The 576,716-nt window shown below is 41.8% G+C and overlaps 1 protein-coding gene across 8 annotated transcripts; it reads left to right on the top strand.

Moving 5' to 3' along the window:
• The first annotated feature begins 118,512 nt into the window (after window positions 1-118,512).
• FAT3 (FAT atypical cadherin 3) lies at window positions 118,513-547,088 on the top strand. Of its 8 annotated transcripts, XM_035542387.2 has the most exons (31): window positions 118,513-118,657; window positions 120,124-120,259; window positions 203,456-203,647; window positions 211,870-215,181; window positions 309,445-309,759; window positions 410,258-410,319; window positions 436,376-436,690; window positions 438,639-438,849; window positions 439,273-439,341; window positions 448,258-448,397; window positions 458,420-458,695; window positions 460,255-460,465; window positions 463,362-467,435; window positions 474,250-474,446; window positions 475,551-475,704; window positions 477,164-477,397; window positions 488,283-488,672; window positions 491,748-491,962; window positions 492,560-492,697; window positions 495,338-495,481; window positions 496,026-496,223; window positions 498,734-499,532; window positions 509,435-509,569; window positions 510,566-510,723; window positions 519,787-520,255; window positions 529,936-530,089; window positions 531,202-531,857; window positions 533,388-533,501; window positions 537,350-537,409; window positions 539,810-539,845; window positions 540,490-547,088. In XM_035542387.2, the coding sequence occupies exons 4-31, from the start codon at window positions 211,887-211,889 to the stop codon at window positions 541,107-541,109; spliced, it is 13,839 nt and encodes a 4,612-aa protein (XP_035398280.1). In that variant the 5' UTR covers window positions 118,513-118,657; window positions 120,124-120,259; window positions 203,456-203,647; window positions 211,870-211,886; the 3' UTR covers window positions 541,110-547,088. The 8 variants fall into 8 exon arrangements, with proteins under 8 accessions (XP_035398280.1, XP_050565914.1, XP_035398281.1 ...); XM_035542388.2 differs by lacking the exons at window positions 118,513-118,657; window positions 120,124-120,259; window positions 203,456-203,647; ... (23 more) ...; window positions 539,810-539,845; window positions 540,490-547,088 and adding exons at window positions 190,431-191,017; window positions 410,431-411,002; XM_050709957.1 differs by lacking the exons at window positions 120,124-120,259; window positions 203,456-203,647; window positions 410,258-410,319; ... (23 more) ...; window positions 539,810-539,845; window positions 540,490-547,088 and adding an exon at window positions 373,647-375,602.
• Window positions 547,089-576,716: the final 29,628 nt, after the last annotated feature.

Here is a 576,716-nt window from a genome sequence, read left to right as displayed (position 1 = left end):
AATATTCTATTGCTGTAAGTTGTTTTTACACAAGCTGTGGTTTCAGCTCATTATCCTTACTTAAGATTTGATTCAAATTGGCTGCTAGATCTCCTTTAATATATTTGACTCAATTATTTTTATGGACTTAATGTGAGCCAGACACTTCTCCAGCTAAATGGAGGAAAACCTGGGGCAAAACTAAGTCAGAGTAAATGGAAATTTCTGCTGCTTTCTTCCCTCTCGACAGTATTTCAGCTTCCTTTCATGACTCCTGGAGAGCTGCTCCTGGGTTGCTAACCAGTAGCTACAGTACTTGGTCAAGCCAGACAGATGTGAGCTGATCGTGGATCTGGCCTTACGTACCCAGTACTTGGCAACTGCAGGATTTTTCAAAGCACATGCCATAACCCAAGCATGACACTACCACGAATAATAAAACCAACCCTTGCCCTCTCCAAAGAACTTCTCTTCAGGAGGCAACAATTCAAGAAACACATGAAGAGCTCTACTGATATCTAAATGAAGCTCTAACATTTATTCAAGCATATTATTCTGACCTGTAGGCAGGTCACTGCTTGCTTCATGACTGTAGACCAGTCTTGCATACTAATGCTGAAATTTCTTAAACTATATCTTAAAGAACATCAGATGAACCTGACTGTTTTCAGGCTGTATAATTTAGGAATTTAAATTGTTTACTTGATTCATTTTATTTTCTTTATGCTTTACACCTGCTACCCTGTCTGGTGGGTATCTAGGATCATTATCCTATAGAGTACACTTTAATAATTGATGGAAAAATTTTCCAGTTCTTAGTTAATATAAAATTCTGTTGTGTAACAAGAAACGAATACATAATATATTTAAATTATTTCATCACCTGAAGAAGAATAGCTGAGATTTTAGATAATTGTCACTCTCCTTGGAAAAGAGCGAACATGGCATTTGTTCAGATGTCAGATAACGATGGCACTTTGCTGATTTAATGAACATATTCAGTTTGGCCCATAAAGGCTTAGAAGCACGAGTTCAGTACAAAAGACTGGAAGGGAACTTCTAAATTATTATTTTCAGCCTTCTCCAACTGCAGCTGCCATGGGTAGCACCTGGACCAACATTAAGGGGGTCTCAAAAGAATGCTCAAAGTCTTCAAAATATCAGTGGTATTCCTATACTCCATGCTATCTGAGGTCATATTTCTAATTAAGAATCCACACTAAGTGGTTTATAAAGGGTTAAAAAATGAATAGTAGAACTATAAAGAAATGGGTAAAGAATAGACGTACATTATATGCAGTTCAACAGGTTGATTGATTGGCTCTTATAACATCCTGTATTGTCATCTATTGATGTGCTTATAACTAAGAAATGGCCTAAACCTATAAAATGTTTACACCCACTATCAATCATTTATTAACCCCTTACATATGTTTTATTAATAGAATCTTAATATAAAACCAAGTTAACATCCTATAAAATTCTTTGGAAGAAACTGATATCAATTAAATATTACGGAATAAGTCAGAAATAGACATCTCTTACTCTACATAGGACTACTTCTAAAGAGATGTTGAAATTCCTTTATTATTTCCTACCTTCTTAAATATACTAGGGGATTAAGGAAAACACAGGGACTGAATTTTGATGACATTATGTACTAAAAATACATTATGATGCTCACCATATTATTTAAAGGAAAGTAAAAGTCTTATTTTCTTTCAAATTTTCTGAATTTTCAGATTATGTTACTGAAACTATCAGAGGCAAATTCCACAAGCTACATGAGTTAAGATCTTAGATACTGAAATAAAAGGAAAATGAGCTCTATAAAGCACTTTTGAGATTCAAGCATTGTTGAAAACATTATCAAACACAAAAGAGTTAGCAATCCAAGTTGGTGAATAAAATCCATATTTCCAAAAGAATTTCCTGTAATTACAGAATGGTGGAGGTGGGAATGGACCTGTGAAGGTCATCTAGTCCAAGCCCCTGTTTAAAGCAGCCTCAGCAAGAGCAGGTTGCTCAGGGCTGTGTCCAGTCATATATTGTATATCTCCAAGGATGGTGACTAACCAACCTGTCTGGGCAACTGTTTCCAGTGAAAAAGCTTTTTTCTTATATTTGAATGGAACTTCCACACTTCAGTTTGTGCTTATTGTCTCTCATCCTCTCACTGGGCACTACGGAGAAAAGTCTAGCTCTGCTGTCTTTACCTACCCCCACCATGTGTTTATAAACATCAATGAGATGGACCCTGAGCTTCCTCTTCTCCAGGCTGAACAGTCCCAGCTTTCTCAGCCTCTCCTTGTATGGCAGATGCTCCGATCCCTCATTAACTTTAGAGGCCCTTTGCTGGTCACGTGTGTTTGTGTCTGTCTTGTACTGGGGAGCCCAGCACTGGACACAGCACTGCAGATGTGTCTCACCAGGGCTGAGCGGAGTGGAAGAATCACCTCCCTCAACCTGCTGGCAATGCTTTCCTTTTTCTGCAGGTGACCACATGTTCTCACAGCTTCAGCCACTGCCTTTATACCAAAGGCAAGAAGATTTACGTTATCAGACACAATTTATTTACCTCATTCCCTTCTGCACCCTCCCTCTTGCCCTGAAGGTTTCACTGTTGTGTGTTTTATGTCCCTCTTACACAAAGGACAAAAGCAAAGTCTCCTTCCCAACACCAAATCTCCCCAAGTAGTTTTCTCAGCCAGGCCTGGCCCATCTCCCACTTCACACATGAGACTGATGCATATCACCCACATTTTGTGGTCTCTCCCAGACCATCCATGGTGCTCACTTTTCAACCCTGGCAGCTCTATCCCTGGCGCTAGGCCAGACTCTTCCTTCTGCAATACGACTGCAGTCACATCTGGCACCTTCACATCTGGAGCAGGAGGAAAGCTCAGGTGGTCTCCAGCCCCTAGGCAGAAACATTTCAGCATAAATACATGATACTGGTGCAGTTTCCCTCTCTATAGCTTGGGCATTTATTTGACACATGAACTTGTTTCCACAGAAATCAACAACCATACTAAAACTGTCTTCCATAGAGCAAGATTCACTTCAAATAATTGCACAAGTACAACCATAGACTACCTGCTTAAATTCCTGCCACCACCACCCCTTTTTTCCCCCAGAATTTAGTTATGAACTAGGAGGGCATTGCAACAAAAAAATTATTAATTTGACTTTTTTCTAAGTGTTTACTAGCCTGAAAGCATTTGACAGGAGACTGCTAAGGATGATTTTCAATGATATTTCCAAAATACACATAAAAACAGTAGTTATTACAGGAGAAGGAATGTGTTAGGATTTTTAGTTCCCTTAGAATTGATTCTGTGGCCATCAGGTGTTAGCACAACTAATTCTGGTTGCCATGTCATTTACAGATCAAATGCGAATCAGGATTTCTTGTACTGCACCCTTTAAAAAGGAGTTGTGCAAGTGTAAAGCCTGAGCATGAAAGCCTAAAAGAGAATAGGTGATTTTGGAGACAGTACTAGGCATCAGCTAGCACAGCAGAAAAACAGCAGTCACAGACCAAGCAAGGACTTGGCCATATGACAAATTTATGTGAGACTCTCACATTTTTTTCCCTTATAAACCAACATGCAGATGTGGCTCAGCAATAGACCCCCAGTAGATATTATCATTCCCAGACCCATACATTGCTTCAGAGCAATGGAAATAAGAACCAGTGAGAGGTCTTACTGCTCTGCATGAGGACCCAGCAGAGCTTGAACCGGAGCCTGCAGTCTTCAGAGGACTATCTCACTTTTGTAATGTTTGTGCAATCCGAACTAAATCTTTTGAACTTGATCCACCATTCATCGTGCTGGTTTGGCCCAATGTTGCACTTAAAAGGCACCCAAGCAAGTCACACAGCAGTGGGGACAATATTAATATAAATTTAAATCATCAAGGAGGAGAAAAAAGAGGCCGACAAAATTAAGTGTGCACCAAAATCCAAGTCATCTGCTGCCTCTGCCTTGATTTCTCTGCTGAGTGGTTCCCCTAAGTGAGGATGGATTTAGTCAATGCCAAACGAGTTCTGGAAATCTTAACTGGTTTTGCAGTTTCCTTTTCTCTAGAATTCCTTTCCACCCACTACTCTCCTAAGGTCTATTTTTAATTCCTTAAAAATACTAACACTATTTTACTATTTCCAATGAAAAGCATGCAAAACCAAATTACAAGGTTGAGAGCCAGAAACATAGAGAACAATCTAGACAGTAAACTCTGTGTGAGTCCAAAAAAAGCCCCTCTTTTTTTTTTCTTTTCTTTTTTCTTTTTTTCTCACAGAAGCACGCTCATACACACGTGAAAGACTAATGAGTCAAACAGCCATGTGAATCCTAAGTTTCTGTTTGTCCAGCCTGCCAAATTGGTGCTGTAGAATGGAAGCTGTTAATTTAGCATGAGTTTCTGAATAGGTCCAAAATTAGTTGACTGGGTAGCATGATATTTGCCAAAAAATAAAAATAACAATAATTAAAATAAATAAATGTAGAAGACTCAGAGATTATGAAAACAACTTTTCTGGACAGCGTCTTATTTACCCAGTGATTGGTCTGTAACAGCTTTTCACGCAGTGTGCAGTACAAAACCCTGAGCTGAGCTTTGAAAACGTCCAGGTTTTGCTTCTGTTAATATCTTAACCACGGGGCAAAACTAAGCACTAAAAGCTGACTGCATCTAGCCTATTATGCGGTAAGATTACCTGATCGCTCTTTCTCTGTGTCCAGCACACTTCCTGCTGGACCACTATGGAGGATGCACAGCAAGGATTTTTTTTTCATGCATATTAAATTAAAATTGGCTTAAAAACAGCAGTCCTAACCCAGTATGCAAGTTTTTCTTCTTTCCCCTGATGTGTTTATGCTGATAGTAATGCCAAGTGAGAACAATCATAACCCTGGTAAAACATCAGTGAGCTGTTTGCACCATGCTGACAACTTTAATAATAACCAAACAGTCCAGAGATTGTCACAGTAAGAAAGGGCAGACAGTTTTTCAGATTTTGCTTTGTCCCAGTGCTGCCAGCTAGATGTAACATGACAGCAGTTCAGATGCGTGCACACAGGGCTAAGTTGCTGCAGGTAGGTATAAAGTGGATAATCTGAAGAAGACAGAGTATGCAAATGCGTGTTGGGAGAGAAAGGATTCAGCCATAACAAGGCTGAAATCATATGTGCTTCTGTCAGCAAATGGGTTTCCTCTTGGACTTCCTCCTCTCTCCCTTTTCTGCTGGGCTTTCTGTTTGCTAATCAAACAAATGATTAACAACAAATGAACTGTCAGGAAACTAAATAGCAGGATAGCACCCCATGCCCAAGTCACATTTGATTATCCATCGCGTCTCCCCCTGCAAGCAGCCCCCTCCCTGCTCTCCCCCAGCCATCGCCACCGGCTCCTGCGCTTGATGAGACTGTCTGGTGGGACGTATCGCCCATTCAGCACGGGATTTATTACCTGCAGGAAGGCTACTGCTAGAGCCAGCCGTGCCAGATTATCATTTTAATAATCAGAACCAAAGTGATTTGTCAGGCCAGCACAGCCCTTTTTACTGAGGCAGGTTTCACCTTACTGCATGTTCCACTCGACCCCCATACAAGCAGTGGCAATAAACAACTGAGAAAGGGGAACTGTTTGTGTCCAATTCTGTTGTCACCAGCCACATAAATTAAAGCAATATCCCCCAGCTACCACATGGTATTTATTTGAGGGCCAGGGAGGAATTCTATTTTGAGAGAACAGTAGAATGTAAATGGAGGTGAAAGTCTCTATTTCTCCCTTTCTCTTTTGCAGAACAAGTCACAGACATTGTTCAGTGCTTCAAAGCTAACAATAAAAGACCGTCTTCTTATTCAAGTTGCAATGTTCAGTGCTTTTGTTCTCCAAATCTATTTTACCACGTGGAAAGGCTTTCTAAGGAGTTAATTCACACTGTACAAGAACTGTGTCCTTATAAAAGAATTACTGCAGTCTAAAAATAGTGACAGCTTTGTTACGTGCATTTGAGATTTTGTCTGATGTTGGGATCAAAGTTTGCAACTACTGAACTAAAAATCATTTACAATTACAAACCACCCTACCCTATGAGCAAATCCAGTATATGCTAGAGGAATGGAGCATGGCTCACAGCAGGTAAAGAGACTATGCATGTGTTTTCCTACATTTAATATAAGGCAATATAATACTACAATATTACCATGGTTTTGGCTGGAATAGAGTTAATTTTCCTTGCAGAGGCTTGTATGGTGCTGTGTTTTGGATTTTTGATGAAAATAGCAGTTATAACACTCCGACGTTTAGCTGTCACAGAGCAGTGCTCACACAGAGCCAAGGACTGCTCAGCTCCTGGTGCTGCCCTGCCAGCGAGGGACCTGGGTGTGCACAAGGAGCTGGGAGAGGACACAGCCAGGAGCTGACCCAGACTGGCCAAAGGGATGTCCAACACCATGTGGTATCATGCTCAGCAATAACAGCTGGGGTAGAGAAGGAGGAAGTGGGGGGACATCTGGAGTGATGGCATTTATCTTCCCAAGAAAGTGTTACACATGATGAGTCCTGGTTTCCTGGAGGTGGCTGGACACCTGCCTGCTGATGGGAATCAGTGAATGAGTTCCATGGTTTGCTGGACTTGTACATGCAGTTTTTGCTTTACCTGGTAAACCATCTGCATCTCAACCCATGAGTTCTTGTATTTCTCCCTTTCATATTCTCTCCCCCATCCCACCTAGGGACAATGAGCAAGTAAGTGTCTGTGTAGTGCTGAGCTGCCTGCTGGGTTAAATCACAATATATATATAAAAGCCCATATATTTGTCCATGTCTTTGTCCATGTGCCTTTTGCATTAGATACACTGCTATGTCTCCAGAAATTCTGTTAAGATCTTTACTGCTGTCCTTCACATGTGTTAATAGACAAGTTTCAATGGACTTCAAGTTTTGAAGGACCCTTGCCTGTTTATCTGAGTTTAAAACACAATTATGACACCTGTGTTCAAGATCTTGAAGGATATCTCATTTCCATCAAAGTCAGACACTTTTTGCCCTCCCAGGCTTCTAAACTTTATATTGTACCCTATATTACTTTATATATATATATATATGTATATATATATATATGGCAAGGACAGTGGAGGCCAATATTTTAATACTGTCCCAACCCCCCTGGAAGGTCTGTACAGTCTCACTTGAGCAGAGTTACGTGCTGGCTATCACCCAGTGGCAACCACAAAACATATCTGTAGACACACATTTATGTGTCCGTATCTGTGAGTAGTCTGGCCTTGTTTATTGACCATATTTTTGCTTATGTGGCAAGATTTTGCTTGCCAATGGCACAAGATATTAGACATTTAGGGATTCTATGTTTTTGTTCTTGCTCTGACAGAAAGACTGATTAATATTGAACAAATTTTTAAATAGCTGTTTTTAAAACAGCTATTTTAAAACAGTTTAAAATTAAAAAAAAATGTTTAATAACGGTTCTAAAAATATTATCCAATGTACTCATTCTTGGGTGACTAATTCAACCAGGCTTTATATCAGATTGGTTCAGACACCATCCCTGGAAGGCTTTCTCCAATACAGCTGAAGAAACATGGGATCTTGTGGGCCCAGAAGTTCCTGTCAGTGTAGCATGCTACCAGGTACAGCCAGACAAAGCATTCTCAAGCAGTCAGAAAAATAACCCTTGGGAGGGGTTGGGATGGCATGGCATGGCATGGCATGGCATGGCATGTATCAGGTAGTGTAGACATACTCTTGACTTGAATTGATATAACCACATTTAGAAATAATAATTTGCCTCCCAAGTAAATTTGGATTTTCAAAAATGCTACTTTTACTATGTATGTTTTAAGAAAAATCATAAAACAAAACTGTGTCATCTGGGGTTAGACCAAATTCTAGCTGACTTGGTGGCTTACCACTGTCCAAGGCAGTAGACAGAATTTAAAGGACAAAGAAATGAATGATTCTTCCCTATTCATGTCCTAACTACATAAAGATCATGGGTTTATCTGAGTATTATGAGATACAGGGGTAATAAAAAGATAAATTTATTAGCGAAAGCTAGCTCTTAACATACACATACACTGTGTTCAGTGTATGTGCATACTGTGTCTGCTGCAAGGATGCCCTGATCTGAATCAAGTATCATAAAAGAAACACTAATTTATTGGAAATGGATTTTAAATTGTGTTCTAGAAGAACAATGAATGACAGCATTGACCCAGTCCTGATTCCTCTTTCCTCCCTCTGTATCTGTCATCCACCTGTTAGCTGTTATGGACATGGACTGATCCAGAAGCTGCCTCACCCCCATTGAGGACCTTGGGTTACTCATGCCTCCCACGACAGCCTCAGAGCTGCACCAGGGACACTGCATGCCTGTGTTTTGGCAGCATGGAAGGGAGGAATTGCATTGCAGCAATAATCAAACAGCATAGCAGAGTCAAACTGTTCAGCAGCCCAAGTGCAAGGGCTGCAGGCAGAAGCACAGTACTTTCCTCTAGGTTTTGATCTCCCCTCATGCAATTCTGAGCGAGCTCAATGCTTTGTCCACACGCACTTAATTCCAACTGCTGCTAACATCAGTCGTTCATGCTTCCAGACCTCTCTCATTCATTTGCGAGCTGCCACCCACCTATGTAGCTGAGCTGTTTTCCAGACCATGTGCTCTACACGCCAGTGATCTTATGTGTCACAGCTGAGTTCGCTCAGCTTTCTGCTTCCAAAGCCCCATAACTGACGTGCATCTTGATCTGAAGCCTGGGATTTCCCTGTGCTGCTTTAGCCTTGCCCTGAGTAGCTTCACAGAGAGATAGGGAGTTTGTCTATTTCCTGCAAACTGATTAGGCTCTGTGTTGATTTAATGTCAAACAGCTTATTCTCCTCACCAAATTGCAATGTATAACTTAACTGCCCTGCATATAACCTCCCCTCCTTGCTCCCCCCATCAGTGCTGGTGGGATTTCACACAGGCACAGCAGTTTTGTTTACATGCTTTTTTTTCAGTCAGATCAAGTCCATAGTTTAAGCAATCGTTTTTAAACCATATTCTATATAGTAGTAGGAGTTTTTGTAAAGCCTTCAAGTGGACATATGCTTAGGCTGACAGATTGGACTAATCAGGATCAGATGATGGTCCTTTCTGTATTTGGAAATCTTTCAGAACTCACTCCTTGCCAGGGAGTTTTCAATAGACCTTTCATTATAATGGATCATGTTATTATTTTTATTCATTTTTTCTCTGCTCCCAGTTCTGTACATGCTTGAAAGCTGGCATAAGAATGGTGGTGGCTTGGTAGCTCAATGACTCACTTACTCATATGGAAAACATGATCAATTATTTAAATATTTTCAGCAATTTATGGAATCTGTTACCATGAAAGCAGGGATGATCATTTAGGTAGCTTCCCTACAAAGAAAGGAATTGCAATCCTAATGAAAGCAATGAAGAGATATGCAATATTATTTTCAGTGGAAATATTTCATGGAATAAAGGCAAGAAGCTTTTAAAGAAGGACATGTATATGTATATAAGGTGATGAAAATTGCAATGAAGAGAGCAAAGGGTAACCAAAGAGTAGCGATTCTCATGCAAAGAAATCACCATTTAAAAACAAGTCTGAAAAAAAATATGAAAAATAAAATAAAGATGTGATAACAATAATGGCCTAAGGTGAAAGGGTTACAGAGACATGTGGCATTTCTTTCTGAACCAAACAATACAAATGAAAAAATAGACAGGCTTCACATTCAGAGTTCTGGTGATTCAGAGACCCAAAAAATTTTTGAGCATAAAATATCATTCATTTTCCCCAGCTCTATCAACTTGTCTGATAAATATATCCCTTTTCCCTAAAAAGCTGGCATTTAAAAATAAGGAAGACAGGTGAACTCTTCAAACAAATGACACTTCTTTTGTGTTCATCTATAATGCAAGTACCAGGAAGAAAGAGCAAGTATCTTTGTCTGAAAGAGCAAACCATCTAAAAATCACTTTCTTAGAACCTTAGAAAAAGACCTGGAACAGACCTCCTCTAACCCACCCATCCTTGTGACACAGAGTAGGATTATTATGCCTAAATATATTCATGCAAAAGACTACACCTCCTATTACTCGGTAGAAACAGTTGAACATAGGATACAAGATAGAAAGTGCATAAAAATTCAGTACTCCTGACTTATTCAAACCACCTGTCTAACCATTTAAATGAATAAAAGGGAAAAAGAATCAGAAAGAACATAAAAGGAAGAACATCCCATTACATCACCACATGATGTTTGACTCTCAAGGCGAGAGGATATTACAATTCACTTAATAAAACATCTGTAGTGTCAACTGAAGTGGGAAAAGGCAGTCAGCTATTGCAAGCATGTATGTTCTGCAATTAAAGAAAGAACAATCTGTTTTTGGCTCCTTTAGCTTCCAGCCAAATATAAGAAAACAAACACCCACCTCCTTATGTATATTTCTGCCTTGAGAAAGACAAACACTGTAATTTCTGCTTTTTTTTTTTTTTTTTTTTTGTTTGTTTGTTACCTGAAAGAAAGGAGGGAGGACTTACTGCTAGTTTGCTGTATTTTTTTCATTTTCTTTGAGTCATGCAGTTCATATTTTTGTGTATTATATCTATGTACTTCTAAACTAGCATTTACCATTTGCTATCCCAGGGACTTCTATTGGTGGGGCAGAAAAATTTAGTGTCTTTTCATGTTCTTCCTCCTCTTGACTCTTTCCACCACAGATAGACACTTCCTAAGGTTGATCATTACTGTGTGTGTGCTCTCCAGTGCTTATGTGCTTTGTAATTAATTTCTGGATAATCAGAGGAAACTACACATTGTCATAATATACTGAGTTCTGGGTGTTCCAATAAACCCTTCTCCCCAAGTCTGATAAGCTAACAACTAAACCTCTAGAAATGTCCATTTGTAACTTTGTTGGCCTCTTGTTTTCAACTACAGACCTTCTTAGCCATCCCTTGGTAAAATCTTGACTATCTTTCACATTTCAATCCAGCATGGAAAGTGTGCTTTTCAAGTAAACCACGTGCACCATTTTATATTTTCTTTAACAGAGCAGAAGGTGTCAAAGAGTGTAACGGGTCTTCAACCTGCAATAGGACCACCTGGGTAGTAATGAAGAAGTGAAAAATATCACGCTCACTATTTTCTGTTGATTTGTCTACGCAACAGCCCTGGCTGGTTTCAAGTCTTATATAGGCTACTGATGTAAAAATGCAAGGCAGGCATGTGCATGTATATATTTGTGTGAGTATGTGTCTAAGTTTGCCAGTGTGTATTTTTATATACGAGCTCACAACAAAGAACAGCTGTGCCGCAGCATCCCAAACAAGCTCTGAAGCTGAGGAGCCCTATGAAGAGGTTACCAGAGCAATGAAAATGGATGCTTGCAAGCACATGTACTGCAGTCGCAAGCTTGTCAAAGGCTATGCAAAAGCAAAGACCTTGCAAGCTGCAGAATAAAACAAACTACTACATAAAATAGGTACATCTATGATGGCTTATAGGAAGAACTTGAAGAACAGAAGGAGATATTGCAGCAAATCATGCCTTGTATTCATATATCCAAAAGATGCCACAGCCATTTCATTGGTCTCTGGTCTCCATTTGCTAATTACACACAGTGGTTTGTTCTGAATGGAGGGAAAATAGCATCTTCCCGGAGAGCAACAGAGTAATCACAGCTGGGCAAAGCTTTTGGAATGCAATAGGACAAAAAGGGAATTAGAAAGATACAATGAGCCCAAACGCAGAGTAGGAAACTCATGAACACAGCTAAAGGGTTGCTGACAGCAGAGAACATACCTGAAGTCAAATTAGACAAGTGATGGAAAGGAGGCTTTCCCAGGTATCCCAAAAATACTGTGGAGTTTGCTTACAGCCACAAGAGATTAAGAGAAAGGAAAAGACCTACCCTTCAAGGACAAAATGGGAAGGGGAAGAGGAAGGAGAGGGATTTCTTTTAAGCCTTTCATTACTTAATAGTACTTTCTCTACACTATTTTGATAAGTTTATGCCATTTATATTTTAAAATGTGTGTTATAATTAGAAGTAGTTGAGAATTTTTCAACAAAACTGCTTTTCTCTGGAAATACTGTTTGCTCTAATCAAAATGTTTTTTCTTTAGATTTCCTGGCAATAATAACATGTTCATCAAGAAATATTTCTTGGGTCCAGGATTCCAAGTCAAAATACAAGGCCAAGAAATCCCAGAGAAGCCAACATTCACAGTGATTGTCTTCAATCACTTCAATTGTCTTCAATTCAAAACAAAAAGAGCCATGTCCCATGTAGGAATTAATACAGTCCACATGAGTACCATTTAAGTGCCATGAGAGCCTAGTTTTGTTTGTTTTGTTTCATTTTGTTTTGTTTTGTGAGAAAATTCTAAATGTCTAGTTTCATTAGGCCATAGGTTGTTGGTTTTTTATCTTAACTGAAAATAAAATAAGAAAAAAAGAAGAAACATTTAGTGCCTAGCTCTAAGTATAACACACAGAACACAGAACATTGGCTGTGATATAATTTAATGAACATCAATGAAATTTTGATGGAGAAGTACTTGCAATTAATTGTTTATAAACAATCCACAAAATAAAAGTGTTTATCACATGTATTTAGAAAATGAATTTAATTAATTTAGAAGTTCAAATAAAATCACAGACTGCTCATTAACAATTTACAAACATTAAAAAGACTGAATTCATTCTATGAAGGACTTGATATTAGTGGTTATTATCTCCTTATTTCCACTAGAAAACATTTGTTGTAGAACAATTCTGGTCAAGCAGTTCATTCTAACACCCCCAGCTGCAAACAATCAAAAATCAGTTTTGGCCTCAACCCAAAAGCCCAACCCTATGTCACAACAAATGCTACCAATTCCTCTGACTTTGCCCAGATTCTCAGCATTTCACAGTATGCAGATGATCTGTGAAAGTGTTATTACAAAACAAAATAAAATGGAAAAATATGTTTTCTAGACACATTCACATTTAGGTTCCAGGAAAACGATTAGTTATTTTCTAATTCTTAAAAATTCATTCAGCCTTTTCTGGGCTCTCTCAACTACTAAGCAACAGGGGTCTCCTGTGGATTGAAACAAAAAATGTCTCTCATATGTCATATTGTTTTCTGGCTTTTTTATAAAATCCATACAACATTGTAGGAGGAACAGTACAATATAAGGTGCTTACGACAGTGAGTCCAAAGAAGTTTGAGTCCAACAGCATATTCAAATACATGCTCAAATTCTTAAGCATATATTGTAATTCAGGTTTATGAAGGCCTTTTAGTTTACTCTCTTAAGACTCTTGAAAGCTACCTAGAGATAGATACTGATTAACCGGGAAGATCTAAGGGAATCTTATTACCTTCATTAGCCAAAATCTCAAACTCTCCTAACACAGTGCAAAGGTAGTCCTGGATCTCAGGCCAGCACTAACATCCCTTGAAATCCTCCCTCTAGAACCTCAGATGCCACAAAAAAAAAAAAAAAAAAAAAAAAAAAAAAAAAGTGCTGTGCAGGCTTTTGTGACATGCCCTTCATCCTGCCCATATTTCCTGCTGGGCTCATGGGAATCAGTGCCTGGGAGAAGGATCTCAGCTCCCATGTTCACACTCCCTCTGTGTCTCCTCCTGTGCTAAAGCCCAACGTTTTACTTCAGTTCCATACTGACTAACAATTATTAAATCTTTCCTTCAAGCCTAATCTTTATTGCAGGATCATTCTTTTCTCCATCATTTCCGTTGTACCGTAACTGTTCAGTATGCTCTAACTTTAAACTATTAGTACAGGATCTGTTATTATTAATAAGAGTTTTCAACCAGAAACCTGCCTCTTTAAGATTTAGATTCTGCTTTGGCATGTTTCTAATTTGATCATTCTCTCTTTTTCTCTTCTTTTCTCCCTTTTCTTCCCTGTAAACAATCTAAGTGTTTACACTGATTATACTCAAAGCATATTCGTACAGTGACGCTGCAGTGCCTCTACAGAGAGGAGCTGCTAACAACCACCACTGCTCTGCTGTTAGAGAGGAGCGAAGAAGCTGCTTCTAATCAACTGACAATGCATCGTCACCGTTCAGATGATCTGCGGAGGTACAGCACATGCTAGCTTCCTTTCCCAGGCGATCACATATATCATCCAAACTCCCTGCCTCTGATTTACGGACAGAATTCTGACTAATCATCTGCATTATAGCAACAGAGAAGTTGTGTGTCTCTCTCTCAGTACAGTTATATTTCCTATTTACACACAGAAATATCCATTTTTATTTTTCCTCCTTTTAACAAGAATATGAAAAGCCCCGGGCTTTTTGCACTACTTAATTTCACAGAAGTACTGCCTCAAAAGTCTGCCAGTAAACATAAAAGATTGTTTGAATGGCTAGGGCAAGTAATCAGGTATGCAAAGCTGAAAAAAAAAAAAAAAAAAGGCTAATTGGATCCAACTACATAAAATTCTCTTTTAAGAGGTAATACACGTACTGAATAAAAAACGAATCATCAAGGAAGTCTGCTGAAGTCAGTCACTTAGACCTCACTGTGGACAAGAGGTACTTTGAGGAGTAAGACAAACAGATGGATCAGAAGTGTTCTTCAGGGCTGACTCTTGCCTGCTATGCAGCATAACAAGATGATCCTGCCAACAGTTTCCCCATTACAAAAGTTGGAAAGGATCTTGTTCATTCAGCATATGTGACCAGAGGTCACTGAATGGGATCTGACAATTCTTCCTTGCATTCTGCCTCTACTGAAGGCTCAGGATGACTTGCTACAATCCACATGCACTAAATCTGTGTGTCAAAGCAAGATATAACATATTTTCACGTCATACACCTTCAGCTTTCCTTGATTTTTGAACTGCTCAGTGTCAGCAAAAATCAATTCATTTATTACAGGTGGTAAATATTAGCAAGTGACATGCAACCTTAGCAGTCCATTATTAAAAATATGAGCCCTAATGTCTCTCAGCACCCCGTCTAAAGAATGTCTGAACTACCTACTAAATTCGTAGGAAGTTACCAGTCTTCCAGCAGGCACTTATCATTCTCATTACATGAGTACATGAGTCCCTCTGAAGCCAGATGGTTCTTTCCAGAATACGGAACACACACACACACACAAAAAAAAAAAAAAAAAAAAAAAAAAAAAAAGGAACAACCAAAGTAATTGGCTGTACGCAGCAAATGAGCAAGTTACAGTTCATAGCTTGTGAGGGTGCAGATTTCTCCTATCAGAAAGAAAATGGGTCTTTCTGTAACCACACAAGTTTTAAACTAAATAGAGCATTCTTAACCATATTTGTCAATAGTGAGTATGTTGCATTAATTGTTCATGAATCTGGTACAGAGATGCACACACAGACCAAAATCCAGGACTAAGACTATTTCAGGTGGCTGTTTCTAAAACCAAAAATCCATGGCCCTATTGTACCTCAGAGAAATCAGAGATGAGCAGCACTTCACCACTGCAAAGAAATGAAGCCACCAAGGTCAGTTCAGCAGGAGCCTGTTAGTTATAGTAGTGAGAGGAGACTGCATCAGCTTTCACACCTGCCTTTCTCTAGGTTTTCATTGAAGATGGACTGTCCTGTGCTGGTTAGTATATACTTCCTATTTTCTTTTTAATCTCACTGGCTCACTGCATCTCACCTATTTTTGGTAACTACAGAGAGACCTAAAGCAGATCAGACAGACTAAAGGGCTTCCAGGTAGTAGTACTGGAACACATACAGAAGACCTTCAGACCCAAGTGCAAGCCACCAGCCTACACTGAGATTCTAATTCTTTGTTCATGTGGCAATCTTTTAATTCTTTGCTCTTTCACTAACTCCTCCAATTCCTTGTTCATTTCAGTTTCTTTAAATTTCTCTTTGCACCATGATAAGTTAAATGATATTTCCTCAAATGAATGGTGGCATTCAAAACCAAGAAGAGAAGGCACTGGGGAGAACTCATTGTGGCCTTTCACTACTTAAAGGGGTCTTATAAAAAAGATGGAGAAGGACTTTGTACTCAGGTAGATAATAATAGGACAAGGGGGGATGGTCTTAAACTAAAAGAGGATATATTTAGACTAGACATTAGGAGGAAATTCTTCACTCTGATGGTGGTGAGGCCCTGACACAGGTTGCCCAGAGAAGTTGTGGATGCCCCATCCGTGGAGGAGTTTAAGGCCAGGCTGGATGGGTCTTTGGGCAACCTGATCTAGTGGATAGCATCCTTGCCCATGGCATGAGACATTCTGTGATTCTATGAAACTAATTTAATTTGCTCATCTGTAGATGAGCAGACTCTAGTAATGTCCTCCAAGTGAAAAGTCAATGGCTCACACCTGAGTTTCATGCTATGGATGAAATATAGTCTGATGTATAGTGCTATGGAAGGTGACTATTTTAAATACACAGAAAAAATAAATAAATTTAGTTATAAAAAGGCTATAGCAGCCGTTGCTAATATGAAACATATTGGTGATTCACATGATTCCTAGTTTTGGATATGTCAGCAGACAAACCCAAAGGTAATTGTACTTGTTGTCTATGAAGTGTCACTTGGTAATGCTGTATCACAAAAAAATGAAACAAGATCCAGAGGCTGGCCAGCTTTGGAGACATAAATGAAATGCCAAATGAAAGAAAAACAAACAAACAAAAAACAGAACTACCTGAGAAAATAAATCGAAAGTTGCTGCTGAAACATTATTGCACTGGTAAGGCCTCTTCACACCCATCTTCTCACACTATCACTTAGAATACACAATAAATATTGTCCATCCTGCTCAGGGCACATGAAGGTGTATTCTCTTTTTCATTGCCTTTTTTCCCTGTTTATGCTCAGAAAGTTTCACTGATCAAAGAAGAGAGCTAAGGAGTTTGAATTGGTGGAGGTACAAAGAAACAGAAAATTCACTAGATGCAGAAAGACAAGGCCAGAGTAACAAACCAGGCCCATTTTGTACCATTGCATTAAACACAGTACAAATTCAGAAAATAGGAAGAATCAGCAATAAAAAAATAAAAAAAAAATTTAAAAAAAAACATAAAAATGCATAGTTTCAAGAAAAATATGATTTTGTAATAACATTCTTACCAAAATGTTTTTCTTAAAGAAAAAAAAAAAAAGACAAAAAAAAAGACAACAAAAAAGACTACTATATTAGTTTTCCAATAATTCCGAAAAGGAATATGCCAAGAAGGAATACCATTCTTTAAAAATAAATAAATAAATAAATAAGTAAAGAGTAAAATGTATTGAAAATAAAATCAGTTAAGGGAATAGCTGAATGAACAGTGGACATCACATGACCCTGGGGAAAAGGAGAATAATTTAAAAAATCAGTTTTATTTTACCCAAAAACAAGTAAAGAGAGACTGATAATAGCAATATCTGCTCTGCTATTGAGAATGACTCAGAGCTCCTGACTGGTTCTTATCCATCCACTCAGATCTCCAACAAAGACCCACTTTCCCCATTAATTTTTTTAAGAGAATCAGTTCCACATTGTTAAAACACAAAAGAAAGGTGACTTCAGAAAAATGAGGTAATTGATCCATAAAAGAAAATAAAAACACAACCTAAAAGGAGTATCAAAACCAAGAAGCCTATAAGCATCTTAAGGCTTCTGAAAAATACTGTATTAGAAGCCCAGATAAAATAGGTGCCATAATTCAAAAGGAAAACAAAACAGTCTGATAATGCCCCTGCGTGGCTCAATGGGAAAGTTAAGAAGGCTGTCACAGGGAAAAGGTCAGCAGTTTAAAAATTGAAAGTTTGCTACAATAAGGAGAGCAGGTCAAAAGGAAAACAGCATATTAAGAGGGTTAGAAGGACTATGAAGCATGCCTAGCATAGGGTGTTTTTTTATTAATAGTTCATTAAATCCTTCAAAAGCAAGAGGCAGGTGAAGGAATCAGTGGTACTGCTTGATGACAAAATTATGAAAAGATCACTCAAGGATGGCCATTCTACAGTGGAAGAACTCAATGAACTCTTCGCATCGATCTTTGGGACAGGGGAAATGCCCACAATCAAATATTTTTGTGCTAGGTAGGTCAGAGAGGCTTTGCAGGATACAAAGAAATGCACAGGGTGTTTTAAACCCCTCAAGCAATTAAGATGTTAACAGAACTGGATGGCATTTACCTGTGAGGAATTAAGAAACTACGAAATTGCGGAGCCGCAGCTGGTTCATATCAAATGCACCACAGCCTGGAACCCCTGGACTGGAACAGGACAGGTGGCATGTCAGGGTGACTTATATAAAGAAAAAAAAAAAAGAAAAAAGAAAAAAAAAAAAAGAAAAAAAAAAGCATCAGGTTAGGCTTCTGGGAGTCACAGACTTACAAGTTTGGTTTCCAGTCCCAGTGTGACAGTAGTTTGTACTATAGAGAAAGGTGTTTGGAATGAAGCAGCATAGCATATGTAAATGGAATTCCTGCCTCGGTTCAAAGAGGCTGTCTGCAGGCCAGTAAGAGGGATCCAATGGTCATCATAGATTTGACTCCTCAGAAAACCTTCTGGAAGTTTCCTCACCAAAGAAACAGTGACAGAAAGTTGGAGGAAAAGCTCTTTTATGGACAGGGAGCATTTTAAGGGCTGGAAAATAGAAGGTAGGGCTCAATGGTCTTTTTGCAGAGTGGAGAAAAATCAGGAAATAGGTTATCGGAGGATCAGCTCTGGGACCAAAAGCAATAGGAATCATCAGAAAGGGCTCTGAAAACAAAACAGTTATTGGAACTGTATAAAACCTTGGCACTCCCACATTTTGAGTACTGTGCAAGGTTCTTATCACCATACTTCCAGAAGGACATTGCAGAGATAGAGAAGATAAAGAGAATAATGATAAGGAGGGAGTTGACTTATCTAGAAAGATTAGGAATATCTCTACTCTTCAGTTTGGAGAGACAACAGTGAGGATATTTGAAAAATTGTGAAGTCAGTAGATAATCTGGATGCAGAACTGTTGTTCAGCAAATCCCACGATTTTAGGTCCAGGGAATGAAGTAGATGGGAGGTTGTTATAAAACAGTTGAAAGGACATAGCTCTTCATGGAGATAGTAAGAAAGTTTCCTCCACAGGAAGTTCTGGAATCAGATAGGATCAGCAGGTTCAAAAAGAGCTTAGACATATGTAACAAAGCCATAAAAAAAATATTAGCATGTTACCGTCTGCAGCACAGCAGATTGGGAGCATACAGGGGAACAGAAAGCATACTGCAAGTGACAGCTGGGTTCATGATTTCTCCTTTCACAGACTCATTTTCTGCCACTGCCAGAGTCATAAGTCTGGTCTACATGGGCCACTGGTCTAACCCTGAGGGGCATCTCATATTTTCTTAAGAGATGAAATAATGTGACACAAGCCCTGCCATGAGGACATCTCTATAGCAATGCTTTATTTATTCTTTTCTGCTTTTCTCCTGGTATAATCCATCAGTCTGGTCTACAGCATCAGTATCACCAAGATGTCAAAGCAGCGGTCTAGACCTAGATAGATGCTTTATCAGGGTGGAAGATTCCTTGCCATTTCCTAACTTTCCCAGTTTTCACCCCCACCATTTCTTACCCTGATCAAACAGGATGTTTCTGGGAGAAATGAAAATATATGGAAGAAAAAAGAATGAGGAGACCTAGGACTCATTGTTTTTGTTTGTTTGTTTGTTTTGTTTTTGTTTTCCATAGACTGCCCAAGGGAACTTTCCTTATTTTTTTCTTTTTTCCAGTTTGTTTTGATTCTTGGCATAGCTATAATACAGATGAAAATAACAAAGTATTGTCAGGGCGTTGCAGAATTCTTGCCACTCAAATTTTCCTTCCAGACTCTGCAATGCCTACTGATGTTCCCCTTCAATTTTCACAGGGTCCAGGGTCCCCTTCCACTTCGGCTTTATTGAATGTGTATGCGACTCAGGACAGAAAAATGTCTGATTTTCTATGTGAATGGCATACTGATGTTTATGACATTCTTGGTCTCAGCTGGGGAGGAAAAAAAAAAAGTCCCCAGCATTAGTCCCAGACAGTAGTGACCTGGGTATGCACTTAGACACACAAACTGATCAAAATGAAAATTAAAAAGTTCTGGTTTGAAAAGCTGAGAAATATGGATAGAAGAATTTATTCACCTTGCAATCTATGTTTGGAAAGTGCTTGCATGAATGTATGAAGTGTTGGCACGGCACACTGTCACGTGTTAGCCAATTTCAACAACATTATCAATTTAAACTAGTTATTACACAGAGTGGCTGTATTTCTGCTGGTTTGCAGTAGAAGATTGACTTTACCGTACAATTTGCTTAATTCTTAATAACTCTGATTTCCCTCCTGCTTTACATACCTAGTCAGTAGAAGCAAGATGCAACGTGACAACTCAGATACTCCAATTTAACAAGATTCATTTTGCTAAATCATCCCCTTGCATCTGAACTACTGTCTATCTGTGTCTAGCAACATCTGGCAAACAAGCACTGATGTATTATAATGTTTATCATGCCAGATGGCAATATGTCTTCAATGTCACCTGCAGGGTGAAATAAAACCTTTGTTGTGACTATTTCTTACCCACCCACCCACTTCCCCCTACCCTCCCTCCCCAGTAATCACAACAGAGCTCAAATCCGTGCCTGCAGAGTATATGTGGTTAAATATTAAAATAAATGTGGGAAATGGCAACAGGTTACTGCACTACCCTAATTGCCAGAAGGTATAAAACATATAATTACTATGAATTTTATTATGATTCAATGACATACCATTTTCACTACAAACACCATTACTTCTGCACAATTAAAAATGTCTAGTAAACTACCATTCTGGATGGTGTTAATTGTGTACTGCAAAGGACAAAAATATCCAAGGTCATGTGTATTTGAATGCATGCACGTGAAGTCAAAAGGAAGGATTTCCAGCTGCCTTCCATGGAATATCAAGTACTTTCTTCTTCCACTTGGGATTCCCCATATGCTTCCTCCTTGAACAAGGGCAGTTTGAAGTCACTTTAATCTTCTATTAGTGGGGTTTACCTATCAGTCTGTTTTCTGGGAACACTCTTTGTGATGGATTTAACCTGGGGCTGCAGAGAGAGCAAAGTGGAAAAAATAAATAAAAAAAAAATAAAAAAAATTGAGCTGTTCTCTTAGTTTGTTCATCAGAAAGGTTTTTCTGCTCATTTCCTTTCATTGTCAAGTGAATATTCTATTATATCTTATCAACAAAATCTTGGTTATCTTCAAGCAGAGTGTGATTTATTGTGTACGTTTTAGACCAGTTGGGATGAAAGCTTTTATGGTTCAAACATATGTTTTAAGCTTAAAGGATATTTATTTTCAAAAGCCAGTATCAGAAATCATCATACCTTTAATTCTCACAGCTTTTCATATTTTAAGTGTTCACTGTCCAGAAAAAAATAATACACTGTGTTACCCTAGAAGTTCCCTGTTAGCAAGTGAATTAAGATATCTGCTATTTATCAAAGGACTTCGCTGCCACGACACAAATAAATAAATAAATAAATAAAGGAACAGATGAAGAGTAAGATTAGCAATGCAGTTATATTCAAACACATTTCCCAAAGCCTGAAATAGTAGCACAAAACCAGCGAAGTGCTCACGCTTTCTTTGGTATTTTTATTCAAGACCTGTAGTCATTGGTCTACATGACACAGTTCCAAGGAATTGCTCAGTTGTGTATTTGGTCCTCTAATTATTGTTTAATTTCACTTACATTCTCACAAAATGAGTGTTAAAAATGAAAATTAAGTAGTAATTAGGGGGCCAAATGCACAGTTGTGCAGTTCTTGATAACAAGTTTAACTACTTAATAGTGGTGGCAAATTAAGCATGGCAGCCAAGCAAATGAACCCTTCTTTTGATCATCTGGAGAAGGCCTTATGGCTGTCAACCTGTGCATTTGGAAATCAGTGCAAGTCTTGCCTTTGACTTTAACATTATGCTTTGCAAAAGTAAAGCAGCAATGGCTGTGAAGAGGTTTGTTTCCTACTTAGTTCAGTGCCTGAACCAAAATGTCTAAGTCCATACCTAAGGATTTAAACAAAATCAGGCTAAATTTCAGAGGAGCTTGGCATCTACCTCTAAACATTAAAGGAGGACCCAGAAAATCTGAAAATGAAATCCAATTTATAAAGGTGCCTATCTTTACCTATATATTGTCCCATTTTGAATATCTGATCTTGACATTCTGGCTTGCTTCCTAAAGTTAAAGGTTGCATCAATTCTTGTTCCAGATGATGAAAGTAGTAAGATGCTTCTGGTAATCCCAGGACCGCACAGCTCAGAAATATGACCAACCTTATCTTTTTAAGAATCTATTTATTATAACTACATATAGTTTTCTATTTATTGTAACTACACCTTGTTTTCTTATAAAAAGGCTTAAATTACAGATATTATAATTTAAACTGAAAACGGTACAAGTTATAAGGCAAGACTTATCCTGTTTTTATTATTGTGTTCATCTGCACCTATCTTATTGCAGCAGTGCACAGAAGAAAAAGTAAAGGATTGTAATCTTTTTGCAAAAATACAGAAAATAAATTTGGTTCCCACTTGAAAGTCTTGAAAGCTGTAGAGGGTCCGAATAAGATTAAATTTCCAAAGCACAAACAGAAAGTAGTTATTTTGGCCCAAATACTTTTGGAAAGAAGATAAAACAGAGAAAGGAATGCTGTGAATGCAGTTCCCCTACTCTATAGAGATGCTGAGGATCACATTCATTTCCTCTAACCTTAACAGGTCACAAACTGGACATCTCAATTTAATTATGTTATAATGAGCTCAGATGAGAAATGGGTTGGGATTAGCTGCCGGTAGAGGCACCTTTCGCAGAGCATTCATAGATATCATGTGGTTATGTTAGATGTCTCACATCCCTTTTACTGCATTCAGTTCTGGGGCCCTCAGAACGAGAAGGACGTGGACCTGTTAGAATGAGTCCAGAGGAGGGCCACAAGGATGATCAGAGGGCTGGAGCACCTCTCCTGTGAAGACAGGCTGAGGGAGTTGGGGTTGTTCAGCCTGGAGAAGAGAAGGCTCTGGGGAGACCTTACAGCGGCCTGCCAGTACCTAAAGGGGGCTACAGGAAAGCTGGGGAGGGACTCGTCAGGAGGTGCGGGCTTTAAAGGGGGGAATGGCTTTAAACTAAAAGGGGTAGGTTTAGATTGGGTACAAGGAAGAAATTTTTCATTCAGAGGATGGTGAGGCCCTGGCACAGGCTGCCCAGAGAAGCTGTGGATGCCCCATCCCTGGAGGTGTTCAACACCAGGCTGGATGGGGCTTTGGGCAACCTGGTCTGGTGGGAGGTGTCCCTGCCCATGGCAGGGGGGTGGAATCATATGATCTTTAAGGTCCCTTCCAACCCAAACCATTCTATGATTGATTCCATGATTCCATGATTTCCATCAATGATCATTTGGGGTGAAGTATGGAAGCATCATGGCATTTCTGAGGTCACAAGTAGGATCTGAACTCTCCTTCCATGAGCGAAGGGGAGATGTATGCACCCAAATGCAGAAAAGCTCAGTCCAAACTGAGCTTTCTTCAATGGTGGTTAAGCTGTGGGTTGCACCCAAGATACATAGCTGAAAGCTTCCAGGATACAGTGTTGTGAGCTACTCTGAGGGCAGTGCAGATAGACCCTCAGTCTAGTAAGTCTCTTCAGGACCATTCTTTTCTTCATACAACATGTCAAAGCTCACAGAAAGCAATTTTTCTTTCACTGCCTCCTTTTCAACTGGGAAGCATTTGAAGAGAAGCACTTGCCCCTTGAGTGCTCAAGTGTGTACTTTGTATTACCAAAGAAAGGGCACTCCAATAGCTCTTCTGGGAAAGCACACCATATTTCTCATCACCCCATGCACTTTCAAGGGGCTTTGCAGAAATGGCTTGTTCTGGGACATCTATGAAATATAATTAGGAAGAAAAATAAAGAAGCTTTCTTCTCTTTCAGATTGAGATAATCCTCAGCCAGAAAAATAAGACTTTTCTTTTCCTTACCTGAAGTGCTTTCTCTGCTGAGAGGTCATCTTTGAGACAGAAGTGTTTTAATTTCCTAACTTATAAACCAAGTAATTATGATATTCGGGGAGACAGTGTGGGTTTTGTGCTATTACTTTCTGAACAAGGAATGGATCGGTGGTCTGTATCCACATACAAGCAGGCATATTGCTCTAAGGGACCATTGGGCATGAGCCAGTATCTGCAGGAAGAGTGGTGGCTGCAGCTGAATATCAAGGTGTTTGGGCTGCTGTGAGAAGGAAGGAGGGAAGGGGGGAAGGAAGAAAGGGGGGAAGGAAGGGGGGAAGAAAGGGGGGAAGGGGGGAAGGGGGGAAGGGGGGAAGGAAGGAAGGAAGGAAGGAAGGAAGGAAGGAAGGAAGGAAGGAAGGAAGGAAGGAAGGAAGGAAGAGAAATTGAAGCAAAATGAGAAATGTGGCTGTAACAGGAAAGGTGATGGAACAGCTCAGCAAAGTAGGAAGTTACCCTACATGCTTCTGTAGTTCATGAGTCCATGCATGCATGTGGAAGGCTGCAGTACACACCCAAACGTTAGCCATGAGAAGGGCATGGACCAGCAGATGTTAACAAAAAATTTCTCCTCTCTGCCTGGAGAGTAACTCAGATGTGCCAGACAGCATTTGCCAAGCAGAATAAAACAGCATATGCTGGTTCAAACTCTGGATATTAAGCTAGCAAAGCACTTAAGTGTGGTGTGTGTTTGACTTGCCAGATCTGCTGTTTGGATGACAGGAAAGTTAGGAATGATTTCCCTTGGTCTGAGTATGCATACAGTTCTGTATGGACTAGATTATTTGCCCAGGGAGCCTCTTCCCAGCTGATGGACTTCCACTTGCATAATTTCTGTTCAGCCACTGCTCGGGTACCTTTTGCAGCATAAAATCAGACACAAGTTAAATTGTTTTTACGAGTTTCAACTGGGAAAGACTGGATTATTTGGAAAAAAAAATGAAAGTGAGTCAAAATATTAATAAAGGAGGTTTCATTGCAGTCTTGTTTTCATCTCTAATTAATAATACATACAGAAGTTCTAGAGATACAGCTGTTTACTCAATAATATTTTTGTAGTGTTTGATACAGCTGTTCTACAAGAGGATTCACTTAACATAGCTTAATGCCAAACCAATAAAATATAAAAGCAATTATTTGTTTTTGTTGTTGTTATTTTTGTTTTTCAACTGGTAATAACAGGACTTAGAAAGGCTTTAGAAAAAAAAAAAAAAAAAAAAAAAACAGTTGACTGAAAAACATAAAGACAGACAAGTATTTACAGATAAATTTGGTTTTCCTAACGGAGTATAGTTGGTTTGGGCAGTATCGGAAAAAAATAAGTCTTTCCATGGTGCTTTGCTTTCTTTTTTTCCATCACTGTGAGCCACAGAGTGGAAAGCATGCATGTTTTGAACCACTGTAAAGAAAAAGAATTGCAAGTAATGATTTTTAATACTCTCGATTACTTTTTCTCTGGTTATGTGTTTGTAAACACACAGAGCTTCTTGGGGGGAAAATTGTAAGCCCTTTGGCTGCTGCCAGGCTTTCTTTTGTATTTGTGCAGATCACGTTGGCAGGGGCTACAGGACTCATTAGGACCATGCTGCCTGACCTCCTGCACAAGGCTGGCCCCAGCCAAGCAACCCTAATGAGAAACAACAATACCAAGGTGCTAAATGAGGGCAAAGTACTACTGCTCCTATTATCATTCTTTGTGTTTACAGGTAGTTAGTCTGTCTCCTGCTAGTCTTCTTTCCTCATGCAAAGAGGCCTCTTTCTCTTGACCTTCTCTGAGAAACCGAGAGAAGTTTTCTTTCAAAAAACTTTTTATTTTTTACCTTCACTCTGAATTCTCCCTGATTTTTCTGTGCTGTCTTTGCTCGTAATAGACTGGTGTGTTCCAGTTATAATCCCAGCAGTTCTAGTGAGAGCAAATAATTATTTTGCCTCTCTTATATGCACATAGCCATCTTCCTCATGCCTCTTGTCACCAGCCCGAAATGGAGAATATCATATCTATTGTAACATTTCTTCCGGTTCAAATCAAAATGTAATTACATTTTGTAAGCCGTTTTAACCCTGTAATATTGAAACCTCTGGAATTACTGAAATTGAGAAGCTGTGACCCAGGCATGTCTCAGCATGCCTCATACAGCTATGGCCTGTCTAAACAGCACTGCTATTGCTCCCTTCTGCTCACACACCTAAGAGAAGCTCAAGAGAAAGCTTGGTGAGAAAAGCATAAGGCAGCACAGGAAAGTTCTCCTAGAAGCCTGCAAAGTGGGATGGACAGGGCAGCTTCTGTAAGGAGTTCATTATGGATATGGAGAGTAAAAATGACCATAGAATCATTTAGGTTGTAAAAGACCCTTAAAATCTTCAAGTCCAACCATCACCCTATACTAACAAGCCCACCACTAAACCATGTCCCTAAACATTACATCCACACATCTATTAAATACCTTCAGGGGTGCCAACTCTGCCATTTCCCTGGGCAGCCTGTTCCAAAGCCTAACCACCCTTTTTGTGAAGAAATTCTTCCTGACAGGAAATCTAAACCTCCCCTGTTGCAACTTCTGACTGTTTCCTCATGTCCCATCACTTGTCACCTGAGGAAAGAGACCGATACCGTCCTTTCAGTTAGCTGTAGCTGTTAGCAATGAGATCTCCTCTCAACATCCTCTTCTCCAGAAAATACAACCTCAGTTCCCTCAGACGCTCCTCCTGTTTTCTAGTTTTTCTTCACTGTTTTTCTTCACTGTTCTTCTCTAAATGAATTCAACATCCTTATTGTAGTGAGGAGCCCAAAACCAAACATGGGACTTAAGGTGAGGTCACACCAGTGCCACACACAAGGGGACAATCACCTCCTTGCTGGCCACAGTAGTTCTGATGCAGGCCAGGATGCCATTGGCCTTCTTACCCACCTGGGCACACTGCCGGCTCATGTTCAGCCAGCTGTTGACCAGCACCCCCAGTCCCTTTTCTGCCAGGTAGCTTTCCAGCCTCTCTTCCCCAAGCCCATACCACTGTGTGGGGTTGTGGTACCCCAAGTGTAGCACCCAGCACTTACCTTTGTCAGATGTCATACAATTGGACTCACATCAGTCCAGCCTATCCAGATTCCTCTGCACAGCCTTCTTACCTTCAAGTAGATCAACACTCCTGCCTAACTTGGTGTCATCTGCAAACATGGGTTTTCCTTGGGTTGCTCTTTGCAAAGGAGAGAAGTGGGTGGGGGTAATAGGAGCAGGGGAGTCACTTCTGTTGGTGCCTTTCTTGTCCTGGAGAACTTTCTGGAAGTGATTTGTTTCTCTCACCTGCAGTGGACACGTACGCAACTCATAAATATAGACAGCTAAACATCGAAAACAGAGACTTCATCCTACCAGTTAAATCATCTACCTGCAGGAATACCTATATTCTAATGTCTTAATATCATCCAAAGCTCATGGAGATACGGGACTTTCATTAGAGTCTAGTATAAAGAAAATATATTTCATTAAATCTAGGAATATTACAAAAAAACATCCAGACCAGTACATATTGGTATTACCAATGTTTCTGTTATTGACATCACCAAGAACAGGCCCTGAATCTTAAACTCAGACTAGGAAAACACAATGTTTATGCTCTCGTTACATAGGACTTTATCCTAATCACATTAGTATAAATCAGTAGCAATCCTACCTTTACCATTACAGTTACATCAAGCCAATCAAGGTGCTTGGGCCTGGTTTCACCTCCTCCTACTAATGTTCTGCCAGCATTATTGATAGTGCTAGCGTAAGGAAAAGCAAGGAAACTATCAAAAATATTCATTTCAAGCTCCAGTGCAAGCAGAGAAAAATAATCAATAATAAGTGAAAAGCAAAGAGAAGCAAAGAAGAGCAGAGAAGAGAAGAGAAGAGAAGAGAAGAGAAGAGAAGAGAAGAGAAAAGAAAAGAAAAGAAAAGAAAAGAAAAGAAAAGAAAAGAAAAGAAAAGAAAAAAAGAAAAAAAAAAGAAAAAAAAAAAGAAAAGAAAGTTTCTTCCAAAGCACTCTTCTGGAGTGGTTCCAAACCACTCTTCTGGAGACTTACAAATAAAATTTATTATGAATAATTGCAAGAAAGTAGTAAGTATACAATTAAAAGAACCCATATAAAGGAACGTTCTCCAGATTAAATATATATATATATATATATATACTTAATTTCTTTCCACTCATGGTTTATTTGTTTTTTTCTTGCTTTCCTCCTTCCCTCCCCTTTCCTTCCCTCCCCTTTCCTTCCCTCCCCTTTCCTCCCCTCCCCTTTCCTCCCCTCCCCTCCCTCCCCTCCCCTCCCCTCCCCTCCCCTCCCCTCCCCTCCCCTCCCCTCCCCTCCCCTCCCCTCCCCTTCCCTTCCCTTCCCTTCCCTTCCCTTCCCTTCCCTTCCCTTCCCTTCCCTTCCCTTCCCTTCCCTTCCCTTCCCTTCCCTTCCCTTCCCAGCACTAATGATGTTACTGTTTCTGTGGTGTTTCCCATTCTAAACACAGGGACACATTCTCACAGAATGTCTAATTGTGGCAACCTACACTTGGAGCATATAAATTTCAAGCAAATAATTATAACAATCTTCAATAGCTGTGTCTTATTCCTCAATGCTTTCTGTTGTCTCTCCCCATGAGCTGTAAATATATGTTTCTCTACAATTCAAACATATTACTCAGTCACTAATGAAAACGCAATCCTGACTCTCAGCAGGAGAAAAATACTTAACTGGGAATGCCCAAAAGACAAACTGGAAATCAAGAGAGCTGTAAAGCAATATTATTTTATAGCAGGAACTTATGGACAGGTTCCTTTGGATATTCTTGTCTGTGAACTTGTTGATTATAAGTTGGTCTGGGATGTCCTTATGGGCGTGCTTTTATCTTACTTTATATACAAGCTACTCTAACCATCAAAATAAAAGGAGTCAGGACCTCTCATTTCTTACATCAGAAACATTTATCTAAGAGAAAGAGCAAGTCAATGTGATTGCAGACTGCTCAATATGCAGCAAGTTCTCATCCCATAGCCCAGGCTTTGCCCTTGATCTTTCTCCTCAATTGCCACTCCTCATTCCTAACTGCAGGAGAAATTAACAGCCCAAAGGCAAAAAGCACAGTCCTGTTAGACTGCGCATCAGGCAGGGCAATAGCAATGAGAAGCCCCAGCCCTGACAGAAACTATACAGAACAGCAGGTTGGCCAGATTTGGTGGGGAAATGAGACTACATGTGCAAAGATGAGATAGGAAGGGAAATTAATGGGGGGAACAATCCTGTTTCATGTGCTGGACCGTAGTCTCCATGCACTGCCTCACGCTGTCCCGTTCAGCCTCCAGGCATCCAGCATTGCACTAGCTGGTACCTGATGGAGGCTCTCCTATTCTCGGAGCTCTTGGACAGCCCTGAATAAATTCACAGGGCTATGCCCTGTTTCTTCCAGAAACTCTTTGTTTTCAGGGCTGGGATTTTTCCTGGCACACCCACTGACCATTTCATAATCATGTATCCACCTTGGGAGGAGAGATAACCAGAGACAGTGAGCTCGGGCAGGGAGGGCAAAATGCTCCCTTAGAAATGGATGAAGCGGAAGCTTTTGTTCTTCAATGGGAAGCAGCTATATGAAACATTAAAATGAAACCACATTTGAGTATTATTAGTCTGGAAGAGCTTAAATTACCCCTATGAGGAATAGTCCTCTTAAACTTCTCCGACCTTACAACAATTGAATATTATTACAAGTCCTGTTTTCTCTTCACCTGATCGAGAGATCTCAAAGCACTCATCACAGCTGGTTCTGCATTATTTGCCGCAGGTTGCAGGTTGTTTTTCATCGATTCCTGAGGGTGACCTTAGCATCTGTGAGGCGACACTGCTCTGAAGTCCTGTCCAGGACTGGAGCTCCATTTGTTTTACCGCTGTTTGGAACAAACAAAAGGTAGGATGACAGCCCTGACTCCAAAAGCTTTTAAGTTCAAGCTAGGTTCTGGAGACTGGCAGTGTGCCACTGCCTGTGCAGGCTCTCTATTGATTACAAGAGGGGCTCTGTGCAGAGACAGCAGTTTTCTCCTCCACGACTGCAAAAATCAGAGCCAATTTGAACATGGGTTAGTAGTGAAACAGAAACCAGAATGGAAGGGAAGGAAAGTAATAGTCACAGCAATAAGAATACATGGTTGCATGGATGAGATTTTCACAGAAACTAAGTCTTGGGCAGTTTTTTATGCTGGTGGAGTGGTTAAGTGACATGCCTTATCCCACACAGCCAGTCAGCAGTAGGGTCAAAACCAGACACCAGACCTTTTATTCTTTCCCACTACCACCCTCAACACTGAGCATCACTGAATGCTAGAGCATTGCCAGTGTGGTGAACTTCTGCCCACAGGACAACCTTCTCGCTCAGCTCCAGTTCCACCATTTCATCATCAGCCAGCCCACGAGGCTGGTTAGTTAAACAAGCATGGCCTCACAGCCCAGCAGAGCTCATACACCACAACCAGAAGCACAAGTGGTGCAGCAGGGTCAGGCCAGTCACCACACACGGCTGCAGCCATATGGCTTCCAGCATCAGTGCTTGCATTACCCAAGTAATGTGGTAACATGCTCCATGCTACCATAAGGACTGCTGCACTGGGCCTGAAGCAGCATGTTTTGTCCTTTGTGCTCATGTATTTATTCCCTTACAACTCACCTGAGTTTGCAGCTGACAGGAGAATTTGGCCCATTGGACACAAATCAACAAACATTTGTATTTCATAATTTGTTTGCCAGAACCTTGCAACAAGGCCAAGTAGATCCTTTAGCCAGCATGTCTCTCTCTTTTCTTTCATTTCTCTCATTTCCTTGAGTGAAACCTCTGTTGAAGCAGTGAAGAATTCCACACAAGACAATGAAGATTCAATATACATTGCTTAGAGATAATTATTTCCCTATAAATTGATTTCAAAAAAAGATCTTGGCACTTTGACCAAAACCACATCTCTTAAATTATCTCATATCCCTCCAAACACATACTCCTAAGCCCTTTCTTGTCCATACTAGAAAGACGGTTGTACTTTGGCACCATTTAAAAGGTTTTGAGAATGATGATGATTTAAAACAAAGTATTCCCCAAGCAGACTGTGGACTTGAGCAGAAACAGCCCCAGAGTCCTGCAGGGACTTCACAACATAGAATTGATTTAGCAGGGAAGTGTGTAGATTGAACAGTGATGGATGCTGTAGAAAACTCTGTGATATAGAAGATAGATGGTCATTTGAAAAAGATCAAGGAAAAACACTGAAAACCAGAAGAGCCTCCAGCTTTTTGCAAATTATGGTCAGTATCAGACATAGTAAGGACGTGGACAAAAAGTGTATGGATAAAGCTATGCTCTGCAGTTTGGTCTCTCTCCCAAAGGGCTGCCTCAGTAGGAGAAAAGCTGCTGCTAGAAGAGATTTCATTGGACATTTACAGAAGCATATGAAAACTCTTCTGACACAACATGGAGACATGCACGTGGTTTCTTCAGGCGCTGAAATGTCAATATCTTCAGTGCCAGATGGAGAAAATTAGTAGCTTCTCCTGGACATGTTTTGAAGCCCCCGGCCATGCTCCCAGCTTCTTTTCCTGCTCATGTTAGGATGGGTGCTGCACACAAGGCGCTGCATGGAGGGCCACCTAGGGGACGTAGGTCTTCCCCAGCTGCTGATGGCCAGCATGGGAGCTGAGGGTGCAGGAGGCAGCTAGCTCAAGTCTTCAGCTTAAATAAGTAACGATCCTCTATCCCTGCCCTTGTTGTGCTAGGTGCTTATTAAGTACATGCCTTGTTTTCCTGTTTTGCAAAGCAATTGTTTGGTTGATTTTGGAGACAACAAAGATGAAGGTTATACATCGGTCTTACACTTAGCAAACACTTGGGCCCATTCATGTTTTTCAAGGAGAAGATAGAGCTATGGAAATATGTCTTGAAACATTCCCTGTCTTCTCATGAAAACACATTCCCAGACAAAATAATAAATAAGCTAAATAAAAATCTCATATTGTAAACAGAAGAAAGTACACTTTCTGTAAAGATGTTAACAGAAAATATGTGTATTTGTGCCTGCAAATTTTAGTTAAATTCAAAGGGCTCATTTTGAGACTCACTTCCAATTCTTAATTTTGCAAATGCTATTGATACTTTCAACAGCTCATTAGCATATCCTGTATGCGCTTTAAATTATACAGGCGTCTCTATAAAAAAAAAAAAAAAAAAAAAAAAAGCTAAAGGAGATTTGAGAGAACCCTGACATACAAAGAAGATGCTTAATATCTACCATTTTAGTGTTAGTCAGAGCCTTCATAGATAAAAGATATATTCTAGGACAGTATGATTATAAGTCTGTACAAGTGAAGAATAAAAACCAAATGAAAGGGTGGGAGTCTGAGCATCTGCATTTCTGTAGACTAAATACACTTATAAAGGAAAACACATTGGGAGACACTAATGAGCTGTACACTACAGCAGCCCCAGAAGAGTTGGGACAGAACACTGGCACCAGAATCCTAAAATTACAGCAATAAAAATTAACGGTTTTCTTCCTCAAAGTTTGTACTGCTTTCCAGCTGGTTCTTCATAATAGCAAAAATCTCCATTTATTATAACATTGAAATAAGCAGCATCAAACAGAAAAACAAAAAAAACTTTGTCTATGAAAATTTGCAACTGGAAACTTAGAAATAAGATAAAATTTTGGAAAGCCTTTAGAAGACATTCTGTGAGCAAATTCAGGCTTCTCTCAGAACACGTGAGCAAAACTAGAGTTAATTTTGAAAAGGTTCTAAAAGCTTTCACGCAGATTTTCTTTGCATTTTGAAACCACAGGAGTGGTGGAAAATAATGTTAACTTAAAAGAACTCATGAAAGAAAATGGACTACTTTATTAAAAAAAAAAAAAAAAGCCACAAAGTAAGTTTTCAGCCTTGGAGCCATGTATCTTCAGGAGTTTAACTCAGTGACCGTGCTACTTGTCTCATTTGCTGATTGCCAATTTTGCTGAATATTTCTTGATGTGAATACCTACCCTTAGCAAAAAAAAAAAAAAAAAAAAAAAGCGCCAGCTAACAGACTCATTTATCTGCCCTATAACTACTACTAAACAACTGACTGATTTCAATCCACTCATTTGAATTTACAGATACAGAAAAGCCTGTAAATGCCAATATAATCCTTTCTATGCTCATATTCCAGAAAACTTCACTAACATTTTTCATTCCCAAGAAGCGCTAAGAGTTTTACAGGTTGTGAACAAAGATCACTTTGCCAGCTCATAAAATAGCTTTATGTGAGGAAATACAGCTGTAATTTTCTTCTATTTCAGAATTAAGGAATGGGAATCTTAATTAGACATAGGGATAATATCAGCTAGTTACATAAAACAGAATAAAACTGTGTAAAGGGTATAAAATCTCATGCTTCAGGACATTAGTCAAGCTGTAATGAATGGGTTAGTAGGAAAATACCCCTGGGGAACAGGCAATTTTTTCATTTCCCCCTTCATTTATCGTCTCTGAAAGTGAACTCATTTGAACAGGTGGAAATGAGTCCAGTGGGTCTAATGAGACAAATGAAAAAGAGGATGGGAGTTACAGTGAGGATCACTAGTGAGGAAACGAAGCTTCGTGAGAAGATACAGCTGAATAATGCATGAGCCTTGTGTGATAGCTGCCTCTGCTGCCTTCCCCCCCGCTCCTCGTCCCCTGTTTTGTCCCAGATTACCAAGGTGAAGCAATTAGGCATGTCGGTTCTCAACTACCCATAACCTATCGTTGGCTCCCCAGCAGGGATGGCACTATTACATACACATTAATACAGCCACTTTCCCACTTGTATGGACCAGTACGTTTTTAGGATCAATTTAGCTGATGGTTATATTGCACAAAAGAGATGTAATGTGTCTTTTTACTAAACCAAACAGTATGTATCGGAGAATTTTTCATCTTCATCCCAGCGTGTGCTCTTTCTGTAGAGGAAACATGATGTTTTACGTGGGTTTTGGTGTCAGCAATGGCTTGTCTTCACTCCAGAGATGGTTATTTCTACACAGAGATCACTCTTGCTGCAAAATACTAATGACAAGGCAGATTACCATCTGCCTCAGTAAAAAATAAATGAACTCAGCCCGACAATCCTCACCTGCAATCAATTCTGGCTATTTATTTGCAGCAAAAGCTACCAGCATCCTGTCTCTACTAGTATTTTACAGCAAGATAGCTGTAAATCCGGCACAAACACACCCGTCTATACCAAAGACAAAGCCTATGTGCACAAACCGAGCTGCCAATAAATCCAATGCAAGTTGTGTATAAGCCAGATTCTCAGCTGGTGTCAATTGGCACAGCTCCACGCATGTCGATTACAAGCAATGTGATGCCTGTCTGCTGGTGGTGGGCCATGTGCTAATTTGCAACAGGAGAGGAGACGGCACAGTGGACGACTCTTGCAGGGCAGCAGCAGAGCGTGGTGAGTTCACTGTTTGCACAGTTTGAAGGTCATCTCGATTTATCCAGTAGCACTGTAGCTGGGACTTTAACTGAGGCTTAGTTCCCAGCTCTGCTGGAGAGGATCTAAACCTCTCCCTGACTGCAATAACTGTCCCATTGCACAGGATGATACGGTGAGTAGCTTTCAGCATCTCTCATGGACGTTGCTTCAATGTGAAGGCTGTGGTGGTATATTTACGAAGTTGGAAGAAGCAGAGGTGTGGACAGCCCTGTAGCCTGCCTGGTGCAGAGATGCTGCAGGCAGGACTGTAAACATTTTATGAGATCACAACACTTATTTATTGGTGAATACACACAGCAAGCAACCAGAGCTACTAGGCTCAGCATGAGCATACTCGTGCTCCGTGAGCATCTTCAGGCTGGGCAGCCATCAGTCAGGTGGGGAAATGTCAGCCTCTCTGTTGGAAATGACTGAATATTGACCTTACTGAGTTGCTTTCATTTTATTTCTTGGAGCTTTATACCATAACATGTCAGTAGTTTTCTCCTGAGTGTTTAATTTATGGCTCAACAATTTCACTTCTGTTTGTGTTTTTACATTGCTTACTTTGCATGACTTTCGCTTCTGTTCCCTCAGAGCACAGCACCAATGTTTTTTGGTAAGGCTGAGCTGAGATCAGAGAGCTCAGCTTCACAACCCTGGGTCATGGGTCACAGACAGCTAAGACTTTGGGATGCATCCTCTGTCTCCATCTCCAGCAATGCGGCCAACTTTCCTTTGCACTGGCACTCGTACTTGGGCAGCTGAGCAGAGAGCTGGAGACAGGGTCAGGTCCAATTGAAAGCAATTATTTTGTTTTTCTACATGGATATAGTCTGCATCCAGGCCATATTCCTGGCCATAAAAGCAGCAGCACCAGCAGCACTAAAGAGACAGCTAACTGAGGACAAGGTGGAAGGAGAGCAGTCCCATAACTTTCAGCAGCAAGGTGATCTCTTGCTGACTCTACCAATTATGAAACAATGACTTGAGAACAATCCACTCAAAGAGTCCAGCAGCAGGTTAGCTGGGGAAACATCTGTGGGAGATGTGAATCCTCCTTCCCCTAGATAAAGAAAGGAACTGAGCTCAAGTCTCTCAGTCCTGGAAAAGTCGCCTTGACATTGAACTATTGATTAAAAGGGAAACATTTCCCTTTCTTCCTCTGTGTTATGAAAGGGCTTTGAACAAAGTCACAAAGTCCTCCAGAGCCATAGGTTTCTTTTTCTGCTAAAAATGTCCAAAATGAGAATGAGACTCTTTGTTTCAGGTCAAATTAAATGTTTCATAGAATTCTTTTTTTTTTTTTTTTTTTTTTAGTTCAGGCAAGTGAAAAAATAGTTACCATTTGAAGAAAAACATTCTCTCCCATTTAGCAGGCAAACCAACAAATCAATTATTCATGGAATCCTATGCTGCAGTGCTGATGTACTATGTATTTTATAGGAAACATTTCCTACAGTTTGCACTGTTCTCTGTTTTATCAGTGGTGTGTCCCAAAGGACTACCTTAAGGAATTACTTGACCTCTAGCGTCCCTGAGACTTTCAGAAAGAATCTGCTGATGATGGTTACTGAAACAGAAGATGCACAGGAAAAAAAGATTGAAGACAAATTCTAAGGTTTGAGGTTATTTCAGAGCACTAGTTTAAGACCATGTTTCTATAAATATAGGGACAGCCTGCTTTTCCATATCGATATCTTGTCCTGGGTGTAATAGTAGGAAAAAAGCTTTCTAATCCTTCTTTCATCTGTACTGATGCTTCTGAAGAAAGATTATATGTAGACTTCATTGCTGTTTAACATAAATGCTTCTTAATTCTATGAAACTTTTCACCAGCAGAAAAGATTACAATTTCCAAAACAAATCTTGTGAAAAGCTAGGCAGAAGATTGAACTGATGGAAGGATTTTACTGTTTGTGTTGGTGCCATTGAAATGTCCCTGCTGGTTGGATTGTAATTAAAAATTCTGAGCACTTAGTGAATAAGGGGAACATTAAACAAACAAACAAACAAAAAATCTACATTTTAGAACCCACTTTAAAAGAGATGGGTCTAGGGTCTGTAGCACAGCACGTGTGAACACACAATCTAACAAGGCTGAGTTACGACAGGTGAATAAATTGCCACTATGCAGCTGAGCTCCCACAGCTGGCCAGTTGTGCCTCCTGGCTTATTCCAGTAATGAAACAGAATGCATTAGATGAATTAAAATGTATTTCCCCAACAGTGGAGAAAAGCATGAAGAGTCAGTTATTACCACCCAGCTGCTGGGCAATGCTTCCTTACACCACAGTGACTCAATCATTCCTGACGGTATGCCAAAAAGGTACGTATGATCAGTGCTAGGAGCTCAGGTGATGAACAGTAACTTTCCAAGTTTGCATGGCTTGATTGCATTTCATCATGTGTAATTCAGATTCATTTGCAGGAATAACACAGTCATTTGTGCCCACATTGCCTAAAGAGGCTCATGTGGGCTTTCCAAAAGCATTCTAGAATATCAGAAAGCTAAATTCTATTGAAACCAGTGAAGTATTTACATATGATATAATACTAGTCCTAATGTATACCTGCCAAATTGCTTCATCTTGTAACTTGTCATATCAACATGTTTCAAGATGCATGACAAGATGTTTTACAACTTTAAGGTGTTGCAGTTTGTGAATTATATTTCACTGAAAGAACCTTCAATGGGTTTTGCTCTATCTGATTATTTTTATGTGTGGCAACTTGCAGAGTTCTCTTTCTGCACTCTTCTGGGAAAAAGAAAAAAAAAAAGCTTTCAGCACAAGATTACCGAGTATAATATTACAGTCATTTTTTTCACTATATACTTTTCATTTCTTTCTCTTTTACCATTCTTATTTCAAAAATCTCTCAATAAAGGAGAAAGCACGAACAGGAATGTGTAGTAGCCATTTTGACTGGAAAGCCAGTGTTTTACTTGTTGGTCTTTATTACAAGATGATTTGTTTACTCCTTGCCAATATTCTATACGGCTATAAAGAGCTTTTTGGTATTCATTTTGGCTTTTTCATTAAGCTGGGTTTCACTGACTAAATTTCTTTAGTGTAGACTTCAAGATACGAGGTAGATTGCTAGCCTTCCCCTTATACTTTTTGAAGATAAATAGGTATTGAAATAGAATGGGTTCTTTTATCCTAAAGTGCACATCTGAAATTAGACAGCTCATTTGTGCCCTTAAATGCCTAATTCTTTCCACTGACTACAGGGAGCTGATGGTGACTAACTCAGACACAGATTTATTCAGAGCAGGCATTCAAAACAGTTATGAAGTGATCTAATGCTTTGCAGATGTGAGGTTTAGGGGAAAGATTCTCAGTAGGTCAAGTACTTGTGCAAACCATTCTGAAATTGAAGGGTTTTCAGGTTTGAACTTAATGACAAACACTGATCTTGCAGGTTTCTCTCAGATTCTTGTTGATGTGAGGAAGAGGTAAGTGTACGTGATTTTTCCCTGCTGTCAAATCTCTACCATTCCAAGCTTCATCCCACCTGTATTTAGCAAACAAACATTGCTGATCAGTGTGATGATAAAGAATTAAACGTGCAGTTTCACCATCCTGACCTCCACAGCTATAGAAATATATTTTCTGTGAGTATTAGTGATAAGTATCCAGTTGAAATGAATTACCACTAGAATGTTAAATAATGGTTACGAAGTATTATTGAATACTTTATTTTGGGGGTGGGGGAGGGGTTTCTAACTTCAATCACATAATAATATTGAGTGACCTGCATTTCAATCTTGTTGGCCAATAAAACATTGAATACACAGCTGATGCCACAGTACAAAAATTATCTCTCTCTGAAAAAGCTTGTGCATAGTTCACATAACAAAGAAAAGTGTACTATACAGGGAGATATTACGCTATGTGTTACACAAAACCAACATAGCATGGAGCATATTATTTCCTAATAATCATTTTTATGATACTTCTAAGAGGTCTGTAAGTCATCTGTTTAGCCTGAAGAAATACCTCCTGAGTGTTACAAAGCCAGGAAAAATCTGCAGTTCAGAATTCATAGGCTTTTCACTAACACTCTTCATCATTTAAGAGGCCAGCTAAATTTCAGTCCTGATAGAGCTCATGGCAAGCTATACAGATCCAAATTCTGGCTTATTCTGTACAATGTGTTCTTGCTAGCCTGGTCTATTAACCCTTGGTGAGACACATTTCATAGTGCTCCTGCTGCACTTAAGCATTGCCACTTCAAAAATTCCTTTCTGAGAGGAAGGCAGTAACTCTGTGTGTTCTTAACAGGTTTCCTACTTGGTTCATATTTGGAAAGACTGAAAAATATTCCTTCCTCTTCTGGCAGAGGAAGACTTTTAGAAAACTGAACAGACATATGGGAGCCCATGGAAACTATGCTCCTAAGTGCTCCTCGGATAATCCTCTCTCTATTCCTTAGCTGGCCAAGCCCAAGGAGGCATGGCTGTTTTTCCCCAGAGGTTTCAAGCTTTCTTTGCAAAGAAACTTAATGAATTTTGGTTTTGGCAAAGACCTGCAAAACACATCCCACCTTGCTTCCCTCCGGTGGCATTCGAATGCTGTTTAATCAGTCAACAAGAAAAAGGGAACAGACTTAAACATAATGAAAGGAACAGAAGAGGAAATGAGAGATCAAATTCTCTGGTTCTTTTCATGCCTTGCTCCAGAAATCATCAGCAAGAGATTGTCTGATTGGTTCCAATCTCATTTAATAGCCAGCTAAAGAAGTTCCTTAAAAAAGCCAGTAATATTCAGTGACTCTGAGCACAAAAGGGTATTCAGAGATTTTGTTTCTCAGTCCAAGGAAAGTGTTCAGAATCCTTTTTGATAAGATCATTCAGTAGCTTTAATTTCTCATTAGAGAGGTTTTCAATAAGTCTAAAGTCAGTTTTCCATTCAGTTGCATCTTGTGAATACAAGTTATTGTGCTATTAAAGTGTCTGTTAATTTAAGAGAACATGTGGTATAGATGTGTGTGTTCTCCTGATCCACTTTAGATAAGTGTGCATTCCCACTCTGGGGCGTTGTGGGGTGTGTAATACTGTGATCTTTCTCAGAAGGGACAGCTAATATCTTATCTGGCTATTGGATGAGCAGGTGCCAAACAGTTCTCAGGTGGTATGAACATCTTTGTGACTTGTTTATAAAGTGTGGAAAATTAATATACCATTAAAGAAAGGGGCATAGGAATGGAGAAATACAATATGTTTTAGAATTCAAACCTTAGGCTGCAGTGGGTCTGAACTCATGTACAATGATAGCACTGACTGCTATGTATACACTGCTGTTACACAAACTGCATTATGGTGTTGAGCCGTGGACTGAGACGGGACAAGTTGCTGAGATGATGGCTTTTCTATTCCAACTCTGGGGCTTTGCTGCAGGAGAGAAGGAGTGGGGACAGCATGGGATCTTGGCTTGCACCCCACTGCCTTGTACAACATGAGGAAACAATTTTGTCATGAGGTTTGACATCAGCCTTAAGAGAGAGAATACAAAAACGTTGGCTTTCCAAATAAACGGTCCTGCATGGCAGCTCACTCCTTTTGCTAAAGATTCACAATGAGTTGATTTAGAATTTCACTGCCAGCCCATAACTCACAGTGGGGCACTCAGTAAAGTGTGAGACCACAACCCAGCAGGCCCCCAACAACACACCAGGAGCTGATACATGTGTTGGAAAGGGAGGAGGAGAGAAGGGAATGAGATGCCTACTAGTTACTGGGGTAGGATGGGAAGTATAACCAATATCCCATTCAACATAAACCATATGCTTTCTGCTGTGTACAACTTCTGGACTCTGCTGCAGCCTGCTCCCCACTCATCATTCAGTCCTGGGCAAGTACTTGCTGTTGTGCCTCACATAGAGTGAAGCAAAATCCTCTGCGGTGATGCCAAAGGTTTAGAACAACAAGTAGCCAAGCACGCTAAGGCACCCAGGTGGATTTAAGTTTCTAAATATTCTCTTCTTGGCGAGCTATGGCTCTCAAGTGAGTAAAAACCACAGGATAACCCCAATGCAGAACTTTAAACCTGACTTTCATAAAATCACCATGCAAAATTTTGAAACAATACACTGTACCTACAGTAATAAACCCAAATGTGTGCAAGAACATTCCTGCTCCCTGGAACAAGGTCATTTCTGCTAATAAACCATGAGACTGTTCCCTGGCATGCATATGGGTTTCACACCAGCTCTTTCAGTCAAATTCCTGGCATGTCCTGGCAGTTAAACGGCCCAGGGCCTGTTCCCAATAGATAGTTTACATTTAGTGACCCTCTCTTAGTGGCTAAAGCAGCTAAATTGTGTAGATGTGAGCTATTCCAAGGCAAACCGCCTCCAGGCCCAGCAGCTTTCCCTGGCATGTTTAACCTGTTAGGATAGCCATGGACTATCTAAGATAGAGCATTTAAATTAAGGTCCTAGATTCATATCTAAGCAGCTAAATAAAAGTAGCTTCACTCTCCAAGTTGTGGAGTACCCCAAACTTTCACTAAGGTCAATGATAGTGATGGGTTTCTAGTATTTTTGAAAATTAATCTCATTTTATTTGTCTAGAGTTTTAGAAGTCAGATGTTAGATTTGGAAATTTTGACCAAGCTCTGTGCGACGGTTTTTAATATCGTATGGATTATTCCCATAATCTCCCTGGAAAATGCAAACATCCGTTTGCAAACAAAACACTAAGCTGATGTGTTTGCACTAGCAGAAGTTGAATGTGGCTGAAACTTTGGCCTTGTGCAGCATACGAAGTGTATTTGAATCTTAGCTGCAAAAGGTGGTGTCTACAAAGTCTCATCCAGTGAGATAAATTCTGAAACAAAATAGAGCAGAGCCTTAGCAACTTATGGTTTGTGTCTATTTCTTGAAAGAAGAAATAGGTTACGGCTATTCTTTATCACAGCAGGTATCTAAAACATGAAAAGGATTTCTGGATTTCCGTCTGTTGCTAATTCATGTGAAAATCCTCTGTTTATCCCTCATTTCTAAGTTGAATGTGGTTTCTACAGGAACTGCACAAAGAATCACAGAATGGTCATTTGCTGCTGATACACTTTAGCCTTCAAAATACCCTAAGATTAATGAAAATGAAACTCTTGTGCATTCTTAATATGGTATCCCAATTCTTTGTAGTGATTTAATGTAAATTCTATGGTGATTCATTAGCATGATTGGGTTACAATGTGCTCTTCACATAAAAGCACAGCAGAGCTTACAGAATTGACAATATTTTCTAAATCGCAATTTAATTTTATACCCCCCTCTTTAAAAGCTAAGTTATGTGTTTGTCACCTGGATATTAATTCCTACTTTCTCCATAAACATAACTTTCTGAATTATCCTTATTAATCATTGTTGTCACAGCAAAGTGACTGCAGGCAAAACAATGAATCAGCAGTGATTAAAACAAATGATGAGAGAAATGGAGTCATTGCATGGACACACTTTTAATCTATAAAGAAGAATGATGCTTGCACTGGAAACAAAACTATCCTGGTGGTCTTCATCTACTCTTCAATCGATATTCCATCTGCATCTTAAAAAGCAAGCTTGAATCTGTCTCTTCACAGGAGGGCCTGGGATGTTTATGACCAAAGCCGTCAGCTGTCTTTAAGTGGAGTCATTCTGTTGGCTTTCACAGAGCTACGCTGCTTTAGGACAGCTTAGCATCTCAATATACATACCAGGGGTGTCAAAGGGCAGCATAAAGGTATGTGAAACACCTGTCTGCAGCAGTCCTGGCGAGAGCCTGCCTTATGTCCTGATAGTCTGCAGTGGAGAGTGACTCGGCTGCAAGAAATTAAATATTATGATACAATTACTTAAATTAAAAAAAAAAAAAAAAAAAAAAAAAAGCTTTTTGCCCTTTAGTGCTTGTGAAACACGGTAGGCTGACACACATGGCTCATTCCTGGACCACTACAGCATAGGTGCTTGTTTTGGCACTTTGTCTCCCTCCATCTCAATACTGCTGTTCTTCAGTCTCATGCCACTGAAATGAGATATCACAGGGCTGGTGTTTTATAAATACTTGATTCAACACTGCTTTGCGCTGGCCTAATACTGGTATAACTCAATTGAATTCCAGACCTAATTTTAGGACTGCCTGAAATGGCCAAAACCACCATTATGTCATGTTTTACTACTTGCAAAACAGGGTTAGTGTTACCTACCTTTTTTGTTCTGCACCATAGAGTCTCCATAGGCAAAGTGTTACATAAATGCTCTGCATTTATTATTTCAAATAGTAAATCAAGGACAGGACAAGTACAGCATGCTGGAACAGGTATTAAATTTGCAGACATAAGCAGAGCTCTGTGTGAGAAATATTTCAAAAATAATATAAAAATGTGAGACTAATTCTCTGTAGTGAAAGAACAAGAGTAATTGCAGGAGTGTAGGGGTGAGATGGGAATCATGGGAATTATCACGCACAAAATTAACTGCAACAGTGTTTTGCAAGCACACAGGACATGAATATGAACAATCAGTCAAAGGGACTGGAAAAGTGATCCAGCAGAGCCATAGCAAAAGCCAGAGTCATGGTGGCTACTGTTAGAAATTGAGGCCTTTATGGTTTTGCTCCATATGGACTAAATGAACATTACTGACAGGACTCTGCTTTTATTGGCATAATTCATTTCCCTTCCCCAAAAAAATCCTGCACCAGCTAAGTTCTTAGGAAAAATTCTATTAGCTAAGGAATTAGGTCATTGTCTACTTCTTCAGATAGCCATCAAATCAGTAATATATGGGAGTACAGTGGTGCAGAACTTCCTGGAAGTCAGGCATTTTGATATCCTTAATTTGTCTGAAGAGCTGCAACTCCATTTCCAGATGCAGGTCAGGTGAATGTGCCTTACATCAGAAGACACAGAGCAAGGTCAGTTTATGTTAAGTAGGATGGAGTATATTTCTATATAATAAAGATTCTTTGTGGAAGGGAAGTTTTCTCTGCTGGCACACCTACATCGTTCCCAAATAACATACATTGGAGCCATTCAGTGTGTGATATAGCTCCACTTCTAAGCTTTACTTCTTCATATTTTTGACAGGGAAAATTTTTGATGACTGATTTTTATTGTTGTCCAGCCTTTTATGGTTGCCTTCATAGAAGGAAAAGAAAAAAACACATCTCTTTGCCGGAGAAGACAAAAAACAATTTCTTCAGTGTTGTTTCTGTCAGTGCACACAGGCTGTATTTGCTACAGAATCTTATTGAAAGGCAAAAAAGACCAGGAGGGATTATTTTCTAAGTGCTAACATTGTTTAACAATATCTTTGCAGAACAGGAACTGGTTTCAGCTGGTGCCTTTCATTTTCCAAAGCATAACCAAAATGAACTGGACTCTCTTGGCATTATTCTGTGGGCAAATGTTGTTTTCAAATTTTTGCTGGTCATTAACTTTAATGTCATAAAATCATCTTTAATTGTTCCAGGGGTCTGAGGTAGCCTGTCTTTGTGGCTTTAAAAATCACCATGCATTTCATCATATTACTGAGGTCACCTGTTCATGAAGAAAAGGAAAGAAGGGGAGAGTAAAGAAGGGGAGAGAAGTATTCCAGTGAAAGGAGAGACCAGTCTTGGACACAACAGAACCAGTACAGATATACTCTGGATTTGGAGAGCATACACAAAAAATACTCAGCTCCTGGCTGCTATTTGGTACAATTCTATCAAGGACCTTCTAAATAGAAGTAGAAACATATCTTGATCAAAAACATCTCTTCACCAAAACAGAAGGTTTACAGGAATAGTTGCTTTACATGATTTCTTATACTATCCAGATTTTATGGTATTTCAATCTAGATTAAGAAGAAAATCCCCAAATACTTAGCTAATTCATGTTAGAGTAAGATAACTCATGTTAAACTAAGATAAAATAAGTTACCTGTTTAGCTAATTAAGGACAGTCCCTCTTCCCTATGGGGACAGTCATGATTGTAACCCTTCTAGGAAAGATCTTCCTCTGCTTTTTCCTATTGACAAAGGAGGAGGCTGCATGTTGAGGCCACAGGTACTGTCATGGGGCAACTTTGTGCCAGAGCAGTCTGTAGCACTACAAAAAGCAACAATCCTCCTGGACCTCCTCCATAAGGCAGAAATCCCACTGGTGGACAATGCTGCAGTGGGTACTTCTGGAATTTGCTGAGGCTTATGATGCCCACTAAAGTAAATGGGAACCCAGGGTGTGCTCAAATATTGAAAGAAATGTTGCATTTTGCAGAAGTGACTCTCAGGGTCTGTAATGTGAGAGCCTCACCTGTGACTGGTTGAAAGGTGAGAGTTCAAAGATGGTTTCCCTGTTTGCATTTAAAAAAAACAAAACCTGCAAGACAAGAGCCTTACACAAGAATCAGGTTGTTCTTCACACAGATTTCAGCTATAACTCAGAGAATGAAAATACCATCACTTTTTGTCATAGAAGTCCAGAATATGCCCAGCATAGTAATTCAGGCTGTACTCTTGGGGAGGAGTTTCTCGTCCTTGTGAAAATACTCAGACTCACCGTGATAATACTTCCCAAAAGCCCAAGGATATTCACAGATTCTAACAGTATTTTCTGCAACTGCACTCCTAAAACTCAGACCTCTGAAAACCAGGAAATAACAGAGATAAACCATATGCATATGCTATTTATCCAAACAACTTTAATTCTGCTGACCCTGAATTACATGATAGGAAGGAGTGAGCACCTGCCAATAGTTTAGCTGTTTCCAGATTAGCTGTAGGTGTCCTGAAGGGCTGAGGACATGGAGAAATTGGGAGAGCTGTGATTGTGATATGAAGCACTTCAGGCAACCTCTGCATACGTGGAAAAAGGAAGAGATACATGTGCACCCCAACAGAGGCTGTGGTGCCTCATTTCAGCACTGTGCTGAATAGGCTGTGCCAGAAACTTAGCATAATTTCTTTTTGTCTTGGGGATTATCATCTGTTAAATGTGAGATGAGTAAAATCTGTGGGCCTTATCCTGGGTAAATGAAAGAGCAATGTTCGATGGCATTGTGCGTGAAGGGTGAGGGGACTGTGAAAGGAAAGGGAAGAACCATAAATATTAGCAGATGTGTTGCCTTTTCAGAGGAGCATCGAAAGTATTTTACAGCAGACATTTCCTGCTCTATTCATAATGAAGACAGGGAGCACGTATGTGTAGTAAAGATATATCATTTCACCTGGAGATGGCAGAATTTTGGATGTGCTCCTCACCTCTGTATTTGCTCTTACAGATTCAAGATGAGTGGATTCAACAGTGCAGAAGGACCTGGGTTATCCTGGGCAGCCTCAGGTCTGCACCTCTGTTTTCTAAGGCGTTTTGCTTCCTTTGGTAGTTTTTTTACCTTGTCTACATGCATATATTGGAGGAAAGCCGGAAGGGCAGGAGAGTGTTGGGGTCTGTTTCAGAAAGATGAAATGTTTCTCAGACAAGATAGCAATCAAGCACATAGTAGTTTCTCATGGTTAGCTTTGCAGGGAGACGCTATTGTATTTGGATAAAAATAAGGAAACCACTTTATTCTATAATGTTTGCTGTCTGTTGCATGCATCGTAAAGCTGCTTTGGAGGCTACAAATATGCTTGGAAACACTTTCAAGACATTCATTAGACCATTGAAAAAAATCACAAATGTAGTGTGTGTCCTCACATGTTAGCACTTCTATTGCAAGGTGATAACAATGAGTGGTAATTACATGTGTGAAAATCATCTCCTTTTAAGTACAATTTTCTCAGCAGAGTGAAAATATCCATGGGTATAAATACAGATGCGGCGAGAGAATCTCCAAAAGCTGTGAACTGCTATTTTGCTATCACTACTATACAGCAGCACTGGCACACAAGAGTCTGTGTTGTGCATCAGGAGCACCTGTTCTCAGCTCCTCTATTCAAGCACTGTCTCAAAAGCATATTTAAAACACTTTTCCTCCTCTATTCCCCATACGGAGAGACAAGACAAAACCTCCAAAAGAACGGAAGTCCTTAGATTCATAGGCATTCACAGAAGACAGAAAAAGGGAATGCAAAAACCTCTGCTAGCCTGACAGTTGCTCGCAGTTCACACACTCCCAAACCAGAGCACACGAGAGCATGCAAAAAGCCATCCCTGGCTGATCAGTAATTGTTAGATCCCACAAGATAGCAAAGAACAAAGTCTCCACACCCTGTTATCCTCTTTAATCATTACTTTAGGCATGGACCCTTAGCTTTGGACCAATAAACTTTCTCCTTTACTCCCAGATGCTTTCTCCATTAATTCTGTTTCCCTCCCTGCAAGCATTTCTATTTGTTTCCCATTTTATTTCTCAAGTACCTCCTTGATGATCATCCTCCTCAGACGAGCTCACTCCCTTCTCTCTGTCTCCCCTTCAAGTATATCCAAAGTTGACAGATACACAGATTATAACAATATGAATAGCTTATAGCAATAAAACAATTTAATTTTCCTTTTGGTTTAATGTGATGGAAGCACATTAAGAAGAAAAAAAATCCACTGTGCTATCAAAAAAGAGCATGCTTGTTTTCAGGCATTGCACATAGAAAAGCAATTAGCTGATTTGCATGTACTTTTGCTAAAGTGAACTCCATTTCTTAAAAATATAGTCCAATGTTATCAATAAACTAATCTGTAGAAATACAGAAGCTACCAACTAGATTCTTCACTTAAAACTTTGATTTAAGTCTGATTTAAAGCCCATTAATGTCAGCTGAAGACTTTCCACTGACTACTAAAGGAGCTTGCATGAGACTATTACAGATGTAACATTTCTGGCTGTGGAATAAATAGGAGCCAGACATGAAAATTAAATCACTTAACTGTGGATTGTGGACAGAAGAAAAACACGTTCAGCATATTAAGATGAAACATACCTCTTCCTCTAATATGCAGAGGAACATAAACAAGGAGAGCAATACTCTGACTTTCTAATGAATTACCCATTCAAGTACTGGTGTATGCTTAAGTGGCAGACATTAAGATATTTTCGGATAAAAGACACCATCCTGTCATTTGGCACCCCATTGCCACAGTTGCCTTCTGCTCAATTCTAGTCACACCTCTCCTCCTGTGATAGAGCTCTTATTGTAAAGTCACCTTGTGGGTCTCACCCAACCTGATTCATTTCTGATTTTACAGCTAGGCTGATCTGCTTTCCATGTGACTACAGAAAAACTCCACTGTAAATAGCTGCTCCATGGTGGTGGATAAATCGTGGGGTATTTGTAAGGCAGTCTTCATAAGGGTGAGAAACAATAGGGCAAAAAATAACTGCTAGAGGATTAAAAGTAATGGCCACCCAGCTACAGTTTTTCAACCTATTATCAGTTCAGCTTGCTGATAAGAATGACAATATTATGAGGAATGGAAGCTAGTACCTCTGCATCTGTTTTGTATTCAAAATGAAGGCACACAGATGAAAAATACCATACTTTAGCCATCAGATTTCCCTGAGAACGATACCACAGTTCTCCTGGAGGTAATGAGTTTCTCAAAAACAGTGCAGTTTGTCAACTAGTACAGTAGCCATTTCCTTATTGACCGTAGGTGCTGGGAAGCTTTCGCAGCTGTTGTGTGGTCTGCTAGCCAACACAATGTTAGCAAATTTTCTTTCATGTGAATTGCTAAAACAAGCAAAAGAAAAGCTTTTGCTGATCTGCTCTTTTAAAGAGAGAAAAAATATTTTAAATGGTTGAGAAGGGAGAAGAAGAATGTGTGTGCTGGCCCAGAACATACTCCTTTTTTTTTTTTTTTCCCTGTACTATCCTTCTCTCTAAAAAGTTCTAAGAAAAGCTGAATTTCAAATAATCCCATGACTTCTGTAGCTTTGACTTTAAGGAAAACATAAAACATAACAAGATTTTGATGAAAGAATCAGAAGGGAAAGGAATAATGTTCATTACAATTATGCTGAAAAGCTGCTGGAGACAGATGACAGCTGCATAATTAACAAATACTGTACATAGGTATTCAGTTCATAGGTATTGAATATATCTCTACATTCCCTACTAGAAGAAAAAATCCTGTTCAATTTACAGAAGATGGAAAGAACACATACAAACCTTTAAAGATGTTAAAGAAAGCAATAAATTATTTTTCATATTTTCTGGGAACAGACAAAAAATTACAGGATCCAACCATACAAGACAGAATTATTTTAAACTCATTGCATTTCCCAGCTGTTTCCCATAAACATGCAGATTTCTTGGAGAGACCTCTGAATATTCCTGAGCAAGGAGGGAAATGAGGAAAGGTAGTTTAGGCAAACAGGGATAATGGTTGGGGCAAAAGGATGGGCTAAATGCCTCTGAATTCTGCCAGTCCATCAAACATCATTTTTCATTAGCTATGAGTTACTCAGAGTCCAGATCCTTTTGAATGCCGACTACCTCCTTACGAATTATTCAGATAAGAGGTATTACCATGAGATAGGAAGTACTGATTACACGTAGGTTGCTCTGAACATCTCCACCTCCACCAGTGGCACCCCAACAAACCCACTGTCATATTTAACAAAGAAGGGCTCATGGTGATGAACACAGTGCTGAAGAAATGTCCAGATAAAGCATCTATCCACACAGTAGACTCTCACTTCACTGGAAGGCTTTAAAACAGGAAGGACTAACAAGCTTCCATAGATTTATGAAATTAACAAACAGTTATTGTCCTGTGTTGATGGAGGTCAGGCAAAATAAATATTACTTGTGGTTTGCAGTGAATCACGACCACACCAACACTTGATGGCTGGAGAAAGAGCAAAAATGGAAATTCCTGAAGGACAGAAAGCCTTATCTGTCTATTACAGAGCTAGATTGTAACCCTAGCTGGCCTTTTTCCTGTTCATTTCACTTGTCTTGACCAATAAATAAGCAAACTGGAGCAATAAAACCATGAACAGGAAAACTTGCTGACTAATGAACTGGATTTTTTCTCATTCCTGACCTTGCTGGACCATTCCACCAGTTTAGAGGATCGTTAATCAACAAATCTCTTTCATTTAATCTTTGCCTGGAAAATGAAAAGGTTCACACTTTGTATTAATGTCACACACATGTAGTTTATAATGGCTTATTCAATGAATAAATAGACACTTTAATAAGTGGTTTACTGGTAGTTATAAATTCACCTTGGTCAATAGGCTGCTTGGCTTCTCAGCTCCCATTAACACTTCTGCTTTTGCATTCTTTTCAGTGACTTTTATAACAAATTTACTACTAATTATCAATTTAACATTTTAAACTATTCCTTCATATATAATGACAGAGAAGACTGAAAATATTTTAAGACTTCTTCTGATAGCAGGAAACAAAGACTTTATTTCTTTCTTGCTCTTCTTGCTTAAGAGAAACAATAGAAACCAGCGTAACCACTAGCAAACATATATTAGTCTCTTGGCTTTATTTCTGAAACTTCTCTATTAGAGCCCACTTAATTAGATGCATAAATCCTGTAAATGATGTCAATGTTCATAATTAAATGAGACAATTGCAAAATCAGCTGCAGTACAAAAGGTAGATAAATGTGGGAATGAACAATACAGGATTGCTTTATTATAAATCTGCATGAATAACACTGCCATAGTGATGCAGTAGAGAACTTATAACATCTGCTTCATACATATGAAAATTCAATTAAATTATCGGCCATGAATTACTGTAGTACAAATATCAACAACGACAATTTTGACCTAATTATTTTAAAATTTTTAAAGCAGAAAAGGTCATGTTTGACTACAATGATGTCAGTAGATTCATATTCTGATGCTTAAACAACATAATAATGTAGTCCTTTAAAAATATATCTTTCACCAATGGAAAAAAAAAAAAAAAAAAGATTGATTTAGAATTTATCGCTGTTTAAAATAAAATCAAATAACATAAATCTAAAGGGCAGTAGCTCAACTATAAATTGTTGTAGCAATCAAAACTCTATTAATTAGGGTATTTTATACTAACTATACTAACTCAGGATCCATATCTGAGGTCAGGGTGCATCTTACTGTTTTGTTAGAATAAATATCTATTTTCATGAGATAATGTGGATGGTTCTGTCATTCTGGTAGTTTTGTGAGAGGAAGAGGAGTTTAGAAAAAAAAAATAGCCATCTAAGAATGATTCAAATATTTTCACCTTTCATGCACTGAGATCATACATGACTGGCAATGTTGACTTTGAAGTATTTTTATATAATACGTATTTATATACTTATATATATATACACACATACACAGACTATACACACATACACAGACTATATATACATATGTATTTATGTGTGTGTATCCCTCTCTTTTTGCTCCCTCTCTGAAATGGGTCAAGCTTTGACCATGCTGACATCTAACCAGACTGCCATCCTTAGGGAATATACACCAGACAGATACTATCCTTTCAGATCAGAAGTGAATTTTAATATTTATCCCCAAATAAATCTTGATGACAGATGGACTGTTCTTTCCATGAATAATAATTAGGAGTTAGGTCCTCCAACTGGATCTGGCAGCAGTCTTGCAAAAGCAAACCTCAAAGTCTTTGGGCAGATGCTCAAGTCCTCCACAATAAAGGCTCAGCCAAAGGACTGACTCCTTCATGGGTAACATCTTAGAGTGCTCTGCAGTTCAGTGCTTCAAAAATATAGTGCTCCTGATGTAACATTTACTGCTGTGAGAAACATGCAGAATTGAGCCCAGGGACACAGCTAAGCAATTACTCCATGTCCACTTTCCCCGCCTTGGCAGTGCCAGATAAAGTCATCTTCTGCCATTTCTTGTAGGCTGCCGAATCCATTGTCAGTGCTTAACAAATAATACTAACAGGACATATTTAAAGCATTGACTTGGTGTTATCAAATGGCAAACAGCTAGATGGGAAGGTCACTTCAAGGATTTATCTCTGCAGGCTCTCAAGTAAAGTCTGCAATCACAGAGACCTTCCCTTTATGCTAAAGGCGAAGCTCAGCCTGTCCTCGGACCTTGCACGGGCACACAGAAAACTATTAAACATACCCATCTCCTCCTCCTCCTCCAGGTGTTATATTAAAGGATTAGGGATAATGGGAAGGCAGGCATTGCACATCCTTGGAGTTGCAAATTGTTGCAGAGCATAAGGAAGACATGCCTTTAACCATATCTGGTGAACCAGCCTACTGTTAGGCTTTGGAGAAGGCGGCTCACTGCTCTGGCCTTTCCCCAAGCTTTTCTGCAAGGTGGTCAGCTCATCCGAACTCAGAGTAACCAGATGCCACAGTTTCTGTTCACCCAGATTTGTACATCAAGACATCTAAGGAGAAAGCCCTTTAGACACATAGCACTCAACCCCAAGGCAACCCTTTGCTCTGAAGGGGACACAGCTTTAAGAAAGGGGATCTGAATCCCTGGAATTAACTTGCCAAAAGAAACCCACATGACACCTCAAAGTTTGTTCTCTGCAAGGACAGTCAAGGAGAAGGAGCACTCAAGTATGTGTGGGGAAGGTGCTGGCAGTCTTTCACTGCTCGGTGCTAGCTGGTGAGAAGCAAGCTCTGGTTCAGGCACTGTCTTATTGACTGTGTTCGCGTGGCTTCCCCACCAGAGCTGGCCTGAGGCCAGATAGTCCAAAGCACAGGTGGGGACGGTGCGTCCACAGCAGTCTGCACCCCTCCAGACAGACACAGCCTCAGGCATGATCAGTCTTGCATCGAGCCATTGACCAGTGATTGCTCCAACACGTGCTTCCCCTATCGCACCCTGCAGCAAGGCTGGTAGCTCACAGGTTTCACAACTTGTTTATATCCTCTTGTACCAGGTGCATAAAGCACCAGAGCAGGAGAGAGGCCATGGTGTTGTAAAGCAGCAGGGACCACATTCCCCTTACCCTAACAAAGCACGTTTTCCTTCTGCAACTTTGTTCTGGGCTGTTCTATTGCCATGTGATCCACTGCAGCCCCTTTGTCTCACATGATCCCAAGCACCAGATATTAGCGGCATGGTGCTCAGTGACTGCAAAAATACCTGTGCTGCCTGGGCACTCCTTTACAATATAAAACAAAATCACTTAACAAAAAGCAAAATGCAACAAGCTAGTCATCATGCATTTCTGTCCCTAGGCTGAGACAGAAGAGAAAGAGCCACTTGTGGCAGATGTCATGTAAAGCACCACATGCAGATGGGGATGCTCTGCAGTGCTCAGGACATGTGCATAATGCACCTGCATAAACTAGACTGACTTCTGCCTTTCACACGCACATACACACATATACTCACTGGTTTAATGAAAAGATGCACGTATCCTGATGGACAGCTCTTCTGTGGCACAATGCCAGCATATTTGCTACGTTTGGTTTAAATATCTAATTTGCAGAGGAGCAAAAAAAAAACATACCTGTATCACACATTTGCTTCCAATCAGAAGGCAGATGGAGTGCTATCAGCTACAGGAAGCCTATGTCATAAACTGAGATACAGATCCTATCCTTGTAGATCGTTAGCATAGTGTGTTGGCTTCCATTATTAACCAAGATCTATGTGGAGTACATGGAGTCAATAGAGTGAGCTGAGTTTACAGCGATAACCTGAATCAAAAATGGGTATCCACTGTGTGATGAGGTGCTGATGAGAATTGCTCCCTGGACTCCAGTCTGTTGCAATCTAAGCTGTGCTGAGAGCACTAAAAGTTAGGTGAGACAGACCCACACCTCCTGCATTTCAGAACAGCTTGCTCTGGCCTAGCTAGACACATCCTTTTCTTTAGCTGCACTGATACCTTATCCAGATATATTACAGCAGATTTCAGTTACAATAGCATATTTAACATGTCAGGTTTTAGAAAATTTTCTCACTGTCACATACCTGGAACCTGGAACCACTGTAGGTTTTAGCAGCCCTTGCTTGTTGGCCTTTTCTTGCTGTAGCTGAAATTATGAGTGATGCTAATTGTTAACACAGGTAGCGGTGTGCTCCTGTCACTCTCCCCTCACCACATCTCACAGCCCTGCTAAGTTGTGAATCTGCATTCTTCATTTTAATTCACTGACACCAGGAAATCCCTAAAGCTTTTACCATGCCCAGAAGCAACTGCCCTCAGATCTCGCTGACATCTCGGTGAGATGTGTCAGACTGAGAGCAGACCTCTACATGCAGCTCCTACAGCTGAACTGGTCACCCTCCTCTGGCAGGGGACACAAAGAGTTCAGTTCAGTGCGCCCTCGTCATATTGTCTCCCTGGCAGTTTTCAGCATTTCAGTGTGGCATTTATTTAAATAGGCCCCAGCTACAGATTTCTTCCATGAAAGTAGAAAAAGACAACAGAAAACTCTTGCATACAACGCTCTACCTCATTAGCAGTTTAACAAGACCAGACAGGAGAACTGTGATCTTTCTGTTCCAGGCAGACTTCAAATTCACACCCATTATGATCCAAAATTATGTTTGTAATTAATGTGTGCTCTTTCCCAATAAATATATATTAAAGAAAAAAGCCTGTCAGTGAAGTACTAGATGTGCTGAGATACAGACCTAGTCAGAGCCCTTTGTGCTTGCAGCTTGCTGTGGGCTGGATTCTCGATTTGATTACACTGCTGTAAATCACAGCCTGGTCAATAAAGGCACAAAGAAGCTGTGCAGACAAGAAAAATATTGGAACCAATATATGGGCTGGATGAGCTTCATGTGCCAAAACTGCAGGCTCCGTGCACCCTAAATATTCCCGAATCTCACTTTTTTTTTTTCAAATACTTTTATGCTCTCAGTGTGTTTGAGTCATATTTGTACACTTTTTGACTATAAAATAATCCTATATTTTGACAGAACAGTATAAAGCAGCCTTGGTAAAGAAGATTAAGAATCAGCCCTGACAGGATAACAGAAATGATAAGATACACAGTGCCAAGACACTGTGTTGCTAATGTATTGTAAGGACATGTTTCAGGATGAATTTGACATTTTTCATTTATTTTATTTTTATATTCATTCTTTAGCAATAGAGTTGATTTAGTAAAGAGTCATTTAGGTATCTCAAAGTGCAAAGCTCTCTCTCTGGATAAATAGTATCTTCCGCAGTCAGGAACTACCAGGTGTCTATTGTCCGTCTGGCTGGCAGATGCACATGAGAAAAGCACCACACTCCTTGGATGCTCCTAGAACAGCAACCAGTATGGCAGCAGTATGGCTGAACTGTTTCTGTAATCCACACCCTACGGATATCCAGAAAACTGCATCATTTTTACACTGTAGCTTCAGTTCTTCAGCCTCCCTGAAATATCAGAAGCATCTTTCTTCCTAAAGATGAAAAAAAAATATGTGCAGGGTCAAGAGTAGATACTGAGTTCAGTAGCCAAGGAGTACATGGTGGGCTCAGGGGCCACTTGGACCTTCAGTCTCTCTCCCACAGCACTTGGTATCACACCCTCTGGGACCCTCCTCTGGCTGGTTTTTACCTTCAGGATCTGGCTCTCCTGGAAGAACTCATTTGCTGCCTGGTGTGCCAATAATGTGTTGAACTATCACAAAGTGTAGCTACTCCGCAATTTTATAAATATGCATGTGCATTTCTATGTTGGCATTCAGGACACTTTGGCTGATATAGATGGGGAAAAAGGGCGGGAGAAATAAGCCTTTCTTTTCAGTGTTTATCATCCCAAAATATGACAAGAGACAAGTGGATCCAGTTAGGAAAGACACCATGAGCTTCTGTTTCTTTTCATTGAGTTTCTTTTCAATAAGAAGGCCGAGGCTGAATAATGAAATAGTTAAATATTCTGGATTAAACATTTATCTTAGAGCATTTGCCTTTTCACACATAAATTAAATTTTCTTGTTTAATCTCTGCTTTTCTTCTAATTATCTCTCTCCACACACACTAATGGCTCACAGCTAGCATCTCTCTTCAAGCAAGATGATTAGGAAGCGTCTGTTGTTGTTGGGCTTTCTTTATTTCTTCTTTTTTTTTTTTTTTTTTTTTTCCTGGAGATGATAATACTATTCACTTCCTATGCAGAAGCAGTTATAATAACATACATAAAAGGCAAAAAAAGCCAGCAATTCAGGCACCTTCTCCTAGAAGAGGACACAATTTATATTTCAGATATTACATTTTTACAGATCCTTTAAAATAAAAAGTCATGCAGTTCTTCTTCCACCTCACCACACATGGTGTCTAGTTAAGATAAAATATTCATCTTCTGTGTCTATGCATGTGTGATGTGGAACTGAGTATCTGGTAAGAATTTAGTTAAAAAAGCACAACTTTCTTTCCTGTTCATTTTAAAGGTATAGATATGAAAATGATAATAAGAATATGATAATTATTAATGATAATAAGAAATTAGAAAATTCAGGCCAATAGATGGAAATAGCATCTTTCTAGAAGCTACAAGGCTAAGAGAAATGAACCACAGGGCTGGATCTTAAAACTTGTTAGTTTGCTTCAACTGCATGTCAGGTAAACACATCACTATGTTCCCCTAATGAGAGAGAACCTCCATCCCTAGATTGGGCTGCCTTGAAAGCCTTCCTGCAGCACTTCATTTTGTTCATTTTGTATACGGAAACACATGCAAAGGTGTAACCTATTTATAAAAACAATATGTATAAAGAGCAATACAAAGCATATGTCTACTAAGAGAAGTTATATCTGTCCACATGCACATAGTTGCATAAGGATTAAGCACTCCCTTTGCTGTTGGTGTGAAGTTTTAAATGGTCATGACCTTCAGGAAAGTGACAAAATGATCAAGTGGACGGAAGTATAGATGGATAAACAGGCAGCTACATCCATACATGCATACTCACAAAAACTTACACTTCTGCACGAACATGTACCTTGAGAGAGCCAGTGAATCTCCGTTTGCCCTCAGTATGAATACACAATATAAACACTAGGATCCACTGAAAGAAGTTAAATAGTGTATAAACTACCTTTTCTGCATCACTGTGAAGTTCAACCCTAATGTGGTTTTTCACCGTTTCAAAAATACAGCTTCCAATTAATTTTCTCTCATATATATCACATCGCAACCAAGTACTGCTCACTTGCGTTTGTGTTGCTCTGTCCCAGCTCATCAGAGCATTTGGCCATCATTTGGCTCGACACATCTCCAGCCTTGCCAATTAATTGATGAAGAACCATTAGGAGACAAATATATCATCTGCATTTTAACTGCTTGAATGGAAGGTTATTGAAGTAATAACTGGCAACATCAAAACCATTAATAAAATATGGAGTGGGAATAGCAAATTATAAATTTCTGTACCCAGTCCCCAAAATAAATTTGCTCTTGAAGGTAGATTTAGCATTCACGGTGACATAGATGAATGATGCTGATTAAAAAGGAGTGAAGAAAAGATTATCACTTTAGCATAGAAACCACTGGCATCATTATCGGTCTCATCTAAATAAAAAGTGCTAAATTTTTCTGTGGCTTCATAGCCTTGTTGTGAAATTGCAGGTGTCACTGTGTACTGGTAGTTAAGAACAAGATAAGGCAAAAATGGAGATAAAGTAGGTTAGAGCAAGAACAAAAGCCTGCAAAATATGAGAAGAGGTGGCTTTACAATAGGCTCTTCATGGTCTTTGTTTTAGGAATGAAATATTAGTATTACTTGTGTTGAGATGTACTTTAGAACACAAAGAGATACAATCATTTTGAAGGAGCCAATAACTGGTTAATGAGTAAAAATGTAAATTATCAAGAATGCTTAATATTGTCATTGCAACCCAAAGATATGAGTAAGAGGCTTCCTAGAGAGGGAATAGGACACAGGGCTCAGAAATGCTCTCTCTGCCACAGATTTGCAGGGAGCTCGTAGGTGTACATCTTTCCTTCTCTACACTTTTATTTCCTCTCCCACTCTCCGTCCTCTTGTCAATTTAAAATTTAAACTCTTTGCAGCAAGACTGGCTCTCACTATGTGGCTTGTATAGTCCCTCGCACAATGAGGCACCAATGTAATGCAAATCGCAGTATTAAATATTCATACAAAAGCTTCATAGTGCGACTGCATGAAATCAGAACAATCAGGGAACAGGCATAAACTGAGAGCCTAGGTAAGATAAAGCACAGAGACTTCTATTACAATTGCAGCCTCATTAGAGGAAGTGTGCTGACATAAGCTGTGTTTTCATTGTCGTAAGCCCAATTTCATAACCATGTATTAGAGTTATGAGTTCTCCTAGCAAGCCATAACATTTTCACTTTTGGCTGTGCAATCACATATTGTTAGCTTAAGACAATTAAACTTTATAAATGGCTCTGTAATATGTGGTCTTTTCAGCTATAAAATTGTTCCTTAAAAAATAATCTGAGGCATTGGTCACCAGAGTCAATGTCACCTAACAGCAAATAAATTTTGGCAATAAATTAGAAGTTAACTACATAACTGTGAGCAATTCCTCCAAGTAAGAATTAGTCATATATTTTTTTTCTGTCTAATAAAAACATCACTAAAATGCTATGCCGTATTTCTGTTCCTATCTGGTGCTTGCTTCAGAAATGGTAAAAGATGTGTCCACTAATGAATTATTTGCAGCCATTTGCAGGACTTTGCACTGAGAATTTTAGATGGAATGTCTGGATTGATGCAGCCTGTTTAGGAAACCTTGCCTTGCCATATAATCCAGATAAGAAGGAAAAAAAAAAAAAGCACATGTGGAAGGCTTGGTAACCCTTAAATACACTGACTAAAATCAAATCCACACTCAATAAAAAGCTTTTACTGGCCCTTTATTGAATGATTGAGACTGTCTGTGGATATATTAGCTGTCTATTTAGACTATAAGATGCTCAAGACAGATTTTATCTCCTGTTCATCACGAAGCATGCTTTTTCTTGAAATTATAGCTATGAAAGCTCATTCTTACTGGATGCTTACTTACTGAAACTGTTTCTTTTTTGAGGAAGAAAACAAGGCTGGTGTCCATCATAATGAGTTTATATGCAGCAGAATTCATATATTTTTTATCACAGTGGACATGAATTGATATGTCAGGTATTTGACAGAGTTATTTGGCACTTTAAAGCTTTAGATCACAGGACTTCAGAGTCTTTCTAAGGGCAGGCTTTGGACAATATTTTCAGAAATAACCAATAACACTTACAATTGAAGGACAAGTGGGCAACAGACTTAACCCAAAATCCAGCATTTGATGATCAAATGATGATCATCATTTTAAAAGATCACAACAAGCTGTTACATCTTAATGATACTCACCATTTCTTGGTGATTGATAGGAAAACAAGTCAGCCTGTGGCATACTGCCTGCAAGAGCCTTGTGGATGTGACAGCAAGAGGGAAAAGAATCACAGCAGGGTCCAGGCGCTGTGTTTCATGGTGCTGGTGTGGTCTTGGACTCTTGGACTCTTGTAGCTTCTCCAGAGCAGAGTCTCTGCATTGTTTTTTGTTTGTTTGTTTGTTTGTTTAAATGAAAGCTGTGTTCAATGGTTTTGCTGGCACTTGCAGCAATATCAAAATACAAAACAAAACAACAACAACAAAAACTCTTACTATTCTGTTTCTTTAAAGGATATATACTTAGTTATTTGATGGAGATACTTCTTATTGTTAGCACTCTGAGTGTAAGCCCTAGATAGCTTTTCACATTACAGTAATAGTAGAGTGATCAAACCTTTGACCAAAGATCCATGACGCAAAGAGTTTTACCAGCTCCAGATTCCAGCTGTTTCCCACCAAAACCTAAAGTCCACCTGCAATCTAGTTTTCTCCAAGCTATAAATACATAGATATACTTCTGTTTGAGTGTGGTTTTACCCAGCTGGGTAGCTGAACTCCACCACAACCGCTTTCTCACTCCCCCTCCTCTCCTCAAAGGGGGAAGAAATAGGATGAAAAGGTCTCAAGGGTTGAGATAAGGACAGGGAGAACACTCAACAATTAACATCACGGGCAAAACAGACTCAGGCATAGGGAGATTAATGAAATTTATTGCCTATTACTAACAAGCTAGAGCAGTTAGAAACAAAACAAAACAAAAACCAACAAAACTAAAACCTCCTGTTGTCATCGTCATCGTCGTCTTCCCCCCCCCCACCCCCCCATGCACCCTCTTCCACCTCGTCCCCCCCCAAGCAGCACAGGGGAACAGGGAATGGGGGCTGCGGTCAGTCCCTGACGCTTCGTCGCCGCCCCTCCTTCACGGTCACTCTCTGCCCCTGCTCCACGCGGGGTCCCTCCCACGGGATGCCGTCCTTCCCGAACTGAGCCTGCGGGGGCTGCCCACAGGCTGCAGCTCTTCAACAACTGCTCCCACACGGCTCCGTACCACGGGGTCCATCCCCCAGGAGCAAACTGCTCCAGCACGGGTCCCCCACGGGCGGCAGCTCCCCCCAGACCCCCTGCTCCTGCGTGGGCTCCTCTCCACGGGCTGCAGCTCCGGCCCGGGGCCTGCTCCTGCGAGGGCTCTCCATGGGCCACAGCCTCCTCCAGGCCACATCCACCTGCTCCACTGGGGGCTCCTCCACGGGCTGCAGCGTGGAGATCTGCTCCATGTGGGACCCATGGGCTGCAGGGGGACAGCCTGCTCCACCAGGGGCCTCTCCACGGGCCGCAGGGGAACTTGTGCTTCGTGCCTGGAGCACCTCCTGCCCTCCTGCTGCACTCACCTTGGGGGCAGCAGGGCTGCTTCTCTCTCAGCTCTCACCCCTCTCTCCCAGCTGTTGTAGCACAGCAGGCATTTTTTTGTTTGTTTGTTTTTTGTTTTCATTCTTTAATATACTCTCACAGAGGCACAAACATTGTTTATTGGCTCAGGTCTGGCCAGCAGCGGGTCCCTTTGGAGCTGTCTGAAATTGGCACTTATCTAACATGGAGCAGCTTCTGGATTCTTCTCACAGAGGCTACCCCTGCTGCCCCCGCTACAAAAACCTTGCCATGTAAATCCATTACAGTGAGAGCCCCTTGCTGATGACCAGAGAGAAGATTTCATCCATTATTTCCATACCCAAAAACGATGGAAGGGCTGAGCAGGTTAAGTGTGGCTTTGTGGGAAATCTTCATAGACAAAATGTCACAGTGGTCAGACAGGAGAGAAAGCAGAGGTTAGATGTCTGAGATCAGCATGTTCCAGCTTTGCTGTTGGGCTGCATACTGACACAACAGAGCAGACATCTCTATTCCTTCTCTCCCACTGCCCCACTATCCATGGAAAGAAAATCTGGGTTTACTGGACCCACAATGAGGCCAGCAAAGCCTTGATCTGGATCCAGGTAAGTCAACAAGCCTTGACACAGCCAGAGATAAGAGCTGACTGAAAACCAGATCCTGTGAGCCAGGGCTACATACTGTCAGAATACAGACGTAGGGCATTTTTGCACTGATATCGTTAGGATTTTGAATTGACTGTATGAAAAAAAAATAATTAATAGTAAAAAAAAATATTATTATTTTTTTAATACTGCCAGCAACTGTTGTTGCTACTGCTGGCTTCTAATTCAGTAGCAACATGGGCATATTTCTTAAATAGGGGAGGTTGTTTTTTTCCCTGAGAACTTCATGTTCTGAGTGAGTTTATTCATGAACCGCGGGAACGTCATTAACATTCACTCTGAGCAAAAGAACAGCTTTTACTGCATCCACATTCACTGGATGTCTCACTCGATCCCATATGTTGCCCATCACATTGAGCACTCATTCCCCTGGACCATTTGCTCCCAGCAAATAGAGAGCATGTTCTGGTAAGTACAACAATGTATCTTGAGAAGGCAAACAGTTTTAGCTGCAAGAGAAACACAACACAAATGTTTTGAGTGATGAAATGGAGACAGAGGACATTTTCAACTAGCTTCAGAGAAGTTCCTGTATAACTGCTGTTGACCTATTAGGACTTACAGTAGCATTTAATTAATCGTGTGGGGAAGTGTTTGCGGCAAAACTCAGCCTTGCAAATTCTGGCTTTTGTTCTTTAACCCACACTGTGTAACTTTCCCTTTTGATTCAAGTGTGAATTTTCCAGCTGAAATATTAAATAAAGAAAAAAAAATCTAAGTTCTTTCCCACAAAGTCTGTACTTCAGGGCTATGCTTGAGTACTAGTACTACATGTATGCTTTTTGTATTTCTTCTATAAGACACTTTTTTCCATTATAATTGTACAATATGAGTCCATTAAGTACACACCAAGGAAAATTAGGTATTATTGCAACTATTCCATTTATTAAGAGTGATTATCACCAATCCATTTCATTGTCACCAGCTTCTTACACTGACCCAGCAGTCACAAGAGAATAGCAAAGAAATTTAAGAGAAGATTTATCCTTCAGAGTCAGAGCCATGAGGGTCACTTCCTTTCTTTCTCCCCCCTATTTCCAAGTCTTACCATTTAGACATTTATGACATACGCTCAAAGACAACTCTCTAGATTCCCAGATTTTCCTTGTTCTGATGGAGCAAATGCATTTTTATCTCATCTCCCTGTGCTCTGAAAAGTGTGCCAGCTGACCGTCTAAAGCACTTCCAGCATTACAGCAACCTTAAATGAACTAAATGAACTATGTCTTTAGACAAACACTGGAACAAAAGAGCAACCTGCAAGGTGTTCAGATATATCACTTTTTTTTTTCCCCAACTACAATATTACCCAATCGTTTCTACAGTGCTTAAGTGCATTCTACTTACACAATCACTATGAAAAAAATCACACCAAAACCAGACACATTAAAAATACGAATAGCCCTCAGATAAGTTACAAGAGACCCAATCTTAAAGAAAAAAAAAAAAGAGAGAGAGAAAGAAAGAAAGTTTTCTAAAGATTCTGATTGATGGATTGATGTAGCAAAGTAAGTCTTTACAGGCCTTTAGATCCCATCTTCCACTTGAATTTACTGTGATAGCTTTCCAGTCCTGGCTTAATCATCACATGAAAGTCATGAAAACTGAAAGGGACAGACAAGAAATAAGAATGATATCTGTAAGGTGCCTGGATGAAATAAACTACAAGATTTTGCATGAGTATCTAAAGTAAGTGTCGTTCTTAAGCATTCTTCTCACAATGAAAAATAAATCTGCCATGGGTTATCACTTTTAATTGGGAAGGGAGGAATTTTCTTCTAAAAAATCTTAAACCATGGTCTTCTGTCGGTTATTTTGACATAAACCAGCTGCAGCAGTGGAAGGGTCAGATGAAGACACATGAAAGTATGAAGAGTACAACCTGATAAGCACCTTCAAAGTCTGTGGGCAGTAGCAAAACTGAAGCCAAGAAGCACGGCATAGCAGTTGATGATTAATTCCAGCAAAAGAAACTGAGCTACTCAGTGACATTCCCCATTTTCCACATCTTTCTGTTCTGTTCCTATCACCCACAGAAAATTGTCTGCTTCTGGAGTCAGCCATTGGCTTTGTGTCGGCTTTCCACTGCAGGAGGCAGAGTATCAAACATAGCGTGGCTCCTTTGTACCAGCAGCTCAAATCCTAAACACTAGGATTTGCCAAAAGGAAATCTCATCCTGGGTCCTAATCATACACTTCACCACAGCATCCCCTTTATAATTTCCTTTGTTTCCCCAGAACGGTGTGAGGCCGTTCTGTGTAAAGCTCATGCTATTTTTTTTTCTCTTTTGATAGATAGGTGACAGCCTGTGTTGCTTGCTGCCAGTGAACAATAGCTTTCCCAAAGAGGGAGTGCTGGCTCCCCAATCACTTCTTTCTCAAGTATGAAGATCAGTCACCTTAACAAAAGTATTTGTCACTATTTTTCAGTTGCAGCTGGAAAAATAGTTATTTCTGCTGTTTCTCCTGCAGGCCCCAACCACCTCCAAGGCCACTTTAGGATGGCCTACACAAATTACATTTTTAGAAACATTTTTTGCTCACAGAGTTATCAGTCTAAAGAAAGATGCAAAAACATGGGTGAAATGAGACCACTGGTTAGAGAGTTCACTTGCAGAGGATTTTGGCATGTATGTGGGGCAAGGAGCTGATACCTGCCATGTGCCTCCAGGCAGCAGCATGGTCAGTCACCAGCCCACCAGCTCTGACACCACAGGGACACACAGGAGCACAGGTGGAAATGGATGGTTGAGTTGTTGTCACGTCCCACCTGTGGGGAGGGGGAAATGACCCCAATTCACAAACCCCTTCTGTGTGGATTAAGGTGAGATAACACTCAAGGTCTGTGCATAAATATGTTCCTGAACATGAGCTGGCAGTGTGTCCAGGTGGCCAAGAAGGCCAACGGTCTCCTGGCTTGTATCACAAAGTGTAGCCAGTGGGACCAGGGAGGTGATCATCCCCCTGTGCTCAGCTCTGCTGAGGCCACACCTCGAATGCTGTGTTAAGCTTTGGGCCCCTCAGTACAAGAAGGACATCAAGGCCCTGGAGCATGTCCAGAGAACAGCTATGAAGCTAGTGAAGAGCCTGGAACAAAAGTCCTGTGAGGAGTGGCTGAGGGAACTGGGGTTGTTCAGTCTGGAGAAGAGGAGGCTCAAGAGAGACCTTACTGCTCTCTACAGCTACCTGAAAGGAAGGTGTGGGAAGCTGGGGGTCGGCCTCTTCTCACAGATAACTAGTGATAGGAGTAGAGGGAATGGCCTCAAGCTGTGCCGGGGGAGGTTTGGAAATTAGGAGAAATTTCTTCCTAGAAAGAGCAGTCAGGCGTTGGAACAGGTTGTCCAGTCAGGTGGTGGAGTCACTGTCCCTGTGGGTGTTTAAGGAAAGGTTGGACGTGGTGCTTAGGGACATGGTTTAGTGGGTGATACTGGTGGTAGGGTGATAGTTGGACCAGATGATCTTGGAGGGCTTTTCCAACCTTAATGATTCTATGATAAACATCAACTTTAATAGGAACCCAGAGAACAAATATTCTGTTAATGTTGGCACTCTCACAGCTCTATCCACCTGAGCTATGCAGCTTTATGAGAAATCAAGACAGGCCTTCCACTACTTGGCAGCTTTGAGGGAAAGGAGAAAGACAGAGAGAGAAGGAGAGATCACTAGTGCTGGACCCAGCATCGGAGCAGCCCATGGGGGTAGTTGGTGTAGACAAGATCCCCCACCAATCTGTACGTGCTCCTGTTTATTGGCCCTGGCTCTGGGGGTGGTAGAGACACCGGTACTTTTCCATACCATGAGGGCATATCAAGAGGAGTGACACCAGGCCCCTCCACATGACTTCCCTTTTGCCTGTCTCTCGGGGTGCTATCAGGGCCCACAGCACTGCCCCTTGGGGCTTGACCCTTACAGTTGTCCTGTAGATTTGCCATCTGCCTGCCTGTCCATCAAGCTCCTTGATAGATTGGTTTTGAGTCATTGCTGCCAGCTTTTGGATGAAGTTTCTGTGTGTTTTGTAACTCTATTTAGTACCAGCTTACTCAATATGTCTTTTATATCTATAATATTAAAATAAAATGTTACAAATTTACCCAACATATGACATATCCCCTGCTCAGACATTCCTCCCGATGCAGAGAAACTGCTTTTGATTGTAACAACTGGTGCAAAGACCTTGCTAACTGCAGATGATCTCCCTTTATATACGAAAATGTTTGGTTTGCCTACTTTTACAGAAGCAAAATATAAAGCTGATGGAAGCGGTACAACTGAAACATTCACTAACTCTTGGTAGTTACCCTGGTCATAGCAGCCATATTAGTGTTTTTAGACCCCAATGTTTGGATTGTCCTAGATTTGTATCCCAACAAGATCAGCAAATTCAATTCACACCTCTGAAAGTCAGACTGGAGACCTCCAATAAAACTACTTATTTCAAATATTTCTTTATATCTTAAAACTGACTCTCTGAAAGTATTTCCACGATTTCCCCCCTCTCTCTTCACAGCAAGCTTAGTGGCATGAAACCTATGAACTTTTCAAGTTCCTTTCAGCCCCACTTTGGTTTCTATTGGGGTAACAGGTTTGGAAGCAATGCCTTTGGCTGTACAGCTAAGGATCAGGGACATGCTGATCTAGAAATGGCTCTAGGTATGGTAGACACAACCCCTGGAGAACAGGAGAACAAATGTGAAGGCCTTGTACTAGCAGCAAACTAAGTCAGACTGATGTGAGTTAAGATGGCAGGAAAACATCAGAGCAGAAATGTAAAGAATGAGAGATGAACTGACATCTTCCAATATCAGGACAAGGAAAACAATTTTGTGCATAAATAACTAGTTAGAGTTAACAGCTTTATGTAGTGTTCTGCTTTAAATGAACATGTTCGTGCAGAAACTCCTGTCTATACATGCCTCAATCTTTTTTTAAAATACAGTCCCTGAAAAGCATTATCTTATCCCCTAATAAACCAGCCAACTTACCGGTGATTTCTGTTGAATAATTTTGAATCCTTTGTGTATTAAATATTTGTTTTCTCACTTCTGTTTGCTGTCAGTAGATTGTATATTTCTTTCTTGTGCAGACCCTCTAATGGCATATTGCATTATTTTGGCACCACTTACCATACTGATGTTTGCAATTTCAAGTAAAGTTCTGTTTAACCTTTTGTCTGACAGTCTGTCTTTCTCTGTGGCAAGCTCTGTGAATTATTTTCTTTCCCAGCTCATATCTGATGTCAGCTGTGACGCTAAGTATTTGAATTGTGATGGAGCCAGGAGAACTCATCTACCTGGTGCTAGGCCAGCAGTGCCCAAATTTCTTGCCATGGCACACATCTTAGCTTAATTTCCTGCTATGATGAGTCATCTGAGTAGACTGCATACAGACTGTGCAGCTGATCTCCATGTGCACAATAACTCATTTTCTTCTCCAAAAGCTTTGAATACACAAACACAGACCTGCCCATTTCTGGGAGGCCTTCCCAAGAAAGTCATTGGCAGTCCACAGACTAGGTGAACCTTCTTGGTGGGTGAGAGACCAACCACAGGTTATAGACAAGGCATTTAATTAATGTAATGGTTGAATGGTACTCATTTGAGTGATCAAATGGCTATAAAAAGACAGGATGTAGGACTTAGAAATCTAATATAAAATAAGATCATTCAGCAAAATAAGCAGGAAATTCAGTACACCAGATCACTATATTCTCACAGCTAGATCCCATGGACTACAGATCTCAACCTTTTACTGCCAGGACTGCAGAGGAAAGGTGGGTTATACTCTGCTTTCCTATCAGCTGACACTGTGGACCCTCAACGGGCAGACTAATTTTCACATCTCCTTCCCAAGTTACACTGTTGTCCTGCCAGTTAATAAAGTATAACTTTCTACAGAAAGCTGCAGCAGCCAGAGCAAAGACTGATCACGCTGCCTACAGCACAGATCTCTATGTCATGGGCAAAAATAATCTGTGTGACATAAGTGCAACTCATTGCCCCTGACATTTGCCATCATGGTCAAAGTCTAGAGTGGTGTCTATCAGTGTATTTTCAAAGCTTCAGGTCTTTTGCCTTTCTTCATTACAGTTGCATTCAGGAAACAGTAGAATTTCCAAAACTGATTGTTTGGGGTTTGAAGGCAATAGAGAAGTAATGCCAAAAAAAACATAGATTAGTTTAGCTCTGCTCCAGCCTCCTTCTCAGCCTGAGATACAATCAATCTTTGTCTATAAAGAACAATACTGAACTATAAATCCAGCGGAGGTGTTCTGAAAAGTTAAGTCATATCATTTTACTTAGATTTAATTTCAGTAACTGTGGTGAATTGTATAACTATATAGTAACTGATATTCTAAGCTGAATGGACAACAGCCATTGAAAGACTTCAGAAACTGAAACTAAAATAGCCTCTTTTTTTTTAAAGGGGAATGATGGCTAATGCTGAAAACATTGGCTTAGCAAAGATCTTTTCTGCTATGCATAAGCTGCTCCATGAGTGTGAAGGGAAGGTTTTTTCCCTATATATTTTCTCTCCGTTTTTAAAGAGTTTTACGGCAGAAATACTTACTACTGGAAAATAACTGCATTCTGAGGCTATATTCTGTCTTTTTATTGACACTGAACAGTATCCTGTTCTCTCAGTATTCTCATTGAAACCATTGGGATCACTCATGAGGTAAAGAGAAGCTGGTTAAAGAATATCAAACTGTGACTCATTAAAATGGAAAGAAAATATGAGTATCATTTTTATGACTTCTTGTTGTTTGAGTTTCATTATTATATTCTTAATATAACATTTGCAGAAGGTGCTTAAGTTTTAAGACGTCTAGGGAGACCATCAAAATGACAAACACTAAGAAAAGGTAAGAAAGGGAGTTATTAAAATATAAGAATATTGAAATCCATGTAGATTAACAGGCTAATCAGAGCAAAGTCTACATGGATCGTTACATATTTCAATTCAAATTCCAAGGTTGGGATACTTAATTTTATTTTTTTTAATAAGCTCAAAGCAATAACATATCTTTAATCAAAGAAGCCCAATATTGCACATTATAGTGTAATAACATTTGGCTTTAAAAAATCACTTCCAAATAAACTAACAAAATTCAGCCTCATTAAAACAAGTTTAGGGAGACATCCTTTAGAGACTTTTTTATTTCCTAGTTCTGCAACCAAAGGCCTTTGGAAATGAACAAATACATTTCACAAAGAACTAGACCTTTCATTCTCACAGCAGAACAGTATAAAATTGGGATACTGATGTAGAATATTGGAAACATAGCTTCCTCTCTATAGCAATTACAAAGAGTATTCTGAATACATTCAAAGATCAGGTAGTTCCTTGCAACCTCAGAAAACAGTGATCATTATCTCCCATTGAACAGACTGTATTAATATTACAAAAAAAAATCTGATCATCATACTTACTACATAATTAATCTTGGTCATAGAGACAATGGATAAGACTTCCAAAATTATCTACAAGAAAAAGGACTGTATCGCAATGTGTCTCAACATTAAGTTTTGCTCTGGTGATGGGCAGTCTTGTTACCTTTTTAGGAATATAAGATCAGAATCCTAAATTAATCAGGTATAAATCTACCTTTAGCCATATTGGTTAGCTACACCAAAGTCTTCCTCTTTGCCTCAAAATGTGCTGTTTCAAGTAAAAAGAAGCTTTCTTTTCATGGAAAATGGTCTGAAGCTCCAGGATGACTTTGTGTCAGAGCCACACAAACAAGCTTTCTCACTGTCACTATAATTTCAACATGCTCCTCTATAGAAACCTACCAGGCAGGTATCTGTTGCACATTTATCAAACAGAGAAGCAGGGCAGAGGCTCTGCTTTCTCACAGACCCAAATCCAACCTGATGTTTCCTATTTTCCAAAGTACCATTACCAGGTCCCAAGAAAATCAAGGTAACTCAAAATCCCAGTACACAGCCAGTCACTTAGTCACTTTGTCAAAACACGGAAAGAAAGGGGAAAAAAAAAAAAAAAGGCATTTAGACAGCAAGATTTTCCAAAACTTACCGGGCAAACCTATCTTTCCAAGCAAGGAGTCAAGAGCTAAGTGACTTAACAATCTTCCACCAAACTCCTCGTAGAGCAGAAAGGAGGTCTTCAGCCAGTTAAATTTGGAGTTTAATCAAGTACAATCTATAAGCATCATTTACAGTAACACTCTGGCTCCCAGCTATCTTTTAACACTAGCTCCAGAGGAGTTATTTTTCATAAGAAGGCTGTAAAACAACAAAAAACTAACTAAATTGAATTTGCTCTTTGACTTACAATAACATGTAAGAAGCTAGAATATTTTTTCAGTCAAACTCCAGAACCTTCTTTGTTTTTAATAAAGACAGCACTGACTCTCCATGCCTTCTGAGGAAAAACAGAAAGAATAATTACAATTTACAAAAAGCCCTCAGTATCATCTAAATTTAGAGTATCACACTGTTATCTCACTCACATACTTTATTTCTCACCTGTTAAATTATACTCGCTAGGAACACAGCCAAGGAACAACTGCTGGCATTGTCACTCTTTGTAAGGAACAACATTACAGATATCACTTAGAGAAGACGGGGACTTTTTTTTTTTTTTTTAACTTGGAATGGAAAAATATCTTAGAAGCTATTAAAGAGAAGACAAATTAACTGGGAACTTAATCCACTGCTTTGTTCTCTGGAAATGGCTAAATCTAATAACTGTGAAGCATTGCTATGGATGTTCAATATCTTGCTCAAGAAAATATCTATCAAATAGATTGTATTTGGAGACTCCCCACCACAAGCGAGTGTTATGAACACATCTTGTGGAGATGTGGCGAGCAAGAAGGGAAATACTAAACATTTTTTAATACAGTATTTGTTCTCTGAACATGGTGCAAACAACTAAGTTAATTAAAAACTTTCTAAATACAGCACATCTGGAAGTGGAACAAAAGGAGGTTTGCTTGCAATTCAACCTCTTTCTGTTCCTGTAATGACAGAGAAAACTACAAGGGAGTTGGAGTGGCTTGCCTGCTCTGCTCAGGCTAGAGGAGCTCTCTGGGCAAGAGAGCAGACTGCGCCTCTGTTAAGAGTGACATCTCACAGCACATACCAAGAGCTCTGCACGCTACTGCTGACCTCCCTGGTTGAAGCAAGCAACAAATACTGTGACAAAACCTGCACTGGTTCTGAGCTCCAGCTTTTACCCAGATGAAGGTGGAACTGAGTTTTTATGCTTATTTATTTCAATGTCTATTATTCTTGAAGATTCCATAATAAATCTTCAGTATTAAACTGACAAAATTGGAAAGAGTTGAAAACAAAGTTTTGTTTCTCTGCAAACAACAATCCTCTTTGTAGTATTATCTAGGAAATATTTGGTCTTGAATTTTCTCTGTAGTGCATGCTTTGGTTATGCTTATGTTACGTGTCTCCAGGAGGACTGAGGCAGATTAGATTTTCACCTCTCGACATGTATTAAGCACCTCAACTTAAGGACCTGGAGACCCAATGTCCAAAGGGGTCAATACAGTCAATACAGGGTCTTACATCTTGTTGAATGCACTTACCATGCAATTATAATATGTATGTAAATCCTGCACCTGTAAACCTTCAGTTTCAAAACTCAGCTAATCTCACGAATAAAAATGGATTAATAAATTGTATAACATTTTTTCAAGAAATACTGAGTGAAGAACCTGGCATAATAGCGCTGGATAAGAAATTAGAGAAAATGAATAAACTTTTCAAAACAGTTATTTTAACTATATCTGTCCCCTCTGTTTACTCTGATGTAACGTTAACATCCTCTGTCAGGATTATTTTTGGATTGTCTTTCAGATTTCCCAAGTTGCTTATGTAAAGTTGTGCAAAGATGGAAAAGTTTGTAATTTCTGGAGTATCTGGTGCATTTCTTATCTCTGTAAATAGAGTGGCTTTTGCATATAGTCCCATTATTTCATTTTTAAACACATTCCTCAATATCCACTAGCAAATGGCTCTGCTTCAAGGCAGTTAGACACTCAGATGCTCTGTAAAGATTATTTGTCAAAGATAAGTACTCTGGAAGGCTGTAAACAAGCTTCAGATATAACATAAATGCATTGCTGTTACAAATACCTTGTCTTAGTGAATTCTTGGCTCCATTAAAGTCACTGGGAATTTTGCCATTGACCTGTCTGGGCCCAGTATTTCATCTATTTGTTCTGTTTTCATGCAGAACCACTGGGAATTTTAGCACATCTCCTGGTGGAAAAATAAAATAAAATAAAATAATAATTAAAAAAATCTAATGCTTAAGACACAGATCCCCACTTCAAAAGCCTCAAGCAACCAACAATACTGCATCCTCAGCATCCTGCTGGAATGGTTGTGAAGGCTAAACATCACCTCCCAGATCAAAAGGTCCCCTTCCCCAGTATCCTTAGAGGTGGACGAGGATAGACTAAATTCCCTCCAGTTTCACAGAATCACAGAATGGTGCAGGTGAGAAGGAACCATTGGAGATCATCTAGTCTAACCCCCTGTTAGCAGGGTCAGCAGGGTCATCAAAAGCAGATTGCTCCAGGATGTGTCTAGTAGGATTTTGAATGTCTTGAATGAAGACTCTACAACTTCTCTGAGCAACCTGTTCGAGTTGCAACCTGACCATCTGCACGGTGTAGCAGGTTTTTTCTCTAGTTTAAACAGAATTTCCTGTGTTTCAGTTTGTGCTCGTTGCCTCTTGTCCTCTCACTGGGCCTCACTGAGAAAAACCCACCCCCATCATTTAACCCATGCCATCAAACAGACTTTGATAAAGCTCCCCTTGCACCTTCTCTTCTCCTCACTGAGCACTCCCAGCTATCTCAGCCTCTCCTTGTGTGATCTTGATTCAGAAAAGGAGTTAAGCATTTTCTTATCAAAGCCTTGTGTTGAAAAGTCATCATGTTTCATGAAGGAATTCAGTGATGTTGAAATTCCATCTAGATCCATTAAAAAAAGTTCCAGTATTTAAAAATTGTCTGATAAAGGGAAATCTACAGAATCCCTATCAAATCTCTACAGCTACTCAGCAGCAAAGCCAGGAGGTCCTAAAATCCTCAGTCTCACAACCTTGGGCATTATGGAGTCTTTGACTCTACAACAGCCCATCTGGAGGGCTGTCCTTTGGTCAGGACTCAAGACTCCCCTTGTCTGCAGTTCTGCAACAGTCCAACTTCTATTTCACACATTTTAGACAGTACAGTTCTATCATATGGCTTGTCTACTTCAAATACAATAATTTACTTGAAAGCCACAAAGAAATAAATTTCCCCAAAGAGACTTATTTAAATTAAAGCATTTTCTACAGAACAGACCTTTAAATTAGAAAATAAAATTGCATGCAGGCATAAAGTTGACATTTCAGTTTAATTAGGAAGAGTACTGTACAAATACATGTTGTTAATATCAAAACAAGTCCAATTCCAAACTGCTGGTAATAATGAAATTAAAATTAGGTGCACAGATGAGGCACTGGGTTAAAACTTGGACTGCTCTTTACTAATTCTGACAGGCAAAATTTGTCCCTGTACAGAAGATCAATAAATGGTTCGTATATCATCATGCACCATCAGAGGCCCTGTTTCATGTAGTGGCCAGGGTCCTTTTATTAAAGTTCAGAAATGTGAGCTCTTGAATCAGTATTACTAAGATGTTAAAACCCTGTACTGGTTCTTTACACTTCTACATTGGAAAATGATATTCTCACTTTCACAAATTATTCTATGACCTATATATGAAAAGCTTAAAAAAAATAGTTACCACAAAATAGAAAGTAAGAAGTGAATAGGTCCTGTGCTGAACTCCTGCAGAGGGATGAATTTCCTTCACTTAGAGCAATTTAATTTATACATACTTCAGCCAGGAACTCCTCATGTCAGTTTAACAAACTGAAAATGAACTGTATGGATGTGTCCAGCGAAATGATACTACATCACATCAAAAGGAATTAGAATTCGTTAAGCAGAATTCAATTTTTTAAAAAAAAAAAAAAAGCAAACTGTACCAGCAAATAGCTCAGTGACATCCATCCATCTCATCATTTGTTGGTTCCTGAACCGAGAGTATCAGGGTATAAGTGAACATTGGCTGTAAGGTACTCTACGGGATCACTAGAATTCACAGCCCCTGCTAACCAGTACATCCACAAATTTAACCTTTAGCTATATAGCCTATATTCCTCATATAGTTCCTGTAGAGGGGCAGACACCTTTAAATGGTGCTTCATCTACCTCCCCTCGAACACCAGCCTTAAATGCTACTTTGTGCTTGGGCTTGCCCATGGCAAGGAGAGCAGCTGGGGCTGGCAGGAAGGCAGGTCCTATCTCACCCACCATTACCCTGGCCATGGAGCTGAGTCACCCCACAGCAGGAAACGCCATGTGTCAGCCTAAAAAATGATCAAAACCACACACAAAGAACAGCAGAGAGTAGGTCTTGACTGCTGTCCCCAAATTTGCCCAGGTCAGTGTTCGTGGGGCTTTGTTTCCAAATTTGCAATCAACAGCTGAGCTCTGCATAAGACTCCAAGCACAAAAGCAGCAGCAGCAGAGGCAGATGTGTGAAAGGGGAATTCTCCGAGACCATTTGTTGTTTTTGTTCATAGATTAAAAAAACTTATTTCAACTTAAGCACAGTGCACAGATGTTCTCTGGAATATAGTACAGAACCATTTTATCAAAATTCCCTTTTACCATTCATTTCTGGTGGCTGTCACTAAAACACTGACTCTCTAGACTGACCAACACTTGTAGTCAGTCAGATTATTATATTTAATTCTTTGAAAGTCATTAAAGTGTTTATAACAGTTTCATATGAAACATACTTCACAGCAGGCATCTTCAGACAACATTCAGGACTGAGTTCCTTTGCATTCAGAACTGAATTAAAATGAAGCTGAAATATTAAATGCAGATTCATGTGTGTGTGTGTGTTGGGGGGTAGGGAGGGTGGAGTGAGGGGATGGAAGTGTCCAAATTGCGTAAATACCAATGTTGCAACACAAAATAAAGCAGCAGAACATCTTTGGGTACCATTTCAGAGTGATTTTCTGGTGTGAGACATATCCCTTTAAAGAGTAACTTAGAACAACCCTCAGGGGAGATGAACTGCGAGAAAAAAATCCCTGCCTCATGATGGTTCTTCTTGTCTGGCTGCTAATGCTGTTCTGATTTACCTTGTGAAATGTAAGTACTAAGATATGGCCCCATTTTTCTAGGTACATGTAAATTCTTAAAAGGCACATCCTTCTTGGAAGCACTTGCACTCCTCTAAAGCCACATAACATGCTGCATTTTCATTAATATAGTTTGGGTAATGCAGTCCCGATGTGTGACACTTATTGCTTATAATCTGCAGTTTATCACGGAAGGTGTGATAGTCTGCCACTGAGACTTACCTTGAGGACAGACTCTAACCCTTGTGCTCCCCTGCAATAGGGCACTCTCTCACCATTTTGGCTGAGTCAACAGGCTGAGGAACTGAGACACAGACTGTGTGGCAATGTGTTCGATGCGTTTGCATCACGACGCTCATTAACCACCAAGTGATCCATCCTTTTGACCCCATGAGGAAATCATGTTAATTGGGAAGAGCAAGGAAAGGCGTCGCACAATTAAACCCATGGAGATTTGCCACCTACATGATTTTTATGCCAGAAGACCACGGGCTCCTTTACTTCCGAGACCTACTCATGTGAGAGCCTAGCAGATGGACTGATGAGGAATTTCCCAGTGACTGGGTTGCTATCCAAAAACACCACTATGAGAAGTAATCACAGCACCCAGGTTAGGGCCAACTTATTTACATAATTTCCACTGGAACTTTACCTGTTTTGCATAGAAAGGCAAATTCTCCTGATCTCTGACTCATCTGCTCTATCCTATGAACTACAAAATGTTCAGCAGGAAGCCAGCTAGTTCTCTTAGCTGCCTAGATTAATTAAATGATTTCAGTGTTGTCTTTGCCTAAATCTAAATGTTTCATGTTGATTGCAGTGAGATTTCACTTTAAAAACAGAACAGAGCATTTAGACCTCCAGTGACATTTCGTTTCCATATTTATATTTTACATTAAAAATTTGGCAAGTGAAGAAAGTTAGAAACATGGAATGCTTTACGTCTTGTTATCAAAACAAAGTCTTTTGGTTTTCTTTGTATGAAATTCTTTGCTTGGAACTTGGGATAGTTTCTTAAAAAGGGGTTTGTGGATATTGTTTTAACAAGCACATTGTTTTCATTCCATTTTGGAGTGGAAGGAAATATGTCAGCCTCACATAGTTACTCACAAAACAGAAAATCCTTATCCTACGCAGTTTGACTCAGCAGTCATTCACCTCCAGACCAGAAATAACTTCGTTAGTCTAAGCCAAGAAACTGGGACCAAGAGATGGAAACTGGATGAAGGGCGTTGGCCTGGGATGGATACAGAGGAGGTCAGATTAGTTGATAATCTGTCTGCTTCTGACCTTAAACTCCAGGAAACATAGCCCCTATAAAAGAACTTGTCAAGTTGGAGAAGGCATGAATAAAAACAAGCCTCTAACTGTTTTTTTAATATGCTTATCCTTTGTTCTAGGTTAAAATTGGGAACCTGAAGGAAAGAAAAGACTCAGAACATACTTTCAGGCCTGTAGGGTAGCTTAGTTCTTTGATTTATGTCTTGCCTCCAAATTACTGAAGCAGATCTTTCCCCAAGTCTGAAATATCAATAAATATCTGACTGAGTCACTGAAGTTATTTCAGAAATATCCATCTGCTTCATTCCAAAACTTCAACCTTTTGAATTTTCACTCTTAGGCACAGTTTCAGCCCCCGGTAATACCACCAAAAAGCTGAAAGAGGGCCAAACCATCTGTCCAAAGCCAAATACCAAACAGTTGCTTTCTTTATAAAGAGCTCTTCATATGTACCTGGGAGCGAGCTGCAGGTCAACGTAATTATTTAGGCAGCCTTCAGCACAACCCACATCATCCTGTTTCCTGAGGGCTCTGCTGAGCCTCCTGCCCCACACGACCATAGGCCCATCCATCCTTCCAAAGACTCTGTTGGCATATGTCTCTAAGAGCTCAATTTATGGTGAGTGTATGCCCACCCAGGCACTCTGCATAAGTGCTTGTGGACATTGGACCGTGCGAACAGACTGCTCATGCTCTCAGAAGGCCTGGATGATGCCTTCTCTGTGACCAAAGAGACCAGAATTTTGGTTTTGATTGACACACTTCTGGCCACTTCATAATGGAATCTGTAAGTATTTGGTCAAGGTGGTATATTTTGATGTATCCAATATTTTTTAATGTTTGCAGTGTATTCATGTGCCAAGAAACACTTGCCTTCAATGCTAGGCATGTGGTAACAGCCCCATCATATACTGAATGTCACCATGGGAATTTATATATGGCACCTTCCTGACAAAGTTTTTGGTACCACAAGGATAAGGTAACTTTGCCTCTTGGAGCACACAATGACAGCCAAGCACATTCACGAACTGTGTCAGGAGAAACAAAAGGCCTGGAAATCAAGGAAGACACTTCTTTCTTCAAGGAAGAGAAGAGAATCCGTGTATTTCCCATGCCATGGTCTGTCCAAGTGCACAGGCCAATGACTTTTTCCTGAAGGAAACCAGCTGGCAGATGTTCATGCTGCTTTTCTTTCTCAAAATAAATGGTTATCCAAGGAGCCTAAGGGAGCCCTGGGAGATGCGGCTGGACATAATGGGCTGCTGATCTGTATCAGCAACAAGGCAGAGGCAGGAATATCCAACAGCTAGTGAGGGGATTAACCCTAGAACTGTAAATTTGGGCATTTGACTGCTTAGGTCCTGTGTAATGAGATGTACTAACACTGCTTCTGATCTTGTCAGTGCAAGTCCCGTATTCAGTGTTTTTATGTTCAGCTGAATTTGCAGAGAGCTCCTTGACGTGACTATTACCTGTTTTCTAATTCCCTCTCTTCATTCTTCTTTAGGTGCCTTTGCAAGAAAAAGAGTTAGGATCCTATCTCCCACCCTCATTTTGGCATCTTTAGATGAATATTCTCCTGCTTCCTAAGTCTTAGACGACACTGGCAATTTAGAGTCTTCAATGCACTCTCAGCATGGAGAGAACATAAATGATTTTCTATTCCACCAGCACTAAGGAACAGAACAAGGTCAGGTACCATCATTAATTCATTTTATTTTATTTATTTATTTTTAAACTAATTCGAGGAAAAATATAGTTATAAAATACTTTTGGAAGAGGGAGCCAGCTTAAGCTCTGTCTCCAGCATGATTCACCAGAATTGCACCTACCAGAAATAAGGTTGAAGATAGCTGCTTCATTCGAAACCAAGACTTTTGTCCACAATGGCACATAAATATGGTTAATCTCCCTGCCTTAGCCTCTGTTGTTCAGAATTCCACATCTGCACTAGACTTGGTAGGTCCCTACCATAGTTACTGGTCTCATTACGTTCATGAGCACTTCTGACATCTGACTCAACAGGCACTCACCCTGTGTTGAAGTCGTATAGGCATGTGCTGAGGGATACATTGGATGGATGAATGAATCTGTGGCCACACGTCAAGAGCCCTTTGGAAATTGGAGAGAAATTGCCTCTGCCAAGGCATGTTTCATTTCATCTATTTTAGACATCCACCTGCGAAAGAGATGAATCACACCCTGGAGGTTCCTGCTCATCTCCTTTTATTAGGCAGGGATTCAGGATTGACTTTTTCTCACACAGACATCTCCATTGGAGAGGTTTAAATCCAAACAGAGGAATTTGTTGCTGCCTTGCCTTCCCACTCCCACGAATACGTGGTGCAACTCAGTTTATATTCTACACCCCTGTAAAGAAAGGGGACTCTCTTTTTATGTACAATAATCTCCTGACTTGTACCTCAAAGGCTGAAAAATGAAAATGATGTTGTACCCCTATTGTTTATTACAATTAAAAACAAAACAATAACAAGCAGTTTATGCCCTAGGTGTGATTTATACTGAATGATGTACAGTATTTTCCTTCCTTTATTGAGTGTGCCAACATTTTAGGAATAAATCTAGAAAATGTGAAAATTCTAATATCTGTGTATGTGAGTTTAGTGCCTTTATATAGACAAGTTAACTCAGTTTGCATCAGCCAATTTATTTCTTGGCAGTTTCTCAGTTATGAGGTAGAAAAAAAATGCTGTTTGTGAAACCATCTACTCTTAGAAATCTTTGCATGCATTAATTCTTTACTCTATTTCTGTCTGTAGCCAATAATTGTTGTTAAGTTGCAGGGGGCTGCATTCTTGGTTTATTTTTTTCTTTCTTTAAATGGTGATGAACAAGTGGAGACTGTCACAGCCAACAGAGCTCAGTCATTAACAGAAGTTAAACAACAATCAAGGCAGTTTTTTTTTTTAATCTCAAACTGCTGTTTTGCATCAAAACTAATTATTTCACCTTAGATCCTGGCACAACTCACCATTGTACTGGAAGGGAGGTTTCGATGAAAAACCTCCACCTTTATAAAGAAACTTGGCTTTAAGTCATCTCCCACTGAAACATCAGAAGATCAATACTGCATAGCGCCCCAGTGTACTGGATTATTGTGAACATCCTGCTGGCTAGAATTCAGCTTTCCATTTAATTGTGCTCTTATTTAAAATTCTGCTGCACCCACAGAAGAGTAAGAGAAATCTGATAGGCATTTTGTAAGGTTATGAACAATGAAAACTCTAGATAAATGTCAGAGAAAAGATAGTAGGCCATAAATCATCGCTTGATGGTATCAGGTGAAATAACCTGTTCTATCCCCCACTTCCCCAGGGCAAGCAATCCTGAATATGTTAAATGCTGAATTTATCAGTGATGCAACATCCCCACTGACACTTAGATATGAGGCCATTTCAGCAGTGATGGACAATTTTTTTTCATCTTGAAATTCTTTTGACTTTTTCTGGGGATGAGATGTCTCAAGCAACAGAGAAAAATAGCACAGAGTGGCAGTGAAACTTAAAAATCCAGCCTCACAATTGATTGCCTCATATCTGCCTTCAAAAAGTTGTGAAATAGTTATATTTATATGACAAGAGTAGGACAATTCCTTTTTTTTTTACTCTCTCTTTGATAATTATGAATGCTAATGGTATCTCTGGAATGTTGTCTTGTCAAATTATGGCAACCCAGACATTCAGGCTGCCTGTTACCGTCTCCCCGTACCTAGATACGTGTAAAGCAGTGAAAGAAGAAAACCAATCTAGCCTGGAACCAATGGAGGAATCATTAACAAATGCTCCCAGATCAAAACAATTTTTCCTTTTGTCTTCACATTTTCTGCTTCATTTCGTTCCACAATTGCAGGGGAGAATGTTGTCATCTGGCATTGGTAGCAACATCATATAAAATGCAACACCCAAAGGGAAAAAAAAAAAGTATTCTATTTTTGCTTAAAAATTGGAGTCAGATTTTCAGAGGAAGAGAGCTAAATCAAGTCTGCCAAGCAGTGAATCCTTGCAGGCACATGCAGCCACAGCCACACAGAGCGTACACGGGAAACCCTGCCAAAGCTGGGATGAGGAACTGCCTTGCTCCTCTTTATTCCTCCCTTTATACCTCTTCTTTACTCTTCCTCTTTATTCCTCCTCTTTATTCCTCCTTAAAGAGCAGAAATGCAGCTCTGGGGGCTTATTCCCACCGTGTGACCTCCTGTGCCAGGTCTGTACATAGTGAGAGGTCTCAAAAGGGTGATGGGCACCAAGTACTGCTCCTGATGACCGTGCTATACAGAAGCTGGGCAGAAAAAGCCTCCCAGAGGAAGTCTCCATCTTCAAAGCAGCCCTTGCAGAAAGGACACCCCCCAACACACCATTATGTCCATAGCTCAGTCACTAGGCTCCAGTGAAGCTCTTTGCATGAGCTCTTGGTGACAAGAAAGGTCACGTCATTTGGGACCTCTGCAAGTATGCTTGTTTTGGTGCATCCACAGATAATATTTGGTTTGAAGCCATTTGTGATTAAGGGGAAAAAACGTCTCCTTCTCATTGAAATGAAGAGATCCAAGTGAAAACAATAGCTGTTCTGCCATTCTCACGGGTAGAGCCCTGTGCATGTCTGGGGTGGGAAGAGTGACCTAGCCCGCAGGGAGCACTGAGCAGCGGGCACACTGGCATGCTTTGAAACAGCATGGTATGCACATACTCCTCCTCTGCACAGGCATCATTAGCTAGCTGCAAAAGCCCAACCAGATAGCTGGAGGTGCTGGCACTGTCGTATTCCTCCAGCTCTGGGACGACGGTGAACCACAGGGCTGAAACTCCAGAGATCATTTGCTCAGAAGGGGCTGCCCTGCGGATTGGGGCAGGGCCAACCCCACTGCTACTTGAAACTTTGCTCAAGACTTTCATTTCTGTATGGTTTGAACTGCATCCAAATAAGTTAAAACCACAGATGGGATGAAGTGAACTTGGATTTTAATTTGGATTTCACACTGCACATATGCATAGCCATGCGTGCATGCAGCACAGCGGCTTCTCTGATCTGAGAGACAGGCTTGAGCTGCTCCTGAGACAGAGATCAGCCGTGAGCCTGGATCCCTATATCACCCACACCCCCGTGAGATACAGCCACAGATACTGGGGGGAGAAGGGGGAAGAATGGGGAGAGAGGGAGAAAGAAGGAAATCTCTCTTCCTCTCCAAAAATAAGTTTCAATCGATCCACAACAAAAACCTCTTCATCCCCATCTGTCTCCTCATTACCTATGGCAAATAGAAAGTAACACCTTCTCTGAGCTCTAGGTTTCCTCCACTGATTTTCTGTGTGGTTGCCTTTCACGTATGAGCAGACAAGGACCAAAGCGTTATTTCTCACCACAGCTCTCAGAAGCTCTGAGAGGCACACGGCTTCTTTCCCTCCCCAGAAAGGGAAATATCTAAATGCTCAGGGACTCCTGAATTTTTTGTTGGCTTAATTTTCTCCTTTATTCCTTTGCACTTACATATCCGCACAGAGGACTGGGAAATCACATTAAGTCTCTGATTTGCGCTTACGCTACATATCTCCTGAGCTTATCTGGGACTTTGAAGGAGACTTTCAAATTGGGAGAACAGTTTGTTCTTTCTTACTTATTTATACTAGCTGCCAGGTTACATCCGATGAAATTACCACTTGCCCTATCCCCAGAAAAGACTACATGGGTTTTAAAGCATCTAGATCTCCTAAAGAGCAGAAGGATGCTCTGGCACCTCATCTCATAGATCAGAGAACTGGGTTCTTTGGGCTCTAAATTATATTTTCCAGAGATCTGTGTGCTTTTGGAAATAAAAAGCTCTACAGTCCTCTGCATCTTGCCCATGCAATGGTAAAGTGTCCCCATGCAAACTTTAAATCAGAATGGCAGGGTTACATGTACTTGTCTTTCATGGGTGTAAATGAAGCTGTGAGATAAGTGAGATGTAAAGCAGGACAAGCTTTATGCCTTTGTTCTGTCACCTGTGAAGTTTTGATTTGAAGTGATTTGGTTTTCTTTGCATTTGTAAAGTAAGCTTAAAATCAACAGGAGAGGAGAAAGCAAGATCTTGATATGAAACATCCTTTCTTCATATATGAAAAATACATAAAATTATAGCTCTGGCACTTGTCACTGAAAATCCCCAAATACTTTGCATAAGAATGCAGCCTCCACTTATGTTCTATCACATTCCTGCTTAATCAATTGTATTCCATATTTAAAACATCTTTCTGTGATTGTTTTAAAAACTGCTGTCAAATATTTAAGAAGTTTCCCCTCAGAGACAGATTCATTGCAGTGGTAGATGAAGAGACCACATGTGCAATTTAAATATCCCTGTAAGAATGCAGTGGGTTGCTTGAGATGAAGAATATTGGATACTATAAGAGAGTGTTTCATTTATTGTGTGTCAGATAGTTGATACTCTCTTTTTCAACTCTATATTATGCATAACATGTGAATTTTGTCTCTGAGCTCAAAAGTGGAAATTGTGTGTTAATTGGAATATGTCTTCTCTTGTTCCTGTTCCAGCGGGGTGGGGGTAGAGAGAGAATTTTACCAAAACAAATGTCGTGCCTTTTATCTTTGGCCTCCTTCAGCATCAAGGTATAATTACTGTATGCACACAGCATTGATCAAACAAGATAAGACTGTTCATACAGAGAAAGAAAAAAAAAAAGCCAACAACAACCTCTAACCCAAAGAAACTTGTAAGAAATGTGTGTGAGCGTTTATGATAACCTCAGTTTTCTTTTTTTTTTTTTCTTTTTTTTTTTCTTTTTTTTTTTTTTGCAAAGGGCATAAACATGCATTGTACATCAAGTTACATATGTTGTATACTGGGGTTTCTTTGTCAGTGATTGGCTTTCAATGGGAGGAAGATAGGGACTATCCTTCTGAAAATCAGTCCAAGAAACCTCTTAATCTCTGCAAACACAGTAGAAACATAGCAAGAAATACCATTAGGAAAGAAATCTATCACTCCTCCAAAGTAAACAAGAGAGTATGTTTCCCACCCCAGCTCACTGCAGAAACTTCTTAACTATGTCAGTGCCCCAGTTAAAAACAAACAAAAGGGTTGCAATAGCCATTGTGGCCTTTCAGCTTCAAGTATGTACTCAGTAAAGTTCTTCTTGTGAGGTTAATGTCTAATGAATATTGCAGGGGAACTTTCTGCTTCTTGCTGTATCAAAAACTGGCTGCACAAAGCATTAAACACACAGAAAGGAGCTACAAGAGGACTTTCCTCTTCATGTTGGAAAAGTTAGCAGGAAAGCATTGCAAGGGCTGAATTTGATTTGCAAGCAGTTTGATTTATCTGTTTATCTATTTACTTATTTATCATGCTCTCTTTAAACGGGGGGGAGGAAAAAAGCTGAAATTCTGTTTTCTAGGTTCATGGAAAGCGGCAGTATAAGGGATGACACAAACTGGAGCTACAGAATGCAAAACAGAGCAAGGGAACTAATGAGTTGAAGGGAAGCATCAGAGTAACATGACGCATAGTTCAGTCCAAAGCTGTACAAAGACAGTCTTGCTACAGGGGAAAAGGTGCCCCAAAAAAGAGAAGCTCTACAATCTACTACAAATCAGATGTAGGAGGAGACATGAACGATTATTGGTTGAAGGGAAGCTCATGAGAAGCAGAAATTGGATATGTAATGTATAGAAAATCCTATATTTAATATATCACCACAATTTCTTGGTTGGCTTTGGGTTGAACTTTCAGCTGACTATTGTATCCAAATGCATGAGCAGTCTCAGTGTCCTCAAGTGGCTGGTCATGGTTGGGTAGGTGCTTAAGTTCCAGGATGAATCGAAGACCACAGTTGTCCCTCCTATGTCACCCTCCAGTACTTTTCCCTTGTTTTTATCTGGGTAGTCTCCACTGCTGCCTGCAAGCACATTCCCCACATAACTACGCTTTGGGCAAGGAATTCCACTTAATTGCCTTCAGCATAAGTCTGTAACTTAAGCATGTGCCCCTGCTGTTCTCCTCCTGCTCGCAGGTTTGACATGAACTAATAATAGCTTTGTAGCATTTATCATCTCCACTCCCCTCAGATTTCTGTTGCCCTTAATGATGTCTCCTATGCAGCTCTGACTTTGCAGAGAAGCCACTGCACTTTCTCCATCCCACATGAATACTAGTGAGTGATCAAGACGCACTGTCACTGGGGTTGTCTTCTGCTGGATCTTCCCATTTCTGCAGATAATTCACACAACAGCTACTGGGAACAGTCCTTGGCCTCTCTGGCTGCCCATACTGTGGCTGAAAACCTTCTTCTGTGGTGCTTGTGATGCTCCTACTTCGAGTGGCTGTGCCCTCAGAGATGTGTTTGGATGTGTAAGGAGGGAAATGACATTTATAAAAAAGCCTTGATGGTATAAAACCTAGGTGACAGGCACATAGTCCCACAGAAAACAGGGCACTGGTCATCGCCAAATGAAGGTTGAACATTGACTAACTCAGTTTAGAAGCAAAACATATCTTTTCATGGATGAGGGTTGTTGTTGAGACAGTTTACAAGGGGAGGAGTGAGTTCCTCCCATTGGTAATTTTGAAACCGAGACTAGATTTTTGTGGTTTTGTTGCTGTTATTCTAAAACATTTACTCCGTTTCAAAAAAGAAATGCCTCAGAGAATTCAAAAGGGCTCTGCTATATGAAACAGCTACCCCAATAAGCATAAGAAAAAATGTATTTCCTCACTCTCTAAAGCTTCTAGGACATGCCTCTTAGCCTCCAAAGAGTCTACAACAATCCTTCTCAGTCCCCATGCTCCTTTAACAGCTGAGCTGCTCAGAAAAACTCTCTCTCATCTCACACTGCCATTATCTTTTTTAAAGTGAAGAAATATTGTCTCATTGAGAGCAAAGTGATCCTCTTGGGTACCAGGGGATGAAGGCCAGCCCAGGAGCATGGCACACACACAGCAGGAGACATGTGAACTGCAAAGATCCCCAGCGTTTCAGAACTTACCTTCAAGTGTTCAGTGCCACAACACATGCACAATTTTTATGGGAAGCAGATAACACTCATAAAAATATCTGCTCAGTTAAAAGTTGATTTCCTGCAAAGATTTTCCTGACACAAAATTTTCAATTAGTTCCAGACACAATCCATTGCAAATGGCATCATAACTGTTGATTTTATTATAAAAAAAAAAACAAAACACTTACTGAATCATAAAATTCTTCAGAGTACTTAGATTCAGTATCTTATGGATAAGAAATACTGCTAAAGATTATCTACAAATCAGCTCAAAAATCTGTCTGAAGCAGAATATAAGGGACTATGATATATTAAGCGATTAAGTGATCAGGCTGATAATTCTGGTAGCTCTGAAAATTGTCTCTCTGAGCTGTTGGAAGATGACTCTAATTAAAGGAAACTTGGACTGTCTGTAACCACTGAAGTGTGATAAGAAGATCAAGGCGTGAGTTGGTCATAGTTTATATGTACCTGCACGAAGCACTGATAACAAGCTCTAAGCCCCATAGGCCGTGATGCAATGAACACTCCACTTGAAAATTTAAGGTAGACAAATTTAAAAACAGGAGTGTGTTTTTCTTAGCAAAGATAATTACTTGTTGATATGACTGGCTAGGGCTCTCTCCCACTGGTGATTTTTAAACTAAAAGTAGATTTTCTGGTCTTTGAAATACCTCCTCTAGTTTCAACAATGAATTATGTCAAAGAAGGTCTGCAGTTTGTCTTGTAAGGTTGTCAGAAGTGATTATTACACCGGTCCCTTCTCATACCAGATTTCAGAAATGTATGAGATATACTAAAGTATGTTTTAAATGCAATCATGTCTTCCTACATATGGGTGAAAAAAAATGATTTTATTGAAGTCAAAGCATGGCTCCTGTTGGGTTCAATAAGTTCATCGCGATGCTCCTGCTTTGTTCCAAAGGACAAATTCCTACTAAGCTGGAACTGGGATCTTTCTGCCTGACCAGGTACTGCCTACAGAACTGTAAAAATGGAGAATGAAAGAGGTAATTCACAGCAAAAAAACACCCAAACCCCCTTGCACATTTGTGCTAACACCCAGGAAAAAAAAAAAAAAAAAAGATACATCAGGCCTGTAGGTGTGGTAGAAGCTGAAAGAAGCTCCTGTTACCTGGCATGGAGAAGGGATTGAGAAAGAGGGGACACAGGATGAACTGGGAGAGATGAGGAGGGGATAGTCCCCTCACATGGAGAGGCATCTCACCAGGAGTCTGTTTGCAAAGGACAGAAAGACTGTCATACCAGCCACTTCTAAGATACTCCTTGCAAGTTCCCCCTGTTGTTACATCCCTCTCTGAGAGGGAGAAAAGGAAGTTCTGCTTCTCAGCTGTGCAAAGGCGTGTCTGCTACAGCAGAGACCCTGGCTGCATTTTTAACGTGTCCCAGTTATTTGAGGGATAACCTTAAAGATAAAGAGGTCAGTGAGCTCTTTGATGAATCTCAATATTTTTATAAATTCATTTAGGGCCTAATATTTTTCTAGAGTTTTCAAAGGCATTTATGCATGTTGTAACTTTGATGAATGTCCAGCTTCCATCCATATGTTAAGTTAGAAATAGAATTTAAATTGAAGTTTTGTAACTTGAACTTAACATGGCAGATATTTAGTGACCATGAAAAGGAAATGCCCTTATCCTCTTTCCAGTTCATGACATCATTTCCTTCTGCACAGGGAGACTTTAGAACAAAGTATCAAAATAAATTCAGTAATAGCAGTAACACTTTGCACAGTTACAGCACTTGCCACAACCAAGTTAAATAACCGCTGTTCTTCAAGCACTTTCACCACTCTCCTGGCTTTCGGATATTACAGGCTGGTGAGAGATATTAAGTAACACGTCTCAAACCATTCTTGACATCTGTTGCTGAAGCAGGAATAGAAGGCAAGTCTCCAGAGTATTTACCCATTCATTTCACCACAAAATGATCGTTCCTGTCTACGATATGAGTTCTTCACTCAAGAGATTTCAATTACACAGCCCATGCACACAATTCACATTTACCCTTGGATTAAAATAAGCATTTGATTCAAAGGAGAGCCAACTTGTTTTCTTTTCTTGGACTTTAAACTAATGATCTTAGACAGACTCGACAGTGCAAGACAAAGCTCACATCTGGGCACGCACTAGCCAGACAAAATTGCCCCAGTGCCCCAGACATTTGGAGGATACGGTGAGGACATCAGAAAAAATAAAGTGTCCATTGGGAAAAAAAAAAAAAAAAAAAGGCTTGTGCCAAATTATCTGTGACTTCCTTCCTCATCTAAGAAGATTTCTCACAACATAACATATCCATGGTATCTCCAGCTTAAATGGGAAAGCATTACAGATAAATATTGGATAGAACTAAGTCATGAATAGCCAGTTTTACCACATTATGTAGGTGATAATAAGGTTAGACCCTAGACCACATTCACGCCATTAAGTCTGTCCCATTTTGCTACTGTCCTCTACAGCAGCAGGATTGTTCCCTTAAATTTCAGTGCTGAGAGATGAGGAGGGCTTTACAGCTTCATTGAAAATGGGGATTAAACACATATTTATAGAAACATGGTTTTCACGTGCTGTGCTGGATCAGGGCCAACGTTTTCTGCATGTTGCAGAGCAACACCATCTGGGGCATATTCTCAACCCCACAAAACCCAGTGACATTATCAGAAACAGATTTTGCACTATGAATCAGTGCCTATTGCCCAAGATGCAGTAGGGCTAGTGTGGCTGCCAAGATCATCCTACTACTGTCAGAACTGCAGAGGTTAGCACATCTTTCAGAAGATATTGTGAAATGAGTGTTTCACCTGGTACAATTTCCCCAAGCTTCTCAAAATGATGCAAACATTTTATAACAAGCCATTACAAGCCATTATAGAGCAAGAATTTTTTTCTCTCTCTTTCTTTTTTTTTTTTTTCTTTTCCTACAAAGGCGTGTATTAGAGGTTGGAGGTCAGGGACTTACCTGGATGATTTGTGGAAACTGAAGGAAGTAAAACGAATCCCTCAAGAATAACCCTGTACAGTTCAACTCAAGATGAGAAACATCAGTTTACATGGCTCTGTCAATAGCCTCTGGGTACCCCAGGAAGGGAAACTACAGCAACATTTCTATAAACAATTAGAAATTGTATTTTTGGTTACTTCAATTTTTCTCTTGGAATCTGGCAGTTTGCTCAAATAAATTGGTACTTTTTTCCCCAGAAGAAAGACTGATTGGATCCTTTAAATATGGTACAGTGCATTCCAGCAGTCAGTGTTTAACAAAAATTGTCCCCCCCCCCTTTTTTTTTTTCTAACAGGAAAATATATCCTTTGCCTGCTCTCTTTACCTCCAAGATTGTTCTATCTTAATATATTTTTGGGGAAAGGAGAGGAGGACTGTTCAACTCCACATCCTATGAGACTTCTATACTTAACAGCTTTCAGATCTGACTTCCATTTTATCACTAGGAAATATGGGGTTTCTGTGCCAATCTCCTTACCCCCTGCCCTCAATTTTCATGCTCACTGAAATGAGTTCAGTGGCCATCTGTATTTCCACGTCTAGCAAGTTGAATGTCAGAATACCTGGGGTTTTTCCAACATTAGACAGCCCAAGGGAGCTACCATTAGCTTATTCAAATGTCAAGGGATGCGACATTTTCTACTATCGATACATCACCTTTTGGCATGTGCAACTTTGAAAATCCTTATGTCTCCAAAGCAGAAAGAACATTAGAGTAGCTTCTGATATTTTCCCTCTCCCAGAGGAATTGCATGCTTATGCACAAGTTCAAGAAAGAATTGAGAAGACAAAACTCTTTTCAACTCTATCCATGATAAAAAAAAAAAAAAAGAAAAAAGAAAAAAAAAAGGCATATGCTTTGAAATTTGATATCCAACGTATTGTAAAAGCATCATGGAGACAGAGCAAAGGAGAGTTACATCTGTATTTTGCTGGTCAAAATGAATGCAATGTTCTTCGACCCTATGCATGTGTTTTTGAATCATTCAAAACATCTTTTCATCTGAAACATCATCAAGAAACTGTTGTCATAATTACTCCATGTGCTCCACTTAGAATAAGAAGTCCTTTGCATCAGGATGTCCTGCAGAGTACAGTGATATGAGCCTTCACTGAGTGTCCTGAGAAGTCAAAAGGCACATCTGTGTGTTGCATGTAAAAGCTATGGTAAAGAAGGCAGAAAATATCCTCAATTTAAAGGTATTACCAAACAACGACAACAACGACGGGAAAAACAAAGCTCTAGCTTTATGCTTTTGACCTTGTTCCACATAAGATCTGAACCACCTTCAAAAACCAGGCCTACCTCACTGCTGGTGACAGCAGAAGCTAATGTTGCTGTTTTTCTGAGTCAGGCACCCAAATTGCCAGGCTCTTGACCCAGTCAGTGACGTGGTTCTCACTGCTTTCACACGTTAAGAAAATGGGATTACAATGGGTCACATTTGAGGGCTGTGGAAAGCCGAGGATTTTTCACTGCTTATACCATGCTGTGCTGCTTTCTGGAGATATGCATAGAAAAGAAATAACAGAAAATAAATAAGGTTGCATGGTTAGTGCGCCAGGGCTGCCAACTTTTGCTGTTTTATTGAGGCTTGTGATATTTTCTGATTTCCTTAAAGTCACAGTTCCCTGAGTTTGGTGACTATACGTCAGTTTTATTTTCATTTTTCAAGAATGTTTCTATCTTTTTATGGTTGGAGAAGAAAGCTTGAAGCTTGAAATATATGAAGACAAATAAAAAAGGAAGCCCAGAATACAGTGGGAGGTGGGAGGATAAATTGGGTTTTCAATGATCTGACAGTCTCATGAATTTATCTCATTCATTTGGCAGGGGCCCAAGAACGCTAGATTTTGTATGTGCAGAATGGAAGCAATGGTCAGGGGGTGCTGCTTCATGTTCTCTTCCTTTCTGGGACAAAAATTGAGCTTAAGGTTCAAAGGAAAGAAGTAGCTGGGCAGCCTTTCTGTAGCTCTGGGGTGGGAGAATGGAATTAACCAGCCCAAGGTACACGTGCTCCAAACAGATCAGATGAGTTTGAGAAGAAACTGTCCTCGCACTTTCATCACTCTGCCTTACCATGAGATGATTTATTTGTGCATATAGTGGCATACTTGGAGTGGACAGGAATAGATTAACTGCCAGGGCTTGATCCCCAGCTCAAACCAGTGGCCGTTCTGGAATGGATGGTGGCCCCAGATGCAACCTCCATTGCCTTGGCCATAGCAGATCCTGCAAGAAGGAGTTTCTTCCAGGCTTTCAGCTAGCTCTAGAAATAAGGAGCACCTTTGTCAATGATATTTCCTCACTGCTTTATGAAACTGTTAGGGAAGAAGGTTGCAGAAGACCCTCCACTTCAATACAACGAACCGGATCCCTGACCTCCGCACAGTTGGCTGTCCCTAATCAAACACCCTGAGCAAATCAACTGAGCATGATTTGCTCATGAGAAAAACAAGAAAACATGGCAGTGGATATGAAATACAGTGTGTGTTGTGTCAAAATTTAGTGGACCCAGGCTGGGTTGGAAACATTAGCTTTTTTAGAGAAAGACAACACGGTTCTGGCTTTGGAATAGGTGAGATTTTTTGGGTGGAGTACTTTCTTCCACAAATAAAGTACATTTTGCGAAATTTCTGAAGAAATCCCAATCGAATGGTAATACTGAGCTTCCCTTTATAGAGCAGGGGAACTAATGGGAGAGTTAACAATGCACAAGTGCCACACAAGGTTTCCAAGGCAGGAGAACCAGGACCAAAGTTGGGGTTAACACACAGGAAGTCTAGTTCTAGTTTTCGGTGTATGCTTCCTTGTGCAACAATTAGCATCCCATGTCTAAGAAAAGGTTCCTTTTTTTTTTTTTTTTCAATCCCATCTTGATATCCTTCAGAACAGAAACTTTCTTCTTCCATACCAGAAAACTGGGACCATATTTTCTTTGTACTGTTGTAGTAGAAGGAGTACAAAGACAAAGCAACATTTTGCAGGCACACAGACGGTAAGAATTTTTTGATGGCGTGTTGTCTGTCACAAACAACTTGCTGTTGACTTGTTCTACTGTTTCCTATCCTCATATGCTGAAGATACAGAGAGTTTTGTTTGCAAATTTCAACTTCAACTTCTCAGACAAAAACACTGGAAAATGTACCATTGGGTTATGAACTAGTCAGTTTGAAGAAAATGTTCTGGCTGTCACAGTATCCATGATAGGCATATAACACATTTCCAGCCAGAAAGAAAGAAAAAAAATATAAAGAGAAAGTGGAAAGAAAAAAAAAAAAAAAGGAAAAAAAAAATGTTTCTGTCCATTAAAACAAAGCGAAAGATTTTGCCATGATATAATTAGCCTCCGGAAATGTTTCAAATATTTTTTTGTTGTTGTAATTGTTTCATTTTCTATTTAATTTGTGTATGTGAAATATATAGCCAACAACATAAACGACGAGTAGCTAAAAAGTAATCCTAAGGCATAGGTCAGTTGAAGGTTTTAGGTAACTGAAAAATCTACTTCTGAAAAATACACAGAAAAAGAAAGCTTGTTTGCTAGGGATTATGATGACTGTGTTTCTGTTCAGCAAGCACCACACTTGAACCCAGGGTGGGTGTTAGAGCTGAAGCCATCAGTTCAGCTAACATTTCAGCCTGCAGAGAGTTAGCAGCAAGATTTCTGAGAAGGGCAAATCAGAAAATACAGCTTTTCTTGACACTGCTCTGCAAAAATTACCGAGGGAGCAATGATCATACAGGCACGGCTGCCAACCTCCTCTGAAACACAAGTGTGTCATCTTCTGCAGGGTCGGTCAGGGTTTGCTTATCAATCAGAACCTTCCAAGACATTCTCTTACCTGCACCAAGGCAAACATCAGTGTGTTGCTAGACTGCAGTGAGACTGGGCATTGGATGTGAAGGGGTTCAGTACCTCACAAGTGAGCTTAGGACTGTCTGCACAGCTACGGTGACAGGACCACATGCTATCGAATGCCAGCAAGGTGACAGAAAGTCCAGGTGATAGCACTCCAATAGACTGCACATCAAATTGTGCTGGGTTTAGAGCAAAGCCTACTGAATTCACAGTTTAGCCTACTGAATTCACAAAGCTGGCTTGTGTGATCACTTGCCATATATACACTGCTCCTTATGAACACCTGTGGTGGTTCCCAAACTTTCTGGGCCAACAGAGCTTCAGCGCTCTTACAGATGATCATATCCCACTATATTCAGCTTCCAGTTGAAGGAGTGGTGGAAAATCCTGCTCAAAATGATTTTTTGCCATGGCTCACCACACTACCACTTTGGAATTACCAAGCCACCACAAAACCCTACAGCACCAGTGCCAGGCACAGATTCTAGCACTGAGACTAGAAGTCAAAGTGGCAACATGAAGGGAACTCCTCCTTGTCACTCTGTCTGTAATTCATGACTGGGGCTCCAAAACTACTGAGCATTACCCCATCTCCCCCCCCAGTTTGATGTCAGTAAAATGTGATTAGATGTGCCTCCACACTAATGATAAGCCATTCACCGTAATGACGTATGGTGAAGAAAAGACTAGCTAAATGTGCCTAGACTACCCTAGACTAGCCTTTGTGGTGACAAGGATGATAAATGCATCATTTCAAAATTAAACATCATCTACCAGGCAGAACGTCAGAAAAGGGAGAGCCAGAAGTACTGACCAGGGCATGGCACTGAGGAATGGACAGTCCCGTGTTTCAGGTGCACCACTAACACTGCACAGGGCTGCCCATGCCTCAAGGCTGAGTTTTCCCCTCCCGAAACCCTTCATCTCTGCTTGACATCTAGCTGGAGCCATTTCATGGAGCAATTCCACTGAGGACGGAGATTATTTTGTCCCTGAAAGTGAAGGGTGCATGTGGCTGGGCTGCATCTTTCATCAGAGGGGTGGAAGGTTTCAATCACACCCTGTCTGTGGGCACAGCGCTGTGAAACCTTGCCTGTGTAAGAGCTCAGACCAGAGCATCCATGGGGCTCCTCCAGCCTCGCAGCCTATGAATGTTCAGGCAGCATCTGGCAAACGGCTGCAAAATTGTTTTTGTTTGTTTGTTTGTTTGTTTGCTTTGTTTTGTTGTTGTTTTTTTTTCTTTTGTTTGGTTTGGTTTGTTTTTTGTGTGTATGTGTGTTTTTGGTTGTTTTTTGTGGGCTTGTTTGTTTTTTTCTTTGTTTGTGTGCTTTTTTATATATATAGCAAGATCAAAAAGCACAGGAAGTCACCACAGGACAGGACTAAACAAGGTTTCAAAGATAGGAATGTGCAAAATATTTTTAAGTAATAAATGACCACACCAATTACAGCCATCTAGTGGGCATATGTATTAAGCAAAGAGCCGTCAACAAAGTGGTGTCCCTTGTATTGCTGTACCTCTTTCAATGTCTGATCTATATTCCTAATTAAACCACCCACCACAGGCACCTGGGAACATGACACTATGCGGAACAAGGGCTCAGCCACAAAATTCAGATTCTTTTGCCAAACCCTCTTAAGTCTGAAGGTGTTTGCACCAAGGGCTTTGCCATGTCTCTGCTAATAGTGCAAACATGGTCTGTAATTGAAAAATCTTTCAACGTTTTAAGTGCAGGGAGAAGGAAAAAAAAAAAAAAAAGGTTTACTTCTTCATGAACACTTTGCCTTGAATTTCATCAGCAGGGGATGCATCTATTATTCAATCATACACCTACCACTATTATGAAGTTGCTCTTAATTATACTACAAGTGGAACCTCTCAGGTAATCAGAATTCAGGGCTAATGCATAGCTATTCCCCCATCAATTTATAATAGAGACAATTAATCCAATTTAGAATTTCAAGTTTTTAGTGATTATTAAATGCAAACAAGTGCTCTTTTTTTTTTTTTTTTGCTTGGGATGTGGACAATTTTAAAAGTATGTCTCCTCTTCTAGCTTGGTAACATATAAAGTAACAATTGCCACAAAAGCAGTAAGAATATTAACATAAAGGAATCATGACGGAGCATGAACATCAGTGTGCTTATACTAAGCACTGTGGGAAATCACTTACCAGTCCTCCCTCTAACTGGCTGGGCAGTGCCTTTTGCTTATGTGGTGCCTTTATTTCCCTCCTGCTTTTCCCTCAGGAACTATTTACATCACAACACTGGTAATAAACTAACAGCAATGACCCAGTGACAGATCCTCTGTTACAAACCAGCATCTTTGGCATCTCTTTTGTTTCCTGAGTTCCTACTAAACATGAAAGATCAAGTGATATGCTTATGACATTCCTTGAAGGGAGGAACCATATGCCATTCACAAGCAGCAAACCAAAGCTTGCAGCTTATGGTAATGTAGTTCCCAGGGAAAAAAAAAAAAAAAAAAAAAAAAGCTGTGTACAGAATTGGAAGAAAATTCTTTCCATGACTGGGAAGCCATTATAGCCCTGGAAGCAAGGACTGCTCAGAAAAAAAAGTATCTCCTTTCACTCCTAAGTTGAAAATATATTTGACCTGTAAAATATTAGTGTGCAGTTTCTAATTTATTGCTGTGCAGTTATATATTATACTTCACATCAACACAACATATTAATTCAAGGATTTTGCAAGTCTTTAGAAGCGTGGATTAAATCTCCAAAACTGTTAGTGTGTTGTGCTCACTGTATATTTATAGATGGTGCATCTATCGGTACCCTGATTTCCTCCACTTTAATCTAAAAGCATTCCTCCCCCCCACCCAAAAAAAAAAAAAAAAGAACCCCTTCCCAGCCCCCCTCCCCCAAAAAAAAAAAAACAACTTTTTTTTTTTTTCCTCAGGGAAACAGAAGGAGTAGGTGGGGAGAAAGCAGAGACAGAAGTCACAATTGTTCAGAGGAATCTCAGCTCTCTGTATTTTTAGATGTCTCTTGCTGTCACAGCTGTGAAGAAAACCCAAGCTGAGCTTCTCTAAAGCAGCAGTGTGGGCTTGGAACAGCAGAGGAGCCTGGAACAATTGCTACAAGAAATATAAACTGCTTCACTCCTCACAGTAAAGATGCTAACTAAGATGCTTAAGTGCTACCGCTGTTAACTGTTTCTTGGCCCACCAAGGCACAGCAGGAAGCATATGAAGCTCTCCACAGTTTGCGCTGAGTGCCTTTCCCTTTGGTATAGTCCTTCAGTGATGCCCAGAGGACCATGCAAAGGAGCAGCCTGTGTGGCTTTCCAGTACATGTGCTGCTGATAAGCCAGCCTCACCCGTCTGCTCTGATGTTTTGCCATGGGGCGATGCTGAGTTGGGTGGAACACCTGAGTCACCTCCAGAAGCATCTCAGATGTATTAGCAGAACAAATCAACCAGAATATCCGGTCCACAGCAAAGCAGCACTAAGCACTTTTGCCCAAAGCTGCTCATCAGTGCCTATACTGCTCCAACAGCACAGACAGAGGCAGTTTGGTGCTGAGTTGTCTGGTCTGTGATCTCCACAAGGCCCCCAGATACGCCCTCTGGGTCTCAATGAGGCCAATCTCCTTTCCATTACATCGGGAAAGGGTCTGCCAGATGGCAGAAAGCTACAGAGGCATTTGGGCAAAGAAAGAGCAAGTGCTCTCTACCTTGCCTTTATCACAACTCATTCACTTGTTCCTTTACTCATGAGGCTTTCAGTTAAATATCCCCGTTCTCTATCACTGTCAGTGGTATAGATCTTCCTAATACAGTGAAAGAATGAGTAAATGGGGCTAAAACACTTCCTGGAAAGCAGCAATAGGTAAGGCACCCTAATCCTTTGCATTAGTAGCTATTGTGGTTTGATATTGCACTGGCAAAAGCTTAGAGAAAAGTTAACTTTTAATGTGGAGAGAAAGCAGCAGCTGAAAAGATTCATACTTGTGATGGGTTGCCTCAAGGCAGGATGGAGCTGAGCTGGTACTGGTGGGACCAAAATCTATATAAAGACCACAAAGATACTGTACTTTTAATTTAAAGAAAAATTAGAACTTGAGGGAAAATACAATTTTTTATCACTCTGATTGTCTTGCAGCTCAGCTTAGTATTCTTTATATCTGACTTTAAAGTTTCTGATGATCAGTTACAGATGATCTACGCTGACTTCAAATCAAGTCTGTTCCACCCTTTCTTTTTAAATACATCCTTCCTCTTTAAAATAAAGATGCTAAGTCTGGTTTTTTGTTTTGTTTGTTTTGTTTGTTTGATTGTTTTTGTTTGTTTGTTTAAATTCCATTTCTCTACAGCGTAGTTAGAAGCACAACAACAAAAAATTCAAGTGTTTCAGAAGAAATCTAGACCAAGCACTATACAGAGGAGGTGTGGACTCTCTCTAGAGGGTATCGCCCTGAGCTGTGTATACATGAGCCACTCTTTACCCTGCGCTTACAGGCCACGGATTGTTCCCTGGAGCAATGCTTGAAGAATACATCTAACAGTCTTTGTATATATAAGAACAGGACAGGTGACAAGAGGATATTTTTCTTCCCATTCATTGCATTAGCAAGGCAACACCGATAACTTGGTCTGGTGCTTGGATATCAAAATTGCTCGTTAGAAAGGGCCACATAAAATTATGCAAGGGCCAGAGAAAACATCTAGTTGTAAAAGAATGACAGAGTTCAATCTGCTGATCAAAATGAAGAATTGAGAAGTGACTTAAAAGCAGCACAGCTCAAAAAGAGTACCCAACGTGAGCCAGAAAAAGCCCTCCAGCCTAGCAGTAATGGGCAAAACATGAACCCATGGAAGCTAAAGAGAAGAAATACAAACTGGGAATACAGTAAGACAAACGTTTTTAATACTCTGAGAGTGCTTAACCTCCTGAACAAACTACCAAAGGAAGTGGTGAATTCCCCATCATTCAGTGCCTCTGGAGCAAGACTCTGCTCCTTTCCATAAACTATGCCTCACACAAACACAAGTTTGGGGCTCGGTGCAGGGTAACTGAATGAAATGCAATACACTGTTATGTGAAGGAATTTCAGAGATTTACTGGTCCCTTCCTGCCTTCAGCTCTCTGCATTCAGCTGCTCACAACTAAGGTTTGACTCAATAAGGTTCCCTTGCTATAGACACTCTTCCACACATCAGATTCTCTAATTTTTAAGCCTCTCTGCTGCTGTGAGTCCAAGGCAAAGGGATGAAAGTGGACATCCCTGACTTAAGACACTGACGTAACACCTGAGTGAAGGTTCCCCTGTGCAAGAAGGAACACAGCTCTAGACATCAAGTTTGGCATTAGGGCAAGTCCTGAAGGGTCTGCACAGTTGCAGCTATATAGTCAATATGAAGTCACTCCTTTGGGTTGAAACTTTCTTGAAAAAGCTGAAATGATAAAATTACCCTGTTGGGCTTCCTGCTGACATAGGTATTTGTCATCCACATAGGCCTGTCTTTGGACCTCTTTCTGCTGTCTCCAAGCTTTCTCAGCAGTTCTTCTGACCCACTGCTTTGTTCTTCTCAGGTCTCCTTGTCTTCTGGTGCTGCTACACAGATTTTTTTAATTTTCACAGCCATGCTTCAGTCCATGTCTTTTTCCAGCCATTTGGAAAATCTTGGCCTTTGCCTGCTGTCAGAACTGCTTCAATCCAGCCTACTAAAGACTCAACAGACATTTTCATTGTGTCTGGCTGAAGCACTTTACCTTTCACCTGCTCAGTACCCAACAGCTTGTCCAAATGAACCTGTCACTCCTCTCCAGACAGACAGGGAGGCACAGGTCAGGGCCAATCTTGGCCCATAGCAATGAACCTCAGAGCCTGAACTAAAGCAGAAACAAATGCAAATCTGGCATCATAGATCTGCAATCTGGGCTTCAGAGATATTTTTAGGGGATTCATAGTTTAAGCTGGAGCCAATTCTTTTTGTGTTGTTTGAAGAATATAGCTGTGATGGCAGGACCCCAAACCTGACAGAAGGTACTTGTCAGGGAAGGGAGGTAACTTAAAAAACTACTCAAAATACTTTATCTGCCATCTATATTATTAGGCAATATGTGCCTTTTCAAAGAAAAGCCAAGGATAAATTGGGAAATAATTTTAACAATATTATAGAAATTGTAGGAAATGGGGCTGGAAAGGATCTTAAGTGCCTTATGAAAACACTTTCACCCACAGCTTGTGAGAAACATGAGGACAGTGGCTATTTTCAAGACTCTTACAAGAATAAAGCACAATTCATCATAGCTGTCTCCAGTGTTTGAATCCTTTTTGCTTATGTATGTGGCACTATGAGGCTGCGTATTAGTCACCCCACCCCACTCCAAAAAGAAATCATGTATTGTAAGCAAGTTTCAAGAAGAAAGTGTGAGGCACTTTGGACTTTGAGATTATGTACCTAAGTGCATTTCAAATGGGCTATGTCTCTACATACTTGTTTAATCTAGTCCTCGCTTGGTTTCCTCACTTGGTTCTCAGGACATTGCAGAAATATGAAAAGCAACTATAAAAGGCTGGACACGGGTTACCCTTTTTAACATGTAAGGATGTGGTTTCACAATGCAAGGTGCTGCACAGATGAAAAGTTTCCTGAAGCAGTTGACAGGGCAATCCCACAAGAGCTCTCAGCAGGAGGAGAATCAGCACAGCACAGCACAGCCTGGGGATGCAAAATTTCTCAGTATAAGGGAGAGGAATATTTGAGGCCATGTTCTTTGTAATGTGAAACTCCAGTGGGAAACTGAGAAGTAGATTTGGAGAAACACCTTGAGAGTCAAAAAAAGGTCCAGATTACTGTATTTTCTAATTCAACTACAAGAAAAATAGTAGACATCTGGGAAACACAGTCCTAGTGACCTGGGAAAAAAATGCAAGTCATCACAATTGTATGTGGTATAAATTGAAATACTATATTCCCATTTAAAAACGACCGGGAGTAGTTAGGAGAAAGGCAGGTTAACAGAAGTGAGGGAGAATCTATCTTTAATAAAGAAAGAAAGCAAATGGAGCTTCAGGTCTCAAAAGCGAAACCAGAACAATAGTGGGCACAATTCAGTGCTGTTGCATCTTTCTTCATCAGCTGAGGTACTAAAATAGCTAAGGAGGAATGTGGATTTAAGTATAATCAAGGACTGCCTTCCACAGGCTTCTTTTTCTTGCTTCCAATTTCATAATTAAGCAGTTAATCCTGTAAATACATTGCTTGTTGCTTTAATTTCAAGCTTGTCTAGCTCTTAAAAATACCCCAGTAAATCTGACAGGCAGAAAAAACATGCTTTTTCAAAAAAAAAACAACTTCTCTGAAAAGCAATGACATAGACAAAGCCTGCTGGAGTGGCTGTGACCCAAAATACAAGTATGAATCCCAGAAACTGCGATGTGTTTCCATCCGTGCTACGAAGGTCACAGAGCCTTTTGGCTGGCACCACTTGCTTAATCGCAGTCAGGGGGCAGTCAGCGAAGAGGTAACCCATAGCAGAAGGAAAAATTGGGACTAAAACAAAATCTGAAGCAAAATTTTTTTCTTCAATTCACAGCATGTATTCCACCAGCCAGAATGACTTTCTTTTTCACAAATCTGTTGATTGCTTTTGGGTTATAATTACTTTTTAATTGCTGTTTAAAGATATTTATACTTTTAAAGGATCATGATTTTTCAGGATAATTAGCTACTGATTTCCAGAAACTGAGAATCTATTTACTGACAAACTGCAGTGGTATCAAAGGGAGAGACATTTCTTCCACTCGACTCATTTTAGTGTATCGGCAATGCTCATCAGGACTTGTTTCTGGTGTCTGGAAAAGTCTTTGTTGGTACTGGGTGTCCCAAAATATGAACTTAATTTTCTCAACATTTGTTCTGTGTGGGGAATCTTGTTATTGTTGAGCTCTACAGCAATCATCATTGCATACAAGCAACATAAACATTTCTTACATATAGCACAGACGGAACATTTTTAACCATCCTTGATGCCTTTCAAAAAAGGAACATCTTTCTGAGTTAATGCTTAACCACTTATGCAAAGAAGCTGCAGGAAGTCAAAGAATGTGACCAGCTCCAAGGAGTGGAGATATAACCCACCCACTTGTGTCTCCCAGATGAGTGTTACGCATCCCAATCTGGGCTGACCCACCGAATGCCTGTTAAAGATCCCATAGTTTGTGCTTTTGACACAAGCCTAACTAAGTGCCTTTGTTTTTTTCTTAAGCAATCCTGATCCCAGAACTTCACTGCATCCCAGAATAGCTGAGGTTGGAAGGGACCTCTGGGGTCAATGTGGTCCAAACCCTGCTCAAGCAGGAACATCCAGAGTAGGCTGCCCAGCACCACTTCAAGACGGCTTTTGAAGATCTCCAAGGAGGAGATCCCACAGCCTCTCTGGGCAACCTGTGCCAGCTCTCCATCACCCATACAGCACAGAAGTGATGCCTGATGGTCAGAGGAAGCCTCCTGTGTGCCAGTTTGTGCCCATTACCTCTTGTCCTGGCACTGGGCACCACTGAAAAGAGCCTGGCTCTGTCCTGTTTGCATCCTCTCTTTAGGTGTTTTCTCATTGATGAGATCCTCCCTGAGCCTCCTCTTTCCAGGCTGAACAGCCACAGCTCTCTCAGCCTCTCTGCACAGGAGAGGTGCTCCAGTCCCTTCTCTACATTGTGACCCTTCCTTGGACCCTTTCCAGTAGGTCCAGGTCTCCCTTGAACAGGGGAGCCCAGAACTGGACACAACACTTCATATGTGGCCTCACTAATGCTGCGTAGACAGACCACCTCACTCAACCTGCTGGTGATACTTTGCCTAATGCAGCCCAGGACACCATTAGCCTTCTTTGTGGCAAGGACATATTGCTGCCATATCCCATTCAAGATACTCTCACTAAGGAAAATGCCAAAAATTCCCCATATGTTCTCTTCTGACCTAATCTGAGTTCAGCCCATCTCTTCCTGTATGTTTGCTCAATGTGCTCCCAGCTCTGGCTTGTGCTCCAAGTTTTCCTTCTCCTTGGTACAGCTTAGGTACCACCACCTGTACCTCCCAAAGCAGCCCACCTGCAGGGGAACCCACTCAATTTGCTGCTATCAGATGAGCCCTTATGTTCTTCTTATCCCCAAATGGGGTGAAATAGCACTCAAAAGGCTGCTAGTGCAGCTGGAAATAAAGAATTATCTGTGTGGCACTTTACATAGTGTCTGGCGTGCATTTATGCAGTGAGAACACAGATCCAGGGGACGAGGCTTTCCTGCATGCTGGGGCTCACTCTGTGCTGCACGTTCAAAAATCTCACGCCATCATCTGGTCCTTCCCGTGATGGGTTAAGGCTGTGACACCTTGCCTCAGTCAGAGCGTGCAGATGCCAGGCTTGCCTTTGGAAAGCAGCTTACCTTAATGAAGTGATGTGATTTTCCTTGGTCTTGGCACTCAGAAAGTGTGCTGGGCAAGCAGAAAGCCTGTGGGAATGATTCACTAGTGTTTGCAAGAGGCTTTTCTAATTTTTTTTTTTTATTTTTTATTTTTTTGGTGCTACCAGCTGCTTCATATTCTGTCACTTGCTACAGGAGAAGACTGTTCTGCCATGCTAGTACACAGTTCAGTGCATAGATGCTATAGAATAGGAGTTCAACTTGCCTTAGTTTTTCCAGGTTATATCCTTTGTTTAAAAACCAAGCAGCAAGTCCTGAGACACAGTGTGCCAGCACCAGAGACCATCAAGGATACAGAGGTGATTTCTGGAACATCTTTTCCATTTCTAATTCAACTCCAAAAATAATTTTTAACTCCCCTCTGCTGTGATCCATAAGCAGAGTAGACATTCAAACTGAAAATTGCCAAAAAAAAATCTTACTCATTCTCATGAGAAAAAAAGTTTTGAGCTTTGATGGCCTATTGATTCTAATTCTATATTCTGATCATAGCCATTTCCAAAGCAAAAGGCCTGTTGGGATCAGATCCAGGAATATCTTCAGATTTGCATAGGAGCAGGAAAAGCAGGGATCCCACTCATCCTGAACTCCCAATGGGAGTGAATTTGAAAATAAGACTGAAGACAATCCAGGAGACATATATTAAGGCTAAATTGGTAAATATGGACAAAACATACAACATGCATCACAGCAAGCAGTGTAACTGGGGAAGCCTGGTCTCCTATGGACCTGTACCTTGTGGTTGTACTCTCTGATGCCTAATAATGCTTGAGTTCATGTTGTGGCCCTTTTCCTAGGGATATTAACAGTGTCTCTCTCATCAATCCACCTTCTGTTATATTAGAACTTGTCAAAAAATAATCTCCTTGGGACCATTGCTAAATGTGATTGAAACTGCACAAGTCAAAAAACCCTGGGGAAGAGAGTGACAGATAGATAGATGCACACAGAATCTGAGCACAGAAGCCTTGTTTCAGAATGAAAGCAGGCTAAAAGCTGGTATACTTGCATTCAAAGTGGTATCCTGCTAATTTAAATCTATCAGTGAGCATTTCCAAGTGCACCAATAAGCGCCAAAAGAACAGGTTGTTTGCTTATGAAGGGAATGCCTTAACCATTTAACTATCAGTTTTGTCGACTGATGGGGAAATGCAGTGTTACGTGGGCAATCAGACCGGAAGATCACAAACACTTTCCAGATTTAAAATATGCAGAAGCATGAAAGAGTGTAAAAAATGTAAATCAAAGGAACCAGCTTCTATCTGGATCGAATAAATGAAGGATCATTGAAAGATGACAGGGTTTGTGGGGAAACAGTAGTTAGAGAGTATGCTTACACATATGCTTATAAACTTATATACACTTCTGCTTACAAACAGCGCCAGGAATGTTCCCAAGTGCTGGAACTCAGTCTTCTATGATGCTCACTGGTTGGAGAGTCCCTGACATCGCTCATCCCAGACCAAGTCCCTTCTGTCAGCTGTGGAGCAGATGTTAGCATGGACTAAAGGCCAACAGGCAGCTTGGCAGCAGCCTCCCAGTTTTACAAGGTAAAAAAAAAAAAAAAAAAAAAAAAGAGTTGAATAGTTTTAATAGCATGGAGACAGCCCAGGCTGATGGAGCAGTACTCCTGCAGCTAGTCTCAGCAGCCATCACAGAGGGAGGGAGGCCATGTCCTGTGCACTGCTGCCCAGTGCCAGACCAAAGGCTGACGGTGCTGTGGGGGCATGGGAGTACCTCCTGTTGGTGCTAGCTCTGCAGGAAAAGAAGCACATCTTGCGGTCAATGGCTTGATGTTCTACTGGAGATCAGTAACAAATGGTGTTCCTCAGGGGTCAATATTGGGACTGGAGCTGTGTAATATCTTTGTCAGTGACATGGACAGTGGGATTGAGTGCACCCTCAGCAAGTTTGCCAATGACACCAAATTGTGTGGTGTGGTTGACACGCTGGAGGGAAGGGATGCCATCCAGAGGGATCTGGACAGGCCTGAGAGGTGGGCCTGTGTGCACATCATGAGGTTCAACAAGGCCAAGTGCAAGGTACTGCAGCTGGGCTGGGGTAATCCCAAGCATGAATACAGTCTGGGTGAAGAATGGATTGAGAGCAGCCCTGAGGAGAAGGACCTGGGGGTGTTGGTGGATGAGAAGCTCGACATGAGCCAGCAATGTGCGCTTGCATCCCAGAAAGCCAAACATATCCTGGGCTGCATCAGAAGAAGCATGGCCAGCAAGGTGAGGGAGGGGATTGTCCCCCTCTGCTCTGCTCTCCTGAGACCCCACCTGGAGCCCTGCGTTCAGCTCTGGGACCCCCAGAAAAAGAAGGACATGGACCTGTTAGAGTGAGTCCAGAGGAGGGCCACAAGGGGCTGGAGCACCTCTCCTGTGAGGCTCCAGGCTGAGGTACAGGCTGAGGGAGTTGGGGTTGTTCAGCCTGGAGAATGCTTCAGGAGACCTTACAACGGCCTTCCAGTACCTAAAGGGGGCCTACTACAGGAAAGCTGGGGAGGGACTCTTTGTCATGGGTGCAGTGATAGAACAACAGGTAATGGCTTTGAACTAAAAGAGGGGAGGTTTAGATTAGATATTCAGAAGAAATTTTTGACTGTGAGAGTGGTGAGGCCCTGGCATAGGTTGCCCAGAGAAGCTGTGGATGCCCCATCCCTGGAGGTGTTCAAGGCCAGGCTGGATGGGGCATTGAGCAACCTGGTCTGGTGGGAGGTGTCCCTGCCCATGGTAGGGGGCTGGAACTGGATGGGCTTTAAGATCTCTTCCAACCCAAACCATTCTGTGATTCTGTGTTTCTATGACCTGGCTTTTTGAGAGAAGTTGTGAAGCATGGGACAGAACACATGGAGGAGAAATGGGAAAGAAGTATCCCCATACAGGTCCTCCCACTCTTGCTTCATTCATCTTTACATGCAGCTCAAGAGAATGACTGGAAGTTCCATTGGACAACCCACACTACGGCAAGCTTGCCCTGTACCCTGGAGGCAATCCCAGTTTTGTGTGCTGGTACTCTTCAAGTGCCTCATAGCCCCAGACCATTTATAACGTTGGCATTTGCAATATCATGTTTTGAGATAAGCCATAAGGCTGATTCTGCCATCAGCCTCTGCACTGGACAACATCACCATGACCTCTTCTTGAAAGAGGACTCAAGCTGTTATACACATTTTATTTGAAAGGAGGTAGAGTTTTGTGAGAGAACAGAACAATCTCTCCTAGCTCTGATATAATTTCTTCCTCTAGATCTGTTTCCCCATTTCTTGTACCTCATCTGCTGTCAGACTCCAAACTCCAGCCCTCTTCCCAGTTGCCAAAGGTATCTTTCTAACCACAGCAAACTGCTACAGCCATGGCATGGAACTGCTTTCATCACTCCCTGTGTAGCTTAGACAATGTGAGGTTCAGAAATGTGCATTTGCCTCATCGCTGAGAACCACCAGCTTTGACCAGCCACCAAGTGAACTTCCCTTTCTGGAAGTGAGAAGAGCTTCCCCCTTCAGTTAACAACCTTGCGTTCACGCTCTGAGACATAATGGAAAAAAATCAGTTCAAAACTAAGGTGTCCAAATTTCAATAAATACCTCATAGGTATAGATGATATCCTGTTCAAACAGGTGATGGGGCTCTTTCCCATTAATACACCTGACCAAGAACTGACTAAACCTCTTTTCTTCTATACGGTCACTTTCTGCTTGAGATGAGTTCCAGACTTCCTGTGTCCATTTTCTTTCTCACTGTCTCCCTGCCACAGTCTGTCTCTCGTCTCTTCTGCCAGGCAGAACTGTGCTCCTGGCTGCACCTTCCCCCTTATTTGTCCCAGTTCAGTCCCTAGATCTCCCCAGTACACTTGCCATCTCTGTATTCCTACTCTACACCCTCACACCACCTATGGTAATCTAATCTAATCCCAGGAAAAAGAAACACCAAAAGGCTCTTGACGTCCCTCCAAGGTCAGACTTTACTATGTACTCTGAGTCCTTCTGGACACAGAGTTCTCTTGCCTTCCAACCCAGGGCACCCTTGCTTCTGATGCTCACTTCAGCTAATTCATTTTCCCTTCCTCCCACCAGCAAGAGCCTCCGAGCAGATGCATCTTTCTTTCACATCATGCATTCACCATGCAAGCAGTGCTGCTTAAAAATGAGACCTACCAGTGGGTTGTTGAAAGGGGTCCAGGCAAATTATATCAGTATGTCACATGAAAGGTCACCTGCAAAAATTTATAAAATGCACGTTCTGGTATCTAATGGGGCGTGGGTGCATGTATCAAGCTCATGTTGATTGCCACTCTCTGAAATGTGCTGATGGCTACATTTAAAGTTCACCTCCACCCCCACTATCTCTTGTAATCTGCCAGTAGAAAACTTTCCTTTCCCCTGGTGCATTACAAGAGGAGAGGAACTTATTTGCTACAAGCAAAAAAGCCCTCAGCCTTTGTAGCACTATCACTTCTACCAGCAGGAAAATGTTTGCTTTATCCTATTTCATTGCTAATCCACAATTTCGATATGCAAGGCTTTTTCATCAGGCTTGATTGGGATGTATTAATGAATGCTGCCTTCCCCATCCAGTAATCCTTCTCATATCAGCATTTATTTTCAGTCTTTGCCCTAAGGAAGGGAAGCTTCACAAACATTAAGTCATCACAATGTTATAGGTAATATCTAGAGGAAAGTATAAACCACACTCTGATAAAAACACTGACGCTTTCTTTTTTTCAATTGAATGATGAAACCATCAGGAACAAAAGGAAAGATTCCCAGCATTGTATTTATGTTGGAAAGGTAACTAGCCCAGTAAGTAAGGGGAGCACAATAATTAGGGTGCATGTAAGGAAGTGCTTGAGTGGTGATGGGAAAATTTTAAACCTTCACTGAAGGCATTTCATAGAATCACAGAATAGTTTGAGTTGGAAGGGACATTAAAGCCCACCCAGCTCCAATCCCCCGCCATGGGCAGGGACACCTCCCACCACACCAGGTTGCCCAAAGCCCCATCCAGCCTGGCCTTGAACACCTCCAGGGATGGGGCATCCACAGCTTCTCTGGTCGACCAGTGACTCGCCAAGCTCTGAGTGAAGATTTTCTTTAAAATATATAACATAAACCTCCCCTCTTTTAGTTTAAAGCCATTCCCCCTTGTCCTATCACCGCACCCCCTGACAAAGAGTCCCTCCCCAGCTTTCCTGTAGCCCCCTTTAGGTACTGGAAGGCTGCTGTAAGGTCTCCCTGGAGCCTTCTCTTCTCCAGGCTGAACACCACCAACTCCTTCAGTCTGTCTTTGTAGGAGAGGTGCTTCAGCCCTCTTGATCATCTTTGTGGCCCTCCTCTGGACTCATTCTAATAATTCCATGTCCATTTAAACCAAAGGACTAAATTTATTCCATGTTAAATTTCATGTTACTCTAATAGCTGTGAGTGCTCTTTGGTGAAGCTCTAATACCACTGCAAAAGTTAATGTTTTATAACCAATTAACTCAAATGGGTAAAATATGTTATATGATGGCATGTATTTAAGAAAGACAGGGAAATTAATGGTGTGGGTACAACCACCTTCTGCCTTTTTAGGAGCGAAACCTGGGAGACAAGGACTCCACCATTGTAACACAGGCTCAGCTACATGACGCCCTCCGCACTCCACTTAAGATTAGTTCTCAGTTTCCCCAAATGACATATGAAGGGAATATTTATCCTAGAGTAAATATATATCCTTATGGAGATTAGTCTGTTAATGCTTTTAACTAATTCTCATCTTTTGAAGATAATTTTTACATGAGTGCTGAACACTATTAAGTATACAAACGCAATGAGAGGAAAAAAAAATCTATTTATTTTTGAAATAGATTATTGCATCAAATGCTATATATTACATAAAATAAAAAGAAATTAGAAATCATTCTTCTCTTAGAGTCTTGAAATGTTATGTAGACTCTTTGCAAATATTGCCTGTACTGTTGTTTTGTTTTTTTTTAAAAAAATCAGGCATCTACAACTCTCAGACATTCCTTTCCTTTGACAAAACCAAGGACTTCACAGAATCAGAATCACAGAATCATCTAGGTCGGAAGAGACCTCTAAGATCACCTAGTCCAACCTCTGACCTAACACAAGTCCACCACTAAACCAATAAACGATATCACTAAACTCTACATCTAAACGTCTTTTAAAGACCTCCAGGGATGGTGACTCAACCACTTCCCTGGGCAGCCCATTCCAATGCCTAACAACCCTTTCCGTAAAGAAGTTCTTCCTAATATCTAACCTAAACTTCCCCTGATGCAACTTTAGCCCATTCCCCCTCATCCTGTCACCAGGCACATGGGAGAACAGACCAATCCCCACCTCACTACAGCCTCCTTTAAGGTACCTGTAGAGTGCGATAAGGTCGCCCCTCAGCCTCCTCTTCTCCAGGCTGAACAATCCCAGCTCCCTCAGCCACTCCTCATAAGACATGTTCTCCAGACCCTTCACCAGCCTCGTTGCCCTTCTCTGGACTCGCTCGAGCACCTCCATGTCCTTCTTGCAGTGAGGGACTCAAAACTGAACACAGTACTCAAGGTGCGGCCTCACCAGAGCCGAGTACAGGGGGACTTCATAACTTCTGTAGGTGTTTTTCTCTCTGTCTTTTGAACAATGCTTCTGTGAAAGGAAATGGCAATCAGTTATCACTTCTATTTTCAATGAAGACTCTTCTTCATTCCTAGAGGAGTAATTTCTTGTTTTCTGCAGAACCAGCATTAAAAGAAAAATACAGAAAATGATTTCTAGCAATGAAGAATACAAAACAATACATGATAAAAAACAAATGTGTTCAAGTAGACATCTTTTTCTACATCAAATTTCACTGAAGAAACATGTTTGGAATAATTCACTGGATGCTGGAATCTGCTGCCCCTATCAATCCATGGTAGATGACCCTCAGAGAGGAACTCCTCAGAGCTGCAGAAACCGGGTCTGGGGAGCCAAGCAGCTGTTTCCTACCCCTTTAGGGCAGCAGCCACGGTACACTTAAAGTGCTTTGGTTTTCTCTCTTTCTAAAGGCAATATACAACTGAAGCCTGAACTGCCTGGAGTCAGTAACTTCCAGCAAGCATAGAAAGGGCCTGTAGTGGTCTAACCTCTTCTGGAAGAAGGAAAAACTCATTTTTCCAAATTTCTCATGTAATCTCCACTTGATGTGGAGTCCTTCTTCCTCTTCAATATTACTGGGGTTTATTAATAAAACCAGACTATTAAACAGCTGCTGCATTTTACTCCAGAGGTGGCTCCATGTGTGTGGTGAAGAGGATGATCTCCATCTACAGCTCATAAAGAATTTTATATAAATGTCCATTACCCATGTAATGGCAACAGCCAACAGTTTTATTAGGCAGTATAAAAAAAATAATAGGGATATAAATTGTAATGCCTCAGGGCAAAAGCCAATCAATGACTGTCTGGAGTTATCCAGAAGAAACTTTCTGTGCACAAGTTATTCTCTTATCATATATTAGGGTGCTTCTTGCCTTTCTCTGCAAAATATCAGGATGCACATGCTCCAAGACAGGCTGCTCAGTCCCACCAGTATCTTGTTAGGTCGAGTCTAGCAATTCCTCCATTCTTACTGCAATGCATAAATGAACTGTGGCACTTCACTTTATCAAATGATTGATCTCCAATGAAGGCCAATCCAGGGATTTTCCCATGAAATTTATGCTTACCAAAACAACTATATAGATTTTTTTTTTCAGTTTTGCATAAGTTTAGTTCAAGTGATTTCCTTGCTATGTCCAAACCCTTCAAACAGCAAATTAAATAGCAATAGGCTCCTGTTTTTCAGGTGGTGAGGAGGACACTAACAATATGGTGAATTACATAGAACCGTTTTTCCTGAAAGGAACCCTTAAAGATCACCTCATCAAACCCTCCTGCCACAGGCAGGGATGTCTTTCACTAGATCAAGTTGTTCAAAGACCTGTTCCAACCCAGCTTTGAATAATTCCGGTGATGGGAGATAGATAGCTTCTCTGGGCAACCTGTTCCAGTGTCTCATCACCCTCACCATAAAAAATTTCTTCCTTATATGAAACTTATGATACAGAAGGTTACAGTCTCAGCTTTTGCTTTGGGACTCTAATAAAACCTGTTGGGTCTTCTTTTGACCAAGTAACCCACCTGGTGGATGAGGGAAAGGCTGTTGTTGTCCACCTAGACTTCGTCAAAGCCTTTGACACAGTCTCCCACAGTAATCTTCTGGAGAAGCTGGCAGCCCATGACTTAGACAGGTAAACTCTGTTGTGTTAAAAACTCACTGAGAATGGTGGTGAATGGAATTAAATTCAGCTGACGACTGTTCACAAGTGGTGTTCTGCAGGGGTTGGTGCTGGGACACATCTTCTTTAATATCTTTATTGATCTGGAGGAGGGAATTGAGTGCACTCTCACTAAGTTTGCAGATGACACCAAGTTGGGGGGAAGTGTTGATCTGCCGGAGGGTAGGAAGGCCCTGCAGAGGGACCTGGACAGGTTGGATTGATGGGCAGAGGCCAAAAAGGCCAACAGCATCCTGGCTTGTATCAGGCATAGTGTAGCCAGCAGGACCAGGGAGGTCATCCCCTGTACTCTGCTCTGGTGAGGCTGCACCTCGAGTGCTGTGTTCAGTTTTGGGCCCCTCACTACAAGAAGGACATCGAGGCCCTGGAGCATGTCCAGAGAAGGGCTATGAAGCTGGTGAAGGGCCTGAAACACAAGTCCTGTGAGGAGTGGCTGAGGGAACTGGGGTTGTTTAGTCTGGAGAAGAGGAGACTCCGAGGAGACCTTATTGTTCTCTACAGCTACCTGAAAGAAAGGTGTGGGGAGCTGGGGGTCAGCCTCTTCTCACAGGTAACTAGTGATAGGACCAGAGGGGATGGCCTCAAGATTTACCAGGGGAGGTTTAGGTTGGAAATTAGGAGAAATTTCTTCCTAGAAAGAGCAGTCAGGCATTGGAACGGGTTGTCCAGGCAGGTGGTGGCGTCACTGTCCCTGGGGGTGTTCAAGGAAAGGTTGGACCTGGTGCTTGGGGACATGGTTTAGTGAATGATATTGATGATTGGCTGGTGGTTGGACCAGATAATCCTGAAGGTCTTTTCTAACCTTAATAATTCTATGATTCTATGATTCTCTGTCTTTTAATATTGCATAAGCCATTTTTAGGCGGCACACATCCCTGCAAACAACCTTCAGTCTTCCAAACTACCTGCTGAGTTCTCTTGCAGGCCATGCCTCAAGTGCTTCAACCACTCCCCTCAGGTTATACTTTCTTTCAGCCTTTTACTACGTCTATCACAGAGGCATCATTCTCCAGGCAGCCCCTAACCTGTGTTCCTCAAGCTCTTTTCTGTTTTCTCCAGATCTCTCCAAAGTGTGCCTCTTAAATCTCAGCTCCTCCATCTCTACACTTGTTCTCCTGCTGTGCTAAGCTTCTCCTTTGCTGGTTCCTCAGTTTGTCCTTGCCATTTCTCCCTAGTGAAGTTAATCCCCACAGTTAACTGACGTACATGAAATAAGAGTAGGTTGACAAACTTATTGTATGCACATTACACACCCTAATGTCTCCAGAAGCCCTGTGGAATAAATGGAGCAACAGCAGAGTGTAACAGAAAACTTAAAAAGGCTGGAAATTTTTCTAATAGGAACATAATTGCTTTTTGCATTACAGCACACTCTTTAACATTTTTTTTAAAATATTTTTAAAATGACTGGGGATTTTGTAAAATAGCCTCCTGGATGTAAGACAGAAGCCACTGAACTTTCAGGGAATGTCTTTCCCATGGGCTGCTACCTCTTCCACCAGCCTGAAATAGCCATAATCTCTTCACAGGCTGCTCAGTCTGAAACATCTTTATGTCTGAAAAGCGGATGATGAGGGAAGAGGAGAGGGGATCTCTACTGTGTGGGATGAAAGAGCCTCGATTTGTGTTGTCTCTAGAGGGGTGAGTTATGTTTGTGTGGAAGGTTGTGTGGGTGAGGTGTATTTGGGTGAGGAAAGAGAAGAGTTGCAGTTTTCAGTGGTTTACAATGCAAATCCTCTTGTAACATTGCTTTTGATATGTTTGGATAGGTGCTCTGTGATACCAAATTATTTTCCATGGTAATTAAGATGCAAAATTCTTGATCTCTCTAAAGACCACAACAGTTTCACCACTGAGGTAGGACTGAAAGCAAAATGACTTCAGTCAAGGGCCCAGTTTTCATTAGGTTTAAATTGCACGTGTCAACCCAGTGAGGGTCTCCACCGTTCAGATTTCAATGCAGCGCTCCCTTCAAGCTTTCTGTGTTTGCAGCTTGGCTTGCTGAGGAAATGTCTGGTTCAGTCACACTGCATCAGACTGTCAGTCAGTCTGCTCCCAAAACTTTTGAACCTCTGTTTGGAAGGATAGGGATCTCAAAGATATTAAATTCCTATAAGACTTACAAATATATGTAAGAAGAAAAAGATTGAAGCAGACTTACTAGATACCAATGAAATTCACTCTACAAAGAGATACTATCGCTTCTCTAAAGTGGAAAAGATCTCAATTTGCATCTTAATAGAAACCAGAGAATCCATTTTTGCCCATGTGGCCCCAGGATAAGAGCTGCAACTATGGTTCATTTGCCCAGATGGAAGGGAATGATAGGGCTTCTTGATTTTTAGCTGGTATTGAACAGCCCACAATTAACCAGGTCCCTTCCTAGCTGTTGCAAATTGCCCTACAAAACTTGCAGCATCTGTAATTAGGCATTTATAAACATTCTCAGCCTTTGTTCTTCCCTTGGACGTTCCTTTAACCCCTAGACAGAGACTAACCTTCTGGAGATGTAAGTGGCAGCAACAGTAACCTTTGTAGCTATCTGCCAGAAAATGGGGAAAGGGTAGCAATAAGAAATAGATGTTTTCTCAAGCTGGGACTTCTGATTTCATAGGTCCAGTTGGTGCTTTGAGGAGCTGTGTGGCAGCAGGCATTCAACAAGTACGAGCTCTCAAAGCACAATCCAACAGCACACCAACCTGACAGTGCTATCCTTGTCTTGATTAACTTTTGTCAGGTTTTATCTTTTCATTTCTTTCATCCTCTGTGGTCTCCAGTATTCCTCCTTCTGTCCTAACAGATAGTTGACCATTCTCACCTGTCTTTACTGTAGTCATCCACCACTGGCATGTTGTTTTTATTTGGCCAGTGGATAGCTATTTTTTTCCTTTCTTCCTCTTTTATTCTCTTCTTGCTTTCCAACATTGCTATTTGTTACTTCATCTCACTGAGTGCAAGCGGCGAGTGCAAGACTGTGGTTTGGGAATAATTCAGCTGGAAGCAGAGGACAGAGGGCAGCATGCAAAGCCAACAGCAGTAATATGAAGCGCACCCGCCAACTTGTCATTAATGTGGCCACCAAAAAAAGAGAGAATAACAATGCTATCAAATCAGACCCAACTCTGTGTCTCAAACTCTGTTCATTACCAAGAAGTCTTTCAGGAATGACAAGTTTTTAATCGTGCAGCTCTACTAAAAGCTGATGCCAACAGCAGAAAGTGAAGTTATGACACAAGTTAAGCTAGGATAGATTGACATGGCAACTGAAAGTCATCTCACCCCATGTGAGATGACAGCTATGGCATGAAACCACAGATAGGCTAGAATTCATAAATACATTCGTCACGTGTACTTTTTAAACCAGGTACCATGAAAGAATACAACAGCAAAAGAATCTGTGAACCCAAATAAACATGGTCATTACTTCCTGCTTCACTGCTACGTGCAGCCAAACAATGGCTTCTGCTCAGCTAAAACTCAGGGAGTGTTATACTTTCCCCTTATTTTCAGTGGTCTATAGTACAGCTGGTAAAATTTTGCTCTGGTTAGAAACTTGATTTATAAAGTCTCTAGTCCTAAAACAGGAAATGAGTATTTTATCCCCACAAATTTAGGAGGATTTTTTTGGCTTTCATGTTCCACAAAATCTGTTTTTGTTTCCTATAAAGGGTCCAGTCCAACCGCCATCAAAATCTGTATAGATTCCCCCTGACTTCAGCTGGGCTTGGCTCATGCCCTAAGGCAGTGCTACAGAAACAGACAACACCTAATGAAATCATGTGGTGTAAAGGACCAGGGAATCCCAAACTAAATCCCCACCCTGCGAACAGCCATGCATAAGCTTAAATGTGCATTAAAATTGAAGTCAAAAAGCTACACATGTCTGTCAAGTTAAGCACATGTTTAAATGTTTGCTGGAGCCGGTGCTTGGTAAAATGAACAGAAAAAGCTTTACAAAACTATTGTGGGTAAGATCAGTCCTTTCCTGATGCTGTACAATATCCTGAATCCTTGGGGGTTTCTATTGTCTGTTTGCAGGACCTTTCATGATTTTTATATAATCAAGTTGCTTTCATTTTATTCTTCCTTGTGTATAAACTCAGATAACGTGCTTCTGCAGCATCTTCCCACTAACCTCTGAGAGCTCCAAGGAGAAACCTCAGAACTATTTATCTCACCCTGTTATTAAAATTACAGAACCTCAGTCAAAGTCAAACCTCTAGAATGTAAATCACTGCAAAATACATAACAATAGGCATTTTTATTTGTTTAAAAGTGGGAGACAGGCCAAAGGTGTTTCTGTTTCTGTATCGCAGGAACACTGAGGCGCAGAGATTATCCATGATTTGTCTAGTCTCACAAGATAATAGGGAATTAAACTATATCTGACCAGTTACTTCACTAAAAGATCACCTTTTCTTGTCCTATGATACACAGCAACTCTCTCACCTTATTTTTTTGCAATGGGAAATCAAACTCAAGGGGGTTAAGGTGCAAGTCAAGGGCTACCTAGAAACTCCCTGGCAAGGCTGTAAGAACAGGAAACTTCTGGCTCCACACAGTACCCCGTTCCTCTCTCAGATTAGTTTCAATTGAAGAAAAAAAAGAAAAAAAGAAAAGCCACAAATCCCTGCTCTCAGTTTTCTCCGAACAGGATTTGATATGTTAGATCAAGCTATCAGATGTAGCATATTACTCCGATGAAGGGTACGCATTCCTATATCACCTCCTGCTATTTGCCTTGGGCTCTCTGATGACACTGCAACCCTCTTGGACTGCTCCTCACGAGCAGCTGGCCTTGAAGGACACTGGGATATGGCCGGGGGAGCTAAACAGTGAAAAGAAGAGCAAACTTAAATAATCAAAGCTATTAATCTAAGCAGACCCTGCCACAAATATTGCATCTTTGAGATGGTGGGTTACGCAGAACGACCTCACTGCTGTGGGCTTGAGTCAAACCTCTGTCATTCTGCTGCTGGAAGTGCTAATAGCGTCCTGCTGTAAGGCATAATCTGGCATAATAGGAGAGAAATGCTTCAACACGAACTGTCAAAATGGATTTTGTGATGTGTGATCTCACTGCAGTCTCTGAACGAGATGGAGAGACCCAGCAAAACCTAACTGCAATGTTTTTTGCATCAACAGGAAATCTTCCTTGTTGAACAGCACCGCCAGCTAGAGATAAGACGTGTGCCGTACCCATCCTCCTTATGACGGCGATAGCACCCACAGGGTGCAAAAGCGTCTGCTGCAGATCCTCCTGCAGAGCAGGGCCATGCAATATCCTTGAATAACATTGGTATAAGACTCACTTCTAGAAGAAACATGAAGAATGGCCTCAAAGCAAATTTCTGGTGTCGTCATCATCGAGCTGTCCTGCGCTGCCACATCATGTTTCTACAGAAGGGCATGAGCACTGTCACAATCTGTTAACTTCCTTAATACCACACCAGTGTCATCCACTACCATGGGACATGAGAAGAGACCAAAAAAGAAAAGAAAAAAAAAAAAAAGAAAAAGATAAAAGATAAGAAATTTGTACAGAAGTCCTTGGGGTGGCCAGGAGCCTGCCTCTCTAAAGGGAATCAGGCAATCAGACAGAAACCCACCTGCGGGTTTCTTGACTGTGTTTTTGTTCACATCAGTCCTGAGGCGCTTCTGAATTGGGAGAGTTTCTCTCCAAGATAAATAAAAGGCTCCGAGCAGGAGATACCAGAGTATCTTGTTCCTAATTATGGACCTGGAAACCATGGATTTTGCTAGAAGTGAGGAGTTGTTTTCATACCACTGGATGACTTTTCAAATAAGTATTTCAATTATGGTAAACCCCAGTTCAGCAAAGCACTTAAGTATGTTTGTAGGTCTAACCATTCAGTATTTAAGCACATTCTTCACCACTGCTTTGCTGAAATGATGCCTAAAACTTTGGTCTGCAAAAAGTGGTCTCATAAAAAGTCACTTCAGAATGGTATTTTTTTTCCTTCTTTTTGATTTATTTATTTTTTTAATAAACAAAAGCATTGCCAATGCTGGTGAGCAATACGCTGATGTTTCAATATGTAGTCACATCCAAAGTTCAAATTTCAGGCAAATATAGTGAATATTTTTTTTTATTATTATTTGCTCATGCTTAGTTCTTCCACTGCCAAAGAGGACTTTCTTTGCTGTCCAGACCCTTTGTTGGTAGCAAGCCCAGAAAGGCAATTGTAGCCCATTGAACGGCTTTTCCTATGTTGGTAGCCTGTGGCCCTACAAGCAGAAAGCAATTCCCAGACCATAAGCAACCTCTCACACTGAAAATAATCAGTAGTATTTTGAATCAAGTCAGATTTTGGATCAAGGCGCCAGTGAATTATGGTTGATTACCTTTTCAAAGTAGCTCATACAACAGACCTGGGGGAAAGCTTGTATTTAAACAACATTTTCAATATGCAAATAGTTTGATACTTTGAAAAATAGCAGTGTTGCTAACATTTGGCCTGGTGAAGGAAAAAGCGTATTAATTTGCCCAGGCAACTGACTCTGAAACAGTGTATAAATAGCCCTTTGCATTAATTCAAAGTGAAATGTCAATGTTTCATAATTTATGATAGTATGCTGAGATTCAGCTTCAAGAGCTCACTGCAGGTTCAGTTAGCATCAGGTCTAAAACCTGTCTTCCTGTCTTCTGAACCTTGAATCTTTGGGAAAACCTTTTCTTTCTGCTTGGATTTATTTTTATTTATATTAGCTCAATTATTTATGACCATTTCAATGTAAATTACTCAGTTAAGAGGAAGTGAAATGCTCTGCTGTCGTAGTGGTTTACTCACATCTTCTTGAATCCGATCATCTTGGCATGAAAATGAGGAGAGATTCTTCTTGCTACTCAGGATGTGGGAGCCTAAAAGCTGCTTCCTGGTCTGGATCTGTAGAGCACAATGACATTATCAATCAGACACAATGGTTATGTTACTGTGCTTCCAATAGTAATTCGAGGCTGTTTACCTTTCAAGAACCAGCTGCAAAATAGCAAATTATTCTGAGCTTTGAAGCTGGGAGCTTTGCTCCTGGCTGTCCCTGACTTGTTATCTGATTTGGGGCATCTCGGCCATCCTTCTCCCCATTCTTCTGCACAGCGGCGTAATAGTACTGAACCTGACAGATAGGTGACTGCAAAGCTGTGGCATGGGAGACGACACAATTCCTTCTGCCCCAGTTATTCCTTAAGTGTAAGTTGGGAACTGCTCACCTCCTTGAGAAAAAAAAAAAAAAAAAAAAAAAAAAACAGTAATAGGATTGTTACGGATGAACAAAATGTTATACACATGCAAAATGGTATTGCTAATCAACAAGAGCTCACTCCCTGCTGGAGGAAGCTCAAGAAGAACAACAGAAATCATTACCATGCTGGTAGGATTGATTAATAAGGAAAACTGCATTAACCACTTCTACTAATACTCATTAGCATTTATACATTGTAACAGTCACTAAACTTACGTGTAAATAGCATTCCTAAGTGACATGTAAGGGTGCCTGAAGGGTGCCACATGATATTGGTGTTGTTTTCTGCTTGTGTGGGTTTTGTATTGCAAGAAAAAACTCAGTATTGGGTAAGAAAACCAGTAAGAGGCAGTCGGGACAGGAGGAAGACCCCAGGAAGGCGCCTTGTGCAGCCGGAGACAGGTTTTCCTTTAGAGCAGATGACAGATGTACTCCAGGGAATATTTTAAAGGGGCTAAGCAGGAGGTGGTGGAACATGGGATCAAATACAGGTTCCTGCTGCCAGGCAGAGTGTGGGTACTGACAGCACGGCCCCTTGGAGCCCCAAGAAAACACTTTGATGAGCAAGGTTTGTCCTTCCAAAGATGGGGGTACAGATCTGGGCACCCTCCCCTTCCCCTAGAAATGGGGCAGTGGAAGCAGACACCCTGGGAAAGCATCTGCACCAGCCCCAGTGCTGTCCGCTAGTGCCTTTTGTCCCACAGTCAGAATTTCTGCTCTGGGGGCTTCCAAATAATGTGGTTTAAATTTAGGAAGTGACTGTTCGGTTATCAATGAAGTTGAAAATTATAATGAAATAGTGTCCAGCACCTCCAAAATGCTGGTCCAAAGATGATTATCTGTGTAATCTGTGTTTTCTGGAGCCCATGTGCAATTACCAAGCACTATTTTTAGACTGGTTTTCAGGAGAGTTGTGTTTAGATCTTGGCTCTGCCACAGACTTCCTGCATGACCTTGGGCAAATCGGTTTCTTTCTCAGCACCATCTGCAGTATAATACATTTTCCTCCCACTCTAAATTTGTCTCGCCAATGCAGATTATGAGCTTTTCGGAGTAGGACATCCCTTCGCCGTATTTATTTAGTGACTGACACGACAAGGCTCTGAGCTTTTCTCGTGACTTCTAGATAGTTTTTAAATGTAATTGGTAAGAACCCGCTAGAAAAGGTGACTTGCACAGGATCACCTTTCACAATCAACGCAACCAGGTGGAGGGTATAAAATCGTTAACTCCATTGTGTGTGTTAGACCAGGCCAGTATTTGTCACACGCTTCCATTGCAGAACATTGGGGCTTTTAATTCCAGCTAGCAAATTTTACAAATGGTTTTTGCATTTATTTATTTTTTCCCCTTCTCATTTTTCACAGTGCAGACCGTGCCTTCCTCCTCTGAGATTATTAACCCGCTCCGTGTGATTAGCATGGGGGGGCTGGTTGGTTTGGTTTGCTCGTTTGTTTTTTCACCTTCACATGGAATTACAGCCCAGGTTGACCGGGGCATGCAAGTGTGCTCAAGGATCAGCGAAGGGCGCTGTGGTGCTAGTCCTCACGGGGAACTTCGTACCTGGACGTTGGTTTTGCGGTTGTGACCTGCAGCCAAACGGGAGGCATGGACAAAGCGAAGGAGCAGCAGACCAGAAAACAAACACAATTAGCAGCACTTCAAAGCTCTAGCAGAGGAGGGGAGAGCTGAAGCTGGCCGGCGTTTAAAAAGAAAAAAGGATGTAAAAGTGATCTCTGCCTTTCTCTCTTGGATGAGGTCCCTGGTGGAGCAGGGGCCTGGGCTCCACCACTAGGAGAGGAAACAGCCTGGCGATGGAACAGGCTCCTTAGCACAACGTCCTGTGAAAAGAGGCAGGACTGGAACTTGGACATCAGTTCAGGAGCACGGGCGGCACTTGCTCGATTCCCTGGCCACTGAGCCCAAAGCGAGGTGCTCTGGGGGCAGGTGTACCTCCAGCGGAGATGTGCCACAGCCCGGTGGAGGGCGAGGAGCCCCCAGGCAAGTTGTGGCCGTGCCCGTGGCTCGAGCATTGCTCCCCGGGACCCCCTTAGCCCAGCCGGGGGGGGGACCACCACAGAGCCCTCTCTCGGTGCGGGGGCAGAGGAGCGATGCCTCCCGCAGGACGGGCAGGGGGCGACCCCAACCACGGGGGTGTGTGTGTGGGGGGGGGCACTTTTGGGGTGCAGCCCCTCCGGGCGGGGAGCGGAGCGGGGTTTCGGGGTTTGGGGGTTTGTAGGGTGGGCGGGCGGGAGTGGGCGCGGTCCCTCCCCGCGGGCCGGGAGGCGGGTGCGGGCTGGGCTCCCGGCAGGCTGCGCTGTGCTCCGCTCCGCTCCGCTCCGCTCCCCGCTCGCCCCGTCTCCGCCGCCGCTGCCCGCATGGATACCCGCCGGGGGGGAGCGCGGGGCAGCCCCCGGAGCTGAGCCGCCCGGTGCGTACCCGGTGGGGATGTGCCAGAAGGGACGGGTGGGTGTAAAGCGGGGGGTCCGCGCTGAAACTTTCCACCTTACGGGCTCGGCAGGGCACGGGGGCTGCCTCTCGGGGAAAACTTCGCTCCCCCTGCAGCCCCGACCCTAACGCTGTCCCCACACGGCTGCGGCTCCTGCGAGGCTCCCCCCAGCCGCAGCCCCTTCTTTTGGAGTGCTCGCCCGCTTTGCCCTGCAAGGTGCAGCGGCCGCTCCCCGGCTCGCTCCTTGCTTTGCACCGGGTTTTAGCTCCCGTGCAGGCAAGACCAGCGCATATTCCTGTAGAATTGGTAATAGTATTAATCTTTCCTGATTGCTTTTTTTTTGAAATTTACCCCTCTTTCTCTCTGTTTATGTTCAGGGTGAGGGTAACGGGGTGTATGTGTGTGTGTGTCTGTCGCTGCTCTTCAGCTGCAGTTGCTCTTGGCCGAGCCTGGGGACCGGCTGCAGCTGCTTGGGCCGGGGAGAGAGGGAGGGATGTTAGCGGAGGACCTGCTGGTCGCATTTTGCTCCCTCTCTTTCCCACATGCATCCAAAAGGGAGGGCTCGCCTTGCCCTCCCTGTTCGCAGGCACTTGGAGGACCCCTGCTCCGGCCGGGGATGGGTTAAACGTGGCTCTCCCAGCTCCAACTTGTGCTATTAAAGGAAATAATCCAGCCTCTCCTTGCCCACTTTTTGAACCCAGCTGGATTATTTGCAGGAGGAAGAGAGAGCTGCGCTGCTCCGAGAAATACATCAGTGGGTGTCTTTTTCCTCTTTTTTTTTTTTTTTTGTTCGTGGTGGCTTCGTGCCCTTGCTTTGTTGTTCGGAGGATTAAGGGTTGCTGAGTGTCCTTAGTCCCAGATCCAATTAAAATAAATGCAAGTAAATGGGACATAAAGGGAAGTCAGCGTTGGCATCCCGGCAGAGGCACTAAAGCATCAAGGCTGGTTAAAAGGAAGAGACTCGTAGAAATGAATGCTTTCCTTCTTACTCATTTGCTTTGCCTTTGCAGCGCTGTCAGACAGGCTTAGAGAGGTGCACCATTTGATCGGGGTTTTGCGAATCCTTAACCAATCTCTGTCCAGCAGAAAGAAAAAAAGAAAAAAACTCTTCTCCACAGGCATAGGCGTTTTAACTTCTCTCTCATTTAGCAGATGCTTTGCTTTATGAAATCTGGTTCGAGTTCTCAGCAAAGGAAGCAAGAGAGGGTGAGCTATGAGAAATGTGGGGAAGTGCTGCACCGTTTCCTAGCCACTGCCCGGACTGTCTCTGCTCATTGAGGGCTTGTTCCTGGTCTGGAGCAGTTGTGCAGAGGGTGTAAGCGCTAGCTGGGAAAGCAGAACATGGCAAAACACCCTGGGCAGGTCTCAGCTGCCTTTTTTTCTTCCTGCTGACATACAGAGCGCTTATCTTCCAGTTGAACAAAAAGTTACTTATTTTTCTTGGAAAGGACTTGGTGGCAGAAACAAGGAGAGAAGGAAAGATCCCTCCGGAGCCAGCCTGCCTTTGGAGAGTGCTGCTGAGAAAGAGCTTACAGCCGTGATTTTTGCACCCAAAAATCACTGGAGTCTTGTTGAGAGAGCCAGGTAGGAGCAAGCATACTGAAGGGCTGGAAACTGGGAATATCCCTCTGCCTGATCCTTTGGTGGTGCTAGAGTTGTAGAAAATCAGCAGGTTGGCTGTACTTGCCCTGATGCAGCAAATCATACCATCTTTTTCTTTACTTCTTCACTTTTGCTCTTTTTTTTTTTTTAAGTTTGATTCTTAACAAGATGTAGCATCCAGTGGCTTCTTAATGACTGTGCCCTGTACCTGTGTGTTGGTGGTACACAGGATGCTTCCTTCAATGCATGTTACTTTACTGTGTGGTTATAGTCTGTGCAGAGATAAGGTCTGACTACCTCATTTCCCTGCGTGCTGTTTTGCTCTGTTTCTGACACGAGGACATCAGGTTATGTGGTCACCCACCATGAAGTTGTGCTGCTGTGACCTGATGTACTGTGGTTGATGGTTTCTGTCAAATACAATGAAGGGAGCAATTATGAGGGAGTTAGGGTGCTCAGCCATTGCTTGTTAGGAGTTCGTAGCTGCTGTTCCACTACAGATGTATTTCTGTGCCGAATTCTCAAATGTCTTCTGACACATGCCAGCTGCACTCATACCTCTTGTATTTACAGTCAGGTTTTTCTGAAGGACAGAAAATTGGTTAGAAGAAGGTTTGTTTTAGCGTGATGTGCCAATGTGAAACATCCTACTTCTGGATGCAGGTTGGAATCCTGCACGGTTTGGGAATGCCTAAAAGTTCTCCCTGCCTGATGAACCTTTGATTGCTTATGTGAAGGGTTTCATGACTTCTGCCTGCAGCCCACAACACAAAAGCTGCTGGCACGGATACCACCCTTACTGTGCTGGCTGGAAGTCCCAGGGCAGAACGGGCAGGGAGACAAGATCGCTGCAGGAGAGGTGAAATCCTGGTTACACTGATTTTAGTGGGAATTTTGCCATAGATGACAATGGGCCAAAGCTTCCATCCAGAAGTAGTCCTCCCTTATTGATAATCATGGAGTGTGCTCTAGGGGAGCTTTTGCTTTTCTGCTGCCACCCAGACTGTGTCTGGCGGTGCAGAGAGGGTGCAAGTCGCTTAGGATGTCATGCTGCGCCTTTCACAAGCAAGGCGTTCTTGGGAAGGAAATCAGGGCAAATAAGAGTGGAAGTAAACGTGGGCAGGTGCTGGCTGTGTCATTGCTCATGTCCTGAGCCTGTCCCTGAGCATTGAAGGAGCAGGCACTCTTCACCTGCAAGCTTTCTGGGACTGCACTGGAGAGAGCCAGCAGTGGCTGCAGCTAAGGCATCTCTGCTTCTGCATTTGCAGATTATCAGTTTAGTGATAGACTTTAAATATTTGCAGCAATTCATTAATGTTATTATTATATTATAACAATATTATAATATTTTTTTTCTTTTTTTCTTCCTGCTGACATACAGAGCGCTTATCTTCCAGTTGAACAAAAAGTTACTTATTTTTCTTGGAAAGGACTTGGTGGCAGAAACAAGGGGAGAAGGAAAGATCCCTCCGGATATTATAATATAATATTATTATATTATAACAATAATAATGTTCATTAATTCATTTCCACTTAGCCCGTGCACATTGAGTGAATTTTCTTCTGTGTGTGTGATCTGGAGAGCTATTCTCAGAGACACTTCATATATTCAGCATCCAGATAAATGTTTTATATTAAATGACAGAGACAAATGCGAAGTGTTTGATACTATTTTTTCTGTGTGGAAGGTGTGTGGTGCAGCATATCAGAATTTGCATTTAATCAGTGCTGGCTGAAAGTTGTTCCAGGTCATGGCCATGCAATAAAACTACTCTTTTCAACAGGAATGTGTTGTTTCAAGTGGCATACAAGAGGATTGGTTAGTATGCAACAAAAATATTGACAGGGACTAGGGTATTTGGATCTGTCTGTTATTTGTTTTGAAAAAAAAATAATTTATGGTGGGAACACTTAGGTGTCTGTAATTCCAGGGCAGGCAGTTTTGGGGGGCTAAGCATTTTTTTACCATGCACTCACCCAAAACTTTTAGACATTTTCTTCATGTATGATGACAAAAGACAATATAAACAGATGTGACAGTGAGTAGAGAGTAGAGAGTCCCATGTGCATCTCTCTCCTTAGTGTAAGAGACGTGCATAACAAGGATATCTTAAACAGTTATAAATTATAGCTTGTTAGTGTCTCTTAGCTTGTTTTCTATGAGAATTTATGCATCCACACTAAACCAATCCCAATTCTAACTTCATTTAGATAAGCGTATAGGCCTCATTTTGTGCAGGTATAGGTAATAATAGATACTGTACCAGGCATCAAATCAGACCCTAAAAGTCATATCAGCAGTGCTACATCTGGGTGAGTGTGTTGGTGGCAGCTGGGTTTGGACACTGCTGGGACTGTCAGGACGCAGAAGATGGCAGCACTGTGAACAGGCTGCAGAACAGCCCCGCTGGGCCGCTGTCCACACCCCAGCTCTGGGGTCTGTGTGGACTTCCATCCTTTGCCATTTTTTTAAGCGTGGTTCAAGTTGTTCAAAGAGTTGATCATAACCATTAATGTCCTTCGCCCTCTGTGTTGCCGAAACCCTAAGGACAGTGTTCTTGTAGTGGAGGGCTGACCTGGGAGCTGGAGCTTGCTGTGTGCTGGGCCAGAGTGGTGGTGGTATCATGTGGTGGTTTGAGAGACAGTGTTCTTAGCTTGTCTTTCGATTAACTTTATACAAAAACAGGCAAATAAAGAGTCATTTTGGGTGAAATGGTGTTCCATGGGATTAGTAGCAATGCTAAAACTGATCTCAGAAACTCCTGATTTCACTCTCTTCTCTTGCACCAAGAGCAGACCTTGGTGTGGTGTAGCGTTTTGTGTTGGAAAATTCACTGTTTTTTATTGAGCTGTTGTTGATTTTTCTGCCCTTCTTGGTGTATGAGCTTGGATACTATAATAATTCTACCTAAACGTGTCTGTGCCTGTACTGCCAGTCATCCCCAGTTAATCAAAGAACAGACCCCGCAGGCACTTACAGCAAGTTAACACAAACAGAAAACACCAGTGGCTTTGCCTGGGAGAACACATTATTTTATTTCTTTCTCTTGGATGACGTTCTACTAATTGTACAGCTTTCAGTCTGTGAGTGTAACTTCCTTTGACATCAGAGAATGTTGCCTTGGTCAACATGTGCTTGTGCAGAGGCCATGGTATTGTCCCTTGGTTGGTGAGCTGCTTGGAGAAAGGTGGCAGCATGTGGGGTGGCTCCTCTGGGCTGAAGTCCTCCTCCCCTACTGGATATCTGAGTGGGTTTCTCTCTTAAAAAATGCATCTGTGGTTTTTTATTATTATTATTACTTTTTACTTTTAAATGGGTTTAAAATCCCACTGAAGTGTTGGGCTTTCCACGCGGGTGGCTTTCAGCAGTCAGAGTTAGAGTAACAGAATCACGGAATAGTTTGGGTTGGAAGGGACCTTGAAGATAATCTGGTTCCAACCCCCCTGCCATAGGCAGGGACTCCTCCCACCAGACCAGGTTGCTCAATGCCCCATCCAGCCTGGCCTTGAACACCTCCAGGGATGGGGCATCCACAGCTTCTCTGGGCAGCCTGTGCCAGGGCCTCACCACTCTCACAGTCAAAAATTTCTTCTGAATATCTAATCTAAACCTCCCCTCTTTTAGTTCAAAGCCATTACCTGTTGTTCTATCACTGCACCCATGACAAAGAGTCCCTCCCCAGCTTTCCTGTAGTAGGCCCCCTTTAGGTACTGGAAGGCCGTTGTAAAGTCTCCTGAAGCATTCTCCAGGCTGAACAACCCCAACTCCCTCAGCCTGTACCTCAGCCTGGAGCCTCACAGGAGAGGTGCTCCAGCCCCTTGTGGCCCTCCTCTGGACTCACTCTAACAGGTCCATGTCCTTCTTTTTCTGGGGGTCCCAGAGCTGAACGCAGGGCTCCAGGTGGGGTCTCAGGAGAGCAGAGCAGAGGGGAACAATCCGCTCCCTCATTCTGCTGGCCAAACTGCTTCTGATGCAGCCCAGGATACAGTTGGCTTTCTGGGCTGCAAATGCACATTGTTGGCTCACGTTGAGCCTCTCATCACCCTGGTCCTTCTCCTCAGGGCTGTTCTCAATCCATTCTCCGCCTAACCTGTGTTAGTGCTTGGGATTTGTGCTTAAAAGCCTGAATTTGTGCTTGTGAGCTGGGCCACGTCCGTCTCCAGTGGAGCCAGTGGTGGGGTTTAATGCTGACTGTAATGACATCTGTTTTCAGGTTATTCTGGGCACTTCTTAAAATCCAGCCTCGCAGCATTTCCAGCTTCTTAGCCTGTAGAGCATCTGGGGAGGGGAAAATAGTTTCGGTGACTTCCTGTAGAGCTGGTGAGAAATGGTCTGTCACCAGCCCTGGAAACGCGCAACACAACTTGTCTCTGCTTGTACTGTGCAAACCAGCTGTAAATAACATTTCTCCTGTGTCTTTGCAGACTTCAAAGCTTATTCCAGCTGTTAGAGGAAGCCTAGTGAGAGAAGGTAGCTGCAAGTTTAATTGTGGCTTCAGGACTTGAACTAAATCAAACTCTAAACAATCTGATAAAAACTGCAGCCACTTGAGTGTTGTTAAAGGTTAAAAGTGAGCCCTCTTCAGAACAACTATTAATGTTTCACATTTTAAAATAAAGGAGCTTATTAATATTCCTAAATAACATTGAACATACATTACACTTTTGCCTTCAAACCATCTGAGCACTTCACATGATAATGCTGATTAAATGTAGTGACAAGTGCATATAATGACAGTATAAATGTCAGTTTTGCTATCAGACATGTTGCATTGGTATCTTTTTAATATTAAACGTGATTATGTCCCATATTGCTTAAACAAATCACGGCATCCCAGAGTCTTAAGAGGATGTCTCTCTGTTCTGCCACAGGCTGAAATTGTTTGTTGACTCTTCATATTTAAATAATTAGTTAATAATTTTGACATTTACATGTCTGGGGTGTTTTGGTTTTTTTTAATGTGGTGTTTGAAATTCTTTCATTTGTATCCTCTATGTGATGATTAAGTAACAGCAGCTCATGCTGCGGTCAGGTGAGTTAAGTGACGGCTTCCATGGCTGCATCTTTGTGGTGTGATCACATGCAAGGTGGAGTTGCCAGCTGGTGTTTCATTGGGATGACCTATCTTTATGGATTTTCACTGCAGTGCGATGCATATGATGGATACACAGGCCGTCAATAAATCCAGAGCTGAGGTTTTACATGGACTTTTTTTTTTTTTTTCCAAAGGCTTGCTATGATTTTTTTTAGCCAAAATTCAAACACCGCTATTCACAGTTAGGATCTTCAAGGGACCCTAATTGCTGGTTTCTTTTGGAGAAGCCCAGCCTTTTCCTTTGTTCCTGCACTTTGGAAAAAATACCATTTTGTGTTCTTGCTTTGCCCTTGGTGGTGGGTGTCCATATTACTGTAGTGGTCCGGGGCTAGAAAAAAACTGTATGCCACCCAGAAGGAAATGTTCCTCTGGCAAAGAAGCTAGAGGATTGGGCGGAACAACAATAATAATTATTGTTATTGTTATTATCTTAAGCTGGAGGTTTTCATTCAGGGCCAGGATGCAAACAGAGTGAAAAAGCAGCTGCTACTTCTCAGTAGCCAAGAGGCTTCAATGTGATCAGACGCCGAGCAGCGTGAGGGACGGTGCGGAGGCGAGGGGCAGCATGCGGGGCAGCATGCTGGGCAGCAAGCAGGAGTCCCGAGGTTGGGCAACACGGGGGATTTCAGCAAGGTTTAGCTGTTCTTCTGAATGCAGAGAGAGGGCTTTCCTCTTTTTTGTTTGCATCTGACAGGCAGATTTGGTAGGCCTTCTAGCATTTTAGTTTCTCACCTCATCTACAGCCAGTGTCCTTTTCTGAGGGACCTGGATGGATTTATTTATTTATTTATTTGTGTGTGTGTGTGTGTGTGTGTGTGTGTGTTATTGGACACTAGCATCATTCTTGTGAGTTTTCATGAAGTGGACCAGTTTTAAAATCTTGCTCTTGACCTGCTGCACGTGGATGCAGCTCTCACCAAATGATCTGTGAGCTTTGGATCACTTCTGGGGCATTGGATGGTGCTCTGCAGGCTCACCATGCTGCCCTGCAGTGGGCTGCTGGCCTCCTTCCCTCTGCCTTGCACAGCAAGTGTCTGCCTGGGAGGCTGTCTGCCCAGCGTGGTTTGTGCAGGGAATATTTAAAGATGCCCACAAGGCTCCTTTGGTGTGGTTTATTGCATTACTAATGAGCATTGTGATACAGATAGGAGCATAAGCAAATATTCTGCTTTTGCAGCCGTACCGTGAGGTCTGGAATAAACGGTGAGGTGTGCATGCTGCTGAAGGGGCTTGGAGAGCTGGCTCTCTCTAACAAGTGGTGGGTCTTTTTGCAGTGGCTTTGCTTTGGGTGAATTTACACTGTTGGGTTTAGCTGGATTCACACTGGGGCCCTGGTCCTCTGAGCTTGCAGTGGGAATGCCTTGGCAAGCTCTTTTCCTTTTCTCTCTTACTCCTTAGCTGTTCCCAGAATCTGCATCCTGGGACATCCTTCCCAGAGCTGTTTCCCACTGTTTGGAGCTTTTTGGTGATGGCTAAAATGATTCTTGAACATCAACAAGTATCAGTTGTCCCCACTACTGATCTTTTCGTGTGTAGGGTGTACGTGTTGAGAGACTAGGGAGAAAGTGGAAGGGACGAGAGAGGATCTCAAGATGAATAAGGAATGGATAGAGGATACTAGTCTAGGCAAAGGTTAACAAACTTTGAGGAGCAAAGGATGTGCAAAGAAATGGTGGGAGGGTGCTGGTTTCTGATGGTGGTTACTGAGGAAAGGAATGTGGAAGTTTTGGGATCCTGGACTATGCTACATACCTGTCTGGGGAATAGGGAGGGTGAGAAAGATGGAGGAGTTTTAGTCCTATTATTTTTTACTTTAAATGTTTAATGTTTTTAAGCTCTCATAACTACTTGAAATTTTCAGCATAGCTAAGATGTCTTAGTTAATGTTTTTGTTTGGTGTTCTTAGACAGGCAAGCCTAGAGTGTGCTTTCATACTTAGTTTTTCATCAGCTAACTGTATCTGCAAGCAGGAAGAGTGTCTGCACACAGATTTTGGGAGACAACAATGTAAAATGACCTTGCTGACAGCAAACCAGATTTGAATTTCTGACTCTTATAAAAGTGTTGGTAACTTTCTGCATGTCTTTTTCCTTACATTACTCATTTGTTTTTTCATCTGCAGAAATGAAGAGAATAATAATAATAATAAAGGGAATTTTAATTGAAAAAAAAAGAAGCTTTGAATAAGTAGTTATTGTGATAGGCAAGCAAAGGCTAAAGAAGCATGTTTATTGCAGAAAATCACATCACTTCTTGCAGTAACTCTTTTGAGATATTTTCTGTTGACTTCATAATTTGTCATGTATTTTTTAGCCAGAGCATTCATCAAATGAATTTAGCATTCCATTACCCCTGCATACGTAACGGATCCATCTCACAGTCAGCTTTCAGTGTACACCCAAGGTGTTAGGCTGTCCTACTGGCATGGATCACATCTGCATGAAGAGAGTCATTGGAAAGAGGGGAGAATGATCACCTCTTGTGCATATAATTTAGCTTTTTTGCTTCTGTTGCTTTTCAGCTACCATATGCTCTTCTCCCAGTGCTCAGCCATGGTGAGACATTCCCAGTCCATTTACCAGTGTCAAGGAGCCTTTTACATCAAAAATAATTTGTTGCTTGATTTCTGTGTTGCTAGAGTTTTAGGAGCATCACTACTCATTTAGGTAGTCCTGTTGGGTACGTCAGCCCCATATCGTGAGGGTTGCTCAGATATTGCTGTCAGGACCAAAATTGCTCTCTTGTAGCTAGAGGTCAGCTCTGCACTGAGTCAGGAGCTTGTGAACTGAAGTAGACCTGGTGGGTGCTGGTGTTCCTGGGCAGCTGAGGGCTCTAACAGCACCTGTGTGCAAAAAGACAGGCTGGACATGGAGCTTGTCGTGGCCACAGGGCATGCTGTGCTCACGGCCATTCTTACAGATGCCCTTCAGGGGCTGTACAGAGACACACACTGACTTTAATAGGAATCATTAAGCAGAAATTATGTAGATGATTATCCAGTGTGGAGTGGGAGTTCTTTTGCAGCGCGTGTGTGCATTGAAGATTTTGTCTGTTACTATGGTGTATCCTTAAAGAGTTCAAATAATGCTGCTCTTATGTGATTGTAAAGTTATTCATAATAGGACTGGCCACCTTCAGGGTGCATTTTATGCATGGGCTCTCTTTATTGTACTGACTGCATAACTATATTTGTTGCTGGAGGTCAGCAGAAGTCCTGGTTTGTACTGTCCTCTCAGCTAAGTAGTTCTTGGCATGCAAGTAGTCGTTTTCAATCCACCGCAGTGAAGCTGAGATTAAGAATTCTTTGGATTTTGGACAAAAAGAATAGTGACTTCTTCTTGTGAGTGTTCATTTCTCTGCCAGTAAAGGCTAGATGACTTAATCTCTGCATATATCAACACGTTGATCAAGTTTCACAGCAAAGTATCCAGGGGTAACTATAACAAATATTTAAAAATGTAAGCCTGGGCTGTAATTTAAGGCCTTGCTTGGTTATACAGCTCTGAGTGTAACAGGAATGACAGCTCAGGGATGGATTTTAGGGTAGCTTTAACTGCAGTAATATTCAGCAGTAGGTCTATCAAAACAGCCTTGTAGAGCCAGAGGTGCCTGTCTGTGGCATGGCATTTGATCAAATATGTCTTAATAAAATCAGTGCAAGGTTTCACATCCAAAGAAAAAAATCAAGTCTTTGAGAGCATCTCTCTTTCAGATGCCTGTTAGGAAGTCATAGGGCTGAGATCCTGTGAAAATGACAAAGATGGATTCACTTTGGACATGTTTCATGAGGGAGATTTGGCTGGTTAGCTTGCTATTTCCATTCTTCTCTTTGGGTGATACTGTGAACATAAGGCTGAGGCTCATCTCTTGGGTTGAGGTGGGAGCAGAGTTCTTTGCAAAGTGATGGCTGAGCTGCTGCACTTTACAGAGCAGCATTTTAAAACCAGTCATCATGGAGTCTGACATGTTCTGCCTTGCAAGTAGAGGCACTTGAACAGCTTCTTCCAGCAGGTGTAGGTGCGAGGAATTCGGTTGTGGAGATCTAGGTTCAGAAACACCATAGACTGTACTCATCTCTTCTTCCTGATTGCTAATCAGAGCCTCTCATTTTAACTAATGTTATTTTATCATAAGCCAAACAAAGCAAAGAATTAGGCTAAAAATGCACTAGCCTGTGGGCTTAGTCAATGGACTAGTCAATCTGTTAATTTTAAAGAAAAGACTTTTTCTGGCTGGCTTTCCTGTACTGATTCTGTTCTAAGTCTCAGCATCTTTTTCATGGCCATTAATGGATTGACTTTGACATTGGTCTCTGTGAGGACAAAAGGAATAGAAAGTGAGGGTTTTGCCACCATTTCCAGAAGCAATAACTCTTTCCGCATTCAGCATGGACCCTGAATGGAGCTGACTTCATCGCTGTCTGTATTGTGAACATTATAAAGGTTAGTCTATTTCTCTAACACACAGACTCTCAAATCCAGCCAGAGATATCCATGTAGTAGTTAAGGAATGAAGAAATAAGTCTGCAGACCAACAGTTCCCCCAAGGAAATCATTTCACCATCCTTGTCTGCGTGCCAGGCATTCTTCCCAGTGTGGACCACTGAAACAAGAAACTGAAGGGAGGTGGAAACCCTGAAACCCTTACAAGTTTTGGAAGATTTCCCAAATTCACATGTAGAGAGATGTTACCACCTGTCACCCTCAGGTCTTGGCGTGTACAACTTTGCAAACTCTTTCAGGGACAAGTTTTCAATGCAGGTGCTGGCCTGGTGGGCTTGTCTTACCCTTAGCAGTAATTCCGAAAACTGTATCTTTTAGTAGGGGATTAGTAACAAACCAGCATGCTTTACTTAAATGGACAGACTTGCATTAGACCTCAAGTGGTACTGTAAATACATGAGATTCTGATTTCTTCCAGTGATAGCTTTCTCTAATGAGTTCTCCAAAAACATTTCATGTATCTTGGTATTCAACATGTGCATGTTTAGGAAGATGCCTTCTTTAGAAGGAGGGGTTTTATGGAGCAGTCTGATAGGAATGACTGATAATGAGTTAAAATGCTGCTAAACTGCCCTGAACTGCTGCTGTCTGGTGTTGGCTCGCAGGGCTTCACAGCCAGCCCCTTCAGGAGGCTCAGTTGTACTTAGTTACTGGGAATACAGCTTCAGCCCACAAACATGTAGTTTATTTCACTGGTAAATCTCAAAAAGCTTCATGAGTAAGGACAGAATCCTTATTCACTCTCATTTTCGAAGTAAAGGAGTCAAGGCAGAGGAAGTTGAATTGATTTGCTTCATGGTCACACAGGCGATAGTGGGCAAACAAGTTACAGGCCCTGCTGTCTTAAAACTTTTGTTGAGCTACAGGCAGTGCTCAGTAATTCTTCCCGGGGGGAAAGGTGCCTCGAGGTAGTGTGTGGTTGTCTTCTTTTGGGTGGGAGCTTTCTATTTAATGTGACAGTACAGAGTTGGTGGGTCTAGGAGGTGACAAACTCTGGGGTGAGCTTGTTGGTACTGCAGGCTGTTACACTTTTTTTGTGTGGAGTATAAACCTCATCTCCCTTTCACCATAGGTTGGTTGATACACCACTTCATTCCATTTAAACCAATAATTAACGTGCTTGCTGGTTTTGCTTAGGGTCAGAAGAGCACAGAGGTGGGTGTAAGAGATTTTGGCTCCCTGTTCTTTGCTGTATCGGATTCACATGTTTTTTTAAAACAAAAACAAAACAAACAAAAAACAACAAAACAAACAAAAAAACAGTGCTACAGCAGCTGGCAGAGAGGGATGAGAGCTGAGAGAGAAGCAGCCCTGCAGCCCCCAAGGTGAGTGCAGCAGGAGGGCAGGAGGTGCTCCAGGCACGAAGCACAAGTTCCCCTGCGGCCCGTGGAGAGGCCCCTGGTGGAGCAGGCTGTCCCCCTGCAGCCCATGGGTCCCACATGGAGCAGATCTCCACGCTGCAGCCCGTGGAGGAGCCCCCGGTGGAGCAGGTGGATGTGGCCTGGAGGAGGCTGCGGCCCATGGAGAGCCCCCGCAGGAGCAGGCCCCGGGCCGGAGCTGCAGCCTGTGGAGAGGAGCCCACGCAGGAGCAGGTGGATGTGGCCTGGAGGGGACCCCCTGATGACCACGACATCTGCTGCCACCATTTTTTTTCTGCTGATCCAGTTCTACTGGAATTAAGAATTAGCTGCCGTTTCTCTAAAAAACAAAGCTTTGTGATGTCAAACTTTGGGGCTCCCTTTCCTCTGGACATTTTTATTTATTTGTTTTGCGCTGTCTTGGACTTTGCATTGTGCAGAGTACTTATGTATGTGTATAGCAGGGAATATACAAAAGAAAAGGTTATACTTATGGGAAGACGGAAAAGAAGAAATCCCGGTTTATCTCCTTGTAGATCCTGAGTCACTCCAGCAGGGCATGCCTCATCTATGTCCTCATCTGTGCTTTGTGTAATCTTGGCCCAGCTCCATCATGGTAGCAAAGCGAAGATCATGCTGCTTAGCATGGTGTGCATGTTGATTTAACTCGAGAATTCCCTCCTGCTCTTCTCTTTCCTGTAAAGAACACTTAATAACAGAATAAAAATTAAAGTTAATTAAATGGTTATACTTCAGAGAAAGTAGAATCTTGAGCCAGACTTTAAGGTAGTCTGGAATCCCATCTGTGAGACTTAGGGGTTGGTCTGTAGTGGAGCAGCATCATCTGAAAACAACTCAGTTGATGAACTGAGGACAATTCATCTGAATCCAGGCTCTAAACAGAGGACCCTCAGCAAAGAAAGCAATTCCGGGCTCCTTATCATCAGCATAGTTGGAGATAACTGAATCCTACCCTTGAGGGGTTGGTTCCCCAGCCTAGCAGCAGAGACTGCTATCATCTAGGGCTGATGATAAGCACCTCCAAATGGGATTCCTTCCTTCCCAGGTATCTGGGAGGGCACCTGCAGTAGGTGATTCAGTCCACTCTTGACTACAGTGACGGTGGTGTTGACTAACCTACATTAGCTATATAGCATTTAGCTGGCTGAAAGCGTATGAGACAGATTCCACACTTTTCATCTTGGGTGGGTTCAGTGTTCTCTGGCAGTGCCACTGTACTGTTGGCTGTTAGAAAAGGATATTGGTGAACGAATAGTAAAGAAAGGCCTTTGTAGGTAAAAAAGAGAGACTGTCATTAGTAGCTTTCTTTTAAATTGAAGACCCAGGGTGGTTAGCAGCTGCTAATGCGCCTTGCTGAAGATGTCTGCTATTGAGAGCATGTAGGCGTTGCATTTTGTGAAAGTAGGTTTTGGACCAAAGATCTTGACAAAGCTAAGCACACTTAACTTCCAGAGAGTCTCTAGTTGGAAAGCAGTAGTTAGAAAAGAAGAATTAGCAGAAATTAAAAGAGAAAGAAAAGTCTATTAATGTCTGTCTTTGTAGTAGTAAGTAGGTCAGTGAGCTGAGAGAGACCTTAGACAGACTTGTAATTCTCACACAGTGAGGCTGGAAGAAAGATGCTGAAGCAGAGGCAGTGATTTAATCAGGAGTTACTCGTGTAAAGCAAAGAATACTGGATGCATAGTCAAAACTTCAGAAAGCATCTTACATTCTGATTTTGAAAATAAAGCTGGAGCTGGTGTCAGCCCTGCATTCCCACGCAGAGCGAGCCAAACCTGTTGTCTTTGGGTTTTATGGATGGAGGGGCTAGAGAGGATTAATTGAGGCCATACAACATTATTCCGGGTAGCACATGTGATTGCTAACCTTGGTGCATGGTGGTGTCTCTGTGTGTGTCCTGTACAAGGCAAGGGTGCTGCTGTGTGTGTGGTGGGACCCCCCCGTGCAGGGCTGTGGTCACGGGGTTGGGATTGGGGTGCCCTGCTTTGAAGCTTGTAGAAGCCGTTTGTGTGCTGAGTGAGTGACGGCACCCATCCCCTTTCTCCTATGATCGCAAGGATAGGAGTCCAATTATTTTGTACATAATGAGGAGGTTGCTGAAAGAGGGACTGGAGTTTGGCAGGGAAGAAAGGGAGTGTTCTCATGCTTCCATTTTGCACGGGAAACCTCATTATTTGGTTACATGGTTATGAGTGAAGTTCTGGCTCTTGAGCTTTTAAAGTGCTTGAAAAGAGTCAGTGATCATCATGGTATGGCTGGGGATCACGTAGGGTAGTGTAGGAAGAGTTGCTGGGGGGACTAACTGTATAGTGAAGCTTTTCTGGAAACATCCTAGGGTAATCAAAGAGGAAAATAATTCACAGTTTAGAGTATGTGAATGTCAATATAAAAATTAAATAAATCTATCAGTACTAACAATCCTTTTTTTTTAGGGAGAAAATATTAATAACCTGTTTTTATGTAGAAATCTGTTCATTAAGTGAGGGATAAAACAGTGAAGTTTCAATCCAAAACACTTGAAACAACTGGGGGAACTATGGTGACAACTGAGCTGCTGTTGGAAGGGGACAGGATGCCGCTAGAAGGACAGCACTGGGTGGGACTGATGCTGGTCAGCAGGATGGCTGGGGCTGAGTGCTGGCACATACCTGCAATACCTTGGGAGGTGATGAGAGAAAACCAAAGTTACGCATTGTTTGGAAAGTGCTCTGGAACCACTCATTTTTAAAATTATTTTTCTTTCATAGAACAACACAAGCACAGAATGTTTTGGGTTGAAAGGGACTTTAAAGACCATCTAATTTCAACCCCCAGCCATGGGCAGGGACACCTCCCACCAGACCGGGTAGGCCCCCTTTAGGTACTGGAAGGCTACCGTAAGGTCTCCCCAGAGCCTTCTAAAAAAAAACCTGAGTGCACTTCTCCCATTTTCTGACTCTTTCAGTATATATTTTTTTCCATTCTTTAGGGGACAAAGTGGAAAAGAAATAACAAAGAAGAGTGGGTTGTCTGCCCACTTGTTCTGCAGTGTAAAAAACTTTCATAAACTCGAATGGGACACATTAATAAAAAATAAGTGTGTGCATGCACTGAATTAACAAGTATCCTCATCTATTTTTTCTCTCTTTATTTATTTATAAATACACCTAAGGCCTAGAGAGACAGCAAGCTGTGTACCTGTTCAATTTTCACATTTATGAAGATCTACGCTGAAAGAAGATGAAGTTATAAAAATGAAGTGCTGCATGGCATTGATTTCTCTAGACACTAACAAGGCAGAATGTGAGTGGAGATGACAACAAAGTAAAGTCTCCATGGGCTGAAATGCTAAATTACAAGAAATGTAAATAAATTAACTGAGTCACCTGTTGCTTTCTAGGCTAAGGAAGTTAAGCAAACAATTTCTAGAGTTTTCTAGAATATGTAAAACTAGTAATGCAGTGCTAAAAGGATATGACATAGTAAAATAATTTCTTGGTGCATTACAGGATTATATTTTGGAGCAGGTAGTTTCAGAGAAGAAATCATTCTTCATTTAATACAGTTGTATGGTGGAATCAATTGCAGCAGTAATGAAAGTCAGGCCACCAGAAGACTGGGGCTAAAAGACAAATTCAGTGTTCATTAAGTTGCTGATTGAATCCATAGAAGTGGTAGGATAAATTAGTCCAAGTTGTAAATTAGAGAAATGATTAGAGGAGTGTATGTGGCTTATTTGCCTCTGGAGGGGAATGGCAATCCATCTGCCGTGGGATCTTGTTTCTACAGCCTGTGCTATAGGGTTTTTTTGATCTACCTCACCGCACAACTGTCTCAAAAAATACGTGATGTTTTGGAGTGTCATATTTTCATATCTTTCTGTTTTTGTTTGCTGTTGTAATGAATTCACAATAAAAAGGATGTGCCTGTTCCTTTTCCTTCTTCCTCTCTTTTCATCAATGCTGTGTATTCAACCTGAGGTAGGGCATCCAGCTGGAAATATCACTTCTCTCACACAGCATTAGCTTCTTCAGGCTGGGTACTCCTGGATCAGTCTCTCTTTTTTTCTTTTCTTTGTTTTTTACCGTTGTAAGCATGAAAATATGTTTGTGCAAAAACATATGCTTTAGGTGGTAGCGCACAAATACAAGTGAAAAACCATCCTAAGCAAATACCTATTATGGGATGAAAATGTCTGAGAGAAATTTCAACTTTATAGTAAAATATTAGGCTAAAGTAGAAAGGAGAATTGCAGTGCATCTTTGCACATTCATGACATGAAGCAAGAAGAACTGGAGACCGTGATATCCTTAGGTTTACAGCACAGCTCCAGACCAGTGTTGCACTTCAGGAGGAATCCTTAGCTCAATGGATAAAGAATGATGGTGTCAGATGGTTTGGTGGGGATATTAATCTCGTGTAGTGTTAGCATTTCTAATCTGGGTCCAGGCTGCAGCTAGACAGAGATCTGCCTTTCTTTTTTGTGGTTGTTGCCTGGTATTGCCTTTTGTGGCTTCAGCGAGTCAGTGTGCAGAAAGAACTCTGAAAGATAGTTTTGTTGTTTTTTTGTCTTGGCTTTTGGACAGTAAAGGTGTACCTCATAAGGTGTGATCTTACTTAGTCATTTTTTAGTATGTTTTTAAAGAGATTGGTGTTTTTCTCTTTGCTTTCCCTATCATATAAAAGCCACGGAAAAAACATCACATCACATGTGCCTTTTAAAAATGTTGGGTCTTCTGATTTAGTGCCCTAATTCTGACATTGTGACGGGTAAATAAAGACTCAGTCTAAATTCAGAGGAGGGGGAGTGACTTTTGGAACCCTTTTTTCATGTTTCTGAGTCAGACTTGGCTTAATAATTTATTTAATTTTTTATATTACTTTCTGGAAATAGAAATACAGAGGGATAATACACCTATACAGAAATAATATCTGTCTACGAGGAGGTGAGTAGAAAAAATAGGTATTCTGCTGAAATAGAATATATATTAGTTTACATTTTTTTTCAGTGTCTCAAATTTTAGGAAGCTATTCTTGCAAGTTGGTAAGTAATCTCATGTTTTTAAGGTGTCCTTTCCTTTACAGGCAGACTTGTTCCACATATGGATTGCAAAGTCTTGACACACAGGATATTTTCCTTCTCATTAAAATGCATTTATTTATTTTGCAGTGAGAGTAGCTTGCTTAAGATGCTTCTTTTGATCTTTGGTAATGTCACAGACTCAATAAGACTGTTAGCATAAAGTGGTGTTTATCTCATTTCAGGTTTACATCTGCTGTTAATTGGACCTGAATAATAAAACGCCACTGCAAAAAGTGCTTTAGTTTGCTAGGTTTAAATATGATGTCCAAAAAGACGCAGGTATTATTATTAGTGCTTGGAAATTGCTGCCTGTCTGTAATTGGAAGGCTTTTTCTTGTGTTTCTTTGGTTTTCTATGCATTTATTGGGTTTTAAGCCTTTTAGGAACTTGAGGAGAGGGGGGAAGGTATAAAGGAAGGTGCTAAGTTTTTTTTCAAAATGTAATTTTATTTTATTTTATTTCATTTTTGAAACTTGAATTTGTAATGTTGCTTATGTTTCTAGGGAAACAACTTAATGTAATGCAGATCAGCAGCTGAAATACTTTTCCTAGCAGCTGCAGAGTGAAGTTAGCAAGACCTGCGGTCTGTTCTGCAGCTGATGCTGGGAGCTTTGTGTCTGGGGGGCTGGCAGTTGTCCCCCTGCTCCCCTTCGTGGCTGCTGGCCTTTTGGGGAGCATAAGCAGCACAGAGTGATGCCAGAGTTATCCTCCAGAGAGGTTGTAACACGGGATGCTGAAAGTCTGGAGGAGTGTGTACAGATTTCCTTTTCTCAGGAAAAGCTCAGAAAGAGGGGAGGAGGTGAGAAAGTGAGCTTTCTCCAGCAACTTGGATTGGAGAGGATTGTGAAACTTCACAGTTTTCTCCCATCTCGCTCTTGAAAGTTAACACAAGAAATAGATAGGCCTTGGAGACAGTTTTCTGACAGAAGTCCCAGAACCTTCATTCCCAGAAGCCGAGATGGTGACAAGAAGCTGGGTGCTCAGACGGGAGTTACCCAAGAATTTTGTTGACGGAGTTGGATCCTCCAGCAAGCAGGTGTTGGGTAAATGTTTTGATTCTTTGCGGTGCATATTTGCATATTTGAAGCTTTTTGGTACTTATGACTCATTTTAGTTTGCCCAAGTTTGAAAAAGAGCAAACAAGCAAGCCCCTTAATTTTTGTGGGATCCTTGAGTAGCTGGTTCAAGACCTGCGTGCCCTGAGCTGTGCGCCTCAGGTGTGAAGGTCCAGCATGTCTTACCCACAGCTTGGGAGGTGACATACCCGACGATCCTCACTGTTGGCACCCTATAGATAATTACAGAGTTGTCACACCTAAAATGGTGTGAAGGTACTTGATCTACCACTGTCTGATTGTCTCCAACCCTTGAATCCCTTTTGTACCAACGCATCTGAGGTGTTGGTACAAAACTGCACCAGTTTGTGCTGCCCAAGCCCGAGCTGTTTATGACTCATTATAACCTTTTGCCCTCCCTGGTTTGCCTTGTATCCTATTTTTTGGCCAGGGTGAAGAGTTGTACATGTGTAACATTTTAGGCCAGAGCAGCAATCATTGATGGCTCTTCCAGAAGATGCTGTTTTAAAGGTTTGATGCCAGCGGAAGCTTTATTTGTAGTGATGTTTTGTTTGTACAGGTTAGTATTTATTTATTTTTTTCTTAATGCAAATCTGCCTGGGTTGTGAGGGAGGGTGGGGGAGGAAAACATGCTGAGAGAGTAACACTTGACGCCGTGAACCATTTTTATTTTCGTGAAAAATGTGTTTATTTTATTTTTTACTTTTTTTGTGATAAAACCCTTTTTTTCCTGTAAACTTTTAAGTTTTGACACTTCTCATTTGCTAGGATTGTGAAGGATGGTAATATGCTCCCTAACCTTTTTTTGGTGTATTTTTGTCTGGTACGTTAATAGATTCCTTAGTACTTGAGGAAAAGCAAGTCTCAACTTACTAGTTGCTAATCAGAACATGGAAGTGGTATGTTTTTTTCTAAAAACTGTAATTCAAGGTTATGCATGTGCAAAAATAGCTGTAGGCTACGACAAATATTTTCTTCAGCAGGTCTAGCTCATTTTATTGACATACTGTTTTGTAAACTGCGGGTGACTTGCATTGTTCTCAACCAAAATAACTTGCATCAATCAACATAAGAGGGTAATTAATTTACATATTTTCATTGTGGAAATGTTCCAGACTTTTTTTTACTGTACAGTGCTATACTCGAGAGAGGAAAAGTGCAATAACATTTTGGGTTTGTAGTCTGTTTTTAAGTTATTTTTCACTTGTGTTTATGCTGGAGAAAACGTCGTGCCCTTCTTAAATTTGAGCTTTGCACAGCACTGAATGAAAATAAAACAAGACTTAGGAGTGCGGTTGTGTTTTGTGACTGTGTTGCACATCAGCACGGCCTTAATGAGATGAGGAGAGGTTGGCTGTTGCGTGCAGTAGCAAAATGTAGTTCAAAATGCTTCTCAGGATCGCATGCAAGAGAGTTAACTGTTTATTTTCTGTATGAGAATCTGAGGGCAGCAGAGGAGACTATGGCAGATACGGAGGCGTTGGATTTTGTCTTTACCAAAGATGAATGAGTACTTCTGTGGCGTATTGTTTTTTAAATGCTTAGCAAATGCTTGCTCCTGCTTATGTGAGGCACCAAAAGGTCCCAGATCCACCCAAACTTCTCTACGTCATGGCTGAAATGTAGTTAAAACAAAAGCTTGTGGATCGGTTGAAATGTAGAGAGCAGCATGGTCATCACTGCCGTTGGACTGACAGGAGGTCGTTTTTGGAGGAGTGTGAACCCCAAAGTTGTGGTGTGGTACGTTTTCCTTTCCTCCTTTGCATCTTGAATATACTCTCTGTATGACTTTGCTGATAGTTGTTGTTGTTGTTATTATTATTGTTATTGTTATTGTTCCTGCCAGGAGACAGGGTAATGGAGCAGTGAAACAAGGTTGCTTAGAGTTCCCCTGTAAAGGGATGCCACACACAGGCTGTTGAGGCAAATCACTTTGCCCATGAAGTTATTAAGATTTTTAAATCAGAGAAAATGTAATGCAAAAAGAAGTCTTTATTTCACATTATGCATTGTCTGCTACGGTGCTTGGTCTGTTGCCAAAGTATTTATTTACTATTTATTTATATCACTGGCACTGTGACCCTAATTCCTTGTTTTTAATAAGGATCTTGCCACCTAAGAGAATATCACTGGAGGTGAGAAAGCAGGTTGAGGAGGTATAACAGCAGCTGAGATTGACCTGATATTCGCTATGGAAATCTTATGGAGGAAAAAAAAAAAAAAAAAGAGAGGGAGAAAAAATTGCTAATTTTCATTCTTTAAAGAAGATATTTTACTTAAGGAGCTGCCCTTGAACAGACAGCATTCAGGCTGACTGTGGTGGTCTCTCTTGGTGGTGGCTTTCTGGGTGGCTTTCTGACAGTGAGTGTTGCTGGTACTTTACCTGTGCTGATTTATTATTCTCCTGTAGGTGAGGGCTGCTGTGATGAAGCTATTGCTGCTGCACAGACGGGGACTGGAACTAGATTTTCTGGCTTCAAGGTGGAGTCCTGAGATGTGACCTCAGGATGTAGCTGAGGTGCACAGCGTTGCTGCTCATGCTGACCAAACCCGAGCTGCTTCTCCATGACTGAAAGGCAGCAGGGTTGGACCAGCTTGCTGGGAACATGCTGCGCTGCAGAGTCCGTGCTGCCTCCGACTTGCTCATAATCCTGTGTCTCCTCCTGTGCCCAGTCAGAAAACCTGTGCTTGCATGCGGTGATGTTTTCAACTGGCTGTGCTGGTGATGGCTGAGAGTCCATGTTCTGACTTCGCTCAAGCTGGTATCCCTCCCTCTTCTCAGTGAGGGCTCAGGCAAGATCCAGCTGAGAACTGATACGCAATCCAGAGCTTTCTTGCATTTTTCCCCAGGTAACTTAAGGGATGGATGAATTTCCTGATTTGCTGGCAGAGAATCAGAGAAGTGCTTGACCCAGCAATGAAAAAGTCCTTGTGATTACTCTCTCAGGGACTTTTAAAGCAAAGGAAGCCAAACAGGTTTATATAGACATATGGGCAATGTGACTGTGGCAACTTGGCACCGCTGAGTTAGTCTCAGGTGCTCTTATCTGTGCTAACTCCACTGGGAAGGGGAGAGCTGACTGCAGAAATGCAGTTGTGCTTTCAGTAACTTGCAGAGAATGAAATCTGCCGTGACTGTACCAGGCTGCACACCCTCTGTTCCCCTGCCTTTCCATAAAATCAGGAGTCTCAGGGAACTGTAGTTAATGGACCGTTTCTGACTCCAGCACATTTTGTCATCCTGGTTGCTTTGAATCAAGTAGTGCAGGGGCCTGACCTCAGACTGTCCACATCCCGAGTTGGTGCGTTTCTGGCCCTCTTAGCTCTGTGCTGAACTGATGTGATCTGCAAGCAAAAGAGAAATTGCGAGCTAATTTAGTGAAAGCCTGTCCTCCGTGCTTCAGTTTCTAATCTCTTCCTAGAAGACAACTGATGGCTGCAGTAGATGGTGCCAAATGCAGGGACCCAAACAGTACACCCACGCTGGCAGAGACCACGTCCTCTCAACCTTGCTCTTTGTAATGACTTTATGCAGTATGAAAATTCATGAGTATTTTATTTTCCTTTGGGTTAAGGAATGATCTGATCAGCTGTCTGTCTTTGTGAGAATGTCTGGATGCAGTCTGTATTTCTCTTCCATCTCGACTCCTTTTTAAAAGCTTTTGACTGGTTCCCATTGTCCTGGCAGTGTTCATGGGCTCTTTTTGGAGAGCACGCAAATGACTAAGGCCCAAAGCCAACTGGTGCAATGCTCACTGAGTGTTGCAATGCTTAAATAGGCATGAAGGCTGGAACTGGGTTGCCTAAACACAGATATCTACAGCCGTGTTGGGAACTTTAAGTTATCACATCATCATTGGTACTGAAGAGCATGGGTCTCTCGTGTTACTGTGCCCCTGTGCTTGGGCACCTGAAACTTGTATCAGTACATCAGATGATAACTTGCTATGTGAAGAAGGAAAAGCAGTCAATATCTTAGTGTAGAGTGGCATTTTACATTTTTTTTTTCTTTCCTGGCATAACAGAAATTTATTTGATACTGATCCATTGATTCTAATTTAATACATCCATTGTTCAGGAAGTAGCAATATTTTTATTTTTTTGGAGAAAGTGCAATAAAGGTGAGTTGGAAGGTAGCAACGTGTTAAAATAAGTTCACAGTGATAAATCTGTTGGGGTGTGCATGTATCTAACCATTCAGTAGAGTACCATAGCTGCAGGACAGGAGTTTGGCATTACACAGGAGGAGTTAGGTGTATGTTGACATCTTCCATTATTTTAATTTGTTTTGCTGTCATGTATTGGAAACTTATCTCTAGTCTCATGCTATCTGGTACATTTAATAACTGGATATTGTTAAAATAAATCTTAGCAAAGGGAAGCCAGAAAAATAAATGAAAGGAGCTGCAGCATTAAATGAGAGAAAAGAATCCAAGCTCCCAAGTTCCCTCCCTGTCTTAATCAGGCACTGTGACAGTGTTGTAGTTTCACACTGATGGGCCACTAAGCTCTGCCACACCACTCTCTTGCTCAACCCCCTCAAAAAGATGGGGAGAAAATATGAAAAAAAAATCCTGTGTTGAGTTAAAGACAGGGAGATCACTCAACAATTATCACAGGCAAAATGGACTCTGCATAGGGAGATGAATGTAATTTATTGCCTGTTGCTAACAGACTAGAGCAGTGAGAAACTAAAAACAACCTAAAACTACCTTCCACCCATCCACCTTCTTCCACCTCCTCCCCCCGAAGCAGCACAGGGGAACAGGGAATGGGGGCTGCAGTCAGTCCCTGACGCTTCGTCGCCGCTCCTTCACGGTCACTCTCTGCCCCTGCTCCACGTGCGGTCCCTCTCACGGGATGCCGTCCTTCCCGAACTGAGCCTGCGGGGGCTGCCCACAGGCAGCAGCTCTTCAAGAACTGCTCCCACATGGCTCCATACCACGGGGTCCATCCCCCAGGAGCGAACTGCTCCAGCACGGGTCCCCCACGGGCGGCAGCTCCCCCCAGACCCCCTGCTCCTGCGTGGGCTCCTCTCCACGGGCTGCAGCTCCGGCCCGGGGCCTGCTCCTGCGGGGGCTCTCCATGGGCCACAGCCTCCTCCAGGCCACATCCACCTGCTCCACCGGGGGCTCCTCCACGGGCTGCAGCATGGAGATCTGCTCCATGTGGGACCCATGGGCTGCAGGGGGACAGCCTGCTCCACCAGGGGCCTCTCCACGGGCCGCAGGGGAACTTGTGCTGCGTGCCTGGAGCACCTCCTGCCCTCCTGCTGCACTCACCTTGGGGGCTGCAGGGCTGCTTCTCTCTCAGCTCTCACCCCTCTCTCCCAGCTGTTGTAGCACAGCAGGATTTTTTTTCCCCTTCTTTCAATCTGCTCTGCCAGAGGCCTAACCAGCCTCACTCATGGCTTGGCTCTGGCCAGCGGTGGGTCCCTTTTGGAGCCGTCTGGAGCTGGCTCTGATATGACCTGGGGCAGCTGCTGGGCTCTGCTCACAGAGGCTACCCCTGCTGCCCCCCGCTACCAAACCCTTGCCATGTAAGCCCATTACAGGCAGGCAGTTTGCATCTGGTCCTACATGAACAGATTTTTCTGAACAGGTGGAATAGGGAGATAAATAGAAGTAGTGATTTAGATTCAGTACTTGTCCTGGATACCCAACATGAGAGAAGCAAAACCTAATTATTTTTATTATTGTGTTTTTCTGAGCTGCACCAAAGTCCTGCAGCTCGCAGGATCTACACGTTTCTTCCCTCTTGAACATGAATATTTGTGCTTCCAAGTACTGCATTAAAACATTTCCAAGCAAGATTATGTTTCTTGAGATCTTGACTTTCTTTTTTTCCACATTTGGTAATTATCTTTACAGACAAAAGATATTGTAGTTTTTTATACCAGTTTTATTGGACAGCTCATGTGCATATCTAAGTCCTGACGTGTACTGGCGTGCTGTCAGAAATGGCTGAATTTACAATGTGCTTTGGTGTGTGTGCAGCGTGACTGCACATCTCTGTTCAAGTGAAGGTGAGCAGCATCCCCTGTGCTGAATCCCCTTGCCTCACCTAGGAGATGGTCCAAGGATGTGCTCAGAGGTGAGGAAGAGACACATCTGTCCCACATCTGCCCCACACTATGCATATCCAGCTGCTGGGGAGCTGATGTTTGGGGTTCTCTCTGCAGTGCAGATGTGCCTTTAGGGTCTGAAATACTGAAGATTAAGCTACCAGAGTCCAGTTGAACTATGGTTCTTAAATATTTCTAAAAATTGTCATCTTAACCCCTCTGTTTTTATTCACAGAGTGGTTAAGGTTGGAAGGGACCTCTGGAGGTCACCTGCTCCAACCCACTACTCAAGCAAGGCCACCTATAGCAGGTGTCCTTCTTGTGGAGGGTTCAGTTATCGACAGGGATTTGGTGTGCTGTGTCCAGCTTTGGAGGAGGAATTTGGAGCTTAAGTGATTCTGTGATACCTCTTGGATGAAACATGGACCAAATTCCTGACTGGGACTGGTTGCTAGACCAATGTTCCTGTGATGCTTTGTGCGAGAGGGGAGGGTGCTACCATCCCCAGTCCCCAGCTAGAAATTGCACTGCCTCCCTCAAATTCTCCTTGACTTCAGTTGACGTTCATCTGTCTGCATTGGGCTGTTGTGTCCTGTTCTTTCTTTGTGCAGGGGCGCTGCTTCCAGTCTTGAGCTGGCTGGATTTTAGCAAACGCTGGTGCTCAGTGATTCCTGTGTTGTGTATATACGGTTGTAGAATGCTTTCCGAACGAACAGTCCTCGGCAAAGCTGCTTTAATGAGCTGCAGTGCTGATTGTAGCATATCCCACCCAATCTCGCAGTGCTCCACTGAGCTGAAATACCTTCTTTGTTCTTAAAATAGCCCCCACTGATTTGGATTTTAATTGCAGATATTACAGCTGTCAAAGAAAAGGAGAAATGACCAGATGATTGTGTTGATGGTATAAATGGAAGCTGGGGATATGTTGAGTTTCAGCCTTTAGATCTTCCCTCATTCAAGCCCTATTGCAGATATGCCTGCATGCTGCAGTGATTATGTGGAGCAGAGGCTTTCTCTAACATTAAGATGACCCTGAAATGCGTTGTGCCTCATTATATCCACCACATTGACTAAACAAATCTGACAATAAGCATGTAGGCAACAAGGATTTTGGTGCTAGTAATGGTAACAAAACAGGAGTAGATATTAAATATGTTGGTTGAAACTAGAGCCTTGATAAATCAAGATGGAATTTACTAATGCTCAGACAGATGGTAATTCAGGAATTCAATTAAAACTAAAAAAATCAAAGAGGTGATTAAAAAGTTTAAAGCTTGGGCACCAGACTGCATGTTTGCATTGTTCATCAACCAGCATTTGTCAGGGGGCGAGAGCTCAGCTCAGTAAGTGAACTGAATCTTTTCAGCACAGACATGTCAGTGACAGCCAGCAGCCTGTCATTGTTGCTGTTTTACTTCATTACCTGTTGATTCACTTCTCAAGTTTTATGAGTTCATAAATCACCTTATGGAGACAGGCATGGTAGGCTGGCTTTGTTTTGTACTTTTTCATTTCTAGTGCTCAGGTGGATGGATTTTTGGCTGGATGCAGCAGGTGCCTGGTAGGTTCCTCAGGCTTCAGAAAGGTACCATGAGGGTGCTGTGAGACTGTCAACCAAAGCTGATTACAAACATGGAATGGAGAGAAGAAGTCAGGGAAAAGCCTCCGGGTTGAGTCTGTAAATCACTGTATAGAATCATAGTGTATCCCGAGCTGGAAGGGACCCGCGAGGATCATCAAGTCCAACTCCTGGCTCCACACAAGACCACCTAAAAATCAGACCATATGCTCAGAGCATTGTCGAAGTGCGTCTTGAATTCTGTCAGGCTCAGTGCCATGACCATTTCCCTGAGGAGCCTGTCCCAGTGCCCGACCACCCTCTGGGTGCAGAACCTTTCCTAACACCCAGCCTGACCCTCCCCTGTCCCAGCTCCATGCCATTCCCTCGGGTCCTGTCGCTGTCCCCAGAGAACAGAGCTCAGCGCCTGCCCCTCCGCTCCCCTCGTGAGGGAGCTGCAGGCCACCATGAGGCCTCCCCTTAGCCTGCTCTGCTCTGGGCTGAGCAAACCAAGGGAACTCAGATGCTCCTTATATGTCATGCCCTCTAGAGCCTTCATCATCTTCATAGTCCTCCTTTAGACACTCTCTAATAGTTTTATGTCCTTTTTATACTGTGGCACCCAAAACTGCACCCAGTACTCGAGGTGAGGCCACACCAGTGCAGAGCAGAGCAGGACAATCCCTCCCTTCACCAGCAATGCTGTACCTGATGCACTCCAGCATACGGTTGGCCCTTCTAAGCTGACAGGGCACACTACTGACTCATCTTCAACTTATTGTCAACCCAAACCGCCAGATCCCTTTCTGTGGGGCCGCTCTCCAGCCTCTCATACCCCAGTCTGTAGGTATATCCACCATCACACTGTCCCATATGCAGAATCCAGCACTTGGCAATTGTTAAACTTCCTATCTTTGGTGATTTCCCAGCCCTCTAATTTGTCAAGATCTCTGTGCAAGGCCTCTCTACCCTCTAGGGAGTTGACAGCTCCTACCGATTTATTGTTGACAAAAAATACTTAGCACACGAGTCCTGCATCCATACCGTTTATGAAAACATTGAAGAGAACTGTCTTTAAATGGAGCCCTGGGGAACCCACTAGTGACTGACTGCCATCCTGATGTAACCCCACTTACCATAACCCTTTGAGCCCGACTTGTCAGGCAGCTGCTCGCCCACTGCACTGTGTGCTTGTCTAGCTGTGTGCTAAGTACGCAGACCAGTATCGCACTGAGATTGTGATTTTGTCCTTGAGCCGTTCACTGGTTTGGAGATGCGTAGGGCATTCTCTCTTATAGGGGAGAGAGAGCTCCTGCCAACCTAGGGAAATTTCTGCAGGGAATATGGGAGAGGTGTATGCATGGTAGCATAGATTGGTGATCCTTTTGAGATCACTGGTACCCCAGTGTTGCAGGGATATGAAGGTTTCCATTATATCTCATATGTTTAGTATTAATCACTGTTACTTACACATACGTGATGCAGGCTTAAGTCAGGGGCTGATAAGTGTTACACTTAGCAGATCTGGTCCTCGGAGAAGGATAGGACTTTCTTTCCCGTTCCTGTTGTGAAAGGTAATATCCTTCAGGGTCATTGAGGGTTTAATTATGCCCTTGCAGCACTCTAATGTGCCTGAAGGGATTTTGCTGAAACTTAACAACAACAACAAAAGTGGCAGACAAGATGGAGCATGTGATTTTTTTTTTTTGTATATTTATTTGTTTTGCTTGGAGTGCTGGCAATGGGGAGGTAGATCTTTGCTTGAATATCACTTTTTTTTTTTTCCCCTGTTCTGGCGTGCGTTACTTTTACTTACAATAATAAAATTAATTTGATTTTTTTCCTCCCTATATGAGTGACAGGGGGAAATTCTGCTCCAAAGATCTCATTACTGGCCAATGCATGTAGCTGAGCTAGTTGCATAAGCTAAATATAATGTTGGTAATTGATGATGTTGTATTCTCAGTGCAAGGGGAGAGGCGTGCGAGTGCTCTGGGTGTTGTTGACGTCTGTCGTGGAGGCAGGGTACTTAACGTCCACTTCATCTTGTTCCTTGATGCTTGGTTGAAGTGAAAGGGAATACAAGATGAGCTTTCCTGTCTGAAATATTGAGTTTTTTATTAAGAGCCCTTTAAAAGTGGAAAGTGAGGTTGTTTTAAAGTTACGAGAGCCATTTGGATTACATTGCAGCATTGCCCAGGAGTGGAGAACAGAAGAAAGTGCTGCTGCACTGGTAGTGTACTACCTGCAGTAATTACCTTGAGCTGTCATTTCTTAATGAACTTTGCAAAGTGGACTTGAATGGTTTCTATCTCTCTCTCTCTCTCTTTTTTTTTTTAATTTTTTTTGGTTGCTTATTTTATTTATTTTTTACAACTCGACAGTAAGTTTTAAAACACTGCAGCAGGACTTTTCCCTGCGTATTGGTTCAGGCAAATCTTTCAGTGAAGGTAACAGAGGTTTCACTTCTCTTAAGATACACAAGAAACCAGCATTTTATTAGAGATGAGTAACAGGCATTGCTCACTTGTTTGTGTATTGCTCTGTATTTTTTGGATCATTGCGCATGTTCCAGATGTCTGGAAAATGGGAAGAGGGTCTTGGCATCTCATATCATTTACACCCTATATGAACAAGTGATTTCAAAACAAAAGCTTTGGAGGAGGCAACGCGAATGAAAATTGGGAGCTTAAGGAAATTTCACCTGATGACCAAACCCTGTAATTTTCCAAGCCGGAAAGTAGGCGTTGTTTTTCAGAGAAACCAAAAAAGCCCTGCAGCCCACTAGCAGATGGAAAGGGAGTGAAAGTAATAATGAAAAAGGTATTTTTTCATAGTCTGTTTGTACCTCCACAGGGAGAAGATTACCAAGATGAGGTGGTGCATCAGTTTATCAGGTGGAGGTGTTACAAGCCGTACTGTTATGGAAAGCAGAACTGAAAGAAAGGAGACACACTTGAGTTTTTATTTTCACAGTGGGGGCAATTGCCTGTTGGGAAGAACTCACCCAGAAGCATGATGTGTGGCTGTCGCCTGCCTTCACAATTGGGTGTTTCCCTGAAAGAGGGGCTGAGGCTCAGTTAGAAATGGTAGGCTGCATCCAGGAATTATTTGGGGAAATCCATGACCTGTACAGGAGAACTGAACTGATGAGTCAAGCAGTGTGCTCTTGGCCTGAAATTCTGTGAGACACATCTGTGAATCAATCTTAGGTGTGGATTTTCAATATATTCCTTTAAAGTTATTTTGTAGTTAGAAAATGGTAATTGTCTCATCCTAAGGAGGGGGTATTTTTTAAGGGATGCATTTCGTGTTTTTCTGTTGTGATGTATTTCTCACTACCTGCTTGTCCCTGGTGTGCTCAGCAGTATTTTTTGCTTTCTGTCTTGGCAACCAGTTGGACTGCTGGTAGTATCCCTTGCGCTAAAGTGCTAGATAAACACTTGGGGTGCACTTTGTTTCAGGAGAAAGCATTCTGCAGCCAGGTGGTTATTTAATGCTAAGTGGAGCTGAAAAGATTAATCAGCTAATTAGGTTAATAGCATAGTGTTTTTTAGGAAGGGGACTGTGCAATACCAATGTGGTATTGCACAACAAGCTCCTTTGCAGAAAAAAAGCAGGAATGCTCCAGGGAGCTCTGCTAGTCCCAGTAGGTATCAAACTACAAAACATTAAAAGATGCTTCAGTGCATCTGGACCAGGATTTAGATGCAATGTTTGGTGGGGGTTAGGACTGTTTCTTATTCTCTTCTCGTAGGATGAGGAAGAAAATCAACTGGGGATCAATCTGTTCTTGTAACACTGGGATGGCTTCTGTCCTTATTAGCCTTTCATTTAATATTATGTGGAGGCACTGGATGACGATTGCCTTACAGTTAGCATAATAGACCCCCATTTGAAGATGACAGTTAAAGTTAGGATTTTTTCTTTTCTACTGTTATAGACTTGAAGGTCTCCCTAGGTCTGCAAGGATAAGTGAGAAATGGTAGTAAAGGGGAGATGCTGTCATCAGCCCTCAGGAAAGGCTGCCCAGCCAGCTCATCCATCCCACAGATGAACAGGAGTTAGGATTGGAAATGGTCCGGTCTCTGCGAGCCTGTGCCAGAGCTTGGACCTGCCCAGACAAACCTGAGGCTTTTTGCTGTGTGTAAGCTGCCAGCCCTGGTTGCAGCAGGGACACGTCTGTGCAAATGGGCTGAGCTCAGCCCCTTCGGAGGCGACGGGAGGATGCTGTGATGGGATAGCACTGCCTGATAACTGCCTGGAGGTGTTCTGCTTGGAGGCACCGTGGGGACAGCCCGCAGGGTTGCCCCTGGGCAGACATACCCTGCAGGACCAGCCTCCAGGTGCAGAGCAGGTTTGTGCCTGCAGGAAGCTTGGCTGTCTGGTGTGAGCTGCAGATGCTGCACGGCTGATATTGGGACACCTATGTGGTCTCCTAGCCAACTTTATGAAGCTCAGGTGCTTAAAATTAGGCTTCCAAATCCACACTTAGGCACCCATCAAACCATTTCAAGGCTGTTCTGTCATTTCAAGCACCAGGCTTTTCTATTTAAATTAAATTGCTCAAAGAGTTATTTATATCTGAGCTTATGTCTGGCTCTAGGGTTTCTGCTGCCAGCAGCACAAACCAGTGGCTGCAGCTGGGCCGTGGTGCTTTGCCTGGCTGTGGCATTAATGGTGCATTCATCTCCGTGCCAGGCAGCAGGGAGACAGCGGTGTAAAGATCTTCAGAGGCAGAGGGGATGTGGAAGAAACTTCAGGGATAGGTGTAAAGGCAGATCTGGATGGGATGGAGGGGAACACAGCAATGCTGAGGGCGTGGGGTGGGCTGCACCATTAGTCGCACAGCGTGTGGCAGCTCGCAGTTCCTCTCATCATCGTTAGGAAGCTGAAATTCAGTGGCGGATCCACAAGGGCACTGTACTCTGTGAAAAGGGAGGAGTACAGATGGATGAAAATAGGTCGCCCTGCTTGTGTTTGTTTGTGTGTTGATAGGGCTGTGCTGACAGCTGAAAGCACCAAGGCTCTAACCAGGCTGGATGCACTGCTCATCCCTTTCCTTATGGGAGCTGACTGGGAATGAGATGCTGGAAGGTTTTGTTGATTTCCCTGCTCTTATTATTAATATTTTTATAAGGACCTGAGGTTCCTGGTGTGACTGGGCACCAAGCATTATGCAGACTGTAAAGACTATCCTGTGCCCAAGAGTAAATGCCTCAGGTAGGTGAGTCAAAGCACAGATGAAGTGCAAGAGTGCTTATTTTTTTTTATTATTTTTATTGCAGCTCAAGTGTGTGCTCAATGTGTAGCTTGAATTGCAGGAAGCACTTCAGGACACAGATTTAAGGCCTTCTGGCCCTAGGGGCACTGACAGCAGAGCAGCACCTGCGTTTCAGCAGTGTTTTGCACGTTGTGTGGACGTAGACCTCCGTTTTCTCCTCTTAAAGCTGTTGTAGCCAGCAATCTAAGGGCTGGGATAAAAACAAACAAAGCAGGAACCCAACCCTGTAGCATAAAGTTTGAGGTGTTCATTGAAAGGGAGAAAAAACGAATGAAAATGATTAAGAAAGTGCATGGCAGAGTTGCATGCACTCATTGTACACCTTGAGGCTTCCACATGTCTGAAGTCTCTCAAGCCTGGATTCATCTAGCTGTTACCCAGGTAATCTGAGGAATATTGGGGAGCCCTTGGATTCCCTGAATGAGCAGCCGTGACTGAGGTCTGCGTTCGTGCACCACGAGGTGAGCAGGGTGGACGATCTCCAGCCAGCCTGCCCTCTGGGAGACAGAAGGGCTTGGGTCCGGTGCTGCTGAGCACCCCCAGCACGGTGTGAGATGCAGACAGACTGCGATTTCCACTGCCCTGTCCGGATAAGATGGGGGCTGCAGAGCAGCACGGAGGGGAGCACAGAGCGAGCTGTCCTCCCAGCAGCAGCCCCGGCCTCCCAGCATTGTCTTTTGCAAGCGGGAGTTTCTGCTGTAATGTAAAACATGACCAGGGGAAATTCAAGTAGCTCTTCTGTGTTTATACAGTATTTTTCCGGATTAGTTCCTAGCTTCGTTCAGCTCAAATATGCAAACTACTTAAGAAATAGAAAGAAATCACCTTAAGTGGCTTCCTGTGGGGGGCTTCACTGGCTGTTCTGGGGACTGCCCGTCACTTTTTAAAAAGTTAACTTACACAAAACAAAACACCGTGGCTTTTCCTGACTGCCGCAGCCCTTTGGCTGTTGCTTAGCTACCGCTTGGCAATGACCTTTCCCCACAGAAGTGATGTTTGGAGCTGAAATCACCCAACAAAAGGGAAGAGCATAAACCCCCTGGATGACAATCGCCCAAGATCTCTGCCCTGCACTCGGTGCTTTCTGTTCCCACCAGCAGCATGCATTTTACGCATGACTTGTCAAAGCCAGCAGTAATTTTGTGTTGATAGGGTCTGTGGGATTAGGTATTAAAGGTAGACTGTGAGGTCTCTAATTTTTGAGCCATCACTGCTTTCCAGTTGGTTCCTCTGCGAAACTTCAGTGCCAACACAACAAAAGCATTGCATGTCTGCAGGGGAACGGAGCTGAGTATCCCTGGCCTTTGGGCAGCAGCACAGAACATGCTGCACCTGCAAGCAGCACGGTGCCCCTTCGCTCACGGCACAGGAATTGCTTTGGTTTGCTTTCTCTGGCATCCAGAAAGAGCATCAGAGGGTCTCACATGTAAGGCATGGGCCAGGAAGCCCTAAGCTGGGGGCTCTGACTGCACTGACCCCTGTCTCCACAGCCCAGAGGTAACTCTGTGGAATTTGGAAAAAAGAAGGGCAGTCTGCTATGTATTCTTTTATGGTTTTTTTTTTCTATTTTGCAACCTTTTACATCGAAAAATGTAGATGTGTGAATGCAAATGCTGCTGCTTTTATAAGACTGGCAGGTCGTTTTTAGAGAGAGGAAGGAAGTTTGCACATCCTGCTTGCTGTACATCTCACTGGACTACGGGCTCGAATTTTGACCTGCTTTAGTTTGCTTAATTTTCTTACGCCTTTAGGCCTTCAGAGGTAGGTTCAGCCCAGCCTGTGCACATCATGTCTCTTGTTCCGTTGGACCCTTCTCTGACCTGGGCAAATTCCTGGCTTGCTTTTTCTGGGAGAAAGGGAGTGATTTTCTTTTCAGCGGAATCAAACACTCATTCCCAACCAAAGGCAGTCCAGCTGCCCAGGTATGTGGACACACAAGAACCAGTTGTTACCAGACAAGCAGTTTGTAAGTTCAGTGTGTGCAGCAGGGAATGCGATGGAAAGATTCTAGCTTTGCAGATTTTGCATCTGAACAAGGGTTCCCATTTTGTATATACTGAGCAGGCTATCTTCATTATGAACCCCAGTATTAGATATCTGTAGATTGGGAGTGGAAAAGATGGAGATTTTATCACAGGTAGGCTGTCAAAGTAGGATTTCCTAAAATAGATGCTGCAATCTAGAGTACATTTACTGGTTGAGTATGTTAGATAGGTTATGTGAAATCTGATGTCCTCCTATTCTGCAGTGATAAAGAACCACAGGTTGCAGCATAGTTCTAAGGAAATTGAATTTCTTTGAAATTAGGGTTTTGAGTTAATGAACTGTTTCTTGGTTAAACATCATCCCTAAGAAAACCTAGTATTGTCAGGTCATAAACCAGAGCTGTCTTCTCACCCATTCATGGTAGTCCTTGCTTCGCTTCATTTTCACCTCTTTGCTGGGTCCAACTAGTAGCAAGCTTGCTGATGTAGTTTGACTGTAATGAATACAATGACTGGACCCTGTCTTATAAAAAAATGGTTTAAGTGATGATCAAAACTGTGCTCATAGCACCTTGAATGCTGAAACCTAAATCTCATTAAAATGCTTTGAAATTCATCAGATTTTGTGGCAGTGTGAAAGATGTCAAACAACGGTAGCAAAAACAGGTATCTAGTTCAGTTCTTGTGGGTGGATGCTAAGCAGTTAGAGTAGCAGGAGAAAAATTGTCTTATTATCCTTGGGTAGTGCAGTAGTAGTTTATTACAGGAAAGGGAGAGTCAGTGGAACAGAAGTTGTATCATTTTTCATATCCCCAAACTCTGACACTGTACTTTTGCACTACAATATTATTCCAATAAATCAAAAGATGGGATCCGTAGAGGTTTTTGTAAAGGATCGTATTTTTGAAGGGAGGTAGGGTTGAGAAGGATGCAAAAATTAAATACATTAAGTTCTCATTTGTTAAGCTGCTTTGGAAACAGCTTTAGGAGAAGAAAGCAGCCAGGTTCAAGTTCAGGCTCTAGCCTCAAGGTGCTTAGGTGCTGCAGTGTTTGATTTCTCATCCGCTGCAGCACAAATGCTTGGGACAGGGGATGAGTCAGAGCTTTGGCTGAAACAGAGTATGTAAAATCTTGGTCCTGTGAAATAATAATAAAAAAATCTATAGTATCGAACTGCCGCTTGATAGTTTTCATTTACGGATGATAACAATAACAAGGCTATTGCGTTAGAGGAGAACAGCAAGGATACATTTCAGACAACACGTTGGGACTTGGTGTATGGCTTGTGATGGCAGGCAGATGCAATGTCCCTTTTACCCAAAGGCCAAACCAGGGGGAAGAGTACCAGGTCTGAAGCACAGCTCGTAGTCTTGGCCAAAACGCCCCGTCCCTCTGCAGGGGCATCAGAAGCAGCTCTGCTCGGCTCTTGATGAAGAGCTGCCTCCTGCCCTGCAGTCTGGGGATGCTGTCTCCTATCTCCCTCCAGGTCTAGTGTTGCCCTTTGGGTTGCACTTAGATTTGTGCCAGTGCACCATTAGATGTTGCATTATTCATATTGTGCTCGAAGGGCAGGGATGTGTTCCCTGGGCAGAGGATTTTCCAGCCAGAGAAGAGTACAAGTGTGGCGGTGAGTGGTGAAGGAGGGCTGCAGGAGAAGGGAGTGCCGGGCTGCCAAATGTTGCTGTTTCTGAGTGTCAGGTAACTTCTTGGGTTGTCAGAGGGTAAAGCAAGGTGGTGACTGGTAGTGCGTTACATTCCCAGCTGTAGCAGGCTCTGTGTAAGTGCCTTGGTAAATACACGTCCCTCTCTCTGAGCGCTGGCAGCGGAGTGACTTGCCCTTTAATCTCAGTGTAGCAAAATACACAAAAGCTGTCAGAAATACTGTAATTGCCCACCTTTGCTTACCTCACATTTTTGCACAGCTATGCTTTTAATTACGTCCAATTTTTGGACAACATTTAGCTGCCCCCCAAGGCTTCATTTTTCTACCCTGAGTCAATACAAGCCCTACAGAGTGTTGCCATCACGCAGTGCTGCTGGAGGAAGTGGGTTGTCCACCAGGCCGGGTTCCTCATACTGAACATCACAAGTTATGAGCTAGGAGGGAGACAGGCATGTTGCGTATGTGGAGAGAGAAGGTTGGTACCCAGCAGTGGCTTGTCCCATCTTTTGAGGCACCTCTTTCAGGATGGAGCACGTTGCCTTGCTAAGGTTCTGCTTGGTTTCCCCTGGAAAGGGTGGGAGACTTCTTCAGAACCAGGCTTCAGAGGAGTTAATTTTAAGTGAGATTTATCTCTCTCTGATTAAAAGCTCTTTGATTTCTTGGCACTGGTTCGAACATACCTTTCTGGGAAACAGCAGTCTGCCATAGGTTGAGAATTTTGCTGTAGTCCTTAGGGATGGCATCATTTGGTAACATACAAAACTTGTTCTGTTTTCAGCATTTCAAGGGTTTCTTCTGTTACCTTTATGCTGTCCATGCTCTGGCATGATGTATATTTTTTGGTGTCGGGGGAGGTGTAAATGCACATCATCACTTCTTGCCAGGCTTCTTGATAAGGCCTCTTGTGGGTGTTGAATCTTTAAAAGTGTGCTTTTTGTGTCCCTAGAATGGATGAGACGGTTTTGAATGGACAATGGGTGAATAGATTTTTACACAGTTCTGGGATGAGCATAGGCCCGAAAGTTTTGTTCCTTTACTGGGTGACCTATTGTAGGTATGACTATGGTAGTCCTGAAAATACACCACAGTGTACAGACACCTCATCTTGCCTTGAATGATGCGTCAGGTTCCAGCTGCAATCTAGCGACTGCAGCGCGGAGCTCAGCACAGGCTGATTTTCCCTGCTGCTTGTGTGCACTAAACATCTAGGAAAATGGTATAGGCATACTCAGAACACTTCTTCCAGAAGTGTTATACATAAAAATAGCCCGATTAGCTAGCTTTGGGGGTGTGGTGGCTTCCCCCCCCAAGTTTAGACCTGGTGTGTATTTCAGCATGGAAGAGTTTATTTCAGAAATGAAGAGTTTAAGGATTAATGGTTTGAATGTCTGAATTTGTATAAGCACTATATTCAGTGTGTTCAACAACTTCAATTGTTTTCTGTCTATCATTTCCTCTTTTTCAGTCCATTTAATGTGTTTCCTTAAGGGCTTAGTCTCATATCTGTTTCCGAAATATAAATATTAGTATCCCTTTTTGCTTGTGAGTTTGGCTTAAATAGGAGGGTTGATTTTGTACAAAAGGTTTATTGTGAAGGTGGGTGGGATGGAAAACCAATCTCTGCTTGGTGCATGCTGCATTGCTTTAGGATACCTTGTATTTCTGCATCTCAAGGACTAAGATCTTTTTTATACAGATTGAGGGAAATGCTTAGAGATTTGTATTTGCATATTTAATGTAGTTAAGGTTTCAGTTATTTGCATTAGCAATTGCTTCAACTGCAGTATTAATAAGGCAGGTGCTTTTGTATAAAAAAAAAAAAAAAAAAAAAATTAGAGTACTGCCACAGGTTAATTTTTATATAGATGTAATGACTTCCAGCCGCCACAGTAACACACAATATTCCCCTAGTGATACCTTGAGTCAGGAAAAAATTAACTCCTGTATATTAAGTTAGCAGTGGCAAACAAAATTGAAGATGAAAAGAAAATGAAGGGGCAAGGAAAAAGGCTTAGTTCCTCTGCACTGCCACAAGGGACACCCAACTTTAATTTCAAAATTTGGTTATTTCCTTTAATGCCCCACAGATGTGAAAAGAACTATGGCAGCACTGGGCCATATGCAAATCCCTTTGAAAGTAGTGGGACTTAGATTAGGCCTACCTTTTATTAGTTCTTTATCCTTTATTTTGTTTTTGGGTTTTGGGGGCTTTTTTTTTTTTTCCAGAAACAGAGAAGCAATATAGGTCTGATAAATGGGTGTTGTACAAAAGGACTGGGATCTCCAGGCTTAGGAAGACCTAAGTTGGTTAAAAACATCCTTTTGATTTAATGGGGTTGAACTGGGTGTTTAGATTGAAGCTGCATCTGCGTGGAACTAGTTGAAGTCTTTCAGCTTCATGCAACATAAAGTGCCCATTTAAGAGGAAAGTCTGCAGGGAGTTCATTTTGCCCCTTTGTGTGGATGGTGTGCACTTTGTGTAGTGGCCAGAAGAAGGCGAGGGCTGGAGATGTTCCCCAAGCAAAGCCTCAGGGCTCCAGCCTCTGTGGGAACAAGCATTGCCATCTCATGGTGCAAAATCATCTCCAAGAACTGAGGTCCCTCTTGAAATGTAGCACTGGTACTTCCACTTCTCAGTCCTTCTGACTTACCAAGAGGCCTTCTAGTCTTGCACATCACTTTCTTTTTAAGCTTTCAGCTTCCAAAACCTTCACTGCTTCAACTTGCAGCAAAAAACATTAAATGAGCAGTTCCAAATCCAAATCCTAGGGGCAGACTGGGACAGGTGTATGAAGGTAATCACCATTCTGTGTAGATGTTTCTCAACACCTGGCTGTTGTCCCTGCTGAGCACTACGTCTCAGGTTTGCTTACAACTTGCCTTTTCTCCATCCAGTGTTTGGGATATTTCACTCATCCAGCAGCTCCAGCTCTTCAACAAGCTGTCCCATAGCATTGCCTGCTCTTGTCCCTGCTGGAGGTGGCATTGCAGGTGGCAGTGCCTGCTGCTGGTGGGATGCTTTTCTCCCACAGAGCCTGAGCAGATTTGGGAAGACTATCTGATCTCCAGTAATGCAATGGTTGTTTTCCCTTCTTTGGAAACAGAGCAACTCTGTTAGGGCATAGGAAGGAAGCCAAAAAGTCAAATTGGCTGAGAACAAATACTGAAATTAGCTAGTGCTGCTTTCCCAACAGAGCTAATAAATGGGGCAGAAAATCTAACAAAAAAACACAAATGAAGATGGGGTTGTCTACATTTTATGTATATGTGTGTATATATATATATATTTATCTTGACAGTGTCCTCATTTAAAAACAATAGTGTGCTTTTAGTGTTTCTGGTTCTTGCCACTACTAATTCTTTACTAAATCGTTAAGAGACCTACATAAATATAAGGAGTTTGGCACTGCTCTTAAAATGGGCAGTGTCTTGGAAAGAGTTCATTCCTCTTGTAATGCGGTTAGTTCTATTTCTGTCATGTACAAATCCTGTCTGACTGAGAATATTGAATTAGAGCTGGCTTGTGGGTGTTAAATATCTCCACAGTTATCTTTGCTTGAGTTAAACAAGTGAAAAGAGGCTCAAGGATGGACAGTCTGGGTGCTTCTGTTACCTTGGGAGGAGCAACCTGCACACACCTGAAGAGGGCCTGGCATGGAGATTTGAGCAAGGTGCTTGTGCTGGGTTGGAGCATCTCCTTGCTATGCAAAGACCTGTTGTCATTTGGGTACAGATTACTGAAATATAAAATAAACTAACTGTGGGTGCTTCTTACATAGCTAATCACCAAGAATGAAAGCCCAGCTTGATAATCTGAAGTAGCCAAAAACTGGTGGCTGCCTTCGGACATGAGGACAGGAGGTGCAAAATACAAGAGACGTTGCTTGCACTTGGGTTTCTTCAGGTCAAACCTTTAAGATCTGTTGCTGCTGAGCACACGGTGTACTTCATGTGAATTGTGCTACTATATGCTTGGCCCTTGGGACCGATTGCTATGTAAATGCAAATTATTTAATTAACATTATTGTTTCCGTATGCCATAATACGATTTTTATGAGCATTTCTAGATTAAAGTTCACTTTAGAAACATAGCGATTGCTTCCCAAATTGCTTGGCTGTGCATTGCATTTTAAACCCCTTTAATGCGGTAAAGAATCCTTATCATTCCTTAAGCATCTGAGCAGCAGCCAGAAAAAATATAGCCAGAATGTGTAAATATAACACTTCAGAAAAGTATAACAAAAGCCCTGTGTGCTTTGACATGGCAGAACCAGTAATTCTTGACTGGTAACAGGGCAAAAAACATTCGTAGATTAAACTTGCTTCCTTTAGTCTTTAAATCATAAGCCCAGCTTCAGTTAGATTTCATTTTCTTTCCTTTTTTTTTTTCCTTCAATACTCTCCCTCCCATCTGTATATATGGTAAAAGTTCCGTAATTGCCAACAGTTAGTTTTCTTTGTGGAAAATACGAACTGAAGGCAGGTGTGATGCCTGGGATTCAGGTGTGTGGCATTGCTCAGTGGTGTGACGGTGGTTTGTGTGCAGGATCCTGCCTTTAACCTGTCAAGGATGGGCCATGCAGTGCCAGGGGAAGCTCTTGAACTCTTGGAGTTTTGCCAAGAGCTTCCGATGTGAACGTACAGCTTCCTGCTTGGTGCTTTTCGGTTCATTTCCCCGGGTTGGAGGATAACTCAAAGATAATTTGTAACACTTTCTGAATAGGAAGGTGTTTTTCTGGACTGCAGTTTGCCTGATCAAGTTGCTCATGCTGAGAAATTAGAGAATGATCCCTTTCATTTTAAACATGAAGCTGGAGAAGTGTTGGAGAATGTCACCTTGCTTTTGCTGCTGACAGAATTTTCCCAGACTTTTCAGCTTTTTCACAAAGTTGCCATTTAAATTTTTGCAATCTTAAGACTAACCCAATTACGTTCTGGTGCATGGAATTCGAAACAGAGGAAGGTTTGCATAGCCAAATTTTTGTATCCTTTTTCTGTGTTGAAATTTTAGCCTGCATTAATTTAGCAAGGGCTTGAGATAATGTCTTTTACATTTTCCCTCATCTGCTTTTTATGTGGGGGGCCTGTTTGTTTTCTTTAAATGGTAGCAGAACACAGGTATGGTTGGTGGCTTAAATGGATGGGTGCAAAGAAAGCAGAAGTATTCTCACTGAATGTAAAGAAATCAAGGTGTGTTGTAATATTCAGTGAGAGCATCGTCTTACTGTCTTTTTTTTTTTTTTTTTTTGGTTTGAAAGGGGAGTGGGAGGGAGATGTCTCATTACTCCTGGTCTAACTTTGTTCTGCTTGTTCTGAGCAGACGGTCTGTAGTTGCCCCCACCTCGCTGCGTACCTCTGATGCTACAGCTGCTGATATCCATAGAAGCTGAGAGTGCAGCAAAGCTTTAGGTCTCACTCCGGATGCCTGTGGCATTATATGAGCTGTTGCAGGGAACTCAGGAGAGTCGCTGGCTCTGTTTTTGTGCTGAGGGTAAGTGACCTGGGAAAAAAAAAAAAAAAAAAAAAAAGTGTTTAATAGCCTTCTTTTTACATAATCTAAAAAGTATCACTAATAATAGTAGCAGGTCAGAATTTTCCAATCAGAAATTGTGGTGCTAGCTGGCAGTACCTTTAATCTTTAATTTGTACTTATGAGGTATTTTTTTTTGCCTTTCTATCAGTTTTCATATATGCAGTGGTAGATTTTCCTGATTTGTGGTTTACCTGTGCCTCCAGGTGCCAACAAAAACCACTGCAGAAGGTTCTGCAGCACTTCTGAGTGCCAGTGAGGAAATTTGGGTAAAATGCAGCCTCTTGTACAGGACATGATGCTGACCTGTGACTTCTTTTTGGTTTTGCAGAGAAGGACTGGGGCTGTTTTCAAGAGCAGGCTTCAGTGCAGTAAACGGCAAAGATGGGATTTGAAGTTATTTCATTTTTTTATTTTCAGTTTCCTTTAATCCTGCTTGAGGGAAACCTGTGCACAGAGGCACTTCCAGGGAAAAACTGCTGCTCTGCTCCCTCCCCACCTCCTTGGAGAAATTTCATTCACAGTCAGGTTGTCTGATCTGTTGATTTATAGTGCGTGGGGTATTTTTTAGATTTATTATTATTATTATTATTTTCTCTCCGATTCTCCTATTAAAAAGCCAGCTGAGTTCAGTTTTCCCAAAGCAGGAGGAACGTTTTCTGTCAGTTTGATTGATCTGTGATTAACTTTGATGTTCTAAGACATAACGTTAATAGAGTTTGTGGCGTAAAGTTGTATGAAGAAAATCTAAAAATAAGGAGCAGTTTGATTAACGTCCACAACCTAAAAAGAGTGCAGCTTGTACAGCGGCCAAGGACCGGCGGTATTTGGAAAGGAGCTTTCTAAAACGGGGAGCTGGAAATTGCAGTGCCTGGAACTGGGACTGAGTTGTCTTCAAAATAGTTTCTTTTAATTGAAACCAAATTGGAGGTTTTCTGTCTGGGACAGAGCCGTCCTTGAGCTGTGTCGCTGGTGGGGCCTGGCCTTGTGAGAGGGCAGGAGGCTCCAGACCTCCTCACCTCCCCGTGGTGCCCACATGGACACTCCTGGGTGAGGAAACCTGAATATTTGCAGGTTATGATATTGCAGAATTTTTTCCTCTGGTGTTTTCTGCTGCAATTAGGTGTTGGCACAGTACAACACCTTGTGTTGTACCTGCACCTGTACCAGTTGGCACAGGGTAGGTGACACTTGGTCAAAAAGAAACCCCACCTTCTGGGGAGCAGGGCTGATACTTGGTGTTGGGAGCTGTGTCCTGTGTAGTCTCCTTCTTTGCCACTCCTGCGTCCCCAAAATCTGTGGGGAGAGTGCATGGCCAGGGCAGGCAGCAGTCATGGTGGTGGTGCACACCCAGCCAGGCCCGCTGCCTGTCACCCACCCTGCTCTCCTGGGGAACACAGGCTACAACAAATTAATACAAAATAGTGATGTTTCTCTGAGGTACGAGACAAGGTTTTGCTATCCTGCCTGGAGCTGGAAGTTGGTGAAAGGCTCCATGCAGACCTGGTGAAGGGGGGACAAACATGGTGGTGGTGCTGGGTGTCCTCTGGGTGAAGGACAGCCATCCTCCAGGGATGGACACTCTTCTCCTTTCCTCCTCCCTACACACTGACTGACCCTGATGGTAGGCTCCACACAGCCTCTTGCAGGCTGAATGGAGCCATCTGAGCAATTCCTGTTTATCAACAATATTCCTTGAATGGCTGGAGCTCTTCTTCTTGACACCCCTGGAAGCACTGCAGAAACATGGGTGCTGATAGGGACGTTTTGGGTGCTGATTGGGACATTTTGGGACTGGGTCCCCAGCTATGGCACCTCCAGCTGCTCCCCTGTGGAGGGCTATAAACTTTTTTGGCTATAAACTTTTCAGGAGTAGTTGTCTTGTGTTTGCCATACGGGAACCGGGAAGGTTTTCTAGAGACATGGTAAGATGGTATTTTGCTGGGACCATATGGTAGGAAGGTCCATGACCTGAGAACTGGAATTAGCACTTTAAATCATTCCTTGCTCGTCTCCCCCTGTGTTTCTATGGTTTTGTGAAAAGCAGTACACAAAGGAGGAAAAAAAAAAAAAAAGGAAAATGATCAGGACTGGAAGAACTCAGGACTGGAAGAACTCTTCAGATCAAGCCAAAATGTATGTGCTTGGAAGCCAGAAGTGTTTTTGTTAAAAAAAAAAAAAGGCAATAACAAAAAAAAAACCAAACATAGTTTGTCTAGAGGATTTCTTTTTTTTTTAACAAGGGACAAATTAGGTGCTTCTTGACTTTTAAGACTGGTGAGGACTCATACCTTGTGACCACTGTTTTTAATGACACTGTTGTAATACCACAATGATAGGAAATTGCCTCCGTTCCTTTTCTCTCCTAAGGAGCTGCATTCTCCATATATAAAAGGAGGTCCATGACTCATGTGCTTCCACAAGCCGTTTCTGATTTCATGAGACCATCTGCATAGGATAGCTTAGTCCTTGGATAGGATAGCCAAGGACTTCAAGCCTGACTCAGGAGAGCACTGGATCAAGGTTGCTAGCATGGGATGGCAGTTCTGGCCCACATGAGATGTGTGGAGCAGACAAAGGTTCAAGGTCCCTTTCCTACAAGAAAGATGCCAATTTTATTCTCGCTGGCCTTGTCATCAGAGACTTTGTGGTATGTCAGCTGGAACGGAGGATAGTTCCCTGCTGAGCACTAGAAGTTTGATTGCTCTTGTACCAAAACTAAAGCAGATGGGTTTGAAGAATTTTGTATGATGACTGCTTGCTGTCTCTGAATTTATTGTTCACCAGAGTTAAATTCATACAAATGCATAAATTGCAGATGGAGAAGTAATAGAGGAAATGCATCATTAGAATATGTGCCACTAACTTTAAGAAGAAATAAAGCTGTTAAGTGGAAAAGATATTAAATGTTTAAGAGCTTTTTGCGGGACAGAAGAACCTTAGGTATTTCAGTATTTGAATGATAAGGACAGGAAGATTTGTGGCTGGCTGTGCAGCCATTTAATAGTAGGCTGGGATATCGATCTAGTATTGTATCCCGTTTTCTTAAGATATAGGATAATAATGGTAAATTATCTTTCACTTTGGGAAATAATGACTTAAAAGGTATGTGAGTGAAGAGGCTGTAGACTGTAGAAATAAAACGAAATGGAAGCTAGACGAAACTGGCTGGAAGAGATCCTGGAATTTAAAAGGACTATTGTAAAGCAGGTGTTGGCATTTACCCGGTGAGGGTGTGCCATCCTGTAGCCTTTTTTTCCTGAATTAGAGGTTACGTGTGCCAGTAGAAATGGAGTGGAAGCTGAAAGCTGCTGCCTGTTGCGGAGTCCTTGGGATGCTACAAGGTCCAGCTTTGGCATTCGCTGGGCTGTTTGAGGTCTGTCCTGGGAGATTTGTGCTGCACGCTGCCAGCTTCGGTTGTGCAAAACTCTGTGGTGCACAAAACAGATTGACGAGGGAGTAATTTACTGTCTCTCCATGGATTAGCCTTCATGAACTGCATGCGCCATGTGTCATGTCCTTGGCAGTTACTAACACAGTCTAACTGTTATGTCTGTCCTATTTCAGATAAGACATTACCAAGGAAGACTGTGAAAAGGTTGTGCATTGACTCAAGGGTACTTTGAACCCTCTTAGGGTAACGTCACTCATCCACCATGCTGGCATTTCTCTAAATGTATTTCTGGAGTGGTAAACAACTTACAGGAGATCTGTTATTAGCATCTTGTAAATCCCAAGGACAGCTGAACACAGCCTTTTTTAGTATATCATAAAATAGTCTTCTGTTCAAAAAAATGTGAAAATTATTGTTTTGCATGTAGACTTCCTTATTAAATACCAAGTTTCTGGTTTGGAAAATGTCATTATTATTTTAATCAGATTAAGCTTCTCTTACAGTTTTTGCAATCTGCTCTTAAGAAAAAGCCACCTTTATTTAAGTTTCCCTCAGCATTCTTTCTTAATACATTCTTAATCTTCATGGCTGAGAGCACAGTTGGGGAGGAACAAGAGAAGGGAGTTAAAAGTAGACACTTTCTCCTGACTATTACACTTTTCTTTTTTAAAACTTTTAATGAGAAGCCTTCAATTTTCAATAGCAAACCGGGTCTTTCATTTTCTTGCATTTGGTTCTCTTGGCCAAAGTGTGCCATTAAAGAATAATGAATGTTCATGGCATTCTGTGTATTTTTAAATGCAAAGAAATGGTTGGAGTCAGGAATAGCATGATTGTAATGCTTTGTCTCTCTTTGTGGGTGCATATGCATTCGAAAGTACAAAGTCTAAACTATACATGCAGCTTTCTTGTTTCAGCCGGCAGTCCCTTTGAAGGGGCACTTGTCGTTCTCTTTTACTTTGTTTGCTTCTGCCCGCAGGCAGCATATATTAAAAATAATAAATACTCCACTAGTGCCTGATGGAACAGCTTAGTAGTTTAGGCATCAGATTGAGTAATATCTGGCATTTTCAAAACTTAGAGCTCCAACACCTCTCAGGGTCTGGCTCCTTCTCAGTGCTGGTGTTATTGTTTTCTTAGGTTGGGATTTCTCCAGGAGGACACGAGTCTCAGTCAGTCCTGGGAGCTTACAACACTGGGTTTCAAAGCGTTTTTAAGGCTTGTGGGAACGTTAGCCAGGCTTTCTTCACTGGAACGAATGCACCATTTCTGTGCTCTGCAGCTTAAGAGATGGTAAGAAGATGCCTGCACAGGAGCTCTAGGCTTCCTGCCATCTAATTTTACAGCAGCTCGAAAAGCAAACATCCAGTAGAAACAAATGAATCGAATTCAGCCAGACCGTGAATTGGCCACCAAAAAAAAAAAAAAAAAAAAAAAGGGTGTGTGGGGAGGGTGGAAAGCTCCTCCCTCACGCTTTTGTCTCTTGAGAGGGCTGCCAAGGAAAAACCTGGAACTTACAGACGTTTTTGGCAGGACAGGAGGAAGACCAAAGACTGTCAGGAGAACTCGATCCTTCCTAAAAGAAGACCCTGAGGGGTGAAAGACTCTACCTGACTGCGGGTCAGACCCTAAAGCAGGAACACAAGGTGGTGCCTGGATACAGGAGTTTTGCAGCTTCTGTCAGTCAGCCCAGGGCTGTTCCAGCCACATGGCTGGTCTGGTGACGACAACAAGTGTGTAACTTCATTTGCAGGTAACTGGCTGTTCTCCTGCTGTTTATTATTATTAAGTAGATCATATCTGTTCAGGATTGCTTCCTCTCTGAGCCTGGCAGTGGTCCTCACCATGGGGCACGAAGGGGAGAGGCGAGGGAGATGCTGCACTTTTGTGAAGGTAGTGTCCATGGATGAGTGTTGCCAGTCAGATTGTGCAGATCTGTTGCTGTAGCTGGTGCTGGGATACTCAGTGGGAGGGGTTAAAGAGGCATTTTCCATCTTATGTGCTAGCTGCAAGAAAAAAAAAAAAAAGACAAATTTTATTATTTTTTCCTGTGTTGATAAATCACCCTTTCTATTGAATTTTTATTTTTATTTTTATTTTCTTTGACTGTCTGCTGGTGTCCACTTGCAGAAGTTGAGACAGGAGAGTGGAACAGCCAAGAATCTCCTTTTTTTTTTTTTTTTAAATCTTCATTTTCCTCCACCGAGAAAGCTAATTGAATCTCTTTCTGAACCACTTAATTCACTGCCTGTCATGCTCTTCTCTTTCAGTGTAAACTTCCTTGGGGCTATCGCCATAGTCCCAGCAGAGGAGGAAATTAGGGTCTCTTACAGAAATAACCTACAGCTTACATAGCATAAACAAATCATGGAAAGCAAACACTGACAGGTTGGGGAAAAATGTTTTAAAAAAGAAAGTAATAAAAAAGAAAAGATTAAATGCAAACACAGTGCCCTGCAGTGTTTAAAACACTTCCTTATAGTCTGTCAAGCAACATGTTCAGGACCTTTGATCAGGATGGAGGTTGTTTATTTCCTGTACAAACCAGCGTGCACATTGATCAATGTATTGTTGATACAGTGAAGGTATTCCCTTTACTGGTCTCTTTGAGAGGCCTAGGACTTGACAATATTGTGAGCACTAACATGAGTATCGGAGTTGTGGAGAAAACGCAAAAAGAAACAAGAAGACAGGGTTAATAATAACTTGATCCCCTATTTAATGGAAGAACGGGTGGAGGAATTTCTGTGGAAATGTGCACTATTGGGTGAAGGTGGTTCATGCTTTAGAAGCGGCCATTTGGGAACCACTGGCCTAAACAGTGAAGCACTTTCCTTGCAATTACCGTACTAGGAGGAACAGCTGCAAGACCTTTGTGATGGGAGTCATTCCTACCCAGTCATGTGCTGTGGCAGGGGAAAGGCACTAATACTTTCCTGCCTTTTTCAAAAAGTATATGTATTTAATCCATAAAAATATACCTTGTACTTAAATATATAATTTGCCTTAATACGTCACTGCATTTTTGACCAAGACGTTGTCTGCAGGGTAGACCTGAAGTAGTGCAAAGAGTAACCTTAACTTTATCTGCACAGTAATGGGATCTGAAATAACTATTGCCACTAAGGAAAACCTGCTTAGCTGGAAAGGGAAGGATTAGTTAGTCTTTCACATGACTGGTCTTCCAGCTGTTTCAAGTCTGAGGCATGAGGCTTAAAGTGACCTGATGGAGATACGTAGTGAATCTGTGCAATTTGCTGCCCCTGGACCTTGTTGATGCCAGAAGTTTTCATGCCAACAGACAGCATCTGTACTAATTCCAGGAAAAGCAATCCATCAAACGCTCTTAAAAAGAGAGAAATCCCCTCCAGTTCCTGAAATGTGGGAGCTGCAGATCGCTAGATTGTGGCATAGAGTTATTGCAGTGTATTTTGCCAGCTTTTCCTCCTCCATACGCATCTGTTGTGGGCCACTATCGAGCAGGATACTGTGCTAGGAAAACCTTTGGCCTGACCTCTGTCAGTCATTCCTGTGACTCACAGAGCAAAGGTTAACTACAAACCACACTTGGTGAGCTGCTGATCTCCACTCATTTTAAGCAGAGCACTAATTCAATAATATTATGATTATTTGGACTAAGACTGGGTGGGATGAATACAGTTTGCCTTCTCAGCCCACGCGTTTCCTTTGTAACATAAAGTTCTCTTCTGTCTCTGTGAAGCACTCTCTGAAATGGGAATAGTGCCTCTTTTCTGTCCGTGTGCTTTGTTTTGCTTAAGTAAAACAACCCCCACGATGTATTTGAGCACTGCTATGGGGGGTAATGGGCATTTAAGTATTATTAACATTATCACGCCAACAGGAGCAGGAGGTGAAACCCCCTCGTCCATCCTGTCCCCGGAACAAGTGATGCAGAGTAGGAGCCTCCTGTTTGCAGAGAGGGCAAGCTGTTATCTGTTAATATGGCAGCATTTCGCCAAATGATTAGGCTGTCAGAATTACAGCAATTTGAACACGCTGAGCAAGCTTTTATGTATACAGGAACAAGATGCCGGCATGAGATTACTGGAGAGGAATAACACACGCTGGAGATTGACAAGCGCTTGGCAAGCCCGTGTTCCTAGGGCTCATCAGACATTCGCGGCTCCTATGCGATGCTGGTGAAGAGCATACTCAAGTGGCTGTATCATAGCCCGGGTGACATCTGGTGACATGCAGTTAGGCCTGTTGTGTTTCTGTGGGATGAATTCATTTTCACAATATTTGAAAGGAATCCATTTATGCGGAGTGGAAATATTCTGGCATATGCAAGTGACTTACAAGACAGTAATATTTTTGGTCCATCTTGTATTTGGTGACAAAAGCGTAATTAGCTACACTTTGCCACGTGCTATTTTATGGAGCAGTTTTCTAGATTTCTGTGCTTTCCACTGGCTCTGTTTGTCTTCTCTCTCCTAGTGCAGGTAACTGCTGAGTGTCGGGAATGATGAGGGACCACAGGTACTTTTGGTGGGGTCCCGTGGTCATAGTTCGGGCTTCTACACAAATGTGTCTGCTGGCAAAAGCTGCCTTTTCTCTCCCTGTAGCTGGTGGAGGGTTTACTTTGCACTGAACAGCGGCTTGGACACTAAGTGGTTTCTGATCCTCTGATATGCTCTTGCTTTGGCAGTGGAGTATATTATTCTTTCTCTACCAAGTTAGCTGGTCATTCTGCTTTGGTGTTGCTGAATATAAGTGCTGGGAATTGGATGGTTTAGATTTTACTTTTTTTTCCCCTTCACCTCTCGAGAAATGACTGAGGGCTTGATTCAGCACTGCATGTGAGCTGAACCCAGGCCTGGAACAGGGTCTGGTGTCTGTCCAGAGTTCAGCTTTAGCTCGTTCTTCAGCTTTCTGTGATAGGTGTGCAGAAAATAGCATTCCGGTGTATAGAAAATGTTCTGGTGTTAAAAATCAAACTGGAAACAGCACATTCTGCTCCACAGGCACTGTTCTTCCTGACAGTCATCAGAGTTTCAGTGGAGAGCAAATATGGGGAAATGTGTATTTTGGATAAAAATCAAAATTTTCCTTGAAAAATGAATTTGAAGGAAAATTGTCAGCTAGGTTTACTGAAAGATCAGAAAAGATCATAAACCTTCATGCAGAAGAAGCCCTGCAAGCCTCTGTGTAATGCAGAGCTGTGCTTGGCAGACCTGCACGAGTTCACGAGATGCTCTTGTGCTGGGGAATCACTTGGCGTTGCACGTGTAGGCTTTACACCGGGTTGGCAGCAAAGCGTGGCCCTTCATGCTGCATCTATACTGCTAAATGGGGAGAACAAGCTCGTAGACGTGTTAGCCTGCTGCCTGGCACAGATTTGGCCCATGGGGCATTCCCCATAGGCAATGGGACAATGGCATAAAGGCTGAATTTCTACCACTGACTTTACGCCCTCCTGCAGCCTTCTCCAGGGCATGCATGAAGGTGACCCTCTACTGAGAGGGGCTGACAGAGCTCTCATGTCACTCCAAACTTCTGATCCAAAGCACATGCTTGGAACTTTTGATCCACAAGACATACAACAGATAGTAGTGATGTCCTGTGCTTCATACTGGGCCAAAGTAGGGGGACGCGGCCAGGCTGTGCCATGCAACCTGAGGCTGGGCAAACGGTCCACAGCTCTTTTTATTCATAGGTAAGGGGGTAGAAATCTTACGGAATAAAGAAATGTGATTGTGTGTGGTCCTCAGAGAGGTGAGATGTGAAATGTTCCAGGATTACAATCCGGCAAATCCACTTTGACATTTTAGCCTGCTGTTGGTAGGAGCAGCCTGAGGTGGCTGATGTGAAATGCACGTTTAGCAGCTTGGGTAGGGGCAAATCTGCTTTCTGTGGTCATAGTCACACCCAAGCGCTAACGGTTGTTTTGCTGAGAGGGATTTTTGTGTGTCCAGCTGTTGAGAACAGGATAAACTTGCGGTGTGGGGTGGCAGAATTGCTGAAACGTGGTTTCCAAATGTTCCTCTGTGAGCCCTGATGCCTGGGCTGGCTCAGGCTCGGCAGAGGAGCTGCTCCTCGGAGGCAGCCTGGCAGGGCTGGGGTGGTGCTTGGGAGGTGTTGCAGAGCAAACTCACCTCAGGTTAGCCCAATTCAGCGTGCTGGGGGGGTGAAATTCTGCAAAACAGTATTTTTGCTGTTTGTAATTGTGAGAAAGGCGTTCTTCTGGCTCATTCTCTAAATAATGTCTGGTTGCAGTCTTCCAGCCTGGTGATTCTTGGATGTAAAACCTCCCCCTTTTTTTTTTTTTTTTTTTTTTTTTTTTTGGTACAGCACTGTTATGATTTAAAAAAAAAAAAAAAAGGAAAAGAAAAAGAAGCCTTTTAAACTTCTGAAGTGCCTATCACAAGGTAAGGCTAAAATAAGTTTCTCATTGTTACAGTGGGCATTCTGAGTGTGCCATCAAGGCGTTTTGGAGAATAGAGGTATTTTATTTTTAATGAGAAGAACTAAAGAATAAAAAATGGTAGCCTTGGAGAATTGCAGATCAAAGGTTTCTTCATTGTAAAACAAATGAAAGGTCTCAGTTCTAGAAGTGATGAATAAATTGATAAATTTTTAATAGAAGAATAGGCTATAAATGGTAATTTAATTCTTTGGGGGAGAGAATCATTTAAGCACTGTTTAAAAAGTCCGGATTTTTTGTGCGGTAATGGTAACGATAACTAAGGGGAGGGCTGGGAGAGTGCAGGGTCTGGATGAGGATGCTGCATACAGCACTGCATGCTTGCAGTGCTTGTGTCCTTCGGGCACACGTCCTATTGTGGAGGTGGACACGTGCCCTTTCCCTGGGATCCCCAGGCATGCAGGGACTCGAACTTTTTTTGGGAAAACAGTGAATGCTTAAAGAAGCTTCCAGACTTCTCAGTGTGGCCCCATCCCTTGGCTTTGTGAGAAAGCAAGCGCAGCGCAGGGGTGGTGGGGGACAAGCCAGCTGTCCCTGTGTCCCCTGTCCCAAAATGCCCCCCTCTGTGCCACTCCGGGGATGTGGCACTGAAGATGGAGCTATTGGAAGGAGAAGATCACCTGTGAGGGATGGGGGAATGGAGGGAGCAGAGGCTGGGCCAGGATGAGCAGCTTGGCAGTGCCGGGTGAGGAGGAGCGCGTCCTCCACAGGGTGACATGAGAACTAATAAGCACAGGCGGGGCAAGGGGCATTTAATGAGATTCACCTAGGGCAGCTCCCCGTTGCAGGACTGACAGGCTGACGGGCGCTGCCAAATTTGCATAATAACACCACTAATGAAGGCCTCGGGGTCCCACCGGTCGCTCCTCCATCCTTCTCTGCATGCTGCCGCCGTGCTGGGCTCGTCCTCCTCTCTGCTGCTGTGACCCACTTTTCACATTCAAAACCCGATTTTATTTGTCAGTTGTGGGACAGCGTCTGGGCCCGGCCCGTGTCTGCAAGGAAGTTCTGTCAGCTCCTATCAGGTGTCCCCATGTGTGGTGGCACAGCCAGAGGCAGAGACCAGGACCCGCCGCCATGCCCCTGCCTTGGCCCTGCCCTGGCGTGTGGCAGGGCTGAGTAACACATCCCACTCCTTCCCTTTCCTTCTCTTGGTAGTGGTTTTAAAGTAACGCTTAACATTCAGGAGAAAAAAAAAAGTATCTTTGCTTTGTGCTTGATACTAATTTTTGTTCATTTTCCTTCCCCGATCAATTTTCTCCACAGCTTCACCACAGCTGTGGTGCGTGGAGGCAGGCTGGCTTCATGCCCCCAGGTGGCAGCTATTTTGGAGAGAAAAACGTGCAGCAGCTCACACTTGTGATCCAGTTCTGACTTCTCTCTGCCCTTACAGTAATGCAGGAAGCCAAATTAGTTGCATTTGCAAGGTTCAGAAGAGGACTGAGCTGTTTTGCAAGTGGCTGTCTCTCTGTCACATATAATTATGCTGATATACATTCTTTTTAAACTCAAAAAGAAAAAACCCACTTTTTTCTTAAAAAAAAAAAAAGCTCTCTACAAGAATGTAATGTTTATGACCACTGTTACATTCTCAAATCAGTTTATACTGAAGAGGCTTAGGAGGCATGATGGGACTTGTTAGTCATGGGCATAATTTTTTGGTCTGCTTTCTGCTTGCTGGGAGTCAGAAATGTATGTGTGCATTCAAACCTTTGCTGTGTCACTGAATTCCTGATGATATGCCTAAGCTTTAACAGCTGGTCACGGTGGCAAAAAGCTCCAGACGGAGAAACGGGGTTGGATTTTGAAACTTTAATTCTGTGGGGACTCCAGATGGACAGTGATAATGCTGCAAGAAATTTTAAGAATTTTATCTGTATCTTGAATAGAAGTGCTGTCACCCCAAATAGGGAAAAATGTGCCTTTAGGGTCTCATCGTTTAGTTTCTTAGCCTGCATCAGCTTCAGGTGGCAAATGGATCATTCGATGTTATCACTAAGAGAGTAACTGAAGTTGAGCCCACTGTGCAGACAGTAATTTTATTTTTCAGCTCTGCAGAGGTTTGGCGAAGTGTTTCAAGTGGACGCTGCCATCCCTTTTCAGTATGTGGGAGCTCTGTCAATTTGGTTTACATGGCTGATCCGAATGGTAGTTATTAGTTGGAAATTAACCCTAAATCCTGAAGAAGGTTAAATGATAATAGGTTTAGAGGTTGCATTGGTACAAAAGGAGTTCACCTTGGGAAATCCATATCTATATCTGGCTCTTTTTAAGAACTTATGGGTCTTATTCAGCTTCATGTTTATTTTGCAGCATTGCTTTGGGTAGAGTTGCTGCTGGTCTTTCACTGATGTGTGAGATCAGAGCAATGCCTTGTGGTGTTTAACTCTTTGCAGTCTCAGCAGCAAGCCTCTGAAAGTTGTGCAAGCCCATTTGCAGCAATACTGTATTTGCTGAGCACATTTTTCTCCGGATTCTTTGGCAGGGCAGTGGTGAGGACTTGAACCTCTGGGGAGAGATGGCTGTGGATGTGCAAGAGGAGTCCAGGGGTGCAGAGCATTTAGCAAACCCGCCTGTATGAATCCTCATGCTTACTGGAATGTTATTTCTGTTTTAACCCAGTGAAGGGTTTTGCTTCAGTACAGAAATAAACCCTTTACTAATCAGCAGTTTAGACATCGCAAACCTGAAAGTCATACTGACTCCGGCCACATTTTCCCCCTCTCCTAGTAGGCTGGCTGAGAAATGTGCAGAGTACACCCATGTGGAGGGTGTTGAAAGAGTTCATACAATGTACATGAAGACATTATTATCTGGAATGTATTTTAACTCGATTATTTTTTAAATTTTCCCTCGCTTTTTAAAAACTATTTTTAACATCTGTGTATTAAAGGAAAACTGCATGTTGCATGAAAGGTTTCTTTGTTTGGCATTGTCGAAATAGCTGAATTCAGGGGATTATGAATTTAATTTGCTGGCCCTCAAATACTTGCCTTCTCTAGCATTGCACTCCGGTGACTTGCACCATTGTGCTTGCTGTGCGTGCTCTTATCTTCCAGATTTGTGTGTGCCCAGATATTGCTTGTTCAGCTGTTGCTGTTCAGCATAGTTTGGAGTTTTTCACATTCTGGTTGCCTGTTTGTGCTTCAGCCCTGTACTCACAGCTGAGGCTGAGCTTCCCCACTTCCTCCTGTACCTCTCAGACCTGTCCAAGACACTTACGAATCTGTGCTGAATGGGTGACATTGATGGCAAAGCTGCTAACGCCGCTTAGTTCCAACTTCCTTCTTCATTAGCAGTGATGGCTAAGTAAAAGCTGTAGAATTGCACAGTCAGTGCTGGACCGAGTGTCTCAGAGTGATGAGAGGCATTTTCAGACTCAGCTGGAAGCTGAAGAGGCTTCCCTGGCTAGCTCTGCCATGCTTGTAAAGGGCTGCGTCATTTATTTGCTTCACTGTGTTACTGTTTTTTAGTAACTTTAAATGACTAGTTTCTGAAGTTTGAGACATGGAAGAAATATTTCGGGAAATATAGGAAGTGTGACAGTTAATTAAAGGATGTAAGAAAATAAAGATTGACAAGAAAAGGAGCCATAGCCATCAACACGATAACAATGTGGAGACAGAAATACAGAATCCATGTTCCAGATCTGTTCCTTTGATGAAAAAAGAGGATTTCCTGACACACCACTTAATTTGTTGGAGATACAAGTATGTAAAAAGAAATGGTATTTTTCTTTTGGATGTACTCTTCTAGTTTGCTTTTGCTTTTGCTAACAAACATGCAATACAATCAATTCGGATTTCTGTGATACTTGATTATCAGTTTTAATATGTTTCAATACATTTTGTGAGTTTCAGCCTTACCACAACCACTATGTTGGAATCTTTCTACTTAATACTCCAGGAACGCCAGAGGGGATGAGGTGGGAGGGCAGTGCTGGAGCTCTCCTTGTCCAAGCCCCTGCTCTGAGCAGGGTCAACACGAGCAGGTTGCTGAGGGCCGTGTCCGGTCAGGTTTTGAATATCTCCAAGGAGGGAGACTACCCAGCCCATCTGGTCAAACCCTTCCAGTGCCAGACCACCCTCACGGTGGAAAAGGTTTTTTTATGTTTAAGAAGAATTTCCTGTATTTCAGTTCATGCCCCTTGCCTCGTGACCATAATGATATTTCTCATAAGAATAATTTGTATTCAGCCTCTTGTCAAATTACATAAGTTCAATCATGCTTGTAATTTCCTGTAAAAATAGTTAAAATAGGGTTAAAAATAGTTTTATTTGCAGAAATCAAAATGAGAGGTTAGGACTTTATGAAGTAGTGTATAGCATTGAATGAGGACTCTTACCACTTCTATTTCTGCATAATATGTGAGAGGGTGCATTTTTGTGTTGTTTTTTTTTTGTTTTTTTTTGTTTGTTTGTTTGTTTGTTTTTTCCCCAGTTAAGCTTTGTATTTATGACCAAAGAATATTTTATCAGATCTTTGTTGTAAGCTGCTTTTCAGTGAATGTATTATGTCATAAACTTCAGTGGATGCAAGATCAGATTTCTGATTTTTTTAAGGCTGTTGTAAAAAACTTCTGTGGGTAGAAATGAAATGCAGCAGCAGCAATAAGACCTGAGGCATCTTTCCCCATCTTCATCATCTTTAATTAACTTAAAATCATACTGGACAGTCCTCAAGTAATGTGCAAAAGTGGCATCTAATAGATGGAAATTATTAAGAAACTTTCAGCTGTCCTCTGGGAGTACGCCTCAGCGCTTCTGTGTCCGTAAGGTTGCCAAAAATATCCCCAGTAATTCTGAACTCTTTTGGCAGACGAAGGAAGAATGACTGGTTTTACAACAGTCGAGATCAGATGGTGGCAGATCTATCATACACTCCTCTGTGTTACGGAATACGTTCGCTGGGAAATAAGCTGCGATCGTCTGTTCTTTCTCCGTCGATTTGTTGCTAGTGAGTTACTGTTAGCGTTATCATCTGTAGAAGATGGAAGACAGTACGTTCAAATCACTCGGTTGTTCTGCGTGCTTTTCGTTTCAAATATTCCTAATGTGGTTTCATTGCTGTCTTGGGGAAAAGAAAAAAGTACAGTTTTCTCTTTCAGCCGTGTAATAATGAGCAGCTGTCAGATGCGCTTTGATACTTCCGTGGCTTGGAGCATCGGTGGCCACAGAGAAAAATACACCTTTTTCTGCTAAGTCTTTGTTTTTCTGTGAGAGATGAGCTAATACAACGTTGGCAAGAGAGACTGCCTTTGTTCTGCTAAGATGTATCATTTTAGCTGCGGATGGGTCTTGGAAAACAAAAGCATTTAATTTTCTATCACAACCAAGTAATCTGCATGAGGAACTGCGGATAACAAAACAAAATATTTCTGCAGTGTTTGTAGGAGCTACCTTGGCTCTTTTGCATTCGTGTTTCTTTGAGGAATTCCTACACCTTTTCGTTGTTACTGTTTCCCTCTGGGTTTTGTTCTTAGAAACTACTCTAGATTTTTTTTTCTTTATAGATACCTTTATCTCCAGGCTGTTTTCCAGTCCACCAGGAGCAATTGCAAAGTTGCTCCTGCATAAACTTTAAGTAAGCCTTATATATCCCTGTAAAATCATATCTCCATTCATTCTGGAAATGCAAAACCTCCTCTCCTCAGGGTGTGCACTCCGTCTGGCTGAAGTTTGCTACCATCACAGCGACTGCGAGTCATCGTCTATTTAGGGATGTAATTCGACCAGCTGAGATGGACAGTCACATCTACGTCTAACCTTAATTCAGGATGACCCTTATTTTCCTCACGTGTCTTGAGCAGACTTCGTCTCTATTCAGGCATCATCTAGCCCAAAACAAGTGTTTTGGGTGCATGCTCAGATGTGAAAAAGAGTGAGTATAAGGGGTCATCCTGTAGTCTCAGCTCCTTTAGGTAGTTTGTTCCAGTGCTGCAGTTCAAAGCTTGATGTTTTGCATATCAGTCATGTTTGTAAAGCCTACATAGAAGTAACTTAAAAGGATTCAAAAATTCCTTTTGCTTTGGGAAGGTGCTGTGTAGTATAGGCTATAATTACTTTCCTCTGAGATAAGGAACCCAGGTCTGGACTGAGGAAGCAGAGATGCTGCAAGAACCCAGACAGTTGGTGGTTTGTAATAATTATTCAGGAGTCTGTCGATGGGAATGCCTGTCCTGACATTCCCTGTGCCTGGCCTGTCTCAGGCTTGTTTTCCAGTGTTTCCAGAAGCCAAAGAGAGTATCCATCCATTTATTTTATTTTATTTTTTTTTTTTCCAAGGGAGGCTTCTGATCCAGAGGTTACCTGCCTGGCTCCGGGCCCAGCCCCGGAGCGGTGCCGCTCTCCTCTGGGTTCCCCCACGCAGTTTGCACGCCGTCGCTCTGCCATCTCCTTAGCAACTCGGAGCAACCACAGCACAGAGCCACACAGCCCCCGGGGGCTGCACTTCGCTATTTATAGGTAGTCGAGCCTGGATGAAAATTTCCAGAGAGCTCTGGTAAGGCCTCTGCAGGCAAAAAAAAAAACCTTACGGGTCCTGCTGGAGGACCTGGCTTGGTACCACGTCTCAAAGCCCTGCCCTTCGCACAGTGCTCAACCCTTGCGATGAAACACATTCACTCCGATGCATAGCAAGGATTTTCTGTTTACATAGCTGCTAATTAACCTTTCAAGAATCATCTTCTCTGTAACCCAGGTTAGGAAGTGAGATGCAGGTGCAAAAACAACAGCCTGGGGTAATATCGTGTTGTAACAGGCAAAGTCTCAGGGATGATGCCATGTCTGTGGTTTTTTCATTTCAGGGGTATGGCTTAGTGAGATCTTAGCAAACAGGGGAGGAAAATATTTTTTCAGAGCTTTGTGGTTAGCTTTTTTAAATTATGTTTCTTCAAGTAGAATTCTACATTGAAAACAAGATTTAATCACTGGTTATATTGCTTAGTGTTGCTCTGCAAAGGTTTATTGATTCAGCGTTTCCCTTAGTCATGTGGCTGAGAAATGAAGTAAAGGATGTGCGGTGGTGCTAAGAGCGAGTCGGAGTATTAAAGAAATAAAGGATAATCCATTAAAATGGGGTGGGTGGTGACCCTGAGCAAGACACCCGTTTTCATGAACACTTTATGTATGCTGAGCTAAAAACTAGGTGAGACACAGGAAGTAATTTTGTAATTAATGGGAGATAATGCCTCTTTTAGATGAATCTGAGGAGCATGTTGGAGATCCCAAAGCTACCATATCTACTTCTCTGACAACTTCGTACTTCTTTACCTGGGTAAAATAATAATGAAAGACTTAACATAATGAAAGTTAGGGCAGTGGATTTTTTTTTTCTTTTTAAACCTTGTATATGGATCTTGGGTACCATTGTAGGAAGATTTCGTGTCCTGATCCTAGGGCTTCCCTCCCAGATTTCCCTCATGCCATGCATTCCTTTCCAGTGGCTGCTAATGGGAAAAGCCTTGGAGGAAATGTCATTCTGCTTTTAAAATAGGTTTTGGTGTCTCAGATTCATCACTGGAATAGTTCTCCTGGATGCTGTGGTGAGAAAATAATGTTTGTCTTGAACTGGAGGAGCAAGGGAAGACCAAAGCACCGTTTAACCTGCTTCGGTTGGCAGGAATGTGGGAATTACATGCTTTTGTGTGTGCTCCTGGGTGGAGAAGGAGCCTCTATGAGCAACGAGAACATGGGGATGTGAAGACATGCGCTGGATAGGCAGGCTGATTGACAGCCCAGCTGGTGGAGATCTGTAATTGGAAATTCATTGCACATAAATCTTCTAGTACTTATCCTGAGACATGGGAAGAATATCTGAGCTCTGAAGCGCTTAACTCTTTCAGGGCCATCTGGGCAGATGTTCAGCTTGCAAAGTATCAAGACTGCTAAAGTGTTTCCCTTTAAAGAGTTTGGTTTCTGTTGCAGGGAGAAGAATGCTGGTGGAAGGAAAAGCCACCATGTGCTCCAAGTGATAGCATTTAGGTGAACAGCTTTAAATATTTAATGTTTATTTCTTTTACAGTTCAGCTTCAGATTGTCTTGGAAAATTCATCTTCATATTTGGTGGTGAACACATTTTGCCTTTACAAAACGCATCTTGCATGTGTTGCCTGCCAATTTCATGTCTGATTTACCTGATTTGTGTCTCCACATTGGTGGGCTTATTGTATGTTTGTCCACGTGCCAGCAGGCTCTGCAACTGTATTTTAAGAGGTCTGTTCATGTCTAAATATTTATATTCTTTTCCATGAGGCTGAGACTGATTGTATGTACTAGAAACTATGTCCCTGCACCCCCTCCTTCCCCCAGTCTAAGTGTGTTTTTGGTACATTTTCTTCCTCACTTGATTTCAACACTCCAGTGGTTTCCACTATGCAGTTTTGAATGTATAATTGGTTTCTGGTGACCACATTTCTTCTCATTTATTTTGGTCTGCCTCTGTTCTGTTACACACATATTTGTCTCTCCATTAATGTCAATGTGAATTACAGATGAAAAGCTAAGTGTAGATAAATTAGTAACCACGCAAAACGGAAGGCGGCATTTAACTTTCTGAGTTATTTGTGTGGGCACAGGACAGCTAATGAATACCTGAGGATCCGAACAAACGAGCAGCGCTGGGACGCAGGGCTCTGCTGTTGAGGCGGTTCGCGGTGGGGTGGCTGGGGAGGGTGGGGAACATATGGGGGCCAATGCAACCATAAAGGCTTTTAACACCTATGCTCCTGGCAAGTGTGGTGGGTAGATGGGAGCGCAGGTTGTGGTTCTGGAGCCAAAAATCATGCTTGCCACGTACAATAAATAGAAGACTGAGTTGTCTCCACCTCGGTCCATAATGCAGTGAGATTTCTCTCGACCCTTAAAACGGTGTAAAAATGTCCACAATGGTGTTTCTCACTGTAAAACTCCGGTGTTTGGATTAAAGCCTTCCTTCAAGATGGGCCATGTTCTCTGCTTTGTTACCACAGGCAGCGTTTTATTCATTTATGTCAGGAGAAACCCTTTTGTCTTCAGCTGAACAACTGCATTGCTTGCGGTGCCCTGCAGAAGCATTACGAGAGATTCCCTTAAAGGGAAGCACTTGGCTATTTTCTGAGCTCACTTTCAAAGTACTCTGAATTAATTATAAATGAGTAAAGCCGTCTGGCTCTTGATTACACAATTGCCTATCCTGGATTGCCTGTAATGAAATGTAAGCTGGCCGAATTGTGGTAAAACGAAGGTGCTTTTCCTCCCTCTCTATCTTATGATCTGAGCTATTCTCAGATCTACTGTCCTGATTTCTTTCAGGCAGCAATGCTGTCAGTCTTAAATTTCCTCCTCTTTCTCCCTGCTATCCTATTTTTATTAGGCTTCCCTTTGGCTGCACTTACTATGCCTATACACTGTTGTAATTTCCATTGGAAGTGGTTAACATGCATTGGTACCGCGCCTTTTGCGCTGAACTATCCCGATGCATTTTATTTATTTAAAGGATTCTAAGTGCATGTAGTATCTAAGTGTTTGACAAACACATAAAAATCCACAGAAGTCAAGCACTTAGCTGCCCTGAGAGGATGGCTTCCCTGCTGCCTCTTCCAGGAATATCCATAAACCCAATTACTCGCGTAGTTTAGTAACTGAATTCTGTGCTTTGTATACGGTGAACCCTGATCTGTCGTCTCCATCATTTACCATAACAAGAACCTCACAGGGTGTGCTGTGTACTGTTCCATCCCTGTCTTTTTCTGCCCATGTTTTTGCGTAGTGCTAGATATTGTGGGCAGCACTTCTTCCTTTTGCCACGTTTTCACTGGGTCACCAGATGGGATGTGAGCTGGCTCAGTGCAGGGAATGACCTGGATGCCTTTTGCCCTGAAGTTTTTGCTCTGGATAAAAGAGCAGGAGCAGTGCTAAGGAGCTGTAAAGTCTTGTTTTTACAGCACTGCTATTACAGTCCAAACCTGAGTTTTGGAGTAGAGGCCATTGAGCGCTAACAGAGTCGAGCCACGCCACACATGGTGGCGATGGAGCTGCTCCTTGCTCTGTCCCAGCCCTGTTCACGGCCTTCAGCTTGCTGAGGAAGGATGGGTTCAAAATGGCTTAGGACAACAGTAACCATCTTTTCCAAGATGCAAAGAGTGCAACAAATTTATTCCCCCCCGCTGCTCTTCTCCGCTCTTCCTTGTGTGGGTTTAGGGAGGTGAAGAAGTGCTAGGGAAATGCATTAATCTGTAGCTTTTCATCTCTTGTAAGAATAACGTGGAATTATTGAAGGATAATGGATTCTCCCGACCTTTGGTTTTTACACCTTTGATGGAGATAGTAAGCCAGTGGCATGGTGGTCCTCCAGGCTGTTGGCTCAGAGCTGTCTCGAGAAGTAGTGTGTACCCACTGAGCTCCCATCCTCCCTGCCCGTGGGATTTGATTTGGGATCACGAGTACTGCCTGCTCCCAAACTGCTGGGTAGCTGATGCCTGCCTGTTACTGTGCCAAACTCGGAATCATCTCCACCAACGTTAATTTGGAGGGGAATGCCTGATTCCTTATTATCTTTCCCTTATACTGGGCAGTTCCTTCCTCCTACTACTGCACCAAGATCAGACCATCCCACTTGCCTTCTTCTAACCAGGTGCTGCATTTTATCTCCTCCTCCCTTCCAGCTCCCATTGCCAGGACCTCTAGCCCTGATGGTGCTTTTGTGGAGCATCCCCAGCCTTCAGGGCTCGTTCCTGCAGCTTGGCTTTGATAAAGACATCAGCCCTGCCAGGTTTAGCCTCCAGCAACCATGGCAACCAGCCTCGCAGCCTTTGAAGGAGTAGTCCTAAGCACAAGTCTCTTTAAACATCCATGCAGTTCGCTTCAGGAGTCCTCCCCAAAATGGATGGGAATTGTCACTTGACAGCATTTAGCAAATAGGGCAGAACTCGGAGAACATCTGCTCTGAAGATGACAAAAAGAGTTGAAACTATAAGGCAATTACGTTAATCTGCTCTCTCCTAATAAAGGGTCCATCAGTCTGGCTATGCTGGAAACCTGTTAGAAAGGTGCAGTCTGTAAGGATGGTGTGTCTGTTCATTCCTCACCCTTTCTCTGTAAGGGGTAATTATGGCCTGTACAGGCAAATCATAGATAGACACAGACACAGACACAGATTTCTAGGTTGGAAGAGACCTCAAGATCATCGAGTCCAACCTCCGACCTAACACTAAGTACTCCACTAAACCATATCGCTAAGCTCTACATCTAAACGTCTTTTAAAGACCTCCAGGGATGGTGACTCCACCACCTCCCTGGGCAGCCCGTTCCAATGCTTAATAACCCTTTCGGTAAAGAAGTACTTCCTAACATCCAACCTAAAACTCCCCTGTCGCAACTTTCGCCCATTCCCCCTCGTCCTGTCACCAGGCACGTGGGAGAACAGACCAACCCCCACCTCACTACAGCCTCCTTTAAGGTAACTGTAGAGAGCGATAAGGTCGCCCCTGAGCCTCCTCTTCTCCAGGCTGAACAAGCCCAGCTCCCTCAGCTGCTCCTCGTAAGACTTGTTCTCCAGACCCCTCACCAGCTTGGTCGCCCTTCTCTGGACTCGCTCGAGCACGTCCGTGTCCTTCCTGTAGCGAGGGGCCCAAAACTGAACACAGTACTCAAGGTGCGGCCTCACCAGAGCCGAGTACAGGGGCACAATCACTTCCCTAGACCTGCTGGCCACACTGCTTCTTATACAGGCCAGGATGCTGTTGGCCTTCTTGGCCACCTGAGCACACTGCTGGCTCATATTCAGCCGACTATCAACCAATACTCCCAGGTCCTTCTCGGCCAGGCAGCTTTCCAACCACTCATCTCCCAGCCTGTAGCTCTGCTTGGGGTTGTTGCGCCCCAGGTGCAGGACCCGGCACTTGGCCTTGTTGAACTTCATACAGTTGACCTCAGCCCATCGCTCCAGCCTATCCAGATCCTCCTGCAGAGCCTTCCTGCCCTCGAGCAGACTGACACACGCACTTAGCTTGGTGTCATCTGCAAACTTACTGAGGGTGCACTGGACGCCCTCATCCAGATCATCGGTAAAGATATTAAAGAGGACCGGCCCCAGTACCGAGCCCTGGGGGACACCACTTGTGACCAGCCTCCAACCAGATTTGACTCCATTCACCACAACTCTCTGGGCCCGGCCATCCAGCCAGTTTCTAACCCAGCGAAGCGTACGCCAGTCCAAGCCCCGAGCAGCCAGTTTCTTGAGGAGAATGTTGTGGGGAACGGTGTCAAAAGCCTTACTGAGGTCAAGGTAAACCACATCCACAGCCCTTCCCTCATCCACCAAGCGCGTCACTTTGTCATAGAAGGAGATCAGGTTCGTCAAGCAGGACCTGCCTTTCATAAACCCATGCTGACTGGGCCTGATCACCTGCTTGCCCTGCAAGTGCCGTGTGATGACCCTCAAGATAATCTGCTCCATGAGCTTTCCTGGCACTGAGGTCAAACTGACAGGCCTATAGTTCCCCGGGTCTGCCCTCCGGCCCTTCTTATAGATGGGCGTCACATTGGCTAGCCGCCAGTCAACTGGGACCTCCCCCGATAGCCAGGACTGCCGATAAATGATGGAAAGCGGCTCGGCCAGCTCCTCCGCCAGTTCTTTCAGTACCCTCGGGTGCATCCCATCCGGCCCCATCGACTTGCGCACATCCAAGCTCCGTAGCAGGTCGCCAACCATTTCCTCATGAATAGCGAAGGCCACATCCTGCTCCCCATCCCCTTCCGCCAGCTCAGGGCACTGGGTATCCAGAGAACAACCGGTATTGCCGCTAAAGACTGAGGCAAAGGCGGCATTAAGCACCTCAGCCTTTTCCTCATCCTTAGTAACTAGGTTTCCCCTCGCATCCAGTAAAGGATGGAGATTCTCCTTAGTCCTCCGTTTCGCGTTGATATATTTGTAAAAGGATTTTTTGTTGTCTTTAATGGCAGTAGCCAGGTTGAGCTCCAGATGAGCTTTGGCCTTTCTAATTTTCTCCCTGCACAGCCTCGCTACATCCTTGTAGTCCTCCTCAGTGGCCCGCCCTTTTTTCCAAAGATTATAAACCCTCTTTTTTCTGCTAAGCACAAGCCGCAACTCTCTGTTGAGGCAGGCCGGTCTTCTTCCACGCCGGCTCGTCTTTGGGCACGTGGGGACGGACCGCTCCTGTGCCGTTAAGATTTCCTTCTTGAGGAGCGCCCAGCCTTCCTGGACTCCTCTGCCCTTCAGAACTGCCTCCCAAGGGACTCGGCCAACCAGCGTCCTGAGCAGCTCAAAGTCAGCCCTCCGGAAGTCCAATACAGCAGTTTTACTGGTCCCCTTCCTGGCCTCGCCAAGAATAGAGAACTCTAACATTTCGTGGTCACTCTGTCCAAGACAGTTTCCGACCACCACATCTCCCACCAGTCCTTCTCTGTTTGTGAAGAGAAGGTCTAGCGGGGCACCACCCCTGGTAGGTTCACTGACCAGCTGCGTCAGGAAGCTATCTCCCACGCTCTCCAGAAACCTCCTAGACTGCTTTCTCCGTGCCGTGTTGTGTTTCCAGGATATATCCGGGAAGTTGAAGTCCCCCACGAGGACAAGCGCCGACGATTTTGCAACTTCTGTCAGTTGCCTATAAAACTCCTCATCCGTCTCCTCATCCTGGTTCGGCGGTCTATAAGAGACCCCGACCAGGACGCTAGCCTTGCCGGCCTTCCCGCAGATCCTAACCCACAGGGATTCAACCTTATCATTCCCAGCCTGGAGTTCCACAACATCAAAAGATTCTCTAATGTAGAGAGCCACGCCACCACCCCCTCTGTGCTGCCTGTCCCTCCTGCAGAGCCGATAGCCAGGCATTGCAGCACTCCAGTCGTGGGAGCGGTCCCACCACGTCTCCGTGATGGCAACCAAGTCGTAGCCTTCCTGCTGCACGATGGCTTCCAGCTCCTCCTGTTTGTTACCCATGCTGCGTGCATTAGTGTAGATGATGAAGTATTTGTCAAAAAGAAAAAAAGAAGAGCTTCAATGAGAGAAGTGATACCAAAACAGTGGAAAACAAGGCTTCAGAAGAGAGATTTAGATTTATCATCTTACTTACTCAGCCTTCAACTGATACGTTTGAGCTACAGCTTGACCAGAGACCTTCAGAGATGCCCCTGAAATGGGGAGATGAGCTTGATGGCACGGGCAGTCCTCACCTCCCAGTGTGCCCGAAGACCTCCCACAAGCTGCACCGGAGTTGTCCACGTGTAACAGGGAGTGCTTTCAGCTGCTCTGGCGTAGCGTCTATTCCGAAAATGCGACTTGATGAGGATTTTGACTGCTTGACCACAGTGACGGGGTTGCGGTGGTGGAATGTGCCAACGCACTTCATGCTGGGCTGAGCTGGCTTGCAAAAGACGCTCAGAAAAGTTGGTGCTAAAATAAAACTGGAGAAGGAATAAAGTATGCAAGCTTGCAGTGAGCAGGAGACAGAAATCCTAGGCATTTGCGATCTTTTGCCAAATCCATCCATCTCTTTTCCCACATTCTCTCTCCATTTCTGAAGAATGATGCTTAGCAGTTACTTTCTGTCTTCGGAAGTAATAGATGTGAGCAGCTGTGACGTGGCAGGGTTTTACATTTAAACTGTTATTAGCATGTGTTGGAGGTATATATTCAAGCAAAGTGACACTTAAAATACATTCCACATTGTATGCCAGCATCCTATAGAAAGGCCTGACGGATCAGTAACCAAAATTAGCTATGGAGCCATATCATTATAATACGTTGTGTTTTTTTTTTCCCTGGGGAATCGCACACCACTACATAGCAATTTACTTAGGTACTTGTAATGCTTTTATTCATACTTATTTTTCCCTCCCCAGTATCTGGGCCCATGTTGGTGGTTTTCCAGCAGGGAGGTGCTGGTGTGCCCTGACCAACCAAAGGGTTTTTCTGGCTACATGTTAGGATACCAGTCTCTCTCTGCCTTTCAGGCAGCTTCATCCCAACACCGCCCTGCCAGACCAGCAGGGGAACGAGTTCCTTGCTGCACGGGAGGAACTGAAGCTCAGTAACGCCGTCGGGACAGGGAAGGGAGACTGGAGGTGTGGTGTAGAAAAGCTGTTTGCCAAGAGCTGTCCTCCTTTAGTGCTCCATGCAAATGCTGCCCCTGCCCTTGTGAGCAGGGTCGGGGTGGGAGGCAGGTCCCGTAACCCTGAGCATGCTGTGGGACGTGGTGCCATCCCAGGGCCAGGCAGCTGCCCCCGGAGTCGTCCTGCACCGCCTGCCTGGGGAGTCAAGGGCTTGCAGTTAAGAGGTATGAATTTCTTCCAGTAATTTTTCTTTTCTTTCAGTTCATTCTGGAAGGAGCTCCTTCCTTCCCAGTAAATTGCAGGTATTTCTAGTCCGAGTGCCCCAGCTAGCTGTAACCAAGCCTGCCTAGGTGGTGGTGGCCGTGAAGTCAAGATATCAGATGCTTTATCATGATATGTTCAGTGGTCAGAGCCCACTGCATTCTGATTAGATTTATGTGGTCTGTGCTGGTATTTGTAGCTTCACTGATGGGAGCAGCAATGCTGTTCAGCCTAGGTTGTGGTTAGCTTAGGTTTGCTTATCTGTGCTGTAGTCAGATCTCAGGTACAGCACCAACACCTTGCTAAGAGGGAACAAGCATCTCAGGTGGGAAAGGTGAGAAATAACTTGTTGCTTTTTGAGATTGTGCTTGGTCTTATTTCACGGTACTTTTCTTGGGAGGGTCTGCTTTGTACCCACGCACTCAGGAGTTAAAATATGTGAAAATGACATGCAGCAAGATAATTTGGTGAGCTGAAACAAGAGCCTTTGTAGTCAGCAGTGAAAAGAAGGCACCCTAAAAAGTTCAAAAATCATTTGTATGGAGGCGGAGGAGGTGCTGAGATTGAAAGGAAACTTTAAGCAATGCTGGTGCATTTTAACACACTGGATGCCAAGCTTGGGTCTCCTGTGGGCTGCAGGAGATGCCAAGCCCCGCTCTCAGCTCTGACTTATTTCTTCAGCAGGCTTTCAGGATCCTCCAGAGTTGTGGAGAAGTGTCTGCCCATGCTTTTGGAGTATGGGGCCCCGAATTTATGGAAATCTGAGGAGCCCAGCAGATAAACCAAGAGTGCCTGCAGGTGGACCTGTGAGCTTTGTTTTTGGATCTCAAGACCTGAGGAAAGTTTCGGGAAGAAAGCGTGTGCTGGTGGAGGGAGGGACCTGACAGGCACCACACACATCCTGCTGGCCCGTACACTGCAGCAGTGCGAGGTCCTGTTCATTCTGCAGATCTCGCCTTTGGAGAGGTTCTGGGCAGCATGAGGGCTGGAACAAGGTTTCCTCACTCCCAGATCATCTGGCTCAGGACTGATTGTTTTGGCTGAGGGTGCCATGACCCACTTGCATTTAGTGGGGCTGTGCGGGCATCCACCAGAGAGCTCAGGTAGTTGAAACGGGAGCCACGGCTCCATTTGGGTGCACTGGGCATCCCTCTGTGACTGGAGGGTGAAAACCCAGCCCTACAGCCTGGCTGCTGCAAGTTCCTAAAACCCAATTTTCAAATGGGAAATTGGCCTTTTATCCTTGGTGCTCAACACGTAGTAGTGCAGACCATCAGTCAGCTGAACTTCACCGTAGTTTATTGTGTAGTTGTAAATCCTAGTTTTTTGACTAACCTTCTCTGATGTTAAGTGCCTTCACTAGTAGTTTTTCCTTTATTTTATTTTTTGTTTCTGGCTTTTTGTGTTCATTCTGTTTATAAAAATGTAATTAGAAATCAAAAAGAACAAAACAAACCTACAAGCCAACTGATGTAGATTGACGTGAATTGTCCTCTCTTGAAACCGTGTGCAATCCAAAGCTCTGCAACCTGGTACACATCCCCTTCATTTGGTAAATATTTAAAATATCCACAGAGAGCTTTTCGCATTCTTGAGCAAAGACCACATTGCCATGTATTCACCAATATTTCTAAGTATCAGTGTTTTGAAGCCAGGGTTTATTTAGTTAAATGTTTTTCTTTTTTTAATTTCTAGTATTTATTGTACTATATGAAACCCGATATTAAAGGGTTAGAGAGAAGCCTATCAATCGATTTGCCTTTTAATAATCCAAATGAGTGTATTAAAAAGAAAATGTAAGCAACTTTAAATATGCCAAGGGCTGTAGTCTTTGAGAACAGGAACAGTTGAATCGGAAGGTTTAGATAATGAACAGAGTTGACGATGCCTGTAATAAAGTGGATTAGCTGTTACAAATTGTTTTACACCGTGTATCCTTATGTAGCTAATCTCCCATGTTTGCAGTTTCTGTCAGAGGTTCTTGAGGAGCACCCAGCTAGGTTGCACTTTTCCAAAGAGCGTTGTAAATGCTGATGCTTAATACAGTTTTTGAAGGAGAAAAAAAGAAAAATCTTTATAGCTTTTCCTCTGGGTGCTGCCCCATTAGCAGTCATTAGTCCCTGCCTTCAAGTAGTAAATACTGACTTCTTTCTCTTTTGGTAGCAGCTCTTTTCCTTTGTTAGCTCTCTCCAGCTCAGGCTTTTGTTAGGTACCCATTACGGCTTCTGTAGCATTGTCTTTTTTCTCAGAATTTGCTTTTATTCACATGAAAGTCATGGTCTTCCTCCAAATCACATTAAGGTAAAAGCACGCTGTCCTGTGGTTTATCAATCTGGTGTCACTGGAGGCCGCCTCTGCTCAGAGAGGTTTCCAGCCTCCTCCTGCTGCCTCCAGCAATACCAGTGGCAGCAGCATGGGTTTCTCTGCTGGCGGTTGGGAACCAGGACCTCCGCAGTGGCACTCACAATTGTTTCCTTTGCCCAGAGGTAAACCGATAACATGGGCTGATCCCGGTGCATTTGGTTATTTTGAGATATGTTTTCTGTCCGTTTTTCTCCACACCCACGGGGTGTCCTTCTGTGCAATTCCCCACTGGCTTGAAATGTTCTGTGAAACTGGGACTGTAATTCTAATCAGGGAATTATATTTGACTTTTTTTCTAGTAAAGTGGATTATGATTTTTTTTTTTTATTTGGAATAAAACCTGTCAGCATAGATACATGCTTATTTTTTTAAGTAGTGCAGGAGCTCCTTAAACACCATAGATTGTGCTTTGGCTCATATTTAAAGGTAGACTAGGATGATGCTGATATTTTTTTATTTTTTTTTAAGGAACAAATAGCTTGACTTTCAAAATATGTCAAATTTAGTTGCTTGTGTTTGAAAGAAGAACTGTCTTCACAGTTAAGGGACTTGAAAAGCCTGGAATCAGTTCCCTGCTATTCTCCAGCACTTCTTGTATCTCCTTGGGGAAGCAGTTTAGGCTTTCAGTGTTCAAATCATCATCTCTAAAATGGGGATAATAAAGACTTTCCCAGTGCCTAGGAGTGTTGAGATGACAGATCGACTGATGGATCCTTTATGGGTTCTAAGAGCACTTACGATCCCCTGTGCAGTTGTAAACCTCAACCTTCCCCAAAATGCAGCTACCCACTGGACCTCTTCAGCCTGGATGTATTCAGTGGATTATGTTATTACAGTGTTTTTCTGTGAAAATAATTTGATTGCCGGGGTGAGCTTTCCCTGCCTTTTGTCAGATGGGGCTTGAGGTATCCAGCAGCTCGTGGAGAAGAGAGCCATAGCCAGGTGCCTCTTGAGAGCATGTCCCTTATTTGCAAGACTTTCCTGGAGCCCCTCTGCTATCCTGGCTGCAGTGTGGCTTTGTGCAGCTCAGGCTGTCGTGGAAGGAGGGCACTTCTCCTCTGGCAGGTGGGTTGTGTATGCTCTCACATCGAGAGGTGATGCAGAGCACTTGCAAAGTGCTTTGGTCCCTTGCGAAGAGAAGCATAATTTACGAGGTTGAGGCCACTTTTGGGGATGCTCAACCAATTCACGTTGCCTCCTAATTTAGGATAGGGGACTGAAGGGCAAATGTAATTTTTTAGACTCTGGACGGTGAGGTTACTGTTACTGGTGATCTTTGATTCTCATTTTAAATCCTTCATCTGGACTGTGTTTGATGTGCTGCAGCGCTGGGTCAATAACAGCTATGGAGCATGAGGTTCTGCAGCATTTTCGTTGACGTCCTGCAGATGTTTCTGTGTTTTGCCCTCATTCAAATTCTGACCCAGCATTTCACTGCTCAGTGCTGCGTTACTTAGGCATATTTCCTTCCTGACCCTTCCTGCACCAAAAAAACCCAAGTCAGCTAGATTAAATGTGTGAAGTCAATAAATGTAAAGAACAGCATCTTCATCAAGTGTACAGGAGCCCGGAGTGACGGTAGCTCAAGAAACATGGACTTTGTCTGCATAAGCAATTTACTGGTGCTCTTTTGGGTCTTCCCATGTAAAAAAAAAAAGCCTTTGGCTTGTGATACCTGGTGGGATGGTTGACGACTGCTCAGAATATCTGCATAATCCACATTTGTCAAACTGTGAAAGATCTTACTAAGCATCATAAGGAATTTGTGACAAACATTGTGGCATTTGGAGCTACTGCTTGTAGTCACTGACTAGCAGGATTTCATCCTGCTCTTGTTTTTTTTTTTTTTTTTTTTTTTTTTTTTTTTTCCCCTTCCTCAGCTAGAATCGTAACCTTAGCATTATTTAATTGGAGGCTTTTTCAGTTAATTAATTTAACTCTTCACTGCCTTTAGTAGCATGGCTTTATGAGTATTTTTAATTGATCTTGCTCATACAGAAACGCAATCTCGCATTAATTTAACAAAATGGATTCAAGTCACTGGTAAACCCAGCTGTTCAGTCAAGGATCTTGCTCAGTGCTATTTATTAGGTTTGGTTTGAAGGTGATGGCTGCCCCAGAAACAAAAAAAGCAAAAGCAACTGCTGGTACTAAAACCCTGTATTTGTAAGCAGGTTCACTGCTGGATGTTGTTAGCTTGCATTTGTCCTGGACCCAGCAAATAAAAATGTTTTTATTTGCCTTCTCTCACTGCTGACTTTCACAGACAAACAGAAATCTGGAAAGGGGAAGGGGCATTCTTAACCTGAGAATTTCAGACAGGTTGGATTTAAGCAAACCACCCATTTATTCTTTGATTAATGGCTTGCAGGCAGTTGGCTGTGGACTGTATTGTATTAATTTGTGACGGCAAGAGTTAATGCTCGTAATTGCATTTCCTCTATAGAGAGAGCCTGTAGTAGATTGTTTTTACGTGGCAATCTGTGATTGATAGATCAGGGAAAACAGGAGCAAAGAAGGTTACTGCCTCCCAACCACTTCCCCCTTCAAATTAAAATAATTCCCAATTTGTAGGGCGCCTTGCAGCACGTGCTGGGGGAATGAAGCAGTAAACACACTAGGCTGCATTCCCTTAGAGCAGCGAACCTCTTACTGCATTTCTTTCACCAAACCAAACAAGTCATGTTGTTGGGAGTCCATTTGAAACAAGCGTGCTGGCGAAACAGCCCCCAGACCCCTTCAGCAAACTTCCTGTACGCCAGGCGGCGGACCTGATGAAAGAGCCCGTTTGTGAACCTTTGGATTCCTTCCATTGATTTGTAAATCCACTTTAATAAAGTCCTGGCGAAGCTAGTGAAATGAGCAGCCGATGTTCTGCTTCTATCAAGTTTCTAACAAATATCTGATGCAGCTTGTGTCACTGGCGCTGGCACATGCTTTTCTATTTTTTTTTCCCCCACGTTGGATCCTTTTGAGACCGGGGGAGTAGGGAAACAGGGGGGGAAAAAAAACCCGCAGCCTCCATCAGCCACAAATTACATGGCTGCTTTATTTTTCAGTGCTGCTAAAACTCAGTTTATTTAATATCGATCATACCAAGGAGCCAGCGAAGTACAGTGTTAATTGGGTCCACTGGAATTCCAGCCCCCTGGGACCAAGAGCTTCCAAGGCTGGGAGGGCGGAGGGAGGCAGGCGAGGAGGAGGGGACCCGCTGCACGCCGCATAAAATCTAAGTGCACCAGACACCAAGGCTTCTGCTTGCGTCGCTGGAAAGCAGTCGCGGCGTTTCCCACCCACCCCCCTTTCAAAAATTAGGCAACTCATTTCATTATTATTTTTTTTTAAGTCCAGCAGCTCATCTTGAATTAACAGCTCCTTTCTTTTTCTGTTATTTTTCTTTCCTTCTTTCTTTTTTTTTTTCTTCCCCCTTTGCGGAGTCTTTTTTTTTTTTTTATTGTTTTCTTCTCCTTTCTGCAAAGCTGCAAAAGCTCTGCTTTGAAAACTGCTGCCCCAGAGTGCAGTTGCTTAGCTGTCCTGTCAGCATTGTTCTAATGCTCATTCCATATGTATGTCACATAGGAGCAGTACCCTCCTCCTCCTCCTCTCCCTTCCCCCAATCCATGCATTTGATTTTTTTCCTTCCTAAAGACTGATTTTTTTTTCCCAAGGAGCTTGGAAACAGGGAAATTCAAACTGAACGATCCTGTGCTGTGGTTAGTTCTGCAGCCAAGACCAGATTTCTCTTAGAAAAAGTGTTTGCTCTGTTCCTTCTTTCCCTTGCTCCCTCTTTTTACTTCCCCGTAAACACAAAGGCTTTAAAAACCTAAGATCTGTAGTTCTTTTTGCTTTTGCTTGTTACCGTGACAGCATGTATCTCTGTTGCTGAAGAATGAAGCAGGCAGGCTGGAGTTTTTTTATGTTCAGTGCTTTTGGGACCACTAAAGAGAAGTCCGCAGAGAAATATGTACAGCAACTGTGCCAACTGAGTTTCTCGTGCCTGTTATCTGTCACTTATTCTGACTAAAAGGTAAGGGATTCTTCTTTTTTTCTTTTTTCTTTTTTTTTTTTTATTGCTAAAGTCTTTGTGCATTGTTTGTGCAGTCATTTGACATGTGCAACTAATTGGCTGGTGAGGGAGGTGGGTTATGAAGATTTTTGTGTTAAGGTGTTAACAGATCATCCAGGCAAAGCTCTTTACATCCAGAGGAAGAAAAGTAATCTTTTTTTTTTTTTTTTTTCCCCCTCTTTTTCATCTCAAATGGTTCTTCCTGCCTGACTCGCCCCTGATTGAGACATAAAGCTGGGGCATTATCACTGCTGCTTGTCTTTCCTGCTCCTCTTTCTCTACCTAGGAAGCACACGCAGGGCTGGTGTGTGCGTGCGCATGTGTGGGGCAAGGCATGCACCCTCGTACATGGGGAATGCCTGGCGGCGTGCACATTCTCCTCTTTTACTGTAACTAAACATCTTCAAGCACTCTTTGCAAGGTAAGAATGCCTTAGTTCAGCACACTGCAGCTTATGCCTGTTTAAAATTATTACTTGGATTACAGTGCATACTGTGGAAAGTTATTAGTTTCCACAGAGACCAATTTAATTGGGGGTATGTGTGCAGCGGTTCTGGTCCGTGCTTTACACATACTACTTATGGGAGAGTATGAAATGGTATTTTTTTTTTCCTTAGCTCTTGTGAAGGGTGAAGTTTACACTTTCTGTTCAGCGTAACAAATGAAGTTACAGCTGAAATTGAATAAAGCTGCAGAGAAGCATAGCCTTACAAGGCTTTTCAACTCAGCCCTGATAGTCAGAAGAGAGTTTATTAAAATATTTTCTTGCACTGCGTTGCAATATGCAGAAGTGTTAGTGGGAGGTCATCTTTGCCAACCAGAAGTAGTAGCAAGTGATGCCTGGACTGGATCTTTATATCGTTTCTGGGTTAGAAACCTACTTAATCCATAATGTTGGGGTGCTTTGCTTTTTTTTGCGTGTGCACTGTATGCATCTTTCAACAGCCTCCCTCTTAGTTCAAGAGGGCTTTGTTTTATGAAATGTGTTTTAGCTTTGCAGACAGGAGAAGTGCACTCGGTAACTGTCCCCTTAGCTATGACACAGTGCATTATTTGCCATTTTGGAGGAGGCTTATTTTTAAGACTTGCTTTGGTTTCTTTCCTAGGTATTTCTGTTCTGTCTTACTTACTGTTAGTTCTCTGACTGGAAAGTGCATCTTAAGGGTTTTTGTTTCTCATGCTTTATAGTAATCAGTGGCTGAGACAGTTGAGCAACCTCCTTTACTAATTTTGCCTTACCTTGAATGTTGTCTCGCGTATTTGACTAACTAGGAATGCCACCACATATGTAATTAGTTCTGTTTAAAAACAGTCTGAAAATCTAAAGTGTGAAGGAAGAGAGGAAAGTCCTGTCTGAAGGCATTAATTTCTTTCTTTACAGTAGATGTTTATAATGTAGCTGTTTATAATGTCATTTCAGAATCAGATATTTCCCAACACATGCTCTGTGACTGTATTTTCCCATGATTGTTGCTTTATATCAGCACTGAGAAAACAGTCATTTAGATAACAGGTTTTCATTGACATCCTTTTTATAATATAGAAAGGAAGAAGCAGTAATAAGTTAAATTGGCATCTGCTAATTATGCTGAATACAGATTGTGAGCTCTGCAAGTCGTCCCTTGCCTTAATGCTGTTAGCATATTTTAGCACTGGCAACCAAAGGAAAGAAATTTGATTTTTTTTTTTTTAAGATGACTTGTGAAGAAATGTGATTTTTTTAATTTTTTTTCCTAATGTTTGTGTGCCGTTGTTAGAATGGGGAGAGCATCACATGCCGTGTAGTGCTTGGTAAAATTGATTAAAGATCATTGAGACATTGACTTGTCTGGTGGTCACTAGAATTGATTTTGACCCTTGGTGGCAAAACCATGGTTGTCAGACACGTAACTTAGTCTCTGGACAGGAAGAGTTTGAATGTGTCTTAGTGACCAAATGCCTGATTCTTTCAGGTCCCTGAGAAATAAATCATTTTGTTATGAAAGTAGGTGTGCTTCTTCGTACTAAATGGTGATTGTGCTCACCTCACGACACAAACAGGAGCCTTGGGCACCCAAGGCAGTGGAAGAGCCGCGGTTCTGCCAGACGTGCTCATTTCTTCCCCGTGCCTTCTCGCTGTGCCACGCCATCCCATCCCAACCGTGGCACTGAGCCAGGGCTGAGGATCCACCACCACCACCGCGCAGCTCGGGGTGGCCGTGCCACGGGACACGCTCCGGCCCTGGGCGCCGCTGGCAGCGGCAGCAGAAGACCTGTGAGCGGTTGTGGTGGGCCAGCCACTAGAGGGGAGGCAAGAGCTGCGGTATGGTAATGTGTGTCACCACCGAGCGCTCGGTGTGATGATGTCTACACAGCAGTTTGCAGCGTAAGGTGGAAACGTCCGACCTAACTTGGATGCTCTGGATGCTGGGAGCAGCCCAGTGGTTGCAGCGCGGGGCGTAGCATGGGCTGATGCAGTTCCTCTTCCTCGAGGAGCACCACGTTTCTGGGGTAAATAGCATCCAGTTGCACTTTCAGATATAGAAGAAAAGTGTCTATGTTTTGTCTGTGCTGGAAGCTCCGTGGTTTTCTGTGCTGGGAGCTGCCGGATCGTTGCAGCACCCAATCTCCTTGCTCCCAGCTTGGGTGGCAGTGGTCCCTGCCTCGGGTGTCAGGCTGGAGCTCTATAACTACCAAGTTATAGGTATAGGCATCTTTTTGCTGAGAACTTGACAAAAGCGGGAGGCTGTAAGTTTTTCTGTTTGCTTCTTGCAGCTGTAGGTGACCACAGCACATTCATAGAGTGTTTTAACTGGAGTTAGTGGTGGGTGGCTCATACGCATTGGCTCAAGATCTCAAAAGTGTTGAATGAAATGTCTCTCCTGCCCTTCCTGGCTGTTTGAATCTTCTTCCCTATGATCATACCCCACATTTTTGCCAGGTAATGATTTGGCACATTGAATTGCTCTAAGTTGTTTCATCCTTTTCTAGTGGATGGGTATTATGCGCAAGCAGTGCCTTGGGTGGTGGTGGTGGGCACACCAGGAAGCATCCTGCACCTGGAGCTGTGGGGCTGAGGGACGGCGGGAGAGCTCCTGGTCAGTGGCTCCTCCAGGTCAAGGTGAGGTTTCCTGGGACAGGGAAGTGCAGGAACCACATGCTTTCAATACCATGTGCCATGTTACAGCAGTGCTTTAGCTGTGGTCTGCGTGTAAGCAAGTAAGCACTTTGCTAAAAGTGGTGTCAAGAGTCTTTTTAATAAGACATTATGATTTTGGCTTCAGTTTTAGGTTTCTTTACTCTCTTATGTGTATGTGTGAAATGCAAAGCATAGTTAATGAACAAATACTTCAGATGTTTCCAAATTAATTAAAAACAGCTCCACATCTGGAAAAAATCCAGTACCTTTCATGGATGGCTTCAACTTCGTGTTTTCTTCCTCTTGTGAGAAGCCCTGAGACTATCACCATGTGGATGCTTGTGAAAGCTGGAGCGGTAGAATCCAGGCTTATTTTACAAAAGAGAGAGAACTGAAGCCCATAGAGATCAATGGGATCTCAGCCTTTATTCCAACAATCTCTGGATAAAACCTAGTAATATATGGAATTATATAATATGATATGCCTATGCCTGGTCAGATATTGTCAGGGTATACTGGCTGAAGGTAGCTGTGCAAGTCTTAATTAGAATGTGTTGTTTCTCATGGGTTCAACTGCTGTTAATTCATGCAGATTTCAGTGAGACTTGAATTAGGCACCAGAAACAAAAAAAGCGTTTTTATAGTGAACTTTCTTTTTTTTTCTTCTCCCTTCTCTTTCCCCGAAAGTAAATAAAATGATCAGATTTTTCTCTATGGGAATGTTGTGATTTAAACTGACACAACTAAGTGACCTAAAGATAGGCTCATTGCATACATAAAAAATGCAGGGCTGGGTTGTTTGAACTTCATTAGCATCAGAATGAGAAACGGCAGGGTGAGTTGGCTGAGGTGGCCATGCAGAACTGGGGAGGGCTGTTCTTTGGAAAGCCTCTGAGCTGGGAATTCTTTTCTGAGCCATAAATAAATAAATCTGTGTCCTGAGCAATTAATGAATACAGAAGTCTGAGCAACTTTAAGCTGTTTGGGATATTTAAAAAAACCATATGCTGCTTTTGTTAGTGTTGTTGATTTCTATTGTTTTCCTATTATTGCCATTTTAAGGTGGGATTTTTTTCTGACCTTCTTTATTTTTGTTGAAAGATGCTGATGAGAATGTTTTTGCCAGTGCTGTACAAGAAAACCGCTGTGAAGTCCCACATCAGTTTCATCACGTGTTGCATGAAAATGCAGCCCCTGAAACTTTTGATCATCTGGCTACAGACCAGGATTGCAGAAAGATCAGTGCTTAGAGTACCTTGTCTTTGGGGTTGTCCTCTGGCTGCTCGTGCTGGTTACTCCAGCGGTGCCAAGAAAATTATCTTGCAGTCATCATACTGTGAGTGCATGTAGGGCTTTTCCGGGGGATCTTGGTGTGTTCTGCAGACCAAAACTAATTAAAACCTCACAACACTCACAGCAGGCAGTTAAGCATGAACCACAAGTAAGCAAGCTAAGACAGAGTGGTTCAGAGCTCAACTTTTTCCTGGCAGTGACCAGGTTACACAACAGAGTTCCCATTGAACGAAGAGGAGCTATAGGTGCCTTGTACCTCTGGAAATGGTGTTCCTGGTAGAGCCAGCCTTTTGGAGATAGCCTTCATGGAAGTCAGTATTTGTGGTTTTGCACCCAGCAGCTGCGTTTTAGAGATGAAACGAGTTCAGATCTCCTCACTTTAAAGCTTCTTCCTGATAAGTTCTCAGTGAATCTGCATAAGTAGTGGCATTTTGGAAGGTATTGAACTGTCCACTTCTCGCACCATGCCTAGACTTTCTAAATTTAGCGGCTTTCGTTGGGTTTTTAACTTTTAAGTATCATTTTGCATTAAACAAAAAATGCCCGACTGATTTGCATCAGCTCTCACTAGAGTGTTGACAGGTTTTGACTGTTGCTGGGTTTTGATTTCATTGGTGTAGTCTTCCTAGGAATTCCAGCTCTGATGTGACCTTTGAGAGAGGATTGATCTTCTCAGGATCGCTGCTGTGGTCACTCCTGGTCTTAAGGCATTAGAAAAAGCAGTGCTGGAGAAGTGGGTGAGCTGGTACAGCAAAATGGAGCAGGAATGAGAAAGTTCACTTGCTTAATTGCTTCCAGTGTGCACAAGAGGATGCCTTTAGAGAAAATAACATTTTGAGCTAGTCTGGAAACCTGTTTATAAAATTATAGAGAGGGTTTAATGAAAGCAATCTAGAGGGAGATGTAGGGAAGCATCCGATAATTATGGTACTACAAGCCAGATTTCCAGATACACAGATACAATGCAGAAATTACCATTAGGGCGTGCTGTACAAGTGGGATATATTGACAGAGAGAGAGAAAAAAGGACTAGTGAGAGAAAGCTATGGCCCTAATTTCTACAGCCTTTTAAGAAGACGTCTTAGGCATAGGAACCAGCTAAAAAGGTTAATCAGGCAGGATCAGTTTGTGTGGTCCGTGAAAGTGAGCTTCAGAGCTTGAGAGGAGGAAGCACCAGGCAAAGCTGCGAGGTGTTTCAGGAGATGAAGCTGCTTGTGGTGCTGAGAAATGAGGGTCTGCTCCACCATGGTCTGGAAGAGGGGAGGTGTGAGAACAGTGACAGAATTTACTAGAGATGTAAACATTTCTGAAATGATAGGAGACCCCCCAGAGCAGTGTGGGTGGAAAGGGAGAGGTAGACGAGTTGCCTTAGGATCTGAGTACAGAGGCAATGAGGCTTGCAACAGGAAAGGAGTACAGCTTCTGAAAATCGATGGGACAGGGCACCAAAGAAGCAGCAGCATGAAGACGATGGAGCCTTTTATACTATATAACTTCATGCTTGACAGCATCGGGTAGAGCATATGGAGTTGTATGACTGTGGGTGCCTTTGGGTAGCAGCTGGGAGTTGGGTTATTTACCACTTGGCTCCCTCGTCCTGAGGCCATGCTGGAAACCCTGTTCATAGCTCAAGATGTGTACTTTTATAAAGGGTGTTACAGTTATGGAAAAGAATGAGCCAAGGGGAATTCAGTTCTGCCAGGACGAAAAGGTCACGGAGGAGATGACAGGGGCATCTGATGGAAGAAGCAGTAATGTTAAGGTATGTGCTCCTATTAAGCTGTGACACTTACTGGAAGGGAGGAATACCAAAGTTCGGTCATGAAGTGAAGAGGTAGTTGAACCTGACTGAAACTGCTTTATATTCAGTGATTTGTTGGGTGAAATTAGCTGCCACAGAAATCAGGAGAATAAATGAATGGTTCCTGAAAAAACTATGGATTTTGTATAGTGGGCCAAATGCCCACTAACGTTGTGTTACACCAAAGAGTAGGAGTGAATTTTGCGTTGGCTTCCTTACCTTAGACCTGCCTGTTTTCCTAGAAAACATCCCTGTGCATAAGTAGATGTCAAAGCACAACTGATTGTTTTCAATTTAATTTTAATAATGTGATCGTAAGTCAGTTTATGAAAGAGCTTGGTGCCAATGAAATGGATTTCAGACCACCGGGATCCTGAGAAAAGTGGAAGGTTTCGGAATTTCTCCTACTGCAAATTTGTTTGCTGAGAAGTGGTGGCAAACAACAGCATCTCTGCTTCATTTTTTGCTGGTTATGCTGTTTAATTAGTGTGCATCATTACAGATTTCTGAAAAACTCTCATGAAGGTGAATATAGGCTTAGAGAAGCCAGCCATGTGCTACTTCATGTAGCAGCTCTGTATCTAACGAGATGCTAAAAAGGGGCTGTCCCTGCGCTGCAGACAAGAGGGCTCTTTATGCAAAAGTAGCTTGTTAGCTTTTTGTTTTGAAGCTGTAGCATGACGAAACTATCAGGGTGTCACACTAATAAAGTGGCCAGCCCCTAAGGAATCGACATTCTTGGTGGTGATTTAGAAGGTGCGTTTATACAGTAGGCTCCAACTTCATTAGGACGCTGTTTCCCTGGATACTGAGCATTTTGCATGTCATTACACGCATGACATTTGCATGTCATTACGTTGCATGGCATTAGCAAGGCTGGGTGGCTGTAATGGTTTTAATAAAGTTTTTCCTGTTACTTGAATAAGGGTTCTCCTTTTCCTTTGATTTTTTTTATGTTAAAGAGGAGAAACAAAAGGACGTGATTTCGTCAGCTAGTTTGCACAACTTCCTTCGAGCCCCAGACAGGTTTTATTTCATAGTATGGAAATCCTGCATGTTATTTGTGGAATTATGTTGCTGAATGGGTTGTAAATAGGAGTTGAAGTGCTACTATTCACTGTAGCATCAAATTCACACTGTTTGGGAACAACCTTACAATAGCAAAGAAAAAGCTGTTTAAATGCTGGGCAGTAAACAAAATTTGTTATGGGTGTGAAAGCATTTAAATACTTCACGTGTCTATTTGAGACTTTGGTGTTTTGGTAGTGTTCAGTGTGTTTTCTGAAGGTACTTTCTGCTTTGCACACCATCTTGGGTTGCCTCAACTCTGTTGTTCGATAAACAGCTTGGGCTGCCACGGACATGGAAAGGATCCATCCCGCCTGCCCCAGGACCTGTTGCTGTCCCCATTCCTTTTGTTTGCAGGAGTATTTGTGATGGGGGAGCTCAATCCCCAGTGAGAACAGATCCACAAAAAAAAAAAAAAAGGAAAAAGGGGGTAAGCATGGGACAGCCGCTTTGGTGGCCACGCTGGCTCATCCTGCCACAATCACTGAGCTGTGGCATGAAGTGACCGTGGCTGAAATGTGACAGGTCTCGGGGTCAGTTGTGCCTGCAGCTCTGGCAAAGGAGTCGGCAGTCATCAGGCTGTGGGACCTGGGCTGTTACAGGGATGCCCCACACGGTGTGGCACATCGCTGATGCTGTTCAGGAGCGAGCATCTCTGTGCCTGTCACCTCTGCGTCCTGCAGCCCCTCTGCTTGTTCTGCTCGCTGTAAAGGATGCGTTTACATGCACTCGAGGAATGTCTGTTCAGGAGCTGTACTTTTTACATGTCATAAAAAAAAATAATCCTTTAGTGTTCTTGAGACCATGCTGGGCCTTAGAATATCCTCTGGACTCAACAGCAAGGATTTAAGCTCTCAAGGGACCTCAGCTGTCACAGGCTGTGAGTTACATGGGGTGTGAGGGCAGCCGGGCACAAGAACTGGGCTGTACGTGTGTGCGTAACCCCCTGCTAGTGCTGAGTGTGCTCACGTGCTGAAAGCAGTTTGAAAGTTTCAACCAGTTATTTTTAGTGTGAAAAGAACTACTTAGTTTATGTTCCTACCGATACTTTTTCTTCAGAGAAACAATATATATTATAGTTCATTTAATAAAATAAAATCATTTTTTCCCAAAGCCACAGAATGCAGAATTTAGTATGGGAGCATTTGAACATAAATTCTAGGGATGAATGCAAGATGGCTCTTTTACAGTATACTCAGTTTTATTGCAGTCCTTACAGTGGCTTTCATATGCCAAAAGCTATTGAGAGCCTTCTCTTATAAAAGTGTTCTAGAAACATATTATATCCACAGACGTTTTCTCCTTATCCACAATAGTTTCACAAGTGTGACACGCATTCTATTTTTTTCCTTGCTGTATGGATTTGTAATATTGCTAGATTTGTTTTAGTAAGTGGATATGTTGCAATTTTGTAACTCTTACATTTTTGTTCTTTACTTTCATCTTGAAAGTATAGAGGAAACAGATAGAGCAGCCTCATCTCAGGCTAAATTATTCCTGATGACTTTGGTTTGTGACCTGAAGCTGTCTGGCAAAGTTTTTTTTTTTTTTTTTTATCTTTCTGGAGATTTCCAGGCACATCAGCTTGAAATGGCAGCTGGCTTCCAATCAGCGCACAGCGGAGTCTGAGGAAGAAGAACTGCACGCAAGCAGTGCCTTGATATGTGAGACTTTGTTTTTAGTTGAAGTTTTAAATTCAGCAGCAATGAGCCTCACTGGACGTGAGCTCACAGCTCTAATTGAGGCTGGAGTCCTTTAATTTCAGGGGCTTTCAGGTGAGCAACCTTCCCCATCTCTTGTCAGAAGAACGGGCAGTGGGAGAACAGCAACATGTGGCTTGGGGTTCGGAGGAGTGACCTGCCCCGTTCATCTTGGCGAGCACTGGCATGGATGTTATGCCTCGTCTGCTGCGAGGTGTCCACCTTGCTAATGATTTTGGTGCTTGTCAAAGCGTGGAAAGGAAGGAGAGGCTCCCATCAGGAAGATTTACCTGCGGGGTTTGCGGCGAGTTGGCGTGGCACCACTGCCACGTGCGCGCCCAGCAGGAGGGGAGAATTCCAGACCAAGGAGACAGGCAGCAGACTGGGGTTAAAGGGGAGTCAGGGTGAAAGCATGGCCAGAGGAACCAGGCCTGGCCCCGTCTTGTGTGTTTGGGTGATTTACCTTAACCAGTGCTTGGTGTGCATGTGGCATGCACGGACTTTCTGTCCAGAGCTTGAGAGTGCAGGCTTTGTTGCTTGACCTTGGCTTGCAGGTGATCCTGACTCTAGGAGAGCAAATGGAGAAGGGTGAGGCATGAAGAGGTGACCCTCCTCTTCCCAGGGGCTGCCATCTTCAACAGCATAATGGAGTCATGATACTGTTGTTCTTGTTATTATTAACATTACACTTTCCAATTCATTATCAGTGTCTCCAGTTAACTGTTCAAGATCTAGATGTCATTTTGCAGACCAAACCCAAGTTCATGAACTGTGAATAAATGACAGGTTTTCATTGGTACCCACTGCAACGGGGTGAGGAAAATCAGTGTTTGATCCCAGATTTTGAACATTTAGCCATGTGATGCTGGTGAGCATTGCTTTGTAGGGAAACCTTCCCACCCTAACTTGTGCAGGTACAGAGGGCAGTGCAGGCAGGCAGCGAGAGCTGGCAGCGGGAGCACCTGGGGGCTGTCCTGTGTGGCTGGAGCAAGGGGCTTGGCAAGTTCATGCCTGATTCCTCATCTGGCAACGGGATGAGTGTCTGCGCTTACCTTACTTTCAGATGTGTGTGAAGACCGGGGAGCTCAAGGGCAGCCTTTTCAAAGTGGATGCAGGCACTTCGGAAGCAAGGCTTTGCTGACAGCCGGTGGATGTGGGCGCTTTAGGAAAGTCCTGAATCCGTAAGGATTTTAGGAAGTAAAGAGCAGTCGGCTTTGGAGCAGTTACTGCTTCCCTGTGTGGCTGCCTGGGGGGCTTCCCAGGCAGCTGGGGCACTTGACCTGTTTTAAACACCTTTCAAGGGGATGAAGGGACAGACCCTAGCTCTGTAAGGCTGCTTTCACTAGTTTTCCATGCAGCACTCCTTGGTTTTAGAGGGAATTTCATCCTTCTCCCAAGGGGAGCATGGAGCTCTGTTAGTGAAGAGGGCTAAAACAAATACATATACTTTTTTTTTCTTTTTTTTGTGTGTGTGTGTGTGGTTTTGACATACGAATAAATGCTGTGGTACTCGTTCTGAGGTTCTGCCTCTAATGCCATATATTTTAAAGGCACTTTTCCAAGGTGATTATCGAGACTCTGTGCTAAGAGATACCTCATTTAATCTGGCATATGCTGATTGCCACGAAGATATTTTCAACATACTGTACAGTGGTGTCTGTCATTCTCCAGGACATAAATAACTGCTGGACTGTAGATAACTGTGCAGCTAGCTGACGGCTTATGGGTAACCTCTTTTCTGGCACAGAAATAATGGATTGTTTGTTCCTTCAGTTGAGATCATGATGTGTTTTGATGTTTCTGATTTACATTTTTAGCACTGTTCCTGATATCGTTCAGTGTTCTGGGAATGGTCTTTCAACTTGGTGTTTATTTTGGAGTGTTAGTTTTCCAACAAACAAATACACGATTGGCAATTAATGGTTTTACTATAAATAAACAAAAGAGAATGGTTCAGCTTTAAATAGGGATCTCTGCTCTTTGGAGCTTTTTGTTGGGCTGTGCCTGCGAAGTTGGACCTTCACCTCCCTGGGCACGCAACAGCCCTCGAGGGACTCCCTGCTGCGGTAACTGAACTGGCCGAGCTGGAAAGCTGAAGCCAGAGTGGGTTGAGTTTGTGTTTGGTAAGCTAAAAAGTGGTTTTCATCTCAAATATCTGTGCAGGAGCTGACCACTGGGGGGTTTGGGGCAAGAGTGTGTGTGGTTTCAGTATGGGTAAGTTGTTTGGATGTGGTGGGAATTTCAGCGTGCTGAAGACTTTCAGTGCTGTGCCTGTCCCTCGGTGGCTGATGGCCGGGGTGCAGGTACCTGGTGGAGATGGTATTGTAAGTTCTCCTGTGCTGCTCATGCAGATCTGTCCTAGTGCCATCAGCACTAACTTATGCATCAGAAATAGTGTTAATAATTAATAATGTCCCGGTGAAAACAATTGCAATCAGTGCCTGTCATGGATTCAGGTACTTCTTCTAATGCAGGTAACGTTTCAAGACCAGCTTTGATGGAAAGCTTTGCTCCTTGCCGTGCTTTGGCCTTAACACATAGCCTGGAAAGGAAATGTGTAGGTTTCTGTAGTAGCTTTGTTCAGTTTAAGTCTAACTCCATCAGCTTTTCTATTTCCAGTGGAATGTCTGCAGTGTGGATTCTGCTTATCTGAGAGATTGTGTGGCTTCTTACTTAGGCAGGTTAACCAGTTTCCATGGCCCAAACTGGATGTAATTTTTAAAAGTTATGGCATTGGCCCTTTCTCTAAATGCTGCCTGTTAGGAAAAAAAACAACAACAACTGCAGCCTTTCTGATTTTTTGCACAGGAAGATGTAGAAACCAGTGGCTGTATTCATTGGTGATTATTTCTCTGTTTTACACAGACATCTGATGGCTCAGGCTTGGTCCAAATTGTCAGAGGCCAATTTATAAGAGGGCCAGCGGGAGGTAGCTGTATTTCAGAAGATGGTTGCTCAGCATCACCTGGAAGTCAGACCCTTGTAGGCATTTTGAGCTGGTTGTAGACATCTTAAGTGGGTTGCTCAGGATTGGAGGCAGCTCTGCGTTACGTCTGCTGTGCAGCAGCAGGTGCCAGCGCCCTGCAGATTCCTGCCTTATCAAGAGGAAAATCAGTACTGTTAAATCTAGGTTTCGTTCTCAAATCTTAAACTTGTTGAGAATCTCAATCAAAATATTTGCTCCCTGTGCTTCAAGTATGATCTCTCTTTCTTGCCATGTGACACAGCCATCTTCAAGAGAAACAGCATTGCAAAAACAACAATCCAGTTCTTAGCCTCAAGAAACAAAAAGCTTTTTTTTCTTTTTTTCCCCTTCAGCGTCATAAGATTTAGCTATCTCTCAAATAGTTTTGTGTTTAATTATTATTATTATTTTCTAAACTTCACTTGGATACATCCACTATATGTTTTCTTTGCAGACTTCTCCCCGGATTGCTCAGGCAGTGCCTGGGTGCCTTTTCTCAGCTCACTTTGAGTGTTTCTCCTGCATGGACTGAGAACTATCATTTTATGGTAGAAACTTGAGGATCAGCAACCCAGGGTGAACTTCTGGAGAATGATCCTCATTGTGCCACAGTCAAGAACATGTGTCTGCCTCCGTTTCTCTTCCTGTACGTGGTAAATGGCACTGTGCTGGCTAGGGACACTGGGTCCCACGCTGTCTCTGTGCATCCTTTTCCTGGCTGCCCCTGCTTGTTCCCATGGCCTCCATCCATACCTGCCCTTGTAGCACTGACTGCCACCGCACAGAGCAGTCCTGCTGAGACCGCTTCTCTCTTACTTGGCAAGTCGTTTGGAGACAAACCTGCAGCTGGGCTCTGGTGTGGGGTGAAATGCTGTATTTGTAAAATCATAGAATGGTTTGGGTTGGACGGTACCTTGGAGATCATCTGGTTCTAGCCCCCCTATTCCACAGTCCTTTTTGTGAAAACCTCACTGGACTGTCATTACTCTGACTTGCCATGTTGTAATCTTTTCTCCTGGTCTGTCTCCTTTTTTTTTTTTTTTTTTTTTTTTTTTTTAATATGGGGCTGTCAACTGGGAAGAATTTTTGTATATTCATCTCTTTTCCTAGCAGCCGCCTCTTGCCCATATATAATGGTCTGGACCATTTGAGCTGCCCGGACTCGACACACAGAGCGGCTGAGGGAGATATGTAGTATTTTTTCCCTCTGAGAGTAACAGCTTACTCCAGTCCTTACACCTATATACCTATTATGGCCCTGGAAACAGTAGTTGTAAATCTGACAGACTTCTTTCTTACTATAAACTATAGCCAAATAGTTTATACAAGATAGTGCAAACTGTCAGGAGGAGTATGTGCAGGATCCTGAGCACAGAGCAGACTGGTTGCAGTGGCTGGCAGCGCCTAGGACTCGTGGGTCTGAAGGGAAGCTGCCATGGAAGAGACTCTGTTCACAGGGCTTTGTGTGAGAAAGGTGGGGGATGCTTTTCCATCATCAGGGCCAGCACATTTGCTTCAATGCTGCGTCACAGCTCTCGTTGGGTTGGAGCTCCTTCCATTGCTGCCTTTCACCAGGCATAAAAATTAGAGATCAGCTTGCTCCAGGGTCTTTTACAAAAGTTGGTCTGGTCTTAATTGCCTGTATTATTTGCAGTATATTAAGGGCAATTTTTTTTCAAACAGCCCAGTTGTGTTGCACAGCATAAATCCTGCTGGAGTCCCAGCTGATGCAGTGGCAGGTTGGGGTTCTGCCTGCCTGTGCCAGGCAGCCACCAATGGCGCAGATTTGGGGTCCCAGGATGCTGATTTGTGGTCCCAAATCAGTGGTGGAGGGAGAGATGGGAAGGATCAGCAGTGACATGAGTGGCACTGACAAGACCTGGATTTTTTACTGTGACGTTGTACCTAGAAGGGGCTTTCAAACCAGGGCTCGCTGAACAGGGTCAGAGTAGGCTTATAAAGAAAAAAAAAAAGAGAGAGAGAAGCCAAATAAGCAAGAAATAACATCTCTGAGTGTGTTTCAAGAGGGAGCATGTAGCCCCAGTGGAAATAGCTTGCTCGTTTTGAAACTGCCCCAGAGCTTCCCCATTTTACAGCGATTAAGAAGCAGGAGCCAGGGGGGATTGGAGATAAAGCATAAAAACTGGCCATCAGGCTTTGTTTCCAGCGGGACGGACCACCAAGGGACAAGCTCAAATCCCTTGTAAGGTTGCTCCCTGGAATTCCCTTTTGACAAGTCTCACATGGCAGCAAATTATTCTTCCACTCTCCCCCACCTACGCTTTCCCCAAGCTGTTTTTCATCCTCGAGGGGGAAGGGAGAGTCCCAAAGACCCTTTGCGGCAGTTCCCCAGAAAGACAAACGATGCCCAGCTCCTGCTCACAAGTATCATCAGCATCTGCTGATGAACTGATCCTTGTCCAAAATTGGTGTTGTATGGAAAAATCCCCAGCACCTGCTAGCAGACCCCAGTTATTCACAACATACGGCTGGGTGGCTAAATCTTCACTTCCTAGGGACGGCCTGGAATTACACTCGCTACATGCTGAGCGGCCTTTCTCTCGTGTGAAATAGATGCAGGCAGCGGGAGGATTTGCAGTTACAAGGAAGGTTAGGATTTATAGTGCTGTCTCCTGCAAGGGGTTATTCTGCAGAAATGGTTGGTTTGTCTTCATCTTCTCTTTTGGGATAAACACATCATGATATAATCATCTATATGGAAAATCATATCTTTGTATTCATTAGGGAGCAGGTATCCCCGTGAATATATATCCCCTGGCATAAATCTACCATCAGTGTCAGTCAGGCGTTTTTTTTTTTCCCTCCTGCCTAGAGTTGAACATGCATTTTTAATTCATTTCCATATGGCACAAACTCTATATTCTTATTGTATATTCTAATTTCTTTTCCTGGCCAGTAAATTGTAAGCCTTTCCTAGCTGGGTAAGTTATTGTGGGGTATATTTGGGTGCAGTTCAGGAAAGATATCTGACTAGAGAATGTGCCTTGGTTTGTTTTTAATAATGTGCCATTATTGATGTTTTCCCCCTATTCTCATTTGACCACATGCTAATGATACTGGGTGCGTATTGAGGGGACAGGATAAAATCCACCACTGTCTCTAGTCTGTGCCTAAAGTTGGTAGGCAGACATCCATGCGACTCCTAGATCACCATCTTCCACATGCCTTAAATACTAATTTCCATGAGTTCTGAAGTTTTCCATAGTTCTGCACTATGGAGGAGGTTCCTTCCAGGAGAGGGCAGTGACGTACACGGGTCCCCCCTCCGTGTTGTGACATTGGCAGCATTGCAAAAAACATCTTTTCCTATCGATGTTGCAGCTTGATGTAGAACTTAAATAGGAAACAACTGAAAAAGAGTCAAGAGTGCTTTTGGCAGGTATACGTGACCTGGTCATGCAGGAGTTTTTGTAGGGGCAGATTGCTGTTGTTGATAGAAAATAGCACTGAGAATAAAAGGCTCCGTTCAGGTGGATGGAGCCGCATGGCAATATTGTAGGTTTGCTGTTCTGATGATTAGACCATAAGAACAGATAGACTACTGCCGATGTTGACATTATTTGAGTGATAGGAAGGAGTTACTTGCAAGATTGAGGTCACTTACAACAAAATCTGCTGCTGTTCCTGCTGCCGTTTCATCGCTTCAATACATGCTATTTATTTGTCATGTGCATGTGAAGCTAATGTTTTCCTGCCTTCTAAAAAAAGTCCTTTATGTTTTCATATATACACCTTTTTGCTGTAAAGCTGCTTATTTAATAGAACTTTAATAGCTACCATTTGAATGAGAATTGTGACTCCTTTCCTGAGAATAGAGTAGTATTTCTGAACTGTAGTATTATTCCATACCTAGAGGTCATCACTCCTGTCCTGTCTGAGGAGGCAGCCTGACTTTCACAGGTTTTTCTGGAAAAATAAAAATCATTGTAAAAACCTTTAAATGAGACCAAACCCTGTTTCCTGACCTTTTTTACCCCTATGCACAAAGGCTCATTAACACCTTGATTCTCATAAATTTTTCATCTGAATTGAAAAAATATTTTTTCTCCTCCCAGCATACTGAAGCCTGGAGGATCCTTTAGATAAGAGCTTTATTGGGTCCTTCTGCTGAAGATGGGAGGTGAAGGACAGATTGGGTTCTTCTCTCTTCCCTTTCAAAGGACTTGTAGAAATTCTTAAATGTTTGTATTAGATACTCACGCTCCCTGAGATCATTTATGCAATGGTCAGCTGAAAATATTCTTATCTCATTGGGCATACTTGAGCTTGAAGGATGAGAGAGGAAATTTTTCTTTTCCCTATTGTGTCTTGCTAAAAGCTTATTCCTTCTGCCTGCTGAAGAAGTTTACCTGTTGTTTTCGTTATGTTCTCTAAAAGTCCTTTTGGCACTTGTTTAATAATTTTAGAGTTTACCCAAGAGTATATATATATATTGTTTTCTTTTTCATGTATTTTATGGGATAGAGATCTTTGGGATTAGGAGAATTAGCCTTGGGAGAGGGAATCAAACAGAGGATCATACAGCCCTTGTTTTGTGTCTGCACACTGAATCAGACCCACAATTTTGATGTGTGGGAATCCTGGCAGTCCCTGGGACTTGAGTCATTGTTCCCAGTCTGGTAGGGCGTTGTGTTTGGATGCAGCCCAGGCTACAGATTGCCAGAGCTGAGATGAAAAAACAGAATGATGCTCATACCTCTCCCAGTTCCTCTAAGGAGCACCAGCCACCTACAGGTCCCTGTGGCTACTCTACAAGGTTTGTATTACATAGATAATTCTTGTTCAAAGAACAAAGGACAAGTGGATGAGTGGAGAACTAAATATGAGACCATAGAGTTCTCCATGATGTTCAAGCTTATTTTTAAGAGTGGTAAAAATCAATGGCCTTTCTATTTCTCCATTCCTTTCTTTTTACTTCAAGACCAGAGGATTTAATGTGAGCTAGAGTGGAAAGATGCTGGCCTGCTTCTCTGTGTCATCGTGTTGCTTCTTTGGGTATTTAGAAGGTTTTGTGTTTTAGTCTCTGTTCTTGTTAAAGAGCTATTCTGCTTCTTCAGACTGTGTTGAGCAGTATCAGGGGATTTATTTTCTTTTTTGGAGTAGCTCCTGCCCAAACGTTTCAAAATCAACCACGAGTAATCACAATCTTTCTCTTCACTCGAAACCATAACATTTTTTTGACAAGAAGTGCCTTTAAAGAAATGCCTAGTAATTTACGGTGGGTCGCTTTGTACTTTGTTTCTGTAACCTATCGCATTACATTTCCTGTGCATTAAGTATGTATGTATTATGAGCTCTTAAAAACAAATATCCCAGAAGAAAGGAATTCAGTAAATGAATAAAACATTCTTGGGTAGTCCAAGTGGCAGTTTAATAGCTCGTCCGTTGGGACTTTCCAATAATATAATGATGATGGCCATATAAATATATGGATAGATGAATAACTTCAGTGAGGAGCTTGTTACAGCACTACATACCACATCTGAAGTGAAATCAAACTCTGAAAGTGCTGCCTGATGGGAAGGCCCAATTTTTCCAGTGCCAACCCTGAAATTAAAATTATACAAACTGTGTGTTTGTGTACACATATGTATACAGAACTAAAGCACATTCACAAACACACATGCTATGTATACATACACATGTACGCGTGTGTGTGTCATACGTTGTTTCTAGGTGGAACTGTTTCAGCACTGAACCATAAACTTCACAGACCATTGACACAGCTGGATTTACAGCTGTGTATTTGAGATTAGGTCTCAGCCCTGGCTTTCTCTAAAAATAAATAAATAAATAGAGTGGGAGCATGAGGTTGTCATATTACATTATTGCCTGGGATATGCACAACTTTTTCGTTAGATTCTCCTGATCATATAGCTTTGTAAATATATATATATAGTGGTGCTTGTCTGCTACTGTGGAGTCCATAACCTTGTGTATGGCTAACCTGAAGGTACAGTTTATTTTGTTTTGCTTGTAGCATTTTGCTTGCAGCAACAGATTTCTCAGGAAAGCTGATTTCTGATTACAGAGGACCTGGAAAGCTGGTACTGCAGTATGGAGAGAGGATGCTGATGTGTTCCTGGTAAAAGGAGGTGGTAACACAGTGACTTGCCTGTTGAGGATTTTAATAGTGCCATTTCACAGAAGAGACACAGCCCTTTATTTTGTTATGAATTGGGACTTTCCTATTAGGATTTCTCATTTTCCTTGGCTGGCTGTTCCTCAGCAGCATACCGTATATTGCTTGTATTTTCTACTTGAGAGCATCTCCCACGCTAGGCGGAAGCAGCAGTTTTCGTGGCAGTGCTCAAAGTGATTCACATAAAGCTCCATGAAAATAGGGGACTCTGATATTTTCACATGGGTGGATTAAGTTGATGAATGTTTAGTGTGCTGAAAAATACGGCGCCACTGCTCTGATCTTTTAGTAGAGTGAAATGGCAACAACATTAAAAAGTCTTTCCTAGTTGAAGAATTTCATCTTAGGTGTTCTGGGGATCACCCTGGGCATGGGAAGAGCATGGGGAGCTCGTACACAAAGTATGCTGGAGAAGTCTATGTTTGTACGTCTTCTCTGTATAAACTACAGGGGTTAACATGTTATTTATATGATGTGTGTTTTATTCAGAAAAGGAAGTGCCACATGTACTTCTGTGGGGATTTGCCTGTTAGTTGGAAATGCAAGTGCAGGAGGTGATAGATCTTAGACTTTTATCTTCAATATGGACAGTTCCCTCTTTTGCTGGTGTAATGGAAAATAAGTCAGAAACAAGGTGTGTGTGTGGGGGGGCGTATGTGAAAATAAGTGTATTGAAAGATGGGTGCCTTGACAAACACTTGGGAGAACTGATCAAACTGATTAACGTGTTAAGCAATGGGATATAGACTGTGGGATCAGGAAGTTAAGTGTTTTGTGTGAACATTATAACATCAGTGCAATAAATTGATTGTCATTAGTACTTAAAAATGCAGTAGTCATTCAGTTATATTGGAAGTGATAACTAACATGAATTCATATTCCAAAACTTGCCTGCAATTTATAAACCTCCTAGGGGATGCTGAAATCATGTTGGAAATTCAAATTAACTCCTGTCATTATCGACAACTTTTCCTATCCACTCTATATTCTAGCTTGAAGAAAACTGCATTTTCAAGCAGCTTTTAAATGACAATGAGAACAATGTATGTGTGCAGTGGGTCTTTTAATAATTGCCTTTTACAATTGATTTCTATGATTTTCATGAGTAGCAGTGAACGTACTTTGTAACAAAGAAGCTTTTTCACACTGCCTCACTTTAAGCATCTGACTAGTTTCCTCGGGCTCCTTTCCTTTCCCTTCGTTCCCGTGGAAAGCAATCATCAGCAGCCTGGCTCACAGCTGCTGCAGCACCCTCCAGCAGTCTCGAGCCGATGTCTCCCCTTACCCTGTCTCCGTTTAACCTGGAAATTCAGATATATGAAGTGAGGCAGTGGGACTAATGCACAATGGGACTGTATGGAGGATCTCTACATCTTCCTCAAATGGCTGCTAACTAATTGCATTTCAATACTTATAATGAGCCTTTTGCAATCAACAAAGGGCTCTTGCTGGAAGGGCTCTTGCTGCTTTGAGGTGGCTGAAATGGGACCACACGTAGATTAAGACTGCTGGCAATGAAGCCATGTGCCTTATTTGTAGCCAAATTCTGCTTGGAGCTGCCAGAGTGAAATTTGGTGCAAGCTGGATTTGACTCCATCCAATAAAGAATGTCTTCATGCTCTTGCTAGCCAAGATGGCTGGTCCACAGCAGGACAGGCAACAGATTGGAGAAGGTCTTTACCTTTCTTAGGTTGAGATGGGAGTGGTATAAATAAATAATGGAGCATTTATTGAGTGTGTTCAGTGTTCATCAATGTTCAAAAATGCTCATCTGTGTCCTCATTTACTGTGTGTTACCACATGTAGTTGGTGGATGGCAGTGATCATAATTATGGATGCATTGTAGTACATATAAAAGGGCAGAGTTAAGTCTGGTGGGCTATCTTAGCTGTGACATTTACTAACCTGACTCTTTATGTGAGAACTTTATTGAGCAGTTTTATTTTCTTCGTTGTATTTTGTCTGTTCTCACTGTCTGGGTATGTGTGTGCGATTGCATTTAAATAGCCGTAATTCTACCTTTATTTTGATTTTACTGTAGGCATCTGTAATTACAGTAATGGTTGGCTAGTGATTTTTATGTACTGCCTTTTCTTGGTGGCTCAAATTTCACTAACCATCTGATCTTTCTTAACTGCCCATATTAAACCTGATAACTATCAGTAATTTGACTATCACAGTGCTACATAGATAATGAAAATGCTGTCTCATCCCCAAAGGTTAGGACTAAAAAGGAGTCTTCCAATATGCTATAAAAATGAACAAGTTTAGACTTTGTTGTAGCTACTGTTAAATAAAAAATAATAATTTCAGTGTGAATTATCCATATATTTTTTTACTCAAATATATGTCTGGTTTTGTTTTTTTTTTTACTGTGATTATTATTTTGTATTGCGTGCATGTACATATAGATGCGGTTGGGTCCCATAGCGTTTTTTTATATTAAGAAAGTATGAACATGTGTGTATATATGTATATATGTGTGGATATGTATATATGTTATCACATGTAAAAAAAGAATGCAAAACTGTTGCTTTTTTGTGTGTAGTGTTCTCCCTTGCTGTTTTATTAAATATGTAGTAACTAGTTATTTTATATATTTTATTTTCAGGTACAAATTTAGTAAGTAATTTTGAAATAATGCTTTTTCCAGTACCATTTTTAGCTCTTGATTAACTGTCTTCCTTTTTCTCTCTCTGTCACAGGGTGAAAGAAAGATGTGATGGAGGTGAATATGGGCCACTGGTCAGGCACAGGGCCACCTCCTTCTTGCCTTGCCCTTCTGATTGTCAAGCTCCTGGCCTCCCTTTGCCAGGTAGTCCATGGAACAGCACCACTTGGCTTTCACTTCACACATTCCACTTACAATGCTACTGTGTATGAAAATTCGGCTGCCAGGACCTACGTCAACAGTCAAACGAGAATGGGCATTACCTTGGCCGATCTTTCTTGGGATATCAAATACAGGATAGTGTCTGGCGACGATGAGGGCTTTTTTAAAGCAGAGGAAGTCATCATTGCTGACTTTTGTTTCCTGAGAATAAGGACTAAAGGTGGGAATTCTGCTATATTAAACAGAGAAATCCAGGACAACTATTTATTGATAGTGAAAGGGTCTGTCAGAGGAGAGGACTTGGAAGCATGGACAAAAGTGAACATCCAAGTCTTGGACATGAATGACTTAAGACCTTTGTTTTCACCAACCACATACTCTGTCACAATAGCGGAAAGCACTCCTTTAAGGACTAGCATTGCACAGGTGACCGCAACAGATGCGGATATTGGGTCCAACGGTGAATTTTATTATTATTTCAAAAACAAAGTTGATCTCTTCTCAGTACATCCTACGAGTGGTGTTATCTCCTTAAGTGGCCGGCTAAACTATGATGAGAAAAACAGATATGATCTTGAGATTCTGGCTGTGGACCGTGGGATGAAGCTTTATGGAAACAACGGTGTAAGCAGTACGGCCAAGCTTTATGTTCACATTGAACGTATAAATGAACATGCCCCAACGATAAATGTAGTAACACATATTCCCTTCCCATCAGACAAGGAGCCTACCTATGCAGTTGTTAACATTGATGACCTAGATGAAGGAGCCAATGGAGAAATTGAATCGGTTTCAATTGTGGCGGGAGATCCTCTAGAACAGTTCTTTCTGACTAAAGAAGGTAAATGGATGAATGAGTACAAAATAAAGGAAAGAAAGCCTATTGACTGGGACAGTTTCCCATATGGTTATAACCTAACTCTCCAAGCAAAGGACAAAGGATCTCCTCAGAAATTTTCTGCAGTCAAACTGGTCCACATTGCTAGTCCCAAAAAAGAAAGTATACCAATAAAGTTTGAAAAGGAAACTTACGATGTTTCTATCAATGAATTTTCACCTCCAGGTGTGGTGGTTGCAGTAATTAAGCTGATGCCAGAGCCACTGGGTGTGGAATATAGATTATCTCCTAGTGAGGATGCTGATTATTTTAAGATCAATCCCATCACAGGCCTTATTACTACCGCTCGTCCTTTGAAAATCATTGAGAAGGACCTCTACGAATTAGAAGTATATACAAACAAAGGTGGTGATTTAAAAGCACAGGTTACTGTCAGGATAGAAGATGCCAACGATCACACTCCGGAGTTCCAGCAGCCTTCGTACAGCTCTTTCGTCAACGAAAGTGTCCCTGTGGGCTATAGCGTTTTGGCAGTTTCAGCAGTTGATAAAGACAGGGGAGAAAATGGATACATAACATACAGCATTGCCAGTCTGAACTCACTGCCATTTATAATAAATCAGTTTACAGGTATCATCAGCACATCTGAAGAACTGGACTTTGAGTCCTCACCAGAAAGCTACAGGTTCATTGTAAGGGCTTCTGACTGGGGTTCTCCCTACCGCCATGAAAGTGAGGTGAATGTCACCATATACATAGGCAATGTCAACGATAACAAACCCCTGTTTGAAAAAGTGGCATGTCAGGGAGTGATTTCATCTGACTTTCCTGTTGGTGGTCACATTACTGCTGTTTCTGCTATAGACATAGATGAGTTAGAGCTTGTAAAGTACAAAATAATCTCTGGAAATGAGCTTGGCATTTTTTATTTAAATCCTGACTCTGGTGTCCTGCAACTTAAAAAATCTCTAATTAATTCTGGCATAAAGAACAGCAATTTTGGCCTTAAGATAACAGCCACTGATGGAGAAAACTTTGCTGATGCTATGTTTGTTAATATTTCAGTAGTTCATGGGAAAGTGTCTTCAAAGACCTTTAGCTGTAGAGAGACTAGAGTTGCTCAGAAGCTAGCAGAAAAATTGCTCAAAAAGGCAAAAGCAAATGTGAAGCTGAATTTGGAAGATGGTTTTCTCGATTTTTATTCAGTGAACAGACAGGCACCACATTTTGACAAAACCTTCCCTACTGATGTGATGGTTTCAGAGGATCTGCCAGTTGGTGCCACCATCCTAAGGATAAAAGCCTATGATGCAGACTCAGGCTTTAATGGAAAAGTAGTTTATACAATTTCTGATGGTAATGGAGATAGTTGTTTCAACATTGACATGGAGACAGGGGTACTTAAAGTTCTTATGCCCTTGGACCGTGAAAAAACAGAGCTCTATCTCCTTAACGTTACAATTTATGATTTAGGTAATCCACAGAAATCTGCATGGAGACTGTTGACTGTCACTGTAGAGGATGCAAACGATAACAAGCCTGTTTTTTTACAGGACAGTTACTCAGTTAACATTTTAGAAAGTACAAGCCTTGGTACAGAGATTATCCAAGTAGAAGCCAGAGATAAAGACCTAGGATCGAATGGAGAGGTGGCTTACTCGGTGCTGACGGACACCCAGCAATTTGCCATCAACAGTTCCACAGGAGTGGTGTATGTGGCCGATCAGCTAGACCGGGAAACAAAAGCAAACTACACACTAAAGATTGAGGCTAGGGACAAAGCAGACAGTGGCCATCAGCAGTTTTCCGTTGTGCCTCTGAAGGTTTTCTTAGATGATGTCAACGATTGTTCTCCAGCCTTTATACCATCCAGCTACAATGTGAAGGTCCTTGAGGACCTGCCAGTTGGCACTGTCATAGCTTGGTTGGAAACTCATGATCCAGATCTCGGCTTGGGAGGTCAAGTCCGTTACTCTCTGGTGAACGATTACAATGGGCGGTTCGAGATAGACAAAGCGAGCGGTGCCATCCGCTTGAGCAAAGAGCTCGATTACGAGAAGCAGCAGTTCTATAACCTGACAGTGCGTGCAAAGGACAAGGGACGCCCAGTTTCTCTCTCTTCTGTTTCTTTTGTGGAAGTTGAAGTAGTGGATGTTAACGAAAATCTCTATACCCCCTATTTTCCTGACTTTGCTGTCATTGGATCTGTAAAGGAAAACTCGCGCATTGGTACAAGCGTTTTGCAAGTTGTTGCTCGAGACGAGGACTCTGGAAGGGATGGAGAGATCCAGTATTCCATCAGGGACGGCAGTGGGCTGGGGAGGTTCAGCATAGATGAAGAAACAGGTGAGTTTCATTTCTAGTTTCCTTTTCCTTACATAGAGGGTCTTGCAAATGGGAAATTAGACATAATTATTTTCTGCCCATTACATGAAGTTCGGTTCTTCTTAACAGGCAAGATAAAATTGTAAATAAGGATTTTCCAGGCATAGTGATGACATGATTTAATTACCTGGTTGCATTCATTACTCTGTGAGTGTGAAATAATGCACATGGCTTTTCAGCTGCTATGTGATGACTCCATTTAAGAAGCAGTGATAGTTGCGTAATGACTCTCTTGCAGTCACTGTATTATCTGTTGATCGTTGTAAATTACTCAGGTCACCTCCACAGAGTCATAACACTCATGACCTTGAATGCAGTGTTAAACTCAATGGAAGGAAGTGAGGGGCAGGAAATATGAATTATTTCATCCTAAAACTTATTTTTGGTCTTGTCCTTGTTGCTGGGAGTAATTTTTCATGGGAGTCAGCAGTCTGGAATGATGTGCCATTCTGTATAGTATGCTTTCTTGTAGCATGTTGTCTTCATCAGTGTAGGCATGCTTGTGAAGGGTACGAATACAGGGATAGATACACTCAGCCTGTACTGACTTTTCCTTGGTGGCAGTAGCATTAACAGAGTGAAGATTTCGAAGATGTTAATCTTCACTTCTACCACACCCTATTGGAAAATGTGGAAAACACCAAGTGTAAAAGGCTGTCTAGTAAAACACGGCTAACAAGCTGGCTGTTTATATGTCTGATAGCTGTTGGGAGTAATGGTGCAGCTGTGGTACTAGAAGAAGTGAAGAAATTAGAAAATATTAGTCAACAGTTTAAAAAATTATATTAAATATGTTGGGTTTGTGGGCTTACTGTGGTTTAAGCAGACTTTGTATGTCTTTTTTTTCTGAAGCTTTTAATTGAGAATGTGGTATTAAAGCATAAGATTAAAATGTATGTTTTGGCAAATTCAAACTGTTTAATCAAATGTCAACTTTCTAAACTGAACATTATGAAAAACAGACGACATTGCAAATGCTGTGGATCTCGTCTGAACATAAGCAGTTGAAAATATTTTTATTCTATTTGTGTTGTAGTCTCTGTGCTGCAGCTGTGCACAGATGACAGTCAAAACCTTGTGTCCAGAAACATTAAACTTGAGTGTCAGAAGTCAAGAGGGCACCTACTCAAATTTCTATAAATGTTAAGAACTCACATATCCTACAGTGAATGAACTTGGGCAACATTATTTAGGCAGTTGAACATGATTTTCAATTTTAAGCTCCGGCATTTAAAAATGGTAGCGTACTTTATTGAGTAGCATGGACTTCAGATAAATGGGTTCGTTTTGAAGCAGTGGGAGTTTGGTCTAAATGCTTCAGCCTTGTTCTGAAAATCTTGGGATTCAACATTTACTGAACTGAAAGGAATTGTTAAGGAACAAGCTTCCAGGAGGATAAATTAGTGTGTGTTGTTCATTAATAAATTAACCTAAGTTATTACCCTGTGTCTAAACGAGTAAAAGTGATAGCTAACACTGATGTAGGGCCCCTCTTCAGTAAAACACGGATCATGTTTTGAGATGAGCGGGAGTCGTACTTGACATTACACATTAAATGTGCTTAGTTTCTTTCTAGAACTGAAATCAAGTCAGTGAAGAAAAAAAAAGCAAAACACCAAACCAAACCAAAACAAAAAAACACCACAACAAAACAGAGCTTTAAAACTTGCATATTTTTGTCTTTCACTCTTTTATGAGTATTTTGAAGAGCCAACCCTGTCACCTGTGCTGTCTCACAAAGCCATTCCAGAAGATATTTCATAATCCAGTAGTTCAAAATACTCTTTTAGATTCTTTTTATATGTTTTTTCCCAGCTGTTTGATACATCCTAAATCATCTTGAAACAAACTTGAAGAACACTTGGGTGCACAACTGGACCTGGGCTGTGTGGAGAGCAGGATTTGGGGGTTCAGGAATTACCCCACTGTTGTGCTGTTGTAACTTGAGTGCCGAATTTGACCTGCTGTGTCAAATAGGACAAAACATTAATAGTCTGCTATTGAACTGATGGCAACTTAAACACTGCTGAATGATGAATCAGCTATCTAGCTGTAGAAAAGAGCTCAAGTCACATATTGAATTAATTTACAAAGAGATAGCTGTTTATTTACTTTCAGTGCAGTTAATTTGTCACTTTTAAACTGACCGACTCTATTGGCTTATACGCTGTCTCTCACAAAATTTGTGAAGGTAAGCAGGAGCGTGAAGTACAACAAATCAATATTTTTGGCTGCTGCCTTAATGAAAAGAAGACTGCGGTATCCATTATAATCATTAGGATATAAACTGGGCCAAATTCATCCTGATGTGTGAGCAGGCTGGACTCCAAGCAAGTCTGTGCTTTCAGCATATTTTTGCTCGGGTGCATTATTTTTGTTCTTTCACAATATTCCATCTTAACGGTGTCAGCCCGTGTGCTGAGTGAGCTGCGCCTGTGTTCCTTGGGGCACGTCTGTACTGACGAGGGGAAGTGGGTGCGGAGATACCCGAGGAGGAGCTGACCTGTATGGTGGATGCTCACTGTGCCCTGCTGCCACCTGTTTACCGGCACAGTGGTTTTCTTCTCGCTCCTTTACAGGTACATGCAGATGCATGTAGGTGCATCTAACTCCACAGAGCTTGACCTAGCTGCTGGTTCAGGTGCCACAACAGGTAGCTCTGCATTCAGGTCTGTGGTCAGCAGGCTTGGGAGTCCCTCCATATTGGCCAAGGTGGATCTCTCTGCACAGGGTGTATGTGCAAATCCTGATGCTCTTGCTGTTTTTGATAAGAGATGAGCCGTGGGGTTAGGCTGGGGATTTCCTTCCTGCAGTGTGTCCCTTTGTTTTGTGTCTTGGAGGGCTACTTTTGAGGATTGATGTTGTTGCATTACAGCATTCACTGTTAAGTACTCCAGTTCATAGATGGTAGTAAGGAGCGTAGTGGACGCTTGCCAGCTAGAAGTATTCGATGAAGTAGAATTTTACATATATTTGGTCCCACAGCCTCTTAAATTGCTTCTCACTTTGTTTCTCTGGGTTTACTTTAATTTCTTTTACCAGAAGATGAAGCCAGTGCAAATCTCTAAATCAATAGAAACTCTCCTACTGTAGAAGGCAGCAGTTCCAGACCTCCTCCAACTCCATCCCTAGTTTCACACAAGCACCTTAGACATCAGACTAGATGTTTCTTGGATTTACAACATAAGTCATGATTCTTGGCTTAAAAACAGCACCGTCCACCCCCCTCCTCCCCCCAAAAAAATTTAATGGACAAACAAATAACTGGTTTAAGACTGTTCTAGAAGGAAAGAAGATTTTTTTTTTTTTTTTTTTTTTTACTAGAGAACTCTTTTGATGCCTGCCTCAATGGACATTCAATTTGTCACCATGCTAGGTGCGCAGTTCAAACTCACTGATTTTCTTTCTTCATTGGTCTGTTTATTGACTGCTGGTATAAATGTCACAAGCTTGCCATTTAAGAACCCCGCACTGAGGGACGTAATGTGATTTTGCCATTTATGGATTCTCTTTTTCCTTCTGTCTTCCATTCAGAACCACTTTTCTTTACATCTCTACCTTTCTCTGGACTCCTGAGATGTAATCTACGTGATGAAATGTGCTCACGTACAGTCAGAGGTAGTCACTGCAGGATTTCCTTATAATTGACAGAGAAAAACAGTTGATGGAGAAATTATTCATATTACTCTGTAGTAAAAAAAAAAATAAAAGAAAGAAATTAGATTAGTCATGCTCTGAAAATGCACTGGACAGGAGCATCCCACTCTGTTTTCCATCTACAGAAAGGCATTAAAATCCGATTCTTTGATCTCAGTTGCTGAAATGGGTGGTAAGCTCATTGTGCAGCTCATGGGCTGTGGAGAAGCTCAAGCCATTTCTTCATCTCTAGTACCACTCCTCACCTGCTGTATTTCTCCACGCTCCTCACTGGTCTGCTAATTGCATTTCTTTAGAAAAGAATTGTGTAAAACCCCTCTTTATTTCTAGAGGGTTGTAATACAAAATAAGCAGTTAAAGTTTTTCAGGGGATGGCAGCATGCTCTGAGTTTTCATCCTAGCAAGAGCTCTAACAGATACAACTAGTCTTTTGGAAGTGGTCTCTGTCAGAAGTCCCTTACTAACTTCCTAAAATCCTGGATTTTTCTGCTCTGGTATGTACACCGTCTCAGTGCTGATACCACGCCAAAGCGGTGTATTTTTGCTGTCTCAGGAGCTTGTGGTGACTCCAGCAAACGCACATGGCTATATGATACCACCTACCTTGGGTGACTAATTGCCATCCAGATGTACTGCTGTGCTGGCTGCAAGGGGAACTTCAACAACTAGTGAGATCTCCTGACTTCTCAAAAGGTTGACTTAGATGAGATCAGTTCTAGCCTAAATGCTGACGTCTTCCTTCTCATTTTTTCATGATTTGTGGTTTCGCTAAACAGCAGTGTTTTTGACTCCAGCTCCACTTTTCAGTCTGGCATATGTTTCTACTCTTTGCGCAGTTGATGTAACAGCCTGGCACTAGAAGTGTTTCTATATTTACCCCGACTTTACCCGTGGATGTACTGCTAATAGAAGGGGAATGAACTGAGTTCTGGAGGAGCAGAGACTAGACACACTCAGCATCTGCTGCTGCAGACACTTCTGCAGGCTTGATAGGAGTTGGTGTGACGGTGCCCCGGGATGCAAAGAATGACTAACCCTACTGCATAGGTGGGAAAGCTGAAGCAGTCAGTCTTTTGCAGCTTCTCAGGAAAGCATCAAAACGTCTCAAGTTGCACTAAAATAGAATATGGAAACACCATAGTGCTGTTAGCGAAATGCTTATGGGATCTTTGATGTTCTTGCAAAGCCCAGAAGCATGGACTCAACACTTTCAAAACTTACTAGCCTCTTTTTCTGAGGTTATTCAGGAGATTGAGTCCCCTGATTTTTGTTGAGGCTTTAAATTTTGGCATTAGATGGCACTAATTTCCACCCCTGCAGAGCCCGTCTAATAAGAACACAAGCTGGAGATGACCCTGATAACTTGTTATCTGTAGGTGTTTTCAGCCCTGAACAATTCGAATGAATAAGCCAAGCCTGTCTTTCACAGCACTGAAATCTTAAAGACCATGTTAAATGGAGGTGGATTTCAAATTATTACAAAGTCCATGGATGGATTGATTTATGGTGCCAAGTACAGCAGTCTGATGTTCTGTTTTGAGACCTTTTAAGGTGCCTCAGGAGTGATTGAAATTCCTGAGAGACTGTTGCTGGGAGTCCAAAAAGAAGCCAGTTGGTGTTGGAAAACCCTAATAATGGCTTCAAATGACTAATAATGGAAAGAAGAAACACCAGAAGATATAGTTTATAATAAAACAGACCTGCTCGCACCGTTAAAACTGTCTGGCAGAAGGGAATAAATTTATAGCTTCAGACTCCTTGCATCTTGTTGCTGTCTTCTAAAATAGTTTTTGGTTATTGTGTATGCAAGTTGAAGGATACTTTCATTTATTACAATTTGAGTGGTCTGATAAATATTTATGTGGGACCATTACTAGTGTTTCCTTGAAACATCAAGTAAAAATGAAAATGCTTTGTGATACATAGTTGTTTTTTTTTTTTTTCTTCCCCCTGCTTGTTTAATTTTATGGAAGTATGTAAGAGCTAGTGGATAAATCTGTGAAGACTCATAATAGACTTGAATTCACTGCAGAGTTTTGAGTTGTGAGTGTTACAGACGTTGTTCATGTTCTTGGTGAGAGTAGGCAAATTTCATTGCCCAGAGCAAGTAGTTCTGAGCCATTTAACTAGCCTAGGCTTCCAAAAAAAAATTTTTCAGAGTAACCTCAGGCCAGACGCCAGAGCAGTGCCAGTGGTGTTGGTGGGCACTGCCTAGGGAAAGGAGGATGCTCGCAGGGGCCACCCAGGACCAGAGCTGCCGGCGCTCAGCCTGGCCATGCTGGCTCTCCTGCACAGTCCCCTCCGGGGTGGAGCATGCCAGATGGATCACGCAGCTCAGCTCTGGCCAAACTCTGATCTGTCACCCTCTATCTGTGTCAGGCATGAATAAAGCATTCCTGGGAACAGCTATTTTGGAGTCTGCCGTAACATGTTATCATTACTCTGTGTTATCTCTGGCAGCTTTTAATAGGGCAATCTTTCCTTCATTTATGATTTCCAAATTTTGGAAAGTAATTGTTCACATTTTTCTTTTTCTTTAAAATTAGTTGTGGTGGAGAAAAGTTTTTTTGATAAATTGTGTGTGTGTATTTATAATTTGTAGTTGTAAATTAGTAAAGAAACAAGGCCTGTCTTGGTTTCACTGGAATGAATTTAAGATTTTATTTAATAACACGAACCCTAAAACAATGCATCAGCTTACAAAAATATTTACTTTAAAGAGTCCTTAATATCATTCTGACATATTTTGAAAGTTTCCTAAGTGAGGCCAGCCATACAGAATTGTTCCATTCAAGCTGTTCAACTCTCTTGGCTTTGTACTGCATAAAACAGCTCATGATGTACCATTTTTATAGTTAGCTGTTATTTGCTTGTTGTCCCTTCTTTGGAAAATGTTTAGAGAACTTCCTTTGTTATTCAGGAGGCTCCTGATGATAGGTCATTCTTTTCAATCTCTGAGTAATTTATTTAATAAAGTAATATGCTCTTTGTATTTCCTCCTACCTGTCACCTTTATAATTCTTAAGATTTGTTTTTAAGAATATTTTACATTTCTGTGTTCTGTTATTCTGTCCCTTAGCATTCTAGTCCAGAAGTGACCCCTGCATTATCCCGTGCATCACAGTCCATTAAATCACACCCAGATGCTCCTGCATTGAGCTCGTACCCAAGAGTTAGCCATGGGACCAAGCCACGCAGTAACCAGTTAGACTGGGGGAAAATTTACTTCCAGCGTTTGCCATTCAGTGTGAATGTCTGAGCACCAGCTTTATCCTGGGATCACCTCAGACCATGATCTACCTTCCCTTACGAGTGATTCATGGTAGTTGAGCAGTTCAGCTGAACACCTAGGGGGAAAAAATTCATTTTAGCTCTTCCAAGGCAGCAGCGGAAGCCTGTAGGCATGAGAAGTGATGTTGTTAATGCAAAACTGCAAGTTTATGAGCATGTTGAGGGCAATGCAAGCAGTCCTGTCCTCCTGGGATGTGCAGAGGAGTAGGAAGATGGATGTTGCAGCAGTGTGTAAGATTACATGGAACCACTTTGCTGCACTGCCTGATCCTTTCCTGAAACAAGTCCAAGAAAGAGGATTCTCTAGTGGCCAATAATACTGAGGATGTATCCTCCAACCTGATCCTTGCAGTGGGTTATGTGACTTTTTAGAGAGTGATAAAACTGGACAGAGGGACAGAGTTGATCAGGAATTTTTGGGACTCGTTTGGAGCACAGACAGGTGGTAACACTGGAGCAATTAAAAACACAAGTCCATATATCTCTCACCCTACTTCAGTACATGTGCAGGCTCCAGGATTTAACTTGGAAGCTGGCTTAAAGCATGCTATGTACAAAGCTGTTCTCTGTTCAAGGACCATAAGTGATGGCGAATTGGGCACTTACTTGGAAAGCTCTTCCAAATTTTTCATTGCTCTCATTGCTTAAAAATTGTGTCATATTTCAAGGCTGAGCTTGGCTAATTTCATCATTCACGTCTTGGAACTTGTTAGGTCTTTGTCAGCAAGGTAAAAAGAAAAAAAAAAAAAACAACCACAAACCTCCTACTATCAGATATTTTTCTGTTTGTACATACAGGCTTACCTGAAAATAGATGTTCAGAGATGAACTTCTATAGCTCATGGAACAGATTCTTTTAATCTGTAGTCTGCTGTTTAATGTAAACATCTTTATTACATTTTATACACTTATGGTGTCTTATTAGCATTGAAGTGTTGCCAGTAAGAAATAACTGAGAGAAAGCCAAACTCTGTGCATGTGGGTGGGGAGTTTTCACTGCAGTTGGTTTGCATTAGGCGTTTGAGCCAATGGATTTTTGTGTTTCTCAAATTTGACTTGTCCATTGGCATTGACCCGATCATTTTGTCCACACCTAATAGAAAAAAATTGCCAGGCATGTTCGCGTGCAGTTAGCAGATTGTCAAATCTTTTTCTTTTTCTGTGGCTGCTTTAAGGACACTTCTGCAGGTTCCGTGCCCCCAGTGTTTTGCAGAGAACAGGGCAGGAGCACAGGGTGGCAGCTGCACGATCTGCAAGGTGCAGCTCCTGGTCAGCCCTGGAGCTACCCTTCCAGGCACATGGCTAGGTGACGTGGAGGTTAAGCCACATAACATGAGGTGGTGTTCATCTCACTGGGCTTTGCTCACCTGCTTAAATATCTAACTTAGGTTGGACACGAACACGTAGCTCAGCTAAGGTGAGGTGAGCCCTGACGAGGTGGTGAAAGCCAAGGGAATCAGGCTGGGCCTGTCCTTGGTGGGTGCCCTCGGCTTGAACAAGCCCTTCTGTGCTGAACTGTGGGAGTGGGAAGTGTGTGCAGATGCAGGGCTTTGCTGGGTTAATGTGGTGGTTTTACCCAGCTGGACAGCTGAGCTCCACCACAACCACCCTCTTACTCCCCTCCTCTCCTCAAAGGGGGAAAAATACGGTGAAAAGGGCTGAAGGACTGAGATAAGGACAGGGAAATCACTCAACTATTAACATCACGGGCAAAACAGACTCAGCTTAGGGAGATTAATGAAATTTATTACCTATTGCTAACAAGCTAGAGCAGTGAGAAACTAAAAGCAAACTAAACCAACCTTCCCCCTATCCACCCTCTTCCACCTCCTCCCACCGAGCAGCACAGGGGAACAGGGAAGGGGGGCTGCAGTCAGTCCCTGACACTTTGTTTCCGCCGCTCCTTCATGGTCACTCTCTGCCCCTGCTCCACGCGGGGTCCCTCCCACGGGATGCCGTCCTTCCCGAACTGAGCCTGCGGGGGCTGCCCACAGGCTGCAGCTCTTCAAGAACTGCTCCCACACGGCTCCGTACCACGGGGTCCATCCCCCAGGAGCAAACTGCTCCAGCACGGGTCCCCCACGGGCGGCAGCTCCCCCCAGACCCCCTGCTCCTGCGTGGGCTCCTCTCCACGGGCTGCAGCTCTGGCCCGGGGCCTGCTCCTGCAGGGGCTCTCCATGGGCTGCAGCCTCCTCCAGGCCACATCCACCTGCTCCACCGGGGGCTCCTCCACGGGCTGCAGCATGGAGATCTGCTCCATGTGGGACCCATGGGCTGCAGGGGGACAGCCTGCTCCACCAGGGGCCTCTCCACGGGCCGCAGGGGAACTTGTGCTGCGTGCCTGGAGCACCTCCTGCCCTCCTGCTGCACTCACCTTGGGGGCTGCAGGGCTGCTTCTCTCTCAGCTCTCACCCCTCTCTCCCAGCTGTTGTAGCACAGCAGGGTTTTTTTACCCCCCATTTCTTCAATCTGCTCTCCCAGAGGCCTAACCAGCCTCACTCATGGCTTAGCTCTGGCCAGCAGCGGGTCCCTTTTGGAGCCGTTTGGAGCTGGCTCTGATCTGACCTGGGGCAGCTGCTGGGCTCTGCTCACAGAGGCTACCCCTGCTGCCCCCCGCTACCAAACCTTGCCATATAAACCTAGTACATTTCCCCCTGTGCTCCCTTCACCATTCCACTCTGAAGAGTGGAAAGAAAATGAGCATGGCGGCCCAGAGAGCTGTGGTAGCCTCCAGCCCATCCCCTGTCTATGTGACTGGGGGACAGAGACAGGCTGCAGATTTCATCTGCCCGCCACCCCCCGTTCAGCTGCAGGTGATGCTTGCTCCTGCGTGTCTGTACCATGATCTGAAGGTAGCAGCCGAACGTTGTCACAGCCAGCTATGCCTCAGCTTTTCATGTGTTCCCCAGTGGTTACAGGTGATGACCAGAAACCCTCCTCACGAGAGAGTTGCCCTGGAGTTTCTTCTCTTGGAAAATGCTTTTTGGTTACTTTGATGGTATTTTCATTGATAGTTGAGCAACATGTTCTCATTTTATGGGTATGATTGACAGTTCCCTGAAATGACAGACTAGAGATGTATGCAGCTCCATGCTAAAGAGCTGCATCTGGGCTGAGCTGGGTGGCTGCTTATTCCAGCAAAAATACCAGTTTTGAGTTACCAACCTGAGCTTCCCCTACAGGAGATAATGATCACAAAGGATGGGGCTCCTCGTACTCACCGTGCTGAGACAGCAGGAGAGGTGCCTAATGGAAGAGGTGGATGCTGACGAGTGGCTTGCAACAAGCGACAGGAGGGGCAGGGGTTTGTAGCCAGGACCCCGTAGGGGTCACTCTCCCAAAAGAGGCTGGGTGCTGGGCTCAGTGGGGTGGGGAGACACGGGGGTGAACTAACGGGAGTTTTTGCTGGGTTGTGTTAGAGCCAGAAACGCAAACTATGTCCAGAGAGAAACGTAGGTGTCTGTGCTCTGTGTGCCATGTGTCCACCACCAATGGATAATCATCCTAGAGACTGTAAGGAACAACTTTCAACCTAACTGCTCTAAGTTATGTGAGAACTAATTATTAAGAAGTGTTTACCTTGGCCTGAGAGTAATCTGAATGTATGTGGTTTTAAAAAAACATCTGTTTCCACAATGTGAGGGCTGGGTTGGTCCTTTTTTTCCACTATTGAAGCGTTTGGTTTTTCAGTTTTATCAAAATGTACATTAGCAGATTTGTTTCTGACTTGTAGACCGTTGCAGCCCATAATGAATAGTATGCCTGTTTATTTGAGGATTTTTCCTCTGATTTCATTTGAAAGTTTTACTGAGAATTCATGTCCTGGAAATGTAACTTAGCACACAGATCATTAAAAATAGTTTTGCTTCTCACCACTGGTTCAGTTTATAAGGTGAGATTTTGCAAAATGAAAAAAATCCTAACTGCAAATCAGTTAAATTTTTTAATAAATTTTTTCATCAAAAAGCTTTATTTTTTATGAATAACTGTGGGGTTTAATTAAATTTGCCAGGATACTTCACAGCCCCCAAATACCTTTCATCTAAAGTACACAAATTATTTTTCACATTTTAATGAAGGAAGCTCTTTGATGTGTGATGTTTGTGTAGTTTCCCATTTTAGTGATAGGGTGTGAGAGGTGTAGATAAGTTAATAATTTGATTTTTTTTTTTTGGGGGGGGGGGGGAAGCGGGACAATGTAGAAATTCATTAAAAACAGCAGGAACTTCAGGTGTTCAGCATCTCCATTATGAAGCTGTACTTGGCCAGAGCATACAGTGGGACGGATTTTTCTGACTCCGGCATGTGTCTCTATACAAGACCACCTGTCTTCTGCTACACAGGATCTTGGAGCTGGTTTTAAGAGGACCGGATTTTATTAGAATCATAGAATCATTAAGGTTGGAAGAGACCTTCAAGATCATCTGGTATTGTTTCTTCTTGAGGTGCTGTGTAAGGAAGAACCATGTTATGCTGTGCTACTTCTCATTGACTATCTTAGGGTTTTTGTGTTAACCTCGCTTAATTATCATTAGGCAGTAACTCTCAGGTGATAACAGATCGCAGTCCAAGTCAGTGATTAACGCAGCTTCCTCTGGGACTATAAGCCTGTATTTTGCACTGGGGGAGAGCACTGGTAGCCACAAGCACCAGCAGCTGGCCCTGGTCAGGAGACAGCGGGAGTTCCCCAGGCTCTCAGAGATGCCGGCAGCCTCAGGGGCTCTGAGTGAGACCTCAGCTGGACTTTGGGGCCGGGCTTTAGGGCTGATGCTTCTGGCATGCACTCAGTGCAGCAAGTGGCTGAGGGCTCCTTCCTGGGGCTGCGTCCACATCACTCACTTTAACCTTTCCCAGCGGCGGTCAGTTCATTGCTGATCTTCAGAGATGCCCACCTCATCTTCCCCGTCAAGGAAACCCTTTGTAGATCTGCTGGACGGCAAATTCATCCCACGCGAAATACTGATACGGCTTCCATTAGAAGCCTCACAAACTTTTAATGTGTTATTTCTCTTCCTGCAGCACCAGGGATGGGGAAGCGCATTCTATGCCTTTGGTACTTACACGCAGAGCAAATTGATGGTGTGTCCTCATCTCCGTGACAAGCGGTTACACCAGCCATTTGCTAATGAGATCGGGTGCTTTTTACGAGCATGCGGCTCCTTTGCATCCTGGTTTGGCTCTGCCTTTAACAAGATATCTTCGTTTTAGCAGTGTGTGGTTCAGTGTGGGCAGCAAGCAGCTTTTGAGGTGCACAGCATCCTTCTAGAGAAAGGGAAAATAATCAGAAAGGAAGCATGCGCCCACGATGACATTTGGAGAGGAAAGAAGAGGACTGGCATTTAGCTGTGCTGTCCAAGGGGTAAATGGCAAAATCTGTTTAATAAATGTGACCTAATGAATTTAGGACTGCTGATTCTGGAGTTTGTTCCCCCTCTATTTATTGTCAAAATCATTGCTGCTTCCCTCTGAAATGGATGGCAAGATCTGAATTGCAAATTATGAAGTTTTAATTTGTTGATGCTGGAAGTAAAAAAACCTTCTACTGGAGGAGGTCACAGGCTGTAGCCACTCCTGAAATGCCAAGTGCTGTACTGTTATATTGTTAAGAGCACAGAAGGGTTTTTGTTGCCTTCATGTAAACACACCAGTGTTGGAAACTTTTTGCATATGTTTCAGCTATTTCATGGGGATTTCCTTTAATTGCTTAGTCTTTCATAATGAACATTAATCTGTCACTGGCAAAGATAAAATCCATCTAATTCTCAGAAAATCTGTTTCTCTTTGTCCATACCCACAAATTAAAACTCCTCTGATACTGGTTAGAAGCTGTCTAGACATTGAACGTGGTCAGAATTAACCTTGTGGTCAGAGGGAAGGGAGACGTGCTGCTTTGCACTGCCAGTTATAATCCAGTCCACCTTGACAAGAGGGTTTAGGCTGTCCTGGAAAGTCCCTGGAGGGATTGGGAACTTCTGCCAGAGGAGCTGTGATCCCCTTCCTCGGGTCAGCTGGATCCAGGAAGATGCTGTCTTCCCCAGTGTGGTCCCTGAAGGCCACATCCAGACAGAGCAAGCAGCTTTTTCTGGATTAACTTGAATCGCTGTTGCAGAATCCCATCTTTGCGGTAAAATAAGGCTGTGATTCCCAGCTCCCTTCAACCTGGCATGTATCTGTTCTGACCAACATAAAGAAAGGCATGATCCTGACTCCTGCTTCCTGCCACCTCCCTGCAGGGCTCTGCCGTTTCGTGAGCTGCTTGCTGAGCCCCTTCGAGAAGGCAGTCAGGGAAGACCTCATCTTTTGGAGAGAAGAAGTGAGAGGGTCAGTTCTCTCATCAAACGTATGAGCTGCTGCCTTGTCCAGGCTTTGGTGTGGAAGTAGCAGCTGTGACAGAGCAAGAAGGATGTGGAGATTAGTGTTTTAAGCTGAGTGTTTTAAGCTGGGTTGTTTGCTAAGTGGTGTTTATGGCGTGGGCCCCTGAGTCTTGAGCTGGTATCACAAGTAAGAGCAGCTATCGGATGGGTAAAGCTGCTTACTGTATGTTACGGAGATACAAAATCCCTCTGGCAGCGTGACTAACCTTTTCATGCCTCGCTTTACCTGTCTGTACAATGAGTCTAATGATCATCACATTGTCAAAGGCATTTTTGTGCCAGTTGTGATGCTCGCATGATTAATGGCTTTAAAATGCTATGAATGATTTTGATGGAAACACATATCAAAATGCATTGCAGCAGCCATGCATAAATGCAGTCGCTTGGTATTTGAAGTTGGAGGGTGTTAGAGGAGAAGTCCCTTCAGGATTCACGTCTTTCTCATTCTAATCTCCAAGGAAAACTGTAGCATCTCGGTGACCTATTTAGGCTAGTACATTTATTCCAAATAATTAACTGTAAAAATGTTACATTGACTGCACTGGGCGTACCCAACAGCCACAGTCAGGCTGCACAATCTTTCCTTTCAGCCTTCCAGGGGTGAATGATACCCTGAAACATGGCTTGATGCAATGCACGGCGAAAACAAAATAGAAAATTAATTTCAGTATCAAGTGAGACAAACCCTCGCTGCTGTTCACTGTCTGTGCCTCTGTTGCTGCTTGGGTGTTATTGGGCAGACAGTATTTTCTGTGATAGGATAAATTAATTATCGAGGGCTTGGGATATGGTAAATTAATTATGGTGTGGGATCGGGCTCCACTACTAACCAGAAGGGGAGGTTTCATGGTGGGTTCTGTCCCAGACTGCGGGGGGACACGGAAGCCTGCGTGGCCACTTGCCACCACCCCAGCTGGACATCAGATCCCATGGGACAGGGGATGGAAACCAAGCCCAAAAAGTGCTGCCTCTGCCCCACGCTGTGCTCTGAAGTGTGCAGCATGAGCGGAGCAAGGTGGGATGGCCATAGGTGAGGGCGATGCACACCAGGAGCTCCATTTCTCTCTTGATTTACATTAATAAATAGTTTTGGCAGCTACCAGCTAACCTTAGGTGCTGCTTTCTTCTAGTAATTGCCGTGCCAATAAGGAACCCTGCTGTGGTGTCCTTGTTTTAAATACAGCTTAAGGCTCAGCAGAGAGGTGACAGGAATTCATCTGAGCAGCTCAGTCCCATGGCTGGGCTTCGGGCCAGGCGATGCGAGGCAGCACGCAGAAGAAAGGGGAGCAGATTAGTGGTGCCTGCAGCATGGGATGGTTTGGCTTGAAAATGTGCTGAAGGGAGAAATCTAACGTAGTTTCAGGACCTTGCCAAAACTTTTTCCATGTTATCTGACATAAAAGACCACGTAGAACTACTGTAGAAGTTCTTCTAAGGAAGGATGCTCTGCTGTTCCCTTTTTGGGGAGGCTCTGTTTTGATAAAGGTACCAACTTCTATCACATGGGGAGTGGGGACCAGTGCAGAGATGTCAAGTGTGAGCTCTGCGGTCAGAGCTGCAGGCTGCTCCTTTCTTACACGCGATGCTTGCCCTTCTCTGGTTTTGTTGGATTTTGTTTGTTTGTTTTCCTGGATTTTTGTTTTATTTTGCTTTTTGTTTCGTTTCAGTTTTTCTTTTCCTGGTCAATCTAAATTTCAAGCTATTCCCCATCAAAACTCTGTTATCTCCAGGTTGCAGTGCTTTAACTCCAGAATTATTTATTTCCCCCTGGTTTTTCACTAATTTGGATTTTAACTCCAGAATTATTTATTTCCCCACGGTTTTTCACTAATTTGGATTTACAGCACAGGGCTGGACATCTTTTTAAAGACTTCAGGAATCTGTTGCTATTGTAGTTGGAAATAATCTCATGTCCCAGTGTCACAACCTGGCCTGGCTGTAGGACCAAGGCTTGGTAGTGCAGGAAAGGAGTTTTGATTTAATACAAGTGCCTGGGGACAAGGCAAACACAAAGATTATTGATGCTACAGCCTTGGTTGAGTCGCTCGATGTCACTGAAGTTAATTTATTTATTGAATTATGTGTTCTACAGATGTGGAAGCCTTGGGATGGAAGATCTTACAAATATTTTAAAGAATTACTAAACTACACAGCAGTAAAATACCTTTCCCTGTCCCTAATCATTCATATATGGTGTGGTTTTCTTCCTGTGAAAAAGGCTTTGTGTTTCTAATCAGCCAGTAGTTATATTGCTAATGGTGATAAGCAAAGGCAGCAAGGGTAGGGGATATGTGCTCAAGGTAATGTTTCCTGGTCCTTGTCACCAGCCTCCGTTAGACTTTTTCATTTGTGGTGGCGATGAGTGATGCTGGAGTGTCTCCTGGGCAATGCACTGCCTGGGCGGTGTGATTTATGGACCACTGTTTTCAAGAAGCTGCAATATTCTGCTTCATTCCGAAGAGAGGTTTAAAAACATACAAAAGTTGGGAAAATATTATCTGTCTTTTAAAAACAAGATTCATGAACAGATGTATATATCTACTCTGTCACCATACAGATGGGCAAAAAATGTTTAGTTGTCATGGCAGCAAAATGTACAGTATCACAGAAGAAGAAAAAATAGAAAAAAGGACCGTCTTGCCAGTTGTTATACCACAGCAGCAGTTGCTGAATCTGAGTTTTATTGTCCTGAAACTTCAATTCGAAATCCTCCAGACCATGTTTCTCATCATCAGCAATGTCTGCATCCTGTAACCTCCCTTCCGATTTGCCTGCGGAGCTGCTCGCCCTGGGAAGCATCAACATTTTCACGTCTAGCTCCTTATTTAGATGGTTTCTCTCTTGAATGGGAGCCGGACAGTAAGTAGTGGACTGATAGCTCTGCTCTCATGAAGCAACTCCAAGAGGAATGAGCATTTATATTACGGTGTTAATTTAGATTTGTGTATTGCTGAGTGTGATGGGACTCTGATTTTGTTGTTAGGGTGGAATAGGAATTATTTGGGCTGTAAGTAAAATTCCTGCTCATTTCACAGACGTAGAGACCTATCTGCACGTTTTGACCGAAGTGAAACATGCACCATGTCCTTTGTATTATCTTAAATATTTTTTTGCATGATGATATTGCCCATATTTTTAAATCTCCCATTTTGCTCTCTTGATTTTCATTTTCCCCACTGCAGACAGTGGGAAACAAAACTATAAAACTTCTTAGTGGCTATTAATTTCCCTTTCTTTCCTATGCACAATGTGGCTGAGCGGCTTTAGATTACTACACTGCATGGCCATGTTTTAACTCTCCCTTCAAATGCTTTATTACATTTACAAAGAAAGAGTGTAATGTATTTCTATTATTCATTGGGATATTCTGCTCTGAAGAAACGCTCCATGAAAGTAAAATGAGACAATTCAGAGGGCTGTGTTGTGGCTGTGGTCAGGAGCAGCATAGGGTCGGGCTGTGCTGTACATCCCCAGCCCAGGGGCTCAAGCTGTGACACTGCTGGGCACTGAGGGTGGCCAGGTCCACCCCAAATTTGCATACAGCATCCCTGAAATATGCATACAGCACCCCCAAAATGTGCATACGAGCACCCTCCGGGTCTGCAGCCAGCTGGCATGGGGTGCTGCTGCTTTACCCGGGGCACAAGTGTGGGTCTGCTTTGTAGCAACAGGAATTACGATATTTTGTGGACAGAAACATGAATAGTAGCAATTAAGTAATTGTCTGTAGTAAACTCGGAGCCGCTGTCAAAATTATTTCCTTTGCCATGTCTTGTTGGATTGTTTTAGGCTGGTTTTTAAAGTGTTTTCCCCAAAAGAGAAGTAAGAGTTTTATCTTCCACCTCACTTCTTACTGCTGGTACCAGTTATCTGCTCTGTGGGCTTTCTGTAATATTGCGAATGTTTAGGGTTCATTCTCTTGCTTACTGCAAATGAGGTGTAGCCATTTCCATTTAAATGACCTTTTTTTTTTTTTTTTTTTTCCCCTTAGCAGCATTTCATTTTTGGAATAAATAAGCGGAGTGTCAGGCTCTCTGAAGGTCAAAACTGTTTACAGAGCTCTTCCTTGCTTGGCTTTTGTTTTTTTTCAGAAAAAAAAAAAAAAGAAAAAATTAAACTGGGATTTCTGGGATTTTAGGATTAGTTAATGTATTTACCCAGTCTTTAGAAGGTAATTTTCATGGGATAGAGAGATCTTGTTTACAATGTGTATAAAAAGATTAAAAGGAATTAATTTTATTGCGTAAGAATATTAAGTAATCTCCTTCCTTCTGCTGTGAACCTCTCATACCTTCAGCTGTGTTACACTTTCCATTTCTACTTCTTCTTAATCTTCAATTAACTAGAAAGCTTTCTCCCATTTTTTAATTCTCTTGTTGCCTTCCAAAGCCTTCTGTAGCGAATTCATGCATATGCTGGTACATGTCCTCTCCACCTGCCTATCTGTCACAGGTTTGCTTATTGTCCCTGCCACCAGCTTGGGGCCGATACAGCTAAGTGCTGCTAACCCAATGAAGCCAGTGGGATTTAAATCTCTCTCTGAGTGTCTTAGAATGGGATTAGCTTTACCCTTTTCTGAACTCAGCCTTTTATGAATTTAATGTTTCAATCTCTAAACGAAGGCAAAGTTGTCCTGTTGTGTAGACAGAAGGCTGAGGCCCAGGGAGAAGGTGGGAGGAAAGGTTGGCTTGCAATCAGCTTGCGATCACTGAATATTTAAGAGCCTTGTATCTCTATGGTTTAGGCTTTTTAATTCCTTTGTAGATCCAGACCATTACTGCCGACTTTCAAATCCAATGAACTGGTCCCAGGCTTGCCCCATGCTGCTGGCCCACCTTCTCCTCAATTCCCCAGCACCATCTTCTTTCTGGCTAGGGAAGAGAAGTGACCGAGCATGGGACAGAAGTAAAGGCCAGCCTTCAATTTACATCCCCTGACAAGAAGACGTCCTCACTGAGGATGATTTCTCTTTCCCACATCATCTCCTCCTGCCTTCACAGCTGCTGTTTGTTTCTCCTCTTTCCTTTGTGCGATCCTTAAGTCTTTACTTGTATGTAGGGGCCAGTGCTGTGAGATGAGGACATCCTCTGCCTTTACTCACAAAGCAAGACCAATAAATCTTCCTGTTGAATTGCTGCCAGACCTTTGAACCATCTCTTCCGTTGATCTCTTTCTTCCTTCTCCTAATAACTGCTGGCTTTTCTTTGCAGGAGTGGCAGATGGAGTGGTGGCTTCCCCTGAAAGGGTCTCGCCTTGCACGAACCCAGAGTCTCATCTTTCTTTTATCAGCCTCAGCCTTATTGTGCCACTGCTGTTCTCCATGCAACAAAGGAGCACCAGTGCTACCAAAAGTCAGGTTTCCTAAATATTTTTGCTAGGTTTGAAAATCCAGCTGTGTTTCTGTATGGGTGGTGGTAATCCACAAGAATGCCAATGCTCTCCTGCTTTCCTTCGCACCTAATTTTGCACATTCCTGGATCAGAGTTAGTGTTTGAACTTAGTAGGGCTCAGTGTTTCAGTGAGATTAGTCCCCACTTGGCACAGCAGTGGCTGGGATGGGCTTCACCTCTGTAAGTGGAGGAGTTCCCCCAACAGCATGGCTCATTTTTTGTAAGTGCTGGCCCTGGTTCCAGCACTATTTCAAGTCCATGGAGTCAGAAGTGTTCTAGGAAGCTAGAAAACTTCCTTTTTCTTTTTTTTTTTTCCAATCTGAGTGCACATTACTTGCGTGATCGTTGAGTCTGATCTTAGGGATGCGTGCTAGAGATTGCTGCTTTCTTACAAATGGGCATGCGGCATGGAAAGATTCATGGCTGTGAGCCCTCAGTAGTTCACAACCAGTAAATGAGCTAATGATGATACATCTTCCCCTCCCTGCTGCACTACGAATTTTTATTACAAGGCCAGTGTCATTTGTTTTCATCTCTTGCAAATCCTCCCTACATCCTTCCCCATCCTAATCATTTCCCCTGAAAAGCATCTACTGCAGTGACCTCCATTTGACTACTAAACGGAAGCACTGAGCAGCAGGGCTGCTATCTGGGAGCTTTTGTAAGTGTTAGAGAGTTCAGATCCACCCTTTCTATCTACATTAGCCTGGAAAAGGCAACACTCATGTTTTTAAGTAGTGGAGAGCCAGGTGTTTACTTACATGTGAACTCTTGTCTCGACACCAGCTTCACTTCTTAGAAGTAAATTTAAGGAGACAATTTGAGTGTAACTGTTTGCAAAGTGCAGAGTTCATTATTAGTTTAACCCACCACCCTCCAGGGTAATAGACATCATCTAAGGTTAAAGATGCTAAAATAAAGCATTTCTTGGGTTTGGGAGCAGGCTTCTGAGCATTTTCCTTATGAACATTTTCATTATCCTGGTGTTCTCTGGTTCTGCCTCTACAGTGTGCTCTGCAGTGGGACTCTACTTCAGGGCTGGCATTTACAGGTGCCAGTGACATGCACAACAGGAATAAATCGCTATTTTCATGTCAAATGCATGGATGTGCATCGCTCCTGTTGTCCAAGTACTTGGTAGGACTTGAAGATGGGAGTGCATGCCTCAGTAGAGAGGTCTGCTGAATTTTGGAAGGTGACTTGTACAGGGCATGCTCTTATCTAAGGAAATGGATTTCAGCTGAATTTTGAAAAGGACAAATGTGTGTCTGCATTGTGTATTTATTACTTAATGTCAAAAAGTGAATTATAGGTTTGGCAGATCTATGACGTAGATGTCCACAAGAAATTCTGACAACCTAAGCTGAATGAAAGAGGGTTTTGGACTAACATGTCTGCAAAGGAATTAATGTTTTGACTTCCTGCAAGATTTGTTAAAATATATTTTTATTCTGTTTTGGTAGTGGTACATGACTAATACATTGAATAAGTGCATGCGTGGGTGTATAGAAGCCTGCTGAATGTTTTTTTTTTTTTTTAAATAGAAATAATTCAGTCCCAAATTCTTTTTGAGTACTTGATGAAATCATAAAAATCAGTGATCGAAATTACCTTGACCTTGGAGGTCATTTTATGCATTTGCTGACCCCTTGCATTATTTCCTCAGACCCCCATTTTAAATGTCCCAAGTGTGGGGACTTCTTCCATTCACCAAGCAGGATTTTACTAGCAGAGGGATGTGTGACTTTGTTTGGGCATGGGATAGAAACGCACGATGCTTTACATGTAAATAATTCTAGATGCTCAATCAGAGTGCAGAGTGCTCCTGCCTTCCCCATTGCAGGAAGCCGCCTCCTTCCCTCTTCTCAGCAGCTGTCTTGGGGTGCCTTCATGCCCAGATACCTGTCCTTCCTTCCCACGGCACATACTGGACCTATACTATAATTAACTATATTATAGTATAGACTATTCTATAATTAATGGGGATTTCCTTTTTGCCAATCAGGTCCCCCTTCCTTAGCCTCGTCATTACCTCAGTGACGTCCAGGTGTCTGGCGTGGTGACAAATAAACCCTTTCACGCATCACTAGTTCAGAGAGCTGAAGCTTAAACCTGACGTGTCCCTAGGCTCTCCCAAAGAGCATGTTTTCAGCTGTAGTTCATGTATTTTTTTAATAATTATATTTTTAGCACATTAGAGCTCCCCCCTGCCTTTTCTTTTTTCCCCTTGGCTTCATACCTAATTAGTCATTCCCTAAATAAATACCATGGTGCCTCCCAAATTACTTGCGCCATGAGAGAATGCAGTTCTCTGTCTCCTGAATACAATCTGTTTCTTGCTGTATGGGGATGATGGATTTGTCTCAGGGATAAATTTACTGGGAACATTTTTCATAACTGTTTAGCTTGGGGCAAGTTTATGTTTTGAATCAAATCTCACATTTTTGGAGGTTTCTCTTATATTTTGTAGTCAACCAGTCTCATTCCTTGAGGAGGGACTGGATGGAGTTTCTTAATGTTTTTTCTCGTGGTCTTCTTGGTCCTCTGAAGGCACCATTCTCCGTGGTGGAGCTACCTATTTCTTATATTTCAGCAATATTGTGTTATTTGGTAGCTTCTTGTACCTTCTGTTTCACTACCAATTCCTAAACTGGAACAATGGCATATTTTTGGTTTTAACGTCCTTTATGTGTCTCATAGTTTGCACACGTGTATTTAATGCCCAGCACTGATCTCTGGATTTAGCTGGAAGGAAATGTACACCCTGAGATAAAGGTAATCAAATGGTGAAGCTGTAATCACACTCTGAACTCCTAATTTAATGGAAAAAATCACCCGAACGATGAAGTGTGTAATTATGTTGATTTTCATGACACTTGTGTCACAAATGGATTCTTCCTTGTGTACAGATGACATCAATTAATACTCATTATAGCTTTCTGTTAAGTCACAGATTTGACAATGCTTTTATATTAAGTGGGCATTAATTCTTGCTAAATTACGAAGGGAGATCCTTCTCTGTCCTGGTGCTAGTACAGGTTGTACCACAGAAAATTCCTTTTACTGCTTTACTGCAAATGTATCTTCCTGAGGAATAAGTCTTTTGAGCTTAGAAAAAAAAAAAAGTTCAGCTAATTCAATTTTCCATTTATATGGAAATACAGATTTATATGGAATATGTATATATATAATGTTCATTTCTGTGTTGTTGAAAGAAGATGTCCGTGAAGACTGCAGTTCTCTATGTATACCCCAAAAGTTTGGCACAGCATCAGAGCTATGAAGTTCCCAGAGCCCTCAGCAATAACGTGCAGAATAAATGGGGCAGTACTGCCCAGTTTCTATGCCCACTTGTATCTGTCTTCCCTATTGAAAAGGTGTGGCAGGTGGTAATGTGAATGCTGCAACTGGAGTGAGCTCACAGACAAATATTTTCTGGGCCATTTCTTGGCAAATTCTTATCACAGATAAATGGAACTTTGCAGTATATGGTTAAGAGGTAAGAACCGCATGACTGAATCAAGAACCAAGTCCAGCTGAGAGGGGGAGGAGAGGAAGGAACTGTTTTTCTCATGTCTTCTCAGTCTTAGATGAACATTTTTCCCCCTAAAATATCTTACGATTTTCAAAGAAGTTACTTTTTCTATATTATGAAGTGCATATAGAATATGTAAGAGTATATAATATAAATATACATCTTTCATATGTATAAATAAATACATGTAAATTACATAGCAATACTTTTTTTCAGGTTCTTAATAAACCTCACTAGGAGATGCTTCTTTTTTTCCCCTCAGTGTCATGTTTTGAACTTAACTCTTTCCTCTGCTATGGGATTATTTTTTGATATTTCATGAATTCTGGCTAAATTTTGTCAGCTGAATGATAAGCGTGGTTCTTATTTCTGCAGAAATGCTAATAAAGGATGGCATGCCATATTTGGGACTTTTATTGAATTTAATTAATAACAAAGTGAGTTAATCAGGTAACATTCACCTTGAACTTTTTACTTTAAAGGGAGATAATTTCTCATCTCTTGCATTTTTGTATTAGGTGGAAAATTTCAAAGTACATTCTGGCAGCTACATTTGAATATCTTTGTAGAGTCTAGTTAAGTATTCTGTTTATAAGCGCTGCTGCTTAGTGATCTAATGAGCACAATACCAGTCTCTTGCCGCATTACATCTCTGTGATTCTTTACAGTCAGCAAATGCACATGGACTCATTCAGCATGTAGAGCCGTAGTCAGTTGGTGTTACTTAAAATGATAGGAGATAAAATAATAATAATAAAAAAGACTTAAGTGCCACCAAATTATCATTTTTAAGTTCCAGTCCTTGCATTTTGTACTCTGAAGAAACCCTTCATTTTAGGGCATTCAGTAGAAAATTAGATCAGTGCTGTAAAATAATGACAGTATTTCACAGCTATGTGCTAGTTTATATTGTAGGGTAGTGCATATGCAAAAGTACTCATTTTTTTCCTTAATGGAATAACTGAATGTGGATTTTATTGGAGTTTTGCCAGCTTCGGACGATTTTCTGTATGAACTGTTAGGACAAAAGCAACTCCTTAAAATAGGTATTCGGAACATGGTGTTACGGATGTAATTCATAAAGCTGCAGGAATGATTTCAAGAAGAAAAAGTAAGGCTGTATAAAATTGCATTGTAAATCTCAGGCTGGGGAGGAGGGGGAGGAAGATGTCAGAAGCATAAAGAAATTACCCTGTTCTTCAGGGAGAGAAATGTTAATCCAACACTGAGTGTCTTTGAAACCTTCACCCTTTAGTATTCATGTACTTGTGACTGTGCCTGGAATACTGCACACTGAAAGTGCACAAAAAGAGTATGATCAAGGTGGCAAAGTCAAAAAACTTGGGAGTTGGGGAAGTGCCTGTGCAAATCTGATTTGTTCTCTCTGGGTTTGCATTATCAAGCACTCGATAATTATAAGATCATTATTAGTAGTACTGGTATTTTTGTATGTTCTTGCTCATTCAAAGCACAGTTTCTCTGAGATTGTTCATTACTTTGTATTTTTTTGTTGTTGTTGTTGTTTTCCTTATCTTTCATTTATTGGGGCTCAGATTACCTTTTCTAACATTCTTGAGGATAGATTCCATTATACTTACTGGGCTTCCTTTGGTGCTCTTCACTCCTCATTGTATCTCAACTTCTTTTCATCAAAACCCTAATTGCTTGTGGAACTTGTGGTTAGGATTCACCCACAGGTTCAGACTTATAAGTGTAGCCATGTAGGCTTGGCATCAGGAGTTTCTGAGTGTGAACCTGTATTTGATAGCTGAATCCACTTGAACTGCCCTGAGAAGTTCATTTAATAAGTCCCAGTACAGCCTACCTGGTCTGCTCTAACTGCAGAGGAGCATTGGTCCGTGCACAATTTCTGTCATATCTGTCAGTCCCTTGAGAATGTCTCAGATATGCTGGGGAACCTTAAATGGCACTAAATGCCAGTGTGGAGGGAACTGATTTAAGTATTAGACATTCATTGAGTATGAGGGGAACGTAGGTGTCTGGCTCTCACGTGGATATCTACATTTAGGAATGTGAATCTGGAGCTGGATTTCATCCTTAATGTTATTATCACATTGCAGATGGGAGCAGAGGCCCAACGGGTTGAGGACAGAACATACACAGCAATTTTAAGGTCTGACTTTACAGAAAGTATATCAATCTATATTTCAAAGAATATCATAAAATTGCAGAAACTTTGAGACTAGAAGGTCCTGCATCCCATACTCTTGCTCCATGCCTCTTCAGAATTGGTTTAGTGCTTGACCAATGCTTACTGCTGTGAGCTTTCACTTACCTCTAACAGGAATTTCTTATGCTGCAACTTGTGACTGTTGCATCTTTGTGCTCTCTCTTTTCTATAGCCCCTCTTTAGGTGGGGGAAGACTGTAATGAGAGTCCCCACTTCTACACTTAATCTTTCCTTTCCAAGCTACACAAACCCAGGTCCCTTAGCTTCTTGTTTTACATCATATGCTTTGCTCCCCAGAAGTCTTACTGTGTGCACAAAAGTTTGTCCTAAACTCCTTGCACTGGGGAGTCTAAAACTGGACCTGCTATTCAGATGTGGCCTCACTTCCCTCACCCTTCTGGCTTACCCAAAGCAGCCGAGTATCTGATCAGCCATGCAGTGATGCATCAGTTCATGCTCAGTTTGTTGTCCACCAGGACTACCATGACTTTTTCTGTCACTCTGCTTCCACCACGTCTCAGCTTAGTGCATCCTGCAAGACTTGGCATGGGCCTTTTTTGAAGTTTTGGGAGGTTCATGTCAACCATTTTCATGCCATTCCATCTTATTGAGATGCTTCTGGAGGGCATCCCAGTCCTCCATAATATCTGATGCTCCTCCTAAACTAGTGTCATTTGTGAATTTAATGAGGTGGGTTTTATCCTACCATCCAGGTTGTGGTTGTACAGTGTCGATACCAAACATGACCTTTTAGAAACCCTTGTCATGATGAGCCAATGGATGTGTGATGAGACATAGATGCTTTGAACCATAGACCTGTGTTATTTGGGCCCATCAGTCCACCCAGTTGCTCATCCACCTTGTAGTCTACCCATCTAGTGCAGATCCCTTCAAGTAGGCTACAGGGAGTAGCAGAAACCACAGTGAAAGCTTTGTTAAAGTAAAACTTTGATCTGACTGCAGTAAGTCCACCATGAGTACCACAGTCTATGACTGTAGCTCTCTTCCTGTTTAAAGAGAGCTCCATACACCTCTTCTTATTACAGGACAGATTGTCTCAGATGCCAGCATGGTGCCTCCATGCTGATTCAGCACTGCAGGCTCTCAGCTGGCCAGGGCCTCCTCCGTGCAGCTCTATCTTCTCCTTATCACTGCCTGTTTATCTCATAAATTCATTGCAATGTTTCACCTGAGGTCTCACCTGGAGTGCTGTGTCCAGTTCTGGGCTCCCCAGTACAAGAGGGACCTGGACATACTGGAGGGAGTCCAGCGTAGGGCCACCAAGGTGACTGGAGCACCTCTCCTGTGAGGAGAGGCTGAGAGTGCTGGGACTGTTCAGCCCGGAGAAGAGGAGGCTCAGGGGGAAGTCATCCATGTCTATTAATACATGAAGGGAAGGTGCAAAGAGGACGGAGCCAGGCTCTGTTCACTGGTACCCAGTGCCAGGACAAATGGTAATGGGCACAAACTGGAACACAGGAGGTTCCCTCTGGACATCAGGAAGCCTGTGTGTACTCTGCAGATGACTGAGCACCGGCACAGGCTGCCCAGAGAGGTTGTGGAGTGTCCTCATTGGAGACCTTCAAAAAGTACCTGGACATGGTCCTGGGCAACCTGCGCCAGAGGTCACTTCCAAGCTGTTTCCCTATGTTATGTACAGAAATAAGCTTCGTTTAATGATTGTTGTGAGATGTAATTACTGCAAAGCAAAAGCAGAAATGGCTGTAAGGATGATGTTGAACTGAAAAGGTGACTCATGGTGCCTCTGATGAGAGTTTTCATTGTTAATCATCATATGTTAATCAGCAGCTGGGTTATTTTCATTAGAAGTTACTCTGAAACAATTGTCACATTTACTAGAATACTTCTTCCCAGTGATATAAGTATCAGCATACTTTGTATTTATCCCTCATAAGCTTCTGATACCTCATAATAATGTCTCTCTATTGCGTAAAAGCCTGTTAGCAAGAGTGGGAAGGACCAAAACTCATTCTGGCTCTGGGAGGAAGAGTGCTTCAAGAAGAGGTTTATTTGCATCCTAGTTGGTGTTGTGTATTTGATACACTTCGTGGCATTGTGTTTTGCCAGTCAGGTGATGCGGCACACACTTGACGTTGGTCATCTAGAAATTATGAGTCGTGTCTCATCTAGTCATTTGGGCTTTGTCTGTAATGGGCCCTGCTGAGGTGCTGCGGGTGATTTGTAATCTGGAGATGGCTGTCTCTTTCCACTGGCTGCAAAGTGAGTCTATCAAACCAGATTGGACTAGACACTGAACTTTTAGATATGTAATGGTAGTTGGAGAGAAATCATAACCTTATATCAAATTCAAACTGACTTCCGGGATTTCAGAAAATGTCACTGGTTTTGGTTCTTAATGTTTGCCTCTCTCATGAGGAAGCTGGGCCAAGGAACCTTTCGATTTGTGGTTTTAGGCTCTGTGATCTGCAGTCTTAACCTTTGTTTATTGTGTTGTGCCCAAGTCACATCAACCAGGGAAAACCTGGTGTGTCCATGGAGAGGAGACCAGCTGGGCCCCAAGATGGAGCTCCATATGTTTTGGTCCTGTAGACTTTCCCATTCTGCTCTCGCTTCTTCCGCTGTCTGGTTTGAATGCCATGATTTTTGGTGCATTGTGGGCTGGCTCTTTGTTTTGTTGTTATTGGCAATGCGTGGCAAAAGGTTTGTGCTTCTGAGATTATAAAAAAGGTAATTTCAGTGTAGAGGACTGTGGTGATTTCATCCAGGTTATTTTACTCTCTTTTATAGGAACTTCAGTGTTTTCACTGAAAAAAAGATTTGTTCTATGGTTTTGTCTCCTGAGAGGGGAGAAAGGGAATCTTTTCTCTCCTCGTCTTTCACCCAGAATCATGTCTGAATTTTGTAAGCTGCAAAGAGGAGCTTTTATTCCATTAGATTTCAAGAATTTCTTTCTGCAGCGGATTTCAGGTTAAGACCCTAATTTAAATGCATTTGAAGTTGAAATATGTTATTTTCTTTTAATTTGAAAGGAAGACAGATTTAAAAGCAAACCTTGTAGAACGTCTCAGATATGTTCTATAAATTGTTTGTATAAATTATATATGAATAAATACCAGAGAGCATTAATGCTTCCTGTCTAATTTTCCTTGGATTTGAATTTGTTTATTCAGAAGTTAGAGAGTATTGTTTGTGGCACTTACATTATGCTGAAAATCAACTGCTCTCTATTTTCATTATTTTTCACACTGTGAGGTTCCTGGGTGCCCATATTTCCATGGTGCGGGACAGTCAGGGCGGGTGGAGAATCAGGGAATCATTTATGCTGGAGTTTTTCCTGTCTTCTGTCTCTACCCTGTATCTTTTACAACTCGCCTTATTTTCTCCATCTGGTATTTATAGCAGTTTCGGTAATCTTAAGTTTCTTTTCCTCTTATGTTCCCTCAAAAAATAAAATAAAATAAAATAAAATAAAGAAGAACCCAAATGCTGCAACTGTCTGCTTCAGAAGTTCGAGGGAAGCGCCTGGGTTTACGGAGGAGGATTTCTCCTCGCGTGCTGTGTACTTGTCGTGTGTTGCATGATTGCTTCTGGCAGCGTTTTCCAAAGAGAAATTTGAAGAAATGTATGAGGGCTTATGGCATTGTTTGTGGAAGCAGACTTTTTCATTTATAGCCCTGGGCTGATAATGTTGCCATCTGATATCAGCTTGATAACTCGCAGGAAGTGATTTGAAGCTATCCTGTATGTTAAAAGAGATTTTTAAGACCACAAAGATTTATCATCATTGATGTTAATTTCAGAAGGGATATTGGATCTTTTCCGTCAGAGTTTTGTCCAGTAGTTTCTAAATTATTTTTTGTTATGGCCTTATGTTACTTTAATACTAACATGAACATCAAATGAGATTGAATTTTGGGTGGCCTGTAACCCCATTTATCACTGCCATAACCCTAATTGTGGTTTGTAGACTCTGGGTTAGAGCAATGATGTCCAGATGCAGTCTTTTTTAAAAGAGGAGATTATTCCATTTATTCCTTTTAAAGGGGCCTGATGATCTAATCCCTGAAGTAGGCCAGTGCACTAAACGTATTTTGAGTCTAAATCTGTTTAGATGAAAACACGGTGATTTTTCTGTTTTTATTTTTTTATTATATGTTTACTTTCTTTTGGGTTATTATTTTTGTATTTGAAATTTCAAGTACACAACATTGTGGTCACTGGAAAATGGTAATTCTTGCATCAAAGATTAAAAACCAGAGAGGGTGCCCTGGGTTTCATTTGGCAGGATGTGTTGCCCATATTGGTAGGTCTCAGTGAAAAAGCCAAGGGTTTGGTGACAACGAAGGGAAATGGGCTATTCCCCTCCCACCCCAAGTGGTGTCAGCACGGAGGTTTGCACCACTGCTCCCAGTGCCTAACAAAGGTACAGATGTGACTGCTAAAAATTCCCCTTCCCTAGTGAACTGTTGGCCATGTGAAGAGAAAAAAAAAAAAAAAAAAACGGAAGCAGTTTCACTAAAAATGAATCAAGTTCAGTAGTCTTGGTTTAGATTACCCAATAAATTTCATTCTATTTCTAAAAGAAACCAGCACTGTCCATTAAGGTAAACAATTTCACAGTCCATTTGGCATTGTGGAATGAAAGACTGACTTCAGAGATTGCTCAGGTTCACCCTATTAGACAAGGAGGGAGCACTGATATTTTTTTTATTGTTATTTTATCTTTCTACTGAAGTTTCTAGAAGCTGAAATCCAAGCAACTAACAAGAATATTACTTAGCTATGATTAATCTTGCCCCAAACTTTTAGTGACTAGGAGCCACAGAAGTATGGTCTAGGTAGGAACTGATTTCATCAAGGGCTAGCTTTGGTATTTTGAAGGCTTTTCCTTCTTGAATTGATCCAAAAAGCCAGAACTGAATGTTTTCACAAATGAAGAATCTAGAAAATTCAGGAGTGGGTTAAGTGAACTATTCCAATTGAAGACTTTTTATTTTTTGTGTTGAATGGTAACCTTGCATTTTAAGCTGAATTTTTGCACTGAATTGAGAAACTGATTTTTTAATTCTGAAACTTGCAAAATAGAAAATTTCTTTAATGTTGATTTTTTTTCTAGCTTATAAATTTTAAATTAATTGAATTAATTTCAGTTTTAGTTAAAGAAAGAAGGAAAGAAGGAAGGGAGAAGAGGAAGAAGATATTTCCACCACAGAACAGTTTTTGGAGAAAAATTCCAAACTAGTCCTATCCAATTCATAAAAGTTCCTATCAGTAAATGTCATATATTATCTGGTTAGCAAATAGGCACAGTACCAAGAGGAGAGTCTTCGAATGTTTCCCACTGTCGTCTCTTAGGTTAGCAGCAACAGTATTCATAGCATTTTAATGTTGTAAGTCAAAAAGTTGTTTTGGAGGCACATGCAGGGGGTCTGTTTCTTCAGGAATTATAATGGGAACTAAAATGATTACCTTACAATAGACTTCCTAATCTTTAAACAGCTAAAATAAGACAATTTCTATCCCTGCTGTTCAGGTTCAAATGTGAAATCCCAGCTCTTTTTATATACCTTTTAATCACAGCATTAGTCAAAGAGAAGGCTGAAGTACTGTATTTATGGTTGTTAATAGAGACAAATGGATCTTTTTTTTTTTTCCTTTCTCCTTCAAGTTGGGTGTGAAACATTTATTCTGAATGCTGTATTAGTCATAGCCAAAAATAAACTGTCTTATCCCACTCCCTTCTTCTTCTCCAAGGTCTTCCAGGGAGCTCTTTTCTTGTTCCTTATCTCAGGAGACTGCTGGGTTTGGTGTTTCTGTGCGATAGACCCATGCCTGAGCTTCGCTTCTGGGAGGCATGCTACAGTAGTCTTCAGTACAATATCCATCCTTGTTATAAGTGAAAAAAAAAATAATTCCCCTACTTTTCATCCCATATCCATGACTGTTGGTATACACCCTTCTTGGCAGAGGCCAGGACATCCACCTCAATGTCTGCTTGCTGGTTGCATCTCTACGATGTGCCTGGATGAACATCACCAGCGGCCATGGGGACCGGCAGGGCTGCTCCCAGAACCTACATCTGGATTTCCTCTGCAAGAAAGCAGGGGGCCCAGGGAGCTGCTCCTGCAGACCTGCTCCTGGCTGGCTGAGGGAGATTTGCTTACCTGGCTTTTCCACCATGGGAAAGGTGATGCAAAACAAGAGTGGCTGGAGGTCTTCCAGCAATCTGTGGGCTCAGATGGGAAAATTTGGAGGCTTGCCAGCAAATAAACTAAGAAAAAGGTACAAACCTAGGGAAAAAATAGAAAAAAAAAAAGTAAACAACAGACAGCAGCAGCTTGTATCGATTGTGGTGGGATTTGGTCTTGGCTTTAAGACCATCAGACTCTTTCCTCAACTCTTAAAAGTTTCTTTTTTTTTTTTTTTTTATGGTACATCTTTCCAAATTAACATTTAATCATAACCAGGAGAAAGGAAGTAATTCTGTGGTCCTTTGCACTACTGAAAACTGTAATGGAGCCATCTCTGGGGAAAAAGTGCTGTATTTTACTTCCCGTTGTATTTTCTACTGTTTAGTCTGTTCTGGTTCTAAAACACTCACTTCATGTGGACGTTAGAGCACTTTTCTTGAGAGATGTTCAGATAACAGGCTCAGGCCAGATGCAGAATGAAGTAATCTTTCTCAAATGGCTCAAGAATAACAGAAGTCATCTTCAGTTTCCACGCTGATGAATTACTACACCTGGAGGCAGCTAATTTCAGTCTGAACCTTTGGAACTGACATGGACTACGTGATTTTGTTTCCTTAGGGGATGTGAAACTTGCTTTGTTTTGTTTTGTTTTCCTGGAATTATGTTGCATTTGTACAATTGCTTTGCCTTGTTTAACATGGAGAGTGGCATTTTATGAGAGCAGAGAAAATTTGGTTTCCTGGAGCCTGTGTTCTTTACTGGTATAGAATTGTATGGAGTAGGTTATTTTTTATATTTATTCTTCACCTGGGAAAAATTTATTCCTCCCCACTGTTTGTGTTGCTTACAAACGACCAGTCCTGCAGTAGTTGTCAGCTGGGCACATTCCCTAAACTTCTCATATTTGACCCCATTTTGGCTTGTAACCCCCCTGAAGTGCAGCGCTTAGTGGAATATCAAACTACCGGAGGGCATTCAGAAGGTGCTGGCCTGGCTGAGCCACTGGGCATCTCACAGCCTCTCGGAGCAACCTTGGAGGATTTATTTGCAGGATGCCTGCCCCTGCAGCTGGAGGGTCTGGTTTTATGAGCGACTTCAAACACCTCTCAAGAAATAGCTTAGCTGCTGTGGGACTACGATTTAGAACCCTCTCACCTTTTCAGAAAAGTTAGAAGAGATGTATGGATACAGAGAAACAGCAGAAACCTTCATTAATTTTATGTAAAAGAGAGGCTTTTGTTAGGAATCCACCAAAGGGAAGCTCTTTGGAGATGCTCTGTGGAAGGTCTGCCCTCCTGTCAGAGACATGCCGGTGATTTGCTGTGAATCAGCATCCTGTAGAGACCACATGAGCTAGGATTCATCTTACCTAACTTCAGTCATTTAGAATTAAATGCATAGTTTTGGCTGGTTGTCTGGGCTCCTGCTGTAAGGGACAGAGAGGGGCCCTGCAGGACAAAGTGCCATCCTCCTCAGCTGGGTACCTGAGGTGGCAGGTTGGATGGTTTTGAGATGCTGTCATGGGCAAGAAGCACCTTTCTCTTTGGAGAAAATTTATCTTTGAATTTGTTCATCCCAACAGTCTGACTGGTAAGCAAGAAAGGTCACTTCCAGTTCATTTTCCTTCATGGCAAAGGACTTTAGCTAAGTTTTGCGTTTATCAAATAAAGACGATCAATACTAGAAGGAGATTATTTCCAGGAATGCAAACAGATTATTAGCTCAAATGAAATGGGATTCTTTTCAGAGTAAACCCTGTAACAATCCTTAAAGCACCATAGCAATGCATGTCCTTTTGAGTTGAGCTGAGAATCTGTGTCCCTCTCACTCCTCCCAGATGCTTTTTCCAGCTGACTGCTGAAGTTTGCCCACGCTATTTGCTCCTGCAATGAAATCCCGTCTATACAGTGACTTGAAATAAACTGATGGACTTGGTTTTAAACGTAAGCTCATTGATTTAATAAATAGATATTATTAAGCATATAAAGGTTGAAGGAAAGTTAGATAAAGGAGGCAGCTAATTAATCATGCAGACTGTGTCTTCATCCCTGAGCTATATTTGGCTGCAGTTTAGCAAGCGAAGGGTAAGTAGATCTGTGCTTGATTGCATTCAGTGCACTCCCTGCCTTGGCAGAGGAGTGAAAACAGGTTTGTGTTTACAGTTTGGGACAAAAGCAGCATTTCTCTGACATACCAGTGGTAGTGCTCTGCTGCTTACATCCATGTTTGGAGTAATTTACACCCAGTGGGCAATTTACACCACTGTTTAAGCAGCTGCAGGATTTGGCCCCAGCAGATTACCATGCATTTACAAATCCAGCTGGCTGTTTGGAAGCTCCCAAAGGAGTACTTGATTGCCAATTACACTGTTTCTCCTTTCTATCAAATTGCCAAGAAACAGTAACTCAATTGATTTAAAATTATTTCTGTCGCACAGTCTCTAAGCCTTGCAAGCAGGTTATTATGCTCAGTTGCATGGTGGTGTTTCACCCCTTGAATTGTGTTTTCGGGATTGCTCATCATGCGCCCAGTTGGACTCCATTTAATAACTTGCTTGTGCTACATTAGCTGTGTTTCCTATCAGATAATTCTGCCTTCCTGTTAGAAAACAATGTGTTGTAGCAAAAAGCAAACACAACCTGCTGATGGGTTTGGGCAGGTAAACTTCAAAACAATGATCCATATTCATTGTTTAACAAAAATGGAAGTTGTTGCAGTCATAAAAGAGCCAAGTTGCCTGACTTTGGGAGGACAAGCTGCCTGTTTGCCTGTCCTTTGAGGGCAGGTCTGCCACGAGAGGATTACCAGGGTGGGGAAGGCAAGCTCTCAGGGTGCCATCATGCTGGGTTAAGGGCCGCTGGTGGTACCCTGCCTGCCTCATGCCCTGCGTTGTGCGTGGCTTTGAATCGAAAGGATCGTGTCATCGGGGCTGCTGGTGGCTGCCACCTTATGCAGTCCCCTCCCTGGGTGGTGCCTGTGTTTGGACTGACCATCAAGCTCTGGTCTCCTCCCTGTTCAAAGTGAGCCCCTTATTTAATCAACGTTTATAAGGCAGGGCTTGAATAGAGAACGATTAACCTCCCCAAAGATTTCTTTCCATTGCAGAATAATTTTGGAAGAACTCAGGTGTCGAAGCACATTGGAAACTAACTTCTTTTTTTCCCAGCATTTGACTCTGCAATAGGGATTCTTTCACTTCTGTGTAATTGCACTGTTTTCCTTCCTAGGCTCACGGTCGCAGGCCCTTTTTTCTCCAGTATTCAGAAAGCTGCATTCTTGTTTCTGTGGGAGTCCCAAATCTCCTGAACCTGCTTCACAGGTTTTAATTCCCTGTTTTTCCTCCTCAGCATCTTTGCCATAACCTCTTCTCCCTATTCTCTTGCACTCTTCCAGGTTTCGTTTTTATTCAAACTTAAGCATGTTTTCAAAAATGCTTCTTTCTTTCTCTGTCTTGGGAGACCACTGAGAGCATCGGTGTGCGCAGTGCCTGAATTCGGCTCTGGGATGAGCAGGCAGCAAGTCCTGGCACTGCCCATTACCAGCAGTAGTGCAAGGTGACCTGTTTTATATGGGGTATATCACATCAAACAGTGTAGGAACACTGTAAAATGGGTTCCGAGCTTCTAGGAAACGAGCAGCCAGCATTTGTGAGCGACAGTTCTTGGAGCACTTCTAACTTCAGGAGAGAAAACAGCCAGCACTGAAACAGAAAAAGAAAGCAAATAGATCTCTGACATGAAGGCTGCTCCCTTTGCCAACTTCAAGCCAAACACAAGGACAGTGGAAATTTTCAGACAGCTCTGTTTTATTAGCACTTGTAATGAAGTAGTTGTACTGTCTTCAGTAAAAATTTCGAAAGGGCTCACTGTGATGCAGACGTTCGGGCCTGGAAAATCTCAGGCTAAGTGGTTACAGTTGGACGAGTAGCAAGTAAGCCACTGAAAACAGTGTTTGTATAAAGGATTTTAGGGCAACCGTAACAACAGGTGGTGGTACTGACCGCCGCTCCAACAAGTGTGGGCTGGTGTGTGTGCACAACCGGTTGTTGTTGCCCATATAGCATTTAATGCGGATGGCAATCAAAACAGTCTTTTCTTGCATAGAATCACGGAATGGTTTGGGCTGGAAGGGACCTTAAAGCCCATCCAGTTCCAGCCCCCTGCCATGGGCAGGGACACCTCCCACCAGACCAGGTTGCTCAAAGCCCCATCCAACCCGGCCTTGAACACCTCCAGGGATGGGGCATCCACAGCTTCTCTGGGCAGCCTGTGCCAGGGCCTCACTGTAGAAGTGAGGTTAAAACATCAGCCTGGTTTTGGGCTGTTGTTACACTGGAATCTAATAACCTCTGTGGTAATTAACGTTATTTGAGCAGCCCAGAAAAGCAGGACAGCACTGTCAGCAGGCGTGCCAGTTAGTGGCCCCCTTCCTGGGGCAGGCTGTGGGCCTGTGTTCACCCGTGGCTGTGTGCCTGTGTTCACCCGCGAGCAAAGCACCACTCGGGTTTGTTAAACAACCACCAGTTTGCAGTGATTTCAGTGATGGGCAGACTTTTTACAGGCAATTTGTAAAGCCTTTGGTAACAGTATTAGATAAACAAGACATTATTACACAGTTGACCAGCTAAGTTGAGCTTTAGCCAATAATCCTGCTTGGTAGGCACATTATCAGAGTGAATTCACTAGTCTAGACACTTTGTGATTTTTAACTTTGGTATGCAGTTACTCAAAATAACAGGCTTTGAGAGGAAAATTGTCTGAAATGGCTAGTTCTTTACTGTGAGCATTAAGGACCTTCAGGAAGAGAAAACATTTAGCACTAAAGGGCTCTTCAATCCAGTGAAGAAAGGCACAGCACAAACTGGTGTCTGAAAGCTGGAGACAGACAAATTCACATAGAAAGTGAGCTGCATTTTTAACAGAGTCACAATCCATTGGAACAAATTATCATTGAAAGCGCTGGATTTTTCTCTCTGTACTCAAATTAGGCTGGCTGTCTTGCTGGCTCTTGTTTTAGCTGAACAAAACTATGTTTCAATGAAAAAGATTCCCAGGCTCTGTACTGGAGTGTCTGGGAGTCGTATACTTACATGTGGTGTACAGATCAATCTGCATGATTTGATGGAGCTTTCTGAACTTAAATACTGTGAATTTAACAGCAAATGTTTATTCATACTGCTTCCCAAGGTATCCATCGTGTCCCTTCCCTTGCTTTCCAGCTTGCTTATTCGTGTATATTGGAGCAAATAACCCTTACATTTTGGTTTTGGTGAGTTTTGAGATATTGACACATCCAGGTGACCTGGAAACTCACTGTGTCCAGGCATAGATGCCATAAGAAGTCTGGTGGTGTCCAAAAGGAGTTAAATAACCACTCCTCTGCAATGCAACTGCCTCAGGCATCTCTCAGTGCCCTTATCTTGCAGTCTGCTCAGAATCTCCTATGTGGATCAGCCTCTGGCCCAAAAGAGCTTCTTCTGTTTCTTGACTAATTGGCTGTGAGATGTGGAAACCAACCTGAGCTAGTTCCAGGGAAACTGGTATTAATCACACCATCATCCAAACCGTATATGGCAAACCTAGTCAGCAGCAGTTTTAGAAATGGGAGACTTGAAAGCATAGGGACAAGAACCATACTTGCATACTTCTGATAGCTAAATAAAGCCTCAGCAGTATATATGGAGCTCCAGCAGGCAACTGAAATGAAGCATCTGGATTTCCTTATCGTATCAAAAAAAGAAAAAGAAAAACGAAAGAGGCTTGTGGCTGAGGAATGAATGGTCTTTGAATCTGTGTGCTGAGCAGGGAGCCTTGCAGAGGCACTCTGGAGAAGACTCTCAGGAGAATCACAGAATGCTAGAATCATTTAGGCTGGAAAACATCTTCAAGATCATCAAGTCCAACCATCAACCTACCAAGTCCCATCCCTAAGCCTTGTCCCATCATGCCATGTCCACATATATCTTAAATACTTCCAGGGAGGCACCTGTAGGTTGAGATGAGACCAGGCTTTCAGTATCATGTGGATGCCTTAGCCTGACTGCCAGTTTAAGCTCAGTTTAGATAGTCATCAACTTGTTTCCTCTGTCTTTTTATTTTCTGTGGCCCATAATGTAATGCGGCAGATTAAAACCGATGTTGAATGGCTCCCTCATCCTCAGAGCTGTGTCCATTCTGTGCCCTGCAAGAGGCAGGGTGCAAACGAAGTAATGACATGCATCAGACTAATTGCACACTGTGTCCAAAGCACGCGCATGCAGGGACTTGGCACTGCCCCATGTTTGCGAGCTGGGCTTTATGCAGTGCCCAACATTGTACAGCACAGAATTTATATGCAATTAAAACATGCTTCATTATTAATTATTTAAATGTAATTAAATTATGCTTAATCGACTGTGTAAACTCACACCCACACCTAAACTCTGCTGTGGCTCTGCATAATGTACCTATACACCAGATTTTCTGGAAAGGGAAATCCACTCATTAAGCAGGTGTTCCCTTGCTTGCTTAGTTCTTTCTGGTTTTCCACTAACATTTTGCCCTGGGGGGAACCTGATTATTCACTTGCAATTAAAGGAAATCACAGACTGTCAGGAGTGGGTTGGTGCTTTTCACCTGCCTTGAAAGTTTTTTGTTTTCTGATGTGTTTTTTTTTTTCTTTTTTTTTTTTCCTTTCCAATTCTGTCAGCAAATTAAACTCTGGGAAGAAGTATCAAATTAAGCTCTGGGAAGAAGTATTCAGAAAGCCTACACTTTAGGGAGGGACAGGACTTCTTTCCAACAGGGTTTGTTTTCTACAGGATTTCTCACTCTGACTCAGGCTGTCTTGTTGCTTTTCTCCTTCCCAGCCATCCCATTTCCTCATTGCTTCACCGTATTTTTATTTTTCACTCTTTCTACATCCCAGCAACATGTTTTTCCTTCGCACTTTTGTCTGTCATTACCCATTTTTAACCAATTTCTCATTCTGTCCACTGGTGCCCTGGTTATCTCCCCTTTCTCTCCTTTCCATTTTTTACCCTCTCGTATCTCCCAAGCATCACATAATGAGGAACAGATTGGATTCCTTACTAGGCTCATCGGCGAAAAGCACCATGTCGATGCCAGGTTGAGATGATATGATATGATACTACAGATACGAGTTGGAAATAAGTAAACGTGGTTATTGTGGCACATTGAGATTCTTGGCTCTGCCCCAAGGGATTTAAACAACAACAAAAAAAAAGGAGGGTGTAAAGGAGAAAGCAGCTGAATGGTCTGCTGAAGCTCACTTAGAAGGGAAAAAAAACATGCAGCTATATTTTTGGAGCTGATTTTGTAGTGGTTCCATCAATCATTCTACTTCCTATCATTGCACTTACACAATAAAAAGTAATGTGCTTTATATTTCTGTTTGTTTGCACTTGTTAGAAAAGTCTCCCGTGGCCACCGGGAGGGGATACTTTGAGAACTGCATGAACTGGTCACAAGACAGGTGTCGGTGTCCTGTCTGGGTGTCATGCAGGATAGCTGATACATATGATACTTCCCTTGCCCACATACTGTGTGTACACAATGTTTTTTCGGTGTTGTAGAAGCCTAAGAACTTACAGTACACTAGAGACGCAGTATGAAGAATTATTTCTTCTTTATGGAGGACTTCTCCAAATAAAGAAGTTTGAGATCTTCGGCATTGATATCAAATCATTGCCTTAATTTTTGAGAGGTTTCTGGTTAATATATATAGGTTAATCATAAAGAAGTTGCATTTAGCATGATTCAAATAAGCTTAACGGCACTCTTTCGTGTCCATATATAGTATTTATTCATGGTCTTTATTTGATTTTTTTCATCTTATCTTGGTTATGACAAGTAAACAGATAATGAATGTAGAAATTATTATTCCTAACAAATGTAGGAATAAACAACCCACACCAGATAGAGGTTTTAGTTGTGCTACCTGATGTTTCTGGTTTTGCTTCAAAAAATCATGTTTTTTTTTGTTTGTTTGTGTTTTTTTCCCTCAAGACTGAGACCTGCTGAGCAGACAGTTGAGACTTCTGCATTAAGAAAAGATCTCTGCAGAGCTGTCTTTACTGTGTCCTTCTTCACACTATCTAGAGCTGGGACACTGAAGGAAAGTGAACCCAAATGAGATGCCTGTAGGTGTAGTGATATCTACGGTCAACACCCACTCATCCATCCCAACTTCCCTCCATCCAGTCTATCCACCCATCTGTGTGCAATGCACACCCTACATGGCCAGATTCTCAGCTTGTGAATATCAGAGCAGTGTAAAGGAAATGGTGTTGTCCCTAGATATAGAGTCCGAGGAACCCATTTTTGCTGGTTATCTTTCTTTTGCTCAGTGATTAGGTTTTGTAGCAACGTTTGGACTTAGAGATGCCATAGCCTTATTTTCTGTTTAAATCTCATATTTATGTTAATGAAGGTGCTGCATTGGCAAGGCTGGTCAGGGCTGAGCTGGGAATAAAGCAGACTGCTCGCATGGACTCTGGACTGCTGTGCTCATCTGCAGTGTTGAAATCTTTTTCCAGTCTGGAGTCCTGTAACATCCACATTGGGGAAGGAGGACGAAGCCATCATTCTCTAATTAATTAAGGCAATTTCTAGCTCTCCTCATGGGTAGACCAATTTTGTGACCTAATACATCCCTACCTATATTGATGAGACAAACCTATGGCTCTTTTATGTCTTCCTCCTTTACCCAGCTCCTGGGTATGGTAGAGAGGATCCATGAGCTGATTTGGGGCAGATTTATGTGACGTGAGTGGTGTATAGGCAGTGCTCAGTACCCAGGGACAGCACGCCACTGGTCACCTTTGGGCTCCTGTTTGTGTGACAGCCCTGGAGAGGATGAACAGCTGCAGGATGGGCTCTGCAGGCTCCGTTTCTTACCCTGCAAGTGATAACACTGGAAGTTTTTCAGCAAATCACGTAGGTCCAGATCCTGACAAGTGTAGAAGAAGCTCCTCTTGATCTTGGAGGGAGTTTGATACCGAGTACTTGCACAGATTTTTACTTCTTGCCTGTAAGCAGGGATAAAAGCCTTTCTTGCAGAATTGATGCTGGTAAGAAATACTTTTGCTGTTGTGAGCTGCTCCAGTGCAGGGGAGATGAAAGCCCTCCATGGGTAAGAGGACACTTGAGGTGTGATGACATTTCCACTGCAGTCAATTGCCTGGGACACTGAAACAATTCCCCTGGGGAATACTGCTGCAAATCTAACCTTCCTCCTCAAGGCACTGGATATACTTTTCTCATGATGGTAGGGGCTGATGAGTTTTCGAAACCGATGCTCTCTCATTGCATGGATTAGCAGAAAGAAGAAGAGAGCGGCATCCATCAGCAGCCACGAGGCTGATTCCAGGCACAGCCGTGCAGCATTAACACACGTTTTTGTAAGCGTTGAGCTGTTTAGGCTTGGCTCTGCCTTGCCATCCTCTTTCATCTCCAGGTGCAAGTGACAGACTTGACAGCCACATTCGGCTGGGATCCTGCGGGCTGCTAAGAGTAAGGTTTTGACATCGTCACACTGTGGGACTACATCGCATTGCTAGTGAGGTGAGAGAGGGGTGCATGTCCTCAAGAGTTCAAAAAGCTTCTTAATGCCAGTGTAAAGATTTCTTAAGAAAATGTTAATCAGGACTCCTGCCATGCACATATAACTCGTGATCCCCAAAAAACAGTCTAAGTGTGCAACAGCTTGCCAGTTAACCTGCTCTAGGACACTGCACAAAGGAGAAAGAATCAGCAGAGACTTTGATACCAAACCTGCTCAAGTTCAGCGAGCCCATCCTAAGGGTGCTTTGCCCTGTAGCAGATGATATTAAATGGGTCACTGATCACCAAGCAGAAAATTACTGCTTGAGGGTTTTTGTTAAAAAAGAAAAAACACAAAACCACACAAACTGCACCACCACCAAAACCGTTATTTTGTGAAGCTTGATGTTCATTGCATGGAGAAACAAGCAAACTTTTAACGCTGAACTACTTGCCTTCTCACATGCATATTAAAGAGGGAAATCACTCTTGCTCCAGATGAGATAGCAATGTGTTTCTGTTCCTGAAGAGCAAAGAGCTGTCTTTGCTGTCTCAGAGAGGAGCGCTCTCATAAGTCTTCCCTTCACGAAGTGCCGCTCGTTTGGGCATCGTGACAAGTAATGGCCTTATTCCACGTGTCAATCCAGACCTTTGTAAGAATCTGTTTTTTGCATTCCAAGGAATATTTTAAATCTATTTTAAATCTAATCTCTGCTTCATGATGATACAGCTATTTATGTTTCTCTAACACCAGAAGTCATTAGGCATCCTAACAAAAATGAGTGGAACCCTTCCCTCCCCTCACATTTCTTTCTTTCCCCACCACAAAGCCCTCATGCTGTATATTGGCTATAAGATTAAATTAGTCTGATCATACAGCATGCAAACACGTACTGCACGAAGTACAACTCCATGGGGAGCTACCCGCTCTGTGTCCTTCGCTTTTTTGTAGTAAGGCCATTTTCCCTCCAATCTAAACGCATTGCTAAGATGCAGTCCCCTCGTGTTTGCTTTAGGCATTAGCAGTGATGCTCTAATAATGTCTCCTTTGATCATCTGGCCCAGCTGCCTCCCTGCTTTCCTAAATATAAGCTGGGGCATTTAGTGAGGTGGCCAGATTTTGTCTTGTGTGGCTTGCTCCCTCCCCGCATGGAGCAGTGTGTGCGTGCAGGGAAATGTTTTGCTTGGTAGCATTTTGCCTTTTGTTTTTAAATATGCATGCCTGCTCCGTGCCTGTATTCCTGGAGGAATTGCATTTGCAGTCTTGGCCTGGGCCCCGAGGAGGCTCCCACTGTTGCACACTTCGTTTTTAACCCTTAACGTTAGCAAGATCTCTTGTGCTGGAGGGGACTGAAGAGGAGCATCCACCTTCTTTCACAGTTGTGCTTTACAAGGAGAGAGACAGAGGGCACATTTTTCTCTCTCTGATAAGTGCCGTTGGGGACCTGGGACCTGTGGTGAGGAGCAGGCACTGGGTGGGGAGGGATGGTGAGAAGACATCATGCACAACAGCATCTTCGTGGTGCCCTTGGCAGCACCGACCCAGTCCTGCAGCACGAAGCTGCCTGACCCAAAGGAAATCCAGTGTTTGGCAGCTGTAAAGTTGCCCAAAGCCTTGCCCATCAGTCGGATCCCTATTTTTTTCTATGCTTTTGACTGTTTTGAGTGAAAGCCTTCAAACCTGTTGCAGCAGAAAGCTGTGTCTGGACGTGGCCAGCGCCACCTCTGTTCCTGGTGGCTTTCTTTGGGAAGGTCCTGGAGGAGGATGCTTGATGCCGGGATATTTTTTTTTTCCCTTTTTTATTTTTATTTTTTCACTTTTCTTTAGGGAAGATGTCTACAGCGTGCTGTGCCACAGAGCAGCACAGCAGCGCTGATGGCAGGACAGATTTGATTTTTGTTTGTTTGTGGGTTTTGCCGTTTTCTTCTTTTTTTCAAACGGGCACCCTCTGAGAATTGTTTAAATACATTTTGGTTTATACTAACCCAAGCCTGTTTCTTTCCCATCCCTTAAGAAGGCCTGGGTGAAAGGAACACTGCCAAATTGACCAAGATTTTGAATTTAAAAAAAAAAAAAAGATTTAACAAGCAAAGACCTCTTAGTACTGTAAGGTCAGTGTGGTCAGTGTGCAAGTTTCATTGCGGCATTTGGGAACAGTGTGGGGTTGTCTCCAGAAACAAGGGGTACCTCATTTCAAGGGTGTATAATAAATTTGTATAACACAAATACAAATGGGGAAGGGTATCATTTGGGGAAGCATTCACCAATAATTTTTTTTTTTTCAATAAATACAAAAATGGATAAAGCAAACATACAGTAACTGCAGCATAATGTCATCTGCTATTTATTTCTGAGGTCTAAAGCAAACAGATGTGATCTAATGGTGAAAATGGATGCTTTGAAAGCCAAAAAAAAAAAAAAAAAAGAGTGGTGTGCCCCACTCCATGGATGATGCCTTTTTAGTTTGTGGTAAAAATAGAAATAATCAAATATATTGGCCAAAGCTCAGACAATTTCAGACAAAGAGTACCAGAAACAAAAAGGAAAAAAAAAATGGCCTAAAGCTGGGGGAAAAAAGCATTTGGAAGTACTGCAGTGTTTTGTGGGAGTTGTCATCCAACATGCTTGGTTATGCTTGGGTTTCATCTACACTGAGGGCTTCGTGGTGAGACCATGTTCCTCTCCCACACAATAGTTGAAGGAAGCACTAAACTGGGGGAATGAGCGCTTGGGCATGTCCTGGGGGTTACTCATGATACCACCAAACACAATTCCTACAGACGCAGGCACAGGTATCTGCATTTTACTCGCCTGAAGTGAGCTCACCAAGCTGTCCTGTCTTTCTGAGGCAGCATCCCACCGTTTCTGCAGTGCCTGATGTGGTGAGACACAGTGCCAGTTGAGTCCTCTGGCTGTTTTTGTTACTGGTAAGCTTCTTGATGATGTCATCTTAGGCCTGTTACTAACAGCTTTGCATTTTGTCAGTAGACTCAGTCCCAAAATACATCATTAAATAAAGGAACTTTTTGCCCTGACTCAAAAACTGGTGAGGTCACCTTGGTGATATCTTCTCACCTTTTTCATCCAGCCTTCATCTTCCTTTTACTCTTCAGGCTGTAGGCACATGCGTGGATCTGTTTGAATCAAGAGGGTCCTTTGGAAGCTTATCTGGTTGTCCCCACTTACTGTGTTTTTGTTCAGGCTGGGGAACGGTCCCAGAGTCCCCAGACTAGCCTCTGCTTTGGAAACTGAGCTAGGAGAGGTGCACCTGGAGCACTCCAGCAGTGTGGGCATGCAGCCACGAGTGCAGGCTGGAGCACATCTCCCTGATGCACAGTATGGCTTTGGGGTCCTCAGTACAAGTTATTTTGCTTTACAGACCCGCTCCAGTTACTTCATACTCTTGTTAACATAGGCATAGACTTATTCTCTCTGAAAAAGTCAAAGAATTTAAGACCCTAAAGGACCGTTATTAACCTTTGTGAATAATGGAAACGATATGTTACTCAGTGATTCTTACAGCTTCTTGCTGGAACACATCACTTAGACAGTTTTAGTCTAGGAAACAATAGACCAATTTACAGATTTTTTTTTTTTTTTTATTCTTACAGTGAACAAAATATTCAGTTTGGATTCAGTCTGAATTTGTCTTCATTTTCGTCTTTATTCCCCTTTATCTGTTGTTCCATATATGCTTCTTTTCAGAACTATTTTTGTTTTCTTTCAGTCCCTTTCCTGAATCTTTCATAGTTCACCGTTTTGTTAGGTAAAGCAAAAGCTCCCTTGATAACACTCTGTTATGGAAATACCACATCTATAAAGATAGTTTCTGCCAGTCCGGGATTTAGAGACCTGCTTGATAATATAAAGTCTGCCGTTGCAGTATACTTGTGTTTCTCCGAGGCATTGGACTTGGTGACACCAGATCTTTTGATTAAGCCTGTATAGACATAACAGCATGTGCTAGGTGGATTAAAAACCAGTTTGATGACATGTGTCACACTGTAGTTGGTAGGGGGAAGATATCAGCGAGGAAGTAGTTTCTCACTAGATACCTCTGGGAACAGTTCTTGGGCTGATGTTGCTCAATATTTTTAGCAGGAACCTAGTCAGTGGTATGAAATCTTTGCAGATGACATAAAGGTAGCTGAAAAGTGAGGAGGTTATCTCTCAGTGCAGTGCTGTAGCAAAAAGAGTTAATTCAGTCCTCTGATGCATAAAAGGAGAAGCCAAGAAGAGATTCTGTCTCCAAAGTGGGTACAACCAAAAAAAACTGTTATTGTATTCTAGTTCTGGTAATGCATGTACTGAACAGAGATCAGAGGAAACTTCAGCCGCTGCAAAAAAAGACACAAAAGCAAGGATCTCGCTGTATTTGCTTTTATCAAAGAGAAGGTTGGCTGGTGTCTTCACCCCTCCATGTGGATACACTCAGGAGGGCTATTGAACGTGTTGTGGTTTTCTTGGTGAAAGCACAACAAGATGTGATGACAAAGTTGACGTGAGAAATCTTTTACTTTGAAATGCTACTGTTTCTTACCAACAAAAGTCATTAAAAATCAGAATGGCTACAAAGTAAGGTAATGAACCCATGGCTTGGAGACTTTCGAATGGATTAGTTATTTCTGAAAAAGAAAAACATACAGCTATTAGTGGGCAGTTATTCTTCACGCTCTTGACCTGGAAAGATGGAAGTCATATATCCATCTGCTCATCCTGGCCCTTGATGGCCCTTGAGCACAATAAAGATTACCTGCGTAGCCTTCAGGAAATTGTTAATACTTGTGTCTCTCTGTGCTGCTGATAAATACAATCAATTCCATATTTCTCCTCTAGAACTTGTTGTCTGCCAGGGTCAGAATGGATGAATGACCACTTTCTTTCTCAATATGCAATTATCTGGGGATGTGCCTGGTCTCTCTATATGTCTGTTTTTATTTGTTGGGTTTGGGTTTTTTTCCCTTCTGCACTCTCAGGGGAGAGAGGGACCTCATTTGGAGATAAGAGACTGAACATGATGAACGAATGCTTGCTGCTACCAATTTGGCCAGCAAGGCTTGTCTCTGTGGTCAAGATCACAGCAATGGCTCTTTGAAGCCAGGGAAGGTTTTTCCCTGTTATGATTAACTGAGGACTTGGGAAAATTTCATCTCCTCAGCGGGGCTCATCCGTCATCTGGGGCAGTCATTTTTGCCTTATTTTCCCTGCTATGTTGCACATTTTTGCTGTAATCACTTCCCTGCCTCGTCTCCAGTAGGGTCTGTATGCTCCGAGGCTATCCTTAATTTCAGCCTCAGGCATCCTGAGAGCAGTTCACCTTCAGGTCGGTGGCTAAAACGTGCCTGAGGAGCCTCGCCTAGATGTGCCCACAGACGTGGGAGGCTGGCGAGATGAATCCTCCCCAAAAGTGGTGTTTTCTATTGGTGAGCTATAATGAGACTCCTGGGTACTGAGCTCAGGTACAAACATGCCTGTTTATTACAGAGGTTTACGTTTGGATCCTGTGAACCTGTGAAGATTCCAGCAAAAGCCTTACTTTGCCTCTGCTTATCAGCTTTAAGCATCAGTGGGGAGCAGCTGATGCTTTGTCACTTGGGAAAGGCAGGACAACGTTATCTGCAAACCTCTTTTCCCCAAATAGTGAGTTTGGAGAGGGGGAGCAGTCAGGGACCTGATGGAAATCTGATACAGGAGTTATCCTTCTGTAGAAACAGAGGATGGCTGTGGATCAGTTCACGTAGAGAAGGTTATCTCTACGACCTTTAAAGGCTAGAAGCTTAATTTTTATTTTTAAATGAAAGCTTAAATTCTGCAGATGGCTTTGATAAGAAGGCATGCGGATTTTTTCATCTCCTGTTTGTTATTACTGTGAGGTCAGGAAGGGGTCGTGCATTAAGGATATCTGGGAGAAAAAAAAGAAGGAAAAAAAAGTGTGAAGTCTTCACAGGCCCAAAGCTATAAAAGGAAGAAAGCCAGTCTTCATAGGAATGGCACATCAAAGCAGTTTAGGAGGAAAGTATCTGTTTGTATTCCCACTGTAGTTCCTCTTTGCCACTACCACCCCTGAAGCATGTTCTTGACCCCAGCAGTAAATTATTACAGTAAAGGCTTTTGTTTTTATTTTTCATTTTCAGAGGGAAAAAAAAAAAAGTAATGTCAGGCATGGGGGTGGGCAGACAGGCAGAGAAAGCAATGTTTGTCTCCCCTTGCAACAGAGCAAAGCAGTCTGTAATTATGATTTATCTAGTTTTGATGTGCAGCACACCCAACACCCCTCTGAGCTGCATCTCTTACCGGGCTGGAGCAGGCACTCAGACGCAGCTACTGTCGGTAACTGCACTTGCTCAGGTATTTGCAAAATCCCTTGAAAAGGGATTGTGACTTTTGGCTTGGCATTTATTTTTTTAAAATTTTCTCCTGCACTGAGTGGACATCATTGTGCAGTTTGAAGTCAAGTGAGAAGGAACTTCGATGCTCTCTCTCCTTCTTTTCCATGCCTCTTTGCCCTGCCTCGCCGGAGCAGCTCCAATTGCTGCCATTGATCCTTCCTGCGCTTTAATTTCTGCTCCCGATTAGGTGCAAAGGAACAGGTGATTTAAATACAGATACTTAAAATAGATGTGGTATTCCTATACAACGCTTTGTATTGTTTTAGTGCTTTCAGGCTTTTTTTTTGTTCCGAGATGAAAGCAGCAGAAGATGGCCAGTGCATTTTGGCTGCTTTTGTGTGTGCATTGGCCAGCATTCAGAAACCCTCTTTGGCTGGCTGTAATTCTCCCTGTCTCCGGTCCATCTTACGAGAAGGTATTTGCTTTTAATGATTCCCCCCCTCGGAGCGGCGCTGGCAGCTGCTGTGCCACCGCTGCCGGAGTGACAGCCACGCTCCCTGCCTGCGCCCGGGAGATTGATATGAGCAGTTGCCTCCAAAACATTTTAATCTCACTTTCGGTCGTAATGAAAAATGGGTAATCAAACTCTGTAAATCATTACCCGGAGGCAGTAAACGCTGCTCCGAAGTGTTCAACACCAGGCGGGATTGCTCCTCAACCTTCAATCACTGCTGGCTGCAGTGAGACCCCCAGCGAGCTGGTCACCTCTGAAGTCATCATTTTGGGAAGGTGGCCTTGTGAGTGACACCAAGGGGTGTCTTGTGCTCCCAAATGGTGCAGCTTCCTTTTGGGTTGGTCTTTTGGGATGTTTGATCAGACCTGGGGTCGTGGCGGGGAGGGTGGCCCCACTCCAGGTGACACCGGTGATGCTGCTGCATGGGACCTCCAGCCACAGCTGGGAAGCTTGTGCAGAGCTGCTGCTGGCCTTGCATGGTGCACTTCTGCTTTTAAAAAGCTTTGAGGTCTTTGCAAATACCCAAATGGAAGCTTGCACTGACCAAGCACTTCCTCTGCCCTTAATGTCTTTTTCTACAAATGTGCTGGGATTTAAGCTCCATTTCTCTGTAACAGCAATTAAAGCTCTTTTTCTGTGGAAGTTTGTTAGTGATAACTCTTTAGGTTTCCTGAAAGCACTATTTTTTGGTCTAACATGTTTTTACCTGGCAGTCACAAGACTTTATAACAACGTTGGGAAAAATAAATGCAAAAGAATGCTTTTCACTCCTAAAAATGACCTTTCCTGCTTCCTCCCATCTGTGTAACCCTTGGCAGATGATGCCAGTAGCTGAAATTCCTGAAATGCATTTGTTGCTGACCTGTATCAAACCACTTGATGTGGCTGAGGCAAATGCACGTGGCACAGGGATTGTGCTCAAGCACCTGGTACAGCTGAACTCTGTTAAATTTCATAAAGATTTGGTCCTGTTCAATGCAACAAACCAAAATCTCAAAAATTGCCATCAGCTTGTGAATGACAGTACTTTGGGGATAACAGAAAGCTGACACAATAGATGAAGAGACCCTCTGCTGCAATGTAAATACAGAAGGGTCCCATCACTTTTTACCCAGACAGGAGGATGCTTGAGGTTTTTTTTTGAGTTTTGCAAATTTTATCAGGGACATTTGCTAATTTTTACTGGGGGATTGTATCACTGGAACTATATCACAGGGGTGAACATTACATAAATAAAGAATCATAGAATCGCAGGATGGTTTGGGTTGGAAGGGACCTTAAAGCCCATCCAGTTCCAATCCCCTGCCATGGGCAGGGACACCGCCCACCAGACCAGGTTGCTCAAAGCCCCATCCAGCCTGGCCTTGAACACCTCCAGGGATGGGGCATCCACAGTTTCTCTGGGCAGCCTGTGCCAGGGCCTCACCACCCTCTGAGTGAAGAATTTCCTCCTTATATCTAACCTAAATCTGCCCTCTTTTAGTTTAAAGCCATTCCACCTTGTCCTATCACCACACCCCCTGACAAAGAGTCCCTCCCCAACTTTGCTGATTAATAGAATGATTAACTGTGTTGTTGTCACCATCTTCAACATTTTCTTTTAATGCTAAATATACATCAACTTAAGGGCATGGACAACTGGATGTCTGACTGGGGATGACGACAGATTTTAAAGCACATTTTATTTGTTAGGGCACATCTGCGTTAAATTGAAATAGTTTAGATTAATAGCCTGCCAACTATTTTAAGTGGGTTACATGCTGACTTTTTTAATATCTATTGTATGTAAATTGCATGTTTATACTTTTGTAATTACACTTCTATCAAAATGTAACAAAACATTTCTCTCAGAAAATTCCAGTCCTAGCCAGAAATTTATAATCTGTTGCAGGATTTTTGAAATAAATCTGAAGAAATATAAATAACAGGAGAACAAATATAGTAACAGTACAATATCCAGTCCTAAGGGAAAATAATTTAGGAAATGGACAGGCAGTATGAAACATAGTATAATTACATGCATATGGCTTTATACATTCTCTATCTGTGAATAACAGCAACCCCTCTCATTTAAAAGATTAAAAACAAAAACTCTGGACTGATACTTTTGTTCATGTTTTTAAATACAGAGTTTCATATTTTACACATCTGCATACTCCAGTTCAAAGAGAATTGTACACATATTTGTAAAAATAATACTTCTGCTTCCAAATACCCTGTTCTTCCTTACAGGTATGTTCCGCTTCCCAAAGCTTCTGCTTTTGTTAGTATTTATTGCTGATTTCAACATGGTTTGAAGCTGCGAACAAGCAGGTTGTTTTCTGTGAGGTGTGGCTGATGTTTTGAAACTTCTTTGCGTGGAAGGGCTGAAATAGGCACTGAAATGTACCCTGGCATCTCTCAGCAGCCCTCCACACTGCTCAGAAGGAAGTCTTGCTGCTCAGTAAGAAATCCTTGAGGTCACCACGTATTTCTTTACCTATGTGCAACCCGTAGGCTGTGCCGTTGCAAGGTGATTTGGAAATCATAGAATCATAGAATCATTAGGGTTGGAAAAGACCTCCAAGATCATCTGGTCCAACCATCTCCCTACCACCAATGTCACCCACTAAACCATGTCCCTAAGCACCAGGCCCAACCTTTCCTTGAACACCCCCAGTGACTCCACCACCTCCCTGGGCAACCCATTCCAATGCCTGACCGCTCTTTCTGAGAAGAAAAATAGTGGTATCTGAGTCAAGGTGGTGGTTGGTTTTCTAAACCAAGCTTGTGCTCTTGAATGATCCTAACAATGAGCGTTCCTGTGGCTGTCCCATGTAAAGCTGGGGAGCCTCACAAGCCTGACACGACCACCAAGCTTGCAGAGCAAACCAAAAAATAAACACCTTTAAATATAACAGTCCCAGGGAGAGATACGAATCTGCTTGTGCCAAGTGGCCAGCTGGGACATCCCTTTAATTGCAGCTTGCAGAGTTTTAGCTTTAGCCTGTTTGCAGGAGCTTGTGTTCATGGCTGTGCTTGATGGGCACTGGAAGAGCCCATTCCTGTCAGTCACTGTGATAGCATTACCGTCACATCCGAGCCCTGAGAGGTGTCACTTGCTGAGGATACTGCGCTGACAGAAAAAAATCCAGAACTGTATGGATGTATTACTTTTACTTAAAGACTTATTTTTACACTGGGATGTAGCAAGAGACAAAATAATCTGTTCTAAGGATCTGGGAGGGAGCACAGGGGGTAAGAAGTTGTACAGAGGAGCAGGAGGCCTGATGGAAGCTTTTCTGGCAAAATCATTCCCTGAGGTGTTCAGATGGTGATGGCAAGTCACGTTCCCCACAACTGGGTGAAACATGTTAGCTGAGAAAGTGCACAGGAGTTGACACAGGGCGCAGGCTGTGTGTGTGTGTGTTCCTGTGAGTGTATGGCTTCTTTCTTTTTTGAGGGATCAAATTTAAAAAAAAAGAAAAAGACATCTGAGGTCACAGAACTCCTCTCCCATGCATGGGCCCACATCATCAATGCAGAGCACACATTTACAGTGCTTCCTCTTGAAAACTTGCATGACAGAATAGCCTGTGGAAAGAACAGCATTTCTCCTGTGCCCTCACAGTGGTAGGTCTGTGCTGATGCTATCACACGTGCCCTACGATAGCCACGTTTGCTGTCACTGGTAACCCGAGATTCAGACTGGCAGATAGGAGAGCTGAAGGAAGGACTAACATCTTCAATCATTTCACTGAGCCGTTTCTTCCTCAGGAGGTTTGCTTTGTGTGTGCTAGCAAATGCATCTTGGCATTCTGGCTGGTTTTCATACATAGTTAAATGGGAACATGGATTTTTATCCATTTTTTTTTTTCTTTTTCAGTGGCCACAGCATTTATAAAATCAAGATACTGTCAGCAGGTCTTATGTCCTTCAAAACTGCTCCCGTGGATGTGCATCATGCATATTCAAAGAGCTGTTTCAGTTTGGCTAGCTAAGGCAATTTACATGCCTAATTACCACTGATGGGCTTTTCTGATGAGCCCTGTGAAGGAGCTGAACATAAAAAATAAATAATAATAAAAAAGGAGAAGGATTAGAGATGAGATTCTTTCCAGTAGGTAACTGGGTGCACTCAGTGGCCAGGGCCATCTCTCCTCCTCAGGCAGCAAAAGAAATTCTGGGACAAATGAAATCAAAGCAAGCACTTAGGAGTCTTAACGTAATATTTACTCCTTCAGTAAAAAACTCCTAAAGAAAATACTCCAGTACAGCAGTTTTCTAGAGAGAGAGAGAGTCGGTGAAAGAGCTGGCTTGCTCTTTTCTGAAATTGCCTTTTTTTCTATGGGTATTGGAAGGGGTGCCTTTGGTGCTGAGCAGTGGAGCCAAATCCAGCGAAGATACATCAGGATGGCTGCAGCAGTGAGTTACTCGCTGATCCGATATTGCCATGTATTTCTGCTGTTGACCAGTTGTGGTCATATCCTCAAGGGTACAGCTTCAGCATCCTTAAGGGGCAACATAGGATTGGACTTCGAAGGTGTGTTTTCGAGCGTGTACTCTGTGCGTTTGAGCGTGGTGCTGCTTTCACTGACACTGGGGAGATTAATTAAAATGAACAGCTTTTAAGGAGATGATTGGGTTCCTTGGGACCCACCTCAGTAGCTTTTGCTATGGAATGAGAAGTGCCTCTATCGGGGAAGGAGAGGGACCCCGGCATGAAGAAGAGGGCAGGCAGCGCACTGCCCTGCAGCCCTCAGCATCCTGAAGCCCCAGGGACGTGACCCGCTGTCCCCCTGGGCCACCCGCTGTGCCACAGACCGAGGAGGGTTTGGCAAGGCTGGCTGTCCCAGCAGGCAGCAGTTATGGGAAAAAAAAGAAACAACGGTCCTTGAAACACAAGCGCTTTCCCTTGTCACGAGCAGGGTAATGATGGGTTTTCATGTAGAGCAGCACAGGTCGCTTTTCCAGCTTGGTTCGGGTTTTGAGTGCTTTGTAATCATGGGGAGGGAAGTAATTGGCAAGTAAGCTAATAAGATGAAGGTGTTACAGATGTTTAATTTCCTGGAGAATAATTTTCTACAACCTGTGTAAACCCTGATTTTATTTTTTTATTTTTTTTGGGAGAAGACAGAATTTTGTGGCTGAGCTCTTTTGTAAGAACTGCCTCTGTCTTCCTTTCCAACAGCTTTAACAGACAGTGAATGTATAGCTTCATGCAGTAAATTACATTATGAATGGGATCTTTACTGGAAAATGCATAGAAACAAACACAAAGCAACCCAGAGACGAGCACAGCAGAATTCTGCGTTTTTTGAGCAATTTTTTGTTCCAAACCATAGCAATGGCCGAGCTGCTCCCTCCTGTTCCTGCACATACATAAGCTACACCTGCGAGTGTGTCTTTGCGTGTGAGTATTTCAGTTGTGGCAACTGGCAGTCGTGGCCCTGTGCTGGAGGCAGAATTTGGAGCCAGAGGAGACATTGAGCACCGTGATGCTCCGACCCCAGCTAGTGAAGGGGTCTCTGCACACCCACAGGTGCTGAGGACACTGTTCAGTCTCATGACTGAGTTCACTCCCCATTATTTATATTTTAAATGGGTCTTGGACAATAAAACACCAGCGTGCTAAAGCCTGTTTTCAGCCCAGGTGATTTAAATGATGGACAGATGCAACCTGTGCAAACTTTTCATGATGGATTTGTGGCAGTTTTTTCCTGGTTTGTTGATGAGTTTCCCTCGTCATCTTCAGCCATTGATAACTTCAGGCCATAAACAGGCTGCAGGTTAACCATTAAGGCTGTTTTTTATTTACTCTGCCCTGCTAAGGGGAAACTTCCCAGCATGAGGAGCTTGTGCTTTCCAGATGCCTTTGCTCTGGAGAGCATCAGCAAAGTTCAGCCCTTCGGGTCATTTCAACACCGAAGTGACTTCTCTGAGCGTGCTATTTTGAATAATTTTTAAATCAAAGGTTAAATTTATGTCATCATCCCAAACATACAGTGTATTAAGGTGGATCGATTGCTCATATCATTAACCTATACGCTTTCTTTGTTTGTTTTAAAGGACATTGATTTTGTAATTACCCCAGAGATTGCCATTGAAAACCTTAGGAATTTACAGCTTAATTGAAATCCAAATATTGAAAGCTGTAGGAATGTGTCATTAGGAAGCCCGGTGATGGGCTCTGCCATCTAGTGACACCCACAAGAAAAAGGAAATGTTTACAAAAACAAACCAGCGCCCACATCTGAATATTTTTACAGTCTGTTTGCTATAACCTGGGGTCATAAATGATCAAATGTCTCAGCCGTGGTGGTGTCCTCACTGCCTGGTGGCACGGCTCAGTTCAGGTTTGCTTTGGCCTTCTTAACTCCACAAGGACATCAGTGCAGATTAAAACCACTCACGTTTTTTACAGTTTTGTGTATTTTTTCTATCAGGAAGGTTGGGCCCTAGCCCAGCATTAACCCCGTATGGCCCCATCCTGGAGTTTGGACGAGCGGCACAGGAAGCCTGTGCTCCATCCCCAGGGAGTCAACGCGCGCAGCCAAATCCTAAAACACACAAATTCTTGATAAATCCATGTGAGATCTCAAAACACAGGTCTTACAATGTGCTTGATTTCAACCCATCCCTATTTCTAAAGCCTCGTCTTCTCTTTCACCTTCCTGAGGTCACAGAGGTGGCAGCATGTGTCTGCTTCTGGCAGATGTTTGCAGTTTGTGGTGCTCCCCGGGGAGCTGCCCAGAGCTCCCGTGCAGCTGGGTAGAGCCAGCAGCAGGGCAGCTACTCCCTTGGAGCCCCCCAGGGCACGGCCTGGCCACTGCCTCAAACAGCAATAAGGGGCCAAGCAGGACAAGCTCCGTTCCTCCTCCTCCTCCTCCCAAGGAGCACCCTGCAAATGCTAAATCCCGTTGGGTCCAGCTGCTGCAGTAGGTTTTTCCCAACCCATTACACAGCTTTTATTCATCCCATCGAAACTGCACTCTTGGTAAACCTGCCTTTTCTGTGTCCTTCTATATTCATGGTCCTTATTACCTAGAAGTCCCAAGCTCTCAGGAATTCCTGTTTTTCCAGTGCTGTTGGCATCACAGTTATCTCCATTACTGACGTTTTCCAAATCTCTTGGCTCAGTTGAGGAATAAGTATGTGGCATGGGAAGCGTTAAGCCTGTGCCAAATTTCAGGAGTGGGGCTAAGCATCACAGGTTTCTCCGTCTTTTCTTCTGTAGGGTCTTACAGCCTCCACACTGTCAGTCAATAATAAATAATGTCATATGAGTATTTCAGAAGAGCATTAACTATGCCACATCCTCAGTCACATCTGTGTGCAGTGGAGAAAACTGCAATGTTTGTATAAGCTTCTCTCATTTGGCAAAACTCAAGGGCTGCAATCTTCATTTTATTTTTCCTTGTCTGGCCACATTGTTATCTCCCCAAAGTGTGAATAACTACAAAAACCTTCTCAGTCTTTCATAGAAGACAGCCAAGAGGGGGAGAAGAAGGAAGGGACAAATCACACAATGAAGGCCTTTTGGATGGCACTGAAGAGCTGGACTTTGTGGGACTTGGAAAGGTGAAACAGGACCTCAGTGGTTTAAACGGCTGATGTGGTATGACCACAGAGCCCTTTCCTATGGGGTGATTTTTCCTCGCAGGCTCAGATGTGGTCTCTTGCAACACAACAAAGTTTTCCTTTGGCTCCAGGAGGACTCCAGATTTTAATCCCAGCTTTGGCTTTGTTGTAGGAGAGTCCCTGCTCCCACCACTTCGTGTGATGTCTATGCTGGGGCAAGGGAGCATCTGCTGAGCATCCTCCATGGGAGAGCATCCTCCCTGGGAGAGCCCATGAGCATGAGCATCCCCTATGGGAGAGCCATGCCTGCCCCTTAGCACCTTTGCATGGACCAAATACTTGCCTGATAGCCACAGTATGGAACTAGGAGTGAATTTAAATGAACCCACCCGTAACCCACCCACCTGTGGGTGATGAAGGCCCATGTGCAGAGACACAGAGTGGCCAAAGAGGTGCGGGAGGACACCTAGCTGTGCTTCTCTGCACCATCAGCCTTGCTCAGGAAGTTGCCTGTGGAAAACAGGGAAAGCTCGTGTGGTTGCTTTGCTGTGGACGCCCACTTTAATTAACCTGCCAGCAAGGAGCCTGTGGTCCAGGTCCTGCAGGAGGGAGGCATTAGCATATGGAAGTGGGGCAACCACAGGAGTGCACGTCTTGGCATTGCCTTAATTCAGGTTTGGAAAGGCTGACAGAGCCAAAGCCTCGTAGTCCTGGAGGCTGTTTCCCTGGCATTATGGCGGCTTCTCTCTAACAGGAAACCTCTGTGTTGGCATCTGCTCAGACACAACTTTTCTGCAGTTTTAACGCATGATTGTGCCATACGTTATTTCCTTTGCTGCTGCTCTTTATTTTCCGTAGCGCTGCTTGTCAGCATGCCAAGCACCGGAAAGGACCAAAAAGTAATTGCTCAGATGCATTGAGAAAATAGGAAAATGCATTGAAAATAGCAAATTTTCTCCTTCAGTTATTAAGGTCTAAGGCATGTTCAGTAGTTGGGGTTTTAAGAAGAGCTATTAACCTTTCAGTCCCCAGCACGTACTCCTTCCCTGAATTTTTCTGCTTGTGAATTTTGCAGCCCAGATGAGTTTTTGATGGCAGTTTTTAATAAACGATCTCTGGGAGGTGGATTTGGTTCTTCTTCTTTTCAGAGGTGAGGCACGGGGCGTAAGTGTTGATAGCCCCAGTTGTATTAAAGAGGCTGTAGATAATTAAGCACTTGTCTGGGTCTGGGCAGTTTGTTGATGTGTTTTTTAATTTTCTGGTGAATGAATGATGTTCTTCAAAGAGAGCTGTCATTGGGGAAATCAGAGATGTACTGAAGCACACCAGTGTTGTCTGCGCTGTCATGTTCGGTGCAAGTCCAGCAGTATTATAGCAAAGCTTATGGGCAAAGCTAATTATGCATCTGTCAGATGCACTGAGAAATGCTCTGTGCATCCCTGCGTGGAACTTGTGAAAATTTGTGTCGGCAGTTGGGATTTCAGGATGTTTTTACAATAGCTTGTCGTGTTGTGAGGTGTGGATGCTTTGCGCACAATCCGCAATGTAAAAGACAATCACCCATAACATGAAATTGGAGTGGAAAACAGAAGACTGTCACGGCTTGTGGAACTAACCCGTGACATTTTATATGGCAAGGATTTGATTTGCTTAAGGAACTAACGTTGTGCAGTGCATGACAAACTTCCCCGTGCTGCTCCAAAAGCCTCGTGCCTCCATCCGTGGCAGTGGCGCTGCTGGGGCGTTGGGAGCATGATGCTGAAGCTGCAGAGCTGTGCTCGGGAAAGGGGATGCTGAGAGAATGAACCCCACAGTATTATAGGCTGAGAGGGACGGATTCAGCTCCTGGTCCCCTGCGAGGACAGAGGGGAAGCCCTCCTGAGCTTCCCTGGTGGCTCTGCAGCAGCAGCGTGTTCCCCCGTGACGGGGGCTGTGACCCGAAGTCCTCCGAGGCCGCCCGTCCGCGCTGAGCTCCAGTTGCAGAGAGTGAATTATTGCCGGCTCTCTCCACAGCAACCACATTTCTCGGAGCTGACTCAGAGCGCAATCTCATCCCAATCAAAATTTCTTCTTATTTTGATTAAGGAACACGGCTTTCTCTTCAGAGCAATTTCCACGAGGCCAGATACAGGCTGCTCATTACAAAGCGAAATATCCTCGAGCACAGGAACCTGCTCGGAGAGGACAATGCTGTTTAAAGCCCCGAGTTAATGAGAAGTCCGCAGCACACATTTGATAAGCTTTGTCATCCTTTTGTCTGCAGATCAGAGACCCTGCATTTTAATTTACTATACATAATGCTTTCTTAATGAGTTCCAGTGGATAGCCATTGAAACATGGCACTGCAGCTGCCAGCGTGATTATGGAAGAGAGGCGGTTATTTGATTTACGTGATATTCTGTTATGGTAACTAATATTTGCAGACAGGATACAATAGAGGAAGAAAAAAACCCTCCATTTAGGTTTTGGTATCTCAGGACTAAGGTGCTAAATCAATTTATTTTGCATGTACGTGGGCAAACTGCTAATTGAAAACTAATGGAATTATATTTGAATGTTGAAAGTCATGGGAGACTCCTGTTTGCTTTGCCCCACAAAGTTCATGCAAAACCAATAACACTACCAGGATTTTTAAAGTGCAAATGGGCTTCCTAATATTGTACACAGAAGCATGTTGTAGCAGAGGTCCTTTATGTCTCCCCCAGTTTCAAAAAAAGAAATGAAAATACCCCAAACTTGGGAACAACAAATTTGGGGAACAAAATTGTAAAGCTATGGCAGAAACGATGTGGTGCTGATGGTTTTCTTTTGTAGGGAGTCGCTTTCTGGGCCTCCCTCCTTTCCTTGTCTACAGATGGGTCCTGTGGGTAAGCATTTATCCAGAGCCGTGTGTGTGCACCCTGATTCCCCTCCCTGTACATCCCTATAAAGCAGCACACTGTGCCAGTGCTGGTGTCTTTTCACACAAAGGCACTATGTAAATCACTGGAGTTTATAGGGCTTTTCTATTATCATTCCCATTGTTATTCCCTTTGTATAGGGATAGGAGCCAGGATGTCTTTGTGTGCAAGGCAATAAGAAGGGTGAACTGCTGTGCTGGTAACCTAAACTGAGCTCGTGTGTGGCGGGGGAGCATATATGATTTTGGTAGGATTCAGTGGGTCTTGCTGTGGAACCCACGTGGAGGAGCAGACGCACGTTCTGGTGCCTAAAGCTAGACAAAAGCTGCTGAAGAAAATAGATGTGTGACTCAGGGATGAATTAAGTTTTGTATGGTTGGAACTTCTGGCATTTTCGAAATTTGAATGCTTGACTTTGCAACCTTAGTATTCTTAGTGTTGATTTTTTTAATTATTATTACTAGTTTTATATTTTTCCCCTATGTGTTTAGTGAGCCCCAGCAGGGCTAGCAGGGGCAGACTGCCTGTGGATTTTACAGGTATTTGCAGGCACACCGAAGTGGTGACACTTCCAGTCCCAGGCATGGGGAAAGGGGATGTCACAAGCCTTCACTCTTCCTTTTCCCCATGTCATCAGCCTGTCCCAGTCCACCACTGTCTTCCCAGTCCAGTGGTTCCCAGTTTTCCCCTTTCATTTATCACTTCATATACCGTGTAAAAATACCCCTGCCTCCCCGTGCAGCCACAGTCCCAGGGACATCTCACCCTGAATGTGCAGCTCAGACACCCAGCGCATCCTGAGGAGGCTAACACAAACGCATCTCTGCTCATCCCATGAAAATCAAGATTTTCCTCACTAAATTTATAAAGCAAAGTGTTTGATCCAGAGAAATAGTAGCTATTTCTGCTTTGGCCTGAAAGAAAGAGTGATGATAATTAATTTGCTGTGAGACAGAGCTCCGTTACGAAAGTTTAAGTACTGAATCATTAAAGTTTGGCAGAGTGCTGAGGAGCAGGGTCCCAAGGCTGAGAGTGCGTGCATTTAACAGGGAATTGACTGGAAGTGCACATTCCCCTTATGTAGCGGGTGCGCAACACGTACGTCTGTATGTGTGCTGTGCGAGACTGAGTCATCACTATTACCCTTTTGCCAAGACACTGAGACTGCAGAAATAAAACAGACATGAAAAAATATGCCCATCACGAGGATGTGGTGTCAGGGGAGCTGCGGCGAAGCGATGGTGAGGACCAGGTGCATGGGACAGCTTTGGGCAGGAGGAGAGGAGCTGGATGGCAAGGGGGGGCTGAGAGTGGAAACACCAGGTGTGTGGAGGCTCCAAAGTGGCAAAAAGAGAAGGTGGAAAGGAATGATTTTTCATGGGTCTGCCTGCTGAAAGGTCTATGGACTTCAAGTGAGATAACCAGGCAACAAGGTGAGAGCAAACAGGTAGGAGGACGTTTTCCCCCAGCACCCACGGGCTGCTCTGCTACCCAATTGTGCTCACAAAAGGGCTGCAGAAAGTCATGGATGAAAAACCTTTCATGAGCTATTAGTTACAAAGGCACAGTTGTTTCCCACGGCTCAGGAAACCTCTAATTTTAGGTTGCCAGAAGCTGCTGAGGGCTGTCTGGGGAGGCGTTCCTGTACTCAGCGTGTCCCTTACATCTGGCTCCAAGCATCAGCAAAACGGAGCTCGGGCTGATTCGGTCCAGCCATCCCGGTGTCTGTTGTCTTGCTGAGCTTTCAGATCAGCTCTTTCTAATATTATTAGAAGTTTTTGAGGAAACATTGCTTTAACATAGCTGTAATTAAAACCCAGAACTCTTTAAAAGTCTCGTTTGGAAGTAGGTCAGTTTGCACTTATTTGTCTTGAAGGGTTTGGTTTTTTCCTTCATGTCTTAGTTGTAGGCTGACTTGCCATCTGCCTTCCTTGGCAGAGCAAAGGAGTGGAAGATAAAATTTGTAAGATATAATTGGGTTAATATTAATAATTTCTCTCACGTTAAGTGAGTCACTGGCAATTACCCGTGACTTTGTTTATGGGTCCTCTTTGCAGAATCGTCTTTTTTGGTGGCCCTCAAGCTTGGAAAACCTTTCCAGAAAGAAATCCTAAATAAAAGCCTGATGCTAACCTCAGAGATACCTTGTAGGATACATTACAAGCATTTCCACCAGGTGGAAGAACCCACTATTTGCATCAGTGACTATTTCTGTGGGCAGCAGGAGATGTTTGCAGTGCAGCCTGCTGAATTTGGCACCTTTGGGAAATCATGAGGTCAGCCCAGGTACAAGGCAAGGGACAGTGCTTGTCCTGGGCGAATCTTGTAGCCTCCCCTACTTCTCTGTTACACTATGTTATCAATGGGAAAAAGCAAAATAGTTACCTAATGTGCATGCTGACTTCACCAGACATGATCAATTTTAATATAACAATTCTTGATAGTCGAAGTGTGACAGCTCATAGATGTGATCTATAACACATAGCCAAGTTTGCTGATTGGTTTGGTTTTGCATTCAATAAAAAGATTAAAAAATGCATGTTTCCTACAGCATCCCAAAAGCAATTCTGCTTTGGGTCCAGCTCATTGAGTTTCTTTCCCTCCGGCAGCCAGAGACTCAATGAGAAGTGACACCTCCCCTCCTTGTGAAGCAAGTCTAGAGGAAAATGCTGCCTCTAACGTCACCACGGTCCTTTGGATTAATGGCCGTGCCCAGCAGCCAGCAATTGCTAACCACATTTTTTTTTCTTTTTTTTTTTGAGAAATCTGTATTTGAATCTAAATTATCAAAAGAAAAAAAAAAAAAAAAAAGGAGAAGATGCCTCTTCTTTTGCTGTTGGTTGTTCCAGGCCTCCTGCCATAAGTTTTTCTGACTCTGATACAAACCCTTCTTATTATAGCTTCCGCTTTGAAATGGTTTCTTTGTTTTATCTGCGTGTGTGTGCACGCGTGTGCTTTTAAAAGCTTACAGATGGTTTTTCCTCACCTCAGCATCAGCGCTAGCCAGGTTTTTTAGTTTTTGTCTGTGTTTCTGGCTGAAAAGCAACGCCCTCAAGAGTAGTAGACTACTCCTCTGTCCAAGGAATGGGGGAGATGGACCTTTGGAAGCAGATGGCAATGAGAAGAAGTTTCAGTAGCAGAGAATAAGAAAACAAGCCATAGACTTTCAAGATTTTATGAAATGAGATGTTTGTACAATGAGTACAATTGCAGCTCGACAGGAAGCAATATATAAAGTTACCTTTGTTGTTCATGCTCCCTCTCTACTGGCACCTATTGTTACAGGATGCTATGCTGGGTATCTTTTATTTTATTCTTTTTGAGGTCAACTAGCATAGTAGATAGCAGCACAGCACACTTTTCCATGGCTTTCTCATGCGTTTCATTGCTGCTGGATAGTGCAGCCTGCCAAGCTGCTTGGTGATTAAGGATCAAACCAGCAAGTAAAGCTTACAGGCGTGAAGGCTGGAAGCACACAGCATGGCGTTGAGTGCATGGAGATGGCTGTCCTTTTGACCCAAGTTGTAACATCCATTTAGGTCTGCTTATTATTTGTCTAGACCTACAGTGGTATTCTGACTAGTTTTATATTGTTCGGAACAAAGTGTTTAAGCTTTGGATTGGGTGATGCTTTAATGAAATAATTGGTCTTTGACTGACAGTGAAGGGAAACAAGGGAAAAAAATAATAAGTGATTTCTAACATGGTGCTGGAGATGAGAGTTTGGACAGGATACCTATGCCCTAACCTGAGTCAGAAGAGCTGGCAAGGAAATAGTATTGGGAGTTTTGGAGAAGATGCTTTACAGAGAGAAATCTGAAAACTGTAGAGAATATTCTGCTTAGCTTATCAAATCAGATCAAGTGATGACAGGTGAACGTGATAAAAGCCTTAACCTAGAGACAGCGCTGGGTACCTTGGGGTCTTCAGTGCAGTAGAGAAAGGGGGGAAAGAGAAAGAACCCAAAAAGGGGAATTTGCAGCCAAATAACTCGAGGTTGGATATCAGTGCTACATTTCAATCCCAAGTGTGAGCAACCAACCGTTGGGACAGCATATGTGCTATATCCCTGATTTTCAGGAAAATAAGCCTTAGGGGAATATTGTTATTATGTAGCCTATGCAACCTACATAGCCCAGGTTATGAAGTTCAGTCAGGGGGCAGATGAGTGAAATGATGTTGCCTGTGTTACACCAGAGGTCAGTTTAGGTGGTCTAATGATCCTTGTGGACCTTAAAAACTATTATTATGTGCCATTATCCATTTCGGATATGGATAATCCACATCTGTTATACACAGTCCATGGTTATGATGCTATTTGTCTGGAGAGGAATGTCAAAATTAATAAGTAGTATATGAGTTTTATGGCTTTGTACCAGATTTCTTTGGGGATTTTTCCTGTGGTCTTCTATTTTTAATACAGATACAGACTGGTGATTTGTCTGACTGCCAGATAAAGTTTGTTGAAAGGGGCCTAGTGATTAATGGTGAGGCCATTTTAGAATGCTTGTGAGATAGACTAGGATTATTGTTTTCATTCTTTGAGTTTTACCAGGTAATGCCTACAGTAGGGAGATAAGCAATATGTGACTTAACACTTGGCAGAGACCAATAGGGAAGAACCCAGGTGCTACAGGCGATCAGGTAGATGACTGAATAAATAGTGTTGGCCATTCTGCACCAGTGTATTACATGAGTATTGTGGTGTTGAGTTCGGCTGCTAGAAGTAGAATGAGTTTTGCTGTGTATAGTAGGATGAGAGCAAAACCATATAGGAAACAGATGGCAGAAGCAGGAACAGTACAGGCTGGGTTTTCAGAGCAAGAAATGAGCTTGTTTGGACACTCTCTACCCTTTGAAGTGAGATAGGAACTTCTCAAAGCAAAATAGACAAGAATAGACACATTAAAAGGTGAATCAACTTCAAATAAAGTTTTCCTAAGAGTCACAGAGTCAAAGTAAACTTGGATTTTCTTTGTATTCTGCAAGGGGATAATTTAAAACATATTCCTGAATGAAAGTTTTATTAAAATGGAGTTAAGGATGAGAATATGTGGAAGTAATTTAGGGCTAGGCACATTACAGGGATATTGTAATTATTCCAAAACAAACTTAATAAATGCAGTGTATCTAGAGTTAAGGTTAACCTTAAGAGAACTCAAACATGCTAAGGAATGGAAATGCACAATCAATTCACCCAAAGAATTCTAACTCTGTTCTGTATTGAGGTCATGTAATATCTGTATAATTATGGTGAGTGAATAATAGGGTTTTATTCTTTTTAAAGTCCTGGAACAGATTAAATTGGTCTTTCAAATGATGTTTTTGTCTTAAGTTGTGCCTGCGGGATGAAGATATGGTTAGAGTAGGGGCTGAGGGAGGTTGCTACCAACCCATTTTCAATTGATTTTAACTCACGAAATGACAAATGACCCTATTTGAGAGTCCTTGGAAAATGCTGTCTGAGATTTCTGTTGTTTAGGGAAGATGTGTTACACTGTGTAACTTGAGCTTTGCTCTTAGTATAGGACACAAAGCTGTCTTTAATGAGGAAACTGTGGTACTTCTGCAGGGAGGGATGTGCAAAAAAAAAAAAAGATGTGAAAAGTGTCTCAGGAAGCTTTGAACCTGACAGAAATGTTACAGGCAGAATTACTAAAGGTATGGGATGAAACTAAACGCTTGCCTGAGTGTGATACAGAACTAAATCCAGCAATGGGGCTTAAAAGGGAGAAAGCAGAATCATAGAATTATTAAGGTTGGAAAAGACCTTCAGGATCATCTGGTCCAACCATCCCCCCACCACCAATGTCACCCACTAAACCATGTCCCTAAGCACCACGTCCAACCTTTCCTTGAACACCCCCAGGGAAAGTGATGCCACCACTTCCCTGGGCAACCCGTCCCAAGGCCTGAATGCTCTTTCTGAGAAGAAATGTCCCCTAATTTCCAACCTAAACCTCCCCCGGTGCAACCTGAGGCCATTCCCTCTAGTCCTATCACTAGTTACTTGTGAGAAGAGGCTGACCCCCAGCTCCCCACAGCTTCCTTTCAGGTAGTTGTAGAGGGCAATAAGGTCTCCCCTGAGCCTCCTCTTCCTCAGACTAAACAACCTCAGTTCCCTCAGCCGCTCCTCACAGGACTTGTGTTCCAGGCCCTTCACCAGCTTCGTAGCCCTTCTCTGGACACGCTCCAGGAGAACTAGCCAAAGAAGTTCAGTGATTCGCTTCTATTCTGGATGGAAAACCAAGCAAACGGATTGCAGAGCAGTACCTCACACAACAGCAAAAAGATGGCAAGTGAAGGCAGGGAATCTGCATTTGAACACAAGAAGCAGCTGGGTCCTTTGGGTGGTGAGGACACCTGGGTGCCACCCTGAGAGCAGTGGGTGAGGTGGTGCTCTAAGAGGAGGAGAAACACCTCCTAGGCTACAGGCTTGGGATCATCCTTCAGTAAGGAAATTTCCTCCTATTAGTCACTGAGCTCGTTCGGATCCATGCTTCTGGTGGGCTCTGAGGTCCATGAGCTGCTGTAGTGGCCCTGATGAGCGGGATATTGTTGAATATGCAGTGGAAAATGCAGGTCCAACGAAGCAGCTGGCGTCTGGCACATCACTGCTTCACTGGAGACATTGCTGGAAACCTTTCCGTGGGATGAAGAGGGATTTTGGCCTGCTGTAAGGCTGCTTTCATGGATTTAGAGGCAGCAAGGCACTTCACAGCACTCCTTTAAGAGCAGCTACAGAGCAGGATGCCGAGTCCACCATATGTTCATGTTTAATAGCAGTTTATAAGTCTGTGAATTTTGCCTACGGGATGTCTAAAGACTCTGGGGTCATGTAAATTGAAACAATGCAAAGTTTATTGTGCATTTAACTTAATTTAAATACCTAGAAACAAGCACAGGGGGATTCTTACCAGTTGCAGTTATTGGTTTTAATAAATACTGCTGTAATTGAATGTGATTTAATAAAAACAGTTTATTTCCAGCCTTTTGGAGTGGGAGTGCGACTCCCCAAGGGGAAAACAACAAAAGGGGGTTAATTGGGATAACTTTTATTTTAACTTGCTCAGTCATGTCGAGCTGCTCTGAGAAGTAGGTGGGCATTTGGGTTCATTCATGCCGACCACGAACCAAGTCTTTCAGCTTGGCGGTGGAGAAAAGGTCTGCAGTGAGAAAGAGGTTGCTGCTCTTCTCTGCGAGTTGAAATGCATCCTGTGAAGTGGTCCTTGGGAGCAGGGAGGAGGATGCTTCATTCGTTGACCAATATTGAGCTCTTTTCCATAGGAATTAACTGAGGAGAGTGGTGAGTCTCCCATTTAGACCCTGCTGGGTTTTCCAGCTCAGGAGAGTGCCTGATTGCCCACGCAGAAGCTGCCCACACTGTTCTGTGCCTATGGCTTTGCCCATGAGTCATCCTCCTGCTTTATTCAGCCCCATCTTTGATCTGATGTGACCTAATGTGAGCTCATCTAACATAATCTGTGTTCAGAACCCCTGCTGAAGTTAGATTCAAGTGTTGCATTAATTTTGACAAACCTGGGATTTCACCTGGTATGTATATCTGCTCATCTAGCCATCTGCAGAGCCATTTCTGTGCAAATCACAGTCACTGTAATTCTGCAGCACTTAAATAGATGCAAAAATTAACATAGTTAAAAATTCTCCTCCTAGTTAAGAAATCACATGCAGATTATAAACCTGGAGATACGCGTGTGATTCCCATGTGTTGTTTTAATGGCGAATGCTCTAAAGCCATCATCAGATTCAGTAAATCTGTATTGCATTACTTTTACCAAGCTCATTTTATTGAAAACACCTGGGCAAAGCTCACAGTTATCTGGCACTGATTTGATATTCAGCATCTAAAAAACATCCACTTATTTATGTAGTATTTAGGGATCAGAATAAAGGCTTTTAACATGATATCAGTGCTGAGGAAATCAATTTTTAAGGCATGACTCAAAGGTCACTAATATATTTTGACTTTAGAGATGCCACCAGATAAGTAAAAAGGGGTCTGTGACACGATATTTCAGATATTTTTCTGCTGCAGATTTCAAGCTGGAATCTTTATTTTGCTTAGAATGGAGTAGGTGCATCAGAGAGAGCTTTTATGTTCCCTATTGTCACAAGGACGGTGTATGCCTGTTGCAGGATCACGAGATGATCCCTGTTCTTGCGGAGAGGTCAGGAAAGATCTTCTGGCTCTGTGGCTATCGTATTATTATTACCTTTTGCTCAGCTTTGGAAAGTAATAGATATGGTTTGTAAAGTGTAACAGTAATTTCTTCTTTGATGAGGGCTCCAATTACCGCGATTTTATCTTATGATGTTTGATTGTGTAATCTTTAGAAAACCATTTAGACATGCTGAAGCATTAGCACCAGGTGTACAGTACCATGAAATCTGTTATAAAACAGCTGTTAGCGGCACATTTGCCAAGTATTTCTAAATAATTGAAAGACCCAGTTAAGAAAATGCTTGTTATTTATGCAGTATCACCTTGTGAGCACTGTGTTCAGCAGCCTTGCAGGAGTCCCATAACCATCTTGCTGAAACTTCAGTGTGAAATGCGATACTCTCATAGGTAAGAAGCTTTGGTATCGTATGTAATTTAGTGGATCTAGTAGGAATATTTCTTGGAGCATGACCATCTGCTCAGCGAGCCTGTGAGGTGGTATTTTGGGTGGCTGGAGCAGGCGATGCTGCTGGCAGAGGTGGCATCAATGGCAGGCAATGTGGGAGGGGAGCAGTGTCTGAGCTGCCCCCTCCTATCACACGGGGGCTGCTAGGTTCCCACGTGCCGTCATTCCCCTTGGTGTGCATTTGTGGGGAGCAACTAACCCAAAGGATGCAAGGCTTGCTTGAAAAATTAAATTTTGATCCACGATCTGAAAAAGCAGTGGAATTGCTTTGGAGCAATGGGAGAGTATTTGTTAGTAACTTAATAAATGTTGTCCTTTCACAAAGCTCTTACCCCTAAGAAGGGCTGTGAATACTGTATTATCCTAGAAAAAAATGAAATTAAAGGTGAAAATGAAGAAGCAAGCACTTTTAACACTGAAGAACCCCCCAGGTTTCCCTGTCTGGGGCAGCTTCTTTGTGTCTTCCTCCTTCAGTGAGCCCATGTCATTATACATTTCATCAGATGATACAAATTTTAGTCCTTACAACATTCTCATTTCTTTCCTATCATTTATTATTTAACCTTCTAAAGCATTTTATGCCTTGCGAGTTATCATAAAAAATAAAGCTGATTCGTATAAATATTGTATTAGGAAGCTTCTACGTTTCTGACCTTTTTTTTTTTTTTTTTTTTTTTTTGTCCTACATTACAAAGACACTAAATATTAGTTTAGCTTTAATGCTTATTTAGCAGGAAATTATGTAGCTGAGTACGCTGAACTTCAGCTATATGCCCAGCTCCCATGAAGTGAAAGCTCTCGGTGTGTAACTGTGTTGATGCACGTGCATTGGTGTGTGTTGGCAGCTGGCAGGCTTCTTTCTTTGCGGGTAATTATTTCCTGTGGCATCAGATATTCTCCAGAGTGCTGAGATTTTTGATTTTAAAAGAAAAAATATATTGCATGTCATTGAAAAGGTAGTTTTACAGAAAGCCTCCAGTGTGATTCACAGCTTTCAGTGGCAGGAAGCGTTGTACATAGCACTTACCTTTTGCATTTCAGTCAGCTAAAAGAACAGCAGAAATACAGCGAATGAATCTAACCTCCATTGGAGTAAAGTTCATCCAGACTCTTCAGGATGTCAGTTTTTACCAGGTTTGATCCCCAAACTGATAGATTTGTAATGTTTTATAGATGGTGTTTTACTGAGGTGTGGTGACCTGGGGCAGAACCATGATTTCTATTTTTCCAGCTTGAATTTGGAAATATTTCAACCCTCTGTCTTTACACCAAGCATGAGGTGACCAGCATCAATAAGAGAGAAGGTGCCCATGATTGACATTAAACATGGTCAAGGGAGACTGTGGTATATCGGACCTCTGTTATCTGAAGTGCCAGGTAGGCATAACTATGTTTTTATAACTGAAACCATAAAATGGATTACACTGGAAGAGAGCGGAGGGTGGAAGAGGGAGTAGAAAGTAGAGATTACTTTAGGTGCTTGGAATGAATCTTTCATCAGAGCCTTGGAATGAAAATCCAAAGATTTAAAAGGTAGTGTGGACTGAGGCCAATAACAACAGTTTATCAGTTTTACTGGGTTTAAATTAATCTTAATGCAGACAGAGAATTTCCAATAAATTACTCTTTAAAAAATATATAAAAAATAATAATTAAAAAAAACTGATGGCTCACTTTATGCAAGATAAATAATAGGAAGGGAAGCATTTCTGCTGATAAGATGGCAAGTCTAAAATAATCCTAAAGATACCTTTATGCACATGCTTTGGTTAGACAGCCTAAATATTTATTGAAGTCACAGACAGCGGGACTTCTGTGCGTGTTTGTTTCCAGATGAATGACGTTTGAGTCATCAGAAAAAGCACATTCAGTAAGGTGTGTTTTTTTTAACTACATTCATTTGAGTCATTTGGTGACCCCAGGTTCCATTCATGCCTTTAGGGAAGGAGGAGATGGAGGAGGAACAGACAGATACGCCTGGGACTGGGAAGTGATTCACTGTCTGAGAATAGCACCTGGGGATCTGCACCTCCTGGCACGTGGTGTTTCAGTGAGCTTTAAAAAAACATAGCCACAATGATTTGCCTTACTTTCTGCCTTTTGCTACCAGATTTTGGAGCTACAGCCAGCTTGCTTCATTTTTGTACAGCTCCTTTCATACCGTGCATGGCTACCAGGTATAACAATGGTAATCGGTATTAATCGGTATTATTTTCTGATTTAAGGGATTTTTGGGGCAGTAGCTTGAGATAGAAGGCTTTGAAAGAGAAATGGTAAGGAAAAGGGTGTTGTAGGTGAACGTTTTAGTACAAGGCTTCCCTAATGGACAGTTTTTGTTTCTGGCTGAACTGATGTAAAATGCAAGAAGAGGTCTGGTCGCTCAAAGGCAGGATGGAGGCTCATAGTGCATCTCAGTGGCTGCTGCTGGGGGGGATCTGCCAGAGAAAATTCTTTCTCAAAGAAAAATATCTTACATGGAAGTATAAAAAACAGCTTGGTTCTGTGATCCTTTGTGAAATCACTTCCCACAGGACAGTGTTTCATATTTTCTGAAAGTTGTATTTTCCCTTCAGGAGAATTTGTCACTGTGCAGCATATGCACGAGGATTTGGGAGATGGCAAAGAGTTTTTTTTTTTTGGAATGCCTCACTTCCCCCCTGTCTTTTTAAGCATTGATGAATGGGAGAAGCAGATGAAAAATGACAAGTTCTTGAAATATTTTTTTTGATAGCTTTCCCCCAAGCCTCTTTTTGTTGTCCTCAGAAAAGTCTGTTTTTAACCAGGCTGTTCCTGCTCCTGATGGCCAGTCCTGGGTTTTCCCTTTTTTTTTTTTTTTTTTTTCCAGAAACTGCAAATTGGTGACACCCAGCCCGGACTCTGAGGTTTTCATAAGGCTTCTCTCAAGCTGCCTTTCTGCACCCCAGTTGGAGACTGCAGCATGAAGCATTGCCAGAAGCACTCGCCTCTCTTTTCCCCCAGCCTGGAGATGGTTTCATCTAGAAAGCTCCTTTCTTTTCTACATCTTCTCTTTACATTATGAATATTTCAGGAGAATCTGTGCAAAAGAAAGGGGCTTTTTAGCTGAAATGCTCTCCTCGCTCTTCCGAACCCCTACACTTTAATTGTTCAGCATTGCTCTTGCTTAGGGGGCAGATTGCACGCTCAGTATGGTCAGCGTTACAAATCCTTTCTCTCCATGTTTCAACAGCTCGAGGAGATGAACTTTTCTGACACAGCTGATTTTTCTGACTGCACTCGAGACTAAGATTTCAATGCCACTTTCTCCACAAGACCTTTAGGATGGCAGAGCGCGTTGTTTTGTGGTCATCTTATTTGTCTAAAATATCCACATGGCAGAGTGTGCGTGCGTGCACACGTGTGTTCTTGTCTCTAGGGACTTTCTGTTAAGGAAAAAAGTGCAGAAGAGCCAAAAACAGGGACTGAATATCTGGCATGGTTTCTCTTGAGATTTCCTCCTCTTCTATTAACCTTTCCACCACAACCACTTTTGTATTTCTGGTCTTAATTAGAATTTTGAGTGGAGCTATGGAAGGAGTGCATCTATCCCCCAGTCGATTCCTCCATCTGATTTGGCATCCAGAAATACGTTTCTTAGGAATTAATTATAATTGCTTTTGATGGAAAGCCAACTTTTTTCATGTGTTAACTGTTAATTCTTAGCTCGTTTAACATGTGATTAAGTAATGATGATAATAAGCCTGAATGCCGGCTGTCTGTATGCTTGTGATTTGTATGTTTGTGTTTCCTATTTCAGACTTTGCGTAGTTAGATGTCTGTTGCATGTTAGCGGTCAGCACAGACACATGCTTTGGAGAGGCAAGAAGACAAGGCAGGAATCAGGGAGGCTTTCAGACTTGACAGAGCTGAGGGGCTGATTATCAGAAGGTTGAAAATACCATTTTTTTGACTGCATGGCGAGGTTTTAGTTCATTCCGTGGCATGGCTTTCCCCAGCTGTATTCAGGACAGAGAAGTGAAGTGTTTATCTGAGGTTTCTTCTTCTCTCTCTTCTATAAAGTGTCACTTATGTCTCTACAGCTGCATGTGGCTGAGGTGGGGACATGAGTACCTCATCTCTTGTGGGGCTTCTCCATCCGAGCAGCAATGAGGATGGCACCTGGGGTCAGAGAAAGAGACTGTAGTATCTGCTTTGGGGACTCATCCTTAGAGGTTGCTGGAGTTATGAATTTCCTTTTTTTTTTTTTTTTTTTTTATTTCTGCTCGTTTTCTGGATAAATTTTTGGTGTGCCTGTTATTCCAGTTTCTAAGAGCAACTCCTAGCACCAGTAGCTATATTTTTAATCCTCATCCTTCTCATGACAGCCAAAGATGTCATACAGGTTCTTCGAGACAGGTTAAAACATCTTTTAGACACCTTATAACTTTGCTGCTGGAATTATTTGTGACTGTCAGGAAAAAGCCTTTGCTGGGTGATTTTACTCTGAAAACTGACTTTGTAGAAAGAGACTTGTAACTGTCCAAGCACACTTCTTTGTCAAATTTGCTGAGCTTACAAGTGGGAAAGTACTTTTCCCCTGCCAGCTTTAAAGCCCATCCCAGTGCCAATCAATGCCCAGATTGTTTTCAGTTGAGACAGGCAGCTTGACAAAGTCATGATGCTTGTGAGTAAAGAAGACAAAGCCTTTTCTTGAGCTCGGTGAGTGGAGCTGTGTATAGGCTCTACCTCCAAGATGGTAGCATCGCCCCCAGGCTCATCATAAACAGGCAGAAAGTTGGAGGAAGATGGCCTGTTAATGTCAGACACTCATTTTTGCTATTCAGGTAGTGGGATTTTCAGAAACACCTCACAGTGCAAGATGAATTGTAGGAGTCCCAGAAATGCTGTAAGGGTAAGTGCTTTTGCAAGTGTAAATTGCAGCTTATTAGCAGGAGATGCTGCTGGGAGGCAGGCATTGAAAATGAAGCTCTGCACATCTCCAGAGCTGCAAAAAGCTCGAGTGCAACTGCACAGCTCCAGCTCAGCTGGCATGTGGAGGGTCATGCTGGCATCTCTTGGGTCCAATGTGGTCTCTTACTAGCTAGGTGTAAAGCTATCCCCTTTGTCTCCCAGACACTGAGCAGCCAAAGGAAGAGCCAGGACACAAAGAAGTGACTTAGGAAAGCAGCAAAATAGATGTGGTTTTGAAACTTGTTTAGAAAATTCTGGGAAAGCAACGAAGTCAAAGACACTTCTGATTTACATTCCAGCCTTGTTGAAAACAGGAAAAAATAATGGATTTGGAGTACAAGCAGTAGTTCTCTAAAGTTCTTTCTCTCCCTCATGTGCCTGGGATCACCCTCAACTTCAGCCCTCACCCAAAAGCTCCTGAACTCAAGCAAGGGGTGGAGATACAGAGGAGTGGTTTGTTATTTCATTTTGCTGTGGTTTTGTGCCTAGGTTTTACACAGGCAGGATGAATTGACTGTCAGCTTTCAACATTTCCTGGCAATAGGTGTGCTCTTAGTGGAGTAGGCCTGGCCTTGGGATTAATCGGTGTGTTGTGGACTGTTACCAGCCAAAACGGGTGGGGAGATTGCCAGGAGCTTTGTGTTGGCTTTTTGTGAAGCTGAAATGGTAGGTTAAGAGCTGGTAATTGTAGATAATGGGTGAAAATAGCAAACTTTGATGTTTTACATGGTTGGTAGCACGTGCACAGGGAGGAAGCCACATGGGGGACAGAGGTCTTCTGGAGCTTGTGTTAGCTGTGAACAGTCCCACAAGTGCCACATCGCAGGAGGAAAGGTTATGATTTGGAAAATATTTGGAAGGAAAGGAAGGCTTAAAAATTTGCTGGAACCTGAACACGGCAAATTGCAAAACCCCATTAAAACTGAGGTGGAGTGGTTTTCGGGACTGGGAACCTGAAGTAGCTCAGTGTGTGTCTAGCATTGCAGGTCATCTTCAGAGAGGTGAGAAAGGGGATTGAAAGCATGCTTTTTTTGCTGAGTTGAGGCATTTGTTTTTCTGTGCCTGTGTGCAGCAGGTTAGTCGGGGAAGGGCTGTGCAGAGCCACAGTTGCTTCATTGTGCCCATGATGGACACAACATCTTCGTTCCACCCTCTGAGTCCCTTCAAGTCAGGCTCCGAGGAGCAATTATCGAGTCTCCTGGCGATTGCTCTATCTCCCGTGTGCACTCTTCTAGGCTTCCTCATTTGCACGTGTGCTACTGGTTTATTTATTGCAGTGTAATTGCTTGCTGTGTTTGTAGTGTTTTTCAAAGCTCACGTAAATGATCCCGCTCAACTCAATCTGCTCCAGTAAATACCTATTGCAGAGTACTTTCTGTCACCTTGAATGTCCTTTATCACTGAAGCAATTTGATTCCTTGCTCTGCTTTTTCTAATCTTTCTATTCCCTCTTTAACCACTTCAGGCCAGTGAGCCTCTCCCTGTCAGAAGCCTCTCTTTTTTGTGCTTTCGGCCCTTGGTCCAGTGCTGAAGAAAGCCCCCCATCTCCTCTCCACCAAGGAGAAAAACCTTCCCCTCACCCCCATGCCATTGCTAACCTTTTAGTTTTGCTCGTTAAGTAAAAAAAGATTTGTGTTCATGATAGTTGTATTTATCTGTCTGTGGTCCCCATTCCTCTCCTCCCCATGCAAGAAAAACATTATGAATAAAACCAGCAGTAAATTGTATTTTGCAAGTTACACTGCTGAGAGCACTGCTTGTTCCTTCCTATTCTTATTTTTAGCCATGCCCCATCCTGCATTGCCTGGCTGAGCAGCCTTCAGTCCCATCACTCTTCTCTGCAATCAAACCTGGGACATCTCTCTTCTTTCACCTATTGCCCCCTCATGTCTATTTATTTGATATAAGCCACATCCATTCCTGCTCAAGTGATATCCTCTTTTTCATAACTCTTATCCCAGATTAAGGACTTTCATTTGTAATAACATCTCCAGCATGCACTTTCAAGTACCTTGAATATGTTCTGAGTGATTTTCCTAATTTCTTCTGTGTCTGTCTCTGGAGATACTCTTGGCAGGGTCACTAGTAATTCTTCTCTTGGATCATCATCTTGAATACCATCTTCCCAATCCATGTTCAACTCTCTTCCCATTTGGAGTATTCAGTCCTCCTGCTTTACCACTAAATCTTCCAGCTCCCTTAATCATTCCCTATTGCTTAATCCCTGTTGTGATACTCATTGGCATTTTAAGTTTTATTCTTCTCTCTGGTGCCTGGTGATAGGACCCGAGGGAACGGCATGGAGCTGGGACAGGGGAGGGTCAGGCTGGGTGTTAGGGAAAGGTTCTGCACCCGGAGGGTGGTTGGGCACTGGGACAGGCTCCCCAGGGCAGTGGTCACAGCACTGAGCCTGGCAGAGTTCAAGAAGCATTTGGACAACACTCTGAGCATGTAGTCCTGTTTTTGGGTGGTGCTGTGTGGAGCCAGGAGCTGGATTCGATGATCCTTGTGGGTCCCTTCCAGCTTGGGGTATTCTATGATTCTGTGACTGCTTTTCTAAAAGTATTTTTGAAAGTTGTTCTTACTTTCATGTGCTCTCACTCTGGCTTTCTTAACCCCAGCTGTCACTTTGCAAATAGTGACTCCAAAGATCCTTTTGTGCATGTGGTCCTGGGCATAATGCATCACAGCCTGGCCCCTGGTGTATGCTTTTTTTTTGTTATAAAAGTGGGCAGGGTGCATAGTTCTGACCTAAGTGATCTCGTTCCTTCTGCAATTCGGTAAGGAAAGCTTTGTGTGATTCCACAGACACAGGCCATAGGTATAAAATTTTGCAGAAGGTACTGGCGTGATCTTTTTTGCCAGAGGCACAACACACATGAAAAGAAAGAGTGGGGGATGGAGAAGATCAGTTTAATTTGCCACTAGGCAATTGAGCTACCGTGTGCTGTAGAGATGGTTCTGCACAAAACATCAGTTTAATAACACAATGAAAGGCATTTTTGTTCTAGTGTCTGGTGGTGATAAGGAGATAGTTTCTCTCAAGTTAATAAACTTTAATTAAAACTGCATACAGTGATGTAAAAATGGTCTTTTTCTTGTAATCATTGTCAGCTCTAAGTCAAAGAGAGAAATTTAGCCAGCAAAAATGGGATAGAATCTTTCTTTGGAGTCTCCAAATTCATTACAGAAAAATTGAACTGAGACCTTTGGTGGAGGCTGATATGGTTCAATAAGGAATTGCTGTAAAATGAAGAAAAATCCAACTTTCATTCAGCATCCTCCAGATAGGAGATGCTTTTTATTGGCTGTTTCCTTTGGGAGTGTGCTCATTACAGTAACCATCAAAATAGGAATTCTTCATCTGGAGGCCATTCTTATGTTTGCTATCTGGCTGTTTGGGGAATGAGATCTTTAATTAGTTCAGGATATAAAATATTACAAAGAATTTTCCTCCAAGTCTTCCTTTGTTGCTGGGGTCAATAAGTGCAGCTTTGTTGTCATTGTGGTTCTAATGCTGTTGTCCTTGTCTATTCATAGCACTCTTTTTTTCCCCTGTAAACTGTTAGCACATATTTTTGCATTCTCTAAGTACACAAAATTATGTCCTGAAGTTAGTAATAAATATATCAAGTGAGAACAGTGATCTGGGTGACACATAAGTGATACCATGTCCAGTAAATGCTATGTTCTGTTGGTTATGGCTTCTCTTATAGGAGACTTCTAAAAGCAGAGATCTGGATTCCTTCAGAGGGCATGAGAGGTTCAGTGTTGGTATAAAAGGGGTATGATTTCATGCAACATTTGCTTAGAGCCCTGATGGAAATTCAGGCAGGTAGACTTCACAGAACTGGTATGCAATATTCCTCAGTGCAGTGAGGGTAGATGACAGCAAGTCAAATTCCTTGCTTCTTGTCACGAGACAGAGTTTAAACTGGGAGGAATACTAGGATAAAATAAGGATATACTGTACCTTGTTTTCACGTAGACGCTATAGAAATGCAGTTCAGATTTTTCAAACAGAAGACAGGAAAAGATGCTATTGCTCTTTGAGGAATTCTGGAAAGTGTTTGCCCAAACTGCTGACATGTGGCGTGATGCCTCAAAGGGCCGTTCGAGCAGGATGCAGTGAGAGAGCACAGCTTTTCCCCTGGCTGAGGAATAGCAGTCAGTGGCGATTCGGGGTGGAAATTCTCCTTCTTTGCTTGCGCTGGATAAACCTCATTCTTCCCACTCTTGACTTCCCTCTTGAGCTCTGCCTGTGATCCCCGGTGACCTCCTTCATTCACGGCTGTTCCTGCCACCTCACCTAACCCTGTTTTCTCCCTTGGCATCACTTCAGTTTTCAGATCTGCCTTTGTGTCCCTAGACTGGGAAAAACCCACAATACTCCAAGCATATCTGCTCCTGCCAGACACCCTTCTCCTTTTCTCTCCTACCCAAGCTCCTTATTCCTGCTCTGTATTTTGGCTGCCTTCGTTTTCTCGCTGCCAACTCTCTCTTTTCTCATCGAGTTTTTGCCCTCTCTACTCCGCTGAGATGGCAGTTAACTAAACCCACAAATTATCACCTCCTGGCCAAATCCCAAAGCGTCATGCCTGTCCTTGGCCTTGACTTGTTTTTGTATTCACTGCAGCTGACCCCTCTATCACTTCAATTCACTCTTTTCTCTGTAGCTCTTGGCAGCTACGATTTCTTCGAAGAATGGCTGGTGCCTCTTATCTCTGAAGTGTGTTGTTCAGCGACTGCCTTGGCAGCTGCATCTTCTCCATATCCCCCCATCTTAGTATTTAGCAGGACTGCAGCCTCGGTTACTTTCCTTCTTTCCTTCTGTTCCTGATCACTTAGAAATTTCATGTGTTTTATTGCACCAGCTTCTTCTTCTGTGCTGACTGCTCAGAAATAATACCCTTTAATATGGAAACTTCCATTCCTGTTGGAATGGAAATTAGTGTCTATTCCCAGATACCCCCCACTAGTTCATTTGCAACTTGCTGCAATCAGCTTGCATATTATCCCTTCCTGAAATTCCTATTTTCTTCTCTATCATAGGGGAAAAAAAAGAAAAGAAAAAGAGAGATGCTCTTTTTCTCTTTGACTTAGCATAGATAGGTCATTAGAGGTTGCTGTAGGATTTTCCTTCTGCAGCACTTCTAAAGTGCCCTCATGTATCTCCAGTCCTAGTGCCAGATTGACCTAGTGATCTCTGGAGTAGATGTAGAATCTATTTTGTCTTTTTGCTCAGTTTCTGATTACATCTTTTATACAAAATGCTGCTTAAAAATCAGTACCAGAGCAAGGAAGCAAAGTTACATACCAGAGGGTTCATTCAGGTTAAACACAGCCTCTGCCTGTATTGTCTTACAGTAGAGCAAAAAAAAAAAAAAAGACAACTTCAAAGCAAGACAAGCAACCCATTTGTGTAAGAGTAGTGAGAAGAGAGGCCATAAGAATTAACAAATCATTAACAAGATTATGTATTGAAATGAGACACTTAAAAAAGTGCCATTACACACCTGTGCTGTAGGCTCATTTGCAGGGTTAAACCAAGTAAATTAAATGTTGCTGGTGAAAGATTCGTGCAAATGATGTCAGAAAGTTCTCCTTAAATGCCTGATTTTGCTCAGGATTCACTACCATGGTGTTACTTACAGATTTCCAGCAACGTTCAGAATCTAATCACTTTACTGCTGTGGTAACAACACATATTGTAGAGATTGTTGGATAATAATGACACTAAAAAGTAATTCCAGCAATGTATTCAGTTTATGAATGGCTGTAACGTAGTAGTTTAATATTGCTGCTCTGCTGGAAACCATGTAAATGCCTGATTATCTATATCTATTAAAAAAAAAACAACAACAATTATTTATAGCAGAAAGAAAAATAAAGCATCTGTTTGTCGCTGGGGAGAACACACTGTGCGTTTTTCTATTATAGGCCATGCATGTATTGAGATTCCTGCATACTCCAGTCCTTCAATCATCCGAGTTAATAGCTTGTGCCATCAGACTGCGCGAGCTCGAGGGAGGTTTTCCCTCTGCGGCGCAATGCTGTGCGGTGAGGCGTTCACCCACTTTTAGAAAACTTGATCCATTTTTGCCCGTTGAACCGCTGAACATGTGCTGTAGCAAATTTGCATGGTCGGTCAGTTAAACTGAAGATGCGCTAGTTAATAATGTGGGAATTTTAGATGCTTCTTATGTTCAGTGGGGATGTGAGTGCCAAAGTTAGTAATGTCTGTGTATCTGTGTTTGTTTTGCCATTTTTTGGCTTGTTTTGTCTCGCTGTTGCAAGAATTAGCAGATGTTTTGTTTGATTCATGATGCTGGATGTCACCTCCTGGAACTGGTGTTTTAATTAGGTGGCACCCGATGCTTGTTTGGTGGCGAGCAAATTAAGGGGGGCTCATGCCGGGAATGCCAATGTCCTTGCAGTGCTATTGCCGCCTCCCCTCGTTTTGTTCTCGGAGCGATGCTCTCTGTAATGACCAACCGTGGTCTTTCCTAACCCCCAGCCCCTGCTTTCCTTTTCCTTGTGCTTTCAAGTCCCTTACAAAGACCATTCCATCAAAGCTTCCTTGGCATGACCTTATGTATTGCTTAAAAATTACTGACCAGCTGAAGTAATGCCACTGGGTCTTCCCAAGATCTCTTCCATCAGCATACAGGTTCACAAGCTTTATGACAGTGCTGGTGATGAGGCCGTGTCCATAAAGCTCATTGACAGGTCCCATTCTGGAGTCATCACTAGAAGGGCCCCAAGCAGTGGTTCTCTAAGAGACCAGTTCCCTTTGGAACTGTCAACTGGGATTAAAGCCAAGACCGTGCTGCCATTCAATATCATGGTCAGGGTGACAGGTAGCAGAAGTGCCAACCAACTTGCTCCAGTACCAACCAGACTGAAGCCTCTGAGAGTCAGTTTGGGCATGCAGGTGATGGATGGCATGGTCCTCAGATGGGATTCATGGTGGCAGGCAGACAGCCAGACACAGGGAAATGTTCAGCTTATAGATGGCTGTAATATAAAGTTCAATATTCTGCTTTGCTGGGAGCCACGTACACACCTGATTATCCATCACTATCTGTGTAAATGGCACCCATACAAAGCATAATATCCCTTGGTTCCACTTTTGGAGACTGCTGCTCAACAGGGGAAAGAGCTGGTTTGCCTGTCACCTTCTTTCAGAAAATTAGAGCAGCCCCTATTTCTTATTCCTGGATGCCTTTGGCTGTTACCCAAAGTTCTCCAACCTCTCTTGACACCTTTTTCCCCTCCGCACTGTGTCTGGGGAGAGGCCTAGCGTGGACTCTGGCAGCCATTGCCATGCTGGGCAGTCCTCAGGCACCACAACCCTGGTGTGATTCATGTAGCCTGCTCAGGGCCTTGGGGCTGCTCCTCTCTGTCTGTCGCTGCCAAGTTTTAACCTTAATTTGAAGCTGTCTGGGCTGCGTCAGCACCTTTTGCAGTCACACCTATGTGGCATGAAATAGGAGAGCGCCACGTTCAGGTGTTTTGACCGTGGTGCTTTCCAGCCCAGGCCCAGCTACGATGGTTGTGGATGAAAAATGTTCCTCCTGGATGTTCGCCTTCAGAAGTCCAGGAAGTCATGTTTTCCTTGGTATCACTGGTGCAGACATCAAGCCATTAGAGTAATTGGGGAGTGATTCATCTATTTATTTTGAGTGATTGAATGCCTGACCACAGTGTGTTTTCTTAACTTTTACAATTTAGTAGTGGCCTGGGGTGCTGTATTCATTTTACTGTACTGCTCCAAGAGGCTAAGCTTTTGCTGTTCAGTTCTCTTTGGCTTTAGTTTAGAAGTACTCCACAGGATTAAAGCGACTGCTTAGTAGCTGGAGCTTTACTCTTTGTTTTGTGTTGTGTTTCTGACCCTCCTAATGTTGGCCTTGCCCCTTGGTTAAATGGTACAGAGGCACCTGGATGGTGGGAGTTCACACATGTTTGCCAAGAGTTCCTGCAGCGATGTTGTATAAGGCCTAACTGTTTTCTAAACAATGCCATCCTTCCAAAATTCCTGTATGCTGAATCTCAGGGGGAGGGAGATTGATTGAAAACCACCACATTTAAAATTATTCTATTTTAAAGTAAGAAATGACTGACTGCTGAAAGCTTGCCTTATCTGTTGTCTTCCCAGTTGCCCTGCCACCCCTCACCGTCCCAGGGTCAAAACAAATCTAATCCAGTCTTGTATTGGAAAAAGCAAATCAAACCAAGGATATTATTATTTGCTCTATTTGTCTTCACTGTGGTATGTTTATAAGGTAAGCCACATTTTAGTGATGTTCAAGTCGAGTTCTGAATTGCGCTTTCCCAAGTAAGCTTTGCTGAAGGAAGCCAGTATTTATCAAGCATGCTGTCAGAGTTTTAGTGCTCAGCTCTGGACAAGTGGACAAGTTACATCTCAATTAAAGCAGAAGATAAATGGGTGGCAGTAAATGGAGGTCATAGGTTAGAGGCGTTTAATGGAAGAAATGGAAATGAAAATTGGAAAACAATCTAAGGGATCTATAGAAGATAAGAACGGAGGAAACTCAATTAGAGGGAGCCATGCTTGCTCCTGCTCCTGGATCTGGGATAATTTCCTGGTTTTTGTTTGGATGGTTTTATTGCTTCCACAGTTGGCCAAGCTGCATTATAAATAAATAATTGAATCACCCTTTTCGAGATTTGCTCAAATTGATGTATTTCAAAGAGGAAAAAATAAACTCCATTTCAAAATAGTGTATAAATAGACAGATTTTTTGCTGTCTTAAGTGCAGCCTATAGATTAGCCCTAGGCAAAGCCCACACTGGTATTACTGAATGTTTAAGAATTTACAGCATAAAATACAAGGGAGTGTTTAAAAGCTAAAATATTCACAAATGCCAATTCAAATGTTAAGTGCTTACGAATGCTTTAAAATACATCTGATGATGTAAGGCAAGCCATGCAGAGAAGCCTACTATGTGTTTATGGTCTGGCCATTTACAGAATGAAAATAAATCACTTCTTTTGCCCTCTTTCATTTAGGATAGATGTATGTGCAAGTGTATGTATACGTATTTTCACACATATCATATCTGTCTGTACATATATACAACATCACACAAAGGTGTATAAGTGACAGAAAGAGACAAAAGTCACTGCAGTGCATAATGAGCACATAAGGGTTGTGTCCACAACAAAGCCCTTATTTTCTGTGTTGTCTTTTATTATGTTTCATGCTTGTGGTTTCTCTCAAGGGACTAGAGAATGTATATTGGTGCTGCAACATTTCATTATTTGCTTTATCAAGATGTTGACTTTCCCCACCTCTTTAGGGAGCTCAGTCCGCCTCATCATAAGAGACTCTAAAATTGAGCTGCTGCAGTTCCTGTGCGTGTATGTATACATCAGCTGGGAAATGCAGTGCTTATTTCCATTGAGTCCGTTAGAGCCTTACCCTGAATGGGAAGGGAGCATCTGGGCAGATGCTGATGTCTCGGTACCCCTCAGATGCCAGACTGCCCTCTTTGCTTCCCGGCCCCTTGAACAGAGCCACATCATCTCCTGGAAGAGTGGGCAGGGAGAGCTGGCAGAAAGTACCATGACTTCTGAGGACTGGTGAGATAAGGGTCTGAGTTTTCTGTCTGACATGAAAGACAGTACTTAGGAGAAACGCAGCCACAGCACACAGCCACAGCACAGCATTTATTTGATTCTCTCTGTTCTGGGCCAAAAGGAAGCACCCACTGAGTCACTGGCACCATTCCCAATGATCACGGTAGGGTTGTCTGCTTGAAGGCTTTTATCGTGCTCCTCTGATTTGCAACATTCCCTTGTGTATCTCAGCTTCCTTCTGTTTTCTTGTCTGAAGAAGAGTATTCTACCTTTAGAATATTTTTGAAGATGATAAATTTCAGACTAAAGCTACCAGAAGATTAAAAGAATAGTACTTTCCACTAATATACTCTGGCATATTCCCATATACTCTTTGACCCGTCGATTTATTATCACGCAGATTATGGAGAGTGAAACAGAAATGCCATTACTGTCTGCTTGTTTAGGGTCTGTGCTAGGTTTGCTGTTATAACCCCAGTTCCATTTCCGCCACACTTTACACAAGGTAGAAAATTAAAGTTCTGACTCCCTTAATGATCATGTGCAACGTTTTCCTGCAGAGTTGCCACAAGATTGCTCAAAGTGTTTTGGAAAAAATCCAGCATGGAAATCAATTCTAGTTCTTTCACCCTTTTTTTTTTTTTAATTTTATTTTACTTTATTTATTATCAACCATCTGTAAGTGGCTGTGGCCTCCTTGGGATACAACAGGTATGACAGCATGGGCAAGACCGCGATGGCACTGTGGTTTCCCTGCAGAGGTGCAGCATTCATGCAAAGGATATCCTTTGGGGACTTCTTTGTGGAGGGTAATGCGCAAGTAGTGAGAGAGGTCTGGGGTGTAAGACTTATTGGTATGCTTAGGAGTGAGACCAGAACCACTCTTGCATCTGTTCAAGGAAAGAAACTGAATTTACATCCTTCCTGAAGTGAATGGCAAGAGATGCTCCTAATCTTCTTGGCTTTGGCAAGTGATCTTTCCTTCAGAGGCCCGAACTAAATTTTGGCCCTCAGGTAATCCTCGTACCTTTCCTCTGCTGCAGCTACCCAAATTCCTGCCTGGAGCAGAAGCAGCAGCTTGAGGTGTTTTTACACTCCCTGGACATGGAGGATGAAAGGCGGATTCTCTTTCTCAGCGTCTTTAGAGAGGAGAGGAGAGAGTACAGCTGAAAGTGTACTGAAGAAAACATGGAAAGCTTTGCTTCTGAGTGGTTTGTACAGTACATACAATAATCCCAATTCAAAATAAGATGCCTCTTCTTTGACATGCTGGCTGTTGCTACTCTGGGCCCCGTACACAGTTCTGTGATACAGATGGAAAACTTGCATTTTCTAGTCCCAGGGAGATCCCTGCAAATGGGTCTAGATAAAGCTGCAGGTTTCAGTGCATCCAACTTGTGTTTCACAGCATAAAGCCTTGCAAAACAGTAATATTCTGCTACATCATGGAAAATATTTATGAAGTATACTGCCTAGAGAGCCCTTATCCATCAGAAAATTTATTATCAGAAACACAGGAATGAGCAAACAATTGTTTTTACGAAGCCAGGTTTGCTGTGTAAGAGTCTCTTGTCATCTGAGGGTTTCTACTCAAGCACAGAAGGGGACCAGGCCATTTGCTGCACGTCTGTCTGGCCCGGTGCTCGGCACGGACGGAATGACGGACATTGCTCTAGGCTCACCAGGGTTCACCTCCAGCAGCTGTGCTGCTTCTAATGGCTTGTGCACACCTCCAGAACAGGGTTTCTTGCATGACCTGGTGAGAAGATACAAGTAAGCTTCTGGCTTAACCCCTTACAAAAAGAGAAGGGAAGCGACTGCTGGTGCTGCTGGGCTCAGTCATACTTGGTGCCCACCTGGGCAGTGCTGTAGGGCACCCACCTCACATCTGCGTGCTTGGGAACTGTGCATTTCGCTGTGCTTGGTGCAACTTCTGCTTTGAATCCCAAATCACCTCCCAGTGTAGGACATGGTATGTTTCTACAGACATAACTATTTTGATGGTGAGGATTTTAATGTGGGGAAGGGGATTTTTTTTCACTATATATGTTTTTTCCCCTCCGTGGGGATGGCAATTCAGAGACTTTTGGAACAACCAAATGGTGGTCAGGGGGATCAAGCCGGGCAATTTGGGAGCCACCCAGTACCATCCAGGGAACCCCCTTTCTCCAGGATCCTTCAGTAAGCGCAGCAGGGGAGTGTTTGCAGATTCAGCCTGCTTAAAGGCCAGAAGGGACCAGATTGTCTGGTTTCATCCCACTTATGTTGGATATAATATAATACTGCCTATTATATTTAATCTTCTTACCTCTCTATTTAGTAGTCTTCCTCTGACAGAAGCATATCATACATTTTCCACAAAATCTTTCTCCCCCAGCAGCTTGTAGACCTCATCTGCAGATATCTAGAGATTGGAAAAATTATACCAAGAATTAATCACCCACTTTAGAAAAATAAATAATAAAGTAGGGTATCAAGCTGATTGCTAATTTTATTTTTCCTGGCTTCAGTTTCCAATCATTAGATGTTGCTCCACCTTATTTTGTTAGATTAAAGAGCCCTTTAGTTTCCCATATTTCCCCATGAACTTTGCATGGATTTTATAATCAAATTTTCTCTCCATCTTCTTTTTAATTAGCTTAGCAGATCGAAGTCTTAAACTCTCTTACTGTAAATCATTCTCTCTGCTTCTCATACTGTTTGTGGAGCTCTTCTTTTTATATCTTCTCCGATTTTTTGACATGCTTTGTAAAGCAGACTCCAGAGTCAGGTGCGGTGTCTCCAGACAGAGGGAATGCTGCTGTGCCTGGCAGGGGGGTTAAGCGGTGCTCCGGTGCTTACGCTGTGCATCACTCTCGCCTCTTCCCCGCAGCGTTTGTGTTCGAACACAGCGTGACTATTAAACCCCTTTCAGAGGTACTCATTCTCTCCTGTTTGACTACTCCTCTGGGTTTATTTTTGGATAGAGAAAAAGTTAAAGGCGTATTTCAGGGTTGATGTTATTACTCTTTTCAGAGGGCTACCCATTTGCTGTGGGCTGACAGGCAGCTGAAAGAAACAGTGGCAAAGGACGAAAAACAAAAAGACTCTATTTCCAGTATAATAAAAACTCAGTTCCAAGGTGAAAGTCTTTTATGAGGAGATGTATTCCTGACAGTTCCGTGTTTACCCCGGCCAGCCATCCCAGGCTGACTCTGCTTGGCATTGAGATCCATCAGAGGAGTCGATGTCCTTTTATGCTTTATTTCAGCCCAGGTAGAGTCAGCTCCACATATCCTCCGTGGGCATCATGGTGGAGGGCAGGCACAGAGCACCAGGGAGCCTCCCCGGCAGCCAGGCTCTGCCACGGAGCTGCCTCCAGTGCCTTTCAGTCCCTCCCCAGGGGTATAAAAAGCTGAAGCTGCTTGGGACAGATTTAGTAGAAGGGCTTCCAAAACAATCCCTCTTACACTAGGCAACACAAAAGGTGCAAAGCTCTTTGTAAAGGAAGAGGAACCTGCACAGAAGTCCCTTGCTGCTGTTGTTCAGGCCAGGACTTTCATCAGGATCCTTTTGAGCATCCCATGCCTTTCTTCTCTGTCTCCTCTTCCTGCTTTGGCTTTGCTCTGCTTCTGATCTCGTTTCTAAAATAACCGGGAGCAAACCCTTCTTTTTAAAATAGTTTCCCAGTCCTCCTGGCAGAGGACACATGGGTCGGACTTTGATCTCTTTATTAATCTACTAAAGAGGATGTACAGAAAATCTGGGTTACTCTGGGCATTAGGCAGGCCCTTTGTGAAAAAGTGCCTCCACACAAACGGGTTATTATCGAGGTTCAACAACTTCCATTGTTGGTGCTAACAATGGGCGAATTTCTGCTGATACCAGCTGTGGGTTTCCTTTGGTCCCTTCCCCTTCCTTTGGGGGGCTGCACAGGTGAGTTTTATAATCCGAGCCGGGCTCAGGAAACAAAGCAGAACTCAGTTTGCTGTAGAGACAAACAGATACAGAGGCATAAATGTGTACAAATGTGCTGTAATATAGGAGAGAGTTCACAGTTTATAATTCGTGTGTAGCTGGAAACCCAGTAGCCACCAGTGCTTAAAAACAAACAAACAAACAAACAAACAAACCAGCATTATCAATAGAATGAAATTATACAGTCAGCTGTTGTCCTTTTGGAGTTACCTTAAGCAAATGTTACCCCATTGCATCTTCCTTCTAGCATTTACAAGTGCCTGAGGTGTCTGAATTTGGGGAGACACCCACCACTGTCACAATATTGCACTTTTCATTTGTTCTGGTTGCTCTGCTGGCTGAAAAAAATGAGCCTCCACATGTCCAGCAAATAGCAGAAAGCAGATCCCATAAATAGGCATCGCCTTTTGCTGTGTCTCGGTGACCAAAACAACAGCAGCCCTTGTCCGTAAAGGTTGAAGGAGATGGCTGAAGCCGCCCAGCCTTGCAGCACATCCCATCTGTCAGGGCAGCTTTATGCTCGGTCCCATCACACTCCGACTGCACCGAGTGGGAAGCAGCACGTGGTAGCATACAGTCATCGCTGGGGTTTCCCAGATCCTCACAGCCTGGTTTTACTGCAGGGTTTTAGTGCGCTGCTTGGCAGTGATGGAGTGTGTGAGGCTTTGACAGAGATTATTCATAAATGCGGGGGGTTTATAGTATTTGTGCTTTTGAAGGCAATTTGGTTCTTCTGGAGATGTCCCACTGTGTATTTTTGTTTATCCATATAAGATTATCTTTATGATTTTTTTTCCCAAGCAAAAAAGCATTAAAGCAAGCAGAATATGCGTATTTCTTCGAATAAATAGAGGGCTGTGATGGAAGGTACAGAAAGTATAATAAAGTCTAATCAGGTTTAAATGTTGGCACATCTTATTTTATTTAATTCATAAATGGAAGAAGATAGAGAATTTATTTGACTAGGTGTCTGGTTCAGTGTCTTGATGATCTGTTTGGAAAATTGCTCTGAAATTGATGTGTAAATGACCTTGAAGATGTCATATTTAAGCGATAGCTCATTTTGATTTGAAGTTGCAAGCCTTTTTTTCCACCTCCGTGCCCCAAACACAGCAAGCAAAGAAAACGTGACACATTGGGTTTAAGTCGTTTGAAAGTAAAGAAGGATATCTTTACCTTCAAACCTCAAAAGCTAAGTAACGTGGAAGGTCAGGCACCTAACCTGAGATGTGCCTTAATTCCAGTGCCATGAAGGTGCTGTTTACAAGGAGCTCTGCAGTGCCAATGGCTCGGTGCTGCCTTGTCAGACTTGGGGAGCTCCTTTCAGTCCCATGAGAAAACCCAGATCTGGTGCTGGGTTGCAGTCGGTTCAGGGCATAACATTCACCTTGTAACTCGCCTCAGATGTACATATATGTGCAAAAAATATAGAAAAATGCATATGTTCCCTCTTATTATTGATATTTTGATTTGAGAGGGCACTGGCCAGACCTAAGCTTGAGTATTACCTTTAAGTAGTTGAAGTTCCCCCCAGCCATGGCAAATGAAGTTACATTTACGTTTCGCAGCCTGAGGCAGGGCTGGCCAGGGTCTGTGCTCAGGTGGGACACTGTCCCCAGCCCCATGTCAGGGTCAGGCCCACAAAAGCCGTGCTGATGGGGCTGCACCTGATTTAAAGACCCCTGCCAGACCTGCCGTGCAATTACACCATGTATCCAAGTCATACGGGGTATCCCTCACCTCAGTTGGCTGGCCAAAAACCTCAGAGGTTAGTTGGAGTTTCCATACTTAACAAATTGTCCTGTACCTGATCTGTTTTTTTCTAACTGGACATGTTTTGTCTAAACCATTGCATGGCTGTGTTTGGTTTTATGAGTGAAAGCTGTCTGCAGCCCCGAGGTACACCCAAAAGGCTGTGCACACCCCAGCAGCCTTCGGAAAGAGTCCACACTTGAAGTTTCCCCTAAAATGTATGGTGGCATGTCATGGACAGTAAGAGCTGTAACCCTTCACATTATCAGCCTATCTATCTCTTCCATGCAGATATATTACATTTACTAACAGCAATGTTAATGTCCTTGTCATGATCCTGACTGGATGTGATATTAATGCAATTGCATGCAATAACCAGATAAAAGGTGTATTTGCAGACTAATCCAGTGTCCGTTGAAATAACGTTGCTGAGGATTAGATTTTTAATTCTCTTTTACTGCCCTGGGAATTTGGATATAATATTCAACTGCAGAAACTGCATTTTGAGGTAACAGCAGATTTGTACATTCAAAACATCAGTAAAAAAAGAAAATTAAAAGTTAAGCCCTAGGCAGGGGTATTACCTGTCCTGCATTGTTTGACGAACATGGTTTATTATGTATGTTTTACAATTGAACCAGACAAAAGAATATTAGAAAGTTCTACATAGGTATAACCTCACAAAGTTAATATTGCTTTTGGACTCGTTCCTTGGCATGATCTAATCTCCATTTAAGTCAATGGGGATATTTCCATTCACTCAATAGGAGCTGGGTTTGCATTTTAATATGTATTAAAGCTTACAAAATTCATGCAATAAAGTAAAAATGGGAGGACACACTTTGCACAGTGGGGGGGCTCAAACAAAGGTCCTGCGATAGCATTTAATCACCAGAATAAGGAGCCTGATTTCCGGAGCTGCCTGCTGGGAGCTGTGGGTGGCACAAGGGGCCGGCCGCCTTCACGCTCCGGTGGAGTTCCTGGTTGATGTGATGCTGCCGTCTGTAGTCGGGTCTGGCCCTGGTGATTCACGGCTTGAGGGGACTTGAAAAGGGGTGAATATAACGTGTGGTTTATTCTCAGTTGCACTGGCTCCAGTGGCCCCAGTGTTCTCATTCTGTCAGGCACTGGTGCTCAGATCCACTGCGCATCTTCGTTACTCTAAAGCCGTTCAGTCCTTTAGGTTATATTTACAGTTCACCCTTAATGGAGGTAATGGAAGAAATATCTTCTAAAAGAGGTATACTCTTGGCTTTTATACACATCAGAGCCATTTTATGTGAAGTACCTAAATAAAACAGTGTATGCACTAGGCATAATGTCAGCTTTCTTTAAATCATAAATTTCCTTTCTTTATTGGAAGTGTAATTCCTGTCTACAAATCATGCTATTTTAGTTGGCTTTATGTTCATCGGTTTGATGAATTAAGGGCTTCCATAATTTTTATACTTTTCCTGCCTACGTTAGCTCTCTGGTAAACATCCTTCAGAAATCATGTAGTTGCTCCCTGTGAGGAATCTGGACTAGTTCTGACATTTGGGTGGGACTCACAAATCTCTGCACGACCCCGGCTCTGGGCACGGCAGCAGCTGGGGGTAGGAGCACCAAGAGGTGCCTGCAGAAACTTCATCTCAGGGAGGCCAAAGCAGCTTGGTAAATGCCTTCTTCCCCTCTGTGCCTCTGTGTTTTATACTGAAAACCTGAAAAAAATGTCGTTATAAAGCTTTAATCTGTGTCTTTTTTGCTTACTTCTTTTCTTCCAACAAGGAAATGCAAGCAAGGGCCGTTGGGTGGCGGCTCGGTGACAAACAAGGTGTTGTGTTTACTACTGGGAGACTGGCAGAGCCTTTGATTGAGGGTCATGAATAATTAGTGGTATTTCAGAATCAGTGATTTTTCCTTTCTTCCTTTGAAACTGAGTGATGAAACAGAGTCCTGAATATTTTCTTGTCAGTATTCATTCCTGACTCTGCCTCATTCCCGTCATTTTAATTTGGGCAGAGACCAGCTTCTACTTTGTAGCTGTTTTGCACTGAGTCCCCTTAGTTTTGAAGCTGGAGGAGAGAGATGCACACTTAGGGCTCTGGAAATGCTGTTTTGTAGCACTTCTCATGGCACAAACCAACGTGGCCCTTGCACACAGTGGTGGTGAGTCTGTAGGTCCAGAAGATGTGTGCATGATTCTCAGTCCTTCCTAAAGTTTATGCATTTTTATAGCTACTCAGACCTCACATTTGCACTGGCGAGGAGCTGGCTTTGGTTGGAAGGGGCGTGCTGTACTCCTACATTCATTTCCCAGAGCCACCCAGCAGGTGGGAGCACTGTGGGCCTGCTGACATGGGCTCACCTCCAGGCAGCTCCTAATGGGGACAGGTTCTGCCCTTGCTGCCTCTACCACTCCTCCTGCCCACCTCTGTGGCCACTGCTGGGTCAGGGTCTGGGCTGTTCACCTCACCTGGCCTTTCCTAATTTCCCAGTTTGAGGTGCAGATTTGTGCAATGAGTTCATCCTTCTGAAAAGGGATGAGAAGAACACATAACATCTTGTTGCTGATGCTCTTCCCAACTGATTGACTGAGGAGAGATGATGGCATTAAGTGGGGTGCCCCTGTGCAAAATCACTGCAGTATTTTGAAAAAGAAATAACTAAGGTATCTCTGTAGTAGTTTTTTGGTAGAAGTTTTTGGAAGCGTGGCTCATTCTTCCAAGTCAGTCCTCATCCTGTCTGCTCAGGAGCCTGCCTTGTTCATTTACTGAAACCATGAGATTATGACGACTTCCACTGACAATTTCTATAACACAGGCTACTGAGCCACTCAGCAAAATCACACACTAAAATATTTCTGTATTTATGCCAATAAAAATGGGTGGGTAGGAGAATAGGTTACAGTGGCTCATTCCAGTACCAAGACGCCAAACAGTGGGAGATTCTGGCCCGTCTCCATCACGCAGGTGCTCCTGCCAGGTATCCTCCGCGGTGCGTGTTTGCACTCTCCTTTTTCTGACATCAACTCTCAACCATCAGACCTCGATTTGCTTTTCTCAGTGAGATTAAAGAGCCTCGTTATTCTCCTCTGTCTTTTCCCTGCCTGGCTTCTTACAGACCACCAAGTTGTCTTTTAATCTTGCCTTCCAAAAAAACTAAACAGAATTGAACTCCTTTCAGTGTCTGCGCTATTGAGGGTATTCATGAAGGATGGTGTGACTCTTAGGAGGAACGTATGTGCGAAGCAGATATCCATGGCGATGGGCACCTATGTAAACACGCGGACTGACAGCTCCAGTAAACACTCTCTTCCAGAGCTGTGGCAGGTTCGTTCATCACGCGACCTATACACAAAGTACTGTCAGACGTGTAAGGTAAACAAGCAGGGGGCAAAAAGAGGCTAGGAAAGAAATAATGCTTCTCTCTAATCCCTTTTTGTTTTAAGAGCCTCTTGGGTTTCCTGTGGCTGTAGTAAATACATAACTTTCTGATAATTTTTGAGTGGACCGTGTCATTTAAAGTGGTCTGCTGAAACATGGGCAGCAAATCAGTGGGAGAGGCAAGAAGGAAATCCAGTTTGCTGATTCTTGTCCACTTAATAGCCACTAGCTTCTCAATGCTTTTTTTTTTTTTTTTCCTTTTTGCCTTCACCCGTCATAAAGCAGCCCCTCACTGCGTGCCACTTGCAGGAGCCGTGCAGAAAACATTACCCCATTATTTTCCTGGGGAAAGAGGGAAAACAAGCCTTTAAGAGAAACAAGCGCACAACCTTTGCGTTGCTGGCACATTGCCGAGCCTGAGGGCTGCACTTAATTTACATATAAATGTGACCAGGATTTTAATCAGAGATTAGTGCACTCTGTTGTTATTTTTCACTTAGAGTGTTCATAATGCACGTGGTGCTTTGCAGATCGCATAGGACAAATGGATTTTGAGGATTGCAGTGGAAAGCATATCTGTGGCACTGCTGTTCTGATGGATGACCGGCTTTATTTCTGAGCGGCCTGAGGAAGTGCTGGCTTCAGTTCTTTAGGGATACTGCAAAATCAGGCAGTTCTTGCTGAGGGGGATGTAAAGAGCTGACTTCGAGCCTGCTCACCTGGATTTCAGCTGCCCCGTGTGGCAATGCAGTAGTGCCTCCCTGATGGAGCATCCCGGTGGACGGGAGCATCTGCTTTTCTGCCTCGTCATAAATGCGTCTGCAAAATCGTGAACTTCTCTTTTTAATGACTTCGAAATTTTCAGGATCTCTGCTGATATTTCTTGTTTTTTTCTTGATTTGTTTAGCTCAGGTGTCATTACCTCGTTCATGTTTCTCTTCTAATTAGCAGGCAGCTGGGAAGAGTTTACCACAAAAACTATCCCAGAAGAGCTTTATGGCTGCTCCCAGAGCCCTCTCCTCCTCTCTGTCCTTCTGTACCTGAAAATAAGCTTCTGGCCTTCTTTAAGCTTCTGGCCTTCTTTAGTATCTGTTAATAGCAATAAACTTTGAAATAAGTGAGGTCTTTTCTGATTTTCTTGTGATCTTATACAGGGATATTTTCGTCCTTTTCTATACTTTCACTCGGCTAACCTCAGGTACCCCAGGGCCTACCCGTAGAAAGCCCCAGGGAATATCTTGCTGTTCTAATACCAGCACTATCAGCCTTTTTCCTTGAGTGATGAAGAAATGGTGATAATTAAATGGCATCACCAGTCTTCAGAGTTAGCACCTCATCTGAAAATGAAATTTGACTTGTGCTTGAAAGGCGTTACCCAAATCTACATGGAGATATTGGTTAAATATTCTTGTATGTGTTCTTGTGGGTACGAACTTCAGACCCATGTTTAGGAAGTCACCAAGGGGGAACTTTGGAACATTTGAGAGTGAGGTAGAAGGGGAAGGGGATCCGAGGGCTGACACAGGGTCTCCACATGGAAAACCTGAAAGGAAACAAAGACCTCCTTCTCTATCCATCAAGCTGCTGTGTGTTGACAGGTTAAATGACAAGACATATTGAGCAAAAGGAATTAATCTGTATGTGGGACCTTTTAATAAATCAAAAGTAAAAGGAAGAATCAGTGTAGCAGACCCATTGGCAGCTGCTAACACTTGTTTCATCATCCTTTCCTTCTGAAATACACAAATGGAAAGGAACTGTTGCCAGGAGTCATAAAATGAAGGAAAGACGCGGAAGATAGATTTATTATCAGTTCAATATTGGTGAAATTCAGCTTCCTAAACAGAGGTTAATCTGCTAAAACCTTCCTTGCTTGAACTGGGGGAAAACCCCACTCATTTCAATTTTTGCTCAAAGATCTAAAATAATTCTTCTTGTCATCTGAATAAATCAACATCTCTAGAAGCACCAGTGTTCATCTTTTTTTGCCTCATCCTTGCCCACATGGATTTATTTTATTTATTTATTTCCACAGGGTGTTGTTTATTATGGGCTCTTCTCATCCTGGCGATGTAATTTCTCTTCTGGACTTCTAGGCATTTTCATCACACTTTGCTACATATTTCACCCATGTTTCTACAGAAAGTCATTATGTAGCACAGCCTGCTGCTGACAAGAATATTTAGAATACAGTCTGCCTTTGTCCTCCAGTGCCGTGTTGCTCACCTTTGTTGGGTGAATAATACGAGCAAGAAGGACATGGGCCTGGTGTTACTGCAAAGAGACCTAAGCCCGCACATGTCTGGAACTGGTACTGCTCCTTCTTCTCTTTCTTCTCTCTGTATGGTTGATGAAACTGTAGGAAAATACCTGCCAGTTCAGACTAGTGTTAAAAAAAATTAATAAAAAAATCCAAACTTGAAAAAAGTGTAAAAAAGAAGAGTTGTGCTAGAAGACAAGAACTAATACAACAGGCGTCCATTCGGTGCGTCTTGTGCTGCCTCCCATCCAGCACAGATTTGGATGGGGGACATCATGATCTGGAGCCTGACTCCCTGGGGACAGGCACCATCTCTTCTCGCTCAGGGAACTTTCTGTCTTACGCTGGGGAGTGGTGGTCCCTGAGGGTGGAAGTTACCTCTTTTGCCTCTTGCTGCTACCCCTTATAAAAACAATGCAGTAAGTTCACCAGTAGCCCTGAGCATAGGATGGGTTCTGCTATCAAATGGCCAGGGAAGTTCACACCAAGGCTGTTTAGATCATTACAGATCAGAAGCTCTATCAGGCCATCAAATCAGTTCCTTCTGCTGATGTCTCACAAGCGCAGGGCCATCATTTTCATGGCTGCTTTTCAAGAAATGGAATAGCCTTTCCAGTTCACTTTTAAACCAAAGGTCACGGCTTCATCCAGTGTCATAAATGGAATAATTGCTGCTATCTACAAAGCCAAATTTGATGCATAACTTGTAAGACCGGGGCAAGGAATAAAGCAGATGAATTACGGCTGAACTTCACTTATGCCATTAAGAAGGATTCATGATAGGACCAGTGAGGAGGAGCTCTTCCTGGCATCCCACACCCTGTGCACCTAAAAGAGGCACCCAAAGCCTGCCTGAAACCCCTCTCACATGCAGGCAGGGAGGTTAGCATCATTTGTGACTATTCCAGGGTCTTTAAAGCCTCTCTAAGACTTCAGGATGTCCTAGGAAATTTTAGGGTGCTCTGATAATTAAAAAAAAAAAAAAACTAAAGGCAAAAAAAGACACCTACCTCTCTTACTAGCACTGATCTTAGAGCTCCACTTCCCTCCATAATTAACTGATGGTGTTGTTCTAAGTAGCATCAAGCACATCTGGGACTAAATTCAGGTTTCTTGCGTTACTTCTTCACTAGTTCCTCTCTATTAATGACATGACTTGCTTGGCTGGAAACTGTCCTTTCAATGTATCTATCTCAAGCTTGAGACCCATCATATTCATGTGCCATCCAAGGTTTAATGCTGTATAGAATAGGAAAATGCTCTTGGGATAGGTGTCACAGAAGTTACGGGAAAGGGCACTTGCTTATTTTGATGTTGGTGTGAATGCGTGTGTGGTGCTGGTGTACTTGATCCTTGTGTGTTTACAGGCACACTACAAGTCAGTGAAGGCACTGACTACACAAATATTAACAGGTCTTTTAGTGCTAGCAGGTCTTCCTGGTATAAGGGCCGTGTATCTGATATTGCTGAAGTCATGGTGGGTTTGGTCCTCATTTCATGAGTAGGATGGCTACCTAAATCACTTTAGGTAGACTTGAAGGTGCCTTGAAGTCCTTTGCTCTGTTACAGACAAATGCATTCTCTCCTGGTTTCTTAGGGGCACAAAGGAAAACAGCCAATGTTGTCTTACACCAGTAAGTAGTGTGGGCAAACCCTTCCTTCCTCTGTGATGAAGGAGGATATACCGATCGTCTAAGAGCTTCTACAAGGCTAGCTTTCAATTGCTCGTTATCTGGGATTTTGGCAATGTGCAATGACTTTTCTCAATATTTAATTTGCTGTCTATTTTCTGAACTTGAATGGATTATTTTAAACAGTCCCCTAGGGCTTTTTCTTCAGCAAGGGCACTGGTAGGATTTTTAAATGAGTAGCCACCTTCCCTTGTGCAATTCACTGTCAGTGCTGATTTCCCTCTACTACAGTTCATACAAGCTCGCACCACTGGCAGAAGATGATGGCATTTCTTCTGTTACTCTGCCAGCTGCAGTGCCAGCAGAAACTGGTTGTGACACTAGGACACTTAGGAAAAGCCATCTTTTTTCCCCAAAAAAATTTTGTGGTACAAAGGCCTGAGATGTTGAGCAGGGTTTTGGGAAACAGTGACTATTTTCATTATATGCACATATTTATCTTTTGTAAGGTTGAAGCATTTAATAAATCTGAGTACATTTCTGTAGTACAGCTAAATTAAAAGAGATGTGTTTTTTCATTGATCCTCTTCCTGAGATCTTCTGCTTGCTGTTTTTCTGCAGGAGTTATCTACACAGCAGATATTCTCGATCGGGAGACGACCAAGTCGTACTGGTTGACAGTGTATGCGACCGACCACGGAGTCGTCCCGCTCTACACGACCATTGAAGTCTACATTGAAGTGGAGGACGTGAATGACAATGCCCCTCTCACCTCTGAACCCATCTATTACCCAGCCGTCATGGAAAACTCCCCAAAGGATGTATCTGTCATTCAGATCCAAGCCCAGGACCCGGACTCCAGCACCAATGAAAAACTGACTTACCGGATTACAAGTGGAAATCCCCAGAATTTCTTTGTAATCAATCCCAAAACAGGTAACAAAATCCTGCTGCCTTATGGTGGTAGGAAAATACAGTTTAAATATTTATTGGCTTCCTCCCTTTCAGTATTTTTCCCAACCTGTGTTTTCTTGTTAGTTATCTGTCTGAAGCATCCTGCTGTGCACTTGTAAATGAGCGCACCGGCAGCTGATGTGGGGCACATGTGCCACTGCAGCGATCACTCGTCTGCAGGTCACTGAATAGCTGCTGGCTGTTGCCTCTTTTCCTTGTCTGTAAGGATGAGACTTTGCTGCTCTGAGTCTGCAGAGCAGTGCTAACAGGCAGATTCAAGCTGTTGGATTTCACGAAGCACAGCCTTGTCCTTTGTAATCCGGCAAAGCTTCGCTGAAGTGAGTGGCACTACAGTTGTCAAGTACACATAATTAGGCTGTGTGTTACACGAGCTGGATGTAATTTTACAGCTTGTTTCATACAAAAAGACAGTTGAGATGATCTAACAGTCCTTCCGGCCCTTAAAAAATCTATGCATTTGCATTGATTTGTAACAGTTGGGATGAGCGGCCTGTGTGGGCAGTGTCACAGACACGCTGCTGTACGCCTGGCGCTCATGCTTGCTTCAAGTTCTCGTGCTTGTTGTAATGCTCCTGGCTTTGTTCTGGGGTTATTTTCCGAGTTTATTTATATCTGCTGCACCTAGAAAATCAAAAGGAATATACCTGAGTGAACGCTTTTAATTTATAAGGCAATGATATTCGCTAAATAACTTTTCAACATTTGTCAATCCTATTGCAATGTGTAGCTTAAGAAGGGTCTGGGATCATTTCAGACATAAGCCTTTCTTCAGGTGAAGAAATCATAGAGCACGTGTATTCACACCGTTCAATCTGCTGAGCCCTAAGGCACATATCTCACTTATTCTTAACACTTGAAATGGCTGAAGATGGCTCTTCCATCTGCATCCCTTCCCTTCCTCCCCCTGCCCCATAAATCCCATCTGGGCAAAATAGCAGAGTTAGGACTCAGCAATATTTAATTAATTACATTTAATGCACGTGCATCCCTGCCATCAGCTCCTCCCACAGAGCATCCTGATCAGCACATGTCTCTGCACGGCCGTGAGTTTCAGACAAGTCCCAGCCATGGGTGCTTGGGCGCTGCTGCTGTTAGCACCAGGTATTTTGGTGGCACTTCCCCACGCCAGAGCAGAGGGCAAGAATAGTTTTCTCCAGTAAGAAAATCGTCATCCTCTTGAATCGCAGGTGATGCTGAAGAGGTTCATCTTCAGTTTGTACTGCTAAAATTGCTGTCAGAGAACTTAAGGGCATCAACATAGTTAACAATTCACTGTTTCGGCAACCCCTGGGGGGCCCCCATTGCTGCTTTTTTTCTTGTTTTTTTCCTTTGAAAATGATTGGACTGATGGAGTGCATGTGCACTGAGGTCCCTTGATCCCCAAACAGGGAGGTCTGTCATTTGAACACAAGGATTTCCTCTTCCCTTGTGAGGTATCAAAGCATGGCAAGCTCTGCCTGGCCCGTGCTCCATGTCAGGAGGCTCCTTCCAACAGGAGGCTGGCATCCCAGGAGGAGGATGGGTTTGCATGAAATTTTCCCTGAGATATCTGTCTCCGGTACGTTCCTGCAGGGCATTACCTTCTCTCAGACAGTGGCTTACGCTCCGGTTGTTTATAGAGGCGACTTCTGCACACACAAGAGAGACGAGAAGTGTGCCAGCCCCGTGTCCTTGCTGGGATTCAGCAATGCCATAACTCATGCACTGCTTCGTACAGCAGCCACAAGTGCAGCAGTGTGCTGTATAATCAAGATTAAAAGGTTTAACATGAACCCAAATATGTGATGATGGCAGCGTGTGTGGGTTGAGTGAGAGCAGTCATTTGTGAGGAGGTCTTTTGTTTTCTTTGTCACTTCGGGAGTTTAGACAGCACCAACAAACTGACATCTTTCTCCTGTGACTAATCAGGTGTCAAGAGGCAGCACGAAGGCCCCACCTCACGTTTTTTACATCCTTCTGTGCAAAGCAGCAGAAATTGGCCTCGACTGGAGATGGGAAACGGGCTGGAGCACATGGGTGCTTCTGTGGCAATCAGACATTTCTCAGATGCCTCACTGATGAGGCTTTTGCGTTAAAAGTCTCGTTGGATTTGCTGTCAGAAATAAATGTCTCCTAAATCCAGATTATGAGGAGGGTCAGGATGACAGGCAGGAGAGGAGGCTGGCTTCCTCTGCAGCAAAGAAGCACTGATCATGGTTTGCTGATCACTTCCTTAGATCATCAGGATATATTTCAGCAACAAATCTCCCCCTGTTGCTGGAGGACAAAGCCTTGTTGGCCTTGGCCTCCTGTGCTTTCTTCCTTCCTGTCTTTCAAGACCTGGTTTTCTACAAAGTGCAGAGAGGGCACGGGGTGTATCATGGCTGTGTGAAGGGTGGGTGTTACTTCAGACATCTCTGCCCTCACCTGAGAGGACAGGGCTATCTGTGGCACTGATGAACGGCATAGACTGAGCGAGGTGTGCAATCCCTTCATTTTAGAGAGCCCTTGCTGGTGTGAAGACAAACGCGCTGGGTGCTGCTTCATTCTGGTCATGGCATGTCCCTCTCCACCTCTGTGCAACCTTCTGTGCCTTATCTGCGGTCATTCGAGCTCCTAACTGTATTTAATAGAAGTGCAAGTGGGCCACCGTGGCTTGGCCCTTCTGGCTCCTGTTTGGGGTTTGTGGGGGTGCCAGGGGAGGCTCCAGTAGCTGTGCGTCTGCTCCTCAGGAGGAGAGGGACACATGCAGCCCTCCTGCACAAAGCTAGCCGGCTGTCACCGCCCACGAAGGTCTTTCTTTTCTCACCTCCTTTGTGTTTTTTATTTTTTTCTAGCATACCACCCAGCATCAGTCTACACCTCGGAGTGCACTTTTATCTCGTGAGCTGATATTCATAGGTACTAGCACTGAGTGGATAATGTAGCACATGAGTACGTGTGAAACCATAAATCACCCACGCTCAAGAACATAAAATCCCAGACCTTGTTCCGCAACCTGGCGGAGACTGCTTCCTAAGTTTAGCAGGTCCAAGAGAGCAAATCAGGATTTTTCTTTAGTGGGCAAGAGGTATTGCAGTACACTGGTTTGTGCGGGGGCAGTTAACATGTTTTTGAAGTAGCTGAAGTGACTCTCCTGGTTATATTACTGCAGGGAAAGGCACACTAATTCCTTCAGTGCCTTTGCTTCTCAGCGACACCGTGCATCCAGCAGTGATGGAAGTGTTAAGAAGTCGCATCGCCTGTCATCAGGATCAGCCTGATGGGGCTGATGTGGGAGACGGGGGGTTTCCCTCTTACCATGACTTTTGTGCAGCAGAGGGCTTGGTCTCCCTTCACCAGAGCACGAGGTCTCTGGCTTTTGCTCCCAGCAGCACTGGTTGGGGCTGTGATTTGGGGCTGCGGCCAGCGATGAGGTGGGCAGAGGGGCTGGGCAGGCAGCTGGGGTGGCCGGCTCCCCGCTGATCCCGTGGCATGCCACAGCAGCCACCAGCCCAGTGAGTTATTTCAGGGTGAGAAGCTGGTGGAAGAAGGTAAATAAAACGTATGATGGAGTTATGTATAAAAAAAGATTGATTAGGGGCGTAAATTCTTATTTTAATTTCATGTATATAGGCGTTAATTTCACAACACAGCACAGTGGTAATTTACTGCATTGATTTATTAGTTTCTGTGCTCTGAAGAAAACAATGAATTTTAATTCAAGCCATCACTTTTTTTTTTTTTTTTTTTTTTTTAGTGTTCCACATATATTGGAGAAACCCCATAAGCTTCTCTTCAGTTTTATGTAGATGAGATTAAGAGATATTTTAACTAACACGCCAGCAGACCAAACTTAGCTCTCATGCACAGCAATTCTGTTGATGTTAATGAGTTTACTCTAAATTCACGCTGGTGTGTCTGAGAATTTTGTTTACACCTTGCTTTGGCTCTTGCTGGCAGTGTTTTAACAAAGACAGAGCCCTGGCACTCCCAAAATAGTATTTGCTGCGGCTTTAAAGCAAGCTGCACTAGTGGGGTTAGAAATTGTGTATGTAGGTCAGTACATCATTTCAGAGCAGCGATTCTCTGCTTCTGGAAGTTGTCTCTGAACTGTCACATGCTGCACCTAGATTTGGAAAGAGACTGGATATTTTCATACTGAAGTAATATTAATATTTATATAGGCTAATGTGGGAATAGCGAGTGTCATGTTTAAATTGATATGAATGCTAAGGAAGACACCTCTTCTAAGCAGGCTTTTCTTTCTTTTGCGCTTACTGAGACAGCACAGGATCCTGCCGGGGCTGAATGCCACAATTGCTATGCCATATGAAAACAGTTCTTCACCCTCCTGCCATACCTCCCGATTTTTATGGATACTTTTGTCTTGTTTTTCCTGAGATCCCCACATGTACTCCTTTTTTGAGCCAGGCGCTCAGCTGTTGTACCATGTCCTGAAGGTTGCCAGTACTGCTGTTGGCTACCCAGTGCCTCTGCTCAGCCCAGAAGTAATGGTATGCCAGTGAGGAGAGAGGGACTGAGGCTGGTATTTTCAGGAGAGCACTCCTGGGACTCTGTAATAAATTCTTGATCTCCAAGGCCCAAGTTTGTCATGTTGTTGTTGGTTTGTTGTTTTATTTTTTGTCCGGAAGACGAAGACTGTTAAAAACATCTTTTTTTTTTTTTTTTTTCAGTTCTGCTGGGATTTTGGGGTAGATAACATTTCAGGGGTACACACCTTGCACTAGGAAGCACATTTCGGTGGTCTTAATAATCCAGTTATTAACGTTTGTGCTGTACTTTGGGTGGTGCAAAAAGCCATATGGACAGTGAATGGAAGTGGAGGCAACTTAGTTCCTGCTACAGCCTTTCATATCATTTAGATTTAAATCCAAGCTGCGCTGGGTTAAGGAAAAGGCTACTATTTATTGCTTCTGTAAAGCAAGGGCCATCTAAAACCTTCCACAAAATCATAATCAAAGTTAAATGCCAGGCTATTTGAAAAGATTAAACAAAATTACTTTTTGATAACATTTCTAAGAGACTTTGGATCAACAGCATCAAACTAAATGTAGTACTACCTTGGTCTGTTTGTCACTGTGTAAGAAGCATTTCATGCTACTTTTTAAAGTCTTCAAGAATAGACAACTTCAGTGGTCATTCTTGGGTACTGTTTCTCCCTCCTCCCCCTGTCATGGGATTTCTGGGGGACACGTCTGTAACTGCACTTGATGCTGTTCATGCTATTAAACTCTTTTAAGAATCCCCAGAAAATATCTTAGATGTTTCGTAAATGAAGACCTTTAGTTTTTTTTGTATGGTTGGTTGTGTTTTCCACCCCCACACTCCGATTGTGTATTCTAACTTGCCATCTCCCTCCTGGGCACATTTTACTTGATGTAGAGACCAAACTGGACAATCACCTCCCCCAGGCTGGAGGGTCCTTCTGGAGGGCACCTGGTGGCACCTCCTACCCATGTGTTTGGCACGGTGCCGTGTTCAGCAGCAATGTGCGTTGTAACACCGCTGTGCAGATCGTGTTGTGCCCACTGCCATTCATACTGCAGGTGTCCCCATGGTTCAGCTGCCCTGCCCAAGACTGTAGAAGACCTTGCAGAACAAGCAACCATTGATTGTATGTCTCTTAAATTAATGGTGAATTTGAGGACTTTGGTCTCCCTTCTGTGGTATCCAGCACTATTTGTACAAATGACGAGTTCTCTTAACAGTTGCACCATCCAGCCCAATATATCCATAACTGATCTGTTAACTACCCATAACTAACACAGATTTTTACAATGTAATTCCCTTAGAACATTAGCTAGCTTCCACTTCCTGTAATTTATATTATATCAACACATGCTAAATGATCTACTTTCTTCTTTCACCTCTCAATATTTTTAACTGTGACTCTCAATGACTTCTTTATTATATGCTCACTGTTAAAAATTGAGCTTCTGAGTATTTTAAAAGCTTTAATTTCTGGTTTGGGATGGCTCATTCTTTACTTGACACTATATTTCCGGTGGTTTGAGCCCGGGGTTAGCAGCTCGCAAATCAAAGGACCGTGGATGTTGCAGCTACGTGCTAAATCACAGTGGGACCTAGAAGCCCATCAGACATTGTACAACATGTTAGTCAAAGTTGCTGCCTTAAGGAGCTTGTCATAACAACAACAATAATAGTAATAATAATAATAATTAGGGAAAAAAAAAAGAAGGAAAGGATGTAAATCATCAAGTCCATCTGCTTGCCAGTGCACGTTTATTCCCCAGAGCACATTTTCAATTAACTCCTGAGCTGCAGCCCAGCAGTGACACGAACTCTTCTTTTGACTTTGATTGAGTCACGTAACCTCACTCTGTTTCTTTTTTTTTGTGTGTGTGTGTAAGTGGAAATATTTTCTTACCTCATGTGATTGTTCTGGAAATTAGTCCAGTTTGCAGATCAAATAGGCTTTGAAAATGCAAGCTATTGATTTTTCAGGCATCTCAGCATTAATAGGCATCCATGCACAGTCATATATTCATAGGCATATTAAAAGAAAAAGGAACATCGCTTCTAAGATGGTTGAGGAGGAATATAAAACCCTTTTAAATTAGGTAACTATGGTCTAGTGGCAAGACCACTGATTCCACAGAAAATGAGAAAACATGGGCTCAGCCCATCCATTTCTTCCTTTTTCTCTGGCAGTGATTTCCTCCTTACTCTGTATGTGTTATCTGTGGATGGGGATAAAGGTGTGAGCTGTGTCACCTTAGTTGAGGCTACAGTAATGCTGCTGTTAATAAAATAATAAATCCAGCTTTATCACCTCTTCTGAACAGGCCTGATTTCTGCTAGCAGTGGGGTTTGATTCGTGAAGCACTGAATACAGTTGAGCTTGCTGGATGGCTCTGATATCAAGTGTCTCTTTTAAAATTGTATTAGCAGATACAATAGTGCTCATAAATGCCATTTTTTTCTGTAATCAGCAGATTTAAACATGGCATATAAAAATTTTAACCTTTCTTTAGATCTTTATGATGACCTTTTTAGCCCTCTTTCATGGTAAGAAGCTTTGTGAGTTTTCCCATTGACTCGACTGGACCATTGTTATCCTTATTCAATAAAACATCAGTTTTTAACCTGAACCACCCATCTGATTCAGTAGAGATGTATGTCTGAAGGGCAGCAGTGTGGTGTGGGCCCGCGAGTCAGTGTTTTCTCCAGGAGAAGGTTACTGCCTGATAAGAGAAAGAGGCAGGGAAATACTGATCTTGAGTTAATGCCGTGCCAGTGGGGAGGAATGTCCCTGCTGATGTTAGGAGCATTAGTCCACCCCCGATCACAGTGACAATCCCACGCTGAACCTCTTTTCAACATTTCCCTGCAGAAAAATAGCTCCTTCCTGTCCTGCCCTTATACAGATTCTGGAACAGCAGGAATTTTGCCACTAATCCCATAAATCTACATTGTTGTATGTTACAACAGTCATCATTTTCAAAAAAACATCAGGAAAACAGACTTTGGTTGTATTCAGAACTCTGGCTATCACCTTAGCTGTATATCTGATTTTTCTACGTTGTCTGTCAGACCACTTTCTTTATTCATACATTTCCAGAAGCCACGGCTAGTCAGAACTGGTTAAGAAACCATCTCTCTTCTTCATAAATTGTTCTGTTCCTTCACTAATTTGCAATTAGGGCTGTTGCATTCACTTCCAGGTAATCAACTACTCTTGAAAAAATTATTATCAATGACAAGCATAATCGAGATTATTGGGTGAAGCTGTGTACCATAAGTATCGAGTCACAGTCCTGTTAAACATATGCACACATGCACATGCTATGGACACTTGTCATATCCTGCCATACATTATTATGGTAATAGCAGTGAATGCCCTTACGTTACAGTAATTGCTTGTGGCCCAAGCCTGAACTCTGGCAAGGGAAATTAAGTTTGTGAGTTATGGATGCAGGGACATGGAACCTGTGAGTGTGGTGTTTGTGCAGGGTTAGGGGTGTGGAGGAGGAGCTGCTGGGGAGGAAAATAAAGCTGTGATGTTGGGCCAGATGAAGTGAAGGCTTGGGGGTGGGGAATGTTGACTTTTGCTTTCTTTTTATTGCTTCTGCTTTTTAATCAATCAAGTAACTTGCATTTTGCTGTTGCTCAACAGTCAGAGGCACTCTGTGTGTCTATGATTTTGGATCTTGCAAAGCAGAGCAGACAATACAAGGATCAGCATTTTTCCCTTTTCCATAGTTGCTCTGAGTATGTTCATATTGTCATCTTAGGACAGGCACTTTCCTGGCTTGAGTGGTGTATCTTCACCTTATTGTATGAACATTTTCTAATTTCTCTTTACTGACTTCACTGGAAGTTAGAGGCAAAGCCTGTAGCCATAATTTACTCTCAGGGTGACATCCGTTCCTCATTACTTAACAAAAAGCAGAGGTGGAGACATTTCCTATCTGAGAGAATGAGATTGACCTATTCTCTGTGTGAATATTAAAAAAATAATGAGTTGGGAAATGGGAATAAGAAGGGAGGGCAACTGTAAAGACAGGTGTGTTTGCATAAGCCATCATGATGTCAATAATTACAAACTATTATTTTTTCTTTGTCTTCTGTCACGTAGGAGGTTGTATCAGCACCTAATAAACCTCCTAAACTTCATCACCTTGCAATACAGCTGAACTGGTCTGTTCAAAATTAAGGTGAATAGTAGATCAATGTTATTTTTCCTCTTCTGTCTCTCTCTGACTCTCCGTCTCCATTAGAGTTACACTGTTATATCCAAAGATAATTATTTCCTGTGAAATTATTCTCCCCTCACTTTCCCCCTTCCCTTTATGTTAATGAGAGTGCTTTTCTCTCACTGCGAAGATTGACACAACTTCTTTGAAGTTAATGCTGTTGCCAGTTCTTGCCAGTTAAGTATGTGACCTTATCAGTATAATTGTACAGATCGCGTCGCCATATGTCTAGATGCACAGAGCTTAATTTAACAGAAGACATATATGTATAAAAATAAAGCAGTATCTGGGGGTTAAATATTGGAAGACCCCCCTAATCACAGCTTTCATCTTATACAAAACTTTCTACAGAACTCTTACATCTCTGAAGTTAAATTAAAAAAAAAAAAAAAAGTTTCCCTGCAAGGGACCCTGGTCTTGTAACTATATTTTCACATTGATCATCCTGTGGCTTTGACAATCCCTGTACTTCCTCACCTGTTGTGCTTAAATGCTTTCTCTTCCCTTGGTGGCTAAGTCCTCCATACCATATGGTAAGACAGAGCAGCACTGTTGTACCTTTTGAGCAAACAAGAAACTGAGGCAAAGGGAGCAGCTAAAAACCTATGCCAATAATGAAGATTTGGTCTTATTTTGCTTTTGAAACCACTGGCCACATATAAAACCTTCCTGGCAATGGTCCAGGCCAGCCTGCCCCACTGGACCTTGAATACTAGGCTGACCCCACGCCTCCTCCCTCTCAGCTCTGGTGTTCCCTATAACCTGCACAGAAACTACCTGGGCATGTAGGAGCCTCACGAGCACCTGATTCCTATCCTGTCTCCTATCCTGTTTCCAATTAGCCCACCATTTCCCATCCTTGTCTCTCACCTCCTCCTCACTTGCCCAAAGGCAACCCTGGGTTGCCCAAAGGCAAAGAAGGATTCCAGTGTGTACAGGGGCAGGACCAGGATGGCACTAATGAGGCCTCCGAGGTATGTAAAGACCAAGCTGACTCGTGTCCCTTGGGTGTGTGAAGCGAAACCTCTCGCTATCAGCTTAATGCTTGCACAGCGGCTTGCTTGATGCTGTTGTGAACAAGGAGGCAAACCCAGAGCTCTGAAGTCCCAGGCTGGCCTCGCACATTTGTACTCTTTCTTTCTCTGTAGTATATTTGCTTGTATTTGCTTTGCAAGAATATTTGTGCTCATTGCATCCTGTAAATATGAGTCAATGTCATTATCTGCTGTGGGTTTGTTGTCATATAAGAGAAATGTCTTGTTTTTTTTTCAGATGATTTATGTGCAAGGAATCTGTGCTGTAGTAATCTATTTGTATGGTAATTAACAAGTAGCTTTTCAAATCTTGGTTTTAAAACTGCATATTTCTTGAACTTCAACTTAATAACAGCATATGAACATCAATGCACATTCACCATTTCTTTAATGTAGCCACAATACACAAAGATAACTGTAAGTCTGGCCGACAGGAGAATATTTTGATTATAATTAATTTTGCATCCCTTCACCATATGTTCATATTTTCTAACCTTCATTTGAATCATAGACACTATGTAATAAAATGTGCAGTATATATATATGTGTGTGTATATATATATATATATAAGTTGGTTAGAGAAGCATGGGTGCTTATGGTACTACAGCTTCAGCTGAATTATATGGCTTATGCCACCCTAGAATTTGGCCATCTTATCCTTAAACAGGTATTATTATGGCAGGATGCTGTCATTGTTCAAAAATGTTCAAGTTATTTTTGTTAATGTGAGAACAAGGCATTTTTTTAATCTCTGAAGAAATGTTGTATGCCCATGACTTAAGTTATTCAGAGAGATAATTTGGGAGACGCAACTGAGAATGCAGAAGTTTCTTGTTTTCATTATTATTCTATGAATTTAAGGCAATTCTTGAGATGGAACCTGGGAACATATTACAAATGACACGGGGAATAATTGTTACTAAATTTAATTTATTGAGTATGTGTGAATTAGATTGATTAAACAGAGAGAGTAAACACGCACAAGATTACCCAAAATAGGTGCAGGGATGGAAAAATGTTAGATAGTATTAATGGTATTAACAGCTTAAAAATGTATGATGCTGTAGATATTTTTCAATGAGTCTATAATTTCTTATGGGATTTACCTCATTTTTTCTTTCTTTCTTGTAATACTTAATGTAATCCAAACTGATGAAGAGAATATTATGTATTAAAGGAGAAAAAATAAAGCAACCACATGACCAAAATTAACTGTAAAGTAGTCCACAGGGGCAAGCTGCAGCATTGACTCAGTAAGATGCCCATGATCTGAATTTTTATGTCTGGAAACCCCTCAGTTTGATTTGGGTTGGTTTGGTGAGGAGAGAGTCGTCCACTGAATGATGTCCAGCCTGGTGTCAGAGAGGCAAATAGGCAGGATTTAGGTGTAGTCACTCTTTCACCAGTGGTTTCATCACCCTCCCATGAGTTCAGCTCCCATCTGTCTGATTTGTTCTTCCCTGCTGCTATCTGGTGTTGAGGAGGGAGGATCAAAAAGGCATTTCCTCACAGTTATTTATACTGGAGAGGAAGCCTCTTCCTTTCCACCTCCAAAACTTCTGTTCTTGCTTTTTGCTTGGAGTCATTGTGCAGAATAGCTGGGATTTTATGAACACCCTGCAAGGCATCAGCCTAACCTCTTTAACTCGTGGTTTTGTTAACAACAGAAACACAGCACTAGGAATGTGAAAAAAGACTTAATGGGAAAACAGAAATGTCAGAGAAGGGAAAAATTCTGTAGGGAGAGACCATTTTTGCTTATGAACAAACATGAGGAAAGAGATTAAAACATGAATAAAATAATATATGTTTTGTTGAAGTGACGGTATAAAGACAGTTGTTTCAGAAAATACTCTGTATTGAAGACTGTTTCACACAAAACTGTGGACTGTGTGTGTATTCGGCTTGTGTCACTGTGAACTCTCACCCTTACCTCTGAGAGTGCTTTTGAGTAAAAAAACAAAACAAACAAACAAACAAAAAAAAACACCTGTACCCTCAACATAGCTTAATTTCTCCACAATGAGTGCTGCACAAAAAGGAAGAGAAACTGTTTCATTTTTATTTTTCATTTAGTATTTAGAAATAATTCAGAACTAAGAAGAATTCTGTGAGGAAAAGCAAAACCTGTGCTGCCTCTTGGTAATCTAAAACTATGACTTTTTAAAGTATATTTGCAATCTTGTAGCACCTTTATAGCTACAGTTATGAGGCGGCACCCTGCTGAGCTTGGCAGTGTAGATGGAGTAAAAGATGGTTGCTGCACCAAAAAACTCACAGTGTAAAGGGAGCCTGAGACAACAGATGGGAAAAAGCAGATGGGGATGCAGAATTAAAACCCAGGCAGTATTGATCAGCCTTAAGTGAGTCAAGACCATGCTGTTAAAATGGAGGAGCGGGCAGTTCGGTCCTTCACTGGCATGGTGCCGGTGTGCCTGCTTGTGCCGCAGGCGTTGTCCTGGGGCTGCAGATCCTGGCACCGTGCAGAGCAGGGAGGAGCAGCTGGAAGGGCTTCACCGCAAATTATCACAGGGATGGCAGAGGGGAATGATGGTGTGGTGGCACATGGGTGGTGGAGGACACCACATGCCATGCTCACTAAATCCTGACTGACCCCACTGCGCTGGGGCTGCTGCAGCCCTCTGCCCTCCTCCAGCTGGGGACAGGCCACACTGCCTGCCCAGCACCACGAGGAAAGTGCACAAACAGCCTGAAAAACTATAAAATGTGCATTTTATAAACTATATGACACCTGTATGCTTGAAAGGAGATTCTGAACACTGCGTAGAGGCAGCAGCATTGGAGGAGCTGGCCTGGTCTCCCAGAAATGGTCCTAAAGGCGCTCCATGGAGGACAGTCTTGGTGCCGCCTCAAGTAACGTTCAGGCCATAACTTCAAGCACATGGCAATTTGGAGCTCTCATACCCTCACATAGCATTGTCTCTCCACAAAAATGGGGAATTGTGTTCACCAAAGGGCAGAGCAGCCTCATGCCAGGTTCTGCGAAGGCTTTGGCCTTCAGGGGAAGGGAGGGTGTTGGCAGCAGGGTGTCCAAGTCATCAGCCCTGTGCTGCTCTCCCTGCCTGCCCTGCACCTCCATCGTTCAGCAGCTTCCCCATCAGTCTTGTGGTGTAAATGGGGTGTAGGACATGGCTGGTAATTCCGTGTGGTTGTTGGTACAGCGGATATATGCTCTTGGCCTCCTCCCCGCTCTCTGTCTCATGGGTGTCAGCTCCACAGTTCCTTGTCGCCTTCAGCTGAGCTGGCAGCAGGTGCCTGCATCTACAGAGACATTTCCCTCTGCCTCTCTCAAGTGTCTCTGTATATATATAGCATATATTTTATTTATATGTACCTTTTTTTCCCAAAATTTTTGCACGACTTGCAAAGTATTTTTTTTTCAGATTTTGCTTTTTTTAAAACGGAAGGATTTTTCAACAAAAACATTCAAAGTGGATTTTTTTCTTTTAGTTTTCCTTCCATGGCATGTATATAATTTTAGTTTTTCTCCCTCCTCTCCTCATCCTTTTTCATGAGCAAAGAAAGACAGCAAGAGTCTTACAATAAAAAAGCTTAGTTGCTGTTTCCTTAGAATATGAAGGAAAAGTCACCTCAGAAGGCTGAGCTTTTCAAAAATGGTACCCAGCTGTGCTTCTGAAAGGTGAAATTCCTTTGTATTCTGGAAAAGCTGGCTTGCCTTCTCACCATAGTTAAAAAATGAAATATCTAATGGAGTATCCCAGTCTTTTCCTCCAAAACCATAGCTCAATTTTTATTTATTTATTTATTCTTTTTTGTAGAGGGAGTTTACAGAGACCTGTTGTCTACAGCCAGGGTGAGATTTGGGAAGGTGTCTGGGCACTTGACTTCCCATTGCTAGGTGGGTGACAGCTGTGATAGCTGTAGACACGCATCATAGAATTAAGAACCTAAATGTTCTTTGGCTGCCTCTTTAGACAGTAGGACTCACTTTTAAATGATGAAGTTAGAAGTTTAGAGCCAGCTCCTCATCTCTTTTAAAGCATGTCTGGATCCTGTGTCAAGCCGTGTACTTGAAAGGATCACACCACTGAGGTTCTCAGTTGCCTTTTTTAAAATCTAAAATTTGCACCGTCTTATCGTAAGAAGCTGAAGAAATTCAGTCTGTTTAATTTGTCAAGAAAACTTCAAGAATTTGTCAAGAAAACTTCATGGTTTGAGTGTGCCTACGCAGGGACAGGATTTCTGACGAAAGTTTTCTTTCATCTAACAGATAAAAGGCATAAAAGTCAGTGGAAGGTGAAGTCAGAGAAATTCAGAACAGAAAAAAATCTTATTTTTTTGGCTCAGGATAGTAGTATTGGCTGTAAAGATACTGTTCTGAAGTTATGGTCTAGGAGCAGGAGCCGAACAGTGAAATTCCATAAATGTTGTTATGTAGGAGCTCAGAAGAGATGATCTTACTTGCACTGAAAACCTATTAATGTATAACAAATGAAGTTTAAGCCCAAAATGACTGTAGTTGTAGAGTAGAGGGGCACTGTGGCACAGCTCAGTTTTGCACTGAAAGCTGGGAGGAAAGGCTGTGTGTGTTCTGGGAACAGGTGATGTATACTCAAATATACATCTGTGCGTTCCCGTGTTTTTTTGCTCTGGGCTTCCTGAACAGCATTTTTGCCATGCAATGTTATAAACAAATCAATAAAAGAAAATAGGCATTTTCCTTATTTTATGATATATATTCCTACAGTGCTTCTAACAGGATTGTTAGAAACAAGAAAATGTTAACAGCAACTTGCCTCACATAAGGAACATCATTTTCTTGTTCCAACACAGTTGAAGCATTCGCAGACCACATTCTTTTTAAATCACTCTTTCACTGATAGCAGAGTGTAATGGAGCTTTTCAGACTCTTCTTGTTACAAATTTCTGGATTAAAAAGTTTCCTATCAGTTACAGCACAGCAATGAGCGCATTCAGTGATGTGTGGGATAGGAGTGACTACTTCCATTTGTGGGGGCAAGTAATATTTTATCATCTTGCAGACTTCCTGCAATTTGGTATGCTGAGAGAAATTAATTTGACTGTTTACGATATTTAATTTTCAATAATTATTCAAGCATATATAACTACAGACATTTACAGTATGTAGTAAACAGATGGATTAGCAATTGTGCATGTAATTAGAAATTACACTTAAAATACAAAAGTGCATTTGAATATTCAGCTGCTTTTAAAATGAAAAAAGGTAGAAATGTAGCTCTGAGTGGCTTAGAAATGCTTTAAAGAAACTAGAGTCCATGAAGTGCCCTTCATAAGTGAGTCCTTGCCAAAAAATATGCACTGAATTGTAATTGCAAATTGCATATATATACATTTTGTTTTTTAAAGATAAGACTAACTTGTTCTGATTCAGTGATCGTTTTGGCGCTGGTGTGATGTCAGGATGACCGCAAGACCAGGCCAAAACTTCCCCTCTAGTTGCTGCATCCGTGTCATCGGTCGGGCACACAGTGGGCACACACCAGGGCAGTCCCTGGCTCCCCGCAGGCTCAAGTATCTCAGCCCAGCTTCTTCTAGAGGTCCACTTGAGTCATGACACTTGAGAAATGATTTTAAGACAAGATAAATCTTTCCCAGAAATAGTGGAACTGTCAGGATGTGAATGTACCATAAATGAATAACAGCCCGATCTTATTACTTTAGAGTTTATCCTTTTCCCCACCTTGAATTTTGATTCAATCATTCATTCTGCCTGGTCAAGATTGATTTGTAAGATAGTTGGCACAGCGACCACAGTAAAGTCATCAAAAATGCCTGTGAATGATTTTTAGAAGTAACTTTTGAGAAGCCATTTTAGATGCTTTTGAAGGCGCTTTGAATTTTGAGAATTTAGATGCTCTTTGCTTTAGCCCAGTGAAGCTGTGGATGCCCCATCCCTGGAGGTGTTCAAGGCCAGGCTGGATGGGGCTTTGGGCAACCCAGTGTGGTGGGAGGTGTCCCTGCCCATGGCAGGGGGTTGGGACTGCATGGGCTTTAAGGTCCCTTCCAACCCAAACCATTCTGTTCTTCTATGTTTCTATGAAAATACTCCTGCCCAGATTTCCATGTGGTCTTATAATGCAGCCCCTGGGCTGAACGCTTTGATATTCTGCTCTGGCACTTACACTGTTTAGGTCTAACTCAGTTCTGGTGTAGAAGCCCATCTTTTTCTTTAATCTTAAAAAAAAAAAAAAAGGGGGGAAATAAAGTCCCACTCTTTTGTCTCATAGATGCTTTAAAAAAAAAAAGTGACTATAACTGTGCTGTAACACCTACAAGGAATGAGTTTTATCCTCCTCACAGTGAAGTCAATGGGATTTCTGCCATTGCCGCAGATGGGTGTGGGATTGAACCCTTAGTGATTGTCTGACTGTGAAATGAGAAAATATATTTAGCTGGGCTTATATGAGACTATTAGATACAAATACTCATCTAAGATAACGGTCATAGCTAATTTTCGTGGCCTTCCAGTGTATCGACCATAAAGTATGTCATGAGTATGGAATAACCCATTTCCCCATATCTGTCTCTTCCCTTTCAGGGGATTGTAACAGAACACAGAAAAAAAACTGCAAATCTTTGAATTCTCTGCCCATAGAAGTTTACTGCATTTAAGGAATTATTTTAGCTTCAGGAAAAAATTAATGGGTTGAAGATGATACTTCTGATGCTATAGTTGTAATCCCATTATTTTTGTATTATAGTACTACTTTTTTTGATACTATGTTCTATTTATTTATTTATTTGCTGATGGAGGTGATTTTTTCCCAGACCTTCCAGCATAGTGCATGAGAGCCCCTCTATTTTTCCTGCTTACAATATTTTCTGTTTTAGAGGTGGAAGCAGAGGTTTCTCAGTGTGATAGGGTAGTGAGTGAACAGATTCATAGTCATAAGGTCAGAGGGCTTATTAGATCACCTGCTCTGACCCCATGCACAGTTCAAGTTGTAGAAAATCACCTAATTGCTCCTACACTGACACGTCTAACTGGTGTTTGACTGAAGCCTATATTCCAGGAAGATACTGATTTAAAGGCTACAAGACCTTTTTTTCCTGATGCTTATCTCCTTCATTCTTTGAAATGTCTGCTTTATTTTTCATTTGAATTTGTCTGCCTTTTCTTTCCAGCTTTTGGCTTTAGTTGTACCTTTCTCTGCTGGAATAAAGAGCCCTTTACTCCCTTGTAATTTCTCCCTTTGCAGGTATTTATGTGCATTAATCCAATTATTAATTAATTACACATGGTATAGTTCTTTAATGCAGAGAGGGGGAAAGAAACGCTGATTTAATTAGTGCCAGATTGTAATTGACTTCCATGTAAGGAAAACACAGGTTGTTCTGCTTCCATAAAGCCATGGTCACAGTACAGCAGTGACCTCCAAAGTCCTTCCTCTTTGAGTCCCAGCATGCAGGATAGACCAGGGTCAGGTGTGAATGTGAGAGTCCGAAGTAGCTCCCAAAACCTCCCCAACATGAGCAGCAGCAGCAGCTGCTATTGCAGCAGAGGAGACGTGCCAGGTTATCGTTCACAAAAATTATTACTTGTGTCTCTGGCTTCCACGGTAAGCTGATAGCTGCTTAATTTCTTTTCAGGGTAGATAGGAAGTGAATGCATATGGTTTAGTCATTTGTCATCCGCTATGTGTATTGCCTCCCTCCCCAAGGGCAAATCACTGAGTTATTCTTATGTCTAGAGATGAATGTTTTGGGGGCTTTTTTGTGTGAGTGTTTTAGTTTTTGCAGTTTTTTTCCCCACCCCAATTAATGCTTTACTTAGCGTCAAAAGCTAGAAAAATTGGTACTGCATCTAAACACATAGGAAGCATTCCGGGGGCACAGAACCTAGACAGATACTAGCTTTCTGTGCTTCACAGTATGGATTTAAAGGAAAAGGGATTAAAAAAATACAAGTTCTGGAATTTCTGAAATGCATGACAGAAGCTTATCAAAATTCCCATTTGTTTCTACTTTGTTACCGCTGCCTTCAGGTTTGCACGCATTGGAAGCCCGACCAATGTGGGTTTATCGATCACAATCAATGCATGTTGCAGCAGGGAAGCAAGGTCTGACCCAGGTGCTTATAACCCCGCAGTCACACATTTGTCCACCAAAACAACAGTGCTGGAGTCTGGGATGTTGGTTTGTGCTTTCCCATCAAGCCATCGGCTCCGTTGTGCGTACAGAGCGATGCTCGCTTTGTTACCCACAAGCAAAATGTGGCTATTGGCACAGAAACAAATCAGTTGGAGTCGTGTTTTTGAAAAACGGGGCTCTAGGGGTAAGTGGTTTGCCTCAGGTGACGCAGGAAAGCTGTGACAGGGTCGCAAGATTGAACTCAACTCCTCTGAACTCCAGCTAAAAGTCTGAATCACAAGATGCTGCGTCCTGTTTCCTCTAATGTGTTGCCAGTTAATTCATTTGTGTCTTAACAGTTCTTTGTTGATGTGAAGTGTGGTGTAATTAAGGCCTGGATCCCCTCCTTAGCTCTGCCGTAAGGCTCCTGCATGATTCGGAAATGTCTCTCGGGGCAGCTTGCTCGGTACAGAGGTCAGGGCTGTGTCCCAGCCAGCTGACTTCATGCCAGCTGGACAGGGCTGGTGGCCACGCACAGAAAGAAATCGTGACTCAGCCCCCAAGAAGATACTGTGACTGCTTTAGAGAATGGGAGTATCTGAAGCACAAAAAGAAAATAATTTTTGTTGTTTTCATTTGCCTTCTGTCTTAGAGTAGACTGAACAGATTTTCCAACTTTGGTTCCACAAATATAGCTTTTTTTTCTGGGGATTGTTTTCATTTTGTTTCTTGTAAATGAAAGCTGAGAGTCTCTTGCAATTACAACAGTCTCAAGACCTGGAACTTGAGTTAAAATACTGAGCATCAAGGAAGGGATGATAAATCCTTGACAGGACCCATGCTGAACTCAGACTTCCACGGAGAGAAGTATATATCTGGTGACCACTTGTGTGCCTGGCTCCTTGCAATGAAATTCTGTTGAGCACAACTTTATGACTGCAAGCACTGGCAGTAATGATCCCCTTCTTCCTTGCAGTGGTCTTGTGTGAGTTATTTCATTACCGCCTGTAATGTGCTTTGAGACCTTGGATTGAAGAGCAGGGTGATTATTATGGTAGTTTAATAATATTGTTTAGAAGGATATAATATGCTGCGGCACTGGATTTCACTAAAATGCAATCTGCATTCAGTGTAAATGCTCTCCATCACCAAAGTCAACCCGCAGAGTCAAAGTCACACCTGGCATTGCTGCTGCTCCATCTTCAGCCCCTAAGGGTGCAGCATGGTGACCTTCAGGCCCTGGCCCTGCTGTAGGACACAGCTCCAGCCCTGGTTTTGCTTGCTGGTCCTGCACTTTCACTGGGACCTTCACCTGCTTTTAGGGCTCCCTGGTACAGTGTACGGTTATTTGCCTTCAGCTGCTGTGCCTGTTCTCTGTTTTCCGTCAGCGCCTGGTTTTGTACTGCTCTTTGCAGAGATCCTGCTGTGATGCTCTTTGGGTCATCCCTGTTGTTGACTCCAGTCCTTTACAGATTTTTGATTGCTTTCAAAGGTGTTAAAAAGTGTGGCTTTACTCCTGGTGATGATCCCTTCTTACAGCCTGCTCTCTTCCCAATGTCTGAGCCCAAAGCAACACATGGTGCCTTAGGTTTCAAGGCTGGAAGGAGCTGCCGCGATTTGATACAACCAGTTAAGGAAAATGCAGTTTCTTTTTTTGGGAGGTGGAGAGGAGCAAGGGTATTTCATTGCCGGCTCAGGGCCCAAACCTGCAGGACTGAGCCTCTGGTCCTGGCTGCTGCTCTGCCACCTCTGAGGCAGCCCCTGCGCTACGCAGAGGGCAGCAAGGGGCTGGGGCCCAGCCCACTCCCAGGGCTTTGTGCCCATGCCCCTGACAGCCCTCCAAGGCCATGAGTTCATTCCCATTCTCACAGAGTTTTGCAGACCTTGCAGTATCGCTCAGTATCTGGAGAAGTGCAAATTTCAAAATATCGTGCAAGTGGAATGAGCTTTTTCCATCTGGTTCCGTGACCTTTTATATATTGTGCGGCTTTCAAGACTATTCTGTTCTTGTTGTGCGTTTTTTATCTCTTTTTGATCAAAGGCAGAGGTGAGGTTATTAAAAGATACTATTCGCTGCCTAAATTAGTGCCTGAAATACTGCAGTGTCTGTACTGTAGTGTGTATTAAATTGCATTATGCTCTGTTGTATTCAGATTTTTGCACCATCCTTTAATGCCACAGCATCTGAATACCTTTCAAAATTCATGAACCACTCCATTTAACATCTCCAGGAAAATAGAGGCTTATTTTAAATTATAAATAATATTAATATACTGTTCAATACCCCGGTTGGATTAGAGTTTGTGTAAACCAAAAGCCTTAAAGAACTCTTCAGTTTCCCTCTGAAATGAACGCACAGAGAGAAAGCCCTCCAGAGGGCAGTTCTTCCCATTAAGGTTTTAGTTAGAAGGGGGTGAATGGCTCTTTGAAGGTGCTAATGAAAGAGCTTGGGTGCTTTAACACAGCTGTTTGGAGTCTTACCATGAGAATGGCAGAATACCTGGCTCCAGATCAGGACAAGACGAGAAAGGAGAGGGAGGGATTTTACACAACTTTGCCTCTTTTGTCCTGCTGTGCCCAGTCACCCACCACTGCTGGGTGCCACAGGATAGGTAGCATGAGAGGTCACTTTACTCTCCTTTCCCTTTCCTTTCTAGCCTCAGCTCAGCAACACTTTCAGTAAAGGGAGAAGCAAAAGAGGTGGGAAATTATACACACATACATATATATATGTATTTTGGCATCCAGCCTGTTTTCATATTTTGCTTACGCTGGGTCTGAAAGAATTAATTTTGGTCCACATCTGGGGCCTCTGGGGGCTGTCATAGTATAAATGATGAAAACGGCGAAGCTGGTCTCTTCCACCAAAGAAATCATGTAGGTTTTTCCCTTACTTGGTCACAGAAAATGAGAAATGACAAGAAGCTTTCAGATTTGGCTTTTCAGATTGATTCCTGACTGTACATGTCATGCAATACACATAAATGCAGCTTAACGATAAATTCCGAAGGGAAAGGAAGAATTAGGGGGGGTGAATCTGAAAATGCAACATCTTTGCCATCTAGCTACATGCTAGAATGTCATTTTTGACTGATTGTCATCTAGTAACAATTAAACATCTTTAACCTTTACAACCTCCACTGATTTGGCACATTAATGAAAAATGTAAAATGGAGTGTGCATCCTTCTGAAGAGGTTGCGTAGAAAAAAAAAAAAGATACTGAGATTTACCAAGTTTTAATTTACATAGCAAATCCGGTTGTTACTTAAATTGTCTTTCAGAAGACAGTTTCTTGAGAAAGAATATTCTTCTGATGTTACTTAAGGATTAGAAATCAAAGCTAAGAGGAATACAGTGCCAGGCATTGGTGGCTTTTTTTTCTTGTGCATTTAAACCAAATCTTAATACAATTGAAAAAGTACAATTTTAATTATCAAGTAATACTTTTTTATCATAATACCATTAAGATGTGTAGCTGTAGTTTTTACAGGTAAGCAGGCAATTTTATATTTATTGGGACATCAAAAAACTAGGATTGAATTTCACCATTCTGGCCTGGTTTTCCTTGTTCTCAGTAGAAAAAAAAATGTTGCCACGTGGGCTGAAAAGTAATCTGCGGTGACTAATCGACTGCAAACGTACACCACTCGGGTATTGAAGCAGATAAAATTGCTAGTCATTTTTTAAATCGAGGGCTCAATATTTTTTCTTCACAGTTGTTCTGGGCTCCAGCAAGTGCTTACTATTCAGAAGTCGTTAAGGAGGAACACATTCTAGCCATCGCGAAGAACAGATTGATCAGTTTTAGCTTTTCCTTTAAGGATGAACAAAAGAGCTATACATTTTGTGTATTATAATGATCTTCTGAAATGAGGCTGTGTTATTTTCCTGAGTCTGCAAGTGTTCAGTCTGTTCTGCCTCTGCTGCAGCTGTTGCGGTATAAATAGGCTGTGTGGGTTTTTCGAGGAGTCTGGCTGTGAAGTCTCTCACAGACCATAACATCTTTGACATTCTGCAGTTTTGAAGTGCTTCCCAGGGGAAGCATTGCGGGCAGGGAGCAGAGCTGGGGCAGGGTGGCCACATGCAGCGGCCAAGAGGAGAAGGGACCGAGGTGGTGGAGACTCTCCACACCTGCAGCAGCCAGACGTTTGGAGAAGAAATTGTAAAAACCCTTGGCTTTTGTAGTAGGAGATGCTCAACTGCATTTCCTGTCTTGTCAGGGACTTGTGTAACAAAGGAGAATCTCTGTGCCAGTGCAAAGAGACACTCTACAAACTCAGGACAGTGCTGCTTAGCACTTGTCTTGCACCTTAGCCTCAGCTTTGTCAGATATCTGTGGTTTTCTAAAAACAAAACAAGCACTGCTGTTATATTTAGCACCTCTAGGCAAAGGCTGGGGGAGCAAAGTCCCTTCCACTGTAAGCAAAGAGCAGGTTCAGGACCACCTGGTGAAGCTGAACAGGTATAAGTCCATGGGGCCTGACGCTATGCATCCCAGGGTCCTGCAGGAACTGGCTGATGGAGGTGCCAAACCTCTCTCCATCCAATCTGAGAAGTCCTGGCCATCAAGTGAAGTCCCTGGTGACTGGAAAAAGGGAAGCATCATTCCCATTTTTAAAAAGGGTAGAAAGGAGGACCCAGGAATCTACAGACCGGTGAGTCTCACCTCTCTGCCTGGCAAAATCATGGAAAACATCCTCCTGGAAGCCATGTCAAGGTACGTGCAGGACAAGGAGGTGATCCGAGATAGCCAGCATGGCTTCACTGAGGGCAAATCATGCCTGACCAATCTGGTGGCCTTTTATAATAGAATGCATCAGTTGACAAGGGAAGACTGACTGATGTCATCTACCTGCGCTTCTGTAAGGCCTTTGACATGGTCCCATATGACATCCTGGTCTCCAAATTGAAGAGAGATGGGTTTGATGGGTGGATCATTCAGTGGATAAGGAGTTGGCTGGTTGGCTACATCCAGAGAGTTGCAGTCAACAGCTCTATATCCAGGTGGTGTCCTTCAGGGGTCTACCTTGGGACTGGTACTGTTTAATATCTTTATTATAATGACACAGACAGTGGGATTGAGTGCATCCTCACCAAGTCTGCCAGTAACACTGATCTGAGTGGTGCAATCAACACAGCAGAAAGAAGGGATGCTGTCCAAAGGGACAAGCTTGAGAATTGGGCCCATGTGAACCTAATCAGGTTCAACAAGTCCAAGTACGAGGTGCTGCACCTATGTTAGGGAAATCCCAGGCATGAGCACAGTCTGGGGGAAGAGCAGCCCTGCAGAGAAGGACTTGGGGGTTCTGGTGGACGAAAAGCTCCACATGAGCCAGCAGTGCGTGCTTGCAGCCCAGAAGGCCAACTGCATTCTGGGTTGCATCTACAGAGGAGTGGCCAGCAAATGGAGGGAGGTGATTGTGCCCCTCTGTTCTGCCCTTGTGAGTCTTCACTTGGAGTGCTGCGTCCAGGTCTGGGGCCTCCAGCACAAGAAGGATGTGGGTCTGTTAGAGCAGGTCCAGAGGAGGGCCACAAGGATGATCAGAGGGCTGGAGCACCTCTCCTGTGAAGACAGGCTGAGGGAGTTGGGGTTGTTCAGCCTGGGGAAGAGAAGGCTCTGGGGAGACCTTACAGCGGCCTGCCAGTACCTGAAGGGGGCTACGGGAAAGCTGGGGAGGGACTCTTTGTCAGGGGGTGTGGTGATAGGACAAGGGGGAATGGTTTTAAACTACAAGGGGGTAGATTTAGATTAGATACAAGGAATAAATTCTTCACTCAGAGGGTGGTGAGGCCCTGGCACAGGCTGCCCAGAGAAGCTGTGGATGCCCCATCCCTGGAGGTGTTCAAGGCCGGGTTGGATGGGGCTTTGAGCAACGGGGTCTGGTGGGAGGTGTCCCTGCCCATAGCAGGGGGTTGGAACCAGCTGATCTTTAAAGTCCCTTCTAACTCAAGCTATTCTGTGATGATTCTCTGATTTACTGTCTTAACTTCTGGGCTGTAACCACATGACTCCATTAACATAGTTTCTTCAATGCTCATATGAATTGTGTGTCAAAGGCCATGAAGTTTTAAATCATGTTATGCTGATAAAACTCAGCCAGCCGGTCAGCACTTAACTAGCGACGTGGGGAGCATTGCAGAGTCTGGCTAAGTGAGGCTGTGTAGGTGTAGGCATAAGGTATGGGCTGACATCCAAACACTGCACAAACTGCTGTTGTTCAGGCTTCTGGATCAGGCTTAACATTTTCAAAAATACCACACAGCAAGTGTCTCAGTATCGCCCGTGTGCATAGGTGTGGGGAGAAGTCCAGGAGATGGGTGATAGACAGGAAGGTTTGGTGATGGGGAAGGTGTGCGATGGAGAGGAAGCTTTTTATAATCTTCCATACAAAACACAAGCAGCTTGGTAGCACCACTTCCAGCATCCCAGCACTATGAACTCAGAGCAGACAGTGCAGGAGAAGCAGATCCGTTCTCATTGTGGTACAGAAAAAGTTAAAGATGGAGAAGACTCTGAAGAAAGGAGACGGGGAATGTCTGCTAATTTCTTCATATTGTGAGGTCCAGGGGGTGTAATCAGAAATCAGTGAAAAGGAGAAGAGAGATTTCCTGCCCACCCTGTGTGTTTTATTGCTTACATTTGTTTACAAATTGCGTGCTGGTTAGAGCAACCTCATAGTTCCTGAATTCTCCAGGTTGGCTGTACTGATAACACTTCATTGTGGTTTTCTCTTGTGCTGCCTCTGCATGCTGAAAGCAACCTTCTCCTGGTATTAAAACCTAAAATGAATGTCTTGAACCTGAGTCCCAGTATTGTACTTCGGTTGATCAAAATTACTGCTGGGATTACAAAGAACAAGGAGTGCAGCTTCAGAGCGCTCTCAAGTAGCTTTCCTCAGCTCCACAGTAACCTGTTAGGAGGTGGATTAATGACGAACAGTATAGGTTTGCATAGTACTTTTGAACAAGATATAAAGAGACAGTAAAACACAGGAAGGGGAACTCTGTGAGTCACTGGTCATTTTTTATGCTGTCAAGTACTTTAGTACAAATCACATACAGTTGGAGCTTTTTTCTGAACGGCCCCTGGACATAATTGGTGAAGATGTCTCTCAAGGCAAGTTTAATAAAAGGGCAAACTTCTCATTTTCCCAGTGTTGGCATTGACCAAAACATCCTGAAATCCTTGCAGAAGAGCAGAGCCTGATTAATGTCTCTGTGACAAGGTGAAGGAGGTTAGCAGAGGCTGAGCCTGCTCGTCAGTCTGTCATTATGACACCTTGTCACGCACACACATGCCACAAAGAGCTCTCTGGCGTTGTTTTGCTCCACATTAAGTTTGTGTTTGAGGTTCTTCTCCACTGGGAAATCTGGAAATAAAGATCTGCTCACTTAGTTGTGCTAACAGACATAAAAGGCAGATAGCATATGCTTTGTTGCAGAAAAGGCAATGTATGGGGCTTCAAACCATTCTGTCTCATTTCTTCTTCATAACAGAAGGAGAAGATTTTGGGTGTGCAAAGAGAGGTTTAGATTGGATATTAGGACGAATTTCTGCATGGAGAGGGTTGTCAAACATTGGAACTGCCCTGGGAAGTGGTGGAGTTCCCATCCCTGGAGGTATTTTAGAGACATGTGAATGTGGCACTAAGGGACACAGTTTAGTGATGACACTTGGTAGGTCACATTGCTGGTTGGACTTGAATGTCTTTTCCAACCTAAGTGAGTTTATGATTCTACCTCTGTAGGATCTTTTCATAAAAACATATATATATTTTTTTCTTGGACAATCTTCCATCACACAGTATATAGTTCAGCATTCTGGAACAAACCACTTAGGGCTGGCCCTGAATGAGAGAAAATAAGGCATTCCATATTTAAAAAGCATCAATTTTATGATACTCAACAGAAAAGTCAGTGATGTCACAGCATATATATTAACTGTTGGTTTTTTTTTTCCCTTTTTAACTATATATTATAACTCTGGTTATCTGGTCTTTGAGAGCAAACTTTATAGGTCATTTCTTTTACAGAGCCAACCATATTTGTGGTACTTTAATTCCAATGCTACAGGTTCACTAGGACTGAAGGTAGGGATACAGATGAGATGCACTGCATAAACTGTAGCCTGCCTGGATCTTGTGTCATATATTAAACTAGTATTTAATTTAATCTTATCAGAAAAAAATACTTTGTGTGTTCACTGCTGGATTTTTGTAGCATAAGATGAAAGATATGAATTGTTTTACGTTGAAGTTAACCTGGCAGTTTAGTGCCAAAAGGTCACTGGGGAAGAATCTTTAGCACTTGTAGTTGTATTTTGTGAGAAACAGCTTTGTAAAATTCATTGTTCAACAGGACCTCGGAATAGTGTCGCATTATTTTTATCCAGAGAAAGAGCCACTATATCCTGGATTCATTGTCATACACATTTAAAATGTCTATGCACACCTTTCCATGTTTATTATTGTTTTCATCCTTGTTGCTGTGTTTATCTTAAGGTTCTCAGATTTGGCTTTTATTAACTGCTACAAGGCAGCACCCGAAAGACATACCTTATACTGCAGCATTTGAACTGCTCAAGGAGAGGCACAAGTTCTTCAATATAAAAGGAATGTCGAAATCTAAGAGACAGTTTGCCTGAGGCTTTCAAAAAAAATATTCCCCAGGTGCCAGCACATAGAAAGTACCAACAACTCCTGGAGAGAAAGCAGAGTGCATATGCACATTATTCTCAACTCAAGTTTGTACGAGGATAAAGGAGAGGAGGATCCAATAAAAACACTCCTGTGAATAAACCGGAGTCTGCTGCTGTAGATAAGTTTTTTTTGGAAAGGCGTGCAGTGCAGTATGAGGAGCAGTTCTGCATGGGTGATGTTTCTAGTGCAGGCAATGCTGTTAGAAAAGTAGGGCATTTTGAGCATATGAAAGAGAGAGGTGTGCTTGGCTTCATTAGAGATTCTAGTCACTTCCTTAGTACAAGACAAGATAGACAATGTATTTTGCATGTTAAGTCACTTTAGTCATTCCCTATGTGTTTCACATATAGGTTGAAACATTTTTTTTCTTTAAACAAAGGTATCTGTGCAAGACAGTAACATCTTTGAGACTGTACTTTAACAAGAGAGCTAAATGGTGGAATTACTCTAGATTTGCTTTGGGCTCTGTTTTAAGAAAGGTCTTTTCACCTACGGCATCATTTTCTCTGCTATCATTATTAGACTATTTCAAAATTGACTAATGTGTTTTCTCTCAAAGGTAGTCTCAACCAGAAGTGCTGTTCATAGCTTTTCCCACTGTGGTACATGGTACCTTTTCTACAAGTTTCCATATCACAAATTTATTTAGTCGTACTTTTTTTATGTAAGGCTACTACCTCCCATCCCAGAATTCAGTTTTCTGTAACCTAGAGTGTTTGGTAGCACTCTTCAACAAAAGCTACAAAGATGCCTCCAGGAAATTCAGGGCAGTAAACCCAAAATGGCAGTTAGTGTAGTACATACTAGCAGTGTAATAGTAGAGTAGTAGCACAGTGTAGCTTTTGTAAAGGATATCAGTGTCCCCAGAACCAATATGGCGTTCTACAAATGATCCAGTTCCAGTTGATAAAATGTGTTGAGTTTTTGGAAGGTGTTATAAAAGGCCTTTCACTGACATCTGTTAGAAGCCTGAAGTTGTGAAGTGTTCTTTGTTCTTTGCCGCCCTCTTCTTTTTTTTTTCTTTGCCCACATAAGGGTTTCTGCTATGGAAATGCAGGCTACACTTAGTCCTTTAGTATCTAGAGGAGGGATTCCAAAAGGATCATCAATTTCTTTTTCACCAAAATCTTTCTTTTTTTTTTTCTCATTCACTTATTCTGCGAAGTCTGATGTGTGGTTCTCAGAGGCAGCCACAGAGGTCTGTGGTATTATGTCCAGAGCAACAACAGTTACATCAGTTGATAGTAAAACCTGTTCCTTGAAGAGGAGCTCTGTCCTGTGGCCTCGAGCTGGCTATCTCACCCATCAGTCTGGGCTCCAGGAACAAGACGGGGAAAGACATGGTCAGGATCTGAGAGCTTTTTAGGAGAATAGAAAACCGTTACTGTTGTCTTTACACTGTCCGTTCCATAGAAGTTATATTTTTCAACTGCAGAAAATTGGGATGAAGAAAAGGAAGTTTTTCTTACCTGCTTATCTGCTTATCTTATCTGCTGGAAAAAAAAAAAAGGAACTCATGGTCTCTTTGCACTTTGACTTTGTACCATGAGAAGGTTTGTTCTTTCTATTCGAATACACAATTTCCCACCAAAGCAAAAAACTGCAGAGTAATCTTTCTTACTGGAATCATGTTTCTTACCATAACTTTATTTAGGGTTGTCCCAGTTTGTGGCTGAAGCTAAATACAAAAGAAGAAACAAGAAACAGCAGAGGAGACTAATGCATCTCCCCTCTGAATGTTTTAAAAATCAATAAATAGAACAAAATCCCCTTTCTGTGGGAAAGTGATTTGTATATTCTGATATAAGGGTTTTAAATCTCTTCAGCTGTGTTTGTACTTACGAAGAAAGAAATTTTATTTCATTATTGCAAAAGGAGAGAGTGTAATAAATGTGGGTTGAATATAGCATGGTTCCTTAAAGCTGAATTCTCTACTGACTGCAAATTGGTGTAACTGAGTTGATTCAGTTAGGATTGTATGTCTTAAAGGTCAGCATAGAATTCATCTCTTGCATTATTAATGACTGAATAGCAAAAGTGGGGAAAAATAGTAATAAAAAAGATTCTGTGTTATGTATATATGTAGACATTACTCAGTTCTTTGTAAGTTAAGGAAAAAAAGGGAAAGTGCTTGAGAAAAATTGGGAATAACACATACTTAGGAATATTCTTGTCTGATACAGCTCTGTCATTTGTGTTTTAGGCATATAATTGCATATATTATTCTGAATTAGTGCAAGGAAAAGCTCAATATTGCCAGTACTTTACATTAAAAATGCAATGTTCAGTTCCATTAATAATGCAGAGTATTCTATAGAATGTGCTGATGGAAGGGACAGTTGATAAGTACAGTTAATAACTCAAGATAAATGTAACTAAATATGTAAGCTCTATTAAAACTCAGAAATGCCATCCTGAGAGTGACTTTTAAATTATCAAGACTGATCCCTTTCATTTTATCCAGACCTGACCACATTTTGAGCTGAAAAGAAGTATGGTGATGACCAGAGATCCTAAAAGCAGAAGCAATGGAACAGCCATGCTGCTGTTTCCCTTATACTTGATGCTCGGCAATCCTCCCAGAAGTTTAGATCTGACACAATTTAAAAAGTCAACAAGTCCCACTCCAGAAGAGAGGCAGCAATTACCACTGTCTTTCAGAACGAGTACAATCGTGATATTCCAGTATTATAATTAGTAGCATTGCTGAACACAATGCGTTGCATTTTCCGAACAGCCCTTACACCCTGCAATTGTGTTTAAAAAAAACACCAGCAGTTGTTTGTGCCTTCTGACTGCATTGGTTCTGCACACAATTAATAGGTTAATAAACAGAGAGCTGTATGAAATCTTCATTTTGAGGTGAGAGAAGTGTGCTTTATTTGATTTGGTTGTTTTTTACAACACAGATCCAGATTTGGAGCAGAATCGGTCTGTCATGAAACATCAGCTGCTTACATCCCGTTATTATGTTGTTGTTTTCCTCACGTCAGTCATTTTCTCTGCAGCAGCTTAAGATAAGGCACAGTTGTGTCTTCTCTTGTTAATGGCTTCTGAGCTGTTTTGAATCCTCACCCATTGCATAATCCAGTAAAAACTTTACACACACACAGAAAAAACACTTAAAATTTCCAGCATAAAGATAATGTCTGGACGAGAAGTGGCTTTTTTTTTTTCACAATGAAGTACTTAATTCTTTTGGTAGTAGTAATTATGTCACATCCGTTCAGTAGCACATATTAATCAAGACCGGGTCGCCTCTGTGCCCCTTCACATGTTTCGCTGCTTCCATTTGCTCAGTGCTCAGGGCAGGGGGGGCATAAAAATACAAAGTACCTTGAACTCAACTGGTAAATATTCAAACAGAAGTACGGTGTATCATTAAGTACAATTAACAACATTTGCATTTGAAATGCCTGCAGTGGGCTGTTGGTACTGTTAGGAGGATGCTCTCTGCCTAAGCACAGCCCCTTGCTGCCCAGGGAGGAGGCTGGGGGGTCCCTTGGCTGCAGCCTGCCCACAGGACACCGAAATGGGCTCACCCCACTCAGATGGGATGCTTCTTCTGGCCTCCCCTGGCTCTGAGCTGGGATACACTGAGTGCAAGCCAGATACATCTGTGCAAATCCTATAATGCGCTTTATACGCCATGTCACTCTGATGACGAGCATGATCCCAATCTATTCACAATCTGTGAAACTGATCTATTGATATTCGGTACTGTATGGATTCAGCCAGCTTCCTGTAAGACGAGTAGTAAATTTCTGTGAAGTTCCCTAACACCCGTATGTTACAAATGCCTAAAAACCGATATACTTGTTGATGCCTCACATAGCAGCACAATCACAGAAGAGCAGGGATTTCGTGCATAATGAATCTGTTTATGCACTGATCTCATTACCATTTTCTTCTCTCTCCTAGAGCAATCCAGTAATGTTTATAAGCTGACTGATACAATGTCAGTGTCATAATTTTTGCATATATTTGGTAGCAAACCGATCCCAAATCTACCAAAATGTTCAAAACTTCTTGTGTGCCTCTTGCTCAGGCTATAGGATAACCACAAAACTGTGCCCCCATTCCCAGAGCATCACATGTGGCAGATGGGCTCATGTTCCTGAGCACTGCCCTCTGACAAAGCTAAAAATTCCTCCATGTTCAGAGCAGGTCCTGTCCCCAAATGGTTGAATGTCACCAAGGCAGTAAATGGAACCATTTCTTTTTAGTCTGAGCCTTTACTTTAGTTTTCTTTTTAGGGTTGTGTTTGGTTGTGTTTTTTGTTTTGCTTTGTTTTTTCCTGGTAGTTCACTTCGGTGTCCTGTTCTGAAGAAACAGGTTTGAGGTATAAAAAGGAAGAAAATGGCTTTGTCTAACAGTGTCAGACTAGATCAGAGAGGCACAGACTGAGATTCACATAAACTGAAATCTTGAGACAGACCGTGACTAGAAACCGGTAGCTCAACTTGCTGATGAACATTTCATTGATCTAATAAATCAATTAGTTTTTATTGTATATTTCCTACAATTAATCTATCATTTCTTAGTAAGTAACACATAACTTTCAAATATTGTTTATGGACTTGGTAATTGAATTCTAGTTTGCCTCCCAGTGTGACTTGATACAGGAGTAAAACATAAAGCGAAGTAATAAAAATAATCTAGCAAATATAAAATTCTCAAATCTAGCATAATAAGGCATAGAACTGCTCTAAAGTATGTGCAGATTTAACATACAGTCCTGGTTAGAAAAATGTACCCTATTTAGTGTAGTTACAGTTTAGTCACAAGTTAGTGTATTTTAATGGTTACCAGTCACTGGACTGAAACTCACTTCAGGGAAATACATAAAAAGTGCTGCTGCAAAACAAGATTAGAATTGATTATTTAAATGAATTGTTCCCTCTTGCTGATTTAAATCATGATTAAAACGGGTGATATAAGTCACTTCTATTTAGATAGTTTTGACCAGTTTGGAGACTGGCAGTTCAAGTCCAGAGACATTATTTCCTCTCCCACAATGACAGAACTGCCTCTAGTTAACCACAATTACATTTCTGCATCCTCTTCCCTTCACTAGTTGTTTGAGCATGTTGTTTTTTTCTCCCTCTGCTTATACAAGTACATTTATAGCACGTTATCTAATTACCATTTCCTTTGGCCTCTCTATTCACCCCGCGTATTGATTTTTTTTGGTCTGAAATGTCTTTTGTTTCATTTGTCCTTCCTCACTGTAGTGATGCCTTCCTTGACAACTCTTCCCAGCACTGTGTAGGAGGAGGGTATCGACAGATGTAAATACTACAGCTGCTGTGGTTAATGAATTACTCTCATCAGCAGAGCATGGTGATCGACATCGAATGCTCTTGACTCATTACAGTACAAAAATCACCATGAGGGTAGCTGAAGTTTGCATGCTTTCCTTTGCACTTGCAGCAGGGATGGAGCATGCACTCAGTACATTACTGTTGGTCAGTAATAAGTCTTTAAACTGCAGTAATTTGTTTGATTGCCCCCACCTTGCTTATGGTTGTCTTTCTGTCCTTCTGTCTGTCTCACAATTCAGCACGACAATATATGGTATTGTCTGGCTTTGCACGATAAAAGTTTTGTGTTACCTTTTCAGTTTCATTAAAGGGAATAATCTTATGCAGCTGGATAATTCTTTTAGTCATTGCAAACAGAAGACATGAGAGCTTTCATTGTAACCCAGAGGTTAATCTCCATCAAACCATTACTGAAAATACAAGAGATCATAATGAAATCTTTGGTTTCCTGAATATCAGTTGCCTAAAGCCTGAAAGAATGAATACGAGAAGCTCCTTGACTGACTTTAAAGAGGTGGAAAATGCACAGATTTTCTTCAGTCAGACATCCAAGGTTATTTTTTCTTTTTTGGAACATTCATAATTCTTCTGATAAGTAAATTTGGTGATGTGTAATGCAAAGGGGAATGTAAAATGTGCTGTCCTGTCTTCTTTATACTTCTGTTTCAAACCTATCAAAGAGCAATAATGGCACTCCTGAGATTAAGGACATTCAGAAGGTTATTGATATATCTCATCACATATTGTAAGGCTGTGGGGTAGTTTCATAGGATGGCTGTAGTTCAGTCTTTGAGTAGTAAGTGGAGTTTCCTAAAGTAAAGAGCATTTCTGAAAGAAAACAAACAAACAAAAAAGACTTACATTATAAAGAACCAATATTATGCTGTCAGGGTCCCTAAAATAACCAAGGGACTGACCTACACTTTAAAGGATTTTTACATTAATGTCAGAAGGGATTGAGTCATTCTCCTTTGGCTAAACAAGTTGTGCATCCTCTCATACATCCTTAATAAAGAGAATCCTCACTGGGGCCATTCATGTTTCCATCAGCCTCTGCATCAAGAACAATTTGTCATGCAAGGCAGCGTAAGTAAAGGAAATCAATCTCGCAGAAGCTAATGGGAGTGTAGAACTCCTACGCACCTACTCCAAAACAGGCTTCCTGATACCATTTGGGTGCTTCAGTCAATGGTTCACTGTCCAGCGAATCACAGATCTGTCCGAGGTGGAGGAAGAGCACCTTGGCAAAAGAGGAGAGCTTTTACTGTAGTCTGCCTACACACCACCAAGTGGGATTTCTCAGGTTTTTGTACTACAGGGCACTTTTGCTTAAAAGGAGAAAAAGAAATGGGGTTTTCTCAGAAGCGTAATCAGGCAACTATTGTATCTGAGGCTTCCATGTGTGCTTCTTAGGGAAAGTCCTGTTGCAGTGAGATGAAGGATTAGCTGTGGCATTTGATTTAGACTCTGAAGAGCAGCCATCGGGTTCAGGCGTAAGTGCAGGGATGGCCAGGACTTGCTTTGCTTCCTCAAAAGGAAGCAGCACACAGAGGTGTTCACCTCCTCTGCCCTTCTCTCCTGGTGAGCCAGCAGAGGGGAGAAAGGTCTCAGGTACTACCTTCACCACAAAGTTAGGAAGAGAGAGATCAGCCAGCTACTTCACTCAGAGTAATTCATAATGAACACACCATCAAATAGTCCAGCCACACCTGGCAAATTCTTCATAATATATTTAAATTTGTAAGTTGAATTATCTTACAGTAGCATTAGAAACTGGAAGAGTATGTGATCTTTTGCTGTTTATGGCTTCTTTTTTTTCTTTTCTTTTTTTCTTTCTGCTAGATTTAGAAAAGATCATTACTCGTGTCTTTAGATCTGCTACTTACTGCTGCTGAGGATGATTCTGCTGATTAAATTTAAACAATGTACCCAAACCAGTCTTTGTCAAGCTGGATAGAGTATAAGCACAAGTAAGATAGACAGTGGCACATCTCCACAATACCTTGGGACCTGCAGAAGGAATGTGTCTTCCCAGGTCCAGGAACCTCCTTTCATTTTCTTGTAAAGACACTTGGAGGTGATCTGTTCAGAAGTGCTAACTAGCATTCCTGGTGATACACTGAACCAATAGTTTCTGTTTAGTGTGAGTATGGGTACATTTCTTGTATAAAAGTGCTTATTTCACTTAACTTACTCTTGTAGCTATTAATAACTTTGTCAAGATTGTTCTTCAGGTTGAGCTTTCTGTAACAAATTCAGTAACAAAAATTCTGCTGACTTCCCAGGAAGTTGCTCTAGATGCAAAGTTGCATTATGAGGCCCACATTTATTTTCTGTTTCACTGATGCAGTATAATTTGGGGGACAGATGACTGATTGTGTCTCCTCTTTGCTGGAGATGTCAACCTATGTCTTCAAGGTGTAGTTTTCTAGGTATTTTCTGCTTTTAGTCAAATTTATCAGTCTGGAAGTTAAACTTAGTTTTTTGAATTTGAGCTTATGAAGAAAAAAAATGTAATCACTTAGAATCCCACAGTTTTGTTTTTAAGCAGCAGTGACTCTTGGTCAGATCCATGAACCTCAGTCACTTGCTTTTCCAACTATTAAATAACAAGCAGCCCTTTTTCTTCTCATGTTGGGAAGCTGATAGGCTTGACAGAGTACAGTTTAAAAGATATGGTTTACTTCTGGGTTCCTGAGGGTTTTATCTTCATTTAAGCAGGGTGATAGTACTAGAGCTTCCCAGAGCTGTGTTCAGAAATTCTGGTGATGTGAAGTAGAACTATTTCAGGGGGAAATATATATATTATATATATTTTATATATATATATATATATATATATATATATATATATAATATTTTATATATTACATATATATATTATATATTTTATATATATATATTTTATATATATAATATATATATTACAGTCACAGTTACAGTTGGGAGGATAAAAATGGTAAGTGATATCAGATTTTATGCTTTGGGGAGAAAGGGAAAAGAATTGTATGCTTATGATAGAGTTGAAAAGTCTGTTTTCCTCCATGGAGTCTAATCTTCTACAGATGATAGTTACAGTGCACCTCCATAGGAAGCATCCACTACTGGGCGTTCTTGGGAGTATAATACTACATTACTCTCAATGAACCACTCTCAAATAATATTGTTATTGTCTTAACAGTGATAGAGGGGAGATAATACTCAGCTAAGCAAAGAAACTGAGAAGAGATTAATGGAGGGCAAAATATGGGTTCCATGAATTAAAAATGCATGTACATTGGAAGGCGAGGCTCATTGTTTGTTGTGAAACTGTTACATCCTTATTGGTTTTGGCCACAGATATTATAGATATTTAGCAGTTCTTGTGGCTAGCTCCAGAGTTCACAAAAGCTACAGTTCATGAAATAGGAACCAATTACATGGAAGAGATTTTTTATTTAATCCATTTTAATTTTTGGAAGATGCAACCTTACAGCATGGACTTCTGTGCAACCTCAGTTGCATTCATTATAGATCTATCAGAGTAGCCATCGTGTTCCCGAGGCAGTGGCTAATACTGAAGTATTTAGTAACAGTTGACAGGGATGTGTTCACCCTGCTCTGTATCAAAGATTGTCTTTTCATCCTGTGCCTAATTTCAGTGTATCTCCATTTTGATTATGGCCTGCACTCCAAGCAAGAGAAAGAAAGCTACAGAAGCCCAAGAGCCAGACTGAGTTGTTTACTTCTTGGTGGAGGAGCTTGGATGACTGTATGGTTATTTAATGTTAAGGGTAGCATAAAATGATCTTCATTGGCCATATAACATCAAGTTACCCCTGTCCATTACTTCTTAGCATGTGCTATGAGCTCTTTAAGTGTGAAGAGTAGGAGTAAATGTTCCTATGAATAGAAATTTCGATTTGTATTTAAGTGCTACAGAATATTTCAGGATGAAAGATACGTGAGTAGCCAGACGAGATTGATTATTAACCTTATGCATCAAGCCAAAAATACCTTGATTTCCTGGAACCACGGATGTAAATCGTGGCAGAATCACCTCAGTGTTTATCCTTTCCTGTTATGTGGATTAAAGACTACCCATTTTATTGTGTTTTCTTCTATTGGGTGAGATCTTAATGACTGAGACCTCATCTGATATATGTGTCCATTACATTCCATTACCACTTTCTGTAACAGCAGAAATTTGCCAGATCACTTCAGAGAGAATTTTGTCTTGCGTGATGTGCTGTTTACTAATTGCCTACTGCCTTCAACCCTGCAGTACCTATCCATCAGGGGAATGCCTCTTTGGCAGCACGCATCTCACTGAACGACATTGACTTTCTGATCATCACAACACACATTCCTGAAGGGCTCGCATCTTCCTGAAGGGCATGTGGAGCTTGAAGGCATCTGGACTGCAGAGTGTTTCTCAGCTTTTCAGATTCTTCTGCCATAAATGGATTCATCATTTTAACTTATTGCTGTTATTATATTATTGATACATTTCCTAAGGGTAGCCCAGAATAATGTTCCTAGGGAATCCAAGATTTTACATAATTAGGGAAACTTGCTTTCCTTAGTCTCTATAAATTTTGTTGGCCTTGCCATACTTCAGCTTAATACGATGTATTATAGACAATTTTGGTAAAAACCAGTACATAAAAACACCCATGCTTTTCTTACATGACCACTTAATCATACCCTTTAATCATACCCCTAGTATAATGTTCAGCAAAGTGCCTTAGTGAATGTTGTATTCTCAAGTCATTGGTTCTGTCTGAGACCTTGAAAGTTTTAGTGCTTTTCTGTTTTTTTTTTGTTTGTTTGATTGACTGATTGATTGATTTTTTCCTTTTAAGTTGAAGAAAATAACCAGATTTGCATCTCTGTGACTTGCCCCTTTTAGCCTTGTTACTTCAGACAGTCAGTGTATGATTTGTAGCTGCTAGGTCTTCCTTGGTACTGGTGCAGGTCATCTTTTACAAGATTGATTTTCTAATAGTTTGCTTCAAAGGGCAGATGTATCCATCAGTGTGTCTTTTCCTTTGATATTTTCTGACAAAGCAGAGGACAGACTTATTTTCACCATTTGCTCAAAGTGGTCTCTAACAGTAAAACTCCTGTTAGAAATTATTTATGGAACACAAAAATATTACAAAGTCCAACCTGATTAACTAAAGTGGCTCTTCTCTGTAATCCATTACTCTAATCTGGTGCTTGATAGATGGATGGTTATTACCATGTTTGTATTTAAAGTAGTTACATTTCTCCAGTTATAAATTCGCTGTCAGAGTTGTTTCCAGCTGTCTAAAAAGCCCCTGAAATCTTTTTAGAAAATTCACGGTTTTGAAATTTTAAAAAATGAAACATCTTCTATGTTCATAAACAGAACACCAACAAAAATAAGTAATTTGAAAATAAATTTACCCTTGATCCTTCCTAAGCACTGGCAATAGAGGGGCAGCTGTCTCTGACTGGCCATCCTTGTTGCAGTTGTAGCCCTTTAGTTCGTGTACTATTGCTGGTTGATATTTGGCTTCTTACAGAGACATTTACTGTGAGCAGTAGGATGAAGCAGCTGCGCCCTTGAAACTCTTTTGGTTTGCCTGTGCACCCTATTTCTGAACAGGAAATTGGTGTTCAGATCTTTCTGCAAGGATGATAAATACTTAATTTTTGTGGTAACCATTTGGCTTTCCTCTGAAGAGAAAATAACATTATTCATCCAGCCCAGTGAGTGCGCACAGCTTTAGGGTCTTGGTAGCAGTATTTTGTAAGATGTATATAGTCCAGTACTTAAGTTCATAAAACTTGGGATCACACCTCCGTATTGCATGAATTTTCTATGACATCTCTGTGAGCTGGGGAGATGTTTATAAAGCACAGTTTCTTCAAAGAAATATAAAAAATAGATGTCAGAATTTTTTCCCTCTTGTCTTCCTGAAACAAATACACTGTCTTAGAAATGTTATCCTCCAGAAATTTATATGTATCTGAGTCTATGCAGCTGCAGAGTTCTTAATTTATTTATTTTTCCAAATAATGCTTTACTCTCCCCCTTACTTAGTTTTAACTTCAACACCCCCAGTCCCAAGTATCACAGCTTCCTCCAGTGCTGCAAAGTTAAGCTCATTCTTGCCCAGTACAGTAGCTGTTCCACTGTTGCACTGTTCCACGTACAAACCTGAGGACCTGCATGAACTGGGGTCTTGGTGCAATGCTGGAGGCTTGTCAACGTCTCCATCTTCCGTCTTAGGACACCGCACTTACACAGGTTTTGCAGTTAACTCAGTGTTCAGTTACTTTCTGAAAGTTACTATGCTGAGAAACAGGAAGCAGAGAAATGTACTTGAGCCATGCTGGACCATTGCAGGAACTTTGAGAAGTACACTTACTAAGAGGTTTTTCAGATCCCATATTCCTTAGGTGTTGCTGACTTCCATTTACACAGTTTCAGATCATGTAAAAGTCTGGTTACCATTTTGAGGGACAGCCTTATGGTAGAGGACTTTCTAAGAAAATTGTAATTATTACTTTAATTCACCTTGTGGAATCAGATGTGTGAGACTACCAGACTGCAATGGGGATGGGGTTTGTAAGCATTCAGTATTTCTGAAAAATCAAGCCATTTACCTAAATGCCTAGATAAAGACTTAAATGCCTGGCTTGAGGCAACCCAATTTAAACAGGCTAATCTGAGTATCCTTGTGGAGGCAGACTTTGACAGAAGAAGCGTATACCTAGATGTCTGCTCAACTTCTAAAGAACTTGTAAAACCTTGACATTATGGATTCTGATTTATGCCCTGCTGGAAGACTGGGGGATAATTGCACCATTCTGTTGTCTTTCTAAAATTGAAATACATCTATTTCTGTTTGAGATGATAAATCCTATAATAAAATCTTAATTGGAAAAAAGCAATTTGTTGGAAGAGCAATTAGCAGTGGAACAGCTGCTTCGTTAACATACAGATGCAGGGTAATGGCTTCTGAATCAAATGGGACACGGTGAACTCTCTGGTGAAGAGGTACCTCCTGACACTATTACACATCTTGCTTTTTCCTAGTGTTGTGTTTTCTGTTGCTCATGAGCTTGACTTGTTTTAATACAACATTATTCAAATGTCTCTGATACCCTTCTCAACATTATCCAAGTATTTTCCATGTAAAATCAGAAGCAATTACACAGCTCATATTCAGATGATTTACTGTGTCAAACTTAGTCGCTTGCTCTGATGTCTGAATGCAAGAGAGTGATGAAAAATGTAAGCAGCCTCTTATTCAAGGATGCCAATCCGTGGGTTTATGCTGAGCACTGTATTCAAATCCCAGCTCTGCAAGCTTCATTTGGGTGTTGAGCCCACTGATTGCCCCTTGTCAATGCAAGGAGCTCTTGTCTGGCACTCTTGAGCAACAGCAGGTCTTGGTCACTTGTCACTTTCCCCAGATTCAATGCCATTGTAGGTAGTATTGTCATTGTTTCTGTTGAAATTCCTTCACAAGCCAAAGTCCTAAGTGGATATCACAGTCTTTGACATTTCTCCCTCTTCATAGTAAAAACTGCTTGGGCAGAGCTTTGGGATTGGAGTTCTATTAATTTTCAAGAAAGATGATGGGGAAACCTGTAGTTCCACTGGTAGACCCTTATATCTGTGGACACCAGACTACAAAACTCAGTTCTCAGCAGCACTGATAAGCCCATAAATGGCCATTGCAATAGCTGGAACCTCAGCTATCCAGCACTGCCAGAATCTTTCCATTTTCTAGGGACCTGCACCTGAAAGTCTGGGTCAGTCTTACCACATGTAAAGACACTTCCTCTGTAGCAGACATTTGATATTACTTAAATGTATAAACACCTGCATGTTGTTTTTTGTTTTGTTTTGTTTTTTAAATCTCTTCTCTCCAAGTGATAAATCATTTAGTCCTTTTTTTTTTCCTGCTCTTGAAATATCTTTCCCAGATGTGTGAGAACACTGGAGTCACTTATGTGGCTCCTTGGTGTGATTAGGGTAAGAACACAGAGTTGTTCCCAGGGGCAGTAATATCAGAAGAGATTCATACTGAAAATCATTTAAATCAGAACATGACTATATGGTACCCTATTTATCATCATGTCATAATTATTGGAAGGTATTGTCACTGTTAGGGTGACCACCAGGAGCCTTTGTGAACAGGGCAGGGTATTCATTTGAAAACTGCTGGTAGCTCCCCAGGAGAGGTCCCTGTTTTGCAGCCCAGTACAACACATAACTGAAGGGATAGTGAGTAAAAATGCCAGGAAAAAACAAAATGTGTACTTTCATGGGTGTTAATTAGGTGCCTCAGAACACAGTCTTAGGCACTTGATTGCCATTTTTGGTTTAGTGCATTTGAATATCCTAATGTCTGTCTGAATATTCAGACACATAAATACCTCTGCAAGTCTTATCTTAAATGGCATATTCACTGAGCCACAAACTTAGATTTCTACATCACTTAGATTACTTTTTTAATCTGTTTATAAATCATGCTTCTGTCACAAGTGTTGTTGCTTGGCATTACTTAATGTCATACCTAGATAACTGAGTTGAACAAAATAAGAAAAACAGTTCTGAATGTTCATTATTGGAAATAATAGCAAGTATGTTACTTTCAGACAAAGGTGTCTGCTTGGCTTTTTACCACAAAAGAACACACTGAGAATACTGGCATCAGCTTTCTGTGTCCTAAATGAATAAGCACTTTAAGCCTGGCTTGCCACAGAATGGAGCCGTTTGCATTCATGCCTTCACAAAATGAACACAGCATGCTCTTCACTTGGAGTTGCAATGATAAATACCCATTTTTCATTGTTTTAAGTGACTATCCAGGGTGCAGAACAACAGAAGGTACAGGCCTGAATGCTGACTTATTTCTAGGCATGTTTCTGCACTGCTATTATTCTGCAACTGTAAATACTCGAAGAAGAAGATGATTTTAGTTCAGTTGCTGTTGTGAATTACAAGCAGCTTTCCTTGTAATATCATATTTGCTTTCAGAATTAACACTCTCTGGAGATCCCTGCTTAAATACAAAGTGTTACTCTGGAAGACGTTTCTAAATACACCCAAACCTCTATATTAAAGAAATATAGTGGCAACTTTTGGAAGGGAGCCTTATGCTCTTCATCACTCAAATCAGTTATTTCTGCTTTCTGCAAAAATGTTTGACAGGAAGGACATCATTCCTGGTATAAATCAAATATATTTCCACCACACAATGATTTCTTATAGCCTACCTTCTTCCATGATAATCTGATTTGTGTCTTTGTCTCTGTGGCTGAGCATATCCCTAATATATTTATATATATTTATATATATATATATAAATTCATTGACCAGCTCTGACCTTGGCAGTAAGATAAGCATCATGAAGATGATGAAGTTCTTTCAAGTGATGTAAGGATAAGAAATGACAGGACAAAAAGAAGAGACAGAAGCATGTGCTATGCATTCATGACTTACTAGACGATGGAAAATCTGCATGATGGGCAATCGAGTCAAAAGCTGGAAGGGCACAAAGCAGAGGGAGCTTGAGATATTGTAACAAGGCAATTTTTCTGTATTTCCGTCATCTTAGACACCAACATTGATCTACCACAAGGCATAAAACCTGAGGGAACATACTTCTGATATTCCTGGGCCTAGCTGGCAGCAAAATGCTGCCAGAGGAAGGGGGCACCATTGTAAACCATCATGGTGTTAGTGATGCACTGATAAAATCTCATCTCCACTCTCAGAGCACCTGTTGAGTCCAGTTTGACCCAGAAGACCATGACCATACAGGCTGCAGAAGGGTAACACCACCAGAGGCTGAAAATACAGACGTAGGTGTATCACCTAAAAAGTAGATGGCACCAGGGATACGTTTTGCCATGCTTAACCATTATTTTTTGGACAGTAATCAAGCGTGACAGGGTGATGATGACATTGTTTACTATAAGTAGGGATTTATTTCATGTTGTTTATAAAGTTCTGGGGACTGTGAGCTAGGGCATTTGCTTCTGAAGCATTTGAAATCAGCAGATTGGTGCTTTTTGCAATTAGCAGTACAGGCTAGGAGGGGGTTCAGTATCCCATCTTTTATTAGATTTGAAATCTGATCAGCCTTCCTAGCAGCTTGCAGAGTGGTGCCACGCTCGCACTTGCGATTCCACAGTAATAACATCCACGAGGCAGCCTGTTTGCTGCAGAATCTTTGGATGTGACATGCCAGCTTTAATAAAATGTAGCAATTTCAGGCACATGGTGATAATCATTTTCACTGTTCAGCCTTGTGTGCTCCGAGGAGGCATTAAGTGTTAAGGTTTTGGTCTTTTCTTACAGCAAAAGAAAAACACAAATGTCTTAAAAATAGCTCCAATGTTAGGTGCTGGTGAAGGCTCTGGTGGTGTAGTGCTTTCAGCATACTGCAGAGTGTGGGCCGCAGATAGCTGCCGCTATTGAATACCACAAAAACTTGGTAAATGGAGTGTTACAGTTAGGTGTGAGGGACTGGAATTAACTCACTGACACACACTTTCCTGGGATTAGGGCTGTGATAGGAAGGGTGTTATCAGAAGAGCATGTGTAGGTGCCTTGCTGGGCTGGGAGCTCCGTGGGACTGCGATGGTGGAACTGGGCCAGGGATGTGGGGGAAGAGCCACTGTGTGGGCAAAGTGCGAAGGAGACCCAGGGGCCATCTCCCGTGACACAAAGACAGATGCGTTGCTTTATTTTGCCCCAGAGAGAGCTATCACACAGTAGTTGCTTTGCTCTAAAATCTTTGGTGGTGACAACTTCTCCATGCTGCTCGTTAGCAAGCTAACCAGGAGCGATCCTCCATGTCTCAACAGGCGCCAGAGGGCCTTGTCACCACTTCGTTTGTACACTGGGATAAATTAAATATGCCTTCCTGACTGGCTTTTACTGGGGCTTTGTGTGCACCCAAGCTGTGGCTTGGGTGGCCACAGCTTTGGAAAGGTTTGTTGGTACTGAAGGGACATGAGGGGAGAGCAGTGCAGCAAGAATGACTTTTTTGGTGATCGCATCTTTCTCTCAGCCTCAGTTCCCAGCCTTTTTTACTGCTAGAGCCAACAAAAAGTGGCTGCTGGATCCCCGATGGCTGTTGCTGTTCTCCATCTGTGCACTCTCCTCTTACAACACCTCACAACACCGTTCATCAGAGACAAAAGGTGAGGTTAATTGATGTGCTAACCCGCTTCAGCCCCTCGTGGAGACTGGGCTCTCACCACCACCAGCGATACCGTGGGCTGTGAAATCAGCATGCAGAAACTTGAGACTTGCCTCCGCCGCGCTTTCAGCATGAGCCCTCAGAAGGCCTCAGTACCAAGAGCCAAGCTGTGGCTGCCAAACTTAGCGGCCAAGTGCTCTGAGGCACTGCTCTCTCTCTCTTGGTTGCCTTTGAAGTCATCAGCGATGGCATGAGCCCTTCTGGAGAGCACCGCCCTCCCTCATGCTCCTGCAGCTGCCCCGGAGGCACCTCCCTGGCTCCCCCATAGGGTGTCCCGATTCTGACTGTGCGGGAGGCCTCCCGTTCCCCGCCTCGCAGGACCCCTGGAGCTACTACAGCAGTTGTGAGGAGGAGAACAGATATCAGGGAAATACTGTGAAAGTTAGCTGTCGCGCTGCACACACAGAGCTGTGGCGAGAAGGAGCACCATCTGACCAGGCGGTGCCTGCAGAGAAGTGCTAAATTCGTCCTCAGCAGGATTCCAATCTGTTCCCGAGGCGATTATCAGCCTTTCACACTCCCATTGCTCTTGTTCACCCCAAACTGATGGGCAGATCGTGAAGTGCATGCGTGCCTGCTGTCCTGATCCCTCCGAGCTGACCCTCCATCACACTGACGGGGGGCCTGCACCAGGTCTGCTTGGGAAGATGAGACTCCTCCACAATAGCAGGAGGCCTCTTACAGGAGGGAGGTGAATTTTAAAAAGGTTGGGCTTATTATCTAAATGATAGTTAATACAGAAAATACAAACCATCTGAAATTGCCCTGAGTTAAGACTATCCATGTAGATTTATTATGTGGTCTGTGAAAGCCATTAAAGTTTTTGCTTCTTGTGAACTGGGCAGTGTATGACTTCTCCGTGTTCCTCTCATTATGCTGCGTATCTGCCAAAGGCATTTCTCACTCCTCCTTTGGTGGCAACTGGTACATCAGCTAAATTCGCTCCTTCCAGCAGATGGTGATGCTGCTGCCCCTTCTGCAGGCGTGCACTGCCTGAACAGCTCATACAGCTCCTGCTCTTCTCCTTTACTTGATATTCAGGCTGGAGGCTTCCAAAGGATTTTCTTACATCAGTTTTTTTACATGACACCTTTTCCCTGGACTTGTGATCAAAAGAAAAAGCCAGGCTCATTTTTTTCAGTAAGTTTCATGGTAATAAGAAAGATTTAGGCCAAACTTTGTAGGAAACTTTTTAACGGTAAGGATAGCAAAGCGCAGAAGTAAGGAAACATGAAAAGTCATGAAACATCTTCAGTAGCTGGGTAAGAGTAGGAAAAAGAATATCTGTTGGGAATGATTTAGGTACTGGTGAGCGAGCTTTGAGGCTGTGAGATGGACAAAACTTCTTAAAGTCCTTCTGGTCTTGTCTTCCATATTCTTTTATTTAATCTGGTGATTAATGGGTTGTTCTGAACATACTGTTCAGCCTGGACGTGGGTGTCTGAGCAATGAAATGTGTAATAAAACGAATAGCATAGTAAGGTGAATTTTCAAAGGCAGTGACGACTTTCCATTGATGTTACCAGGGCTGTATATCCAGCCTCAGCACATGGAAGGGTTTTTATTCTGCATGATGCTTAGAAAGTTGATATCAGTAAGCCGCCAACTGCAAACCAACAGTATCTGTGCCTCTTTGGATATACCTAACTAAATTTGTGGCTGACAGTTTCTTATCCTTTCTATTTTTTTTTTAATCTTGCTTTCCTTAGTTTATTGGTCCATGAGGACTTTTTAGAATGACAGAGACAGTACCTGACCTAAGCTGTGTCAAAGGGGTGTGGTTGCACATCCACTGGTTTGATACAATTTTGTATCTGTGACTTTTCAAAAAGCAAAGTTACTGGAATGGGGAGGCTCTAAAAGTGATGTGAATAGACCCTGAGAATGACACTAGCCATTTCCAAAGAGAAATGGCTATTTTCAAGTCAAGAAGCTCCTGATAAAGCTTAAAATGAAGAGGATCCAGCTTTGCCAGTCTCTCTGAAAACTGGCTGAAAGACAGAAGACTCACTGCTGACTTGCTTGCTGCCAGATACTGGATCTCTTGTATTTCCACCAGGCCCAGGAAATAAGGCCTATTTATTTTTTCTGTAGTAAGGGGTGGGAGTCTAGCCATTCTGAAGTGCAGCATATATAGGTAAAAAACTCCTAGCCAGCTCACGAAACTGTCATTGCTAAATAGAGACATCAGTAGGACAAATAATGAATATTTTCAAGCATGGAGCATTTATAGGCAGCTGAATTTCAACAGTCATGTAACTGATCTTGTGTAAGTATTAAATCTGCTGGTTTGATTCATGACATAAATGAATACTCACAAGCATTCTTACATTTTCTCGGATTGCTGGGCATCCATCTCTGATTTTATAATCAGGGATGTTTCTGTGCTTGTGTTGAAGTGCGCATTGCTAGAAGGTACAGACCCTGTTGAAGAATGGTACTGATAGATTTGCTCATGTTATTCCAGTAACTTAATATTGTTCAGATGTGTTAATTCTTCAAGGTTGTTTTATTTTTATTTTATGTTTTTGTATAGTTGTGTAATTGAATTATATAAATATGAAAAAAAAAACTCAATTCTCTCTTTAATATGACTTTTTCCTCTCCAGTACTAATGTTTGATCTGGGAAGCTGCTGTTGTAAATAAGATAACTTTGCATTCCAAAAGATGAATTCTCCTGGTCATCCGTCTGTAAGGACGTATGTTTTGTAGCACAGATAATCTGATGAAATGTCAATGTACATTTAAATCTGTTTAGTGTTTTTGTTTGTTTGTTTGTTGTTGTTTTTCCCCCCCCCAAAAAAAAATAAGGTAGTTTCAGAATCCCTAAAAAGCCAGTGTGAGATTGCCAACCCCAGATGAACAAGCATCTTGTGCTCAGTGTCTGTTTTACCTTACTTGAGGGAGAACAAGCCATATAAGAGGCTTGAGTAAAAGTAAAGCACTTTGACCTGCTTTTAAGAAATCCCTAGTGATCCCCCCTTTTGTAAAGAGCCTGACTCAGTTTGCCTGCCTGATGTAGACCCTGTGGTTGGAAATCATTATGGTCTGTCTGGTGACAGATTGTTGAGCTGACAGAAGATCTTCTCCCTGATCATCTGGACTGCAAGCATCACTTCATCTGGGTCCTGTTGGGACACAAGCTTTCTTCCCTGCCACTTTCCAGAAGTTGCCTCTGTCTTCAGCTGTTCATAGTCTTTGAATATGAAATGATTTGGGTTGAAGAAAAGGCTTGATGCACTCTTTCGATAGAGCTCTTGAGCAGTTGTGGATGACAAGTTTGCTATGAATATGTGCACAGCCGTAAGTTTTAATTGTGATGGAAGGAGATGTGTGACAAAGTAAACCAGCTTAACTTTTTGAAGGCACTGACGGATTACCAGTAGTCAAATCATTATATCTGGGTTGTATGTCCAGGTCAATAACAGTAAGCAGGATAAAAATCTGCAAATCATTTGATCATGGTTTAGACTCTTAGCAGCTGGTTGCATGCTTAAAGTGTTAGCATTTTGACTAATTTTGCTTTATCAAATTCAAGGTTTGTTTTATGTTTCCATGCTTTACGTAAACATTCTGATGACTCCTGGGAATGTTTTTTGTTTTGTTTTGTTTTGTTTTGTTTTTAGTAAGGAGTTGTAATCACAACTACCGCTGACCACTTATATTATGAAAAGTCTTAAATTTTAGAATTCATTGACATTTCCTAAAAGGTGCTCCTAGCTGGAAACAAAGTTTCCAGCTGTCCATGCTTTGTTTCGAACAACTTCTCAGGCATCTGTTTTCAAAAGAACTATACTGCTGAGCCATTTGTTTAAGACTTTTTAGCAGAATTTACATCATCTGATTTTTAAAAGCAATAGTATGGATATTTGCATTTGGGCTAGTTTCCTGCAGTTTCCTAAATGTTCTGTCAAAGCAAGTGGGACCTAAGTTAGGCCTCTGTGTGAGGATGAAACATATTCCTCGCTGACTGCAAATTTGTTCTGGGGAGCAAAGCAAGCTGTAGGGGTCTGCACAGTACATGCCTCCATAAGAGAGAACTCCAGCCCCTTGCCTCTCCTGAACAATGGGTGTAATCCTTATCCTTGTAGCACTACATCTCATTTGCACTCCCTTTCTACCCCTGCTTTTCTAAAAGATGTTGGCTGTGCTTCTTCACTTGGGATATTATCCAAGGCAGAGCTTTCTTTTCTCTGTGTTTCCTGAGTCCTTCCTTTCTGCCTATGCCATTTCCAGCTTCCTCCCTAGTATCATATCAGTACTTTAATATGGAGCTATCACACTAAGAGGAACCTTTGTTTGGATATATCCAAGATAAAGGTACTCTCATTGGCATAAGCTTCTGAAAAAATAGTCTTTGTAGACCTGGTCTACACCAACTGCTCTACAACTTCATGCTCAGACATCTGTGATTCTTTGTTCCCTGTGTAGTACTCGGGCTTGCACAGTCATAAGCACATGGCAATGAATGCAGGTAAGGACGAATCCACAGGAGGGTATTGTCAAAGTCACAATAGCAGTTTCTTAATGCTAACCGTGTTAGTTATGAAAATATAAGAATGACTCTTCCCTTTAAAAATGTATTTCATCAGCAGAATTCTTTAGTATGTTTTTCACAGTTTCGTCAGAGTTGTCAGTGGCTTTTTATAAGTGAACTGCAAATAGCCTGTAGTATTAAATATTTCATCACAGTTAGGTACACTATATTCATCAGTTTGTAGAGTGAGCTTGTCAAAAGGCTCCTTGTTTTTGTTTTCAAGTCACATGCTTTTAATGCAAATCTGTTGGGTCTGTTATGTGGACTTAAATTGCTGCTTTGCTTGCAAAAATAGAGAAAAGAAGGAGAAACTAAAGCTGTTAGGGCTTTACATGTTTTTGAAATATCTTCAGCAAAGAGTAGGATGAGAAGTTGTATCCACATAAACGTTTAGCAAAAAACTTAGGAACATAAAAGCGTGTCTGTGGCTTGTAAGGAACAATTATTGGTCATGGTGAGCTTTATCTGCCACTGGTACTTTATTCTTTGTGAAAAAGGGTGGCTTTGCTTCCCATTAGAAGCACCCTTAGAGAATCTCATGTCATTAAGGCATTTAGAAGTTTTTACTATTCATTTTTTTCAAGCACTGAACAATCAGAATTAAAAGTAATGCCAGATAATGAACCTATGCTGCTTGTGGCCTCAAGGTATGGAACTAATAGGAAACCAGCTAATGAGAATATCCACAGTTGTACTAGGAAGGATAAAGAGAAAAAAAACAAGAATTATAAACCTGCATGCTTCAGAACCAGCCACTAATTGGCAGGGAGGTATGAAGAAACTTCCACAGTGCATAAGGTACATATTTTGATGGCTTCTTGCAACTCTTTCAAGAATAACTGGTGCTTATCCCTGTTAAAGTGAAGGTGGCAGAAATAAGAGTTGCTCAGGACAATGGTTAGCTATTATAAATATGAAGATGATGATGCTGATTACACATTGCTATACAGGACATTAAATTTCTATGTGGAGCTGAATTTTATTAATTAGTCAACGGAGGAATGATTCCCCTACCTTGGAGAAAAAAATGCATAAGAGATGATATATATCTGGAAGCAGGAAATCAGGTGTGTGCTTGAAAACGCAGGTGAAATAGTGACCAAGATATAAATAAAATAGGAATCAGCCAACGCACAGAGAAAGAAGGTGCAATAAAACCAGCTGCGCCATATATTGTTAAATCACCTGCAGAGGTTTAGGATTTCAGCTCACCATTATGCCTGCATATAGCATTGCTTTGGCATTGCTCCATAATTGTCTGCAGTACAGGATAAAAGACACGCTAAATCTTGAGCTTGGCTGGAATGTATTTTAAAAGATTTTTGACCTTGAAGCATTTTGAAGCAATTTGTCCAGTCCCTGAAAACCAGGAATGCCTGCTGCTTTCTGTCTAACCTGTGACATGGTTATTTTCATAAAAACAGAGCTACTGTTTAACTCAGCCAGCGCTGTGCTCCTCATTCCCATTGCCTTTCCTAAAGCAGAAGCAAGCTGGTGGCTTTTATTCGCCATAGATAAAGTTGTAGTGAGCTAATAGGAGCAGCATGTGTACTAATTGGTGATTAAAGCGTTGGTAAAATGGGCACACTTTGCAAGCCTGAATAAATTCTTCAGCAGAGTATCTCTGTAGTACTTGTAGTAATCACTCACTGGGGCAAAAGGTGGCCTAGAACAAATCTTCAGGGGATTGTACTGTTGTGATGTTGCCCTCTGAACAATGTGAAACAGCAGGGGAGCTGAAGGATTTGATTGTACCTTGGGAGGGATGAATGTAGCAAGAGCTAGGGGCTGACCACCAGTCCTCTGCTGCGAAGTCTAATAATGAATTGCGAATGCACTCATTGACCCCTTATCAAATGAAATTTGTCGCATATTCACCAAGACTTCTTTAACCGTAATCTACTTTTAAGAAGATTTTATAACCTATCTTCAGGAGGAAAAGGAAAATAGTCTATTAATTGGGAAAGTTTTCCCTTAACTGTTCTTTGCTGGCAATCCTCAGAAGTCTTTTTTGACTATTATAAAGAGTGATTATCTTTGATGGTAATAGTTACAATGAGAGTGAAATTGATATGACACTAAAAATTAAGAGCATTGAAAGGGTCAGCACTGTAAATCTTCATAAGATTTTCATTTAACTAGCAGTTCTTCTTGTAGTGACTCTTACAAGTAAAATAAAAGAGATTGTTTTGGTTTAGGGATTTTGGGTGGGTTATTAAAAACAACACAGATCTGATTGATCAGGTCCCTTTTTGCTATAAAAGCAGCTCTTGCCTTCTGATTCATGCTGGATCATCTCTCTTAAGAAGGAGAAATGGTAGCACAAATTACAGTTAAATATTTTTAAGTAATGGAAAGAATATAATTTCTGATAGTCAGTTTAGAAAAGTATATAACTTTGGGATTCAGAGGACCACTTTCACAGATATTTCATGCAATTTATCTACTGATTTTCATACCAGTGTAGAGATCTTCCAGCAACTGAGTTAGTCTAATTTACTTTAAATTCATGATTCAACCTCATGATAGTTTCCACAGCTGCACTGCTGTTAAATACAAGTCTTCTGTAAATCACTTTAAGTGTATATATATATGCTTATTTTTATATACAGAATTTCAAATGTTTTCATACAAAATGGAGACCAAAAGCAAGATATCTAATTGGAGAATGCAAGAATCAAAATTTATATTTATTCTAATTAATGTCTTCATGGTTCAATCAAAATGAAACAACTGCTTATTATTAGACAAGTTATAACAATAATCCACAGCACCAAATTTCTGTAAAGGATCATTAGTAGCATGGGAAAACCATGTCCACAAGTATCTGTCCTTTCCTCCAGTGTCACGTTCCCACTCTCTGATGCATTAGTAGGGTGAGCTGCCAGTACCGTCTGCTCTTTCCAACAGGAGTATGATGTTGATGATAGCAATTTCCTTCTCCTGAGTTTTTGGTTCACTCAGAATTACTTCTTGTCTGTGGTTCAACCCCAGAGCAGCTCATAAGTTGCACTGTTGGGGTTAGTTGTACCATGATTACTTAGGTTTGCTAATCCTTCTCTGTATAGAGCATGATTTTGGGGGGGAGACAATCTGCATTTGCATGAAGTTAAGCAAGACTGAAGTTAAAGCAAATTAGTTAATAATGTAACTAAAACAAGCTCAAAACCACAAAGCCTAACAAAGCTTCTGGTCATGCATAGATCTTGTATCTAATTACCGCTGTAAAACTTGAGGCACAGCATGAGCATGAGAGTTTGACAACAGGGCTGTGGCTGAGCCAGAGGGCTCCAGGCATTTTGGGTGTATCAAGTCCTGCCTCCCTCAGGTTTGCAGGAAGGTGAGTTTGGGAACTGAGTTACAACGAAAGCAGAGTTAAAAGGCTGCATCGTGTTTATGTGAGGATTTAGATCTGAACAGCTCACACGTCTCTCTTCCCTCAGGGTATAAAGAAGCCTGCAACAGACTGCAATATGTGTTACGGGTGGCTTGATGGGAGTGAAGGCACAGTGAAATACAAATGCTCAAAGAAATGTCCTTCCTTGGCTCTGAAAGAGCCTGGCAATGAAACAGCAAGGGTAATAGTCAGTATGATGGCCCTTTTCCATGGATATATTAACATACATTCCATGGTATTTTAACAGATCCAAAGCTCTTAAGGCTGGAGCGTAGACAACATGCTCTCTGTAGCAGGCTACCCATTGTCATATATGGTCTTGCTTGGAGTACTTGCAAATATAGAGATCAATTACCTTAAAGTGCCTTAAAGCACACCGGTTACAGTATAATTTAATCAAATACAGACATTCATTCAAGATGTCACTGTCATGAAGTGGTAGGACCATTAGGAACCTGAATTCTTTGGCAGCCCCTTGTTATGTCTTAGACAATTCCCTGCTGAAAGACTTTTCACATTATTCCTTCATGCTTGAAGCACACAGTGTTACTTCACCATTCTGGACTTGGCTGCGTATCACCAGGCACTTTTAGTGGAAAACATTTGGAGGGTTTTGTATAGCCCCAGTCCTTCTTTGTCACTTGGCTTCGACTCAAGGGACACCCCCTGCTTCCTTCAGCAGAGCTGGTCTACAAGAGGCACAGTCTGTGAGAGGAGAGAAGCACTGACATGATCTTCCTTCCAGTTCGCATTCCAGGTCCAATACTGAAATGCAGGTGGTTGTTGACAGGGTGTGAATGGTCATAAAATATCATAAAAACAGAGTCTAAGCAGAGAAAAGAAATAAAACAACTCTCAGACCGGTGGCAGCAGATACTGTCAAGCTTGCAACAGTTGGGAGGGAGCGAGGGTTGAGTGAAGAGGAGGATTAGAGTTGCTGCCTTTCTGATCAGAGATGTGTAGTAGATTTGCTCTGTTACAATGATCAGAGGTTTCACTGAAACAGTGCTCATTTATACTTGTCCTTTAATGTCCTTTAATTTTGAATTCCAATGGAAAACAGAGTAAATAGGCAAGTTGTAGATTGACATGTGAATTGAAAAGCTGGGAGAAATGGGTTAAGCCACATAACATCAAGCATCCTATGCTGAGGCATGGAAGACCCATTGGTTAGAGCAAAAATAACAAAGTGAGGCACGTTGCATGCAAGGATCACTGACTTTTGGTACAATGCTTTGGTACTAATACAGCAGGTTACATGGTGCCCTTGCTTCTGTATGAGTACTCTGTTCCCTTTGAACTTGCACTAAATTTAGCGTTTCTGATTTGTTAAGGAGGAGCCACACTCTGAACAACTGGGAAGCCAACACCAGCGGTTTGGGGTTAGCAGCACACTCCTTGTTTGATGCGCTGCTTGGAGCCCCTGGTTATCTCTAGCTCAAAGTCCTGTGGAAACTCCACTGAGTTTATGGCTCAGTCATTTCTGTGAATCAAATCAGCTTGGCAAATGAAGCAAGATTATTTGTAATAATTGTGTCATCATCGCTCCTCCAAAGAGATCTCACGGGGCGGATATTTGTGAATGTATCATCATTTGGAATGCAAACCCAGCTTTTTTCTTTCAGAGCTACAGCAGCCAGTAGGACATGCATGAACTTCATCCCTTGTGAAAGCCATTGCAACCAAGAGTAAAATGTTAGCATCTAGCGTTAGTAGGAGAAGGGAGTAGGATCTTGTGCTCATTTCATCAGTTTAAATTCAGTTTAAGATTCTGCTTACATTTGATCAATTTGCTAGGCAATGGGTGCTAATGTTTTGGGGTTGGGGGAGTATTGTGCACTGCACCTTACTGCCCTCCTGTATCTGAATAAGAAAAGCACTGAAACAAAACGGGGGAGTCTTCGAGCACCTGAAAGCGCTGCTGGCTCAGGTCTGTACCAGAACTGAGAGCAGGTGTTGAGGGTTAGCCCAGGAGCCTGTTCCCAGCTGGTGGGTTTACACACATTTCCACTCCAGAAAGGGCCTTGAACTTGGAGGCATCATCTGGGGGTTTGTTTGCTTCTGAGGAGGTTTCCTCAAAGAAGGGTAGGTATGGGGCAAACCCACAACTGAGGGAGGTTGTTCTCCTCCTCCTTTGGTGTCAGTTGGGTGCAATTACCCTATTCTTTTACTGGCCTGGAACTAGAGTGATTAATGGTTTTACATTTTGTACACCTACTGATACTCCTTAGTATTACCTCAGAATTGACATGTCTGAACTACTACATCTGACAGCAATTTGCAAGAAAGGTGTGCTCTTCCAGAGAGATGATAATGATGGTAATTATTAATAATACTTTTTTTTTTTTGTAATTTAGGATATTTTCCTCCGCTGTGCTTGTTACAAGTTTGCTGTGTTACGAAAAACATTAATCAAAATCATGCTTAAAAACAACTGAAATACTTCATAAGTTTGGAAAAGAGAACAATTCTGTTCTCCCTATATACATCTCTCAAATTCCCCTCTTCTGCTTTCCTGTTCTCAGAGTATTCTGACAGTGACACATGGGCTGCTATATACAACTGTAGAGATTAACTGATGGGATTTTAGAAGTGAACTGAAATGAATGTTTGGGTATTTTTCTCCTTTTTCTATCTGTCCCTCTGTCATGCTTGGTTAATACTGGCCAAAAAGGATAAAAAAATTACAAGAGTATCAAGGATGCACCAAGTGCAGGAAATGTGAAACCTTACCATGTTTCTCCCGGAAAAGAAAATATATTTATTGATTCTAGAATGAACTGAACCATACCTATATTCTTCTAATAAAAAATAACTTTTGCGCTTCTTCCATCCTCACTTCAACCCCAAAACAGTAGTTCTTTCAGGCCAGCAGCTCACAGGGCCCTGCTTTCTGTTCATGGCTGGTGGCTGATGAGTTACACATTTGCCATGACTCTCCCATTCATAATTCATTTTTTACCACATGGAGTCTCTGATTACCACTAAGTCAGCTAAAGTTGTGCTACATTTAGAGCAGAGAGAGGCATTAATGTGGGCCTCCATCCTTTTCTTGGCTGCTTGTTTTCATCAAATTCATAAGAATTTGGATAGAAGATTCTCGTTTCTGTCAAATTAAGGTTAAAATTGGCTAAGAGAGAAAAAAAAAAGAAACGTTATTGAGGAAGAATGACAGGCACGTAATATATTCACTTAACTCTCAGTTCTTTGGAAACAGGGACTGTGTGAGGTTTGCAGAGTGTCAGCAGGTGTAGCTTCTGAAGGGGGAAAGCTGCATTTCACAGTTGAGGAAGTATCATCAAGCCGTACATATTCAAGAACTCCCTACCTGCTCACAACCTTTTCAAATCATGGAGCTTTTATGCTGAGCAGCTTCATTCACCACCATTGCATTGGAAGAGTGTGATTGCTTGGCCTTTATAAAGGGGAAGAGGGACGGCTTCCCAAGCAGTATCAACTCTACATGGCAATAGAAGGTCAAGTACAACTCCTTAAGCTTCACTTAGGAGCCATTTGGCATCCAGCAGAGATTGCAAAAGAGAGGTGTAATGAGCCATCTGGGTAGTAAGAACTTTTTGGGTGAGCTGCTGCATGGCTAAGCCGTTATGCCAGCCCGTGTTAAAGCACATATCGCAAAGCAGCTTGAGAAAGCATTTAAGCATACTCCTAAAGCTAAGCATGTTCTTGAAAACAAGGAGACTAAACCATATGTACGGTGTGTTTCCCTGAATAAAAGCCTAAATAAAATCTGAGATTCAGTGACTGGAAATGTAGTCACCAGCTTCAGGTTTAACAAAGCTACAGAAGAAGCATGTTGTAATATTCCTTGTCTGTGTTGCATTTCACTCTTCTTCCAAATACTAGTTCAAACAAAGCCCAAAGGGGGCAGGAGTTTGGTTGGGAAATTGCAGCAAAGGTATCACAGACCACAGTATTTTCGCTGACTTTATGGATTCACAGTAGCCTGACTTTAGAAGCAAAGCCTCCTGTCACTCATGAGTCTGACTCCTATCTTTCTGACCCATTTTCCCACTCTTGCGCTGTATTATATTCTGCAGCACAAGTTTCTGAACCCATGACCAAGGCAATCTCCTGCGGCAGCTGTGGCCCTCAGTGATGGTGCTGTGATCACAAATCCACCTGTCATCCAGAAAAACTGGCAAGCTGGCAAAATGCAGCAGCATCAGTACTAATATCTGATCAAATTTGATATTTCAACCCCTAGTGAAAAAATGGACTGTCAACTCAATTATTGTTTGGAGCAAAACACAACAGTACTGTTGGCTGCAAGCCATGCCATTATTGGGACAATTGAGTTCTATGCTGGGGAATAAAATATAGTTATCCTTAGAGTGCCTGTCTGCATGCACACTGCACTGCAGACCTCCATGCACCACCAGCACACAAATGCTAAGGCTTTTTGCTTACCATATCTGTATGTCATGTGTATAGCCAGATGCTCTAAGTACCCCATGCAAACAGGCCATTGGTGACTTCGCATACTTACTGCTCCTCTTGACTGCTGTTATTCTAGATAGAGCATGCACACCCTGCAGATGTCCTGTGAATGCCTTACTTGGCATTCATTTCCCTTTCCTCTCTCTTTTGACTTGTTTTCATCCACAGAATCATTTTAAAAAATATTAAAAAAAAAATAATAATAAATTTAGATTGAAAGGGACCCCTGAAGGTTCTAGTCCAATATCAAGCTCAAAGCTGAGTCAATTGGGTCAACATCAGTTCAGACACGATGTGCTTCCACTGGGCACCAAATGTCTTCAGTAAATGAGGATGCCTCCATCATCTCCTAACTGACTTGAACTCTCCTTCGGTCACCACTGTGGCTCTCCTGAGGTCAATGGGCTAAGGGCTTTATGAGTCCATCTCCATGGACTCCTGTGTACATGGGAATTGTGCTGTGTGCTGTCCTCGTTTTGTACACAAAAGAGCACATTGAGAGCTGACTGCAGTTTGCCTAATGGAGTCTGCTCCTCTTGCAGAGGACTGAGCTGCATGCATTAACTTCTGTGGGCACAAGCCTGTAGTGATACCCAAGGCCAGAGCATTTTTTCAGAGAGAGAAATTGGCTGCAAGGTTCTCTGAGAAACTCTTTCCAGCTTTTTCAACTTCAGCAGCTCCACGTGATGCTCAGTCCACAGATGCTGTGCTGATGCTGGCCCAGCTCCCTGCAAAGCTCTGCTCTTCAGCTCCTGGAAGGTATGGAAGTACAAAGCACCTTTCGGTTTCTCCTCTGGCTGCTAGCAACTGCACGTCTGACACAAGCATGGCTTTGTGTCTTTGCATGGTGAATTTCAGTGTTTCGTACTGATAGACTTCTCCTCACATTTCTCCATCAGTATTGATGTGTCTGGAGGTGTCACTTGATTTCACAGTACTGCTCATGAAAGATGCAGCTGCAACTGCACTGCTAATGTTTCATGCTGGTCCAGAAGTGTTAGCCATGAATTCCCCATCTTTCCAACTCCATTTGGAAGTTGTTCCTAGTTCTGCTCCATTGGCATTGCCTACAGAGATGCACTTTCCAGGGTCTCCCTTTGATGACACCTGCTGATCTGGGTGATCTTCACCTCCCTTGGAAGCCATGGGATCCCTCTAAAAGAAATTCTCCTGAGACTTTGAGCCTGCCTGCTGCCAGCTCACCACTCCAAGACTTTTGGCTCTAGAGACATCTTCTGCCTTCTTAAAATGGTTGTTTTGGCTATGGGCCCTCCTTCCACTTAAGTATTGACTCTGTAAGCAGATCACACCACCAAGGATGTGTTGTTTTAACACCATGAATCCTCCCCTGCTTGTATTTTATGTTCCATTGCTATAGAACAAGAGTTTTCTGATTTGATCTTCAGATTGTCTGATTCATCGCCCTCATTTGATAAGCGCTCATCATTCTGTCAGCCTCACAGATGTGTATCTTTGGAGGCATGGAGGAACACATGAAGAAGAAGTCCAGCTTTACAGATTCCCATGGAGGAGTCAGAGAAGTTTACCTCAGGGGTATATTTGCACCAGTCTGCGCTCAGCCAGCTAGTCTCATCCTCCCATTGGAGAAGAAGAAAGGACAAGAATTGTGTGGCAGATGTCTGCCACTCATACCCTGCCCACACAGAAGGCTGGCAAGGCCTTTACAAGGCTATGGTCCTCTTCTATTTTCTCACCACCAATCTTTTTTTTTCAGTTGTTTCCATGGCCAAAAGACATGAGAGATTGTGGTGTAAAGCTCTGAAGATGAGGAAAAAAAAACACCACCACCACCACCAACAACAACAACAAAAACTGCAACCCTGTGTTGATTTCTGATGCCAGAATGCCAAAACACTCTGTTGGTCTTTTGAGATGATAGATGTTGCATGTTCTGGACATCTTCTATCAGAAAGTCAGGACAGTCAGGGAAGGATATTAGTTGTACTACCTGTGGAAGAACACCCAGGATAGTATTCTCCTCACCTGCAGCCTCTGTAACCATAACGGAGTTTCTCACACCAGACTTACAGGTTGCAGTGCAGGAAATTCCAGCTATATATTAGAAGAAACTTTTTCACCATGAGGGTGGCCAGCTGCTGGAGCATGTGCCCAGAGAAGTTATGGAGTATCCATCCTTGGAGATACTCAAAATTCAACCAGTCCCTGAGCAACCTGATCTTTTTGGCACTAACGTGAGCAGTGAATTGAGCTAGATGTCCTCCACACACCCCTTCCATCCTGAATTATATTGTGCTTCTCCAATTCCTCTGTGATCAACAGAAAGACATAGGCCATTCCAAGACACAGTCTGTTTTACAGATGCATCACTTAGGGAGAGATGAAGGTCCCCCAGAAAAGTTTGTGGTGCTGTTCTTTTTTTTCCTTTGTATTGACTAGAAAGAGGACCACACACAGACATTCACTTTTCATCAAATTAAGCCCATCTTTACTGACAAAAACATTGCTTGAAGTCTCTGAATGTGATTTGGACAACACTTAATTGAGGAAGGGAGATGCAAGGCCTTCTGTCTCTTTTTGCATACTAATTTCACTTCTGAGGATTTGCCATGTTTGCTTAACGTAAAAAGAAGCCTGTTTCTTTACCTTCACTGAACGGAGCCTTTCCTGAAACCATTATAGATATGGATCTGAATAACAGAAAGATCTAAATCACAGTGATATTAGCCCAAAACTTCACCGAACCTGACTTGACTTAACCTCTTCGCTTGACCTCTGTATGTATCAAGGTATGCAGCAGCAGCACAAGCCTCAACACAGCTACAACGGACAGTGTATTTCACTGTAGCTCACGAAGCAGCTACCTTTGCAAAGGTAGCCTTGACCTTTGCAAAGCCCCTCTCTGAAGCTTCCTAAAACCCTAGCATGGTGCTTGATGTGGCTTCAACAGCACGCGTCTCTAGGGTACTCCCACATCTGCTACCAGCTCAGAGCTTCAGGGCTGACCTTCCAGAGAGCTGGGGTCTGCTCTGCAGTCTGTGCATCTGTACGAGCATTTGGTAGAGGCTGAGAAGCTATTTAGGGAATCTTTTACGATGTGGTTCCTATGTGTCCTCTGTATTGCCTTGCCTCCTTCTTTTCTCGGAGTGGCATTCTGGGGTCTGCTGTGGGAGGCAAGAGAGGAGGAAGAAGCGCCAAAATTTCTGCCTTTGATGTACAACACATTGTTGTGGTTTAGCCCGGCTGGCAGCCAAACACCACACAGCCGTTCGCTCACCCTCCCCCCTCCCTCTCCGGGATGGGGGAGAGAAATGGGAAAGTGAAGCCTGTGAGTTGAGATAAGGACAGTTTATTAAGACAGGGAAAATAATAACAATAATAATAATAATAATAATAATAATAGTAATAATGTGTACAAAGTGATGCACAATGCAATTGCTCACCACCCGTTGACCGATGCCCAGCCTATCCCCGAGCAGCCGGCCCCCCCACCCCGGCTAGCCACCCCTATATATTGTTCAGCATGACGTCAGATGGTATGGAATACCCCTTTGGCCAGTTTGGGTCAGCTGTCCTGGGTCTGTCCCCTCCCAGCTCCTGCTGCACCCCCAGCCTGCTCGCTAGCAGGACAGAGCGAGAAGCTGAAAAGTCCTTGGCTTGGTGTAAGCATTGCTCTACAACAATTAAAACATCAGCATGTTATCAGCGCTCTTCTCATCCTAATCCAAAACATAGCACCCTGCCAGCTACTAGGAGGAAAATTAACTCTGTCCTACCTGAAACCAGGACAGATATCCACCCCTTATTCCATACCATTTATGTCATGCTCAGGTTACACTCTTTCCAATACCTTCTAATTAGTCACCATTTTCATCTATGATATATAGCAACCATGGTAGTGATGACATACAGTGTTATATGATAATTAACATACTACAATTCAACTCATGGGCTATTCTCACCCAGTATTAGGTCCCCTTGAGGTACACACCGAACCTCCCCATTCTTTTGCATTACCCACCAAGTGCATCCAGGTCCCTGGGCAAAAGCAATCCCACGAATGGGCTTGCCTTTTCCTGAGGCAGGAGTAGCCCAGACTGTCTTACCCAGTATGTTTCTTACGTGCACTACAGGAACTTTATCCCCTTCTACAGTGCGTAACAGGTTTGATTGGGCAGGTCCAGCTCGGTTGGCAGATCCTCTAGTATTGACTAACCAGGTGGCCTTTGCCAAATGTGTTTCCCAATTTTTGAATGTCCCAGCACCCATCGCTTTCAGTGTAGTCTTTAACAGTCCATTGTATCGTTCAACTTTCCCGGAGGCTGGTGCATGATAAGGGATGTGATACACCCACTCAATACCATGTTCTTTGGCCCAAGTGTCTATAAGGTTGTTTCGGAAATGAGTCCCATTGTCTGACTCAATTCTTTCTGGGGTGCCATGTCGCCATAGGACTTGCTTTTCAAGGCCCAGGATAGTGTTCCGGGCGGTGGCATGGGGCACAGGATATGTTTCCAGCCATCCGGTGGTTGCTTCCACCATTGTAAGTACGTGGCGCTTGCCGTTGCGGGTTTGGGGGAGTGTGATGTAATCAATCTGCCAGGCCTCTCCATATTTGTATTTCAGCCATCGTCCTCCATACCAGAGAGGCTTTGACCGTTTGGCTTGTTTAATTGCAGCACATGTTTCACAGTCATGAATAACCTGTGCTATAGTGTCCATGGTCAGGTCCACCCCTCGGTCACGAGCCCATCTGTATGTTGCATCTCTACCTTGATGGCCTGAGGTGTCATGGGCCCATCGGGCTATAAATAATTCACCTTTATGTTGCCAGTCCAGGTCCACCTGAGCCACTTCAATCTTAGCAGCCTGATCCACCTGCTGGTTGTTTTGATGTTCTTCAGTAGCCCGATTCTTGGGCACATGAGCATCTACATGGCGTACCTTTACAACCAGGTTCTCTACCCGGGCAGCAATATCTTGCCACAATGCAGCAGCCCAGATGGGTTTGCCCCGGCGTTCCCAGTTGTTCTGCTTCCATTGCTGTAGCCACCCCCACAGGGCATTTGCTACCATCCATGAATCAGTGTAAAGATAGAGAACTGGCCACTTTTCTCGTTCAGCAATATCTAAGGCCAGCTGAACAGCTTTCACTTCTGCAAACTGACTCGATTCACCTTCTCCCTCAGCAGCTTCTGCAACTCGTCGTGTAGGACTCCATACGGCAGCTTTCCATCTCCGATGCTTTCCCACCATACGACAGGACCCATCAGTGAACAGGGCGTATTTCTTCTCATTTTCTGGTAGCTTGTTGTACAGTGGGGCTTCTTCAGCACGGACCACCTCCTCCTCTGCTGATATCCCAAAGTACTTGCCTTCTGGCCAGTCCATAATCACTTCCAGGATTCCTGGGCGACTGGGGTTTCCTATTCGAGCCCGCTGAGTAACCAGTGCAACCCACTTGCTCCATGTAGCATCAGTTGCATGATGTGTAGAGGGGACCCTTCCTTTGAACATCCAACCCAGTACCGGCAGTCGGGGTGCCAGAAGGAGCTGCGCTTCAGTACCGATCACTTCCGAAGCAGATCGAACTCCCTCATATGCTGCCAATATCTCCTTTTCGGTTGGAGTATAGCGGGCCTCAGATCCTCTGTATCCCCGACTCCAAAACCCCAGGGGTCGACCTCGAGTTTCCCCAGGTTCTTTCTGCCAGAGGCTCCAGGTGGGACCATTCTCCCCGGCTGCGGTGTAGAGCACATTCTTTACGTCTGGTCCTGTTCGGACTGGCCCAAGGGCTACTGCATGAACTATTTCCTGCTTAATTTGTTCAAAGGCTTGTCGTTGCTCAGGGCCCCATTCAAAAGCATTCTTCTTACGAGTTACTTGGTAGAGCGGGTTTACAATCAGACTGTAATTTGGAATATGCATTCTCCAAAACCCCACGACACCTAGGAAAGTTTGTGTTTCCTTTTTGCTAGTTGGTGGAGACATAGCTGTTATTTTGTTGATCACATCCATTGGGATTTGACGACGTCCATCTTGCCATTTTATTCCTAAAAACTGGATCTCTCGTGCAGGTCCTTTGACTTTATTTTGTTTTATGGCAAAACCGGCCTTCAGAAGGATTTGGACTATTTTCTTCCCTTTCTCGAAAACTTCCTCTGCCGTGTCACCCCACACAATGATGTCATCGATGTACTGCAGGTGTTCAGGAGCCTCCCCCTGCTCCAGCGCAGACTGGATCAGTCCATGGCAAATGGTAGGGCTATGTTTCCACCCCTGGGGCAGCCGATTCCACGTATATTGGACTCCCCTCCAAGTGAAAGCAAACTGTGGCCTGCACTCTGCTGCTAGAGGGATGGAGAAAAATGCATTAGCAATATCAATTGTGGCATACCACTTGGCTGCCTTTGATTCCAGTTCGTACTGGAGTTCTAGCATGTCCGGCACTGCAGCACTCAGTGGTGGCGTGACTTCGTTCAGGCCACGATAGTCCACTGTTAGTCTCCACTCACCATTAGACTTTCGCACTGGCCATATGGGACTATTAAAAGGTGAATGGGTCTTGCTGATCACTCCTTGGCTCTCCAGTTGACGAATTAGCTCGTGGATGGGAATCAGGGAGTCTCGGTTGGTGCGATATTGCCGCCGGTGCACAGTTGTGGTAGCGATTGGCACTTGCTGTTCTTCAACCCTCAGCAGCCCCACAACAGAAGGGTCCTCTGAGAGACCGGGCAAGGTAGACAACTGTTTAATGTCCTCTGTCTCTAAGGCAGCTATGCCAAAAGCCCAGCGGAACCCTTTTGGGTCCTTGAAATATCCTCTTCTAAGATAGTCTATGCCAAGGATGCACGGAGCATCCGGGCCAGTCACAATACGGTGCTTTTGCCACTCATTTCCAGTTAGACTCACTTCAGCTTCCAATACAGTTAACTGCTGGGATCCCCCTGTCACGCCATAAATACAGATGGGCTCTGGCCCTTTACAGCTGGATGGCATTAGAGTACATTGTGCACCGGTGTCTACTAAAGCCTTATACTTCTGTGCGTCAGACGTGCCAGGCCATCGAATCTACACAGTCCAATAAACTCGGTTGTCCCTTTCCTCCCCCTGGCTGGAGGCAGGGCCCCTCTAGTCCTGGTCAGAATCTTCGTTTCTGTGTTTAAAAGACTGCCTGCTAGAAGTTGGAGCAGCAAACTTTTCAGAGAACCCCTTTCTCCCGATTGTTTTCTTTTGTAACTCACGTACCCGTGCCTCTAGGGTCTCAGTAGATTTTCCATCCCATTTTCTCATGTCCTCTCCATGGTCACGTAGGTAGAACCACAGGGTGGCGCGGGGTGTGTACCCACCATATTGTCTTCTTTGCACGGATGCGCGTTTACCCCTAATAGCCGAGACGCTGGTTCGTACAGGTGGGGAGGAAAATACACTCTCTTTAAGTTGGTGGACCTCTTCAAAAAGTTTCTCCAAAGTATTCTCTTTTAGTTGGTGGCCACTGGTTCGTTCAGGTGGGGGGGAATATAAATTCTCTTTAAGTTGGTGGACCTCTTCAAAAAGTTTCTCCAAAGTATTCTCTTTTAGTTGGTGGCCACTGGTTTGTTCAGGTGGGGGGGAAGATAAATTCTCTTTAAGTTGGTGGAACTCTTCAGAGAGTTTCTCCACAGCCGAGACGCAGGCCTGTAGGGAAGAGGAGAGATTTCCTTCGTACTGCCGGAGTTGTTTAGCCATGTCACCCACTGTGGGATCTTCACCGTCTTTCCAGGATATTATTGCCAATGTGCTGGCCCATGTTGATGGTGCATTATGTACAAACTTCCGCCATATGGGTCGAGTACACTGGACGTCATCTGGATCTGTGGATGTTTGTGCGTCGTCTAGGTCCTTATAAATTACTTCCCGTACGGCTAATTCCCTCAGGTACTGGATTCCCTTCTCCATGGTGGTCCACTTGACTGGTAGACATACAAGTTCTTCCTTGTAGGGATACCTTCCCTTCACAGCTAACAGGAGACGCCTCCAGAGGCTGTGAGATCGTGCTCCATCTCCAATTGCTTTGTCAATGCTTGCATCTCTAGCAAGGGATCCCAACCGCTTGGCTTCCCTGCCCTCTAATTCCACACCATTGGCTCCAGTGTCCCAGCACCGGAGCAGCCAGGTGACAAGCTGTTCACCTATACAGCGACCAAAATCTTTTCGCACATCTCGTAGCTCACGCTGGTATAGGGTTCGGGTAGTTACTGTTGAATTTTCAACATCCTCATCCTCATCTTCATCCTCCTGCACACTTGATGGCCCAGCCTCGTCTTCTCCACGCCCAGACTTAGCAGAAGACTTTCTGCGTTCTAAACGACCTGAGTCTCTATACCATTTTTTCACCTTTTCTACAGGGGCAACTTGCACTGCTACAGCTCGCCTCTCCGACCCAGCCACAGGGTCTGCCACAGGGGTTGGAATACCCTCTGCAGGGGCAACTTGCACTGCTACAGTTCATTTCTCCGACCCAGCCACAGGGTCTGCCACAGGGGTTGGAGTACCCTCTGCAGGGGCAACTTGCACTGCTACAGTTCGTTTCTCTGACCCAGCCACAGGAGTGGGAACGGCTGCGGGAGCTGGAACGGCTGTGGGTGCCGGAGCTGGAACGGCTGCGGGAGCTGGAGCTGGAACGGCTGCGGGAGCTGGAGCTGGAACGGCTGCGGGAGCTGGAACGGCTGCAGGAGCCGAAACCGGGACGGCTGCGGGAGCTGGAGCTGGAACGGCTGCGGGAGCTGGAACGGCTGCAGGAGCTGGAGCTGGAACGGCTGCGGGAGCTGGAGCTGGAACGGCTGCGGGAGCTGGAGCTGGAACGGCTGCGGGAGCTGGAACGGCTGCAGGAGCCGAAACCGGGACGGCTGCGGGAGCTGGAGCTGGAACGGCTGCGGGAGCTGGAACGGCTGCAGGAGCCGAAACCGGGACGGCTGCGGGAGCTGGAGCTGGAACGGCTGCGGGAGCTGGAGCTGGAACGGCTGTGGGAGCTGGAGCTGGAACGGCTGCGGGAGCTGGAACGGCTGCAGGAGCCGAAACCGGGACGGCTGCGGGAGCTGGAGCTGGAACGGCTGCGGGAGCTGGAACGGCTGTGGGAGCTGGAACCGGGACGGCTGCGGGAGCTGGAGCTGGAACGGCTGCGGGAGCTGTCACTAGGTTGATAGTAGCATCAATTGCAGCTCGATAGGCACAGGCCAGACCCCAGCACGCCACAGTGATTTGTGTCACTTCGGAACTGCCGGAGTCATGACACCTTTTTTTCAAGCATTCTACCAGTTTTTTAGGATTTTGCAGTTGTTCAGGGGTGAACGTCCAAAACACTGGAGGTGCCCACTGCCCTAGAAACCTGCCCATATCCTCCCACACTCCCTGCCACTCGCAAATATCCCGCCTCAAGACAGATCTCCGGATGAGATTCCTAAGTAGTTGTTTAACCTTAAACAAAACCTGAAGCGCATTCAGGAGACATAACAACAAGAACATGCTGGTCTGAGTATCCCAAGGATATTCAACATCTTGGAGAGCTACCGTAACTAGCTCGGGGGATAAGAGGGTGGTGAAGGAGGAAGGGAGAGTGAACAGGTAGGAGAAAATATCTTCCCCTGTCCCCTCCAGAGATTGACTCCCTGATGAAAAAAGGCAATAGGTGTAATTGCTAATAGTTTCTGAGATATGGTTTCCAAAGTATAGAGTCGACGACAGTGCTGAGTACAAATACCAGGTTAGAGTCATGACCAGATATTTCATCATTTCATAAGCCATCGTTACACCACACAGTACCATAACAATCTTGAACCAGGGCCCGGAAAGGATAAACAGCATGACAGGGAGCACATACAGAAAGTAACTTGCTATAAAACTCAATTTGGGAAACAGGTATAGCAGACTTGAGATGAAAGCAATCAACATTGTGACTAGCAACTATTAAGCAGGTCGAATACTTATACCAATTTTAGTTTAACACACTCGGGTCAAATCTGTCGATATCTCAACCCTTCGTGCCCCACGTTGGGCGCCAAATTGACTGTTGTGGTTTAGCCCGGCTGGCAGCCAAACACCACACAGCCGTTCGCTCACCCTCCCCCCTCCCTCTCCGGGATGGGGGAGAGAAATGGGAAAGTGAAGCCTGTGAGTTGAGATAAGGACAGTTTATTAAGACAGGGAAAATAATAACAATAATAATAATAATAATAATAATAATAGTAATAATGTGTACAAAGTGATGCACAATGCAATTGCTCACCACCCGTTGACCGATGCCCAGCCTATCCCCGAGCAGCCGGCCCCCCCACCCCGGCTAGCCACCCCTATATATTGTTCAGCATGACGTCAGATGGTATGGAATACCCCTTTGGCCAGTTTGGGTCAGCTGTCCTGGGTCTGTCCCCTCCCAGCTCCTGCTGCACCCCCAGCCTGCTCGCTAGCAGGACAGAGCGAGAAGCTGAAAAGTCCTTGGCTTGGTGTAAGCATTGCTCTACAACAATTAAAACATCAGCATGTTATCAGCGCTCTTCTCATCCTAATCCAAAACATAGCACCCTGCCAGCTACTAGGAGGAAAATTAACTCTGTCCTACCTGAAACCAGGACACACATGGAGAGATAGGACAGATGTGCTCTGTGAAAAATGGTGGGAAAGAAACAAATTGTTGTGAGCTGAATGAATGGGGCACATTCCCTCCTGTGGTAGGATGCATATGTGCATGTAATGCAAGCGCATCGCGAAGAACTCCAGCTCCCGAGAAGTGAGCTGCTTTTTTCAGCTATAAATTCCCAATTATAAGAAGTCTTTTTAATGTAAAATGACATTGCCTTGCATACCACAAACATCAAATATACAAATGAAAAAATCCCCCCCAAAATTGCAATGGATAGATATCTGAGGAGCCAAGGAAGGCTGCATTTTGACATGCTGCACTTCTTAATTGAAGATTAGGAAATCAGCAACTAAGCATGTATTTATCTCCCTATGGCAGAAAAGATCTTTTGATGCACATAAGCAGTTTCTATTGCTAGCCTGCAAACGCAGAGAAATTGCCTGCTGAAGTCAGAGATGATGATTGCTTCCTGGGTAGTGGCTGTTTTTACCATTTTTTCTTCTGCTTTTAATATTATCTGTGATATTTCTTTGCATTATTATCTGCAAAGATTTTTTTCAGACTCCACAATATTCAAATAGGGAATTGCTCTGTTGTCATGGAAATCATTACAGAATTAGGCCACAAAGAGTGACAGTGACTCAGTAGCCAGGTGATACAGGCACTCAACTGGGAAAAGAGAAATCTGGTTTTTTGCCCCTGCTCCCATGAATATATAATTATTTCTCTCTCTAATGAAACAGATTCACTAAAAGGGTATGTCTCAGAAAGATACTGCCAGGTGACTGCAGTGCTCCTTCAGACCTGGATGCAAATCTCTGGTCTTTATCAGGCAGGAGGAATAGGGAAGAATTGAATTTTGATTTCACATACCTTAGCAGAAGGAATTAAATTGCTGGGTGAGGAGGTAGGAGAGGCAAGATGGCTATGTAGGGCTGCCTTTCATGCACTTACCCAACACTGCCTCAAATGAATGAGATGATAGACAAATGGGTGCCTAATTTTAATCGCATCAAGATTCAGCCAGGTGTGAAACTGTTTCTTCATAATACAACAGATGTGGGCTCAGGAATTCAGGTGCTGATGGGAATTTAGGTGTCTGGGTGGAAACCTAGCAGGGGTTTGGGGAATCTCTCCTCAGGAGCCTGTATTTCTCTTCTGAGTTCAAAGTTTCAAGGTTTTCTGTTGTGAAAATGTTAATAAAAAATGCAGTTGTGAACCTCGTTTGTACATAAGCGTGTATAAGCATGCATGTGCACGCATAACTTAAAGAGGATGAGCAGTCACATGGAAAATGCAGCAAACTGGACTTCTCAAGGGCCTTTTCAGCCTGAATTACCCCATGGTCCTGAGTGGAAGCATTTGACATAACTGGGGACTTGAAAAATCCTCAAAACCTTGTTCGCAGCACAATGTAGCATAAATACATTTCCAGTGTAAGCACTTGACATGAGAAAGAAGATGATGTTCGTAAAAGTTTATTTTGAGAAGCCTCTGGTATTATTATTCCAGGATGCATCCAGGTTGAAATATAAGAGCGTTTGGTCTGTTTTTAATACTGATTTTGATAGTTTATTAACGGGCTTCACAGGAGTAGTAAAATAAAATGAAAACATTACAGCAGTAAAACAGACATTTACATCAAAACTTTGGCCACTTAATATGTACTCCATTCGTCTCTAGAAGTGCTGTTTCTTACAGCATCAGCTTTTAGCTCAGTCTTTCCTTCATGGAAGAAGAAATGGCAGCACAATTCTGTAACCTATAATCATTTGTCTGGGATGGGGGTGGAAGATGATTAGCTTATAACACGTTAATCTCATCTGCTATCTATTTTTGGACAGATTTTGATTAATTCCCCATTAAACGAATTCAGTGGTGTACATTATTATACTGTCATGCTCTTCTGTAGCATGCTAACTTTGTCATGTGACTAGCTGTCCTGAGGGCAAGAAACCAATAAAAATGACATTCTTGCTTATTATTTGCACCACTACCCTTTCATAGCCCATCATCAACCTATGTGTTGCCTATGAGGAGAAAGTCAAAAGTTAATTAGAATGACTGCCACTTCGTGTCATATAAAAGATGATCATTGTATGTACAGGAGAAGTAATACATCTCCATATATGCATTTGTCATCAGCTCTTGCTGGTTGTGCCTCATTTTTTGTTTTTAGTGATTCCTGTCAATATGAATATGGGACATTCAACAGCCATGAAGGTGGCAGAATCAAATGCTTAGGAAGTCAGCAACCTGTTCAACACAAATGCTGCATTTCTCAGAAATGCTTTAAGTCTGTTAACCAAAAACTCATCTTTGAACAAAATCATCCTTTTTTTTTCATCTCCGTCATTTTATTTACGTCAATCACCGAAAGAAGATTTGTGAAAAGATAGCAAAGAACAATTCTTAAAATGCATAGATATGAATTGTAAGATAAAAAACTTAATTGCAGTTTAGACTTCAGATTTATTTGAAAAGGGGATAATGATAGTAATTACCCAGTTTGAGTTTTGTAGAAGGCTAATTAGATCCCAAAAGCATTTGTATGCACAAGGCAAACCATAAATACAAAAGACCATCTGGTCCTTATCAGCTTACAACACTAACACTGTCTGTAATTATTTTTTCTATATTGTTTTGATGTTGACATTTTATGATGCAATACATCTAGTCATGGATAGGGAATAACCTGTAAATTCTGAAAAGCTCTGCTTTTTGGTTGTTGCTGGGTTTAGGTTTTTATCCTCCTTTTAAAGACATTGGCTACCTCTAGGTGTGCAGGAAAGCAATTTATGGTTTAATCTTTTATACTACAAATTGGTCAGTGTTTTAAACTTTTTTTTTTTTTTTAATCTAAGTTGTTCCATCTGCTTTTACAGCATTCTGAGGTTCAAAAATAATTTATGAATATGTTGAGAAGGGTTTATCAGTAAGTGAAGTACTTTAAAGGTCTCTTTCACAGCAATAGAGAGACTAATTCTGATGCCTTTGTTCAGGATTTAAAGCTTGCCATCTCAGTCTGCCTGTGTTCTTGCTCCAACAAAAAGTCCTTCTGTGGTCTTGCGAAAGTCAAACATGAGTACTATGGAGTTACAAGTTTAGTACCTTCTTTGGTCTAGGGAGAGCTCTCAGTACCTCTCTGCTGAGAAGCTCCATGAGCCGCAGCAGGATCTCTCCCAGGCTGCAGAGCAGTGCTGAGCTGCAGAAGAAGTTGCAGAAACAGCTGTGGAAAGGGTTAATGGGGACCTGCAAAACATGGGGAAGCAAAAGTGATCCCAAGCCCTAGAGAGGTTTCAAACGTGGTCAAGTCTGAGTGATTTTCTGGAACTACATGGGAAGGCTCTGCCAGCTGCTTTACAGAGAAGGAGTTTCTTCCAGTGGAATCTTGCGGCTTCTCTGAGTTTTTCTCTAAGAGGAAAATTCTTGTTCTGAATTTCAATCAGTTTCTTATTTATGAAAATTATCGCTGACTGATGACTTCTGACAGTTCCACTCTGTGGTAGCCAAAGAAGTATGCAACCTTGCTGATGCTGCCCATGGAGCCACGTGGATTTCAGGGATCAAGCTGTGCAAATCCAATTGCAGGCCAAGGACTTAAGAAACTCAGAACTTGTTCCACTGAAATTAGAAGCATTTAATCCAGTCTCCCTTCACTTCACTCTGGACACCTCCTTATCCCTTGACCACCTAAAGATTGTCTTGGTCCCTGCATCAGTCCAAACCTTGAAATCTGACAACAGTTCCATGTTTAAAGCACCAAGTTGTCCTGAAACTGAATCTTTTATGGGAAATATTTCAATATGAAGTGCCTTTACTTCTCTTTGTCCAAGTGACAGGCTTTCCTTCTCAATTATGTTTATCTTATTTGTTAAGCTTGGAATCTAACATCTCTTTTGCTTCTAAGCTCCATTCTGTTACTCTCCTATAGTCCCATTTAACAGTGCACAGCCCTTACCCGCATTCAGACCTCTTACATCTATCTGTTTGGAAAGTGAAATAGAAAAGGACATGGAGCAGTGTGAGCAGGAGAGTTATATACATATATCTTGCATGTTTTTTCCATGTTTACAAGGTCTTTTCTCCTGGAAAGTCTGTCTCATGTGGATACTGAGAATCTCTTACTGGTTGTGTAAGACTTAACCCATCTGCCCCATTGTACCCCATGCAACCCTGGTGTCCAAGCTCATACACCTTGTGTAGCCATCAGCCTCCTGGCCCCCAGCAGAGGAGGATGTGCCTCCCCTCACCACAGCATCACACTCTGCCTCTCCCCACATTCCCCCAGTCCCATCACCATCCCAGGCAGGGGGATCCCCATGATAGCCTGGGGTTGAAGGAGGCTGTATACAGTCCGTGCCATGAAAGTGGGATCTGGGAAAAGAAGCTGAAAATCTGTATCTGCATAGGAGCACGTGTATATTTAAATGGCAGAACAGAACTGGAAAATTAGTATGTTTTGTAGGATGTCTTAGGTGGGTGTATTGTTTAAAATTATTTTTTAATTGCTTTGAGACACGCTGATGAAAGGCACACTGATGGCTTTATACAATAGCTGCAAACTACCTTCATTTATATCCTTTTTACAGAGAACAGATTTGAAGTAGACAGTGTTCCTTAAGTACGCTGAGTGTAATCTCGGTGTTTTCATGTGAGAACCAGTTGCTCTCCCCATGAAAAGCTATGACCCAGATCTTCTGGCCATTGAACTCTGCTGGCATCACTTTTGCATAACCACTGTGTTGTAAAGCACTGAGCACAAACCAGACACTTGGCCCTGGAAGTCATCTGGAGGCTGCAGATAGAGGCTGTGTTTGGGGCATAGTTCATGGCATAGAAAGTACATGGCATGGAATCGTGTGACTGCTCAAAGCTAGACCACACGCAACCCTGTCACCATGTGTGGCATCCGAAAGGTTAAGCTGTACGGTAAGAGACACAATGTGTGAGTTTTCTTCCTAACACAGACTGTAATGGGGGGAAAAAAAATAGTGTTTTACTACAGGAATTGCTTTGGGGATTTTTGTGGAATCATCTTGTTTGAGTTTTATACCTGTCTGTAGGAAATTGCTTGGGATTAGTCTTGAAAGTGTTGTGCGTGTGAGATGGATGGACCTGCTGTATGCAAGGGTGATCAAAGTACATGCTGTGTGCCTGAGGCTAGCACCAATGCTGGGACAGAGCATTCAGACTGCACGGTGCATGGCAAAACCTTCCCTTTTGTTGTCCCCTTCTCTCTGCAGCAGTTCCAATTCTCCGAGCAAGTATCCAAGCCAACACCGCCTGCTTTTCCCCTCAGTATTATCCCCATATCTGCACACACTACCTTCAGGCTGCTGGTTAAACTGCTGTTGAGGATGAAAATGGGGCTTAATGTTGTTTTTCTGTGTGAAATGAACACCTGGGGTGGGATTGTTCAACCAACATCCAAAATGTCAGCAGTTCTGGAGCCAGGCTCCATTGGTTATAAATGGATGCTCAAGTGCTTTCTCCAGTAGAAAGTAATTATTTTACACTAAGGCAACTGGAAACCTAGCCACTGGGGGCAAGATCCAGAAAATGTCTTGATTGCCTAAAATGAGATTTAGAATGTAGATACCCAGATCTAAAACTGCAGTCCCAAAAGCTGTAATTATTTACACACAACCCTGAGGCCACTTCAGCTTTTCACTTCATTTGCATTTGCTGAATGCTCCTCCCTATTCCAGGGTCTTGAGACTTTCCTTCCTGGATGGCTGTGGTCTCAACAGAGCTAATCAGCCTGGTTTGTAATTCACATATAAAATGGGATAGACTCAATCCAGGATGCTTTCTCTGAGCGTAAGGAGCACCTGCTGGTAGAGTTGGACTCCCTGCGCCTTGCTGTTGCCATGCTATTTTGGAAGAAGGCTGTAGGAAGGACAGAGAATCTCTATGTCTGATGGATTAGTGCTGTGGTTAGAGCACTCGTCCAGGAAATTCAATGTCCTCTCACCCTGAAGGTTCAAGCTGGCATCTCTGCTCTTCCAGGAGATGAGTTTGGCTTCCACATCAGAGTGTAATAGGTAGGATGCACTATACTGATAACTGCTGTACCCTTTCTTTTATGCTGGCTCTCAGTACAAAAAATAACTCTTTCTGTAATGGAAGGAGAGAAGGGAAATAAGGCAAGTAATCAGAGAAATGTGAGTGTCCCTCAGAGTGTCATGAGCATTTACCTGGGAGGGTACGTCCAGCCCCTGTGCTTTACTGCTGAGGCTGCTTTGGCATTTCTTACTGAGCCACAACTGGATTAAAATGCCCAACGCAGAACTGGAGGATTTCTGAAGTGAGATTCTCCACAATGAGCTCCTCGATTTGTGTTACAGTTTATGCCTTCTCTCAGAGACAATGAATTTTAGATATTTTGTCTTGATGTGGTATAGTGCCCATGGAAAGAACAAGATTTCTGTGAACAAGATTTTTCATGTACATGCCTTGAGGTTTTGCTGTTCTCTGAGGAGGTAGGACAGCAACTTTTAAATTCACCACCTAGAATGAAGAGCTCGGGACTGGATATCCTTGCTGGTGCCTGCTAGTTCTTAGGCTTCTGTTGTGGTTTTAACCTGCTGTGCTGCTGCACTCCATCATAGCTGCTCTCTCACTCCCTTTCCTCAAAGAAAAAGGGAAGAAAATATGATGGAAAGAGCTCAAGGGCTGAGATGAGGGCAGGGAGATCACTCACCTGTTACCATAACGGACAAAACAGACTCAGCATAGGGAGATTAACATAATTTATTACCTATCACTAGCAGAGTAGAGCAGTGACAACTAAAAGCAAACTAAAAACGCCTTCCCTCCATCCACCCTCTTCCACCTCCTCCTCCCCCCAAGCAGTGCAGGGGAACGGGGAAAAGCTGCCCCCCTAAGGGTCCGTACCATGGGGTCCATCCCCCAGGAGCAAACTGCTCCAGCACGGCTCCCCCACATGTGGGTGGCAGCTCCCCCCAGACCCCCTGCTCCTGCGTGGGCTCCTCTCCACGGGCTGCAGCTCCGGCCCGGGGCCTGCTCCTGCAGGGGCTCTCCATGGGCCGCAGCCTCCTCCAGGCCACATCCACCTGCTCCACCGGGGACTCCTCCACGGGGGGGCTGCAGCGTGGAGATCTGCTCCATGTGGGACCCATGGGCTGCAGGGGGACAGCCTGCTCCACCAGAGGCCTCCCCACAGGCTGCAGGGGAACTTGTGCTGCGTGCCTGGAGCACCTCCTGCCCTCCTGCTGCACTCACCTTGGGGGCTGCAGGGCTGCTTCTCTCTCAGCTCTCACCCCTCTCTCCCAGCTGCTGTAGCACAGCAGATTTCCCCTTCCTTCAATCTGCTCTCCCAGAGGCCTAACCAGCCTCACTCATGGCTTGGCTCTGGCCAGCAGCGGGTCCCTTTTGGAACCATCTGGAGCTGGCTCTGATCTGACCTGGAGCAGCTGCTGGGCTCTGCTCACAGAGGCCACCTCTGCAGCTCTCCCCGCTACCAAACCCTTACCACGTAAATGCAATACAGCTTCTACCTGTCATCACAAGCAGGTCCACCATAACCACCCTGATCTTCCTGGGTCTCTTCTGTCTACAGCTGCTCATTTTCCCAAAATACAGAATCAAAATAATTTAGGTTGGAAAAGGCAACTAAGAACATCTAGTCCTACCTAAATATATTGAATCAGTACCATTGAGACACATACCCCTCTGTTAAATTTTGTTGAAATCACCTATTCAAAGCTATCGAGGGCTTTTATCAGTCAGCACACACTCATGTCCTCTCCTTACCTCAGAAAAGAAGGCTAAAATGAGGGTAAGTTATGAAGTAAGTATCAGTCTGCCTTTGGCACTTGGACATCAACAAAAAGATAGGGGAAAAGATTTTTTACATCTTAAAGTAGTTAATATAGCTGCAACCTATTATGTTTCATTACCAGTTTTGTTTTTGTAGTGATGATTTGACCCTGTCGGTCAAATTCTATAAATAAAGCCATGCTGGTTTACCTTAATTTCTATCTGACAGGAGCACTAAATTATAGCATTATGACGTATTATCTAGCATTATTGTTCAGTGATGGTTTAGTGAAAAACCCCCCTTCTAGATACAATTTATTACTTCTTTGTCTTGCTAAACTCTTTGAGTGACATTCAAACTTCAAGAGAGCCAATTATATTGTTTCTCATAATAGACATATCCGTTCGCAGAGCCTTTTAGTAGTGCTTAGGATTTCTTGACTGCGTTTGTCTTTTATCTGTGAAGCTTACTTTCAATGTCATTTCCACTTTGCTGCTGGAGATAATCTTCAGCATCACAACTTTCCTTTCACTCCCTTATCCCTCTCCTCCCTGTACCTTGATTTTCTTGCAGAATTTCCCAGTGGCTTACGAGTGTCAGCAGTGGCTGTAGCTGCAGGAACTGAAGCGTGGTGTGGTTGTAAGAACAGTCGGGAACGTGAGCATCGCTAGCACCATTGCACCTGCCTTGCTACAGCCCTTGTTACAACCCTAGTTCACCTGCCCCCTTGCTTACACCAGTTGTCATCAGTTGGCTTACTGCAGGCTGACTTCATGTCTTCCTCTCTCATCAGCTACTTGATAGCTTGCTGATCTGTTTTGTTTGCACTGTGATAGGTTTGAGCATACTGTATTATTTATAAATGTTTAGTAATTTTCTGTGTCAGTGATGTATTCTTTGGGGCTGCTACAGCCTTTCAAAAACACATTCGACACAATGTCTCTTTGTCTCAGCACTACAGCATTCCCAACTGGTTAGTCTCTGTACTGTACTTGCTTCCGCTTTCTGCAGTTTTTAAAATGTTCTTGAGGTTTTGTGCAGAATAATTAATTAAAATTTCGTTAGGATGCCAGGTCTAATACTCACACAAATTACAATGGCATGAATGGGAAACAGGGGCACTGGAGTCAGTGGAGTTAAGCTAGTCTTCAACTGCATTATCACATTGTAAATCTTATTGAAGTTTCCCTACAAAACCCAACAATTTGGTGTGTATATATATATGTACATATATGTATATATATACATATTGTTCAACCACCTTTCCATTGCTTTGTTTCCTAAATTTATATTAATGCCCCAGAGTCCAATCTTGAGATATTCTGCCCCATCTACAGCTTTTCTCAAACTTGCATCTCATATTTTGGTCCTGAATCAGTAAAGATTACCTGCAGTGTATTCTGTATTATATGAGAATTAATTTGTCTTCAGACAGAGGAAAAGAGTAGTATCTCCTAAATCCTAGTTCTGTCACCTTTGGAAATATAAATTGAGCTTTTAAAAACTCAGTGGCTCTAGTTGCAGGAGCTGCCCTTGCCAGGTTGCAAAAGGATTCACCATATGGAAGACCTGCAGAGCAGCTGTAACTCAACCTGTTATCTGCGTCTTTCTTTTTGCTTCTTTCCACCTTTTCCCTACTGCCCAGGTGGATGCAAACATAATTACAGCATCGGGTAGAGATCCCCCATGTAGCTTTCAGTGAGCTAGCTAGATTGCCTAGCCATGGTATATCCTCACTTTCAGAGGTGCAAGCATAAACTACTTTTTTGTCCTCTTGAAAAGTCGAAACACCCTTCTTCCCTATGGCTACAAGTCACTCATTTTTTTACTTCCTTATGTGTGTGAGAGAAAGAAAGAAAGCATTGTTTGCAAAGACTGAAAACCAAGAAGTGTAAATGTGGAAAGTCAGAGCCAAGTTTGTTTAAATCCTTCCTTTTAGTCCATTGTGTTTGTGGTATCGCACTGAACTACTACCTTGGTGTCTTTAAATTAATAGTGCTTTCTTATATGCTGATCTGATCCTCAATGTAAACTCCTTCTTAGCTAAGATTTATTTTTTTATAGGAAAGCAGATATGGAAAGTTGTGTTCCTGGTGCTGGGGATGGACTTTTGGTCACTCCTCTTGACAGTCCAGTCTTTAGTAGAAGGGGACTGATGGGATACAAAGATACTGTCCACTAAGATGGATACTGCCAGAAGGAGACATTGACATCCTATTTTGCTGTTAGCTATGTAAACGTGAAGACATGTTAATGCCAGAGGGATTTTTCATGGTGTTTTTAATTTTTGTCTACAAAAGAAATAGCTTATCATTTTCAAAGGGATAGCTTATCTTCTTCAGAGGAACAAGTAGGTTTCTTTAATATTTTGTTTTAAGGGAAGAATAAATTGAGTTATTCCTCAGCTTAACTAAACAAGCAAAGAGTGCATTAGGAATAAGCAGAACAAAAGATGCCCAAGAATTATCTCATAAGACCAGATGGGCAAGCAGAAGTGTAGCTCTCAGATAAACTTATGCTGAGAAAATAGCTCATTTGCAAACAGGCACTGAACAGGGTGCCCATGAAACTGGAGAAAAGGTGTGCTTGATCCCCAAATTTAAATGATGACTTCCAGTTGACAGCAGCTTTGATTACTCCTTAGAACTACCCAAGTGAAGGAGAAACTGATGCAGTTGTCAGCCTGATCGCTGACTAACTGGACCGATCATGTTCTGACAGGTGTAACAGATACAGATGGTTGTAATATTTTCTAAACTTTCACTCTATAGGAGAATCAGACAGGTCTATGTGATCTATCAGCTGCCTCATGAGAGGCCACCCATCACCATTGCTTTTCCTTGCTTTCCTCCCACCCGTATTCAGCAGAGAAGCTTAATACATTCCCCACAAGACCTACAAAGGTTATAGCCTTAGAGTTCTGTTATTTCATGTGTTATATATATGTACATACAGTTATGTTCTTATTTTTCTTGTCTGGATTCCCCCCTTTTCTACACAGAGAGAAGCAATAGTTAATAGCTGTTTTACCCCAGTCTGCCCCATTTTACCTGCTTCCTCAGTTGTCTGAAGAGCAGAGGCAGCCAGATTCTTACACTGCCTCAATGTCTGTAGAGATCTCTCAGGAGCCTTCAAGTTTTGTATCTGTTCTTCCCTTGGCAGCAGTGGATTTCCTTCCATTCTTCCATTGCCTGCAGAGATGGACATTCTTGCCTGGACCTCTCTCTGACAAGCACTGCACTTGAAGAAGTGGCTCTAGGAGTAAGCCTACTCCCCTTTATCAGGGGAGCTTCCAGCTTAAGAGTCTTTACGCATGGGCTTTGATCTGAAGCCAGAGGTGTCACCATGTGTTTGCAAAGCATCAAACAAAAAGCACAAACAAGAGTTCAGTGGTTAACGGGAGGGACGCTGTATCTGTCAAAATCTGCACCTGACTTCATCATGAAGAGAGGAGTTTAACAGATAGGACTGACTCCTAAGAGTCTTTCCCGGGTGCTAAATTTAAACACACAGGTATTATCTATCCTAATTTAAAGCCATTAACTAAATTCAGACAGATTTTGAAAAGTAAAATAGTTACTTTGGTTTAGAGGCACCCAAAATGAAATAATGAGCAGGGATCTGATTTCAGAAGATGCAGTTCTTTTAGTCTTCTAAAAAGCTGACCTTTTTAAGATACCTCTGTTTGAAGCATCCCAAATTATTACATTTAAAAACTATATGAAATATTGAAATACAGCTTTGTACCTTATGCCTAGGTGCATAATAACACAAATCCTCCTGCTGAGCATTAACTTCAATTACCTATGACTCCTTCAAATGTAGATTTGTGTGCTTGGAAAGCTGGCTGAGAAGTAGACATTGTCAGCATGCTGATGCACTGCTGCCATTCAAGGTCACGTTTTTTTTATAGTTTTTGGCAATGGTTTGGCCTAGGTGTTTGTGTGGCCCTTGCATGGACGTGGAAGACAGTGGAGACCCATGCAGCTCAAAAGATGCAAGGCCTGGTTACCTGTGGTCACTTGTCTTGGACTTTGGCTCTGATTTGCAAGGGTGGGAACCACATCAGCACATCTAGTCATACTCCTGTACTAAGAAAAGTGATGAGATCTGACAAAATGGGCACAGATGACTGATGATTTATCCTTTTGCCAACTGGCTAATGAGTTGATATGGCAGAGCCAAAATTCAAATTAAAGTTTGGCTCAGGCACATCCAGTATATTTTTCACTATCTTCTTTATGAAAGATGTTTTGGTGAGAGGAATTGCCATTTGTGTCTTAGGGGTTCAGCACCTACACAACCTTTGCTCATTTCGGTAAAATATGTCTTCAATACCAGGAGAGTCATTTGTGAAACTGTTCCCCTAAGTGCCAGTTTGAAAAATTGTTGGTGGCTAAAATGCTGCTTTCAAATCTTGTATTAATCATTTGTGTAAGCAAGAGAGAAATGTATTTCTCTGTTGTTTCTGGGAGTCACACAGATTTTGTCCGGTTTCCTGTGTCATGTAAATGAATCTCACATTTAGTATTTTGGAAGCAGGCACTATGGAGTGAAGTACAGTGACGAGACTCCTAAACTGCAGTTGTTGTGGGAGGGAAGATTTTGGCTATTGATTTCGTAGACACAGAGAGCAGGTCAGCTGTTAAGTGTTTCAACTTGCTTGTAAATTGTTTTATTATCCTGTTGTCTTTGTAATACTTGAATGATCATCATTGCTGCAAATTGATGGCATTCCCATATCCTGGGTTTACAAGAGAAACAAGAAAGGCAGAGGAAATGATATGCTGGGAAGTTGGTGAGAGGGAAGTAACTTGGAGTTATTCTTGAAATATTTACTGCCTTTCACAGATTTTTATGGGCTTCAGGAGAGATTTAAATGAGGTGTTAGGTTGAAAACTGAACTGAGAGGCTGTTCCTTATGCAGGGGAAGATGGTATAGTGGAATGAACTGTTTGACAGCTGGACTTCGACTTGCGATGGATATTTTTTTACAGGAGAGTGTGAATCCTCCCCCATCATTTGCAGGCTGCTTGAAACATGAGGCTGGGCACGTGGGGGGGGGGGGGGAGGGGTCACTGTCCCCTCCTGTGTCCCTGTGCAGGTGGAGAGCACCTTGGCAGCTTCTCCTCCTTCCTCTGGAGCCATGGATGAAGGATTTGTGCTGGCTGTGTTGCTGCGCAGGCCCAGGGTGGGTGACAGCCTCTGCGATGTGATGGGCAAGTGTGGGGTGTCTGGAACCAGGAGCACATGTCTGAGCCGTGGTGCCTGCTGGAGCTCTTCTTGGGCGCGGGTTGTGCTCAAGTCCTTCTCAGGGCTTGGCTTGCAGGCACCATCCAGCCTGTAAAAAGCCATTAAAACACAGCAGTGACTCCCTCCACCAACCCTGGTAGGCTTGCAGTGAGAACTTTGCAAATAAAGTACTGCTCTTCAACATCAGCTTGCGTCCACCTCATAAATCCCCAGGGCTTTTTAAGAGTGTGTGGTGCTTTTATTTTTTTTTTTTAACTTTAAAAGTTCAGTTATTTTTACCTAACGCACAACATTATTACCCCTATAACTCCCCGTGCTGGCACTCGGGCTGAGAGCTGCCGGCGTCTGACAGCTTGCTAATAATGCAGCGTGGTGCGAGCACGTCCCGTGCCAGCAGTGATTACCGAGAGCAGGCGGCAGCGCGATGACAGGCTCGAGGAGCAGCAAGAACAATCCGAGAGGTGACATCGGAGGGAATTTCCCAATTATTTCTGCATCATTATGCTTCGGGTGACAGGAAGGTCACACGGAAAGCACACTCCTGCCTGCAAGGTGCAGGTCACCTTTCTCAGTCTTTTCAAAATAAACCGTTTATAATTAGGGGATGCAATTTAATAATTTGGAAAAGATAATAAACTATTGACAGCTGAGGTTCCAGTCTGAATTTAGCCATAATCACAACCACAGATTCTTGTGTTTTCACACAAGTAACTGTACTCATTAAGTCTTCCCATATAAACAGTTAAGCCTCGGGACTGAATTGCCAAAAGGAGCCCAAACTTCTGAATATCAGCACACTGCTGCCCACAGACATACTGAGCTTCTCTGAGTGGGCAAAGGAAGAGAGGGGAGAAGAGCAAGGAGCGGTGAGGACAGCTTTTTGTTCTGGTGTCCCTGGCCGTGAAGGATGAGAATGACCTGTTTTTGTGTCACTGTTTGAGTTTGGTGTCTCTGCTAAGGCAGGCATGTAGACATGGAGGCAGTGAGGAGACAGCCACAATCCCAATGCCATTCTGCTCCTCCTGTGCCTCTTACAACAGAAAGCTAAATTACAGCCTCAGATGGGACATCCAGATTTACTCAGCTAAAATTAGACACGATGACTTCCATCCTGTGTGCTGTTTGGCTTCATAACAGTTGAAATATTAGTTCTCTTCCTGTGACAGCACAGTGTTGCCATGGTATAGCTCTCACAAATTTATGGGAAAGGTATTTTTTTCCAGATAGAAGATATTTTAACATAGAATCATCAAAAAAACTTCATTTAAGCATTACACCTGTGGAAGGAGCAGTGTGGAGCAAGAATTGGGGCACAGCAACCCCTGTGGCTGATGCATCTCCCAGTCCCCTGTCCAAATCAAACTCCTTGCCTCTTCCCTTCAGGCAAGAGGGCAGGAAAACACTGAGCAGGTCCCACTCAGGAGCTGCTGATGGCGGTAGCTACATACTGAAAAGGACAGGAAAAAATATATATGCCTGTTTACAGCCCTGAGCACCTGCTCGTTCAAGAGCTGTTTAGGGTCTGACTCAGCTCCACAGTCCTTCTGAATTGGACGTATTGCACAGTCAGGGGATGACAGTGCTACAAGAACCAAATATGTGTCAGCCAAGAAATCCCTTCTGCAAGGATGATTTTCAGTTGGTGACATGCCACAAAATTATGTATCACAACGTAAAGCAAATGAGAGCCTGCGTCTTTTTTTTTTCTTTTCCTGTTACAAATGTCATACACAAATTCATTTTTCTTCAAATGAAAAATAAAAGTAAAAAGCATTTCATTGCTCTTACAAGAATATCTGTCCAGCTGCTTTTTCTGCAGGTTGCAGTTCTCTGGCCTAGGGCAACCCGCTCAGACTGTTTCCTCTGAGCACCAGTTTTTGTCCTCTTGATACAAGGACTGTGGGAACTTACAATGTATCACTTAGACATCACAGTGGGATCCTCAAATCCAAACTCCTAAATTTAGAGAAAAATATGGAAATTGAAAACACTGCAATGAAGAGGTGTGGGATTTTTCAGGAGAAAAAAACAAAAAAGTGTTGGAAAGCTGAGACTCAGTGAGAAAAGCACTTCTTTTGATGCCCAATTTTGTCATAAACATTTGTGAGGGAGTCTATCAGTGGTGGTAAGCAGTACAGGAAGGTAAGAATTAGCACAGCTCTATGTTAGATAAGGTCCAGAGAACAGGCCATGCAGGATGAAAATGAAATTAAGTCTGCCAAAAGTAGGATCCTAAATCATTCTTCAGTGGGAGGTGCTCCACTGCAGCCCATGGCCATGATGCACCAGGCAAGGCATCATTTTCTTTTCTCCCTCCAACTTAATGGAACCTCAAACTTAATGGTTCCTCGAAATGGAACTTTTGCATTTTTCACCCCAAGATTTTTACTGTATGTGTCAGTTTTGTTAGGCATTTTCCGTATTCATGCCATGTGTATTTTAAATGATACATGCACTTTCTTTATTCTGATGTTGTATCACCTACCCAAACATTTGGGGAAGTAGAAGATAGTTGGAAATCAGGACTCCGTGTGGCTGGTCAGTGTCCATGCTGCTGCAGGCACAGCTTCGGTCTTACCTTGTCCGTGCGTATGAGGGTTGGACCTCGAGCAAGTCACCGAGCTCCTCCGTGCCGTGCCTCAGCTCCTTGTCGCGTGGCAGCATTCCCGTGTGTCTGCATTGACAGCTTATTGGATCTCGTGCTTTCTGGACCAGGAATTTCTTGTACTGTCCCATGAGATTCTTCTAGTGTCATTTAGGAAAAAGCGATAAAGAGACTGAGAATATGCAGCTGAGCAAAATGTTTACCCATTATCTCACTGATGGGTTCAGCAGCCTCTTGGCAAACCCAGCCTCAGCGGAAGGCGCAATCTGGTTTTCTGTGTTTTGGAGTTCAGTTTGACCCGTGGAGGGATTTTGAGGGAGAGGGGTGCTCTTGCTCCCTTCCCTTTATCACATTTCATACCACGCAGGGCACAGCTTCTCCCAGGATGAACTGACACGTGCCTCATCCAAACCAATCTTGATGCCTATCCAAAGCCCGCCCCGAGTGAGCCCTTTGGCAGGTCCTGTGGCCACACAGTGCCCTGACCCCATTTTTAGTGCTTTTGCAGCAAAATGTCATTGGGTGAATGGATTGTTTGTTTGTTTTGCTGCCCAGACTCTAGAGAAAAGTGGTCACTGGCAGCTTTCAGCTCTCAGGGCCTCCTGCTCAAACATCCTTCCTGCTCAAGTGGCAAAAGCATGTGAAGGTGGAGCTGTTTTGTGGGGGTTTCTCATACAGTTGCAGATTGTTATGGGTCAGTTGCTATTTCCAACATAAACCTCAGCTGCTCAGGGTGGCTGGAAACATCTGTGTTAATTACTGTTAAGCTGAGGTCTTGTCTGGAGACACAAGTTGTATTGCTTTAACGACTCTGGTACCATTAAAGCGGTGCAAATACCCTGAAGTGAATGCAGTTACGGCGGTATAAATGAGCTTGTTTATCTCATAATCTATGCTAGTATAAAGCACCTTTATACCCCCATAATTGCACTGGCTAGGGGTTGTGCCAGTGTAAATGTTTTGGTACAAAAATCAATAACTGGCATAGCTAGAGGCAGCCGGCTGTCGGGGGGGGGGGGGGGGGGGGGGCGGCCAGCTGGAAGAGCAGCACAACAGCTTCTAGACTGAATGCTCAGCTATTTTTGTTCTTAATCTATCATTCTTATCTTGACCTAGAAATAAAAGTGAATAGAAAGTTGAAATTATTTCTGCAGCAGAAATAGGGGTCACAGGTGTTATCTCTCTCCTTCACCTCTGGTGGCCAGAAGACAAACAAGCTGCAGGAGCTGCGGGATGGAGGAGGTCCCTCCTGACCCGCACCTTGCACACAGGCACGGAAAGGGTCCAGTGGGCAGAAATATCAGTGAGGGGAGAGAGTGATGTAGCCTAGAAAAATAAGGGACTTGATTCAGAGGTGTTCTGCAGCTCCCGGACAGTTTCTGGGACTGTACTAATTTATGCCATAAGGCCACACTGACAGCCCCAAATCTGGGAGTGCAAGACAGTCCCCTTCTGCTTCCCTCCTCTGCCAGCTGTTTTTTGTTTCTTGGGATGCAGAGGGTGGGATTCCTCTTATCAAATTCCATAGGTATCTGCACCTGAGCTGGGTCTGTAAACTGCCTCTATAGTGGCTGGAGAGATAGACACCCTTAAGCTGCATTTTATCTCTTCTTAGCTTGGATATCTGAAATAAACCATATAAATCATGCTCAAGAAGTGTCCGGTTCTTCCTTTCACCATACAGGGATATTTGTCAACTAGGAAAGATGCAGGTGAGTGCAGTGAATCTGCCTGTACTCCTGAACCTGGATCGTATTCTGGTCCGGGGCACCTGCACTAACCCCTGGCTTTGAGAGGGGCTGCAGTGGTGTGACTAAGGAATACTTACTGACATTTAATCCATTTACTAAAAAGGCATTTAATCTTTCTTCTTTACCTTCCTTCCTATGACTGACCAAGCAAAATTATTTTCAGGCATACTGTGTCTTAGTGAACTTTTAATGAACTGTTGCTCATTTCACTTTTTACTGAACTACTGCTCGTGATTTTCTTACTTTGCATTGTTGCCATTCTGCCTGGACTTAATTCCACCTGCTTGTACAAGCATTGCCTGAGGAAGAGAAACAGACACAATAGCTTTGTGCACCCCCGCGTGTGCACCACCACCACCACCACGCCCTGTGTAGCAGCAACCACAATCGTCTGGCTGCTAATGGTGTGCTCAGCTCTGGGTGTTGCTGTAACCAAATATCAAATACCAAATACCTTTTGGAATCCTTATGGGATGTGAGTTTTGTTGTTGATGTGGTTAGGTCTGTGCATCTCCTGGCTCTGGTGGAGCTCTGTCCCAGCTGCCAAGTGGTCTCTGGTCTCTGCTCCCAGTGCCTGCACATCTCTGTGATGCCCCAACACGCTGGTTCCAAGCTGAATGCAGTATGATGTACTAGTGTTAGCTTTGAGTTTTAAAGAAGCTGGCAGTGATTTCCTTTGTTTTAAAAAGTTTTAAATGCCTAATCCATTTGCCTGATTTCTCTGGGTTTAACTTCACCAAGGACATCCCAGGGACCTACAACAGGTATAACCTGATCCCTTTGGATCCTACAGGACCAGTTTCTAGATTTAGCGCTGTGCTACTGCTGTAAAAACAATGCTGCTAGTAAAATGAATAACTTGGTGAGTGAGAATGCCTAATTGATTCATCAAGGGTTGTACAGCATGAACACTAAAAGCATCGTCACACGATCCTGCTGTGAAATGCCACTCAGCCTCCTGCAGCAAATGCTCTGAATGTTTTAAGGAGGTACTGAGTGTTGCCCTTAAAAATACGTTGTTTTTTTCACTAGTGGTTTTTTTCTTATATGGAGATTTTCTGTCATGTATTTGTATGATTTTTAGCCATACTGTCCACTTTTTATCCCAAAGAGGAATCTCAAAATTGATCTCATTCTTAAAACACAAGCCTGAGAGACTGAAGATAAGAACTACAAATGTGCTGCTGCTATGGTTTGCACCAGTCTTCAACACATTTTTAATTTCATAGCTAAGATTCCCTATCTGTAAAATGAGAGAAATCTGTTTAACCCATGGAGCAGTTAACTCCAAACCTCACGCTGGCTTTTGATGCTGAATTCATTGACATTTATGGAGTGCAATGTAATCTTTGTGTGATAGATGTTAAAGAATATGATGTTGAGGTTCTTAGACTTTCCTGGATTTTATTCCTTTTTATTATTTTTGAGGTGCCTCTGAAAAGCTATAAAGTCATTGAGGAATGAATTTTTATTTCCAACTTTACAAAGCATACTGAAAACTGTGGAAATTTTAAGTAACTTGATGGTGTTCTGAGTTCTATGTCCAAGGCAGTGTTATTCCCTTTACTACTGGATTAAAACAAACAAACAAACAAACAAAAAAAAACACTGATCTGTAAATCAACCCTTTGATGCAATACAACTGCCAGAAACCAAAACTGCTCTGGCTCAAGTGATAGGCACTTATTCTGGCTGACAACTTATACTTTTAATTGGAAGCTACAGCTTTTGAGATGAATTGGACAGGGTGAAATCATCACAGTCTTAGATGTAGACAATGACAGAAGCCAGTATGTTCAGTTCTCTTCACTGAGGCTTGTAACACACACAGAAAGCTGCTGATCTTACTGGATTGCGATTGAAGATATTTGCCCTTCACTGAATGATGAGCTTGCAATCACATTTTGCTGGAATAGTTCTTTGTACAAACGAAACTTAAATCAGAAGGAAGTTCAATCTCATTTCTTACTCTGTGATCAAAACCTTCATGCTTGAGCACCTTGTGGAGAGGAACATTAGGCTCACATTTCCGTAATCTTATTTACTATTCAAGATTTGCTCCTGATAGCTTAAACTACTGGGGAAAGAAAAAAAAAAAAAAAAAAACGAAAGAAAGAAACAACACCCATCCAGCTTTAAAAATTGAAAAAAAAATGGTTCATTTTCATCACTTTGCAAAGCCTTTCATTGTAAGAGGGGAGCAAAGTGAGTAGAAAAGAACTGCATGCATCCAAAATCACCAAATCTTTCCACTTGTTCCCAGGGCTCGGACAACAATGCCGCTATGAAAATAGCTCTGAGGAGGACGAGCATGCTGGGTAATGAGATGCAAATGAGCACACCAAGCATCCCACTCTGCTTCAGAGCCTTTGTATCCAGTGGTGCAATAACAACTAGCTATTGAGTCATGATAGGTTAGCACAGAATAGATTTCACAACGTGTGTGTGTATTATCCTCATGTTTCTCCTCAGCTTGTGGTCAGCAGGATAGGGAAAAGTGACATCTGCTTTGTGGAGAAGCTGGTAGAAAAGTAGTCTAGATTAAAACTGGCTGAAATAAGAGTGCTACAGGTAAATGATACAAAATTCAGTCCAAGACCTTCTGCAGGGAGAAGGATGTTTTATTTTATTTAACCTGTTGTGTAAGTTGGTTTTAGCTGCTCACACTTTGATACTCAGGGCATGTATCCAGTTGCTGTGGCCGAGATAAATTGCGTGCAAAGCTGAAATCCTCACTCTGTCTCTTAGGTTCCTCCCAACTGACAATGAACTGAGTTTGGACAGGTCTTTTAAAGCATTTAGGGATTAACAGTTATCTTTGCATCAGAAGCTTGTTTTCTTCCATCTCTGCTAATCACAGCCTGTTGACTTCATCTTTGGTTTCTTTAGGGCCATCATCTGTCTTTCTCTTGGGATGATGGTATTTGTGATGTCCTGTAACCTCGTTGCCCTCCTTCTGTTATCAGACCACAGGTCTTCTGCTGACAAGTCATCAGTGCTGGGACCTTATCAGTGCTCTCTGCCCAGATGTAAACAGCACATTCCTCACTTTACCGGTTTGCCTGCTGTCACTTACCTCCTTGGTTTATTGACACACACCATTCTTTTAAACCTGACTGCCATTTCTTCTGGTGCTTTCACACACGTTTCCATTCCTACTTAACCCATATCCATCTTAAATATTTCTGATAGGGATCTTTACAAGAGAGAGTCAGCTAAGGAGGAAATTTGATTTACCGTGTTGGAAGGAAGAGAGAAGTGGCTTCAGTTGCTGCTTGGCCTCACGGTTCTGTCGTGGCCTCAGAGCTCCGTTAGCATGACCAGGAGGGAAGCACAGGTGAGGCCTGGTTCAAGTCACATTCAGCCCTCTTCTGAGTGGGTGAACAACATCATCTGTGGCCTTTGAAGGGTGAAGAAGTGGGATATGAGGACCTGTGCACTAACTGCAAGTAGAAAGGAGAAGGTAGAAGGTAGAAAGAAGATGGAGCTGTAAAAGGAGTATATGGGCAGTGATAGATAAAATATAACAAGTCTGGGCTTCAGGCAGAAAATAAAAAGCATGTGGTGGTTTTGTTCTCCAGCAGTAGTATGTTGCAGCTCTGGTTGTGTTGGTGACACCAGGCCCTTGTTCCTCCGTCACCTGCCCCACCAGTGGCAAAGACTTGCTAGCACATTCTCACAGGATTGATGCACAACCACATCCTCCCACTTCTGTGCACCTCCTAGTTCCTCCATCCCCTCTACATTCTCATCCCAGTCCCCTCAGGTTCTTCCTCGGTCACTCAGGGAGCTATAAAGAAATTGCTGCCATTTTTAAAAGGCAACCAGCAGGGTATGGTGCTTGGCGTGCTGCCGAGACCCCAGGCTGAGCAACTTGGGTCTGCTTGTCCTTCCTCAGCTCCTGTACACGTGGAAAGAGCTCAGCCTAAGGATCCCTCCTCTCATTTGTTGCCTGAGAGCTCTTTGCAATCAACTGATTCTGCTGCTCTTCCTCAGCCAAAGATAGACTGGTACTGAGGTCCCACTGCATTGCCTCTCTGCTCTGACAGCTGCTCAGTAAGGCTGACGTACTGGCCTTATTTTGCAGAGAAAAGCAGTTGCTGCTTATGTTCCTGTCTTTGCTGTGCATTTTTGGTATTTGTTATGTGCTGAGCCATTGAAGTGGGGGGTCAGAGCTAACGCTATACTTCACCCATTGGTAGGAATCTAAATAAATCACTGCACAGAGGAGTTAAAAAAGAAAGCAGAAGGATTCATTTCATTCTTTAACTAAATGATTTTCTTATTTAGCAATAAATTTTGGAAAATGCTTAGTGAGATCTTTATGAGATTGTTAGTTAATAATAATATCTTACCCTTACACAACTGATTTTTTCCTTTATTGATTACAAGGCACTTTACAGAGAAAGATATCAATTATCCCAGTTATATGGGATGGGAAACTGAAGCACAGAGACATCAAATGTCACATGGAAGGTTACAGACCAAGACAGAGGGTGAGCTGGAAATAAACAGACGTGTTTCTGTATGGTCTCCTAGGCAAGAGACCACCTTGGAAAGGGCAGTGGATCTTAAGAGTGCTGAGATATACATAGATCTATCTGTGAGTTGTATGTCATGAAACAAGGCCATATATCTTTTCTACGAGGCTTCTTTCTGCAGCTCTGTGTTCTTCATTTGGATCAGGAAGGTCACCTCGCCAGTGAATCATGCTTTATTGGAGATGAAGATGAGATTTACTTGACCTGCGGAATCTGCAGTTAGCACAAGGTGCTGCTTTCCCAGTGTGGGGGCTTTTCTGAGCTGGAGACAATTGCTAGGAAAGAAGTAAAAGAAGTAAAAGAAGGATCAACGCCTTCCTTCTGAGTGCAGTTGGGAGAAACATGGGCTTGTTTTCCCATTGTCAAGAACAGCACTCGTTGAGGGTGTATGTGGAAAAACGCAAAATCATTTCTCTTTAAAAGGTAATGAGGGCGTCTTGATGAGGAGGAAAAACTGACAGCTGTGCCCTGCACACCTCCACACCTCCTCCACAATTGAGAAAAGCAAATACCAGGACTTCATCGCGCTGCGACCTATGCATGTGTTATACAAAAGCATACATTGGAGACTTGGTTGTTATTATTTTTTCCTGCCTTTGTTGTTATATCATAACATGCCAAAGAAAGAGATTGAACAAGGCTCTACGTGCAGGGTGGGACGCGGAGTGTTTCCATAGCCCCTTTCCACTGAAAGTGGCACCACCTACCCCCACTGCCCATGTTATGTAAGTCTTCTTTCTCGCAAACAGTGAAAATAATTAGCATAAATTATAACTGGAGTCTAGTTAGGCTCTGTTGTCACTTTTGCAGAATTATGAGGCCTTTGCGCATAAAAAAATTAAAGAAAATTGTATAATGATTATATGCGCTGGTTACTAAGCTAGCCACCAGTTATATATATTTATAGCTATTCCTGCAAGTAATAATTACATGCTAATTATAACCCAAATAGAATTCTGTAATTTCTCCCTGAAAATGAAAGCGATTCAGGGGGATGTTAAAATCTCTGCTGAGGCATCGTATTAGCAATTAGGTTTTTAGGCAGCACGGCATTTTTTAAGAGCAGAAAACAAAAGATATGAATGCCATTTCTATTCTTACGGTTTTATTTAAGCCTAAATAAAGGACATGAACTTTAAAAACCCTGATCCCGCAAACAGCGAAATTCCATGTAAAGTGTTTTAGGAGAGCTAAGCCCCTGCATGACAGTCCCTGAAGGGCATTCGCTCAGTTGTTTCACAGCACGACGGCCCTAACAGATGACTCAGGCAGCAATGCCACTGTGGGGAAATTGCCCATCAGTTGTGCTGGAGGAGCCAGCGCAGCTTGGGCACTTTGGGTATTATCGGTCTTTGCATTTTAAAACTGCAGCCATGGGTTGCAGATGGTGTGCGTGGTGATGGCTCCACCACCCTGCCCTGAGGGAAGGCTTTCTGGGGTGACAGAAGCACTGGCTTCAGCCCACCTGAGTTCAGGCACTGTTTATGGTCCAAAGTAGCCAGGATCGAGTGAAGATTGCGGGATGTCGCAGGCAGCTTTGCAGACTTTACCCTGCTGTCCAGAGCTGTTCAGGATTTGGCTTCTGCCTGGCCAAACCCAGCTCACTGACATCACTCTTTTAGCAAGTAAAATAACAATGATAATCTCCACTCCAGAAATTTGAAAGAAGTGGCACCTTACATTGAACTCAAGCAGCCAGTAACTTATTGAGTGGTATTATCAAATCTCGGAGTTGAACTGTACAATTGGCAGATAACAAATGAAATGTCTGTGGTACAGAGCAAGCAGGCAGGAGGGTGAAGAATAAGCCTTGTGGTCACAGAACTTTTTGTCTAACCTCTGTCATCTGCAAGGCTTTTGGACGTATTTAGAAGGACAGTAAAATTAAAAACATTGAAATACACTGAAAATGGGATGAAAGTGCTCGTCTGTTTACCAGAAATAAATTGTACCAGCCTATTTTGATGTCACTGATAAGATAAACGATGTTCTAAGAAATGCTGTATGTGTCATCCACATGGACTTCAGTAATGCATTTGATATGGTTGCCCCGCAGAATTTATGAGGCATGAGGACATGGAGATTAATAGGAGAGTTGATATGTGCATATGGGTCTGGCTAAAGAGGAAATAAAAGTGATGAGTCTTGAAAGAGGAATTTGCATGCTGAAGGGCACACATTAACAAATTATTTCCAAGTATTGGCTAGACAAATGATCTTGTTTGGTGTTTCTGTCAGGGATGTCTGCTTCAAAAGTGGGTGTTTTCTCCCAACCAGAATTAGCAGGGGCCGGGGAAGAAAGAAGAAGGAAAGACTGAATACCTGAGGGTTCAAGGAGCAGAAATGGGATGAGATTCATTAGCAGAGTAAAGGAAACACTGCGCTGGGGGGCTAATAACAAGACTGCCTCTCTCTGCTCACAGTGCACCCACTGGAGGCACTCATTAGGCTGTTTCATGAGGCCTGTGGAGATGTTACCTGGAGCACAGTATTCAGCCCCCATGCATCAGGCTTAGGAGGGGTGAGAGCATGTTCGAACTACCATGCAAGAAGGGCACTACAAAATTCAGTAGGTGAGAGGAAGCCATAGGATCTTGGTCTGTTTAGTTGCAGCTGAAGACAGAGCCAGGGAGAAAGCTGTGAGTGATTGGGGGTTTATGGCCCAGGTTTGCCCTCTGGCCCTCTCAGTGCCAGAAAGCAAAAGAATAAATAGGTGTAAAGTGCCCAGAAATGCACTTGGTTATGGGGGTTCTGATGAGAACAGTCATGTTCCCAAACAGCCTTCCAGGAGCAATGTGGGAACAGAGAACCTGACCTCTTAGAGAGCAAAGAAATATTTATTAGAGTGTGTACCTAGTGGGTTTGCCTGCAGGAGCTGAGGTCTGCACTTGCTGACTGTTGAAAGGAAAAAGTCCCTTTCAGTCCTCTGTTCCACAAGGCAGAACAGACTGTCACACCATAGTGCCATTTTAAACATAATGTAAGAAAAAAAAAAGCCAAAAACTACCTTTAACGGCGTATTCCAAGTTCTTCGTTAAAGTAAATGTATGTTTTGCATTTTATGCAGAGTTTTGATATTTTCAGCAAAAAGCAAAGAGAAGTCTCACGAGAGACAGAAGGGTCAGCTAAAAAGGAATTAAAAGATTTTTCTTCAGCTCCTTCTTCACTTTTTTTCAGACATAACCACACGTTAGAAAACATAACTGTTTTTAAAAGCAATCGCTTTTTATACATAGCTTGTTTCAAAGAGGTCATTTCACTCATTGTCACCTCCAGAAAAACAATAAGGCAGCAGTCATTCACGTAATTGCACAGGCTTGCCTGCTGTTTTTTGTTTTTTTGTTTTTTTTTTTTCTCTTGTTCAATGAAGTATCATTCATTTAGATCAGAATACAGCCTTCCTAAATTAGAGGTTTACATGTGTAATTATATAAAATGATATGTTTGTTTACATCTCCAAGTAAAATTTACATCATTTTCTATCATTTATCTTTGAAATTCAATTTCATTTTGTCGATCCCTAATTTATTGCAGGAGATGAATGTGCTGTTAGAGTGTTTACAACGCCTCTCACTGCCTGTGGGTAATAAAATTACCCTGGTTATTGCAATTCATTTCTGCATTTCTGTGGTCAGGAATGCTTGATAGTTTTACTTTCCTGAATTAGGTTGAAAATTCTGATGCTATTTGTTTTGGCTGCCCTGTTTTTTCTATCTAAAGTCCTAAATTTACTTTCATACTATCAAAGAGCAGTGGGACAGTTGACAGCTGATGGCTCTATTTCTGAACAGCTGTGTGCTCTGCTGTGTTCAGGATATGTAGGCTGTGTTCATACCTTTGTGTGTGCTGTTAATAAATATTTGAGATTTCTAGAAAACTCATCAGTAAACCCATACATTCCCATATGAATTTCTGCAAAATCAGCCTGAGGAAATGAGCAGTGTGTATAACCAGTTGCTGAATTTACAGAACATTTTTGGAAAAGCTGTGTTTGCTTTAGCAGTTCCTTTTGTCTATTTAACTTGTTGGGTTAAAATGCCCATGTTTTCAGCAAACAATCCCAAGGCATTTTTCTCCCAAAGCAGAGCTTTCAAGGGCAGTTCTACAGAAAGTTTCCTTTGATATCTTCATGTGCTTTTCCTTCTGTGTTCTTGTTCTTTACAGTGTTTGAGAAAGACTGGGAAGCACATCTACCTTGGACTGTGGCAAGACAGTGTCTGTGTTTTAGGGTGAGCATCTAGTGGGGCACAATACCTTTGACGAGAAGCCTCTCTAATTTCATTTTTTTGCTTCCATTTCAAAACTGATTTCTGTGAAGATGAAGATCAGTATCTTAATCAGGAGACAGTTTTCCCCAATAATCAGATATTAGAAAAGCTTCTAGCCGAGACCTCAGGTAATCCATCCAGACCATGCCATGTGAATGTAACGGATAAGCCCTTGGATATATGGTCCTGCACTGGCCTGGCTCTTCTGGGAGAAGACCCCAACTCCATAAGCGAAGAGGGTGTAAAGCATGCTCTGCTATGACTTGTAGCTAGGCAGTATATCCCAAGGCAAACCATATGTTCATTGGTTACAGGCATGGCAGAAAAAAAAAAAAAAGTGATTTAATAATGAACAGTAAAGCATGCAGTAAATTGTATCCAGTTAGAATTTCTGGGGAAGGGGAGGAAGTTGCTTTCCTACTCATCTTTGTATCTCTATGAGATACTCAGTCATTGGCTTAAAACTGAGGAGCATATTGGGCTTCTTTTACTTTAGCCTGCTTGTTACCTGTTACATACTTTTTCATATCTCATCTAAATCAAGTTTGGAAATGAGATATTAATAAAGGAGTTATTTGAATTTTCACTTTCAAAAAATGTATGCTTTATGCCATAAAATTCGCAGTATTTCCAAAGACAGCAGTAAAATATGCTGTCTTTCCATAGCAGGTTCTGTTATCTTTTAAGCAGTACTTCAGGACACAGCTCAGGTAAGGTTATCCATCTACAGGTTGAATGAAAATAATTTAATTTCCTAAGGAGAAGGCTATTGAACTCTCCTTGGCTTCATAGCCATATTAGGGAAATTCAATCTGTGTTAGAAAATAGCCTGTGGCAAACTGATTTTTGGTCCCAAAGTGCCATGGTGTTGAAAAATATGTGAATTTCTTCTAAGCCAAAGGTCAGTTTAGTTCAGGATCACACCTGCAGCCGTGAGCTGGTCTGGACGCATAGAGAATAAGCATCAGAAGAAGCAAATGTAGCAATGTTTCCCTCTGTGCGCTGTTCAAGTGATTCAGTGCTTAGAAGTTTCGTCTGCCATAGGCTTCGTATTTAACTGACCTTGGCGAATTTTTCTTCTGTGGCTCTCTTCAGTCCGTGGATTAATTTGTTTCTGACACAAAGGTTTGAAACAACGAATATATATTGAAAGAATGAACATTGGTAAACCTCAGAGCTAATATGCCTCTGTAAATAAGTATATTTTAGGATAATTTTTAACATTCACTCATTGTGTATGTTACATGGTATGCATACCATATGCATGCTCAAATATTCAACTGTATGTACAATGCATATGTATGTATTTGTATAATCTTGTCTATCTCCTTAAGCACACAAGACACATAGGGATGTCTCATGAGACCCCACCTGGAGTACCGTGCTCAGGCCACAGCACAAGAAGGAAATGGACCTGTTGGAGTGTTGGAGTAGGTCCAGAGCAGGGCCACAAGGATGACCAAGGGGCTGGAGCACCTCTCCTGTGAAGACAGGCTGAGGGAGTTGGGGTTGTTCAGCCTGGAGAAGAGAAGGCTCCAGGGAAACCTTACAGCGGCCTACCAGTACCTGAAGGGGGCTACAGGAAAGCTGGGGAGGGACTCTTTGTCAGGGGGTGTGGTGATAGGACAAGGGGGAGTGGCTTTAAACTAAAGGAGGGGAGGTTTAGATTCAATATTAGGAATAAATTCTTCACTCAGAGGGTGGTGAGGCCCTGGCACAGGCTGCCCAGAGGATCTGTGGATGCCCCATCCCTGGAGGCGTTCAAGGCCAGGCTGGATGGGGCTTTGGGCAACCTGGTCTGGTGGGAGGTGTCCCTGCCCACAGCAGGGGGTTGGAACTGGGTGGGCTTTAAGGTCCGTTCCAACCCAAACCGTTCTGTGGCTCTGTGATTCTATGATTCATTTGTATGAGTACACTTCTTTGACAGAAGGGAGCTAACTGAAGGCAGAACATGGATTATTCAGTTGGAAAATCCCAATTGGCAATTGGACACTATAATTAAAGCATTGAAATATGAATTAGCAAACAGGTTTGCAGCTCTCCACATGCCATCACCATTTCAGTCTCCAAGAGCAATTGTGAGTGCCTTGAATTTTCCAGAAGAGAAAACAAAATGTTCTGGAGATGTGTTTGAATCATTGCCATGTTGGTGAGCAACACCTACCCAGCTCATCCATGCTTCTCTTGGATAGAGTCATCAGATGCCTGTTTGTCTGCAGAGGTGAAAAAGGTTATAGAAAAATGTAATTGTGTCTTTTTCAGATCCAGCCAGTTTGCATCCCTTGGTCTGTCCTGCTGCCCAGGATGCCCCTCTCATTTTTCTTCATTATGGTGCTCATCACACTGATGTTTCAGTTCTTATCTGCCATAATAAACCTATTATTTTAGGAGTTTGAGCAGTTCATAGCGAAGGTTAGAGAAAGTAATTGGTGAAATGTCTAGACATACTGGCCTGTGCAAGTGTTAAGAAAATAAAGAAATGCTTAACTTTTCCAGTATATAAATTAAGCTTTATGTACATAGTCTACACTGTCTGACTAGTTGATAGTTTATGGACTTGATAAAATAGTGTTGCCTATTAAATACAGGATCCTCAGATAACAATATTTGGACTAGTGAAGTTTTGGCGTTATTTCCCCCAACTTTACTTGTCACCTTCACTTTGATCAGCATCAAGTGTTCAAGGCCAGGTTGGATGGGGTTTTGGTCTAGTGGGAGGTGTCCCTGCCCATGGCAGGGGGATTGGAACTGGATGGTCCCTAAGGTCCTTTCCAATCCAAACCATTCTATGATTGTATAAAATTTGACAAGTCACTAAGATTCTCACCCTGCTTGCATATTACCCTGCATTTCTTGGCAAGTTAATAACAAAAATAACCATAAACTTAAGTATCTGTTTTAGCTTCAGACCATCGCTTACATTTTCAGTACTGTCCAATAGAAATTATGATACAGATTGGCAAAAATGGTAGAATTTAAATTAAATTTTGGAGCTATGGTAGGATTAAGTAGCAGTATCACAGCCTTCTGAGGAAGGAATAATTTAGATATACAAATGCAAATATGCATTTTTGAAGTGAAAGATGTTGGCTTTAAATTACATTTGATTATAAATTTGTTTGCCTTGCTTTGTTTGCCTTGCTTTGTTTATATTAAATAAACTAATAATTTTCTGTCTTTTTTCATGTGTTCTTGACTGAAAAAGGCAAAGATTACGGTCATTTAAGCAAATTCTTAGCATAAATTTGCAGAGCTCTTTGATTGCAGTGGAATTGCACTAGATTGAGTCTACTACCTGCATATCAAGAAAGCAATGCATGCTCTGGGATATTACTCAGATAGAGACATTTGGCTTAGCCACATCTTTAAGCATCCAAGCAGAACTACTGTTCAAAAAAAAAAAATATATATATATATATCACAAAAGACTCAGTTTAAGACAGAACATTGTGCCACTTTTGAATAACAAAGCATATAGACTTGATAGAACCTACAAGCTGCTGCTCCTCTTTAAGGTTTGCTGGCTTTATTATTAATAAAGATAGTTTTTTATAAAAATGATTATAAAGCATTCATCATACTATTGAATTCATAACTATTCCTGACTTTATGTCATCTTCGTTCAGCATATATATAAACATACATGTGCATGCCTCCACAGACACACATATCTGCAATTAATTCTAAGACATGATGATCGAGTTATCTTTTAGTAATAAGTTAAATTTCCTCATTTGCTCACTAGGAACATCATGCTTCACTCATTTCAAATGCAACGTTAATTCATATAGATTTTAATCTTTCAGTGAACTTTTTCTTTTTTTCACCTTGCATTTGCAGTGCACTAAAAGCATTTTGGCAAGCGTCAGTGCTAAGTGTTGTTTAAATGTCTTGAGCACATGTCTGAGCCCTAATAACTGCTGATTCGTTTCCAAGATGATGCATTGGCTGAAAATTGGGTAGGCTGATGTATTGGTGAAAGTGTCAGGATTTCTTAGTGTTGGTCCTGTTCTTGTTTCTGTATTGCTATGGCTGTACCTAAGCTGTGAGCAGGCCTGCCTTCTTGCTCACACCACTTCTTCAGTTCTCCCACGTAGGTTATAAGGCAGTGGGGTGAAGGACAATGGAATTCATTCTCCATCTACAGGCTGAGTTTCCTTTTTGAGGGAAAGGTTGCAGAAAAGGGTGATAGTCCCATCTAGTGTACAGTGGAAGTACACTAGTATACAGTGTACTGTACACTAGTACTAGTACTAGTGTACACATTCTGTACACTAGTGTACAGAAGGAAGCTGAAAGGATGTTCTGCAGTCAGTGTTAACTGGGAATTGTCGTTGTGTCCTGCAAGCCAAAGGGACATATTCTGCAGGGCGAGCTTATTCACCTTCCATCATTTCTGAACTCCGTAACAGGAGAATAGTAACAGTTCATTTATTTAACATGGAAGAAGTGCTCCAATATCAAAAGTAAGAGGTTTTGTAGAAAAACAAATTATATAAGAACATAGTTAACTCCAGGCTGAAACACCAGATCAAGCAATGTTTTGGAGTTTGACAAAATGGCTCTGTTATATGGCCTGAGGAACAGATGTGCCAGGATGCACAGAGAGTTTTAAGTCAGAAATTCAAAGAGAAGTAACAAATTCTGGGAGTGGAATCACAAAACCTTGCTTGTGAGATGATGATTTTATTGTAAATAAATTTTCTGTCCTGTCCAGTTTTTCTCTTAACTTTCATGGCTGTTCTTAAATAATCATCACAGTTATAAATATCTCCTGGTCCTATCAGGACCACAATGTTTCCCTGGAAATTTGAGGGGAACCATCTGAGAGGTGTGGTATGGTTTCTGAAGTTTGTTAGTGGTTTTGCTATTTTGTGATAAATGCCTGCTATATTTCCCAGCTGGCTTTGGACAGTTGACCAGATGGTGTGTCTAGAAGAGCTATGGCACAGATTGAAGATGGGGAAAAAAAGAAACGGTCATTTTTCATCATTGTCCCCGTGTGATTTTATATCATAACCTGCAGTGCAACCTAACTTCATTTCTTTGGGCTTATTTTTCTCTGTGAGTTATTTTCTTTAGATAACGTCTTCATATCGTAACAGAGTATGACGATTTAATCTAGTTAGAGAAGAACTGAAGTTGGGATATATTCCCTTGTGCAAAACCAAGTTTCTCTCAGTTGCCCCTGGATTTGTAAAAGAAAGTTGTACGTCCTGCTAAATATTACTTTTATTATGAATTTGTGGCATGGAGTAATGAATACAGAAGGGACACAGCAATGTTCTCATAAAACTCACGAATGAACTGATGTGGTAAAGCTATGGGTAGTCTTAGACAGAATTCCCTGAAATACAGTTTTATAATCTGAAAGGACCTAATTCTTACCTGTATCAATACATGACCATAATTAAATAAGTATTAACAAATAGCTATTATTTTATGTATATACGTATATGGCTTTAAACACCAGTTGTGTAGAAGGATCTACGAGTGATTTCAAGAACATCTGTGGAGCAGTCCAGAGCCTGCAATGGGGCCACCAAGAGCATCAGATGGGAGAGTCCTCCAGAGTACAGGAACCGAAACTAGAGACCCCTCAGCAAATGACCAGTTTGTTGTAAGAACCTAACGAATCTGCCTGTAACTGGTAGTTGTATGTAGAGCTGTCTTCAATGCATGTGTAAGAGTACAGCAGAAGGAATGAGTTGTGCTAGCACCATTCTTCAGGATCAGGTTTGCAGAACTGCGTGTGGTGGTATCCTGTGTTGTAGAGCTCTGTATATGTGCTGCCTGACACTCATCAAAGACAACTGCATTTTAGTATTCAGTCCAAGGTTTTGTTGTTTCTGTTTAATTGGCCTGGTTACCTGTCCTTTAGGTCTGACTGCTAAGTCTGGGTACTAAATCTGTTAAGATCTGCTGATTTTAAAATATATGCACTTTTGTTGTGCCATATGTTCATACACCTCTTTTAGAAGTAAATTCTGTTCTGCAGGCGCTCTGACCGTTATGGCAGTCCAAAAGGCTCTAGACTGGAAAAAAAAAAAAAAATAGAAAAATCCCAAACCTACAATGGCAACAGCGATTCTGTGAGACTGTTTTAGTTCTACCAGTGAAAGACAAGTACTGTAAATTCTGACAGTTAGTGATGCTTAGTGTCAGATGTTAGCTCTTGGTCTTCAAAACAAATGTGGAATCCTTTGCCTGAAGGAGATGATAAGGACAGAGAGCTTCTATGATTTACAGCGTTGCCTGGGCATTCGGTAGTATTTTGAGGGGGGCGGGGGGGAGTCGGGGGGTGAGGGGTGTGGGCTGGATGTTAACTAATATTCAACATACTAAGTACCCTAAACATCTCTTAGCTAAAAGGAAGGTAGGTGTAGTTCATAGTGGCATATTAAGGAGGAAAAAAGTGGAAGATGGTATAAAAATGACCATATTCCTTACTGTGGTTAGGTCGTGCTTGATAAATGTCCCTACTGACTGTGCATGGGACAAAGAAGATTATTTCACATTTGAATTCTTTCATTTATCAAATTATCGAGGCTAAGCTTCTTTTATAACTAAGAACTTCTTCCTTTTATCTTTGCATTCTCTCTAGACATGGGGGATCTTGTGTGAATGACACCAATTTGTCATCCATTCTGTCATGTCTGTTAAAACTCATGCAGTGAGTAGAAGTCTCCCATATGGTGTAACTGTTTTGAATACTTACAATTGCTCAATGCAGGAAATACCAGTTGTTTCACTTTTTCAGCCTTTTGCCAGCACCTTGTTCTTCCATGTAATAATATTACAGAGATTGTTGTCATGATCCACTCTGGTGTCTTTGACCTCCCCTTGGATGTCACTTCTGTGGTCTGGTAGATCTCATTAGGAGCCTGAAATATTGGAGGCAGGATGGACTTTCCGTTCCATTACTTCAACTTATGTTTCACATTTTTTTCACAATGTGTTACCCCCCTTTCTGACCAAAACAGATGAAGTGATTCCTCTAGGCAGAAGGTGACAATGTATGAGGAGCAGTACCTGTAGAAGCCTTCTGGGACTAGAGGCGTTATGTAGATGTAAGATGTTGTTGAAACTCTTTTCTGAAGAATTCAGGGTCATCATGGATATGTGTTTAGATGATTATCTAGTCTGATTAAATAAGTAAGTCTTATAGGTAATCCGTGGATTTTTATCTTCCTATCTTCCTTGGTAGTCTTACAGAGGAGGAATTCTTGAGAACTCCTTTGTCTGCTGGCATTGTCTCCAAAAACATATTTACCTCTAGGAAAATTTTGTCCCTTTACTCTTGTCAGAATCTATCACGAAATAGACAAACAATTCATTTCCCTATCCAAAGAAATGTTTTGTAGGAGGGAAAACTCAAGTATAACCTTTAAATCTTTACTGAAAAAACAAAACAAACAAAAAAAAAACCTAAGTTGTATTCACAGAACAGTATGCATTACTTTTCCTGAGAGAACTTTGGAAGTGCTTAATTTTCTTTACTTGGTATAAATCTCACTAGAGGTTAATCATTTGTGAAAATGCATTGCTTTAAAAGAGAAGATATCTTGATCATCCTCATGTAAAAGGGTACTTTATTTTAAAGACTCAATTTGAGCATGGAACAAATTGATGAAATTGTGGTACAAAACCTTTAATGCATTAGAATGATTACATTTGGAAATCATTATGTATACAAGTAGTTATTACAGAAATAACCTTCTTTGTCAAGTATTCTTGGCGTGGAAGTAATCAGCATCCTATCCCATTAGTTGTTTGAGAACTCTGAAATCTTTAATGAGTTTTTTTACAGAAGTATTTCAGTCAAATGCAAATGATTCATTGAAGCACTTAATCATAAGACAAATAGTGATTCTTTAGTAAGGTGTTTTATTCAGTGTAATAAATGCAGCATGTTAAGTGTAGATACACAGCTAACTGTTTTTCAGTTACTTTTCTCACAGCTATTTTCTTTTAAGATTTATTGTTAGTCAGAAAGTCATAATGGCTGTACTGCAAAAGAAAAGGCTTGACAGATGTCAAGAAATCTGTGTCTGATATAGCTTCAAATAGATTTTTTCCTTTTGAGTGTTTGAAAAATGAATTTGTTTCTTCAGGTCGATAGAGACATATATTTTTCAACGGGTATTGACAATCAAATATCATCCTTTTTTCACAGGTCTGATTACAACAACGTCAAGAAAATTGGATCGGGAACAGCAAGCAGAGCATTTTTTGGAGGTGAGATAAAGTGGAAAATATATGTTAAAAGGTTAACTGATTTTTGTAGTTTAAAATAACTTCTTCCTATGCCAGGAGAGTGGAATTCTCCCTTCTCTCTATGTTTGACAGACACCCACAAAGATGCGTGCCTGATTACATGGAAGAAATAATACATCTTGCAATTCACAAGCACAGGAAAAAAATGAACAAATATGAACAACATTTGTTTTCCACCTCAAATCTTCTTCACTTACCTCTTTTATTGTAGCTTTTACATTTTATTTTTAACAGAACCGTAGAATATTCCAGAGGAAAATACTTTTTCTAAAATTTGTGGCATCACCCCAACCATGGCAAGATTTGCATAGGCAGTACTTCATACACCCTGCATAGTCTGGAATTTGTGTACCAAACTGTTTCCAGCCCCTGAAGTTAAACGTTTAAAATTTGAATCTCAAGTCTAAGATTCAGAATATTTTTTTTGGATGAAAGCCAACTTTGACCTTGCTCACTTTCACTGCATCATCAGAATCAATGAATAATTTCTTAATTTTGTTTATTGGTGCTACCAATGACAATTTTCAAGTAAAAAAAAGTGTTCTCTAAGTATAAACTATGTTCTTGGTCTAATCTTAAGAGAAAGTTTCTCTTTATAAATAGCTCATGTGTTGGATATAGAGTGATATATTTGTATACTACTGGTATTACTACATATGTTTTCTTCAGCATTGCTGTACACCATAGTGTGTTTTTTTTTTTCTTTGGGTAGAAGGTTCATGGCTTTTTTTTAATTAATTTGTGAAATAAGAAATTTGTGATTCATATTGATGCAAATGAAATAAAACTATATTGTCTCAAATAATCAATCATTCCTACTATATATTTTAGGAAATACTCTTCAAATCCATGCAAGTTAAAAAACGTCCAGATAAAATAGTTCCCAATGCAATCACTGTTTGGCAGTAAAATGCAATAAAATGTACATTTATCTATTCTATGGTTATTTTAGTTTGTTAGAAATCCAAGATTATTTTTGCCTAATGGAGAACACAGAAGTGAAGGGTTAATTTACTACTGTACATGGCTTTTTTTTTCCTTGATAATACACTGTAGATTCCCACACATTCCAGGCCATAAATAAATGGAAGGGAATAAAAGGATTTTGCCCTTTTTAGGATTTATTACGTTGGAAACTGTTAAGTAATCATGTGTTCAAATAACTGCAAGCTTTCCAGTTTATACTGTTAGAGAAGATCGTAAACTGAATGAAATTAGCATTGATTTTGAAATATATCTATTGATGAGAATCTTAGGTCTATAAGTCTCTTTTGCATTCATGTGCTTCCCAAAGAGCTCTGTGAAACATGCCAAAATCACACTTGCCAAAGGATTCCCATAGCGATGTGGAAGTGTTAGTATTAATAGCAAAAAAATAAAAAGTAATCACTTATAAGAACTAAGCTGTAGTCGACAATACAATACAGGTTAATGTTTTTTTTCCTCTGTTTTTTGTCTCGTCTGAAAAAAAATAATGGTGTATAACATTCTGAAGACTGAAGACACACCAGAAGGAAAGTAAAGTCATAGGTTGCTCCCACACTTTTGAATGGGGAGCAGTAGAATGAAACAGGGGGCAGGCTGTAGAGCAGAGAAACTCCTGAACGCGGAGGTTTCTGACAGTCTCCTGGAGAAGCAGGGACGGGACCACATTTTTGTAAAGCCAAACTGGGAATGCTGTGTGAGAAAGGGAACCAGGCAGTGGTGGAGACACAACCTCGATGGCCAAATGGATCTTTTGAGCTGCTAAAGAAATGTTGACCATTGTTACGTCTTGGAAGTTGAGTTCCCTGGGATCAGAGCAAACTCACTGCTGGAGATTCAGAGCTGGATTGGCAGAGGTGTGCACATTTTTGTGGCAGTCTCAAAACACATTTTATAAAATGCCTGGCTCTGGCTCTGTGTAATTAACCCCCTGGGTAGGCTTTAATTGCCAAGACAACTACAGTCTCCCAGTAGTACAGTAATTCCCTTTCAGCTTCATTTCATACCCTCCTTCCAGTAGTCTGTCTGCCCTAAAAGACAGCAAACGTGGTTCCCTTTGAAAAGCTCTGATAGGGCTTGACCTGACAACCCCTGGTTCCTTATGCCCAGTGCATGTGCAAGGCATTCACAGACCTTTTCTGGATACAACTTGCTAGTTATTTTTAATAAGCCTATTTTTTTTTCCCACTTGAATTTGACAGGGATGCTATACTATACTGGCCAGTATTTACTGAGTAGATTCCATTAGTGACAGCATTTCCACTTCATTGCAGAAGTTATTTGGAAAATGAGGTCAAATAACATGGGAGATGTTAGCACTTATAATTGTGTGTAGTGCCATTGCTCATCTCCAGGTGATGGCATAGGGGTGACTCTTCTGGAGTTGTCTGTCCCTGTCCATGTTGGAGAAAGCATGAATTTCCAGCAAGGGCTGTATGTGTATTTTTGGCTGCCAAGGCTGGAAACGTGAATCTAAGTGACTGCACTTGTAGTTACAAGAAATCGGTAGCAAAGAAAGTTCTGAGCCCAGATCATCCGTCCATCACTTCTTCCTTCCTCCTTGAATTCCTTTCCCTGAACACATCTCTGTGTGACTTTTCTAATGGTACCCCAGGCTGCTGTCACAGGGCTGTGCTGCGAGGCTTGCACTTACCAACGAGTGTCTCAAAGTGAACGCGAAAGTGTCTAAACCCTGGGTTAAAAGATACATCAGGAAGTCAGAACCAGACTCCTTTTTATAATAATTGGGGCTTTTTTGCTTGTTTCAGTGATGTTGTTTGTAGAGGTTGTATTTTTGTTTTGTGTGTTTGGGGAGGAAGAAAAAAAAAACATATTGCTTCTCCCAGATCTTTCACTGATTGTGGCATTGCCCGTGCTACTTTTTTTTCAGGTCCCAAGTTGAGGGCTTAATTTTTTGACACATTTATAATGTCCTGGAAGGCTGTGGGTTTTATTCAGCACTTGGTATCAGGTAGCATTTTTCTGCCTAAGTTGAAATTGGATGTCACTGGATTTTACACAGGATGATCTCTTGCTTTAGTGGATTCTTACTAATGGAATGCTTCTGCCTGAAATGGGAGGAAAATGACCACCTGATTACATTACATTCCCACATGAAGCAAACAGAACGCATTAGAAATATTTCACAGACTTTTTTAAAGAGTCTGTAGTTGGGATGAAATATTTAAATACTCATCTGAAACAGGAAAGGCAATTCTAATAGTTACCTGCTTGCTTTGCAAGGAAATGAAAATAACAATGTATTTCCAAGAGAGGTGCAATTGCATTTTTCAGGTAATCTGTCTTTATTTTGCTTCAGTAATTGGACAGATCAGTTCTATGGCTATAAGTTTCCTATCTTTTCTTACTCACTTCCACTTTTTTCTTCTTCTGGGTATGTGTTCTCTAACCATTTCTGTTTTAACACTTAACTCTATCTTCTCTTGGATTACACCAATTTAGTAAAAATAAGAAGCTGAAAGCAGAGAATGTTAGAGGATTTTGAGCTATAGAAAAACACAGAAAACAGTCTGCCAGTTTTTTCTTCCCACTTTTTTTTTTTTTTTTTTGTAGATGCCTCCTAATCCCGGTCTGACAGCTTTACCTATATTGATTTTGCTATGTGATTATATGCAAACAGCTGCTGGAGTGATGGAGGTCCAGTAATAAGCGTAAAGAGTAAAACCATTTCATGCAGGATCTGCAGCCTTGTATTATGTCAGCTGATTTTGAGATGTCCAGAATATGAAAAATTCCTCATCTGCTTTCCAGCGTACATGTGCAGCTTGATAGGGAGAGGATTGTTTAATCCAGGCTACAGCTCATTGACTTGCTCATTCAGCCTGGAAAGTAGATCTGAGTGCATGCTTTCGCAGTCTGAGTGGTTTCTGAATGCACTATTGGAGATGCTACTTTACTTGAGCATCTAACAAGGAAAGCCTCTGCACAACATACCCACTGCTGGAGAGTTCAGCTTGCTGGGAACTGTTGGGGTGTAAGACCTGTATTTAGCAAAAGAATGAGCCAAAAGTGCTACAGGCTGCAGTGTGCAGCTGTAGCAAGTCTTTGAAGTGCTGTAACTTTATGATTGGAGGGATAAATTATCTGTAGTGAGATATGACCTCTTCATCCTCTCGATAAAGGAATATAATAGATTGGTGCTTTTCAAGTGCTGAGGCTGTTTTGTGTCTCCTTGATGACCACACAAAGAGCAGGCTTTTAAGTCATTTAGCCGGTTTTGAAAATTGTAGCCATATCAGATCTCCGTTACTCCAAACTATGTTTAAATTTATCATTGTAGATTCATTCAGAAATGTCTTCTAATATCTGTCAGGGCGGAAAATTTTTCTATTTAGAGCCTCTATTTAGATCTCAGGAATAAAAGTAGTTGCTAACAGGCATGGTCAGAACTTTAAATCTCTGCCACAGTGACAAAGCAACTGAAGACAATAAGTTTAAAAACATGGTTACAACAGACTTAACCTTCCAAGGTCCAAGCCATGTACCATAATTAATGAGGAGGAGAAGCAAGAGCAGAGCATTGGCTTAGTGCAGCTAATTTTTAGCCAACTTTGTGCTACCAGAACAGTAACAGTGCCTCTCAAGTGCCTTGCGTCGGCAGCAAATCAGTATATACAAGCCTCATCAATCTTCCCACTGCGATGCGTTAGCATAGCTCTGAGAAGGATGTCAGTAACAGTGCAAGGGGTTGTAATGAAGATAAATTGGTAAATCTGATGTGAGTGTCAAAATACATGGGCTGAATGAAGCATATTGGTTTCTATTTACTGTAAGTACACTAACAGGGTGCAATAAACTGTTACATAGTATGCATTTATATGCAGTAATTAGAGGAAAAGGTAATAATGTGCTGTAATTGTAGCCTTCTAAAAAGAATTCAAATTTCCACTCATTGAATGGGAAGTTGTAATTGTGAGGGGGGTTTTGATAGAAGGACTATCATTTTTCCCCTTGGAATTTGGTCAGGAATAGCACAGGGGAAAGAGCTGCTGGAAACTTTATGGCCACAGTTTCTGGGGGAAGGGGGTTTAAAATGTTGAAAAGCAGCATTTAAAAATAGCTCTGCCTCCTCAGTTCTTCCCACAAACACCATGCTGGTGGATCAGCGCTGAACCAACACCGCGTTCTCTGCCATCCTCCTCTTTTTCTCCGACATCTCCCACACAGGAACTTAATATATTTAACCTTGTTTTTCTTTTGAGTCTATTCATTTAGGCTGTAGCCTTCACTGTTGATGATGTCTAAAGTAAGTGGTCCTTTGTGAGAATTTGGCATGTTTTTTGTAAAATATAGACAGCAGTGTGGTAATATGCTTGTGTGTATTTTTCACAGCAGAAGTACTAAAGCTGAAGTTCATTGGGTTTATGTAGCTGAATAGTACTCTACAGAACACTGATTGCTGAAATCCTGGATTAGGAATCTGTGTAAGCATTTGTTTCATGGATCTTTAGCATTGCCCACATTTGGCAGAGGAAGCTGCATTTTTTCTGGGTGACATGCTGGTGATGGGGTAGAAATGAGGTAGTGTGTCTGATTGAACGTTTTGTCTGAGGTTTTAATGGCTCCAAAGGCACATGCCTTTCTGTTTTTAACATTGAAGCCTTTCAGATGATGCAAGGAAGATTAAAAGGGTAGGTAAACAGCTTTTTATTTTCAGCTTGAGTTTAAAAATGATTGCTTAAAGTTTTGCAGAATGTCAGTGCTTGCTGCCTTTCATTATTTTGATGTTGCCTGAAAGGATTTGTAGTGGAACAACAGTAAGTATAGAGAGAAAAGACAATGAAATCTATACCATGATGTCCACTTTGAATGGTGATGCTTTGAACTTGAATGACAACTTCTAAAGGCAAGGGGGGTAAGGAAAAAAGCAAAGGAAAGGGGAGAAAAAAAAAAAAAAGGAAGTAAAGACACAGTTCTAAAGCCAGCAAAACAATGCTCATCTCCTACCGGTCCTCTATGGGTTTATCAACAGAGGCTGCTGCCCCAAGGGTGGAGCTGCTCACAGGACAGCTTAGTGAGGTGGTGGATCTAGCTGAGACCTGGGATCATGGTGTAGAAAGTCACGCACTGAGGTCACCCATCCCACGCTGCAGATTTCCATCCTGCACACTCTATTCTTCGGGAGTTGTTATTGTGCACCAGCTTTCTAGAAACGCAGGGGCCTCACTTGGCCCCCCTTCCCCTTCACTCCTTTTTTTTTTTTTTTTTTTTCATCAAGTTGCTATTTTCAGAAGAAGCCAACAACTTCCCAAAGACAGGAGGTGACCAGAGGTTAAAACTCTCAGAAACAGATTTGCATATGACATTGCACACTGCTTCTCATGTGTACTCAGGCATAAAGTCTTACACAGCAAAATATGGGGAAAGTCCTGGTGTGATTCATCTGTCTGCACTGATAAGTGGTCTCCCTGCACAGACTAACATCTCTAGCTAATGTGATCCAATAAGATGGAGAATCATCAAGTGCATCACTGAAAATATTAGTAGTTCAGTGGCCTCTGTGCAAGAGATATGAACAGGAATTTTAAACTGCAAAATAATTAAGGCACGGCATTTTTACAGATTTTTCTCTTTTCCTTGATTATTGCAAATTTAAATAGCTCCCAGATGTCCTTTTATTTTAGATAGCGACTTGAGAAGTAACACAGATGACAAAGCCTAAGCATTGGGAAGATGGAGTTTAATAACATTTTTCTTCATGCGTGTGGAATTTTAATTTTACTCTGGTGTTAAATAAGAAAGAAACCTCCATGAAATGATGATAGTAGGGGAAAATAAGTTTAATTTAAAAAAAAAAAAAAAAGAAAAGTTTTCTGTTGAAATTCCTTAATCTCCCGTGTGAAATTCAGATAGCCAACAGGAAATGTGCACACAACCCTGATGACATAATATAGACCAAAGGCAAGGGGCAAGAATGGGTCTGTATATATCTACAGCTGTGATCCTCAGCTCATTTAAGTTATTCTGTGAACTACCAATAGCCTTGAGAGACTGGATGCACTAAGGATGTCTGTGACATTTCCACAACATCTGTAGACTTTTAAGTCACCCCTGCAAATGCTTTGTTTGCTTTCGGCCTTGTGCTTATGGTTGATTTCAGTCTTTATTTTTTTAGATACTGTTCATCTAATTCTTCTAGCTCTCTCAAAATTAGACTATTTTTCTTTAAAATGTTTTAGACATGCTGTCACCAGGGTGATGTAAAGGATGAACACACCACTAATAGTTCAATACATGCATTGTTTATATTCAAATATCTGATTCTGACCTTTGTTAGAGAATGCTTTAGCCATCTAGATAATCTGATGCTGCATGGAGGTTACGTGGCAGGATTTCAGGCCAACATTAAAAATCTCTCACACTTGTTTCATTAATTTATTCTATTGATTTGGGATACCAAGAGTAATGAAGAAAAGCAATCCACTTTTCTATGTTCAATGAACTTCCTAAATCAAAGATAACTCAGTATGCAGAACTTTGTTTTGTTTTTTTTTCTTACAAATGTTAGACAGTTATAGGAATGAGTCAAATACTTTACACAGCTTATATACATACATTATAAGCTTGTGTTAACTTATTTGCGTATTAAAATACAGAAACACAGCTCATTTATTATTTGCTCTCTCCTTTACTCTAGTAAGAGATTTGATTTTTCCAGTTCATCAAAATATATAATGACAGATTCTCCATCCGCAGCGAAATACAGCCCTGGGTCTATCTTCCACAAAATAATGTTTCACTGGGCAACGAGTCTGCCTAGAAATGAGCACTGAACCATTATTATTACAACACAGGTTTAGAAAACTATTAGCCATTTAGATGAGAAGTTACAGTCTGATCCAGTATAAAAATACTGATGATTTTGCATGTATGAATTCAGGTTCAAGTTTTGAAGTTCGTGGCAAGATCAGAGTTGTACAGGGGTAGTGCTTTGGTTCACACACTGCCGTCTACCACAAGTGTTGTTTCTTACTGGAAAAATCACATTTCTGATTGCCTAGAGCTTTGCTTTAGTGAAGGAATGATTTGCATATATCTGGAGCTGGCAGAGGGGAGGGAGCTTGTTTTACAGATTTCATGAATCACTGACCGGAGCTGTTGGGTCATGAAACGAAGAAATGAAAATCTGTAAAGTATAGAGCTGTCAACTTTTTCATGCTGGGCATCAAATGCCTCTTCTAGGATCTTCCTTGTGGACCCACAGCAATCCAGCAGCAGATCTTGGCTTTAAGCACCTCATCACATGCACGCGTGGAAGCAGATACTCAGTGTGTAGGCTTCATGTGCTGTTTTATCAGGTGTTTCCCACTTGTTCTATAAGCATAACAGAAAGGGTGGAATTGTGCCAGAACACAAATCCAGCCTGCAGGCTGCCACCCAGCAAGGTCTTGAGCATCTCCTGGGAGCAGAGAGGTGCATCAGCATTTTCTGAACCTGCTGGACCTAATTAAAATCTCACTAGACTTAGCATCATGCAGCTGTGAAGTCAAACAGTACAAGAAAGTGACCTTTTAGTTAACTAGTATTATCTTAAGTTATATGTGTTGTCAGTGTAGAGAGGGAAAAGTCTTGAGTTCTCTTGCTTGCCCTGAGTGGTGCACCTAGTCTGGTTTTAGAGGCATTGATTTTCTTGAGATTATCCATGGTAATACCCAGGATGAGGGAATTAAACACCGGCACCCATGGCTGCATTTTCCCAGATATGTCTGGAAATGGGTGAGTTAGCACATGAGAGAAAAGCAATTTAAAATATACCCAACACCTGTTTTTTTTCTGCTCTGTTTGCCAAACTATGTGATGGCGGAGCATTAGATCAATGTAAATGGGATGGAAAAGTATTATTAAAACACCAAACATTATTGTGTGGTTTGAAAATTAGGTCTGCAGCCATGTGTTAAATGCTGTTGAAACACAGGATGATATATTAATGGTTTTCCTTCTCGTATTATAAATCATTCCTCAGGCTAAGGTTATGTAGGCGAATTCTGTGGTTAATCTGTACTAAGTTCTTTTCTGTCAGGATTTAGGAGTTCGTTCTAATGTTGCTTTCCCACTGATGGATTAGCTCAGAGATAAGCTCAGGATCTTTCTTCATTGGATGTTTCTTAAGACCTGTAGCTCTCTTTTTTTGGGGGGTGGAGCCCACCTACCAGCCCCAAATCGGTCAGATGTGTGCTTTCAGGGTGTCTCTAGTGCCAGGCTCTGTGCTTTGTGAGACAAAGAGTCCTCGTGAAGGGCATGCTGCTTTGCTAAATTTCACATTTGTGTTATGAATGTACCAATATTTTAATCTTTTGCAGAAGCAGCAGGAAATCTTTCACATGATTTGAATCTATTTTAAATGTACAGAGTCTTTGTGTTATCTGAAGCATGTCTGCCTTAGTGCTATATCATGTGTTCTGTAGCATTTGCAATACCCATCAGCTGCCAGACTGCTAATTTATGTCTGTAGGTGTGAGCACACACACATGCATTCACACACACATTTTGTGGAGGTCTGCATTTCGTGCCTCTCTGGCTAAGCATTGCATTTAAAGCAGGGAAGCATCTTTTTCTCAATTAGCAGTACGTTGCATCTGTGCTAAAGTCCTTTCTGAGCACAGAAAAACCTAGAATGCCTTTTAATTAATCCAGCATTTAGAAACGTGCCCTTACACAAGTTTTGCATCCTTTCGCCCTTTCTTCTGGGATGATCTGTATTCAGCTGTTCAGAATTCATGCCTGTTATCTCTAACAAAAGTTAAATCTGGGGTATTTTCACAACATCTTTACTACCTGTCCTGTGATTTCAGGGACACTTCAGTTGCCATTCATATGCACACAATCCAACCACCCTGTGATACATCCTGTTGGGATCCCAGCACCTCCAGTTCCTTTGACATGCGTTGACTCCGGGGTGGTTTGGGATGTGCTCTTTCATCCCAAGCTGTTGCAATGTCCATGGAGTCTGACTGCAGATGGTTCCCAGGACCCCCACAGCTTCCCCAGATCATCTTCACTTGTCTGCCCTTTGGTTTCCAGGAAGCCCCTTGCAAGGGAAAAACTAGAACAATTTTAGAACAATTTTTGCAAGTTCAGTTAGATTTAATTATCTTTTCTCTATCATTTCTCTGTCGTGGTTAAGACCATCCTTACTCCTGAGGTCCACTCCCTTGAGTCATAGTATCTGTCAGTCTGCACTCACATCATCTACATTTTGTCTGCTTCTTCCTCAGACTTTTTTTTTTTTCTTTTTGTCTCCACATTGTTAATGCTCATATTGTCCAGGGTCTCATAATGTCCAGTATTGGTGATGCACTGGAAGGTCTTCATTGCCCAAAACTGCCCCACCAGGTTGTGCAGTTGGTAAGAACCAATTTTTAGTATACCTTGAGTACACTACATTTTCTTTGAGTCTTATCACATCTCTTACAGTCTCCTCACCGTATCCTGTAATGTATTTTGATATTATATACTTTTCTCTTTGTCTGTGCTTTTGTTTAACCAGATTGCCACCCTGTCCCCCTGCCACATAATCCTCCAACATGCAGTTTGAGCAAAAAGACATACAAAAAAGGGCAGGAAAATGTCATGCAAAAATGTGGTAGTCTGCAAAATTTGTTTACTGTAGTATTTCAGAATAATTTCTTGTGGCAAAAGTGCATCATTGTGTGATATGTGATGAAATATGATTGGAGTATTTAACATAATTTGTAACATGACACAAATTAAAGTATTTACTAGACGCCTAGAGATAAGAAAACATCTAATCAGGTTGAGAATCAGTTTAATAAGCATATTTGACACCTTCTTTCTCTCTAAATATATTATCATGGAACATAAGAATCCTAATACTTTTCTTATCTGACTTCAGCTTGATAATAAGAGACCAAACAATTCTTTTGCTTTTTATGAAGATATGATTTAAACAGAAAAGTACAAAGGCCCTGAAGCATCAAGTGCAATGAAATCTGCCCTCAAAAGCAGTAATTTTCTTTTCCCAGCCTAACGAATTTCAGTTGTCAGGAAACAGATTAATCTCCTCATTCTGAAATGTAATATTGCAGTTTGCTAGTCTCATGATACAGGGATGTTGAAAATGTTATCATAGCAGTTCTAGAGTACATTTTATGTTTTGGCAAAAAAATAATGCTTTCTTTGGCAAGGAATATTCTAAATATTCAAAAGCAAGGATTAGCATGAATAACTGAGAGCAAAAATGTCAGAATGAAAATAGTGAATTATTTTTTCTCACATTCCCTGGGAAAGTAAAAAATACAAATATTGCTAATGGTGGTCTGTCAATTTATGGCTTCAACATTTCTGAAGACCGGCGTGTTATCTTTAATCAAGATACCAATAGAAAGCTTAATACTTTCTGTCATAGCCTCAGATATATTTGTTTTTCCCTGTGGATCTTGTTCCCTTCCACTACCATTCCAGATAACGTTTAAGGCATTGTATAAATAAAAATGTGTTCTTAACCTTCAAGGCCACAAAGGTATTTAAAAGACTTAATTGAAAAAAAACATGGAGATTTTAAACTTGTCACTTCCTATTGGCACCTATTTTTTCAAAAAAACATAACCATAGTTTAAAAAATAGCCCCCAAGTTTCCAGAAAGCCGTAAGTTTTGGACTACCCATTTTATCTAGAGACAATGTCTTGTTATGTGATATAGCGAAGTGTGCCATAGCGGTGTGGCCTTTGTTGACTGAACAAGAAGCAGAAAGCAACAAGATAAGTGCATTACTGTAGTCTCAAAAGAAGTCAAAAACACATAGCTGAAGGAATAAAAATGTTAATTGACACTTGAGGTTCGATTGCATATCATCCTATCCTCCTCACCAAAACCTTTTTTTTTTTTTTTTTCCAATGGACCTGCACAAATTTGCTCTTTGTGCTGCAGTTTTGGACATATGTTTGTGGGATAAACTCAAATACTAAAGTCCAATCTTGTCCTTTTTGCATTGGTATTTACCACATATATCTACAGCTAAGGATCTTTCAGTATTTTTGTTGCAAACCACTGCATGCAGCCTGACTGAAGTCTTAACTCAAGCATCTCCACCATGGAATGGCATTTTAAACAGTAAAATAATATTTGCATTAAGCGTATTCTGTTCAGACATTTAATTCTAATATCCGACGCTCAGTATCAAAGTATTAATTCAAAGCTGTGGCTTTTTTTATAAAAAGGAATCTGATGCATAGAGAAGATTTTGTTTTTTCTACATCCCTCAGAGGCTGCCTGGTGATAGATGACACCAGTGATAGGACGCCCGACTTTCAGCAAGCTGCTGAGCTCCCGAAAAAAATCCTCACTGCTGCAACATGGTGCTCAGCATGGGACTGTCATTTATTCTGCTTCTTGACAGAGCAAATTATCCTACTTGGAGCTGCAGGCTGTGTTTTCAGTACCTCAGTTCTTGCAGGGCTGATTTGGTGTCCCTTCCCTCTCTTCCTCGCCATAGCATAGACTGAGAACCTCCAAGCTCTGAAACTTGAGAGCCCCCGGCTTCTCTAGGTGTGCAGCCATGTTCCACTGGCTCTTGGATGTCTAAACAGTAGCAGCTCAATCAATTACATATTCATGCTCTATTTTGTAAAGGTTCTTGAGCATATAGATTCACCAGACTCACAAAGCAAAGCAGGAATTGCATCTTAAACTTCTCGTGATTGACAAATTGCCTTTGCTTCACTGAGCCTGTAAATAAGATTTAGATATTTTGTCAGATCAGTAATCCATGGATTAGACCCTCTCTTAGTCCTCCACTTCTAAAACTCGATGCAGTTACAGAGAACAAGCATAATATCTGCATATTTTATGTGCAGTTTCCAAAAGGAAGCAGTGGTGGTATTATAGATGGTGTCATCATGAGCAAGCATCAGCACATCATGACCCCAGCATCTAACCATCGGGATTAGCGCATGGGGCTGACATATCTGATCTCCCTGTGCCAAGGGATCACGCCTCCAGTACTGAGCCTGACAGGATGCGCTTGTGCTGTTCAAGCACTCCCATAAATCAGGAGCTTTCTCACGGCTATTTCCAGCAAAGTGCCCAGCCCATTTAACACCCCCTGAGACTTCCTCAAAAGCAAAGCAGCTCCTAAAACTTTTCTTTTTCAATCTCTTCTGCTACAAACCAACAAAGCAACTCATTAGAGGGACTCCTTCTGCTTCCCTCCGTTCTCTCCCTTCACCTATTGAGGGCTAATTGGAGGCCCGTAAAATGAATCAAGGAAAATTCTTGTTTTTCTCCCATGTATCACTCTTGCACTAGCAAACTGGGCATATTGTCTCATGCCATGTTTTATTGTCCCCCAGATCACATTATCGGCAGGGCAATCTCACAAAGGTTAATAGCATTACTAGGTTGTCTCTCGGTCTGACATTCTTGCTCATCACTCTAAATCCAGTCATTTTACCAGTGGCCTTGGACATCTCTACTGAAGTTAATTGGATGCTGCTTACTGCTGCCTTCAGACCCACCTCTATAAATCGGAACTACTTGTAGCTTATTGTGCCTGCTCCTGACTTTAATTTCACAACTGGGAAAAGGATGTGTGGGTTGATATACCTGGCTTTTCAACCACACACTTTGACATTTGCAATCCAATTATCAGTCACCTTGGCCATTCATTCAGTCCAACTGTCTTCCCGCTGGCATGCCATGTGTTACCACCTACTCTATATACAGCCTTAATGGGAAAAAAAAAAACAGTAAATTATGAGCCTATATAAATCCATTAAAGAGTTACTATGACTCCATAAACCTTGGAAGTGAAAGTGCTCTATGCAGTTGTTGGTACCGAAGTTGGAATTGCTGCTCTGTGGTTTTGGAAGGTCCCAAATTACTGAAGTCAGGCAAAAGAAGTATCTGTTGAGGACCTTGATATCCACACTCTCAGAACTTGAACCTTCAGGAATGTGCATGGTAAGATCTTGATACTACGTACTCGAAGAAATGGTTGCCATCAGTAGAAAGTAGTGAATTTATATTAATCATTTTTGATGAAATATTTCCCTTTCCTGGATGGAAAGTACACTGCCTAGGGTCAAATGGCATTTCACTGCCCTTTTGCACAGCAGTTAATGCCATCCTGTGGCTGCAAAAATCAAATGCACATTAAAGACTAATACTGCAGAAGAATAGAAGTGCTAAGAATATTTTAAAAGTTGTGTTCTTTTAAAATTCCTCCTGCATTGCAGGAGTAGAATGTCATCTTTTTATTATTCAGGCACACAAAGATCCCTCTCCAGGACTCCAGGCAACTGTATAATTAATTAATTATAATAGTATTAATTGATTAATTAATATTAATAACCTGAACATTTTTAATGGGTTCTGAGTGTTACTCAGGGAAATCCAGTTTTCTGGCCAAGATTTTTTTTTTCTTTGCAACACATTTGGAATGTTAAAACCGCGGGACTGAGTTTCATGTTGAGTTTCATAATCCCTAAGATGACCTTGTTCCTATACTCACACCTATTTATTTATGTTGTCAGTATGGTCTCGAGACATTTTGAAAATTATTCATATACATTGGTCTTTGCAGGATCACTAGCTATATGTGTAACAATTTTTCCAACAGGAAAAAGAACATTTTAAAGATGAGAATTATGTAAGATATCACTGTTTCTTAAAACAAAATCCGTTTGCCAGGGTGTAAAAGTATGGCTCTTCCTGGTCAGTTATGATGCCTACTGTTGTGCTGCTAGAGTGGCGCACATCTTCTCTACCCTTTAGCTGAAGGTGTACAAGTTTCAGGTACTTCGCTTGTTATGTAGCTGGAGGTGAGGGCTGGGCAAAAGCTGAATGAGAAATAAAAACAAGTTCAACTGAGGTTGTTGAGCTCTAGTGAAACCCTATTGTCACCAAATCAAAATGGGAAAATTCCCACTGACTTACAAGTCGGAGGATTCTACAGCTGGCAGGGTCCTTCTCCACCAAGCAGCTATCTGTAATTCTTTGGCTGCTCAGACAACACGAGCTTGGTTCAGCAGGGAAACATGTCTTTAGACTTTCCCTCTATCTCTAGCCATGCAGTATGTGCATACCCCACTGTCCCTGGTGTGGTTTCGGATCCCAAGACTAATCAGGTGCTTGTGGAGGTTTGTAGTAATTCAGCAGAGAGAAAGCTGAAAAGAGAACTGAACTGACAAAAAGAGAAAGTGTTACAGTGCACTGGTCCTTAAATCTATACTTTGCTGTGTCAGTATTGCCTACTAGAAAAAAAAATAAAATAAAAAAATGGTTTTACTATTTCAGATGAAACTCGGAGACCTAATGCACCCATCAGGGAAGGGACCGATGGCTCTTGTCCTATATTGAATGAACAGTTAGCTGAATTTCAGTTTCAAATGTTTTGTCTTGGACATCATTCCTGAGCCTGCTTTCCAGGCTGACTTTTCAAATTGGGAAACTGAGTTTGGGAGAAGTAAAAAGGTTGTCCATGAATATAAGTTTTGCTCCAAAATCAGCATCTGAATTTTTCCCAGCTCACAGTCCCATGCTGATTCTCAACCAGCTTGTAGAAGTGACCCCCATGTCAATGTAAACCGGATAGTAGATATTTATAGACACTTTGAATTGAAGACAAGTGGAGAGCGAGATAATCAGGCTTGTCTGTGTTGCCTATTAGATGAAACTGTGATTAAATACGGCCCAATTAATGCTTATTATCTGTCTAAAATTAATTTGTCACAGAAAGTTGTGAAGTAGACATCAAGAAGTCAAGTAGAATTTTTATTACTAAAATCAAAGCAAATATTGATTTAGTTTACTTTAACTTGGTCTGACAAAAACAGGATGAAATTGTCATTAAAAAAAATAAACTCTAGAAACAGCTCCAACAACAAACCTCCTTATTCATGCTTATCTCCTTTATCTTATTATATTTATCTTGCAACCTGGTTTTCTGAGCATTTTTTAGTCCTTACCTAACTAAAAAAAATCACTTTATTCAAACATACATTTGAATTACATAGTAATTGTAATCATATTCTCATTTAAGTGGACTGAAATTTTACTTTGTACCTCATTGTTAATGAAAGAAACTTATATCAAATAACTTGAATATCACCAAAAGAACTCTTGATTTTTTTTTCCTTTTTGATCAATGAGTAAGGTCACAACAATCTTCCTGAGTGACAGTTCACTAAAACCAGTGAAATTTATGAGGTGTAAGAAATCCTTTTTGGCCTTTTACAAATTTAAAATATCTCCCTAGGATCAAAAATTGGAAATGAACTATACCCCTTAAGGGTCTGATTTTATATGTTTTCTACCTGAGTAAGAAATTCATTTTTTCTTAATCAGATTTTTAACTGATAAGCTTTATTTTGAACATAAAACTTTAGAAGCTTCATTTTTATATGGAAAAATAAAAATTGCATTTAAATGTCAGAGACTGCAAGTCAGGCTATCAGCTATAAAACTGTCTTTGAGACATTCTACATAGAATTTTCCCAGCATATGTGTGGATGCAGAGCATTCATTATTTCTTGTGTATTGCAGAAAAATAGTATAAGATGGAAATTGGCTGTTTATGGCAATTACTGATGGGACTCTATGGCTTTCACCCTGAGATGTCTGGTTCTGGTTTGGGCTACTTTGATATTGATCAAAGGCTTGTTGATAAGCGATGAATTCTGTGGTAGGGTTTTGGGAATAGGGAGATGACTAAGAGGTTATCTGTAGAGAAATAGCAGAATTCCTCACCAAAACTGTGGTTAAACAATGCATTTTCCTTCAGTGGCTAAAACATTCTTAGAAATTTCTCCCTCCCCTGACTTAGGGACCTGCCATTCATTGCCTTGTTCTGCTTCCTCACTGCCACCCCAAGACTAGTTAACCATCTGCCTTTGGGGGGATTTTGTTTTCTTTCAGCAGTGCATTTTAAACCCTAATTATTTCAGTAATCCTGTTAGTAGCACAGATGCACAAACAGTTTATTGATGGGTGAAGGTGGCTGCAAACCGATGTCAGGGGAAGAACAAATGGCTGCAGGAGGAGCTGGAGATGGGGATGGATGCATCTTAATCTGCCTTTCTGCCAGAAACAAGGTGGTGTCATCCACTGTTAACACAACCAAGGGATGCTTGTTAGAGCAATTAAAAAGAAACAACAACAACAACAACAAAACACTGCTATCTTTCCTTTGAAAATACATGGTTCTGCTTCATAAAGTAGAATAGAATTTGGATGTGTTGTACCTATAAAGTAAATAACTTTATGAATTACAGCATGTATCTTTTAATTCAGTGGTAGCCAAATAAATGTATTACCTACTGAATAATAGAAATATTGTTTCAAGGCTGACCATCACAGAGCCTCACCAAGGCTGTTTCATCAACCTGCAGAAAGCACTGGCTGTTGGCATGCCTAAAATTGTTTAAAAAGTAAGTTTTAAGATTATAGTTCAGAATAGAAGACAACATTTCCTTGGAATACTGAAAGTTTTCTTTGAAGTTATTACTCTGTTGTAACAGAAACTGCATGCCATATGATATCTCTAAAGACATGCAGAGCAAGCTCCTGCATTATGTCTTTTCTTTGAGTAAGTTCAGCAACATGTGCTGTGTTAGCATGAGGCAGTGCTACTGACTTACGGCGAAATATTTGGAGGGGTATTGCCACACAGAGTCAATCATCTGCACTGTATTTGAGAGTTTCTACTAAAAGAGTTGCTGTACCTTAATTTCCCATCAGTTTGAATATCTGGGGACCTACACTACAAAATGATGCAGCTGCACACCAGAGCAAGGATGTAAAGTACAATTTGTTCTGCTGCTTGATTAATTAACTCCACAATGACTATAGCTTGATTAAATTCTGGCAATATATTAGCATGTATTTTTGAGCATAGTCTTTCTGCTGATAGTTGAGACATAAAATAAATTATTAACATTAGCTGTAAGAAAAATTCTTGGAAGCATCGATAAAATCTTATATCTTTATTAAATCCAAAATAATTCTCTCACTAGTACATGATTAGACATATTGACTGGTCTAGTATGAAGAAGAGAAGACTGGGAATGTGCAACAGTCTTCATAATTTTGAGTAAACTTTGAAGAAGGAGTTTGGTTCCTGCTTATAGCGAAGATTGTAACCAAGTGAGTTTTGTGGATGGAAAATGAAAGGTAGTTGAATATTTGAGAAAAGGTTAGTGCAGTGAGTTATGAAGTTGATACATACCTCTTCTGAAGCACAGAGACTGAGAGCAGCTGTATTTCTTGAGTGCTGAGATAAGGTTTTTGGAGAAGGGCATTATCCGTAGAGGTAGATATAGTATAGATGAATGGTCTCACATGTCAATATTTGATCACAAGTGTTTTTTATAATGAGAAAAGTAAAATCCACAGATGGCTGAAGTAGATATTCAGGTATGAATGGAATTACAATCAACATAGAAATTGCTAACATTAAACTGCCTTAGGATCTTAATTTGCAAGCTTGACTTTATTTAAAACTGCTTGAAGTGAAATATTCGCAGATTTGACTACTCATCATTTTCTGTTCACAAAACTCTTTGATTCTAATCTTTGCTATCAGCAGGAGCTAAACATCTTCTTCAAAGTTTGCTATGAAGATCAATACACAACTTTTATCTTCTTTCTTGCTTAGAGGCTGTTAGGGTAGTTATACTTCTGTTTAGTAATAGGTTATTCTAAAGAGGTTCTAAATCCCTATAAAAATTGTTTTTAAGCAATCACATATCGGTCTTTATCATGTTTGTAAGGTGTCAGTTTGAAGCTGGTTAAACATTAATGGGTCCAGATATCGTAAGAGGACTATTTGGAGTGTCTTCATCTTTCCAATTTTTCCTTCATCATATGTTGGGTTAGCAAGATTTATTATTGTAGCCTCTTCAACTAAAAAAGGAAGGTTTTAATGTATTCAAAATGCCTTTACAGTTGTTATTTGGAGACAAAGATGGATGTCCTACTATGATCATCTCAAAATTTCCATTCCTCTAGTTACAAACTCCGTGACATGGGATGTGATAACATCAAGATCAAGCATCACTTTAGTTGGTGGTGGTATAGCCTAAGAGGTCAGGAAAAGTCCTAGAGAAATACTTTCTCTTAACAGATGATTGTCAGCTGAATCATAACTGACTACATGCTACTGTTAGGTAGTAGAGGTAAAGGTTATTTGTATTTAACACCACCTAGGGAAGTAGGAGGCACATTTGGACTTGAGGGGAGTGATCGGCGTAGAATCACTTCCAGGCAAAATTTTATCTACAGTTTGTCACAGACAAAATTAGATGAGCTTGTTACTCCTGAGGACTATAGTTTTCTTTTTACTTAGTGAAAAGAAGGGGAAGATGCTATTTTGAGATTACCTAAAGGAGTTACTTGTGAAATAGAACAGACTGTTCTGTCATCATGGGAATTTAATGGAGCAATACCTGGTTCTGCACTCATCATAGCACATACCCATTGAAGAATACTGTAAACACAGCCTAATGCACAAAGGTTGCCAGTGACTCCAAACTGTAACAAGTTTTAAAAGTAATGCCCATGGAAAATTATTTTTCTTTTATAGACTCAGTGTTGAAAGCTATGCAGATCCTTCCATGTGTTGCTACTAAAACTAAAATACAAGTCCGAAGTTTCTTTTCAGAGTTTATGGCTTTTGTTTACTTTTTAATTTTTCAAAAAGCTTGTAGAATAAAGTAGGACACAAAATAAGGGACTTTTTGATTTTAATTAGGAGTATTTCTGGACCTTCAGGTCACCCATTCTGATATTTCATACCGCCTGGTCATAGTTTTCCATTTGTTTACCATCTTCTGGTCTCAGTACTATGAGTGACAAAAGTTAAGATCTGAAGCCTGTAAGACTTTCTTCAGCACGTTCTTCTAATATTTAGGTTTGCAAATACTGCAGGGAGCATTTAACTCCAAATGAAAAAGCCTTCCTTCCTTCCTTCCTGTCTTTTGGCAATACACTGTTGAAATTACCTGATGTCATCGTTAATTCTCAAATGGCGTAACAGACCATTATGCATCGCTTTCTAGCTTGGTTGTGGCTGGAAGCCATTGACTTTTCTAATCAGCCACCTAGAGAGTTTGTGTCAGTAATAATCTGTATTTTAGAAGTACTCTAAATTATTTATTTCTCATAGTTGGCCAGAGTGAATGTATTAATCTTTTATGATTGAAAACAAGAGTCCCCCTTATTAACACATTTAAAGGAAATCAGGAAAGATCATATTGATATGATTGACACTGTTTCCTACAAGAAGTGTTTAAGAAATTTGTCTTTTGGGACAGCACTAAATTCTATTAGGGCAAGTGAAATAAACAGATGCCCACTTATTTTCCAAAGCTGCCAAATAAAGGCTTTAAAAAAATAATCTAGTTTGCTACAGCTAAACCAGTATTTGTGTTGGACAAATAAATAAATAAATAACATATGTAACATGGAGTTTTTCTATTCTATTTTGTATATCTTTGACCCTGGCTACCTTCACTTTGTACCAATAATCCAACATGTAGTTCAGTAGTATCATGTATTTCAGAAAAATATGTCCTTGTAAGAATTTAGCTGCAAACTTAAGTCTCTCTCTGAAGTAGGCATAGAGAGTAATTCAGTGTATTTGACTTTAAGGTTTCATTCAGCCTTCAATGAGCTCTCCTTTATCGTCTTTTATTTCTCTTACTTGGGCTGAATTCCAGACACTCTTACAATAGGTAATGCATCTCGTTTGCGCATTGGCAGAAGAAACAAACCCATTAGTCACTAACAGCGGGGGTATGCCTCAGCTCTCAGACTCCCTTTGATCATTTTTCTGTCTCCAGTAACTCAACCAGATTCTCTTTTCTAAAGTTTTCTAAGCAAAATTAGCCTTGCTGCTGGGGGAAGGGAGAATTTTTTACCTGAAAGCCTCATTATGCACACTCCTCAGATGAAAGGGAGGCATCTCTGCTCAGTCTTTTTGCATTAAGCAGTATCACACGAAGGAAAATAAACAAGCAAATATGACATCTTCAGCATTTTGCAATGCTAATGACAGTAATGTGGCAGCCCCTCTTGACTTAAAAATTGGGTAGGCTGAGTATTTCCTCCTGCCAAGGAATGATATGGAAGAAGATTCTTGTTCTTCCCGAGGCTTGATAACTCATATTAAACACCTGCTGATTGTCTTGTTGTACTTGTTAAAGTAAGATCCCTGCTAGCTACTCTCTCCAGCTGAGCTAATAATTATCTTGGAAGTCACGAGCTTTTGTTAATGAGACTCTGTGTTGTACTTCTAAGTCAGGAAAGTGGTCCTCACAGTTGCATAGGTATTCTGAAAAAATTTGGAGGCTAATCCTTCTTCAGTTAAGTGTCACCCTCCAATTTCTAAGAAGGGTGACTGTCTCAAGATCAATGATTAATGTCACCAGCATTGAGGTCTGCTAGACCTACCCTGTGTTTTAACCAACACTTTGGCCGTAGAAGTGTCTCCTCCATGCCTTCTCAATGGTCATAAAAATAAGAAGTTTTCATATCTAACATTCCAGATGTTGCATGTTAATAATGTTGACCTTGGTTTTCACTGTGAAGGTCCACCGCTACAGAAATGTCTTTGTAGTTGATCTGTGGGGTTCCAACATAAAAATGAATATGACAGAGTATCTCTCAGTCCTGGTTTCCTGTAAACTTATTTCAGGTAGTGTTAAAGTCTGCAGACCAAACACTGTGCAAAAGAGATGGAAATTGACTTACCCAGATTTTCAAAGTTCTGTTGTTATACTGAATTTACTGTATTCTGCAGAAGGAGATAGTCTTTGTGTGTTTTTTTCAAAAAAAAAAAAAAGTCTAATATAAGTAGAAGAAATTTCAGGAGGTTATGTCCTGGTTCTGACAGCTGAAGGAACATTATTGTATCAAAGAGATTTCCAGGTGACCAAAACAGGTGTGCGTGCTGGCTGACATGGTTCAGTAAAATTATAAACATTAAAGCCAACAGGTTAATTCAGATACCTGAAAAACTGTTCATTTTATGAAGAAAATTACAGAGGAACTGTCTAGGTTGTGGGAAAACAGCAGTGATGCTTAAGAATTTACCATGAAAGTGGTATATAAAGTTCATATTCTTGCTTTCTGATGCCATCAGACCCCATAAAACACATTGTCATCTTCCTTTTAAGGTATTTCTGCCTTGGTGAATGGATCATCCCTTTGTATGGTGGGTCAGAGAGTTAAACCTCAGCTGCTTCCATGGTTGTATCCTAGCTCTGGGAGGTGGTGTGGCCTCCGTTTAGTCTGTGTTGACACAGCTTTAGCAGCAATATGTAACCAGAAAGGCAGAGGGGATAGCAGCTGGCCGACCCCATCTCATGCTGTACTTGGGCAAGAACCAGCGTGTCTGCACCCATTGGTGTCCGGATACCGGAGTCAGCATGTCTGGAGAAGGTGTTCAGCATTTAGGAAAGCACAAGCCAACCAAGCAGCAATTCCTCTTCTCCTCTGGGAAGGCTTTGATGCTGAACTAGCCATTTCCCTACCTTGATTTCTCAGAGATTCACCTGTTCTGGGGTTTTTGATGCCGTATCTTCACAAGTGTATGTCGAGAGTGTCATCTCTGTCATTGATGTATATCACCTTTTTTTTTCTTCTCTGTTTTCTTCCCACTGTGCCATCTGCAGGCTTCTAAATGAAAGGACCTTGCCGGTCCTGAATGACAGCTTCTCTCCTGGCAAGCCGATGCCTTGCACATCTGCCTTTCCCATTTCCAAAGATACCAGCTGCGAATTAGCTTCTGTGTCCTACAAATGTCCCAACCTCCCTTCCCTCCCTGGTTACTTTTCCCTGCAATTTCCAGCTGTTTGAGGATTTTGCTGAGAACTGTGCTTCTGTTTGAATTGAAATTGCATTGGTTAGAGGGACCCCTAAATGCTGGTGTGATGCAGTGTCCTGATGGGCAGCTGCTCCAGCCTCCCCAGTTCCTTATGGTTTGTTTTGACACTGTGCTGGGTTGTCTGGGAAAAAAATAATAATAATGTTATTTTGTTTTAATGTGGTGGTGATTTTTTTTGTTTTGTTTTTGTTTTTGTTTCTCTTATTATTTTATTTTTTGTAGGGCCAGAGGAAATTTCTGCAGCTCTATACCCTGTTCATAGCTGGAATATAAAAAGCCTGGTCTGGGGTTAGGCTGATGGTGTCGAAAAGAGGGTCATATTCACATAATAATCACATAATCACATCTCTGGTGTGGGGGCGGCTTAGTTAATTAATTTACACGCCTGCAATGAGAGGGCTTTAACTCACACTTCAGCTTCCCATGTCTGGCACTCGGAGCTTCTCGAGCAGAGCTGGAACCTGTTGTTTTGAAAAGTTTTGAGTGTCACCCAGAAAAAAAGGTTTAGCTGTTATGTCTTCCTCTCTGGGGATGTAAAATTTTAGACAGAGCTGAACTGACTAACTCCAGAACTTCTCTGTTAATTTCTGTTAATTGCTTGACATTTTGTGTTTTAGCCATTTCTATTTTCAATTAGCTGTCAGCAAATATTTTCAGTGCAACTTTTCTGTTGCAGAAGGGATTTCCCATGTGTCTTGGCTTACAAAAACAAACAAATGCCTGTACCTATTTGGTGCCATACCATTTCAGTCATGATTTCAGCAGTAACCTAACAAACTGTGAGACTGTGTGCTGGTAAGACATGAGGATGGCTTAGCTTCTCAAGCAGCATCTTGACTTAAGCAGGTTTTTCATCACAGTTGCTTGGCTGCTTGTATCACTGGTTTTCAGAGATTTTATTATTACTACTATTTGTAAACTTTTTCTCCACCCTGCTTTTTTTTTTTCATTTTTCTTTTTAGGTCATTGTTTTTAAAGCTTGAGGAAAATGTTTTTGTTTTTTTCTTAAACTTTCACTCATGTTCTGTTCAGAAAACCAGTTTCCTGAGTCTTAATTGTATTTTCTATGCATTAAAAGCATTAGCCCCACCAAAAATACATATTTTTTCGTATTCTTGTTCAACATTTAAATAAGTGTGTCTCCTTTTGTTTCTGTGTACTACAGCCTTCCTGTACTGCCCAGTATCATTGATTACTTTGTCTGTAGAGTCAGCAGAAATCCCAAAAGAGGGTTTTCTTTGTTAACCTGTGTTTTTTCTGAGAGCTCAGCCAATTCTGCCAAAGCAGAACAAAAATAGAGGGGATCAGCCTTAAAAGTGGGTCAAAAGTTATTCATTGCTCAAAGCCTGTAATAGGAAGGGGGAATATTGGCAGAATTGGCTTTTTGCTTGCTGAAAAAATTCTGAAGTTGTCCCGGAGCATTAAAGCAGAATGGCTGAGCTCCCCGGTGGCATTGCTTTCTCTGGGTGGAAAGGCAGATCCGCAGCCACGTGTGCTGCCTTTTGGTGGGATAAACGCCATTTTGGAAAGTGTGTCGAGTGGGATCTGGATGGTTGAGTGCAGCAGCCACGAGCTATGGGTGCTCTCCCCACAAGCCACCAGCACCCGCTGCCCCCTTGCTGACAGGTGGCATATTGGTGGCAGGCGTGTTGAGGACAATCCCGACTGGATCTCAGCTCCTGATCATGAGTTGGCCATCCCAGCGGGTGCTAATTGCCAACCCTGGTGGCAGTCTTAGGAGAGAGAGGCCGTTATAAGTCTCTGGGGGAACAGGCTGTGCTCTCCAAATAAGTTTCAGGCTGATTTGGGGGATTTTATGTTGCCACTGTATATTGCCACACCATTTATTTATCTGTAAATAAGGGATTTAGGTCCTTAAGGCTTTAATCGCTTCTAATGTATCAGTTTTTGAAAGTATAGTTAAAAACAGGAAATAGAAACAGTGTTTTGCTTTTCTCTTTGAAAATGTTATTTTTCTGCTGATCTCAGTACTAAATCAAGGTTACTGTAAGTTTAGATACCTTGTTGCAAGGCGAGAACAACAGCATGGGACAGGATTCCTAGAAAATGTTTGCTTTGCCTCAGGGTTGGACATCAGGAGTATATTATTGTAAGGGAGCACAGAAACATTTAAGGTGAAATAAAGCACCGAGTAGTTAACCAGCAAAGCAATCAATGTGCAAGGATAGGTACAGGCCAGACAACTGCACGTAATATCTTGGCTTGCTATCACAAAAAATTGCTACTGTGGGATTTCCTATGTTAGCATACGTAGCTGAAAGTGAAATCTGAACTTCTTTCATGCAAACAGAAATAACGTTCTATTTTGTTTCTTTATCTTTAGGAAATGCAATCAAAAATTTTAGGGAGAAGTTTGAAACATATTGATTGCATTTTAAATGCATATTATTGAAGCTCTTGAGTGTTTGTTGAACTTGGATCATCTCTTTTTCACAGTGTTTCAGACTGTAAAGTATTAGTAATTCTGTTTAAGTTGCAGCTAAATTACTAACTAACTTTTGTCTCAAAGATTTTTTTAAGTATATGTGCCAGCATAGTGTGCAGCAGACTTTTTTTTACTACATGCCTTTCTGTGCTTCTTACAGTCATCTAAAGTAGTTTTGGAATTAATGAGCTGTCAAATCCCAGGTAATGAATGAAAAGAACCGACAGAAAATCCTGTCATTGTTTAAGAAATTCCAAATAATTAATGGGAAAAAATGACAGAGATTCTTTTAAGATATAGAAGAAATTCTTCATTGTGTGACTGAAGAAATTTTAAAATATGTTTGGAAAAAAGTAGATATACTGCTTATGGCTTAATTCCAGTTCACTCTTCTTCTGAGATAATGTCTTGCCAAGTTTGAGATAAAAGGATTTGCTGTTTTCAGGAATGGGTTCCTCCTCCACAGCTTACCTGTTATAGATTCATCTCAAAAGGAAAAATTTTCCTGATTCCTTTATTCGCCATTCTGGGCATATTACAGATACGCAGTCAGCATGCTTGTAGTGAGGATATTTTGGGTAGAAGTACTTATCACACAGAAGACCTTGTAAACTACAGGTTAGGTCTAGGGAAGGAGGGGTGTTCCCTCATGTTTCATGATGCCCATTTATAAAGTTCTGCTTTACCCATTCAGAATAATGCCTCTGCTGCTGTTGTTTTTCAGGTAACTGTCTCGGATGGGGGCACATCTCCCAAGCAGTCCTCAGTTTGGGTGGTGGTCCAGGTTCTGGATGAGAATGATAACAAACCACAGTTTCCGGAGAAAGTCTATCAGATCAAATTGCCAGAGAGGGATCGTAAGAAAAGAGGGGAGCCAATCTACAGAGCTTTTGCTTTCGACAAAGATGAAGGCCCTAATGCAGAAATCTCATACAGCATTGTGGATGGAAATGAGGATGGGAAATTTTTTATTGATCCCAAAACAGGGATGGTTTCTTCTAGAAAGCAGTTCACAGCAGGGAGTTATGACATATTAACAGTAAGTACTCTTCCGTCAATATATAAACCCATGATGTGACTTTTTTTAAAAAGAACAGACTGTTGTATAAAGAGTGATACATGACTGTGTTAAATCTGTGACCTATATATAAAGTCATAGATTAGGTCTGAATGTATTAAAAAATCTGATGTACACATATAGCTACAAACAAGCAATTGAGTTTGAGAGTGTTCATGCTGTTACATATACTGAATTATTCTGACTGCTCAGAATTAGCTTGCAAATTGTTGACGTAAGTCATTCCCTTAAATGCACAAAACTGAAGACCGTGGGCTTGTCTGCTTACAAAATTATGTCATGTTGAACTGGGCTACAAATGGATATACAACTTCTGTGTGGACATAACTGCTTGCCCTCATGGAAAGGTCCTTACAATGTCCAAATCTGGAAGCTTCAGGGAAGGGAAGTACTGTATACTGTATGTAATAGTACCTTTCTTGGTGCATTAAAGGATTGAAGTGTGGCAGCAATTTCAGTTAAAAGTAATCTCTGTCAAAATTATTCTGCCAAAACTCAAACTATGTAAACGTGGCCAAAGACAGAAAGGAGACAAGATGGTGTTGTTGGTATGAAGAAAGACAGAGCTTGCATGTGTAATCTTCACCTACAGCAACAAGCTACAGTTGTATTGGAGGAGTTCACCAAAAATGTACAAAATAATAGACAGAAAATTGTCAGAGGTCCACAGTGAGGCCCGTAGTAAAGGAAGCAATGTCATTTACATTCTATTTTACATTTATAATAAGTCTCTGTTGAGATACTTTCATAGGGTTGAAAATTGTGACAAGAAAACAAAAGCATAAATACCAAAATATTGAGCGATACCCAGTAATTAGAGGCCAGCACCCTTTGAGTGAATGCTTTTCACTGTGCAGAGGTGGAGGGCACGTCTGGGATCTGCCCCCTTTTGTAATGTAGCAGCTGAAGGTCTTCTACTCAGCTTCTTTCCCCTAAGGGCCTGCCAGCCTGAGCCGAGCAGGGTGATGAGCGCTAGCACCAAACCCACTTAACACATTTCCAGAGAAAGAAATAGGGTATGGTATTTCAGGAAAATATTTCCTATTTTAACAGGCATAGTAACAGCATTTTTGTACGCCAGTAGTCCTATATAGCCAGAAGCATTTACTTATGTTTTAAAAGAAAAATCCCTCGTACTCCCAGGGCATTGATGTTATTCAATGAAGCACCCATTTTGTAACCTACATTCTCCCTTGTCTTATCCCTAGTGTTTGTCACTGGTCATCTTGTCTTTTCTGTCCTAAAACCATAAAGCATGGCAGGCAAATATCGAGTCTATCCATCACTCTAGTATATATTATAAAATAAAGAATTAGAACCAAACTGGGCAGCACTAATGAACACTACTGAGAAACGAAAACAAGGAAAATAGATGTGGCAAAATTTTAAGTTATATTTGTTTTGGAAAATGGGGGAAATGATCTGAAACATAGTTAACTCAATTATAAATACTAATGAAAGTAATATAAGGAATACCAATCTTATCTGTAATACAGATGACGAAAGCAATCAAACATGGTCTGGGTGAGCATGTGTTCTTAAGTGCATGGCTTAAAACACAGGGACTTCCACCTTTGCTGCAAGAGGGAACTGCTTCGAAGATGTCATCGGAGAGGGAAGTCGGCTCTGGAGACAGAGATCTATGTATGGAGCACATCTCCAGGAGGCCTTACATCAGCAGTTCTAAGTCAAAATGTTTCAGTTTTAAATCAGTCTTTTCAAAGAAAAGTTAAACTGTAATGGAAAAAATGAGTAACAGTGAAGTGCTTAAATCCCTCTTTTTTTCCTGGGATTTTACATAAAGATTAAAAGTCTGTTTTCCAAGAAGGTGTCTTCTTGTGATAGAATTAGGTCTGAACTGCCAAGCTGGGATGCTCAGTCTGGGTCCTGTTTTCTTTACACCCACTAGATAAAGGCAGTGGACAATGGCCGGCCCCAAAAATCTTCAACTGCACGCCTCCACATCGAGTGGATAAAAAAGCCTGCGCCCTCGCCAGTGCCGCTGACTTTTGATGAACCCTTTTACAACTTCACCGTCATGGAAAGTGATAAAGTGACGGAAATCGTTGGGGTGGTCTCTGTGCAGCCATCTAACATCCCTCTCTGGTTTGATATTGTCGGTAAGTTGGGAGCCGGTGGCAATGGGAAGAAGCTTCAGAAGCAAAGTGTATGGCTATGTGGTTTTGAGAGCAAGACAACTAACCGTGAACTGTCTCCCCAAAATTAAAACCACTTTTGTAATGCTGAAATGGAAATGCTATTTATATATAGCAATAACAATAATAATAATATTCCTGCTTTTGTTATGACTCCTTAGCTAAGCTGAAAAAAGCGCTGTATGGCTGAATTGTTTTTTTTCATAGTATGTTATTTACTGCAATCTTAATGTTGTCTGTCATTTAAATTCTATTGTCATACTTTGCTAATCTCATTTCTAAATGTATTTATGGTACTTAGACTTGCTGTCCCTCATTTCTCTCTTTCTTCACCTTTTTTTCTGCATTCTGTTCTTTTTTTTCTGCTTCCGACTGCCCTGCTTCAAGGTGGCAAGCATGCTCGAGAGATGTTCTATATTCTACAGACAGCTTGTGGGCAGAACTGTTCAACAGAAGGTACCCTTAGTGCAAACACATTTGCTAAAATACAACTATCCAGGCTGCCTTTTATTTTTGCAAGTTCTTTGAGACAATTTATATTACATCTTTCATAAGTGCCTGTGACAGGATGCAATGCGACACATGGATGTGCTGCGTTTCTTTCTATGACAGCTTTTACCGTATTTGTGTCCAATTATTATCATTTTATTCACGGATTTTCCACAGTTTATCACAAATAATTAATTCAAACTTTTCACAGTCCAGTGCCATCCATTTAACTGTGAAACAGAATGGGATGCATCAACATATGGGTTACAAATGGAGCCACCAAAAGTTTGTCTTGAATGCAAGCTGAAAAAGAGAAATGTGTTTTGATGTGAGATTTCAACCACAAAATTGCCTCACATAAAATTGCTTACAAAAATAGGGAGGGAGAAGTATACTTAGCAAAGCAGAGGAAAAGCCATAGAAGTATTAAAATCCCAGGGAAATGCGGTTAAGGATGTAGTTGCCAGAAAGACAGGGAATAGAGGGTCTCACTTGGTTGTAGTGGAGAAACAGGAATCCATGTTTCTAAGCATTGTTTCCTTGCTTCTACTGCTAATTCAGTTATGTCATTTAAAATAAAAGATTTCCAAATCGAAACTTCCTCCAGCAGCACAATGACCCTTGCAAAGTTATAGTGGTATTTAATATTTGCAGATACTTGTAGGTAATGTTTGTGTATCCTGGGATGTCAAACACTGTCTGCACAAAGTGGTGTTGAAGGGTTATAAAGCAAATACTATATGAAAGATTAGAGAAACAAAGGCCTTTGCCACAGACTTAGTGGAAAGGGTGCATCAGCAGTCTTTATTTGCAGGGATTGAGCCCGGCTTCCATTTCAGCATAGCTATTTGTGGATGGGTTTAGCCAACAGGAAGGGCGAGGACCACAAGAGAAAGGGTCTGTCAGAGTCATTTTCATCCACCTTTTATTGCCAATTTGTGCAGATGAAAGGCAGAAGCAGCTGCATTTCCTCTTTGAATTTGTAGCAAGGTTTCTGGTGCCAACAGCATTAAAATTAAACCCAAAGCTATTATCATGTTCCGGGGTTCCTGCTAGCCTCTGGGGAAGGACAGCATATGTTTCCTACTGTTTCCCTCCCATTCCCTTGGCTGTTTCAGTATGCTGCAAGCAATTTATTAGCTAATGTTTACATTCCCTTTTTTTTCCTCACTGACCCTAACTTTCGTCCCAGGAGAAATCCATCTTTATTGATATTATTGACACTTTTTTCCCATTTGAACCTTTTGCTGGACTCCTCTGCCCTTCACAGCCTTTTGGTCTTTTCCTTGGTGAATTCACCAACTCATTAAAATGCTGCCTGTGTTAAGCACTGAGAGAAGCCCCCGTTCTTCAGCTGCTTTCTTTTACATTGTTAGACTCATTTGCAATCTAGCAACACTTTATAATAATATTTCACGTTTGCCTCACAGAGGTGATGGGAAGAACATAATGAAATTTAAGTGTTTAATTTGTCACTTAATGTGACCTTTATGGCTAAAATACTTCAAATGGATTAGATTTTGGCTATTCAAACAATGCTAATGTTTTCCTTATAGGCTATAGCTCCTGATGCTGCACGATGTACAGGTTCACGGAGACAGAGCTCCCCTAGACTTAATGAGAAATCGATGACCCTGACCACTCAGTTCGGTACTGTTGCCACATGAATGTTGTCGTTAAATATTACTGCTGTTATTTACAACAGCGCTAGCAACAGCCTCCGTTTCTGCAATACGAATAGCCAGCAATCCCAGGCATGCAGAAGACTTGTTGTTCAGACGCTCTGCATACAGGCTGCAAAGACAAAGTCCACCCTGAGAGGGTTATAGATAGTGTTTCATGTTTAGATTATCTTTGCTGCCTTTAGTCAGTGTCAGTATCAAGAACACTTATTCTTCTTGTTCTGCATTATCATCCTGTATAAAAAAAAAAAAAAAAAAAAAAAAAAAAAAGACATATCAATACTTTCCTTTTGGAGGAACACTGGGAATTCTTCACTGAGAGGGTGGTGAGGCCCTGGCACAGGCTGCCCAGAGAAGCTGTGGATGCCCCATCCCTGGAGGTGTTCAAGGCCAGGCTGGATGGGGCTTTGGGCAACCTGGTCTGGTGGGAGGTGTCCCTGCCCATGGCAGGGGGCTGGAACTGGATGGGCTTTAAGGTCCCTTCCAGCCCAAACCGTTCTGTGATGCTATGATTCTAACAGTGGTGTCTAGGGCTGAAAAGCCCGGTGAAAGACATAGGTTATTAGTAGAAGTTAGTTCTAGGAAATGGAAAGCTGTACAGGACTGCTGATGCAAGAGAGAGTTTCTATGCTGTTGTAAAACCTAGACCTGATCCTACTCCATCTGGTATTTTGTGATTTTGGACCTCTGTGCACAGTTCACAGTAATGTCAACAAAAGCCCTGAAGGCTTATGTAGAGGCATGGTTTAATACAGAGTTTGCAGCTTGACCTTTATGTTTATGACCTTTTCAAACTAAATGGGCATTGGAATTCCAGAGGACCTCTTTTTTAATGCATAACGTGCACTTTCCCCAAGCTAAAGAAGGGGGGAAGGGTGGCTGAAGATTAGGCTTTCTAGGATGCTGTTTGCCTAACTTCAGCATCTAATTTGCACCTACATTGTATGCATCTTAAATAACTGCTTATTCTTCAGCTAATCACCTCTAAGATAGGGAATGGTGCCTTGCAGACAGGGAGACTAGAGACAAACAGGACTGGTTGGTTATTTTGTTGTTTAATTGGGAATGGTTGCGATGTCACTACAGTTTTCTGTTTTCAGAATGCATTCAATGCCATTCTCAGTTCATGCAGATCACACAATGCAAAAGACATGAATGCAGGTTGTTTCAGTTATGTTAAATTTATTCAGTCATTTCCAAAAAAAAAAATCTAATTTTAAAAGAAGTTCCAAGATAAATCATGACATCTTTATTTCTCCCAGGTAAATTGAGCCCTCTGTCTCTTTCTTCCTTTGTTAGTGGTGGAAATGGTGTGATGATTACTTTGACCACTGGAGCTAAGCTGCATGGTGCTAGTTTTTGCTTAAGTAGCATGTTGCACAACATCTCTCTGATTCTCCAAATAGGCCTCCCTCTGTCTTTCCCAGCCCATGCCTTAATAAAACAGCCAAATTTTTAAAGTACATCTGGACTTTTTTATCAAGGGTGCTTAAATGGCAATAATTTTAAGATCTATTAATTTTAATTAATAGTCCATATAATTCACAGTTCTGCAAATTTTCATTAACATCAAAAACATGTACCTCCCTAGCCTCCTTTCAATTATATTCTGTGAGAACTAGCTAATATACCTTCTGATTTATTTTCTGCTTTTTTGCCCTTACCTTCGGCTTCTTAGCAGCAAACCCAGAGCTTTGACTCTCCTTGCAATAGTTTTATCTTTCTGAAAACTTAAACTCTGCAGTATTTTCTTCTTCTTAGTGTGATATAGTATGTAAGACAATAAATCTTTGCATGTTATGTTACTAATATGTATTATGTTGTGATTAACAAAAGTCTGTAGTCGAATGAGTATTTCTTAAGGCAATCATTAAGTTTATTTCCTATCTTTTGGAAATGGAAATATTTGAAATTTGGCCATTGGTTCTTTTCCTGGAAATCCTAGAGGCACTTCAGACTTGTCTGTGAGAGTCAGGGTGAATTTGCTTTCTGTATTTTCCTCTGAGTCTCTTCTCTGAGCAACGTGAGAATTGTAGCAATAGAGACCCACTTTATCATCAGTGTCCTCAGTGTTGCTAGTTTACTTTGGGGCAAGACAAGTAAGAATCCTTTCTGCTCTGAGAAAAGTTGTCCCAGAACACTATTCTCTAAATTAGGTCATCTCCTGTATTTCTCTTCTCCTCCACTCTTCCGTCATGTTAAGCCAAATGAGACTTGTGTGAAGATTGTGATACATCCTGGCTTTTTTACATTTGAACATGTACCTTAGCTTGTACGTTCTTTGCTATCTGCCAGTGAAGGAAGAGTCTTGGTTTGGGGATGTCCTCCTCCAGAATTCAGAGTGATTCATCTTGGCATCTAAGACCCAACAATTCAGAATCTCTACAGTTATCAGACATTTCTCAGGTGTATATTCAATCCCACTCTTCTTGATCATTCCACTGGAAAAAAAGGAGAAAGGCCCTCAGATGGGACTCATTTGCCTACAACTCCTCCAGGTTTGCTGACATGTTTTCTTCTCAGAGGAGGAAATGATTTCTCACAGCAGGATAATCCTGTCTAAAAGAGCATATCAGCAGCTGATAGGAACATAAAGAGGCTCAGCCTCCTACCAAAAATAAACTCCATCTAGGACAAGCACTACAAAATAACCTTCATTGCTTGCAGCAAATATAATAATCAAAATGCAAGCAGAATATGCATGAAAATGATTTTTTTTTTCTTGAATTCAAAAAGGGTATAGTGGTAGCTGCACTGTATCTTTCCTTACACAAATTTGCTAGTTGATGTCTAGAAATCCCTTTTAACAGTTCAGGAAGCTTTCCTTGACCAAATTGCACCAAATGTGTGGTAAGCCTGACATCAGAAGATCCCCTCCTTTTAGTCATGTAAGATTCAATGCCTTTTTTTTTTCCTTAGCCATCTCTTTTTATAAAAGGAAAATTATTTTTTTCTAGCATGAAGGACTTTTTTCTCAGAAGAAAAATATGCTGATAGTGATTATGAAGCCCAGAAATGAGCTAAGAAACAAGGTGACACTCCAGATTCAGTCATAAAAATGTAATCAACACTACTCTAAACCACGAACACAACTGATAGGCTGTTGAATCAGAGGTGTTCAGGTTCAGTTCCCTGATACCTCCTTCTTACACATGCTACATAGCATCTCCCAAATTGAGAATAAGGGCTGCGCTGGAAAGCAGTCATGAAGCTGTAGCAAGGACCAACAGATAAGCTCCTTTGTACCAGGGGCTGCTTCTGCAGCTGTCCTGAGTTTGATAACATCTGGAATTGGCTACAGTTATATTGGAAAATCCTATATAAATGACACCATGCTTTCAGATAACATAAAGATCTCCTAGTTATGGAAATTTACTGCTTCCACAGTTTATGCAAGAGCATAAAGATCAATCTCAAGAAATTAAGGGTAGAAATCATCTCATTTCACTTTAGATGTCCGAAGTGCAGACATAAATATCTGTGCTGGCTGTCTTTGGGAATCTTAACAGTCAATTAGAGAAACAAAGCAATTTCTGTATTAATTTATAACATCCAAACACAATATTCAGTCTCACCTAAAGATGACATTGCAACTAGATGTGGATTTTTCCCACCCTAAGGGTTTCAGTTTATCAGGGCATTTCAAGGGAATTCTTTAATCTATACTGAAGATGTATCAGTATTACATCTTAGCCTGCAATGTATTGGCAACAACAGCCAATTTCTCTTAAGTCATTCAGTGTTAAAATGCCTTTTAGGACAACCTGAATAGCCACTTTGCCCGTTCAGTTAACTTGCCTTTTTTATCACTGATTTTCCCAAAGTGGCCAAGGAACTCACAGTGTTTGATCTTCATTTGAAATATTTCTTTCCTAATGCTATTGCAAGCACATTAGCAAAGACAGCTTCTACATATCTTGTATTTGAAAGCAGGTTTCTGTAGATAATAAAAAGGAAAGCATGTGCCACGTGCTAGAAAATGGAATAAGTAATATAAATTCACATTAATAAAACTGAACAGATGAACGAAATTTCGTCATCCTTAGTCTGCTTTCATCCTAAGATTGTGATCAAAGAAATTGTTAAATGGTCAATAGTAACATTGGTAAAACTGATACTGCTGAAGTTTACAGCAATGCAAATAAACTTGCATCAAAAGGATTTGGAGTTACACAGCAGCATGCTTTTGAAAACTGGCCTCAGAATACTCAGTACTCCAGAAATGTGTGACGCTGATGCCTCCTCAGCTGTCACCTCTTACAGCCTCAGCCCTCTGTCCTCTATGTGAGCACATTTTGGAAGAAAGTTGCTTCCCATGCAATTCCCAGAATAGTTCAGCTGGACTAGTTTTTAATAGAAAAATCCTGATTTTTTTTTTTATACGACTCCTTTCTGTCTATACCCTTTCAGCACCCATCTTTCAAAGATAATTCTATTGAGTGCTTCTCTGGGGGCTTCAAACAGGCCTTACACAGACTTTACACATTTATTAAGACTTACAGTTTAGCATTTATGCCGAATTCGATAATTATACTTCAGTGTAACTTCAGAAGAATTCATCATATGAGGTTCTGTTCTGAGGGTGTGTCAAGGCTGAGGAGCAGTACAAAGTATTTCCAGACCATCTCTAGTACTCTAGATGAGGGGCAGGACACAATATCCCAGGCCAGATGAGAGGTTATTCCCAGAAGTTCAACCATTTGGCAGGTTCTTCATTGCCAACAGTAGACCACGGTCTATATGATTTATTCAATTCATATTTTATGGGAAGAATATATCACATTTTGTGAAAGTGTCTTGAAGAAGTTGGGGTATTTGCAACACACATACAGTGCCTTCCAAACCCTGCAATAAGCCAATAGAGGAAGGGCATTTAAAACATTTATTGTTAATCCTTCCATTTTCTCTTCTTGGAATTTTTAAAGGCATGGTTTCTTTGGACATGTATGCCAGTTGATAGCATATAATTTTTGATTGCTTATTAAGATGGTTATTATGCATCTTGAAGTATAGGCTTTCATTTTGTTTTCATGGTTATCAGTATGAAACATTCTCTTTGTAAAGTGCCTACTGTCCCAAGGCTAGCTTCATTTCAGCAGAGATCTCCTCGCAAGAATCTCAAACTCTCTTCTTCAAAGGATGCTTTTTCAGCGTTACTTTTCTTGGTACAGTTTTTCTCAAGTAAATCAATTTAAAACATTAATTGGGAGATGACATCTTTTTCTGCCAGACTAACTTTAAAAATAATAATAATAAAAAAAAAACTGAACGTATGATCAATGTCCAAATACTTTAGTATTGCTTAAATGTCAAGGACAATTACTTTTCTTTCCTAGTGTCAAATAATTTTAAACATATATATATCAATCGAGAAAAAATATGCAATTTGGGCTTGCAGAAGGAGGTTAGGGAATAAGCAATGTTTCTATGCTCCATAAATCACTGCAGATCCAGTGTCAGTATTTTCTTGGAAAACCACAACAGCATCTGTTAGGCTCAGAGCTATAAATATGTATATACATATATTCAGCATAGGGAAGCCTGATGTCACGTCTGAAATCGTATTTGGATTTTTTTCAAAGGGCAGAAGTTCACCAGTTCTGCCTTTCTTTTGCATAGATCACCTGTTCTCTTATTCCTTCTCCCCTTTTCTTCTCACCCTACCTGAATGGCTTCCAAGGCAGATACAGACAAAGCAGTGCTTCTTCTAGCTTACACTTTCTTTGCAGTAACTTGAGCAAGAGTGAGAAAGAAGTGAAGGTTTCTCCGTGTTAAAGTATTTAGGGGCTGCAATTTCATTCTGTTCACCTGCAGTTATTCCTCTAAATCTGCATCTTCTTGGAATGCCAAAGCCTTTCTCCTCTCACTAAATGCATGACTATTTCTGAGAATAAGTATGGTTATTGATCAGCAAACCGTGCAGATACAGGACTTGAAGGCAGAGCAAGGAAAACTGTCCCCTCCTCTTCTCTGTCTCCAGCCCTAAAATGAGAGACATTTTGTGATAATACAGAAACTACAATATATATATATATTTATTTTGCATAAGAACTAAGTCAGTGGAATGGAGATGTCTTTCTACCTGTGGATCTAATGCCAAGACAGCAGCTCTTACGCAAGTTTTATTGCCAGTGGTACTTGAAAGCCTTTTACCACTTTGCAGAACTGGATCGTCAGAGTCTGTAGCTAGTGGCATTGCATTGCTGTGTGATGAATATACCTTAAGAGTTCGTTTGTCAGCAGTGTTGTGTTCCACCTCTCCCTGTCCCCAGCCTCCAAAAATTACAGACTCAACTCATAATAAATTTCCCTTTAGAGTTGAGTGAGTAAGAAGCAGCTTAGCAGCAGGGAGTGTATGCTTTACTTTTGAACATAATGAGTGGTTCTAATTTATAAACTATAGCTGTGGCTGAGAAATCCTGTAACCCTTTAATCTCAAATTATTTATAGCTTTCTCCTACTTTTTAATAGATTTTTTTTCTTTTACTTTTTTTTTTCTTTTACCTGAGACTCAGGAGGGCTTTTTCACTGCTGCATCATTCAGTGTGTGACAGGATAAGGGGATATTAGTTTCAGAACAGTGCTTTGTGAGGGTTTTTTTAATGGAAAGGAATTTATGATGTGTATCCTGTCAGATCTATTTAAATAATTCCTAAAAGACTAGTAGAATGTGACCTTTGCTGCCAGTAATTTTCATTGTCCTTGAAATTAACATAAAAAATCTCTATTTGCATTTTTAAAATTGATTATAATTGTAATTTTTAGACTCACTTAGTGGTCTTCGCACCCACAAGCATCAGTGAGAAATTCCTGAAAATAAAATTTGTGGAACAAAACCATCTTAAAATGATTTTTATACAAAAAGATTATTGTGCTTGTTCATTACTCAAACTGCAAGGGCAACATCTTACGGGCTTATAGCCATTGCATTCTTTTTATAGACTCAGTTATGGTTCACTTAAATATACAGCTAGATTTTTTTCTTGTAGTGCATTTTAATGATATCTGCTTTCCAATATACAAACTGTGCTTTGAAATATAAATGAGTTACGAACAAAAAAATATCAGTAGATGTACTGTGTATGCTAAGGCAAGCCATTAAGATGGATGCCAGTAAACAGATATGCCCACTTTTAGGAACATTTGCGATGGAAATTTTCCAGAGATGGCTAATTTAATTGTATTTTTGTGCAACAATTAGGAGGGAATTACGATAGTTCTTTCGACGCGGAGAAGGGAGTGGGCACTATTGTCATTGCAAAGCCCTTGGATGCAGAGCAGAGGTCAATATATAATATGACTGTGGAAGTCACCGATGGAACAAACATTGCCACGACTCAGGTAGAATATCACATTCCTTTTCTGGCAAGTTTTTCATTTGTTAGTGGAATGTATATGCTATAAAAATTAATAATTTTGTCATTCAACTAAAACCTCATCCTTTGAGACCACTGTTAACTAATGGAGGGGATATTTTTCAGAGCCTTTCCATCTGGTTGTAAAGAATGGACTGGTGAATGCTTCAAAGCGGTATTTCTCCTTTTGTCCTCTTTGTGCTCACACAAAAGTAATTTGCCTTCCTCCAGCTGAGGGAGTCCCTATCACCAGCAGCAATGATAGATTTTGACAATTGTATCACCACATAATGGTCCAAAATACAACAGTGCTTCTGTGGTGCTGGGGAATATTGCTATTGATTGTATTAAATGGAGTTTATACCTCTCATTCTCCCAAGACCCAAATGTGTGACACCAAATCAATTGTTCAGAGACAAAATTGTTCAGAGGGGACACTTAAAATTTAAAGGATCTCTCCTTTTAGTGTCACTGCCTGTGATTACATTGTCTTTTGGGGGACAGCCCCAGTCAACCCTTTAAAACCAGTCTTTCTGATCAGGGTCAGTGCCTTTCAGCAATTAAAAAGTCAGGCCAGATAAATGTGAAGGGCTAGAATAATGCTGGCTCTGCCGCATCCCTGGGGGAGATCCTGACACGCAGCCTGGGTGTGCTCAGTGGGAACCAGTTTGGGGAAGGTGGTTGGCACATTTGACCATTTTGCTCCACTCTAGAATTGGGACACAATGATGGTCATGGCACAGGGACAGGGACTTATCAGTCCAGGCAGTGCTGGGGGGACTCCAAAACCCTTCAATAATAGGTGGGGTTGTGGAGTATGGGTTAGCTAGAGCCTGAAATCCTACATCAGAGTTAATGTCCAAGTGTAAAGTCTGCTATAGCCTGAATATTATATGACACAGGGAAAGACACATACTTGCTTGTACAAGACACCTGTGTGCAGTCTTGAGTCCCAGTTTAAATATGGTCTATAAAGGAAATAAAAAAATAGGCTTGTGACGTGATTTGTTACATGATAATGCAGAAGGAAGGCCTGAACATTTTTTATTTATATAGGTATATACATTCACAGGCAGATTCTTTTGTTTTACCTTGCCTTTTTGCTCAAAAGGTTCAGATATAAATCTGTATGCACTGAGTCACAACACTGACATTCCTAAGAGAGCGTTAAATCATTGAGTGCTTTCTGAATCCAAATTCTTGTTTATAACCAACCCTAAAATCTCTATCTAATTATCCCTATCTGATAACTTCTCTTGATAATCCAGTCTTGATAAAAAAACATCAGTTGAGAGTAAGTTCAGTAGCAGGAAATCTACTATTTTCCCTGTTAGTTTAAGTAATTAATTGCCTCTCGGCTGAAAACATTCCTTATTTTTTAACTTGATTATATCTGGCCTGTATTCCCTGTTATGCCTTTCTCTGCTCGATTAAAGAGCTCTTTAAAAACCAGTATTTTCTCCCCAGGAAGGCACTTACTCAGAGTAGTCAATTCACCTCCCAGTCTTTTGGCAGACAAGCGAAGGAGAATGACTGACCTCTTTACATTCTCTTTCCATAAGGCAGTTTCTTCAGCCCTTGAGTAATTTTTTGTTTTGTTTTGTTTTTTCAGTCTTGGCGACATTCTCAGGCCACGTTTCAGAAATGGGGTGTTGAATCCCTAACACAACAGTTACTTCTTGCAAACATTTCAGCCAAACAAATATTAAAAAGCAGGGGGAATTTCAAACATGCTGGATGCAAATAATTTGTATTTTCATGGATATTTTGTTTCTTTTTGCTGCTTATGATTTAATAAAATGACCCCTGTGACAGTTCTCAAAACCTATTTTGATGAAAACCCTACATTTTTAATTAAAACATATGGTAAAAACATATTTCAGCAAAGCTGTTGCATTCTAAAAGAAGCCTCAGCATTCTTTGTAACAGTGATGTGACCTATTTTAAAAATGTAAGATAGTGATCTAAGATTGCAATAGCATAGCATTTGATAATCAGCGATGGGTACAAGCCCTTCTTCCCTCCACTTCCTTCTCTCTACATGGATACTGTTTGGGGATTTAATTGTGGCCTGAACAACATCCGAGAATTTGTTTCATTTACTCTTCACAGCAGAGATTTCAGAAGCAATCATTATCTCAAACCTGCCAGAACGATGGCCTGCCTAATTATTTCTCCATGCTACAAAACTTTCAGACTGTATTTTCGACTGTACTTCAGAGCCTTTGGTGACCTTATTCATTTTCATTTCCTTTTAGAAAAAAATATTAAAAACTGATAAGTAATGTCATAGTAAGTGTCATAGAAAGTGTCAAAAAAGCATCTGCTCATGGCTGTCAGTGGCCTTGTTCTGAGTTCCGGTAAAATGACCTTGGAATTATTTTGTATCATGTGCACAGCACCACCTGCATTTCTAACTATAGCTGCAAAAAGATACGGTAGAAAAGGAAGTGGTAGGAAAGCAAATGTATAAATTCATCCACTTGTACAGCAATCAAATAATACAAAGCCCCCCAAAAGCGCAGTGGTTCATTGTGAAACAGCTGATCATCAGCGTGCCAAATGGAACAGTCTTGCTTTTTATTCCACCCCACCTGTTCCCCTTTATCTCTTTCTGGCCTTTTGTCTGCTACGCAGTTGGAGGTGGCAAAATACAGTGTAAAAATGCCAAAGATTTTTGCTTCAGTAACATGATCCCTGGCACGGACTTGCATAAGTTTCTTCAGCAATGCTGCTGCACGCCTTGGATTCTGATAAAATGTTTGCTTCCTTCGTGCCTTACTGCACACATGGTTCACTGCTCTACCATCAGAGGAAGGAAACGATTTTGATTTAAAAGCTACATCTGTTGTATTAACAGTTCACTGTTGTGAAAAGAGGTGAAGAGAACATAAGGAACATTTGAAAAAAAATCACCAACTTCCTTTGTAACCGAAGGTGTAATCGGTTTGGGAGCGATTAGCAGAAAGGAATGCAAGCTCCCAGGTGAGAAGTGCAGCAGCAGGACTTGTTGAGCTGCTGCCTCTCACCGTGCTGCCCGTGCTCTGAGCAGCAGCACTGTGGCGATGGGGGAGGATGAAGATGAGGAAATGTTGACTGGTTTGATTTATATATTTGGAGTGTGGGTTCAAAGCTTCTGTCAGGTTGATTAACTCCTAGGAAGGCTAAGTCAGGAATAAGCCGGGGAGAGCTTTTGTGTTTTTTGGTGTTTTTTTTCCCCTTAGCTTAATTCATCATTGCTCAAGGCCACGGGGTAATTTATGAAAGGCTGAACGTGTACGTTGGCTCTAAATCCCCGCGAAACATGATTCCTGCAGCTGCCAGGCGAGCTGTTGGCCTTGAGGAGGGGATGGGGGACAGGGCTTCTGCTTTCGACGTGCTGTGAGAACTGGGACCACATCTTCATTGAGCAGCCTGCTCCTTGCCACCAGCAGGGTGGGAGGGGGCCTTTTGTTCTTGCACGAGCAGAGAGAGGAACCTCCAGCAGGGAACCAGGGTAACGGTATCTAAACACCCATTCCTGCCAGAATATTGACTAACTTTGACTAAGGAGCATCAGAGATTCTCTTGGTCATGACTCAGCTTTATACCAAAATTGCTGCTGTTGGTTTTCTTTTTTTTCCACTGGACAGCTCACATCCTTTACTTTCAAGCATAGCATAGGAATAGTGGTTATTTTTTAATAATGCATACTGCTAAAATACCCACAAAAGTACAGCACACTGGGAAGCGATCATCTAAGTGATGATATCTTTCACTTTAATGGAGAACCTTGTACTAGCAGGCAATTATTTTTTGAAGAACAAACTCCTGGAGTCACAATATTATATAAAAAAGACAATCTTCTTTCATATATTTCTTTGCCTCCTCCTTGTTTCTCATCATCCTAACACTGAAAAAAAAAATGCTTTAAAGCATGAAGTCTGATGCTTCCAAGCTAGCAGGCAAAAAATGCCTCAGTTTCAGTTACTACAAACTTCACTATTTGCTGGCGGAGGCAGTTCACCTAGCATGGGCACTCGGAGGGGAACATACACTTCCCTCTGAGAAGTATTTGAAGGTCAATATATGGTCACTTGCAGTGCCTTCAATGCAAGCCAGCCAGCCTGAAAGAGCAGGAGGGAGAAGTTACTGCTCATTGCCCCCCCTGTCTCTCCTTGCAAAAGGTTGTGGAATTTTATTCATTCTTTTGCTGTGGATTGACCTTTAACTGCGAGTTTCAGGATAGCAAACTTGCTCTCACCTGTCAGAAAACATTTTCTTTATAAGGTGTTTTTTTTTTCTTTTTTTTTCTTTTTTTTTTTTTTTTAACAACAAGGAGCTGATCAGTCACACTGAGTGAAGGTGGTTCTTTTAACTAAACTGTGAAAAATGCTTCTTTGAGGACTGTGACCAGTATGTAGATAAGACATCAGAGCACAAGGGGCATTTTTATGGTGACATTCGGCCCTTTGGTGGGTCTGCAGCTGTTAAACAAGTCTGAGCCCTCAGAAAACTCAAAATTCAGCATTTTTGCTCACACATCTCCAGCAGAGTGGGAATATGCCGAGATGTCGACTGCTTCTGAATAAATCGCTCCTCCGAAGACAGACACCTTGAGCAGTGCTCTTGCAGGCAGTGGATCCTTATAGGATGGACAAGAAGATGTGGTGTTTCCATTCAATTTTTTACTTTTGCTCAGTTAAATGCTTCCTCCAAGCTAGAACTATCCCAGTCCTTTTTTTTTTCTGACCCATGCAGCAATCTCAGCACTGCCTTGACTGGGAAACAAAGATTTTTCCCCCTATTTTAATATAACACAAGGAGCATGGTGAAGTATAAATAACAACCCATTGAGGTTCACAGGGAAACTGTTTGCATTTTTATGTTAAGGTTGGGGCTTGGAGAGAGACAAACTTGTCAGGAAGTAGCAAATAAAGCTGTGTGGTAACACTACTGAAAGCAATATTAAATCAAAATAGGTTTTCAAAAACCCATACAAAAGCGTAACCTGAGTTTATGCAATTCAGGCACTTAATAGGTTGTATTACAACACTGTGCCCAGACCAAGCAATTAGCTAAGCAGATTCTTCCAGCTTCAAATGCCTATAAAGCAGCTCCTGGCATGTATCCAGTCTTCACTCAAATACGTTTGTGCCTAAACCAAAGGTATTTGTGATGGGCAACATTAAAAACAGCTTTGGAGAGACTTCCTGCATTAGGTTTTGTTCTGCCTTGATTTGATTGTATTTCTCTAGGCCTTTCACTTACCATTTTGAATACAAAATCTTTGCAAATGCTCTGAGTGTTACTTTGCCTAATTTGTAAGCTTGGAGGCCTGTGAATCCTTTATTTGAGACTTGCTTTAACTGTGGGAAATAGGAAGTGAGCGGGGAGAAGCAGATCTTTTATATCGAGGCACTGGTTCGGACTATAAATTAGGCCATGCACAATGGAAGCAGCAATCGGCAAGCCTGCCTTTCTGGAGCCCGCCATGTACTGGAACAGATCCGAGCTTTCAAGGAGAACTGGGCAGAGACTGCTTTGCTGCAGGTTTGCTTTATGAGCGTGGAAAAAAAAAAAAAAAAGACTCGCAGCTAATGTTTGTCTGTGGAAAGTGTTTTAGTCAGTAACCTTGCAAAGTCTGCAGCAAGAGGAATCCCTGCTTAGCAGCAAATAAATAGCAAGCATTTCCATTCGTCACCTTCTCAGATGCTGTTATAACCTGTCTTTGCTTTTGCAGAATGGGTATTGTCGCAGCTGAACACTTGGGCACCTACGGAGTAATAAATGATATTTATGCAACACAGCTCATTCTAGCTCTATCTTCCATTTGGAAATAAATCTGAAGAAAATATGAAAGTATACATACTCTGTGAGTCTTTGAGTGCCTTCAGTAGGATAAGACTTGACTTTAGGTATTTTTTTGAAAGACATGTTCCAGGCTGGTTAAAGCTTAAAGCTTCAAGGAGCAGAGTCGCAGCCCTTTTAAAGTCAATGGGAAATTTGCCAGTAGTACCAAGATGTTATGCCTAAGTTTGGCAACCATTAAATGAATTTGAGTAACTTTTCCTCATATTAACGAGCTGGTGGAATTCAGATTGCTCAGCCTCACATATGTTTGTAGGATCTGATTTTCTATGAGCCTGGTGTTCGTGTCAATGTAACATTTGTCCTTTATTAAAAGAAAAGATTTTCCCCTCTTTTTAAACAACACCTTACTAGAAGTCATGCTGCCCTGGCAGGAAATTTCTGCATAGGAAAGTGGAATTTTAAAATGAACTAACAAAAAGTGGGGTGGCTGAAAAATAAACCTAAGAATGCAACCCTGAACTTCTTCCCCACTTTTACTTCTCACATGGCTTTGGTAAATCATTTAGCCTTGCTGCCAGGCAGTGTTTTCATGTGTACAGGATGAGGATAATAATAGTCACTTGCGATGCCAAAATTTTATAAGGACTGAAGGACTAATATCTACTCTAAATGGCCCTAAAATGGAACTAAAAGTTCCATTTTATTTTACATTATTTGTTTTCAGGTAGCTCCTAAGACTGTCGAATTTTGAAGAACATACAGTTACTTTTTTTTCCATAGCTGAAGGGTTTGACAGAACACTTCAATCAGCAGTCACTTATATAGTTTGATTTCCTTGTGTCACAAGGAAGATTTACTCCCACCCCAGCCCCAGGAGAGGAGAGACCACAACCTTAAAATCACAGTTGACTCGATTTTGAGGGACAACTGACGAAAATGAGAAATACTCTAACTCTGTTTTGATAGAAGAAATTACGAATCAGTAATGACCTCTTTATTCATTAGCATCTCTAACCCACTGTCTTTCATCTCCAGATGGAAGTGGCTGTTGAAACGCAGAGTATGTAATAAATAATGTGTATTGCAATGTGGATCACTTGACAAATCACTAAAATGCTGTCATCTCTAGGTAGTAAAATGCCTGCCACTTAAACAGGCACTTGATCAGTTTTACAGTATGCAGGAAGTGAAATAAAAATAATAAAAAAATAAGTTCTGTTCTTCAAACTATCAAAACAACATTGCACATAGTTCCCTGTAAGTTTGCTGGACACAGTTTGGTGACCTCATTTTTAATCTTTCCACTTTACATCCATTCCACTCCCCAGGCACCATCATGATCTCTATCTTTGTGTCAGGACATTATCTTATGCCTTTTTCAGTGGGAAGAAGTGCTGCTTCATGAATTCACACTGTAGTTTCCGTAGCCTCATGGCTTATGCCTGGTCTCTGACGCTGATCCAGTCCTACCCTGTTTAGCTTACACAGTCTCTTAAAGGCATAAATCACAGAGCCCTGGCTTGCACAGTCACGGTGCAAGCTTTGTGGTGGATAACGTTTTATGCCTTTCTCTGCTTTCACAATTTGCCAAAATGAGCCCAAAATGCACTGGGTATAATGGGAAGCAAACCCCACACTGGGGTGGTTGCACACCACACGGTAACAAAACAGCACATCGCTGCTCTAGCAGTACCTCTAAGACATTTTGCTGTGTATCTCTACCTTTTTTTTCTTTTTTTTTTCCTTTTCACACAATAGTTTGAGTTTGCACACAGCAATGTTAAAAACAAGCTCACACATAGGAGCCTGTCCCCCAGATGGCAGCTTACTTGCTCAAAGTAGACCGTGCTGTAATAGCATCTGCCGAATCCAAATCGCGGTGTTTTCCAGCAAAACCGACTGAAAAGTCTCTCCTCTTTCTTAGAATATATAAAACAATATATAAAAGAGCTTTTGGCCACCAATTAAAAGTACAATTAAATGTATTTTCTTGTTTTCTATATTAGCAATGCAGCAGTAAAATAATTTGCCCATGTTACAGTGGGACCTCGCAAGAACTGAGGGTATCAAAACTGCTCGAGAAGGTGCCTTTAAATGCTAAAAAACAATAATCAGATTGTCCCAAGCTCAGATTGCTTCAATGTCCCTTCCTTACACTAACAAAAGTTGTTCAGTACTGGCTCTGTGTCCCATTAGAGATGGAGTCTTATTTTTCCCTCAGTCTTTCTTTCATATATTACAACTCGTTTCTTTACATCCTTTTCAGATGTGGGGGTTTTTGATTGTTTGTTTTCTTCTGAGTCAGGTCAGAAACATACCTTGATATATTGTATAACAGCGATAAAAATATAAAATGCTTTGTAACTTTTTATCATTATTATAGTCCCAGCAATGTATGTTTTCACCCCATTTTTATTGCTATCTGTCCAAGACTGAAGCATTACTTAATATAGGTTTCTCCCTGCTTCACTCTGGCGTACCATAATCTGCTGAAAATTAAATCGTATGGAATGCACTGTTGAAGTCCTATGCCATTTAACTTACAGAACATTTTATTTCAGCTGTCTTTTAAACAGTTCCCAGGCTAGTTCATTATGACTGCTGCTTGCAATTGTTCATGTTCCTTCTGGTAATGTGTTCTGCAAACCCTTCCAAGATCAGGGAAATCTAAAGTTTCATTTCTCTCTGAGGCCAACATCTGTTTGTGCAATATTGTAGTAAAAATATAACTGTATTTTTCTTCCTTTAAGAATGTATAGGTTTACAGGGCTTGATCAAGAAAAGTAATAAAGTATATTTTTAAAAATGAACCAGGTACTTTCCAGAGCAACCAAGAAAATATTATGAGTCAAGTCATCCAATCATAGGGAAGAGTCCTGGGCACGGCCTTTCCCACGCAGTTCATTGGACTATTTGACATTTCAATTTTTTTGAATAAAAAGATTATTTCATTTCCTTCATTATACAATCAGGTGTGTTTTCATGGGCATATTCTGCAAAGGATGCTCTTTGTTTTCAGTACTGAAAAAGAGGCAATCTTTGCATTGCATCTTTCAGTATTAGATACTATTTCAAGGGTTCTGCTGCTGTGCTGCCCAAAGTAACCTACAGCATACAGAATCTCGAAAGCAAATTTTCACCACTGTGTGACTCCTCCAGTTGTGAAAAACACAAAACCTCTTCAGAGCCACACATATATGACATTGCATAATATAACTGTCAAAAGGCAAAGCTCGGAAAATAGTGATTCTTATTAGTTACCAGGGATAGCTTGTGATACACTGTGATGGGTGTAGCAGGCAGCAACATTATTCTGGCTGCCTTTCACATCTCTGCATTTCTGTAAGGGGTAGTACTTAAGGTTTAAAGAAGCCAATGGCATAGTGTTCATTCACATTCTTAGCAACAGTCCTGCCATTCATAAACTGCAATGGAAAGGAAACGAGTAGGTGTTCAAGGGGAAATTGTGTTAGTTGGCAATAAAGACAAGCATCACTAGCATAGGAAGAGCAAAGGTGAAACCATAAAAATAATCCCTCTTTGGCACCAGTACCTTGAGGTTATCTGTCCTGGACAGTGTGGGGTGAGCTGGCACCAATGTGACAGGGCGACTCCTGGTCTGTCCTCGCCAAGTGTTACCTGACGTTAGCCTAAGATGTAACAGCAACTTGGAGTCTCCACTAATGGCATGGTTTGATAGTGCTAGTAAGTCCCAACACACTATATAGGGCAGAGAACAACACAGGATCTATACTCGTAGGATTTTTACTCTTGATCATATAAAAGATGGATTTTAGTAACTTGAAAAGGATTCTTTTATTGCCTTACTAATAGTGAGGGGAAAAGGAAATCCCATAATAGCTGCAGAAGTCCCTTGTAACCAGCACACTTGTAAGGGACAACAGAACCATTACTATTTACCATTTCAGGAATATTTTCCAATCTGTAGATATGGAAAATCTCCCACATGGACTTCTTTATCAGCCTCCAAGTAGATCTTGTAATTAGGAACATTTTGCCTCCAAAGTCATATCCTCACTATTTCTTTTGAGCTGAACAGTAAGTATTTTACATTAAATGATGGTCCTCAGTCCCACCATACAGCAGCATAACATCATCAGCCATCTACAGTAAATTACATTTCTTCAGGTGCCTGTTCAGCAGTCTGACTAGACTTCAATTACTCCAAATGTTTTTTTCTTTTATTAACTATAGGTTCTTATTAAAGTGTTGGATAACAATGATAATGGCCCAGAATTCTCTCAACCAAGTTATGATGTCACCATCTCAGAGGATATCCTCCCTGACACTGAAATTCTGCAAATTGAAGCCATAGACAGAGATGAAAAACATAAGCTGAGCTACACTATTCACAGCAGCATTGATGCAGTCAGTGTGAGAAAATTCAGAATTGATCCCAGCACTGGGGTGCTCTATACTGCTGAGAGATTAGACCACGAAGCTCAAGATAAGCACATCCTTAATGTCATGGTAAGAATGCAATATTCACTTGGCTCAAGACACAATCACTGATGTTTCAGGTGCAAACATGCCTCACTCTTTGCCTGAGCAAAGTACTTCCGCTGCAGTAAGTAGTCATTAATTTCATCTTGCCTGCCCTGCTGTGTATTTATTTTACCTTTTTATTTGGACTTCTGTGAATCTTACTGTGAATTCATTGTATCTAATATGAAATGATTTGGCATCTCAAGGGAGAGCAAGCAAGAATGTATTTAATCTCTTGGCATCTGGTCTTCTCACTCAAGGTAATTTTCAGAGTTTCTGAAGTGAGGCTGAAAGTTATTTGAGAAGTTATTCACAGGGAGATAACGGCTTTCTTGCTATACAGAATGCTACAGCCCTTCTGAATACAAGTCTCATTTATAGTTTACTTTTACGGACGTATTTCAGTACAAAAACTGGTGATATAAAAATAGTTTTCAGCTACATTTTCCAAATGTTTGGATATGCAGGGAAAATTAATTACCTTTTTTTGCTCCGTATGCCTAGATACAGAACATAAGTCTCTGTTTTCAAGTGAAGGTTGTATATTGTGAAGTGGAGGTTATTAAAAAAAAAATATCTGTCTTCGTTTAAACATTGTAGTCTGCTATTTTCTTTAAATACTTAATAGCCCTGCAGAATAGTTCTGTAAAGGAACTTCTCACAACATATTGGGTACAGGGACAGCTTTGAGTGGGAGAGCCCAGGATTCAAGAGCTGCTGGGAGACACAGCGAGCTGGAGCTGAGCGGGGTCTGAGCACACTGTGTAAAAAGCTGCAAATTCTTTTGTGAGCAGGATTAGAAAGAAATATAAATTGAACCACAGAGGGTTTCATTTCTTGATGCTTTTGTTTGATCTCTACCTAATGCAGTAGGTTTTTTTTTTGCTCTATGTATCAGGAACCAAACTTCAGGGCTGCTGGCAGGATTGTCAGTGTACTGAGATTTTTAGTATGGAGCTGAGAGAAGGGCAATAAATGATGCTAACATTGGGAGTGCTTAGCAGTTCTTAAGATTATTCCTAGTCTGATTGCTATTTTTATCATCATCTTCAAAAAGGAATGTACATATATAATGCTGAAAGAGTCCATTGGCAGATACGAGTGCTCAATTGATACCTGACTGAGGACAGTGGGTAAAATTGTGTGTAGTTCTTTGAAAGGAGCAATGTGCAAGGCATGTTTACCACTAGGCTGTAAAGTGGGGAGTGTTAGCATAAGGGCATGACCATATAACATGTATTACAAAAAAAAGGGATATATTGCAATCCTAAAACTGAATTGATGATGTCATGTGGTTGCTATTCCAAAACTACATGGCATGATGCTTACTTACCATTCATTTTTTCACAACTGAAAAAAAACCTCTCAGATCTCTTGTTTCTCATATGTGATTGTGGTTCAGACTGCAGGTTCTTTGGGCCAAATGTAATTTATTATTACTTTGTATTCAACTGAACTGAAAGCATTACTAGCACTCAGGTGACTAATATTTGTGAAGTTTTAGAAAATGGTTACCAACAGTGTATCATGCACTTGTTCCATAGGTTCGAGATCAAGAATTCCCTTACAGAAGAAACCTGGCCAGAGTCATCATAAATGTGGAAGACTCCAATGACCACAGTCCATACTTTACCAGCCCACTGTATGAAGCCTCGGTGTTCGAATCAGCAGCTATTGGATCAGCAGTTTTGCAGGTCACAGCTTTGGACAAAGATAAAGGAGAAAATGCAGAGCTTATCTACACTATTGAAGCAGGTTAGGACAAAAGCTGAAAACGTGGCGTCGGCAATGAGTCTCGTTGACATTCACTAGGTGGCTACTGAGCCTTTTACCTCTTAAGTCGTTCCTTCAAAACCATCATGGAAAATAGTTATTGAAAGCTGCTGATAGAGACTGTTTTCAGGTTGTTGGCTTCAGTCTAGTGCACAGTGATCCTCCATAAACAAATGCCACAACAGCTGGTACAACTTGGCATCTTTGCCAACATTAGGATCAGAGGAGCATGGAGAGTAAAAATTTCTGCCAGCAAAGCCATAGTTGTTTAGAGGCGCAATGGCTCTTGAAACAACTGTATGTCAATTGAAGCCTAAGGAAAGGCGTAGTGATATCAGAATAAAATTGCTTTTGCTGCTAAGCCCCATATATTTATATTCACCATATAAACTGAAACAGCAAAAGCATCTCTCTGCCAGTATAACAGCAAGGTCATGGGAAATTCACATTATCTATGCTACGTGCGCAAGCAAATGCAACTTTCTCTGACTCGTATGAATCTGAAGTTAGGCATTATCTCTAAGTTAAACCATTAGCATAGATCCAAGACGGGTGCCTGGAAAAAGAGAGGAGGAAGTGGAAATTTGTAACCTTTGGAGTTTTTATTGTTTTAATGTTTTACACATACCCAGACAGGACAACACTGTATATTGCAGAACAAACCCCAAGTAGACCACACAGCTTCCTGGGGCAGTGTTGTATTTCAAGCCTGTTAGCAGCTTTTTCTTGACACCTTGTTCCTGTGATGGGTTCCAACCCAATCACCCTTAGGTGCCACCACAATGTAAGAACCTTCTGACATGCTAGGAGTATGGCTCTATTCCACTGGTAGTAGAATACATGATGCAGATAAAAAAAAAAATACAAAGATTAGAAAGGATGTTTTGGCTATTAGATGATTCTTTTTCAGTCTGTGTGGTATTTTTTTCTTTCTTACAGGCTCTCCTGTTACAGCCTTTTGCTGTTTCATCGAGTTCTCTCTGCAGTGTCAGACTTCAAACTTCCATTTATTATAAGCCATGCACTCCCGCAGTTTCATTATCCACAGATGTTCAAGTCCCAGATGCATCAAAATTCTGCCTTTTGCTGCTGTATGATCCATAAAATCTGTGCAGTTAAGGATACTAATTTTAACTGCAGCATTCAGATAGTATACAGCCCCTTCATTCAGGGAAATTACTTACATCACCTTACATGTGAAGAGAGCAAATGGTAGAGAAAGTAACTTTTGTTTAATTTCATAGCAGATTCCTAAGGGAGAAGAATGAGCTCTGGCCTTACGTAAGGCAATCAGTGGCTACAAATCTTTTGTATTAGCAAACACTGACAAAACAACTACAGCAGCATTTGTAGTGTCTGCAAGTGGGACAAATACTGTGATCTTTATGAGAATTTGTAGCTCTGGCAGAATCTCAGCTCCTCAGTGAATAGCACAATTTTTGTTTTATCTAGTAGAGTAAACTTTACTGATCTGAAAGGACTGATATAAATAGAAAGCTACTACCAGTATTGAACTACATACAGTAGTATGTGGCTTAAATTAGCCTCCAAGTACCAGAATTTACAGCAGATAGTGAATTGCATCTTTAAAATAATATACATTAACTCACTTCATTTAGGATTCTATGTATTTGGTATTCAGCTACAATGCTCATATTTATTTCTTTGTGCACAGCACCTCTAGCAATCATCACTCAAAAAAATCTCTGTTTATCACCAGTTTCGTGAGACATATTTCTCTTCACTTCATGGATGGATTGGAAGTAGTTCTACATTTTAGAGTATAAATTACTCTAAAATAAATAGTATAAATAAAATTTAAAAAGTAAATTATTATAAAAGTAAATAGTATAAATAATATAAAATTATTATTATACTATTATAAAAGTATATACTATTATAAAAGTAAATAGTATAAATAAATGAAACGTTATAATGATTGGAATCGCTGTAACTCAGTACATGCTGTTTATTTTTAGAATCAAATTCTGAAAAAGAGTCTGTATGCTTATTCATGCCAGATATGCACATAATGTCCTCTTTCAAGCAGGCACTCAAGGAACCAGCAAAATACTGTTTGCTTAATAAAAGCAATCTCTAATTACAGGGTAGGGATACATAGCAATAGTTGTGAATCTGTATTGCTAAAGAAGAGGTAGGCAAAAAAAAAAAAAAAAAAGACCCCAAAGAAAGTTCTTGATCCAAACTCACTGTTTTCACCTTTGTGCAGTGATATCCCTGCTTGCATGTTATACCAGACATTTCATGACATTTTCTACTAAATCTCATTCATCTAGATTCATCCTCCTCAGAGATCGTATGATAAACCTTTGTGCCACAAGATACTTTAATCTCTTTTCTATGCTATTTGTTCAGTTTTATTTTTCTAAATGCCACTTTAACCTTTTTATATTCAGTTCTTTGAGTCTTGAACTACTGTAATCTTCTCTACGGTTGCATAATATCCCCTTCAGTTAAGAGACTGAGTTGTTACCCATTTGTCATGTAATTGGCTTGTTAGCCTCTGATCTAGTTTCATTGCCTTAGGTGTACATGTATTTGACTAACTCCCATAATCTAGGGATGCTTTCTCCTAGTTTGGTGGTAGTAATATACATGCACCACATGCTCCAATGTTGACACTGAGAATCAAGGTAATAAACACCAGCACCTGAGTTTCTGAACGTTTGAACACCTGCACTGCCTACTGGGATGGCCTGATTTTCAGAAAGAAAGACTGGAATAATTATAATTATTTTATGCTTTTTTTTTTTTTTAATAACTGTCTTTGACAAATTGCAGCTAATTGCCCTTTATTAATTATCATTTAAATGCATTGTATTTCATTTCTAATTTTCTTGCAATGTTTATGTTTTAGGAAATACAGGAAACACATTCAAGATCGAACCAGTTTTAGGGATCATTACATTACTGAAGGAGCCAGACTTAACCACAATGGGACAGTTTGTTCTCTCAGTTAAAGTGGCTGACCAAGGTTCTCCACCACTTTCTGCAACAGCAATTGTACGGATATCTGTGACAATGGCAGATAACTCCCACCCTAAGTTCACTGTCAAAGAATATCAAGCTGAGATTAATGAAAACGTGGATATTGGTACTTCTGTGATCTCTCTTTCTGCAATCAGTCAGTCCACATTAGTCTACGAGGTTAAAGATGGGAATGTGGATGGAGTCTTCGCTATAAACCCATATTCTGGAGTCATCACCAGTCAAAAGACCCTTGATTATGAACGTGCTTCCTCTTATCAGCTCATTGTACAGGCAACAAATATGGCAGGGATGGCATCAAATGCCACTGTGAACATTCAGGTTGTTGATGAAAATGATAACCCACCAGTTTTTCTTTTCTCTCAGTACTCAGGCAGCATAAGCGAAGCTGCTCCTGTAAATAGCATAGTCCGAAGCGCAAATAACAGCCCCCTTGTGATACGTGCCACTGATGCTGACAGCAACCAGAACGCTTTGCTCGTCTACCAGATCGTTGAATCTACTGCAAAAAAGTATTTCACAGTAGATTCCAGCACAGGTGCAATTAGAACCATTGCAAATTTAGATCATGAAACAATAGCCCACTTCCACTTCCATGTGCATGTTAGAGACAGTGGAAATCCTCAGCTTACAGCAGAGAGCCCTGTTGAAGTAACGATTGAGGTAACTGATGTCAATGACAACCCACCAGTCTTCAGCCAGGCAGTATTTGAGACTGTCCTGCTTCTGCCCACATATGTTGGTGTTGAGGTTCTCAAAGTCAAGGCTACAGACCCAGATTCAGAGATCCCTCCTGAACTCACATATAGTCTAATCGAAGGCAATCTGGACCATTTTTTGATTGATTCAAGCACAGGAGTACTCACCATTAAAAACAATAGCCTCTCCAAAGACCATTATATGCTAATAGTAAGAGTATCTGATGGGAAATTTTATAGCACTTCTATGGTGACAATAATGGTAAAAGAAGCCATGGATAGCGGGCTTCATTTCACACAAAATTTTTATTCCACGTCTATCTCAGAAAACACCACCAATATCACAAAGATCGCTGTGGTAAATGCTGTTGGTAACCGTCTTAATGAGCCCTTGAAATATAGCATATTAAACCCAGGAAACAAATTTAAAATCAAACCCACATCAGGAGTCATTCAGACGACTGGCATACCCTTTGACCGAGAGGAACAGGAGCTGTATGAGTTGGTGGTGGAAGCAAGCCGTGAACTAGATCACCTTCGTGTCGCTCGAGTGGTGGTGAGGGTTTACATTGAAGACATAAATGACAATGCACCAGTGTTTGTAGGGCTTCCATACTACGCTGCTGTGCAAGTTGATGCTGAGCCTGGTACCCTGATATATCGAGTGACAGCTATTGATAAGGATAAGGATGAAAATGGTGATGTGTCATATCTTCTGAAGGAAGATTACGGACATTTTGAAATTGATAGAGGAACTGGTAGTGTCACCCTGAAAGAAGCCTTCAATTCTGACTTATCTAATATAGAGTATTTGGTTGTCATTCTTGCAAAAGATGGTGGCAACCCATCACTGTCTGCTTCAGTAGAGCTCCCCATTACTATTGTTAACAAAGCAATGCCTGTATTTGACAAGCCCTTCTATACAGCCTCCGTGAATGAAGATGTAGAAATTCACACACCAATTTTAAGCATAAATGCAACCAGTCCAGAAGGCCAGGGTATCATTTATATCATTGTCGATGGAGATCCTTACAATCAGTTTAATATTGACTTCGATACTGGAGTTCTGAGTGTCATCAGCCCACTGGACTATGAAATAAATTCCCTTTTCAAGTTGATGGTGCGAGCTAGTGATGCCCTCACTGGTGCTCGAGCTGAGGTCACTGTGGACTTGATTGTTAATGATGTGAATGATAACCCTCCAGTTTTTGATCAGTCAGCTTACAATGCTACTTTGTCTGAAGCATCTTTGATTGGGACTCCTGTATTGCAGGTTGTTGCTACTGATGCTGACTCTGACAATAACAAAATTGTGCAGTATCAGATAGTCCAGGACACCTTTAACAGCACAGATTATTTCCATATAGACAGCACAAGTGGCCTAATTCTGACAGCACGTATGTTGGATCATGAACTCATACAGCAGTGCAGCTTGAAAGTCAGAGCAACTGATAACGGGTTCCCACCACTTAGCAGTGAGGTTCTTGTTAGTATCTCAATAACAGATATGAATGACAACCCTCCAATTTTCAACCAGCTAATATATGAATCGTATGTGAGTGAACTGGCACCTCGGGGTCATTTTGTGACTTGCGTCCAAGCCTCAGATGCTGACAGCTCTGATTTTGACAGACTGGAGTATAGCATCCTATCAGGAAACGATCGGACCAGTTTCATTATGGATAGCAAGAGCGGTGTAATCACCCTTTCCAACCATCGGAAGCAGCGAATGGAACCCATGTACAGCCTAAATGTCTCTGTCTCAGATGGGTTGTTCACCAGCACAGCTCAGGTGCATATACAGATCCTTGGAGCCAACCTCTACAGCCCTGTGTTTTCACAGAGTGTTTATGTTGCAGAGGTTAGAGAAAATGCAGCGCCTGGAACTAAGGTACTTCATGTGAAGGCCACAGATGGGGATTCAGGTGTATATGGCCAGATAAGCTATTCCATAATAAATGACTTTGCCAAGGACCGATTTTTGATTGATAGCAATGGCCAGATTCTGACAACTGAGCGACTAGACCGGGAGAACCTGCTGGAAAGTGACATCGGTATATTTCTGAGAGCACTTGACGGAGGTGGCAGGACTACATTCTGCACTGTGAGAGTGATAGTAGTGGATGAGAATGACAATGCTCCCCAATTCATGACAGTTGAATACAGAGCAAGCGTCAAAGCAGATGTTGGGAAAGGTTACTTGGTGACCCAAGTGCAAGCAGTAGATCCAGATGATGGAGCCAATTCCAGAATTACCTATTCTCTTTATAGTGAGGCCTCGGTTTCAGTAGCTGATCTGCTTGAAATAGATCCAGACAATGGATGGATGGTCACCAAGGGTAGCTTTAACCAACTGAAAAACACAGTTCTGTCATTCTTCGTCAAAGCAGTTGATGGTGGCATTCCTGTAAAGCATTCTCTCATTCCTGTCTACATCCACGTTTTACCTTCAGAAACCATTTTACCTTCCTTTTCTCAACCCCAGTATTCTTTCACCATAGCAGAAGACACCCTCATAGGCAGTACTATTGACATTGTGCATGTTGCGCCTAATCAGGGTGCTTTGTACAGCACAGTTAATGGTGAGCTGACAGAAAACAACAAAGATGGTGTATTCATCATAGAACAAGACACAGGGCTCTTAAAACTGGATAAGAGGCTTGACCACGAGACAAATTCTGCTTTTCACTTCAAAGTTGCAGCCACCATTCAATTGGACAAAGTGGACATTGTGTTGACAGTGGATGTGGAGGTGAAGGTGTTGGATATAAATGACAACAAGCCCATATTTGAAACAGTGAGCTATGATGCTATAATAATGGAAGGGATGCCCGTAGGAACAAAACTTATGCAAGTTAAAGCAGTTGATGCAGACTCAAGTGCAAATGGGCAGGTCACCTATACACTTGCATTGGAATCAGAGCTGGAGAAGATCACAGAAGCTTTCACCATTGATAGCAACAGTGGCTGGATTAGCACACTGAAGGATCTGGACCATGAAAAGGATCCTGCCTTCACTTTTGCAGTGGTGGCCTCAGATCTGGGGGAAACCTTATCCTTGTCATCAACCACCTTGGTCTCAGTCACTGTGACAGACATAAACGATAACGCACCTGTCTTTGAGCATGAGGTCTACAGAGGATCAGTGAAGGAGAGCGATGCTCCAGGGGAAGTTGTGGCTGTTCTTAGCACCTGGGATGAAGACACATCTGATGTCAACCGGCAGGTTAGCTACCATATTACAGGTAAGAAAAGAAAAGCCTGCTTTCTTCCCAAAAACAGCTTTACTGAAGAACTGTGCATGTGTCCAGTTTTAAGGAGAAAAATTAGCAGGGTTTCAGCTAAGTTACCACTGTGACTCAGACAAATGCATCTCCCTTCAACTTTTTTTTTCTTTAGTTTGGAGAGACTTTTGCAGCAACTAGAAAAGTTGAGAAGAAGGGAAGGGAATGTGTGTTTGTGTTTGTGTCAGTCTGTGTCTGTCCAGGTGATTCTCTCTCTAGCTTCCCAGAATAATTCTTCATGATTTGCTGCGGTGCAATGTAGCATGACCCATCAACCCATCATAATTAATATGTCAGCTTGGAAAACATCATGACAATGTTTCAGCTAAGGGAAGAAGACCATTTCATTCTTAAGGAGAAAATCTTCACACTTCCAAGCATTAAAATTTTTGGAATAGCCTTTTTCTTTTTGAGAGAGGAGAGTGCATGTAGGAACCATTTCAAAATAGCACTATTTAAGAAAATTGCACATTGGAGCAACCTTGGAGGAAGATGGGGATGCCATTTCTTATCAGCCCAGATTTCTGGCTAGGGAAATGGTAATCCACTCTGAAGAGCCATTTAGCTGCTATGCATTGTTATATACAGCATGAGGCTATTTCAATTACATTACTAACATATTTTTCAAAGTGTGGTAACATTGCTCTTTCCTTCTTTTCTCCTAGATTCAGACTGTATTTTATGTGAGTGTATTATGAGTGACGGGGTGCTGCAGTTATTTTTCTGCCTACAGCTTGTGTTGTCCAATAGATTTTTTTAGGGAATAACTTTGTCACTCCCTCCAAACTTCACAGTCCAAGAGCTAATACTAATTACACAGTAATAAACAGATTATTGGGCAGGTTCACATATATCTCACTGGATAGGATTAGAATTACACAAGACTGCACACAAGTAGAGGCAATGGGCGAAAATGAAAAGTCTGACAACTCACAGGATAACAGTTTGTTTATTTTGCACTGGAGTACAAGACTTCTACTTCTGTGTTGGCTATTAAATTGGAAATGTTCGTGGGATGGTTTGTAGAGACAAGTGGGATGTTCCAATCATCTACAGAGTGCCTGTGTTATGCATCTGAAGTAGCATCATTTCCAAATCAGTCAGAAATTCATACTGTTTACGTAAAAGCCTAGATTCAGTATGAAGGTTTGCAAAAGCTAGTATGTTTGTAGTGTGACGTGTTGTAGGATATTAGAACTAGAGGCAAAAATTAGTCTTGTGAGTAAAGCACAGGATTTGGAGGCTGTAAACTAGGTGCATTATCTGATAGTGCCTCAGTTTCCACATATCTTAAACTAAATAGGTAGTGCTTCATCTTAGTGATTTTGTAATATTTGAAGTGATTTGTAATATTGAGTATTTGAGATGCCAGTATAGCAGGTGCTATAGGAAACGCAAACCCTTCAGGTTTGTAACAAAAATATTTTAGCATACCCTGTTAATCAGACAAAGATACTGTTTTTTCTTTGCCCTGAAGACTTTGTCATCTCTTATAATGAATTATGCTTTTAATTATGTATTGATCTGTTTTCTTCACATTCCTGTGCTGTTAATTTAGCAAAAACTGGACTTTTGAATAATTGTCATATATAACTCAAAAACTATAGGTCATTCTGTACTTTAATTTTTACCACAGTTCAAAATATATCAGATATTTTGCTGTTTTTTTTTTTTTTTAGTTTCTGAAAACATTAGATGACAAAGCCCCAAACTTTCTTTAATGCTTACTGTACAATTACTAAAGCATATGAGCTCAGAAACTCCACTGTCTGAGTATATCCCTTGAATATGGGAGATGCACATAGAGAAAGAAACTAGGTTCTTCTGATTCAGATATTAAAACATATTAAAGTGTAGTTTAAGTAATGAAATAGTCTATTCACACTTCACCCCAAATTAAGCTTGGGAACTGCGTTTGAATATTTCATGGATTAGCCAGGTGATTATTCAAATGTTGTATCTTTTTGGAGGCATTTTGAGCTGTAGAAACCTCCATGAATACAATAAACAAATTCCAAGGAAAAACAGGACACTGACAAAAAGGGAAAAGAAGACAAATTACGAGAATGACATTTGGATCCATCAAAACCAGCTTTGTGCAAGTACACTTCATGAAAAGTAGCACACAGAAAAGAGATGGAAAAAAATCATCTTTTAGGAGATGAAAGGAAGAAACATTCTGGGCCAGATGTGATCACTTAAGAGCCCTTTGCACTTTTTAAAGAAATGCAAACACTTATTGCAGCCTTCTGATCACCTTTGAAAAGGGAAAATGCATTCTGGTGGGTAAATATATATTCTGTTTTGAACTCCTTCCCTTTAGGAGAAGTTTCCATGATTACTGGCAAGTAGTTGCCATTTTCAAACTCCATTTTTCAAACTGCCATTTTAATCTGCATTTGATAGTGGGAAAAAATTTTGCACTTGTCATTTGTTATTTGGAGTTTGATAACAAGTGGAGAAGTTCACAAAGGAAAAGCGTGATATAAAAATCTTAGTAGAAAATCATTAGAAAGTTTAGGTGACACAAGTGCACTTAGGAAGCACAGTAGTTTCCTTCTGAAGGCTCATTGGAGCTCATTGCCTGTATAACTTGAGGTAGTTTGACAAACAACAGGGCTATGTCAATGTTTAGCTAGGATGTTTAGCCAGCCTAGAGACAGCTAGATATTACTGAGGTTTAACAGTGGAAAACAAGTGGAAAAATGTCAGTTGCTAGGACGCTGGTATCGTAAAGTGTTTTCAGTTAATTAGACTCCATCAGGCACGTAAATGTAAGAACAGACAATAGTGTTAAATGTGGTTCAACTGAATACAAGAAGATGGACAGTGTTTTGGGAGAAGGAACTAGTATTGTAAGCAGTGTCCTTTTTTTTTGCTGGGCTAATTGTCCAATGTGAGCAAAGTGACTGTTTGTTTGCTTCTATTTTATATTTGAAATCTGGAGTTCTGGAGAAATGTTTGCTTAGATGTTTGGGGAGGACTTGTACTGCAGGCTGAAGAACAGCATGCATATTTTACAATAGTAAAGCTAAGAGGATTGGGTTTATCATTTTGGCAGCTCAGTAAACATGCAACATCTTAAAGTGGGGGGGTGGGTGTGTGGGGGTAAACCTATTGATTTTAAGTTACACAAATGCCCAGAGTTCTAATTAGGAATTGAAAGTACCTAAATAGATGCATAAATGTAAGACAGAATCTAAATAAATAAGTCAGTAAATATTCAGTTCTCCCTCCCAGGTCAGCATTGCAGTGAAAACTGATACTGCTGGCTTCTAGCTTGCAGTTCCCTTTTAGCTGTTATAATTCCCTCTGTGTGTGCTTTAGTAATGATGTGTGTCAGGATTCGTTTATTTTGGATCACTGTGTCTCTGCATTTCATTTGTATCTAGCTGTTTTCTTTCTTTTCTTAAACTTGAGCTTGATTTGGCTTTGTACTATTTGCTGACTAGGGAGGGAGGGAGAGCATTATTTAAACTTCAAGTAACAAAAGATAAAAGATAATGCTGATTCTTTTACCCTCAAAGCCATTCTAAAAAGTTACTGGAGTGTTTTTTGTAGCTAGCACTTCACTGTTGTGACATTCAAAGTAGAACATAAGAAAACTGCCAACAGATTTTAAAGAATCCATTAATACATGTAGTCAGGAGGCTTCCGTTTAGAAAAGCTACATTATTCAGAGTGAAAAACTAATTAATTAGAACGCCCCTAGGATACTGAATCTGCTTACATATATTAGTGAAAAAGTTAATTAATCACTGCAGAATGAGATCTGCATCAAGACGTGTAGAAGTACTAGAAAATGGTTCCGTGGGCCACAGTGTGGATTTTTTTTTTTTTTTTGCATTTCTTTTTTTAAGAATATTGTCTTGGCATTATCTTACTGTTTACATCTCATTATTTCTGTTACATTGTATAGTACAACTTCCTCCTTTGTCTTCCAAAAACAAAGTATATAGCCAGTCCTTAGAAGCAAAAGAGAAGAAAGGTAGCACTCATGAAAAATGCATGCAAATAAACTGTTTCACATGTTTGCTGCTTATTGCACAGGTTTCTTGGCCATTGAAATCAATCCTTTTCTAGTGAAGTGGGGAGAGAAAGGGATTCCAGGGACCGTTTTTTAATATATACTCCCAAAATTCCTGTGTGATTCAAAAGCTATTCCATCAACAACAAAGCAACAGTGATTTTAAAATTGCTCCAAGCTAGTGTTACTGCCAGCCATAAAAGCCGCCAGCTGATTTTAATTAGATTTTACCTTTCCTCTTTACTTAGCAATGGGATATCCATACCTTGAGTGCATTGCCTCATAGTAGCTCAGGACAGTTAATCATTTCCTTTTACAAAAGAACTAATATGCAGGAAAGCACTGATTGATATCATGAAGCTAAATAAGAGTATTTAAGACCATTTTTATTAATGGTTTACAACATTAAGCTCACTGTGATAAGATTACAGCCTTTGCTAAAAGAGAGTTAAGCTTTTTTATGCTGATGTTGAGCTGAATAGAGAGAATTTAATGTTAATCAGCAGGGGTCTACCTTCTTTGACAATCACATTAAGACTCAAGTCAGTGGACAGCTTCACATTGCCTTGGGTTGTATTCAGACTGGCCTGCAGTGCACATCAACATACTAAGTAACCCTCTTTAGGAGAAGTCAGTTTATATCACACAATAGGTTAAACAAGGTTTGTCTGAGTCCTGTGATGGTTACTCCAAACTGTCGTAGAAATCAGTGGGAAAACTGAGATCAGCTTGGTTTTGTGACCTAAAAAGTTGATTTTCTATCAACAGCAAATATCTGTGATATATCTGTTTTGTGCTCTATATGACTACAGGGCCTTTTATAATTATAATGCATATCTGACTAATTTTCGGGAAATCTTCTTCATTACAACGTTGTTTTCTGACACAATTACACTTAGCTCTAATGGTGATGCTTAAGGAGAAAGATTTCCTCAGCTCATCTCAACTAACTTAGCTTTCATATCAAACAGAAACTAGTCTATCTTGTCGTTGGTAGCTAATGAAAAAGGCATGATTACAGCCCATGACCTCTTTTCTGCTTTTTGATGTACGAAGAAGGCATGAAATGTGCATTACACTTCTTTGCTTCATTTTAAGCACAGTTTTAAGTTCAGATCTTCTCTGCCTTATTTTTGCTAAGAAGGTCCCCAGGAACTGACAGAATTGTGCCACCAGAAGCAACAGCAGTGACACCCAATCTCCTGACAGCAGAGGCAGTTCAAATACATTCAGCCCTTAAAATACATTTTTTCTCTGTTGGATTTTTTTTTTTAAACACTTATTTACTCAAACATCAAACTAGAGAGGAAGGTTTAAGAACCTGGTCTTTCCATTAAGCTCAGACAGATCCCCTGACACATGTCAGGACCCTGAATAAGTTGTGAGCAAAACCAAACTTAGCGTGTTTGACATTCTTGATCCTGACACAAGAAAGAATAAGCTTTCCCTTAATATTTTTATACCACTTTTATACATGAGAAACATGGATAGCGGTTCTCAGATTGCATTTCTGCACAGGAGAAAGCTTAATATGGTGGGAAAAGAGTTAGTACCAGGTTAGCTGGAATTAAAGTTTACCCAGTGGAGCAGTGTGATGGTTTTTTCTTTGTCCTTACTCAGTTCCTATAGCATACGGGTTTGCTATAACTATTTTGTGCTCCATCCTAAATTATTAAATGTACAGATACATTTTATACGGACCAAACATGTTGGATACTGGACACAGAAGACTGGGTGGTTGGCTTAAAAGATCTTCTGTCTGGTCTGACAAGGGGTTTGAAAACAGGCTCAAAGAAAGGTGCTTGATGGTGGTTTCTTCGTGGAGTTGGCAGAGGACTGTACTGTTTCAAATGAAAGTGTAAATAAGTGTCAGAAACATTAAAGAGCTATCCCTGATTTGATTCCTTGTACCTTCTGCATGTGAAATGTCCTTCCTTCCTTCCTGAGGATGATGTGGACCAAATCTTTCCCTCTCCCAGTCTGCTTTTTCCCCCATGCAGTTTAATGATGTGGAAGAGCAACGTTAGGAGGTTCACTGTTGGTGTTACAGCATGATAAAAAGCTGTTCTGCTTCGACTCCTGCACTCTTTGCTGGCTTTCCCCAGCTCTCACCCTCTGATACATTTGACCTAATTGTAGTGCTTATCTTCCAACTGCTCCTCAAATGACCTCTTGTTAGGACTATTTAATACTAATGTGTCTTCTTGTGTCGTGTAAACTTTTTTTAAAACTAGAATTTTAATGAGCAGAAGAAAGGCACAGCTGTATGATAAAGCTTTCATTAGAGGATTCCTTAATAGAACCTACTTCCAGTCCTTGATTGCATAATCAACAGCTAATGAAATTGTCTTGGTAACAAGAGCTGCGGTGTATTACATCCTCTCCCGAGACTAAGTGGAAAGACAATTGTACCAGCCTGAGAGGACTATTGATTGTTCACAGTTTGAATTTGATTGCCCTTAAGGGGAACTAAACAAGAGATCATCTTCAGCTCTGCTAAATGGATTTTGTTTCCGCTGAAAGTTATTGGTTCACTTTCATACAAGCCGTTTGGGGGGCAATAAACACAGGGAACATAATCTCATTACAGATTTCCTGAATCTGCAAGTTTGAAAGCACCTGTCACCGGGAAACAAATGACAATTGCATATTCCTGGTCCTCTAAGATGAGTCTGTATTTGTGCTTAAATCAGGTGGGAGCCCTGGAGGGATGCCCTAACCTGTTGTGTGTTGCTTGTCTCATTGCAGGAGGGAATCCCAAAGGGAAGTTTGCTCTGGGACTGGTTCAGAACGAATGGAAGGTTTATGTAAAAAGGCCACTAGATCGGGAGGAACAAGATGTTTATTACCTGAACATCACCGCCACGGATGGCCTCTTTGTAACCCAAGCTGCTGTGGAAGTGACGGTCACTGACGTTAATGATAACAACCCAGTCTGTGAGCGGGTGAGTTAGCAACACCCTCTGCAATCTGCTGTGGTGCTGGAAGTGATGGTTTCCCAGTGGATACCACTGTTGTGTTTACAGGATATGCCCATTTTCATCCTGAAGGTCTTAGGTGAAGGATCTAGAGTAACCTGGAGGGAAGCAGGATTCAACAGTCTTGTGAAACCAAGGTGAAAGGATAATGGCCTAGCAAAGGCAGTGGAGGAGTCTCCTCCATCTTCTGCACTGTGGTCTTACCTGGCTTTCTAAAATAAAAAGGGTTGTGAGGAGGCACTGCTATGGGACAGCCACTGCCCCCTACAAAAAAAAAAAAAAAAAAAAAAAAGACTTTTCCTTCACGATCAGTGTGGAAATGTCTTCAGTCTAATCTAACTCCAGCCTTCCCGAATGTGTCAGGTGGCTAGCAGCCAGAGACACAGTGAAAAAGGTAGAATATAGCTTACTCTCAAGCTGTCAGGCATGCATGCAGTATGCACTATAGCCTGACCACAGCTTTCACAGCATCAGCTGTCTCTTATTCTATGGAGAGGCAATGTGGGAAACCAGTATTACTGTGATAGGAAGGTGTACGTGAAACAAAAGGCACTATGAAAACTAGATTTCCTTAACAGTACAGCTTACAGAATCTTACTTATATATATCCGTATGTATACACATATGTAATTCCCATCATTACATTATCACTGATGGACCATTGTCATTGCAAGCATCACTCCAGGGAATCACAATCTGTATCTCCCTCAACACTGCTGGATGATGTGATAAAAACAGCTGTCTTCATTAGCACACTTATCCATTTCATGGGTGTTGATGAAAGAAATGGAAGACAGAAAATGTGACTGCATTTTACACCTAAGACTAGTCCTGTTAAGAGTCATAATGGCATTGTTTTTGTAACACCTCAAGGCTTAGCAGTGCTGTGAATTTCTAGGACTGTATTACATAAAGGAAAATTGTTTCCTGTATAGAAAAATGCACTACAGAGAGTTTTTTAGAAAAAAAAAAGTTGTAAGATAGCTATAAAATACTGTTATTGCATAGCTTACATTTCTGTGTTTTTTTTTGTTTTGTTTTGTTTTTGTTTTTGTTTTTTTTTTTCTCTAGGTTGCATACACAGCACTGTTTCCTGAAGATATTCCATCAAACAAAGTCATTCTAAAAATCAAAGCTAAAGATGCTGACATTGGGTCCAATGGTGAAATTCGCTACTCTCTCTACGGTCCTGGGAACAATAAATTTTTCTTAGATCCAGAAAATGGTAAGATGACAACTAAATGTTTTCAGATAGCCTTCTTAATCCCTCAGCTTCAGCGGGTACCAGTTTCCTTAACTGGAGTTAGGTTACATTTGGTTATCAGCCAGTTCCAGTTCTGACAGGCATGGATGACCACTTTGGAGGTGGTGATTGCAGGAGGGAGGAGGGACATGTTTGTTGGCCGGGTTGAGCGTTGTATTCAGGGCAGCAGAAACTGACCCTTTTGTTTCCCAGCCAGACCTCAAGTTAGGTCAGAGGCATGGGGCCCTTGTCCTGGAGTTGTCTTGGTGAAGAAAAGGGGAACCTGCCAGCAAGGTCCTCCTTCACATTTAGACTTTATGTCTTCCACCCTGATCTGGAATTACTGGTTTTTATACCATGTAACAACAACATTCTTTTTATACCCAGACTTGAGTGGAGAAAGGATATCAGTAATGAATTTGTGGGCACAGGGGAGTGCTACAAAGGTGTTGTTCATTTGGCATAGCATCTGCAAAAAGATGCTTATCTCTGCTAAGGTCCAGATTTTGTGCTTGTCATAAAGTAAAGCTAAATAAAATAATTTTTCCATGAATAAAAATCCCACTCTTTTGTTACTTCTGTTACTTCTAGGAATTTAGTTTCTGTTATGACAGCCTAAGTCCATCCCTGTGCAATGCCTCCTCCACCTGGCAAGCAGGAGGCAGCACCTGATATTGTCGTAGTACTACTGACAAGAGGCATTCGGAGAGCTGTGCAGTGTGTGGAAGGGAAGTTTTGCACTCCTTAAGAACAAATTTTGTATTTTACTGCAAATTACTCCCTTTACCAAAATAAACCAAAACTTACTCTTTGACTAATAATGGCTGTTTGCAGATGTGGCCACGTTCGCTGTCATTTGTCAGTGCTGTGGAAAATGGATCATGGATAAAGTTCTCACAGTCCGAGTGAGAAACTGTCTTTGCTGCTAATGTTTATTGTGTTATAAGAATAAGAATTCATATTCAAGCTAGATGCCAGAGGCATCTACAGGAATTCAGAGGTGATTGGAGGTTAAAATGTGGGAGAAGAGATTGGTTCTGTTTTGAACGGTAGCATTAGAAAATTTTGCAGTTCATTATGGCTGCTGTCATCAGTAGATTCAGGGTGCTTTTCTAAGTCTTGAAGTCTATAAATCTTGAGAGTAATAAAAGACAGACTTCAAAAAACATACCATGTTATGCTCTTAGAAGTTGCAGATTCTCGAAGGCCACCATGCGTGGCTTGTCCTCCCTGCACTCATGCTGCCAGCTCATTTGGTTGGGTGGAGAGAAGTGAGAAGTGACACCGTTGTGATGTTTTAATCTGTTCATTGGAATAAGCAAGGTTGTTTTTTCTTCTTGTAAATTCCAGTTAAGTACATGTTTTTGAGCTACTCCCACTGTCTAGAATTAGTGATGTTGCTATGGCAGTAATGATGACTGCTGCTTTAAATCAATTTCAGGTGAGCTGAAATCCTTAGCCCCACTTGACCGAGAGAAAATCCCTGCGTACAACCTGATTGCCCGAGCTACGGATGGCGGTGGCAGGTTCTGCCAATCGGAAATCCATCTTATTTTAGAAGATGTGAATGATAACCCACCAGTGTTTTCATCTGATCACTACACCGCATGTGTCTATGAGAATACTGCCCCTAAGGCGTTGCTAACAAGAGTCCAAGCCACTGATCCTGATGTCGGTAAGAGAGTAACACTGAGAACAGTAACTAATGTTCAGGAAGACTCTGAGTTGGTGGAACTGCAATGCAGATGAATTTTTCTTTCATCTTTCCTCATTCTTTCATCTTTCTTCATCCTTTCCTCTTTGTTTCTGGATCCTCCCCATTTTTCTGTCTTCTCTTTCTTTACCTGGAAATGCTCATGGCCAAGCTTGGCATGATGGTGTTACAAAAAGAAAAAGCATTGCAGCAGCTACAGAAGTGTGTAGTCTTTTATTCTCTTGATCAGTGGTAATTTTTTGGGGTAAATTCCAACTTTCTTCCTCCAGCAGTCTCACCTCCTTTCTTGAGCCATGGTTTTAGACGCCCATGCCTCTACATAGGCAAATAATATAGTTACGTGCTGTAGGGACTTATATGTGATTAATCACAATATTGCTAGAGTTTTATACTGCTCTAACTCCCATTTGTTCCAGCTGGTTACCTTAGCATGAAGCTATTGTTGTACATTGTGAATGTACATTATAAATGGTCTAGCTGTTTAAGTGTAGAGTCTTTTGAAGTGGAATAGTTTATTATATGAGGACCTTAACCTTGAAATCTAGGCCCAGTTATAAATATTTAAAAATATTTTTCATAGCACAGTGGTAAAACCTGATGAATATCAGATTTTGTTCTCAGCTTATTCACTTCAGCTGGAATAAATAAATCCCATAATTTATTTTTTCTTCCTGTGGTTTTGGAGATGTTTTGTAAAAACTGTGGCTTAAGTAGCTTCACATAAAAAGCAGACCTTTCACTGAATGATAAAAAATAATTAATTTAATATATATTTTTTTAAGTACAGTACATGCTGGAAGTCTCAGTTTTTACTAAGGTTGATAGTGTAAATATACAGTAATCAGTAAAGGAGCAGAAAGCATTCATTAAAGTATCTGTGAAGTGCTGCATTATATGCTTGGCTGAAAAATCACTATTAAAACTTATGACACTGTCCTGCAGTGAAGAGCCAATTACTGGTAGTTAGCTACTGAAGTCTGAACACCCAGTGTTGTTGGTTTCCATTGTTGTCTTTATTACCATTTCTCTCATAGGTGAGATGACATTCAAGGAGTGGAGAGACACAGGGGATTAGAGTTGAAAGTTGTCAATAAAAGTTCCTGTTAGCACCAACTTTGCATAATAAGATGGTTAGCTATGAAAAAAAAAAAAAAAAAAAAAAAAAAAAACGATCTAATTGCTACATCTTCTTTCTGAAACAAGATAAGTTAAAGAGAGGGATGAATTAGAAAAGGGTATACCCTTCCTTTAATGACTAGACTTGAAAATCAGACAAGACATTATCATATAAAAGTGACTCTGGTCTCTAAAATATGATTTTATATTAATTACTGTTCTATTAATACTATTTATTCTATTGATACCAAAATCACTGATTCCTGTTGCTGCAAAATGATAAAGTTTACGTAGTGTAATGTTCCCAACGCAGAGTAGAAATACATTATTGATATTCTCCATGGGATACGATATTCCTGTAGGGTCCTGTGGAGAGTTATCCTAAAAACATAAATGAAGCTGGGAATCATCATACAAATCAATTTTTGACATTCAGGAAACATTTTACAATCCATCTTAAAATTTGACAGTGCTTATGCTCTAGGTTTTGGAGAACCAGGTACCATAAGCGTAAGAATATTGATGTAGAATCCATTGAGATAAAACTTGAGATAAGTCAATTTGTGGTCTGCAACTGCCTGCAACTAAACAGCATTTAACATAAAAGTGGAAATATTGTCGTCAGACACTGCCGGATAATTAAGATAATTTCTAGGTAACAGGAAAATAGTGTTGTATCTGCTTTGTGTCTTTGTCTCTTAAAGTTCCTGAACTCATAATATTCTGGGAGTTTTCAGGACTGGAACATAAGTTGTTTCATATATTTGTAATTTGGTTACATGCTTAGAAACTGCCTGTGCCACCTGGACACATTGAAGGAGAGCTGTGATTTTTCTTCACAGTATTCAGCAGGAAAAAAAAAAAAAAAAAAAAAAAAGAAAGAGAAAAAAAAAGGTTTAGCTATTGAGAACTTAACTGTAGTAGCATGCAAGTTGGTTTCCATTTAACCTCTCCATGTATCTAGGCATCTTAAGTTAAATGAATGCTTAGAGGAGAGAGTGGATACACATATCCCTTTGTTAAAATATTGATAATTTTATTATAAAACAATATTTTCTCCCATCCTTTTTTCCATTGGAAAACCTTAATATTTCCACAAGGTAATACTTCCTACTAACTTGCCACCATCAGGTTTCGACATGTGCAAACTAAGAAATGAAGGACAAGTGCTGATTTTACAGTTTGTTAGAGGAGTTCACAGGAAGCAGGTAGATTTTCCACCTCCCACTGTCTTCAAATCAAAGTGCCAAATTACTCCATTCTGTTCAAATTAGGGCAGAAGAAAAGCTGGCATGAACACTGATGCGTAATTATCTGAGCAAGCTCATCAGACAACTGCAATATCAGCCTGTTTCAAAGGAATTAGGGTTATGCTAGAGCAGCAACACTGAGAAAACGTACATGGGACTTTGTGGCAAACACAAAATTAGAAGGCTGATAAACATCAAAATAAACCTGGAGCCCAAATTACTACCTGAATTGCAGGTCCATAATCATTTTCAGTGCTGCTCATGTTTTATTGCCTGCATACAGTGCTGCAGTCTGAGTTGTGCAGGATTTGTACTGAGTTGTGTCACTGAAGCTTTTTTTTCCTTCTTCTGGCCATAGGTATTTCTCCTGGGCTATAACTAAAGCAGGTTATGGTACTTGCAGGCAGCAAAAAGGTGGCAGTGCTGTCTGGGAAAACTTTTATGTTTAGGCAATTCTGTGAACTGAACATTCAATGTGTGTGTGTACACTGTGTGCTTGGAGTAGCTCCTCAAAATGAGATGAACTGAGCTGGTTGCAAGCCTGCAAGCCTCACAGCACAGAGCTGGGTGCATTGTCCAGGACACGTGAGTCCCATGTTGGCCATGTGATGCCCCTCAAGGCTCTGTGGGTGTAGCACAGGTACACGTGAGCTTGGCTCGTTTAGGGAAAGAAAAGAAGGCTGAACAAAAAGCAAAAATTACCACGTATTCTGACAAAAGTAGGGAAAAGCAGAGATCTGATTTTTTTCATGAATGATCAGAAACAAACTCAGTATTTGAAGCTGCAGTACTCAAGTAGGTTAGAGGGAGAAAATGGGTGTTGAAAGCCTAATTCAGAGAGCTGGGATAATATTTGAGGCTATCTTAGGTAAGTTTATGCAGACAGGTTATACAGGTCAATTGTGCTTGAGTTTGGCTGTGCATTTTTTAAAGAGTTGTGTAGAGTTAAATACTCCTTGGGCCAAGATTTACGAGACAGATTCTGTAGCCCTCTGATTAGTGCCTTTAATGTGGAGAGTTTTAATCAATCAAGCTTTTAATAGTCCTGGTTCTCGGTGTGGGAAACTAATTATTCACCTCTTCATGTAAAGTGGAAGAACTGCAGCAGAAGGGACTGAGCCCTTCTGGGGAAGCCATTTGACCTTCTGTTGGGAGACATCTGCTCTCTAACCCTGCCCTCCACCACGAAGTGCAGGGGAGCAGACTGTGGCCCATCATCTGCCCGGTGGGCTGCTGGGGAAGCTGGTGAACTGGGGGAAGGAGGCCATTTGCTTTCTGCTTCTGATGGAAAACTTTAACTTGGATTTGAAATAAATCTATGACAAAACTGATGCTTTCCCAGCAGTCTTAGGCCTCAATGAATTTTGATGTTCCAATAAAGACTAGGTTTGCCAAAAAAATACAATAAAATCCCTTACCATGTACACTTGTAAGGCAGGTGCACAGGAAATAAGAAATGTTTTTTTTTGTTTGTTTGTTTGTTTGTTTGTTTGTTTTTTGTTTTTTTTTTTTCCCTAGGGAAGAATGGTAATGTAGACTCTCCTTTAGATTTCAGTCAGTCCAGTCTGGAGTGTATCTACCCCCAGGAGGGTTGTGCAGTAAAAGTATTATATCATATTTTCCTTCTTGTACTCTTGTTCAGGTCAACAAGAAAACTGAAGAATCAATTAAAAGAATAAAAACTAAATACTTGTAAAATAATGACCAAGGGACATAGCACTCTGGGGTTTATGAAACAAAACAGTTGCCTGCAGACAAAACGAAACACTTGCCTGCATCAAAGTGTTGGTGAGCACAACACAAGGTGGTTCAGTGGGTGACCATTTCCAGCAACATGTGTATGGAAGTAAACTAGTCAAGATTTCAGCTGTATCGTCAATGGGCTTTGCTCTTGAAGGAATTAGGGCAAGTGAGCCTGTTGCACACCAAGCTGTGCCACACAGGGAAGAGTTAAGTGCTGCCAGGTGAGATCGCAGAGAAGCAGGCAAGGCGGTCACAACCTGATTAAAGAGCAATTTTCTGTATAATGCATAATGGCACATGAAAATACTGAAGGCAACATTGATTTTGATGTTTGCTGGCAAAGCAAATGTACAACAAACTTCTGCTTCACATGTGGTTTGTTTATGTTAGACAGGTACCTTAAAGTGGGTCTAGAAAAGTTTGAGGCATTCAGGATCTGAAAAAGAAAATGAAGATTGAAATGTGCATAAGAAGAATAACACAAATAATAGGATAGAAGAGGTAATAAAACCCAGCTACTAGGTAGATAGCTTTGGCAGTGAAGCCAAAGCTAGCTAGATGATGTTTCTGAGCGTTTATAAAAAATATGGCAAGGATGGCTCATTCTCTTTAAAAAGCATATGTGGAGCGTCCTGTATCTTTACTCACCTCTTTGCCCCACTGCCTTATAAAATGGTCCAGGGGATAGTATACTAATGTAGGATATGGAAAACCTGAATTATCTCTTCCTCTTTCTGAAGCTATTCAAAACAACATTGCATAAGTAAAGGGTTATACAGACTCAGGTTACAGGTGAAGTAGAGGGTCTTTTCCACCATCACTGAAGCTGTTTTGAAAAGGGTTTCAGGAATCAAAGAAAAAAAACATGAGTGAGAATTGCTCTGTAGCATGGTGGGTGACTGGATTCTGTGCTCTGTTCCCCAGGGCTTATTCAATGAAAAGTAATAGCCTATAGCAATGTACCTACTCCTTTTGTTCTATAGGGAGAGTGGGAGGACAAAGTCCCACATCCCCCTCAGCTAAGTTTAAAAAAAAAATAAAAAAATAAAAATTTTTAGCTATTATTGAATTATAAAAAGAGCCCAAAACTGTCATCATAGAATCACAGAATGGTTTGTGTTGGAAGGGACCTTAAAGATCACCTAGTTCCAACCCCCTGCTATGGGCAGGGACACCTCCCACCAGACCAGGTTGGCCAAGGCAGACTGGTTAGTCCTGAGGACACCTACAGGTTCAAGTTCACCCAGAAAGCTGTTCAGGAGAAAACATAGCTTTTGCCTTCTAATAAAGTCAGGAGCACTTTGAGGAATGCAGAGATGCTGCACATTGGGCCCAGGAAAAATTGCCAAATAAAAAATGATAGTCAGACTCAGTGGAGTTAAGACTTCTCTAGTGATAGGAGGTATATAAACAAGGTGTTTGGGGATTATTGTAGAAAACACAGGTTTCTACCTAAATAAGCCCTGCTTCATATTCCATATTTTGCTTCCCACACCTTGACACTTAGGAGACCCAGTCCTGTTAGCAGTCAGACTATGCGACCCTATTGTTGAATCCTTCAAAGAGTCAGATTTTTAAAGCTGCAAATAGGTAGTCAGGGGAGCTCAAGCACCCATCTTGCATTACAATAATGTGTATCTGTGTATTGAGATGACTCAGAGTTAGTCTGTGTTCAGCAAGCAGAAGTCATCAAAACACTCTTATTTCCTTCTGCGACATCCTAAGAGGCCAGATAGAAAGGAAAGAAACATGGGTTGTATGGCCTTGGTGCTATCCTTATACTTTATCATTCCCATGAATTTCTTTTATTTTTGAGATTTCCAAGACATTATTAACAGCATGGAGTCAGAGAACTAGATGCATGACAAACAGGGAGAATTGTACCTCCTGGATTGTTTTGACTGAATAAGCCCTGTAATTGAATTGGGCCACTGAAACATACATATTTATGTCTATGTGCATGTATATATATGTATGGATGCATACATACATATAAATATATATGCATTCTCCTGCTACAGACCACTATTTCAGCATAGTGCTAAATTGCCCAGTGTTGTCAGATGCAGCATAACTCTAAATTAGGTGTATCCGAATGGTGTTTACACCTCCAATTACTTCATAGCTTCTCTTCACTTTGAAAACATAATCAAGCTTATGCCTGATAATCATGAAGAAGTGAAGTACTCAGGATCACTGATGGAAACAACTTCTGTATGCCCACACCCTGGACCATATAAATCCCTGCTAGAAAAGAGGACAGTGAGCCAGTCAGCAAGACTTCATCTCCCCACTCAAGAAAACAACACCCAACCCAGCTGAACCAGAAAACTCCTTTTGGAGTTAAGGCTGTTGTTTCTCCACAGAAGAGGAACAACATAGTGAAAGCATGTCTCAGTACATCTTTTGTCAAGATTTCTCTCTCTTTCATCTCAAAATGATGGAGAAATATAAAATCTGGTTTAGTGTTTGTCTTCTGTCTTGTTTATTGTTAATGAAGTTGTGGACTTTTAACTACCAGTAACTGGTGTTGTAGTTAACATTTAGTTGATCACAAAATGTGCTAGGTGCCACTGTTAACAATCACACCATGAAACAGAGGAAAGAGAAAGCACAATAAATAATCAGGTAAAATGCCTAAACTTAACTGCTAAGTTGATAAGCAATAACTATTTTTACAGCTCTCTTTCTGGACACTTTTTCTGTTTTACTTCTAGTTTGTTTATTTTTAATGCTTGCCATTATTTTTCTTTCCCAAGGTTTTCAAAATGTAAGTGAGCAGACAACAAAGTTAAGCCTCACTTTCCATGGATAAACAAGAATGAGTGGGCTAGCTATACTTGGGGAAAAACATTAAATAATGAGTTCAGGTGACAGATGAAAACTAGAGAGGAGTAACACACTATATAAGGTCTTGAATATGTATAAATTTCAGATCGTGTGTGATGCAGCCAGCAGGTAATGCCCACTGCAGAATCTCACTGTCATATGGGGATTGTGCCTGTTGTATTAATGCTCAGCCTTTTACTGATGTTCATCTGGATCAACCTGCGTTGTAACTCCACCATTTTCAATTGACTTAGACAAGGAGCAATTTCTTAATTATAAAGAGAGAGATTTTATTTCCCTGTTTTTATTTAAAGCAGTAATGACATAGAAGATCTTATTATGTGACATTCAGTACATGTTCCTTTGTTTTAGTACAGAAGAAAACTAGAAAAATCCCTGCTGAAGGATGGCATTTGAGGTACTAGATGGCTGTTGTACAAGCTCTTCACACCAGAGATTTGGCAAAGGGCAATATTCTATCATATGCTAATACAGGTCTAAATGTAAAATGTGCTAGCTTTTACCTTTATTTTAAAAATATACTGCAATCCTCTTATAGGAATAGTAATTCCTGTAAAGCTTTCCATGTTCAAATAGCTTATGTTTGTGATTGGCACCTTAGAAATTTGAGAAGTTTAAGTGAGTTAGTGAATAGAGAGAACACAGTTTGCAAACATTAATCCCCCAACAGCTGTGGGCAAGCAGCGTGGGAGGATTGCTTTCTTTACCAATCCAGGAACCGTGGTGTTGGAGCAGTTGTTTCCTTTCCACAAAAGAAAAAAAAAAAAAAAGTCTTTATAATCACAGCAGAGTCTACCATTGTCTCCACAGCAGTGCTGCCACTGACACAAACTGGTGGACACTTCTGTCTGGGCAAATGGTAACCCTGAGCACTCAAGTATTTTGGATTTCAGTGGAAATAACTCTCTACCTCATCTTTGCCTCCTGCCTGTTTAGTTTCCTGACTTGAGCCAGGAAGCTGAGGGGAGACAGCTACTGATACAACACTTCCTCCAAAGTGCTTTTTCTTCTGCAGCTTTTCATTGAATTCATTGTCCTCCCAAGGAACAAGTGTTAGGCTGCATCCCCACAAAGCACTGTAGAAGGGCAGCAGGCTGCTGAGACATGTATTTTTCCTTCTTTTCTGCCTCTGTGTTCAGGCTGGAAGCCACCAAGGAGTGGTATCTGTGAGTGTCCCAGCTCAGGCCCTCAGCACTGACCCATGCATAAAATTATAAATTCACCTGTAAAAGACTTTATTGCAGGTCCCATGGCCAAAATAAGGTTGTTTTGATCATCAACCTGTTTTGATCATCAATGCAGATAGTTTGTTCTGTGATAACCCTGGAAGTTCTGTATTCCTCTCTTGTTTTCCAAGAAAAGAACACTTGCCTTCAAGAAGTAACTCTCTCCATTTCTGCCTGAAAATTACTTGTCTTAGGGTTAGCAACCAGAACACCATAATGTGAATCTGAACAGGCTCCTTTGTGGGACCAATAGCAATCGCTTATCAAAAAGCATTATTCATATTTTGTTAATTAACTGTCATTACCTTTAGGCAGCAGAGTACGAGGAGTGTGGTCTCATTGTATATTGGTCAGGTTGCAATCACCAGAGTTACCAGTTCTTGTATGTGAACTCACCCCATCCAGTGTCTCATGCACCAAAATCTCTCCCCACTTCCTCATGCAAGATCTCCTTGCTGCGGTTTTGAGGTGCTTTGAGACACAAGTCATGGGTAGGCCATCTCCTTTCCAGCTACTTTTGCCCTTAAAGGGAATAAAATCTATATATCTTGTGTGTTGTGGCAAGAAACACTGTGATGAGTATCAAACAGGGTCTTTGTGCCAGAGGAAAACCCAGACCAAGCTCAGTCTCTCATGCAGTCGCAGGCACATAGGCATGGAAGATGTGTGTTAAGGTCCCTGCTTAAGAGAAGTGCTTAATTCTGTATAGAAGCTGGCAGATAACAAGAGATCCAAGTACATAACTCTAAACAGCTTTACAGTTGAGATGTGTGTGTAAGTTGACTGTTCAACTGCATGCTCTGAATTGGGCAAAATCCACTTTTCCAGCGTCCCTAGGGATCAATTCTAATTAACAGCTCATTAACTGTTCTGGTCAGGTCTGTCCCTGTGGAGGTTAGAGGAGGATTTCTAGCAAAAGGAGATCCTTACAGAAATGCAGACACATCTCCAGACATTCAGACCTTCAGAACCTTCCACTCTCCAGAGGGTTTTATTCCTTCTTCGGTTCCGTCGCCGTAGCTGATTGTCAGGTGACAGCACATTTCAACACTTCTGTGAGGCTAAGTGAAGATATGAGCATGGTCTCCATTAGGCTGCAGGGTGTTCAGGGTCTAGGTGTTCCAAAACAAAAGAGTCTCCAACTGGCTTGTGTGCTGAGCTCAGTTCTTCATGTGTAAGACAGAAGTAGTCTCCTCGTCTGCCTCGCATGCTTTGCTGAAGGAGAGCTTCTCTGCAGGTTTTACATTTGTGATGCTGTGAAAAAAAAATCTGGTTCATTACAATATTGGCATTTAAACTTTTCTTAATTCTAAAGGCATTTGAACATTTGAAATATACTCTGGTGTCTCAAGCACTGTGTTAAAACTTTATTCCCTTAGGAGGTCAAACAGGAATTCCTAATGCTGAGCAGGGTCTGGGACTTTGTAGTTGCTCTAGCTTTTATGTGAGCATGGTTGAAGAAAAGAGTCTCCCAGCTCCCCCTTGTGTGGATGCTCTACTCCTGCTACGTCAAGCAGAAAACAAATGTGATTTGTGCTGCTTTTGATCAGTCATTTCTACAATGCTTTGCTGCTGGAAAGCAGAATAATACTGTCACAAATTTTAAATTAACAAAATATGCCTAGAAGGGATTGGTAGCTCTTGTTCATTTGAGTAGTGTCAGGCTTGCAAGGTCTGTTCTCCAGCAAAAAGGGCAGCAAATTCTCAAGTGAGAGATGTTAAAAACAGAGACACTCCAGTTTAGTGGATCTTTGTGTTTTAGTTATAATCCTTTAGCACAGAACCCAGGACCAAAGCACAGAAACAACCAGCATCAAGGGAGCTTGAGTGAGGTTGCATTTGTGTTCACATTTAATTAGATTTGAAATGGCTATCCCCCTGTAGTACAGCAAACAACTAAGTCAGTACCTTCCCCTCAGGCCTTATTACTAGCAACTTTAGCATGGATCTACATATTCAGCAGCCGGGTGGATAACTGTTATGTATCGGGAAATATGGGCAGGGTTTGAAAAACATGGGCTATTGTACAATTCAGTTTTTGCTCTCAAACTAGGGGAGTGGGGGGACTTCCCTTTCTAAAATGTCCATGTTCTTGCAGGAGTTGTTTGATGAAGCTTTTGTCTAAAAGTTATTGTCTTATGATAATATTTTGCTTCTCAACACAGGAATCGAGGCAGCACTGGTAGCACATACATTCTGTGCCACCTGATGTATTTTTATGTGTTTATTTTTCCCTTATGTACATTTCTATTCCTTCAGGATGTGCTCTGAGACATTTCCATTTTCACTATTCTGCCTGTCTTACCTAATTCCATTGTAAGCTTTTTTGGGCAAGGAACAATCTGGATACTGCTTTCAGGTTTCATTATGCAGCACTTCTGCAAAGTGATCTTTTTAAAAAGTATCATGATGAGGGAAGGAACTCAAGTCATCCACAGAGATCTGACGTGTGAGAAGAGCATGTTCTGATCTCCCAACCCTTCAGCAATGCTGTACCTTCACATACTCTTACCTCCATGTTCTCCACACCAATTGGAAATGATGAGTGTGATAGCAGATTTTGATTAGGTTTTCTATTAGGCGGTTAGAGGGAGGGTTGTTTTGCTTTTTTATTTTATTTTTTATTTCACATTATCATTTTCACATCTGCTTCTCTTTTAGGTGTGAACAGAAAAGTTACTTACTCCCTCGCAGACTCGGCAGATGGTTACTTCTCAGTTGACCGCTCATCAGGAATCATTATTTTGGAGCATCCACTTGACAGAGAGCTTCAGTCGTCCTATAACATCAGTGTAAAGGCCTCAGATCAGAGCATTGTGCTGACCTTGTCCTCTTTTGCTACTGTTACCATTACAGTACTAGACATTAATGACAATCCCCCCGTCTTTGAAAGAAGAGATTATCTTGTCACTGTGCCTGAAGACACTTCACCTGGCACTGAAGTCCTCTCTGTTTTTGCTACAAGCCAGGACATTGGCACTAATGCTGAGATTACCTATCTCATCAGATCTGGGAATGAGAAGGGGAAGTTCAGGATTAACTCAAAGACAGGTTTGTAAACTGGCTCTTACTTGTAATACAACATGAAAATGTCAGAAAAAATGTGAGTGCTTTGGAGAAACCTCCTGGACCATAAAAAAAGTTCCAAGGACAGAGACTCAGAGCTTGTCAATGTGAAATTAGTTGCACAGTTAGAAACCGACGTTATGTTGGATGTGGATGTAAATTACAGTCCCACTCAGTTGCCCTGACTTGAGTGGAGAATGGCTTTCTCCATTAGTATTTCTGTTGAAGTCAGCATAGTTGTGACAGCCCATTAGCCAAGCTCTGCAACCCTGTCAGTAATGTACACTTGTAATGTTTAACTGCCTATCAGCTGAGTAAAGCCTCAAAGATCTGGACCACAGCAAGCATCAGACAGTGCTATCAGCATCAAATAGCTAGCAATCCTACCTTGCCAGGCAGTGACCACACCATTTATACAACTCTGTATAGCTTCACTGACAGAATCACAGAATGGTTTGGGTTGGAAGGGACCTTAAATACCATTCAGTTCCAACCCCCTGCCATGGGCAGGGACACCTCCCACCAGACCGGGTTGCTCAAAGCCCCATCCAGCCTGGCCTTGAGCACCTCCAGGGATGGGGCATCCACAGCTTCTCTGGGCAGCCTGTGCCAGGGCCTCACCACCCTCATAGTAAAGAATTTCCTCTTTATATCTAATCTAAACCTACCCTCTTTTAGTTTAAAACAATTCCCCCTTGTTCTGTCATTATCTGATTGAGCAAAGAGTTGCTCTCCATTTTTTGTTCCTAATTTGTCTTGTCTGACAGTTGAATTCAGCCATTCTGGTTTGGGGTTTTTTTGGTTGTACATCACTGAGGTGGTTTCACACTGATGGGCAGCTCAGCACCACTGCACTGCTATCTCAGTCGTCCTCTTCAAAAGAATAGGGGGAGAAAAGATGATGAAAAAAGGCTCATGGCTTGAGATACGGACAGGGAGATCACTGACCAATTACCGTCATAGCCAAAAAATCTCAGTGTAGGGAGATTAATACAATCTATTGCCTATTGCTAACAGACTAAATCAGTGAGAATTAAAAGCAAACTACAAACACCTTCCCCCCATCCATCCTATCCCACCTTCTCCCCCCGAGCAGCACAGGGGAACGGGGAATGGGGGCTGCAGTCAGTTCCTGACGCTTCATCCCCACCGTTCCTTCACGGTCACTCTCTGCCCCTGCTCCACGTGGGGTGATTCTTCTGCGCTTCCTGTAGTGGATGCCCTTACTCTTATGCCATTCAGGATGACCAGTGCAAATCTGCCACATGAGCTTCTGAGCAGAACAGCCTTGATTTTGAAAGCTGAAGGTAACACTTGTTTGAGTGCAGCTGTAATAACCAGTAACCTGGAAAATCTCAAAATGATGCATTGTGTCATTTATATTACTGTGTGCAAAAATCTCTCTCCAGTCTCTGCAGAGGCCACTGCCTTACATATAAGGGACTTAACATAACATTGTGTGTTGTCTCCTATCTTCATAATGTTGATTAGTGCTAACAAAATTTAAACATAAATACGCCTAAACAGCAATACTTAACTTCACATTTGACAATGAAGCCAAGGAGATAAATCAATAAAAACCCATAATGAAGCTTAATCACACAGGGAAAAAAAAAACTATTTATTATTCATTAATGTGTGACAGCTCCATTATTATCGGTTTAGAGGCAGGAGCCGAGTTTCCAGACAGCCGGGTACTGATGTAGCATGCCTGATCAGGGCTTGAAAAATAATGCTTCTCACACCATTTATCAGTGGGGACTCCCTGCTAGCCACTTGGAAGCTTCTCTTCAGGGCTCCTGCTTTCAGCAAGTCATGCTGAAAGGTAGGATTCATTTGGAGAGAGCCCAGACAAGATTAAGAAGAATGATCTGAGCTATAAAATGAGGCTTACCAGGAAAGACTGAAGGAATTGAGGTTATTTAAGCTAGGAAAGAGAAGACGTGCTGATAGTATTCAAAGTACTTACCTGTGTAAAAGTACCTACGAAGAGGAGGGGAATAAACTGTTTTCTGTGTCCACTCATGATGAAAGAAATTTTGAATTGGCTTAAATTGCATTTGGATTATTTCAGTCAAATGATAGAAATTCCTAGCTGTAACGATTATTAGGTACTTGAATACATTTCCTAAGGAGAACAGGAAAGTGATGTTGGAGTTTTTTAAGAACATTAGAAATGAGTACCTTCAAAAATGACTAGGTTTAGCTGACCTTTGCTGGGTAGCAGTTGGACTAAATGACCTTTAAGCCGTGTACATCCCTTCTCCTGATGAGTCTATACTGAAAAGGATTTGGCTTGCCAAGGTTAGGGATTTGCTTTTAAGTCTTTCCTGCCATGCCCAGTATCATCTCCTTCAAGTCATCACTAGTAATCTGTGCACAACTCACTCCCTCCTTCTTGCTAAAGTTATGGGTACATGGGAGACAAGTAGAGAACGTGCGTAAAAAGCATTTCTGTGCTAGAAGAGGTCTGGGAGAGAGTGAGTCAAGTTACAGATAATCTTAGTTTTGGTTGTGTGGTGTGAGAACCCAAAATTTTTAAACCTGGCTTAGTGGGGAAGTCCCTGTTTAATCACATAAATGATAGACAACTCATTTCTCACAGGGATTCATACCACATTTATTAGTATTTAATTCATGAGAAGTTGATTACGTAGGAGTAAATTTCTGCTTATTTGTCAGTGCTGATTTCCAGAGTCAGCATCCAGTTCTCCCACGGGCTCTGTACATGAGCCCAGGCAAATGGATGGATATAGCCCCCACTTCTCCATCTACAGTAATAAAAGTTATTTTCATGATAAACCGTTAATTACTTCATGTCTTCAAAGGTCCTTTCAGTAGAGGCAACCCAAGCACAATTGGCATCATTCTTTAAGCAAATGACAGCAGCAGAAAACTGACCAAATATTTTTATTGGACTGGGCAGTGTTAAAGATAGAACAACATGTTTTGTGTTTGTGCAGTGGTGATAAATAGCATGCTGTACTACAGTCAAATCCCTTAATCCACAACAGTATTTGTTTTTTGCTGTATGTTGACATTCCTTCCCTTGCTTCAAAGGAGCCATTTCCATTTTTGAAGCTTTGGATTATGAATCGTGTAAGGATTTCTACTTAGTAGTGGAAGCAAAAGATGGAGGTACTCCAGCCCTGAGCGCTGTTTCGACTGTGAATGTGAATGTGACAGATGTTAATGACAACGCGCCAAAATTCAGCCAGGTGGTCTACAGTGCAGTCATCAGCGAGGACGCCGCGGTCGGTGATTCTGTCATAATGGTGAGTGAGGCCACGTGCCATGTTTAGGCAGGATGAGTCCCTCTGTTGCCTGACCTTTAGTAAAATACTGCTGCACTAATTAATAATGGTAACTACTGCATCTTGAATCACCCAAACTGTTCTCTAACCAATATTCTGCATCTGCTTTCCCAATAGCTGCCTGTTTCCCTCCCCCCTCCAAAAAAAATAAAGAAATAGTAGCACCCAATGTTTCTTTTTTTCCCCCTATATGATGTCAAAGACCAATGGTATGTTGAAGGCGTTGTATCTCAGAAGCCAGCTAGAAACAAGTGTGTTTTACTGGAAAGATAGAATTCAACTTCCCAGTGAAATACATTGTATTTATGTTATATTTCATTTGTTATATAGCTTGTTGAGATTAAAACCTTTTATATGTTTTAAGGCTAGAGTTTTGAAAAGGTCCAAGGAGAGTCTCCTGTGACAAGCTGATTGGCTTGATGCTGTAGTGGTGTGCGGTTCAGATATGACTAGTCTGACAGAATACGGACTCCTACTTTTTGGGTCGTTGAGCAGTTAATGGAGCATACAGATGGTTTAATATTTATTTTGCTAATTTTCACTTTTCTCTCAAAAAAGTTGATAGCAGAAGATCTGGACAGTCCTTCCAATGGCCAGATTCATTTTTCCATAGTGAGTGGTGATCGAGACAATGAATTTTCGGTTGATCCTGGCTTGGGACTCGTGAAAGTTAAAAAGAAATTGGATAGAGAAAGGGTAAGACACGTGGGATTTCTTAACTTACAATGACTTTCAGATGTGTATTGATTTCAACTCTGCTGCTAGCCAGTTGTGAAGAAGCTGCTTTTCATTCTGCAGCAATCAGCTTAAGATGCTCCAGCAGGTCTTTTGAATGTTCTTGCGCTTCTTCCCACCCCAGCCCTATCCCCAATTGTATCTGCAAGCCAACTGCCCTGGAAGCGTTCCCATCCTGCACCAACACAACCGCTGAAGCCAGGTTGGGGAAAAAAAGCCATCCTGGATTTTTCCTGTAGTGCCACCGGCAGCTGTTGCTGTGTTAATGAGCTGCCTCCTCTCTCCTGCACGTGCATGCAGCGGTGTGTGCAACGGACTGATTAGAGCGAGCTGCAGATTGTGGCACCAAGCATAGAGCTGAGACCTCAGACATTAATTAGCGCTCTGCAAAACATCTCACTGGGGAGGTGATGTTATGGAGTAGCCAGGCTGCACCGAAAGTGAAAGAGTGCTTCATTAAACGGCTTCTGCAGCTTTGTTTGCTCACTAGATTATTCATTCAGGGTGATTTATCACCATTTTACCATAGCTAGCAATTAGCAGCTTTTAGGAAAAGAAAATAAATAAATAAATGAATACAGTTGCCTGTGCTACTAGCAGGGCAGGAGAGTGCTACGTGACTTCAGAAATCTTGCAACACATGAAGAAATGCATGCCTCCTTCCCCTAGTCATGCGTCTGGGGAAGCTGATTGCTATCCCCAGAACATGGGCTCAGCTGGAAAAGCTCTCTGCTGGAAGCAGAGCTACTGCTTAAAACAGAGGCAAATATCTTTTCTGTGTTATCACAAAGGCGGGATTAAATTGCCAGTGGCTGGTGGCAGAACGACTATACTGCAGACCGTTGAGGATAAGGAAGTAATAATGGCTGTGCTTGTTGAATATTTGCTATTAGGTAGTTTTCTTATATGGCACAGGCTTAATTTCTTAGCATGATTGTGTTTGGTTTCTGCACTTGGCATAGCTACGAGATATATGCATATAAGTCTGCATTCAAACACACACTTTCACCCTCACCAATCTGTGCGTGTTTAAGGCCAACTCTCAGATCTGCATTCTTCTAAGTTTCCCTCAGTTAAAGTGAGCTGTAATATTGTCTTTTCCTTTGCTTCCTTGGCACATTTCCTAGACACAAGTGTCTCTGACCTCGTCAGGGGAAATGATACATGATGCCCCATCTGCTGTAGATCCCCAAAGGCAGTGCTGACTCCCAGGTTTTAGCAGTTTAAGGAAACTCATTTCCAGAGCTCTAATCATGTACAAACCATGGCTGTTGCCATTTGCCTTTCTGGGATATGTGGAAATGAAAACAAACTTGCACAAAATTTGGGAAAGATCCCACAAAGGTGTCAATCCTGACTAGCAGTAAAAATTAAAGCTTGAAAGGGAAAAAATTGTTAATGCTCTGCCTCAGTTTCTTGACCTTCCGTAGTTATGGGTTTTTCCTCCTGACTCTGTCACTACACACCCAGCAAATTGCACCCTTCCTCCTCCTTATAAACTACCTAAAAAACATTCCCTTTTTACTATTTTGGTCCCACAGCCCAGAAGATCCTCCTTGTTTCATACATTTAGTCTGTCCTCTTCCCTCCTACCCAAACGGCTTTGACCTTTGTGTCCTTTTGGATTTCCTCCCACCCTAAAAAAATTCCTTTGACTTTTCTTTGTTGCCCTGTATGGGGCCATGTTTTTCCCCTTCCCAGCCCCACGCCAAGAGGCTGGAGTGGGTGTTTTATCTGGCACGCAGGTCATCCTTTGTTCTCCACCCCTCTGAAGGCTTCACAGGCAGACGTGTCGGCAGCTCTCCCTGGAGAGCATGGAGCACTACACGAAGATGGTCCTAAGACAGGAGGCTGACATAAGGATGCAGTTCATAAAATCAAACTGTCATCCATAAACAGTGCATAGATCTCTTCCAAATCGTCATACATGCTCACACCTCACGCACGTGCACATCCATATGTAGAGGGCCCATGGCTGATGCAGCTTGTGGGATGCACTGAACAGCCCACGCTATGCTGAGTTGTTTGTGGCTGTTGCAAACAGGCAGGCTCAAAAATGCCCTTATCTTTTACTGAATGGTGGATAAGAGCCTGTTGCTACAGAGGATGTGTTGTCCCTGGTGATTCCAAATGTTTTTCAGTGTGTGTAAGCCAACTGTCTGTGAACTTTTGCTGGATCTCCATCACCATGTCAGAAACACTGTGTCAAATTGAGGCTTCCTTTAATAAGTAACATATATTATCCTGGAAACCGCCCATAAAATAAATAGAATCAGGTCACATATCCCAGCTGACATCTAGGCTCAGTTCGGATATTATTCGTCTTTTGTTTTTTTGTCTGTCCCTTTGTTTCAGGAATGCATCATCTAGCAAAGTTATTTTAATACAGTGAAGCTGTGTTAGGTTTATTGATAGCCTTATAAAATAGAGTTTGGGACACAGTCTGGCAATAAACAGGCTAATGTTATACAAAGGGCAGGGAAGGTAATGAGGCCAGACATCTTTCCTTAGAATATGGTAGGTGGTGCACTGGATGTAAAGAACATGAGTTAAAATTTAGGACCGCTTTCATGATGATTTAATATTTTCACCTTTTTGCAGATATCTGGTTATTCGTTAGTTATTCAGGCAAGAGACAGTGGCACCCCTCCTTTGTCTTCCTCTGTGACGGTCAACGTGGATATTTCTGATGTGAATGATAACAGCCCTGTATTTACTCCAGCTAACTATACAGCTGTAATTCAAGTAAGTTCATCCTGCACATCAAAACCTTCTCTGACTTTTAAAATGCAAAAGCATTTGGTTTCAGTTAAGCAGCTTTTGATGATTTATCTGCCAAAGATGTATCAAATGATCTTATTTAAAGGAAAGTATAAACACGTCTTTCTTGACTCTTTGGTAAGTTTCTGTTTGCCAAGACTCCTTAACCTCAGCATCTGTCCCACACTTTACTGATCATCCCTGCTGCACCAGGATATGTACTCTGGCCTCCAAAATTCTGAGCTGGGATGAGTTTGCACTTCTCTGCGCTTTGCTCAGGGTATGAGCTTTACTGGTTAGTTGGGCCTGATCAGACAGGGTATGATCGCTCCCCAGCAATGCAGTGGGTGCCTCCATCTCTGATACTGGTCCACAGGGTGCAGCAGTGCAACATAAATGCCACGGTGAAATGGCATCTTGGCCAAAGCATTTACTTGTATATTCTTGATAGCGAAATGTGGTGTTTTATCATTGTGATGAGACGCATCATTTTAATCCTTTTCTTTATATGCTGTGTATATGTGTAAAGGAAAATAAACCAGTGGGCACAAGCATTTTGCAGCTAGTAGTGACGGACAAAGACTCTTTTCACAATGGCCCCCCTTTTACCTTCACCATCCTCACTGGCAATGAAGAGGAGGAGTTTACGCTGGACCCTCATGGCGTCTTGAGATCTGCAGTCATCTTCAAGCACATGGTTGCAACCGAATATGTGCTCTGTGTGCAGGTATGCCTTGATTTTTTGTGTCTGCACAGAAGGAAAGACAGCCCTCATAGTGGCAGGTCGTGTGTACGTTGCCTGTAAGGGTTGGTTTTAATTGACTTTATTCTGTAAGTAAATACCATGCATTCCAGTTTACGTGTACACAATATAGTATATTTCCTTTGATGTCCTTAAACCCAATTTTGTATAAATATAAATAGGTAGCCAGCCACCTTTCCAATTTTCTCTGCATGAAATGGATTTTCTGAGCAGCAGCTGTTATGATTTAAGATTTTCATCCTTTTTTTTTTTCTGTAGCTACGAGAGGAAAATAAGCTAAAAAGCATTATATACATATAAATACACCACAGAACGAGTGACAGCAAAATATTGTTCTAGGAAGGAAAATCGCTTCTGCTTTTAAGTCGTAAATTTAATCACAAATTTTTGGAAGCCTACCAAGAATTCATGAAATCACATTTCGAAGGTCAGCTTAGCTTTTAAAGAATGTAAAAAGAAGACATATAACAGTCAAGCTCAAATGTAGCTCTAGAGTCATTGCTGAGGAACTTTGTAACCAGGGTAATTTTGTTTACCAAAAACTATAAATCCAAGAGTAATTGGACCATGTTTTTCAGGTTTACCAGAGAAAATGTGACAGGGTTCAGTAAATATGCAAGTCTAGGGAATGAACTGCACCTTTTCATTGAAATGGGACACGGTCATATCATCTAAGTCTGAAAATGCAGTTTTCCTCAGCTTGCTGTACTGGAGTTAATTTCTCTAAATAGAGCATAACTGCTCCTTTATGAGTACTTTTAATACTGTTTGTAGCAGTAACAACCTCAGCTAGGTACAATTCAAAAAATTTAAGCTCTGTTGCTAATTATGAGTTCATATGAAAGTAATGTTTTACAGGTTTGCAATTTAATATTCTTGCAACCCATTTTTTGAGCCTTGTAGGAAATATATATATGTGTGTGTGTGTGTATATATATGTATATCTTTCATTCTTACCATGTCCTCATCCTAAAATATCCTCCTTTCAGGACAATTCACTAGCCAAAGTTCCAGTATAGCCAAAATTGGGCATGTAAATTACATTTAAGCAGCATCCTCAGCTGTATAGATCCAAGTATGTCATACAAATGAAATATTAGCCAGACCACAATCACTGAGATGCACCAAAATATTCAGAAAACCAGGCAGCTGGATTGTGGAGGCCCAGTTCCTCCCAGTGTTATTTTCTTTAGGGATTTCTTCAGTGAAATCATATTTTATAGTTTTCTGTTTTGTACAGAGCATAGAAATCCTTCTTTCCATTTATATGTGCCAGATTGCTGCTTCCCCCTTTCCACCATCAGATTCCTCCTCTGTGTTATGTTTATTAAAAAGTAATGTTAAAACTAAAAGTGGAATGGAGATAATTTCTGCATGTATTCATGTCTGTATGTGTATGTGCACATCCACATAAAATCTTCTCTAAAATTCTCCATCGAGCATGGTTAGGAAGCATGATTTTTAGTGTCTCTGAGTTACTAATCCTTTCCTAGTAATGTCCATATTAGTACTGCCATCCTCCCTTTTTTTTTTTTTGTCTGTAAATTTTCCTCTCCATGTCCAAATACAAAGTTATTTCAATATGTGCTACGTCTGTGCCCAGTGATGTTTCAGCTGTCTGTTCTCCTCTGAAGCAAATGAATGTGTGGAGTGGTTTATCTTAATACTGACTTCAATGAAGCATTTTTCTTTGTGCAGAAAAGGACACCGATTCAAGCTTGCGCACCTTTCTGTCAAGATGGCCTTGGGTTTTTTGTCATATTTGCTCTTTTACTCCCTATAAAAAAGTGCAAATGATGCTATCATATGTGCTCTGGGTCATGGAGTTGTCTGTCCAAGTGTAGTGCTTCTCTCATATTTTATCGTTAGGAGCAGCACAAGCACCCTATTTCACTTTTGGAGAATGATAAATTTTATTTATTTCAAGCACGGTTTTTGATTGCTTCAGGGAAAGTCACACAGAGTGCTTGAGAAAAACTCTGAACTCCCTTGTATCCACATAAGCTAAGCAAAGTCTGAAACACTATGGAGCACACGAAGCAGCACAGAAACTGCTGCTGGTATTTCACTGGGCTGCAATGTTGTTTCCAGAGTAGAAGTGAGCCCAAACTCCATTTGCTGCAGAATATACCATATTCAAATAGCTCTGTTGTGAAGGGGGCAAGTGATAGCTGTGGGATCCTGAGAACATTTCAGTTTGAGTAATGAGACATAGTGCTGACACATTTGTCTCTGCGATCCACTTAGATAAGATATCTGTGCTTCCCTAAAGAGTTTGTAAGTTCCACTGCTAGAAATGGCTGAGACATTTCTTTACATATGTATTTTGCAAATGTGTTTGGGAAGTTCTTTTGAGAGGTCTTCAGAATTACTGATGCTGTGAAAATAAATATAGCAAAAAGTTGTGGTTGTCAGCTGCATTATATGTGTGTTATATTTTGTTGGCTTATTTTTATTTTTTTTAATTATATTAGGCAAAGGACTCTGGGAAGCCTCAGCAGGTTTCCCACACCTATGTTCAGGTGAGGGTTATTGAAGAGAGTATTCACAAACCGACGGCCATTCCACTGGAGATTTTCATTGTCACCATAGAAGATGATTTTCCAGGTGGAGTCATTGGAAAAATTCATGCCACAGATCAGGACGTGTATGATGTCCTCACTTACACACTGAAATCAGAGCAGAAAAGTTTGTTCAAGGTTAACAGCCATGATGGGAAGATCATTGCCCTCGGAGGGCTTGATAATGGCAAGTATGTCCTGAATGTCTCTGTCAGTGATGGCCGGTTCCAGGTACCCATTGACGTTGTGGTCCACGTCGAGCAGTTGCTTCAAGAAATGCTGCAGAACACCGTCACCATTCGCTTTGAGAATGTTTCCCCGGAAGACTTTGTGGGCCTTCACATGCATGGGTTCCGGCGTACCTTGCGAAACGCAGTGCTCTCCCAAAAGCAAGACAGCCTACACATCATCAGTATTCAGCCGGTGGTAGGCAACAATCAGCTTGACATGCTGTTTGCAGTTCAGATGCACAACGGTGGTTTCTATAAGCCTGCCTATTTGATTCAGAAGCTTACCAATGCAAGGAGACACTTGGAAAATGTGATTCGTATTTCTGCTATCTTGGAGAAGAATTGCTCTGGACTGGATTGTCAGGAACAACACTGTGAGCAAAGTCTATCTATTGATTCACATTCCCTGATGACCTATAGCACGGCACGAATTAGTTTTGTGTGCCCCCGCTTTTACAGGAATGTGCGCTGCATGTGCAATGGTGAGTACCGCTCCCTCGTCCCCTCCCATCTTTACACATTATGCGATAGGATTGTTTTTATTCCTCTGATGCAGATTAGAAGGGGCATTTCAATTCAGCCCGTTAAAGCACGACTGGCTGATGTATTGTGGGAATTGATTTCTCAGGCTCAGGAAGAATTGTTCGTGTTTACTGATGTAAATGGAAGTTGATGAACTTTGGCCTTTTATGACAAAGACTGCTTTCCTGGAGGCTCCATAATCAGAGCCATCAACAAACTTCCAGGGGAGGGGAAGGAAGGGGAGAGGAAGGGATAAGAGAGGGAGTGATGTGGTTTCCCACTCGGTCTCCACCAACACTGGAATAAAGCTGTCATGTAGTCATAGTAGAATAGCCTGGTCTCCAGTGGTGCACCAGGAATGCCCAAGGAAAAGGACCCACGATCTAAGCAACGCAAGTGGAAAGACCTTTTCCAGTTCATTTTTGCAGAGAGGAGCAGAAACCAATGAAATAATTTACTTAGTAACTGAGAACAAGCACCATTCCTGACCTTTAATGCTACAGTAGGTGACAGGGTGGTTTTTTTTTTTTTCTGGGTTTCAGACTGTTCCACATTTAGGCAGCCATTTTGCATGGGTATATATGACGAATAGACTCGAGAGCCAATCTTCCTTGTGATTCTGTACTTGGAGTACAACACCTCAGGCAGTTATAATAGTTCTGTTTCTTTTGTTTGCCAAGCTATTTGCTCCTCATTCCACTTCATTTAAGAGCAGAGAAAAAAGCTGCTGTAAAATCAATACATCTAAGTCTCCCTCATCTTAAGCACACATGCAGACACACACACACACACACAATTGTACAAGAATTCAGTAGCTGTGTCTCTCAATAGCCAACCTTTGTCTCTGCAGCAGTCAGCAGGACTTCATGTCATACCATCGACTTCAGTGGGAATGAAAATAGGCCATAATGCATAAAACTTAACCAGAAATCATTGTGTCCTGCAGCACATGAATAGTAATGCCTTAGGAGTTCAGCTCTGTAAAAATATCAGAATTCTCTATCTGCGGTGTTTCCATGTAGTCAAGAGCAGACTGTTTGGTCAATTTTTAAGTAATAGCGTTATAGGTTCTGAACAGATACATCTATTATAACAATACTTGGCTTTTTGTTACACATGAAAGGCTCTGAAATAAAAAGGGATTTTCACAGGTTTGAAAGGGACAATGCTGCAATATCCTCCAGCTGAGTCCTGGAGCCAATGCAGGAGCATTGTCTGCAAAACACTTTTTTATTCTCTAAGTCATAGCTTTGTCTCATTTATGTACCAAGAAATCACAAATCCTCATCTCCATAGGGATGGTGATAGCCCTCACTGTGACAGAAATTGTTTTTCTGGCAGCCAAGATTTTCACTGTGTATAATTTCATTTCACTACTTATTAAAGTCAGTAATGATGTATATTCCCTTCAGAAACTAATAGTGAGTGGATGTGCCTCATAATCTATTAGTTTAGCTCCAAAAAAAGGGCTTTACAGTACAGAACAGTTCTGATCCAGCAGCTTTCCCCTTCCTCCTTTCTGCTCAGCAAGTTTGCACTGGAAACACAAAAAATCAGCTAGGACAGTGATTTCTAATTTTTTCTGTCATGTACCAATCAATCCTCAAAAAGTTCAGGGAGTGTATGGATAGAACAAGGGGGAATGGTTTTCAACTAAAAGAGGGTAGGTTTAGATTAGATATAGAGAGGAAATTCTTTACTATGAGGGTGATGAGGCCCTGGCACAGGCTGCCCAGAGAAGCTGTGGATGCCCCATCCCTGGAGGTGCTCAAGGCCAGGCTGGATGGGGCTTTGGGCAACCTGGTCTGGTGGGAGGTGTCCCTGCCCATGGCAGTGGGGTCAGAACTAAGATGATCTTTAAGGTCCCTTCCAACCCAAACCATTCTGTGGTTCTAAGTATTGCAGGCTGCCAAAATTACTGTCTGTGGTCCATAGCCTCTGGACCGTCTGTCATGGCTATGAAGACTGCTGTTGAGAACAGTTGGTACAGATATTTCCTTGTCCAGCTGGGAAGCTGGATGGGTCCCACAGCTCCCATTCAAGCTGCTAGGTGCAGATTTCCCATGTTGATCCAGAAGCCTTAGCGTGGGCTTGTACATCTCAAGTCCACCATCCAGACTGTAACAGAAATTCGTCCAGAGCCACTGATTTAAATATATAGGTCACCAGATAGGTGATCTATAGGTGCCTATTACTTGTGCAGAAATAAGAGACCTTGTTAGGAAGTAAAAAAAACTCATGCTTTGCCCTTCTCCACATTACTTAATGTGTCATCCTCTTCTAATGCTTTTAATTAAAGGACCCACAAGAAATGTCTTGCTGTTTAGGTAAATACACAGATACATCACTTTGTTTAGTCTCTTAGGAGGTTAACAGGCTTCTGAGGATATATTAATTAGAGAACTTGAGTATGGCGCTACTCTCATGAATACTAAGGTCTAGGCTCAGTAAGAGTTAGAAAAATCCAAATACTTCCTTTGATCAGAAAAATCCAAATATTTCCTTTGATCCTTTGTACATGGACATAAATGCAGCAAACCAGAAAAAAAGAGCACAGAATAGCAGAATAAATCTATCATACCTCCTTTTACAACACAGCATTAGCAAGATACTATCAATATAATAAAAGCATTATACTTCCTTTGTTACTAGGATAGTTTAATGACCCAGTCCAGTAAATATTAATAGCTTAAAATATGACAAGCCCATTAAAATATCGCATATGTTTTCAGTGGTCTGATTTAATTATGACCCAGAAAGCTTGAGTTTGAGCTAATTCACTCATTCTTGAAATATGTATCATACTTGGAGTGTTTTTCCCACTGGCAGATGTCACAGATATGCACAATTTATGCATGCCAGCTGTGCATAACTTACCTAGATTACCTTTGTGAGCAAACAGAGTTATCTAACGTTAAAATGCAGGGAGACTGTAAAGCAGGCAATGTGTGAACTTCTAAGGATCAGCAGCTCAGTTCTAGAAGAATAAGTTCGAAAGTTCAGCTGTATCAATCAAAGCCTTTAAAATCAATAAAATTGAACGATTTTTTTTTTTCCAGTAACAGACTGTCTCCTTAGATTTCTGGCTCTTCTGCTTGTGTTTATATGAAAAATACAGTAACAAACTGGGGTTTGTTTCAGTGGGGCTACAGGGGCTATGCAATTGCCAATCACGTGACGTAAGGCATGCAAACATCTGTCAGTGCTTGTGGGAAATAAAGATAGGACGACCAGAATAAATATATATAATAAATAGTTTTCATAACATTCTCATTTTTCAGAAGCAGAAATCTATTTTACTTCTTCTGTTTTTTTTTCATGTGGCAAAGTAATTCTTTTGTGTTAAGACAAAGATGCAGGAAGGAAGCAGGTTTTGTTGGGTCTACTTTGCTATAGTGGATGGCTCTGCATTATAACCTTACAAAAGTGAGGTTCCATTAATATGGGAGAAGGCTTGATTGAAATTATCTTGACAAATGTGGGTATATATCTACATGTGAGCTGGTCACTCCAGGCCTCATTTCCAGACAGTGGAAAGAATGAGGTATTTTTAATGATGTGATACATCTCTCCCTGGATGTCTAAAATCAGTCGGATGAATCATGCCCTAAAGTTAGATGAGATGAATTCCATTTCAAGTGTTTAATATGGTTCTGGCTTAATAGTTTGAAAGAATTTTTCTAATAGACCCAGAAGTGTTCAGTGAAAGTGCAGACACTCACATCTATGTTATTTAATCAAGAGAATAGCAGTCTTGGACCACTCACGAAACCAGGCAATTCAAACTTTTATGAAGCCACTTCTAGCATTTTGTGAATGTTCTCACAAAAGGAAATCATAGACTGTGATGCATTATAAGATCTGCTATTTATCTAGGACCTAATCTTAAATGGTGGTTTGTTCCTCAGTTCCTCAGAGCACACACCGCCTCTTAAAGAGTCCTGAATGTTTTGCAGTATTGGGCATAAGGAACCCAAATTCTTGTCTGTACAACTCTAGTCCTAATACCAGGATCCTGAGCAACATATGCTCTTCCCATTTCCAGGAATCTAACACATACTAATGCCTCTCGACGCAAGAGAGCCAGGGAAAGTAAAGAAAAAGATGTCCTGTCTGTGCTTGGGAACAAAGAACTGCAGATAAATTTGAAAGATTTGATTAATTTGGTTACAGTCCTTTTAACATCACATTTATGTAAGTGGAGATGTTTCTCCCTGAGAATATTCCCTATTTTAAGACCTATGCTGAAAATGCAGGATCTCCTATGAAACCCAGGAGAGCTGAAGCATGAAGTGGGGACCTGAGTGTAGAATCAGGAAGAGTGGAAATTGTTGTCTATCACCTAGGTCTTAAGGGAAGCTGTTACCAAGTAGTGGATGTAGTAGGCCAAACTGCCATTCTTCTAAAACTGGAAGAGAAACTGATTCATTGGGACATACTGTGCATTAGGACATACTTAGGACATACTGTGAGTGTTTTCTGGGGGCTCTCAAGCTAACTGAAACGCATGCTTGGCCTGTGCAGAACCAAGTTTGTGGTATATGCATTTATATGTGTACTGTAATCATTGCTTACAATACCTGGTCACTGTGCCCCCAAAATAATAGCAAATTGAAGCTAAACAAGCATAGTCTTCTTCAACAGAAGCTAACCGAGTCAACCCAAGTATCATGGGTTGACTGTCTTCCCTCTTCACTTGTGGTAGTTTCACACCACAGCAGCAAAACTCCAACACGCTGCTTTCTCACTCCCCCTCCTCAAAGGAACAAGAGGATAAAATATGATGATAAAAAAAGCTCATGGCTTGGGAAAAGGACAGGGAGATCACTCACCAGTTGCCATCACAAGTGAAACATACTCAGCTTAGGGAGATTAATATAATCAATTGCCTGTTGCTAACAAGCTAGATCAGTGAGAAATAAAAGCAAACTAAAAACACCTTCCCTCCATCCACCCTCTTCCACCTCCTCCCCCGAGCAGCGCAGGGGAATGGGGAATGGGGGCTGCGGTCAGTCCCTGACGCTTTGTCTCCACCGCTCCTTCATGGTCACTCTCTGCCCCTGCTCCACGCGGGGTCCCTCCCACGGGATGCCGTCCTTCCCGAACTGAGCCTGCGGGGGCTGCCCACAGGCTGCAGCTCTTCAAGAACTGCTCCCACATGGCTCCGTACCATGGGGTCCATCCCGCAGGAGCAAACTGCTCCAGCACGGGTCCCCCACAGGCGGCAGTTCCCCCCAGACCTGTGTGGGCTCCTCTCCACGGTCTGCAGCTCCGGCCCAGGACCTGCTCCTGCGGGGGCTCTCCCTGGGCCGCAGCCTTCTCCAGGCCACATCCACCTGCTCCACCGGGGGCTCCTCCACGGGCTGCAGCGTGGAGATCTGCTCCATGTGGGACCCATGGGCTGCAGGGGGACAGCCTGCTCCACCAGGGGCCTCTCCATGGGCCGCAGGGGAACTTGTGCTGTGTGCCTGGAGCACCTCCTGCCCTCCTTCTGCACCGACCTTGGGGGCTGCAGGGATGGTTCTCACTCCTCACTCTCCCAGCTGCTGTAGCACAACAGTTTATTTTTTTCCTTTCCTTCAATCTGTTCTCCCAGAGGTCCAATGAGCATTGCTCATGGCTCGGCTCTGGCCAGCAGCGGATCCCTTTGGAGCCGTCTGGAGCTGGCTCTGATCTGACATGGGGCAGCTGCTGGGCTCTGCTCACAGAGGCCACCTCTGCAGCCCCTTGCTATCAAACCCTTGCCATGTAAGCCCAACGCATTCCACCACCTGCCTCTGTGAGAAACATATTTAAGTTGTCATTAAAACAGACATTCATAAACATTCATCACATAAACTTCACTTATATCAACAACAAAAAAAATTCCCCACACCAAATCAACATAACATCATCACAACAGCAACAAAGGTGGACAGTTTATACAGTCTTTGTCCCTCCTTCACATTACAACACAAGTTCTCTACAGTTATTGCACTCTCCAACCATGTCCAGTCCGTGTTTTGTCCATTACCTCTCACAGGTATCACCCTTATCTCAAATTCCTCAAGCCCAAGGTTGGGCCACCTCTGCAACCTGCCCCTGCTACCAAAACATTGCCACATAAACCCAATACATCACTAAAATAATCATTAGTTTGTTTTAAAAGTAGCAGATGGGAACTTCCCTTTATTTGCCTTCTGGGACTGACCTTCAGAGTCACCTTTCCAGCTTTTTTTCTGCAAATGAGAGAAATAGGTTAATACTGAATATATATATGTATTCCAAGAGATTCAGGAGAATGGGCTTATAAAAACACACCAAGTACCTCAAGGCTCATGTTAACATTGATGAAGCACTCAATTTAAAAAATGTTTACATTCCTGGAAGTGATCCTTCTTTGGGTGTACAGTAATTAAATAAATGTCTCATTTTGATATGTTTTCTTCCTCAGTATATCAGTAGGGAGACTGTAATACTTTTAGCTTGATTCAGAGAATTAAACTGAAGATGAACTGTCAGAATCAGGTGGGCCTATTCCACCTTCCCTGCCATGCTCTGGTTGACACTATCCCTTATGTCTCTGGGATATCCTGTAGAGAACAGCTCTATTAATACTAATGTGAGTTTCAAGAGAATACCATGGGTTTTCTGGACTTGCGTACAGAAAAAAAAAAAAAAAAAAAAGAGAGATCAATTCAAATCCATATTTCTTGAATCTCTATTGAATGGTAAATAGACTGTTCTTTGGAGTGGAAATGCAACATTAGAATAATTTTATTTAAACTCAGGCTGTAAATCTTTGATGTGGACAAAGCACCCTTTGAACGATTTCACAATTTTGCTTCACACAGTTGTGAAATCAGCCTGAAAATGCACATTAGCTAGGGCAAAGCAATAATACAGATTTGTAACTTATGTACTTATAACCATACAGACAGGCACAAAGCATTTATTCTCCCAAGTCTGAATATTTTAAAACTTTTGTGACAGCTATGAAGTCCCGCTGCAGCAGGATGAATAAAAAGTTGATTTTCTTGTAGCTTAGCAGAACTATTCTTGGCCTGCCAGGATAAGCAGTTCTTTAGTGTATCTGCAGTTATGCTAAACACATTAGATCCTTTCCATATATTTTTTGACTGTGGAAAGATGACTCCCAAGTACAAATCAGAGCTTGAATCAGCTAAAAAACTGGCAGAGATGGTTAACAAAGTAACCTATTGCTTTATTGCTTCATGTCAAAGATGCAGTCATAGGTTAGGGGTTGTGAAAATTTGTGGAGCCATATTCAAGAATCTCTGTGTCCCTTTCTTCTCCACACCAACAAGCTGTGGGGCCTTTGTCCAAATGACTTATCTGTCAGCTATGCAGAAGTTCATTTGAATTACAGCTTCACATAAGGTTTAAGTGTGTTCAGGGAAGAGAGAATCTATGCACACAGCAGAGTTCTGTATATTTGTAACATAAGAATAAATTAAACTAGCTTAAGGAGCCAAGTAGAACATACAAGCCAGCATACAGATATTTAACCACCCAATATAATTTCAGAAGTAATTGTTACTTGTTATTGAATTCCAGAGAACTGGTTAAAAAATAAGCAATAAACATATTCTTGGTTAAATTCTGTAGACCTTATATTTGAATAGAACATAATACTGCGATGCAGAAACTAACATTTGTTTCTTGATAGGATGAGACTTAAAGTGTGACTGTATATTGCAGCTGTTATTCCTGTTAATGTTACTTACTAAACTGATTAATGAAGATTGCCATGCATCATTTTCTAACAGTGCTACAGGCAGTACTGTAAATCGTTTACTGCATAGACCTCTCAAACAAATGTTTGACAAAGGAGGGGAAGATGTTAAAGATTAAATTGACTGTGCTGTACATCAAGCAAGACATTTACAGTCCTTGCCATATTTGTAGTCAGCCCATGTCCACTTTGAAACCTGCAGCAGTAATTTTTCTTTTTCCAGAAAATACTTACAGTACCAGGTAATTTCAGCTGTGCTTGGTTGGTATGAGCTCTGCTTGGCTTGTACTAAAGTGTGAGAGCAATAAGATTCTTTCTTTCATTGCTTTAGGGATTTATTCTATGACAGGTTGATTTCTTCCTTTATAAATTGTAAATAAAATACATACGCTCAAAAAATAAAGTAGTATTTGAATATGACTAAGGTTCTACAATAACCAAGAACTGCCAATATTCAGAAAGTGATGGGTAGGAAGGTGCTGGCTTTTTATCATTAATATCATCACCTGTACCTATTACTCGAAGTAAATGAATTTGATAGGCAAAAAAAAAAAAAAAGAGAAGCCAGTCCATTCCCAGCAACTGACTCTCTCTCAGTTCAAGCCCTGGCTGCAAATCAATAGAAGCAAGGACGGGAATGCCTTTTCCTGCAGTTGAAAGTGTGCAACTTCACAGCAGTTGCACACAGACATCCAGAGGTAGAAGCTGACCCTGCATGTACTAAATTCTTTATTACAACCAGCAAAAGGCTAACTGTTGAGAAATTCATGTAATCCTGAGAATTCATAAATTGAGCATGAACAGTTGTATTGTGTTTTGCATACTGTCGATAGTGCTTGCAAAAATTTTAAGATTAGAGCAATTGAAACATATATTTAGACACTTTGAAAAAGTTAGATAGAAATTCTATCCAAGAAGTTTGACATTGGTAGGCTTTAAAGTAAGCCCCTGAGATACTCAGCATGTTACACGTTAAAAATTTAGGAGGCTTCAAAGAACCATAATGAAATTGTGTCACATGATAGTATTCTAAGTGAATTTAAAAAACAGTATTCATCTGTCTCTTCATATTACTTCTATTTTGAAGTTAGTAGCAGTTTTGAATTCACCTTTTCTTGAGCAAAATTATATTCCATACTACTAAAAACATATAAGGAAAGAGCTGACAGCAGCATTCAAACTAATTCTATCCAAATTACACTCTCCCCAAAATATAAAAGAGCATGAATATTTTGCCCAATTTGTAATCATGAATTGCAACTAACTATTTAAAATGGTTTCTTTCCTCACTTAGGTAATATCAGGAAATACAGTCACTGTATTTTTTATTTTCAAAATTTCTTTGCATTTTTAGTGTCCAAGGCAAGTAATCCTCTTTTGCTGTTTTTGTGTGTGTGTGTGTGTGTGTGTGTGTTTGTTTATTTGTTGTTTTGGTTTGTTTTTTTTTTTGGCCTGGACATACGGAGTTTCATGTGCAACAGAAGTTCTGTAGTCACAACCACAAGAAAGGAGGATAGGCTTTTGACAGCCTGGGCAAGGTGTGCAATAGGATGTGAGGTCTCAGAAAAGCCAGGAGGAACATGAGGACAGAGCAGATCTGCCTGTGCCTTGTGCTCAGCCTGCGAGTGTGCCCTGTGCAGTACAAAGATGAAGAGTTCAGCTGTCATTCCATAGCCAGGGAATTGTTTTTTTATTTTGTCTCCCAGGGAACTCTACTTCTCTAAATTTGCTTCACGTGGGCATGCTTGGGCAAAAGGATTGTGTAACTTCAAGTTATTTGTTTTCTGGTAGCCCTAAATTCCCTGTACAAGAGGCTTTGTGAATAAATGACTGGCCTGAGCATCACAACACCGATGTATATCCAGTCACTGCTAAAAATAGCTAATTTTCATAATATTTTGCCATAGGTTTTAGTGCATCCTTTGAAAAATCATAACAGGATTTTGCTAAGTACTTGTCTGCAGGGCATCTCTTCCTGAAATATTTTTCTTTTATTATTATTATCGTTAAGCCATGCTTGGCTTGTACTGAAGAGCAAGATCAATAATTGTCTTTCTTTTATTAGTTCTGTATTGCTAAAGATCATGTTTTACACTGTGTCCTTGACAGTATTTTAACTTATTGCAGGAGGACTGTGCCCAGGGTCTAATGATCCCTGTCTGGAGAAGCCGTGTCCAGGGGACATGCAGTGTGTGGGGTATGAAGCTAACCGGAGACCATTCATCTGCCAATGCCCACCTGGAAAGCTTGGCGAATGCTCAGGTGCACATCACAGCGGTAAAGGGGGATATACTTGAACAAAAAAGGACTGTTGTTCTCATTTTGTAGGTAGAGGTGCCACTCAAGTCAACAGAAGATCTACTGTTTAACACTTCTCAGCACTGGCACTTGGTCCATCTGTTCATAAGCCCTGGAAAACAATTGGCTTTATAGCTACAGGGCTGTATGAAGACCATGATCAAGTTTCTGTTGGGAAATTCCTACTGACTGGGTTGAATCCCAGATCATTAAAACAGGCTGCTGAGTAAACAGGACTTTTCCTAGAGACTGTTATGCTAGATGCTTTCCTGCCATGGGCAAAGCTCTATAATTAACTCCTGCTTGCAATTTAGATCACCAAAATTCCAGTCTTTACTAATGAAAGCACTACAGCATCCCAAAAAGAAACTTTCAGGACATTTGTTAGTTCTCTGCAGCTGTGTTGTTCCCTTGGATACAAAGAGAGTGGTAGGGAGCCCATGAAGTGGAGCTTTCCATTTACTTCAGTCAGTCCAAGGCTGCGTGATGTTTTCTTGAAAAAAGCACAGCAGATACTGAGTTTTTTCGCAGTGGTCCTTGGCAGTGGTTGCAGGGAATTAACTGTACAGGTTTGGCTGCCATCTGCCCACACCTGACTTTATACTCATAACTCAACTCCCTGATATACAAGCATGGTTGTCTTTAACTCCCTCTGTTACTAGTAAGGAGAGGTAGGTGTGACCAGGGGTAGATAACCTTAAAAATGCTGAACACTTGGAGAAAACCCTCTTTTTTTTATAAGTGTGGAGAAATAGACCTTTCTCCCATCCACTGAAAAATAATTTCCTGAAAAAATACCATATATATTTGTAGTAGGTGCAAGCTTTTTTTCCCATCAAGGTTGGGTCTTATTTACAAGTCTAAACTAATTCTCATTTGCTGTAATAAATTAGCTTGACAGTTAAGGAAATATTTCATGTGTCACTAAAAGAACGTGTGTTTTCAAAATGGTTATTTCAGGCCACACTTCCCTTAGCTTTGCTGGGAATAGTTACATTAAATACCGTGTTTCTGAAAATAGCAAGAAAGAGGAATTCAAACTGGCTCTACGTCTGCGAACTCTGCAAAGCAATGGGATTATAATGTACACCAGAGCGAATCCCTGTATAATTCTGAAGGTAATTAAAATAACTTATCTTTTCTGCAGTTCTTTTTCTTGATTATATGTTTTCTGTTGGCTCTTGATTTGGGGAATGTTGTTCTCATTTCAGCTGTAGATTTAGAAGATGAAGTCTGATCTGTTTGTTGCTAACAGGGAAAAAACAGCAATTTCGACAATGGCAGCAACAACAACAATCAAAAAAGCAGCTTGTTAGTGGTACTTTACTTGGAAAATGCTCTATTGGGTGCTGTTCATTATGAGAATATTATAGGTGTCTGCATGCAGGAGCCAATCTGCACAAGATGTAAGATTTGGCCATTTATATGACCATATAGTCAAAACAATGCATGATGAAATAGCTGCTCTTCCCCTGTGTCCATGACTGTGGTTAGAGAATATGCCATTTCTGTTGTCGAGTTAATTCCAGAAACTGACTGCTTAGAACATGTCTCCTACTGAATATGTAGATTTTTACCTTCTGTGAATTAAAATTATTTGTCAGAGAGGCATGGGGTAGCTGGAGATTGATAGCTGATCAGTATTTAATTGATAAGCTCTCCATGCATTTTCATTCTTTGTTGAGTTGGTTTTTTTTGAATGGCAAGTATCTGCTGGATGGAAAGGGAATGATGGGCTCATCCAAGAGCCTGTGTGTGTAGTATTTCTGCTAGAGCCTCTAGGGTACAAAACGAAGATGCTGACTTTCGTAACTCAGCCATGTCCTGTAATTCAGCAGTGGAAGAGATGGCACAGAGCCTTTTGTGTCTGTATTTACAATCTTCAGATCACTTTTGGCTGAATGCTTAGGTAATGTTAAAATTGCTAGATGAGTTATTAATGGGCAACAAATGATTTTATAGCTGTTGGACTGAAATATTTCATCAGCAGGAGTATTGTCTTTCATTCTCTGGGAACTCTCAGCAGTGCTGAGATTTGTATGAGACAATTAAGGTCTGCTTTGAGACATGTAGAAAGGCACTGTTTGAACCTTTTAATATACTTTTTGTTAAAAAAAAAAAAGCTGAAAGGTTGAAGATCTTTTTTGAAGCCTTCAGTGTGGTTGCTCTTAGTATATATCAGTAAGGAATGTTGCAATTTAGTTTTGAAAAATGCTTAGAAAAAAAACAAATGGCCCTGGTGAAAGGTGCCACTTGAAAATGGTAATAGATGATACAGAAGCAGACTGAAATGGTGTTAGAATGTTTATAGGAGAATTTATTTTTTTAGAGTTTAGTGTATAAAACTGTAGTGATTAGGGAGTCCAACAGGTCAGGACGATGGTGTTTTAAATCATGCCTGTTCTAGATAACATTTCATTTCAAATATTACAAAAGAGTGGACTCTGCAGTACAAGTATACCATCTACTTTTCCACATAATTAAGTGAGTAGATTATTACAATTTTTGTTATCATTGTTATTATTCCTAGTTTTTTGGAAGGCATGGATGGAAGTAAAAAGCACTAACCCCTGCTTTGGTGATAGGAAAAGGTATTTTCACAGGGAAATCCAACCTGTACTGCAGTTCAGCAGGGCTTTGGTCAGGGAAGTAACCCCTGAGCCCCAGGTATCCCACCCAGGCTTTAGGAGAAAGCATGCCCAGAATCACAGTTGCTCCAGTTAAGCCAGCCACTTAAGCCTACTCAGGAACCAGACATCCCATGGAGCTCATTTGACAGTATTCTGGGAATAGACCTAGCTGCAGTGATTAAATCCTGCCATTGCTCCTTCATTCTCCTGCTACCTCTGTCCCTACGACTTGGGTAGTGCTTCTGCTGCAAAGTGGGAGATGTGTTGATGCTAATGGACTGAGCTCAGGCTGCTCTCCCTCTGGAGAAGTTCGATAATCTTTGGGTTGTAGGTAATTGAATGGAAACCTCCACTTGAAGCTGGACAATTTTGCAGCCAAAAGTGAAAAATTCATGATGTTACATAAAAATAAGTAAGAGAGCCCCTCATGGCAGTGGTCTGGGTTGGGTTCTTAGTTCTGGGTTAGGAATTTAGTGGTTTTGGCCATGGTTTCCCACAATCACTTAATCATTTTGCTTTGAAAGGTACTGGGAAGAAAAAATGGTAATTGAAGGAGCAGTGACAAGAGCAGTGGGTGTTCTGCTCATGTCTCAGAGGCCAATCTCAGGGTCATGCTTTTTTTTTTTTTTTTTTTTTCTTCCTAGCTGCAAGGAAGGGTTTCCAGATCTGAATCCATCTCATGACGCTTAATACAGATCTTTGGACCCCTCACGTGTCTGATGGGCAAGGTCCAGGGTCATGTACGCAGTGCTAAGATGCGAGGGTGCCACTATCTCCAATGCATCAGGCAGGGAATGACACAGGGAATTCCCCTCCTAGAGTCTAACACCTTGCTTTTCATCTTTTAGGTAGGGCAGAATTTGCTGTTGAAGTAAGCCCTTTTCCCAGATCTGTCCCTTGGATTCTCTAAGCACAAGGTTTAAAGAAAAGAAAAGCATTACATTTGGTGTGGTTTTGGAGATGTGTTATTACTTAAAAGGTCAGGAATTCCTAATTTTGTTCGTGAAGCTCGTTTAGCAGAGGAGCATCAGACTAAGGTCTCACAAAGGTGCTCTATGGTAGACAAGTGGCATTCTGCTCAAGGGATGTAGCCATAGCAGGACTCTTCAAGGATATCAGCTGACTCATGAACTGCACTTTGGGGATCCCTTACTCCCATGTCTTCAGGTAAGTTACCCTTAGACTTTCCAAGCTTATATTTTTTCATTTGTAATCCAGAGGTTAAGCTTTCTTTTTTTTTTTTTTCCTTTTAACCAAGTATGTATGTTGTGAGATAGGGAGGCTCTCAGAAATGAGGCCATTGAGTAGATTAATTAGAGGTCTATAAATGTGAAGTTGTTATCATCTGAGCATTGCTTTCAATTAAATTAAACATGAGGAGAAGCTTTCCAAATAGAGGATAAAGGATGGGATCCTGTGCTCTTTTGAGCACCCTGGCACCACTCCAGCAAAGCACTTAATCACTCGCTTAACTTCCTGTATTTGAAGGCAATTGGAACTGCTCACATAACTTAGTTTTAAGCATATACTTAAGTATGTTGCTGGTTTAGCACCCGAAGGCCCAGCACCAACACTAAACCCCAAACAACAGTAGAGTTGGAGGAAGTTTAGACCCACCACATAGTACAAACCCATGGGAGAACAAGCAGAACACAACATCACTGTTGGGGTGTATAGTAGCATTGATTTTTTTCAAGTAACTCTCCCCCATTGCAGTCTATTTAAAAATTAATGCTGCAGTATGGTTTTCATTGTTTAAATGACCAGCTTAATTTTGTGAACTCATACATTTATGATAACTTTAGTGATGGAAATATTTCATAATCATAGCACGGTGTCCTTGGATGAATAATCAATTCCATGGAGCAAACTGCCCGTCTACTACTTTGCTGAAAGCCTACCAGCTACACTGTGTTGATACAATATAATAAGGGTGTTATTTATTCAGCTGTTTCAAATAAAGCAGCTCATCCATCGATTTTGAGAGGTTGGCCATTTTTTCATTGTGCACTCCTGCTTTTAAGACAATTGGAGCAAAATGAGATGCAGGTTGATGGCCTTTTTTTTCCTTTGGAGGATTTCATATGCTGAAAACAGTATCACCATTTCCTTTTTCCTATGTAGCATCTATCTGGGAAAAATAAAAGTTAACGATTTAAAGCGTAATGAGGCCATTCCAGAAGAAAATTCCACAGTTTATTTCATTTTTTTAAAGGAATATAGTGGAGATTTGATTTGATTTCTAGAACTCAAAGGACTAAAAATAGGTAAAGGAAGAGTTTCTCCTCATTCCAGAAATATAGCTGTTAAATGGTAAAAGGCAAGCATATGGTCTCCCGTCCAGGCAGTTAATGTGAAACTTCGCATGGTTTAGTTAAGTGTGTATTATACATTTTAATGCATTACTGCTGCATGGCTTATGCTGGATAAGACTGAAGCTTGGATATGATCCCAGCTATGGCTGGAGTTGAAACAAGTAATATTTTAATTAAATATACCATTTTACACAAACGAACCCGAAATGTAATTCAGCTAACGAAATATTTCCCCTGATAGATTAGTAGGCAGCATGCTGTATCCATGGTGTGTGACTGCAGATGGACTGTGTGAGCCTAAGGTGGTCTCAGAAGAACCATTTGATCATTTTATTACCTATGTTGATACACAAATATGAATGTTAGCCAAACATCTTAGCCAGGCTAATATTCTAATATAATTTACAGTATGTGCTTGGCTCCATTTTGCTCATTGAATGAAGCCATTGAAATGTAACAGATTGCATCACCTTTTGGAGCCGTCTCCATTCTTTGTACTTCTCTGCCCACTTTGTATGTGAGGAACTTTGTGTCTATAAAAGCATACATGTTTAAGTGTGCATTTACCTCACTGTCCTAATGAGTGCAATGAGAGGCAGTGTAACTGAGCCCAGAAAGCTTTGAGAGGTGGGCAGCTGGAAGCTTGGAGGGAATTGTCTGCCCCTGTGGTTGAAGCAGCATCTCCCAACTTTCATCTGGTGCAGAGGGTCTCTGCATTACCAAGGCATTGGACGGTTTGCAGCTCTCTGCCGTAAGACAGAATAACTCAAGCTTTCTGCTGTGTTTTTTACATAGCTGGAGAAAAAAAGCCAAGTGCCACACGTTCAGTCCTGAGCTGAGTCTGGTGCTATGAATTGTCAGTCAGACTAGTCATCCCTCTAAGGTTATTGTCTGGATAACTGCTGAGCCCTGGCACAAACATTGGTCTTTTATTGGATTTCCATACTATTTGTTTGCACGTACCTCATTTGGTCAGAAGTTTACTTAAAGTTCAGCTGTTCGTGGTATCAAACTCCAGGCTATAACCTAAAATTCCCCTTTGAGGATGAAACAGTGCCCCTGACGTTACATCAGTTGTGAGGAATCACAGGAATTAGCTGCTGAATCGAAGTTCTGCAGCTGAATTCTCAGTGCTTAGGGGAGGAGATGTCTTTCTGCCCTTTTGCAGTAGACCCTTCTCCTCCCTGCCCTGCCAGCCTAGCTGCTAAGTACGCAGGACAGGAGCCCTCTGGTGTTCCTCAATCCTGTTAGAGGCTCGGGGCCAGCAGGGGACAAATAATTCCTCCCTGCCCCACTACAGCAAGGCCTGTGACCATCCATTTAATGAAAGTATTTTTATGGTCCCAGTGCTAGGGGATTCTGCACATGTCAGAGTCTTTAAAGTATTTATCCATAAAGCACCAGTGTGAGGTAGGGAAATGATGTTACCCTTGTTTTACCGATGGAGACCTGAAACTGATGACTTGCTTGAGATCCCAGAGGAAGAGTGTAGTAGAGTGTGGATTCCCATGCATATCTATCATACCTTAGGCTAGTACTGCAAGTTGGACCATCCTTCCCATCTTTCACTCTAGCCTAAGGTGGGGGTTGCTAGTGCCTTTTTAATAAAAGGAAGGAAGCACAGCATTTCAGATAATATACATTTGTCGTGTATGTCAGATCATCTGCTGGTAAAAAGAAATAAAAATAGATGAGAAAGATGTATAAAACATATTTTAATGGTGAATCTTATACTTCATCGTATCCCATATATAAATGCTGCAATATTTATCCCAGGTGCTCATATGTGGTGTTGTATTTATAAAGATAATTGGAAAAGCATGTTCTGTGAATAAGGGCAATAGACATGCAGGCAGTAGGTCCTTCAGGGTATAAGTAGTCTTAGGGGAGGTATATGTATGTCATATACAATCAGTAGTACAGTTTCCATAGGAAAAAATCTTTAGAATAAGAAGAAAGTTAACTGCTATCCAATGGTGGCCATTTTTCAAAGTGTAATATGTTGGCATGTATTTTTCTGCACAATTTGTTTTCCTGTTGAGACAGACCATGCTTTCTGAGCAGCACCTTCAAGGTTTGTGGACTATTTTGTTGCACAGAGCAAAATAAAGCTATTGCTCCATCTCTGGAGGAAATAATCTCAGGGCATCTTGTTTACCAAGATTCCTCCTGAGCAGATGCATTAATAAGCCTAATTTCAATCTACAGAAATAGTTTATAGCCGAGTTTTGAGTCCTTTAAGAAAAAACTTTTTAATGAAAAATGGTCCAGACTTACTTTTCTGTGCATCCATTAGCCTTTTTTTGATTGAGCTGTGGGAGTACCAAGCAACATCCATCCCTCAAACATGTGTTACAATCACAGACCTCATTTCTTCTCAGTTTCATTACATCCTACAGGTCAAGGACTTCAATATAACCAGTTGCCCATAGCAGGACCTAATTCTCGTTCTTCTGGCTCCTCCAACATGCTATTCACCCCTCAAACTATGCAGAATATTTTAGGTAGTGGGCATTTGTGTGGAGCTCACTGTGTGCTTAGTGTCTGCATCTGCCCTGCCCAAGCAATTGCAGACCAGTGGAGCAGTGTGGTGTGGTGGCATCCCCCCTGGACCATGTGGCTTGGCTTGAGGTTACACCCTGGTTCAAATTCAACTGGTCATGAGACTGAGATCTGGAAAGCAGAGACATGAAGTCCAGAGATCATCAGAAGTCAACATTTTACCCATAGTTTTTTTCTCCGAGTAGTTTTGTGAACCTCCGAGGGCCGTAAAGTGCTGACAATAACAATAATATGATTATCAAGGGGGAACTTTTGCTTTAATGTCTGATATAGACTCAAGTTTAGTGAAGACATCAGGCTGGAGCACTGGCAAGTGGCAAACAGTACTCAGACTGTAATCTGAGGAGTATTTCTTTGCCTAGAGTAAAATGTATGGTCTCAAGTGGTTTGGCCTATGAGCCATTGACAGCTGTGGCACCTCCACTTTGCTAGAGGAGAGCAATAGCATTGTGTTACGGGTAAAGTGGTGCACAGCACAGTTTGTGCTGCAGGAAAGGCTGCGAAAGGACACAGCACCTGAACTTTTCAGGGGGATAGATAGTGGGACAGATCCGTCTTGAGATGGGGTTTGCAGGAATAAATACATCTTAGATTATGGCATAAAGCTAAAATAATTGCAAGAATTTTCAGATAGCCTGAGTCCAATTAATATGTCATAAGACAGTTCTTGATGGATTTTACTTTTAGACCTTCCCTGTCGGGGGGGGAAGGACTGTATTATTTTACAGTTAATGCATGGGCAGATTAAATGGGAAGCACATCTACGTCTCATTCCCCTCCAGCACACCCATTGCCTAGCACTCATTAGCCACATTCCCCTTATAGTACCCTCCTGGATGAGGGGCATAAGTGAGAAATCATAGAATCGTAAAATAGAATCATAGAATAATAGAACAGTTTGGGTTAGAATGGACCCTTAAAGATCTACTCCAAACCCCTGCCATGGGCAGAGATCTTTCACTAGACCAGGTCACTCAAAGCCCTGTCCAACCTGACCTGAAACGCTTGCAAGGATGGGGCATCCACAATTTCTCGAGGCAACCTGTTCCAGTGTGTCAGTCATAACAAATCACATCAGTTTCTCTAAAGCCATGAAGCCAGCATAAACACGAGGAAAGGAGGAATATTGGAAGCCATCTTATGTGATGTATATGCAGAGCAGATAGTATAGCCTCCCTGGAAAATAACTGACTTCTGGCCAACCAGAAATTTGGAATTAGAACTGGAACTAGAATAGCTCAGTTGGAAGGGACCTATGCAGATCATCAAGTCCAAGTATCTGACCACTTCAGGGCAAACCAAAAGATAAGTCGTATTATTGAGGGCATTATCCAAATGTCTCTTGAACACTGACAGGCATGGGACATCAGCCAGCTTTCTCTATCCCAACCAGTAGGTCCAGGAGGGCACCTTTCCTCGTTGGCTAACTAAGTGCTTGTGTCAGGAAGTTATCTCCAACATGCTTTAGGCATTTCCCAGGCTTGCTGGTCACAGCAGTATGATATTTCCAGCGTATGGCTCTGAAGTAGGAATCTTCCATAAGGATGAGGGCAACTGATCCAGAGATTTCCCCTAATTGCCTATAGGATGGCTCATCTGTGCCATCATGCTGGGTGGGCGGTCAGTAATAGATATACAGGACGAAATCTGCTTTGCTGTCTGTCCCTGTAACCCTCACCCAGGGGCTCTCTGCTACATCATCCCCAAGACAAGGGCTGTACAGTCACATCTCTCCTTTTTGGACAGCATGGCACCTCCACCTCGCCTGCCCTGCCTGTCCCTCCTGAACAGCACTTGAATCGTGGGACTCATCCCACCAAGTCCCACTGATAGCAATGGTATCATAGCTCTGGGAAAGGACCAAAGCTTCCAGTTTGTCCCATTCATTCCTCATACTGTGTGTTGGTATACAAGCATTTTGGATGTGCTCCTGAACCCTCAGCGCTCCCTGGAGCATCATAAATGCTCCTGTTAGCCTTGCCACCCTCAGGCAGTGCTGCACCAGCCCTTGGCTTAACCTCAGTGTTCCTAATGGTATCCCCTTCCCCTACCTGTATCACTGTTACCCTTAGAGATGCTGAACTTAGGGACAAATGCACACCTTGCTGAGATGCTCCAAAAGGTTACAGAGTCACAGGATGTGTGCGTGACCAGAGCACATAACATCCACAGCTGATAGCAGTGATCATTGACTTTATCTCTCTCCGTCAGAGGTGGCTGCTTGCCCTGAGGCACTGTCTGGTAGCATCAACCACCGGCAGCACACAGCACACAGGTGGACAGCAGGTGGACAGCAGGACTTGCTCAGAGAAGCACAACGGCATAGCAGCAGCGCAGCAGCAGAACAGGAGTCCTGTGGTCCATGCCCTGTTCAGTGAGACACCCTGGGCTCCCAGTCATCCCATGTGTTATGCAGCTAGATTTCTATATTTTCTTCATATTTTGTTTGCCTAAGGTAACTGGCTTGTGGTGAATACTAAGTAGTAATACTTACTACTGTGTGTTTATTGCTGATGATAAAGGCACAGCTTCTTGCTATTTCGGCGTCATGTAGGAGACATTTTTAGCACTGTACAGAGACTGGAAATCCTCTGTTTTTGCATATTCTCTCTGAGAGCGTATTACGAGACATCTGAGTGTCTGAAGCGCTTTGATTTCTGTTCTCCTCCTGCAGATTGTGGATGGCAAACTCTGGTTCCAGTTGGACTGCGGGAGTGGCCCGGGAATCCTGGGGATTTCTGGCAGGGCCGTCAACGACGGAAGCTGGCATTCTGTCTTCCTGGAGCTGAATCGCAATTTCACAAGCTTGTCCCTGGACGACAGCTACGTGGAGCGCCGCAAAGCCCCCCTCTACTTCCAGACTCTCAGCACGGATAGCTCTGTCTATTTCGGAGCCCAGGTCCAAGTGGATAACGTCCGCAGCCTGACCGACAAGAGAACAACGCAGGTCTTGAGCGGCTTTCAGGGCTGCCTGGATTCAGTTGTCCTAAATAACAACGAGCTGCCGCTCCAAAACAAACGCAGCAGCTTTGCAGAAGTGGTTGGCCTGACCGAATTAAAGCTTGGCTGTGTCCTCTACCCCGACGCCTGCGAGAGGCATCCCTGCCAGAACGGCGGCACCTGTACGAGCGTGCCATCTGGTGGTAAATATTTTGCATTACTTTATGGGTTTTCCCACTCGTTTTCCCCCACAATTTATTGTCGGAGATGGTTTTACGCAGCAGCATGTTTGAAAACAAAAAAAAAATCTCATGAACTCTACAAAACTCTGATGGATATTGCAAATTGTGTAAAAGCTGTTTGCTCTATAAATAAGGGTGAAACTGTGCCCCTTCTCATTGCATTAGTATTCCAGGAGGAAATTGATTTATTGGCTGTTAGGATAATCCTATTTCTATAGAAACCAATAAAATTACAATTACTGTAATGCTCAGCTGGATTTTTCAGGATCCATTTACAGCATCGAAGGTTGTACATGAAGATGGTGATTTCGAACGTCCATCACAGATGCAGCGGTACCGTTGCCCTTCTCTGTTTCTGAAGCTGTCAGATATAATTACTGAGCTGTCTACAAACACCTTTTGTGACTACGTAATTTGATTCCATGTCTGCATGTAGAAGAGAGAGTCCGCACTATTATAAACCCCCAGAAGTATATTTTACAGCTTCCTTGGAGGCCTGAGTACTTCAAGGTCTGCGTAATACCAAAGTTTATAGGGCATTGATTTAAACGGTGCTCATGTTAGGGTTTACTGTCCAGTGGTTATACGGTGACTTGTGTGATTTGGTGGTAGTAACTTACTACCTAGTAATCTAGTGCACAAGGTACCCTGACCATAAGAATGTCTTAGTAGGAAAAAAGCAAATGGCATACATACAGGGCCTTTTTTGTAGGGCTCTTCTATCTCTGCAGTGTACAGCTTTCCCATCCAGTTTTCTATGCTGTATTAGCAGAAAGCATTATTCACCCTTTCTGGCAAACTAAAAATTTGCCACCGTGAGCTGACAAGATCTGAGGTTCCCCTTGTCCTGGCAAGGACATTTTCCAGTCCAGAAAGGAGGATGCTTAACAGGGAGGTCTTCTGCAAGCAGAGAGCTTTCCATTCACTTATTGTTAGTGGTTTGGTTCATGTTTCCCTAGGGAAAATCCTGCTAGCCTTTTTTTATGGACCATCTAACCACTGTCCAGGGCTTTCTGCTTAACTGTGTCCATGCAGTTCCCTCATACCCACAAATGTAATTTCTGCTTTTCATTGTTTTCAGCCTCACTCTCATATTTCCCTCCTAGTTCCCCCAGGAGTAGGTAGTTTTCTGCACTCTCTAGCTCATTTCCTTGGTTGAGAGTTTGGCTGTTACTTCAGAATGTCTTTTAAACCTGCACACCTGGAGGAAGCTGCAGGACACATTCCCTGTCCTCCCCATGCAGCCTCATGCTGGCACCAGGGTCTTCTAAAGTCTTCCCAACCCCTCACCGAGACTAAGATTTTCTGTGCCCAACCTGTGTGGTGCTTTTAATTAGGGTATTTTTGTGAAGGTGCTGTTCACAGAACTGTTTTTGTTGGTTATTTATTTATTTACTCATTTATTTATTTATTCCTAAACTTCAGAAACTTCCTAAGCCTTACAACAGTTTAATTTAGTTTTCAAGGCTGAAATCTGGTGAGCAAAACTGACTGTCAGACATAAGTTTTCTGTCCTTATATAGTAAGCCCCAGCAGTGTGGATTTCTGATGCTGAGGTCTCAGCTAGCATTCCCTCTGGATCCTTGGCTTCGATTCAGCTGTGTCTTCTCCTATGCCAGCATTTACTTTCGTTGTCCTCCATAGTTAGTTGATTTTGCGGCTCTGACACTTCTACCTTAAGAAACCCTGGGCTATATACAGTTCATGGCTGTCCTCACTTTTTTAGTAAAAATAAATAAATATATATATGAATACATTCATGCCTGTCCTCAACTCCAACAGTACATAGATGCCAATGAGCTTGTATCTCCCTCCAAAAATTAAATAGTGCACTTCAGTGGAGGAGTTTGCACTTATTGGGGGAGCTGGATTTTGCTTCTGCAGAGCACGGGGTGAAGTCACGCTGTTTCCTGGGGTGTCTTGTGCAGCCATAGGCAGAACAGGTCCACAGCTCATTTGGGATTTATTTGCAGTTTGGCCCAGTGAGCACTTCTGCCTGCTAAATGTTAAAGGGTGGGCTCTTGGCCTGCCTTGGGTTGTAGTGAGCAGGGTGAAGGGTGCATCAGGGGTGCCATCGGTGTTGCTGTCGGTGGATGGAGATGTGCAGACAGGTGGGAGCAATGAGACACAGGGCTGTGCAGCACAAGGATGGATGCTGCTGCTTGCTTTTGCCATTACAGGTCTTTATTTACTGAGGGAAGGTAAGAAAAAGAGAGCTGCACAACAAGGGCAAAAGAAATTCATCCTGAGGAAGAAGGATGCTGCAGCCACTGATAGAATTATTTAAAAACTATGTAAATCCCTAGGAAATAGGTCTGTAATATGTATGTGGACATAACATAGCTTTGATTCAGACTCCATGCTTAATAAATGAGGTTAACCATTCCCTAAGTTAGCATCCTAGGAAGCATGAGAACAACTCCTTCTATTGATTTTATTTAAGCCTATTTACAGTATTGCTCAACGATCTCGTGATGAGTAAATTGAAACCTTTCTAATGAACTGCTTCACAGCAATTGTGTGTGCTTTTTTCCCAGCTCCCTGTGTATGCCAATTCACACTGAGGGGAGCAGTGGGGTGGGGAGAAACCAGTGGCTCTGAACGTTGGACCCATTTTATTACTGGAATGGCACGCACAGTTTTCTTGTCAACATAACTCGCTGCTGGAATGCAAACGCAGAGCTGATTTAACTTGCCTGCCTTCCTGCCTCGGTGAGGGGGCATGTGCCCTGTGGGGATGTTTCAGCTGCCTGCCGTTCAAAAATCTGTTTGCTGTTTTTACTGCCTCAGCAGCGTATGTAAATACGGGATTGTTATAAAGCCATAATTCCAGCACAATGGGCCCTGACTGTACATCGGTGGTTCTGTAGCCCAGCCCCATCAGAAGAAGTCATGGGCAGTTTTTGTTTTTTTTTTTTTTTTCCACCAGGCAAAACAATTCTGCTGCTAGTGTCCTCCATGCACAAAAAGACCATGTAATTAAATTCTTTAGAGCGGAGAGCCCAACAGCACTGCAAACGCTAGCTACAGAGCCACAAATTGCAGTGTGCATTTAAGAATCGCCAGACATTGTATTTGCTGACATAGATGCTAGCAAATGGATTTCATTTAAAATAGAATAAAAATGTAATAAACCTTCATTTTTTTTATCTTAATAAAGGAAACGACAGCTTTTTGGGAGGGGAAACATTAAAAATACACTGTGCAAGCAAAGTCACATTTCCAGTCCCAGGGCATTCAGTAGCATCAAGATCTCTTTACTAATACTAATATCATACTAATATGATATTTTCCTCCTATTAGCATTTCTGGAGAATAATGGTCCTTTGGAATAATAATAGGATTTCTTTTAATAAATGAATTCTTTAATATGAATTTTACAGAGCAGATTTCATATGCTGTTAACATCCTTTTTCTTAAAAAAACCCACCCTACTGTGCTTTACAAGGAAATTAAGAGAGAGAAAAAGAAAGCACATATTTGTAGCTAACTTTAAAGAAAACAGTCAAGTAAAGGTTATCCAACATTGTAACATGAAAGTTGCTGGCTGCACGCCAGAAATCAAAGGGGCCGTGTCTAATTTACACACAATTTGCATAAATTGATCATCTAAAATGCAAACTCAATAATAGTACTCCTGTTGTGAGTTCTTCCTTTCAGTGTAAATGCCTACTGTCCTGTTCCCCATTAATAAAAAGCTGCCTCTGATTGCTTCTTAGTTCATGCTGCAGCTATAGGAATAGGGTAATATTATGGCCCTGTTTTGGGAATTGCTAAAGTGGTGCTTTGTATGCACGAGGAGTGTGAACATATGGAACAGGACGACAAGATGGGGATCTTAGCCTGCAGGAGGGCGCACAGATAGCTCAGATGCTCTGAAACATCGCTGGGAGCACAGAAGAGCTTCTCTGCTTCCAAAATCTGGTTTCTGGACCACCAGAAAGTGGCCATGACAGGAACCTCAGCTTGCACTCATGTGTTTCCACAAGTCTGAATTAAGTCCCGTGGCAGCAGTGGATGTCGAGCGCTATCTCTGTTTAAAACTGAGACAGGGTACAGTGTGTCCTGGGACCCCACAGGGACATCTCATGCATGTTTAAAAGGGCCTGGGAAAGGGGGAAAAGCACTCAACAGGAGTGCAGCTAACAACCAGGAGAATCCCAGCAGAAGGAGACTTCAGCTTTAGTACAGTTTTCTTGGAGCCGTTGGAAACCACAGCCCTGAAATATAGACCACATTCTTCCAGATTTTTAGTCTCTGCCCTTAAGTACGGGTCAGTAAAGCTATTTTTAAAGAAAGCTGTTAGCATTTTGAAACCTGACAAACTGCCTCGCGTTCCTTAACAACTTGGCTCTTCGGACTGAAATTTCCCAAGAAAATTCAACCAAGTGTTTAAAGTGTGGTTAAGCTATAAGCTGCTGAATTTGAGGTCTTAAAATGGGAAATGTCACACAACCTTAATAATAGAGTGGCATTACTAGTTCTGCCAATAGTAAGTGTATGTTTATCTGCTTGAATAACAACATGAGCAATCACAGCAATAGAAAGCTTTACTGTAATCAAATCTGAATACTGAGCCAAGCTTTCCAACCACAGAGAAAAACCTCGTACTTGTAAAGCCTGCAATTAGAAGTATAGTTACTTCCTTTTAATGTGATCAGTCCTATATACATCTGGCTTTGATTGAAGTAAATGGCTTATATGAGTAGGCAATTTTATTTGAATAGGAAGCATTTGAGCAAAAATATCAAGCAAGTCAAGGACTATGGGCAGACTGTAAGGAAAGAAAGTCACCGCTTTTCCTTCTCCTCATTTTTTCTTCTTTCCTTTTATTTTTTTATGAACAGAGTTAAAATCCAATGGGAGGAAAAATGCAGCTTGGTAACTAGGTGGTGATTTTAATACATTTTAAAGCTAGTTGGCAACATTAACCACATGGGTGTTTTTGAGGTCTAGGTAGTTGGTAATAATGACATCAGGGGAAAATGGGTGGTTTACTGCCATAGCTGTGAATTCACCAGCTCTTTATTCTGGGTGTCTCTTTCACATGAGCACAAACAATCCAATATGCTGTAATGTGAGTGAGTACCAAATGTGCATCAGTTCATTTTTAAAGGTTTTACATACTCTTGATTATTTCAATCTTATTTATAGCTATGCTTTTAGACATCTGGATTTAGATTCACAGTTTCAAAGCAAATACACACCAATCCTCTCATATAAAGCACCAGTTCAACATAGACTGAGGCTCATTTTCCTACTAAGTTGTAACATAAAGCAATGATCATCTCTTTGAAGACAGTTAAGTTAAATCTGAAGTGGCAGGAATATGTATGGCTGAAGAACACACAGTTCTTGAAGCTGGCCAGGTATATCTCTAAACACACCAAAACATAAATGTTGTGAAAGAGGGTTTTCACCTTCAGCTTTCTCATCAGTTAACTCACCACAAGACACTATGTGAGCAGGGCCAAGGGTAGGCCTGTTTCTTGACATTGAGTTTGTCAGGTCTAGCAGCACAGCAGGAAAAGAAACTACATGGGGAGATCAAATGCAAAAGCGAATGCACATAACAAATAAAAGCCAGCTCCTCTTGCATGTGATAGATAGAAAGAGAAGCATACACATGTTCAAAAAAAGAATTGGCAGCAGTTAGGAGCGTCCTCTTCAATAAAGCCAAGTAAACCTGAGGATATACAGACATTCAGATGCTCAGACTGGGATTTCTACCAACAGAGATGTTCGCTGCATAACAGCATCCCATCTGCTGATGGCACGGTGCCTGCCTTTTGCCACTGTCGTTGCTTACCAAGTGCCAAGCAAACATAGGTATAGACAGGAAGCCTGTGTGGTGTCCTCACGTTCAGCTTGTTGCTCTTCAGTAACGTCTGAGCTGAAAAAGCCCTTTTCTTCTTGACTAAATGACTGAAAAGGGACATACCAAGAAGTCAAGAAGAGAAGCTGCTGGAGGCAGAGGATGTGACACAGCTACTTGGGGGGGGGACTCAGATTAGTTGGAGGAGCATGAGAGAAACCTAATAAAGCAAACAGAATGCCTAAGACAGTAGGCATGTAGGCAGTAGAGGGGTATGTCTGTGTAAGTGTTGGGCGGTAGTGTTGCTCATTGCTTGTGGTTCCTTATAGGTCAGCTGTTGGTACAGGCTGCTGTGGCACATGCTGGGGGGCATTGGTCCTACCCTAGCACATGTGTTTGTCAGAGCTTTCTGTCTTTCTCTTCTGGTTCCCTCTGAAGTCATACAGTTGTGACAACATGAGATTTGCTGCCTTGGAGAATGCGTATCAACATTTTTCAGCATCAGTATGCAAAATGAAATATTCATATTTCTTGGAGGGAACCCAGATGGATTGTATGATCTTAAATGTTGATGAATTTCCAAAACTTCCAGTGTCTTCACTGTGAACAGGAGAAAGCCCTAGATTTCTTGAAAGAGTAATGTACTTTTTGGACTGAGAGGACGGGGGCACTTAGCCTTTTCTTCAGCTGTGTTGTCCTTGGACATGGGAAGTTTGCTTAGTATTCTTGCATTAAGCAGATGGGAAGAAATACATGATACATTGCCTGGATATTAAAATAAAAATGTAATAAAAATTCTTTGTTAGACCTAGGATGCAGTGCTGACAAAAAAGGTTTTATTTAGGATTGCACTTTTGTCCACGGCCGTGTGGCCACAATGTGCAGCACCAGGCAAAATTACAGCCTCTGCCAAGAGGTTTGGAAAAGCATAAAAGGTCTGGCAAGTCTGCTGGCCGAGTCAACCCATGCTGTGAACTGAGCCATCGTATCGGCTCTTCGCTTCCCTACTCCATGGATTTGCACATATGCTTTGCTGTGCTGGAGCTCTCCCGGATGAATGCCTTGTAGCTCTGAGCATGTGTGTCATGGGAAAGTTCAGTGTCTTTTGCCAGTGGCCCAGCATTGGCAGGTGTATGGCAGCGCTTCTAAAAGGAAAAAAAGTCGGTGATAAATATTGTAATTTAACACTGCCTTGTTTTATTGCCTCTTTATTCCTAACTTTGTTGCCTTTTTATTACTAACTTTGATCCCTAGACTTAGAATCCATGCTGAATATTTCAGCCTTCGAATATCTGACTGCGTTGCACTATCATTAAATCAACTTCAGTCAAGAATGTTGTTGGCTTTCGTAAGCAGACTATTCATTTCAGTTTTGTTAATACATCACCCAGTAGAGCTCTGACCCACCTGGAGCATTCACTTTTATCTCCTCTTGATAAAAAATGCTAACTGAAGTTAGTGCATCTCTATTATAAACAATAGACAATGATAATAATGAATAAGTCCATCTTCCTTTTATACTTAATTGGAAAAAGAATTTTTTTTAATCAAATTCTTGGGTTGTTTGCAGTGAATAAATGTAACAGAACGTGTTACAGGATGACAACCCAGAACTTAAGTAAGTGCAGCTGAAATGAATACAAAAGGGGAAAAGAGTGATTTGAAGGCTTTGTCTTCCTGCTGACTGCCAACTAGCAACATGGGTGCAGAAAGCTGTTTTCTAAAGTCACTTTAAAGTTATATAGTTTTAAAATGTCAGTTAACAAATAGAAGAACAAATCTATTCTGCTATTACATAAGGCAACAAACAACATTTTCATTTCACTTAAACTCACTGAAACCATAAAAATATACAAACATTACTGTAAATTTTTGAACCATAGATGTCACTATTCAGTCATAAAAAGTAGCACTGAAACAGCCTTACTGATTCATGTTATGATTTCTACCTCAGGCATTTCTAGATCAGGTATTTTACCAACTAATATTGAACCTTTTGTAAGGGTGGCATCAAAATGTGATGCCTGCTGCAGTCACAATTTTGTAATTCTTCAGTCCCATCTCTCTACAGGTCCAGAAAGCTGTTGGCATTGTCCGGGTGAGATGTGTATAAGACACCAAAAATAATCCTGTCTTTCTTGTGCTGTCCAAAACACAATTTCCGGGAATCCTTAAAGTGGAATTGTTTCTTTTCTTAATTCTGCAACTTTAAAACAGCAGTGCTTCTTTTTTTTTTTTTTTTTTTTTTTTTTGTAGCGTGACAATGAAACAGCATGATATTTGAGTATCTGTTTCTTATATCTTCAGTTAGATGGGGTTGGACTCTTGACTGAGTAAGCCAGTAAATCTGGTTCCAAGTTTGTTCTCTGAAGCTGTCCTCATGAAAGAATTCAATTAGGGTGACCGAGCAGGGTGAATTGAACTGGATAGGACATAAAAGATGTGTGAGTCCTAATTCAGAATTACTTTTGCCTCATACCATCACTGGGCTTCTCTGTACTGTTTCTGTGAAATTCTCTTCCTTGTAACTGTGCCAGAAACTCCTGCCTTGTTTCCTAGAACTGGGAGAATGCATATATATATATATATTTCAAATGTGTAGATATAAGGATTTTTTTTAAAAAAAATGTTTAAAAATCTCACCACTGTGACACAGTATTTCAGGTATACCAGCTTTATCTCCTGTAATTTTGACATTGAATTGAGCTGCATTGAACCATTTCAACTCTAGGTCCAACGGTATTAATGTCAGGAAGATTCCTTGTTACAGGTGCTTAATACGCCATTTTCAGTTGCTTTGGTTTGAGAATCCCGTAACTGAAGCTTGAACCTTGCCTACGCATTGGTTTGGGACACTTAGATTTTGAAAGTAGTTGTTCCATGCTCTTTTCAAGTGAAAAAGCACTCAGATTTCAATATCCAGTTCACAACATAAAGACATGCATTGTCTCACTGGATTTCTTTATGACCTTAAATTAGGTTCTTATCAATGTCATTGTGCCATATGAAGTCACAAGGGAAAAAAAAAAAAAAAAGATTGACGTTTGATACTTGGGGGTTGAACTGATGGTTTCAAGAACTGTTTCTGAGTGATGTTGCTCTCTGCAAGAAACGTGGAAGAAAGACTTTGATCCTCTGTAGAGTCCCCCTCCACTTGAGTGGTGCTACACATGATTTATTGCAGCCAGTGATTAATCAGTCTCTTAATAGCACACACGGCACCTAATCAGCTCTGATTAGAGGTGGTGTTGCCCAGTTCAGCTGGTGTTGTGAAGTTTATAGTTCATGCCTGAGTGATGCACCTTATGAAAGCGTTAAGTATCACTATCAAGTGTTTTATTATTGCTGTCACATCCCTGCTGTGTTGTCCTTGTAAAAGGCAGAAGTAGAAGAGCTCTCAGCTCATGTGTTTGATCTTTGATGGAGCCCCAAAAGAAGTGTCGGCTGCTACTGTTGAAAAATATGGTCTTTTGTTTCAAAAAAAGTGGGAGATATATCGCTGATCCAGAATATTTACCACAACCAAGGTTGTTCACAGAGGACAGTTATTCTTACCTGAATGATGTTCAGAATAGTTTGGGCTGCACTGATTCCTTTGGTCCCTGTTTGTAGAAATAAGCTCCAATTGCTCAGACATCTGAGATAAGCAAATGCTCTACTGAAATTAGTGTGGACCATGGAGATGTACCAGAATGTCTATAAACATCCTCTTTCCCCCCCAGGACAATATTTTTTTGGGAATAAATTAGCCAAATGGATTCCCTTGCTTCTAGATAGATACAGCGATGGGCTTCTGATATATTTCTTTGTGTCCCTCACCTCCCAGGCTACCAGTGCAATTGCCTCTCCCAGTTTACTGGAAGAAATTGTGAATCAGAGATCACAGCCTGCTTCCCAAATCCCTGCCGGAATGGAGGCTCATGCGATCCCATTGGCAATGCTTTCATCTGCAACTGCAAGAATGGCCTGACTGGAGTAACGTAAGTAAACTTTTCCACGTGGGCAATGGGAGCATCTCAATTCACTGATGGGATTTATTTTTTGATTAGTCATTTTGTACTCAACTAAGGGACATGGTTTAGTGATGGGACTCAGTAGGTCGGGTTGATGGTTAGACTTGATAATCTTGAAGGTCTTTTCTAACCTAGACAATTCTTTGATTCCCCTGCAAAAAGAACAACCCCAAAGTTAGTGCTTATATCAAGTGCAAGGTAAAGAGAGATGAGAAATCCATGAGGTTTCTGAACTGGGCTACAAAGTTTTGTTTCAGGCTATGATCTTCAAATGGTTTTCACTGATATGGACACCTAACTGTTAGAGGCTTTTTGAGAAATCCATTAAAGTCTGTGGAATCTGATGTGTAATTTTTTTTTTAATGGATCAATTTCAGTCACCTTAGACCTAGCATAAAAGCCTAATTTATTGCATTCATTTTTTAAATTCAAGCCTTGATCATATATATACTTGCTGTAGAAACAAAAAATCCTCTGACCTACTTCCTGCCTTTTTCTCATTTGCTTTGTCTGTTTGGACTTTTTGTTTTCTTTTGCCTTTTTGTTGATCGCTTGTTCTTCTCCCCACTTCTCTCTTAGGGTTCCTGTATTTTTTCTTCCCACTTCTCTAATATTTGCTCATTTTATCCCCAGTCCTAAATAAATTCTAGAAGTCAGTATATCCTCCTCTTCTCTCAAATTAGTAGTCTCTGAATATTTTTACTACATTTTTTCTCAACTCTGTTTTCTCCTTGAATCCCCCTGATATTTATATTGAATTCCATCCTATGGTCCAAAAATGATATAAAAGTTCTGATATTTTCTATTACGTTCTGTGAGGATCAAGGAGCCTTTTCCTATCAGATGTTTTAAACTCTTATTTCCTTCTTGACATTTTCATTTTATTGTCTTAAAAAGCCATGGAATAGCTGCAGAAAAATTTAAATACCATTAAATAATATGATAATAATATGATAATTTGCCAAGCACCAGCAAGTTGTTCACTGTAGTTGTACCACTTTGAGAAGACAAGACACCACTTATAAGCTGGGCTGTTTGCTAAGTGTTCTCCAAACCCTATGTTCTTTTCTTCTTTTAAGGTGTGAAGAAGATATCAATGAGTGTGAAAGGGAAGAATGTGAAAATGGTGGCTCCTGTGTCAACATATTTGGTTCGTTTCTGTGTAACTGCACGCCTGGTTATGTGGGACAATACTGTGGTCTTCGCCCCGTGGTGGTTCCCAATATACAAGCTGGGCATTCATATGTCGGCAAGGAGGAGCTGATAGGAATAGCTGTGGTCCTGTTTGTCATATTTGTGCTGATCGTCCTCTTCATCATTTTTCGCAAGAAAGTGTTCAGGAAGAACTACTCCCGCAATAACATCACGCTTGTACAGGATCCAGCCACTGCCGCCCTGCTCAACAAGAGCAACGGCATCCAGTTCAAGAACATCAGGAACAGCGGAGACAGCAGGAACATCTACCAAGAGGTTGGGCCTCCACAGGTGCCCGTGAGGCCAATGGCCTATACCCCATGCTTCCAGAGTGACTCACGGAATAACCTGGACAAGATAGTGGATGGGCTTGGCGTGGAGCACCAGGAGATGACGACGTTTCATCCCGAGTCCCCTCGAATCCTGACAGCCAGGCGGGGTGTCGTGGTGTGCAGCGTGGCTCCCAACTTGCCCGCTGTGTCTCCCTGTCGCTCCGACTGTGACTCCATCAGGAAGAGCACGTGGGATGCTGGGACGGAAAGTAAGTAGCACTGCATGATGTCCTCATTCTTCCCCACCATAGCTAGGGGTCACTCTCAAGGTGCAGCTGGTAGAGCAGCACAGCTACACTTAATTCTCTATCCTGAAGGCTAACAAACTTCAAATTGTTATATTTCTCAAAGAAGGGATTTGGTTTATTTCAGAGATGTTTGCTTTAGCAGAGCGGGAGGTTTCTTTTCTTAGCCATGTTTCCTCTTTTTAGTAATATTTCCTATTAAGTGTCCAACCCCGTTGTGACACAACTTTGATCAAAATAGTCAACTAAAACTCCATGATCTAGGAACTTTTTTAGCCCCATTGTTTTAGGGAGTAAGAACAGATAATAGAGAGAGAAACCTAGCACTGCCTCATATGCAACCTGCACATTTTCATCGAAGGCAGCACATTGGCCAAGGTCTTCTAGTGAAAAAATGGAACAATTTTCATTCCTTCAGGCTGTATTTCACAATTGTGTTGTGGTTGACCTTTTTAGCTATTAAATATAGTTCTGCTGATTGAAAGTATCAGCACGTAAGCCTCCATACATGCTCTGTTCTGTATTCTCTTGGGTGTTCTTGTCACTGACGCTTCTGGTATCTGCATGAATTTCTGCACAGCATGATGCCACACCGTGGGGATGGACCTCAGCTGTCAACGAGTGGAATCAGTGCAGCTTCATTACTGCAGCACTCACTCCATCGACTATATACCCTGCTTCTCAGCAGGAGCAAATCAGCTGTTACTATATGCAGGTGCCCCATGCTGGGTAGAAATATTTACAGGTAGCAGGTGGAGAGCTGTACTTACGTGGATTGACTGTTTGCAGCACCTGAGTGTGTTCATTCATAATAAACTAACACATCTGTCTCTCAGTGCTTACTGTGAATGATATGTTTTCCTTGTTATCACTCACAGAATGTGTATTTGAATGTCTGTATTTAATTACATGTGAACTTATACCACAGACTGCAGTTACATTTCTGAACTGTAGAAGAGTTGTCGAGACTGAATGTCCTTGATGAAAAACAATGCAAATTGTAGCATAATCTACTGTACATCAATGGTGGATCCAAGGGCCACTGATGTAAATAAAAAGATGCCCAATAACTTTCCTGAGCTTTGAGTGAGCCTATAAAAAGGCTCTTAAGTTAGGAAATGGACAGTAAAGATAAATGCAACTGTAATCTCTTGTATAAGATGTTTATACCACATTTTTAAAGTCATTATTTTCTTTGCCACTGAGACTACATGGTATCAAAAGCATCTGAATACAGATGTTTATTCCTAGATTATGATGGTGTTAGCTACTCGAGAGACTCTTTGGGCTTCAAACACTTCAAAAATCTGAGTATCGTCATCAGCTGCCTTCATGACCAATGGGTCAATTCCTCTGTCTGGAGAAAATAATTTTATTCTGACAAAAATAATGGAAGACTACCTGTGGGCAGCATTTAGATGGCTCCGTGGTATAAATAGGCAAATGCTCATACATATAGAGTACCATTGTGCTTTGTTTTTGCTGTCAATGAAGGTAAAGGGGTTGATGACGCTGAAGAAGTGACCTGTTTTGCAGGAAGTAATAAAGGCAGCAACTCTGAAGTGCAGTCCCTCAGCTCTTTCCAGTCTGATTCGGGTGATGACAACGGTAAGAAATGATTTTATCTTTATTATGCTGGGGACAAAGGCATTTAACTCTCTTTCTAACATTATTAAAAACAATTAGATGACATCTGGAAAACCCTTTAATGATGCTGGAAGTCAGAAAGTCCTGGAATCAAACCTTCACTTTGTGGCCATTTTTTAAATTACAGGAATGTAATTAAAATCTTGATTCTTGGAGCTGTTGCATCAGTACCAAGCTTTACAGTAAATCAGTTATGATAGAGCATGCTTATGTTGCCAAGGTAGAAGTTGACTAGTAGGTAGCAAGTTAAACTGTAGGTTTTCCATCATTTTCCCTCTTGAAAGAGGATAACTTTGATGTTTCATGAGTCAAATGAAAGGGAATTTCTCTGCAGTTTGCCAGGTCTCATTCACAGTCCCAACAAAATTCTGCTGGTGCTCAGCACGCAACAATGAGTGGATGGGACAGTCCCTGGTGGCTTGGCCTCTCCCTGGCAATCACAGTTCAGCTAACAATAGAGCACTATTAAATCCTTACTCAGTGCATATTAGTTGCCCCTCTCATGTCCTACATCATTATCTCAGTGGGTGACGTGGGCAGAGCCATACGCAGCCAGAAAGCGGCATGCAAAGTCAGACCAAACCTTTGTTCCTAAGTCCCATGCATGTTGAGCAGTGGTGCTGAGAAAACCCGTGATGTTTCTGCCAGAGAGGGATGATGGATGTCAGGGAAGACTCATGCAGATACACAGAAAAAGATTAGCACAAAGACATTACACTTAGATTCCTCAGATGCCAGTTAATGAACTGTCAGGAGACTCGGTTCCTCAGTCAAGTCACGCAGCTCTTCCCTAGGTACTCCTGAATGTTGGAAAAAGCACGTAAAGTGAAGGGCACTTGCAGTTCCTTTTGGTTCAGCTGTGACTGAAGCATCATGAATATTTTTGTTAAACTTCTCAGCACTTTTCTGTGCCCCCTCCGCCCCAAAAAAACCTTTTGTGATATTGTTTCTATAATAATTATCCTTGTGTTCGTTTATTGTCCATGGTTACTTTTTATATCCCCCATATTCTAATAAGGCTTTTCAAGCATCTTATCCTGCCCCCATTTGAAGCAGTGGCACAGTACCCACTGAAATTGAATTGGGCCTTCTGTGCCCACTCATTTTTCCTGAAACCTACGTTGAAAATATGGCCTTTAAAGGTAACAATTCACATTCAAGGTCTAAACAAATCAATAACTTCAGAGAGAATGAAGAAAGTAACTTAAATCATCTGAGTCATTTTTCAGAGGTCAATGCAAGACTGCATGTTCTGGCTTTCTTTCAGTGTCAGGTTGGTTTTGCAGTGGAAGAACCTAAAATACAAATACAGGCGTAAGTAAGCATATTCACACTCACATAGTTGTACATAGGGGATAATGGATATCCCTCTTGAAACCATAAATTCTTCCCCCTCCTGTCATTTTAATTCTTTCTGCTTCACAGCCCTGCAAAGGTTAAAAGGTTGTCAGTGAAACAGCAGTGAGTACAATTCAGCATTCTGGGAAGGCAGGAGATGCTGCTCCTTCTCCAGGCTTCTTCCTCCAAAGCTGAGGTCCATGTGACTAGACAGGGAGGACATGTTTTCGTTGTGCTGCAGTAGAAATGTGCCAACACTATCTTGTGAAACTGGTGATTCGCTTCTGACTGGGGAAGCCTGTTTTGCACCAGACAAGCACTGTGACGCATCCTGCTGAAGGTGTGACCAGCCCTATGTTGTTCAGTTAGTGTCAGGTGCAGGCAACCTCCACTCACCCTCTCCATGTTGCTTGTAGCCTTGTCTTTTTGCATTGAAAAAAAAATATATACATATATTTTTTTCACCCTGCAAACATTTTGGATGTGATACTGAGCTGGAGTGTACTCTCTCATTTCTACCTCATTTAAATTTCTCAGCTCCCCTAGTCTTGCTGAGAGTAATTAATGGTATTCCCTGTAATCGAAAAGCAATATTTTTAATGGTCGCAAAGAAAAATAGTTGCCTGCTCTCAGCAATAATGTTTTGAACACTCACTTCAAAAGCAAGTTACATGTCTCCATAATAAGCAATTTGGAAACATGAGGATGTGGCAAAAGTGGACCTTTAGGTCACCATTTCACTGTCATTGAATTGCTGGTTGTGCTGAGCAGTCCAAGGAACTGCTGTTGATGATGCCAATTTTCCACCCTTGGCAGTGCTGGATTTGGATGTTCTCTTACGCTGAACTGCCTGGGGTAGAAGTTTCCCTCCCTTCTCTGCTCAGCTCTCACCAGAGCCATCCCTTAGCTGCCGTGAAGACTCTTGTGCTGGGCCTCATTTTTGACCTCCTGTTTTCACTCTCTGTTTTCCGTAGCTCCCAGATCCCTGGCAGAAGCACCACTTTTCCTTCTCATATTACCCATTCCCATTTGGCTGACATTCCCAGTAGTGGAGGGATAGAGAGGTCCTTCTTCTTGGTGGAATACTTTTTCTTTCCAGCCCTTCTTTGCCTTGTCCCACTCACATCAGCAATATGTGGGGAAGCCAGGACTAGGATGGGGCTGCAACCTTACTGCCAAGGAAGTGGTTCCCCCTAGCTCTGACAAGGCTCCTCGTGCATCTTTTGGCTGCCCTCCACCTCTTTTTCCAGCCACACAGCAGCTAATTACATGGTGCAACCAACTTTTCCATAATGTTTATTTGCATTAGCCAATACAAGCCTCCCTTGCTTACACGATTACCAGTGCCACTGATATTATAAACACTCAACAGAGACATAGAACATGGTTTGTTTGCTTTATCAAGACTTTTTGCCAAGCACTCACAAGGACTGAGGAAATTGGATGAGATACTTGATGCCATGCTCAAAATTTAACACAGTCCCCTGAATGTTCAGCACAGAGTTGAAAGCTGCTATTGCTTTAAGTCTGAGTCTAAGACCTCTATGACCTCTAAGTCTATGGGCTGTGTGAAACAACAATGTATTTCTTGTGCAACATTTCGGGTCTTCTTCTTAGCTAGTTCCAAAGCAATCAGTTTTCTTGTAGCTAAAGACATCAGAAAACCCAGTACCCACTGAATGTAATGGGAGCTTCCCCTCTGGTTTCACTGGGTTTTATCTCAAGTAGTCAAAGACAAGGGTGTTAGTTTGTCCAAAATTCAGATCAGCTAGAAGTTCAAACACTGTTCCTCTCTGTGTTAAAAGATTGTGTGGCCTATATTAATTATTTCAAGGAAAAAGTATATTTTGGTGAAATAGTTGCTGAGAACACACAAGGCATTTATGAATATATTCTGTCAAGCAGAGACCTAAATTTGAGCCAAACCTACTTGACTGTGTCCTTCTAATTACGGGAGTACTGCATAATGTCCCAGAGGTATTGCATTGCATGGCTCAAACTGTAAATAAGTAAAACATTCCTCTTAGGAAATAGATTAAGCTTAGCACTGTTTCAGATGGTACATTGGTCTAAAAGATAATGATCCCTTGGAGCACATGGCATGGTCTCTGGAGACCTTTAAGCAAGAATGAATTAGAAATTAGTGTCAGGTAGACAAGATACTGCTTTGTTTAATTGAATCAGCTGGCCAGTCTGCTTGAATTTATGAGGTGATACACATCATGCCATATGCCTTTTTGGAAATGCTGGTTTGGAATTTATCACCACTCTGAAAATGTATTGGATTATCTGAAATGAAATGTCCTGCAACCCACTGCATAAATCATGCACTGGTCGGCAGACTTTTTTTTTCTATGTCAGTTCTGTCTGTTTGAGAGAATTTATTGTGGTAACATATGACATGTGTTTTAAATACTAACCTGAAGCTGTCCTTCCCTTCCCTTTATTTTCTGCTTTCCCTCCCCTGCAAGCTTCCATAGTGACTGTCATACAGCTTGTCAACAATGTAGTTGACACTATAGAAAATGAAGGTATTTATTTTTTTTTCTTTCTTGTTATGCAACAATGCTTCTTGTTTTCATTGTGAAACACTCCAGCAGAATCTCACTAATCTACACTGACAAGCAAACCTGTGGTGGGGATTGGGATTTGCAAATCAGCATATTCACCAGCAAACCCAAGAACACCAGGGTGGTGTACCAGAAGATATCTATGGGTAATTGGAGGTGGTAGAAAAGGTGTCAAGGCCATCATCATCTTCTGTTCAGTCAATGTTATTGCTTGCTTATTGCCATTGCCTTCAGAGAGAGTAGGATGAGATTGACAATGGAGGCAAGTCACTGAGATTGTCCCATCTACAGAGGATGGGAAACAGAAGATCCAGGAAGGCTGGCTGTAAAGTATCCTGGCTGCAGTAAAGTTGGCTTATGCACTCCATTGGGACTACATGGAGAGGAGCAAAGTAGTGGAGGGCAGGTAGCTGGATTCTCCAAGATAATAGTGTCAAACTGATGTATAGACATAACTCCAGGTATGACACATAGCAAGCAGCCTGCCCACCACTGCCTTTCCCCTGGGGTTGCTTTGCCTACTGAATGAGCGTGGCAATATTCAGCTCTGCCATTGGCCCTCTGGGTAATCTTAGACCCATCATGCTACAAGTGGTTTCCCTAACTGTAAAACAAGAACATTACAATTTGCCTCTTTGATAAAGCATTGAAGAAATGTGATATACCAAAAATAAATATTAGTTATATTTATTTGTGAAGCATTTATCCTATTCTTGGGAAAATGTCAACTCAACATCAACTTGGTTATCCACAAGTCCAAAATATAGTCTATAGTGTATTTTCTGATTTTCTGAAGTGTAAGATTGCCATTCTTCTGGCTTTTGTATAAAATGAACTAGCCAAGGTTAACTCAAAAAGAAAGTCCCACTCAAAAAAATAAAAAATAAAAAAAAATAATAAAACTGAAATGAAAGCACAGCCACTGTAATTGTCCCTGCATTCCTAAAGGAAAGCATAAGCAAACACATTGGCTTCCTATCATGCTTTACAGGTCAGAAAAAGCCAACCTGGCAACAATTTCAACAGGCTGTCACTGAAAATGCTTAGCCCACTTCCCAGTTCCTCACGTAAGGGTTACTAATCTTGAATGCCCAGCAGCAGAGCTGGTGAAAGCAGTGCACCGTTAGTTGCACAGGGGCTGCGGGTGCATCGCGGTGGGAGGAGGACAGGGCTCCTGCCCTGGGGAGCTGCAGCGGGTGGTGCGAGTCAGCACATTAGTGAGGTTCTCCTGGATCCCAAAACCACGCAGCTCGGAAGGACCCAACGCATCTCAGGTGCAATGCCATTACACTGACTGAAAGACAGCAACATCCTCATCCAGCAGAGAGGAATGACAAAGGAGAAGAGTGGTTAGGGCCGGTTCAGACAGTGCTGCTAAAGCTGCGGTAGCTCTAACCCTCCTCAGCCCAGGCTAATGCAGAGCAGGTAGAAAGCTGCTATCTGGCTAACAAGCTAACAAATAAATCACTGTCACCACGCAGCATATGTGGTGATAAGCAAGGGCAAGAGTGGCGTTAATAGATGGAGGCCTGGAGAATAGCCTTCTCTGACCTCATCTGTGCCAGAGCTTAAGGACTGTCATGCCATAAGGTGCTGCTCATCTGACCAGACCTCCTCCAGCAAGGCAGTCCAGAGACCTAGCCCGGTGACTTCTTGCATGAAGCCCAATAACATGTGGCTGAACAAGAGCATCTCATCTAGAAGACGCTGCAGCTTATTCCCCGCTCTTGTCACACAAAACCTCTTTCCTTGCTCTCTCCCCAGCCCCTGCACCCTCTCCATACTGGAATGCCTCCCTCCCCACCAGCTAGCATGGCAGTGCAGGTGGGAGGTGGGTACGGGGTTGCAGGGCATTGTAGCTGACGGCCCCATTAAATGGCTTTGTATTCTATTCTATTCAGGTTCTTATACCGTGCCCATCACCATGGTATCTGAGCCCAGGTGGGCCCAGATTTGTTTGAACCGGCCCTGAGAATGGTAGATTCTTATTTTTCTGTTTCAAAGTGAGAGAGAAATGTACTTTGCAATTATAAACCATAGAGATGGTGGATAGCCCTTTTTGTATTAAGAATTCCGGCTGTAATGTAATTCCATATCTGTTCAGTGAGGGTAGATAATTAAGATATGATAGAAAAGGAATATAATGCACATGACAATCATTTCTTTATGTATGTCTGCATTTGACTGGGCAAGCTTATCTTGTACATTAAAATAAAGAACATTTTAAAATCCTATTAAAATGACACCGAGCCAGCTGTACTTTAGAAATATGCATGCAGAGTTTTGTATTTTCACGTGTAAGACTACGCTGGTAACACGCTCAAAGTTACCAGTTTTTACTTTTCACTTTGTATCTAACAGTGTCTGTTATGGATCAAGGACAGAACTACAACAGAGGTGACTTTTCTGAGACCCTTTCTGCCTGTTGAACTGTGCTGGGGTGGGAGGGCACTGACTTGATCTGTTTTTTCTTGAACTGCTTCACATGTTCTCTTTTGTTTGAATTCTGTTGGGTTGCAAATGCTGCATGAGAAAGGCCAGACACTTTTTTTTTTATTTCAGGATCCAGTTCTCAGTCTCTTGGTTGATCAGATTGTTTGCTTGCACACTTCCTTTCTTGAGACAAAGTCATTGGAGGTGGAAGGGGAGATTAGATGTTTTATCATAAGCATGCTGACTTTTTTTTTTTTTCAATTAACTGCGAAAAGCATTAATTCAGAGATTTTTGTCATTTTGATTTGTCAGCGTCATAGTTTCTAATACAACCTAGTAACATCCTAAGATGTGAACACGGCCTTAGATTAGCCGTGTTTCGTTTCTCTGCTTGTTCGCATTAGCATCATCATGCCATTTTGTCCTTCTCTCCTACCACTCTGGTCAGAGCATGGCTGACCTGCGGCGATGGCCTGTGGCGCATGCTGTGATTTAAACGTGCTGTGAGGATTGAGAGTTTGCTCTTTAGCAAACTCCAGTGCATGCTGGACACCCCCTTGCCATTAGTGTCCTCATCCTAACAGCTCTGGTTCTCTTTCCCGTTGCAGCGTATCATTGGGATACCTCTGACTGGATGCCAAGCGCTCGTTTATCTGACATAGAAGAAGTGCCCAATTTTGAGACGGCAGATGGAGGCTCGGCTCACCATGGCAGCACCAGAGAGCTGGAAACAGATTACTACCTTGGTGGCTATGACATCGACAGCGACTACCCTCCCCCTCATGAAGAGGAGTTCATGAGCCAGGACCAGTTACCACCTCCTCTTCCAGAGGATTATCCAGACCAATATGAAACCCTTCCGCCCTCGCAGCCGGTCTCAATGGCAAGTACGCTCAGCCCCGACTGTAGGCGACGGCCGCACTTCCACCCCAGCCAATACCTCCCTCCTCACCAGTTCCCCCATGAGACAGACACCGCAGGGGCTCAGACTGGGAACGAATTTAGTACTTTTGCTGTTGGCCCAAGCCAGAACACAGAAAACGTTAGTGCAGGTAAGATGCCCTTATCCTTGCACAACTCCCTAGATGCCTCCTCTTCTGACGTCTCAGCCAGCTGCGGCTTTGATGACTCTGAAGTAGCCATGAGTGACTATGAAAGCGTGGAGGAACTCAACCTAGAAAATGTTCACATTCCGTTTGTGGAGACCCAGCATCAGACACAAGTGTAAAGGAAGCTCCATTCTTCTTCTCCTTCTTCTTCTTCTTCTGTTTTTTCTTTTTTTTTTTTTTTGTCATTTGGTCCAAATAATAGTATAAATATTGAGAAGAAATTTTGCTGAAGGTGTATCTATATATATTGGGCAATGCAAAAATACAGTATAACCCATTATTAGCTTGTTCAGAAATGATACTGTATGTGCAGACACGAAGAGACCAATTGCGTTAAGTATTACACATCACAAAATTGTTACAGACAATCTGGAGAGTATGTACCTTCTATTTATTACCAAGAGTAAAACTGAGCATTTGAGGAAGGGGGAAGCGATCTCATTGCTAAATAAATTCCTTCTCTCCCTCCCACCATCACCCAGGGTTGGGGTTTGGTTTTTTTTTGGTATTGTATTATTAAAAGTGTTACAGTGTTATGATCTCCCTACAGTATTAAAGAACTGGTATGGATCATTCCAAGATGCAATATTGCATGAAATATTATGTCAGCGAAAGAGTGAAAGCAATTGATTGCTGAGGCTGCTATGTACAACGTGTCAGATGGCTTAAAAAACAGCATTTACAAATTGATGTATCAAAGGCAAGCTACCAGTCATTTGTCCATAAATATTTATCTACCCTTTTGTTTGTTACATAGCATTTCATTCTACTTTGTGTACATATACCACAACATATATACAGCAACATATATACAGCCTATATTTACTCTAAGTTGGCCTGCTTTGGTTGCCGTGTTTTAACACCTGATGTCAGATGCGTGTGTACAACTTCACCTGTGAGAACTTCTAGCAATATCAGAGTCTGGTTCTGTACCAGCCCGGTTCTGCCTCAGACGTGTACCTACAGCTTCCCTTGACTTCTGTATGCAGCATGAACATGGATCTGAAAACATCTGGCAAACCTAAGTATCTATGTAGTGTGGCTGATTTTTTTGAAATTCCTTGCTTGGGCAATCACCTCTTTAACAGCAGTCATCATGCTACAATTATTACAGTAAAATTAGTTGCAATTAAGTTGCATAAAACATTGCTATAATCTCAAATCGTTAGTTTAACATCATTTGGCAAATGTCCATCCTTAAAGTTTATGGGATGAGCTGTCAGCTGCTGTAAACTGACTCAGTCGGTGGAACTGCACGGATGGGCCACGGCCAGAGATCTGGTTTTAGATTTTCTGTCGGATGTGTGTGTGATTTCGTAGGGTTTGAGGACTTCCAAAGGTTGTTTGCAGACTTTAGAATATCATGGAATGAGGAAAACCACGGCATCAACTATGCTCTTATGCTTCCCTCACCCTCATTGGAGTAAATGGCCTTTCACAGCGATTGGCCCAAGCAGCTAAGTGCAATATGGAAATACGGCATTTTCACTCAATGTATTAAAGCAGAATACATGTACCCATTGCTCAGTGCTATGAAAATGTTTCTACCACATCATTTTATAGCATCTTTATACCTTATCAATGAATGTGAGTCTGTAGTCTGCATTACTGCTGGGATTTCATCCATTCCTGCCATGGCATAATTCAGTCATTTTGAAAAGCCATTGAATACGTCATTGTTATTAATGAGTAGACTCATTAACAGGTTTCCTATGCTGCTTTCCATATCCTGTCTCTTGGTCAAACATGTTAACTGAATAGGTTCATCAGTTGTATTCCCGGGCGTGTTCTTGACTGATTTGAGCTTCGCCCAAAATTAAATTGTTGTCCATTTCTTGACATACAAAAAGTGTTCATTCACAGAATACCCCCAACAAGAAGAAATTATTAATAGAATATAATTGAAATAATTGCAGCTTGTAACACTTTTAATAAAACGGGATTTCTAAAATTCTCAGAGTAGGTACAATATGCAGCAATTCTTCATTAGAAAACAGCTCATTTATACAGGTACATGAAAAATTGAGTGAACTTCTGGAAATACCATGTACTGCACATACAAGTATTATCAAGTACTTGTCCACAAGTAGTTCCTGTCCATTGAATTTATGAATGTCACTTGGTCTTCTCAAAGTAAACACGCTTCTGTAACGGTGATATATTCTGAATGTGCACACAGTACGTTTCAACTCCCTTTCCCTGCTATTCTCCCTGTGTTTTCAAGAAAAAAAGAATAATGGAAATTTGTATCGCGATTGCAAGGAACTGAGGGACTTGCCAATAAACCATGAAGTGTTTTGGCAAGCCTTGAGGCACAGACAGAGGATGATTTGCATAGTTCATGAAGTCTGTGTTGCAAGAAATGAGATGCAAGGATTAGACTGATGTCTCTTCAAGATTAGGTACAACTGAGTTAGAAAAGCAAAGCTGCAAGCTTAGCTGCTACAAAGCAATTTTAAAGCTGGTATGACTTTCTGAGAATGTGATAGTCTCTTAGCATCTAGTTGTAGTTTACATGGGGTTTGCTCCTACTCAGTATTGGTGTGAGACATTTTTATCTATTATGCAATTACTTCTGTTTTAGTCCCCAGCTAGTTATGAGTGTACTTGTCATCTTCTTTTCTGTAGTGAAAAATCTTGAGTAAGCCTGAGACTCTGATATCAAAACTTTACTGGGACATATCAGAAGTGTCACAAGGGAGAACACCACAGGAGCCTAGCAATTGCCATACAAAAAAAGATCAATGTTTCTTACCAAGCTTGTTGCCTCAGTAATATCTTGTTGGTAGTGAATTTTACTAGTAAAATATGCATAAATACAATGTATAGTACCTTTTCTGTTTTGATGTTGTTGCCATTTCATTTCACTGAATGCCTACAAACTAAAGTGCTGTGGGGAAGGTGCCAAGGATCACCGTTCAGCCTTCTCTGTCCCACTCATTTCTATACCTCAATATCTCCTCCCCTCCAAATCAAATGAGCCTAATTTATTTTTTCCATCTCAAACAAATGCCCCTCTGTGGATATTGGTACTGATGTGGCCTTTCTGGTTTTGTTATGGCCTTTTTGGATAGCGATAAGAACCTGAATGCAGATCTCAAGGTGAAATACCTCTTAGGGAATAAGATTTTTGTATTAACATCCTCTTGTTAATCCATACTATTTTCTTTTTAATTACTGCTCTACATGGACAAGCCCTAATTTTCTAAGCTGGAAGATAACAACACATGCACAACCTGATGTAAGAATTAGTGTTTACGTTATTCCATCCAACATTTAATTCTTTTTCTGCCATATGGTGATTTTTATGTTGCTGCTCCTGCCATTGCCAACTCCCTAGTTTTGTTAGAGCTGATCTGGTTGGCCTTGATCCTGCGTGTCTGTATTTCAACTCACATTCCTGTAGATGGCTCCACCACACAGTGTTTTCTTTCAGGATCTGCTGTAAGAGAGGTTTCATAGACTTAAATGCTTTGCACTATCAGTGAATTAAAACCCTTAGGATCAAGACAGTTTTTGCTTTTTGTAAAGAAGCAAACCAAGAAATAAGCAACTTTTAAAAATTCAAATACCTGCTTGTGTCAAAAATCACTGACTTTACTGAGGGGTGTGTGTCTGAGTAAAAGGATGTGTGTTCTCTGTGTTTTGGTCCAAATGCCATACACACGGAGAGCCTTTTGATAACTCTGGCAGTGGGAAGAGCCTTAAAGTGACTGACATCATAATTTACACTGCCAATACCACATTAAGTGGCCTTGTGCAAAAGGGAAAAACAGGCTTATGTACTTTTCTGAAATATGTTGATTATTTTGCCTTTGGGTTATAAACATCCTAAAAACAAAACAAACAAAACAAACCATAGTCCCAAAGGTACCGCATGTGATTGCTATCCTGACCCAGTATCTTATAGCTGGGCACAGGGCCCAAGGTGACACAAAGAGACACAACAGCACCTCCCTCCCACAGGGCCAAATGGACAGCCCTGCTAGAAGACCACCATAAAGTTGCCTTCCTATTGGCCACTCCTATAGGAAACAGCATAGGAGAGCAACCAGGAAGATGTTGTAGTAGAGATTCACTGCAGTGCTGTGATTTCCACACAGTCCAGAAATTTTCCTAAAGCTTGGTGATGTCCTTGATCCTGTACTATCCCTTGGGTTACTTTAGCCTGTAGAGCAGCACAAAGCTGGAAGGAGCCAAAGGCTTCTCGCTGCCTCTGTTTTCCTGACAGAAGAAAAACGTGTGCTCCAGCAGGGGCTCTACCGCTCTGCACGTCCCACAGGCAAGTTAGATTTAGGGCTTTGGTATTTTTCTTCTCTTTTCTAAATTCTCTAGTATAGTCCGAAGTAGTGCTGGCCTTGGTGTATTGGTGCCCTCTTCAGTGAGAAAGTCAGCCTGGACACAGCACGGTGAGGCAATGCACAATGCCGAAATGCTGGTTATTAGGGGGGCAGCAGCCTGTTGTCTCTGAGAGCCAGAAAGGTGGTAATCTTCAAGAATATGACATGAAAATTGTTGCTGTTGGCTCAATTTAACATCCATTGTAAAGAAACATATGGGCAGGACAGGAAAAATGGTTAAAAATATGGCTGTACTCCTCATCAAGCTCCTGTTTGAAAAGCTAAAGGAATGCTATAGTGCATCCTTATAGCTGGTAATAACTGCAGACACAGGAGAGTTGAAGATGCCCTGGACCAGTTCTGCTACACTTCATTTGGAAAGGTTATGCTTAATAATGGAGAAAAAAAAAAAAAAAAAGAAAGAAAAGAAACAATTTAAAGCCAGTAGTGAAAGTACATTTATGCTTGGTTGGTATTTTGGGGGAATCTATTAACTGAATAATAATGGATATTTCATACATTTCCAAAGAGAGAGCTACATCTTAAAGTTCATCTTCTGATCATTTACCATCATTTGCCATGCAGTAAAACTGTGGTTTTTGCATCTCTGTCCCTCTCAATACACTAAACTGTGAATAGAGCCTTAGAAATTTAGAGTATTGCCCATTATCCATGACCTTTAGCCTGCGTTTCATAAACTTGACATTTAACATCTCCATGACCAGAAGGATCATTCAGTTAGTAAATCAGCTGCATCGTCACAGGGATGGGTGGATGGGGAGGAAATGAAATTAAATTCATTTCATTATGTAATAATGAAAAGCAATAACTACAAGTATGTCGTATTACACAAAGGCCATAAGTAATCTTTACCAGTGTTAAGAGTGCACTTGAACTGTATTGTGGAAAGAGATTGGAGCCCTCAGAACTGTAGCATTCTTCTGTCGTAGGAGTACCTGAATCGCTGTTATTTAACAATGCAATGAGCCCATGCTGCCGCTTTTCAGGAAGTGACAAAGATATTTAGGAATGAAAGCAGTTCTCTTTAAAGCACTGTATCGGAAAAGATTGTCTTGTAAATTTTACCTGTCGCAAGCAGGCTGGTTTGTAAAAGATGTATGTTTTGGTGTTTAAAAAGAAGTTTATAAAATAATGTATATAATGGTTTCAAATTACCAGGCTTTTGTAGATATTTGATGCCAATCAGGTCGCTTTAATTTTCTTTTTGTTTGTCTGTTTGTTTGGTATAATTCTAAAGGGTCATCAAAGTTGGTTTAAACTTTTAAGGTAACAGCAAAAAAAAAAGTTTTAGATTTGAAAACTGGTACTTTTTAATCATTTCAAAATGTACTGTAACTTTTCTTTTGGTTCTGCTCTTTTTGTTTAACTTTTTCTGTTTTTAAGAAGATGTTTTTTATTGACTTTTTTTAAATGAATGTGTTTTGCACAAAAAAAAAGAAAACAAACAACAACCCTAGAGATATGAATTTTATGCCATTTCAAGTAGTTATTAAGAGATGTCATATCTCCAATGACAACAGATTAAACCTTATGCAAAAGGGAAGGTTTATCACTTTGAGTGGGTATAGTCCCTCATCCGAAAACTAATTGTTCCTTCATAATTGCTGTTGGCAGTATTGTCTTGTGTTCTTTTGCTATAAAAACAAAACAAAACAAGTGTACAGGTTTGTAACTGCCAAAATTTGCTAAAGTTGATGGTTAAAACAAGTTTTCCAAGTAAACAAAAAGAAAAGCCCAGCTGTGTTGATTATTTCTTGGTTTTTCTCCTACTTTCAAAGACATCAGTTCTGCAAGGAATGTAGCATTTCATGACCTCACTGTGTGCAGTCTTGCAGAAAATGATACTTTTTTGGACTCTTCAAATTCATTTCATTATTACATGGCAATTCCTGCATAGGGGGCCCTGCTCACACTGCAGAGCTCTTGCCAAGAGTTACTTGGCTGGTGTGTGGACACTAATGTGGTTACCTAATTAAAATCACAACCTTAAATGATGCAAAGGGTATCAGCACATCATGTAGCCATCTAGGCATTGAGCTCCATCAACTGAGCCAAGTTCAGGGGCAATTCAGCTGTTCCGGGTTAGCTGCTTAGCAGGGGAACGAGGGATGGGTGCTCAGAGGTGGTGTGTAAAGCAGCAGCCTGCTCTGCAGTGGAGAAGGACAAGTTTGCCTCCTGCCATGGGCATCTCTGTCCTCCAGCATCATGGCATCAGCAGCTGGGACCAGCTGGGACAAATTCAGGTGGGAAGTCTCAGGTATGTACGCACTGCCCCAGACAGAGCCCTCATTGTGCTAGGCACAATACCCAGTCTGCTGTGGGGTTGCATTCAGGGATGAACTCTATCTACGTCTCCTTGAACACATCTGATCCACCCCACAGCCCACTGCAGAAAGAAGAGATGTTCCCTCTCGGGCTCTTTGAGTGCCCTGCCATGATGCAGCCAGGAGCACGCCTTGCACTATCAAGGAGGAGGGATGCTGCTTGCAGTGTGGTGTCCCATTAAAACGTGAGACTCAGAGCAGTGTTTTAACTAAGCCCACCAGCCAAGGCACAAATACCCCTTTTCAACATTCCTGAAACGGGATTTAAACTGTGGAAAGGCAGAATACCAACTCAACATTAAAAGTCTCTCTTCCCCTGAGAATAACAAGATTTTTCCAAGAATGGACAAGTAAGCCAGTTTCCTATTTATTTCATTGTTTGTATATTCCCTGCTCATAGAGGAGCTTTTCTGCTTTCCTACATTTCCCAGCAGATTTTGACTCAACCTCAGTGAAACATTCATGGCAGTGGAAGTAGTGCCAGAGGTCAGCGAAGCTCACTGGAATAGTGAGATGGAGCAGAGAAGTGGACAGGGAAGACTAGTTCGGAGAACATTCAGGACAAAACGACTTAAAATTTCTGCCTCAGTTTAATGTCCAGAGCTAGAGAATGACATCAGTATTTCTTTTAGGATGGAAAAGATGAGAACTGAGATGGCAAAGAGGTCAAAGCTCACCAAGTGTCCTGTCAAAAAGGAATTGCCACCACTGGCTGTCCCCTTAACTCGCGCCAACAATACACTATTTCTTCCTGCCATGTGTTATAGTAACAGGTTGTGCAAACTTGCAGCATATCCAGGTGAACATGGTGGAAACCAGCTTCCCCCATTAACACAGCCAGTGCTGCCAGTGAATAAAATGTCACTCAGCAGCAGAAGTGGTGTCTAAATGTTAGGAGGTAAAATCTAATGGGAAAAAAATGGAAAGAAGCAGATGCTAAAAACATAGCTCTGGTGATTTCAGTGGACCCAGAGTTTTATCAGAAGAATCTTCTATTTCCACAGAAATATCTGTAATGCAAAACAGCATGGAAAGCAGGGCTGGCATTACCAGCCCTTCAGAAACAGTTAGGAGTTGCCACAGTTCTCTAGGGATCGCTCATCTGGAAATGAAGAGGAGAGAGTCCTTCCTATCTGCAAACTTACTGAGCATCTCAATTTTCTGATCAAAGACCTTTCCCTGCTGGTAACATCCTTTCTGCTTCCCCTTCTCATGCTGCTTGCCCCCAGTCTTATCACTCAATGGGGAAAAGTCAGTGCAATGACTTTGACTTTCTCTTGAGTTCAGAGAAAGCAATTTAGAAGCCCCCTGCCTCTTTTCAGCCAGCAATCATATGTTACAGGGAAGAAAGTCTTTTTGAAAGGGCACACCAGCCTGCTGGAGGAAAGGCTCCTGGCTGTACAAACATGCCCGGTTCCATGCAAGAGGAGGCCAGGAAAATGTAACAGCAGTTTTTTTCTCTTTTAGTTTAATTCTTTCAGGTGTATGTTCTCCCTAGAATACCTCTCTGCAGCACACCTCACCTGAGCTCCCACCAGAGCCGAAGGACAGCAGCAGGCACCTCCTGCAGGAGATGTGCTCTGGTGCAAGCCATGGTAAATCCACTGAGCTCTGTGGACACAACTGCTCTGAAGCTGTTGCTTAAGGAAGAGAAAAAGTACAAAGAAGCTGCACAGAAGCTGATTCCCACTGTCCCACTTGGCTGTTTCTTGGCTTGCTCAGACATGTCATGAATTGCTCTCAAGGGAATAAATGCTGCTGTAAACTGGCCAAGCAGAGAAAGCAGTTGCCTGCCACAGCCTATTGATCAGTTACATGGAAGTGTTTGCAGGGACACTTGTATGGACAATAACAAAGAAAAAGAGAACAAACTTTTTTTTATTCAAGTCACTTTAAGTGGTTTATTTAAAATATATATATATATAGAAGATTAAATAATTAAAGACAATGTTATAAGGTGATCATGTCTTTAAAAAAAAAAAAAAAAAGGATTTAAGTAGCACTAGTAATTCAACCTTACTACAGACGAAAGGTGATGTGCTGATTTTATTAAGTCCATTTGGTCACTCCTGTTGTCTTCAGTGTGCCTGTGACTTCACTGGGTCTCCCTGAGAATGGGATGTTTGCAACACGGAGAAGAGAAGCAGGAAGGATTTCTCCTGGAAATTGTTTGTTAGGGAAACTGAAATACCCTTGTTCAAGGTAGGTGTGAACTGACAGGTTGCAAGGAGACCAAGTGCCTGCCATTCCCCATCCCACTTTGAGCAAAGCAAGGCTAACAGCTTCTGTGCATCTTTTGGTCAAAGACTAATACCCAGAGCACAAGGGCTTTCTGCCTGCAGGTCTTCCAGCATAAAAATTGTGCCTTGTGTTTCCTTCCTCGCAAAGAACAAATGCATAGGGTGAGGGTTCCTCACATATCTCCAGTGTTGGCATCTCCGTTTGAGCCAGCCATCCTTGGCTTCTTTACATTCAGTGAAGGGATCTAGGCACTTCAGGATGCAAAGTCATCTAATCCATTGCTAATGTCTACTTTAGAAGGACAACAGCTGAGAAGAGCTCATGTGTCTTCAGTGGCAATTAAGGATTCCAGATGATAGCCTCAGCCACGAATTTCTATCTTGGATCCTATGGATTCCACATTCAGTGCATGTTTTGCGTTTGGGAATTGTTCATGTAAATTGTTTTAAGCATCTTTACTCATATGAGTGAGAGAGATTAGCAAACCAGACAGAGGCCAGGAGAGCCATTGAAATGGTTGGGGCATATGACATATGGGGAAAATTTAAGGGACCCAACTTATTTGGTTCTGTGATTCTATTTCTGTGTTTTCTGTCCTAAGAAATAAAATGTTTTCTATTCAACTGAAATCCATCTGTTGCCATGTATAAAAGTTATTTGCCTTTTATGAATTACAGTAAACCTAAATCTTATTTAGTAGGTTCTCAGGAAAAAATACCTTTATTATCTCTGCTTACTGTTCAGTTCTAATAGTAATAATTGATGCAAACCTCAAAATCACGTTACTCTATGATATATATATATATATTCCTAAAGAAAGAAGACAAAGATCTGATTAAGACCTAGTTGCAAAGTTTCTGCTAACAGATGCTGTCTTAATATTGTCCCTATTGAATACATCCACACATAGCCTGATGGAGCCAACAATACTCGAGCTGAACACCAGTACACCTGGGCAGTCAGGGAAACCCACTTAGTACACAGGATTTATTAGGTTAACCAGTAGCCCACTTTTTCCTCCCTCCCTCTTTAATAAAACTGGAAGCCTTTAGGAATATTGCTTTTTCCAGAGGCCTACAGCTGTGAACCATGCAGTATGGGCTCCTGGACAGACATTCACTACAGCAATCTCATCCTCCTAGAGCAGGAAAAAAGCTGGAGCTCCTCCGCCTATGAGGAAAAGGGTCTGCACAAACCTCTGCTGGTGTAACTGCAAGGAATGGGATGCTTAGGTACTCACAGAGCTGGTGCTGATATTCACATAAGAAGCAGTGGAGATCCTGGATCAGGAAGTCCTAGATCAGCACACTTGGTCCTGATCTATGAAGAATCTAAGTCAAAACAGCAAGGCTGGAGGCATCCAAGCTTTTTTTTCAGGACAAGCTAAAGACTATGCTCTTTATCCTTTCTGTGAACATCCATTAGCTAAAATGGGTGAGTTCTGCTACAGCAAGAGGATGTGAGCTTACTCTGTCCTTCCAAAGATGAAGGATTTATTCAGAACACAGCAGGACCACATCCAGAAGTACCAGGAGGACTGCAGTGCTGTGAGATCTCATGTAAATACAATACCGTAATATTGCTAAGTGCCAAGCTTCATCTGTGTTATAAAGACCTCTCATTTTGGAAAGTGGCATCATTTTTTCCCTAGGCCAGAGGTGAGGATATTTACATTTCTTTGATTCTCATTAGTCAGTAATAAATCAGAGTCATGTCATTAAAAAAAAAAAAAAAAAAAAAAAAAAGACTTGTGAGTAATAGCAAACTGAAATAACTTAAATAACTTGAACATAATCATTTGATTTTAAAAGTACTTGTAGGCCTGCTCAGCCAGAGTGTTGGATACTGCAATTTGATCACCTTCTTCAAAAGAAGCTTGGTGACCGCAGTACAGCCTCCTCCCACCATCAGTCAGGTTATTCCCTCAGGCTGCCTGTAGCTGGGTGTAGGGCAGCAGTCCCCAGGTAAGAGTCTGGAGAACACAGAGACCTAAATTGCTTCAGCTGGTGATACTAAAGAGGTTGGTGCTTGCAAAGCAGCCTCTACTTACAGAATTTTGCTTAATTTAATTCACTGCCAATTAACACAAAATTTGATTACTCATTTGGGTAGCAAGGAAAAAAAAAGAAAAGAAAAAAAGAAAAAAAGAAAAAAAAAAGAGAAAAACATAACCAAATAAACAAAATGCTAGGGAACCATTTCTCTCACAAGCTACAGTCTCCAGGCATGTCCTTACCCCAGTGTGGGTGGCCCATGACCGCAGTCCCCCCGAGGTTCCTTCTCTGGCATGGAGTGCCTCTTTCCAAGAGCATCCCCAGCCATGTCCCCAGCAATGCCTCCATCCACGTGTCTCCTCATGCATCTCTTCCCATGTTGCTTGACCCTTGCAGCTAACACTTTTCCTTAAATATCTTTGAGCACAAAGTTTGGGCAGCCAGTGTGTTGCTTGCATCATTTGGGGGGCTGGATAGAACCAGCTGTGTCCAACAGGGGACAGTCCCTTACCTCCTCCCACACAGGTCACCCCCAAACCTCCATGCTACCAGAACCCTGCAATTTATGATCAACACGGTGCCCTTATTGCCTTGTGTGCTCTCTTGATCCCCTAGTCACTGTCCCAGCTGCACGGATAAAGTTTAGTTCTTGCTTTTTGCTCTTTCCCCTGAGATCCTGTGTTTTCTACCTTCCATCATGATAAGAAAGCTTCCCATTATCTTCTGCAACAATTGCCATATATTGCCTTAAATACAGGCAGGCCAGGCTAAGAGCTGAGACATTTGCCACAGCTTGCCTCAGCTTTTACAGCCCTACAGGGTGCTGTGCTGCCTCTGAGCAAAGCTTCTGAGCCCTCCCTACTCTGGTGAGTAACCTGGTACCTCCGGTATCAACATCTCTTTCCTTCAGGCTGGTGTCGTCTTTGATAGCACTGTAAGTATCTCTTCCTTGAGAACTGCAAGCTCAATAGCTGCCTAAATTTATTTCAACTCAGAAGTTATACCAAACACCCTTACTGTTGAGAAGACAGCAGAATGAACCTTCAAAATGCATAGACCCTTTTAGAGCAGACTACAGACCTGTGCAGAGTCACAGAGTCTGGTTATCGTTGCACTGTATGTTTCAACATAAAGGAAGAGAAGTAAACTCAATGCCCTTTGACTATCTTGTCCTCAAGGGCTCACTCTTGGTCTAGAGTCATTTACTTGACTAGTTTGCCATTAACTATAGTGGGAGTTTAGGCACCTGGGTGACTCACAGACACCTACGTTTGGATTAACATTATGGTGCGACTCAGCTGCTTACTCCAGTGTCATTTCAGATGACAGCTATATCACCTAGTCTCTGGTATAGAAGGACAGACATTTACAGATTCTGTGCCAAATTTGCCAGTCACGTGCATATGTCTCAGGCTTAGACGAGTGCATGCTCAGTTGCCTGTATTTAGGCAACTGATTCAGCCCAACTCCTTAAAAATCTTCTTTCCCAGATCCCTCCTACTTCTCTCCTGCTGAAAGGAGAATTGAGCGGCAGTCTGTTCAAATGGCAGTGCTGCTGGGCTGCAGGTGCACAGTATTAAAGACCACAATCATCTTTTTGCTTTCCTTCTTCTCTGCAATATCCATAATTCACATGAACTCAGGCAGTAATCTTAGTGCAGCCAGAAAGCACTGACCATGGCTATGTTCATCCAGTCGTGTGGCTGAGCTCCACACCCTACGGCACACATTCCCTGCCCTGTGTGTGTAGAGTTGCTGTGTTGCCCCTTAGTATGATAAGTTTTGAAGATATGGCCAGTAGGCATTAGGCTTCTGTGAAGTTCAGTCACTAAATAGCAGCTAATGTGGGCAAAGCTGGAACTCAGCATGATCGAGGTCTCAACTAAAAGAAAATAGAAGGGCAGATATGCACAGCATTTAGAGCTGAATCAGACCACAGAGGCTGGCATAACTTGGTGAAAATGTTATAAGAAAAACAAAGTTACTGAAGTAGCATAACTTAAATATCAGACTGGTAGCGTTAAATCTGTGGATCATCATCATCCAGCACACAAATTTCCACAAGAACAGAGAAGAGCTCCATTCTTATCCCAGTCCTACTGATACAAAAATTATCTGGAAAGGTATAAAGTCTTTGCTTGTCTAATTTATGGTGCAATGACACAGAACTATTGTTTGAATGGTAAATGATTATGGAAACTGGTTGAATATACAGAGAAGGCTGGAGCATATAGCAAGCCAGAACCTTTTGAGAAGGATGCACTTTTTTAATACATGCAATCATATATCTCAGAGAAGTGAACATACATCTCTTTCACAAGGTGAAGGAAGTGTGGCTTGGTACTGTGTCCCAGTAAACAGTACTCAGAAGTAGTATAGTAGATAATCCTTGTATAAGTGTTTTAACTGTGATGGTAGGACCTTGATGTGTGACTGAGAAGCAATCTTTGGCTGCATATTTGGAAATACCAAATGGTAATAGGTACATAATATTTCCATCTTCACTATGACTCATTCAAACCCTCACAGTTCAAAAAGGGATGTTGGGAAGTTGCAAAGCATTCAGAAAAGTAACAGGATGGGTCTGAGAGTTGTGATCCAAACTTCACAGTGACAAAATAAAAGTTTGGGATCTCTATTTATTTAGTATCAAAAGATGGCTAAAAATAACCACAGGGGAAAAAAAAAATAAAGTTCCTATTTCAGATTAGATCTACAGCAAAGGCGGAGAATTAACATCTAGAAATCACTCACATAGAGCTTGGATTAAGTGTCCATCACTGGACATCTTCAGATCACTCTGATCTTCAGCCTGTCTGATTTTGAACCATTCTGCATCTGTCCCTCTGGTGGAAAAGCTGTGGTTCAGCTAATAGTTAAAGAAACGACAGATCACCCAGAAAACTTGTTTAGTTTGTGGTACACAGAAAGCCAGCCAATGTGGTCAAAACTAATTCCTTCCATTGCTAATAAATAAATTCAATAAATGCACACATACACATATAAAAAAATGATCAATTCACGTAGAAAGGAAACAAAAAGTGTGTGAAATACAGGATCCACCTGGCACCTGGCCAGAGGAACCCCAGGGCCTGTATCTGCCTTGCAGAGCCCCCTGCAGCGCTCCTGCCCTGCCCTGGCATTTGCCTGAGCAGCCGGAGCTGCTGCAGCCCTGAACTTCGCTTGCAGCCATTGAGGGACCGGGAGTTGATTTATGAGCACTAATTTGTCATTTGCAATATTTCTTTCTTATTTCCTCTCCCCTTTTTTTTTTCCCTGTGTAAAATGATATTTTTAATCCAGCAGGGATGTTTCATCATATTGCCTGTAATACGAAGAGCAGAAGACTTCAGCAATACTACTCCAAAACACCTTCTGAGGGGATTTAGCATTTGCAAATGAATCACTCATCATGCACTCTGTAGGAAGAAATAAATTCTCCTGTAAATTGCCACGGAAGGTGTTTTTTTCTTTGTCCTTTATTTTCTCTCTTGTTTGCTCTGGTTTTTGAGCCAGAGTTTTTTGACATTAGATCACTGCCTTGACGTGGTTTCTTCACAGGAGACTCATTTCAGGGGGCACTGGAGTTTACGGTGTGGGGGGAGAATTACTCATCACTTACAGGAACTAAGGAAGAAAGGAAAACTTCAGATTGTCCAAAGCACTCAGTAGACGCTCTGACTGAATGCTTTAGGTAACAAAAAGGGCCCTGACATGTTCCCACACATAGACAGATAAGGAAGGATCACAGCTACACCCTTGGCAGTACAGAAGACAATAGAGTTGGGGCTTTCAGCTAGGTCCTCGAATTAGAATATGTGTCGGAGTGACAGGACAATGACATCTTGAGATTTTTTATAGGGAAAGCTGTTGTGTCATGTGTTACTGCTGCCTCCCACAGAACTATTGTGCTCTGTAATGCTCACAAAGACACTGCCAGTCTAATTTTCCTCATTAGCAGGAGCCAGTTACTGAGTTTTGCACTTTTGAATCAAGTCAGATACATATTTCTCACTGAATTTCAGGGTTATGCCTTGCTGAAAAACTCAATGTCAGCATGGGTTTTTAGGATTTGGAAGAAGATCAACTACCCATTTAGCACATATGAGTGGATAAGCACTTGAAGGCTTGCAAGTAAGCAATGCAGTTACCCATCCAGATTCCATGATGGCCCTAGGGAAATTCAACAAAATCCAAGTCATTTATTTCAAGTGATGGCTACATAATTGACTGTAACCAAGTCAAAGTGCTTTAAAAAATTACCATGTCTTGGCTCACCTAACCATCTTTCAGCATGTTGCTATCAGCTCCCAGATTCATGTCCCTTCCAGACATGAAGTAATGCACAATGATGTAAAACTCTCATGAATGTGCTGTCAAATACCTGATATGTGATAGGCAGCACTGAAATAATATACACGGACTCATCTCAAAGGTTACTTAGTCCCAGCAATGTCTCCCACCAATCTCTGTTCTATCAGCGAGCTCCATCAGTGGAAACCAAAAGCATCCTTCCCCATACTAGGGCCCTTCTAAATTCTCCTCCACATCACAGAATCACATCAAAGGCTGAAAATGGGGAAACTGTACACCTAAACCCTCTTTCCTCATTTGCCAGGAAAGGTGCAAAACATTGAGCTGTGCTTATATCTTTCTCTGCCATATTTTCCTGCCCTCCTGCCCAGAACATTGAGCAACCTGACAGGCAAACAGCAAATCTCCACCCTGCAAGGCAGAAGCTGTCTGTTCTGTCTAGTCCTAAGACACCTCCATGCTTACTTGGGTCTTTTGTTTGTTCCCACCTCAGCATACTTTTCTCCTTTTTCCTGAAAGGTTGGACCTTGCATCAGTCCCTAGCTGAATTCTTGTCTCCTTTCTAACCTTTACTTTCCTGTTTGGTTGAAGAAGCAGAGAATATATAAACGATGTGGAATGAGATGACAGGAAAGAATAGCCCAGGGAAATCACATTGAAACTGAATGAAAAGGCAGCTTTAACTGAAATAAGGTTCAGGGAGAAGACAATAGTCAAGCTGAAGAAGCATTTTTCTCTGCAGCATCTTGGGTGGTTGAAGATTCTGGTTATGACCCGAGACAGTCATGGCAGTGGGGCTGCTATATATAAACCACAGCAGTGATGCTGGCATTGGTGTGGGCCCAGTGCACAAATGCAAGGCAGCTCACCAGCTAACAACTCGCAGGTGCCCTTTCCTTCCCATTCTTCTGTTGCTCACGCTTCGGGGATTCTTCTTGTCCTCAGGTTGGGTTCATGGTGTCAGCTGTATCATGGCTTTCTGGCAGAGCAGGATGCTGCAGGATCCCAGGACACCTGCTTTTGTCCTACAAACTGTTTTCAAAGCTAAGCTTCTTTGATGGTCTCGGCACTGCGAGGAGCCAGTTGTCTGGGAGCCTCTGTTCAGGACATGATAAGATGGTGCTGTCAGAAGCCAGCATGCCTGTGGTGGCTGTGATAAGCAGAGGTATTCCTCCTCCCTATGCTCTTTCCATCTGAGGAGTTTGTGTGGTTTGTTATTCTAGGTGTATATATTTCATCACTTCTTAAAGTGCGTAGTGGTGACATCTCTGCCCTGCAAAGCAGTGCAAGGTAAGCTTGGTAGCTCTGTAGTGGAGCTGGTCATGAAACTACCTCTGGGCACAGTCTCATTTAATCTTTCTGTCTTTCGCCCTCTCTCAGTCCCTGAGTGCAACATAAAAACTTTGCTCCTCAAAGTTCTTTTCATGTGATTTTCTTCTTTCTCTAAAAGCAAATTAAAGTGGATAAAACACCGTTCTCTGCCCACATAAAATTGCACCGTGCCGAAGTGCAACATTATCAGTAAATAGGCAGCATTTAAAACCATAATTTGTGAATCAGGCCAGAATGCAACTGAATAACACATTTGAGAAAAGATGCATGGCAGAAACATTTGTGCATGGCCATAACAGAAATGCAGGAAAGTGGATGCCAGGCCACAGTGGAGTTTATAGCTGTATCAGCAGTGATTTCCCCTAGCCTAAAACCCACAAACATTTCATCTATTTAGGCTTTATATTTTCATTCAGTTAAAATGGACAATTTGTGAGATCCCTTATTACCGACTGATTTCCTCATTTCCCTCTTTGGATTGCCAGAGGTTTAAGACGAAAAAGATATCAATATTCAAGGAAAAAAAAGAAAGAAAAAAAAGAAAAAAAAAAAAACATTTAAATGACTTATGTGAAACAGCAAATTCAGTGCAATCGTTATTGGAAGGAAGGATTTCTGATAAGTTGCCAAATACTGCTGAGACGAATAGAAATTCTGACGACAAATGCTGATCACAAAGAAAACCTCATTTATTATCTTGATGTGTCATTTTGGTGCTCTTAACATTTTTAATCATTGTCAAGTAAGAAAAAGAATCCAAAATAACTGAGCAGCTGCTTGGCTCCATTTTTCTTGGTATGGAAAGGAAATCTTTGCTTCTGCTCTAACTCCCTGGATAAATACTTCCTTTCATGGGTTTTATTTCATTCTAATCCTCCCGGTGTATATGTGAAAGCAATTGTGTGTATAAATACACAGAGCAGCTGTAGCCATATTGGATAATAGGCCTGTAATTACTTCTCTGATTTAAAGTCCTATAGTTTATTCCACAACTGTTGTGATGCATTTTTATTAATATTGCAATAATTTTGCTGCCCTTTTGCTAAGTTGCATACCATTGTCTCCGAAAATAAATTGGGTACTTACAGTAGAAGGGATAATTAGAATTTAGCTCAGTATGGAAAAACTTAACTCTCAATGCACCAAAACAATCTATTTACAACAGGAATTTAGGAACTGAGTTACACTGAAAGTCTGTGGCTAAACTGGGAGCAGAATCCAGTGCTGACAAGTCCGGTACTGCCCACAATGCTACCCTCAAAATAAAACTCAAGCTTTGAGTCCCACCCCCCCCCCCCAAAAAAAAAAAAAGCAAACTCCAGTTGCTTAATATTCAATATGCTTCATAATATTACAACAAATTAAAATGATTGAAGAAATGTTATAAGACTCAAATCCACTAAGGGACTGTATTGCCTGGGGCTTTGCCTAGGCTTGTAAGGCCATAAAAACTCTGCAACAGCTCAGGCCAAAGGTCCATCTGGCTCAGCAGAAGGATGGCACGTAAGTCACGTATGGCACTGGCAGCTCAGAAGCTGTGTGAGGACTTGGAATACCTGTGGAAACCCCAGAGCATGGATATCTGCTCCACTTCTGAAGCCAGCACATGAGGCTAATACACAGCGATCACTGGCTGCTGTGGCCAGAGCACAGGTGTCTCCAAAAGGAAACGTGCTGTGTCCAGCATCTGCGAAAGAGTAATAATTCTTGGGGCAGGGGGTTGTGGTGGGGGGGAGGAAATAAACCTTCAGTAGCAATAAATGGATGCCCAGGGAATGGAAACAACAGAATGAGCAGGTATGACATTTCACACTAATACTCTCAGCCTTCAACTACGTTCATCTGGATGTGTCCATAGATTGATGTGCATTTGTGTATTTGGTATATAATACTATCTATAGTATTCTATATAATCTATATATAATCTATATAATAGATTTCTCTTCCACGTACTGACCTGTATTACCTGTACAGAGGCATATGAATACTTGTGTCATTTATTTCATATTGCCTCTGACTCATCTAATCACTCAATTTTTCCTCCTGGGTTAAATTCTTCCATTGCATGAACATTTGACCACTGAAAGTTTGGAAGGCCTTAGCTTTTGCTCCTTGGCATAACATAAACCAAGTAGTAAGAGGAAGACAGATTAAAACTGAAGTTCCTTTGTACACTTTACTGAAAGCATCAAAACTGAAGCATGGGGTAAATATACTCATCTAACTGGGGCTTAAAAATCCCAAAGTTTCTTGAGGTGAATTCTTGTAGCACCAGATATGATCAATAAGTGCAATTTTACTCTCTTTAAACACATTTACCAACAAGCCAGGATTGTCCCATCATGAACTGATATATTAATTCCTTAGGCTACCTAGGATTTACCCCTATCTTTCTTTTATCTTTCTTAAATGTTGCATTTCTAACTAATACACTTACTGCATTAGCTAATAATGGTGCCAGGGGAATGGAAGGCAGCAACTGTGAAGCCGGTTTTTATAGCTAGCTCCAGGTAACCACAGGCTAGGAAGACCAAACACTTGCATTAAGAAACTAACTGGAAACTATGACAGAGAATAGAATTAAGCCACGTGAATAAATATGATGTATCAGAAGAGAGTTAGTACTGATTTGGTGAATAGAAGTAATCTCTCACAAATCTACTTGAGTTCTTTGGAGACATCAGTGAAGATGTTGTATTAATTGTCTGGTCAATGTGATTTACCTGGACCTTTAAAAAGCTTTCAGTATGGTCCCTCAAGAGAAGTTCACCAAAGAAATTAAGCTGATAGGCAAAGATGGAAATCCCTCTGGGGAAGAACATTTTAAACATTAGAAATAAAAGTTTAGAAGAGGTCATGAGTTTTAATATTACAGAGAGGTTACAAAAATAATTTCAGAAGGATTTGTGCTAGAACCTGGGCAGTGCAGCATATTCATAAATTATTTATAGAGGTGATGTACTGAAGTTTACACATAATATAAAAATGATTCAGGATAGTCAAAACTAAAGCTGATGGGAAACAGTTGCAGAAGGTTATCACAATTCTGGGTAACTGCATTATAAAATAGAAGTTTTATGTTGATAAATGTCAGGTACTGTGCAACACAAAAATTAGTCTGACTACATTTATAATGGGCTCTAATTGTGTATTTTTATTCAGAAAAGCAGTAGAGTAGTCATCATGAGCAGTCATTGTGAAAATGAACTTTCCTCAGAAAATATCAACTTAATGATTGGAAGTTGAAAAACAAAATCTCGTTAGGAATTATTAGGAAAGCAATTGAAAATACAAGCAAAAACATAATTATACTTTCATCAAAATACACAATGCACCCTTATCTTTATGTCTGTATGTTGTTATGGTATTCCATCTCACATTAGACATAGCTGAACTGCAGAGGGTGCAGGAATGGATAGCAATAATGGTATTCTTCCATACAGTAATATATTTTACATATTTCATAATATTTCATCTTAGAAAGAGAGAAGGGTTTTACAATAAAGACCTTTTTACAATAAAGACAATAAAAATCTGTAATTTTGAGTGTTTTTTATAGAAAGCATGCCTAGGAAATGATCATACACTGTTCTTAATACAGAATTAAAGGAAGCAAATGAAGTTATTAGGCAGTAGATTTGAAACAAAATGAAGGCAGTAATTTTTTTACACATAATTGACTTGTGAAACTCTTTGCTAAAATAGTTATGAGGTCTAAAGTATAAATGGAACTGAAAATATGAACAGAATCATAATTATGTTTAAAAAGGGAATGTTTCATAGATCCCTTGATGGTTATTAAATGAAACTGTTTGAATAAAGACTTTCGTTCAGGTGTTTCCTAAGAGACTTCCCCAGTCCTCTCCAGTAATAAGGATCATTACATGTCAGAGTTATCCTGTTTCTTATATTCTTTCTTAGAGCATCTTGTACTAGCCACCATCGTAGACATGACATACGGGTTGTTAGTGTGATCCTACATTCTTATGTTCATAATTTAATATGCTATGGAACACAAAACCCATTGCTCCCTTACAACGTGAGTTGATATTATTAACTTAATTTTTATCATTTTCTCTTCAAGAATATCATATAGATGTATGTTGGCATCTGAGCTAGATACTATCAAATTCCCCTTTTAATTCAGAAAATGAAATATTTAGCAGGGTGTGTTTGTGTGTGTGTGTGAGCGCACCTGAGTGAAGTGGTGGTGTTGGTGCAGGGAAGGGAATGCTATAAATTTTCTGCACATTACTCACATTAAATAATTTTCTGCACATTACTCACGTTTAAAAAAAAAAAAGTTTTCTGCAGATGTGTGTAATGGTCTAGATTCTACCCTGGTTTACAGAGTCTGTAAAAACAGTTCAATTCAGATGCTAGGTAAAGATCTTTAGTCTCCATCCAACAGCACAAAGTATGAGACACCAAAAGAGCAGCTTGCTTCCTTTGTAAAAACTGTGTAAGGAAGTCGTGAAGGTAGGAAATGAAGAAAAGAGACACTCAGGAAGCTCTAGAACTTAACAATAACAGCTGATCAAGCCTGTTCAGCTCTTTCTTGAAGCAGAAAGTAGAGTACTTGTGCACTTGTCCAAAGAGAAGGGATCCCTTTTTGAAAGAATAAAGGAAAGATAAGGCTGATGAAGAAATGGCAGATGCTCAGGCAGGTGGGTCTGAACCAGGTACTCAGAAGATGAGGTATGACTTGCTGGAGCTGTTATTATATGGGAAGAAAGAATCAGATGCAGCTTACAGGAACCTGTTGCTTACTGCAACCACTTTGAGGACAAAACAAGTTGTGAAGCAGCAGGAGAATGTCCCAGGCAATATATTTAGATAATCAACAGCTCTTATTTTTTATCCTCTAATTTCAAAAACTAAAATTCAATTCATAGATCACCACCTCACCTACTGTATGATCCCATGTATGAACATGTCCCACCTAGTTTTGTCTTTGTTGGTGAACATGTTCCCAGTCTATATGTTTTGTCCTCTGCTTGTAGGGAAATGGAAGGTCTCACACAGAATAGGTTGGACAGAAAAAGTGCAGCATGGAGATGACTTTCTGTTCGTAAGGGTCAAGACTCTACTGTCCTGAAGAGTGTCATTGATGAGGATCTACATTCCTGAACAGCACAAGACAACTAGCTACACAGATCCTTATCCTACACAGTAGATCGGATGGAAAGCATTTCTTATAACAATTTTTGTATACAGCAGGCTGATCTTGAACATGGCCTGAAGGTGCTATCTAAATCTACACACAAATACATGCATGCACACCTGCATTTGGAATAGCGTATACTTTTCAAGAACAGTCCCTTTAAAATCAAGTGCAAGAAACTTCAACGCCAAAAAAAAACAAGCTTGGTGGCTTGGTTTGCTGCTAGATACTCCCTGGGCTGTATACTGTCACCACTCATTTGTGTAGCTGGAAAAAGGTGGCTACATTCTGGTCTTCAGGCTTTCTGAAGCTTGCTCTGAGATATGGTGTGGTTACAAAGGCTTTCAGCCCATGCTGAGAGCTGAGAAAATCAGACTTGCAGTGAAACATCCTAAACACAGGCAGCCAAAATTATCGATTCCTTTTGAAGCTAAAATCAGCATAATAGCACTTAAAACATAGTAAGGAACTTTAAAGCCTTCTGTTTATGGATGAAAAGCTTCTCTGTATTGATAGCTAAAGATGCGTAAAAAGGCCTTTTTATATTAACCACCCACAGTAAATGAATGAGAGAAATTGCACTTGCTTATTAGCATACCAGTCTGGAGGCAATGACTAAGAAATTCATAATTCATAGCTGTGACATCAAACCAGTGAATATTGTGGTTCTAGTCTTTACTCTGTGAGTGGCACTCTCAATTTTTGAGAACAGGTTATATTTCTGCATGGAGTGGGAGCTTTGTGCTTCATGTGTGGCAAATGCTGCCTGATAAAAGCACCACAAGCTGTTGCTAGCCAGGTCTCAGGTGACAGTATCGAAAGTACACAGCGAAACACCTACAGATTACCACTTCTTTCTTAAATTATAAGACTAAAGAGAATGTTGCTGTTGGTAGCAAAATTATTTTTCCCCCAGTGCTGCTGCAGTAATTCCCTCAGGAATTACTGTTTAGTCAGTGTTCATCATTATTAACTATGCATTGATTTTTTGCTCATCAGCATGATATCTGGACATGAAGTACACAGATATAAAAAAATCAAGATCCGACTTTGAGAGGAGAAAATAAGACACCTTTCTGGCTTCTCTGACAACTGTTCCCCTCTAGAGAACCTCAGCATGACACCATGCAGCTATCAGTAACGCTGTCTGATTCTGGCCCACACCAGATGACATTTCACCAAGCAATGCCCAGGTATGAGGTCAGAACATGCCATGGACTTTTCTCAAGTGATTGCATGGATGAGGATACTCTTTTCTGAGGTCAAGATGTGCCATGCCTTATACCCTTAAGTCTGAAGAACTGGCTCTTAGCTCATTTTATTTCCTGGAACAGATGCAGACGTGCAATTCCTACAAAATAGCATAGGAAGGACTGTCTACTAAGAGAAAGGAGATCTGGGCCTCACTGACGTGGGGTTTCATTGCCTGTTCATACTGATTTGACCAATTTCTTTTAAGTAAAACTAAGACAGTAATTCAGGGCTTTCTGTGCTGATGAAATCATTTATTGGCTGTGAGGCTCTCAAATGCTATGTAGATATATGAAAACAGGACTGAATTTCTCTTCGGTGTAGGCTTTTCATGAGAGGAAGCGTGAGGCAGCTGCTAGATTCTTCTCAAAGGCCAGTCCTCCGGCCCCCCCACTACTAACACCTTGCCAGGTAAACACAACACAAACCTTCATGTGGAAACATGCAAAGAAAACAAAATTGTTAAATTTAGGTAGACATAATCCTATTTCCCAGAATGTCTGCCATATCACACAATCACAGCACGGTTGAAGTTGCAAGGGACCTCTGATGACCATTTGTTCCAACCCCCTCCTCAAACAGGGACACCCAGAGCAGGGTGCCCAGGACCACGTCCAGGCAGCTTCTGAAAACCTCGAAGGAGGGAGACTCCACAATCTCTCTGGACAACTTAGTGGTTGGGAGGGACAGTGTGAGAAAAAGGCATCTGAAATGTCAAAAGAGAATGATTATCTCACAGCAAAAATGTTTGGATAACATAATTTTTTTTTTCATTTTTAACAAAAAAAAGTTTCTCTGTTAAAAAAGTTTTAAAAGTTGTACATCATTGGTGTATGAGGAATGATTGTGTTGACTTGTTTTATTTTTTCTATCAGAAAAAGAAGGGGGAATGCTTAAAGCAACAAGTATTTCTGTAAATAACTAAGTCCACGGAACCTTCTTGACAATGTTTTTGCATCTCAGGAGTAGGCAATGATGTCTAAACTGGTAGTACTTAAGCTTCCCCTTTGTAGAGGCATTTTTAGGGTCTCCTTCACCTGCCCCACATCTTCACAAACTTTGTGAGCACTTCCTATAATTTAGCCCTGTAACTCTCTGATAGACTTACTTGAAATTCACCAACAGATTCAAACATCATTCTTGAGTGCTGACAGACACTTCTGTTCATACAAACACAAAGAGAAGGAGTGGGAGTGGATGGGAGGGAAATACTCATGCTTTTAAATTCCCCTTGACCCATTTGTCAGCAAGAAAATTGTAAAATGTGAAGTGGGAGCTGTTTTCAGACCTGCATACTTCTGGTATCTAACTTAGCTATTGCACTACCTAAAAACAATGATTTGGAGCACCCAAGTGAGGCACCTAGCTGCCCTACACACCTGTTGAAGAGATGCTGGTTCTTATCAAGAGTGATTTAAAGCACATAAAAAAGGAATCTACTTCTCTATATTGACTAAACAAAATGCGTAAGAGCTTCATGCTTCTACAGACTGATTCACAACATCTTGATATTGAGCAACAAGGACACTGAGAAACAACTAGCAAGGAAAAAAAAAAAAACAAAAAAAACACAGACTATGTCTTAATATGGGCCTGAACTGGAGCCGTCACTGCTGTTTATATAGGCTTAGGAACAATGAGACCTTTCAGAGAATTATTTTAACAAAAGAGACAGAAAAAGATGCAATTACACAATAGCCTTTGCTTATTAATCTGGAAGTTGGCACACTTGCCCAGAAAGAAGGTGATCAGGATGCTGGGTCTTCCTTAGCTTGTGGGGATTCAAACATATCTAAGGAGCCAATGAGAATATAAGTAAGGCTGAGTCTGAATCTGTGGCCCATGGGTACATGAACGAATGGAAGGATATGTGAAATATATTACATACATACTATCACATCTGTTTGTGAGAATATCTGCTAAATATCTATTTATCATAGGAGACAGACAAGAAACAAGAGAAGCAATAAATTAAACATCTAGCCACACAAATCGTAAGAAGGTATAAATAACAGAGACAATATTATGGACCAGAACCTTCAGGTCCCTCATTTATGGAATATTGAAGGAACTACTCAAGAGCTCTCTTGATGTGGTCTAGCCAGAAAAGTTAAGAAAGGATAGGAGGAATAAGATTAGCATGGGTCTCATCTATAAAATCAATCTTCCTATGGAATATTTGAGGCACTTGTGGGGTTATGCAAAATAAATTATGAAATATTTTAATGGGACTGTAGGGATATGCAACATTTAGGGGAAGGAGAAAAGGAGGGGAAAAGGAGGGATAGAGCTAGCTGAGGAAGGAACAGTCATGGGAAAATGGAGAGGAAGAGGCAGAAACAAAGCCCGTCATGGGTAAACAAGCTGATGGTATTTATGTTTGTTTTGCCTATCTCCGCACCTAATCACTGCAGGCTATTACATCTTGTTAAACCCTATTTGTGATTCTTTTTTTTTTTTTTTCTATAAGAGCGTAATCTGTACTCTGCGTGTGTGTGTGTGTAGGAATGTGTGAACCTGTGAACTCTAAGGTGGACTATCTTGTAAGCAGGATGAGAGGTCTGAGGTCCAGCAACTGAAGATAGGACCACAGATCATAGGTACCCATAATTCTGGAGCCCAGGAACTGCAGCACTTATAGAGGGGGCAAACGCTGAATAAATCAAGTCACTAGTGCCATCTCCTGAAGGGATGGATATGTGTGTGAGAGAGACCGTTAGCAAATTCATCCCCTCAGCAAAGGAAGAAAGAGGATTGGGTTGTCTGATACCCATAATTATTTCAGTGATGTTTGTTTTTCTGTCGGTACCAGTATTTCAGTAGTTGCATCTATTGAACTGGGACTGGAGGAAGCCCAAGGATCTTAGGCCCAACCAACATTATCTGTAGTGGACTACAAGGTGAAATCCGTGGAGTTTTAGAGTCCCCCATCTTTGATTCCTTTAACAGAAAACTTACAGCATCAACCCTTCATGGATTTAAAGAATGCCTAAAGCCTTGTCACTTGTTTCCTGAAAACTGCTTTAATCACAGCATTGTGAAGTCCATTGACACTTCTACAACATCACCTTCTTTGGCACATCACTTTAGGTATGCAGGGAGCTGAATGAAATGAGACTACTGGGCAGCTACAGTGGGAAGAGAGCATTTGTTAATGTCTGCTGCAACATCAACTCATAAAATTTGGTTTCAAATTAGAAACACTTTGAGCTTTAGATAAGCAAGAGCCACTTAAACTGGGACACAGGTTGGTGGTTTGAATATCACCCAATTTTGTTATTACTTTTTCCCATTGAGACCAAGATTCTTTTCCATTAGCTTTCTTCCTAAAATATTTAGAGATATTTCCTATCTCTCTTCCCTTCAACCTTTTGTTATGGTGAATAAATGCTTTTTTCATCTCAATGAACAAAAGTTTTGATGGAAAAAATTACAATTGGCCTAAAAGATTACACTCCTTAATGAGCTCTTACGATAATTTTAATTCCGCAGCAGAATAAGCGATTAAGTGCTAATTATAGAGAACTGTGTTATTGATAAGCAGACAAAAATGAATTGCAATCTCACATCTGTGTCTTATGTCTCATGTATGTGATAGTAGTGCTGAGAGCCTACAGCCATGCGACAGGAAGAAAAGAAATTCACTTCAAACCTGTCTTTCTTAAAAGAAACAACAACAACAAATCGACAACAACAACGAAAACCTCAACAGCTCTGATTTAGGAGGCCAGTTGTCCATAATTTCACTTTAAGCTCATCCTAAAAATGTGGGTTTGTTGCATCAAAGAATAAACTTCTGATTTCTTTGTGGAAAACTTGAAGCCCTGTCCTCTAGCATGATGCAGTTTCTCAGATACACCTCTTAAATTCCATATTAAAAGAAATAAGAGGATGGATCAGAGGACAGAAAAGACACAAAAGGTGAACTTACTTCAGAGTGCCTGGCTATCTGTACAAAAGAAAAGGTAATTTAGACTCTACAAGTACAACATTAAGTCACTGGGATACTGGTGACTGGTTCAAGAAGGCCACTCCTCTGCATTCAAGTACAGTCTGATTTCAAGCATCTGCTTTGACATTTGATTAGATGACTCATTAGATGCAGTGAGTATCTGGATGCACTTTGCTTTTTATTTTTTCTTCTGGCAGCACACTGTATTTTAAAATATAAGGATGCTTAAAGAGTTTGCATCAGTGGATCCTGCTTTCTCAAAAACAAAAACAGAATATTTCTTTCTCAAGATTGTTTATGAGAAATTCATAAGAAGTTTCTTGAGTTACCTCACCCTCCTCCTCTGATCAGAAACAGATGGGTTTCAGGAATTGCTCATTTTTAAAAAATAAGAACTTCAAACTAAAAATGTTTGAAAAAGAAATCTGAAACTTCTTGCCCACACAGATGAGTTTTTTTTTTGTTTGTTTTGTTTTTTCAAAGCAGACCCAGTGAGGGAGGCAGATCTTACATAGCTGAACCTTGTTTCAATAGTAAGTCAGGAGATGGGCATCCAGTCCCTGAGCCAAGAAGCTTTTCCAAATTCCCCCACTGAAACATTGCTGAGCTTCTCTCCCAAGACTTATGATATCACCCCCTTTCCAGAGAAAAGCTAGACAGAGGATTCCCATACTTAACTCCAGTAAATGCATTCAGGTACTCACAAAATGACTTCCAGGATTCTTAGAGACCCCAAGAAGTCTCTGCTAGCTGAGGAGGCAGGACACCCACCCATCATTATTTCATCTCATGTAGCCATTTCTCATAGCAGGGAAGTGGTGACACATTAACCCAGGACATACAGTGCTATAGAGGAGACACCCTTGCAACAGGGATAGAAACCCTGCCCTCAGAAACGGGGACAGAAAGCAGGTATTGACCTGTTAAAAGCACTGAAGATAAGCTCAACTGGTAAAGAAAAAAAAAAAATGTAATAGATTGCAATTAGCCTCCATAGTAAATATACCCCTATCAAGGAAATGTCATTTTTAGCCATGCCAAGGAAATGGCATTGCCAGCAGGCCTAGAGGAACAAGAAAACCAGACCTTATTTTCTCAGTAAACTGCACAGACTGTATCTCTTGTTTGTACGCTGATATTCGCTTTCATGGGAATGAGAAATTACTGGAGGGTATCTAACTGACCATTGCAGAGGAAGCAGGAAAACCTTTCAGCAAGCACACTGTCTCCAGCTGTGCCATTTTCAGATCAAGGATCTCAGTTCACTTGGGATAACTCTGCATTTTGCTCGGAAATGGACACTTAGTCACATCTATCATCACTGGAGCACGGCCACTCAAATGGTAAATCTCAGCAGTTGGACTTGCTAAAGCTCTAATAAAGAACACAGTGGAAAACATCATAAATATACAGCAATGACACAATGACATTCTTGAACAGAGAAATCTCCTCTCCCCAGAGGCCTTCAAAATGGCAGTTAGTTTAAGATAAAACCCTACACAGTGTGCATAATGCCAGCAGTACTTGTAGCGGGCAGGAGGACACAGACATACATAGTTTAACGCTACTTATGACTGGCAAGTGAAAGATCTCCCAGAATAACTAGAGACTCTGCTGAGGTGAAGTGACTCCTCCAAGAAAATTGTACTTTGTTGACTCCTATATGAAATTTTAGTTATTTTAAATGCCATTTGTCTCTTCTTTTTCTTGAGGGAGCCTGAAACAGTAAGAACTTCATTCCTTCCACCTCAAAAGAGGAAAATACTATCACTTTTGATGCATTTCCTGGAGGCTCCTACCATTCACAGTGCTCTGTGCTTCAGGCTTTGTATTTTAATTAGTACATTTTCTATTTCCCTTACAATATTTTACTTCTTTTTCCACCAACATATCAGTGAGTCTGATCTGGGACAGAGAATTAACTATTCATTACCCTGAGGTCTTTTTATGTCTGTCTTGCCAGCTTGGGTTACCAGCTTGGTAATGGATGTAATTTTCATATGACAGTTAAATCCTCACTTATGTCACAGGGGAAGCTGGTGGGTTTGGGGTTTGTTTTTGTTGTTGTTTTTTGTTTGTTTGTTTGTTTGTGTGTGTGTGTGTGTGTTGTTCTAATGTATTCCCAAGGCCCACTACAAAAGCAAGATATAAAGGTATGGAGGACCACCAAATATGCACAGGCTGAGAGCTCCTCAGTAGGATGTGCAAAAATCACAGGCACTCAGAAGCAATATCTACCAGAGGAAGATATCCCAATCTCAAGAGCTAAATGCTAGGTATTCCCCTGCCTGTGTAAGGTCAGAATATTTTTGCTCCAGCCTCAGGACATGTCACATGCATGAAGAACTAAGAAAGAACAGCCTGATAGCTCCATGGTTGAGTTCCCAAGCACGAGGCTCCCTACTGAGGGAACCCTAAACAGGAGAGAGCAGCTAAGGTGCTCCACTTGGGCCAAGTGATAGGCACTGCGAGGCCTTCAGAGTGGAAACACCATGCTCCTTAGTAATTTTTTTCTGATAAAGGCAGTGGCACTTCAGTACCTATATAAGGCTTCCATGAATGGCTCTGGGTCAGGGATCCTAATATACTTTTGTGAGCAGACTTTTGAAAGCCCCACATTTAGGGGCAGAAAACTAGTCTCTGGTGCAAGGAATAAATCCTGAATTTTGCCTCATCCTGCTTTTCTATTTCTACTTTAGTTTGAGCAGCGGACAACTGCAGTTACCTTTTAATAGCAAAGTTTTAGCAGACTGTCTTTCTGGATTTTTAATCAAGCTCATCTGGTAAGGGTGTATTTTATCTGCTAGTAGCCTGTCTGCTGTGGACAGCACATGGTTTCTAGATGTGCCTGAGCAATGCTGTTGTCAGCAGCCCACTGACTCATTAGAGCATCAGTTCCTTATCAACTGTTATTTTCCAGCAGGAGTCCCTTTGTTTGTCATCTCAACCTAAGACTCCTGTCTTCTGGAGCGGGTTTTCCTTCAATATCAAAAAGTGTGAAAAAGGTGGAGAGAAAATCCGGCTTGGACTAATGGATTCACAGTGATTTTCCTAACCCCCTAACTAGAGCTCTTCAACTTATTTTCAAGAGTTAATATATGGGGAAAAGGTTGGGAAGAAGTATATATGATGGAGGGGATGGAAAAAGGTGATATGTCTGCCTTCCTTTTCTCCGCATTTTTCTTCTTTTCTCTTGGTGTCGGTGACACATTTGGGCCTGAGATATGGAGGTGTCCATCAGTGACCTTGGATCTCCTGTTGACGAGGTGTTCAGTGGTCTGCACCAGGGCTCATGCAGTCTGTAGTGCATTCCCCAGCAAGGACTTAGGATATGAAGAAATGGCCTCAAGTTGTGCCAGGGGAGGTTTAGATTGTATGTTAGGGATGATTTCTTCATGGAAAGGGTGGATAGGCATTGGAGCAGGCTGCCCAGGGAAGTGGTGGCATCGTCATCCCTGGAGGTTTAAGAGATGTGTGGATGTGGCACCAGTTCAGTGGTGGACTTGGTAGTAGTGGGTTAATAGCTAGACTTGATCGTAAGGGCCATTTCCAACCTAAATGACTATTTTCTATGATTTCCCAAAGCCCCTTCTAGCATCCAGTCTACTGCATGGCCTGTCTCCTGCGCTCTCTGCTGAAAAGGACCAACTGCATCTGCAAAGCATCGCCCAGATTTCTGTTTGTGTATTTCCTTGTTTCCACCAAGGGTAATATTTACCAAAATGCTAGCAAATGTGATGATTTTATCTGCTCTGTTCAGCACGCAGCAGCTGCTGTTGTTTCCAGTGCCTAAAAGAAAGCTGATGCAACAGCAGCAACCCCTGAGAACCTGCTGGTGGTATCTGGAAGCTACACACTAGTGATGAATGAAAGCCTGAGTCTGATGCCTGCTCCTGGATGAACTGCCAGTGCCTCAGCAGCTCTGGAGCTGCTGAGTCTCTGGTTGAGACTCAGCCACGGATCTCTTCACAGGTTCCTGGGGTACATTTTGGAAAACAAACAAACTAGCTAACTAACAAAAACTGTATTTTTTGGGTGTTTACACAGTCCTTTTGAGCCAAAGGGTATCTGGGTCTCCTGGTGATGACATGGGAACCTGTGCAGAGACTTGCTGAAAGCACTGCAGGACTGGCATGAACTTGCAGGCAGTGTGGAAAGAAGCCAGTGGTGGGGAGGGAATGAAAGAACAGCAGTAATATGCATACGACTTCTGCATGCTTGAAAAAGGAAAATGGAGAGAGGCAATTCTCTCCCTGGAGACCCTGGCCTCTGCAGCGCTTCAGTCTCACCTAAGCACAAAGGCCTGCCACGTCATCGCAGCTTTAGGAAATTAATGTCTCTGCAGCTGAAGACAAACTGGAAAAGAGTCCATACAAAGTCATACAAAGTGCTGCCCATTGCAGTTCATTTATTCACACATAGAAGGGACGGGATGGTACGTGTGCACCTAGAGCAGGATGTTTCTGCTCATAAAGTGTCCATTTATCTCTGTTTAGATGCCTTCCTTGCCCTAAACACTTCTGCCACTGACTTCTACCACTCTTGCTCTGATGAGCAGTATAATGGAGTGTGACCTCTCAGTGGTAAATGCAAGAAAAGATGAGGACAAATGCACTAGTCCTTGAAGATGAGGTTAACAGCTGTCTGAAAAAGTGGAAAGCAGACTTGTCTCCCATGAGCCATAATGTCTGATAGCACATTTTATTTCAGCATAGGCCTGCTAATATTGCTATCTTTATTTTATTTTATCACCTACATACAGGGGCCTGTGCAGCTATCCTTACTCTTAGTGAGCAGTACATTGCTATGCAAACTGCTCCATTATTCTTAATGGTGCAGCTTCCAGAACAATATATTCAACTCATATTTATTTTAAATAAGATTATCAAAATTTTGACATTTATAATGATGAGGGTACTGGGAGCTTTTAAAAGTGGGGTCTTTCATTTTTGTGCGTTCTGTTTAATATACCTGAAATATTAAGACTTGTTTAGCAGCATGTGCAAGAAAACAGAACTATTCTCTCAGTGTTAATGACCCTTGTTAGATAAAATAGAAAGCATATAAAAAAAATCCAGAACCATAAAAGACATTAATATTTTCTAATGTTCTTGAATAATATTCTAATAAAATTAGTGTCACTTTCTACTAATGTGGCCCTTTTCATTTATTGGGCTAAAAAGCAATGAGCCATATACAGCAGCATAATCTGCAGTCTAGGAGACATGGAAATTCCTTGAACAAAGAGGTAAAAAGATTTTTAAGATTTTAGGGATTAAAATGAATATTCCTACTAATTTCAAACCTCCTCTCACTCATGGTATATCCCCATGAGCAACACAATTCCCTTTCCTCCCCCATTGTGCCAACATAATTCTTCAGGGATCAGGATGGACTGTGCTATGGTCTGGTCTGGGATTAAGACAAAACAAGGAAAACTCCCCTTTGCTCAGGGAATCTGAAGCTGGGAAAAAAAAAAAAAAAAAAAAAAAAAAGCTTTGCTTTTCTAACTAAATCCTTTCCTGTCTCCCCACTCTGTATTCAACTTTGAATAGGAAATTAGATTTTTATAATGCATACACCTACATCTAGCAGTTAAGTCAGATTAATATATGCTATGAAGGTAAAGGACAGTAGCTATTTCATGCTTGAATACTCATTCCCAAGTAAACATCTTTATGCAGATAGTTATTTAGGAACAGTTGTGCCGAAATAGCTACTCCCATGTGACTGCCTAGCCCTAAGCAGTTGTGAATGCACAACATTTGCACTGATTCACCTGCAATTAGCTTATCTACACGGGCACAGATATTGAGAGCTGGTTGCATCTGTTGTACTGCAGGAAAAATATGCAGGTACAAACTGTCCTCTGATGAACCCCTTTGTAGAAAACATGACAATTGCAAGACAAGTTCAAGTGTTTTATGAACATTTGTGACTTTTAAAAGACACTTTGGGGATGGAATTTTTTTTCATTTTGAACTTATTAGCTCTCCTTCAGACACTCCCAAGGCATTCATGTGTTTTGTAAGGCACTGGAATCCAACTGAAGATGGTACAAGACTTATCCTTAACAATTTGGATTTCTTTATCTGAATACTTTTTGATTTTATCCTCTGAAAAATATACATGGCAGGTAATTATCTCTGTTGGTGCAACAGAGTAACACTGATCACAAAGGGGCAACTTTCACATTTCTGTTTTCCTTTCCTTTAATTATTATCTTTTACTACCAGAATATATATTTTATTATCAGAATTAATATCATATATCTACATATATTATTCTGCTTCAAGACCCCAGTTGAGAGTAAGCTCTTTTGGACATGATGCTGTGCAGCCATAGAGTAAGGATTTATGATAATGAATTTACACTCTTAAGACTAATGCATTCACCCCCAGTACACCCACTGTGGAGAGATTACATTTCCCACTGGGATGTGCCAAAGTATTTGGCACATTCCTAAAACACTGATGGAGAAGTTAGGCTAACCAGTCCCGTACCTTACTCCACTCCACACTGGAGGTTTTCCAGACAGCTTTGCAAAGCCATGCTGATTTACTGTTGGTGATCTTCGAGCAGGATGTTGGAGGAGAAACTTGAAGAGATACCTTCCAATGAAAATTAGCCCTGGTTTTTATGTTCACATAGCCTAAGGTTTTCATCCAGCCTTGGGCAAATGTTGGTGCTGTCTCCAGCTGCCTGCCCCATCTTTCTGCTGCTACTTACCATTGCTGCTGTAACATCAGCAGAGAGGAGCCCAGGTCCCTGTCTCAGCTGATGCATGGCAGTCATGGCACACACACTGCGAACTGAGGCATGGGCACTCTCTCAGCTTCACCCACTCCAGTGGGGAAGAGGCTATAACAAACCCTGTAAGACAGGAAGGTCTGACACCACCACAGCTGTCTACACTAGGCAAATTTGACTTGGCAGACTAGACTTAACCACATTTGCAAGCACAACTTTTTCAAGCCTTGCTTCATGGAGAAATCAAGCTGTTGCCTGTTCTTCCCACTTGTGTACTTCAAAATACATGGTTAGTGATGGAGACCTTTGTTGAATTATGACATCTCTCTGTCTCTGGGCAGTAATACTTACTAACATGTGTTTCTTGAAAAGATTAACACACAACAGAATTACATTATATATAAAAATACACGTAGTAGTTTAGTATCCGGCATATTCAAAATGCCCAGTCCTGGGGACAGTCATAGGAAAGGGGACTGCAAGACTCTTACTTGGGACAGCGAAATACTACTCTTCTCAAAAACATGACAAATTACAAAATGACTGTTTATGCAGTGATTCGTTACCTGCTGTTATCAGAATTATCAATTATAAGATTTAAGGTAAACTCGTTGTTTTCAATGATACACTGCAAATCCTCACTTGTCAGCTCTACCTTGAAAAATGCAAAGCATCCCACAGGAAGAAGCCCTATTGTGGAGCCCTGTTGCACTAGAGATTTTTTACCCTCTGTTTCCTGGGAAGATTAAGTTTGCAGTTCAAACAGCTTGAAACACTCCAGAAAAGCAAGTTAATTTGTAACCCATTTGAAAATATGAGTAATCACTAATGTGACTGTCAAGTGGGATGACTGTTCCTCTCATTTTATATCTCAAATTAATTCACTACCCAAAACACTTACGTGGAGGCAAGCAGCACTGACAGGGCAGGCTTATCTGCCTAGATAAGAACTGGAGTGAAAGAACAGCCAAACTGAAGAAATCAGAAAACTGAACACAACATAATATCCAGCTAGGTCTAGCGTTGTGAACATGCCAAAACCCCAGGTGGACATCTGCTGGTAGGAGCCCACGCTCTCATTACTGGAGTTCTTCATGCCTTTTGTGCACAGTTCAGCCTGTGTGTGAGGCAACAGATCTCAGGTACAACTGTGCCGTGTTGGGCAGAAGCTTCAGAGATCAGACAACACCTGCTCAAAAAGGTGACCCACTGGTGCACTCACTTTCTTTGCTATTTCAGGAGGAGAGGGAAAATCTGTTTTCTGATGCTCCACTCATTTGCAACCCCTGACCAGACTTCATGCAATGCAAGGACAGCGTTTAAGGGTAAGCAGGAAAAAGTGGGTAGAAAATTGGATAATTTTAATTTTCAGCCCCTAACTGATATCGCCTGTAATTACACATAGATGTTTGTGCAGCCAGTCCCTGCTTTGAATTATTGCTCTTTTCACTTTGCTACATATAAAAGGTAAAAAGGGATGCATAAAAGTCATATGGTCTTACAAGAAGAGTCACCACAATCCTGTAACATTCTATCATAAGCTTTCCTTAAAAAAATACTTAGGAATGGGGTCCTTAAGGGACAGAATGATCTCATTGCAGCAGACAAGAATTTGTTAAAGTCTCTCAAGTCACCATAGTCCAGGCACAAGGCTGGAGATCCGTAAGCAGAGTGGTTAGGCAAGGGTACATCGGTTGTGGTTAAGAGAAGTCTATTAGGAAGCTTGTAATCAAGATAACCCTTCAATATGCAGTAGAGCCTTGCTTAGCCAAACACTCATGGATCGTGTCATTGTTCAGTCCAGGGAAAATCTCCTCACAGCATGGTGGCTGCCAGTCCACACACATAGTCTTCAGAAGTGCAGTTTAGATTTGTCACTGGAAATGCCATTACACAAGAAATTACCATCTTTTGCACTCATACCATCACAATACACAGCTTTTTGTCCCCATAAGACCATTATATTGTGTATACTTTGGACTGCAAATGTTTAAAATCACTGTATTTGTGTGAAACACTTCAGATAGTCATGATCCAATTATG

This window comes from Cygnus atratus, chromosome 1, assembly GCF_013377495.2.
Source record: "Cygnus atratus isolate AKBS03 ecotype Queensland, Australia chromosome 1, CAtr_DNAZoo_HiC_assembly, whole genome shotgun sequence".
NCBI classification, from domain to species: Eukaryota; Metazoa; Chordata; class Aves; order Anseriformes; family Anatidae; genus Cygnus; species Cygnus atratus.
Note: the sequence above shows the minus strand (reverse complement) of the source record. Positions and strands in the feature narration are given on the sequence as shown.

Coding starts and splice junctions, on each gene's coding strand:
- FAT3 (XM_035542387.2), top strand. CDS start 211,887: ATGGAGGTGAATATGGGCCACTGGTCAGGCACAGGGCCACCTCCTTCT. Junction 510,724..519,786: donor ATCCCTGTATAATTCTGAAG/GTAATTAAAATA, acceptor CTCCTCCTGCAG/ATTGTGGATGGCAAACTCTG. Junction 520,256..529,935: donor TACGAGCGTGCCATCTGGTG/GTAAATATTTTG, acceptor CTCACCTCCCAG/GCTACCAGTGCAATTGCCTC.